Here is a 576,716-nt window from a genome sequence, read left to right on the forward strand (position 1 = left end):
TGTTGTAGCAGTTGCATTACTCTATCTTCTCTTTTGGATAATAGATGGCGATACCTGATTAGGTACGTGCACAGTGGCGATTGTTAATATAAGAAGTTAATATAATGTTGTTCTGTTAAGGTTTGCGCTCGTTAATGTCTTGTCTTGTCTTCGTGTTTGTTTTGTGTGAAATGTGATCATTAAAGAAATGTTCCCGAAAACATGGGCTCTTTTGCCCATGATCATAATGATCTTCATTCCACCACACCGTTCCATATCATATTCTTGAGTTTGTAATAACTCTATATGATAGAACTTCAGTCAGCTGACGGGCCTTTTCCAAATTCCTCCTCATCAACAACATTCCTACCCTCCAAAGTGCATCTTATCCCAGTTTCGTAGCTCTTGTTCATACGATCTGGCCTGTAGAGAGCCAACACACACGCTCATATTATTAATAGTAATTACTTTTCGATGAAATTAAAAAACGGTTTACATTTAGAAATAAGCAATGATGAAAATTTGTATATTTCATTCATTTTTAATCACTACTGATCTTTGATTCCTTAACGTTCGTTTATCTTAAAAGTTTGTTTTCTTATTTTAGTACGCTGAAATTTTTAATGCATCACTGGATGAAACGATTCATATATAAATTATGAAATACATCTATTGTAAACAAACCATGCATTCTATGCTCCATTTGTTACAGCGTATCAAATCAGTCACTGACTAACTTAGCTTTCTGATAAAATGTACGCAGACGCCAGTAAATAATTCACTGCACTTCATGTTCTAATGAAGCAGTTTTAATTTAAACTCATTCAGAATTTAGGTATATATTGTACATAAAATTTCTGCTACGGCAGTGATTACTTACAAATATTTACAAGTTTAAATGCATAAAATTCAACATTCAAGGAAAAAGAATTCTATAAGAACATGCAACGAACAATTCCTTTTCGCGCCGAGATTACCCCTGAAAGTAAACATAGTCAGAAAAAAAATAAAGTTGCCAAAAAAAATTTATAACGATTAATTACTTTTTAAAAAAAGACAATAATAACGTAGAGAGTTAACTTCAAATTATATAAATGGAAGGCAGCCTTAGCGATGTCTACTCTACTTTAACAATACTCATATATATGTACTGAGAGTCCTATCAAGTAATCCAAAAAATCCACTTCTGATTGGTGGATGTGTAAAGAAAGAAATCTATTAAATTCTTAATTTAAACATTCTAAAATGTTCGTCAAAATCAAAAATAAATCGAGAAACATCATTGAATCAAGGCTTTCTAATTAAAGAGCAGAAAACCTTAGTTATTATAGTTTAACTTTATAGACAAAAACTCATTGGTTTAGGATTTGATTGCATTTGTTTTAGATTCCACTCCTCTATGAAATTTGCTTTCGTAAAATTTAAAATAAATTTACCGTGACTACAGTCTCTATTAACTAACATATTTATCCTGTTTTTACTAATTAATATCTAAGAGGACATTTTTTAATTTTTTTAGAATATGGAAATTTCAAAATTTAACTATTTTACAAATGTTGTATTCATTAATAATAATTTAATTAGTTTAGTTATTTACACATTTAGCGTTTTTTTTCCTTTAATTTTCGAAAATTAAATATTCTGACTTTTTAAGGTTTTTTTCAAATTTTCTAATTCATTTCTTGTCTTATTAACTAAATAATCAAGAAATTTTATTCGATTTTAATACATGTAAACAATAAAATTTTGAACAAATAATCCATTTACCCAATAAATAAATTGCACAAAAGGATTGTAACCAAATATCTGAATAACAAAAAAAAAAATTACGTTCTCTAAAAAAATCAAGAATTAATATTTCTTCAAAATTAAATTTTCAAATATCCTTCTCTCATTGGTTTTATTTACTTAACCATCCTCAATTCAATAATATAAAAAAATACAGTATTGCGATTACAACAGTTCTTTTAAAGGAATATTCTTTCTTAAAGCAATTAGGAAACAATATCATCAAAATATGTTTTTTATAAACTAGAGAACTTCTTTTTTTTAAAGAATTCGGGAAGCCCCTCTGGAATTCTTCTGAGAATAAGAATAAAATGAGTCCGAGTTTTTTGGAACGCTTGATCATTCTTAACCGAATTAAATGCTTTTGTAAACAATTTTTTTTTTGTTTTATATTTAGTATGTTTTTTTAAATTCTATGTCACGCTTTTTTTTCTCGCATTTACAATCCTTTATACACGAATGGGACTTTAGAACAAAGAAAATTGTTCTTTTGTTCTTTTTGGAAGCCCTAAATGATGAAATCTTCTTAATTGTTCCATTGTTATTAATGCTTTATTTTTTTTAGAATCCATCCCTAAATTTAATTGTTTAATTTAAAAATAAAAGATTTTTCCGGATTTAAGGTCAAATTATAATTAAATTTTATAATGCGATGTTTTTGAGATAGTCCAAATTGGAATATTTATTTATGTAATAAAAGAAATAATATGTAAATGTTAAAGTTCTCTTGCAAATGAAAATTGGGGTAAATTTGCTGGCAGAAAAAATTATAATGAGCTTAACTAATATGTCAGTACTTATTAAAAAAGGAAACGGGGGAAATGTATGTCAATACATATAGGCTTGCTTCTGTGATGTTTTTTTTTTAAAAAAGAAACCTTATGCAATTTAATGATAACTGTTTAGAAAAATATCTAAAAGGTGAAATGAAAAATAAATATTTAATTCAGCTTATTAATTGATTTAGTATATCAATTTAATTATACAATATATATTGTAGAATAATTATCACTTTTTTAATTTACAGCATTTAGCGCAAAAATAAAATCGGAAAATATTTTGCAGTGTCTATTAATGTTCTTTTAACTGTATTTTCTTTTCAAATTATGAATAGAGGATTTGAAGAATAGTGGTTTGATATAACTTGGGAAACTCGAGCTATAATTGTCATATAAAATAATATAATCTACAGTTTGTCGCTTAAAATTAATTAAAATTATTCTTTCTCACTAAGAATTATTTGTGACATTGCTGTAAAATTTTGAGGAACACTTAATTTCCCATGTAAGTGTGATGAGAATTTTGTCTGATTCTGTTGTAGTGCTAGGAAATGATAGTTCATTCTTATCCATATGATTTCAGTTTCAGAAAGCAAAATAATTTTAACCCTTTCGAGTCCATGCTTAAAGTTGATCTTATTCTATAAACAGACTAACAAAGCAAAACAGCAATAGTGGTCCCCGAAACTTTCACGCAATTCTTCGAAAAAATTTTCATCACCACCTTCCCCATAAAATTCTGGACATTGGGGAAGCCCGCAAATGTCTTACATAGCATTGGTGAAGAATAGTTACAAAATGTTAATCTTTGGCGTGTTTTTAGCATGTTTAATGAATCAATTGTGTGATCGTTGCGAGTTGTCTGGAGATTAATTCCTGGCATGCGGTTAATAGTTTCAGAAAGTCTAATTTTTTTTTTTTTTTTTTTTTTTTTTAGACGCGTTTTTCTCAACCGAGTGAAATAAAAATTGGACACAAAACTACATGTTGTCAGAAAATTCCTTACCAAATTTGATATACACGAGTCATTGAATTTATGAATTATTGCACTTGCATGCATGCGAAATTTGACGGTCAAAAAAGACGATCAGTTGTTTGAAAAGAATCTATATTTTAGTTACTAAACTTATGTACCAAATTTTATATGCATAGTTCTTTGTATTTTGTTGTTATTGAGTTCACATAAAACTTTCTATAAATGCATTTCATTCAAAATTTGAAATCTGTAAATGTGGTCTTAAGGCCGTTTACTAAATTTCATCTGTACAGCTCAAAGCATTTTCGAGTTATCATGTTCAAATAGATACAAGACCAAAAATATTTTTTATTGTCTGAAAATCTCGACTTAACCAAAATCTCGAATTTTGAATTTTTGGACGATTACGCCACTTTCTCTATACTTTGTATAAAAAAAAAGCTAATGAAAGTTTGAAGTGAATTCTTTAGTATAATTATGTTCTTTATTTACATAGATTATTTCAATGAATTACATTAAAATAAAAACGCCGTTTTCAGAAACAAGATTTTTTTTATTCATCTTTCTCTGATTTTGTGTATGATTATATTAATGTCCTGTCTGGAAGCTGCGCTTGAGTTATTTTAGTAGAGACGTAATTTCAAAAACTTTAGCCAAAAAAAAAAAGGCAAAAATTCCCATGACAATTTAACTGGTATCAGGGAAAGGACATATTTGTTAAGTATTGTAATGGTTAAAATTCATTTGTATGCAATAATATTTTCGGAAAAACGCCAAAATTAGCGCACTTTTTAATTAATTTAAATTCCCATAAAAATTTCAAAACAATCGCACCGAGGTGGACGTTTACCCTCTAAGGTACATTTGTACCAATTTGTTAACTCAGGGTCAAACGGTCTGGCCTATAGAGCATCAACACAAATATATATAGCTTTATTATTAGCACAGATTATTTATTTATCATAATTTGTTATCAGCTTGTCTCCTTTATCGAGCAGCTGGTTCATCGAGAATATTGATTATCACTACTTTCAATTAAATCAATATGGAGTTATTTATATCTAACTCCATATCTATAATACCGTAAAATTGCCAAACACTATAATTGTGTCTTACGTATGCTACTTTTATTGTGTTCATGAGACTTTGTTAAAATCATAGCTTAGCTCCCAAATGAAACAGCAGTGAAAAATATTTTAAATATGTTACTTATATTGCATGCAATAGTACGAAAAAAGTTATTGATGGAAAATTAGGGAAATGCATAGTATAATGGGGCGTACAGTTTCAAAAATACTATTAGCTAAGCGTTTATAAAAATCTGAAATTTAAAAACAATATACTGCGAAAACCTTTAAAACGAAGTAATACAAATTATTTAATTCAAATATTTAACAACCATTAATTTCGATGAACCAACTGGTTGCCAAAGGCGGTTAGTATTAATAACCGAAATATGTTTCATCAATGTTTTCATTACAAAAGAAAATCATTAGAAAAGTATTGTTTCTTTTTCATAAAGCATAGGTGCATTAATATTTGTTCAAACAAGCTCATTCAAAAACATACCCATATTTTTATAATAAATGAATACAGCAAATTTTCTTTTCAAATAATTTAACTATCCGTAATTATTATCAAACCCAGGAGAAAATATTCCTTTGTATCCATTTAACAAAAAACTTTTCATTAACGCGAAATAAAGAGTTTATGATCCAATATTTTTTTTTAAATATTGCTTTTATAACATCAATGGATTTTCCACTTGAAAATGTTTATTCTACAAGCCTAAAGTAAATTTATTAAGAGAGAAAACCTCTTTTAAAAACAAGAAAATCAATATAAATGTAGTTATTGCCTATAATGAGTTTTCATTGAACAAGTATTAACCTAATGCTCAATATGGAGAGACTTGAATCTCTGGCATTTAATAGAACAAAAAATGGAGCCCATCTGACACTTGATAAAAAAAACTTTTTTTTATATGCTGAGAATGATTAAAGATAAAAATAAGGCATCGAATTTTCTTTAACAAAAAGTCTAATTATAAAAATTTCATTTGTTTATTTAATTTAGTATCTATTTTTATGGCAAGTAGGCTAATATTCTTTAACCGTGCATTGTTATTAACTCCGTATTATTTTAAAATCACAACCGCTAGGCGATGATAGCAATCAATGGAAACATTTCAGGGCAATTAACTTCTTTTTATAATAAGATTTCCAGTGGTATAAACGGATTTTAAAACCTATTGATATTTTTTAATGGAAATAACTTTTCGCTTATGAATGACGTAAGAATTAATATTTTTGTAGGAACAGCTGAAAATAACTTAATATAATTGAAATTTATTATCTCAAAGCAAAATCATCTTTAAATGCAAACGATTTTCTTGTGTCTCAGATCATCTTGTGTGTCGTATCACTAAAGCAACATACAAGAAATATAATTTTGGCAATTTGGTTATTACTAAACTTTAGTTTATTTACAGCAAAAATATCAACATCTATCAAAATCAAATATATTCAACGACTTACTCATTTCGAAGTCTTCTGAATCCTGAATTAAAATGAAAATGTGAGTAAAAAAAGGAATTCATTATAATAATATTTATTATAACACACTTTACACTGATTTCTGATTTTTTCATTACTGATTGGCTAGGTACAATACGAATAATAGGTAGAGCTGTAATCACGCAGACGCATAGAAATTTATTTATTTATTTAAGAACTGTTGATTAAGAGCTAATTGCTAAGATAAACGCTAGCTCATAGATATTTGCAGAATTAATAACAAATTATTGTACACAAAAAAATTAATATAAATATAATACTAGGTTATTTAAAAAATTAATATAAATCACTAATAAAAATGTCAGATATTTTTATGACAATTGTAACAGATTAATTAATTGGAAATTTAAACTTTGAAGTCTTAAAGCTAATTTTTTTTGTTGTTTGTTTGTTTGTTTTGTTTCTAGAAATGTTAACTGTATCATCTTAATCAAAATGTCTCTTCCTATTCTTTTAAAGTTACCAGTAAGAGCTTCGAAGTGAAATGAGTTTCATTATCTATTTCGAATAGACACTAGTTGAAATGTCTAAATGACTTTCTATTCGAATGTTCTAATTATTTTAATGTAGTAGAGTTCGAAATCGAAACAGAATAAGTTGGAATGCCAAACCTTTCAAAATAATTGACATTTATTAATTTATTCCGCAGTGGAAGAGGATGAAAAGCATACATTCTAAAATAGAGAAATCACTTCGAATCCAAATTCTGTCAAAATTGCTTCTAAGACGCTGGCTTGTCTAAATAAATTGCAAATCCGTTTCTAGAACTATATCTAAATGTCAAATGATTCATTCAAATGGATTCAAAACTGACAAAAAGGCGTTAGAAATTTGAATTGCTACAAAACACCATACTGAGCTAAAATTATTGCATTTCATCTATTGGAAACATTTTAGAAGGTTTGATTGATTGTCTCTTCCAACTTTTACCCTTCAAGAATAAAATATGTTATCATTATATAGTGCATCAACTCCGATATGAAATATATTTCACTCCAGATAAGTTGACAAGGGCAAACCGTTTTCCCCTCTCCTAACTTCCAAGCCATACGAGCAGGAGACTTTTGACCGATTTAACCTACACAAGGCGAACTATTTGGTGAGAATGGGGCTCGAATTCACGAATCTGGCACGAAGCCATCGTGGCCTTAATCATAGAATAATATTTTTAAGTGCACATTCTGTTTTGTAAAATTTAGCGTCGTTTTGAAAATGGGAAGAAAATATTAGATCCTCTGTTTCTTTTCTAATAACACGCTATACATTAATTTTTATTCTTAATTCGTCTTATTCTTAATATATGTGAACACATGCATTAAGCATATTAAATAGGCTGCTAATCTTGAAGTAAAAACACTTTATTGGTAATACTTGGATCTTCAGTTAATTCCAAGTAATGTAAATCAATCAACAAACTAATTTCGAATGTTTTCATTGGACGCCATCTATTGGTAATAAATGACATAACCTCATGTAATTCGACTTTTATGAAAAAAGTAATAGTCAGTGTTTATCAAATATAAAAAAAGAAAGATTAAATGAGTATTTCAGTAAAATATTTAAAAAATCCCATATTCTTTCAGAGGTTTGAAAAAATTGACAGTAACTGAAAGGGATATATGTCTCTATCGGGAATAAATCCTCGTTTGGATAACATTCTCTCGCTGATATGGTGTGAAAGTTCAAAGAGAAGAAGAATCATCCGTGTGTATTTCTCATCTAGCCATGCTTCACTCTCAACATAATAGTCACTAATAAGTCATTGCGCTTCTTCAAAATGAGTCACTTATCTAACGCTGATATCTTATTGATTGATTGAGATTTTTATGCTATCATCAATCATTTACTTCTTCTTATAGTAAAAAAGAAATTTCATTGATTAAAGAAAATTGTTATAGGTTGCTGGTTTCAATGGAAACTGAAAAATTAAACATAACATATGTTTAATTCTAACATTTTTTTTTTTGGGGGGGGGGGGTGCTGGGAATATTGGTTGAAATCACTTTCAGTTAAATCCCTTATGAGTAGCTGAAGATTCTTGATTCCCTTGTTTTTAAGCATCGAATTGAGCAAGTACTATAGCCGTTTTATTCTATTACCCTTACTTGTATATGAACCGTCCCAATCGAACCAAGTCCCATGACATCATGGTGATGTTAAAAATGTATTTTTCCGGTTTATCTATCTTCTAATTTTCGTATTTATATAATTTCACATTCCTCAAATTAACTACACAGATATTAAACAGGGTCTTACTTCATTAGCTTTCAACAACTGAAGAAAATTATGTTTATTAAGCAATTAATGGAACAATGAAAACTGTCTGGATTTCGTTGCAAAAATGAAATCTCTGATTGAAAATTAAACAAAAAATATTTTTCGAAAAATTGACAGAATTTTTAGTAGAAATTTACATGTCAGTTAAATTGGTACAGTTAAAATATAGTTTTTAAAATTTTAAAATGGCATAAAAAATCAGTTTTGAGCTACCATACTTTAGGAACGTATCATAGAACACCTTGCTTAATTATTAGCTTGCAATTTCGAAACGAAAAGTCACTCCAAAGTATTCATTTCCACCTCTCAAAATAGTTATACCATATTTGGTAGATCTAAGTCAGATAGTTTGTTTTTTAGAGAACTTACACACACACGCACACACAAAGAAGACAGACACACATTCTCTTTTATTATTAGCAATGATTAAACTTCCCATTTTCGCACTTTCAGGAGAAAGAGAATTTCTGTAAAGAAGAGTTAGGCTTTAAACGATGCTGCTCTGTAGAATAATGCAACTAAATAGGACTCCCAATTATTAAAATTCTAATGATTTTACATAATTTAATGCATTTAAATTAAATTTAAATCATCAAAGACGATGAATTTAAGAAGACAATTTCTGTATTGAAATTATTAATTGACAATATGAAATGATTAGTATAATGAGAATCTATTATTATTATTATAAGCATTTTTAAATGACTACGAAAGTTAGACAAATATAATTTGTTCTTTTTTCTTTCAAAATAAACCGAGAAAAGTCCATCCGTTTAAACAATTGTGTATGCTTTAAATAGCGGATATGTAATTACGTAGTTCTCAAAAATACCTTTCCCCCCTAAAAAAGCTGAAGACCGTTTAAACTTAAATGCCTCGCGTTGTCAGTGCCAAATCCTTTCCTAAAATGTAGAGAATTAGACTTCGTTTTTGAGACGAAACAATCGGATTTTTGCAGTTTGAGTTAAATAACTAATTGTTTCCGGTCTCAGGTGTTTTACAGAATTTCGAGAGCTACTAAACTTCTCTTTTCTCTCCGATTCTATCACCAGTCTTGGTGCGAAAAGAACAAATATTTGCTTCTTTTTTTTTTTTACGTTACACGAAGCTTTAGCGTTGGTATATTTTTTCTCTGTACAGACCAATAACAAAACTGTTTTGTAATCTATAACGTAAAAAGAAAATTTTTGTTTTTCCACAAAAGATCTTTTTTGGAAGCATCAGGCAAGATCCTGTTGAAAATGAATAGTTGATATGCAAACTAAATAATATTACAGTTTTTCTCTATTATTATTTGAGCAAAGCCTCAATAGAGATTGAACGAAAAAATACAGAAGAAAACGTTTTGAAAAACATTACATTGTATTTCAGAATATATATTTTTTGTGGATAATTTGAAATTTAAGAATTTATTCAGTGCAACGATAAAGTCTGAAGGCCATCCTTTTAAATTACTTATATTTTTACATTTTCTTTCGAAGGTGTTTTTCTTTTCTTCCAGAATATAAGAACTGGAAAACATTTTCAATCGGAACTCGAGATTTTCCAAAACGTCGTTGCGGTATTAGAAAAACAAGAACAATTCGAAAAAAAAGAAACATGTAAATAATATATTTTTCCATTTATTTTTTCATTCAATTGAAATAAACTAAGTTCTGAGTTTTCACACTTTTAAACATAAATATGATGATGAGCAGAATTCTTCAAAAACTGAAACGGATAAAGAATAAAAGAATAAATTCTAATGCTCAGGTGTATTTACGAATTGACATAGGAATCGTGTAAAATATATATAGATATATCACTAAATATCCCAAATCATGCCAGTTAGTCTGGTTATGAAGAGAAAAGTCTATGCATTCAGTTTAGAACAAAGAATATTTTTTCAGATCTGTAACCCTTCCATGTACAGTTAGTCTCATAATGAGAAAAAAAAAGACTCACTGACTCGATTTTCGCAAAGAATGACTTTGGCGATAAAAATGAAGCTTCTAAAAATATAAAAATTGTGGTGATATCTGTATTATGAGCTCAGATCCTTAAATCCTTCTCGAAAATTCCATATTATAATACTGGTATTATCTAAACGAGAGAAAGGTAAGGAGAGTGAATGCTCTCTTTGGAGTATTTATACACTTACTGGGCTCTCTGTCAACATTGTTGTATTGTTTAGTAATATTTATTTATTTTTTTTTTTTTTTTTTGCTTACGTGTACTGTTTGTTTCAGTATTCTGAGACGATCACTTTTAGACGATTCTATCGCATTAAGGGGTGAAACGCGAAAGGATGTGCTCATTTCCGGAATTTACTTTATTGTTAAATGTAAACATCTCTTCCTTTCATATTTCCTTTCACCCCTATTTTGTCGAATTAAACTCATCCTAAAGCATGCGCAAAAATGCAGAGGGTTTTAGAATCCGTTGACGAACAATAATGTTGTTGATTGTTGCAAATGCTGACTTCGTGTATGCTGTGTTCTACTATTTCAATTTTTTTTTTTTTTTTTTTTTTTTTTTTTTTTTGAAGAACAAGCATCATTTTTGTTATTGAGTTTTTTTGGTATGTCACAATACAATAATAATATATTGTTGAAGAATTTCCTGCCCAATAGAAAAACAATTATAACTAACAAATGCAAGAAAAAATTAAAACAAAAAGCAATCATAACTGAAACTGTAAATATATTGATAAATCTTTCAATGCAACACTGAAAATACTACTCAATTCTCGTCATTGAATTTTAGATTAAAAAAATAATTTAAATCATTTATTTTAAACTAGAAACAAAATGTATTATTTTCACCATTTCTTTATTAAACTCATTTTTGGTTGATAGGCATTTAAATTATATAGAATTTGGATTCCGTTGTGATAGTAGTTACTACACAAAATCGAAAATCATTGTATATTTATGAAACTGACTCATAAATGGAATGAATATTAAAGCTAGTTTTAACTTTTCCTTTCAAAATACTAAAAATGCTAGTTCCATAGAAAAATAATAAATCACATCGTCTGCTTTCACCCATAAAGTTTGTAACTCGTTTAATCTGACATTTCGATACAAATTAAATGAATTATAAATTAGACTGATATTGTTAATTAATTTTCATAGACAGCTACTGCATCCTCTTTATTGCAAGGTCGCAATATATTAAAAATTTAGCTCTTTTCAGGATGAGCCATTACCCGTTGCCATTATTTTCTGAAGTAATATTAAGCACTTAACACTGGTAACAACTAATGGTGTAAGGGATAATATCAATTTTAAAGAAAAGCTTTGTTGCTCCGTCACTTCGATTTTTCATCTCAAATGCGTGCCTCTTATGGAAAAAAATTATCATTTGCCTTCAAATATCTGAAGAACGTATAACATTAATATTTTTAATATTATTATTTTTTTTTTTCAAATTGGGAATCTAAGGAAAGGTCTTTGCGTCGAGATACGGAGAATCCTGTGTTCAAGACCATTAACAACTAAAATGTTCAGCGTCTGACACAAGATACAAACTAACTATTTTATAGACATATTCAGCTAACTAGAACTGATTTATTACTAGAAAACTAGAAATATTTTATAATGCTTCCCAATATGAAAAAAAAAAAAAAGAGAGAGAGAGAGAGATTTTGTGTTATTATCAGGTGAGAACTTGATGTTGTCTTGGTTAGGGGGTTTTGAAGCTCGAAATCACTTAGGCAATGAATATTGAAGCTCGAAATCGTGTAGGCAATGAATAAAGCATAAACGGCAATTTTCATCATCATCATTTAATCGCATATATTTTTTTTATCAGCTTTTACCAGTACAGCTTTTATCAGTATGGTTCTTTGAAAGCAGATGCGTTTTTAAAATGTTTACCTGCTTTTACCAGTATTGTTTTATTATTGAGTATGCTTCTTTGACAGCAGATGCGTCACAGCTGTTATTTCATCTCAAAATCGGTCGAGATCCATAACTTTGTTTGCCAGCTAGAAAAATTGAAAATGAAAGTTTTAAAATATATATATATATATATATATATACTAGCCGCCTTTGGCGACCAGTCGGTTCGCCAATCTTAATGTTCGTTTAAATTTTAATAATTAAATATTTGACGCAATTCCTACTTTAATGGATTCTTCATCAAAATATTTTAAAACTTCAAATTTTGATAGTCATATAATTCACTCATAATATTATAAAGGCCTTCAGTCATAACGTAATATGTATTTCTCTAATTTTCTGTTAGCTCTCGCAGAATTTATGCTTTAAATTAAAGTGGAAAGAATTAATCTGCAGTTAATATAATATTTTTTACTGAAGCAAAGCATTTTTTTATAATATGATTACTGATAACAGAGTCACTGAGCGTTTAAACTTTATGGGCACTAAAGAATATATTTCTTAATTTCTCAAGAATTTGTCAACGAAATTTTCTCAGATTCATCATGAACAGATCGATTAATTAATAATGTTATTAATTAATCGATTAATTAACAATGATATGTTTAAATGCATCAAACACTAAGAAAATAAAACGAATCGTTTAAAATAATCGATCGAAAACAGGTTTTAAAAAACTACTTAAAAAACGATGCACTTAAAACTATAAGCATATACAAAAAATAGGTAACTAACATAAATACAATTTAATTACAAAAGCATGCAACTAACTTAAAAATAATTTAAATCAAGAATCATCCGTTGATAATATTGTCAACAATCAGAACACAATGCGCATGCGTGAATTTTCAACGCCAGTTACGGTAACGCAAATGCGTGTATTTTTCTACGCCAGTTGGGTTAAGGCTATGCAGAGTAGAAATTTTTAATTTCCTTTATTCGGCGTTATTTTAATTCAAAAGTACTTCAGAATGAATCTGAAAGATCGATTCATTAACAATGTTTAATTTTAAATGCATAAAACATTAAGAAAATAAACAGAATCGTTTGAAATAATCGTCCGAAAAATATTAGCCCTAGCCTCATTGCTGTTGGAAAAAAAACTGAAGCCTTACTCATTTGGCGGTGAGGAAAATGAAAGGATTTTTTAGGCGGGAAAGTTAGTTTATAATTAATAATTAAAATTTCAAAAAAAAGGGACCGCAGGTGCACATTCCCGACCTCTTAGGTATACATGTACCAAATTTGGTAGCTGTAGGTCAAATGGTCTTTTCTGTAGAGCACCAACGCACACACATTGAGCTTTATATATAAGTATATATTTATATATAAATATATATATATATATAGAGAGAGAGAGAGGTTCGTGATTGTTTCAAACCGGTTTAAACTGGTTAATGACTTAAATTAATTAAGATAAATAATGACTTAAAAAATAATAATGTTCTTACATGATAACTTGAAATTTGCGATCGTCGATTTCATTTTAATTTATCTTTTACATTTTTTGCGATTTTTTATTAGTATGATCCCAATATTTAAAGAATGGATAGAAATACATCTTATTTTTTAGTTCAGGAACTAAATAATATATTTCTTAAGCTATCTGCAAAATTTTAAGCAAGTCATTTTATAAACCTCTAAACTAGAATATTTTTATTTTAAACCTCTTTTTAGACAAAAAAAAAATTCTTTTCCCAGTTTTTTGAAATCCTTTGACACTGGAATGGTATATTTTGGTTTTATAGAGGGTTTATTTTTTTCAATCTTTTATATGCAAGTATTCAAAAATATAACTATTTTCGAACGTTTTTATAGAATTCATCCCGATCTTTGGCACATACTAACTCAACTTTGATATTATGCTAGAATTTTAAATTATAATTAAATTATGATGCATTATAAATTAATGTTTGAACTATAAATTTATTTATATCATCTGTGGTTAGCAATAAAATGTATCTATAAATTACACCGAATTTATAATTATTAATTTTACATAGTCGTTTTGAAGAATCAGTGATCCTGAAAAAGTGATATGGTACATTAAAATCAATAAAATATATTAGTCTCCTCGTTGATATAATAAAAGCATAAATTTAAGCGTCATGCAAACTGCTTTCAAAAATCCGAAAATATATTGCTTGGTTTTACTAAATTTAATTTTTATTTCATTTAATATGACGTCTCGTTGCAGATTAAAGGAACCATAATTAAAATTCTTTATATTAACTAATTTAAAATAGACTGAAATAGGATGAAAATAAGTTATCATCAAATGTCATTCACTTTTCAAATAAGCGGATTTAATGCTTCATGTTGATTTTACTTTATTCGATAAAGGAATAGCCTGCAGAGATAAATATCAATTTCATGATTTCTCTTCGATTGCCTCCAGTGTCTCTCTAGCCAGTAAAAAATACATTTTTTCAGTAAGAAAACTTTCTTCAGACAAATATTCTTCATTCTGTTTTCAATCCTCTTAAACGAAAGTTGTTTATAATCAGACTTTTCGTCTACTTACGGTATAAAAATAGCTTCCCTTAACATTTATCATAAATTGAAACATTTGCAAAACTATTAATGAAAGAATGTCTTTTTGACTTAAAAATAACTTTGCCGTTTGGATTTTAAAAGTTTTTGCGATAACAAAGCATAAAATTATAAATATCAACCTGCAAACCACTCTGTAAAATGAGATATGTTAATTTTACTAATGGGTTTTTTTCAATAAGAATCATAAATGCCTTCTAAAAACTACAGTAACTATCAGGAATTTTACTCGGTTTGTTTGCGTGGTAACATTTTGAAATTAAAAAGCAGAAATTTCTTTGCTAGAAATCATTCTCCTTAAATAAAAATGTATTGCTCATAAGAAATAAGCATATGAAACTTGCATTTTCGAAAGAAAAAAATTTGAACAAGTCTTGTTGTTGAAATTAAAATATGCAAGTGGCAGCATAATAAATTTAAAAGCAAAAATCCTTTTAAGAATATGACTATTTTTTTAGTTGAAACATATATCTATAAAATTGAAAACGAAATGATGCTTGATTTCTTGAATTGTGATTTTAAATTCTAACTAAAGAAGAAAATTTCTCCCACTTAAATTTTGAACTATGCTTCTTTCTCTCAGTAAAGTTACACTAAAAATTAAATAATAGAGAAGGGAGAGTATAACATTCTTCTTAAAATATTATCATCAGGCTCATGAAAAGAACTTATAGTTGGCAGGCGATAATATTTAAGATAAAAATTAATTTAATTAAAAGCATTAAGTACACTTTTATGAATGTATGTAGTATGGGCCGCTATGCTACTGTCTCTCCCTCGCCTGCAGATGGCAGTAGTGTTCCGATTAGACGGAGAAGCGAGGCAAACGGCAGAAAGGGGACGCTTGGAGCGGGAGAGTATGAGCGTCGAAGTTGAAGGATATCAACCATTCTATGTCCGCCTAAATTGCAACCAACCCTGCACTTTTTTTTTTTTTTTGCTTAATGTTCGTGTAGTCCTGTGTTCGTCTATTAAAATAGGGAAAAGGCAAACGTGTAGTCTTCTTTCGATTGGGAACACGACCCTACATGTATTATAAATTATATATGGTTTTATAATAATTTGGTTTTGCCAGCTTCCTTGCATAGGGTTAGTGCGTCTTCTCCGTGGTCTAGGAGTCCTGGTTCGGGCATGGTTGCTCTCCTTCTGTGTTCTATCTATGAAATGTGCGAATGTGCCCCCCCCCCTGTACAAAAAGGTTGTGCAACCGAATGTGACACATGAAGTAGCTAGGTCGTACTCTTGGCCCTAGTTGGCGCTACTGAACAAACAAGAGACGCTCACTCGGCTTAAATCGCTACCTGACAGCGGGTTTGTAAAGTGCCATAAATCACAACACATAATTTAGTTTTTGTTCCTTCGTATTGATTCATCATTAAATTATTTAATAAAGATTATCCATCATTTTTACTATTATGAAATTGTACATTAATTTTTTTCTCAGATTCACTAGCAGTTGACGCCACTTATATCAAAATAAAATTGAATTAAATACATCTATTAACTATTAATTGTTTAATCTATATATTTAAAAGTAATAAGGATAAAAAAAAACAATAAATTATTCATCCAATCTCAACCATTGAACTGATTTTGCCTATTTTTATTTAGCATGAAAGCTCTTGACCTATAAATATGCTATCAAGGATCGCCTACCCTCTTCCACTCTCTATTTTAAGAGAAATCAAAAACATTACCTTGCTGTACTTTCTCTATAAGGAAATATTGCCACATAATTCGCCAAAAGTACGCCAAGTCAATTTCAGAAAGTTTTATTTCATATAAAAGTCAAAAAGGTTAACAAGTTTGCCGAACTATAGTGTACCAAAATGTTACATAAAATTTAAATCTAAAAGTTATTCTGATTTGGAATTATCAGAATTAGACGAGAGTAACAATTGAATTAAACGAGACAAATAGTCTTTATTTTAGTTCAAATGATTGTGCTAAATTGCTAATTGCGGCTGCTAAAATTGACTACAAAAAAACTCTTATTCAGTAAATTGAAAATAAAAGCGCTAATTAAAACAAGTAAACAACTTATAAGTGTGGAAACATGCCAAAAATTAGCTCTTTTTAACTGGTTTCTCTGTGCGAAGAATTCATTAGTAGCTTTATTGTTTGATTCTCAGGAACATAGTAAGGAACTAAACATCGTTTTTTTTAATCACAAACTTGCAAGTTTGCTAGTTAAATTGAATACTCCATAAAAGTAAAGAGATTATTAATTAAGATTATGGTTAATTTTTCCAAAATAAGTTTATTTTAATCCTTATTTTTCACGATATGCACATTTAAAATTTAATAGATAAAATCATATATATTTTCACAATGCTACTAAGATTAGAATTTAAGTTTTAAAAAAATTATGCACGTGCTGATTAAGTTAAAAATGGGTTCAAATGGAAATGATGAGAGGATGATAAGTTTATTAGAGATAATGAGAGAAAGTTTTGGGAAACCATTCTTGTAATTATTGAAAATTCTTTCTATTCGGAATTTTTAACATATTAGATTATTTAGAACATTAACTATTTTTGTTCCAATGTATATTTTATCAGTATTATTAATATTTCCGTGCTTTGTATAGGAAATGATAAAACAAATCACTAACATAGTCTGAGAAACTTTATTAGCTGAAATGAGAAATGCAGATGGTAATTTATGGAAATTAGAAAATTATTTTGCTAACGAAATAACTTATATCTTGCTTTTTCGTTTAAAATAAAATGAAATGAGGAAACAGATTTCCTACATGTAGTTTACAGAAAAAAAGATGGCAATCAAAAATTGCGATAGCAGCGACAATTAACAGACTACGTTAAATGCGAAGAAAAACTTGATTGCGTTCTACTTTTTTTCTCATTAATGTCTTTTTTTTTCCATTTACATAAAATTTTACTAGAAGAAAAAGGATTGATAAAATACTAGAAATATTTTATCTGCATTTAATTTTGCTGTATAATAAAGATGGTCGGTGATTTTCATATTGATTAGTTGGCGCAACATAAAACTGAATCTAATTGTAAAATGATATTGATTTCTGTGGTGAAATTGTTTTAGAAAGAAAATTTTAAACTTCCAGATATTTTGTAACTCTCTAATGTTTTTTTTTTTTTTACTTATGAAATATTACGCATTAAAAACGGTTGTATCTTTTCGATTTAATTGAATTAAGAGCAAAGTAAGAGTAACGCGAGAAATACAAAAAATAAAATGGAGAAAAAAATTCAATTAGGATTTTACGACGGCTATAAATAAACTTGGAAATCTGTTGATTGGATCGAATTTTGTTGCCGGTCCTATGATAGAGATCTAAAAGAAAATTGAATTCTAGAAAATAAAACTTAAATGGAATTAGAGTGCATTATAAAACTCTTTACAAATAGTTGATTCTGACAGGTAACGAAATATTTTGTTTTCTAAAGAAAAGTATTTTTATTTCATCAACAACAACTGAATTTCTTATCACTCCTTTGACGATCACATATCTATTTGTTTAATTTATCGCAATATTCTATTTCAATCTATTATTATTCTTTTTAGTGAATTAGTCTGTGTGTTTTCTTAGTTTGTGTAAACAATAATTTAAAAACTCTTTGAGCTAGACATATTGCATATGATATATGGACCTTACACTAAATTTGTAGATATTCGTCAGAATTTGGAAGAAATTAATCTGAATATTCATATAAACATAACTCAAAAACTCCAAAAGCTATACGGATGAAATTTGATATACAGATTTATAATTGTATTTTTTGATATATTTGAAATAATTTGAAATTTGATATACAGTATTAAAGTTCCCTCAAATATGTCAAAATGAAGAAACTATTGGTATGTATATACACGTTGAGGTAAACACAAAAAATCAAAAAACAATGACCTGTATAAATAAAATTTGCCATGAAGTCTTGTAGCTAAAATAGGTGATTCGTGTTAAATTTTGGTTCTAATTGGGGAGGAAGAAGGCTTTTAAAATGTATACTATTTTCTTTTTTTCAATATATTGCCGCATTGAAAAAGAGACCGTCGAATCTCCATGGCCGAATGGTCATAACGCTGATCTCATAATCAAGGGATTGTGAGTTCGAATCCCGCGATTCACAGTCTGTGTAAATATTTAATTAATTGATTTTATGTTTTCCTTTATTTCCTGTTCCAGAAGATTCTGGACATTTCTTTAGTTTAACAGACAAGTGTTCTGGACTTTTCTTACTGTCTCCAGAAAAGTATTCTGGAACTTTTCCTGCTAGTATAAAAGCAGAAGATTTGTCAGTTACTGTGTTCTGAGTTCAGTTAATAAACTGGTTTGGCTCTACTTCTTGGGTGTGTCATTGCGTTCTATACCAAAGTATATACGTGACATTCTTTGGTGGAGACGCCGGGTACGATTCCAGTCAGCGTGGAAACAGAATTACGAAGAAGCGATCGCCTTAAAGGCCTTGAACCAGAATTTGGACTTTATAATAAACCACCCAGAAAGACAACAAAAATGCTTGTGGAACTAAACCGATCATCCTGACACCAGCACAGCAACAATACAGAAATCCATCTGCATTTAAAGGAGACGTGGGACAGGACCCAAACAAATGGCTTAAAGAATATGACAGAGTGTCGAAATTCAACAGATGGGATGACATGACTTGTCTCGCAAATGTCTTCTTCTTCTTGGACGGCACAGCGAAACTATGGTTCGAAAACAATGAAGATAAATTGACTTCTTGGGATGTTTTCAAATCAATGTTAAAAGAGGCACTTGGAGAAACGCAGCACTATGCAAAGAAGGCAGAAGATGAGCTAAAGAATAGAGCTCAAAAATCTGGCGAAAGCACGCAGTCGTACATCCAAAGCGTGTTGGGGTTATACAAATCAGGAAACGCGTTATATTACGTTATTGCACATGGATGACGCGGAAATAGATTGAATATCTGTTTAAGGATTTCCGAGACCTTTGAGAGTTTGCCGCCGCCCTCCGTATGCTACTCCAACTATATAGTCACTTGTGGTGTCTAGGGAGAACCAATATATGATTGATGGATCTTCCTCGAAACATTCACTGAAATGATCTAAAGGAACGATATAGAAAATATTATAACTCGACAAATCTTAGTGTAGAAGAGCAAAACTTCTTCGGGAAAAATTTTAGTGTGTCAGATTTAGAATATAAATTTAATTTATATCCTAATTAATTTCCATTCTTTATCTTAAATTAATCCATCTTACTTTATTCTAAAATGTTTTCTTATTTCCTGCTCTAAAGCTCACATTTTTATTTAATTATTTCTAACTCGCTCTCTAAAAAAATTGCTGTCTAGAATTATTTCTCTCCGAGCGTAGGAATAAAAATTTAAAACACTCCATCATACCTTCCAAAGATACGTAAGACTCTTTTCCTGGATCTGCACTTGTAAAAAAAATCCCTATAATAATCTCTTTCTAAAAGAACTAAGGGAAAAACTTCTCTCGATCTTGTATTTTTGTAAGAACGGGCGCGTTCCGCATTTGGTCCCCATATATAAATCATACCCTACCGTGGAAAAATTAACTGAAATTACTTTAAATTTATCCTCGCTTCGGCTGTGCATCTACAATATTATGTTACATGTATATATTTTTAACTGTATAAAAATTCAGATTTATCATTTTTTAAAAGAACATTTATTGACTTAAACAGCATGAAATATAATTCTTTACATAATTTAAAGTATTTTTCCACTTAGAAATTTTAATTTATTTATATTTAGAAATTAGTCATTGGGCCATGATCAAGTTGTTTATCATATATATATTCCATAAAGTATAAAAAAAAGTTTCTAAATGACTAATTCATGCATATCAAGGAATATTTCTTGATATGCATGAATTTAGTATATTAAAAAAAAAACAGTCATTGAATATCCGCTATTAAAGGATATATATTTATATGTTAGTTTTATTTATTAATACATTAAATACAGATTAAGCTTACTGTTCTATATCTCATTTGCAAGATAATTGCCATGACAACGTAATCAAAATTTGTCAATATCTATACTGTATTTTATCAAAAATTGAATTTAAAAAATCCTACTTTAACAACGATGGCATCATTTCACGTCTTTAATTTATCCTGTTTCTCATTAACCATATACAAAAAAATAAAGTACATCGTCAAATTTTGTTGTTGTTTTTTTTACCGGAGTAATAAATAAAGATTTAAAAATAACGTAGTACCAAAAAAAATTCTAATTATTCTAATAATTAACTCATTAAGTGCGTAGCATGAATTTTTATTCTGTCATGTAATTTTTTTAAATGTTTTGCTGGTCAAACGAAGTTTTATGAAGGCTTTTTGATCCGAACTTTTTTTCTCCTCAAACTGGGAGAAATTAAGTTGAAGATTACAAGATGTTTATAAAATTAAAAAGAAAAATCAAAACAGAAAAAAAAAAACATCTATGATGTAAAATAATAGAATGCAAAATATTGCGACTTTTCTACTAGATTTTAAAATAATAGAAAGGTCATATTCATAGAATATACATCAAATAACGAATTTTGACATAAACTAACATGTAAAAGTACTGTTTAGGTTTCAAAAAGGTTTCTTAAAATTTTTCAACTCGAAACCTCGCTTTGCAAGAGAAAAATTTAACCTTTTAATTTAAAACAGAATTCATTTTGACGAAGTCCTTTATTATTTAGTCATTCTTATTTAAAAAGGAATGGAAACTAGCAGAAACTGTTTCGTTTATCTTTGCTCAAAGTTCCAGAAAAAAAAAATAATGTTCGGGCTCAAGTAATTTCTGTAAAATTTCACGAATCATTAAATTAAGTCAGTTTTGAAAACTTTTAAGTCAAGTTAATTGCATTAAAAACTACACATCTATTTAATATTTTATGCAACGTTTGAGTTTTAGAAAAGTAAAATTAATTTTAAAAAGAAAGACTTTTTCAGAAGCTTTTCAAGTAAAATAGATTCGTTAAATACAAACGACTGAGGATTTCGAAGTTATTTTTAAAAGTTTCATGGACTTAAAATAATGCTTAAATGAGTATTAGTCGTTTCACCATGGCTTTATCGTGTGTTCCCTAATAAAGTATTATAACCTCTGCCTCCACGTTTGGACATTAAGCAAGGCCGTGAACAACACAAGTGCTCAGATTTTTATTTTCAGAATTCCAAATTCAAGCATTATAGTTCTTCGTTATGTAGTGAAAAAATTTGAGTATGGACTTTGAAAGTCTGTTTGTCGGCCGACAGAAACCAAAATTTGACACAGAATTACAATTTTAATAACAATAATCCATGCAAATTTCTTTTATTTAAGGTGCTGAGTTTTTCAGTTATCGTATGTACATGCATATGAATATGGAGACCGAAAAATGGTTATTACCTAAATGAATTTTCAAAACATGATATGAATTTACATTTTAAATGCTAAAACTGTGCCAGATTCTGTTTTTCTGGTTGTTTATGTTTTGAAGTTATTGTATATTCACTTTTACGCTGACAGACAGACTTCCTGAGAATGTTTCAAAATTTAGTAGAAATCTATAAGTTTAGTGTAAGGATCACATACCAAATTTAATCCAGCTAACTTAAATCATTTTAGAGTCACTCTAACTCGAACAATGGACTTTCTCAGATAGAGGAAATCTGAAATATGGATGGATATTCGTCAAAAGCCTCGGATGCAACTTTTTCGATGATTACAATGTTTTCTTTCTGTATACTTTGCGGCTATTTGTGATGCGCGAGGATAGAACCTGTGACCTTGTGGTTCGCGGTCCAGTAACATGACCATGATACAAAAGCAATTGCTCGTGTAGCGTAGTTGTTAAATTGTTTATAAGCTTTCACCACAGATGCCTGATGTTACGAGTGGGGATAGAACCTGGGACCTTTTGGTTCGCAGTCCAGTAACATGACCATGATACAAAAGCAATTGCTCGTGTAGCGTAGTTGTTAAATTGTTTATAAGCTTTCACCACAGATGCCTGATGTTACGAGTGGGGATAGAACTTGGGACCTTTTGGTTCGCAGTCCAGTAACATGACCATGATACAAAAGCAATTGCTCGTGTAGCGTAGTTGTTAACTGGTTTATAAGCTTTCACCACAACTTAGTGTATGAAAAAGTAAAATGAAAAATGTAATTGATGTTCGTTCATAAAAATCATTTGATCAAATTTTGCGTAAATTGGAGTAAAATTCATTAGCGAGATACATACTTATTGCTTATTTTTTAATTATTTTTTTTAAATATTCTGCAAAGTTATATCTGTGAAAGTGCTCCAACTATTTGTTTTTTGTTTTTTTTTCTGTCTATGATATTATGTAACTTTTTTTTTGCATTTTTATAGATTGTATTAGTTGTTTATACTCGATGTATATGTTAATGTAGCTCCAATTTTTGTGGTTCACTTTAATCAATGAAACATCAGTTAAAACTGTTTAAATTAAAAAAAAAATTAGCGATGATCATCATTTTCTTTGCATCATCAACCTTCTGAAGGTAGAATAATTTCCGGCTCATCTATTCATCTCATTTTGAGATATACGATAACAGATGACAGCTGCTACAACTAAAGCATCAAAGTCATATCTCGTTTCTTTCCACATGAACTGACACAAATAATCCTTCCAAAAGGTTGATTGCATTCATTTCTAATGGATGGCGATAGAGGGCGCTCTGGACAGGCTAATTTCTCCAGATGATCCATCGACATCGGATGAAGATGGAGAGACGACCGAAATTAACTATGAAGCTAAAGATATTCATAGGTACTTCAACTTTTGTTGAGCCAAACGATTTTGAATTTTATCTTCCAACGAAACTTATTATAATTTAAATTAGTTGAACTTTTGCTTTTCTGATTTCCATGACAAGATAATCTTTTGTAACTTGGGTTCCACAAATAATAGCTGTAATAATAAGAATCTAATGAAAATGGTCCAGTAACAGTTTCGGAATGAATTAGTTTCTGCAATAAGCTGTGAATTCATGCACTTTAAATGCAGATTTCTGAAACTACAGACAAATCGAATGAATGAATGCACTCGTCATTTCAAATAGGCTGCTTTCAACTTTTGATGACAGTTAAACTTTTGAAATGACAACCGTGATGCAAGTTTTGCGTCGAGTTTATGACAATAAATTTTTAATATTCGGCATGAAGGTATCAAAGAAAAATAACAAAGGCATGGCTTAAAAACATGGCATAAGCAGCAAAACTAAATTTTTTCAGAAGATTACTCGTAAAAATTGGTGATAAATTAATACAAGATGTAATGGTCAATGGCTATCTTAACGCTTAGCGAAGGATTTGTGAATTTATCTGTAATCTTTTCTCCCTTGTTTATAAAAGAAACAATGCAAAAAATATATTCGACCTTGAAATTTCGATAAATTCCCATTTCAAACCTCTCTGAATTCGAAAGGCACTTTTTTGAATTATGATTACGTGTATGTCAACACAATAATTCAAAAACGGTTTGAAATATGAAATAAAGCTTGTGATTTCTACCTCTGATTTGAAGGTGCCTATCGAATTTTGAAAGAAATCAATTCTCAAGAAGTATATTTATCTGGTTGTTCGAGTATAAATGAGCACTATTAGTACAAAACATAAAGAGCTAGAATGGATGCAATTTAGTACATATTTAATATATAAAGAGGTACTTTTCCGTTAGCCGGGCGCAAGCGAAAAGTCGCCAATTAACATAGAATTCCGCCAAATTTCTTACGCCAAATTCGTGTTTAATTCACAATCCGTTAGCCGGGCGCATGCGAAATATCGCCAAATAATGTAAAATTCCGCCAAATTTCTGACGCCAAATTCGCGTTTGGTTCACAATTGGCGACATTTGTGCCGGGCTAACGGAAAAGTACCTTTAAAGAATAGATCCGTATCAAATTTTAATTTAAATGCATCAAAGAGTTGACCGTCTATTGTCTGTACATTTACATGAATGCAAAGGCGATAGCTTGAAATAATTGATTTAATGAAGTTGTATATTTTGATCTTTGATTTCTGAAATTGTAGTTTGGTATCAACCGGTCAGACAGAGGAGTCCATGCTACACGTACTGCTTTTATTACACTACAATGAGGCCCAAAACACTCATATTCTAGTCTCTGAAAATAAAATTCTGGGACTTGAGGCATTCACGAATAACATCATTATTAGAGAATTAACGGGAAGATTCGGGGAGATTATTTCATCGCATATGCCTAATTTAATTATATATTTGAGTTGAAGGATTTCTTTTTAATAATCGGGCATTATGAGTTAATTAAATCAGCAGAGTGGTCTCCTCAAAATTTTCTCACAAAAAAGATGTAATCCCGACAGCGCCATGCATAGCGACTGACTGAATTTAGCATTTTATTGAATATATCACCCTTGGCGAGTTATTTGGCTGTTAATCTCTAGCGTGCGGTAAATAATATCCGAAAATCTAATTTCTGTTTTAGATGATTCTCTTCTCCCTCCTTCCACGAATGAAAAAAAGTTCGATCCCAAACTATACTTGTAGTCACTAAATACCATACCAAATTTGATATATTTAAATTATACTGTTTTTGAGTGCCGGCGTCCTGGCATAAGGGTAGCGCATCTTCCTCATGATCTGGGCGTCCCGGTTCGGGCATTGCTGTTCTTGATCTGTGTTCCATCTGTGAGGTGTGTGAATGTACGCCCCTGGAAAAAGGGGTTGTGCAAGCGAATATGTGAGTTTCATCTTCACATAGACTAGAAGTCAGACTTCTGCCCTCGGGTACTCAGGGGTCTTTACCCTCAGAAGCTACTGCACCCCCTTTCCGTGGTAACGCGGACACGACATCATCATCACCGTTTTTGAGTTACAGCGTTTATATGTTTCTGAAGTTACAGATTGACAGGCAATTAACTCCCTGTTGGATTTAACTCAAACATCGATAGGTGTCGTAACTATAAATGTTGATTCCGCGTTCCAAAATTTTATCTATCTCGATGTCTTCGTTTTGTAGTTATTTTGTTAACTTATATTCGAAGAACCGGATTGACAAATTTCCTCTGAACGGATTTTGCTCAAAATTTGATAGAAATGTACACATTCGATATAAAGACCGTCAAACCAAATTTCATCAGTCTAGCTCAAGGTCTTTTCAAATTATGTGTTTATTATTAAGTGTCATGTTTGTCACAGACAGTCATTTTTCAAAAAAAATGTGTTTTTCGAACTTAAAGAGGTCTAAATCAAATTTCGAATTTTGAAATTCGATTTCGAATGTTTTGTCGATTGCAATTTTTTCTTTATAACTACGTATACGAGTAAGTAAAAATGTTTATTTTGTGTTAAATGTTTATTTTTACTTAGCTTGGACAAATAATTATCAAACCCTGAGTGGTGTCGATTGTCATGCCTTCACAATCGCATGGTAACCATAATTCATCTTGCCATCTACCATGAGTCTGCATGTTATCTTACACAATGTTCATGTGTAACGTGCGTTATTTTCCTGTAAAAAAAACAATGGATTCCAGAAGTAAATGACTGCATTCTATTTGACTATGTTCATGTAAACATGAATCCACTTATTCTTGTTTTTGAATGTGCAGTTTCTTAATAAAATGCTGTTAAATTTTCAAGCAATACATAACAACATAAAGTCTTTCCAATTACATTCGAAAATAAATAAGCGGGGTGGTCTTTCTCGCATACTCCCACTTAAATATGTTGCCCTCTTTTCCTCCCTGCATAAAAATTGGGGACCTTGGCCGTGAATGTCTCAAGCAATCAGATTTTTATTTTCAGGGCCTTTTTTATATAGCTTTTGTGTTTCGTAGTATATCGAAGAAAATTTATTATGAATTTTAGATATATATGTAACATTTTTTTGGTTGAAACAGAATGCAGGTTCGAAGACGTTGAAGAGACATGTTATATTTTTTAATTAATTTTATTATCCATTTCGTGAAAGCATAATTATTTACAAGAAGAGATTCGGAGAAGGCACGTCCGCCACAGTGCGGCGAAACAAATGATCTTATATAACATAAGTTTATATAACATAGGATTTCCGGCTACACGCTGATGGAATACATATGTTGACTTCTGTCAAGGACAACGAAAATTTCACTTTCATTTGATACGTAGTACTGATGGCGCATTATTTTTACAAAGGGATTAATTAAACCGAAAAGAGAATATTTTAGAATGAAGTTACTATGGGATAAATTAAGATAAAATCTTGGAAATTAATTAAATTGAAATTAAAATTAATATATATATATATATATATATATATATATATATATATATATATATATATTATATGGAAAATGGAAAGCAATATGAAACAGAATTACAATTTTAGAAAAGTTCGAAACGTAAATTCCATTTATTTGAGTCGATGAATTTTTGAATAATTACGTTTATATGCATATGAAAGTACGGACAAATAGATGGTCACCCCTATGACATATTTGGTATAAAATTTGAATGCGTATCTTCATTTTAAATGCTAAACGCAATTGTGTACGAAATTTCCTCAATTTTCTTTGCGTTTTGTATTTAACGTGCTGACTTACACTTGGACATACCGACAAATTTCTTGAGAGTGATTCTAGTTCTAATTTTAGATTAAATCTATAATTTTAGTTTAACGACCACAAATCAAATCTGTTGTATTCATATCGTTGATCGTTTTGTGCTAATAGGATGCATTAAACACTTCGTTCAAATAACATGTTATATTTCATAATATTATAAAACTTTGAAACATCGATATTTTGAAATATTGTTTTACTATACTGAAATATTGTGAAAAATAATACTCCTGCTGTTGGTCAAATTGAACAAGCATTCCTTTCTTCTCACTTAATAGATGGTTCAAAGGATATATGGAAAATAAGAAATTTGGGTGTGAAATAAGAGCATTTCTCGAGAATTAACCTATCATTATGAAAAATTCAAGCTCTAGAACTGGCTTATAATATAACTTATCTAATTTTTCTTAGTTATTATTGTTGTTGTTTTTTGGTTTGTTTCTATTCTGATTTTCCCTTTTTCTACGATTAATAATTCATTAGATTATGTCTTCTAATTAATAATTATTAATTAGAATAATTGTTAATTAGACATACTTTTATACGATATCATTTTCTATATAAAGACAAAATTTTTAGGCATATATTTTATTTTTAAAGTCCAATATTGAAAAAATAGAAAAAAAAATAATGATTTAAATTTATCTCTGTATACTTTTGCAAAAACAGAAAACATCCGAATGAGTGAGGTGAATTCTTAGTTAGTTCTAAAGGAAAATAGTTTCCATATATTGATAATAGATGGCAGCACAAAAAACAAAAATTGTATCTTTGGAATTTTAGATTTGATTCTGCTACCATCTATCGGAATGTTTTGAAACATTATATAGATTCTGAATTCAAATATCTCTTGGCGATTTAACAGCTAAAAGGTATTTAAATTTTCACAATAGATTATTGATAAATTCGATTCAGTAATTATTTTATCATGATAAATTATTTTATCATGTAATAATAAATTATTTTATCATGAGATGGATAAATAAGAAGTAAAAATAAAGGAAATTATCTGCATATTTTCTTATTCATTATCATGATTATCTAAGAGAATCTATTCTCAAATAATGCCACTTAGAATGGAAAATATCTTAATTTAGGAAAACTCTTAAAAACAACACAGAATTTTTTCAGTTTTCGTTTCCGCAGTAATTTCGATTCTGCATGGCCGAATTTAATATCTGTTCTTTTAAATTCTATACCTATTAAAACGCTGTTAGGATGGTAATTGTCTAGATGCTGTATTTTTAATAGAGCATATTAATTTTTTTTTTCAGAGGGGAATTTCCAATTAGACAGGTGATAGCTTTCCACAAACAAATGAATTAAGAAGCTTTATTTTCCTAGTTGCCAAATAAATTTGCAAAACTTGTTAATTCTAAGAATTATATTATAAAATATTAAGTTAATGTAAAAGCTTTATCAAGTGCATTGTATTAATTTTTTGCTTCATGACGTCCATTTACTTATTGAAATAATCATAAGCACCGAACACATGTTTCATTCATATTGTGTATTAGCATAGATGCCAGATAGGACAGATAAAAAGCATATGCTTATAAATATATAAAAAGCAAAAAAAAAAAAAAAAAATGCATTTTTGCAAAATTAATAAAACAAAAAAAGATTAACTTAAGATAAAGCATTTACATGTTAAAAATACGTTTAATTGTTCAGTTATTAAAAGAGAGAAATCATAATGCATGCTGCCTAGGATCGCAAAATGGCTAAATCATACTATTAATATTTATTTTGTTAATTATTCATAATAATATTTTTTTAAAAAAACATTTTTTTCCTTCGAAATAAAGCTATATATATATACAAATAAATTCGATTAATTTTTATTTTTCTAATGATTTAAAATGGGTAAAACAGCTTTTTAAATCAGTAATAATAATATTTAATAGAAAGAAAATGAAAAAGATGACAAATATACTTTTTTTTTTGTTATGTAAAGATTATTTAATACCATCTTTGAATAAATAAAAAACGGAATTTGAATATTTTTTTATATCTCAAAAACTTTATTTATCATTTGACAATTAACATTTTTTTTATTTGATATTATTTTACACTATGTGTTAGCTTAAAAGGAAGTTAAGATTATATTGTTACGAAATTTCCCGGGGTTCGTTTGGATAGTGGGAGTTATATGGTGTGGAGGACACTCAATCAGCAGGCGGCAGTAGAAAATGAAACAACGACGTTCATTTACACGAAGACACACAGGACAGCACAAAGACGACAACTATATACAGCACAGAAGACGATTATCTTCAGCCGAGACGTGCAGCATACACAGCAGCATATAACCAGACTCTACTGCAGACAGTAGCGCACAGCTTAGTTCAGCATTAGTTTCACTCCGTCGCTGCTCCACTTATTTCTGGAAGGCCAGTTCTTTACCATCGATTCCGACTACGACTCTCCGATCTGGTTCACGACTACTGCGGCAGCTGCGGTTGCTTCCTTTTATAGTTCTCAGGAGGCGGGGCTAGAAGCCTCTCAACCAATCAGGAACGTTCGAGGCGTATCTCGGTTCCTACTGGACGAATCAGGAAAATTCTCGATGTTTCGGGTATAATCTATTTTTTGTCGCCAAAGTCGCCAAATTCGTCGCCAAGCTCTGGGACCTCCTATTGAACCAACTATGCTGGAAAGCCGCATCACAGATTCGTAACAATATGATAGAATTTTGTCCGTGTTAAGCGAATCATCATTTGAAAGTACATGATTGTTGATATTAATTCACATTTAACCTCTAGAAATACTTAACCTACCAACTAATAAATGTACATTTCTTCAGTAAATAAATTGAAACTAGCTGCAACTGATAACCAGTTGGTTCTCTGATATTACTGATTCCTAAAACTTTAAATTAAATATAGACTTCCTCCACAAAATATTTTGAAATTTCAAATTTTGAAAGACAAATAGCTCATACTATATTAGATGCCTTTCATCATTCTGTTCATTTTATTGTTCATTGTTCATTTTCCTAATTTTTAATCCCTATATATATTTAATTATATTGATAAAGAACAGCAGTATTTAAAGCTAGAAACATCTTAAAAATATCTTCACCATTGCTTAATTCTGAAGTTAAATCTCAAATGTAAAAACAAAACAAAAAATTTTTTTAAAAATATTTTTGTTTAACTTATACTGAAACCTTCTAAATATGAAAAAAAAAAATAATAATAATAATAATAAGTTGAATCTTTATGTATTGACGGGAACAAAGGGAGGATGGACACCAATGTTAACAATCAAAACGATCTGGATTTCACTTCAACAGTGAAATATATTGTTGTAAAATGTGCTTAAAAATTTTTTAATGACTGAAAATGTTTTGAATTTGAAAATGGTGTAAAATTCATTTTTGTGCTGTAATATTTTAGGAAGTTATCACAGAAAAAACCCCAGATTTTTGCTTAATTCTAATCAAAAATTCAAAAATAAAATCTTTAAGATGAGCATTTTTATTATCCAAATATGACAAGAAATGTTTAGTTGCTGCAAGTTGAATGATCTTGTTTATAAAGCACCAACACGCACAGGAACCAGACACACAGACATTCTTCCTTTTTAGAAGTAAACGTTAAGCAACATATTCATTATAATTCATTTACTGTAGACTATGAAAGGAAAATATTTCAACAGACACAATTAAGTTAATTGGTAAGAGCTTTCGTTTAATTTAAATAAAATTATAGAAAAAATGCTAGTAATTTCTACTCAATTCTTGATATTTGTAATTCTAGATGTTTACTAGCCGAAACCTGAGAGATAGCGAGCTTGGCAACAAACAAAAGATTGACGATTGCGTTCTATTGATTGATATATCTCTGGCATGTGCTTGGTGCTTTCTTTCCTCCAGGCATTCTTTGCAGACAAGGCGCTCAAACAACAAATCTTTTGTCAATAAACTTCTGATAACGAATTAAGATTTTAAGCGAAGTTGAGAAATGTTACTAAGAAATGAAAGTAAACATTGCAAAATACATGGTACTTACGTATTATCGCAACCAGGTTGGCGCGATTTGTAAGTTTGAGTAAGAATTAGTCTCCAAATTTGTACAAGTTGAGTAAGAATTAGGGTCGCCAAATTTGGCGACCCTAATTCTTTCTCAAAACTACTGCAGAAAACTACTCAGAAACTACTGCAACCCCTTTCCGTGATAACGCGGACACGACATCATCATTTGTATGCATTCGCATGCGTGTGAACGCGATAATAAGAAAATGCCACGACTTAGATAAAAGAAATTTCGTATGTATTATTGTTACTAAAATTAAATTCTATTTCATATTTTGATTTTAATTAGCCGAGAGAACCAGTGGGGAGGGATCTTCCTAAAAATTTCTTGCATACCACGTAAGAAGGCACTATATCTCTCCCAATCTACCCCTCCCCCTTAAAATTGCCGACCTTGAGCGCAGTTGTGAATACCACGAGTACTCAGAGCAGCGCTTCATATGTGAAAGTTATGTGCTTCGTAGTAGATTCAATTAAACGGGTGCTTGTGTACTACTTGCACGTCATATACGAACAATAGTCACCGAATATCGACCTTTGGCATGAATTTAATGTCTGATTTCTGCCAGATATGGCAGCAATTAGATTCTTCTGAATTCCAGTTGCTGAGATACAGTTTATACAAATATACCAGTACTTTAATTCGTATTTTGGACTATTTTCTTCTTTTCGGTTGAAACCAAAATTTGGCATTGAACTACAATTAGAGTCGAAAATCACATATCAAAATTTATATATTTAAGTCATTGTGTTTCTGAGTTATTGCGTTTACATGTATAGCAAAGGATAGACCGACAGACGATCAATCTGCTGATGGATATGCACTATTATAAACTTTACATGTTAAAACCGTGCATTAAATTTTATTTATCGATAAAATGTCATGCATGGAAAAGCGCCTCACCTCTTTGAGCTTTGTAGTTATTATGTCCTCTTGCTGTCAAATAGATAGAGAGGCAACAAAGAGATATATATTTGATATTAGAAGATTCGTCAAATCTCAAGTTCGAATATTTTGACAATTCCAATCCTTCCTCATTTTGTACTTCGTGTACTTAGAATTAAAAAAAAAAAAAAATGGTAGTGCTAAACTGAAGTCACCAAAGACTTGTTTCGTATTTATCTCGTGCCTATCGGTTGGACAGGAGCATCGATTAAAGACTTCAATGACAGCCCGAAACGCAGCTGACAGTGTGAGAAATAGATAAACATTTTCGATAGGGAGACAGTTACAAACGATTTTCCCTCTGCGGGTGACAACCATCCCTCGCACTTCCCCCTTCAAAACATTCTAATCTTTCATCCCCAGCCCCAAGAATAATAGCTCACACCGAATGGTTATCTCCTTCTTCTATCTTCAGCGTTTGAAGCATTTCTTCAAACATACAATGGACGAGATTGAAAGTGAGGGTATCTGAATTTGTGAAACATTTCCCAAGAAAAGACTGCTGGGTTTCGTTAAATTTATTTAAGCACTAGCTACCTTTGGCGACTAGTCGTTCGTCGGAATTTGTGTTTGGGAAAAATTCTCATTAAATATTTTGTATAGCTTGACTTTAAAAGTTTCCTCAGGAAAATATGTTTTAAACATCAAATTTTGAAAGAGATATAACTAACACTATGTCAGAAGTTATACCTCTTTGTCCACTGTATGTTCATTTCTCTAATTTTGTTTTTGTATCTATACGCATCCAATGATATTTCAGAAAAGAGCGGCAGTATTTAAAAGAAATGCACTTTTTTTTTTTGTTGCCATTGCTTGATAATTAAGTTAAACCTCAATTGTAAAGCAATATTATAAAAATTTTATTAAAAGAATACATTATACTGAAACCTGATTATTCTGGATATAAAAAACAAGCCTAATCTTCACATTTTAATCATCAATAATGGAAAAAAAAAGGTTAGTTAAATATTAGTATCAGAAACGAAAACGATTTTAAATTTGCTTACAATAATGAAATACATTGTTATGAAATATGTTTATAATTTTGCTGCAACATATAAATGTTGGTATTCTTTAATCATTTTTTCTCTATAGTTTATATGAGAACTAGTTTTAGAAATGAATATGCCATATCCTGGTAATATAGTGAAGAAATGAAATGATACCTCATTTTATTTTGCTTTTTTATACTCAAACACTATAGTTCGCTTTACCTAATGAAGGAACTTGGGATACGCATACTATACCAAAACTGATGCAATTAAACTTTAGCTTACCTCAATTTTTTTTTTTTTTTTTAATCAAAGTCCCCAGACATTTGCATATGTCCATACTAATGGAGTTAAGGTGTATGTACACACTTGAAACTTCGAAAATCGTTCGAAATATCAATTTTTTTTTATTGCTTAATAATGTTCTCTGGTCCTTTAGCTTTCAAACGGTACCAAGATGTTGTCAATATTCGAAATATTTCTCAAGTTACAACTATTTTTCTTGAGATGATTTCATTAAAAACTCTAGTTACGGTGTTTTTAAAACTCATTTTATGAAGAATGATATTTTTCCACTCTGTTGCTTCATTCAAACAATCATAACTCAACAAGAAATGAACCAAATACAGTTATCTATATATCAAAATAATCTGTATGAAATAGCGGATGTATTGTGCCTCAATCAAAGTTATATTTATAGAAATAAATTTTTAATAGCTATTTAAAAGTTAAAATTACATAACAAATCTCGCTTTTTCTATTCATCGTTGATGAAAAAATTGTTTTAAAAAAACTATATATTTTTATAACTTGATTGAGGCAGACAACATGATGATCAATATTAGGCATAATTTCCAACTAGAATTGTGTGTCTGCACAAATTAGAATTTAAGATATCATGTTTAAAAAAATAAGCTAATTAGCTCATTAAATATTATTTAATTAATTAATAATTAGTGTAATATGGTTTTTTCTCACTGAAATGAGTTTAAACATATATTAATGAACTACTGTGAAAAAACTGGATTTTTAAAGTTAAAATTTTTAAAAAATCTTCTAGTGTGTACGTACACCTTAAGTTTTTGCCATGGCCCAACCATGAGAAACGTACAGGAAAATGACTGGAATTTATTAAATTTTATATGTCATTATAAAATAAAAATTCTCTAAAATGTTTCCGAAGAAAAATGTAAAAGTTTACTTGAATATATTATAAAATAATTCGAAAATGGAACGAACAATAATTAAATTTATAGAACTCATCAAATTTTGTTTCATTTAAATAATAACGATTTTCGCTGTAATGAGCTTGTAAATATTCTGCGTCATAAAAAGGAATTAAAATTCTAGTTCAAAAAATGAAACTAAATTTTAATTTGAACAAAAAAAAATCCTTCGATGATTAAAAATATCTTACTTTGCAGAAATTAGTCTTGATAAAATATATCATAATATATATTTATCAAGACTAATCATTCAATATGACTTTTGTGACTGGTATAAATAATTTGCAATCTCAAAATTATTTCTAGATTGCAAAGTTAGCTGAGTTCTTATTTTTTTTTTTTAATCTAAATTTTCTTATACTTATTCTATTTCTTTTATCACTTAAAAATGTTTTTAAACTTAATTATTAATAACAAGTTTAAAATCGTTACTTTTATTTTAAACTTAAACAATCAATTCATAAATAACAATCAAAATTCCTTTAACGCTTTGATACAGTTCAATAACTCATAAGAATTGTTTAATGGTCATTATTAAAATTCTACAATACATTTTAACAATAGTTTAATGATTATTCCGTTGTATAATTATTCAACAGGAAAGTAACAACATTTGAGACTACTTCATGTAGAGTTCATTCTTTCTTTGATCGCATACTAGTGCAGGGGACTTGATTTTGCTTGTAATTTGATGAATTGCTTTGATTATCTGAAAATGACCGTGAAGCTTGTTATTACCGTATGTTCTTTAATCCATTTCATGCGGTGTCTGTTGGAAATATTCTGTCGTTTCGATTTTCGCTATTGTTTGCACTTGATAATGTATGAAATATCGCTCAATGTTTTGAGCAATTTCATAGTCAATAAACCGGAAAAATAGCAACTTCCGTGTGCAAACAAACATTGAACTGGTTAAAAAGGGAGAAGATGTGGGAATTTTAACAGATATGTTTGTTTATGGAAACACCGAGACTTCAGTGTATGAATTCAGTTAGTTTGTTCGACTTGTCTGATGAGCAGACACATTTCCAACATCGCACTAATCCTTTTATGTACAGCTGCTCTTCTGATACACCTGCTGAAAAAAAAAAAAGAAACTGCAAAACATGTCTTAGTTTCAATTATAATACGTAATTTAATTAAATTCTTTAATATAAGTTTATATGCCGATTATTTTTTTATTTTCCTTTCTCACAGAACTGCTGTAGTAGATGTACAATTCAACAAGCGAAAAAAAAAAAACAGTAAACAAATTATCAATAGGATTTCTAGAACTATTTTGCTTGCTTGTTTTAGTTACCACATTGGCAACAAATTCAAGGACACATTAAACTAAAATTAAACCTATATTCCTGCTTAATACGACTGGAGAAATAATGACTGAAATAGAAAATGAGTGAATATTAGAAAGTTAGAAATTAATATGTATCCAAATTTTTGCATTGGATAAACAAAGCAATTAATTATAATTATGGTGATAAACAAGTCAAGATTGAGATAAACCGAGGTATAAGCGAAAAACGCATGAATGGTGCTTTTACTGTACATTATATCAGTTTTCAATAAAATTGCTCTTCTTGATTTTTAAAAGGATATATTGTGCAAGTAAATAAATAACATTTAAGTTTACCGCTGACGACGAGTGCTTTTTCCTTGTAATTGGGAATTTATGTTTATCCATCCTATTGCATTCTTTCAAGCCTCATGTAATCAATTTATAGCTCGTAGCGGTGTCTTTTGAGTAAACTTAAATGTAATGAATACATCGAGTCGCTGAAGTGAATTTTATGGCGTGCTTATTAGTTAAATTACTTTTTCACTGTAATAGTTAAGCTAGCGAGGTTAAAGACCTCCCGAATGTATTATCTCTACCACAGATAATTTATTCTTTGAATTAAAAGAACTGCAGCAAAACTGAAAATAAAAGAAAGAGAAACAATAATCACGCTGCTAGTAGGATTTCGATTCTCAAAACATTCATCCTAAAATAAGTATTTTGACTGAATTCATTTCTTAAATACAATTTTTATGTTTAGTTCGAAATAATACATTTTTGATTTCAAATTTTTGAAGATAAAAGTATTTAGATTTCCAATTAATAGGGTTTCTGATTATTAAAAATGAATGTGAGGCTTCAAGCCATTTATCTCACGAGTAGTTTATTAAGTTAAGAAATAAAATGGGTAAATTCATTGTGATTTTGGAGATGTTTGTATCAATTTATGAATTAAAATATTTTTTTTTTTTTAAATTTACGATAATTTTCTGTTGTAATAAAAATAGAATGACTTTTTGGAGTTTGAAAAATTTGGTTTCTCTATTTTTGTCACTAATAACTCAAAACCGAAACTTTCGTCTGCAAATTTTAGCGATTTATGAATTAAGATAATAGTCTAGTTAAGTTATGAAAAATATTAAAATGTGGAAAAAGTACACAACAGCAATTTTATTTACTAACATTGAGGTTGATTGTTACGCACTAATATTAAATAAATCGAACGAAATGCCAGTTGCACTCCTTTGTAAGTCATATCACTCATTCTCCTACCAACCCGAAGGCACACGGATAAATAAATACTGAATGGCCGAACCGCAGCAACAGCAACACTGGCGGGTACTGTGGTTGAGTGCTAAGGGCCATCACCGGCCACGGTACAACCCTTCCCGAAGGAAGTATGCCCCATCATCGATGGGAGGTGCCAAACCCCCACCTTTTCGTGTACCCTTCAGGGTGGCGATATCCAACTACCATACCGGAAGCATCTCATCCTCATTTTGAGGTACACTCAGGGAGATGCCCCCCTTTGTACATTTTTCGATTAAAGTATTAAATTTGTAGTATTCTGATGAAGCTTCATGGTGCCATTTCACATATTTATTTGTATTGTGTGATGCAATGGCTTTCTCGCTGCAATTTTGTCTGATGATCAATAGTAAACTTGTATCGATAAATACAAATGGTTTCCAAAAATAAAAAATTAATCAGTGATTCATTTTATGCGGACGAAAAAGCATAATGTTATAACACCATTTTTTTAAAAAAAATCATAGTCCACAAAAGTAAGCTCTGCTTTGGGGAGGCTCGATTCCATATGTTTTTCATCTGTCATCATTTTCATCTCTGATATAATATTCATCTTCTGCGGAACTGGAAACTCTCTTCAAATGATATAGAAGTTTATTGTTTCGGATTCAACTTGATTTCGTGTTAGAGAGATAGTATTTATCGCATAAAGAATGTTTATCTTTCTTGTGGTAATGCGATGTTTTAAGTGTATGTTGAAGAAAACACTTTCTGTAGTACACTTTAATGTTGTTGTTTTTTTGTTTTTTTTTTCTGAAAATCTCTTGTCAAATAAGTGTTACAGTTAGCTCTTGTAAATCAATGGAACGAAAACCACTTTTACATCTTACAAAAGATCAAGTTCTTGAAAACATGTAGAACATTGATTCGTACACAGCAAAATTTTACAAGGGTTTTTTTTTTTTTTCTTTCTTTCCTTATTTTTTTTTTTTCCGTCACTCAGTAAAATAGTTTGCAGCCATCCATAAATAATTTTTAAGCTTCATATGCCACTGGAATTGTTTATCGTTTTATTTGAACTTTGACTCTATGAATTTGGGAGACATCATGCCTGTGCCATCTGCGTTAGCAGAAGATAAAAGAATGAGATGATCCTTAGAATTTTGCCCTTTAATGTTGTCGCCTGTAAATAAGAAATTTCTTGTAGATACCAACAGGTGATATTTTTATTCACGTCGTAATTGGTTTATAGCAGCATTCAATTATTTTTACTAGAAAAGGATTTGAATAAATTGCTGGTTCTTTCAAGAGACATATTCATACATTCCCTTTTAACATTTGCTTTAATTTCCTTGTCATATTTTAAACATATAGATCCAAACAGTCGAAAAAAACAGCAATAATATATTTATTTTTACATTTGTAATCTGCTAACACTTATTACTTTTGCTTTTTAAAAAGGTTTGGTTTGGTTATATTAACGTCCCGTTTGAAGCAATAATAGGGCTATTTTGGGACGGACCTCGTAATTTTGAACCACGTTCAGATGACGAGGACGTCACCTGAGCTGGCAACCCTCTCTCCACACCACACCACACCAGCGGAAGGACATTTGGTCATGACGGATTTAACGTGCAACAGACCCCCTTACACGACAGTTCCTAGGTGGAATCGGGTCACGAACCTGAAACCCTCCGGTTCCGAAGCCGAGACCTTAAAACTAGGCCACCGCGGCACTGCTTTTTCAAAAATGACATACCCATGCACCGGAATATTTCATGCACGATATTGTATTAAAAATATAACCATAGTATATATGGGTTATGTCCCAAAAAAGACGTTCAGTCGGAAGAAAGAAGATATGAAAGAAATCAAGAAATAGATTTCAAACAAAAATTTTTTAGTCAAGCTCAAATATAGGCTTAACCGTTGTCAGAAAAGTAATCGGGCTAAATCTTAAGAATAATGTACGGTTTCTCGCCAAGCCTATCAAAAATACCCGCCAAGCATATCAAAATTGGGCCAATAGTCTAAAAAGTCTAAAAGTCTGAAATCATAGGTGTATACCAGAAATGCTGACAAACCACTTTTAAAGTTGCAATCAAAAATTGTAACTATTATATATGACGTGAAATCACTGAAAAAATTTTCAATTTTGGCGTTCTTATATTAGTCTTAAGTCTAGTATAGTCGCTATGACTTTCCTTCAGAAATTGATACTCATATCTCCCAAAACAATCATCTTATCAAAAGTTCTTTTTGTTTTATCTTAAGACTAAAAAATGTATCTTTTTAATGACATACATTTCATTTTCGTACAAATCTTTATTTAACTTTAATGATATTTTTAATTCAATTTGATGCACTATCAGAAACAATGTTTTCACAGGATTCAAACTCTCCATCAAAGCATTCAAGCACGTGTTTTTTCCAATCATACAATATACCATATTATATTTAAGCATATATATACGCCGTAATATATGCGCTTTGTAAATTGCAGTAAACTATTTTAATTGAATTCATGTGTTTTGGTCAAATTAAATAACTAAGTGAAATGTTCTTTTAAGAAATAAGTTCCTTATTAATAATTTAACAGCCTACTTAGTTATTAATCTGGGCGAACCAAGTTAAAAATAAATATTAAGTTTAATGTAAAAAGAATCAAAAAGAAAGACATGATGAAGACTTTCTCAAGGATTACCCTCAGGCAGGGATTCAAACCAAGGATTTTTTTTTTCTACGAAGGATCTGACTTTTCGCCCTCGTGAGCGTCACGGAGGGGCCAATATTTTTGGACGAAAGTCAGACCCCTCACAGAAAAAAAAATCCCTTGTTTGAATCCCTGCCTTCTTCATCTTCTTCATCATGTCTTCCTTTTTGATTCTTTTTATATTAAACTTATTATTTATTTCTAATTTGGTTAAGTTCATTTGTGCTTTAGTTCTATCAGCATTGGCGCTCTCTAAATACAGTGTATCTTTTATTAGTTTGGTTCAGGAAATAATTATTTTAATAGAATTTCATAATAATTGTTTTTGGATAGTTCCTTAATCTGTGCGAATAAACTGGTCACCAAAGGCGGCTAGTAATATATATTTATGTTTAAAAGTAATGGTGAAATAATGACTGAGACAAAAAAAAAAAAGAGTAGTGTGTGAAAATTATGTATAACCAAAATTGTTTGTCATATAAACAGAACATTTAATTATAATTATAGTTACGAATAAATCAAGATTGAGATGAACCGAGGTGAAAGTGTGAAACGTATGAACAATATACATCTTTTTAATAAGATTGCTTTTCTTAATTTAAAAAAAAAATAACATTTTTCAAATAAATAAACAGACAACATTTAAGTCATCTCAAGGAAATAATCGTAAACGTCGGGTCCTTTTCCTTCATAATTGGGAATTTATGTTTGCTCTGCCACTGAATTCTTTGAAACTTCCAGTAAGCGATTTATAACTTACGGCGGCTCCTTTTGTGTTAACTTAAGCGTGATGAATACAGCGGGCTGTTGAAATAATATTTATGGCGCGCTGAACAGTTAAATTAATTTTTCATAGTAATAGTTAGGACACTGAGGTTAAAGACCCTCTAGATTCGTCGTAAGTATCACCGTAAATTATGCTCTTTTAGTTGGAAGAGCCCAACAAAACCGCAAAAGGGAGGAGAAAGAGCAATTACGCTGTTTACTTAATTTCGATACGCGATACATTCGTTCTAAAATACACATTTTGCCTTTTCTATTGGCATTCATTCATATTTCAGTGGATAAATTTTTCGAGTTGAGAATATTTAGATTGATATTTAATATTTCGTTTCTGATAATTTAATTCAAAAGTGAAGTTCGTCGTAATTTTTCTAACAAATTACATACTAAATTAGGAGAAAAATGGATGAATTTGTTATGAAAATGCTATAATTTCTCTGTGTACAACTTGAAACTTTTTATGCTCTAAATTTGGATGCTCTCTTCCCAAAACATCGGAATTTCTAAACTCCTGTTTTTACATCATTTGTTCACAAAAAAAAAAAAAAAAAAAAAAAAAAACCTTTTTTATTTAAGCACTTCACTATTATATAAATTAATATAAATAAAACTCTACTTTAAGTGAGCTAAATGAATAAAACAGCTTTGAGCTAAACGGATAAAATTTGGTATATGGACTTTACACCCAATTTGTATTTAATTGCAAAAATTAGAACACATCTGAAACCTGAATATTTATTATCACATTTTCATAAAATTATTCGAGAAACGTTTGTTCTAATCGACAAGCTGATTAATGAGTTATTAATTTCTATCCGTAAATTTTTTCCCTAGAGGTTTCCTTTTTTTTTTTTTTTTTTTTTTTTTTTAGCTGAATCTATTTATCTTTATGAAATTAACGTCCCAATAAAAGTTTTATGGAATTCTCATGATAATTTCGAGAGAGGTTTGGTGAAGGTGTGAGTTTCGAGAGAGTTTTTGAAAATGATAATTCCAATGATAATTGAGTCTTTTTGAGCTAAAGACCATATCTCGGAAACTACTTTTCAAATTCCCCTACACTTTTTTTACTCACTAAAACAAAATTATCCTATTTCATAAAATCATGTAATAAATACATAAATAACACAGATTTAATAATTCCTATGAATTTTTAAATATGAATATGTGATAAAAATGAATTGTAACATAGAAAATGTTTTCCATGAGAGCAAGCAAAAGTGTCGGAATCCAAAAAATTGCGCACGTACTCTAAATAATTCTTAAAATATTTATAAAAATTATAAAATCCCCATAATCAATTTGCAACGCCACGCTCAATTTTTAAGGGACCATGCATTATATTTATTATATACGGTGTTATAGATCGACTAATCGTGAAATTTGATCTTGTGTGACGTTAGAAAATTGCATTTGGCTACATTTCAAATTTTAGATCAGACGATTTTTATTTAAGCTGAATTTCGCATTCTTTAATAATAATAATTTTTTTCAGTCAGACAATATAAATTTTGACTCCAGGACAGATTGACTACAAGAATGTTCAATCAATTTTTACCTTTTACTAACAGTTATTGTTTACAAGTAAATGAAATAGAATTATAATGATATCAGCATTATTCCTTACCATTCAGTAAGCTAACTAATGCTAAAATAATAAAATTAATTTACTCCTTTTATTTATATATATTCAGTGGTTTAATCTGAGAACCCAATCCTAAATCTCTTTGATTAGAAGGAGGATATTTTTCAGAATATTCTTAGAATAATTTATTCATAGTTACAAAGTATTCTTCTCTTAGCATTTACTTTTAAACATACTTTCCAACCTCTATTTCGAAAATTCGTAGCTTGATAAAATGAGCGAGATTCGATTTGTTTATATTTGTTTATTTCGATTGCATCAGTCTTGCGAAACAGAAAGAATGTCTATCACTGACATTTTTATAGCAATTCTTTTCAGTACAAATTCCCCCCTCTTTTGTTTCAATAAATGGTTTCATTATGCATCATCACACAGTTTACTGTCAGCTTGTCAGTACTATAAAGAATAAATATTAAATAAGAATAAAAAATACACAGCCCATCAAGAACTTTCAGGCAACTCTCAGTTCTAAACTCCACTATTTTTCTGTGTGCTGCTAAAATTTGTTTCAATTTAGTGTTTTCATTTAGAAAAGACAATCCAGAATATCTTTAAACCTAATCTCTTTGAATCAAAAATAAGGAAAAATAATTTAGATACCAAAACTGCAAATCGAATTTTACATTTCTAATTATTGCATTTATGAGAAATCACATTTCTATATCTCGGAATAGACAGACCGAGAGGATTGAATTGGAATTTCCAAATTTGGCACAGATAAACAAGTCTGAGAATTAAGTGTATACAAAATTTCATCTAACTTTTTTATTTAACGTGTTCGCAGGGATTTAGGTGGACAGAGAGACAGAATTCTTTTTGAGCAATTTCATTTAAAATTTGATTCAAATAAATATTTTTGATGTAAAAGTCAATTAATAAATTTCATTTTTCTAAATCATTCATCTTTCAGATACCGTGCACGCAGTCAAATAGGTGTTATTTCGTTTTTTTTATGGGGGAGGTTGAGATGGTCAGAAACTTGAAGATTCTTTGAATTCTTGAAATTTTACGACTATAGAGTTGCCAGAAAAACATTTAAATATTTAACATCGGCTTAGAGAACCAAAATAATTAAAATATTGTCTAACTCTATATAAAAATCATATGTGTTACATTTTTATTGTAATAAAAAAAACTTTATGAAAGCTTATGAATTCCCCTATTCGATTAACAATCGTTTTCGCCTGGAAACAAAATTCTGTCATTTTAATAAATAAAGATAATACCATTGGCTTTAAATGTCTTTGTTATGCGCATATCAACAAACGATTTTTTTTTTAACAAAATGAGTTAAAAGACTTGTTTTACTCACCTGGATAAAAGAAAAATCCTGAGTTATAAATTGTTTTAAAAATTAATGGAAATGACTCGATAGTTTAATGAGAAAAAAAAAACAGATATAATTTGAAAACTCATGCTCATATTAAGAATCAATTCAATTATGTCTGATTATTTGTTCGAAATTTTAGGGAATGAAACGAAGGTTTTATTTTATGCATTTCTCGACTTAATAAGATATCACTTAGGAGAATTGGGAAAGAGTTGAAATTTCATATTGCATTACATGTTTTTCTGATATTTTGCAGGGCATTTAGAGAAAATTTAGTAGTCATAATGTAGCACCAGCTCAATACGTCCTTCGAAAATTTGTTTATTCAGTTCTTTTTAATATATTCCAATTAGAGAATTCTTTATAACAAAATTACAGGGAAAATTAAAATCTTTCTCGGCGTGGTTTATCTATGTGAAATCATTAAGAACCGTAAAGAATTTTTTTTCCTGCTATTTTTGGAACATCGTTGTTTCTAAAACCAATTATAGGATATTTCCTTGCATTTAAATTGCAAGCTCTTTCTCAGTATTAGCAACATCTATAAAAGTCAATAAATAAATCAAATAAAGAAAACTACATGCACATTTGAGAATAAAGTCAGAGAAAGTCAGAAAATTTTGAAAGCGAATACGTGTCAAATAAATATATCCATTATTTCGCCAAGTCCATTTAATTTAAACTTGCGTAGAGGCATGTAATATACAGCCTACCCAAATTTTTTTCTCAGTTCATTGTGGTTAACATTGAATTGCGTAACCACCCCTAAGCAATCATATAATTACTACTCGTAATAGGAATTACTATTCGCTGTAGAAATAGCTCTAGAAAATTTTAAATTTCAACCAGGCTTATATCAGGGGAGGTCTGATAAGATTAGAAACTTAATCCTTCGTGGTAAGCCGCCGGACAGACGCGACTATTTCCAGGAATAGAATTTTTCAAAGCGACGCGTCAGCTTCTACTGATTTTGATTCAATATGCCGCATTGCCCTTTCATGACAAAACTTTTCCAGATAGATAAGAAAGAATTTGAAGAATTCCAGTATTTAACACAGGGCTCTTTCAGCTTTTCCGATAGGCTTTCAGAAGAAGACATTTTTATGACCTCACTTTCAACTAGATAATTTCCTTTTGAACTTTCTTTTGCATTTTCCATTCTATACTTTAGTAAACATTTCTGGGATCCTACTTTGAACTAGATAACTTTCTTTGAAACTTCCTTCTGTAATTCCTATTCTATTCTTTCAGTAAAGATTTTTGTGATCCCACTTTGAACTAGATAACTTTCTTTGAAACTTTCTTCTGTATTTTCTATTCTATAGTTTTAGTAAAGATTTTTGTGATCCCACTTTGAACTAAATAACTTTCTTTGAAACTTTCTTCTGTATTTTCTATTCTATAGTTTTAGTAAAGATTTTTGTGATCCCACTTTGAACTAGATAACTTTCTTTGAAACTTCCTTCTGTAATTCCTATTCTATTCTTTCAGTAAAGATTTTTGTGATCCCACTTTGAACTAGATAACTTTCTCTGAAACTTCCTTCCACAATTTTTATTCTATGTTTTCAGTAAATATTTTTATGATCCCCTTTGAACCAGATAACTTTCTTATAAACTTTCTTCTGTATTTTCTATTCTATACTTTTAGTGAACATTTTTGTGATCCCACTTTGAATTATATATCTTTTTGAACTTCCTTCGGCATTTCCTATTCTGTACTTTTAGTAAATTATCTAAAGACTTAATTTAATCTATATTAAGCTACATTATAAAGGCTATTCTTTATCTTATCTTAAACTTATATTTTATAAGGTAAGTATTTAAATGCCAGCCTTTTTTAAGAAAAATTCTAATAAATTTTCGAATTGGTTCTAAATTTTAAGAAGTTTTCAGTAAAGAGTATGCTCTTTTCACTTAAAAATCTACATTTGAAATTTTTAGCTCCAAGTGCAAGAAGTGATAACAACTGAAATATGTCGACCCTATAATTCTCCCATAACAGAAATTTTTTTTTAATATAATGGGGTTCAATATACTAAAATCTACTGAAGTCAATGTTAATAGGAATTTTATCTAATTTTCGATATACAGGGTGTTCATTAATTATTGTCGGGGTTTCCGTACCTCATAACTTTCGAATAAAAAATATTATGCAAAAACCGATTACGTATTCGTAAATTACAACTCAAAGAATTTTATTAATGATATTAAAGTGTAAAACTAGCACAATTTGCACTTTGTAGGCATTCAGCTGAAGGCGATTCTTTGAGTTGTACTTTACGAATACATAATTCTTTGAGTTGTAATTTACGTATTCAAAATTCTTTGAGTTGCAATTTACGAATACGTAATTCTTTGAGTTGTAATTTACGAATACATAATTCTTTGAGTTGTAATTTACGTATTCAAAATTATTTGAGTTGTAATTTACGAATACATAATTCTTTGAGTTGTAATTTACGAATACATAATCGCCTTCAGCTGAATGCCTACAAAGTGTAAATTGTGCAAGTTTTACACTTTAATATCATTAATAAAATTCTTTGAGTTGTAATTTACGAATACGTAATCGCTTTTTGCGTAATATCTTTTATTCGAAAGTTATGAGGTATGGAAACCCCGACAATAATTACTGAACACCCTGTATATTGAAATGAAGCCATATTGCAAGATGCCATGTTGAATGATGTTATATTTATTTGAAAAGAACTCGGTAGATTCTTTTTGATCTGTTTTAATTCCATTATAATATTTCGCTTTCAAAATAGCTATTGACCTAAAGATGTTTTTTCCCCAAAATTCAATTTTATAAAATTAACGAATGATTATATTATGGAAGATTATTAAAATTATTATTAGTGCGATGCGATTCGAATATTTATTTCTATTTAGCGATAAAGTAGGAAAGAACATCATTATTACAGAAATGGTGGCGATTTTAAAATAAGACTGCAAGTACATAAATTTATATACTTATTGAATATTTAAGTGCAGTTTTATGAATTATCAAAAAGCTTAAATAAGAGAAATTTGAAACCACTGCAGATTATCTGTTTTTTTTTAAATATTATTTTCAATTTTAAAATGAAATCTATTTAAAATTTAATTGTTGGCATCGTTTATTTTCGAGTATTCTTTCATGAGTTTCAAACGGTATGAATCTATTTTCTATTTCATTACTATTACCAAAACCGGAATCCTATGACTATGACTATTGTATATTATAATGATGCATAGTGAAGACTGTTACACCTTTGACTGGTTTTTGGTATTAATTTTTTTTTATTAATTTCATTTATTTATAAGATCATTATTCTGTTGCGAATGCTGGCCTTTAATCTGATTTATTTATTTTTCCGTTTATTACATACTAGTCGTCTTTGGGGACCAGCTGGCTAATTCCAGTTCAATCTTTTAGGCATATTTTTCATGTGCATGATTCCGCCAAATTGTCAATCATTCAATTATTTTAATCATTGTTATTTTATTATAATTATATGTTATTTTAATTATATTATGTTATTTAAATTTTATTATTATTATATTTTATTTTAATTATCTTAAATATGCTTGCTTCATCGTGTACTTGAACTTTTATAATGGAGATCAAACCCATGATATCATAGCACCATTAAAAACCCTAATGTACAGTACCTTTTAATTTCTTTGTATTATAACTTCTTTTTTTTATTCGTTTTGTAAGTTACGCAAATAATTAACAGAATGCTTCTTCTTCGGCTTTCAATAATGGAAGAATCTCTCATTAAATATTTGATGAAACAAGAAAACGATTCAGTGCATTCAGGGATCTCAGAGATATCTATGTAATTTATTGTTGGAAATTAGGTAAAAAAATATTTATAAAAAATTGCCAAAATTCAGAAGAAAAAAAAATTGCATGAATATTAAATTAGTATCATTGGAAAGATAAATCTTTGAATTTTAAGATGACATCAAAGAATATTTGTGCTAAGATATTTTCGGAAATTGTGACGGAAAAAATGTAATATTTAGCTTAATTATAATTAATTAAAATTCCAAAAAAATAGTCCCAAGGTGCACATTCTCATTCTTTATGTGGGTTAAATTAATAGCTGTAGGTTAAACGATTTATCTTGTGCTGTAAAACATAGACATAATCAACTTTATTATTAGTAGATATTGTTACGAATCTGTGATGCGGCTTCCCAGCATAGTTGGTTCCATAGGAGGTCCCAGAGCTTGGCGACCATTTGGCGATTTGGCGACGAATTTGGTGACTTTGGCGCCAAAATAGATTATACCCGAAACATTGAGAAATTTCAGGATCCGTCCAGTAGGAACCGAGATACGCCTCGAACATTCCTGATTGGTTGAGAGGCTTCTGGCCCCACCTCCTGAGACCTATGAAAGGAGCAGCCTGCAGCTGCCGGAGGGGTGCAGTAGTCGTAGTCGGAACCGACAGAGAAGAGTAGTCGGGATCGACGGTGAAGAGTAGTCGGGATCGACGGTGAAGAGTAGTCGGAATCGACGGTGAAAAACTGGTCTTCCAGGAATAATCGGAGCAGCGACGGAGTCAAGCTAGTGCTGAACTAAGCTGTGCCATAAGCTGTGCCTAAGCTGTGTCACGCCATATAACTTCCACTATCCAAACGAACCCCGGAAATTTCGTAACAATATTTTAAAAGACTAACATTTTCAATTTTAAAATCGTTAATAATTTTTAAAAAAATCTTACTTGTGATCGATGGTACAAAATAAAGTATTCTTGACTTGGACTTATTATAAAAACTATATATGAGAAAATGAATTTTAATCACATAAAGATAATTATTTTTGGTTAACACTCAAGCTCTTATACAGAAGAATGAATACAAGATACTGTAGTTTTTAAATATTAATTTGTTTTAAAATATATTCATCGTTCCATTACTTAATAAATGAAGTAAATTTTTAAAAACTTTATAATTTGAAAAAAAAATCTATCATTTTCATAATTCCTCTTTTTTAAAATAGTAACCGTAGGCTCGTAGCTATTGTTTCCTTGTACTTTTGTAGGCAATTCATGATAACTTTTTTTTTGTTTATTGGCAACGATCATAAACCGAACGGACCAATAGCTGTGAGTCAAAAGATAAATTTTTATTTTGTGAAGTTATTTTAGAATCAAATATCTCAAATTAACTATGGCCAAACATCCCTAACTTAATTTAACTAATTATTTTTTAAAAATAATCTGAAGATTAAACCATTCAATTTAAATTTAAGGTATGCAATAGCTTAAATTTAAAGTATTGAATATTTTCGAAACTCAAAATATAATGTAATGTCTTGATCTAGACTGATCAAATAACGAAGCAGAATTTCCAGACAATTCTTTATTTTACAGCCCTATATATACAAAAGAACAACTTGTTCTAACCTTGGTTAAATAAATAGTTATTTACACCTGTAGTAGGAGACACAACAGTCGAAGTCGAAGGTTTATCTTGAAACTCAGTTCTCCATCAATACGAAGAAACAACACTACAGGGAACTAACAGGTTGTTAGTCAACACGACCACTCCAGGGGTAATTCTCGGTCTCCGAACTCGTGGGTGTAGTCCAATAGTCTGCTTGCAATTCGTTTCTTCTCCTCTCCCTTAAAAAAAAAAAAAAAAAAAAAAAAAAAAAAAAAAAAAAAAAAAAAAATCCGCACTTTATTTTGGAGACAATCTCCGCCTCTAAATTTACATTGATCATTTGAGCTCTCTTTCGGCCAATCAGGGTTCTGCAATATGCTCCCTCAGCGGCGCCAATCGGTCGTGGGAAGGTCCTTTTAGTGATGCACCTTTCATAACTGACTATTCTGGAACACGGAGTTATCATAGTCTGTTCACAATGAGAAACATTTAGCATCCAGATGCTTGGGCACCTCTTTCTCTTTGAAGGTACTATCAATATCTCTTGGACGAGGAATTCTCACTTGTGGTCTTTCACTGTAGTCACCAATGAACAGATGCGAAACCACCCAGGTGAAAAGATCCATCATCTGGCTATCTCGAGGAGTTTGGTAATTAACAGCGACGACACAGCTGGCTGTATATGTCTTATCAGTACTGAGAAACGGGGAATGTTACAATAGACTGAAGTGTACTTAAAACTCAGAAATATTACAATGCATCATTCCTTCAAGAGTTAACTTCCAATCCACAGACAAGTGAAAAAAGGGAAATTTACTACAAGCTCCCAAAATGTATTTATCTCCCACCATTATATTCGTTATTCAAATTGGAATGGAAATTCCACAGAGCTGAGATATAAATAACTATTTCAACCATTTCACTCTATTTCAACTCTATGGGAAATCTCTCGCAAGAGATCATATGACCATAGGTCAAATGGAAGTAATACACACAAATTACCAATTATCTCACAATATGAGAAAATTATCTTGGATCAATTATTACTAGTTTCTTCTAATTGAAAAGCACTCTACCTCTGACTCGATCAGAGTGACAAAACATTATGGTGGCCAAAAGTACATACTGCATTTTCACATTTAAAAAATCAAAATTTGCGCAAACTAAAATTATTAATGTGTCTTATAATATACTAATATCATTTCTTAACATATTAAAAAAATGTTATAAATCAAAAAGCAATTTTTGTAATAGTTATTTTTAAGAGGTGAAATCAATTAATTATTTTAGTCTGAACAATCTTTAGTCTTCACATTTTATCGCCAATTGCTAACACTAATTGAAATGGTCAAAAGTCAAATCGGTCAAAAGAAGAATATATATTTCCATAATGACAAAATTGAAAATGAAGAAAAGGGCAATTCGGAATTTTCTTGAAATGATTCAGCATCATTGCAAAATGACTTCTAGAATCATATTTCGCTTTTTATGATTCTCTTTCGGGAAACAGTTGAAATTGTACTTTTTTTTAAATGGCTCCGTCTGAATCATAAATTGCAGTAAAAAATATATTTTTCCTCATTTGATTGTTTTTGCTGGGTAAAAAAATTTATTCATGTTGGCTAGCCACGTGAAACTCTTATAAGCCATGTAGCCAGTATTTGGATATTATTGTCTAGACAATAGTTGTTATGAGTATTTATTCCAGTTAGGGTTAATAAACTTTGACCGAAAAAATGCATGTTAGATTCATCCATATTCATAAGTAAAAGAGATGAAATAAATAAATTCATTTAAATATTTTATTACATTTTGTCTTATATTTGCTTTAAATTACTTTTATATGATTATGCATAGCAGTTGCCTCTGTTGTTATTTCAGTATCACTGCATGTATTCAATTTTAACAGAACTTTTTTCTTCCGGAAACGTTAGCTGTTAATTTTTATTTATTCGAAACTAAGTCATGCATAGGATTGGATTGATATGCGGTTTTATTCTATCAGGTATAGATTAATACGGTTGATTACAGAGGACGCATTTGTACTTGTTGCTTTTATCTGATAGTCTTACCTCATACTTTTGTCTCTCTGATACTCTTGCTTGATACAACCGATGACTGATTGTTTTCCAATCGGAATGAAATCCTTGGTAGTATCGTTTGTCGTATTTGCCCCTGGAATGGAAGCATATTTGATGCTGATACAAAAGTTTCTAAATTAGTATTTCGCTGCTTTGGAAGAGATATTGATGCCGGATTTACCAATCGCTTTAGTTTTGACAGTGATTGACGGATGAGTAAGAAGAGGAAAAGAAAGATTTTGCTGATATAGTTAGTCCAGGAGAAAGTGATGATTCTTTAGTGATATTATGCACAAGTATATGGGGCAAAAGGCAGTATTATAAAGAGTAGAAGAAGTATTCGAAATTTTTGCTTTCAATTAAGTCACTTACCTTAAAATTCTAAATTTCAGGGAAAGGAGGCTTTAGCATTCAGCAGAATAATTGCATAAAGTGTAAACCATTATTATTTAATTTTTTTTATATATAATTTAGATTTGGAATTTTGATTCCAATCATTTAAGAATCAGTAATAGAATAAATTTATGCTCACAGAGTGCGTGTTTAATGATATTTAAATTTTCAAATCCATTGTGTGTGGGTTTTTTTTAAGGGAGGGAGATGAGGGGGACAGAGACGTGACTTCTCATTTTAGTATAAGATTACATGAGTTACGTTTTGCTATGTCATTTCATTACTGTTATGAAGTCTTGGTAAAATACTTAATTTATTGCAAATAAAGCATCATTTTAGTTGGATGCCATAAGCAATTTCAATGCAAGTATCAGCTATTAGTTTTTAAAGCTAACTATTGAAAATAGTATTTAAATATGCTTTATTGCTTTGAAAAATTGAGTCTATTGCAATGCATTTACATCGCGGAATTCTTAGAATTCTTTAATTAAATTTGGGAAAAACCAGCAATAGAATTTCTTCACTTTGTTATACGGAAACAATCTTCCTCTCATGTTTTCAAAAGATTGCCTAGAATTCGCTTCCCTACTAAATAAAGGCTGCAATGGCATTTTATTCAAAAATCATTTTATGCAACTTTTATGCGCTATACGAAAGCAATCTCCCTGTCAAGTTTTTAAAAGTTTGTCTTGAATTAGCTTTTCTTCTACATAAATGCTACAAAGACATTTTATGAAACTTATATGGAAAAATCTTCAATCGTGTTTGTCTTGAATTAGCTTCTCAGTGACAATGGCATTCTATGCAACTTTTACGTGCTGTACGTAAACAATTTTCCTCTCATGTTTTCAAAACATTTTCTTGAATCAGCTTCTCAACTATGTTATGCAACTTTTATGTGTTATATGGAAACATTCTTACTTTCATGTTTGTCTTGAATTAGTTTCTCTGCTACGTAAATGCTACGATGGTATTTTATGCAAGAATCCTTTTAAACAAATTTTATCTTATATTCTTGTACATGTACTCGGAAATACATGATATATATTTTTTCGATATTATTGTCATTTGAATGATAATTTAAAGGAACTTTCAACAGGAACATTAAAACTAATGTTAACTTATCTTATCTTGAGAGTCATATAAACAGCATTTAATAAATGAAGTTTTAAAACTCTTCAATTGATAAAAGTAAGAAGTTCCATTTCTCTTCATTTTCAGAAATCTGTCAGTTACCGATAATCAGATTTATATGGCCATAAATTATCCAACATAAAATGCAGTCTCTTATTAATCTCAAACAACATTTTTTTAAAAATCAAATTTTCTTTTTAATAAATGAAACCATCTTTTTTTTTATTTTACCAATTAAAATCAGCCTCCTCAAGACTTCTATCAATAGCACTGCTTTGGTCTCAATTTTTCTAATCAGTATTTCGGCAGATAATTTCACTATTACTGTCCAATCTGTCGACGGCTATGTCATTATTCAACAGTTCGATAAGCGTATAAAACTAATTGACGAAGGGTCGATCAAACACAGAGTTCAAGGAAATATATGAAGTAATTCGGCGGAATGGCTTTTACCAGGATGAATAAACTGGTCTTCTGTAGAAAATTATCCTTGTTTTTTACTTTGTAGTATGCGTGTTATAGAGAAAGTATAGTAAGTATAGTAATCGTCAAAATATTCAAGCTCAAGTCGAGCTTTTGTCGAATCTCCACATTTCAGACCTCCCTAAGGTAGAAAAACACATTTTTAGAAAATTTCCGCCTGTCAGTCTGTCTGTGACAAAGATAACTCAATAAGGTTTTGAGCTAGATGATTCAAATTTGGTATGCGGTCTTAACACCAATTTTTCAGATATCTAATCAAATTTTAAATAAAATCTGTTCAGAGGAAGTCTTTCAGTTCTGCTGTTCGAATATGAATAACAGGATGATTACAAAATGAAGAGAGCTAGATAAATATAATATGGTACACAGATTTAAAATCTACAATGTAGATACCTATCAAATTTTGAGGCAAATCCAACAATGGGTTGACTGTCTGTCGGTCTGTGCGTTCAAAAACATCTAAACGCGATAATTGAAATACGCAGTGACTTAAATATATCAAATTTGGTATGAGATTGACTACAAGTGCAGTTTTCTGACAAATTCCTATTTCAATCAATTGAGAAAAATGTGTCTAAAACACAAATTCGATTTTTTTGGATACTATTAACGCTTGCTAGGGATTAATCGCCAAAAAATTCGCCAAGTATTTCGCGATAGATTCAAAAAAAATGCGAAATTCACGCCAAAACTTAATATTTCGTAACTATTGTATGCTAACGCTAATGCCATGTAAAGCGTCCTCTGTGATGGCAAGTTTATTAGAAAGTATGCTAGAAAGTTTTGGCGAAGTTACTACTTCCCCTGGCTTTTCGTGCATTAATACAAAAATAAAATATTATCATTAAGAGAAAATTCACCTTAGATATTTTGACGAATCTCTTCATTTACGACGTCCCCAAATCCGAATAACCAATTTTTTCTTTCTTGTATACAAAGTATAGAGAAAATATTGTAATCGTCAAAAAATTCGAACTCGAGATTCGACGAATCGTTAAGTCCAAACTTCTTTGAGTTCGAAAAGCATATTTTTGGCATTGTGTCTGTCTCTTTGTAAACACGATAGCACAAAAATGTTTTCAGCTGAACAGAAGAAATTAATGATAATAATAGGCTTTAAACCAAATTTGGCTTTATACCAAATAGATAGATAATAGGCTTTAAACCAAATTTGGCTTTATACCGAATAGATAGATAATAGGCTTTAAACCAAATTTGGCTGTATGCCAAATAGATAGATAATAGGCTTTAAAGCAAATTTGGCTTTATATCAAATAGATAGATAATAGGCTTTAAACCAAATTTGTAGATTTCCATCGAATTTTGAAGAAAATCGAATCAGTAGAAGTCTCTCTGCTGACTGTTCGAGTACATATGAATTTAATAACTGCAAAGCATGAAGTGCTAGGTAGAAAAATTTGATACACAGGTTTGGCATCAACAATAGCGATTCTTATCAAATTTTGAACTTGATCTGTCGAATCGTTGACTGTCTGTTTGTCTGTACTTCCGCATTCATATGAACTCATAAACACAATGACTTAAATCGATGAAATTCGGTTTGTAATTTTTTGACTATAATAGTAGATATGTGTCAATTCTTTTTAATCAGTTGAAAAAAAAGGCTCCCAGAGAACGACAAATTCAATGAAAGTGCTAAATTTACTATAAAGATCTTTATTAAATAACTATTGTCCAACAATGGCATGCAAGTATTCGTAGTCTTTCTCGGAATTCAAGGAAAAAAAGATAAAAATTAATTAGGGAGTATGCGAGAAAGCTTCGGAGAGACCATTATCGTTGTCTTGAATTTTTTTTCTGCCTGTGAATACAATAGCTCAAAAACGCTTTAAGTTGAAACGATGAAATCTGGTACATGAACTTTATATCGCATTTGTGGATTTGTGTTAATGAAATTCATTCGGAGGAAATCTGTCTGTCCGGTGTCAGAGTGTAAGTGAGCACGATTACTACGAAATACACAGAGTGAGAAATATAAAGTTTGATACATAGATTTGGCATCGAAATGTATCAAATTTGGAGTCATCTCCGACAAAGGAGTAATCTTGTATCGGTCTATACTTATTTAAGAATGCTACGTCTCAAAAAGCAAAGAGCTACAAGTTTAGTAAATGAAATTGGTAACATTTATGCATCTTAAGTACAGATATTTATAAAATTGAAAAAAAAAATCTGCCAAAGGAGTGATTGTCTATTAATCTATGTATTCATACGCATACTAAGCATGTGGTGACGCTTTATAAGTCAGATAACAACTACAGGGCACGAGTGATCGCTTTTGTCTAGTGGTCACGTTACTTGGCTGCGAACCCAAACACTGCGAGTTCGTCCTCGCTTATCACCAATAGTTACAAGCGCAATAACTCAAAAATTAAAGGAAATTTGATATTTCATCGCGAAATTACAATTGTCGTCCTATGTCGAAATTCGGCATCGCTCCGTCAGAAAAATAAAAGGCTTCAAAATAAAAAAATCGTTTTTCTTTACTATATTATAAGCACACAATTCTTATTAAGCACTTTGAAAATAAAATTCCGAAAACTCGTGCTGTTCGCATGCTCGTCCAATGTCACCCATTTCTTGCAACAGTTCGGAGAAACTAAAGAAGAATGTGAGGAAGTTTTGAAGAGACCACCCTCTCTGATTTTCTTTAGGGCTAATTTTTTTTTAAAGATATATCGAAGCAATACAAAGAAAAGTTGCTATATATATATTCTGTAAAACATTACTGCATCCTTAAAAATAGAAAAACTCTATCGAGAGAAATAGTAGTGGATTCATGCATTCTGCGGGCCGTACGCTATGCAAATTTAATAAACTGACCAATTCAGTTCTACATTTTAACTTAATTGCTTAATATCGCCATTCTTTTTGCAAGAGGATAAGATTCATTTTAAGCAATTCTTTATTTTAGCCCATTTCATAAAACCATTCATAGAAAACATGTTTTCTATCAATTCAGTTCCGCATTTTAACTTAATTGCTTGATATCGCCATTCTTTTTGCAAGAGGATAAGATTCATTTTTAGCAATTCTTTATTTTAGCCCATTTCATAAAACCATTCATACAAAACATGTTTTCTACCAATTCAGTTCCACATTTTAACTTAATTGCTTAATATCGCCATTCTTTTTGAAAGAGGATAAGATTCATTTTAAGCAATTCTTTATTTTAGCCCATTTCATAAAACCATTCATAGAAAACATGTTTTCTATCAATTCAGTTCCGCATTTTAACTTAATTGCTTGATATCGCCATTCTTTTTGCAAGAGGATAAGATTCATTTTTAGCAATTCTTTATTTTAGCCCATTTCATAAAACCATTCATACAAAACATGTTTTCTACCAATTCAGTTCCACATTTTAACTTAATTGCTTGATATCGCCATTCTTTTTGCAAGAGGATAAGATTCATTTTTAGCAATTCTTTATTTTAGCCCATTTCATAAAACCATTCATAGAAAACATGTTTTCTATCAATTCAGTTCCGCATTTTAACTTAATTGCTTGATATCGCCATTCTTTTTGCAAGAGGATAAGATTCATTTTTAGCAATTCTTTATTTTAGCCCATTTCATAAAACCATTCATAGAAAACATGTTTTCTATCAATTCAGTTCCGCATTTTAACTTAATTGCTTAATATCGCCATTCTTTTTGCAAGAGGATAAGATTCATTTTAAGCAATTCTTTATTTTAGCCCATTTCATAAAACCATTCATAGAAAACATGTTTTCTATCAATTCAGTTCCGCATTTTAACTTAATTGCTTGATATCGCCATTCTTTTTGCAAGAGGATAAGATTCATTTTTAGCAATTCTTTATTTTAGCCCATTTCATAAAACCATTCATACAAAACATGTTTTCTACCAATTCAGTTCCACATTTTAACTTAATTGCTTAATATCGCCATTCTTTTTGAAAGAGGATAAGATTCATTTTAAGCAATTCTTTATTTTAGCCCATTTCATAAAACCATTCATAGAAAACATGTTTTCTATCAATTCAGTTCCGCATTTTAACTTAATTGCTTGATATCGCCATTCTTTTTGCAAGAGGATAAGATTCATTTTTAGCAATTCTTTATTTTAGCCCATTTCATAAAACCATTCATACAAAACATGTTTTCTACCAATTCAGTTCCACATTTTAACTTAATTGCTTAATATCGCCATTCTTTTTGCAAGAGGATAAGATTCATTTTAAGCAATTCTTTATTTTAGCCCATTTCATAAAACCATTCATAGAAAACATGTTTTCTATCAATTCAGTTCCGCATTTTAACTTAATTGCTTGATATCGCCATTCTTTTTGCAAGAGGATAAGATTCATTTTTAGCAATTCTTTATTTTAGCCCATTTCATAAAACCATTCATACAAAACATGTTTTCTACCAATTCAGTTCCACATTTTAACTTAATTGCTTAATATCGCCATTCTTTTTGCAAGAGGATAAGATTCATTTTAAGCAATTCTTTATTTTAGCCCATTTCATAAAACCATTCATAGAAAACATGTTTTCTATCAATTCAGTTCCGCATTTTAACTTAATTGCTTGATATCGCCATTCTTTTTGCAAGAGGATAAGATTCATTTTTAGCAATTCTTTATTTTAGCACATTTCATAAAACCATTCATACAAAACATGTTTTCTACCAATTCAGTTCCACATTTTAACTTAATTGCTTAATATCGCCATTCTTTTTGAAAGAGGATAAGATTCATGTTAAGCAATTCTTTATTTTTGCCCATTTCATAGAACCATTCATAGAAAACATGTTTTCTATGAATGATTCAAATTGCAAGAAAATTTCATGAAGATATATACCCTTATTTGCCAATTTTGATTCATAATTGCGCAATATCCAAGTTTGCACCATTCATAGAAAACATGTTTGTCTATCTGAGAGAAGGTAAACATGATAGCCACAGCACTTAAAGAGATAAATTGATAAAATTTGCTGCACAGTTTTAATATCTTAAGTGTAAATTTTCTTTAAATTTTGAACCAATATGCCCAAGGGTTAGCCGTCTATCAGTTTGTGTATTCGCATGTGCGTAAATGCCATTACTCTAAAAAGAAAGACAAATGAGAATTATATAATATTGTTCTACATCAAATTACAATTTCAGTCGATTTTCTGAATACATACTCTGGCTTCCTTCGCTATTTTTTTTACACAACACATTATTCTGAAAAGTAAAACCAGCTACAGAGATCTCCCTAAAACTTTCGTGCATTTTCTCTAATTTTCTGTTATTGTATCTTATGGCACTTGCCATGGACAAGCCCGCTGTTATGAAGACAGCGATTTTAAGCCGGCGAGTAAGCGTCTTTTGTTTTTATAGTAGCGCCATCTAGGGCCAAGAGAACGACTTAGCTACACACAAGTCACAGCCCTTTTTACGGGGTGGAATTCGTTCACTCTGAATCAGAGAACAATCAGATCTGCATAAGAGAACGATCACCACTGATCCAGTACCCAACAGTCTCTCTCGACGTGGAGGACTTTGCGACCACGACAGATTTATACGCGTGGAATTTTCGGCCGGCGAGGTTCGAACTCGCAACCTGAGGAACGCGAATCCGACGCTCTACCAACCAGGCTATCCCGGTCCCCCTAATTTTCTTTTCTGGTGTTGTTTCAGAGAACGCATTGCATGGCATTAGCATGGACTCGTTATGAAATATTAACATTTGGCTTGAATTTAGCATTTTTGCTGAATTTATCATCTGACTATTGGCGAGGGCTTTGGTGATTGATTCCTGGTATACGGTTTACATCGAAAACCAAATTCTGTTTTAAATGTTTTTTTCCAAGCTGATTAAAACAAAAATTTGATACAAAAGTACATTTGTAATCGCAAAATCTCGTACAAATTTGATCTATTTAAGTTACTGTGTTTACTGAGTTACCGCTTTTACATTTTTCTGAAAGTACCGATCGACAGGCTGTCAACCCCTTCTTGGATTTGGCCCAAAATTTGATAGGTGTCTATATTATAGATGTTAAGCCTGTGTACTGAATTTCATTTATGTAGCTTTTTTCGTTTTATAGTCATTGTGTTGACAGCAGGACAAACAGAAATTTAACTTATTTAAACCATTGCATTTTTTGACCATTACAATACTTTCTCTATACTACGCATAAGAGAAAGAAGCATCCACACTTATGGCGGGCCGCGGTGGCCTGGTGGTAAGGTCTCGGCTTCGGAATTGGAGGGCTTACGGTTCGGGGCCCGATTGCATCGATTCCATGAACTGTCGTGTAAGCGGGTCTGGCGCACGTTAAATCCGTGCCAACTCAGGTGTTGCCATCTGACCGAGGCTCGAAATTGCGAGGTCCGTACCAAAATAGCCCTAGTGTTGCTTTAAAACGGATCATGAATGCAATTAAATGAAACTCTGCATATATCGCGTTCACGATCTTGTCGAAGGTACACGATTTATAAACTGAGAAAAAGAAGATAATATCCTAATTCGGGATTATGTAAGAAAGTTTCAAGAAAACCATTCCCACCAGATTTTTTTCTAAGTTTCACAAGCTTTTATCTTCAGAAAATTGCTGTTATACTGTAATTCGATCTAGTTTTTACAAAATGATGAAATATTTTTTTTTTCTAACATCGTAAACAATGAGCTGCGATATGCTTTCGTTGATATCTGTTTCGCGGATCGGAAACAAGAATAGCTCTTCATAATGCAATCGAGAAGTTTTGATAAAAAATATAGATAAGAAAAAAATGTCACACTTTTGCCATGTATCTTATTAGCACCACTTGACACTAAGGAACGGTCAATTCTTTCGCTCTGATATGCTTTGTTTTATTTAACACATGCTAAATGCACGTGGCAAATTCCATTCTATTCTTTTGAAATTCTATTGAACCAATTTAAATATATATATCTAAGATTATTTAGAAAACCAGCAGGAGTGGTCTTCTTAAAACTTTCTCGCGTTCTTTCTAATAAAGGTGTTATCCCAGAGAACGTCTTGCATGCCACTGGCGTACAATAGTTACAAAATATTAACCTTTGTCTAGAATATAACATTTTTATTGAATCTATCGGGAAATACTTGGCGAGTAATTTGGCGATTAATCCTTGACATCGAATTTATGTTTTTCCCAAATAATTGTGAAAAAGAATTATAATTACAAAATCTCATTAAACATTTGATATATTTAAGTCATGGCACTTACGAATTATTTCGTGTACCTGTTTCTGAAAGTACAGACCAACAAACGTTCAACCCATAGTGGGATTTGGCTCAAAATTTGACAGGTGTCTGCACTATAGATGTTTAATCTGTGTACCAAATTTTATCAATCTAGCTCTCTTTACTTTGTAATTATAGCTTTAACATTTATTCGAACAGCAGAACAGACGGACTATGTTTGCGAGGATTTGTTCAAAATTTGATAGAAATCTATATATTTAGTGTCAAGACTAAATTTCATCCTCTGGCTGTTTTTTAGTTATCTTTGCCGTAGACAGACGGACATTTTCAAAAAAAAAAAAAAAAATGTGTTTTTTGAACTCTGAAACGTGGAGGATGTTTTCCGGGTTTCCAATATCGCGCTTTCATTTGGAATATTATGATCAAGTTTATTTAAATTTCAGAACACTATTCTTAAGATATTTTTCTTCTTGCTTCAAAATAGTTTTTTTTTTTTTTTTTTTTTTTTTTTAAAGTAGGTTAACTGATTTAAACCGACTCCCTTTTCAACTTTGGATTTAAATATGTAGAATATATTAAAAACTATATAATATTGTTTTCAATTTTGTTGCAGAAGTTTTTTTTATTTTATGTTGGAAATAATTTCTTGGTGATCTTTTTTCTTTGTAGTCGTATGTATATTTAGAATGCATTAAGGAACACTAATATATATATATATATATATATATATATATATTTTATGGAATTTTGTTTCAAAGTTTATCTCTATCTCTTTCTTTCTCCCTTTTTTTTAACGTAAGATATTGAAACTACGTAGTGGAAGACACTTTCAATCGAATATTTTTTTTTTAAATATCAGTTTATAGTCATATGCTTTACTTAAAAAACTCCTTGCAAGATATTAAATAAAGATTCATAAAAGATGTATGTTTTTTATGGTTTGAATAACAAGAATGAAGCTCAGAAACAGGCATTATGAGTTTAATGTGACGCTGATCATACATCAACAACTAAATCACGTCTTAGTGCAAACAATTTGTTATTAATAATGCTACATCAAATTAACCAAATCATTGTAATTTAATGCCCTTCGTTAAATGACATCCGTTATCTTTGATTTTGTATTTTATTCCATTTCTTTATAATCGTAATAGTTCTAAGACTTAAAAATGAAAATATCATTAAAATAATACGTAATAATTTAAACTAACTATTATACATCTTGATAATTAAGTACTGAAATAGAAGACCATTTAATACAGAACTTTACTAGAGTGGATTAGAGGGTTTACTGCAAAGAAGAGAAAAACCCGGTCGCCAATCTTATGGGACGCTATCAAGGCATTAGTGTTTCATATAATTTTTTTAAAAAATGAGATATCATGTAGGTGCGAAAAAATATTATGTTCGTGCTTCCTCTATATTCACTAAACAACTTATGAAGGACAAAAAATCTATATTAGCCCCTGGCGCTTTGCGCAGCATTTGAAATGACGTGCAAAATCGAGATTTCTTTCAGTATCTTAGTGTTAATTGAGATATTCTTTTACAAATGCCCGTTGAGTCACTTATTCTTTCCTCATTCTCAGTATATTTAATCATCACTTTTAGTGTGATACAATAAAGTATGATAGTTAAATTGTCTGTAGGACTGGTCCAAGGGAGTTGCGAATGGAGTGAGTGCGCATGATCTCGTGTTTATGAGTACACTGGAACGTTGACTGATTCTGCAAGAGAAATTTCTTCCTTTTTTATTTTTGAAAATAATAATTATTGTTATTATAATTCTTAATATAAATATATTTGAATCTTTCGATTTATGGGCATCTCATGCCCGCCAATCCAAGTTTATATACCATGGATTTCACTACGCTTGCAAATAACTAATATCGTTTACATAGTATTAGTTTTAGTTGAAAGCGCCTTGTTTTCTTTCTCATATACGTGGTATAGAGAAAGTGTAGTAATCATCAAAAAATACGAACTCGAGATTTTTGAAGAATCTCTACGTTTTGGAAATTCCTGATTCGAAAAAACACATTTTTAGAAAATGTCAGGCTCTTTGTCTGTGACAAAAATAACTTAAAAACGGTTTGAGTTAGACGGTTCAAATTGGGTATACAGTCATGACGCCAAATTTTCAGATTTCTATTAAATTTTGATCAAAATCCGTTCAGAGGAAATTCGTCTGTCCGGCTGTTCGAATATAAATGAACACGATAACTACAAAATGAAGAAAGCTAGATGGATAAAATTCAATACCCACATTTAATATCTATAATGTAAACAACAAATGTTGGGCCAAATTCAACACTGCCTGAGAGATTTAACTCAAAAACGTTTTCATCTAGACGGATCAAATGTGCTATTTCTATCAAATTTCGAGCAAATTCTGCTAAGTGGAAGTCTGTACGCCCTGCTGTTCGAAGATAATTTAACACTATTACTACAAAACGAAAAGAGATAATAAAAAAAATTCCATACACAGAATTAACCTCATAGCCTATTCACCTTTCAAATTTTGAATCAAATCCAACAAGAGATTGACTGTCTGTCTGTCTATACTTTTAGAAACATGTAACCCTCCCAAGTCCTACAAATTGCATCATCGTGGCGGGAGGGTTTCCCTGGGCGGAATGGGTGAAGTACGTAAGGGACTTACTCCTGGTAGGGTCACCCAAGGCGTGAAGGGCTATTCCACTATGCACAGCTAAAATTTGCAGGCGAAGGAGCTAAGACAGTCTTTCACCTCCTGGTGCTCCAGTCTTTTGACTCACAGAAGCTGCACTTCCCTCCCCATGAATCGGTTGACAAATGTTCTTTTCTTCTTGTCAGCGGATTTGGTCTGACTGAGTCACACCATGGAGATTAGCAACAACAACAGAAACATGTAAACGCAATAACTCACAGTCGCAGTGACTTAAATATATCATATTTGGTATGAGATTTTGTGAGTATAAGAGTATTTTTATGCCAAATTTTTGCTTCAATCGGTTGAGAAAATCTTTGTCTAAAAAAAGAATTCGATTTCTGGATGCTATTAGCAGCCTGCTCGGAATGGATCGCCAAGAATGACACTATAGATTAAATAAAGATGCTAAATTCACGCCAAAAGTTAAAATTTCGCAACTGTTGTACGCCAATGCCATGCAAAGCTTCTAAATGACAAGTTTGTTGCAGAGTATACAAGAAAATTTTGGGGGGACCACTATCACTGGTTTCTTTTGAGAAAAATTTCGAAATTAATTATAAAAAGGAGACAATGAATGTTTTCTCCATTCGGATAATATTCACTAGCTGATTGAAAATGATCTCTTCAAATGTTTTAAAAACTAAAATGCTATTCTGAAAGACAGTTTTGATTGCATTTAATTATTTAATACTATCCAAGTTTAGCATCTAATTATGTTTCCCATTATCAAATTATTTATTCCAATTTGCATCATTTTCTTTTCTTTCAGTTGTGTCAAATTTTTGTTACAATTCTGAAAATTACTTCGATCGGGCCGATTTTTGGTTGTGTCTGCAGAAATATCTCTCTCTAGATTGAAAATAACAGTAATAATAAATTATTTGAGATTTAGTATTAGTTAGAAACGAATTTATCGCCGTAGGTATTCTATCCGTTGAATTCGAATTCGTTATAAAAATGTAATAAAATGAAACAAACAAAAATCGTATATTTAAACCTTCTTCTAGTAATTAGCATAAAAAGCTGTATGTCATAAGTTTACAAAGCATATATTTTTATTTGATTTATTAAAAGCTTTTTGGAAACATCAGTTTTTAAAAAATAAATTGATTATTCATTATTTCCATTTTTTTCTTTCAAATTCTAATATCAATTTCTGCAATGTAAAATATAACAGATTGATTATTTTCTTGAAAGAAATTTGCTTGAAGGCGTCGCAAACCAAATTTGCACTAAGGCCCGCTTTTGCTGGAATCGGACCGACTGCCTATATCAGTTGAATAAAGAAGAGGCAAGTGAATTCCACGAAAAGCATAAAATCTCAATAGTTTTGAGTTCACCCTTAAGAAAAAAGATAAACAATTAATGACGGATTTGCAAGAAGAAAAACTTGGCTTATGGCCGCTATTAGCTTTGTTGCCAAATAAATAAAATTTGTAAAAAATACAAATACAAAACTCCAAAAAACGAATTCTGTGGATTATTAAATATATGAATTCTATCAGCACTTCAACAAATATAATTAGTCAAGTATTAGTCTGCTTTATTCCGTTTTATTTTAGTGCAGTTAATTATACATTAGCAAATGATTCAATAATACTCTATTCCAACATGGATGCCCTTTAATTGGGTGTCGTAATACATAAATAAAAAAATATAAATGTTTGCTTAAATAATACTTTAAAATTAACTATAAACATTTTAATTAGGTTTAAAATGAGTTGAAGAGTGAAATTAAATTGATAAAAAATATAGAGTTCATTCTTGGATTCTGAAATCCTCCGCGCATGCGTCTAGTGGCGTTCATTTTGTCAAAAAAAGAGACGGGAAGAAAGTTGAAAGCAGAAGATGCTTACATTTAGCAATAGGGTGAACTCAGATTAGAAGCCGTAATAACCGTTCATCTTTCTGTGTCCACCCCTTAACGAACTGTACTCATCGAAAAGTCCTAGTGTCTTGGGGTCCTGAAACGAACTCCTCATAATATGCATTGCCCTAGGCCTTTAAAATGCCTAACTCCGTTTCTACTAGTAATTATGTCTCTTTATATAATATCTCATTTTATGCGCTTTCAAATATAAAAAAAGCTTATTATTTTTAATTAAAAATATTTTTTGCGATACGCGAAATTGGTATTTTTTGACAATCTAGAAAGTTTTTGTTTATCTTGGGGAACAGGGAAGTACTAATCATACTGCTATCAAGCAGAACTCCACCTGCTATTTGCTTGCAACACCAGATGGCGCCATGAGCTCATGTTTTGAAAGTTGACGTCATGCCTCACATTTTTGTAAACTAAAGCAGTTTAGAACAGTCTTTTCTATATAGCTCCGAGACACGTGAACATTTGTGTTTTGTAGTGTTCTTAAACAGGATTTTTTAAATTTACAGCAATTAATTGGATTAACAATAGTGATTTCTCACCATGTGTGGTGGAAAAGTGGCGATTCCGCCGATTGTCAAGGAAAAAAGAAGGTAAGTTTTGCCTATGTAGTAATGCAACCTACTTTACTAATATACGATCTGGTTGGACGGCATGGTTCGGAACCTTCATTTGAATCGATCTTTGCACAATTTGTCATATTACATTTTCATGTCACTCATTCTATATGAAATATGCAAAAAATGTATATCTTTAATTTAATTGAAATGAACACTGTGATTTAAAAAATGTGATATCCACTAAAGTTCTTAAGACTTACAATCGCATATCTATATGCATGGATAGGATGAGTACAGAAAATGCAGACTTTATTTATAATTTAAAAATTATTTTTTCATTTTTTAGACAAGTGCATATTTTTATTTTGGAAAATCATTCACTGATTTTGAGAAAGTTAGGCTTATGCTTTTTATAATTCTAAAGAAAATCGTTTTGATTGAGACTAGCTTTATGGAATATTATTTTTGTTTACATTTATACTTTCGGGATAAAATAATTACAAACATAAAAAGTAATATAGATGCAATTTTTAATAAATTTTATTAATATAGTCAAATTTAGTAATTCATTTATTATTATTTTGATTTGTTTTGATATTATTTATCATAAAACTATTACTATTAAAACTATTATTATTAACTTAGTATCATTTTATTTCTTTTTAATTGATATTATTTTGTTTTTAAATCCTTAACATTACTCATTAAAATTTTTTTTTAAAAAAATTATATTTTTTCAAAAGTGTATTAAAAATTTTTCCACATGTTGCATAAATTTTTCTTGTCTATTATTTTTATATTTTTTTTAGCTAACTACTTCAAATTTTATTTATTGAATATTATTTTTATTATTTTATTTCCATTATTTTATATTCATTTGGTTTCATTATAAAACTGGTAGGTCAAACTTGGTTTTTACAGTTTTCAAAGAAAGCTATTATTTTTGACTGACATATATGCACATAGATTTATATAGATAAGATTGATTCACTGGCATATATACATGAATGAATTGTTCTGTATTATTTTTAAGACTGTCAATGGATGTTTTCATTATTATAAATTAAATTATAGTTATGGGTCACATAGTATGAATAGTACTAATAGTAAATATTAGCTGTAAAAGATGACAGTATTTCAAACAATTGAAACTATCTACATAGAATTCTATTTAAACTTCATAAAATATTTAAAGCATTCATAATGGAATTTTCAAAATATAAACCCAATTTTATTTTAGTTATTTATTTTCAATTTTAATTTCAGTGATGGAAAAAATTTCTTTTGATAAATTATAATCCAGTGTAAAAATAATATTTTAGCAATCGAGGATTTACTAATTTTTTTCCCCTATTCAGAATTAAGTAAGATAAAAACAAAATAAAATAACTGGCCTTATGAATCTGCTTGAGATTATATTCTTGTTTTTTAATTATGACCATTGCATACTACTTAGCAGTTTATTAGCATTTCTTTTTGGCTATTACTTCCATTCAGATCCATCCCTTAATATATTTCACTTCTTTAGTGATATCTCTAATATTTATTATAATTCATCCTTTTAATATATATCACTTAATTCATCTTTGTAATTTCTATAGTCACTGACAAATTCCAAATATCAAGAGATTTGTAGATAACTACAAATGATTGCATCACTTGTGTATTACTCAGTATTTATTTATAAGCAGTTGACAGCTGCATTAAAATATTCACAGAATTAAGTAACTTTACTTTAAAATAGAGAATTTCATAATATAGATTTTTAAATACATGAGGTTTGTAATCAAAGTTTTTTTGTGTGAGGGGTGTGTGTGGAGCATATTCTTATAGTTTATAAATATCAGCTTGACTTATCTGCCCCCCCCCCCTTCCCATTTAAGAAGAATCTCTTCCTTTAGGCACAAATACATAGCTCAAAGTTATTTGGTATCTAAAGGCCGAATATTTTATCTAATCTTAAATTAGTGAAATAGAATGGTATGGTAGGTATTCACGATATCTTATAACCCCCCCTCCCCCCCCAAAAAAAAGAACGTGAACACCTGAAGAGGCACTGGGATCTATTTTAAAATATACCATTTGAAAAACGCAGAAATTTTTAAAAATTAGATTCAAATTAAAGTTGTTTAATCTTCGGAAATATTATGTCTGTATTGAGCAACAACAACTTGTGGCTAGCAGATGTTGCGCATTGTTTGATCAATCCTTAGACCAAGATCCCCCCCCCCTCATCTTTGCCTCCCCCTGTTTTTTCAAATAAACATCATTGTGTTTTTGTAGTATTTGTACTTTGTTATTATATGTATTGTTGTTATGGATATTAATTTATCTGATGGGTGAAAAGCAATAGAGTAGATTTGTTTTTATAAGATTAGGTTTTGAAATGAAATGAATTTATTTTATAAAGCGGCATATTTTTATAATATCGATGTCTCCCCTCCACTCCTTATTTACTTTATTGTGCACTTATTTCGTGCCGCTCTGCAATAATCTGGTTTAAAGATGTTTGAAGGGGGGGGGGAATGGATAACATTGATTTGTCTGGTAAATAATCTTATAATTTTTAATTCTAATTTCTTCTAATTTTTAAATTCAAATTCATAATATTTTTAAATATTTTTCTTAAATTTATAAGTATATAAAACTTTATTATGTAAATCTTCAAATTCAAATTATAAATGTTTTTATGATAGGTTTTGATGACAATGTTCTTTGATATTATTTTTCGTCCAATTGCCGATATAAATAATGTATATATAGGAAATGTTGACTATAGGAAATTGTTATTTATACGCCAACTTTCCATCTGCTCCTTCTATTCTTTATTTAACTTTGAAGTCTTGTAAAAAATAAATATGCATTTACAAACAAATTTTGTTATTGAATTCGTTTGCAAATGCATATTCGTCTAAGAAAAGTAACCAACAAAACCGTTGTCAAAATGTAGTTGAAATTAATCATATTCAACTAAAAAATGACGTAGCATTGTTAATTTTAAAATATATTTTGATGTGTATTAAAAAAATTCTTAAATTTTTTTAATGTATTTGCAATGCAAAATAAGTAACAAACAGCAAATTCAAACATAACGGTATTACTAATGTGTAAAATTTTATGACCAAACTTTAACGGGAATTAAATCATATTTATTCCTTGTATTTCTTTAATAATATATTTGCATAATAAGTTTGTATAACATCATCTAGACAAAAACACTGATAAACCATAAAAAGCTTCATAGGATATTGCAGAAATGCGACTAGTTTAATTTAACCAACTTACCTATTTATAAATTTGCTTTGAAGGTTTAGAATTTTTTTTAACTAATAAGGTATGATACCAATCAAGAAACATTTATTTACTGATGAAAAAAAAAATACATGATATTTTTAGATAATAAGCATTTGCATTATATTGCAAGATTTAGTTTCAATATCCTATAGGCAAAAGCGCTATTGAAGTTTATCGGAGCCGGCGAGACTAACGCGAGTAAGCCGTGATGGTTATCTCGTCTAGAAAATCGTTTGCTCACACTAGTTGCCATCGTTTTTTCATGTTGAAAGATAAATGGCTCAAGCGATTTTCTAGCGACTATTGTCCAAGGCATATTTTTCATTTTACCACTTATTTTGTGCTATTTCTCAAAAACAGCAAATTGCAATAAATTTTGTCTAAAATAGAAAAGTTTTTTTTTTTTTTTTTCATTTAGCAAATAATATATAAATAAATTTTGGATAAAATTCTAAATTTTGAATAATAATCTCTAATATGATTATTTTTTTAATGTTTCAAGATGTTAATTTGGAATGTTTTGTATAATGTTTGATTATTGTAATTTAATAAATGTTTCGTTTGGCCTTTTTAAAACTTTTCACTTCATTTTTTTTTTAAGAGTGAGAACAGAATTAACCCAAATTAAAATTTAATTTTACGTTAGAAATATGCTCATTAACTATTAACAAATTTCTTTTTGCGATCTTATATTTTTTTTATCGGATGTTGCATCTAATTAATTTCTAAACGATAAAAAAAATTTGTTATAAAAAATGCTATGAAATCGTTAAAAAATGTGATATAAAAAGAAATATGTTAAATGTTTCTTTTTGGATTTAACTTTTAGCCTACTTCAAGATGATTGTTTTAGCTGTTACTAAATAACAGTATTGTTTAACAAGGGCTGAATCAACAATTTATATCTTTGACCTGCTTTTGTTACGAGGCATTTTGTCTATTAAGTCTATTCTGTGCACTTTAATTGATGTGTTTAGCTTGCGCAAATCCAACAGAATTCCGGTTGATTTCCATTTTTAAATAAATACTGAGAAAAAAAATAGTATACAATATAGAATGAAATAAAGTGAAATTAATAATAATAATGCAAGCATTCGCTTTTGAAATACAGCCGTTCTTATTTGACATCAATGACTATAAAATTTATAACAGGAAATTCAGAATTTCATCGTATTTTAATAATTATTCACTAATTAAAAAAACTTATGGAAAGTATTTTATTTTTGAAAGCATGATTTTGTAATAAAAAATAAATATTCTTATGAGCGTAACTAAATAAACTGTTATTAACTGACATATGTTTTATAAGTCATACTAATTATATCTTTACATAATGAATAATAATAAGTTAATAACAAGTCATCTAAAATGTTTCGTAGTAGAACATTGCCACACAAATATCAAAATTAGCTAATTTTTTTTAAAATATAAATATTAATGTTTTCTTTAAAGCTGTACAAATTAAATTTATTTAATTGTTAAATATTTTTTATAAATTGTAAATACATGGTGAATAATATAATCTAACTGCAGTAATTTAAATTAATTTGAACACTTTACATAATTGGAAAAATTGATTAGGAAATTTCACTTTTAGAGGCAATACTTAAATATTTTGATATATATATGAGCAAAACGAATTTGATTTTTATATATATTGATATTATTTGATATTTTATATATTAATGTTTATTGAACATGGAATGATAGCTCTTATTGTACAATTCTTGGATATTTTAGAATATTGTGTGATAATTTTCCCTGAAAATTGATAAGTTTGAAAAAAGAAACTATAATAAAAAACAAGAGATGAAATTTTAAATTATGACTTCAATGCATCGTTTAGCTTATAAAAAAATGACATTCGAACAGTTACAATAAAGTTTACAAATTGCGTATAGTTTGTGATACTGATTCTGAACAGTTTTTAATGCATTAGAAATTTTAAGTGATTATTTGTTAATAATTAAGCTAATTTTTAAATTTGGTTACTACCACTTGCACACAAATAAAGGTATATAATATATCACCGGCCGAAGAGTGAAAACACGTGTGAGTGAATGATTGCAATAATTAAAAGATAAATCAATTTCAAAGCATGACAGATATGATTAACATTACGTTCTACAAAGAAACACATTTGTTTAGCATTTTAAAAATGTCGACTTGTAATATTTATTTCTTACGAACATAATGAATTTAGACTGTTCTTCTTTTTATGTTTATTATTGAATAAAAACATTCCAAGTAGACGATAATACTATACATATTTCCCTGTTTATACGGCTTAGTTCTGTGGTAATGGGGCAACTGGCTGTAATTAAAAAAATATATCATACATACTAATAAAAATATATAAAATAAATAAAAATATACTAAGCAGACAATAATACCACACATACTAATAATAACATACTATGTAGACAATAATGCAATACATACTAATAAGCATTCTAAAGAGTCAAAACCATAAAGAATAAAAATACATAAACATTCTAAAGAGGTACTTTAAAATACTAGAATCAGTTTATTATGCACTTTAGAAAATCTCAAGCGTTTTTTGGACAAGTACGAAGTTTGTGAATTATAATACACTTTCCCAGGCATTATATATATAATACCGAGACATTCAATGGAATATTAAATGCTATATGGATTTAAAAAAAATCACGATAACGCTATTAACCCCTTAACTGTTTTATTTTCTTTAATAAGATGACACCTCCTATTTTGAAAATATTTTCTTATTTTGATTCAAATGGAAATCCGTTGAATACTTGACTTAGAAGTAATTTTAATATTGAATTATAATCGTTATGAGTGGTTTATTTTTTGCTTACAACTTTCAGAATTCGATAAATCGTGCACGCATGGCACTCGGGCAAAACAGTTAAGCGGTTAATAAAACAGTTTATTAGTTTTTGAACAAAAAGTATAGCAGAAAATAATCATTTTCATCGTTTCTGTTAGCATAGCCATAGAAAGTATGATTTTTTTCGTACCATGTGTGCATGCTTGTGCATCTCTGATTTCTTTCAAACACACACAACAGGTAGCATAAATGATTGTTTCTTTATTCAGCATGACATCGTCATATTTATTTAATCGATAATCGAATACAATCTCATCCATGTTTTTTGAAACTGATTCTTTTTCCTAAATCGGAGATGTATTTCATACTTTGCCGGTTTGACATTTAGCATTCTATAGAATGTCTTGGATATACGTGAAATGTTTAATCGTTTGATATATTTCATACATACGTGCCAAAATATTTTATAGAATACCGATTTTCATACATTGTTGGTAAAACATATTTTACATGCAATGAATATTCAGTATCATGCAATATCTTTATTCAGCTTTTGGAAAAGTTCAGTTTTTGATTTTTGTTGGCAATTTAGCGTTTCTGCTTGCAAATTTGTATTTAGAGTAAAAATTTATATAAAACATCCTAATTAAAATCGGAGTAATGTGGAAAACGATACATTTGATATAAAACGGAAATGTAATATTCTTTCTTTACTTTTTTTCACATACATAAGCTACTTGAACAGGAAGAATCAATCTAAGACGAGTGTAATAACGATGCCTGCCGTACTTGTCATCCGGCAGTGATTGACTATTAATTATAGTACATTTCCATTCATCTGATAAACTATAATCTCGTTATGTCTTATTGCCATTATCAAGTGTGTTTACATCGTTTGCTTTCATCGATGGAAATCTAAGAAACTTCTATTTAGAATCGTTATTGCTAAATGGGAACATATTCTGAGAAATGTTTTGTTTCCTCTCGACAAATTCCTTAGAAAAATAAAGATGGTGGCAGAGATTACTGCAGAAAAGTAGGAACATACATTCTATGTGACTACTTAAAAAAAATGTTTAAAAAATTATATATATCCACCAAGGTAAAATGTAATTTAATAATATGTTTAATGTGATCAATTTAAAATCTTTAAAATGACTTTTAAGCTTGTTTACATTAGTATAGGATTAAATATTGTACTACTCAAATATTCGTACAATTTATCTAAAGGGAATGTGTCTAGCTTAAGTGTGAGCTAAATTACATTCTAGTACATTTTATACAAAAATTCAAAAATATAAATATTTGATAATATATTTCAAAAAATTCATCATGAACTTAGTCACTACCATATAATCATGCATTTTATTTGGTAAAATATTGCATTAAAAAAACATTTTTCAAATATGTGTTATTTGATAGTCTTATTTCTGAATAGTTTTTCTTGTACACAGTTGTTTGAATTTTGCTTCTTAACTACATTGCTTTTTAATATTTGCTCGATGCATATCTTTTAAATCTTCTTTTCCCAAAATCAAAATTTTGGTAAAAACTTGAGATGAAAAACTTCATAAATTAAAATTTAATATATATAGTATATAAATCTAATATATATAGTATATAATCTAATATATAGAGTATATAGCCGAAACTACCAATGTAGCTATTATTTATTTTAAAACCTTAGTTACCTAAGTCCCTAGGGACCGGCATTTGTGTGGACTTTTTCAATATAATCTGCAATTTCTGAACTACAGGATATGCGATCTGTTTATTTAGAAAGATTTTATAAATTTTAATACATTGTAATGTGAAAAGAATTTAAAAAAAATCATGCTATTTATCAGTCAGACGCCAATATTTAAAGACTGGTTTGGAATACTGTTTATTTCTTAATTTAGGATGTATTTCTTATCGAAGTGATGTATTTTTTTATCTGAAGAATTTTGAACAAATTATTTGTTAAATTTCGAAACTAGGAAGATTTGTTTAATACTTATTTTTAGGTTTCAAAAAATATATATGATTTTTAATTCTATATTTTTGTATCATATGTGTTTCGTATTTCATACAAAAATTCAAAAAGCTAAGTATTTTATAAAGTTTTTCAATAATAATAATATTAATCTCGAATATATGTACATAACTTAAGATATTTTATATTTTTCCAACGGTTCGGCCAAAACTACCAATGTAGCTATTATTTGTTTTAAAACCTTAGTTACCTAAGTCCCTAGGGACCGGCATTTGTGTGGAATTTTAATCGCCTTCTTAAATCTTATAATGGACATTTATGATCAATTACTTGATATACAAAGAGGAAAAAAGCAATTTGATTATGATTTTCTGCGAAAATACATGTGGAAATGAATACAAATGCGGTCGAATTTTCGCTTCATTTATTCCAGAAAAGAACCACGATCATTATCAGTGAGGCACTTAGCGAGGCGACGGTGATTGCTATTTATTTTGCTGAGAGAAATGATGCAACTTTATCTCATTTATGTAATTTCGCCGTCTATGAAGTAACAGACAAGGAATTTTTTTTATTATCAAGATTTCAAAAATATGAATTGCTGTGAAAACGAAGGGAAAAAAAAAGTCTTTGATAATTTTATACTTTTTACGATATAATTTCTAATTTATATTTTTGAAAATTGTTGATGTGTTTGTCAGTAAATTAGGTTTACAATCAGTTAAACATTTGCAGATTCACTGGCATTTTTTAGAAGAAAAATACGGGAACTATTTTAACGTTTTTTATTTCCTCAATGAACATCAAAAATAAAAAGAATCTTACAATACGTAACGAGCACGAAATTCAATGCAATGACCTCTTTCTCAACAGGTGGGTGAAATAAGAATTTAGGGGAGGCCATAACTGTGAGAATTCCATTACTTATCTTCTCATTGCCTTCAGCAGTGCTGGCCTTGAGAAGGTCAACTGTGTAGACAACCCTCTATTTGTCAAACCATCGTTTTCCTTCGCTGACGCCTGCTCTCCCCTGTTCCCCTTATTTCAGGTTCCCATGTTATCTGGCAATTCCCCTAAGTAGTCTGGGCAAATGCGCCAAGGGGCTACTTGACAATGGATACAGGCTAATACAAAAACGCCGTGTAGCACACGCGTTTTTTCGGTGCCTCACACGCGTTTTTTTTCTTTTCTTTTTTTTTTAAACTTTTGGTTACACAAAGAGAAAGTGTTTCAATCGTCAAAGACGCTCGAATTCGAACTATTGGCGAACCGTATCGTTTCGGACCACCCTGAGTCCGAAAAATACATTTTTTAAAAAAAATTATGAGTGCTGTCTGTGAGCACGATAACTCAAAATCGCATTGAGTACAATTCGATATAATAGCCGCCTTTAGCTACCAGCTTGTTCATCCAGATTATTGACTTTTTAAATGTTTAATATGGAATAGTAAAATCATAGCGATTACCCATCTGGCGATGGTCAAGCCTATTTTTGGCGCTTGATAAAATTTCTGTTTGGTACCTACTTCTTGATTTCTTTTGCATCCCTTTTCCACTGCCAGAATGGAATGCTATACCAGAACATTTCTAATAACCTTTTGCAGCTCCAGTAATTAGCAAAGCATTGAATTAAATGCAGCTGTAAAAAAAAAAAAAAAAAATTAGATGCAGCAGGTCTGAAGCGTTCATATATTGATTTGTTTAACCCTTTCTAGGGCCGTGGGAAGTATGCTTTCCCACCAAATTTATCAATCTTTGTATGAAATTATGTAGATTGGCATCAGTTCTGGCAATTTTTTTTGTAAGTCAGAAACTTAAATGCTTCAGTTCTTTATCTCAGACAAAATGATGTCTTGATTTGTTACTTAATTATTAATTAACCAAATTAATTAATGAATCAAATTAAATTTATCTAATAAGCTAAATGAATCCCTTTTCTTATCCTAATTTCATGCCTAAAAATATTTTAACACAATATGACTAGAAAAAAAATGGCCCTTTTAAAGGGTTAAATTTGACTATTGCCTTTCAGCAAAAAATAAGAGAGATTTCTGTGCCACATACGTTAGCATTACGTAGATGGTTTTGGCATCAAATTTATAGATTTCTATCAAATTTATTCTCAAGAATCTTATTTGGCTAAACTAATAATAAACATAAAGTGCTATGATGTAAAAATTTGATTGACGAATTTAGGATTTATAATGTAGATTTGCATTTAATTTGGAATTGAATCTTTCAGAGGATTGACTGTCAGTCCTTCTGTACTTTCTCATGCATGTAAACGCAATAATTCAGAAACGCAGTGGTTTAAATAAACGAAATTTTGGATTGTAGTTCTATGCCAGTTTTGGTTTCATTTGGTCGTAGAGAAAAAATGTCTGATACAGATATTCGGTTTTTCTTACCATACTAAGAAGCATAAAATTCTCATTGTGGAATTCTTAAAATAAAAATCTGAGAATTCGTGGCGATCTCAGTCTTGTCCAGGGGCCAGTTTTATGCGGGGTTTGAGGGGGGGGAAGCATCTTTATTAGAGGGTATGCGTAAATTTTCGGGGAGATCTCTTCTGCTGGTTTCTTTTAGTTATGGAAATGGCCTGTCTGTGGAATTTCGAAAGAATTTAGACTTGCCGAATCTGCGATAACTTGAGCAATAAGCTGTTATGAGTTAACAGATCTTGTTATGTGAACTGTTCTAAGCCAAGATTCTTTCTTAATTATTTTCTAAAATAAAAAATTTTAATCAAAGCCCAATTGTTTCAGACCATTGCCATTTGGATTGAGACCATTGAAAAAACTCAGCTTAGCAAATTGTACATGGGAAATTCATTGAATTGATCATAAAAAGTGAATATGAAATTTAAAAAAAAATATTTTTGAATACTTTAGCACCGTACATTTTAGTTCTTGAGATATTATTTCTTATTGGAATATACTTCCACGTAAACTTTTGTCTTCGCTAATTTGTTTTTCTAATACAAAGGAATAAACATATCAGGAAATTACGAAAAAAGAAAATTATGTGAACGTGCTGCAGCTTCATATTTTTCATTTTATATTTAAATGTGAAATACATTTTTATTTCTTGTAGATCTACGGTCCTGTGCGGATACCAGCTTTATTAGTTCTCATATGTTTGTGACAAACAGTCTGTTTTTTTTTAAAGAATAAATTTAATTTCAATCAGATTAATATTGAAATCACTGGAGAAATGATGCTGAAAAATTTAGATTTGATATTTTAACTCTTTTGCATATTCAAGGTATTATTTTTGCATACACAACACAGTTTTTAATTGTTTACGTTTCTGTAGCATAGCTTAATGGCCGAATAAGAAAATACTCAAATATAAATATTTGGGTCGAATAGAAAAATATTTAGATACTCCAATTCTCGCATGTTTTTTTATAAGCAAGAATAATTAAGAAAATTATTTTAATAAATTAAAAAAAAATAATTTCTTTGTAGTTAATTAGTGTACACTTTAATTTTCTATTTCCAGCTTTTACGAAATACGTGGGAAAAAAATAATTTTTATTTACACTTTATTTTTTTACTTGGGGCTTTTAGCGAAATACATTGACAAAAAATTCCACCCAGGGAGGTTCGCGAATAGGAAAAGTTTAAAAGTTTTATTTAATACAATAGTCTCTAATAAAACACATATGGGACTGGACACTGGTCGGATTATAGAGTTTCCAGGCTATAGAAAAATCATAGAGATATCATTGAGTTATACAATGATAAATGTTTCAACATATGGGAAACGAGCCAATAATACATCAAAGAGAAAAATACTATATTAAGCTGTTGGGTAGGAGCATGTTAAATTGATAAATCATGTACTGAAAGAGCGAAGGTTTCAAATTTCAACAGGAAACAATCATTCATCACCAAAAAATATGTTCCAACAAGTTGGGTAAACAGGAATATTGGAGTAAAGGGTTTAGTCCCCTCCCCATTTTTTTCCCAATGACATAGTCATTAGTCATTATAATTACAAAGTTTACTAACTGTGGAATTTTTTTAATTGATAAAAATATTTCATATTCTACCATTTGTGCATTGCAATTTAAATTTGTTACTTTTTCTTTTCTGATAAATGTTCTTAATTAACCTTGTCCCATCTAGAAACTTCTATCTAGATTCCGGGTTTGAATTTAGAACTGCCTTGCTATTCCGTATCTTGTATATTTCTGTCGCAAGTGCTGCTATCACATTCCTAAGCTTGTAAATAAGTATATTAATGTTATCAGCTTCTTAAAACATTTACTTAAAGACTCGAGACTAGGAATTTAAATACAACGGCGCCTTGATTTTTTTAATCTAGATGTTTATCGCTTCATTTAAGATGTTTACTTCAGTTTTCGGTACTCTTTTCAATCTAAACTATTTATCGAATTCTAAATAAATTTATCGGAATCGATAGGATATTCTGTTGGTCTTTCCCACGAAATTTCGCTCATTGGCCGAAAATAATTTTGTAATTGGTTTCTCATTTTTCTGTAAGCTTCCATTTAATCAGTCCCGAGTTAAGTTGGTTTGCATGGAATGTGCATGAATTGTTAGTTTTTGTTTTAAAAATATATAATTTCACATTAAAGAACAAAACCATGGATAATTTATGAAATTATGAATGAAATAAATTCATTCGTAATTTCATGAAACTAAAATCCATTTACGTTTTATAAATTTATAAATTATTTTAATGGACAATGGTCCAACCTTTCAAAGCGTAAATTATCAAATTCATAGTTATAATAAGTTAACAAGTCATATTATATTTCAGTACAAAATGTTCAATTATTGACTTAAGAATGTTACATTCTATAGACAGTGTGAGTTTAAACACACATACACACAGTGTAAAAAAGACAACTTATAGGGTTCTTAAACTTTTTTAAATACGCGTGCTGTAAAAAGTGAATAATTCTTTCTCTCATCTGTATAGTATTTTGATAGTACAATTCAACAGGCTGTCATTAATTAACACTATGAGTCAGAATAGATGTGAAAATTTCAGTGCCACAAAAACCCAGGTTAATTTTTTGTGCACAAAAACAGAATGGAATTGACCCTTCCTTATGAGTGAGACTGCTCGCGAATTACCTTTTACCCCGAAATTTCAGCTATCCGCCCTTGTCAGAACTTTACTGAACGTGCGAGTTCGGTCTCATAGGGTTAATGTAAAGTGTAATTAGTTATTCCATAAAATAACTAATTAATATATTATATTATTGTTATTATTCATTTAAAGAGATTATTATTCATTTATTATATATCATTTCATGAAATAATTTGGTCCCATAGGAAATAATTAAATTTTATCATTTAGCGCTTCAATATATATATTTTGTGTTGTTCATAAATTCCTTCGTCGCGATAGCTAAATAATTTAAATTAGCTTTATTACTTTTAAATAAGCGCTTTTTTTCGTTGAATCTTTTTGTTGTTATTATTATTATTATTTTACTGCACTCTAATCTCATACTTGTAACATAACACACACAGAATAACTTCTGCCATTCCCACTAGTCCTACCCACTTGTTGGAATGTGCTATTTGGCGATGAGTCATTCTTTCCTGCTAAAATTTGGAAACCTCTTCAATACATGATTTTTATACTTAACTTTCTGTTACTCAATACCCTTATACACTATCCCCCCTCCCCCATCATATTTTTGGCCCGCTTCGCACTGGTAGAAAAATATATTATTATATGATTCTCTATAGTGCCGGTACTCTCTGTCTGACAGGTGTCCTGTCCCATGTATCGGATTAGTGATGTTCTCCTGGACTAAAATAAAAAATACCAAACTTCTGCTTGAGATGTGCCTTAATGTGGCTAAAACGTATCTTATTTATACTCTGTTTTTTTCCTCTTGTAAAGCAACACACATTTATTACCAATATCAATTGCAGTCCTTTAGAATGTCTTATTTGTGCACATTTTATTAAGTAAAATGTTAATAGATTATAATTAATAATCTCGAAATTGACAAATAGTAAAACAATTTAATTAATCATTGGTGCCATCTAGCGCAAGGATTAATTTAAATAATATATAGAAAATGGCATTTTTCCTGCTCAATAAACGCCCAGAATATCGTTCATGTTATACTCTTACACTATATCTACAGTTTAGTATCTCTAAAATTAGTGGTAATCATGTGCAGGAAACCAGTATTTCTCCATTTATTGGTCAATCTTTTAGAAAAATCATTAAATAAAGACTACTAAACATTTTAATTTTCAACATCCTTACGATGTAATTTGTTCAAAATTCATGGAATTCATTTTCTTTAATTGATGCTTCTCGTTTTATTTATTTGCTATATAAACATCTATTGTTTTAAAATCTTTATTGTTGGTGAAATTATTTCAAAAGCACAAGTTTGCTTGGTAAATATTGTGTTTGTCAGCATGGTTTCTTAACGCCCGTTTATCTGGTTTTCTGATTTGCAATTGCAGTACATTTGAAGCATGGCATTTTATCTACCAAAGGTGGATAACAGCCAACCAATCATCATTCGAAACATTGTTTCATTACTTTAGATAGGCAGAAGTATCTTTGTGAGAAATTCCTAATAATATTGATCGAATTCTGTATCTTTTATTCAAACACAAGAAACTTGGTAATTCTGGTCCAGTCCTGTTTTTCTGAGATTTTCGTTCCGATCTTTCGTTTTTAAGCTTTGTCTATAATCTGAAAGTAAATATTTTTGTTAGATAGATTAAAGTATATCTTTGGGAAATGACCAATTGATTAATCAGCCGATAAAGAATCTGGAATTGCGCTAAAAGCGAATGTTGGCTACTACATTTTAATGGTTCCAAAACACGAACAAGAAACAAGTGTCAAATGTTACTGAAGTATTAGAATATCAGAAGTTGTAGAAAGCACAAACGCATAGAAATCAAAATTATACAATGAGGTAATGCATTGTTTATTTGCAGGAAATCTGCTGTTGATAGGGGGTTTCTTTTTTATCAAAATTCCACCTTCAAAAATGTCTTTTGATTTGCATATTAGTCATTGCAGTATTTAGACCTGGACAAGATACGAATATATTTGGATGGAATTTTCCGATTGTAATTGCCTACTCTAATTATATAATTGCTATAAAAAATTTTTAAAAAATGGTTGCAAATTAATAAAATACTATTTCCTTCCTTTGATCCTTTAGTTGAAAGAATTGCTTTCAAACTTTAAAAATAAGTATTCTCTTGCATCGACGTTTACAAATTAAAATTTTTGTTTAATGAATTTAGGAATTTATATTAATAATTATAATATTGGTTTAATTTCAGCAGATACGATGAAATCAAAATTTACTAGATTTTCTAGAAATTACCAGAATTGTCAAGTACATCCGTATTTTGGCATAGTACTTATTTATCACATTTCAGATATTTCTTCCTTTATGCATTTGTGTTATAGGAAATCTGAGAATGAAAAAATTATTTACATTAATAGATTTTAAATTTAAATTTAAGGCTTAAAAACAAACAGGATTTCTTATTGAATCAGTCTATTTAAAAACATGTTAGCTTATTAAAAATTTCTTAATATTTTGCAATATAGTATTTTTTAATTAAAATTCTTTTAAGTTAGTATTTCAGAAAATGAGAGCTATTGAATTTTCTCATTCATAACTTTATTTGCTTATACGCAATCATACATACGTCTTCCGATTTCTTATGAAACACGTCTTCTCAAATTGCACGTTTATGAAAATACCGACATTCGCAGAATCCGTATCTCTGATATACGATTTCGGCTGTCTTAAAATACGGTTTCTTCACAAGCCACAAAATGCTCTGAATTAGCACAGTCTAACTAGAAAAGTCCAGGGACCAGCAGAAAAATATTTTCAGATCTACAAGCATGCCTTTTTTTTTTTTTTTTTTTTACCGACGTTCTTTTATTCTATAATGTCTGATATTTATATAAATATTTGTAGAGACGATAGAATTCTGATTTATTAGAAATTCTGAATGTTCTATTTCTCAAAACCGGAATTTCCAGATTTTTTAAAAAAATATTGTAACATTTTAAAGTTTTTATTTTAACGTTTGCGTGAATGTACATTTGTGTATATCATATTAATGTTCGAAATTATTATTTTGAATTTTTATATCATACTAGTTTTTGAGATATTTAAATTGGGATCGCGATCGCCCCAGATTTGGAATACTTAAATACATTATCCATTTTGGAACAAGCTGAGACCCAGGTTCATATTCTTAAATAGGCACAACTTTAAAGGAACAACGAGCTCATGATCTTTCTTCCCTCTCTCTCCTTTTTCTTTTTTTTTTTTTGGTGTTTGTGCTATTTTGAATGACATTTAATTTTGTGCTTCCATTAAATTATAAATGAGGTGCTTTCTAACTTATTCAAATTAAATCAAGTATTGTTTAAATTATTTTGGAACATTGTTTTAATTATAGGAACATTGTTTTAATTATAGTATTAATTGATTACCATTTACTTTTTTTATATTTGCTATATCATGTGTAAAAATTTGCTTAGATTTTAAAAAAACCGCTCCAAAAATGTAAATCGCTCCAAAACCACTTGTAAAAATGTAAACCGCTTTACAACCGCTCCAAAAATATAAAATTTTAATGAATAAATTAATAAAATTTTAATAATTAAAATTAAAAAAATTTGCAAATAAATGCCCGGTTTTATTATTTAAATATAATTAAGATTGGCCTAAGAAAAGTTTTGTTATGGGTTTTTTTTTTCTATTATTTTGTTAAAATTAGTTTAAAATTTCATTTTTTATGCGTTTTATTTTGAAATCAACTTTTTAGAAAATGATCTAAAAGTAAGCGTTTTGCTGTTTCAGTTTGTCAAAATTTGCTTCTTAAAATTACTTATAAAGATTAAATTAAAATCCACACACACAATCGGTTTTGAAAGTTTGGAGTGGTAAAATGTCCCCGAAATAGGCATTGCCTAAAGGCACTTGAAAGGCTTAATCTGGCTCTGCTGAGACCAGATCATTTGGTCCAAAATCAGTAAAACTCATTGCTTGATTTTTGAAATAAAGAATCCTGCATACGCTCGCGATAAATCCAAACTCCAGACAGGAGTTTAAAAAATTTTCGCTACGATTCTTAGTCGACGATTACAAAGATTATATCTTTCGCCTGAGTCATTTTTTTCAGTGTGTCTCTCTTGCATTTAGATGTAAACAAAGCTAGAGGATGGTTCTGAGTTTTCCTTCTTTTTGTAACATCATTTATTCACTCTCTATCTTACTCTCCCCAAAAGAAAATGAATAAAGACTTGAGGGGGCGGGAAGGGGAGCAGAGAACAACATTTTCCTGGCCATTGTGTGGGGGTTGGCGTTCCTTCTCCAGACAGACAGGTTCCACGTTTTTCAGTCGCGTGATTTTGAAGTCACGTGATAACGGAACTAACTGTTTTCGCGAAGGGATTCTGTCAAAAGCCGTTTTTTGATTTATTTATTTCTGTTGTATATCATTATTCCTCGTGTGAAACTGCTGCTCTGATGATACTCAGGATGTGGGCGGCTGTTGTAGTTTTTATTGTGATTTATTTCCAACACTTAAATGTTATTTTTATGCGCATGGTAGTGATGTAAATTTTGGCCACTCTTCGTTTTTGTGTGTTAGTAGTGACATTAATACTTTTATTTAGAACAAATAACTTTTAATTTGTAGGTTGCGGAACTTATAAAATTAAAAGCTAAGCTTAGTTTTAATATTTATAGATTAGTTACGGGAAAACTTCAGCTGGATTTCAAAACTTGACCGAAATATTGTTACCCCCCTTCCCCCCTAAATTCTCATTCCTCGATTTCTGCGAGTTAGAAGCCAGTCTATTTTCTGCTGCTTACTGCGATTTTTGCAGACTTACTTTTTACTGTTGCAGATTTGAATTACATAATAGTAATGTACAATATTTATATTTAACACCATTTAAAAAATATTTGAACTTGTTTGCAGAAATTGCATCTAAATGGAGATTTTTTAAAAAATCGGCAGACTGAGGATTAAAGATTGAGTGAATGTAATAAACTTTTATTAAAATAAATGTAAGGATAAAATAGATACTCCAAAAACATTCCATGAAAAAAATTCTGCTCTTCATGTTTTGCAACTGAATGGGTTATTATTTTATTTTTGTGAGGATTTGGGCTAATTTTCAAAAATTCTGTCCGTATATCTCATGCAAATATCGTGAATATTAATTTTCATTGCTTATGGGCCTGGCCAGCCGCTCATTCATACCAACCCGTCGAGTAATCATACCACCCATATCCAATTCATACTAAATATCGCACATGTATATTTTGGAGGCACCGGCATAACTAGAATGGGGCTTTCAGGGCACGTGCCCAGAAGGCAGTTACTAGGAGACCAAAATTACGTAATCAATTTGTTGTATTTTAAACAAAATTTAGTTTCTTATAAACTCTTATTCTCAAGATTTTTAAATAAAACAGTTTCAGCAAAATGAGAAAAAATTAGAAGCTCTCAAAGGCAATAGGCCTCCCTAATTTGGAATAAGAGTTTAATAGAAACTTAATAGTTTATGTCCATTTCATTCCTTTAACAGAATAAAGTGTAATAAAATTTATATTAGATAATTTCGGGATTTGTCTCTTTATGGCGATCATTGTGAAATTATTTTTAATGTTTAGTCATATCAATTCCAAAATATTATATATATTATTATTTATGCTTAATAATATTTTCAGTCCTTGCACTCACTGCTCGATATAAAAAATCAGGAAAAAAAAATCAGAAATGCGTTTCCAAAAAAAAAGGGGGGGGCGCAAATTTGGTACTTGCCCTTTTATATAGGCACGCCACTGTTTGGATGTTGAGAATGTACACTTAATAAGATTTTTGCAATGTTTTATTAAACAAAATTTTGACTTTTTTCCGCGATTACTTCTGGAAGAATTAGAATACAAAAATAATTTTTACATCATCTTAAGATGATGTAAAAATTAAAAAATGATGTAAAAGTTAAAAAAAATTTTTTTTTTAATTATATGATTTTTTTTAAATTTTTATTTTTTAAATTTATTTTTGCTGTACAATTTAATCTTTTGTGTATAATATGAGCATATTTTGCAACAAGAATACAAAGAGAAAATATTCGCTACATAACGCTTGTCAATTACTTATGAACGATATTACATAGACAAGAATTCTGGGGAAAATATTAAGGTTTTTGGTAAAAGCTTCTATTAAAATTGCAGATATTTTTTCGTTTTTATTTTAAAATCCGTATTACTATATATATTACTACAAATAATAATGAAACGTGTAATCGTGCTTAATAACAAATTATTACTGGCAGAGCAAATTTCAGGAAAGCAAGCGATACAATTACTTAATTCTAGAAAATTTTGTAAACGATTTAAATTTATATTTAAAGTACTGTTAATATGAAAAATGCAAATCTTACATTGTTTTAGGTTAGAGACAAAGTTACATTGCTTAAAATCTGGAAATAGTAAGGTGTATCTCTCTTTTATAAATTTTAGTTGAGCTGATTGAAAATAAATGAAATGGATAATAAAATAAACAGAACGGTGCGAGGCTTTTAAAATAGTATGGATTATATATTTACGAAATTGTGAAGTTTAAAAATATTTTACTGGAGAAAGTAGTAAGACAAGTTACCTAAAATATTGATATATATAAAACTTTGGTAGCACAGTAATCATTCACATTTCTTATTGCCGAATGGCAACAATCAGATGTAAACAAAGTGTTATCCGACTGTTTCAGACAGCTTCTTTGAACTTTTTTTACTTAATTCAGCACTTCGCTAATTGATAGATCTTATAAATATTATTAAAAATGCTCTGGAAATTGCTCACCGTGTTTCCCAAAATTCCATTACAGTCTGAAAAAACACAAAATCTAGAGACAGACGTCAAAACAAAAGTTTAGTCGAGCTAGAATATCAGGCTTAACCATCGCCATATGTTAATCCCTATGACTTAATCACGGAATTTAATGACCATATCTTCCAAATCTATAATCTCACAAACAATAGTTTCCGCATTTTCTTTTTAAAGTTTTTTAAATTTAATATACATTTAGTAACAATGTTTTAAATATTATGCTTAAATTCAAACTAATCCATCAAAAGATGCAATAGTGGGCTTTTGCCAGTATTAAAATTAAGATTAAAAGCTTTCTTTTGGCAGCAACTCCAAAATAGAATTTAATTTCCTTTTTTTTCATAGTTTATACACTCTTTAATTTCCAACCATTATAATTTGTAGCAGATTTCTCCAGTTCTTGTTTTTCAACCGTAGCGAACAACAAGGTGATATTTTTAAAAAAAGGCATTTCATATTAAACGTTTAACAGCCTAAAAAAAACCCAATAACCTGGGCGAACAAACTGGTCACTAGAAGCGACTAGTTTAATTGAAAATTTTTGTTATCATTAGTCCTGTCGAACAACAGTCCGCCAAAAGCGGATAATATTAAAATGAAAGGAAAAAATTGATCCATAAAACTTGCATGCTGAGATAAATAATTCTTTTATCTCTCCCACAGTCCCCCTCTTTTTGTCTTTTCTACTTAAGGAAGGTGTGTAATTTATTCTAAATTCAGAAGCATGTGAAGGTGTGTCGAAGTCACAAATGAAATAAATGCGTAACTAATCAAAATTCCTATGCATTATTAAAGATTATGTTTGCGTTTGTTTTTCTTCTCAACGAGCAGTAGTCAGTTTCCACAAGATCAACGTTACAGACGATGCAATAAGGAAATTATCATGTATTTGTCTCTCCTTTTTGAAACGTAATTCATTTTGATCTGTTATTTATGCTAATGCTTTTTGTACTAGTGAGGTGTATTCTTTCACGGGGCAGAATTTTCTCATAAGTATTTAATGAGAATAATATTCAAATGATTTAATGCGGTTATTATTAAGATATCTGTAGAAGATTGCCTGCGTTGCCAATATTCGATGGCTATTTTATATCGGTTCGGGAGGTTTCTTTTTTCCCCTTCCCTTCACGAACAGTTCGTGTATTTTTGAATAGCTGAACTAACAACTGTTTTGCAAACACAGATATCGCAATTTTCATTGTGCTCGTTTCGGCATAGTCGATGTTAAGGTCATGAAAAAAAAAGGTTTTGTAAATTGTATTCTCATACAGAAATACACGAACATTATTGAAATATTTTTCTTTCTTTTTTTATAATTGTTGTTGCCAGTCTATAACTGTTTGTCTTTTTTCCTTTTTCAGCAATTTTTTCCCTCTTCTCAGACAAAAATAAAAAATATACTGCTTGTCAAATTTTGTTACAAGTTCAGTGTTTTAAAAGTATTCTCTCTCTCTATCTATCCATCCATCTATATCTATATATATATAATATCAAATATTTAATTACTTTATTAATACAAAAAGCATTTGCATAAGTAACAAATCATTATTTTGTTATTTTTATATCATATTAGCAACTTTATCATATAACTTTCAACACACTCTCACACACACAATGATTTAACAGAACAGTCAATGTTGAATTCTTAAGTTCTTTTTTTTTTTTCCTTCATACTTTCAATGAGAAAATCCAATTTTTTGTTAAGTTGTGTTTGTCCAACCCATGGCGATAGGAGCGTTGGAAAATCGATTGTGAGAAAATATTTTGTGCTTATATAATTTTAGATAGAAATGTGACGATTCCTCATTTTAATTCCTTGGGAAATGGGTAATCTGCGCAACGTAGAAGCTGTTTAGAAGTTGCAGTGAAGCCGGAGTTTGAGTAAAATTTATAAATATTATATTGTATGAAGTGATTAGCATCTCGAATTAAATTTTATATACTCTTGTACCTAAATCAGCAGAGATCAAGAAGGACAGTTCGTTATAAGGATTCAAATAATCAAATTAATTCTAGATTGCGAATTTTCTTTAATTGAATTCTAAATTTTTTATGTTCTTCTGTTTCTATTAATGACTTCAAAATATCTTTTATATATATATAATTTTAAATTATTTTTTCAACTTTATTATTTTTTAGAAAAATGCATATATATTGATCTTCAGGTACTGTTATGCCATAAGAAATTACAGATATGCAAAAAAATATCGAGTGCTTAAATGAGTCAATTTTTGCTAATTATTTAAGAAATACGTTGATCGAGTAGGCACTTTAGCAGAAATCTCGTATTGCTTCCAATCTTATAGCACTGACGTTTTCCTAATTTTACATTTTGTTGCTGAGAACAATTGCAGTCTTCGACTGCAGTTGTTCTCAGCAACAAAAGGACTGTTTAAGGACTGTGTCATATGTGCTCTTCTTTTTGATGCCTATTTAATATAAATTATAAACCCGTTAGATTTATTGGCGTAAGCAGAAAATCAGTACGGTGTTTGTAAAGACTGTATCTACACTGAAATCAAATCACATTTGAAGCCGTCTTGTTTTTCTTTTTGCCCAAGGAGGAGGGGGGGGGGATAACATTTTTTTTTTTGTGTGTGTGTGTGTGTATTTTGAGCTTATTATTTAGTTCTTTTTAAAGTTATAGATTATTTAGAAACTTTCCCACGTTTAAATTTGTCCTTAAAAAAAAAAACACTGATCTTTTATCTTACTCACTTTTATTTCTGATATCAGTAAACAAATAAAAATGAAGACTAAGAAATAAGTCATCGAAAAAAGTTGATTGACCACTTATTATTTTATAAAAACCCATTAAATATTAAAAAAAAAATCTTGTTATGTAATCCAGAAATACAATGACCATTTTGATGTCTGTCATCTTCGTCTTCCCTCTCGTCCTTTCCCCATCCATTCCCAGATTATTTTTCGAGATTCTGAGAATCCCTTTTTAAGATTTGTGTCCCACGTCTTTGCTATTCCCCTCAGCAGACATGTGAATCAATTCTGCTTGCATTCCCCACCAGGTCACGTGCTAAGACGGAGGGGGGGGGGTCTAATATTATTTATTTTTATATGAGCCCTCTTCGCTAGGAATTTCCTTTGCTATACTTGTTGATTTTTTTTTCCACCTGAGTTTTGCTTTTATCCACCAGAGGGATTTTCCTGTCGGAATGGACAGGGGAAGTGACGACTTAAATAGATCTGTTCGGAGTTTAGGTGTTTTCTGCTTGAAGGGACGTCAATCGGAGCCTTGGGGCAGAGGCGACTATGTGTGGATTTTAAAGTAGATCCTTCAATTTCCCCCCTGACATGGCAGCTCTTCCCCTCCTCCTCCTAGATACTGCCTACTGCCCCTACTTTTTCTTCCTACCTGTCTAGCGAATGAAACATTGACCTGGACCTCCACCTTCCACCAGAACCTGAATTGTAATATCAACTTCATCAAATTGAGCCTGAGGGGTGTGGAGGGTCTGAATTAGGGGTTTCAGGCATGCTAGGAAAAATAAAGTGCTTTTAAGTACCGCGAAATTGTTATTTTGGGTAGTCTTCTTTAAAATAAGTAAAATGTTCTGATTGATAATCTGGTTCTAGTTTTAGGCGCATCCTGCCTTTTCCATTCTTTGTGAAATTCCTATTTTGTCTTTAATTATCTGACCTATTTTAATCTCTTTTGGGTAAAAGTGTATGCATATTTTCGACTCCTGTAATTAACTATTAAATTAAATATACAGATTTTTAGCAAAGTTTAGTTTTTCTTCGAACCTAGGAGCTTTTTTTTTCTTTCTATTTTTTTAACATATATTTTCTGTTATCGTTTATATTTTAAAGGGGGAAAAATGATAAAATGTTTATTTATTTAAGATTCAAATAATTTTATATTTTATTTACTGGTAGAAATGAATATTATATTGTAGAAATATTTTATATTTATATGTTTTATAAATATAAAACATTGCTATAATAAATATATCAATTTTTAAAGCACAGACTGAACTTTAGAATTTATACGTAGAATTTGCTCTTTTTAAAAAAAAAATAAATTATAAAATTATAAGTGTCTTATTTCATTTTTATTGATTGTGTTTATTCAGTCAGTAGACATACTGATTTCATGACTTTAACAACGCACTTGGATAATGGGGGGAGGGGGGAGAGGAATGAAACAAAACAAAAAAAATTACCAAAAGGAGGGAAAATCCGAACAAATGACGAAAAAAAAAAAGTCTTGTATCCATGCTAATATACTAATGCCATTTTGTAATTAAAAGAACACATTGTAAATTCAAATAATTGTTTAAAATACTTAATTAAAAAATTGTTTTAAAATTAAATTGTTTTATTCAAATGGATACTTACATGTTCCTTTAAAAATTTGCGAAACAACATAAGTATCTTGACTGTTAATAAACATTTTTTTCCGGACATTTTTTTTTCTTTTGTTAATATCCACTGCATGTGCTATATGTTTATGAGTTATTTAAGTGGATTATCATTTTGCCCGCTTTTAATCCCACCGCTCTTTGCTTATTCTAACAGAGCCAAATTAAACCTTGTAATGGCATTTCAGTAATGCAAATTATGGGGCCCTCTCCCTCCCTTTTCTCACCCAAAACTTCTAAAATTTGATATTGTTGATGGATTTTTTTTTTTAAATTTCGTATTAACTGTTGAAACTGTTTATACTATCTATAATTATTATCGTTTTAAATTATATTGTTTATTACTAGCCATCTTTGGCGACCGGCTGGTTCGCTTGGATTAATGCTTGCTAAAATTTTCAGTTAACTAATTATATTACATAAAAGTTTTCAGTGAAATTTTATGTAACTTGTTCTCTTAAACTTCCTTCAGCAAAATATTTTTAAGCTTCGAACTTTCATTATTTTAACGGCTTTTTTAGATAAAGCAGTTAAAAGATATTAAGGAAAACAGATAATGAAACGTTTAATCAATTAAAATAGTGAAGTATTAATTGCGATATTTCATGTGTGAAAAATAGAATGTAAATTTAAAAATAATTTTTAACAAAACAGCGCGAAGTTACAAACTATTTTTTTAACACAATCTAAAGACTAGTAAAAAAGTTTACCAAGTCAGTTAACTAATTTCAAAAATTTGCATTCCATTTATCAACAAGTGATTTTGAAAACATGAAAAAAAGAAGAAAACATTTTGAGAATAATGCTCTGTAATTTTAATGATACGTGATTTTTGTTTGAATAAATTCTCGGGTATATGCCCCATGTAAATCGATTGAAAGCACAAAAATTATTTACCCTGAAAATATCACAAAAATATAGGTCATGGGGCTTCACACATTTTGGGGGCCCTTAGGCAGCTGCCTATTTGATAAAGCGGCAATGTATTCTTAGGTAATTGAGTATAATATTCAAAAGTTTTATAGGCAATAAAATTTTCAAAAATTTAAAATGTATTAAAAATATATCTATGTAGAAATATTCTTTTTGTTTTATGTTACGGTATTTACATTTTGTTTGATTTACAGCCAAATTATCAATCTGTAAAATACTATATTACCATGATGTGCATTGCAGCGTGAGTCGTTGTGGGCGGTAAGTGAGTGAGGGGGGGCATCCCATTGTTATCAAAAAGCAGAAAATAGAAAATAAAACTCTGAAAAGAAAGTGAAAATATTGTTTTTAAATCTTTCAACATGTGTGCAGACATGGGAAACGATGCGTGAAATGAAAGAGAACATAAAACTGAACGCTTGTCAATGCACAAGCTAACGTTCCTCGGGGAGAAAATGGGTCTACAGAAGTTGCTCCGAGATTGATAGGATTCATGTTTTCGGTGGTATGGAAACATCTGATCCCCGATTGAGGTCAGAGGCATCGCCTTTTTTCGTTATGTAGAAGCCGAGTGTAACTTGACCAGAAAGAGTTGCAAACTAGAAAATATCTGCGTTGTGGTGGAAGGTCGTCGGCGCTGTGACGTCATTGCTCTTCAAAGGTTCCTTGTAGGGCTTCCGAAAATATGGCTTCTTCTGAGGCAAAGGGTTGAGTGAATTCCACCCTCTTTCTCCTCTCGTACTTTTTTTTTTCAATATTAAGTATGTTGTTTCTAGTATGTTTTAACATGGAAACTTATTTATTCACATGTTATATCTACACATACATTTAAAAAAAACTATTGGAAATTATCTTCCGAAATTTCTCCTATATTTCCGAACAAAGATGTTAACATCCTTTCCCTTCGTACAAAATTGTAGACTTTCGGAAATGCTGTGAACGCCATGAGTACTCAGTTTTTATTTTATTCTTATATGCGAAGTACTGGGAAATACTGTAATCGTTAAAAAATTCGAATTCAAGATTTTGATCAATCTCCCCATTTCAGATCACCCTGAGTTCGAGAAATATATTTTTGGCATTATGTCTGTGACAAAAATAACTCAAACACGCTTTGAGCTGGACGAAGGAAACTTGGTAATGGCCTTTACACTAAATTTCTAGTTTTCTATCTAGTTTTGAATAAAATTGATTCAGAGGAAGTTTGTCTTTCGGTCGTTCGAATGTCAGCTACAAAAATTATGTTAGCTACAAAACAAAGTGTACAAAATGAATAAAATTCGGAACACAGTTTTAATATCATCTATGCTGTAGACACCTATTAAATTTTGGGTCAGATCCAACAAGGAGTGGAACATCTGTCGGCCAGCGCTTTCAGAAGCATGTAAACGCGATAACACAAAAACGCAGCGACTTAAATGTATCAAATGTGGTATGTGATTTTGTCACTGCAGTTGTAGTTTTGTGTCAAATTTTGGTTTCAATAAATTGGGAAAAAATGCATCTAACACCGAAATTCACTTTTATTAGAAAGTATGCGTAAAAGTTTTAAGGATACCACTCCCTCTGTTTTTCTGTGTCCCGCGAAAAAAAAAAATCGTTTTTTACTTCATACATAGAGAAAAGAAATCGAGTATTCGCTTTAAACATCTTCTTGGTTGACCGATTGGGACGAAAGTTTGATAGAGCTACAAGTTTAATAACAAGATTACATGCAATATTTTATTTTCAATCATTGCAGTTGGGAGTTATGATATTTACAAGCATACAAATGTACAAATCGACGAATAATTTACCCTTTGATGATTCAATATTTATCTGATACAAATTTACATTGTATATGCTAAATTTCATTCATCTAGTTCATAGGTTCAAAATTGGAACGAATGAATGGGCATTGGAGTGTTCCATTGGGGCTGTAAGGGTCTCAGAAGGAACGATATTTTAATGTTTGATAATGATTATGGAAGATTAGTTATTGTTAGATTTTTAAAGTTAAGTAGGCAAAGGTTAAGTGCTTCACAAATGAGTGCGAAACTCGTATCTAGCTATTTAGATTTAGTAATTATTGTATTCACTTGATTTAAGACAGATACATTTCTTGTGCATGACTTTCATTTAAAATTTGGCAGACATGTACAAATTTAATGCTATGACAATATATCAAATTTAATTCTTTTAGCTCACATCGGTTTTGAGTTATTTTGTTCACAAACAGACAGGCATAATCACAAACTACTATTCCGACCCCCCTGTGAGGCACATAGATAAATTTAAATGACCTTCACGTTGAGACATCATTGGCGGGAACTATGGTCGAGTCCTATGGGCCATCAACTGCCGCGGTACAGCCACTCCCACTGGTAGAAGGCAGTCGACCCCACTTCATTTCTGTATCCACCAGGGCAGCGAGAACCAACCACCATGATGAAAGCTTCTCGTCTCTATATCTGAAGTGTATCCCAAAGAGATACAGAAGCATAATGTGAAAAATGTGTGTGTGTGTGTGTTTTTCGAACTCGAGATGGTTTGAAACGTGGAGATACGTCAGAATTCCAAAGTCAGGTTTTTTGGTGCTTACTATGCCTTCTCTCTCTCTCTCTCTCTCTCTCTCTCTCTCTCTCTCTATATATATATATATATATATATATATATATATATATATATATATATATATATATATATATATATATATATATATAAAAGAGAGAGAGAGAGAAATCGCAAATTTTAATTCCTATTTTATTTAAATATATGGAAGTTATTCAATAAATGACCGCTGTGTTGTTTTTCCATATAAAAATACTTGATTTCACTTGTATCAAATTAAAAGATATTTCAAAAATTTATCTATCTTATAATATCAAAAAAGAAACAAGATACGTGTGCGAAGAGACTTCGCTGAAAAAAATTGTTATGTTAAAAGATTAACGAAGAATGATTTCCTTTTATATCAGAAATGAAAAAGAAATTTGTGAAAACATCGTTGATAGTTGCACATAACTGTTTGTTGATTATTTGTTATGGATACAAGCTGTTTATTGTGCTGCATTGGGGTCAGATTATTTTTTGCATAAACAACATGTAAAGTGAATGTAACTGTTCATTATGCACATCATTATGTGTTTTTTTAATATTAAAATAACGTTTAATTAACTTTTGATATAAATAGCTTACTTTATAATAGAAGTATTTCTATTGGCTGAGTTAAAAATTAAAAAATGCACAAATTCTCGATAATAAAGATTTTGGCAGTGATTTCCAGAGCATATTTGGCAAGAAAGCAATGAAATATCTTTGAGCAATTATTATTTCGAGTTAAAATAGTATGGATAAATAGTATTGAATCAATTACATATTGTAAGACGGAAATTGCTATTTTTTCCTGAATAACTTACTGAATTATTTTTTTAGACGAGTGGTTTTAAAAATATAGGTCACGAAAATGGTCTTACAAGAATTTTCTTTGAAATTTTCAATATTTAAAATTAAAAATAGTTCAGAGAATCATCTTTATTTTAAAATAGTTTAAGAGATTTGCAAAATTTATTTTAAGGGAATTTCTGAATTATTTATATTATTTTGGAATGGTGGCAAAAGTTTTCTAATGTGGCATGCGATTGCGAAAGTTTTTCTATTTTGCAAAAACATTGGCGAACGAAAACCGTTTAAGAAGACCTGTTTTGACTACATCATTTGAAGAGTAAATAGTTTTTTGATCTTTGAGTTGAGAAAGGATTTGTCTAAATCCTAGTTGATAAATTTTTCGATTATTGCGGTGGCAGCAGTTAAGTATTAAAATTCCGTTTGAACTTTTTAAGTTGGTTCATCCAATTGCCCTAACTTTATAGTAAAAATTCAATTCAAGATTTTACAAAATGTGCAAGTTCTCTTTTAATATTTTAAAGGTAATGATAGCCAAAGATGTCCTTTATCGTATATAATTAAATATTAAGAAAATATCAATCAACCAATCGGTCAAGAATTTTCACTCTTTTAAGGTATGTTATTCACTTTAAATTGAAATATCAAGAAAATTTAATACTGTTAAAAATTGCTATTACTTGTAATGGAAAAAGTCTCTAAATCTGAGCTTAGATCGTTATTTCAAGTAGATATTTTGTCTTCTTTGTGAAGAAGAAATTAGAATCTGCGAATTACAATTTCAGGGGTTAATTTTAATTTTTATTTTCAAATTTTCTTTTCTTTCTTTCTATTTATGTAGTTTAACTGATGGTTTCATAAGTGTTTGTGGTTGTCTTCGGATTTTTGTTCCGTTTATGTTGATGTATTGAAGTTATTTTTTCAGTTCTTAATATAGTGTTGGAATATGAAATTTTTGTTTAAAGATGTCTTAATAATAACATTTTTTTCTTCATAATATATCTTTTTTTCTAATTTTTAATTATTTTTTAGGAGAAACACTGTATTAATTTTATTTAGTGTATTCGTCGTCATTGAAAAAAAAAAAAAAATACTTAAGCCACAAATAACAGCATCATACAGAATGGATCACCTTGAAGTGACTTTAACCTTTGAACTGTTTTTCATTTCTTGTGATATCTTTCGATCAGACAAACTAATTTACACATCAGCTTAACCTTATTTCTAGATAAATAGTAGCTTATGTGTAACTGTGCACCACACGCGGCCATGAAAATCGATTACTAGTTCCCATTTGTGAAAATTCGTTCAGGGAAAAATAAGCATCCGCGTTAACATTCCATGAATATGCTGACTTGTTCATTTCCTCTTTTCCATGTTTAGTTTCGTGTTTTTCTACCTTTAAAATGATTAAAATGAAAAGGAACAGTCATTGCAAAACCGTACCTATGTATATTTCTTAATAACAACGCGGTTTATCTTTTTTATTTGTGTGTGTGTAAGAAAATTGTTTAGAGAAAATTAAAGTAATCGTCAAGAATTTTAATGTCGAGAGTTTTATGAATTTAGTATTTTTAAAACTCCATATTACCATTTTACTTTAATAGTAGCTGATATACTTAGCGTTGCTCGAGGTTTTAACCTTTTCATTTCTAAAATTTTTAATTTAATAACTAATTTTGTATACAATATTATAGTACACAAAATCTTTTTATCGACTGAAATATTTTTTAAAATTAAAATGAGAATGAAAATAAAATGTAAATAAAAAAAAAATGTGAATGAAACAGACAATTAAAAAAAAAACGCCGATATATTTTTTTATTTTAAAATCCTTTGCATTTTCTTATTATTTATTAAATTTCGAAAGAATAATAAAAACGAAAAAATGATTGTACGGTTAGGAAAATGGTAAGATTGAAAAAGTAAAATTTAGAATTTTAAGACAATTTAAAAATATTTCGTATGTGGTAATTTGCTCCAAAGTTACTGTGGGGGAAAAAATTGGGTCAATTTTTAATTAATTGAATATTATATTAAATTTTGAAAAATCTCTTGTTTTAAGAAATAAAGTGAGCGAATTTGTATTTAATTTCGTTAAGTTATTTTGGTGGATATGTGAAACATATATACGCAGCCACAATGGCTTTTATTTAAATTAAGGTCAATGTAGGAAGGGAGAAAGAATTTGTTTTAGATCGTACAAACTATTCTTACTTTTATTATTTTTTATAAATACTTTATTTGGGTAATGTTTTCTTAAAAATTAAATTAATATCTAACATCTCATGCCTAAAATTTTGGACTTATAAAAATCATAAGACCCTGACAACATTCTTATTTCTGAGCTGACAAGCCGTTTCTGCAGGTCACAGTTACAGCGACGTCCTTGCATCTCTTTGTTTTGTGGAGTAAAAGCAACTGTTTTCTGTGAGTTGAAAAAGAAAAATAATAAAACATAAAGGGAGCGTAAGTCAATTAACCTTATAGTCAAAAAAGAAAGAACAAGAGAGGGAGAGAGAGCACTGACTGTTAAATGAGTTCTGTTGGAGCTTCCAATAAACAAGTCTGTTATTCGTGCACGCGCTTTGCTTGGGAAGCGTGCGCTCGGGAGGCTGTGTTGCTAGAGCCCGGATTTCCGGTCCGAAACGGGAATAAAAAGTGCTCAGTTCTCAACCGAGATCGAAATTCCATCGGAAAGATCGAGTTTCGGGGGAGCCTTTCTGTCTCTTTTTTTTCATTTTTCTTTTTCAAACGTTCATCTCTTCGCCGAACTCGGTGAATAAACTGTTGTTGAACTATACCACGCCTTCTTTTTTATTAAAACCCCGCCCCTCTTTTTATAAATAAAAGTGAAGATTATAATTAGCTTGGAGGTGGTTGGATACTTCCTAGCATATTGCTTTGGAAAAGGCCTGCCGTTTCCAAGTGTGTAAACCCATTATATTTAATGACAAAAGAAGTATAAAGAAGTGTTAATGACAAAAGAAGTATATATACTCTTTCGTTCTGTTACTTGATCTTGTAATGCAAAAGTGACAAAGTTCCATGCAAGCTTCTAATGCACAAGTGAAAAATATAAAGAACCTCATTAAAAAAAAAAATTACTTAAAATGAATGATGCTTAATTTAATATTCTGCTAAGATTTATTTTTTAAAAAGGCTGTAAAGATTGTAAAAAAAGCAAAATTGTAAATTACGGGAATGGAGGTGTTATTACTCTCAAAATATTATCTTTATTATCACTCCTAGCAAATCGGGTGATAATAAAACCCAAAAGATTATTAGCCATCTATAATTGTAAAAAGGCAACCCCGCCCTGCCTTAGCATCTGGAGTGAACTGAAAGACCGTGCCCCCATACACATCACGTCGAGCTATGTGCCGATTCATAATAGCCCCCTTTACCAATAGCCCATGCGTTAACTTTTCATACAGAAGTACGCCGTAGGGGTGCTATAAAGTATCCTACATTGAAGCTGATGCATTTAGATGTAAATTTTGTCATTTCTAATTAATTTTAAATAATATAATTAATAAACAATAAAAGACTAAGATTTTTGATTTTATATAGGTAATTTTTAATAGACAAATAAATTCATTATTTACTTGATTTTAATTAACGAAAAATTTCAACGCATTTTTCTCGAGTTCTTTTTGGAAATCTTTTGAATTGTGGTTAAACAATAAATAAATAATAATAATAATAAACATTGCAATTGTAGGTTCAAAGTAAACACTATGCGGGGTTGTTATTTCCGTATTTTTCTAAGAAGCAATATAATAGTAGAGGTTTTTTTTATTAATTTTTACTACTGAATAATTTTCCTTCATATTTACTATCCTTATTTATTTTGGGGATCCGTGGTGGTTTATGGTAGTTGCCATGATCTGGGAATCTTGGGTAAGGCTCTCGATTCCATATAAGTTCTGCCGTGTTTGGTAATTTAGCGCCCTTTAAATCCGTCATGTTTCAAATATTTTTTCACAAATGTAATGTGAACTTTTAGAAGAGATGCCACCCTAGTTACCCGACCATAATACAATGATACAACGTTTCTGCCTAAATTATTCTTATAAATATGAAACGGAATGTTGATCGGACTAAACTAAACTTATCCAATTATGAGAGGTCTTTATTAGATAATGTTTCTTCACTTCAAGAGCAAAATTTGCTCCCGAATCTTGCTCCGAATCTGATTGGTAATAGCAGACTTCAAAATACTTAAGTTTTCGCATTATTAATGTAGTATTTTTCATAACAGTTTCTTTGGTAGTTTTTTCTAGTATTTGATTTTATGCAATTTTATATTTTGTGCAAATTATGCCAAAACTACCAAAGAATTTCACATGATGTAAGAGATTTGTGTATTCAAATTACTTCCAAATGAAGCACGTGTTAAGTGCATGTGGATTATCAGACTAAGAGTCTTTTGAAGCATTCTGAAAGAAAATTTCTTCCATTGAAAGCAAGTAATCTTTGCTGATCCTACTTGATCCCGATGCGAGGTAGTCCTTGAACAGGATTGCTCCGTATCATCGTGAATTAGATACTTCGTCTCTGACGTCACGCAGCAAGAAGAGATGGATGAAAAACTTTCATCTGTCCAGCTGGGGACGGCCTTGACCGTTGATGGATCTCTGACGTTTGGGAGGAGAGAGAAAAAAAATCGTTTGTGTCCCACCCTGGAGAGCAAATTGGGTGTGAAGAAACCCTCGCCCGAAACCCGGAGGAAGATCTCTGATTTCAAATTTTAATAGACGTTCTTTCTATCGCCCGAGGGGGAAATTGACAGGATTCCAAACTATCCTCATTAATTATTTTTTTCTTGAGCTTGCAACAGGAAAGAAATAATACCAATCCATCTTATAGGAGCTTTCATCTCATGTGTGTCATTGGCTTGGTTGATGTTCATGAATCTGACAAATAATCTTCAAATTTACGTTACTTCGTTGCGATAATGAATGAATGTAGGGTTTGTTGTTTTTAATGCATGCTTTAAAAAATGTTGCACTTCTATTTCCAAATGTACTGCCTTATATATATGCCATAGTTTTACTTCGAAACTTTCGTATTGTATTTTCGAAGTTGTTTTATTTTTTCTACACACAAACAAATCGAATGACAATTTTCTATCTTTTGTTCACATATTTATAAATATATACTCATATTAAAATTATTAATTCTTCTTTATTGCTTACTTAATTTTTAAAAATTAAATGAAACAGAAATGATAATGTTAGGAAATCATCAATAAGATTTTTAAAAAAATGATGAGAGTGCATTATGCATGATACATATGGTATATGCGCGCTTTGGATCACAGCTGTTAAAAGTTACTGGATTGATTTTTATTGACGCTAAAGGAAATAAATTTAAATAATCGCTACGTAAAAATTTGCATAAAAATAAGAAAAATCGATATGTAAAAATTTGTTAATTCCCTGAAAAAATGTATTTGAATATTAAAATGTGAGAAATTATAAAATCTAATATTTGTTTAAAAAACGTAACGCTAAAAAATTTTTTTTACTGATCATATGCTTTTTGAATTGGTAGATTCTTGAACATGAGATTGTGTCCATTTATGTTTTCCAAAAGATTTTTTGTCAGTTATTGGAAACTATGCATACTAAAAAACATCCACAAACATTTGTTAAAACTTTAATTCCTTCAAATTTTTATCTGAAATATATTAAACATTGATCTGAAATACTGTGCTTCCCAAAAGTGTACATTTATTTACGCATTTTAATGAACTACTGTACTATCCCCTTCCTAAAAAAATATTTCAAAATGAGATTTTTTTAATAATATCTGTAACTGTTTCTTAAACAAAACTTCTGAAAAAATTTTAGAATATATAAAATTAACAGCGTTATTATTATTTGAAAAAATCAATAATTATAAAGTAACAAAAAAGTTAACCCACAAAAACTTCACTTTTTTTACTTGCTTTTATACGTTTTAAAATAATTTATACATATAAAAAAACATTATGATATTTCGGTCAATTAGAACTAAGTAAGGTATCATGCAAAGTCCAAAACACCTTTTATAAGTCTGTTCGTAGAGAATGCATTAGATTGTTTATTATTTCTGCATGAATGTTCCTCCAATCTGCTTTCATTACTCTTTTTAGTTCCGTTTTCATATTAAAGTTATATCTTCATATTCTAGCTTCCAATTCTTTCCATATATGCTCTATTGAGCTTAAATCCAACCAATGAAGCGGTATTTTCGGATTTTATGGACAACTTTAAGAGACACCAAAGGCGGACATTTAGAGCTGTTGCTAAGAATCCTTAACCTAGTATTAAAAAAAAAAAAAAAACTGTTTTTAATAAACTTAGTTGATAATTTTATTTTGTCTTTTAAAATATTTAAACAAAAGAACATGATTTATTATTCCATCAATAAATAACTAGTCCTGATGTTGATATGCATTCCCAAACTACCTTTATTAGCACACTATGTCCACCAATGATATCCTCACGATAAGAGTCAACATTCAAAATATCGAATAAAATTGTGAGGATATCGTGCAGTATCTTGTGCAAAATGCTAAATTTGTTTTAATTCGCACACATGATTCTAATATGTTTGTCGTTGGTTTCCCGAGAGGGAAAACCCAAGCTTTTTTTTTTTTCACTTCTCCCCCCCCACACACACACACTATCTTAAAATTCTCTCTGCTTGATCACCTGTTGATCTGAGCACTCTCCAAACAGTTTCAGTTAAAATTGAACAAAAAATAAAAATAAATAAATAAATAAATGTTGTGCAAAGATCTTTACAGCTTTCAAACGTTGTAGCAGTTTTTTTTTTTTTAACTTTATTTTTCTACTCAATTTTTTTAAACCTCTTATTAAGTTGAATTAACTTTGTTGATGACCTTTTCTTATCTTGTTATGGATTCGATTTTCTTCTTTAAAGCATTTTTTCACGTTTTGCAATGTAGAATGGGATAAATTTAAAAGTTTAACGATATGCCGAATTAATCTAGCACTACTGTAATGAAAAAAGAAAAAAAAAACACTTTAGGAATGCTGTTTTTGTTTCCATTCGACTGTGAGCCATTTTAAAATAATAAATGAAATATAAATTAGTAAATTAGCTGATATTTAAAGCCAAACGATTTTTAAAATGCAAAAATAAACAAAGTGACCAATGAAATTTTTAGTCATGAATTTATTTGAAAACATCTCGATATACGAACACTTTAGAGACACATTTTGTCAGCAACTTTTTGCGTTTTCTTTTTAATTAAAAATTAATAAAATTTATTTTTTTCCTAAAGATATGAAAAAAAAAAATCACATGGAGATGTTATAAAATATTGAACTTCATATTTGAATTCAATTTTAAGACATAGCGCCTTTTCTTTTTTTAAAAATTCTTTAGTGAGTCAGTATATGTTTTTTTCTTTCTTCTGAAATGTGTTCTTTTTTTTTTTTTTCAAAGAAATTTTTTTTTTACTTTACTTGCAGCCTCTAATTTCTTCTTGAAAATCATGCCATGACCCGAAAAGAAATACAATTCAAAGCGATTATTCAGCAAATTTTATTTAAAATGTTTTCATTCAATGCAATTTTCTTAATTATTTTTGTTTACAACTCCAGATGTTGGTTTCGCCATCCTAAAGGAAACGGGAATTTCAGCTTAATAAAATTCTCTGCTTTTACTTCTAAGTTTTTAATTATTCTTATGCCTGTGTTACTAAATAATATAGCTTTCATTTCATTTGAATGTGCTTGGTTTAAAATAACTTTTACAAAAGGAAGCTACTAACACTGCCGCTAGGCAGTCTACCTTTTTCGAAGTGAGTAAAAACTTCGAGACACGTTTTCAAGTTCTGTTGAGAATGAGGGCACCATTTGCCTGGAGTTCTGTAGTTAAAAAATATAGGTTGAATCCGAAATTAATTAAGTATATCTGTGATTCCTCTGGAAATACATCTTTTCTGTTTGATGCATTTACACGTGGAAGGGACGGTTTTTTGAAGAAGAGCGGATGTCGGTTTTCATTCATATCAGAAAAGGAAGCATGCGTCGCCATCAATTCATTACTGGAAGAACTCATCATGTTCGTTTGGGGTAATTAGGAGTGATAGGGTTATTTTGCAAATCAAATTATTAATGGGCTTGCTGCGTGTTCCCGTTGTTGTTTGATCTTTTGATTTTTCATGAACTAAACTGATATTTATTTTATTTACACTTTAAAATTTTATTTGATTTTTTTTTTTTTTTCAAAATCTGGTTTCGTGGTAAACACGAAAAACACTTGCATTTAAATTTTTCTTCCCATTGATTTGACTCTAGTCTTGGATCAATCAGTCACGTTTGGGCATTTGGTAGAGGTGAGATTTACAAATTTGGAGTGGCAATTCTTGAGCAGACGAACGAATTTTGCGTATTCATGCATCTATTCTTCATGTGGTGTAGTAATTAATTAAATAATGTTATTTCGTGATGTCTACAGTGGGATTTTGGTATATTGTGGTTCTATAGCTGTACACATTATGGGATCCCTCATTTAATAAGATGAATTTAATTTTAAATTTCGACACATTCTTAACATATCATTGATTTAAGTTAATCTTTGTTTTTATTTTATTAATTTTGTGAAAATGTATTTGTCTTTATTTGATAATTATGATTCAAGATTTCCATGCATTTATGTTTGGACCAACGTTTTTAGGCAGCCGTTGGAAATTTCTGAATATTCTGACAAATAATTAAACGTAATGAAATTAATAGGAACCTGACCAATTTTGCTATTAGATTAAGCGTTAATTTCATCCTAATATTTTATCATTCATAGAATTTATATACTTGTCTATATACTTATATATTTGTCTAGCATCTTGGAAAAGAACATATTTTTATTGTCCTTTTTGCCCAACCCCCATCCCGTTTTTCAAACTAGTGGCCTAGTCATAAATTTATTTCTGGAAAGTAAGTAATTTAGTATAGTTTGCATGTATGATGAATGAACATATTTGTTAATGTGCGATGTAACAGAAGCAGCTCAATGCCTTTAAAACTTTTTATTGCATGCAGGTTGAATTTAATGAAATATCATATTCCCATTCTATGGAGGATTGGCAATTTGCAGCTCCAATGTTTACATTATAATTCTTTCCTTTTAATAAATTTTCTTGCAATTAGTAGATTTCGCATTTCAATACATTTTTAACTTGATCAGTATGCTAATGATTTATTATTTTAATTTTATAGTTTAGTAATTTAGTACAAACTATGTATGTAAATTTATGTTATTATGTTATCATAATATGTGTATCATGAAAAAAAAAATTTCTAACGTATTAAAATTCTTGAAAAATTAGTTGTAACGTTTTGGCATTTCGCTTTCTATCGTTGTTAACAGAAATATAAAATTTCAAGATTCATAAATGTCCTTATTTAAATTGATCATTTGGGTTTTGTTACTTTTTTTAGAGATTGTACTGTTAAGATTGCGAGAAAAATTTTCATCAATTTTATTTAATCGATTTGATTGTATTTGTTTTATATATTTTATCATAATTTTTTTTTCAATAATGCCGTAATTAGGTTTCAATTTTGGGATTGTTAAAGTGATATCTTATATAACGGCTGGGAAGTCAGCCGTTTGATACTAGAGTACTGCAGTGGAAATGATGCCAAATAAAAAGTCTCCAAAGATTGGGTTCGACAAAAGGAAAGGTTTAAGTTAAACACAATTTATTAAGAGGAAATAAAATTAAACACATGATGAACTATTTACAGATATGATGGAAAAACTTATAAATACATAGACGGTCATTACAGGACCCGAGACCAGCACCGAACCACATTACAAACATAATGATATGTATTTATATCATGTCTTAATTCTTATATTTGCATATTAGCTACGGTTATCGGGTTAAATGAATGCCAGATACGATACCGATTAAATAGTTATATGCTTAATGTCAAGTGAAGTGATTCACTCATACTATATACTCATAATAGCAGGTTCAAAATGCATTGCATCATTTTTCAATAAAGTACGGGAGACAAAAGAATTTAGAATTTAGAATTTTAATGCCGAAATTTCCTAACAGGGATATTTTATGAAAGGGCATTAATGTCGTCTGCAGCTAAGGGCGGTAGTATTATTTAAAAGTAGTTCTCGATTTTTTCGTGTATTAAAGGTTGTTTAGTATAGCGAAGAAAATCCGAATGTGCGTTTTGAAGTTTTTCTTTTAATCGATTGTACCAGAATTCGGTATGGATCTGCGATATCAAACACAGACAAGACAAGACAAGATCCCATAGAAGACACATTATCATATTGTATTTCATGGAGAATCCAGCTCTTAATGGATTTGGTTTAAAATTTCATTCAGATCTGCAATTTTATTGCAAAATGTGTGTAGAAGTTCGCAAACCATTTTCGCAATTGTATTTGTAGCAGAAGAAAATTTGAACTTCCTATTGATTAAATCTGTTCAAATTTTCGTAGAGATCTGTTATTTTGGCCCAAAATTCGACCTAAATGTACATCTTGCATTTGTTTATTTAACTTGTTCACATGCAGAACGAAAGGCCGACTTACCCATCGATGGATTTTATTCAAACTTTGATATGAATTGGCAGTTTTGATTTTTTTTTTTTTTTTAAACCCACATACTAAGTTTCATTGTCTAAACTTGATCGTTCGTGGCCTCTGAATTTTTTTACTCTTACAATACTTGCTGTTTATATGTTGCATGTGAAAGAAAATAAAAAAAAATATTTTTAATAGAAGATTCATCTCTTCCATCTAAGGAAAATATCCGAATTTTTATTTAACGCATAGCATTGTTTGATACATGTATTTTTTTCTTATTAAATTGAAATTAAATTTTAGTTATTTTGTTTAGTATGATGAATTATGCATTTTAATACAAATGATAAAGTTCAGTTTTGTTATTCCTGATTATATGCGGCCGTTCAATATATGTATATTAAAAAAAAAATTGGAACTTTTTTTCGTATTCTGCTTCAGACTTCAAAGGAATATTTTAATTGATTAAAACAAATATTTTTTTCTTAGTATAACGAGTTTTTTCTTGGTATATTGAGTATTTAAAAAGAAAATTAAAAAAAAAAAAAACCAATTTTCTATTACTTATTTACACGTTACAAAATCGCGTCGTTTTTATAATAACTATTTTCAATATTTGTTTAGTGACCTATTAAAGTAGTATTTATTGTTTTACTCTTAAATCCTGATTATTATTATTATTTGTTTTTATTTCTTGAATAAATCTTGAGAAAAATTCTTTAATAAATCAAAATTTGTTTTTAGTTTGGTTTGTAGCAAAGAAATAATTTGCTGCGAATTGGCAATATTGCATATTAATTGAGTTAAAACAACAACAAAAAATAATTGTGAATAATGATAGATTTTAATATCTTAATTTTTAATGCCAATTTTTAATTCAGCGTTATAGAATAAAACATGATAGCCTTAAACGTATAATTGAAACAAAATGGACATACTATCAAAGGAGAAAAACATCCATTTATTTATTTTACAAGTATTACCATGTATGTATTGTAAATTGATTTAATATCAATTTCAGTATGTATCCCATCTCAACAACAGGGAGTATACATTAAGCAAGAGCTTTAAATGTATTCATACAATACTTTAGAAGACAAAATTGGTTATATTGCTTAAAGGCGACATTCTACACTTAAGAGGAGAAGGTACTTATTAAGTTATCAATATTTCTTAAGTTACCAAGTGATATATAAGACAAAACTTTTGATGTTGGCTAAATGAAATAGGCTACTAATAGTGATAATTGCCACGTTATTTTATGTTTCATTAAACACCTACATCACTTACTGTCCATCACTCGCTAAATTGCGTGAAGGACGCGTTTTATTGCGACTTTTTCGAATGTTCTTCGTTTGGCTTACTGAGCTAAAGAAAAACCAGATATTTTTAAATAATCTGGAGTGACAGGACCTGGTGACCTAAATCTGTCCTTTTTTTTAAAAAAAAATTTAACTAACTTAATGCTGAAGTCCTTGAAATTTTCTAATGACAAAGAACATTTTAGACTTAAAAAGTGTAAACTTTACGTTTTTTAACTCTTTTTTACTGCTAAACTACTTTTATTCGGTAAAACGTTAGTTTACGTTTAATTAACTAACTTTTCATGGCTTTGGTACGCAATTTATTTTGAAAGGAAAATAAGTCTTGTAATGTTTTATCTTTCGCAGGTGTTCATTCTCTTTTATATTTTCTTGTGTCTTATTCGAAGAAAATGCACGTGCATGAATAATAATGTTCATAGAAATTTAGAATATTTAGAAAAAAGATTATTATTTAAGTTTGAGTAATCTAATAGAATGTGCATGTAGAATATAATAATGCAAAGCGACAATCCTATTTTAAGGTTGATTCTATTATTTTACCTATTATAAAATGAGATTCAGATCATTTTAAAGTTAAAAAGCATATCAATATAGTTTCAGTTGTCTTTGCTGGCAAATTGTTTATTTTGTCCAAACATTGAGTTGGCATTAGGAAAAATATTCCCTTCACTTTTGCATTGTGAGCTAGAACGGCAAATAGGTATTCGCATAGCTTTATTAGACATACTTCTGATCAACACGTTTTTAATCCGGGGGAAAGAAACATGCTATTTTTTTCTCTGTAATAAATTTTATTATTGCTTCTGCGGTTTTAACAGGTATCATTTTTACTTTCTCGTATACATAGTATGGAGAAAATATAATAATCGTCAAAAAATTCGAACTCGATATTTTGATGTATCTTCACGTTTTAGACCTCACCGAGTTCAAAAAACACATTATTTGGAAATGTCTGTATATGACAAAGATAACTGAAAACCGCTTTGAGCTAGACTGATGAAATTTGGCATATGATCTTTATACTAAATTTGTAGGTTTCTATCAAATTTTGTGCAAAGGAATTCTGTGTTTTCGGATGTTTAAATATAAGTTAACTCGATAGGTGTAAAATAAAAAGAGCTAGGCAGATAAAATTCCTTACACATATTTAACATCTATCTTATAGACATACATCAAATTTGGAGCCAAATCCAGTGCGGCCGACCGTCTATCGGTCTGTACTTTCAGATCAGAAACATGTAAACGCAATAACTCAAAAAGTAAAATATATCAAATTTGGTGTGGGATTGTATGACTAGAAGTGTAGTTTCGTGTCAGTTATTTTTTTCAATCGGTTGGGAGAAACACGTCTAAAACACATTCGCATTCGGATATGTTAACCGCATGCTATGAATTAATCGCCAAAACACACGCCAAAGAGACACGATAGATTCAGTAAAATTCACGCTAGAAGTTAATATTTTTTAACTATTGTACGCCAATGGCATGCAAGTCGTACTCTGGGATAACACCTTTATTAGAGTGTATGCGAAAAAGTTTTGAGGTGACCATCCCCCCCCCCCCCTGTTTTTCTAAAGAATCTTTGAGATATATGTAAATTGGTTCAATAGAATTTTAATGGTGCAAAATATCAAATATTTCTTGCTTAAAAATATTCAACAATGCTGTTTATTTCTTCTCATTACGACGAAACGGTTACAGCGAAAACAAATTCTATCCTAATGTCACGTGATTTTATCTTGTCCTACACCAAAGTAGGGTTGCACTCCCTCTATCAGTATCTCAGCTCTGTGGTAATAACAGGTAATGGTAATGACAGATATTTTAATATCTTCATCATGATTAAATTTTTCTCTTGTCATCGTGAAAATCAACCCTAATAGGAAAATTCCTCATTCTTATTAAGGCTGGTTACTTGGTGTACATTTTGCTTCTACCAAATTCTGGCACTAAATCATAAATTTGATTATTTAGTGATGAAAACATGAAGTATGTGGACAAAATAAATATTATATGAGTATTTCACTGCGCAGATTTTACTATAATGATGGAAAATTATGATCTCATACATACACGAATATTCTGAAGAATATAAATGGTAAAATAAAATTTCCAGTTTAAACTCTTTAGTAGAAGGTTCTTGTAAAAATTCATATTGATATTCCATTACACATATTTTTAATTATAATTAAATGGAATTTATTTTATTCGTTTATTTTATTCACTTCACGTTATTATTTTTAAATTCATTTACATTACACCATCGCTTCATTCGTATATATGCTTGTCCATCCTCGTATATTTATCAGTGTATATGCATGTTTTTTCAATAAAAATTGCAAGGTTTTATTTCTCAAGTTGTTTATTTGTTGTCGAATCTGAGTCTGTTGTCAAGTTGTTTGCTTATTGTTTTGGCCAAAATTTTGTTTGAAATTTGAAGAAACTTCATTCCTGATCATTTAACGCTAGTCCCATGTACGGTAGCTTATTGTCCAATACTGTATGGTATTTTATTATTCAGTATAAAACAGTATTATACAATACAACGAATATCGTTTAGTGCAATTCAGTATATTGTACAGTATATGTATGTCACTAGAGATTATGTACTTATTACTTTTGTTTAGCTACAACCATTTCTATGGTAAATTGTACATAATATGTAAAAATTGTATTAATCTATTCAATATCTAATCTATTTACCGATTTTTGACGCCTTGTCGAATTTAAATTGGCCGATTGTTAAATAATGTACGTCGTTCAGAATTTATCATATTCAAGTTTTAATAAATTCGATCGAGCAGATTAAAAGTTTCCAAACAAACTGTCTCGTTGAAGTTATTACTAACTCTTAACATAAGATTTGTGCAACTCATTTTTCGAAATTTTAAAAGGTTGCGTTAAGAAATGTGCTTTTAATTATAAAAAGCAAAACCTTTTAAGTCTGAAGTAGGTTACTATGTTGCCTCATATTTCCAATTAAATTAAATCATCTTGGGTGTATGTAATTTCTACACAATACGAATAATTTTTGAATTGTAAATAATTTCATATTTTCAGTAGTATTTTATTACTAATTATTAATCTTAATTGTCATCTAATAGTTTTTTTTCCTTCAGATATTTTTTGCAGTAGTCATTTTAAACAGCATTTTAAAAACTTTTTTCATTTTCCGATCCCCTTTTTATATGGGGTGGAAGATATCACGAGACTACTTTTATATAAAAATCAGGGAGTAGCCTCATAATTTTCTCATATATTCTCTAATAATGGTGTTAACCCTGAGCCCGTCCCCATATAAAAATGTGAATATGTGAATTCTCACTGAAACCTTGCAATGCCATGACTGCTGAGATTTTTATTACTCTATTCCAGCCTATGAGAGTTGTGTGTTTTGTTGAATAATAAAGGCAACTGGTACTTGTGCATTAATTGCTTTACATTGGTGAACAATTATAACGATTTTTAATGTGAAACTCGTGTTTATTTTTGCTAAATTTAGCGTGTGGTCTTTCTTTTCTTTTTGCAATTAATTGCAAACGATTTAAATTTATCATGTGATCTTTTTTTTTTTTTGCAATTAATTGTTTGTATGCAATTAAAACATGAGTATTTGAAATTGGAATATGTACTTTATGTTTATATGAAATGGATACCTTTTTACCGATCGATTGATTTGACATAGAACTATCACAAGATGACACACCAAATTTCATTTACTTAGTTTAGTCTTTGCGTTTTTGAATTGTTGCATTTACATGCATGTGAAAGTGCGGATCGACCTTTTGACGGATTTGGTTCAAAATTTGATAAGAATATGCACTTTAGTTGCTAAAACTGTGAACCAAATTTTATTTGTATAAGTTGCCACATTTCTGAATTATCATGTTGCTTGCAAGCAAAACTATAGACCGACAGACGGTCAACCGTTTGACACGCGTGCTCTCAAATTTGATACGGATCGAGATTTTGGATACTAAATCTGTATAATAAATTTTGTCGTTCCAACTGCTTACTATTAATAGTTATCTTGCTCATTTGTAATCGGGCAGTTATATAGTAATAACAGTTATTATTAATAGCACTGATTAACAATCACATTTCACATAATCTATCAGAACTTTTTTAAAGAAAGGAACTGATTGTTAACTCAAAACTCACATAATATTCAGCTGGTAGATAATACAATTAAAAAAAAGATTAAAATTTGTTTACATTTTAGTTCATTTAATATTTTGATTATTTCTGAATTATATTTGGTAGTTTCAAAATGAATAGATTTTAGAATCGAAGTAGTTGAAACTCCTGACCTTAAACTTTTCTTTTTTAACTTTGATAGTTAGGAGACGCATGATAATAAACAAATAAAAATTCTCCCTCGTAAATTCTTTTGTAGAGGTCATTTCGTAAAAGTGGTGCAATAAATTATGCACCCCTCTGCAAAATCTGCCCTTTTTCCCCGTAATTGTATTATTATTATTTTTTTTTATCAAAGCTGTAGCTGCAAATATAGTATATATTAACCCTTGTACTGAAAGTAATACACGTGTCAAGAAACGTGTTAGAACTTCATACAATGGAAATGAAACGAGTTTACGGCGGTCTTTGCCGTTTCATGCGAGCTTTTAAATCCAACGCGGTAGAGTTCAACTAATTGCCTGAAGAATAAGGTCCTCCAAAGTTGACCTGCTTTCTTTTTTACGAATACTGCTCTACAGGCAATTAATAGATGCCCTTTTTTTCTCCCTCTCTCTCTTTGGTGCACTTATGCAAGGCCGGTGAAACCTGTGTTTAATTTTTTCATCTTTTTTTTTGTGGCCTGAGTCATGAGCTTTGTTGTCCGAGAAAGTTTAAGAATTCTATTTTAAACTAATGGCCCGTTTTGATAAGATTTCCAGGAAACAATAGCCTGTTGCATATATAAATTGTTGTGTCTTTCAATACATTTTTATTTTGTTTACCGTCGAGTGCTTGCTTGTACCGGTACTGCTAGATCATAGAGAATGTATTTTTATTGAAAATGAAATAAAATTTTACATTTACCGCTTGTCAAGGCGATAATGTTGTCATTCATTTAAAACGAGCATGGTTATGCTTCTTCTTCGGTGCTTATTTTCATGTCATTCTCTTTTTATTTATTTTGTATGTTCTTCATTGAATGAAATGAATTGAAAGTTGTCTATAAACGAAATTTACAATACTTTCTGTATTTCTTTTACAAAATAAGTATAATTACTTACTTAATAGTATAATTACACATTTATAATCTTATTAGATTTTAAAAAAAAGTATTCATTCGGCACATCAAACAGCATAATGACCGTTTCCAAGACGTTTTTCTTGAAAGAAAAAATCGTAACTGCTATTATCGTTCCAATTCTTAAAAATTATTATAGCGTGTTTTCTTATTTATTACCATAAAAACTGTGACGATTAATAGATTTGATTTCCTGTCTCTTGATCCATCTGCAAAATAAATTCTGTCAGCTTTTCTTTGCTTTGTTTGTAACTAACAAATTCTTTGGTTTATTTGCTGCATCGATACTGCTTAGGATAATACTGTTTTCTATTATTTTAGTTTTTACTTGCAATATTTCTTAATGTTTTTGACATTTTGAATTCTAAATTTCCCTGTGTTTTTTTTTCTCATTGTAATGTGAAATATTATATGTAATTTGCTTTTTTTTTTAGAGAAAGGGGCACATTGAATTATAATAGAAAGTTACAAGAACATTATATTCTTAAATAAAGAAAGAGCTATTATCGGTTATTGTAATATTGTCAAAAATAATATTTGCACTTGAATAAATTGTTATATTTTTAGGCATTAGTTTTTAATTTTAAATGTCCTCTACGAATATTCGATTTTTTAATTTAGAATGAGGATTTATTCAAATCAATTGTATTATAAAGCAGTCAAAGTGCAATTAAGAGGTCTTGGCTTTCTATTAGGTATAAGTATACAAATTTATGTACAATTGTCTTTTTTTTTAATACAAATTTTTGGTATCACTTATGTAAACAAGTGCATAAAAATTATATTATTTTTTCTCTTTATGCACTCTTGAGTTTCTACATAACCACAGAAATCTTTTAATTATTTTGATTTCTGAAACAATCAAAAGTTACATCTCTTTGTAACCTTGAAAATTTTTGATATCTTTTGCTTGGCTCTGTCTGACGGAATTTCTTTATTTTTCGAAAGCTCATGTCTAATCTGAAAGGCCAGATCTGCAGCTGTCATTCCCATGCAGATGTCGGAAGTATGAAATCGAAACATAGCTCTCTAGCGTCAAAGGAAAGCATCAGAATTAAATGACTAATGCATGCTATTTATCAAATAAGTCATTGCCAGACACATTTATAACAGCCGGATAACTATACGGATAAACAGCCTTTTTTGTGTAAACTTGTTTCAGCAAAGTTCATTAAAAAAAAAAAAAAAAAAAAAACTGCCATTTTAAGAAAAAGTTACTGAAAAATATTACTAAATAATAAAAGAAGGCTTTTAAGTATTTTGAATTCTGAAATAATCAAGAAATAATTTGGTACTTTGTGCCCCTGATTATTATTGTGGAATATAATTTTTATATCTCCTTCGCTTAGCTGGGGCCGCAATGGCATGGTGGTAAGATGCCATTCGGAACTGGAAGGTTTCAGTTCGAGACCCGATTCCTCCGAATAACCATCGTGTATGCAAGTCTGGTGCACGCTAAATCCGTCGGGGCCAAACATCTCCCTTTGGTGTGGTGTGGAAGTTTGGAGAAGGAGGTGCTATCTCAGGTGTAATCCTCGTCATCTGTGGTGGTTCAAAATTACGAGGTCCGTCCAAAAATAGCCCTAGTGTTGCTTTAAAAAAGGGACGGTAATATAACTAATCTAAACAAATCCTCGCTTCACTGTAGCTCATGGAATTTCTTAATTTTCGAAACTTAATGTCTTATCAGAATGACCAAATCTGCCGCTGTCACTTCCTTGTAGTTGTGGAAAGTATGAAATCGAAATTTATCTATCTGGTACTAAAGAAAAACATTAAAATGAAGTGACTAATGCTTGTTATTTAGCAGTGCCCATCAAATAAATCATTGCCAGATATTTTCTACATTTATGACAACCGGAGGACCCTAGAGATAAACAGCGTTCGCGGAAATCAGTTTGATGGGGCGAGAACTGTGTAATACGTCAAAAGAGAATGAATATTATTCTTGTCTGGGGAATGCTGATAAGGGAAGGCATCAAAAGAAGTGGGGTCATGTTTTTGAAGAATTGTTGCTTAGCATGCCTCTTCCATTTCTCATAAACGGACTGCAGTTTCTTCAATTTCGTCTGTTCATTGCTTTATGGTGGTATTTATAGAGCTTGCAAATTGTTTTTTTAAGCTGATATTATGGGATCATGACTTTAATAGAAATATAACATTGTTTTCGTGTAATGGCAATTAATATGTCCCGAATGCTTCAAGGTTATTAAAGATAATTAATTTTATATAAATAAATTAGGATGCATTTTCATTCAAATCCAAATCCATGCTTGAAAACTAAAATTGTACATATATTTTTTTCATAATTTCGCGTAAGTATTTGTGTTGTTTGTCGTTAAAAATAAAGAACTTTTTTCTATTTCCAAGTTTAATTGATTTATATTAATTACTTCACATATAATATATTTTATGACCATTTATGGAGACCTGAAATATACAAATTCATCTTAATTTTCAGTAGACTTTTAAAATCTGTGAATCTATTTTTTTTAATGGATGTATTGTGAGGGTGAAATTAATTTTATTTCTGATGTAAAATAGTACAAACACAATGTCTGCATTCATTCATATTACTCTGAGATATCAACAGTAAGAAGTGTTTTCATTTGTATCTTCTGTACTAAAAATGCGATTCATGAGGTTTCTGTAGTTACAGACAGTTACAGTTTGTATGCATCTGTCTTTCTTTCATTTCAGATAAATTAGTTATTAAACTTTGTGTGCATATGCAGAACCTGATTATTTAATAAGCAAAATAGGCAACTGCGTAAAGACCCGTAACTTTAAGAAGCCCCGAAACCTGAAGAGTTTTTGTAGATTTTGAAAGTTATTTAATTTTGTACTTTTGTTTAGTTATAAAGGCTTATGCAATCTATATTATTATTAAGATCAAGTATTGTTTATATTAATTTCAGAAAGTTTTCTTTATATTATTCTAATTACCTTTTGCATGTTTTATATTATTTTATTATTCTAAAAAAAACTGTGATGCTTCTTAATTTTTTAAAAAAATGTCGGATTCTATTAAATGCTTTTTAGATTGTTCTAAAGTATTTTTTGTTTTCTGTAAAATTCCTTTTTAATCTCACTTGTGCATTTTTTATACTCGGCGTATTGAAATGAAATTTTTAGTAACTGATTCTCAATTAAGCCTTTTACTGTTTAAGTTTGTCAAAATGACTTATTTGTTACTTTTTATAGAAAGATAAAAAGCATTTCGTTTTGGAAATTTTAAAAAAGTAAAAGGATGCCAAGATTTTCATCACCTAAGGTCCTCTATTAAAACTTATCCCTGTCCCGCGCGCGCGCGTGTGTGCTCACTAAAATTGCTATCTTTTCGAGACTTTTTCCCGTTTCTTTGAGCCTATTTATATTTATTGCAATTTTCTGTGATTTCATATTTATTTATTTAATGTCTGCCGGTGCATGTATGTGTGAGAGAAGACCACAAACCTTTATAAAAGGACTCCCTCGCCCGCCCCCGCTCCTCTTCCAGCCCTGGCCGTTCGCAATCTCTTTTAGATGCTTTGGTGGATAGAGATTAATGGAGCCACTCTCTTCAACCAATTAACATCTCGAGATAAGAGAGGTTGGAAAAGTGGAATGAGGTTGGGGAGACGATTCAAGGTTGTCATCTTGCGGAGTTTATTTAAAGGTCAATTGCCCTCAGCAAACATGTTTTATCCTTTGTTCAATCTCCGTAAAATGCCATCTACATCATAATCCTGAAACCCTGTGCTTCCCCGCAGGGCTATAGGAGACAAATTGGCTAAATTAATTTAACAACTAATTGCTGGTGATTTTATCTTAATTCGTTTTATATATGATTATTTGATAAAAACTTTCACAAGTGTATTACATTTCGTTACTTTGCATTTTTTTTTTTTTTTTTTTTTCGGTTTGGGGGAGATGTGTAACACACACTGTACTCGTGTGTGAATGCTGAAAATTAATATGCAGTTAAATTTAGCATAAAATAATTAGATGCATAAAGATTATTGTTGTATACCCCCCCCCCCCCGCCACCACTGAACGAAGTTGCATCATCAGAGCATAAAGATGACTATCGGTAGTTTGAAAATTCTATCTTACGAATGTTGTTTTTAATTGTCTTAAACTAATTTTCAAGACAAAATACGCTGCCTGCGTTTCATACTTTTTATATTATAAACCTTTTAATTATAAAGCTACATAGCATAATGATGGGAGGGGCTTAAAAAAAGATATATCGATTGAAGTTTAATTTTAAACATAGTAAAACCTATTCATGTTGTCTTAATGGGTTTAAGTACAAAAGGTGGGAGGGGAATTATGATGGGATAATTAGGGTCTGTAGATGAAAAGAAAATTCATTCCTTTTGTTTTTTGCAGATCAGGGTGCAAATCAATACAACGTGATGTCATTTCAGACCTTTATCTGATTTTGTTTTCTATTTTTGAAAAAATACGTGTGAGCTATGTAATGATAGAAATAATGCCCTAAATCGGAAGTTTCAAATTTTTAAACATCGCAATTCACTTTTAGAAACCGAATCTATAACAGTCCACGTTCTTTTCGAAAAAAGTCTTATGAGCCAAAAAGCATTTTTTTTTTTTTTTTGAAGGGAGAAAAAATTATTATTATTAAATATAGTTTTCTAAGAATATTTATTATATGTGACTGGATGATTTTAAGCGCATATCACATTTTTGCATTGTGGAATGATACATATACATTGAAGATTTTATCAAGGCCCATACTTTGGAAAACCCATGATTCAGTATCATTATGCTGACATCAAATGTTACGTATAGTTTTATTAAATGTGTTTATAAAATTTTCTTTAGTGATCCATCAATGCTAACTGTTAAAGGGGGGAGGGGATTTCCTCCTAAAATTTGAGCTTCCGAAGTCTGAAAACAGTCCGAACGAGAAGTGCTGGGGATGCTCGGAGGCATGGAACGCCGTATTCATCTTTCAGCAAACTGGGTGAACACCTGGTGATAATTTACGGGAAGGAAAGGAAGGAGACGGGTATAAATCTCGTCTGAGGATCTTAAGTTACCCCGAGTTTGACTTGTTAATCACTCCATCGATCAATGTTCTGGAAGTTGAAAGAAACATTTTAATTGATCTCTAATAGAGATATTTATGAAGTGCGCAACATCCTATCTATGCTTAGGTTCGCTAAAATATGTAGAATGGGAGGGAGGGAGGGAGGAGAGTGTATGTGTATTTGTAACTGATTTCGATATTTTCTGCCTTTTGTATGCGATATGATTTCTTTGACCTAATGATGCTATAATTTTTTTTTTTTAATCAAAACGAATGCATTTTCTGAATTTCAATTCGCGACGCATTCAGGTATTGGTGAAGCGTAAAACCCTCACAAAAGTTTAAATCCTTTGAAAGCTTTAAGACACTCATTTTAATTGTAATTTGAAGTTGCACATGAAACCACAGAAATAATTGAAGAAGCCACAAAATTCTATAATTTTTTGTGAAGAATTATATTGCATAAATTGTAAGAAGTGCTTTTCTTTGTCGAATATTTTTCGACGACAAAGAAAATTCGATTTTGTCCAATAATTTTTCGACATTTTTCTTTATAATAGATTAATAGTTATAATATAATGGATTAATAATTATAATTTCGACTTTGTCCAATAATTTTTCGACCTTTTTTTTACATTATAATAGATGATGGTATTTATTACCTTACACTCTCACTTTTAAAAAAAATCACTAACTTTACAAACCTTGTCTAAATAAATTGTAGATTATAGATTTGATTATTTTTACATACAGGTTGCAGCACATTTTTAATCAGTGTTAATATCTGACAAAAACAAAATGATGAGGTGGCTATAAAAATAATTTCAAGATGTTTTAGTTGCTCCATTTTTTGCGTGTAAGTTAAGTGTTCATATATATAAAAACTATGAAAAATATTCATCATATTTAATTTTAAAATTTAATCACAGAAAATATTTCCTTTCATTACATATAAATGACATATGCTACTATAGGTGATATTTATAACATATATGGCCACTCGAATATAACTATTTTTTAATGATTTATATGAAATAAAAAATAATAGTAAAATACTTTGAATAGTAAGATAATTTTACTTTAGTAATATAATTTAAATTTTCTTTTTTCGGGGGGAGGTGGCGAGCAACGTGTTTTAGTCGTCCGATTATTAGCTTAAATTCAGAAAATTTCAATTTAATATGTACATGTTCCTTTTTTTTTTTTTTTTTTTTTTTGGAAGAAAGAAATCTAAGGGCATTTTGTGAAGAATAAACAAACGGCAGCGCAATTGACCTGTGCCTTGAGCGTTTCTTTGATAACTACTTTCTCCCCTCTGCTCTCTACATGTACAGTCCAATAAACAGATGGGGGAAAGGGAAGAAATTTGTTTTTGATTATTTTCTTTCATCGGGGGCGCACCCTACATGGATATAAAGAACGATTCGACTCATAAAGAGCGATTTTTTTCCCTTCTCCCCGCCCTCTACTACTCTGCTTTTCGGTGTAAGTCGATACTCGCGCGGTGTCGAACGTTCCCGATTGGATGACGCAATTTGCGTAATAACAACAAGGAAAAAAAGCCACTGTAAAATGCTTGCAGCGCCATCTTCTGAATAGATTCGGAACTATCTTTCATGGTCGAAACCTTTCCAGACTGCGAGGTGTTGAAAATGAAGGGGTAGAAGTAGTGGAGGGGGAAAATCAACAGGTGATGCGCTGTGATTTAAATGCCTTTATCACGTGGCGCGGTGCGTTTGTTTTGATCAGCTTCCGGCGAAACTGCTAGGTTTTAGATGCTTATTAAAATCTGTGTCGGCAAAATTTTATTTCATTGTGTGCTATTTTTTTTTCTCTTGGTTGAAGGCAGTTGGTTTATAGTACGAGAATAGTTTTTGATTAAATTTTTGTTTTTTGTGTTTATTAAATGCATCATTAAAACAAATATTTTCTTTTGTAATTGTATTTTATAAATTTAATATAGTAGTTATTATCCTTGAACAGTAAAAATGTTTTATACCATTATTTGAAAATCATTTATTTCATCAAGATTAATGATAGCTAAAAATTTCGATTAAATATTTTGTGTAACTTGATCTTAATGTTTTTTTCAAATTTTGATAAACTTGTCACTCATACGATTTTAGAAGCCTTACGCCTATCTTATTCCGCAATAAATTTCTCTATTTTCTGTATATTTTTATACATCCAGTTATACCACAAGAGACTGCAGCAATATTTAAAAATAGACGCAATTAAAAAATTTTCAGCATAACTTAAATCTGAAGTTAAAACCTTATTTTTAAATATAACAAAATTTCAAAAAAAAAAAAAAAATGTTAAAAATCTGCCTTACTTTGAAACCTATTCTTCTTGGAAAAAATATGTCGAATATTTATCTTTATAATCAAGAATGAAGATATTGGGATCCAGGATGACTTAATAGGAATTTAACAATAAAAATAATTTGTTTCCCTTCAACATAAAATATATTGAATAAAGTGTGCTTAAAATATTTTTTTTAAAAAATTATTTAAAAAGAGGACAAAATTATAGGTATTAGCAGTATTGAATATATATAAATATATATTCGAAATTTAAGATAATGTAAAAACTATTGGACAGTTTTCATTGAGAAATGCCATGATTTCTCTTAATTTTTTTTATTATTCGATATTCTAATTAAAATCTCAAAAAAAGTTTACATTTCCGCTCCCCATAATATATCCGTCAAGTTTAGTAACTATAAAATAAGTGATATGACCTATAGAGCGCCAATACACGCGCACACACATTCATTATTATTGATAGAGATTAATTCAATTAATTCATTGACGTGAATTGAAAATTGTATAGCAACATTAATTAAAAATGATTTAATATAATGCACATAATTTATTCTAAATAAGTCAGATGCATATTTTCATAGTCTGAATATACTAAATTAGTTCATAATAAGAAGTGAGGAAATATTGAATAAGTTACCAATCAAATAATGCAAATAAATTAAAATTGAACAAAAGAGACGCCGTTTTCATTTTTACATTTTGAAGTTCTAACTATATTGAACTCTAAATATATAAATGAAGAGACCATTTTTACATTGAACATTTTAATTTGTTACACCCTTTAGTTATTTCTATAAAAAAAAAAAAGTTGAATTTCATTTTTAAACATAGTAAATGAATGATGTGAGCATATTTTGCATTTTTGCTCTTCCACTACACTGAGATAACGTCAGTAAACTTTCCAGTATCTATTTCTCTCTTATTTGTAACTTAGTTTATTCAAGTTCAATAAATCTCTCCTCCCTAAGAGAGAGGGCTGTAAAATATGTGTTGATTATTGACATATGTCATTGGGTAAAATGAGCTTTGAAACGCGCGAGTCTGGGTCAAAGCTGTTTACAACGCGCGTCCAGTAAGAGCGAGCTTCTTCGTTATCGTCAGTTTTGTGTTGCCAACAGCCTCTCAAAACTGTGCCTCATGTGTGACCTCAATTATTTACTTTTCTATTATTTTGCGATAAGGTATTTTCAGCGTTATTCGACGTCTTTCCTCCTGTCGTTCTTCGTAATTTTCTTTTCCTTCTCTTGCATCCGCTCCAACCGTCTGCGGGAACGGTTCGCTTCTTGGAAAGAGTACTTCTTGAAAGAGATTCACTTCTTGGAATTGAAATTCAAATGAGTTCATTATCCCACTTGAGTTCAAAAATTTAACTAAGGATGTATTTTTTAAATATTTTATTTAGACTCCATGCAATCTGGAGCCCAGCTGCATTTAAATGTGTCTGCAGCATTTCTTTAATAATAAAGATGAATGTGTGTACGCATATTGCCAAAAAATTGCATAGGCCAAACAATTTGTGTTTGAGTTACCAAACTTGGCATTTACATACTTTAGAGGTTGAATAGGTACATCTTGGAATTTTTTTGAATTTTAATTAAATAAAAATTAAAATGAAGTTTGGGGTTTTGCCGCGATAAATTACAAAAATATTACTACACAAAAGTAATTTTTGTGTCATCTTAAAAAGTCAAAAAATTATTCTTGCAGTGATGCCAAATTGTTTGTCATATATTTTATTTTTCCAATTTTAATTATTTAAAAAATAATTTTTTGAATAGTTTATGGAATATTTCTTTATTGAAATGAAACTCTAATCGTTTTCATTGTTGCTTCCAATTATTTCACCCTGAAAAAAAAAATTTATTTTCAAAGGTTGATGATCAAGAAACTAAGATATGAATCTATTTTTCCATGTTGAATAGGTTTCCGTATAATGCTTGTTTTTAAAAATATCTTATATTTACGATTAAGATTTGATTTCAGTAAGATTTGACAAGCAATGGTGAAAAATCTTCAAAGTTCGTTCATTTTTCAAACCATGCATCTTTTTTGTGATGCGATTAGATGTAGACAACTAGGAAGGAATATTAAATGGAATTATTTGCGTTCCCAATACACAATCTACAACACTGATAAATTTTTCTTAGATGACAAATAATGTAATTTTAACTGAAAAATGAATTTTGTATTATAAAAACGTAGTCAAAAAATTAGGAAAATGCATAAAGTCATGAACTGAACTGTATAATGTTTCTATAACAGTATAAATTATATATCTATGGAAAGTTTAAAAATCATTTGAAACCATTAAGAACAAGTTACGCAAAATATTGAATTGAAATTTTTAGCAACCATTAAATCTATGCACCAACTGATTGCAAAAAGCGGATATCTCTTAATAAATTAGGAAATTCATAAATATTAAAAAAAAAAATCATCAATTGTTCAAGTGAAATAGAACCATCCGCTATGATTAATTTACTGTTTCATTGTTCCGTTTTAACTTTCATATTCATTCATAAAGAAGCGAATATCTATTTAGTATTTAAAATTAGAATTGAGCATTAAATAAATCAGGTTTCTTAAATAGGGCTTTGAAATTTATAAAGATTAGGTTTCAAAGAACTAACGATTAAAAAAAAAAAAAAAAAAAAAAACAGATACTAAGAAAGTAAACCAGTCTAAAATGTCATTTTTTTTTTTCCAAAAAACCTGATATTTAACAATTCTAAATTAATAAAATATCGATCGATATTATTTCTTGCGCAGTCATTTAATTTCGAATGCTCATTTTAAATAAAATTTCCAAAAATATTTCTTTATTAAATCAAGCAAAAATATCCGAAAAATTCAATTACCTATTTCACAATTGTATTTTTATTTTAAAACGATTAAATTAAATCAGTTTCTTAAAAGTGGATTATTACTGTAAACTGTGCACTAGTTTTTAAATTTCTAACCCAAGAACTTATTAACTTATTAAAATTTTTGTGTAGATTTTTTTATACACTACGGAGCATCCTATGTCTTGTTTTATGTTTTTGTCATGTTTTTTGTCTCCCCCCCCCATACTTATGACTTTTTACACTTTCTCCTATTCATAGTATATAAAAAGTGTAGTAATCGTCAAAAAATTCGAACTCGAGATTTTGACGAATCTCTACATTTTAAACCTCCCTGAGTTCGAAAAACATATTTCTGGAAAATGTCCGTTCGTCTGTCTGTCTGTCTGTGACTAAGATATGTGAAAAACGTGTCTAAACTCAAATTCGATTTTTGAAAACTATTAACTACATGCCGTGGATTAAATGACAAATAACTCACCAAGGACGACACGATAGATTCAGTAAAAATGCTATATTTACTTCAAAGGTTAATATTTCGTAACTATTGTACGTCAGTGTCGTGCAAGACGTCCTCTGGCATTGCCAGTTTATTAGAGAGTTTGCGAGAAATTGCTGGGGAGGTTTTATTTTCTTTTTAAGGATACCAGAATTCTTGCAATACCTCTTATAACTGTAGATTTCAAAAGGTTTCATTTAAAAGAACATTTTGATGTTTACACCATCTAGTCCTATTTAATTTTTTTCACCTATTTCTATTATGTGGCTTTCAAATATAAGAATTTCCTCGCATTTCTCAGTGAAAAATAGAAAAATACTCAGATCCATTCAAAGCGGGAAAAATTTCCCGTTGATTTAGAAACAGTTGCTGGAAACAATGTGTTTTGATCCATAAATGGATGCAAAGCATTCTTCGGCGATTACGTTACTTTTAAAATGTTGGTAAAAATAAATTCATTTTATCTTAAATATTTCCTTTATTTGTGTTGGATATCTAATGTTAAAAGAAATTCTTTCACTAGAGTCAGCTGACTTAAAGGAATTATTATTGTTCATTTGATGAATCATTTAACTTTTCTTTTAGCACTTTCTTTCCTAGCCGTTCTACTCTTTACTAACTTTCCGTCGTAGTCCCTTGATTTTCATGTAATCATATATTTCAGTTAATGGCAACAATACAATAAGATGTAATTATTCTTCTCCATTGGAAGTAACATTATGAATTTTAAAACTTTATTCGCATATAACTTAAGACCAATATTTGAATCCATAATACATTATCCATTGTGCAAAATGTTCAACTCAATGTACAAAAAATACTTTTAATGTTGTATTAATGCATATTATTTCTCCTTATTTATGACATTTTATCGATTATTTTCAAGGAAATATTGAGTGGAGTATTTCAACTGCATTTTTTGCCCGATTTTTTTAATATTAATTCCTTCCAATGATAAAATATAAAATATTGCTAAATAATTACGAGGTTTAAGAAAGCGCACAGTTTTTTACTACATGCATAAACGGAACGATGTGAATTTTTCCATACACTTCCATAAACAGTTTTTATTTTACCAATGAATTTCATTCAAATGATTTCGTATTCCAGCAGTGTAAAGATGGAATTTTGATCTGCACATTTTCTTAATTTTATTCAGAATGATGTAATCGATAAGATGCACAATTATCAACTACATAAGTCTGGTTTTTAACAAATAGTCAGTGACGTGCTAGGAAAAATGTGTTACAGAGCAGTTTAGTTATATTAGCGTCCCGTTTGAAGCAACACTAGGGCTATTTTGGGACGGACTTCGTAATTTTGAACCGCGGTCAGATGACGAGGACGACACATGAGTTGGCACCCTCCCCACTCCACACCAGCGGGAGGACGTTTGGTCAGGACAGTTTAACGTGCAACAGACCCCCTTACACGACGGTTCTTCGGTGGAATCGCGTCTCGAACCTGAAACCCTCCGGTTCCGAAGCCGAGACCTTACCACCAGGCCACCGCGGCCGTGTTATAGAGCAACTTTGCAAATTCTACTACAGTAAAAATCCCGATTTGATCTAACTCTCGCTATCAAAAATGTTTTTGAATCGCAAGTCCATAATAACTTGCAATTACAATTGTGTGAATGCAATTATTCCTAAATTTGCTATTATTGAATTTATATTAATGTACCTACTGCAATCCTAAGAATGTAATTCTAATCATAATAAAGAACATATGTATAACCTTCAATTAGATTTTTGAATTCATTTTGCACTCAAAACATTTCATAATTTTGCATTGTAATAATAGTAATTAATGCATATTAATAATAGATGTGCATGGATTAACCGAAAAAAATTGGATCCGAAATGATTTTTCCATCTCTTTAATTCGGTTAATTGTCATTGTACTGATTATGTCATATACAAAAATATTTATTTGTGTGTAGCTTTTTTCTCTTGTGGCTGATAATGAACCAGTTTACGGTTTCTTTATTTCGGTTAACTGACATTGTGTCCTGAATATGAAATATACAAAAATATTTATCTGCTTGTAACATTTTTCTTGTGACTGGTAATGAACCACTTGCTCGTCTCGGTTCCAAGATCCCCTTTTTGCACCCTGTAGTGGCAACAGGCAGTTTCCTCAGTAGGTCATCATGCCATGCAGACGAACAAAAGCGTCATCTTCTCTTTCCCCTTGCGTCACTTTCCCTACGTCTCGTCCGGCTAACGGAACAGTTTGTTGAACTTCCTTCCACGAGGAAGAGTCGGTTCACTCTGCCGAAGCGCCTACCTGCACTCACGTGACGGTTCCGCGTGCTGTGACGCAACCTTTTGATAACACCGCTCGCAGCTGAGAGTTTTGCGATTGGCTCGAATTGATATAATGATTGGACTTCCCATCGAGATAATAACCGTAGTTTATTAAGTTCCACTAAGCAGACGAATTTTTTTTTTTTTTTTCAGATTAGAGAATTTTATTTGGGGATTGCAAGTAAAAGAAAAGATGAGTCAGAAAATGGACTGAATGTATTTTCAAAGAATTTTGTTAGTTCGGAATTTTTGTTACTTATAATCATACGGTAATCATTGGGCAAATGCATGTGAATTTCACAGCACCCCCCTTCCCCCCTTTTTGATTGTTTCTATGAATAAGTAAAAAATCGTTGCTTGTTAAACAAAGACACCCATTTAAGTTTTCCAAATTTTACTGATTGAAGAACTTTATACATATGTTTGTAATGATATGTTTTAATCTAATTTAAATCTTAATCTCCTAATTTTTATCTTAATTTAATCCATATTATCTACATTGTAAAATGGTCCATTATTTCCTGATACTGATACAATTTTTTTTATTTATTAATGCTACACGCACTCTGTAAAACTGTTTACTTCTGCAAGTTCTCACGCTTTGAGTGAAGGGATAAAAATCCTTAATGTTTACCACATTTTTTTTTTTAAAGATACCTAAATTCCCTTACCTAAATCGACAAAGAAATCTCTATCGTGGTAAAATGATGGAAGGGAAAAATCTGTCTCTTCTGCTCTTGTATCGCTATGTGAATGTATGTCAGTTTCATTATCGCTTCTGTACATAATATGTCTCCCGAGATGGGGGAAAAAAATCAAAATTCAAAAGTGTTTTCTCTCTTCGGCCTTGATACTGCTAAAAATATGTTACATATATAATATTGAACATGAATAGCCATAAAGTTTAGTGTTCACATCACCTGTGAAAAGAGAGAGAGAGAGAGAGAGAGAGTCTGAAGTAATTATTATTCGGTGCAAAGCAAAAAAAAAAAAAATCTACCTATTGCAAAATTTACAAAACAGAGATAGGAGGTGTTCCTTGTTCTGTCAACTGTATTTAGCTAGTATCTGAATCAACTGTATTTAGTAAGATGGCGGTGGCCTAGTGGTAAGGTCTCGGTTTTTGATCCGGAGTGTTGCAGGTATGAAATCCAATTCCAACTTCATCGTGATTGTAGGTGTGGTGCGGAAGTTTGAGTATTGAGGTGTCAGTTCAGGCACCGCCCTCGTCGTCTAATTGAAGTTTAGAATGACGAGATCTGCCCCCAAGTAGCTCAGTGCTGTGCTTCAAATGAGACGTAAATACAATCGAACTTAAATAAATTATACTTATTCCACTCTGAAGTGGCAAGAATAACTCAGCATTTCTCACTAAAGATTGAATTTTAATTCCCTTTTCATCCTCTCTGCTGATTTTCGTAGATCACAGGCTTCTTCGAGTGAATTTTTTTGGGCGTTTGAAAAATAAATATCAATTTGTTTTCCAGTTATATATGTGTTTATTTTTATTTTTATTCTTCTTGTTATCACAAAATTTACTTTTTAAAAATTATATTTCATTAAGTCAATCTTCCTCGGAAATTTTTTTTTATAATTTATGAACTATATTTAGGCTGTATATAGTATTTTACGTAGTGTTATAGTTGCATCTGTTGTCCTGCTTAACACAAAGCAACCGTTTTTTCGATTCTGAAAACATAAATGTTTTTGACACTGTAAAATTACTAAAGTGGCTCAGCTCACAAAAATATGATAGAACTTCTTGAACTGTGGATTATATAGATCAATAATTAGATCCTAAAATTTTTTATAGGTAGTTATTTTTAGATTCTTCTGTATTTGTAAATAGAAATTCATTTGAAAATCATGTTCATTCTAAATAACCCTTTTCTATTTAACGAAAATATTATTTTTGATTTCATTTACTTAATGCAGATTGTTCATTACATTAATTTGTAATTTCTTTTTTCGTGGCAATGGATGGTAAAAAATAAGCACAATTCTAGAAATCTGACTTCAGGGTTTTGGTTCAGAAACTTTTTTTTTTTTTTAATTAGCCTTGAGATATGCGTAAAAATGCGCACAAAACACTATATTTGTAACATTGTAATGTATTTTTATAAAAATGGCTACGAACCTACAACCAAACTGAACTGGTTTCGTACTTTCAGTTTCAAACGAAATGAATGATTGATTGAAAATTTTCTCCCTCTTTCATAATTGTCATAAAAAATGCATTAAAAAAAAGTCTAAGTGTAAAATTTAATAATTTGCTTTTATAACATACATTTTTAAGATGCGTTATTAGTGATAAAAATTAACCTTGAGAAATTTTTTGTTGTTGTTGTTGTTTTGTTTTTTTCGAAATGGCTGAATAATGTGTTTTGATTATTTTTGCGTTATTAATGTGGCAAATTTTATAAAATGTGTAAAATTAAATCTTCGAAATATTATAATGCCTGCCATTATGACGATTGCATAAGGTAATGTATGTAAGTATCAAATGTTTCGTTTTTACGAGCGGGGGGGGGGCTTCTTAAACAAACAAAACGCCTTAAACTTTATTTGTTGATTTTTATATCTTACATTTGCTGACAAAGATTTGGTTTTAATAATATTTCAATTGATAATTTATTTGAGAAAAAAATTATATAGTGTGTGTGTGTGTGTGTGTGCGCACTTTTATAATAACCTAATGTATGAGAAAAAAACGTTGTTTGAGCTGAATGTTGAAATTAATCGGATTTCGTTTATTAAAAATTAAATTCTTGCCCAACGAATTTACTTAACTTTTTATTTAGGTGACACATCCTAATTGGGATATTTATTTATTATTATTCTAATTATTATAAGACTGTTGGGGCATTTTAGATGTTGAAGCGTTTTTAATTGATTTTTCCATTTTTAAATACTTAATTTGCTGATGTAAGATTAAAAATTCAGTTATTCGAAATGCGAGTCAGACTTGTCATTGTAGGCGAAGAGGTTAAAAGAATGAGAGCATCTTTATACTTAAAATATGAAAAATTTAATTTGCTTGTTATTTTCCATATTATGTCTATTCATTCGCACCAGTCAAAGAAATTCGTAACAATATTTTATTCCATGATGATTATCTAAAATGTTTTTGTATATTATTTTTAAAACATTAGAAAAAGGACTTTCTAAGAAATTGACTGGTTATTATATTAAGTTGTTCGGAAAGTAATTATGTCTTTTTTTTTTTTTTGATGAAAATGGAAGACAATTTTCTTATAGTGAATAAATATTATATTGAATTATGTATTGTCCATTCTGATTCTATATCTTTTGCCATCTTTCTATCAGTATAATGACTCCACGCTCATAATTTTTTTTTCTTTTTCTTTGCTGGCAAAAAACGATCCAGGTGATTTTTGACTCACTCCTTTGAAATAAGGTTTTAAAGTCTAAATAATTTGTAGTGCCCTGACCAAATAATAATCAGAAGGTGTCAGATCTGGAGAACAATGGTGGGTGTGACAGTATTTCTCATTCGATCTGTTAAAATTTTCGGGTGAGTTACCAAACATGTAAGAGGTCTCGCATTATCTTTTCTATTGATAATTTAGAAATACATTCTGCTTCAGAAGTTTGTCTCAATAGTCTAGTCTAGAGATACTTCATTTTGTATTCTTCCTCTAATAGGATCCATTTGACCATTTACTGAGTGCGAGTTTCATATTTGCAAACTTCCTCAACGAGTAATAAAAAAATTTTTTTTTAATGAATATCAGATTTCGTTTAAGTAAAAATAAAAATGTCAGTTATAAGCACTGGGAGAAAATGAGCCATTTTCCAGCGGACTCGCACACACACTCACCGTGCGACAACTTCTCGAGAGTCGTGAAAGAGTACGGTGTAGTCTAGTCGCTTCCATTTGGTAGCCATTTAACGATCTCTTTACCCGTAATGAAGTCTCGGCCATTAAAATCGCAGTCTGGTCAGCATCTCCCAGTCGTAAATCCAATCCAAATGATTCTCCCTTCCCAGAAGTCAACCTTGTATCCCATCTCCGCTTACAGGGCCCTCTTGGAAACATCCAAAAAAGAAACGCCCTATCACTGAAACCATCTTTGTGTGTGGACGTCGAAATCATTTCTGCCAATCTCTCAACATTCCACGGCCTTAACCTCATAAAGCACTCGGGCTTGAGAGGCGCGATGAAAAGAGTCAACTCCCGGGAAGCGCGAGACCGTTTCGCTGACAGCGATGCGCTATCGGACAACAGACAACAACGGTCCCACTTGTGCCGCGTGCTAAAAGGGTTCACTGAAAGGGTGGACTCGAGAGACGGCGTCGCCGATGAGTAGAGCGTCGAGAGCGAATTAAAATAAACAAACATTTGAATTTTTTTTTGATAAGAATTGGATTGGAATCTTGAGAGGTGGTTGTTGCACCAGTGGTGTACATTAAAATAGATCAGGTTAATGTAAATAAAAGAAAACCGGAAATTGGAACATTCTTAAAATCAAAATTTGAATAATTCAATTTAGGATTTTAAATCATGGGAGAGAAGAAGAGAAATATTAACACTTTGCAAAGTAATTCGATGCATAATTGTTTACCTAATACAAATAATTTTATTGGCTCCAAAAAATAAATATACATAATTGTTTTAAGTTGAATTTTCCCGTTTAATTAATTTGCATCTTCTTACTACTCTGCTGGTATTTTTAACAATCAAAATTAAATAAATAAATAAATAAAACCTCAAAATGATGCACCGTTTTTGAATGGCGAGTGCAAAGGCTTAAATATGCTGATTAATAAATATTAAATGTGCCCTTTAAATTTCATATTTAATATAACAATACTGAAAATTATACAATTCGCCTGTTTTAGCAAAACGGTCGATGTTCTGATTCGATCCTTTCTTTATTTTATAAATTTATTTTAACATCTAGTTTGCTGACACAATATATTTGGAACATTTTTCTTCGTGTTGTTTTAATTCTCATAAGAATGGACATCTATGATATTAAACATGCCCGAATAAACTATGTCTGTTAAACAAAATTTTACTTTGTCTCAATTGCAGATTTAAATATCGAAAATTCTTTTGTTTCAATTGTAGATTTAAATATCGAATATTCTGTTGACTCCATTGTAGATTTAAATATCGAATATTCTGTTGACTCCATTGTAGATTTAAATATCGAAAATTCTCTTGTCTCAACTGCAGATTTAAAAATTGGAAAATTTTGTTAACAGATTTAAATGTCGAAAATTGTGTTATTTAATGCACTATTTAATCATGCTATTCCATGCGAAGTGTTTAGTATCAATTTTTGAAATTAGATTGGATTATTTGGTGCAGAATTTTATGTTCTGAACTTTCATCAAATGGCGTAGATGAAATTTGATTCGACACCTTTTTCTCAAATCTTTCATACTTCTGAGTCCAGGTACCATGAATGTTCATGTCCCATTACTAATAATTTGACATTCCATTGGTTTTTATTCATACGTACAAAATTTAACATTCGATTGTTTGAATCTTTTATTGCGGTACCTCTTGACAGAATCCAACGAAATTTGGCACAGACGTTCCTTAGCACCTGGAAAATTATAATAAGATAATTAATTCTATTAAATATTTGCTATGCGCTCCTAAATGGGGTAAAAGTTAAAGGAAGGGTAGAATAATTTTACCTCCCCCCCATAACTTCAGAACATAGTATTCCGTAAAAATTATTTTTACGTCGCCCTAAAATTTTAAGAATTAGCTTTTCAGTTGCATAAATTTCATTTCCGAATGTACATTTCTCTAGTTTTAATTAGTTTTTAAAAATCATTTTATACACAACTTATAACAATTCCTTTTTTTCCTCTATTACTATTTTACTGTTTAATTACATCGATCTCTCGTTTATATGTTATCACCGTTTTGTTAATTTTTGAATTTTTCCCCTTCTTTGGACATTTGCTTTTATTCCTTAGTGCCATTTAATATAGAAATGCTGATATTTACTTTTAAATACTATCTTTTAAAATTTTCTAATTGCTCTTGTGCTGTTGCTAATGTATAACACACTTTCAATTCGCATTGATTGTTAAAAGCGTCATGTGTTTTTATAAACTAAAATGTCTTTGTTTTGCGTTAAGATTAAAAATGAGCAGTTGTGATTGTATCGCCGTTTAAATAATAATAATAATAAAAAATTAAAATTCAGTGTGTTTAAAATTATTTAGCGCCTTTTATAGAACGGCGTAATGATGATTTTTCAGCTGGCTTTTTTTTCTTTTTTGAACGCATTATTTTAATACAAATTGTGTACTGATGTGTGATTGATGCCATATGATATCAATCTGGCTTTAATTTTTTTATGATATGCATTTTTTGATAAGATTTTCTATAAATTAAGTACTGTTTAAAGTTGATAGTAGTCCATTTAATTTACTATTTTAAGCTTTCGGAATAACCCTAATAAGTATCTTAAATACAAATTTTTTTTTCTTTATACTAATTTTATGTCGAAAAAAGTTTTTCAGCTTCTGTGATACAATACATTTTAACGAAACATCGAATGATGTTTAGATAAGTTCAGTTGTATTTAGCTGAAAATTTAAATCAGCTCCAAAAGCACATGTTGAGGAAATATATTTTATAAAAATGTCTAATTCTGTAAAGTGGATGCATAGTTGTTCTGCCGATACTTTTCACCTTCTGTATTGTTCCATCTGAAGACCTACATCTCATTCGAAGACATGCATAAATAAGTTTTTAAACCTGCTTTGTGTACCAAGGCTATTAAACTGTGTCAAAGTCGAAGGAAACAATAGTAAGAAATGAAATACTAAACAGCATTTTGAAAATGAAAGTTTTAAAAATTTACTTCAGTTGTATGTGCTGCTAACGTATTGGTTTCTCTTTCTCTCTCTCTTTTTTTTATAGTTGTGAAATAATTCGATTCTTTAATTGACACTGAACCTTAGAATTCTATTCAAGAACCAATCTTACTTCTGCGAAATTCGCTACGACACTATCTTTTGAACTGTCGAGTAAAGAAAATTTTTTTTTATAACACGACCCTGACGTCTATATCCTGAAAGCATTTTTATAAAGAGAGAAAATAATGTATTGTAGGGTCATGTGATGAAATAGCCGTCGCTTAACGCTAAAACGTTTCGTTTGTCAAAACTTTCAGAAACTGACGCACTTAATATCGTCATCCCGTTTATATCATCTTTCGTGTGTCACATTCGTTCGCGTTACTTAAATCTCTTGGGGGGACTCTTGAAGATGAATGCTAGTACTTTTGAGAAGCAATGTAAGGGAAAAAAATATTAAAAAAAAAAATCGAGATATCGCTTAGAAGTAAAGAAAATTATTAAAAAAAAAAATGAAGTTTTTAGATAAAATTCGTGAATAATGCCTTTTTGGGATACAGATTACAGCTATCGGAAAAATAAGAAATAGACAGCATAATTCATCGCATCTAATCGAAGAGGATATTTTTATAACCTTTGAGGTTATGTTATTACTTCTCATATATCTGTCTTATCTGCCTTGTCAAACCCAGTGGACGTGTCGCAGCTGTTATTTGTTTATTGGCTGCAAATGCTTATTAAATAATAATACTTATTATCTTGCTTTGCAAGTTAAAAAAATAGTTTTTTGCTGTCATCTCTCAGCGAAGATTTGTTTTAATTTTTTTTTTTTTTTGTATCATAACTATAAACTTCTTTCCCGATTTTTTTTTTTTTTTTTTTTTTTTTTGTTTGAACCGTATCAAAAATAAATTTCAACATAAATTTGAAACAGGAAATATTTCAAACCGAAAAATAAACTTTTTTTTCTTTCTAGATTGCTCAGTTGTTACATTTTTAAAGATATTTGAGTTTTTTCTTATTACTATTGATGTTTTTTTTAACGGATGGTTTCAATTGGTTCAAAATGTTACTGATGAAGATATCTTAATTGTATCTACATAAGATGTGAAGGAAAAACGGGGTGATATTTATTTGCATAAGATCTCAAATCCCGAGTGTTTTCAAATATTATGAAATAAACCAAGAAATAAAGTTTTGAAATAATTAGAAAGAGTTGCTGCATCTCTACTACCCTAAATAACGAAACATTTCGTCCAAATATTGGACATCCAGACATTTAAACTATTAGAGTTATATTCTGATTTATTCAAATGTCGCCTATATTATATACAATTTACTATATTAAAAGAAATGGCAATGTAGTTTTTTTCTTTCTTTTTAGTTTATTCTAATTTTGTTTTAGTGTATGTCAGTATAAAATTCCTTCTAGTAAAAGGAGCCATTTTCTCTTATCCATAAGAAATTATTTTATCTTTTATAATTGGACATTTCATTTAAGTTTTACGCCCAAATCTATAACGAATTTTATAGGAGGAGGACTATAGACACGAATTTTCGGAAAAGATGAGAAAAACAAACTGGTTTATGTATATCTTTCTCTCTTCGGTGTTTAATTAATAGTGGAAATATATATATTTTGGTTTCTGTAAAGTTAAAATTGCATTTCTTAAAAACGTTCATTATATGTGCGTGTGTGTGTGTGTGAGAGAGAGAGAGAGATCTTACAATAAAAGTGTGTGTGTGTGTGTGTGTGTGTGTGTGTGTGCGCGCGCGCGCGCGTGTATGAACCAAACTTGGTACATACATATTTTGGAAGATAAAAATGTGCAACTCAGGACGATTTTTTAAAAATTTTAATTAGAATTTTTATTAATTAAACATTAAGCGAAATGTTGACATCTTTCCATGATAATTGCAGCACAAAACTGATTTTTACATCATCTTAAAGTTCAAAAAATTATCTTCTCAATGATACCAACATTTTAACCTATAAATTAAGTATCTATTTTTAATGAATTAAAAATATTTTAACCGCTTTTTTCAACAATTTGTTTCGCACAACATAAAAATAAAATTTAACTTACTGGAGCACGTTATGCGTGCATGGGATAAAATTAGCTTTTATCAACTTATTTACAACAAACGAAATTAATATGAAACAAATTTAAATAAATAGTGCTGGAGTAGATCGAAGTCTTAATGTATTTCAAAATCATATACGTTAAATTTTCAAAGAGCTAATAAGAATTGGAGAAATAATTGCACAGCAGGTAATTTGGTATCGCTGAAAAGGTAAGATTTTAAATTTTAAGATGATATTAAAATATTTCTTGTAAAATAATTTCCTTCGAAGTTACTACTGAAAAACGACAAAATTTCTGCTGATTAATTGAATACTTAATTAACTTTTGAAATTTTAAAAATTCGTAGTATTCTTTATCTTGCCGTAAAGAATAATTGCAGAAGTTTGGTTGAAATTCGCCTAGTCGTTCTGCGGTATATATCAGACATACATAACGTGCATACATAGCCGCAGTTACTTTTATATTAAGATTGTTTTGTTTTTCTTCTTATTGTAACATATTTGTTGAAATAAGCATAAACTAATTCATTTCTTTAAATGGAATACATGAGATATAATTCGAATTGGAAATAGTATGCTTAGAGCTTTGATTCATGAATTAAATGAATTACAGAAACGTTTTAAATTTGCAAAAAGTAGAAACGAATACATCTATGATTCTCTACTATCCTAAAAGGCAAAATGATGAATTTTATCTAAAACGTAGTATGCCTCAGTTTTTATTAAAGTATATAGTTTTTATAGGATGTAGTTTTTAAAAGTATTAAATAGTAATTGATTGAATTCAGCATTTATTTTTGATTGAATTCAATATTTATTTGTTAAGTAGTTTTCAAAAAAAAATGTCAGAAAATAATTCATATATGAAAAAAATAATAATAATAAAGAAAGAAAGAAAGAAAGAAAAAAAAAAATAAGTGAACTTTTTAAAATCAAATTTTTAAATTGCTAGTCAAGAGCGTCTGTTTTCCAGTTTTTACTAGACCTCTTAATCAAGTCGAGTGAGTGTTCGCATGTGTTTTCGTTTCTGTTTGTGCCGTGTTCTTAGAAATGTCATTGAACTCCACCATGGATGCAATCTCTGGTTCCTTATTTTTTTGCAAGTCCGTAGCTGCCGGCAATCATCATTTGGCCGGCCCAGTCAATTGTCTTAGTAACATTCGGTTTCCAGTTCTTTATGGCCATCGTGAACTTCCAAAGGAGCCATTTAACTACTGGTTTTATGTAGTCGTGTACCTAGTTTGGTAGTCATTTTACGGACCGAAAGGAATCATGCGACGTTGCGGTTATTTATTTACTATTCTGTCTTGACTATTACTGTCAGCTGTGCTGTTGCATGCTTGCCAGGAATGGTTACTATTGCAGCTTTTGCTTGCTCTAGTCATTGTATAAAGTAATTTTTTCGTTTTTCAGACTACGACAAAAAAAAAAAAATGTTGCATAACATGTAAGGAGTTCAATTTAATGTGAAAGATTGATTTCATTTGTTTGTGTTGCCACAAATAAAAAACTGTAATTTTGTCAGTCATATATTTTGAAAGAAAAAAAAATTATATATTTTAAGTTAAATCCACTCGTGTGCATTTTTTTTATACGAATAAAGATTTACAAGCAATCATTTGACAACTATCACTTCGCATCTAAGATTTGATTGGATTTTGTTGAACTTATTTCCTCTTGCAAAATGCTTAGTGGATTTAGCAATTAAATGGATGCAGTATATTTAATGTATATCACGCGAGCTGAAGTGACTGCTTTGTCGTTTTGAAGTAGATTTTTGAAGTAAGAAGATTAGATAATAGGTAAGAACTAGGGTATGAAATGATTAGATAGAACATAATCACATAGCTTGGTTACTAAAGCATCTCCCTATATATATATATATATATATATATATATATATATATATATATATATATAATATGTTTTTCAAATTAATTCTATTTTGAATATAAATTAAAAACATGTAAAAGAAACTTAATTCTTTACTAGAAGGTTCGATGAAAGGAATTTTTGTTATCTAACAAAATATTAAAATGTTTGTATGATATTCGATTTAAAAAAGAAAGGAAAAAGAGAAACTACTTTGTCCCCGGGTATATGGTCCAATCTGATATTATTTTATTTAAAGATGTTTCAGTAGGATATTAGAAATAAATGCGATAACTTTAATAATCGCCAACCAACGACATTTTAACATACTCTTCTGTATATTGAAATTTCTGCTTTTCTTATCAACATTAGTCCGAGAATAACTTTTGCTTGAATTGATATTAAAAAACATTCTCGATATCTTTTTTTTTTTTTATCAAAAAGAATTGACGTTTTTCGTAGTTTATCATAATGACTTTTCCTGAGTGACAATAATTAGCTTGGATTGATTCATTAAATATTTTATCAAGAATAAAGAATGAAATTCTGATGAAATTTTGTTCGATTTCACTGCCTTCATCTGTATGAAATCGAATTTGTATGGGCTATTTCCTATATCTTCATATTAAAATTGGTTTTCTATTCTTAAAGTTATTCTTGTTGGTCGACGATGAAATTTAAACATATATGATTACTCCTATTAAATAGAATAATTTCTTCGAAAAAGCAAAAAGTTTCTAGGATATTTATTTGTTCTATATTACTTTTTATTAAAATTAAATTTTTACGAATTATTCCATAGTTATAAATGGTTATGCTATTAATCACTGGATTTAATAGACTCCTAGTTATGCATTTGATGTTACCAGTTTTCGTTTTAAGTATGTGTTTCTTTTTTATGAAAAAAAAAAAAAAAAGTCAAAATTTTTAGTTTATTTTTTAGAATAGGAATCGCCAAAAAATTCGAACTCAAGTTTTTGACGAATCGCCACGTTTTAGACCTTCCTGGTTCGTAAAACACATTTTTAGAAAATGTCCGTCCGTCCGTCTGAATCTGACTGTGACGCAGATAACTCAAAAACGCATTGAGATAGATGGTTGAAATTTGGTATACGATCTTTGCGCCAAATTTGCATATCTCTATCAAATTTTGTGTAAAATCTGTTCAGAGGAAGACTGGTTGTTGGAATATAAGTTAACAGGGTGATTACAAAACGAAGATGGCTAGATAAATAAGATTATGTACGCTGATTTAGCATCTAAAGTGTAGATACCTGCCAAATTGTGAGCCTAAGCTAACCACGGGTTGACTGTATGTCGATTGTATTTTCAGAAATTTGCAAACGTGATAGTTCAAAAACTTGATGACTTAAATATATATCAAATTTGATATGTGGCTTTGTGGTTGAAATTGTAGTTTAGTGTCTAATTTTGATTGCGAGCGGTTGGGAAAAACGCGTCTAAAACACGAATTCGGTTTTCGGAAAGCATCAATCTCATGCCAACAATTAATATATATATAAAAAAAACTTTAATGATGACACGATAAGTTCTGTAAAAATGCTAAATTCACGTCAAAAGCTAATATTTCGTAACTATTGTACGCCAGTGTCATGTAAGGTGTTTCTCTGTTATAACAAGTTTATTAGAAAGTTTGCGTGAATGTTTTGGGGAATCACTCCTTCTGTATTTCAAATTGGATTGCTTGTCTCATGTTATTCGTAAAAATATACCTCGAATTGATGACGTGTTTAACCATTTTTTAATAAGCTAAAACAGCCTTTACTGGAGGAGGGGGAGACATGATGGCTTGTCGAACACTTGTTCCGTATACCTGCTGTGAAAGGATCTTCCACGCCCTGCATTCATCGTCTAGAAATGCAAGTTCTGTCAGTGATTTGCTCTTATTATTTTTTAGAAAATACCTATTGCAATTTATTCTTTTCGGTCATGTTATATCATTGTATTTCTAACTAGTTTTCTTTGGTAGGGAAAACCTAGACTTCTTGGAAATGAGGAAAAGTCACAGGAAATCGAGATCCTTTTTTTTAATGCTTTGTTAATTTCTAAAGCCCTGAAAAGTCTTTCAGAACGTTATCCTATTTATTGTATACAGCGATATTTTACAAAATTTTAAATTAGATCTCTTCTTGTCAGTTTTTTTCTGAATTTTCAAATGTTTATTTCAAACAGATATATCTACTCTTATTACGCTACTACTTTAATGCAACGTGTTGTTCCTTTTCATATTTGGAAAAGATCCGCAGTTACCTGGTTGTATGGTCTCGGCTTCGGAACCGAAGGGTTTCAGGTTCGAGACCCGATTCCATCGAAGAACCGTCGTGGAATCGGGTCTTGTGGAAGTTTTGAGAGGGTAGATGCCGGTTCAAGTGTCGTCCTTGTCATCTGACCGCGGTTCAAAATTACGAGGCTCTTCCCAAAATAGCTCTAGTGTTGCTTTAAAATGCGACGTTAACTAAATTAAACTTTCATATTTGGAAAAAATCATTATTCTTGATGTTAAATACTTTTGTTATAGCAAATATATCTATTGCTTTCTTGCAATCTACTTAAAATACATAATTGCTGATATTTGTCGATTTATCTACTCAGGATCGAAAAGTCTTAGTTTTCAATTGATTTTTTTGAAATTAAGAAATAACGAATTGCTCTAATATATTTGTTATTTGATAAGAGCACCGAATTATGTGATTATTATTTTATATCCTGTCAGTTTAAACCCAGTTAAAATTAAGTTCGCTGTGGTTTACTTTCGATTGTGAATTTTATGATATTTCCTCGATGCATAGTTCCATTTTTCTACATTTTTTTAAAATTCCAAAAGTGTTTAACTTTTCATGTGATTTTCTCTGAAAAGTTAAGGAGTTTATTTATTTGTATGAGAATTAACTGCAATAATAAGTGATCGAAAAATTGAAAAAGTAAATAAATAAATCTCTTTTATGATGAACCTGAATCGAAATTCAATGTTTTCAGTTCCTATTCTCCTTGGAATTTTTCAAAAATTCCAGAATTGTGCAAACAGTTTAGATTAATCGTTCAAGATACTAAAATAAGGTACTAAAACTTTCGCTCAAAAAGTATGTCATTTTTTTTTCCAACATTGAATTTCTAATTATTTTTTATTTTTCTAATCGATAACAGATTTGTAATGGGGTGGTAAGGATCACTTTAAAAAAAATGGATTCTGGAAAAATGCCCACAAAATTTTTTTGTTATTATTGTTGATTTGAAAAAATAACGAATCTTTTATCTTCTGCGGCCTTTTCTCGATTACCCTTTAAAGATTAGATAAATACGGAACTGATATTTTACTATCTCCCACTTCCGAGAGTCCACTCGTTTATACTTAGAATCTTATCTCTGTCGAACGTTGACAAGTAATTAGGGGTGAGGAGATAGAGGATTTACCCCTGCTACATCCCTTCTTATAATTTGCATACAAACTAGAGAGCAAAGGGTTATCGGTATTTAGTCATAGAGACTGGATTCATTCATTATCTGTCAATGAGAACTTTCGAACGATTCACGCGTTCTACATACGTTAGCTCTTTTGAAATTTGACCTGTACATGATTTTTTTTTGTTTCGAATTTTATTTATAGAAAGATTTTACTGTTATTTTTCTCTTGGCAATTTTGTTGCAATTTTTTTCTGCTGTTATTTGAATAGAAAACAATGGAGCTTGTTGATAAGTTCCAAATCATGCTTTGATATTTAAAAAAAATTCTAATAGGTTCAATTTCTTTGAAAATTTACCTAAAATTAAATTAATTTCAATTCTTAATATAAACTGAACCATTGTTCCGAAATAAATTGTGTGTAATTATTGGAAATTTTCTTTTTTCTTTTCATTTCTTTTTATTCAAGACAAGCTTTTTTTTGGTTTTCACCCCAATGTACAAATCAAATATCCATGAATATTTTGATCAGAAAAAGAGGGGCAAAAATCCATTACAAATGCTTTAAATGGAAAGAAGTTTTCTATATCAATTGTTGTTATAACTATCAGCATCTGGAATTTTTAATTTTTAAGGGAGAATAAAAAAATTTTTGTAAATTTCTTGTAAACTTTCATTTATTGAACTGGTTCAACACTATTTCCCTTAAGGAAAATAGTATTTAACCAGTATTTGCATTGTAAAAAATGTGTTTATATTTGTTGCATTTTACGGATATCTTCAACTAAAATGTTTTCTTTTACTCAAGAAAGTAAAACAATATGGAGAAATATTTTATTAATTTAACTAAAAATTATGAGCAAGTGGACCTTCAGTTTATTCCAGTTGCTTTTTCATTTGATATTGTATTTTGGAAGCCATACAAAGTGGCCTTCTATTTAATCGATAATAGTTGTATAGTCGGTTCGCAGTGATTACTCTTCAACTGGAAATTTTATGCTTAATGCTATGCTTATACCCCGCCGGCCGAAGATTCCCCGCGTGCCTGGTGGCTGACGCGCGTTAAATCTGTCGTGGTCATAAAGTCCTCCATGTCGAGAGTAATACCACTGGGGGTACTGGATCAGGGGTGATTGTTCTCTGTTTCAGGTCTAAATTACGATCTGTGGTTGAGTGAATGAAGTCCGCCCCGTAAAAAGGGTTGTGACGTGTGTGTAGCCAAGTCGTTCTCTTGGCCCTAGATGGCGCTACTATAGAAACAAGAGGCGCTTCCCCTCAGGCTTAAATCGGCTGTCTTCGAACAGCACTAGCGGCTAAATCACAACACGCTGTGTATGAGACGGACGAGTCCATTGAAAGACGAATTTTTTCGTAGGGACAAGGTTTAAGAGGAAGAGACTAGTTTTTGTTTACAAAACTGCAGGAGTTCGCAAATTGTGCTCTAATTGGTAGATTTCTTTCTCACAGAATTTTCTGCGCTGTATTTGCTGCAACCAATACGTGTTGTTTAGTTTGGTTTATGCGTACTTTTTCGTCTGCTCTTTTTCGAAATGGAGAAAATAAATCTTCCAGAGAAATATAAGTATAAAGTAATTGGGATTGATGAAAATTTGGCTGTTTTCCGTATTTCCGATATTATAAATAAAGAATTAGCGTGAAGAATTAAAAATAAGACTTGAAACTCAAGCTTTTATAAGCTACCATAAAATATCTATATGCAGATATACTATATTTATTAAGATATTTCGATGACATTAAACGGTATAGAAATCATTATAATTATTATTGAATATGCATGTGCAAGAAGAGATTTATTTTTTAATTTTATATTAAAATTATTACCATTAGATGTCTATCTGCAAATGCATTATATTTATTAAGATATTTTGGATGAAATTAAATGGTACAGAAATTATTTCAATTCACACTGAATATGCATATAAAATATCACAAGAGGAGACATATTGAATCAAGAGAGATTCAAAATAAATGAATTAAAAATCAAACTTTCTTTTGCTTATTTTTTTTAAAATTTAAATATAAAATTCTTACTTTTGGCAATAAAAAATTACTTCATTTTCTAAAATATGAAACGTTGATGGTATGTATCAAGAAACAGATAGCAGATAAATGTTGTAAAGTGGTGAGCACCAGCTGCTCCTCGAATATTTCAACTCTGGTATGGATAAAAATCGCAATATTTCTGACTTATCTTGCAATGAAGAAACAACCTTCCCAATGGTTTCATTTTTTAAGGATTGCCCAGAGATTTCTGACTTTTCTTTGAGCTCTAAACTTTTAGGAAATTCTTTTTCAGCAAGCTGGAATTTTCAGAAAACAGAGAATTGAATTCTGTTTAGTTATTAACTTAATATCAAGATTTATAAATATATATATAGTTTATATATCTCTTTTGAATACTTATTGCTTGCATTTTTGTAACACATATTTTAGGAATGGATTAAAGAATATGAACAAAAATCAGAAACAGTTAGGCGTGTTCAGAAAACACACAAATCAACTGGGCGCCTTAATGTTTATACTAAATGTGACTTAATATGCCAGCACAATGTGCGACAAGTAATAACTAATATTTCATATTTTATTGCTTCAAATGCATTACATGTGTGATTTTAGACACTTTTTATTTTATTATTTAGATAATAACAAGGTTACATTTAAAGTTTATTTGCATGTGGCAAGGGACATATTTGTATCTATCTAGCTACAGATATATTTAATTCCAGCAAATTTCATTATAATAAATATTTGTATTATTCAGGTTTTTTAAATTGTTTTAGTGTTACAAATCCTTAAAAGTTTTAGAGCTTCCATACTCTGTACTATATATTGACATACATTTTTAACCAAAGTCTGATCTAAAGTTCATTTTGCTTGAGGCATGAATGATATTTGGTGCCTCCCTTGTTACACAGCACTTAGCAAATGGTGCATAGTTTATATGTATTTTCCTCGTAAGGAAATATTTTTTCTTTTTATTCTATTTTCAATCTTCTGATCAGTTCGATGAACAAAAGAAAGTCCAGTGATTTTTTTTGTGTGTGTGCTGTTATTTGTGATTTTCACAATGCACATTTCATTAATAAGAGCACATTTTATGTTAAGAAAACATTTTAAAAATTTCAGATCTGGACCTGAATCAATAAAATTTTTAATTTGCAAACATATTCATTATATTTGTCAAAAATTAGAAACGAATGATAACTCACAACAAAATGTAGATAACATTGAAGACAATTTAATTATACATATCGAAATCACTGAAGACCTAAATATTAGGAAAAATCGAATGATTCAACATTTAAAAGAACTGCAGTCAATAATATTAGAATGGGACACATTACATCCTCTTCCAAATGTGGAAGAAAAAATCAAAGCCATAAAAACAAGTTTTCAGGTAGCCACTGCTTCGACTAGTAGTTTTCATAAAGAAAAGGAAATGTTAAAAGTATCCAAAGCTCCACCAAACAAACATATTAGCAAACAAAGAAAATTTATAGTAAAGAAGAAAAAATCAAAACAAAATCATCAATAACAATTTTTTGAACTAATTATTGTATTTAAGTTAAATGTTATTTTAAATTATATTAAAAATATTAGTCCTTGAGAGACTTTAATAGAAATTTTGGAAAATGTATATTTCTGTATAAACGTGTGTATTTTTTCTTTTTTATTTACATATAAATAAAGTATTTCTATTTTTTTATTTGAAATTTTTATAAATTTACAAGGACTGCCTAGTTATTAATTTAATTTAATTTAATTTTTTCTTTATTTCATTTAAAGGAGTGCAAAACAATAATAATAAAAAAAACATGTTGACATAGATTTAAGTAATTGAATGAAAATAAGAGAATAGATATTTGAATAAACAGTACAAAAAGCCTTGAGTTTCATTACAATAACAAAAAATGTGGTACTTATGAATTGACAGAGAAAGATTGGCGATTCGTTGGCGATAATACGATTTTTTTTTTTTTTTTTTTGTTTGTATAAACAGCACATACAAATGCTTGTTTTCTTCTCGTAATTTATCGCTTATAGGTTGATGCACTTTGGTGTTACATTTAGATTTTTGGCCCTTCCGTCGTTAATTACTATCAAAGTATACTTTAAAGGGGAAAGTATTGAGTAATTCCTTAAAACATGAAAAATCAATGAAAAACATAATTCTTGTATGAAAACCCATATGATATTTAAAAAAAATAACATCTTAATGGCAGTTTTTAATGATTGAATAAAATTTTTTAAAAAGCGATTGAGTTAAATGGTTTGAGTCTTAGTCCAACAACAATATATATAAATATATACTTCTTTAAAGGTAAGCGGGGGGGAATCTTCGTAAATTACTCGTAACTTCAAAAGAAATTTAATCCACAATTAGAATATCTGTAAATAACATTTAAATCGCAGAAAGAGCGCCTTTAAATGGTATTTAATCAGTAGGTAATGTACCTGAAATATATATTTTCATTCAATCAATCGTAGTAAATTATTAGTAATATAAAATTAATTTAATTCACTACTTAAATTTTAATTAATTTTTTATTTTAAAATTGTGGTGGAAACATTCACTAAAGTATTCTGATACAGATAAAAATGAGCTGGTAGATCAAATTGTAAATTAATTTATAATTTTGAATAGTGTTTATTTGATAAAGTGATGGAAAATACTCGGTTTCGTTTTCGGATGCAGTAATTCTATAAAAAATTACATTACTTGAATTCTATTATTCATAAAATAAATTAAGAAAACACAGATGTGGAGATCCAAATAAATAGGCTTTAAAACAAAACAATAAAAAATCAATCTTTTAAAAAAACCACCCAATCTGCCTTTTCAATGAAGTAAGATTCCTTCAACCCTCGATTATGCTTTAACGCTTATCCAACAACATAGCTGCGGACGAAAGCAGCAACACGGTTGCGTATGATAACCGGACTTACCTACGAATAAAATAGATTCGCCCATCCAATCCACAACCGTGTTGAGCTTTAGCCGCTAGTTCGAACAGCGGGCTTGTCCATGGCAAGTGCCATAAGAAACAACAACAACAACAAATTAATATTTCTGTTACCAGAGTTTGTCCAAGAAAAGCCACAAAGTGCAAATGACCAATCAGCTCTTCCGAGATAAAAATGAAATCATTTTATAATTATTAATCCGGAAGATTTACTGGTCTTCCATCAAACAGTTTTAATATTCATTTTTGCCCATACTTACTATATCTGAAATATTGAATAAATTAGGTGATTTTAATAAGATCGTATAAATAGAGACTTAAAGTGAGGGAGAATATGTCTACATATTCGGTGCATAATACATAATTTTTGCTTATTGTTTTAGATGCCAGATATGTAGGTACTGTTCGTTTCAGCATCCTGAGACGATTCTGTCTCACTAAGGGGTGAGACGTGGAAGGATGAGCGCATTTCAGGAATTTACCTTAATGTTAAATGAAAACATCTCCTTTTCATCTTTCCTGTCACCCCTATTTTGTCGAATTAAATACATGCTAACATATGAGCAAAAGCGAGGAGGGTTATAGAATCCATTGGCAAACAATACTCTTTTTTTTTTTTTTTTTTTTCTTTTAGAAATGATATATTTTAAACTCTCATATACTTATCTGCCTGTATACAATATCTTCCTATATATGGCATGGAATTTTCCTATGTCAACTAAAAGCAACAAATTAATACATAAATTTTTTTGAAGTAAAAAACATCTCGTACTATTTTATGTTTTTAATGTTTTTTTAAATTTATTTTTATTTTTTTATCCGCAGAATATTGCACTGAATCGAGTATTTTTATGCATTTCTTTTTCACCAAAAAATATCTAGTTATAAAAATGAAATTAATATGAATTAAGTTTAAAAGATGTCGGTTTAATAAAGCTTTTAAAAGGCCTTTTCAGGTAATAATAAATATCATTGACCTTGCATTCTCTTTGATGCAATACAAGGTCATTCCTTACCATCCTGTTTTGCGCATATCCGATTGCTTTTTCAATCTTTCTTTCTTTCTCTCATATTCAAACTGCTTGCCAGTAATAATCTTGGAAAAGAAATTCAGTAGAGTATAAACATTTAAAGAATTTAAAATCTTATGCCATATTTTTCAAAATATGGCATAAGATTTACTGAAAAATACTGTATTTAATTAACATTTTCATCTAGTCTTTTTCTTCCATACCTCATTATTCTCGAATAGTTCGTTGGTTGCTATAAAATTTAATTGGAATGCAAAAAAGATGAGTAGACTTCCTTTTAGACACTGTTTTTAGTTCTTTTTGATCGCTGTAACGAAGCATCTTTGTGCACTTATCTAAATATCCGTGATGCCATTATGCATAAAAAAGAATCTCTCAATCTAATTTCTAACGAGTTTAAAATGGTCCCAGAATCATCAGACCCGAAATAAAAATCCACTAAAGTTCTTTTTATTTTTATGTTAAGAATTTTTCTCTTAAGTGTTTTTTTATCGAGTCAAAAGTTTTTGCCGTTGTTAAATAACATGTAAAAACTACTGAATAATTGGATGAAAACTGAGATTGATGAAATTCCAAAATAATGCGCTCAGCCTTTAAGAAAAGAACATATTTAAAAGAAGGAAGCAAATGTAAAACATGCACGTGCGTTGAACTGGCCGTTTTGAAAAAGGGAACCCCAATTAACCTTAATGTAAAATTTGCAGCCACTATGCTGACAAATTCGAGTTCATTATAACCCTTAATTTGGCAATTTTTGGCTTGTTTAAAATATTTCATATATATGTGTAAAAAGACCATTTTGACTTATCAATTATGTTGCTCAGGGGGAAAAAAAGAAACAATCCCAAGAAATGTACCATTTTCATTTCCATTATTTGAATTCAACATTTTTATTTCCCCGTATACCTAGTAAGCAAAAAGAAAGTATTATAATCGTCTGAATATTCGAATTAAAAAAAAATTGCTAAATCTCTATGTTTCAGACCTTCTTGAATTCGAAAAACACTTTTTTGGAATTATGTCTGGCTGTGAACACGCTAACTCAAAAACAGACAGATGAAATTTAGTATATGGTCTTTACACCAAATTGCAATTAAAAAAAATTGGATGAAATTTATTTTTCTTAAGGCTGTCTGTCTGTCTAACTTTTCGAGTACAGGTAAACACGATAAATACAAAGCCTAAAAGATCTAGATGGATGGTATATACATTTAGCATCTAAAGTGTAGATTCTTGTCAAATTTTGAACCTAATCCGTCTTAAGAATTGATCATCGACCGGTCTGTTCTTTTGCATGCATATAAGCGGTCGAAGATGCAATCATCTAAATAATGAAATTTGATATATAATCTTGTCGTTAAAATTTAGCTCTATATCAAATATTAATTTCAATCAATCTACAAAAACCTTTACTATATTACGAATGACAAAACTCACATAAAACTGTGAAAATAATAATCTGAGTACTTCTTTGTTCCAAAACTACTTTTTCTAAGGTTCACAATTTTATGCAATGTGAAAGCGGATATTACTTTTATGGAAAATATGTGAGAAAGTTTCGAAGATTCCATTCCTCTCTGATTTCCCATTTGTTGTGCCTCAATTTTCGAATCGTGCTATTGTTCAGCATTTATTTTTTAAATTTTGATTTTTTTTAAATCAACCTTTCTCTTCAGTGTCTCAAAATAAATTTGTTACTGAAAACTGTTACGCCATTTATTCTAACTGTATTAAATGGAAAGGCGAAAGATAAAAAGTTTTAACCAGTTTAACGAATGTTAGTTAATGGAGCGATGGCTCCGAGTGGTACCCCGACAATGAGTTGACACAATCTAATCTTAGGGCTGCCCTCTTAAATCTAGCTAAAACAAATAGCCGAAATAGGGCTCTGTCGATTCCCACGTCTCTTATTTATAGCATGGGAAATGCTTTGTTAAAAGGAAATTACCAAGCTTTGACCTCTACTGGATTAAAAGAGAACTAATTGGAAATATGAGATCCAAAGAGTAAGAATTTTTATAAGATTTCAATGGAATTTTTTTTAATAATGGAACTTTGTTGTTTAAATTTCTAGGTGTATTATATTAAAATCTTAATATACTTTTTCAGTGGTAATAGCATTACTATGCAAAAATAATGATCATTTAATATTTTAAATACAAAGTCAATGATAAACATCTTTTCCATTATCGTTCTTTTCCATCAGTTTTTAATTTCATAAATTTAGATGAGATTGCCGTTTGTTATTTCACTCATTATTTTACGAATGAAGTATGTTCTACTTAAAAATTAGGATTGAAATATCCGATTGTTTCAAGGATTTAACACTTTTAATAAAATAATTTACTTTATTTTTTATTTTTTCTATATAGAAAAAGAAAATATTGTAATCATCTAAAACATTCGATTAGTAGAATTTGAAGAATCTGCTTGTATGTCGATAGCGACCAATAGTTATGAAATATTAATCTATGCCGTGAATTTAGCATTTTTATTGAATCTATCATGTGATCTCTGGCGAGCTTTTTGGCGATTAATCCCTGGCGTGCGGATAAAAGTATAGGAAAGTCGAATTTTTGGTTTAAACACGTTTTTCCGAACTGATCGAAACAAAAATTTGACACAAAGCTACACCTGTAGTCACAAAATTTGATCCTTATGGATTTTGGGTCAAAGCTTGACATGTATCTACACTGTAGATGTTAAGTGTGCGTACCGAATTTTAGCCATCTATCCATCTTCGTTTTGTAGTTATCGTGTTAATATATATTCGAGATGCCGGACAGATGGACTTCCTCGGAAAAGAGTTTGCTCAAAATTTTATTGAAATGTACACTTCTTGTATGAAGACTAGATTAACCAGTAAATCAATTATCAACTATTTTGCGCAAAGCTTTTTTGAGGCATCTTTTGTGACAGACACACACACACACATTTCCCCAAAACATTATTTGAACTCAGAGAGATCTGAAACGGAGAGATTCGTCAAAATCTCGAGTTCGAATTTTTTGACGCTTACAATTCTTTCTCTGTACTTCGTATACAAGAAAATAAAAAAAAAAATGATTTTTTTTTCTTTTTCGTTCTTTTACTTAAATAAATTACCAGCTAATAAACCCAGCGACTTGTACCAGAGAAATACAAGTCCCTTCACTGTAAATTCCTCCTTTCTTATAATATGATTATGATCAAATGTAACCTAATTATCAGAGCTTCTCTAACGCATTTAACGTGGGGAAAAGGGGGGGGGGGGCTTGGATTTAAAAAAAACTTTCAAAAGATTTTTTTTTTCCTTAAATGGAAGTCTAAGGGTTTACATTACTTTTTTTATACTTCTAAGTAGTCTCATTATTGAATTCAGAGTTTTTAAATCTCGGCGTTTATGAAATTTAAAGAAAATTTAACACAAAATGTTTAGTAGGTGCAAATATATCAAAGACATTTAAATTCATTTTATATAACGATTATATGCATTTATATGCGAAAGAAAAGCTGTTGTTTCTTGCTTTCATAATATCTTAAATATTTGTTGATAGAATTCACGATTCACTTTTCTTAAGAATGATGCGACTACTTTTACAAGCCCTCCCCACCCCAAAAAACCCTTCAGTATTAGATATGAATTTTTTATGAACTGTAGATTTCCTGTGCAGTCATGATTTTTTCTGATTCTTTAATTTGGGGATAGGACGAGTGGGCTGAGAAAGATATAGGTGTTTTGACTTCTCTTATTAATCGCCATTTATTGTCTTGACTATTTTAACTTTTCATCTTTATCTCCAAAGTAAAGAGCTTCTTAAAATGGGAAATTCATCTTCTCCTTTTTAGTTGGTTTTCACCTTTCCCTATCCTAATTATATAAAATCACAAAAATTATGTTGCAGAAAACCCTTTGACAGCTTCAGAATGAGAGGATTATGGCATAGATAGCCGATTACACAAGTTCGGTATGTGTGCGAGTTATCTGCAAATTAAATATATCGTATCTATCAAGCATTCTTCCATTAGTTTGGTATATGTGAAGAAAACTATGAACGATGTCGTTTTTGTTTTTCAAAATTATGAAGTTTGGCTTATAAAAGATTTCATGCATCATCAAAACGTATTATTAATAAATCAAATAAGATTCCTGGAACATAAAGACCTTTATCTGTGTAAGCGTTTTAATTTTGTTGGTGCTCTTGCTATAAATATTAAACTATCATGGAAATGACACTTTAATGCTGGTATTAATTGCTTAAACCAAAATTTAGTCAAGAGAAGTGTTCTTCCCGATATTTTCTTTTAGTACTTCTTCATAAATATTTCATACCCCCTTCCGTTTACATAAAAATTGTAAACCTTAACCGAAACGGTTTAAAGCCACGAGTGCTCTGATTTTTATTTTTAGGGTCCCACATAAAAGCGTTTTGTTGTGTAGTGTAAGGAACCGAATATGTCTTTTGTAACTATTTTTTTTTTTTCTTTCTCCACCGTTTGAAACCGAAATTTGAAACATAACTACAATTTTAGTAATATGTTACATATCAAATTTCATTTATCTAAGCCACTGCGTTTGGTAAATTTTAAGTTGTGTTTATATGCGTACGAAAGTACAAACCGACAGACAATTGCGTCTTTAACAGATTTGATTCGAGACTTGAAAAGGATTGACACTTTAGATGTTCAAATTGTATACCAAGTTTTATATCTCTTCCTCTTCTAGTTTAGTTGTCGTCATGCTTACCTCTCTTCTCATAGCCAAAACAGACAATTTCCTATGAATGCATTTCATTTAAAAAGTTGTTAGAAACCTACAGATTTGCCCCCCCCCCCGTTCTTCCTAAGTTGTTTTTTAGCCTTTTGTCTCTTTGAAAAGCATGGAAAACTTTTTCAAATCACGTGTTTGGTGCAGAATGGACAAATATGTCTTTTACGCCATAAAACCAAACCATATCAAATCCACTGATTTGTATAAATACCATACACCTAATTTCTCAAAACGTTTTGGAGTTATTGTGTTCACCGAAAACATAATTACTCAAATATAATTTTAAAAATATGCTTTTCGGATTCAAGTGAAGTTTGAAACGTAAAAATTCATCAAATTCTCAAGGACGGAATGTTTTAATGATTGCAATGCTTTCTTTTTATACACTTCGTATGCAGTGGTAATATTAGACATATTGTGATTCTAGTCAGTGTGTATTGAGTTCCTTAAAACACCCGTTAGTTTAGTTTCGTATTTCATTATGTTTTTTTAACATGTAAATGTTTATTTTAGAGCTATCTTCTTTTTATTTGTTAACTTGGTAAAAATGAATTTAAAAAAAATTCTATTATGACCCAGTTGCCGGCAATTAAACTTGGTTTACTGTGGCAGCCATGTTTGTACATAATATTATTAAATCAAAGGGTTTTTTTATTTATAGATATTCTAATGACTAATATATATGTTACATATAAGAACCTGGTCAATTATACTTGATATAGTAGTGTTAATATTATCCTAATATTTTATCGTTCAATGAATTAGTAATTTTTACAAATTTATTTGGCTACTAGGAAAATAATATTTTTAACTTGCTTGTGATTGTCTATGAGTATTGTGGCCATAGGCAGGTACCTAGTCTGCCTTGTCGGAAACACACCATTTTTCGTATACCACAAAGTGAAAATTTGCGAAGTGACGAAATATAAACGATCGTTTCATAATTTTAATCATTTCTGCTTACGACTATCCCCCCCCCACTAATTATGTAATTATGTCCGCCTTTCGGAGATCATATAACGATTTTTTTCTAACATGTTGCGTTTTATGCAAATTCTAAATCGCAAAATTCCTGTTTGTCTGTTTCTGGAAGCTATAAAAATTGTCTAGATGCGCAGGTGTATTCAATATCAGGCGACGTATTTTAATGGACTCGAATGGTATCCATTACGACTTTTCTTTTACCAAATAAGGGATCGAATTTCCTTCTTCGAATTAGATAATATTTAATTAGTCGTATATTACCTGGCTGAAACATAATCCCTTACGTGACATGAATTATGGATCTATTTGGAATTTCAGTCGAACCCTTTTATTAAAGGACCCCTTTCCCATCAGGTTTTCTTCGAAAATGCTTCTCGGAATTATTGTAACCGATTGCGAAACCACGCATTTGCGGTTTGTCTAGTGGCTACTTTGTATTCAACCTGGCTGCCTCCAGGCGTGAACACACCTCCATAATGCGTGCCAATCAGCGACGAGCCTTTTCAACTTTCGAAATGTTGTTTTTCTTAAATCCCGCTTACAACCGAGCGTAAAATTTCTTTGTGGTTAATAGTTTTTGTCTACGTAATATTACAGCTGATTGCGTAGGAATACAAACAAAAAATGACTGAAGATTATTTTTCCTCCTCTGCTAATCAACGTCCATTGATTTACATCTTTATATAAAAGATTAAAAACTATTCACGTTTTAGTTTTGTATTAAATATTATTCACTTCTTAAAGATGCATTATATATGACGTAGTGTCAACAATTTATTGAAAAATAGATGTTTCCAAAGAATTTTAATTAATTAAAACAAATATTTGCAAACATTATTCAAAATTATTTAATAGACATGTTAAATAATTTTGAATAAATTTGAATTAAAATCTTAACTCTTTGGGAAAGTAACTCGACGAATAATTATTCATTTCATAAAGCATTTGTTTATTCTGAATTTTCTCGAAAAATTAATCTGCATTTTCTTACCTCTCTAAAGATATTTTGAACAATAAAAATTAGAAAATAAATAAATAAAACATCAAATTGATGCACCGTCTTGAATATGTCTGAGAGGAGCCATTTGATTACAAAGAATTAATGGACATTATTATTTTCTTATCATGTATTGAAATGTATATGTTTATTATGTATATGAAATGTGATAAGAAATATGATTGTAATTGTCAAAAAAATTCAAATTCGAAGTTTTGACGAATCTGTACGTTTCCAACTCCCTGATACCGAAAAACATATTTTTGGAAGTATGTCTGTCTGTGAACACGTTAACTCAAAAACGGTTTGAGCTAGATGGGCGAAATTTGGTATGTTATCTTTACATCAAATTTGTAGATTTCTATCTAATTTTGAATTAAACACATTTACAGGAAATCCAAAAGTTCAAATAAATTCATTTATCTAGCATCTAAAGTGTAAATTCGTATCAAATTTTCTATCAAATTCATTAAAATGTTGACACTCTGTGGATCTGTGCTTGCACTTAACATAGAAACGCGACGGCTTAAATGAATTTGGAAATTTTATATGTGATTTCATTTCTAAAATTGTAGTTCTGTTTCGAATTTTGGCTCGAATACGGGGGAAAACAACTACTAAAATACGTATTCAGTTTTTTTTTTTTTAATACAAAACAGAAATTTTCATGCAGGACACTGAAAATAAAAATCTGAGCACTCATCATGTTCACGTCCTTGCTCAAAGCCCACAGTTTAATCCGGAAGGAGGAGGTATAACACCTTTATTAGAGAGTATGCGATAAAGTTTCGAGAATATCTCTCCTGCTAGTTTTAAATGTAACTTCAAGTAATAAAATGACTTTAAGTGTGTCATGTATTCATATTTATTATAGGTGAAACAGTATTTTATCAGAATAGACAATATATTTCTGATATTTGAATCGTGGCTTGACTTTCTATTGTAGCCTAAAGGAATATAAAATGTGCGTGTTGCAGCTCTTATTTTATCTCGGTAATAAAAATAAAGTCTCAATTGTTTTCTGTTGACAATATCTTTTTTTTTTTTTCATAAATCTTGTTTAATTCATTTTTATTTCAATTCTTAGAGACACTTCTACTGTCTGTCTAGCTGTAAACTATTTTAAATGTGTATCAGAATTAAGTTATTTAAAATCGTGGCGTAATTTAGTAAAATGTTCATTACTTAAAAATTTGGTTGAGTAAATGTACAAAAAAAAAAAAAAAAAAAATTATGTGGTTTATTTCCTTAAAATATTATAACAGAACGTTGTAAATTTTTATATCAAATTTTACCTAATAATTATTACTAAAATTTACTTGACTAGATGTCCGCAATATACGGACTAACTTGAATTAAAATGGAAAAATTTTCTGTTCCATCTTTAATTATGCTTAGAATAGGTAAAAGATCTCATCTATTTATGATAAGTAAATTTAATTAATACTCTTATAATATGATTGATTATCATTATATTCGCGTCATACTGTCATTACTATAAATCAGGCTGCTCAAATTATAAATCTCGAGTCACTTTTTGGTCAGTTGAATATATATTTTTCCACAATTTGCAGATATTTGAAATGCACTTAAAATCTTCGTCAAACCTACCATAAAAAAAGGTTTTTTGTAAAATTAAATTAAAAATTGTTTTTTTCCTCCATCATAAAAGTACTTTTCTCAGGCCATAAATAAGTCTATCGCGAGGAATGCATGCTGTTAATTTCTGCAAAAAGTGTGCGAGTCGAAGACGAAGTTGGTCCCTTTAGATTCGCGTTCTGAAAAATGGATCGCAATATTTGAAAATTCGGAACCCCATAGTGTAAATGATTAAAGAAAGACTTATCCGGAATTAGCTGGAGCAGTCCCAGTTTTCAACACATTATCCCATCCTGCTGACGTCCCCCATTTCGACCCTCTGCTGTTTAAATTTTATAAACCTTTTTTTAGTAAAGTCATTGTCATGTTAAAATGAGCGCTTTGTTATCCTGACGACCTCCTCCTTTCGCCCTCTGCAGTTTAAATTCTAAAACTTAAATTTAAACCTATTTAATAAAACATTTTCATGTTAAAATCTGTGCTTGTTATCCTGGCGACTGCTTCTATTTCGAACCTCTGCAGTTTCAATTTTATAAACCTATTTAGTAAAACATTGCCAAGTTAAAATGTGCGCTATGTTGGACTATGAGGACTTTTTTATAAAACTGTGCCTTGGGCAGTTTGGACATCGCAATCCTCGCATTATTGAAATTTTATCTTAAATGAAGTATCGAACCATGAATGGAAAGAGTCTCAAATTTCAATTCACGCTGCAGTGGAAAAATTGTTTTTTTAAGCATACTTTGTGAATTTCATCTCTTGCACCAATCCCTTCTCGCAGAGAAGAAGCCTTGAACTTTGTTTGCGCATCTGTTGTGCATATAATTATTCCCTCAGCAGAGATTGGATGTTGGATATTCTGATTGGGCGTGTGATAGAATTTTATCTTCTTTTTAAAAATTATTTAATGTGTTTTAATGTTTTAATTAATTAAAAAAAAGTTGAAAAAATGAATAGAAGGAAGGAGAGGGGATCAAAACTTAATCAGATAACCGAAAGATATTTGAAACTTTAAAATTTGTAACTGATGGTTACGTAGTTTGTTACGAACGGCCGCATGAATGATGATTGAAATAGTCAGAGAGAGAAATCCATACGATTGTGCAATTTTTGTTACTTTGTTTTCAAGAACTGAGAATGGAGAGTGGGAGGGGGGGGGGGGGTAACAGACTATCGGAGCGTGATGTAAATTTTTCGCTTCTGTCGTCATCAGTCGTTTAGTAGTAAATATAGCAAATAAAATTTAGTAAAAATACCATTCTTTCGCCCTTCGTGATGTTTTTATTCCAAAAAATAACGTAAACACGTTAATATTTTGTCCTGCTGGTACCCTAGACGATTACACCCCCATGTCTCCTCCTCCTTCAGTTTCTCCTGAGAATTAATCACGTCTTCATATTACACTGTTGGTATTTATAACAATCAAAATTTAAAAAAATAATAAATAAAACGTTGAAATGGTGCACCGTCTTGAATGGTGCCAGAGACACTAGACTTATTATTACTAAAATGCAGATTGATTCGAAAATTTGCGAATAGACAATTCAAAGATCCCTCCCTCTCCCCTCCCTTCCAAAAAAAGTAGGGGGGGAAAACACACTAGGAGGCTTTAGGGCTTCAATTGGCATTCTTTGTAATGCCATAATGTTCCAAAATATTAGAATAACTCACATTTATTTATTGTATATCTGTTCAAACATTTGGGTACTAATGTGAATATTCCTTAGTGGAAAGTTTTGAAAATTTGAAAAAAATATTTTCCAATTCGGAAAATTTGGGATTGAAAAAAAATTTTGAAAGAGGGAGTGGGAGTTCCGATTTGAAAAATTTGAAAAAAACTATTTTCCAAAAATTTCTTTAACTGAAATTTTTTGGAAAATATTTTTATTATTTATTTATTTATTCGGAATGTTTCAGCTTGTTTCTTTGAATTGTCTGTCTACAGGTTTTTGAATCAGTCTGCCTGTTAGTTACAGCTATACAATCTTATGGATAGAAGACTTGTTCAATTACAATCATACCTTACAAACCATATATACGAACCAAAGAATTCTAAAGTTATATATTATGAAAGCATATTTATTTCTTTGAAAAAAATTTCATACAAAAAAAAAATGTTATTATAAATTTTAGAAGATTAGAATTTCTTTTTCCCCCCTCCATATCTAGTTGTCAGTATCACAAATCTCTCTAATTTTGTGAAGTGGTGTATTAACTTAAAAATAATTAAATCAAAATTTGTAAAGAATAGCAAATTTCAAAAAATCAGCTGTTTATCTGTTTATTTTTTTTCTTCCAGAAATTCCGAGAAACGCAAAGAGAAATCCCGAGATGCCGCTCGATGCCGGCGCAGCAAGGAATCGGAAATTTTCTCGGATCTGTCGGCGCAGCTGCCCCTCGCCCAAGGGGTTGCCTCGACCCTCGACAAGACCTCCGTCATGAGACTCACCGTCGGATACCTCAAAATCAGACAGATGATTCAACTCTTGATTCGTAAGAGCGATTCTACTATTTCGCACTCTCACTCCCCCTCCCCCTCCCGAATAGTATGAAAAAACCTCAACCCACCCGATCCATCTGTCCAATTTGTTCGTTAATCACAATTATAATATTGAACTGTGATTTTATAATAGTTTTGGTTTGATACTCAACTTTTTTGTACTTGCCCAGTATAGGTGCAGCACCCTAGTGTTTCATTACAGCCTGTTAAATATTCAAGAATAAAATGCTGATATGTTTAATAATAATTATTTAATGCTTTGAGATGTATTTTATAATCATTTATTTAATTATTTTATGATATTAATTACGGCTGCAGTTGAGAAAAGTTACATAACATTAAAATGAATTAAATATTCTGGGATAAAATTGTTATGTATTATGTAAAATAATTAATATTTTATTATTTTGTGGTGCATTTAGTAATCATTTGAGTATTTGAAAAGAATTTGGTTTAAGACATCCTACTCTAATAAAATACTCCAATTAGTCCTTTGCTTTCTTATATAATGAGGCTTTTTTTTAATATTCTATGTAGATTTTGATCATGAAATTGTAATAAGTAACATTTTTTTTAATTAAACACACACCGAACACACATATATATATATATATTAGATTACTTTCTAAACATTGAAATAAATCTTTGCATTCTCACCTGAAAAAATATACATTTTAATTTTTTAATTTCTATTGTGAGGGTTAAAAATTAAATGAGCTTGATTTCTAGGAACTTTTTCTACAATCAGTGTACAAAAAAATAAATAAATAAAAATTAAAAAAAAAACACTTGTTTCATTATATGGTTGCTCATATCTCATATATGTTGACAGTGAAATTTCTTTCTTGTAAATCGGTCACATTGAATGTAAAAAAACTTGCATTATTTAAATCAGTTGACGTTACATCACTTCATCACTTGCTTTGATCAGATAATTTTAATTTAATCTTTATAACAGAACAAATTAATTTTTTTGACAATTTTGAAAAATTAATACTACTTAGTTGATTTATTTAGAAAGATAGAATGACATATTCATCTCCCCCCCCCCTTAATTAAAAAATACCTCATAAATTAATCTCCATCACAGTCAAAATAAATAAATAGAAATAACACTTTTGGAAAAAACGATATGAATAAAATTTCGCTGGAAGAATTTGTCAGATCATTATTGGTGCTGTGAAATTTAAAAAAAGAAATCAAACGAAAAAATGGTGAAAATTTTTCATATGTTGATTAAATTTCTTATAAGAAAAAATGTTATTTATGAAGTTTTACTTAATTAATCATAAAGTGGGCAAGGTCGACTCAGCCTTTCATCCCTTCAGTAGGGCGATAAACTGAGGACCAAGCCTGCTTGAGAACTAAACACTGGGGGGTTCCACCACCTAACCGGGACATATGTCTTGCATCCCAGGGCCTTCGGTCAAGAAAGCAGATATGGGCACTGTAGGCCTTGGTCACTGAGTTTAATTTTTTATTTTATTTATTTATTTAATTCTATGAATTCAAAAAATTGCATGAAATAAATCAGTATAATCTTTGAAATCAGCTTGAGTAATCGCAATATTTTGGAATAATGTTATTTATAAAATATATTTTTTCTTTTCCTTACTTAATTTATGATTATTTTTGTTGGTATATTAATGTGTTTCTTTGTGTATTAAAAATTTTTTTTTGTCTCAGCTTCCAAAAAAGAGGAGCTCTCCACAATAGATTCTTTCTCATCCTCTCATCTTGATGGATTTATCTTGGTTTTGTCAGAAGAAGGAGATGTTATTTATTTATCAGAAAATGTTGAGCAGTTTATTGGCATTTCACAGGTAGATGTCATTGTCTAATATTTGTTTTAAAATGTGCCTTTTATAAAAGCTATTTATGAATGAATTTTTATTACATATTACAAACAACACTTTCATAAATTTAAAAATATCTCTCCCCATTTTAGCTAATTTTTTATTTGACATGAAAATGTATTTGTTATTATATTTTTTCATGTATGTATATTTCGTATTATTTTATATTTTTTTCACTAATTATTTATAATTAAAGGCAGCGTAATTTCTTTATTTTAATTTTCAAACATTTAAGCAATGTGAAATTAATTTAGAATTTCAATACAGAATTTGTATTGCAAGTTTACAATTTGTAATTAAATATTTAAATATGAACTGAATGTCTAAATAATATTATGATTATATACCATTAGAAACTTGCTAAAAAATGCTAGATAAAATAATTTTTTTTTAGAACATTAGATTTGTGAAAAGTAATATATTATTGGATGACAAAATCTGAAGAATTTAAACTCCTAAATTCTTCTTATTTTTTTATTAATTTTTGTAATTCCCTTTTCTGGATTTAAATGTATTTTATTTTTTACTTATAGTAATATTTGAAATCTTAAATGATCTAATTAAATAGTGGGAAATAATATTCTCAAAGCATATATGTATAATTAACTTTATTTATTCTACAGAAGAATGGTTATGATTTTGATTTAATTTTTAAAAGCATGTTTTCTTTTTTGTGTTATTTCCAAAATCCATTATTAATATTAAAAATGGAATGAACAATCATCAACACTAATTTTCTTATCATAGGTTGAAATGCTGGGGCAGAGTGTGTATGAATTTTCTCATCCATGTGACCATGATGAAATCAAGACCATTCTCACTGCTAAAGTGCCTTTGAAAGAAGATGGCTCTACTCCAGAAGGAGATTACTTCTCCATTTTTGTTCGTATGAAATCAACAATCAAAACGAGAGGAAGAGCTGTCAATCTCAAATCAGCCACATATCAAGTAATTAGATCATCATATAAAGATTCCTTTATTTTTATGTTTGCTAGTTATTGCAAAGTCTATTTGATGTGAAAAGTTTTTTTCTTTGTACTGAATTTTTTTCTTTTCCATGTTAAATTCCATAGTTATGTCATTTATAAAAAGAAGCATACATAATTTTTTTTATTTTTTGTACAAATGATAATACACAATTTTTCATATGTTTCCATTTGTTGATAAAAAATTTTTTAGTAGTATATGAAAGTTATGACTTAATCTGAATGTTACAAAACAGATTTTAGTTGTATATGAATGTTTAGAAACAAAGTATACATAATTTGTTTTATAATTTGCATGATTTATATTTTTAATAATAAAATGTAAAGTATTTTATTTTTTCACAGAATAAGATTGTTACTTGATTTAAAGTAAGAATTTTAGAATTATCATTTTTTTTTCTTCTTTCATGTATTTGAATTATTAGAGTTTAACTTCATTTTCTATAATTAGTTACACCTTGGTAATTACTACTAGTACACTAGTAATCTGTAATTTACACTAGTAATTACACACTGTAATAATAAGAAAGTTGATATTCTGTAGAATTTTGCAATTATATAATAAACATTATCTTTCTTTTTACAAACAATGACAAATGAAAATACTACAGCAAATAAAGCAAAACATAAAACAAATTATTTTTCTGTAATTTTGCATTTATATATATATACTAGATTTTCAAACAAATATATCTGCTTTTTAAGATGTTTTTTATAAGAATGAATGTATTTGAATAAATACAAAGACACTTTTTTTTTCACTTTCCTTTCCTTTCTGAATTATGTTACATATAGTTAATATAATATTTCATAACACACTATAAATCTTTCTTAATAATTTCTTTACTTGTGAATTTTTTTAACATTTTTCTGTTTAAACTATATTTGCGATGTTTTTCTCTCATTTATATTTTAATAAATATGCTAAATTATGCACAATAGTCTGCTATTTTATTGAAATGTTTAATAATGTGTTATTACTTTGTATTTTGCTTTTAGTAATATATTTTTAGAAATAATTCAGATTCTATTATTTTTATTGTGAACATAATAATAATAAAAAAAAATTAACGAAAAAGTAACTTGTGAAACTGTAGTTGTTTTGTCTACTACTTTTAATTCCAGGTGCCTTTTAAGCTTTTTACACATAGCTAACTTTTAAAATCACATACACCTTATTCCTAAAGTAAATAAGAAATATTTTTATAAAAGTATTATAAAAATTTATGTTATTATTATTACAAAATGGTTATAATTGTTTAATAAAATCTACGCCTTTTTTATTAATCAAAAGTATTTTTATTCATTTGTTGTCAATGGGGAGAGATTCTGTAATTTTTAAATACTTTGTAATGATTAAGTTATTGAAAAGTGCTTTCAAGTTAAGTTTCACTTTTTCCTTTTCTTTCCTCCAAATTCCATACAATAATTTGAATTAAAATAAAACTTTTAGATATTAATTTTTTTTCCCTAAATATGCTGAAAATTTTATGAAACATTTTGGTTATACTTGCAATGTTTAAACTATTGTTATCTTCAAAATATACAAATCAGAAGATTGTGTTCATATTTATATGTTAATTATTCTATGCTTTATAAAAATGCATTTATAAAGCATATATTACTTGCTTAAAATTTGTGAGAAGTTTGATATTAACTAGTGAATTTTGGTCATTTACCTTATTGTTGTTTAATCTTTTTTTTTTTAATATTTACCTGAAGTATTTAGCTTATCATATTTAAATTTTTGAATTATAAGCCAGATAAATTATGCTGAAATGATTTATTCATTTTCAAAATCTTTTGGCCAGTAATATTATTTTTTTTATAAATTGTATCTTAGTTATATGCTTAATACATGGAATTCTTATCTGTAGAACATTAACTAAAATTCATCAATATTTTAGGTAATTCATTACATTGGTCACAAATTGGGTAAACCTGATTGGCTAGATGCTGATAAATGCCCAGCCTTTGTTGTGTTGATCATTGGGCAACCCATTCCACATCCAGCTCATATTGATGTGCCTTTAGACAAAGACATCTTCATCAGCAGACATAGTCCAGACATGAAGTTTACATATATTGATGAAAAGTAAGTACATATTTATCCCAGTCTTTGGCCGATATGTAATTATAGTTTAATTCTAAAATTGATGGTAATTTATCAACGAATCTATTTTAATATAATGTGGTTTTTGCTATCTTAATTTCTTTCAAAGTATCTTTCTCACTTAATACAAAATATAATTTAGAGAAATGGTTAAAAAGTGGTCAAGTATAAATAATAATATATATAAAATATATTTTTTATTTATTGAACAAAATCACAGAACTTTTCTTTTCTTATTGAACAAAATCACATAAACACATTTGCTATAGAATATCATTCAGTTCCTGATCTCCCCTTCCTCTAAGGATTATAAATAAATAAATTTCCCAGAAAGATTTTGATGTGGAAAATTGAATTACCTCAGTGAAAGTAATGTATTTTAATAGTTTTGCATTTGCTAGAATTGTGTAAAGGTAGAAAAAGTGGAAGAATTATAATTATTCATATTGTTAAATAGGTACTACTTATATTTGTTACATTGTAATAAATATTTTTTCTTCTTTAGAGTAACTGATTTTCTGGGATACAAAAGTTCTGAGCTTATGGGAAAATCTGTATACTCCTTTTATCATGCCTTAGACATAAAATCCTTGCTCTCATCATTCAAGACATGTAAGTACTAGTGAAATTTTTAACTCACTTACTTCCTTATGTTACAATCTTTTGCTTAAAATTCACTTCATTTTCTCATTGAAGTGCTGCTTTTAATAATTAGAAAGGGTGGTCGGAATTTTTAGGTTAAGATATTTAATCAAAGATGCAAACAATTTTTCTTATATGAATGTTTAGCATTTGAAATTTGTTAAAGAATTCAAATTTGTCAATTTTTATATAATGCATCATCTAGGTATGTTTCATTTTTATATTTTTATAAAAAGGAATTGTATGGAAGAATTTTAAACCTTGTTAAAAGGATTGGTTAAATGAATTTAATTTTTAAAAAATGAAATGAAATTGGATTTTTTTTCTAAGTTATGCAAGAAAGATTATTAGCCTATTATTATTAAGCCTAGGCCATTATTTAGGTGAAGCAAAATGACAAGGAAGCAAGTAATTTATTTAGTTTTTAATTCTCGAAATGGATTCAATTACTACTCCAGACTGTTTAGTGTGATCATTATGTTGTGTATTACTCTATTAAAAAAGTCAATAAATGTTATGTTTATTGCTGATGGATTTTTAAAAATGCACATCATATGATTTAAGTTATTTATCATTTCATCTTCAAACTCATTGTAAACTGATGAAAAATAATTTAAAAATAATTCTATAGTGTGTTACACAATTTTTTCTTAACTGTCTCTACATGTTAAATATAAAATGCAATTGAAACAGCTTTGTAAATATATTTGGTTCCAAATTGTATTATAATTGTTATGTGCTGTTATTTGCTGGCTGAGACCTAAAACAATCTCATATCACAAAATAAAATTTTTCTTGGAGATCATGTTTTGTATAACTAAGATTATATTATCTCTGTTTTAAATTAATCATTATATTATATTCAAATATTAATGTATTTGAGGTTGTATAAAATTTAGATTTTGCAATTTTTTCATCAGTACATTTAATGATTATCAAAAATCATTTAGGTAAAGTTACTTGTTTTAAATTAATTTTGAATTCAAGCATTTCCAATTCATCCAGTTGTAAGTAAATGTCTAAAAACAAATTACTAAATTTCTGTCAAAGTGTTGTTTTCCTCTGTATGAAAAGTTGCCAATATTTAACTCTTGTTGATCATTTGCTTATTGGGTAAATATCAGGATTTTATATCTTTATTTTAAATTTAAATTTAAAATGCATCATTTTGTGTCTTACAAAATTGTCATTCATGATTGCATCCTGATAACTGAACTTATGACATTTAGTAGTTTAAATCATCTTATCCTTCAGTCTGCATATTTTATATTTATTTCAAATCTCCCAAGAAATGAAATAAATCAGTTCAATTGTTCTAAAACTTGTTTAAAAATTTCTCCAGCTTCTTTAAATAATAGTAGTATGAATGTCTCTGATAATTTGTCAAAAAATTCCAAAATTATTACATCTTTATTTTGAAAAGTATTCCTTAACTTTTATAAATTTCTACTTGTATATTTCAAGTTTTGATATTTATAATGTAAAATAAGGGTATAATTTGGAATTTAGTATAAAAATTTTAAAATTTTATATTTCAGGTTTTTATTTTGCACTGTTTTTTGTAAACGGTTCAAAGTAATTTTTAAATTTAAATTACTAAATGCAGAGAATTTCATAAATGTTCAGATAATGAAAAATATTCTTGTCAAAATATGTATTATAAAATTTTATACTTTATCTGCTTGTGAAAATTATTAAAGAAAAGGAATTTTTTGCTTCCCATACAAATGCAAGAAAACAAACTCGTAATTTGCCTAGATAATTTCCGTTTCATGCAAATACTTATAGTTCTATTTACTGAATGTAGATGGCGCTACAAAAAAAATGTTGAACATGTTTTTAGTTAAATTATCAATAGATGGCAGCACAATCCTTAGTTTTAGAATATCGAGCTTTATTTTTCTTTTATTAATCATGCTTTTATTGTGATACTAATTGAGTGGGAAATTTTGACATCCGTTCTTTTTTTAATGATTAATTTTTTTAAACAAAATTTCTGGTGTTTATAATTTTATATATTTTTCCATTTGTAGATGTTTTCATATTCTGATAGGGATAACTAGAATAATAAGCCATATCCAATATTTCATAAATTAATCTTTAAAAATTTGTTGAATATATTTTGAAATCTTAATTCTAATTGCATTCTATAAATTTATTTGTTTTAAAAATAATAGTACGTATTTCCACTCAAAGATAAAATTTTAGCTGCTGAGAAACTAATTCTTAATTACACTTCATGTGTGATGTAAAGCATTGATTTGGAATTTTCTGCTATATATACATTTCATTTTATTATCATTAAACGATCTTATAGCATACATTTTTATTTAAATCACTGAAGAGGAAAAAAGTTGCTGAAATAGCCAAATATCTGTCACTTCTTTTGAGTTGTGGGACAGCAAGTATAAAAGAGAATACCTCTTTTATCTGAATGGTAAAAATAGCATAAAAAATATCTACTAGGTGCTTTTCACTATCGTCTATTTTAAAAGCTGTTGACATGATTCTTTTTAGATTGCTATGAATAGAAGCATCTTTTAGTTGTTGAATGTTTATTTTTTAATTTGTTAGAAATTTTTTAGTTGTTTTTATTAAAAAAATTATAAAATTTTTATTTTTTGTATATGAAAAAAATTTTATGTAATAAATTTTTCAAGTTTTTAAGCGTAACCTATCAAGAAACTTGTTGCAGAAATTTTTTTATTTCTCTAAAAAAATGGAATGCTGGAAATGAACGAGCCGCATCATTTTTCAGGGATATTTATTTCCCATTTCATCACTTTAGCATAATGCTAAAAATAATGAAATAAATTTTTATTTTTTATATGAAAAAAACTATGAAATATATTTTCAAATTTTTAAGCCTAATCTATGAAGATACTTGTTGCAAAAAAAATTTTTATCTGTAAAAAAAAAATAAAAATGCCGGAAGTAAAAGAGCCACATCATTTTTCAGGGTTATTTATTTCCCTTCTCGTCACTTTAGCTTGATGAAAAGATGTTTAGTTGATTCTTTTACTTGGAGTAAATCCAGAAATTGTTCTAAATAAGCTGTAAAATTGACAAATATCAAAATTTACTAGATAAAAGAAAGAAAGAAATAACAAACAAATATTGCATTTAAAAAGTAATAAAAGAAAGAAGCATGGGAAGATCAGTGGGAGAAAAAAGACTAAATTGGTGCGATTCTGTTGTGTAATTTTTATTGTGTGAATACTCTAATTGATAAACTGATTTTATGTTTTTTAATTCTTTTATTTGTTGTATGCCAAAATTAATTAATCTTTCTTTATCTCCGAAAGAAATTATTTAAATATATCAGAATTATTCCTCCTATTTAATTTCAGTGTATGATTTTTTTAAGATTGTGAAAAAATGCATTATATGTTAGTCAGTTTTGGAGAGAACTATATGTTTCCAAAATTAGCTGTATTTTGGTACGAATTTAAAATACATTCTTCAGTTTTAAACAGATGATAATATAGTTTTAAAAACATTCATTTTGTTTCATTTGTTTTAATTGTTGCTTTCATTTAATTCTGTTTCTGCAAGGAAATCTCGAATTGCTCTTGGAATTACACAACAGAAACACGTAGAAAAATGAAGTGAAAATAGTGTGAAATTCATCAGTAACTTTCTAACAATTTACTACAAAATGTAAAAACGTTGAAAAAAAAAAAAAGAATTTTAAAATCTCAGTTTTAACTTTTTCTCTTAGAGGTGTGTGTGTGGGGGGGGGGATGTTTTTACTAGTTTCAGAAGAAAACAAGAGCAACAGTGGAATGGAAGAAAATTTTCTTTGCTGTTTCTCCTTCTTTCACTTTCTGTGGGGTTAGATTCGAGTCTCTAGTGGAGACTATAAAATTCTTCCCCGGAGATAAGGGGAAAGAAATGCGTTTATTTTTCCTTCTGCTAAATAAAAGCGGACTGAGAACCGGAAGAATGTATCGCTTAATGAAATCGCCTTTTTATGGGGCTGCCTGCGGGGGCCGCCCACACGATAACTGTAACCCACATTTTTCAGTGCAATCCTTTTTCGAATGCTTTCTGCATGGGAGTTCAGATGCGAGCTGTTTTATGGGTGGCAAACAAATTAGATTTTCTCTAGATCGAACTTTTCTTTCTAGGTTAAAGGCATGAAGTCGTAGGGAATAAATGTTTCCAGCTTTGAATCTTAAATATGTATACAAAATCCTCGAGTTATGAAAGGAAAATAGGCCAAGTTATATGCGAATTGTCTATTTAATACAAATGATAGTAAAGTAAGGAAAGTGATTCGTAAAAAGCATGATATATTGTTACGAATCTATAATATGGTTATCGTGCAATGATGGCTTCGAAGAAAGCCCTTGCCGAACATTAGAAGACGAATGGGACGATCAGAATTAAGGTTCTAGAAAATACAAAAATTATGGCTATATCTTAATTAAGAGCCGAGATCCCGCAATCTTTTAAAAAATTTCAATCCTGTTAGACTGTTATAAAAGACGAAGCTGTCGCATGTAGTCAATACTGTCTTTAGCGTGATGATCGAGGAGCGAGCATTCTGGTTACTGTGTTCCATCTGCTTGTACTGTTCTTTGAAATCATTTTTGAATTATTGTCTGTCACCTTTTCGATTACCTTACTAGCGGATTGATTTTCGTGAATATTTGAATTCAGGTTAAATTTGTTTAGCTTGCATCTTTTTTTGAAGTACTAGAAACAGATTGTATAATTCTGAGTTGTGTTGAGGGGTTGAGTATGACCACAACTAAGCCAAATGACACTGGTTCGAGGGAAGGAAAAAAAAAGTCACTGGGATGCCTAAACATTCAAATTGTTGTCAGTTTATTTGCATTCTCATGTACACTATCGAATTTTCTATAGCATGTAGGCTCGAACCTATATTTTTAGGTCATTCGGACTTCCAAGAATTGTTGAATGTTTCAATAAAAAAGGGGGGGGGAATGCCTCTCCGGGATTTTCTAGTATGCCCCCTAATAAAGGTAGTATCCATCTCCTCCCCAGTATAAAAATTATTTACGTTGAGCAAGGTCATGAACGCCACAAGTACTTGCATTTTTGTTTATTGTACCACGCATGAGCGTTTTGTGTTTCGTAACCTTTTTTCAATGCATTAAACCACATTTTAATGTTGAAGTACTTAGATCGCGTATCAACTTTTATTTGTTTAAATCGTTTTTGAGTTGCATGTTACAGAACGGTCAACCCGTTGGCGAATTTGGTTCAAAATTTAACTATGTATTAGAATTTAGATTTTAAAACAGTATGTATCAAATGTATATATTTATATTTAGCATTTAATGTTTTCGGAATTATCTTGTTTACTTGTTCCGAGACGTACATATTTCGTGCTCTTAGAGTTCATTTCTAAAAGACTACACACCAGATTTCATACTTCTAGCGCAAAGCAGTTTTGAATTATCGTGTTTACAGACAGGCAGACGTAATTCCAAAATTGCATTGTCGGTTTCAGGGAGATCTGAAACGAAAATTCATCAAAACTTTGAATTTTTTTTTTTTTTTTTTTTTTTTTTTTTGATGATGATGATTTTAATACTTCCTTTTGTATTTCGTTTATCAGAAAGGAATTTGACCTGAAAGTTTAACTAAAAGTTTCGGTTATTATTTTTTAGTTATGCTTTTTTTTTCCTTAAATGTATATTTTTAAAAAAATGCTCATCTAATTTTTAACCGTTTATAGAATTTTTTAATCGTTTTTTTATTATATTTTAAAACAAAATATTTATACCGACTTTCCCATTGAAACTTGTCTCTTATTCTTGATACAGCAACCTGCTTTGAATCAGCAGATTCTGCATTAGCTTTAGATATTTTTAATCACTCTTTCCGTCACAAGTCAACTAGCGCGCCAAAACGTGCATCTGCTCAGATGCATCAGACTTCGACAGTGCGTGTAATGTCGCAACAACCTGATACAATGGAACGGTTTTTTACTTTTGCTGTATACATGCGCCCTTCACAGATCATTGTTATGCTCATCCATCATTTGCATGAAAACTTCAGAGAACAAACCTTTCTTTGAACCTTTGCTATGCAACTTTTTCGTAGCATATATTTGCATAAAAACGTTTATACGAGATTAGCGATAATTCCGCCATTTAACCTTGGATGGTATAATGACTTTTTGTTTTAATATCTTTTACTCCTGGATAAACTTTTTACTTATATTTGTCATTTCCTCTGTAATTCGAAAATTACATTACATAAGTCCCTGCCTTTTCTGTAGGGGGAAAAACATAGGGGCTTTAATTTCTCGTATTCAAAGTATTAAGTGTTGTAATTATCAAAAGATTTGAACTCGAAATTTTGTCAAATCTCCATGTTCTAAACCTTCCTGAGTTCGAAAAACACATTTAAAAAAAGTGTCTGTGACTAAGATAATTTAAAAACGCTTTGAGCTAGACGATTGAAATTTGGTATATCTTCTATACATCAAATTTGTAGATTTCTATCAAATTGTGGACAAAATCTATTCCCAGAAATTGTCTGTCTCGTTATCCGAATATGTGTTAACACGATAATTACAAATCGAATTGGATGGATACAATTCGATACACAGATTTGACATCTGTATTATAGTCTCCTATCAATTTTGTGACTTATTTCCTCATTATGAGTGGTGCTTGTTAAGCATCGTTTGATTTATTTGTTTTTATTTGTCTGTCAGGCCTCCGGATTAATTATCATTTACGCTTGTACAATATATTATTGAAGTAGATTTTCGGTTTAATAACTGAATGAATGTAATGAAACATATACAAACTTGATCAATTACGTTTGATTAAGTGTTAATATTATCCGAACATTTTCTACTTAAAAAAATTTTTTTTTATTTTTTTTTACATAATTGCTTTTTTGGCAACTAAAAAAATGGGTATGCTTGTTGCCACCTCTCAGTTGAGTGGTCCGAGGCAATTGCCTAGTTTGCCTGATTGAAATCGGTCATTGTTAGGAAGTATGTGAGAAAATTTTGGGGGGACACCAACAGATATTAACTTTTTCATGGAACCTGCCTGTATCGACCTCTCAGCTTTCTAGATCTAGACATTTGCCTAATCTGCCAAATTGAAAGTCGAGCATTATTAGAAAGGAAGTGTGAAAATTTTGTGGAGATCCCAAGGATGAACTTTTTAATGGACCTGCACTTAGTCTAACTATCTTGGACAGTTGCGTAGTCTGCTTGGTTGAAATCGGTCACTGTTAGTGATTATGAGAAAACAATTTGTGGAGACCTCCGACAGAACTTTTTCATGGAACCTGCCTATATCGTCTTTTCAGCTTTGTGGCCCTAGACAAATTGCCTAATCTGTGTTTGGAAATCAGGCACTATTCGGAAGTATGTGTGGAAATTTTGTGGAGACTTCCACAAAATTTTTTAATGGACATGCCTGTATCGCCTTCTCAGCCTTGTGGCCACTATACAAATTACCTAGCCTTCCTAATTGGAAATCGGGCACTGTTAGGGAGTGTCTGAGAAAATTTTGTGGAGGTTCCCACGGATTGACTTTTTAATGGACATACCTGTATCGCCCTCTCAGCCTGGAGTTTCTGGATAGTTGCCTAATATGCCTAATTGGAAATCGTCCTGTCTTAGGAGCAGCGAGTAAATTCGAGACCCTCACAGATTAACTTTTTCTTGGCCCTGCATGCATCGCCTTCTCAGCCTTTAGCCTTAGATAAATCGCCCCGTTAACCTAATTAGAAATCGGCCGTTTTTTGGAGTAGCGAGTAAATATTTTGGTGATCCGCACAGATTAACTTTTTCACGGTTATCCCTTGCAGCCTTAGACAAATTCCTCGTCTGCCTAATTGGAAATCTGCCACTATTAGGGAGTATCTGAGAAAATTTTGTAGAAACTACCGCTGCTTAATTTAAAACTCAGCTTGCAACTTCAGATTTGTTGTTCTAATATCAACTGTGCAGCAGTTTTTACCATCTAGTTGGATTACTCCCACCATGTGACGAGGTTATTGACTCGATTACTCTCTGAAACATTCCGACCCAGATTCATTTCTCTTTCTTTTTTGTTCTATCAGCGCGAAATGAAGAGGCCTTGATCTCTCCATCTTCGGGAAGAAAGTTATCTCTTCAAAAAGAGTGATAATTTCGACTCATCTCGATCGCCCTTTGGAGCTGTTTACACTCGCATTAACTGCGATTACCGCTTCAGCGAAGGGTTCAAAAACGCATTTGATAAATCATTGCTGTGATGTAGAAGAGAAAAAAAAAATATATCAGTATTTGTTTCTATCTTTCTTCTTTCTAGATTTTGTTTCAGCTTTTTGAATGATAAAGCATCCCATAAATGGTATTCTTTACAAGCTTCAGTTAGAGGAATCTGTGTTAAGATATCATTTATGTTTAAATTTAGTTTTTATTGCGTGTGTGTCTAGTGGAATGAGTTATTAATATGATAAATTACCTCTTTATCTTTTAGAATATGATTACCTTTACATGTAGCCATTTTTTGAATTGATTTTGTTATTTAAAGGATACAAGTTTTAATCTTAAATTCTTAGGAAATCACCTATATAATCACTCAAATTAAAATTGAATATAACTGTCTGGAAGACACAAGTTATTAATGAACTTTGTGTCGGCAATGTTATTTGTGTATAGTTAAAATAATGAATATAATTACAAATACTGTATTGAAATCTATGTCTAAGTGCGTATAATTTTACCTTCGAAATTGCATTGTATTGTAGTCGGTTGTTCATAAAGTTTTAATTAATTTTGTGAAAATACATCAATGGTTTTTTAAAACTCTTGTTGGAAAGCAGTTATATCTCAGAATATTGCTGCACAAATCAGAGCAACTAGCAGATCAGATGCCTGCCATGATTCAATAGGCATCGCATTTCTGATTGGTTAGTCCATGGTTCTAATCCCAGCCCGATGTTTTATCCAAAAACTGGAATTCTTTTATTTAAAATGTTATCTATTGTTTATTTAAGATCTGGAAGGTTCTAGACCTTTTTTAAATACTCGAATGTTCTAGAACATTCGTACATGTATAAAAGGTGAGACCCATCAGTGATGGATAAGTTCTCGTGGTGTTGTGAGTTGCTTTGTTCTAATAAAGCAATTGTTTGTTTAAACTAACGGTGTAACTCTTTATATCTTCGTGGCAATATTAATTTAATGCATATTTAAGCTAAGGCGTTTATATGTAGTTTATATTTTTTTTAATTTTCTGCAGAAATTCAGTTTTTATTTTTTTTATGAAGAACAGATGACAACATTATGAAATAATTTACGTCGTATGAAAACTTTCCTCTCCAGCAAATATCCCTTCTTTTTTTAATCAATATTATTTTAATATTTCATTCAATAAATTTGTGAGTTATTATCCCATTATATCAACAAGGTGCAATAAGTATGAAATTCTGCAAAATCAAATAAATTTTCCTTTAAAGAAAATACCTTTTTAAAAACTGTTGTCTACCATCAATTTAACAGTTAAGTAATTCAGTTGTCGCTGGATTTTACTCCCAATCCTCATATTTGTGTCACTTTAAATCATTCTTTATACGAAAGAGGAAATATTAGAGCTAAATGTATTTACTAAAAAAGATTCTTTAATGATGATATATGCTGAAATGCTCGCTCAGGGAGCAACGGTGTGATCTTGGTAAATATGCAAAGTGTAGAAATATCTCTTTTGGTTGAAATTTCATTTCGAAAACTTTTTCTTATTGTAGCATCCCTTAATGAAACATTGTAATGGATACAATGCAAACTAGACTGAATAAACTAAACTACAGACCATGAACCTTTTAAAATTAAACCTCAGGGTGTGATTCTTAATTGTGTTTTTCGCTTCGAGCTCTAATCTTGTTATCTTACTTTGGATCTCACACCATTTGGCATTCTTATCAGCGATGTCTTGTATTACATTTTCTCACTCATTTACTCCCACGGTGTGTCTTCTCAAGTATTGTTCCTCCACTTCGTGTGATAAACAAGTCACTTAATATTAATTGCTCGGTTGTCCTGCAGTTGCTACAAAGAGTGTGTAGCTTTCTTCAAACTTTCTATTTCTTGCTACATTAAAATTTTTCTTCGTGGCATCTCTTGACAATAAAAAAATTGGACAGAACTTTTTCTGGCTACTCAAAGGCGGTTCCTTGAAGGCTTGCAATTTTGTAAGGGAGGCATAAAAACTTTTATTTGTTTATTTATTTCCTCTACATGGCGGGATATCCGTGGTAAAGTGGTTTAAAAATAAGATTTTCGTCTGGAAGAAGAGTGACAGACGATCTGCATCTCTAGGGGTTGCATTGTATGTAGTAGAATTCCTGACTCCATGCTCCACCTTTAATTTTTTTCTTTGTTTCGCGTTCTGGCATAGTTCTGGTCCCCCTTCTCGGCCTTGGCTTGTTGCTGCTGTTCTTTAATGTGAGAATCGGCATAAGGCATGCTCCCTGTTATGCGAGGGCGGGGCCTGTACTCACAGAAAGACGGCTTAACGACAGATTTATTTAGAAGGCCAGGATGGCAACAGAGTGAAGACAAAAGAGGTTTTAAATTAAAGAACTCATTGAACGAGTTTCTAACATTACCCGGTGTGAAAGATGGAAGGTGAAGTGATGACGCCGCGCTTTCGTTCTTTGTTCTCCATCCAACATGTTAATTTGTTGCGCTAAAAAACTCTAGCTCATTTGTTTTGTTGCGGCAAATTCTTACTTTCGCAACGAAAAGTTACAGTCATAGTCATTATAAATATTTAATGTAAATTCATTAGCCAAAATTTTTATGAAATCAGTTTATGATGAAATCTTCTAAAAAAAATAAAAGAACATCATGAAAGAGAGATTTCTTTATAGACTTTCTAAAAAAATATTTATTTCTGCGACAGTTGGGAACAACTTTAAAACATTTACACTAAGGGTGCAAAAATCAGTCGAAAAACTTTTTACAATAAGACAGCGTGGAAATGAAGTCAGTTTGAAACTACAACTAGAGTAGGTGATTAAACTTGCACCTTTTGTTGTTGTTCCTTAGAATAAGAAAATAAAACTTATTTTTGAAGCTGAGTAAACATTTTAAAAATAGCAACACTTTTCATCCAGGTTAGGGAAACTCTGAACTGTTGATAGTTATTAACCTTATTGCAGTGAAGTTTGCTCTGGTATCTAATTTTTTATCATCTGTATTGAAATAATACTGTCGTATTGATTTACCTCCGTGGACGAAGTTCATAGAACGGTTCATTCATTTATCAGTTTTGTATAGATCTGTCTGTGAGTGACTTAATTTCAGCTTATCAATTGAAAAATAAGGTTATACAGTGTATAAAACACGCTCTATCTACACAATTAAGAGATTAATTAATATTTTCTCAGGTAATTAAACTTAATTTTAACGTTGCTTTTTAACTTCATTTCTGCGATCTTTTTTCATTATATAATCAATACAATCTTAAATATTTCCTGTTGATGAAATAGTATGTTTTGGCATAGCTATTTTTGACGTATTATCATAACTTCGCACCTCTTCTGCATATTTTATCAAATCTATTTTAAATTGATTAATGTGGCTGTTCATTTCATACTTGGTTTATACCACAACATGAATATGAAATATTTATTTTTTAAAATATAATGAAAGAGGTTTTTCTCATACTACTCATCGAAATTTAAAATCGACTTGAATTCCATATAATTTTTAGGCTAAAATCTTTTTATCTTAATGTTGAAACAACATTGCATATGTATATTTTATTCGTTTCTTATAATAGAAACGAATAAAATATACATACATTTTTTATAATAGAAACAAATTCTATTATGAGAGTTAGACCTGCAATTCACATTTGAATTCCAATCTTATGATTATGCATCCATTCGAAATTCAAGGTCAGTCTTCCTTTATCTGTTAAAGATCGATTGACTTAAAAGAGAAGTTCGGTGAAAGCCTTCCTTTTAAACAACATCGAATTTCCTGGCCTTTACTTGCTGGTAAATATTCTAACGGGTCTATCGAATTTCTTTTCAACTCATGAAAAATATGTCTTCAACACTCTTAAAAGTATGTTTTCAATCTGCCTTCATATAAAAGTTGAATAAACGACGTTGAAAATGCTCGATAAATTTTTCTGGGATTAATTTGAAATCTTAAGTATTTGCATATCTGAGCAGTGGTAGTGTTCACCTCGAAACCTTTTTATATACCCCCTACTTAAAGTTCCCCCTCCTGCCCCTTATAAAGATCAAGGACTTTTTGGCTAGACCGTGGACACCACTAATTCCTGAATCCCTCATATGAGTGTTTTTGTTTCGTAGTATAGCAAAGAACACCGAATATATATTTCGAATGCCTTTTTTTTTATCAAATGATTCAAATTCAGTTTTATAATTTTAGTGACAAGATCATTTATTAATCATTTATTTGCGCTATTATGCACATACTGTTACTAATCCACGGATAGAATGCTTACCATTGAATTCATCAGTCTTTGTGTGAAGTTATGTAAGTTGGTATAAGTTCTGACAAATTTTTCAGTAAAGCAGAAACTTAGATGCTTCAGTTCCTTATATCACACATATTGGAGTATTTTGACTTGTTACTTAGTTATTAATTAACCACATTAATTAATAATAAACCAAATGAAATTTATTTAATAAGTTAAAATGAATAACTTTTCTTAAGTTAATCCCAATCCTAAAAAAATATTTTAATATACCATGATTTGAAAAAAAAAATGCCTTTTTTAAGGGCTAGGTTATTGCATTTATATTATCTATTTAATTTATCGTTTACATTTATCTGAAAATACTGGCTAGCAAACGATTTACTTCGTAGTAGATTTCGTCAAAATTTTAATGCGAGTTTTCACTTTAAATGCTAAAATTGCACAACACATATAACCGATATAACTTTTTGCGTTTTGAAGTTATTTTCTTTAACACTTGAAAGATAGATTTCTTATAAATGGGTTTCGTTCAAAATATGCTTGAAATATACAAATTAAATGTAAGGCCTCTAACAGATTTTATCCTTTTAGCTGAAAGCGTTTCTGAATTATTGCTAACTTAAACAGGTAAACAAATCCCTAAAAATGTTTTTTTTTCTAGTTACCGAGTGATCTGAAACATTCGACACGATTCGCTTGTTTCTTTATTGCGCTTTTTTTTTTTTTTTTTTTGCCTATCATGTGTCTTAATGAAAATTTCAAGTTCACATTACGTTTGGCGTTTAGGTATTACAACGTGTTCACAGACAGGCAGACATAATTCATAAAAATGTTTTTTTCTGGACACAGAAATGTCTGAAACGTTCGACACGAGTCGTTTGTTTTTATATTGCTCTTTTTTTTTTTTACTATCATGTGCCTTGATCAAAATTTCAAGTCTACATTACGTTTGGCAGAATGTGTAACGATGAATTTACATTCAGGATTTTGTTGCATTCCATAATTTAGGAATTCCTGCTCTAAAAGATATGTAAGTAATATTTTATTAATGCTACAAAAATGCCAGAAGATGATTGGGTGATCTTAGGGGAGCTCCTTGTCTTCCTTAATGTTTTGTGTAAGTCTCCCTTCCTTTTTAAAGTGTAAACAAACAATAAATGTCACCACTGACTTGGGGGACTATTTCGAAAATAATTTCAGTCGAAAATTGGGTTTTCTATTTCTAACCTTTGCTGCTATTTTTCTTTCCTCTGCTGCTCCCTCGTTTTGTGGAAAGAAAAGAGGAGGATCAAGAACAGATGATGAATGGTGCAGGAATATTTGTGTTTCTTCCATCTCCTGGCGACTAGGGAAATTAACCTTCCCTATTCTTATCAAATGAATTCTTTTCTTTCTTGCTTTCTCTCCTTTTCTTTTCTTCTTATTATTTACCTCCTTAGACTTTGGCCAACAGCTCTGCTTTGCTTTTTAATTTGAATACTCCACATAATTAAGCATTTAGGGTTTTTTTCCCCCCTCTAAATTTGAACAACAGTTTCCTGTTGGTGCTTTAACTTTTGATGGAATATTTTAAGATTAATTATTTTCAGTTTTATTATTATTAGTTTCATTCAGAATTTTATATTTAGCACAGTAATTGTTTAGCTCATTTTTTTAAAGAAATTAACACTCACATGTTATCTTCATTGTTGAGTAATCATCGCTTTTATATATAAAACTTGTAAACCAATTGGTGGGAGAAATGTTAATAATAAAACATTTGCATTTCGGAATAAAAGGGCTAAATACAATTAATCTTTCTTTCTTCATTTGAATGGATAAATATTCTATTAAATTCAGCTATTTCAGATTCTTAAATTCAACTAATAAAACATTTTGCATTTCGGAATAAAAGGGCTAAATACAATTAATCTTTCTTTCTTCATTTGAATGGATAAATATTCTATTAAATTCAGCTATTTCAGATTCTTAAATTCAACTAATAAAACATTTTGCATTTCGGAATAAAATGGCTAAATACAATTAATCTTTCCTTCTTTATTTGAATGGATAAATATTCTATTAAATTCAGCTATTTCAGATTCTTACATTCAACTAATAGAACATTTTGCATTTCGGAATAAAATAGCTAAATACAATTAATCTTTCCTTCTTTATTTGAATGGATAAATATTCTATTAAATTCAACCACTGTACATTAAAAAGAGAATAGCTTTGTAGTAAATCAGCTTTCCGGTTCTTTTGAGAGTAAAATATTTATAAAATGAAAATTATTATCTTACTTTAAAATGAAACTCTTCTAACCTGAAATTGCTTTCCTTTGCTTAGATTTATATTTTATTTATTCGGTAGCCCTCTGAGCTTACATAGCATATAAACCATGCAACTTTCCATGATTCAATTTGTCTTCATTTTTAGCACCAGGACAAAGTGTTATAAGGCTGTGCATTCAGTAAAATTATATTTTAATCTAAGCAGATTTATCTCTTGTCAGCTGCTGAATATAAAATATATGCTAATACGTTGCTTTTCTCTACGATATATGTATGTCATTAAATAGCTGTCCAAAACGAGAAGATCGCCTCTTCTCCGAACACGGGGATGCCCTGAAGAACACAAACTTTTTAGCCAAAATCCACTTAGCTGCATCTTTCGATTCAATTATCGAATATCGCACCTCCCGGGGGGAAAATATTCCCGCGAAAGATTTCTCCCTACCTTCCCCTTCAGGAAAACGATTTTAAAACATCCTGGCTTCTAATCCCCGCAATTTCCACCCCAATGGAAATTGGATTTTCTCCAATTACCGCTGTCGATCTCGCTCAACCCCGGCCGATCACTTTTTTTCCTTTTCTCTGAACCAATCTGGTTTTTTCATTTACCCTTTTTAAACGTTTCTTTTGTTCGTTTTTCCTGATTGGTGGATTGTGTGGAAATGAGTTTTAATATTTCAGAGCCCCCTCTTTCTCTCTGTATCTGTCTGTCTTTGAATGATTTCCGATGGCCTCGGAAATCTTGGCACTGCGGTCTATCACAGTTCGCGCTCCACTAGAATAGAAAAGCCTCACGATGAAGCACCTGCTGATGCTTGTTTGAATTAACGGCGCTCTGGAGAAACCTATTTTTACGTTACTGCTGAATAAGTGCCTAGAATTGAAAGATGAAAAATTAGTCATCATCGCCTGTCCAATTAATTTTTATTTTTTTATTCAGGTATATCCTTGATTTCGAAGGATGTCCGGTCCAACATTTCACCATTCTGGATTTTTTTTCAATGTAAAATTAAATATTGATGCTGCTGTTATTTTAATAGAGGTTTAACTCCTGAATTTGTAATTGAGGAATTAATTACATTATCGATATCGGGCATCAATATTCTATCCATTTTAAAGGAAACAGATTTCTCTGCTTTCTTAAAGCTTTATTGCAGAAGTAACTATATTTTTCCTTTAAAATAGAGCTATTATGTTTATTTAAAATTGGCCGATTTTGACGACCAGTTGCCTAGCCGAGATTAAATGTTGCTATGAATTTCATTTAGCTTCTAGCAACTTAATTTCTAATTGTTAATTAATTTCTGTTTTCAAATTTTGATAGACGTACTTCTCATACTTATAGTTATAGGCGCACTACTCGTATTATTGCTAGACATACTAACTCTATGCGTTCTGTCCTTTGGTCTGAATATTTATCTAATTTTCTGTCTATATCTTTATATATCCAGTTATATCAATGGAAACTGCATCAGTATTTGAAAATGGGTGTAGTTTAAAAGTATTTTAAATACAACGGAATTTCGAAAATTGTATCAAAAACATACCATATACATAACCTTATACTTTATACTCAACATGAAAAAAAGAAACCGAATCTTCATGTTTTAATTATCAGCCATATGAATGTGTGTGGAGAGCGAGAGAGATAACAAGCATTTGATATCATTGAAAAAAAAAAAGATTATATATATATTTAATTTTGAGATGATTAAAGAATTATTTTGATGCAGTAATATTTTGGAAGTTATCGCGGAAAAATTCCCTAGAGATTTTACTAAAATTTTAATTAATTTACGTTGTAATTAAAATTTTAAGAGAACCGTTCCAAACTGCACATTGCCGCCTTCCTAAGTATAAATATGCAGAATTTGTAAATTTAAGTCAAAATGGTCAGGACTGTAGAACTCCAAATCACAGTCTGACACACACTCATCTTTATTAGCAGTCGAGATTGACAACGGTGTTAATTGTGATCTTTTCTTTTGTATAGTTAGAAAATAAATGTTCCTATTGCAAGGTGTTGGGAAACTCGAAAATCCTGTCGATGAAGTGTTAAACATTGAACATCGTTCGTAATTCAAAGTGTAATTAATATTCATTCCCAATAACATATGCTACTTCCACATAAGACTTTAATATTAGGTATTCAAATCATGCTATGAATTGTTTATTTTATGTTTATTATTTATTTCGTTTTAACGATAGTAAAAACTTCAATTCTGTCAAAGGTTGTGGCATCTTGTGACGCTTTTTCAAAAGAAACGTGAAATTCATTGATGAAGTGAATCGTTTGTGCCAATTGACGAATCTGATTTTTCCTTCTATTACCGTGCGCTTTTATATTGAGATGAAAGAGTCTGCTTTTATTCCAAGCGTCATAAAAATCCTCGTGTTTCAGAGTTGCTCGAAAGAAGCGTCAACATCTTTCTTCCTCGAATAGGCCTCGACTGTTGTCGAAAAAAGAAATAATTCGCTGGCTGTTCGCGAAGTTCCTCTTTCTCTCTTCATAACTTAGCACAGCAACAATGGCTGTCTGTCTGCAGATTTCTTTTTAAACAGGCTGAGTTATACGAATGTATTCACAGAGAGTGACTCTCTCAGCGCAATAAAATCCATCCTGCTTGGATTCTCGCTTTTTTTTTTTTTTTCAATACTGGGAAAACTACTAAATTTTTACTATTGTAGGTCTTTCTTCAAGAGAGTTATAGGTTGGGTTTAAAGCTAGAAAATCGAGCCTCTCAAAATTGAAAAAACTAAAATAAAATAAATATTGAGAGAGGGGGAAAAACGGAAAAGTAAATGTCTCGGACATCATTTATTTTGTTTATTTCGTGTTGTTGTTGTTGTTACTTATGGCACTTTACAAGCCCGCTGGCAGATCTGTCAGTGATTTTAAGCCGAATGAGCGTCTCTTATTTTTTCAGTAGAGCTAACTGGGGTCAAGAGTACGACTTAGCTACTTCATGCGTCACATTCGCTTCCACAACCTTTTTGCTGTGTGGCACATTCACACACTTCACAGATAGAACACAGAAAAACAACCATGCTCGAACCGGGATCACGGGAAAGATGCGCTATTCCTATGCCAGGACGCCGGCGTTTATTTCGTACTTGGTGCAATGTAAACAGCACGATGACGTTTTATGTTATTTAAATTCTCTTTTGGATAGAAACTTGCGTATAAATGAAAATAAAATGAAATTTTTACAAGCGTTTCTTCTTAATATATTAAGTAAACAATCGATTCTTAGAATGTTAACAAGTTCATACATACACACACACACAGAGAGAGAGAGAGAAATCTGACACCGAAACAAAGTTATTCATTATAATGCAGATATATGAAACACAGCATTTATTACAATATAATAAACTTTGCCGCATTTTATTAAATGATATTACATTTAAATAAATGTGTTTTATTGAAGTTATTCAAAAGATGCAAGCTGAAAATATATACTAGCTTAAGTGTATTTTCTTAAAAATGAAAGAACTCCCTTTTAACAAAATTCTGCACTCGTCTAATATTTCTCTTTTTCATGACAGATAAAAAAGCAGTACTTCAAATGTAACATAACTTCGCAAGTTTTATACACCAAATTTGCTACTCTTCTCATTTGTGTAGCATATGTGACATCTTATTGTAACATACTGAAGGCACCACGTTAATGTCACCATCAAATAATGATCGGCTTGCCAATAGCACTACGTTAATGATACGGGCTAATAATGACTGGCTTGCCACTGACACTAAGTTAATGTCACGGGCAAAAAAATAACCGCCTTGTCACTGGCACCATGTTAATGTCATCGGCAAATAATGACCGTCTTGCCAATGACACCACCAAAATTCTACACTTATATAATACTTCTCTTTTTCATAGTAGATAACAAAACAATACCACAAATATAATACAAGCTAGCAAAATTTATGCACCAAATTTGCTGTTCCTCTCATTTGTGTGGCATATGTGACATAATGATGGCACCGCGTTTATGTCATCGCCAATTAATGACCGGCTTGCCACTGGCACTATGTTGTTTTCATCGAACCTGAAAACAATAACAAAGTTTTTTTTAAATTCCGACTGGTGTATTTATTAATGATTCTTTAAAGCAAGGTGTAGTAATAAAATCTTATGCACAACAGTTTGTAGTGTTTATGTCGTTCTAACTCGAAAACGATCGATCAAACGGAGCGTTAACTCGCTAATTGTAGATCTTATCAATCATTGGCATGCTCATAAATTTAACTCTCTTTTGTGAACCGACGTTTTTTAAAAGCCTTGGCTAATGAGTTCGTTTCTAGAACATTTCTATCTAGAAGTCAGCACAATCACTTCTCAGTTTCTATGGACTTTAAAAGTGGTGTCGCTTTAATTCCGTTGAAATGCAGGGGTGGCGGGGAAGCATTCCTTTCTTTGGCACATCCTAGTTTCCCCTCTATTCAGATAACCTCCTCAAACGACAGCCCTTGAATAAGAACACAATGAGGGGGGAATTTGATCTGAATGGTGAAGATTTGCTTCGAAATTTTTATCCTCATTTGTCAGAGATGTCTTAGAAAAGAAATTTTTGAGTTGGATCCCATTATTGTGCAGTGCTGGTGAGGGGCTGCCTTTATTCGTCAAAGTTCGAGCTTTTAGGAGACGAATCTACCTTTAATGCTTGGGAAGGGGACAATAATGAGAAAGGACAATGTTCAGTAACAATTTTTCAATCGGATTTGGTATAAAAAAAAAAAAACGAATGTGTTACATTGCATTGTACGCTGCAAATTACGGTACTTTTTATTATGTAATTGTGCCTGAACGGTTTTAAATTAAAATATTAAATATTCACAAATGTGTGCAATCTTGCAATTGCTATTCGACGTCTCCATCTTGAAATTTTATTTTCTTCTTAGAATCAATTTGTACAATTTCAAACACTCTTCGTTGTTAAAATTTACATTATTGGCAGATATCATATATTGTACATAAAATGATATATAATGATATTTTAAAATTTAATTTAAAATTTTCCTAATTTTTTTCTTAATTTAGCCTGTATCCACTTCGTAAAAAATTCGCTTATTTTCTTATCCAATTCCCACTTTTTGTTTAATTATTTCTAACACGCGCTCTGGAAAATTGATACTATGCATTTTCTCACCCTCCAAACGGAGGGATAAAAATCCTTAACACTTGAGTATACCTTCAAAAGATACCTAATATTCCCTTGCCTAAGTGGACACGTGACAAAGAAATTCCTATCAGAATCTAATAGCAAAATTACTGAAGGAAAAAATTTCTGTGTCACTTTGCTATTGTATCGCGATGTAAAGAGACATCTTAGCATCGCTTCTTTACTGTACATGATATGGCTGCCGTTTTGAAATAAATTGGTTAAAATTTCAAAAGTTTCTTCTTTAGGTATGTAAAATGTGTTTACATACATACATATATAATAGAGAGAGAGAGAGAGTGATTGTATAAATATTACATATGACTGGTGTTATATATAAAAATATGTGATATGATTAATGTTTTTGAAGATACAAATGTTTCTAGTTCTTTTAAGTGATATAAAAAGCAATATCTGTGTCGTAGTGCTTTACAGAATAAAGCACTATGGCTTCTTCTAAGATATTTATTTCTTCTCTACTTTTTTGCATCAAAAAATAAATTGCTGCGAGAACTGGACACTACAAAGACATGTTAATTAAAAACGGAAATCAGATAAGCTGTGAAACTTGAGTTTTGTAACATAAATTTTATTTATTGGAAATTCTAATCTAATGACGTTTTAGTTATGGGGCTATAAAAATTGTTATGCAAAATGTTTCCTTAAATAAAACAGAGTTTTTAAGGCCAAACAGCAGCTTGCAGTATTTTTAAGGCCAAACTGTTAGAGATGTCGTACAAATAGTTTCATTTAGGTTTAAGCTCTTATGCTGTTTCTCGAGTACATTTGTTCTTATCTCATTTGGTCATCAATTTTTATTTATAATCTTGTTTATTTTTGACATTTAGAATGCGCGCTGATATACACGCAATCTAAAAATAACGTACATTGAAATGATCAAACAACACACCAAAGAAACATTCAGTTTAAAAAAAAATAGGTAACTTTAACTCTTTATTACATCGTGCTTAGAAAATAAAAAAACTTTTTTTCTCTCTCTCTTTTTACTGTATAAAAAAGTTAATGTGTCTATGAGTGCATGGAACTCTGAGTTAAAATCAAAGCATATATTTTGTTTTAAAACTTTAGAACTATTCAGTACCTAATGTAGTGGAAAGTAGGATAAGATATTTTTTTTACCTATAATAACATGTTCGTTTTAATTTTTTCCCCCCACATTATCGTGAACAGTTTTTTAAAAATTATATGACAAAAAGGATGAAAACTAGAAAAATGTATTGACTTTTGAGCCGCAAAATTAATTGTTGAAGAGTCAAATATTGCTCTTTAAAAAAATTATTCTAATTGTTTTTGAAGCAGCTAATTAATTTTTTTATAGTTTTCCGAATCTAAATAAATTTTATTTTTCTTTGTTTACAACAACGTTGTAATCCCATATATATATATATATATATATAATATTTGCGTGAAAACTGTTGCTGCTTCAACAATTCAGATACAAAATTGCGATAATGAGTCGAAATAAAATAAGCTTAGCATGAGAATTCACTAACTAAACAGCTAAATTCCTTAAGTTATAGATAGATAAAGTAAAAATTGTAAATTCCTGTGTGAGATTGAATTATAAAAACATTTATTACAAATGCTTATAACATTTTAATATTATTACGTATTCTAAATTATTGATTTAGTTCGCTAAAAACGACATTACAATTATTAATGTTTGTTGTTTTTTCTGTTATAAGTCCATTAATCGGATTCCGTACTTACTGGACTATACATTTCACCTGATTGGTTAGCTATTTATCTTATTATGTGACGTCATAAATGTAATTGGGAATTCCACTTAACATCTGATTTCGTTGTGGCGCACTCTGCTGTGGAGTCATCTTTTTTTTTTTTTTTTTTTCCCCTATGCAGACCTTTTGTAATAGATATCGAAATTAAATTGATTCAATACACTTGATATATGTGACATGAACTTTCATTGATTTCTCTAAACGTGCTTGTTTTTAGATATTTGCTCATTTTTCTGATGCTTTAGAGTTCACTTTTAGATATCCAAAACTAATTATTGCATTATAAATAATTTATTGTGAAAATTGGAGCAGCGTTGGCAACATACTCTATCGTAAATTATGCTAAAATAAACACACTCTTAAGCGTTAAAGCTCTAGTCCTTAAATTGGTAGTCGGGTTCCCGATTATATAGTTGTTTCCAGTTTTGCTATTTATAATAAAACTAACCGCTTTTGGCGACCAGCTTGGTCTAACGGATTATTAACCGAATAAATCACTTGCAAATTGAGAATTGTGTGTACTACTACAAAAGCGGAAGTAAAAATCCTGTTTCGATATTAATATCCAAAAAAGATTACTTTAATTGATTTAAACATCGGCAAAGGCTCACGATTGAATATTTTTTTACATGAGTTCGAATTTCATTATATTGTACGTTGTATTTAAAAGTTTATTACAATTGACAGAGATTATTATTACAGCGATGAAACTGATATCATTAAAAAGTAATTATTAAATTTTAAGGCAATGATAAAGTTTTGATAATAAATATTCTAATAATTTATAATTTATTGAATTTGTATTTTTTTAACAAATTTATTTAATTGACAATTAAGGAAATAAATTTCTTTTAAAATCCTTTTGCGTGCAACTTCTTCTTAGTCTAGCTATCCTGGGCTTAGTAGAAATTAGTCCAAGAACTTAGCAGTTCATCTTAGCAGAACTTAGTAGATATTAGTTGCTTAATTAAAAATCCAGCGTTGGGAATAAAAAATATTAAATATTGCAAATTTTCCTTTCAAAAATGATACGATTCGGTATGACTTAAATTTTATTTTGACTTTATAAACAGCCCAACGATTTTGATACCACAAGCCAACAATCATATATTTGTATCAAACTAGCAGAGTTGAATTCCTAACCCAAATGTTTAGAATTCATTGAATGAGGTAAAGTTGAAAGTTCATCCGGGCTTCGTGTTTGCGGATTAAATTAAAGCATCTTCTCTCACAGAATCCTTCGCTGATAATACTAATGAGGCCGGAAACAAGGAGCGAGATGCTTAATTTATGCTTTCTTCGTATTGTTCCTTAGTTGAGGAAAACAAATGACGATTTAACAACGAACGAACGGCTCTTCCAGTTTGTTACGTTTTGCCCAATGGCTGGTCGGTTATCGTGAGAACGGCATCAATTATCAGAAAAATTATGGCCGCCATTGTGATCCTCTTGGAAGCGAGGTCGGGCATGTGGTTCATTAACGAGGTTTCTTTTATCGCTTATTTGTGATTATTGTCTTATTTTGCATGGAAAAGGAACTGAAATCTTGTTTGAAACTTTTGTCAAAGTTCTTTGCCATCATTTTAATGAATAACCTGACCCCTCCCCCGAAAAACTTTTATTAGTTTTATTATTATTCGGTTGACCTAAAGCCAAGCTATTAGTTTAATTTGTAATTGTCCGAAACTTTTACTTTCTTGTATAGGAAATATACAAAGAGAAAATATAGTAATCGTCAAAAAATTCGACCTCGACAGTTTGAAGAATCTCCACATTTCAAACCTCTGAATGTCGAAAACATAAATTTTTGGAATTCTGTCTTTCTGTGAACGTCTTGCTTTGAACGAGATAAATGAATTAGGAATGACATATTTACTCCAAATGTGTTGATTTCTATCAAATTTAAAACGAAATCCATTTATTGGAAATTTATCCGTCCTTCTGTTCAGGTCTAAATGAACATGATAAGTTCAAAATAGAAAGATCTAGTTGAATAGAATTTGATAAACATTTTTACCTTCGAATATGTAGATTTGAATCAAATTTTCAGCCTGGACCGTTTACCTGAACCAGTTTACCGTTTCTCAGTCTGTACATTTGCATGGAGGTGAAAACGATAACTCAAAAATGGAATGACTTGGATAAATAAAAATTGGTATATAATCATTTCCGTCAAAACTCGGTCGATAGATGAGTCTTCGATATATATATATATATATATATATATATATATATATATATATATATATATATATATATATATATATATATATATATATATATATTTCTTCACTGTACTAAGAAGTGCAAAACATTTGTTTGTGGAACTCTAAAAATAAAAATCTGGGCATGTGTGTTGTTCAAGACCATTCTGAAAATCCGCAGTTTTATGGGAGAGGAGTGTTGACACTTTTATTAGAGAAAGTTGTCGGGAGAACATTCTCCCTGGTTCTTGTTAACTTGTAAGGGGAAAAGCAATTAAAATATTAAATTATTAACTAGAAACCCTTCATTTAGATTAGAAACCATTTCAAAAACGTTGTAGGTTGAGGTTTCTTGTTAAGATCGTATATCTTTATAGTTAAGGAACATATTTTTGGATCAATTTTCTAAACCTTTCTCTTGTATTTGAATATTAATTGTAATTTTACAGTACAACCAGGCCACACTTAGCTCTACAATTCACATGGCAGAAATAACTGCATGTCATTAAGCATTGAATTGATCATTGTTTTGTGCATTTCCTCCCTCTAAAATTCTGGTTGAATTCCAGAGTTAAAGCAAAAGCATACACTTGGATGTCTTTGCATGAGCATTAAAGAACTCTGATGTATGAATGTGTGTTTAAAACAAGGTTTAACTACTCATTTTATGCTAACGTTTTATGGATTATTCTTGGGTTTTTCCAAGTTTAAGGAGGAAGTATACTTCAGCTTTTCATCTATGATTTAATTTCTTTTCTCAAACATAGATTAAGGCTTGTTGAAATTAAAATTAAAAAGTTCTGTGAATTTGTTCTTCGTGGTTTCCATTAAACCATCAAAGTTTCATGTTTTTATCAGTCTCTCTCTTATAATTTATTATCCATTCCGAACACTGTTTTGTTATTTTATTTGTATAATTTATGCAATTTTGTGAAAATGGATTTCTTCATCTAACAACTCTTTCAACAACTTTTCTCTTTCCAAATAACAAAAGACAAAAAATTAAGTTAAATGGACAGTCTTTAATAATGCTGGATATTTACGATCTGCTTGACTTAACTAACCACTTTTATGATCCTGTTTACCTTCTTGTCTGTAATAAATAACAACGATAAAAATCCGGCCATGTTTAACTGTCGCTACTGCTGTTCTCCAAGTCATATGCATTTTGCAAACTGTGTACTTCGAATATAAAACGAAATAAAGAAAATCAGATATCGATCATGTCGAAACGCTTTACGATTTTAAATAGTATAATATTTATTTTATTAATTTGTACTGAAATTTACTTTTTACTTACATTTTTAATGATTTCAGTCTTTTCAGAAATAGAATTCTTGTAGATTTCAGATTTGTTAACCTAAAGGAAGGCAAAAACACCATAGCGTTTGCTTTTCACGTAAAGTTGCTTTTTCCAGTCTGTAGTATTTTCAAGATGAATTCCAGCCTTCCTGAACAAAAGCCAGTATCTGCAATTAGCCTTCAGATTCTTTGAACTTAGAATATTTTTAACTTTTTCAAACTGACTTCAAAATCTGAAAATGCTTCCTTATGGCATTCTCTGTCGTTTTATTCATTTTTCAAATGTTTACATGTATATAGCGCATAAGAATTAGCCAATATAATTTTCTGTTAAGTTAAAGGGAAAATTTTAAGACTAAGTTTATATTTACCATAAATTAGTTTTAAAATATATATGCATGTATGCCTTTAAATTACTTTCATAGCTCTTTAATTAATTTAGCTGGTTATGTTAAGCTGGGAATGCCTTGTTTCGCAACTTATACTGAACATTTAGCAAGGATGTCACCTTGAATTGTTCAGCAGTTTTCACACTTTTCTCTACTGTGTCTGAAAACGTTTGAATTTCAGCAATATTTAACATATATCGACATGCCTTGTCGATTCACATGTGCAGAGAGTATTTTAGATGAAATCGCAATTTCTAACTATCAACCCTCTAAATTAATTTGAAATCTTTTTTTGTCAAAGAAACAATTTGTTGTACTATTTATTTTGCACCCTCCCCCTCCCCTTTTTTTTTCTCTTCGTCGTTACTTTCCCGTATATGTAGTATAGAGAAAGTATAGAAATCGTCAAAAAATTCGAACTCGAGATTTTGACAAATCACCACGTTTTAGAACTCTCTGAATTTTTTTTTTTTAAAAGCATGTTTCTGGGAAAATGTCCGTTTGTATATGATAAAGATAACTCAAAATCGCTTTGAGCTAGACGCTTGAAATTTGGTATACGGACTTTACACGAAAATTGCAGATTTCTATCAAATTTTGAGTAAAATCTGTTCTGAGGAAGTCCAATCTGTCCGACTATATGAATATAATTACAAAACAAAGAGAGCTAAATAGATAAAATTCGGTACAATGATTTAACGTCTACAGTGAGTACAACATCAAATTGCGAGCCAAATCCAACTACGGATTGACTGTTTGTTGGTCTGTACTTTCATAAGAATTTAAACGCGATAGTTCAAAATCGCAGTGATTTAAACATATCATATGGTATAAAATTTTGTGACTGCAAGTGCAATTTTGGGTCAAATATTGGCTTCAATCGGTTGAAAAGAACATATTTAAAACGCATATTCCATTTTAGTATTCTATTAACCGCATGCCAGGGATTAATCGTCAAATAACTCGCCGAGAATGGCACGATAGATTCAGAAAAAATGCCAAATTCACGCCAAAAGTTAATATTTCATAACTGTTGTACGCCAATGTCATGTAAGGTGCTCTCTGGCATGACAGGTTTAATAGAGAGTATGCGAGCTTTGGAGTGATTATTCCTATTGGTTTATTTTTATGATGGAATAAGACAATAAGTAAAATTTTATTTCACAACACATTATTTACTTTTGTACTTTCCACTCTTGATCTTCTGTATGACAAGGTATTTACCTTTCATAAAAAAAGTTTTGTTTATTTTTAGTTCCGAATAAAGTAGTTTTCATTATATTCTTTTTGTCGTCCGTCTCTTTTTGAGACACTGTCTCTCTGGGGTAAGATGGATTCTGATCGATTCGAGTCGTTGTTCCAGTCCGCCGACGTCCACGTGAACAATGAGAAAGCTGAACCCTCTCTGGAGGTATGGAAATGGCTCATCGCCAGTCATCGACAGATCTTCTTCCCCTTTCTTTCCATCTCTTCCCTCTAACTGCATCCGAATGGCATCATGACAAGCTCGCATGAAATGAGTCATATTTATGAGTGTGTTTTTTTAAAAATAGTTTTTCGAACACAGCTGAAAATATCTTTGTATTGGAAAGTTGTCGGTGACTTGGTAACTTTTTTTTTTCTGTGTCTATTTGAGGATGAAAAGGCTTCGTATAATGCTGAAAATGGTGCTCTGATGTATTCAATTTTTAAAAATAATTACAAGGTGGTCACACGGTCTAATTACCTCATTAAGACAGATCAATTTCTAAATGAGCAGACTTCCTGTGAAGAAGATTGTATTTCTCATCTTCCATAGTAGACTTTCTGTGAAAGAGGTTGTATTTCTCATCTTCCATAGTAGACTTTCTGTGAAAGAGGTTGTATTTCTCATGTTCCATAGTAGGCGTTCTTTGAAAGAGGTTGTATTTCTCATGTTCCGTAACAGGTTTTCTGTGAAAGAGGTTGTATTTCTCATGTTCCATAGTAGGATTTCTTTGAAAGAAGTTGTATTTTTCATGTTGCATAGCAGTCTCTCTGTGAAAGAGGTTGTATTTCCCATGTTCTGTCGCAGACTTTAGGTGTAGGAGGTTGCATTTCTCATGTTCTGTAATGGGTTCTGTTGTATTTGCCATTTACTGTAATATTTTGCATAGGATATTGCATTTACCATATTTGATACATTTCTGAAATTCTGCTGTGATTTAATAATCCAAATAATTCACTTTTGCATCTTCTGTGTTATGGGAAAAGTTAATTCCCAGCTAGATTCTATGCTGCATTTTGTAAAGCATTGCTACCATAGCAGGATTGAAAACTTGTCGCACTGCAGCTTTTGTTTGTTAATGATATTGTAATGTTCTTGTGAAAAGGACTATAAAAGACTATAAATATCATGGTCACTGTATTATTTATTCTTATCTTACAATTTGTATAATTTACTTAGAAGTAATGTAGATACGTTGTATGATACTTATGGATTAACTTCTTTCTTTTTGCTTTCCATTAATAAATATATTCTGATATCTTCAAATGGTTAAAAAAAACATGAAATTTTAGGCTCTACATTAAAAACTTTTTTATATTTCATCTGACCTGATCGCATGCAAGACATGAACTATTGGAATTAAAAAAAAAAAGGAAGTGAGCATTGTATTGAGAATTTTAAATGTCACTGTGCCACAAATCATTTTCTGAACTATAATTATCCTGGAGTTTCGTTTCTTCGCGAAAATTGATACACCACACCCAGTTTCAAAGTGCATTCTTTTTCAAATGTCACTCAATCGAATTTATCGATTTGCCTGTTGTTCGTGGTAAAAGTTATTAAAAAAGAATTCTAACGACTACAAGTTATTGTTCTTATCAATCAGTAAATATAATATTTTAGGCTTAGTATAAAACTCTTCACTGTTTTTTGGAACCTGCTCAACTATTTTTGAAGAATTTTATTGTCTTTTAAAAGAAGTATTAGCAATACATATTATAGGCATTGAAATATATTTTCAAAGATAAAAAAAGTAGAAAAAAATTAGATCTTATTTCAGCTACGGGTTTCTATGTTGCTATTTGCCACTTAGTGATGTATAATTAAGATATACGAAAAAAAAAATATTTATGATAGAAGCTTCATATAAAATTTCTTATCTTTTTTTTTTTGACTGAATATTTTTTTCAAGGTCAGCTAATTAGATTTGTAATATGAAACGGGATCCTGAATTTTTCCTTCATGTTGTTCGAGAATCCTGTTGTATTATCTTTTTCTTCAGTGGATTCTTCTCTATGAAAAAAAGCTATCCTGTTTGTCACTGAGAAAAAGAATTTTGCAATGCTTCACTTAAAATACGTTACGTGTGACAATATTCTGTTCTATATTTCAAAAGTTTCGATTAAAAAAGATGACGTTTTATTTTAAATAAATAAATAAGTATTTATTCTTTACTTTTACAAAATATGTCTTTCCGTAACTATCCTGAATTCGCTTTATTCTTACTTGTTCACGTACATAATGTTTTCAATAACTTATCGTGAAATAAATATAACTTATATTCAGTATTAAAATTTTCATTCCAAATTTCACAATACGTAGAATTTACGGTTTGCAGTCTATTCTCTCCAGGTTTTAGTAAAAATCAAAAATAAAGTTCATATTAAATCCCATTTGTTTGGTATCATTCTTTTTAGAACTTATCCAACTTTAACTGTTGGAATATCAAAAAATTATTAAAATGTTTGATATTATAAGCTTCGTAGGATGCTGAATCACCCCAGTAATTATGTTTCACGATTTTCCCATAAAAATTTCTGATGGAAAAAATCTGCTGTCCGATTTCCATACTTCATTACTATATTTCATTACTGATATCTCTATACTACTAAGATATAAGAGAAAGTAGAAAAATTAGAAAATGAAACCAGTGGAAACGTGTTGAAATAACCTTTATGCTCTTTCCTCAAACAATTTATTATCATAAAATATTTTATTTATAAATAACATTTTTAGTTTAAAATGCATTATTTATAAGATACTTTTGGCGATTTTCTAGTTTTCCAGATATTGTTTGTGTTTAATTTGAGTTAAATTTCATGCACTGCTTGAAGTTCACGATTCCTTCAATAAAATATTTTTAATCATCAAAATATGAAAAATTTAAAGTCTTGTTATTTTAACAACTTTTCACCTAGTCTGCTTATTGAGTGTATGGATCTTCCTAATGGAATTCCATATTATTATAAGGCTATTAAAAATTAAGAGTCTGGGTTATATGTTTTAAATTGCTTGTTGTCTTCTGCGTTAATGCAATTTCACCTTTCTGATTTCTCATAGTAAACTACTCAGATAATTACCAGAATCTTTCTTCTTTATTTTTCAACATAAAAAGAAAGTCTGCTACACATTTGACGTTATAATTAAAACGGTTTGAATTTCATTACGAAAGAAATCTAATGTTAAAAACTATAAAAGCAAAATATTCTTGTAAAAAATTATAAAAATTCAAATAAAAAAATTGCACGTCAGTTGAATTAGTATCTTTACGAAGATAATTTTTTTTTAAATTTAAAACCATTTATAAATAATTTTTGTGCCATTATCTGGTTGGAAGTTATCAAGGATAAGCACCAAAATATCGCTTATTTTTTAATTAATTTTAATTCTACTTAAAATTTCGAAAGAATTCTTACATTTCCACTTTCCAAAGTATATATATGCCAAGTATGGTAACTGTAGGTCAGACAGTGTGGCCCTTGGAGCGTTAACACGTGCAAATACATTATCTTTTATTTTTAGTAAAAACAGGCTTCCGATGCATTGCATTATTAAGCGAATCAAATTGATTGTGAAAGTTAATTAATATAGCCTTACCGAACATTAATTCGCGTTGAATAATAGAAACTTTGCAACTGACCATGAACAGATCGACGCCTCAAGGTTTTAAATATTAACCTGACTTAACCACACCCTTTTATTTTTATTTCAATTGATCTTTCCAATTTTAGCTTCTGTGGCTTCTGATTTTTTTTTCTTTATCTTTTGTGATTTTGACCTACTTGCATTATTAATAGAACATTGAACCTCAAATTACAGATGTCGCAATCCCAAAACTTGTTCTTATTGTAATTTTTATTAGAGAAGAGGTCACAGATCTCCGTGCTGGATTTACTTTGATATACATTTTGTCTATTTAGTTTACTTAGTTACTGATACTTTTCGAATAATTAATTGTGGATTTCCCACTAAGCAGACTAGGCAGTCAAATACAGCCGTTAACAGGTCGATTAAAAAAATATTAGCCTATCTGTTTAATACATTTGTAAAATGTTCAAATTTTATAAATAATAAAGTAAAAATCAGTATTTTGTCAGCTATTATTGGCCGCAATTTTAATTGTTTAATTATATTTAGTTAATTATAAAAATATCTATAAGCATCGAACATCTGCTTAAATACAATTGGTTAAAACTTAGATGCTTCATGGTCACTTGCCATAATAAATAAATAAAAGTTATGCTTTTTCACCAAGTTCCTAAAATAAAAAAATAAAAAAAAGTACTTTTAAAGTAAATCATTAGTATAGTGATTAGGTTAATGATGTATTGAATTGAATGGAAATTAGGTCTTAATGGCACAACTGTCAAATCTGGCCATGCTACGCCAAACATATGGTGAATATATCGGACATGAGAACAAAATATGCTGAAATATGAGACTAAATTAACTAATTAATTAAAAGAGAGACGTTATAATATGCTTTTGCCGGGAGCCAGAAAAGTATTTTAATCTGTTACCGCAGTTAACTGAAAATTTCTTGCTTAAAATATTGATATTGGAATAAAGTGTGCGCATTAATTTAATTTACCCCCCCCCCCCCACACACACACTCCCCTCATCCATAAGAGGTGAAACTTGTATGAAAAATGTTTAGATTCTTGATTTTCTAGCGTAGAATGTTCCTAAAATGCTAAATTGCAACTGTGATTAAAAGAATTTAAATGTTTTAATTATTCATTCAATGACGAAAAAAAGAATTGGTACTTCACATAATAAAAGCATATTTTCAGTGATAAAGATAATATAATAATTGAATGTTGTGCTATTAGTTATTGTTTTAACAAATTTCAGAAATAGTTTAATTTTTGGATTTCTTAATTTCATCAAACTTTTTCTCTTTTTATTGACAGTTAGACATTTTTTGCTTAAGAAGTATGTAAAATATTATTAACTTAAAGTATAAGAGTATTTATCTGTAAGCAGGGCAATATATGCAATGTCGGATTTAAATTCTATAAAGCCCTCAACTATTTAAAATACGGGCTTTTCATAAATCCATTTTAGTTTTTTTTTTTTTTTTTTTTTTTTTCCCAGCTTTTGTAGGGGAGGGTCTCCAAGTAAGTGGGACCCTAGTCTATAGCTTTTATGGATTATAGGTAGTACAGCACTGAATATATGATTGCATGACTGTCGCTAAAATAAAACTCTACATTTTATCTTTCCTGCCCATTTTCTGGTATTTTTTTCCCCTTCTCCTTTTTATTTTTATCGGTGTGGAGATAGTTCTTTTTGGTATATCTATATATTTCAAGTAACCTAATCTGATTTACCGATAAAAGTGTATTTATCATCTTTTATATAAAAAAAACCCATTCCTTTTGTAATACTACCGTGTAAAAGCTGGGGGTGGGAGGACTTCAAGAGAGTTAGGGTGTATTAGATACACTTAACATTACTTACTCTTATCGTTTGTACTGCCAATGAAAAATCTGTATCTTTATTTGCTTTAATGTAAATTCATGTTATTAAATTCAATCGATAAACATTGAATAAACATGTCACGATACATGTTTTCTGTTCAGGAAGTTGCTACAAAAAGTTGAGAAAATATTTTATTTAAATAAAATTAAGAACAAAAATGCGCCTTGTGAGATATTAAAAATTTAAAATCAATACAGAAAAGATCTGAATTTTTAAAAAGGTAGAATAAAGATTTTTTTTTTTTTTTTTAGTTTAAATCCTGTATGTCGGAATTGGTTATAAAAAAAATGTAAAGGTACGCCAAAAAAAAAAAAAAAGAGATTTTTAAAAATAAGATAGAGCAATTTAATTTAAAGGAAGAAAAAGATAAAAATTTATCTTTTTGAACGATAAACATTTTTAAGAAAAGAGAAATCTAATACTGAACAACGACAAAAGGAGAAAAAAATTAAGAGGCTCCTATCGAATCCAAAAGTTTGTCTTGTCTTGAAAGTGGATTAGAATTTCAAATAAAATAAGATTGCATACTTTTTATTACTCCTTTTTTTTTCTATGCATGGAATGAACAAAACAAAACAAAAAAAAATCTGCAAAATAAAATGCGAAGTGGAATTTCGTTTCCTCGTTTGTTTCCGCCTTACCCCGCTGTCGTTAGCCTCGTTATTTCAATATTGATATTACTAATTTCCTTAAGGTGTAATGTAATTATTGCATAACATTATGATGCATTAACTTATTCCAAATAATACAAAGAAAGAAAGAATATATGTGCTTGGAGCAATGAAAATATAATTTTTTTTTTCTTTCAGTTTCTCCCCATTTTATTTAATCTTCCGTGTTTCAGCTCCTATTGATGTTTAGTATTTCTTTTACAGCAATACTAATTGCTTTCTACCGTAATGCAATTATTTTTAAATCATTTAATTTGATGCGAGTCGTTTTCAGACGCCGCATTTTTATCGTTGACTTTATTTTTACGACATCACTAAAACCCAAATAAAAGTAATTGTTTCCCATCCGCTTTCGTATTAACATTCGGAATACCTCGAGTGTACTTTCTTTAATATCCGACTTAAATAAAGTCTTTTCTGACATAACTCGTCGGATTACAAAAGACGGAGGTCGGTTTTCCTTCTTTATCCCTCATAACTTGTCTAGTGTACCCAGTGGATGGACGACGCCACAAACGGATATTCGTAATCGATATGACTCTCTTCTGCATCGGAATCGTATAAGCACCTTCATTCATTTTCCGATATCGATTCTTTTATTTTTTTTTTTTTTTTTTTTGGTCTGCTACAAACCTTTTTGTTGGTCTACGGAATCGATACAGCTGCACTACTCGGAAACTACTCTTTGCCTGGAGACTATTATTGGCAAATTGCGCATAAATGTTATTTTATAACTTAAAAGAGGGAAAAAAGAACCTAACTTCTTTTGAAAAGAAAAATGCCAAAAAACGATTCTGACGTGACTTTAGCTTTTAGAAAACTAGCTTTCAAAAAAAAAAAGAAAAAAAAAGTGCTGTTTACTCCAATAGAAGAGACTTTTTGCATATTAACATTTGAAACTAAGCATTTTATTGGTAAACATTTACACGTTAGATGTTGATGAAGAGTGGAAAAAAATTGCATTGTTGATAATGGTGATTGGTAATGATGTTTATTTTATGTTCTTAGTTAGCATGAGAGCACGACATCAAAATACTGTAGATGTAAATTCCCATCTGAAATTCTTTAAAGTTAGGCAGATAATATCTCTTCCAAAGAAAAAAAGCAACATTCTTTTCATTGTTTTGCCAGATATTTTAATGCGTTTTTACCTCTTGTTCAGTAAGTACTTACAGTTTCGGCTCGAATGAATTGTATTTGCTCATAAATGGATCGTTAACCTTTTCCATTGCAGTTACGAGCTAGACTTTTCATGAGCTTTTAATTGCCAACTGCACAATGACATTATATTCGTCATGAACTTATAATGGGCAGACGTTTAACGACGAACTATAATCGTCATTCAATTAAGAGCATGCACAAAATGTGCTCAGTATCGAAAAATCTTGTTGTAGGTTGTATTAGCATTTATTATTGTTAGTCCTAATTATAAGTCTTAATGGCATTTGTTGTTGAATTACATTACTTTCGTTTTACAAATTTTTATGAAACCTATTCTTATGGACCAACACATGTTGCCAATTTTCATTAATTTTTATCAATTCTTTTGGACCAGTCATGTCTTACCAATTCTTATGGACCAACAACAATATCACATTATATTTCCCAAAGAAACCTACACACGTAACAATCTTTGTAGGAGGGTCTTAAAATAATTATTTAGGATCACTGCTGTTTATTAACTTAATAATACCAGGAGTTACCTCCGACCTTGACGATTTGACAACTTTGGCTAGAAAATGAAAGTTCTGGAAAACGCTGGAATTTTGGCGCTATCTCTCTTAGGACTGTAGATCCGATGTCCTTCTAAAAAATTCTGTGCCTTGTCAGAAAACTTATATAAATAAACTATATAGACTATTAAGTCTATATAGTATAACTATATAGACTAAACTATATAGTAAAGAGTTCGCTCTTTGGATTGTTGCTGATCCCGGAGCGAGCTATTGAGTTGCATTTGGAGCGCTACTGTTGTTTTCTGTCTGCTTGTATTGTATTCTAAATTTGTAAAAGACGTTTTCTTTGTGTATGCCTTAGCAGTGTTTTTGCTATCTGTGCGTGCGGAATAAAGCAGCGTTTTCCATTTTTTCAGTTTTACTTTTTTTACCTTGTGCCTATTAGTGTTTATGATTAGTTCGCAATCATCAAACACAAATTTTTAAAGCTAAATCATTTTTATTTTTAAAATCTGTAGAAATTGCATTTCAGTATGTATAAACTTTTTTATATTCTGCTGTTGTTTGGCATTGTCGAAGCTAGTAATATTTAAGAATTGAAAAACATAAAACTTATTTCTTACTTTGGGGGGAAAAAAAAATTCTTCAACCAGTATTATTGCACAATTTTCTAGTCGCTATTAAAAAATTTTTTTACCGTTGAGATAGAGCGACAGCCGCGGAAATATAAATTGCTTTTCTGGATATCGTGAGGAAATTGCATTTACTCCATCGAGATGTTGACACACACGAAAACTGCATTCGTATTCTCCTTCTTCTTCTGATGGGCGAAAAACAAGATCCGCAAATTTCGATCTCAACATGTCAAAAAGTTAATATTGACCGCCGAAATAAATCTCCTTTATTCTTGCTTCTTCGTATAGAAGCTCTACCCTCCTGCTCCGCCCACCTTTTGTCTTTAAAATGAAGGCTCTGATCGACGTTTAGTGCACTAGAGATCTGCAGGATCTATTTTGTCTTTTTTTTTATTCTTTGGGCCGCAGTCCTTGATGAGCTAGAGTAAAGAAAAAAAAATAATTCTAAATTGCAAATCTTTTGATAACACACTCATTTATCAAAATCTTCGGCTTTTTAATACAAAATAGCCAATAAAAAAACGCCTTTTATTTTGGAAGTTTTTGTAAACTTACGAAATTAAGTGTATTATATTTACAAAGTTCTTAAAGCTAAATTAACTTTTCAGTTTAAAAAACAAAGTCAATCTGAATATTTATTTTGAAGTTATTTTATACTGAACTGAATCTCTAAATGATACAGTTTTCTTAAGGTTTCTAATGTAAAATGAAGATTATAGTTACATCTACATTTTACTCTCTTGAGTACAAGGTTCAGAGATAATGTTATGTGAGCGTCAAAAATGATTTCGAGGTTTTAAGGAATCTCCATTTTTGAGTATTCCTTGAATTCAAAAAATATATTTTTGGAATTATATTTGTGTTCATGATAATTCGAAAACGCTTTGAGCTAAATGGATGAAATTTTGTATGTTTCCTTAACATCGTTTTAATTTCTACCAAAGATCAAATGAAATTCATTCGTAAGGAGTTGTGTAGCTAACTGTCCGTGCGCAAATGAACACGAGAAATAAAAACAAAAAAGAGTTATATGCATAAAATTTGGTGCATTTTTAGCATTTAAAGTGTACATCATGTCAAATTTTGAATTTGGAGTTCTGTGTCAGATTTTGTTTTCAATCAGTCAGAAGACAAACAGCCAAAATACATAATCGGTTTCCTTCATATTACTAAGTAGCATAAAACGCTCATGCGCCAAATTCTGAAATAAAAATCTGAGCTCCTGTTTTATTCTCTCTTGCCCTAGGATTACACTTTTATGTGAGGGATGGGGAGACCTTTGTTAGAGGATATGCGAGAAAGTTTCTCGGAGACAACTCCTCCTGGTTTAATTCTCACGTGATTTAATATCGTCTTAGAGTTCCTGTGAAAACAATCGATTTTCATCGGACGGGTAAAATGAAAGAGGAATTTTATTATATCCCATTTAAATAAGTCTAACCTTTAAACTGTCTTACTTGACCTTTATTTTGTTCTTTTGTTAGAAATATTAAACAAAATGCCAGGCATATTGTTTCTTCAGATAGTTTATTTTTATTGCAGATTTTGACCAGCATAGGGTCATAGATATTTAGTCATTAGAGAATTTTGCCAAATCTTACTGACCGTAGTCAGGCAGCTCAATTGCTTGAAGGAATTGGAATTCAACGTTATCACTTAAAAATACCTTTCATTTAAATCTTTTCCTACTATAAAGAATAAATAAATAGATCGAATAAATCATTTTGTTGAGTGTAGTATATTACAGATAGTGAAAGTTTACTGCCATTTTCACTTGACAGCAAATGCAGTTATTGCCTTCTGTTCAGAAATATTTATTTATTCGAAAAATTATCCTAAATTATTTCAATTATTCCAATTGTCATAAAAATATCATTCTAATCACCACCACTTAAAAGCATTTTTCAGCTAAATCTTCAACCACAACAGATCGCTTTCTATTTGATTGAAACTGACATGTCTTTCAGTAGCGTACTGCTTCAAATCATTCCATACTCAACTTCAGATTTTTTTTTTTTTTTTAAGAAAAAGAAAACTGCTGCTCGTCTCTAAGTTGTCTCTTGAAAACAATTTTCCTTCAAATCTTATCTAACAAGATAATGAGGCCTCGGCGCATAACAAGATTCTCTTTTTCTAACGATTCCAGCCGTAAATCACGCACCCAGACACACCGCGAGGTTTTTAAAACTGCGGGTCCCGTTCCATCTCGGCGATGAACAAGACACCTTCCTTCGCTCTTATTTTGTTTTCTTCGGATCGGGTCGACTGGTGAAGGAATTTGATTAGGAGAAAATTGGATGCTGTTTATTAAGAGAATTCCCGACAGACTTCATCGTCGAAGGGTTCTTCCCCCCCCCCTTTTTTTTTCTTCTCTATCTCCACCTTTTTTTTTTTTTTTTTTTTTTTTTCGGTCTTTTTCTGCGTGAAAAAAGAATGTAATTACAGCAAATAAAAAGATTGGAGCAGGAAATTCTGTTTTAAGAGAGTCGGCAAATATCAAATTGATTTGTATAAAATGCTAATTGAATATCATTTGGATTAGGATTTTTCTTTCCGCAAAATTAATTTTCTACTTTTTTTTCCCTTTATTTTTTCTTCTTTTTACCCCCTGCTTCTTTTATTTTTCGTTGAAGTTTGCTTTTTTTATATGCTTCCTTTTATCTATTCAGTTCCATCAGTTAATCAGTTTTGACTTGGTTTGAATACTGTTGAGGAATGCTATAAAATTTATTCTAGAACAGTTTCCTTCCTTTTTTACTTTCTCGAATACATAGTATAGAGAAACTATTGTAATCGTCAAAAAATTCGAACTCGAGATTGTGACGTCACATTTTTGAAAAATGTCTGTCTGTCTGTGACAAAGATAACCCAAAAACGCTTTGAGCTAGACGGTTGAAATTTGGTATACGGTCTTTGCACAAATTTGCATATTCCTAGCAAACGTTGAGTAAAACTGTACTGAAAAAGTCGGTCTTTTCGAATTACTAAACGAAGAGGGCTAGACAGATGAAATTCGGTGTAGCGATTTAACATCTGTAGTGTAGACTCATCAAATTTTAAGCTAAATCCTACTAGGGATTGATTATGTCCATCTCTACCTTCAGAAACATATAAATGCGGTTGCTCCAAAACGCATTGACTTAAATATATCCTCTTTGGTTTTTAATTTTGCGACTGTAAGTGTAGTTTTGTGTCAAATTTTGGTTTCAATCGTTAAGAAAAATGTGTCTGAAACACAAATTCGATTTTTGGATAGTATTAACCGTAAGCCAGGGATTAATCGAGAAAAAAAAGCCAAGGATGACATGACAGATTCAGTTAAAATGCTAAATTCACGCTAAAAGTTAATATTTCGTAATATTGTACACCAATACCATGTAAGGTGTTCTCTGGCATGACAAATTTATTAGGGAATATGGGAGAAAGTTTTCGGGAGACCACACCCTCTGGTTTCATTCACAAGCAGTGTGTATGCCGTAAACGTATTATTGAATTTTTCATTTGTTTTATTTAAATGTTACAATAAAAGAGATATGCGAATCTTCTTCCCTTTTGTATTTACAGTGTTAAAAAGGAAATTATTTTTTGAAAGGAAATCCTATATATTTCGTCTTGAATTAAATTTCTAAGAAAAAAAAAAGTTTTACGTATTCTTTTTCTGAGATCATTTTAAGTTGGGGCTTTCGAAACAATAGTTGAAGACTGAAAATTTGTACAATACTTGTTTTATTCGAAGTAAAAAGTCAGTAGTAGAAAGTACAGAGAGGGAAAAAAAAAAAAAAAAAAAAACAAGAATGAAACCTTCATGCTTTGATCAGTTTTTATTAAATTCAATTTTACTAAGAAATCCGAATATTTTCTAAAGGGAGGGGGAAAGAGCACAAATAATTTTAGATGGGAAAACTTAAAGAAATTTAGCATTACGTCATTCTTCCTGATTCAGAAATTTCAAAAGCTCGATACCGTAATCATTCAGGCTTACCTTATTCAAAAAGTATTTTCCTTCAGTCTGTAATTTCCTTGAAGTGCAAATTTCCTTACATATATTTTGCGTTTGGTACAACGCGTGCATATTTTTCTTTCTCTCGTTTCTTCTCAAGGTCTCTAAGAATGTTTTGGAATTCAACCTCTTGAATTGTCTTTGAAATCATACTGAAAATCATACTTTAATACTGAAGATTTGTTTGATATATGTTATTTGAAAAAGAGGAAGCATCGCATTTTGAAAGATCAATAACAAAATGTGGAATCTGTTTTCTTAATTTATAAGTCTTTTGTGGCAGCAATATAACTAATTATAAACTTAATGCAATTTTTGTATTTTCTTTTGTATTTTTTTGAAATTTTATTTTATTAGTTTCCTTGATAATGATATTCATTGCTTTTGATAACTTAAGAATTGAAATGAAATTTCTATGCATATTTATCGATAGAATCGTTAGTGAAATTTTCTCGACTATATGTTTAAAATATTTGGAAGTAAACATATTGTATCTAGTTACGTTTTAACATCTAATTGATATTATTAAACGAGAAAATGACATAGTCAATTACTACATTATTTTCTTTAAGTAAAGTTCTTGAAACAATTATCCCATCTGTTGAGCATCCCTTTATAAGAAACATCCTGATATAGAAACAACTATCTTAACTAATATTACTAAACAGGAAATCATATTCTTAATAACTTTATCACGTTCTATGCCTAACTTCTTTTAACCAGTCGATCCATCTGTAGAACATTCCATAGACTAGCGGATCTAACTACAATTATCGTCATTGTTAATGATGTACTCTTTACATGCAACATGTAATTTCAATTAAACAGCTGTTGAAACTAGAATTGAACTCGTTAATTCTCTTACTTGACACTTGTCGAATGTATATTATTCTTTAAAGACTTAATTGGACCAGAGTTGCTTAAAATAACGCAGATGGTTATAAGTAGATTTAAGGTCAAGGCTAGAATGGTGAAGTAGTTGATTAACATAATTCACACCCTTGAAAGATTTCAGCTTCCTTGTTGTAAACGCTTTATGAAAAAAAAAATGTTTTTCTTTTATTTATTTATTCTTTTGAGTATTTGAATGCATTATTGCATTTAATGAATGAATTTGGAGTTTAAATATTAAATGCAATATAATTCGAAGTTTAAATAACAAGTGCAAAAAAAAAAAAAAAAAAAAAAAAAACCAATGTATGCGAGTATCATTTTTATTTTTACACTCTTTCATTTTTTCATTTATTTTTTACTTTATTTTTATTCTCTCATTGATTGGTTAATTGTTAAATTAAATCAGATTTGTAAATGCAGAATTTCATTAAACATAAGAGAAAACATTTATAAGTCAGAATTAAATAATTTGGTAACAAGATTATTAATAACTTTTTCCCAAAATAGTTTTATCTTTTGTTAATCGCCATTCCAGCAATACGTATATCTAAGATTTGTGCTAAAATTAAACGGTACGGTAGCTCGAAGATAAGTAATTGATTGAAAAAGCTCTGACGTTGATTGTAGAGATATATTTCACATGTTTGTACAAGAACATCAACGTTGTTCACAAAGTACTTGATTTCAACATTTTATCTTAAAAAGCACTTTTACTCTTTAAAGCACTTCATTGCTTTATCTTAGATCTCATTTCAGGGTATATTATACTTAAAAAAAATTTAATTTAAAAGAATATCTAGATTGACTTTCAATTGCATTTTTTTCCCTTCTTTTAAATGCATACAAATCTTCTTAAAGCAATAATGTCGTAAACAAGCTTAATTATTCAAAGCTGTTATTTAAAAAATTCTTAAATTTAAGAAAAATGACTCTTAACTATCTCAGTCTTTTAATGACCTTCCTCTTTTAAAACCAATTTCAAATCAGTGTCTTTTTAACGGCACTGATTTACACCTCTTTACTCCCGTTACTGGGGGTATTTGGGTTTATTCCATTTAGTTAGAACACTCAGTTGACCTTAATTCGAATGAAAATGGGAGTGGGGGGTAGAGAAAACTCCCTTTTGTACGAACCATTGAACCCTCATTCCTTTGGAAGCAGTTATTATTTGCTCGGGTGTGTAAAGAAAGGAATGGCTGTGCGCCTGCGCTGTCCTCCGATCGATCCTATCAGAGTGGTGCAATCGGTGCACCGCCCCCCAAGGGATGTCAGATCATATGACAAAATGTAAACACTGAATTGTCCGGCATCGGATGATCCCCTAGAGAAATTTCGTCGCTTTCTTGTCTATCGCCTTGCTGTGGATAGAAAAGGACCACAATGTTCAATATCCGTTTTTTCTGGATGAGGATACATAGCACAAAGTTTTGTTCAGGTCCCCACTGACATTTCTCATTTTTACTACTCCTTCCTCCCCAACCATTTTCTTTCAAAGTATTATTAATCTTGCTTTTGTAAAAAACGGACAGCTAAAAAAAAAAGTGTTCTCTCGAGTTGTTTTTAAGCTTAAAGTTAATGATTCCAAGTATTGATCGCCTGTTCGGTTGAAACTTGTTAAAAACTATTTTTAGTTTATATTATTTCTTAAAAGATATAATGCTATGATAATGTTATCTGATATCCAAAGTTTTTATATAGTAAAATTTATTTCATAGGGCTATATCTTGTGTCTAATTTATTACTCCTTGTACATGAAGTCGATTTTATTACATGGAAATGACTTTGTAACTTGGACTTCCAAGTCATTTATTAGTTGAAAGTTTTTCAACATGATCCAAATTTGCATTACAAAATTCAATTTGCATTCCTATCTAGATCACAATTGCAAATTCAAATTTAAATTGTAATTATTTTAATAGTTCGCTGCGTAAAATTAGAATCAATACTATAAACTGTTCGACAAATTATTTATACCGCAATTAATTTTAGAAAAATATGGCAATATAAATTATTTGTATTGTTTTGTGAAAATACATTAAGACATATCAATTTCGGAATTGGTCCCCGATGCGTAATAGTTTTCATTTATCTTCCACTTCGTTCTGATTCTAATTCAAAATATTTTCAGTTTAAGTGCAACAGAACATAGACATAACAGTTTACTTTCTTATAATTAATTGTTACTTTATGGTAAGAGCGACATATTTTGCAATCAAAATCAGTAAAATATTGAAAGCTTTTAACTACTATTAACATAATTAAGAAATAAAATTGAATAGTTTATTTGGTGCTAGATAACGGTACGAATAATTTCGTAGCATGTTTGGATAGTATTTGTTTTACAACATGCAATTATTTCAATTTAAAAGGACTATAAAAAGTGTGCACGTTTTGCAAAATTGAAATAGTGATTTTAATAGTGCTTTTAAAAAATCTTTAATAATCGTGAGAATGAGCTATATTTTAATCAATACTAATAATAAAGATGAATGTACGTGTGTGTGTGTGTGTGTGTGTGTGCATTTTGGCGGTCTACAAGCCAGAAAATTAGATCTGCAGAGACAATTTGGCACATGTATAGCTTAGAGAGTGGGATTATACTTCTCGGATTATACTTCCCTTTTTAAAAATTTTAATTAATTAAAAAAATTAAGCTGAATTTTGGCGATTTACCGCCAAGTTGCAGCCAATTTCCAAGAATATCATTGCACAAAAATAAATTTTATACTATTTCAAAATTAGAACGTTTTCACAATTTTGTGAGATAAATTGAATAGTCATGCAAATTTTTATTAAATTTTGGAAATTTTTTTAATTTTTTTTCCAACAATAGATTACGTAGTTGCTCTGAAATTCAAACCATTTTCATTGTTTCATCAAATAATTAATAGTGTGATTTGCTGCCATTTTTGAAAGCTAAATAAGAATTCTATTTGATATCTGTGTAGTTTACGAGACAAATAAAAAAAAGTGAAGTACAATATCGTGGAAAGTGAAAGATAAATGATTCGGATATTTACGCTTTTAAAATGATTATTATGTTGTGGTACTGTCCCTATTGGAAAGTACACGATAAACAAAACTAAAACAGTTAAAATAGCACGGCTTTTATGTCAAATAATTTGGCGAAATCATGAAGTCACAAAAAACGATTTTTCGGAAATAAAATATAGCGGTATTGTCGTGAAATAGCTAGTTGCTTGAGGCGACTAGTAAAAATTAAGAGTAACAATATTTTTATTAAAAAAAAATGTCTAGATCGTATTAAATAATTATTCTGGAAAGAGATTTGAAAAGAATCGGCTTCTTCGTGAGTAATAATGATATTCGGATCTAGTTCTAATTTTTTATAATGTAAGTAATTGCTTCCTTGGGAAAATTATCTTCTATTTTTCTTTGACTCTAGATCCATTATCAACATGAATTACCGCAGTGATTTAAGACAGTTTTAATGCACATAATTCACTTAGAAAATGTGGAAAATAATTTAATTATAAATACTTAAATAGAAAAATGGGTGTCCTTTTAGTTGCTACTATTTTCAGGTAAATTGATATTTAAAAATCAAGCCAACAGTTTAATAAAGTACAATCCCTCTTTTTTTGTATGTAAATAAATTAGATATAAAATGGCTTTCTGCCATTTTTAACAGAAACAACAACGCAATTATCAGTAATTGCTTAGCTTTAAATCGATTCATTTGCAAGCGTTCCCTCTTTTGTTTTTGGAAATTTGCGAGTCATTTATTTAATAAATGGCACTTTCCGATTAAGTAAGGGAAGAAAAATGATACTTTGAAATCCCTTCTCTTGTTAAATAAAAATCTGTTCTATCGTTTCTTTTTTCTTAAGCGTTGTAGTCAAATATTTCATTTCGCTAAAGCGGACAATCATAATCAATCACGGCCTTCTTGGATGCTGCCATCGAAAATAAAAGTTTATCGCTTTCCTTTCTTTATTTCTTGGCCCGGAGGAAGTGTTTTTGGCCCGATCGATTCTTTGCTTTTATTGATGGAAACAGATTTACCTGAATTGTCATCTTGCGTTTTTATTCCGTTGCTGTTGTTGGAATTGCTAATGAAGAGTCGCGAGTCGCTGGATCGTGATGATGTCATTTGGTTGACGGTATCTTATTCTTTTTTATTACTTGCATCGTGTAATAAACAAGAAGGGGGGGGGGCTGAAAATCACTAGAATTCGTAGCGGCAGGTGTTCTGAAACTTATTTACTTTTTTTTTTTTTTTTTTTTTTGCATGCCTAGGAAAATGTGACATGGTGTTATGTGTGCGACACGTGGTTTGATTCTAAACCTTCGAAGGAAATACGGGAATATTTAATAACTGCGTGTGGAGCTTTTTGTTTCGTTTTTTCAGCGGGTTAGTTTACCATTTTGTTCGGCTTCAATTAAACTGTATTTGAATAATGAAGCAACTAGAATAATATGTACTTCCAAGAATCTTATTTCATCATACATTCTGTATGAAATGTCCCTTACAATTTCCAAATGAATCAAACTGCGTTTTATGATGAATGCTTAATAATAATGTATTCAAAATTAAAAACTAATTTTAAATGATTTGTTCAATTTTGTAAAGATTGAGAATTTCAGTTGTTGAGGGAAATAATCATATTTAAATAAACTTAGAATGAATGTATCCTTGTAAACTTGTAATTTATCTGACAAACAAATTCACTAGGATACTTTGGTAAACTTTTTCTAAATACCAAATCTTTTATTATTCAATAAATTAAATGGAAAATCTCAATTAAATTATGTAGTAGCAAAAATTCCTGTTGTGTATTTCTTAAATAAGTTGAATTTCATTGCAATTATCCTTAAAGCAATATTTAATAGCTTATTAACTTTATCCTATTAATTACATTATTTATTATTATATGCTTATTAATTGCATTAATATGTTATTATCTCTGCAATTAATAAAATTGTATTGCTTTAGCTTTGAATACTCTAAATGTTCTGTTAGCTCCCATGCATTTTCCTTTATCTAATAACCACTCATAAATTTGATTAAATTAGAGATTTGTTAACCTTAGATATACAGACAATGGATACACAGAAACAATTCATTCCTCAAATGAACAAAATGAATTGAATTGTTATAAACTGAGATAAATTTTTCTTACTTACTTTTGTTTAAAACATGTTAAAGATCATTGAGCAGTTTCTGAAGTCCTAGATTAAATGGATCTCTGTAAACTGTCACAAAAATGCAATACTATAAATACTTAACTCGTAACATTTTATTTTAATAATTCTGATTTATATTATTGAATATGTGCTCATTTCATCCTTCATTAGGCTGTATGTCATTTCGAGTTTTGTTGCTACAAATGCAATTCTAACATTTCCTCCTATCGAGAGCGAAATGGGGACATCCAATATCGCTATTTCTCGATACATTTTGTGATTACGACCCGACCCAGTATTTCTCATTACCTTCCCTATCTTGCTAAAAGGGCCGGGGGGCATCGCCGATAGTTTAGTTGAATAATTTTCCGAATGCAATCGAATTGTACGGATCGATGCGAAAGATCGAGTGTCCGCACCATCCCTCTGGGGCTCTACGCATCAACTTCGTTAAACGCGTTAGGTGATAATTGCGCCCCTCCTTCTCGCGCCCTAATGACGGAAAAGGGGCGCAACAAAGCGCTCTCTCGTTGCTTAGCGCCCCGGTGGAGAGCAGCGAAATTAGTTAATCGGAAAACGCTTTAAAAAAAGGGAGGCTCCAACACCTCTGTGTGCTGTTTTTATACTCTCTCAGCTTTAATCATTTCTTTAGAAGGGGTTTTTCTTTTTGATGCTTAATGGCTGAGGAGAAGGCCCAGTTGATTAATAATGGGCATTTATTTTTCTTTTATCTTCTGCTCTTGGTGCCTGTAGGAGAGTTCGTGGGACTTTAAATGAGAAAAATACCTGCTGTCGTTTGTCTGGCTCTTCCAAGAGGCTGGATGCTGTTTCCATCGATTAGCAATAAAATTAAAAGATGGGTATTTTTATTTTATCTAACGGGACGCGGAAAAGTCTTCTGTTTAGGATTATGTAAATTATTGTCTCGTAGATTTTTTTTAATGGTATTTCGCACGTGTCGTATGTTTTGGGTCCGTAATTAATGGTATCCGGCTTAAACAAACAGAAAAAAAGTAATGATGTAAAAATATCCAATAAACATTAAAGCATAATGTACATAGCAATTTTCTGTAAGAAAATTTCAAGAGAAATTTTGTGAAATTTATATATCTGTATTCTTTCCCAGCCAGAAACAGTAAACCTGAGCAAAGAGGAAATTTCATTTCATTTTTTTAAATCTCATTTTCATTTTTCAAATTTCTTTTTACTTTCTAGTATGCGAAAAAAAAGTGAAGTATTGTCATCGTCAAAAAATGCAAAACTCGATATTTTGATGAATCTCCATGTTTAAGAATTCCCTAAATTCGAAAAACATATTTTTAGAATTATGTCTGTGAACATGATAATTCGAAAACGCTTTGAACGAAATGGATGAACTAAATTCGATATGTGGTCTTTTCGCCGGATGTGTAAAATTCTATCAAATTTTGAACATAATCCAATCAGAATACTAAGTAAGTATACTAAGTCCTGTTTACTGTCCAGTATACTAAGTAAACACAATAACAACAAAATACAAAGTATTAGATTGATAAAATGTGGCATATTTTTTTAGCATCTATAGATTTGTATCAAATTAGAACCAAATCTGTCTACGAATCATCTTACAATGTAAACACAATAAATCAAAAAACTCAGTAACTTCGATAATGAAATTTTATATATGATCGTTCTTTAATTCATTTGTAGTTTTCTATCTGATTTTGATTTCAATGAATTGAAGAGAGAGAGAGAAAGACTTCTAAATTGCATTGACTTTTTCTGCATTATACAACGAAAAGCAAAGCACGTATGCGCGGGAATCTGAAAATAAAACATTGAAGTCAAGAAACATTTCTTCCGTCTAAGAGAAAACACAAAACTTTTTTCCGAATGTTTCTGAATTCGCGCGAAAGTAAATCGATGCAGGCAAAAATGGAAATCGATTTCAGAAAAATCTGGAAATTCTGTGCGGAGAATAAAACGAAAATAAAAGTTAGTAAAAGAAAAATGTTAAAACATTGGCATCATCAACGCAGACTTCATTTACACCCAAGAAATTGTGTCGGCATTAGGAAGGAAATTTGACGCATGCAACAGAAAGATTTTTTTTTTTTTTTTTTTTTGGAATAAATTTTTTCTCTGCCTTTCACTTTGAAAAGAAAAATGTTCGAATGAATACGAGAAATACTTTGTTGGAATTCTTCTAGCGGAAAATGGAATCGTGGTCTTATTTCAACTCTCAAATGCATGATATCGGCATTCTCAAACTTTGTTGAAAAACGTAATATTAAGAGCAATTGGATGTGGTTTTGTTAAAAGGAACCAACTTTAAATTACACAGATTTTGCATTAAATGTAATATTTCTTGAAATTTCTTTTTACTGAAAGTGTATTGCATGAAGTTTTCAAAATTAATTTTTGTATTATAGTTATCCATTATAAAGGGTGTCCAAAAATTAATGCAAGATTTGAATTTGCCACCATTTGTGCAGTAAAGTGTTGACAACCCTATTAAAAAAAACCATTTGATAGCTGATAATTGAGTTTTAGTAAAAATGGAGCGTTACACGATAGAACAACGTGTTAACGCAAGATTTGGATTAAATAAAATAAAAAAAAAGTTTTTTTTATATTGTTATATTTTTATTACATCTTTGAGTACACAGGATAAGGTTATGTATGGAATAACACATAGGACAAATGGCCTCCATGGCATTGTAGCACAAACGCTCCTTTTGTTGAAATTTTCCTTGACCATTTTGCACAAATGATTGAATTTCATTGATGCAGCGTTGAATTTCCTCCTTCAATGCAAGTATGCTTGTGGGCTTGTCAGCATAGACCTTTCACTTCGAATAACCTCATAAAAAGAAATCCAATGGTATTAAATCGCACGATCTGTGGGACCAATTCCCAAATTTTCGAACTGTAGCCGCCATATTTTCATTATTTTTGAAATATTGTTCAACAATGAAAACACGTTGTTCTATCGTGTAAAGCGCGTTTTTACTAATCCTAAACTATCAGCTGCTAAATGGTTTTCTTAATTGGGTTTCCAATACTTTACTGCACGAATGGTGGCAAATTCAAATCTTGCGTTACACTCTTCACTAAGTACGTACACATAGGTATAATTTTCAAATAGTAATGCGGAATCCATAAAATGGCGCTTGATTTTCAAATTCTTAACTGCGTCTGTGCGGAAATACGAAGGCCGTCCTTTCCCTCAGCCACCAAAGGGCCATGAAAACAAGGGAAGAGCGGAGTACAAAAGGAATATATTAAAAAGAATTATTATTAATTGCCGAAAAGGTTCAGGTATTTGTCATACCGGCTGACTAGATTTTTTATTTTCTTCAAAAAAAACTTTGCCATCAGTAATATCAGAAGAGTTTTAACTCTCCGTTGAAGTTCCCTATTAGTCTGTTAACTTTAACCTTTTGACTAGTGCTTAGATTGTCCATCGAAGTGTGCCGTGACAGATCTTATTGACCAAGTGGTTCGAAAGCGAATTGATCTAATGGTCCCAAGGAAATGGAAGCCCAGGAAATTACCTGGCCAACCAGATTGTTGCCGATATTATGACTTCGGAGAGTGAATGCTTTGATACTTCTGCACCATATGCTTTGTTTAAAAGAAAACTTAAAGAACTTCCAGACAAAAGGATAGATTAAAAAAAAGAGAGAGAGAAAAAAACGTTGAATCCCATTTCATATTAAATTTTTTTTAATAAATGCCAGTCACCCCGTTACCACAGAACTAAGCCGTATAAACAGGAATTATTGTGACTGATTGTTATGCTCATTAACAATCCAAATTTTGCATAACGAAACAACGACCAACAAAAGTTCAAAGAATCTTCAAACTTTTGGTAAAAGGCTAGAAATCTTTTCCATCATTTCTTTTAATATTTTTAAATTTCCAAGGTATTGTAATATTGTGCTAAAATTGCTATCCATAATGAATCTTCCACTCATTTCATTGAGTTCGACACATTGTATTATGTAGTGCTGGACGGGGTTATTTCCTCTCATATACATGTGCTGCCTTGCATATCTCTAGAAGTAATCCGGATATACGAGTATCTAGAAGTATTCAGGAAATCTTTCATGTCCCGATATAATTTGCACTATCATCGGGTGAAATAATCTTTTTATAATTTTTGGTTCCGGTATGAATTTATATGTTATGCGTCATTTGCACGCTATTATCCACCTATCCTGCCACTGCATAGTTTTTTCTCTTCTAATTTCCTTCTTTAACATTTGGAAAGATTTCTCATATAAACTGGTGGCAACGTTCTTCAAGGAGGGCATTGAAAACTTGGTCCATCAATATGACAAATACTTGAATCCTCATGGTGGTAATGACGAAAAGTGGTCGTCTTTATGCATAATTTTTGCAAATATTTTCGATTTATTTTCTATTTTTTTCTTTTCTTTTATTCGCTGATCAATAGTTGAAAAAAATGACCCATGTCTTTGCTTTTAACTTTCTCATATAAAAACCAAAATAGAAAAAAAATTTGATCGCTAGATTTTGACACATCTCGTCGTTTCAAACCTCCCTGAATCTGAATCATTTTTGGAATTATGTCTGTCTATCTCTGAACACGATAGCTCAAAAATGTTTTAAACTAGATGAGTAAAACTTGGCATATAGTCTCTACGTCCATTCAGTCTGCCTCTTTGGCTGTTGAAAATATCATAATAATTGTAAAATGAAGATGCTTAGTTGGACAAACTTTATAGATGGTACACATATCTAAAATATAAATGTGATAGTTTGGAAAACTCCGCGAAGGAGTTGACCGTCTGTCTGTCTATACCTTCAGAAGCTTTATCAAGTAAATATGATAACTCAAAAATCCCATGACTTAAATATATGAAATGCATATTCGGGTTTCTTATGTATTAATCAGATTCAAGCGGTTCATCGCCAAAGATCGCACACCAATAAGCTCTCTCATACTAATGTTTGCCAAGTGCATGTGTTTAACAATACAAAAGTGCATTTATTAGAGATAATGATAGGAAGTTTTAGAATGACGAATCCTACTGGATTTTTTTTTTATGTTAATCTATTTTAAAGCTTTTCACAAAATAGAATGAAACCTTAAATCTACTTTCTGATGCAAACACATAAAAAAATAAAAATGCAGATTCATTTTCCGAATAATATAAAGATTTTTCGAATTCTCTACATTTATGAAAAATATCATATAATTTTAGGAATCTAATAAATTACATTATGAATTACTAATTTTATGTTCTATATACTTTTGAAGTTATAAACAAAAGCATTTATGTTTAGAAGCTGAAGATAATATAAAAATCAATTTTTCTTCATATAATTGAAGTAGAACTGAATTACTTTTGTATTTTAAAATTCCCGGCACTCTTCATGCTAAGGATCAGATGTAGTTAATACTTGATCGGCGCCATATGTATTAAGACTTCATGTAAAGGCAGATTTAAAACTCTTTTGACAGAACATTTTTAGTTTGAATTATTGATACGAAATAAGAATGAAAATTGAATGGAGATATACAAGAACGTGAAAAGATTTTTCCATTCGTATGCAGAATATTTAAATGAATTCAAGAATCTCGACTTCTAAAGATTTCTTTTGAGTAATGCATTTTAAGATTGTTCGCTCCTGCGAAACGGTTAAAGTAATAATAAATAAACGTAAATGGTTAAGTATTGCATTCAAAAGACCATGATTAATATTCATGAATTTCCCTCGCTTATTGAATGCCAAAAATACACTTTTGAGACACGAAAATATTCATGTTTTCTTGTTGCATCGAAATGTCTACTTGGCTCTCTTTATTTATTTTCAATCTTTTTCTCCCCTCGCCAAATAATGAATGACAAAAATAGTGCTCCGCCAAGTTATATATCAAAAACATCTTTCCTTTTTTGGAAGTTTTTTTTATTTTTAAATTGTTCTTCGGGTATTTTATTTCTTGCAGCAGAAATCGTTTGGAGCTTTTCCTGTGACTAAACAGAATCAGCCGAGAAATTAAAAGTTTTGTTTCTTCGCAATTTAATTCTTGATTGATTCTTCTATTTCGAATCTATTTCTTTCTCAGTTTTTTTTTTTTTTTTTTCACTCTTTTTTCCATCGTTTCGACTGTTTTTAGAGTCTACATGGGAAGAGAAAAGCCTAATTTACTGAAGGCTGTAAAAATTAATCCTTTGTATGATGAAGGATTTTACTTTTTTTGCTTTCGCTATCTACTTGAAAAAGATTGTTTGCTAATCTGATTTTCCTTTAAATTATGGCGTTTTTTCTTTTTCTTTTTATGTATATTTGATTTATTTTTGACGTTTTAATTTTTTCGAGCAGGAATTGAAGAAATTAGCTTTTGGAATTAGATTATTTGTAGCACTGTATATATTTGATAAAGGATACAAAGATGATATAAATCTTTTGATTGAAAATCATCATATGATTAGTATGGTTGTATATTTCTAGTAATAAATTAGTACTATCATTATAGAAGAATTGTGCATCACAATTCTTGCAATATATATATTTTTCAAAAAACATTTTCTTCCGGACTTTTCTATATTTTAATTATTAATATATTCTTTTAAATGTATTTTTTAACTTTGAATCTGAGTAGAATTTCATCCGCAATTAAAAATTATAATTTTATGGAAGTTACATCTGCTCTGTTCTAAAGCATACAGATTTAAATAATTGGTATTTTCGCCACAGTATTAATGAAATGAGAACTCTGGTTGAATCCTGAGATCCATCATGGGCCCCGGTACATCCCCTCTAATTGGTGCGTCTCGTCATTATAGCGGATAACTTGGCCCCACACCATTACTACGTCCACCACAGAAGCGAGAACCAACTACCATGCTGGAAACGTTTCATCCCTATACCTGAGTTATCCTCCCCTCCCCTCCAGTGATTATGAAGTATTATGAAAAGTTGTGATAATTTTGCAGTATTGCTTAGATTTAATTTGGTTGGTTGGTTATTCTTATATTTAAAAAATCTAGATTTGTAATCCTCGTGTTAAAGATTTATTGTTCTTAAATGATGAATTAAGCTATCTAGGAATGATAATTAGATATAAAATTGTTGAAAACAAAATTTGGAACTTTGAACTGTTTAATACATTATTAATTTATTTTTGAAAAATTTCTTTAAATCGGCTATATATGGGGTCGTATTACTGTTATGAAAATATTATTACCTTTGATTCTTTAACTCTTCGTTCTATTTCATTCATTTCTCTTTAAGCGACACATTTAATTTTTTATCATTGCTATATAAAATAAATGATGAGGTTTCTATAAAAATATTTAGATTTTTTTCGATTTTATTTATGAAAAAAAAAATGATTAAACAATATAGTTTGAAATTTTTTATCTTTTAAAAAAGCATTCATTCGGTAGATATTCGAAATTTATATATGACTGCCGTAAAGGATCTTTAATTTACAAAGTTTGCTTGATATTTATTTTCTTAATGCATCGTATAAAAATGACCTAAAGGAAATAACTTTTACTTCCTTTTCCAGATTGGTGTTGTCGTTACTTGTTGATTCTTACGTTGTATTTTCCAGCTCTACCCAAATGTTCAAAAGACAAACGATATATATATATATATATATATATATATATATATAATATAAAAAGTTCGAGTATATTGTGTACAGTAATTTACCTCTTCCATCTTAGAAAAAAAATTATTTTTTCTCATAACTTTTTACTTTATTGAGAAAAAAAAATTATTATTCCGAAATTGAAGCCGAAAAAACTTTTTTATTATTGCTATATTCTTCTTATTTCTGAAATAATGCTTAAAACTTACAGATTTTTTTTTTCTATTAGCATGTTAATATTTTTTTACTATTTTATTTTCGTGTAAATTTTTTTATCACTTTCAAAAGTTAACAAAAATATCTAGTTTCCTCTCCAAAAAACGTTTTCATGCATATATAACTTTATATGATTTCATTTGGCTCCAGCAATGAAAGGATCCACGAACTATCGATGGGGCCAGCTGAGTCTGGGCATAACCGAAAAATGACCATTTTTATTGGTGTCTGCAGGGCGTCTACTTTTCAAGGAGAATCTCAGGACATCTCTTGTTCTCTATCGACCGGACAGGGGACTGGCTTCTCAGCCCCAGCTCTTTCTTCTGTCCTTTATTAATAACCATCTGTTTTGATTGTTTTCATTATTTCAAATTTTTTCATTTTATTGGAGGGCTGATTGGAAATGCAATGCTTATCACAGCAGGTTTTTTTTTCCCTTAATTTTTTTATTCCCCGACATGAAGTTTGAATCCATTTATATTTTCTCTTTTCCCATATTTACGATAAAGTATCTTTTGATAATATGAATTCTAAGTGTTTTTCAACTTTGTTAAAGCTTTTTGCTATATATTAACACGAGTATGTTTCACTGATGGACCTCAAATGAAAATCATTGCAAGAACTGCGTTACATTAAACTCAGAGTTAAAAAAAATGAAGAGGCATTAGTTTAGTTAATCTTAATGCTTTATTGGGTTATCATAAATGTATCGCTTTTTCAGAGATATTATTTGGTAAAAAAAGGTACACAATTTTGTTGTTTTTAAACAAGAATGACTTTAAATCTTTTTAAGCATCTTTCGCGAAAATATTTATTGTTTGACTATGGTTTCTAAAACACTCCGCGCTTTTGAGCATGTGTTAGGATGGGTTTAATTCGTCAAAATAGGGGTGAGAGGAAAGATGAAAGGTGGAGGTGTTTACATTTAGCAATAAAATAAACTCGGATTACTCGCATACAGAATAAAAATAATACGGTTAGAAACGACACGATATTCAAATACACGTGGGGGGAAAAAATTGAACCAAGAAGTATCTGATAAAGCGAAAATCAAGGTCAAATAGTGACGTTGAATTCCGGAAATGCTCTCATCCTTCCGCGTCTCTCCCTTTAATGAGATAGAATCATCAAAAAATGATCGTCTCAGAATACTGAAACGAACAGGAGGAGATACTTTTGTGATGTTGTTAACGAAATTCTTAATAGATACCATTCCAGTGCCTTCTGATGTTTGGCGATGATTTTCTCAACTGAAATTAAAATTCTAGAAAATGCAGGAGTTTTGCCGATATTTTTGTTAGGATTCGAGATTTATATATTCTTCTAGAAAATTCTGTGCCCTGCCAGAAAACTTATATACATGTGAAAGGTCTAAAGAGAGGGAGTCGAGTGAATTCTCTCTTTCTAGTGTTGAACGCTGTGCGAGCTATCTAGCTGCACTTGAAGCCGTATTATGCTGTTGTTGTCAATTAATAACGATTTAATTTTTGACGTTGATTTTTTCAATTGTTATATTTATGTACGCTTTGGCTGTGTTTTTCTTCCTGTGTTCCATTTTTTTCACTGAATGACGCGAAATTTTCCGATATCGAATTTGTTGAATTATTCACTTTGATATGAAAAATTGTTTTTCACAATTGTATGTTATAAACTTATGTGATCATCGGCTGTACGGGTAAGAGGACTATAAAAGGAGGCATATATTGGTTACAGTTTTTCTTCAAAATTCAGTCGACACAAAAAATTTAAAACAATAAAACTCATTCTGTCTATAGCGAAAGACAAAAAAATATTATCTCAGAGATATAGAGAACAAAGCATGATTAAGGGGATAATGGTAACTGGCTTTTTCTTTCTATTGTTTACAACTTATGATTGAAAAAAAAAAGAGAAATTAAAACTTTAATTTGGAATCGTTTGGCGATATATTTTTCTCTAGAATTTAATCAAAGATTTCTCATTGAAATAATTTGTGATGTGTTTTTAATTATTTAACTGTTAATTTCTATTATATTTTATTGTTTCATTATCCACACTCATTTCACGTTCGGAATCTATTCCGCTTTGCATGGCATGACTCTACGGTTTTTGAAACATTCTGTTTCGAAGTTATTAATTATGCAACCATCTTTACTTCATTCATTCCGCGAATGCTTTTGTGTCATTGAATGTGCTTTCGTCATTCTGTTGTCTATGAATTGCTGAGGTCATCGACCACTTACTATGAAAAAGAGAACTCTGATGAAATCCACATAGGGACTCTTTTTTGCAAGAAGAATTCTTGTCGAAATTCGAAGCGTTTCGTATTGTTTATCCTCTTCTTTACTCTATTCATTTCAGATAGACAATAGATTATGAACTGCATCGTGATACACATAATTTGTGAAAATCATTCTCCGTGTCCGAACGCACTCTTTGCTAAATGGACAGCTTTTTTTCACGAATGTTGATTTATTTATTACTTTCTCGTTCGTGAAGTATACAGAGAGAAAGTATTATAAAGGTCAAAAAATATTCGATCTCGAAATTTTGCTTAATCTCCACGTTTCAGAACACCCAGAGTTCGAAGAATACATTTCTGACATTATATATGTCTGACTGTCAAGATAACTCAAAAACACTTTTAATCTAGACTGTTGAAATTCGATATATGGTTCGACATATTATGACCATATTTGTAGATTTCTATCAAATGTTGAACTTAAATGGATTATGAGGAAGTCTGTCTGTCAGTTCGAGTGTAAGTGAAATCGATAACTACAAAACGTAAAGAGTTCGTATATTCGTAAAAGAGTAAAATTCGTAAAATTTGTTACAGAGGTTTAACATCTAAAATGCGGATTCTTATATTTTAAACAAATTCCGCTTAGGTTCACTATCTGCTAATTTGTACTTTCGCGTGCATATAAACATAACATAACGCCGTTCTGTGCCCCCAGTGTCTATAACACTGATTTATCTAACCAGCTGTATGAACTCAAGATGGAAGAGGAGAAAAGAAAGAAAGAAACGACAAACCATCCAGGAATCTCCAGAGAGAATCCCATCGCTTTCAAATTCTAAACGGCTGTATTTAATGTTTTGACGAAATAATAACTAAATGAAGGGAACAAGAATACCTAAAAAGCAAATGGGGACAATGGGTTGAACTTACAGAGAAGGCATGCATGTAAACACAAACAGAAAGACTTACATCAATGAAATATGGTATATGCTCTTGCAACTAACTATAACTGTAGTTCTACATAAGATTTTAATTTCTATTGATCAGGGAAAAAAGAAAGGCGTTCAAAATTCATATTCACATGATAAATTCAGTAAGAAAGCTAGATTTACGTCAAAGATATATGTTTGTAGCTATTGTTCACCAATGCTATGCAAAGCATTCACGACTGTACCTGGGGTTCCCAATTTTCTTCGGCAAGAGAATAACTTAATTATTTGAGACCATGCGAGAAATGCATTTCGGCTTATTTTTGTCAGCATTTCCGAAAAAAATGAAAACTTCTAACTGCTACTTTAAGTAGATAGTCAATAGTGTTAATCTATACATATAATAAAGCTCAGTGTGTGTGTGTGTGTGTGTTGGCGCTCTACAGGCCAGGTCATTTGACATACAGCTACCAAATTTGGTACATGTATACCTTAGAGGTCGGGAATGTGCACCTGGGGTCCCTTTTTTTGAAATTTTAATTAGAATTTTAATTATTAATTAAAAACTAACTTTCCCGCCAAAAAAATCTTCCATTTTCCCCACCGCCAACTTTTCTGCCAAAATAATCTTCCATTTTCCCTAACGCCAAATGATTTAGGCTTTAGTTCTTTTTTTCTCCCAACAGTAATGAGGGTAGGGTTAAGATTTTTCGGCGGATTATTTCAAACGATTCTGTTTATTTTCTTAATGTTTTATGCATTTAAAATTAAACATTGTTAATTAATCCATGTTTCAGATTCATTCTGAAGTACTTTTGAATTAAAATAACACAGAAAAAAGGAAATTAAAAATGTATAATCTGCATAGCGTTACCCCAACTGCCGTAGAAAAATTCACGCATTTGCGTTACCGTAAAAGGCGAAGAAAATTCACGCATGCGCACTGTGTTCTGATCGTTGGCATGGCAACCATTAACAACGGACGATTTAAATTACTTTTAGGTTAGTTGTATGCTTTTGTAAGTAAATTGTATTTATGTTAGTTATATATTTTTTTTTATATGCTTATAGTTTTAAGTACATCGTTTTTTACGTAGTTTTTTTAAACCTGTTTTCAATGATTTAAATTATTTTTAGGCTAATTGCATGCTTTTGTAATTAAATTGTATTTATGATAGTTATATATTTTTTGACATATGATTATAGTTTTAAGTACATCGTTTTTTAAGTAGTTTTTTAAAACCTGTTTTCGACCGATTATTTTAAACGATTCATTTTATTTTCTTAGTGTTTGATGCATTTAAAATGAAACATTGTTAATGAATCGATCCGTTCATGATGAATCTGAGAAAATTTTGTTGACAAATTCTTGAGATATTATATAAATTAAGAAAGATATTCTTTAGTGCCCATAAAGTTTAAACGCTCAGTGACTCTATTATCAGTAATCATATTATTAAAAAAATGCTTTGTTTCAGTAAAAAATAGTATTATATTAATTGCAGATTAATCATTTACACTTTAATTTAAAGCATAAATTCTACGAGGGGTAACAGAAAATTAGAGAGAGATGCATATCACGTTATGACTGAAGGCCTTTATAATATTATGAGTGAATTATATGACTATCGAAATTTGAAGTTTTAAAATATTTTGCTGAAGAATCTATTAAAGTTGGAATTGCATAAAATATTTAATTATTAAAATTTTAACGAACATTAAGATTGGCGAACCGGCTGGTCGCCAAAGGCGGCTAGTATCTAATAAATTAAAAATAATGACTATAAATGAATTTTTTTGAAAAAGTGGTATTATTTTTAAATTTATAAATATTGGGGTTTTTTTTCGGCTTTTGTATTTAATGTTATCTTTATTTTAAAGAATAGCGTCTGTCCTTAATTATATTTCTCTACAATATATATTGTCTATTTTACTAAAATCTGTATGCTTTTTAAGTGACATGTAATACTATATTTAATGAAATTGGAATTGAATTGCATTTAGTGCTTCTTTTAAAATCCAGTTCTTTTAATCTTTTCAACCTCACTCGGTACACTGATGGTGGCTTATAACGGTGGAGAAATGAGCCACAAAGTCAAAAATACAAAGAAGGAAACAATTTGAAGGTAATAATTTCTTAGAGTAACACTACTTTAGTCTTACTACATTTAAAGGAACCTTCTTTGCAAGCCGTTTGTTCGTAGCAGATAATCTTTGTTAAAAGTTTGCTGATTTCCCAGATGGCCTCCTAACTGCAGAACTTGAACTTTTGATTTTACCCTTTTCAGCTTATTAAAACTTACTCTGTTCGTGTCTTCTTTCATCGGATCATTAGTTCGTTATTCTAATCTCCTTAGACAAATATATTATGATTGAGAAAAATAGTCATGCAAGACCTTTTTACAATTAAAAATTGAGAACATCCAGAACAATTTAAAAATTATTCTTTCCTACCTTTGCTGACATATGTTTACCCAACAATACTCCTTTCCCCTTCTTTATACTTTTCAAAATGTCAATGCAAGTGATAAAAATGTAATGCTGATAAAAATCAGATCTCTTAACTGATCTTCGGATCTTTCTTTGCTGTACACTTTTTATCCCCGGGGATACTTGTGAAAAGTGAAATGAGGTTGATCTAAATGTCCCGAACCATTTCGGAGCAATCCATCATCTTTCGCCTTTTCGGCACTAGTTAAGATTTCTCTGATGCAAGAGAACAGTTGACACTTCCATTTCGGCGCCACTTCAGAGTCTGGCGACGATTCTACAATAGATTAATCTTAGACTACCTTGCCGAACACATCTACTTTACAGATTCTAAACCATTAGGTTTAACTTCGAATGTGCGCTTACAAATAAAGAACTGTTTTATTTAAAAGTGTTCAGGATACATAGGAACTAGAAAATACGCTTATATATATAATATTATTTTAAACAGTAGCGTGACAAAGAGAGAAGACACTTTTGAAAATTTTAAAACTTCGCCTTATTTTATCCTAGGAGGCATAATTTATTTACAAGAAAAAAGCGACGAAATACGTTAGTCTACGACACAAGAGAAGTGCAAAAGAGAGCGAAATATTTTTCCCAGGGATTTTATACTATGAGATTCTGATAATGATTGCTTTGACATGTGTCGATATAGGAAAGGGAAATATAGGTATCTTTTAAAAGAATTTTCTAAACATGACAGATCCCTTCATTTGGAGCGTGAAAACTTGCTAATTGAAGCAGTTTTACAGAGCTCGTGTAGGATTAATTAAATAAAAAAAAGGTGGAATTGGACCAGGAAATAAGAGAAGATTTTAGCATGAGGTTAATATAGGTTAAATTAAGATAAAATTTGGTAATTAATTAGGATTTAAATTATATAATAGTGATTAGCTCATCTCTCAAAAACGTTTGATCATATCCTGGATTTTGTTCCACGGTTATTGATTTTTCCCCCGGAATCCTAATGAATGAATGCTTTTTTATTGCATAGTTTGTCAAATGGAATTATGTTTAAAAGATTAAAAGGAAAAAAATACTATAATAATAAATACAATAATAATAAATATGATAGAAAATTCATAATTTTTTTTTAATGGTTTGCTTATACTTCGAATCTCTCTCTCGTAGGCAAAAACTTTTGATCGGATTCCGATTTTTGTTGCATTGTTGACTTTTTCCCAGATTTCTAATGAATGAATATTTTTTTTATTGCGAGTGGAAAGTTTCTAATTATATTTTAAAGGTTAAAATGAAAAAAAAAAAAAAAATACTGTAATAGCAAATATGCATGTTTCATGTTGAAAAAAAAATATTTAATTCTTTTTTTTTTTTTTTTTTTTTTTTTTTTTTTTGCGCAAACGACCGATTTCTTACATCTCAATTCTAAAAGAAAGATTTTTTTTCCTATCGAAATGCAAACGAATATTTAAAATATAAAAAAAAAGGTAACTTATTTTGTTGAAATTGCAATTCATTTAAAAATCTTTTTGTCAAAATGAAGTTGTTTTACTATGGGCAAAAAATTGCTTTTTTAAGTTATTAAAATATGTTTGATAAATTCGCTACTTGAGTTATTAAATGTTTTATATATTATTTGGTTTCCTTTCATTCATTTGAAGATTCTTTGAATGAATCGTAATTTCTAAAGGCCTTCGAGAATTATTTCTTTCTTAGTGTTATTTACATTTCAGTTATTATTGTAATTATTATTCCGTTACCCTTACATTAAGCATTGTATTGATTATTTTTCTTCTCCAAGAGATAGTGAAGGACTTCAATTTACGTGTGTAAATTAAATGTGTCAAATGCGTTTCACATCACAATCACATGCAAATGTAAATACATGTAAACGAATTTAGAATAAATTAATATCTATTTGTGATGTGTATATAATGCAATGTACATGGATTCCAATTCCACTCAGTATTTATTGTAAATTCATTTATGTATAATCCTGATTGCCCATTTTTTTTTTAATGAAAGCTCCTTTGCCAGTTTTTTGTATAACAAGACATTTAACCATTTTTTTTTATCATAATCTGCCATTTAGGCCTTGTGACCAGACAGTGTACCAGACCGGTTGTCTTGAGTAATATGTTAAATGTTGAATTATGCGTCTTCTTTTCAACTTTTTCATACACTTTGTTAAACATGTGTATTAATCTTTTAACATCTTCTGCCTGAGTATCGTGTTAGTGCTTTTTACAAAGTTAGCTCCCTCTCTTTTTATCTATTCCTGTTCATCTAATCATAATACATCGGTGTTTGACCTCGATACAAGCCCCCAAACCATTTCAGTAATTGAGGGAAAGAACTCCTGGAGACAAGTAGTCTCCCGAGTTGCCGCGCCTGGATACCCCGTGCTTTTGTTTCCAATCTCATTTCTCCGACGATTCTGTTTCATCGAAACATCTTCGCTGATTTAGCACCTTTTCCCTTTCATTCGGTACCGTATCTGCAAAAAGAAGCTGCAGCCTTCCTCCCCTTGCTGACTTGCTGTAATCGGAGCCCCCATTTGTCTGGGGACCAATTTTTTGTCACTTCTACCCGAACTGATTGGGGCATGAAAAACGTTCGGATTTCTCTTCGGTCGCTGTAGGCAGAGGTTTCTTTTTCTGATAAGACAATTGCCTTTTCTTTCTTCTTTTTTTTTTAATTCGCGATTTTCTAAAGAAGACAAGCTATCTTTCTGCGTAGAATAGAAGACATTCAAAAGGTTAAATATATTCTACGTATCCATTGATTGATTTCGAAAATAGTTTATTTTAATCGTCTCGACGAAAATGTTTGAAAACATTTTTGTACAGATTCTTAATTTGATTGATGAATGGAATGCTAATATTTATTTATTTCTTTAATTTTAGTTTCTTTGGTGTTTAATAAGAGTAGAATAAATATTTCAATAGTGGATGAATATTGAGAACCTCAAATTCATTTCCGAATAAAATTTATATTTTTTTCTAAAAATATTGTTCTGTATAGTGAGCGATTATGGTGCTTTTTTATGGTGCAAAATTTTTCTTTATTGTTATAATATATTTCACCGTTAAAATATGAAATCCGTTATTTCAGAGGATGATTAGTGAAATTCAATTACTTTTTGAAGTAGTTTTTTTCATGAAATAACTGATAAATCATGATAAAATAATTCATGAAATATCTAATTAACGATGGAATAATGGATGATGAAACAACTTCTGGTTCTTTATTAATTGCATGTAAATAATATTAACTAATAAAGAACCAGTATTAGTAAACAAAAAAAGCAGACGTGTTGCGTTGCTCATTTAAAAATTCAAATTACTGACTGTAATAATTATTGGTTAATAATGCGTCTGAAGCAATAAAAAAATAAAACTTTTACAAGAAACAATTTACAACTCTTTTATAAACCAATTGTAGATTCTTATTTTACTGTTTTCCTTTTAGATTCTTTTAAAAGTTGCAATCCCCCCCCATCAATGAGGAGGGAGGGGGGGGATAGATTGATAGTTATTTTGCGAACTTCCTGAAAACTGAATTGCATAGAGACTTTATAAACACGCTTAGTTCTTATCCTGGAATTTGTAGTTTAGTATCTAAAACCGGTATCTTTTTTCTTTTTCACACGCAGTTTTTGCATTGGCTTTCATAATTTGGCATCCAAATCGTGAGCCTTTCCTTTTTTATAGTTTTTGTTGACAAAATTCGACGCCGAACTGCTGATTCTCCATTACGGGGCTAATGACCCGTCAAGTAAAGCCTTGAAATATAGCAAACGTTTTGAATTGGAAGACCTTAGACATTGTTGTTTCAAGGACTTCGCAATATTTTGCTTACTTCATATGTGCGCGTGTCTCATGAGCCACGGGCGGGGGGACAAGAGCCTAATGACTTTTTTCCATTCCGCGGGATTTCCTTAGGGAGCCCCGCTTTTATGGTAATCGACTGCTCGTTCGTAGGACTCGCCTCTCGTAATAAATACCCAATAGTTTGCGGAATAAAGACGAAATGTCTTTTTGCACTTGTTCCTGTGGTTTAGTGGAATCGATAATTTCCTATTGTTGCATTTATTATGAATCTTTATATCACTAAAGTAACCGATTGTAATAAATATAGAATGCGGCCAAAGCTGGATTAATAAACATGCAAAATAGACAACAGTCTTACAGCTCAGCGGGGAGCCCATATCTTTACAATTTTTTTGTGATATCTTGGAGAAATTTAGGGCTGAACCTCGAACCAGGGCTGTATACTCGAATTCATTCAAATTAAATCAGCTCTGGTTTGAATTTTGGAGCTTTATTCTAACCGCATTCTTATTTTTATTATTTTATAATTCTAACAAAATATGTTGCTTTATAATAATCTATAATTAAATAACGTATAGATCATTTTAAAAAGTTACTATTTTATTTAAAATTACTTCTAAATTTCAATTTTTAATTTTTGACAGGTAAGATACTAAAACCAACTTTCTTGAAAATTACTCAAAATTAAATGTTTTATTATTTCAGTATTTTTTTTTGTCAAAATTTACTAAATAAAGCTGCATATATAGAAATAAATATTAAAATCATTAAAAAATTTGTCAAAAAACTTTAGGAGGCCCCTTTTGGAACTCCTAGAAGTCTTCTCTTATTCTGAATGCTATAGTTATTATAAACAGGGAGGGGGGGGTGAGAAAAATGTCACTAAATTTTGTATTTCTATCATTTGTCCATTCAAAAAGCTTAATTTCCTATTAATTTAAAATGCTTCCTTATATTTTTATTATTATTTTGAGGTAGGCTCAAGATGTGTGACATGCTTTTCTTTTCCTCTTAATTGTATTTTTCTTTAAAAACAAAAACACTGAGTTATATTATTCTTAACTTGGAAACACCTAAATCAAGTATTAACCTTTTGCATTTTAATGATACTTAATGCACATCATAAGTATTTCAAAAGACCTAAAAAATAGATTGAGTTGATTCGTTTTGAAATTATTTAAGTAATATATAAATGGATTGAAAAGTTGTTGAAATATTCAAACCTTCAAAGCTCTATATATAGCGTGAAAACTGTTGATAAAAGTATTTCTTTCAACTTAAAAAAAACAACAAAACACTCATATATTTAAAAGAAAAAAAAAGGGAGATAATATTGTATCTTAGGTTATGTCTCCAAATTGTTTTTTATGTGATATTTCCGAAAAAAAAGTATTTGTTGATTTCGTTATTTTTGGAAATACATATATTTTCATTCATTCTTTATTATTAAAAAAAAAAAACCAAAATATTACCTAGAAAAAATGCTGTCATTGATGTTCATATTTGATGTACTCTTCCAAAAATAATTATGAATATAAATTTGTTTCAGTAAAACAAGTTTTTTTTTTTTTAACATTTATTAATTGAACAAGGATACCTTTCCTGGAAATTTATGGTAATCAATATCCACATGCTTAATTTATCAGTCTAGAAATTATTGGAGACATTAAACATCTTCCCATAATTTCTGTGAAGCAACCATTTCCCGTCGCTTTCGATAATTATAACAATTTCAATACGACAGTTTTGCCATAAGCATAAACCACATCCCCTCCACACAAAAAAGCGAGTCATAATGACTGTGATTGGTAATTAAAATTAGAATATGCCTGTCTTCAGCCATAACTTGCTTCCACATCACTTGCTGCCAATGATTAAGAAGTAAAGTCGTATCTCTCATTCTTTACTTAAATCGCGAATCGCATTTCATGGTGAGTTGGTTGCGCTCTCTTGTTGACAGTCATCAAACCAAACGATAATGAATGGTCTTGTTGTCGCGGCCTCCTGGGCGGAGGGAATTTTGGGTCACGCGATGGCAACGGGGGACTTTGTTCTTCGCTTTTCTTTCTTTGGGTAAGAAAGTGAAAGAGGGGTGTTGTCGTTTGGTGTATTGATTTACTGCAGTCGCCCGCAGGAAAGAGCTGGCTAGCTGCGATGGAAAAACACGGAATAGTGTGTACTTCCTGCTGCAAAATTCGTGTTCGAATTAGCTCCGTTATATCAAATATTGTATTTTTATCGACATTTTATTATTTGGAAACTAAATATGGGAGCTGTCGACTTCATTTTTTGTCCAAGAAATTTTGTCAATGTTCCAAATGTGCATGCGTAGCAAATTAAAACATATAAATAAAAATTCATTAAAAAAAAACTCAAAATTCATCTTATAGTTATGATGGATTACCGAATGCAGTTATTCGATATTCCATTAAAGTGTTCTAAATTAATTTCCCTTCGTAGTTTCGAAATTGGCGACATAATAACCTGCTGTCAAAGTTCTGGCAGTCTCGCCTGCGATCATATATCTTAGTTAAAGAATCCTGTTCCACATTATCGAACCTTGAATATTGATTGGTTCGTGTTTCGGTCTGCTCTGGCTTTGCCTTCCTTGCATGATTTTATCTGTGCGGTAACTAACTCTATTAAACTAACAACAAAGACTTTTATCTTCTAAAGAATTAAGGCTGTACATGATATGGCAGAGGGCGGCCAAAAAATTGCTTTGACTTTTATAGTTTGCATCAGATTTGGAATTTTAATAAATTTTTGCACCTAAATATAGTTTGCCAATGTTAATATTCCTCATCATTCTTCATTAATTAGAATGGTCATTTCGTGTTGCGAAACATTTTGCCTGTTCGTTTATACCGCCATCATTTTCTAACAATCTTAAGAATGCAATGATTTTCATCAAAAGCAGCCCACAATACATGACCATTTTTAATATTATGATTTTTAATACAATAACAATACATGTCATTTTGTGGAATTTGAACATTTTTCTTCTCCTTCTAAAAAGAAAATATTGTATCCCCCCCCCCTTCTCCAATCTTCATGTTAGGCAAAGCTTAAAATGGAAATTCTGTTATCTTACCATACTTTTTTTGATTAGAATCATTTGAAATATCAGAAGTTAAACATGCTTCCGAGTTTTAAACTGTAAAGAAAAAAATTGAAAAAATCAAAATGAAATCTACGATTGCAAATTTCAAGTTATCATGTGAGAACATTATTATTTTTAAGTCATTATTTGTCTTAATTAATTTAAGTCATTAACCAGTTTAAACCGGTTTGAAAGCATACGAAGCATACGCAATAATAAAGCAATACTGGTAAAAGCAGGTAAAAAATATATCCAATTAAAAGATGATGATGAAAATTGCCATTTATGCTTTATTTAATGCCTACGCTATTTCGAGCTTCAATATTCATTGCCTACGCGATTTCGAGCTTCAAAACTCCCTCACTCACGAGACACCTCTAGCGGTCTCTATCCCTCTACATATATATATATAATTTTTTTTTTTTTTTAACTTTCAATTTTTCTAGCTGGCAAACTAAGTTTTGGAGTTCGACCGATTTTGAGATGAAATAACAGCTATGATGTCATAGTTCTACGTCAACCTTTTAAAAACGCATCTGCTGTCAAAGAAGCATACGCAATAATAAAGCAATACTGGTAAAAGCAGGTAAAAAATATATCCAATTAAAAGATGATGATGAAAATTGCCATTTATGCTTTATTTAATGCCTACGCTATTTCGAGCTTCAATATTCATTGCCTACGCGATTTCGAGCTTCAAAACTCCCTCACCAAAACAACGTCATGTTCTTACATAATAAAGAAATGTGAATATACCATTTATTTTCTAATAATTTTATAAAGATGCTAAAATTTAGTGAACCACCTCTATTTATAAGGCAGATTTTTAATGTACGATACTTTACTTCGTATGTGTGTCGGTGAAAGACTGATGATAATCCCTTGGTTTGTATTCGAAATATTTATTAAATATCATTACTTCTCGCTTACACCGCAACATCTCGATATCCAGCATGTACTAATGATGAATGTTTAATATAAATATTTTTGTTGCTTTAAGACAAAACTGCAACTTTTAAAATCATTCTTTATTATTAAAACAAATTTTGATGTGTATCTAAACCAGAAATAAGCTTAAATATTAGCACCTGTAAATAAATTTGTGAATCTAAAATCTTATATTATTTATTACAACAACTTAAGTTATAAGTTCGCCTCTTCGACTGTGTCTTCTCGGCTTCTCATTTCGCCTCTCATCAGAACTTCTCTGACTTACCCATTTTTATGGGTGTTTACCACGCCATTTTGTATTAATCATAGTAGGTTTGGAAACAGTTGTCACACCTTCATGTCAAATATTGGGCAATCTGTGGTGAAAACTAGAATAACACTTTGAAATTTTTCAAACTGTAAAGTGCGTTGAAATTTGATAAACCTATTAATTTATTGCAAATTCAACACTTAAAGTGCCGTAACAGTCACAAGTAACTAGACACTGGACGTTTCATTCATATCGCGTCAGTCGCCGGTGACTGAAAGTATGATTTCGTTTCGTACCTCGTCATACACCAATGACTGACTTGGCGCTTGGCGTTCAGTCCAAATTTTCGTGCAGGCTGCGTGAGTCATTGTTGACTGATGATATACAATTAAAAAATCATATTCTTGTAATAAATTTTAATATGAAGATCACAAAACAATGCTGCTAAATGCATGCATCCTTATTGCAACTCTACATAGTTTTCTGGTTTATTAGCATATCAAAAGTATTGGATTTAGCCGACTAAAAGGAAAGAACGCGCCAAAATAGTTTTGGCGCTTAACGTTTAAATTAAGGAATTTAAAATTTACAAAAAGAAGCATTATCTTATAATTTGTACATAATATATTTTTATAACAAGAGCAAAACTTTATTCCCACTTTGTATATTTTTTTAAGCTTTCAATCTCTCTCAAGTAATTATAAGTATAAAAGGAAACAAGATGTGAATTTTATACAGATAACGAAAGATATTGCTTTCATCATGTTCATTACTGTTAGTTTCTTTGGTAAAGCAACCACTGGACGTGCACTTTAACCTTTCAGCGATAAAAGCTATCCCTTTTCTATTATTCATCGAATCATATTCATGTTGCAGGCCGGATCTTTTCTGCGTGTCCCATCGTCAGGCGTATTGCTGCCATAACTCCTGTTTGTAATCTTCGACCTATTCATATTTGATGAGCAGAGGCGAGGTGCTGCCATTTATCAGAGACCTCTCCGCAATAACTACATTTTTACAGCACCAGCCCTTTCTTTGGGACATTTGTTGCTTCCCCACGCCTAATTACATATCCTATTAAAAGCCGCTCTTTGGAAGATGAATTTTCAATTTCCGCGTCCTGGAAATTTGTTGACTTCAATTACCGAGAGAAAACGGCGATTGCGTTCTTGAGAATGTGTTTCGGAACTGTTGCAGTTAAATGTCGAATATTTCTTGCACATGCTTTACATAATTGGTATGGAAATATGTGTTTTAGATTTATTTTGTTTTGCTATGAATCGATCATATATGTTTTACACTGAGAAATACCTAATTTTTTGTAATTTTTCTAAAATAAAACATAGTTTTATGGATGGATTCAGAAGTTTACTCCCCCCCCCGAAAAAAGCAGTAATCGTCACAAAGATGCCACAGTAATTAATACATTATTTTAAAAAACTCTACTGATAATTATTGATATTATTTTATTCCTAAATGAAATCATATTATCCATAAACAAATATGGGAAAGCTATTTTTTTTAGAACAGAAAAACTATTTTAATCATAAAACTATCTTTAGTATAGCTGATCGTATTATTTTGTTATGAATCTGTAATACTGCTTTTCTTGTAGTGTTTGTCTCATCGTGGAAAAGAGAGAATTGAGATACATTGTTAATGTATGCCAAGTGACATAATGACTACTGAACCTTGACGACAGACTTGTCGAACTTGGCGATGAATTAACCGACTGTGGCGATAAAAATGAAGGTTCTAGAAAACACAAGAATTATAACCTTATCTCTGTCAGGAACCAAGTCCTGAATTCTAGAAAATTCCGTATGATGTAACATCTTGACAGGAGACAGAATGAATACTGATCATGGAGCGAGCTCTAGTTACATGCGTTTAGTGATATTACTATTTTCTTTTGAACAATTCTCTGCCTGCTTGTCTTTGTAGTATCTGCAAATGCTATTCTTTGTTTTTATTTTGGCTTTTTGGTTATTTAAGCTTTATGCTTTTTGAGATATTCGTGAAATTAAGTGTCGTTTTCTATTATCCTACTTTTATGACTTCTTTCACCATACACCTACTAAACAATTCCTGTAACAATATTATAGTTATGGTGGCCAAAATTAAATTTCCAGTAAAATTATGTGAAATTAAAAAAAAAAGATAATAATATAACTAATTTGGACTTGAAAATTTCACAACTGTCTTTAAATAAGTTCCTTTACGTTTTGAAAATGCCTAAATTGTATATTATAAAGTAAATAGTAGACAAATTTTTAATTTTATTGTCGTATTAAGAGATAAAAATTCGAGAACACTATTCTTCGATAAAGTACAAGAGACGTGCTTTAAATAGCTTTTCATCGACTAAGTTTAAGAGCAAATTTTAAAAGATCATGCACCATCATAAAATACGAAGACTAGCTCATTGATCCTTGAAAATAATGTAATTTAATGAAACTCGAAATCTTTTGTTCACTTTATAAAATATTCAATGAAGAACGTATAAATTTAATAATAATAGTGGAACGCTTTAGGAATCCCTGCAGCGATCGTCTTTCAAAAGCCTTTTCATTTTTTGATTGCACATTTTATGCGATTCTCTCTCGCTGCTGATCTGCCATAATTTTCAAATTTTCGCTGATAAAATTTTTGTTCTACCTCACACGATGAGTAGAGTTCTATCTGCCGGTCACCATAACTCTCGTCGTATGCCTCTGAGCATGCTGCAGCGTCTAGTAATAAATGTTGGGCATAAATTTTCTCCCCGTGTACTTTGGGTTTCTGGTTGCTTCCATCAAATAGCTTGTGACACGTATTTGGCTGTCGGAATGGCCGCCATCTTTCCCGAGAAATTTCTTCTCCCGTTTTGTTTGGGAGTGTTTTTTTGTTACTTGGGAATATTGTCTGTGGTGAGATTGCGTTGCTCTCGGTATCGGATGCCTGCCACCGCCTGTTTGGAATAGTTCGGATGTTTCGCTTGACAGTTTGGATTGCCAAATATCGTTAAGCTGCCTGTCTCTTTTGTTTTTTAATAATCCGCAGACACGAAGGGGGTTTTCTAATAAAGAAAGGAGAAAAATGTAGGAAAAGGCGGAAATGTTATGTAGGATAGTATATAGATACATATATGTATATAAATCGATATTAAGGTTGAATTATTTTCTGAAGACACTTTTTAAATGAAAAAAAAAAAAAAAATACCTGGTAGCATTTTCACCTCGAACTCGTTTTTGAGTGAAAAATTGGAACCTGCAGCTGAAGCTAGTTTTTTATGCTGTCCGTTTTGTGCTGTTGTTGGAATTACTTTTTCATTCTGTTCTTAAATCATTCAAAGCCCATCTTTAGGAAATTATAAATGTGCATATATGATAAATTAATATCCTTGAGAGAAAAATTAATACATGCAGCTGAAGTTACTTCTATATAGTATTTGAAAGTCATACAAACCCCATCTTTATGAAAGGGCCGCCTGGTGGTAAGGTTTTGGCAACGGAGGGTTTCATGTTCGAGACCCGATTCCGCGGAAGAACTGTCGTGTAGGCGGGTCTGGTGCACGTTAAATCCGTTGAGGCCAAACGTCCTCTCGCTGGTGTGGTGTGGAAGTTTGGAGAGGTGACAGCTCAGTAGTCGGCCTCGTCATCTGACTGCGGTTCAAAATTTCGATGTCCATCCCAAAATAGCCCTCGTGTTGCTTTGAAACGGGGCGTTAATATAACTAAACTAAACTCTCCTTATGAAATTATGAATATGTATATGACAAATAAATTTTATAAAGAAATCGTAATTACTTATTCAGTATCCATGTAATCGTACTCGCTTATATGCATTCGTTTTTAAGTATTTTTTGTTGTTGTTTTATAACTTTTGCTGTAAGAATTGCTACTTCCTAATTTAACCTGAAACTTTTGCGCATATTTCCTTATGAATCTGTTATCCTCACTTAAAAATTGCGTACACTGAGAAAGATTGTGGAACCGTCAGTGCTTTTTATTTCCATATTCTTTGAATGAACATTTTGCTCTCCTTAGTGTCGTTTAGAAACTCAGTGTGTGTTTTGAACAGCTTCTTTTCAAATGATTGAAACCAGATTTTGAACAGAACTGCAACTTTTAATAACTAGGTAAAATACTAAATTTCATTTATTTACATCATTTTTGAATTATCGCGTTGTATGTATGATAACGGTCGATTGACTGATGAACTAAGTTGAAAATTTATAGGGATCTATACTTTATATTCTAAAACTGTTTATTCAATTTTACATGTGTAGCTCTTTTTGTTTTGAAATTATTGTGTTCGCTTATACTAAAACAAACTTCCTGTAAAAAAGTTTTTTTTTTCTTCAAAACTGATAGAAATATACAAATTTAGTATAAAAACCATGTACCAAATTTCATCCTTTTTTGTTCAAATCTTTTTTGAGTTATTTTCACAGAAATACATAAGTCCAAAAATCTTTTTTTCTCGCTCAGGAATGTCTGAAGCGTAAAGATTCGCCAAAATCTTGAGCTCGAATTTTTTTTTTTTTTTTTTTTTCTCTCTCTCTCTCTCTTTGCATAATTTGCACATTAGAAAGTAAAATTTGAAACTCATGATTTTTATTTGGTATAAGATTATTTCGATCAAAATGGTGTAATATGTTGTGAAATATTTTCTAATTGTGTTGAACGTTTATGTACCATTGGGATGAAACAAATAACCAATATTGTATTAAAATATAAATAAAATAGTTTTTATGTATGAAATGATGTTTATAATATATATGAGTTGTAATATGTATAGCTAAAGTATTATTTATAAGCTTAGCTCAAACCACTTTTTCTCTTACTCAATTTTTGTATCAAAAAAGAAATGAAAAACTATAATTGACTTGATGAATTTTTAACATTTCTGAATTTTCACTTCCAGGAATGCGTCACTAGCAAACAATTTTTAGTCTTTTCTAACGTGCCATTCGCCCCGAGCTATGCATCACTTTCTTTTTTTTATTTCTAAAAAGCACACTCTGCACTTAAAAACTTTGTGACGGGTGGCCGTTTAACCGAGTACTTTTCTCTCGCCGAGCTCAGATCTCAATTATTCATTCGGAAGACGTCGTGCACGTTCGGCCGTTACGGCTCTCGGCCACTCGACTCGTTTTCTGTCTCTCTCTTTCGCCGTTATATATATCTCGACGAAGAAGAAAATTGGCCCAGTTTTTCTTCCCGGGCAGGTTTTGACACATACACTGCTATTGATTTTGGGAAAGGGGGGGGGGGGATGTGGAATAATAATAATAAAGAAAAAGAGGCTCCGAGAGAAATAAAATTTGTCTTCCTCCAGGCGACTGGATTTTTCGGGGGGATAAAGTTTCGATGGCGCTCTCAGTCTTTTCATCTCGGAACCTTTCTTCCCCTTTTTTTTTTCCACTGAAGCTTTTTAAGCCTTAATGTGCTGAATAAATATTGCTCGATATATTTCGGGGCACGGAGATAGATGTCTCCGAGACAATCGCCTTATACTTTTTTTTGTTGCTGCTGTTGTTGTTATCATCTCTTGTCCCCTTCTCCCCTATCCCTCTCTACAGCCTGTGGATTCTATTTCCACGGCACGTAAGGTTAGGGTTAAGTAACCCATCTTCCAAAAATTGAATAACAGACCGCACTTTAAAAGAAGAATGGTAAAGTTAAATATGGCATTCTTTATATTTTGGGGGGTGGGGTGGAGAATTGTGATGCATCTTGCTAGTAAGAACCGAAAATTTTGTATGCTTAGAATGCGACATTCTATAAAGTATTCCTCCAATTTTTGTCTTATGGGCTTTCTTTTTTTCAAATAACATTAGATGTTGTTAAGTTTCATTGAAAAGTTTCGGAAGTTTCAGTGAAGTAATCTTTCCTTGCGACTTTTTTGCCCCGAGTGACAATTACATTCGTTTTGATTGCTACGTTTTTCTTTTGCATTTTCTTTGGTCTGTTTAATAAACATCTCTGTTTGAATCTACATGCAGTACATTCAAAGTACTGTGTTATGATCCATAGTCAAATGACGAGAAAGATTAATATGCCTATATCTTACTTAAATTTTAACATTATAGCAACACAATGTCCCTTGACTTCTAGAGATTTACGGATATAGCAGATTAGTAATCAGAATAAAGATCTTGCAGCCTACAAGCGTGGTGCTTACTATGTTTTAAACCATGACCAGAAAATGTTGAGAATAAGTTTGCCTGCATCCTGTTTTTCAAATTTTTTTACTGTTCAGTAACATACCGTCCTGTGGTTTTCAGAGATACCATAAACATAGACATTTTCATATACCATCAAAGATACTATTACAGACGCAGTAGAGTAATTCTTGGAAAAGCATTCCTTCAACTAATAGTTGTTACACCTATTACTTCTCAAATTTAAAGCAAAGGGGGGAGGGATTTTTTAAGGCAATATCTCATATATTACATTTGTATAAATATCTAAGTAAAAAAAAAAAAAATGTAATTCTTGGAATAGCAATCCTTCAACTTAAAGTTGTGATGTCTATTGCCATCCAAATCGGAAGCAAAGAGGAATTTTTTTTTAAATGTATTATCTCCTATGCAACATTTTTATAACTCGCTAGGTTCAAAAAAAATAATTCTTGGAATAGCATTTCTTCAACTTACATTTTTGATGCCTATTATCTGAACCGAAAAGGAATCTTTTTAATGCATTATCTCATACAGAACATTTTTATACATCCCTAATAAAAAAATGGATTCGTTTGATCATATGACTAGGTTCAGAACTTAATTATCAAATGTCGATAGCGTGCCTCACCCTACCAGTACCGCTGCTTTCTGTTATGAAAATCACTTCCGAAACATGACTTCTTTTGACACCTTAAGCCGTGTTGTAATTTGTAGCCAATAAAGATCTTAATAGCAAGTTCATTCCTCCCCTCCACCCTCTTTAAATACTGGTGTTGGTTCGAAAAATTTTTTAGAAGATTTAATTAATAACTTTTAATTAAATCTGCCAAATAACTGTTGGAAATTTCTTTATTATATTAAAATATTGTCTAATTTGTATACGAAATATCCTAAAACTGTTGACTCACTTTTAATAATTTTACATATTATATCAAATTTCTTTATTTCTAGCTAATACAAAAATTAACTGAAAGCGCACCTCAGTAAATTCTGGCAAATGCGGAGAAAAAAAAATATTGAATTTTCAATACATTCACCAAATCTCATTGCTGTATTTTAAGTATAGGCCCTAGAACATAAAATTTCTAGTTCAAAACTAACTGCTATCGGTGAATTAAGAACAATTATTAAAATCAAATGCCAAGGAAAATGCTTAAGATCGGTTACATTTCATCAATTACCGTCTTCCGCACTGCTTGAAGAATGACAGTCAAACATTTTGAACATTTTTGAGTTATAACAAAAATTTACATGTGCATGAATTATGAAACTTCAATATTTGTTATCAATTCTGTATGTTGTAGATATTCGAAGTGTACATAAATTTTTGACTCATTCTGAAGATATAGTCGTGACTGTGAGAAGTATTTTGGTCATTACAAGTTCCTAAAAATTCTTTCCGGCTCATAATAGTCATGAATGAAATAATTGAAAAGTTTTTGCAGTAAATTTAGATGTCTAAGTCGCCATTCGCTTATATCGAAATATCTGCTGAATTTTTCTTTAGGTAAAATATCTATTTTTCTTTATATATATATATATATATATATATATATATATATATATATATATATATATACTTATAATAAAGCTCAATGTGTGTGTGTGTGTGTGTGTGTGTGTGTTGGCGCTCTACAGGCCAGACCGTTTGACATACAGCTACCAAATTTGGTACATGTATACCTTGGAGGTTAGGAATGTGCACCTGGGGTTTCTTTTTTCAAATTTTTAATTAGAATTTTAATTATTAATTAAAAACTGACTTTCCCGCCAAAAAAATCTTCCATTTTCCCCACCGCCAACTTTTCCGCCAAAAAAATCTTCCATTCTCCCCAGCGCCAAACGAGAAAGGCTTCAGTTTTTTTTTTCTCCCAACAGTAATGAGGCTAGGGTTAAAATTTTTCGGCGGATTATTTCAATCGGTTCTGTTTATTTTCTTAATGTTTGATGCATTTAAAATTAAACATTGTTAATGAATCAATCTTTCAGATTCATTCTGAAGTACTTTTGAATTAAAATAAAACAGAATAAAGGAAATTAAAAATTTCTAATCCGCATAGCGTTACCCCAACTGGCGTAGAAAAAATCACGTATTTGCGTTACGTAACCGGCGAAGAAAATTCACGCATGCGCATTCTGTTCTGATTGTTGCCATGGCAACGTTATCAATGGATGATTTAAATTATTTTTGGGTTAGTTGCATGCTTTTGTTTGTAAGTAAATTGTATTTATGTTAGTTATATATTTTTTGTATATGCTTATAGTTTTAAGTACATCGTTTTTTAAGTAGTTTTTTTAAAACCTGTTTTCAACCGTTTATTTTAAACGATTCGTTTTATTTTCTTAGTGTTTTATGCATTTAAATTTAAACATTGTTAATTAATCGATCTGCTCATAATGAATCTAAGAAAATTTTGATGACCAACTCTTGAGATATTACATAAATTAAAAAAGATATTATTTAGTGCCCATAAAGTTTAAACGCTGAGTGACTCTATTTTCAGTAATCAGATTATAAAAAAATGCTTTGTTTCAGTAAAAAATATTATTATATTAATTGAAGATAAATTCTTTCCACTTTAATTTAAAGCATAAATTCTACCGTTTTCAACCGTTTATTTTAAACGATTCGTTTTATTTTCTTAGTGTTTGATGCATTTAAATTTAAACATTGTTAATTAATCGATCTGCTCATAATGAATCTAAGAAAATTTTGTTGACCAACTCTTGAGATATTACATAAATTTAAAAAGATATATTTTTTGGTGCCCATAAAGTTTAAACGCTGAGTGACTCTATTTTCAGTAATCAGATTATAAAAAAAAAATGCTTTGTTTCAGTAAAAAATATTATTATATTAATTGAAGATAAATTCTTTCCACTTTAATTTAAAGCATAAATTCTACGGGTGCTAACAGAAAATGAGAGAGATACATATTACGTTATGATTGAAGGCCTTTATAATATTATGAATGATTTATATGATAATCAAAATTTGAAGTTTTAAAATATTTTGATGAAGAAGCTATTAAAGTAGAAATTGCATAAAATATTTAATTATTAAAATTTTAACGAACATTAAGATTGGCGAACCGGCTGGTCGCCAAAGGCGGCTAGTATATATATATATATAAAGTAAAACTGGATTGTAATTCGTGGCTTAGTCAATAGTCTGAAAAACAGAAAGATATTTTCAGATAAATTTTTTTTTATTAATTAGGTTATAATATTCATTTCTGATGAATTGTCAAAACTTACAATGTGCTTATTTTATATGTTCAAAAAATAATTTAAATTTATTTGCTAAACTAAATCTTATTTACCATTTCTGAATTCTACATAATAAAAATTTTTTCATTATTTTTTTGTTTAAAAAGTATATTGTTTCTAATAATATTTAATGTTGATATAGTAGTATAATATTTTCATATCAATATAAAATCCAACTCGAATTCAAAAAATGGTTAGGACTTTATGGTGCTTTTTGTTCTGTAGATTTTATCACCGAAACAAGTATTATATGTGCAATAAATCAGTGTTGAATGGTGTAGAGAAAAATAAAAAAGAACACCGTGGCATCTTTTACCCGTTATCTAATTCTGTGTGCCTTGAAAATGATATTCTATCTGGTTTCTACCAGTTTTCACTTTTCTGAATTCAAGAATTTTTTAGTGAATAGTTCTATAAATAACGGTAGGTGATTTAAAAAGACTTTACCTATATATCTATAAAAATGCTCATATTTATAGTTTTCGAACCATATTGTTTCTGAAGCTCTATTTCTATTTTTTTTTTTTTTTATCCATAACTCTTTGTGATGTGAATTTAATACAAAAATTTCCCCCTTTAAATTTTTGAAGTTTTAACTGGCATAACTAATTGACTAGCTAGCAAAAATCAAAACTATTATATTTAAATATCACCGTGCCAAAAATAAAACTCCGTTAGATATAACATTCTAAAACATTCAACAAATTCTTCGGCGTTGCCAAGTGCAAACGATAAATTTAAACAATTAATCACGAATAGCACTCAGTATGTTCCATTTTTAACATTTCAGCTTCCTTACAAATATATTCTAAAATAACCGGCGTATATTTTAGAATTGCATAATTTTTTTCCCCTACTGTAATGTAGTGCCATTGTCTTTTACAGCTTTTACTGTGCGAAAGGCAATGATTTCTACATTTGTTTATTCTTTTACGGTCTAGTGCATCAGATGTTGCGATGTGACCATAATAAAGATGAAAACGTTTAATCGTCGTTTGGGGAATTTTAATCGGAATCCCGTTAACACGTGCCGTAACCTTACACTCTCTTATTTTGGTTGGCGAAGAAGCAGCAGGTCATTTCTCTGTGTTTCGACGACGTGCCAAGAAAAACAAAGCTGGAAGTCATATTTGAAAATTCGGGTGCATGCCAAAGATTGTGCCGGTTTGCCTGTGGCTCAATGCCAAAGCTCTATTCCCGAGCAACAGTTTGTTCCAAAACAGATCCTCACCACAAGTGTTTCTTTGGATAAAAGCATATAAAAAAACCCTTTCAAAAAAACGTTATTTTTTCATTCCTCTTTGTGTGTTAGTAGATCATCCGTGTTTGTTGTGTAGCATGGTACGTCACGGGTTCATGCCTTTTGCTTTGGAACTTTCTATACCTTCTTAGAATTGTATATTTTTAATTATCGTGTTCAAGAATTATGGCGAGGATTCCAGTGATAATTTAGTAAATTGACTTGCACATTAAATCTAATTGTTTTTTAAATGGAAAAAAAATCTATGATTGTACTCGAAAAACGGCAGCAGCTTTACAGGTGGGACGTAGGTAATTTTGAATCAGTTTCTAAAACTGGCAACATCTATATGGTAGCAGCGGAGGTTGATTTGTGACTTATTCTATATTGTGTAATGATGTATTAAGACATAATGGTTTTATTTTCTAAATGAATCTTGAATAATTTAATTGGTAATTAATAAGAAATAATAGTTAAATTTTTGACTTCATATTGCTCAAACTTAACAAGGAAATAGTAACAAACAATTATTATTTTTTAATTCATTGTAATTTTTTTTCTGCAGTCTTGACTCTAGTTTATAAAACTGCTGTTGAGTAATATTTAAAAAAGTCATGGAAGTGTAAGCATAAAGTGCATATACAATAGGAATATTATTTTCGTATTTACTCACTAGAAGAAGTTATAGTACAATATTTTGATTCATCTTTATTTATAAGTAAATATATCTTTAAAAAAATAATATAATTGCTCGAAATTGTTTAAAACCGTTTTCCTAATATATTTAGTACTTTATAATCTATAGCATCTTCTTCACTTCAAAAATTGTGTATTTGCAGTGAATACACTTTATTACTGCGCACGCCGAACAGTGATATGAACAGTGAAAAACAACACTGATGCAGAAAACAGTACTTAACAAGTTTTCTTTTTCTGCTAATGAGTGGCATGATATTTTCCCTTCTGTTTCTCCTGAATAGTGGGAATTTTAGAAAGGAAAGTGAATTAAATTGTTCATTGGTTTTATTAAGTTACAAAACTGCCTAATGTTTGTGGATGTTTTAATGTGCCTAAAACAGTTGGAGGAAAGGAGCTCTGCAGCTGCACAGCCGAAACTGGATTGTAAAGCAATATCATACTTTCAAAAATAAATTTTTGAAACGATAAAAATGCTATCTTTTTTTTTTTTCTTTGTACTTAGGTGAATTTTATATTTTCTGTTTCAACTATTATTTCACATGCTATTTCATATCTGCAGTAACGGCTAATTCACACTTCCTCATTCAAAATTTGGTGTCCAAAAAAATTATTTCATAGACAAAGGTGTCAGAAATGTGGTGCTACCTATTTGACGGGTCAGTTCTTGTCTTAATGTCGGTAATAGTGCATTGACATATTGACTAGTTCAGTTGGTTTTAAATGGCATATGATTAATTGGTTATGAGGTGTATTGAAATTTAATATTCTTGGTATAAATTAGAAAATTAAAGGTTTTTCAATAAAAGAAAATGCTTACAGTGATGAAAATCAAAATTTAAAATTATAGATTTAAGATTTTAATTTAATTTGAAAGAGAGATATGATGATAATTTTTACTTTTTGATGCAAAGAACATATATTCGGATCTCATTTGGGGAACCTGCATGCACAAGTATATTTATATTTTTCATTTTGTAAAATCGAAACGTTCTCATAAAAAATTGCATTTTTTTTTTTTTTTTATCATCCTTCCCCAGAATACCAGTTGTGCTTCCACGTTTTTAAGACATACCTTACTTTAAATTGAAAACTAAAATTTGTTTGATAAAACGAAGGATGGATAATGTGATGTCATTAATAGAAAAGAAAAAAATGTTTGGTCTTTCTAAAAATTATTTCTTTCATAAAAATTAAATAATAAAGAAATATTTAATAATAATTAGTTTTTTTTTTTTTTTTTTTTTTTTTTTCCTTTTCTTTTCTTTTTTTTCTCCTATACAGTCAGCTAAAAAATGCTAATTCTGATTTAAAACGTGCTGAACTAACAACAGTTTATATGCAAATTTAACTTTTTTTTTATATCTATGCCTAGTAATTTTTTTATGAGAAAAACAGTCTGCTTTAATTCTATCGGGCTTCTTTCCTTTTAGAACTCACTATTAAAAAGGCATCTTGTATTTGTGTTTTTTTCCCCCTTTCGATAAATGTATTTACAAAAAACGCGTAAAAAAGGGCTGAGAAAAAAAATAAACTCGTTTCATCTTTAACGAGCCTATAATGCGACTCCCAAAGCATGTGGGAAAGGGTTTAAAGCGATCGTATCCCTAACTGGTGTGGAATTAAATGGATAGCCGATCGCAGCATTTCTTCCTGGTTTGTTCCGTCAAACGCGCCGATGTTGGTTCAAATCGAAATGATCAGACGGTATTTTGCCCGAGTAGTAATTCCCACCTTTTCCCGGTTTTTAATTTAAAATTCGCGTGAGTTGTTATCCCGAAGATATTTCGTGTGTGTGCCCAAGAAAAGCGATCTCTCGGGCGAAAGGTTCTCTTCCCATGATGCCCCTGTCCTACCCGTACTTCGGAATCTGGCCACATCGATTGAGCCGACGGAGAGCGAGAAGTTGAAAGTGTGCGCTGCGTTTGGGAAGTTGGAACTGCAGTTGCCTTGCACACAACAGTTCTTGAATGGTGGTGCTGTGCTCTTCCTTGGCACCGGGTTTTCTCCTTTTTTCCTTTTTTGCTCTCGACTCCTCCCACCGGTGAACCCCTCGTGGAACAACCGCCTCACCAGGTGAGTGGGTTCTTGTTTGTAATCGGTCTCTTGTTTTCAAAATAAAATCGCTAGAATCAATAACCGCCGTTATCTAGCTAGTAAATAAACTTTTTTCACCGCCTTTTATATTTTAAATTTTAAACTCCATAGTATATTGTACAATCATATGTATTTTTCCTGATGCCTAAAAGCAAAAATTAATTTATAATTAATAATGTGTGATTGTTTAAATATTTTTCATGTTGTTTTTCTTAATTAGAATTTTTACAAACTAAAATGTTTTTTTCCGCGATGCTTAAAAGCAAAAATTTATTTTATAATAAACATTATTCCAATTTTTATTTTCCTTCATTTATATATATAATTTAAATTAAAATTATCACTTGTAGTATCGAAAGTGATATAATTTTTTGGCATCATTTTGCCGATGGAGTTTTGTAAGAAAAATTTTTTTATTTATTAACCCTATTGGGCTATTATACTCAGTTACTGAAATGTAATTCTGTTTTTTTTTTTTTTTAATATTCATATTCATAATTTAAAGACGAAAAATATATTGCAAGTAAACCAAAATGCTTGTTTTATAAAACTAAATATTTATGGATTATATTATTATTTAATTCTGTTTAATAATAATAATTAATAGAGGATTAGTATTATTTAAATCAATTTTATCAGAAGTTCTTAGATTATAACTTAAAACTATTTTTCCTCTCTGATAAATCGAATGAAAGCTAGTTTGATTTTTTTAAATGTATATAAAGGATATTTTATTTGGAAATAATGACTACAATATAAGCATTTTAGAATTATTTTCTTAGTTTAATATTTTTACTATATATTAAAACTTCTGATAAAATTGCATGTTTGAAGGGTTTTTGTCTTTTTTTTTTTTTTAACTGCTAAAAGTATAGAGAAGTTTGAGTATATAAATTGTAAAATTATTAGCTTTTTATAAATATTCACTCATTATGAAATAAAGCAAATTGCTTTACTTCGATGCGATTTTATGAATGCAGTTAGAAAAAGAATCGTTTTTATCATCTGCGAAAAACGTGCATAAATTGTTTATACACGTAACTAAGTAAAAATCATCACCTATTGTCTGTTTTATAACCATTGCATGACCTTTCATTTATCGTGACTTCTTTTGTGTGTGTTTTATGTGCAAATAAATAAGAGAGTTTTATTTGAACCTCCTATAGTTTCCTTGAGTTAAGAAGGATTTCATTCTTCTTGACTTTCAATTGATTTTCTTTAGTTTCCAAACTGTATTTTTCTGAAGTATTATAAAAAAAAAAAAAAAAAAAAAAAAAATTATATGAAAATTCATTGTTTAGCGTATTTTCCGTACTTGCAATAAATATAAAAGCAAATTTTTCATTTCTTTTTTGATAATGATAATGAAGATATCATTGAATGAGATGTAGAAATATTAATTTTTTTTTCATTTCTCTCGCACACAATATAGATTATAAATTAAATTAAATTAAGAATATAAAATTTTAAAATAGAGCATTTTATATATTAAGACATTTTTTTTTCTCTTTTTAGAAATGAGTAGTTTGAGAAATATTTAACCGAAATATATGATATGATATAAAATCAGCTTAACTAAATCTATGATTTCATGTATAATAAAACATTCCATTAATGAATTTAATATTCGAAATTTTATATATAAATATTACATTTTATAAATACATCTTTATTTTTAAATTTGCAGAATATTACATTCCAAAAAAAATGATTTTTTAAGGATTTATTGCATTATAAATATTTCTTAGGCTTGCAAATAAATCGTTGATTATTCCTCTCAGAATATACTCTTTCACCATTTTATACATTTATTTTTTTTTGCTGCGTTGAATTTCTTAAATATATGCCTAAATTACCGAAATCAAATATGAAATAAGCTTAGATTTTTCTGAAAATTTGGCATTTTTTAATGATGCTTGTATGTTTATTTTCTTAGAAACATGAATCAAACTATATCAGATTGTTATCTTAGTTTTAAGTTTCCCTAGTTTTATCAGACATGCGGTGTTTTTAAAACTTTTCTTTTCTGTTTCTTTCTATATTGCATTTTCTTCTGCTATGTTTAAAATTTCCTATTTTTGAATTATTAAAATTTTGATTTTTGTATTTTGGGCTCAATAATAATATTAATGTTGCAATGTTATGAGACATTATAGCTATAAATTTTCGAGCGAGAATGTTAGTATAGTTGAAAAATATTTTAAAATTGTACTGTAAAATGCCGAAAAATGTTTTTCCATAACTTTGTTTTCATTCCGTCCATAAAATTCCCAACTTCTTTTATTATTTCCTAATAAATTTATCTGTTCTTGATATCATGTAAGTAGGTAAGTACTTCTAGATAACTGCAGTTTATCGCGAAATCATCTTTTTAAGACTTTATTCCTCCATCCCTTGTCTCGTATTATTTATTTGTTGTAACTAGCTTATTGCGACATAGGTAAATTTCATCATTTTATTCAACTAACCATAATGCGTCTTAAAGGAAAGAAATTATAAATTAACGATTCTACTGTTGCCTTTTGCCTATATATATATATATATATATATATATATATATAATAATAATAATAATAATAATAATATAATATAATATAATATAAAACAGCATATGGCAAACTTAAGATGAATGTTATGTGTTCTGTTATATTTTTATACCTTTTTGTAAAATTAAGCTTTTTTAGTTTTTGTTATTTCATCTTATTTGTTCCTGATGTTTTTTTTTTTTTAATTAACGAATTTTAGAATACTTGAGTTAAAAATATCAAATTACTTGGTAGAGAGGTATTCATTTAAAAAATAGCTTATAGTTTTCACTCTCTTTATTGATTTAAGTAATGTTTATTTAGTTGATACTTTTTGTTTCGAAAATAAAAAATAAACTGTACAGACATTACAAAAAAAAAATGAAATCGCGAACTATTTGTAGGGATTTCTTGATATTTATGTGTCACATTATGTTGTATAAATGTTTGCTTTAGCTGAAAAATATCATAATTCGACGTATATATAACATTTGACAAATTATTAAAAATCACTGAAATAAAAAAAAAAAACTGTTATTTGCATGTTTCTGACTAAATTAATGCAAAATGAGTTGCAAAATATCTTTTATTCTTTTTATTTTATTTATATCTGTTATTGCAAGATTTCCTTAATAATAGTATTTTTTTCAGATGAATATAAATATGATAAAGAGAGAAGAGTTTGAATACCTTGATTCATTTCTGATAGAAACTGGCCGAATTTCCATTCTGTTTGAAATTTTATATCTTACAGCGAACCTGATATCTTCATGTTTTTTTTTTTAAATGAAATAATAGTGTCCTAATATTTTACATTTTTTTTTTCTTAAATTTAAAAAGCCACCATAAATGTAAAACCGGAGTAATAATCAAAAGTTCAAGAAAACGAATCATTTTATTACCGAGTCTTAGACATTTAATATAGAAGTAAATCCTTATCTAGATAATTTGTCTGGAAATCGTCGCCGAGCAGTAAATTCCGGATTATTCTTGTCGTTACAAAAATAACCTTAAATGCTCGAATGGGAATTGATTTCGGCTCTTCTCTCTCATTTCTTCGGAGACTAATCCACAGACAGTATTTCTTCGGAATCCCAGTCAGATATCACTGCCTGAATATCTATCGCCTTCATTTCACGAAGATCCTCACGGATAATTTCCTCCTGCACCCCCAAGAGGGAGGGGGGACTAATGGCTTCTCCATAACAATCACGTGCGCGGCCAATCAATATCGGCCCCCATTCAAGACCCGAGAAGAAAAGGCCACGAGTATTCATCTACTATTTTAAGCTCTGGCTGCTTTCCAACTCTACCTTTTTCACTTTATTTCCTTTTCTTCTTCTCCCACCCTCTACCACTTTCACTTAGAAAGATAGAAGCCGCCACGTGTAAATCCCACCCGTTCCTGCAAGAAAGCATGCACAGATTTTACTCTCACCGTATCAGTCGAACAGGCACCAGCTACTCACCTGATATTGTAAAATAGAATAAATGCTGATTTGTGTAAAAACGATGTTATTCGATTTATTTGTAATTAGATCTATTGTATCTCTTAATCTAATTTTGTATCTCTTAGAAGAAAAGCATTCGTAATTCGATATTTTCTCTTTTGACTCAATTTAATATTGTATTTTATTTTCCTTAAATAAAAATTCTCGGCTTATGATGTAACTTTTTTTATTAAATTTAAGTTTTTTATTTGCAAATAAATGCCGATCGCCAACCCCAACTAGCCTCAATATTTTATATTATTGAGGCTAGCTGGTTAAATTATTGAGATTAAGATATATATGCTTTAAAATAAACGGTGTAAATAGTATGGAAATACTCAACAGCCTGACTAAATTTAATTGATATAAACACATTTACCTAAGATCGGAGACTTTGTAGATCACGTGTACACAAGTTCCTGGCTATGGTGGACATATCTGCTAATTTATTACATGTTTGTCATTTAAAAATGCCCTTATATATCTCTTCATTAAAAATGAGTGCTATTTGCTCTAAAACAATCAAATAATGTAAGATATATCGATGAAATATGCATCAAATTTGCAGAATTATTTACATCAACCTATTCTTGAATTAATCTTTTTAACTTCTTAATCGTCCTGTCCGAGTGTCATACAGGCATCGACTTTTCGCTTCTCAGAGCTGACATTGAACCTCCTATGAGTCTAGAATATGTCAAAAAAAAAGTTATATACATATCAAGCAGTCTCTGGATTCGCAATTGAACCAATAAGACAGTACAATCCTGAAATAGAAAATGTATTCTAATTAGGTTGCGAAAAAAGCAAATTAATTAAAGGGTTAATGTGCGAAACAAGCTTTTTAACGTTCAGATTCCTCTCAGAACTGCTTTCTGCATCTGCATATGAAAGAATTTCCTCGTTCTCTCTATTTTTACATTTGAAGGAATTCCCTCAGAGAAATTAAATAATTCTGTCTTCCCTACTGGTCTCCTCAGCATTTCTTTACTTGCGCGTCGCTCTTTTTCCGCACTCCGTTTCCGGAAAAGACAGTGCATGTTCCCGCCCATTGCGGTTCACTGTCTGTTCCGACATGAAATTCATCCACTTCCTTCCTCCTCTGGTGACGTCAACGAGATACCGAACGCTTCAACGAGGCTTCTGCAACTACAAAACGAAATTCAAGTGCCCTAATTTTATTATCTAGTCGGCTCATTTTGTCGAGCAAGCTTTTCTCGTGTGTTTATCGAGTTGATTAAATTTTCCAGCCAAAGGCGGAGAAATGGTATGCTATGTTTCCATTTTTAAGTTAATTATCGATAGTGTAAAGAAACGTTGTGTAAAATACAACGTCAAAATTCAAATTTCTCTGTAAAACTAATTATAACTGTAAACTCAATATAGACTTTTAACTTATTTTATTTACTTTTAAGTATGTCCTCCCCGGAAGGGCACCTCTTATAAAAGGGATAAAAAGCTTCTGATTTTATGGTTGGTTCTCACCATCCTGGTAGATACAGAAATGTTGCAGGGTCCTCTAACCCTTTCCGATGACGAGACTGCATCCTACGGGTTGGGGTTGTACCGTGCGTGGTGATGAATGAATGTTAAGATTAAAATATAGTTTCCTCGTATGCTGTCGCGGCGTTCCAATCACTTAGTATTTCCGCGTGCCTTCAGGAGGTTTAGAAAAGTTTTTTGATTTAAAGTATAGGATTTCACATAATAAATAATTATTGCCTAACATACTTTAAATTCGTTTCTTTTACTAGCTGCTTCTGGAGACCAATTTATTAGATCTTAATATTGATTATACCAATCACCATTAAAATTATTCTAATCTGTAAGTGGAATGTGGTGAAAGTCTTAATAATCTTATTCGCATTAATTAAATATCAACAGTGTTTCATATTAACTTGATCATTTTTCAAGCTTTTTTCTTATGTCACTTGGTACAATTAAAGTCGACTTTTGTTTTAATAAATAAATCGATAGATGTTTTATATATTGACGCATACAATTATTCATAATACTTGCTAATTTTATTCCGAAAAAAATAGGCTTAAAATGGATTAATGCCATCACTTTTATTTTGGAAGTGGTAGAAATAAATAATTATTGCATAAGTAATGTTTGGATGCTGTTATGTAATCGAGGAGCAAATCCAAAATGCACCTTTTGAAATATAGTTGTTTTCGCAAACTCGCAGCAGCGTGGTGTTCCAAAACTAATTATAGCATCGTTAAGTAGTTTGATGTGCTGTAGAAAAGCATTCAGTTTTACACAGAAGACTTCACGGTTGAGTGCTATTAGTAGACACCAAAATTCATAGATTATTGTATTCAGTATTATGCAGAACACTACTCGTTTGGATGCGATTTGTAGGGTCCAGAATTCATAAATTATTGCATTGAGTTTTACACAGAGCACTACTCGTTTGGATGCTATTTGTAGAATCTAAAATTGATAAATTATTGCATTTACACAGAACACTATTCGTTTGGGTGCAATTTGTAGAGTCTAAAATTGATAAATTATTGCATTGAGTTTTACCCAGGAGACTACTCGTTTGGGTACCATTAATAGAGTCTAAAATTGATAAATTATTGCATTGATGTGTACACAGAAGACTGCTCGTTTGAATGTAATTTACAGAGTCCGAAATTCATAAATTATTGCCAAGTTTGCATAAGTACATCCAATTCAAGATGAGGAAATGGAGTGGTACTGCCCCTCCGCAAAAAAAAAAATGCTCTTCGTATTTTCAATCTGATAGAATTCAAAATTTATCTTTTTCAAGGACTAAAAGTGTATATTATCTCTAAAATGTAGAATACAATATCAAAAAGCATACTTAAAATATATTCTGAGCATAATTTGATATTCTTTCCCAGCGTCCAACGCTGTGCAAGGAAGGCCGTAAATGACGTCCGCTTGATGTGAGAAGCCTGCGTAAATAATTGTTGATGTCTCTCTCCCTTAAGACCGTGTGTGTGTCGTCCATTTTCCTCGTGCCCGTCACGTGCTCCTTCCATTTCTGTGTTTGCACCTTCTCATCCCCGCTTGCCGTGTTTATTATCTGGCACTTCAGGAAGCCGCTGCAAGCATGGCCTTGACCATTGTTCTGCCGGAGGACGCTCCTGCCTGCCGCTGTTGATTATTTTTTTAATAATCTCTGTTTGTAGGATATTGATTTCCATTCACTGGAACGAAATGCTGTGAGAATTATAGATTATTTTGTGCGTATGACGGAAAGATAAAATAAAAGCCCACAACTCCCCCCCCCTCCTCCTTTATGACATTCGTTTGAGTTCATACCACCTTAGTTCTATGCTTGATAAAATTGGATTAGAAATAACAGAGATATGTGGATATGGTTAGGCGTATTAATTTTTATGCTAGTAATTTTATTTCATTTATTGTATTAAGAAATTTAATATTAGTTTTCAAATAATTAATATTATTTTAACATTATTTATTATTTTTATTAAATAATATTTTTACATTAATAATTTTAATATTATTTTGTCAAATATTGCATATCTATTCGTATTATTTTAATTCTTATAATCTTTTTTATGATGATGCAATTTTTCTCTTAATCTTGCTAATGAATATATATATATATATATATATATATATATATATATATATATATATATATATATATATATATATATATATATAATATGTAGTAAAATAATTACATCTTCTTTTTGCTGTTGTTTTATGTTCTTTGAGTTCTAGTTTGAAAAAAAAATAGATTATCGACTTTAAAATAAATAAAAGATTCAGATATAATTTTAATTTAAAAAAAGTTAATTGTCCTTTTTTTTTCATGCTCTCATTTTTTTAATAAAAATTTCAGCTTTAATTTTTGTTTTGATTTCAGTTTGCCTTGCACAAAAAATGCTGACAATTACATTGGCTTAAATATTCTTGACTAAAAGTTTAAGTTAACTAAACTTTTTAAAACTGAAAAAAATAAATAATTGATTTTTTTCCAATTATCAAGTTTATTTATATTTAGGGGATATCCTATAAATAAGACTGATCTCATAATTTCCTCCTTAAATATTAAATAGATTTAAAGAAATATTGTCAAAATGTGCTTAATGTTTAGTTTCAGTTAAATATAAATCATTTAAAGTATAAATTATTGATCGTTCTGATAACGATTTATGAAAAATCAAAATACGTGAAAATTTCAACTCAATAATTTTAGTATTTACTTAATAAATTTTGAGGCAAGAGAAATTGTCATATTCTAGAACTTATTTTAATTTTATATTTTAACTTCGACTCCCCCCCCCCCCGAATATTAGCACCCATACGCTTTTACAACAATAATTGAAATTTGAGAAAAATTCTCTTATATAAACATTTTTGTTTTCATTTTTTTTCGATGGATAATGCTTTCTTTATTTTGTTTATTTTTAATCATCCCTACTGTGCATAGTTGAGCAATTTAAGATAACATAGTTCGGTAAATTCGTTTTAAAAAAACATTTCAGATTACAAAACAAATATTTTCCAGAAATTCCTCCTTCCCAGAATTCAAAACATACTTCCCTCCCCGATTGCTAAAACGGTTAAATGTTTACTTAAAAGACACTTGTAAATTCAATAAATTCTTACAGAATCCCCGAAAACAAGCTCGTTTTAAAGCGACTTATTTCAGCCGTAGAAGAATTACGTAAAATCTATGGCTTTTCTCGATTCGGGCTAATGCCCTCTTAAGTAAACCAATAAATATACTGCAGAGGCTTTTAAAACACTCAGCACCGTCATAGTCGTACATGTTCTGACGCAACGCGACACTCTGACATTCTGTCATTCACTTTGGAGATTCCAAATCAGGTTACAGATTTGAGAGAAATTGCTCTACTACTATCTTTTTTTATGTGGTGTTTTCTATTTTCTTCTCTTTAATCGGTTTAAAATTTGCTTTTTTTTATAGTGTCAACTGCTTTTAAACGGACTTACAGCCAAAATAATCGCTTTTCTAATCCTGTTTTTATTGTGGTTTTTAGCTTAATGGAAACTTTATTATCCTTAATCTCATTTTTAAAAGTCGTCAGTTTTTGTTTTTTTCAAATATTTAAAACTTGCAAAACTCGCTATATGATGAATGTCTGCGAAATAAAAGTCCGCAATATCATGAAATGTTACATGGCAAAGTAAAGAAAAAATAATAATAAAGGTGATGATTTTTTTTTTTTTTTTCTGTTGAGGATAATGATATCGTTTCGTGAAGTGCAGACGATAAAAATCGAAATAAATGACTGAAAATAACAAAGCTCTAAAAAAAAGGAAGAAAAAAAAAAGAAAACGATGATATTAAAATTTAAATTATATGAAAATCATCTTCACGATTTTTCAGTTTGACTATTCGCAAAATCAACTTAGCGGTGGACCAGAAAAAAAAATTATTTGAGCACATTTGAAAAACAATTAACTAAAAGTCAATGAAAAATTATTTTGATTGTTTTATTTTTTAAATTAGAAATGTTCGTTTACTTACTTCCAACAGTTGGAAAAAAGATTACAGAATTAGAAAGATGGATGCATGAATCTTAATTTAAATTCTTAAAATTTTTGTAAAAATTCGATAAATTAAATTAGTGGGACAGAACAAATTTCTTTAAAATAACTATTTTTTTTCACTTGGGTGATGCACAGATTTATTTTCTACAACCACTAGAAACGATATCACTGACAAATATTTAGAAGGAAAAAAAAAAAAAAAGAAACATCTAAAACGGTAGGAACACTATAAAGAAATCAATGTTAAATTTTAAAATTTGAATTTCGAAATCCATCGAGTCGTTCATTATAACTATTTTTGAGTCAAATATCATGGCTGTAAGCACAACAATTTTGTCTAAGCATCGCAGACTCACACATACACACACAAAAAAAGCACTTCCTTTAATTATGGAATCAACGCATTGTTGCCAATTGTTGATTACTAAATAAAAAAATATTATTCCTTTTGTTCTGTAGCAATAATACGTATGGATATATTTCTGAAATATTCATACAATTTGCATCTCTTTTTACAGCATCTCTTTTGATAACATTTCCTGCCCGATATATAATGGCAGTACTGCAAAGGTACTAACCTAATTCGTAAACATTAGATATCAACATCGATGAAGGTCGAGCATCCGCGATTTTATACAGAAAATGTTTTTTTAAAAAATCACCTGGCTTTGGTGGATTAAAACACCGCCTATTTTTAATTCACATTTATAATTCCTATGAGCTCTTCATTTGCTTTATTATCCTTTTAACTTAGCATATAATAATATGTTATGTAATATATAATATAATAATATATATTGCATATCTTTACATCGTGTGTTGGGTGCAGTTACTTATATGTTAATAGATTGTGCAAATCACTAATATGTTTCATTGTTTTATATTATTGATTTTTTTCACAATAAATTAACATATTGTACGAATCTCTTATATAAAATATATAGTTATATTGTACAAAATATAAACTATTTATTAACTATGTAAAATATAAACTATGTATTAACTATATGTTTTCACTAATATAAAATATATAGTTTAACTAGAGAGAGAGTTACAGAATGTTATACAGCATTAATCGCGGTTTGTATTGTTTTTACAAATTGTGAAACATTGCTGATATGCGTTTGTGAGTATAATTTGTTACTGAGATTGTATTTTAAATAATTTTTAAATTGTTTGTATTTTAAATTTATGAAATATTAAAACATGCATGGATTGCCTTGTTTATCATTAAATGCTGTATTTTTCGATATATCTAAAAATGAAATGGCTGTTATTTTCTTCATTCGTGGAGAAAAAAAGAAAAAAAACTAGAATATTTCTTTTCCTATTCGAAATATAAAATCGTTTTCTTATTTTATTTCGCTGTACTAAATATTTTATTTGGTTTGCACACCTTAAAAACTAAGTATACATTTAAAAATAATTTTCTCTTTAATATATAGTTTGCTTCTTTATATATATATGAAGAATTATATATATCAGAAAATGTCAGCCAATCGACTGCAACTTTATCCGAGCCGTTTCAAGGCCGAATAGCTTCTCTCCTTGTTATGCTAGCTTCGCTGTGTAGCTTCTGAACTGGATGAAAAACGGGTTTTACAGAGAAGTTCTTTTGCTGTGCCTGATTGCATCGAAGCACTTTTACGATTTCGAGAATTGCAGAAATTTTTTCAATTGGATGAATCGTAGAAAGTCGAAAATTTATCTTGTTCTAAATTTTTGCTTGCGTTAGTAATATTCGCTTCGATATATATATATATATATATATATATATATATATATATATATATATATATATATATATATATATATATATATATATATATATATATATATATATATATATATTTCGCAGCGATTCTTCCACAACTATTTCTTTTACCATTCATTTGTAAAATTTCGTGTTCAATCTTATTTTTTTTTCTGTTATCAATTATTATTAAAAGTGGAAAAGAATTTTCGAATCTAGTATTATTTAAATTAAAACACTTTTATTTTTCTAAAATTATTATCTTTTATATAAAATAGTAAAAAAGTAAAAATCCGTTGTGCATTTATTTATTTATTTATTTCATTTGTTTAGAAATACTACCTATTATGTATCGATTCTTCTGATTTTTTTTAAACTGCATTTTTTACATGGAATAAAAAATTCTTTTGCGTAATTTAATGATTGAAGAAAATTTGTGATTTAAAATAATGTATATCTGTGTTCCAGTAAGCTTTGTATTCTTAACATAATATAGAGTAATAGATATGATTCCATAAATTTTAATGCGTTACGCGGCGTTTGTTTTTTGAATGGGTCTCTCACTTTAAACCATGACCAGATGGTGAGGACGCTATCTTGTTCTTCCCTGGCACATTCAAAATCTGGATGCAGAATTAACTTATACTGCAGATTTTTTGTAGAGTCGAGTCATGAATGTGCAGTCTTCCGGTATTGAAGCCGCAACTCTATTTTGCAAACTGTATAATTATGATAAAATTTATTTCTATAAATATAATTTAAAATCTTACATTCCACTTAAGTTAGTTGACTATGTTGAAAAATTAATTCGCATAGAAATATCGATCTATTTTTACAGCTCTTTGGTTTCCCCGTTCTTTTTTTAAGAAATTGCATTCAGTATTATAATTGCATAGTGTGCGTTTTAATACCATTTTTATACCTTTAAAAATTATTTTTTTGAAATTCGAGGTTTTTTTAAAATTTCCAAACGAAAAGCATCAGAAATTTAAATTTAATGAATATTTTTATTCAGATTTGGTATTCTGATTTTTTTTTTTAGTGCGTTTTACAATTCGTGAACTACAAACTAAATAATCTATTTATTTTTCAGTTATTTTAATACTTTATAATGCTGAAAAAAATTGAAAAATCATGGCATTTATCAGTAGAACCCCAATATTTAAAGATTCAGTAGAAATACGGCTTATTTCTTAATTCTGAGAATTTGATAATATATTCTTAAATTTATCTTATAAATTTTCAACAAATATTTGATACACTTCTAAACTTGAAAATCTTTGTTTTAGACCATTTTTTCATCATCCCGAACATATTCACTTAACTTCACGCTGTTTGCCTTTAATCGAAAATCGCTGCTTAAGAGCCCTGAATATATAAACCACGTTTATACTCTTCTAGTACTTTGTGCTTTAACCATTGATGTTTGTCCATATTAGTTTCCACCTCCTGGATAATCCTCCCAGCAGCAGACCTTTGTGCCTCGTCCTGTTCCTTTTCATCCCTTTTTATTACTTTCGACATCTGCTGCTTACATGGGGGAGAGTCGATATCTCCTGTGGCGAGCAAATGAAGCGTCCTCGATAAACGCCTGCTCAAGGCTCTAACTAAAAGTAAATTCTCTCTCTCTCCTCGAAGATCGGAGCGGGATCTTTCTTTCTTCCCTTTTTTTATCTCCCTTTTCCCAAAGAATATCTCTCAGATGTGTTGTTACCCGTTGTTTGAGTTGGAGGAAGTGTTCGTCCCCTCTAATAACTTTTCGCGTTGAGTAAATAACTTTCGTTTCGAAACCGGACACGCAAAGGCTTAACTTTCACGCAGGATAAAACCACTTTCGAGTTTTCTCTTACAAGAGAGAGTTTATTTTTAGCCGTAAATTGATTTATGCTGAGTCATGAATTCGTAAATGTTAATTTTCTCTAAAAATCTTAAATTTAATGCTGAAGGAATTTGTTATTTCTGATGCTATAAAAGTGACTTATAAAAAATGTTTCTTAAAATCAGATTAATATTATTTCACAAAATGCAACTTAGAAACTATATATATGTAATGACATTTTTAATCTAATATAAATCCTAATTATTTTCCTAATTTTTATCTCTTAACACATATTAACTTAAAATGTTCTCTTATTTCCTCAACCAATTCCACCTTTTCTAATTAATTAATGCTACATGAGCTCTGTAAAACTGCGTTTATCAGCAGGTTCTCACGCCCCGAGTGAAAGGATAAAAATCTATAATGCCTAGTAAATTCTTTTAAAATATACCTGTATTTCCTTTCTTAAACCGGCACGTGTCAAAGAAATCCCTTTCAGAATCTAATAGTACAAAATCACTAGGGGGGGGGGGGAATTTCGGCCTCTTTCGCGATCTTTTGCTCTTGTATCGTTTGTGAACGGACGTCAGTTTCGTCATCGCTTCTTGTACATAAATTATGCCTCCCGGGATGGAATAAATCGGAAGTTTAAAATATTCAGAAGTTTCCTCTTCTATTCGCCCATGCTATTGCCTATATATAATCTTAATTTAGAGGCCAAATAACACTATAACACTATTATTTTGTTTTCATTGTTGTTTCATCCAATTGATTTTAAGAACAGTAAGTATCATCAAAATGGCTAATCATTTTTTTCTTCTGAATAAATAAATAGATGAGGAATGGGGGATGTATAGCATTACATTCTGTTATTTTCTTTCTAAATAAATAATTGATATAACAATTCAGTTTCGTTTTGGCACCCAAGCGATATTGCTAAATTTGAACTCTCGAAGCAAAATGAGATGAAATTTCGGTTTTGGCTGTAAATATCACCAATTTGAAACGCTATTCAGTTGCAAGAAGATTTATTTATTCCTGAGAGCAAGCAAACATGTAAATCAGAAAGTAATACCGAAAATTAAAATATAAATAAATGATAAATACAAATAAATTTAACAAATCTCATTTATTTGGAAAATAGTTTTTAGATTTTAAGAGCCGGCGTCCTGGCATAGGGGTAGCGCGTCTTCCCCGTGATCTGGGCGTCCTGGGTTCGAGTCCCGGTTTGGGCATGGTTGTTCTTCTGTTGTTCTATCTGTGAGATGTGTGAATGTGCCCTCCTGTAAAAAGGGGTTGTGCAAGCGAATGAGTGATGCGTGAGTAGCAAAGTCGTACTCTTGGCCCTAGTTGGCGCTGCTATAAAAAAATAAGAGACGTCCCCCTCAGGCTTAAATCGCTGTCTTCGTAACAGCGGGCTTGTCGGTGGCAAGTGCCATAAGAAACAAACAAACAAACAAGATTTTAAGAATCAAAGTATGAGTCATTATTATTATTTTGGTGAATCAAAAACTAATACACTGGATTTGGTCTTTGGTATCATACTTTGAACTTTTGCAATGTGATTGATTGCATTTTTATTAAATTCACACAATTGGGTATTTTTAGCTTTGCAAATATTTTTTTTTTCTTTTGTCTCTTCACGAAAAATATTATCATTTATTGATGAGGTGAAACTTTCAAATAAAGCATAATTTTATGAAATTATATTCCTCAAATTAGCTTGCGTGATCTCGGCTTTTTTTCCTTTAACATTCATTTCTCAGCTTACGAGTGTCACGTTAATGAGGTGCACGTGGCACTGCGAAACCGATTTGGATATAAAAATTGAACTGCGGATATACTTAAGCCCCAGACTTATCATCGGACTTAAAAGAATCGTTAAAAATCCATTACAGGTTTCGGTTATCGTGTTTAAGTTATGCAGAGCCTTCAAAATAAATGATTGGCTTCGACCGTTCAATTATCCCTCTCAGTGTCTCTGATGAAAAGAGTCATTAATTATAACTCCAGCGGAAAGTGGTAAAAGAATTGGAAAAAGAACTTATTTGTTCGAATTTCCCTTCAGTTTATCAAAAATATTTGTTTAGCTGCTAGTTCTAAACAGTTATGTGTTTTTAATGTCGCTCTTTAATTGAGAAACAATTATTAACGTGTTTGTTTCATTAAGATAGATTTACTGTTATATATTTCTGTTCTAATTGGTAACTTCCCATGTGATAAAAAAAGTGAAGATTTAATCATGAACTACCTTTTACGGTTGCAGTTAATATTCTTCATGAATGAATTAAATGTGTATTTTTGTATTTTAATATGACTTTTAATTTTTGTATGGCCTTTAACTTGTTCGTTTCATTAATATAAATTTACTCTTATATATTTCTATTCTAATTAATACCTTCTCACGTAATAAAAAAATGTGAAGATTTAATCATGAACTTTATGGTTGCAGTTAAAATTATTTCTGTAATGCACATTTTTGTATTTTAATAAAATTTTTAATTTTTGTATAGTCTTTTTAAATGTTAAATTAATAAATTTCAGGGAGAAATCTTTTTTTTTTTTTTTTTTTTTTTAATAAATTGTGGTTTTTAACATTTTTTATTTATAAATATTTGATATTCTTGGTCGAATGGAAATACGGCTGAATTTGAGAATCATGCAAAGGGCAATGTAATAATTACTCTAAATATTTTTAGTTCTATTGTTTTCGTGAAAGAATATTATGAAATTGATTTATCATTTTAAGATTTGTTTTAAACTATTTGTTTTTAGAAAATGCGCCCACAATATAAAATTTAGCTTTTAATATTTTCCAGTTATGAATATTTGATGTTCTTCCTCGAGTGGAAAATACGGCAGAATTCGAATATTGTGCAGAGAACAATGCAATTATTACTTTGACTATTTTGGCTTTCTTATTTTCGAAAAAGAATATATGTAAAATTAGTTTCTCGTTTAAAGATTTATTTTAGATCATTCCTTTTTGAAGAAAGCATAAAAGCAGTTTATCTGAAATAGCAGGAAATAGAATATATTATATGTGTAATATAATATACCTAGTAATTATACGCTATTTTACAATTTGCTGCTACTGTAATAGTTCTTTAATGCCTCTTGTTGTCCATTTGGTTCTAAACTTATTCTTAAAATTTAATTTAAGAAATAATTTCCTTGGGATGATTTTTAAATTGTTCATACATGGTTTTTTCTTTTTTTGGCAATCAACCTATATTATTAATCGAAAAAATGATGCAGCTAAAACGAGGACAACATTTATCATCCTTTTTATAAAACATTTTTAAACCAATTGACCCATCTTTAAAAACCTGCTCTGTAATAAAATGTGATGTCGAAAAAGTTATATTTTCCTACGTTGCATTTTTATTGAATCCAGGGGGAAAAAACACTTTTAAAACTCGGTTCCAAGGCATTCCCTGCATTTCTCTCTCCAGTCGTATATTTCCCCCTCCGCAGCCTATCCTCTCTGCCTGATCGAGTTACCGAAAAACTCTTTTTCGGCGAAAGGTTGTTTTGGCTTGCCTTAAACAACTCGGAACGCTGTTTGTTGCTTTTGCCTGCAGGTTCGCTGAACCGGAGAGTTGAACGGGTACACTACTTAAAATAAAAATCGGCCTAGCGCAGAACGGGTTTCCTAACACGTTCATCGCTCGGTTGAGAACTATCATTGCCAGACTTCTGCAGAATTGGTGAGATTCGATAAATTGTAACAGTAGGTCAGTATAAAACACTCCTGGAATTTAAAAGTCCTTTTGTTGCAATGTAAGTAAATAATATTTTAGAAATTTATAAAATTCTATAGTTTAAAATTTTGTTTAATTTTTATTTTGGTATGAATATTATTTTTTTCCCTCATCAACTGTTCCTGGCTTGTTAGATTGCCCTGCATTATTTTTTTAGCAATGAGTTTTTATAGATTAAAAAAAATTTAAATAAAATCACATAGAGAGCGTAGCCATAATTAAATATTTTAATATAAGTTTCAATTCAAAAATGATTGCATTATAGCTATCGTATATTTCCTTATTGTTATAAGGCAGAAATAATTCAAAAAGCGAACATTCTTATTTAAGGACCACTTAGAACGTTGCCTGACTAATCTATTTTGAAGAAATCTAACCATTTAAATATCGGTGAGATTAGGTAAATTATAATAATAGTTCCAGTATAAACCAATCCTGAAATTTAAAGCCTTTTTGTCGTAGTATACTGAAATAAATAGTATTTCATTAGTTTATAAAATTTTGTATTTAGTGTTTTATTCTTATTTTAATATGAATATTTCTTTCTTGTTATGATTGAAATTCAACATGTTTAAATATTCAAAATAAAGCTAATCTGTTTATTAGAGATAATGTATTGTTTAATGTAACGTTATAATTTATTCTGATCTTACGCATGTTTATGCACTTCTGTTAAAATATGTGTTTTTCAATTGGTTTTTTGCTATATTCCCCTGGTTCCAAAAACGCTCTAAATAACTCGTTAAGCCTCGCTTAAATTCACGTTTATCCCGTATATTTATTTTATCTGCTCAGTAAATTTAATTAATGATACATTCGGGAATTACAAATTAGATAAATTTTTCACAACATATTCTTATCTTTTAATATTCTGTGCTGTTATTTTATCCGCTAAAGGATGTTAATTATCCATAATATGTAATTTCCAGATTCCTAGCATTTCTTAGCGCAAAACAACGGATATAAAATAGAAGCGACATTTCGACTGAACTTGCATGCTTTTCTTTAGGATTTTTATGTTTACTGCTGCAGTGCCGGTACTCCCCATACTATCGTAAATGTTCATTTTATGTCGCCTTGCGTTTAAGAGACTTTCCTTGAGATCTTTATTTTTCTTGAAAATGCGAATATATGGTTGCTATTACATTTTTCTTCTGCTTTCTTCCTTCAAAAAAAACATTATGTAATACAATTTCCTGAAGCTACATTTTCTTACCTCTTCTTTCCAAAGATAAGAAAAGCCAAGTCTTTATTATAGTCAGTAAGAGATGGAAACGAGCCTTCATGGATACATTATTATTTTTCATTTACGTGTTTATTTCCCTTTGGTTGACAAGTTCTATTCAAGATACAGAGAAAGAGCTTTCGTTCAAATGTTTGCATGATCTTTCGAATCACTTAAAGAGCTAGAGAAAGTTACTATTATGCTTTATTTGCATTTTACTTGAATTCGCTTGGTATGAGAAATTTAGAATTAAATGTAATACATTTCGATATAAATGAATGAACTTTATAGAATGGTAGCATTAACTCATTAATTTTTTTTTTTAATTTTTGGCCTGAAATGTTTTATATATATTCACAAAAAATTGTGTAACTGTATAATTATTTTCAAATTATATTTTATTTTGGAGAAATTTGATGAGTATTGTTATATAATATGATCAACAAAATTATTTCAAGTAATTGCGTAAGTAACAGAATAATACCTCTAAATTACATATTTATGTATGGTATTTCGTTATAATATGAAAATCAGATAAAAAATATAGTGCTTCGAATATGCAGTTCTGTTCCGTTAAACTTACAGACAAAATTCAAATTTGTTCGCTTGTTGTAAAGAAACGAAGTACAGAATATACACACTTTCTGCTACATACAACATTGAAAGATATATATAATATAATATACAATTGAACTAAATTGTCTAGCGTACCAAATATATTTTCGACACCGAGTAGTGTACGTAAAATTCAAAAATCTCCAAATGGGTATCGTGGCAGCTAATGGGTTAATAGGTGAAACGAAGAAACTGAAACTATGCAGTATATTTTAATTTCAGTTGGCTGAAGTATAAAAAAAGTGATTAAGAAGGCTATTTAAAATTATTTGCTATAAATATTGTAAAGAAACATTTTTTGTAATGTATTGTAAACATTTTTTCTAGCGTAGAAAATCTAGTCTCTATCGATTGACCATAAATTATTCAAATATTAAAGATTCTATATATAATACACACACACCACATTTACCATTTATTTGCTCAAAGAATATCAAGCCTACTCTCGATTTTCCTCCTTACGTTCTTAAGCATTTTCAGAATCCCATAACTACTTCTGTGGTGATTCGATTCCTGAATTATAAGATGCTCCGTGAAAAAAACCTGATTCTTCATTTATTTTTAGAAAATAAAGTCGAATAATGGAATATGTGGTAATTTAAAACCCATGAAAGTGGCGCATCTCTATCAATCCCGCATATCTGGGATTGTTTCATCAAGGAAATCACATGCGCGCTTCCTTGGAGCAAAAAGTGCCCGGCGACTCGAAACTGTTTTAGTCAAAAGATGACTAAACAGTTAATTGATTGTCTCGTGGATGAAAATTAATTAAATTCATATCTGAATTGTCTTGGGAAATTTTCTTCTTCGCTGCTTGGCTCCATTTTGTCTTTAAACAAAAAGTTCTCTTGTTGCAGTTCTTAAAAATTAAAACAGATTAAATTCCTTGAACTGAAGGTCATGTGGATATAAATAATTTCCTCATACTTTGTAAAACTGTCTCAAATTGTTTTTGTTATTCGGTGAATAATTTATAAATTATTTTTCTCTGTATTTTAAAATATTATTGATCAAAGTGCCTTCATTCTCCCATCCATAGTTCCCGGAATGTTCTTTTATAAGTTTCAAAATATCTTAAACAACATTACTTTTCTAAATAATGATGTTTGCCGAACTATTCACTTTGGTTTTTAAACTAAAAATGTCCACTTCTTAACTATAACAAATTCATCTTTGGTTGAAAGCTTCGCCTCGAGTTTTGTTGATGTACTCGTCTTCATTGTAAACGGAAAAGAAAAGCGACATCTTAGGAAGAATTACTCTACCATTTGGACGTGGGCCAGTGGTCTGTTCAACAGGCGATCTTGGCACATTTCCGATTCCAACCTCTGGAATATATTAAAAAAGCTTTATCATTTGTCTTCCAGGGATAGATGCACTGTCACGTACACATTCCAAATGCATCTGCAACTTTGCTTTACGGAAAGATACTTCATAAAATGAATATCCAATCTTAATCAATTTTGTTGAAATAACAAAGATGGGGATCTTTTATTTCGATTGCTGTTTTTAGGTTGTGCATTATGTCTTAAGTAAATTACTTAGTAAATAGTAAAATATACACGATAATAAATATCATGTGTTATTTTCTTGTATACTAAAAGAAAGTAATGTAATCGTCAACATATTTTGACTTCAGATTTTGACGAATCTGCATGTTTCAGATTTCTCCGAGTCCAAAAAACAAACATTTTTGAAATTGTGTCTCTCTGTGTGTGAACATAACTAAGAACGCTTTGGGGTATTGATTTGATATGTTGTCTTTACACCAAATTTGTAGATTTCTGTCAAATTTTGAACGAAATTCTTTTACAAGAATTTTGGCTTTCATTCTGTCCGAATAAAATGATTACAAATATTAAAGAGCAGGATGGTGTGAAATGCAGTACATTTGAAACATAGATCCGACATATATATTGAAAAACATATTTTGAACTAAAGTCTAACAGAGGTTGGCCGTCTTTCAGTCAGTTCTGTGACCTCAAATTTGAAGAAAATCTAGTCTATAATTTGATTTCTGCTGGCAATAAAAATTTGACGTTTTAGTTTTATTTATATAGATTTTTTTTAAAAAAAGTACATGGTAATCATTTTGGAAAATTAATTACAAATTATAATTTTGCTTTAGGAATTTCAAAAGTGTGAGCAAACTTAATCTTTGGCAAATTGAAATGAAATGAAAATCTTTTATAATTAAGGAGCAAGCTTGTCACCAAATGAGGCTGTAAATGCAATTGTAGCTATTTTTTTACACTAAATGTTGATAGCATCTTTTTGAAGAGATTCATGCTGTAAGCAAATGATATATATTTATAAAATTCTTTTGTTTCTTAATCTTTCAATCTAATAAAAGTCTTCTTTCGGTAATCTCACATTTCCTCTTTTTAGTCTTATTTTGAATCAAAACGCTCAAATACAACATAATTTTCTTCTTTTTTTATTGATTTTTCCAATGCGAGTACATCAACAAATTTATACTTTCCTCATCCTGTATTCTCATTTCAGAAAATCCAACTCAGTATTTTTAAAGTTTTTGATTCTCTACAATCCCGGCAAGCTAATGATGTAGAATAATTGTGCACCTTTCCTTCGTGGTCGTTGTGCTAATTGTCGAAATGTGCGGCCATTCTGCAAAATCTCATTTCGCGTTCCATTAAATGTTGATTCTTAATGAATCCCGCTACGTTCCAGACGCGCTAAAGGGCATTTTCGTCCCCAGATTCTTTCGGCGCTAACTTACTCTGACGGAAAGGCTAGTTTTCCCTGAGGTGATGCGAGAGAGAAATATTTCCTAAGAGGCTGAGAGAGATCTTCATCTTACCAGAAAGTTCCAAGGGACTAGGCTCAGCGACTCATCTTGTTAGCCTCCTAGCTATTGTGTTCCGGCTAAATGACAGCTTGTTCTACCTTTTGTCTAATAAAGGCTGTCATAAAAGAAGAAATTGAACTCTCAATACTTAAGTGATGACGGAAACTATTATAAACGTGTTGTTTTGAGTTTATTGTTAAAATAGAAGTAAACCTCGTCTTTATAGTTTTCAACGCGCTATTTTGTTTAAAATTTTTTTATATAAATAAAACAATGTCTTACCAGTAATAAAGAACACTTACTTAATTTTTGATCGTCTTATTATTACTTATTTTTGAAAAATATCTTCAGGGTTTATTGCTTTTGTAGAGCTTTCACGTCCCATTCCAACAAAAGAATGTATTATATACGGCAGAACTTCAATTTAAACAACATAATTCGTACCCGAAACTTACTCGTAATTCGGAACACTCCTTAATTGAAACAATTTTTTTCCATAAGAATCTATGCTCGTTACTAAAGACATCGAACCCTATAATCTTGACCAGAAACAAAATATCTTTGATTGAGGCTCCACAAGCGCTTGTTCAAAGTTTTCAGAGTCATATTCGACAACGTTATCTGGCAAAAATATCTTCCCTGCAAATATGAGAAATTTTTTCAAACATGCGCCCTCTACCCAGAGATTGGCACAAGCTATTCCAGCATTTAATGGCACTGTGTCCCTCGCCGCACGTTCAGCGAAATATTGCTCGTTTAAGCGAGGTTGACTGACTGTGTGTGTGTGTGTGTGTGTGTGTGTGTGTGTGTGTGTGTGTGTGTGTGTGTGTGTGTGTGTGTGTGTGTGTGTGTGTGTGTGTGTGTGTGTAAACATACCTTTTTTTAAAACAACAGTGCGGCCGAAGAAAGAAGACACTTTGAAAAATTAAAATTTCCGATGTATTCCATCCCGGGAGGCATAATATGTACGAGCAAGAAGCGATGGTATACGTCAGTCCACGACACAAGAGAAGACCGCAAAAGCGCGAAATTTTTTTCCCCCTGTGATTTTATACTATGAGATTCTGATAGGGATTCTTTGACCTGTGTAGGCTTAGGAAAGGGAAATATAGGTCTCTTTCAAAAGAATTTGCTTAGCTGGGCAAATTTTTATCCTCTCACTTGGGGCATGTGAAAGTACTGATTAATTCAGTTTTACAGAGCCCATGTAGCATTAATTAAATAGAAAAGGTGGAATTGGATCAGGAAATAAGAGAACATTTTAGAATTAAGTTAATATGGCTTAAATTAAGATAAATATTAAGAAATTAACTAGGATTTAATTTAGATTTAGAGATATCATTACATATATGTATTTGCATTTTACGTAAACATCTTGCATTCCACAATTTGAATTCTAGGGAAAAAATCGATGATCGAAATGAGGTTGGACAATTCATTAATTCTGCTAATCGACGCTCTGATAAAATAAATCGGATAATATTGTTTTATCCGGACTGTGTTGATAAACCTTTGATTGTATTAAGATACATCTAATCTGAATAAGTCTGTAACTCTTTGTCTCTAGAAAATTAGGAAAGTCCAAAAGGAAACTGTTAACCATCTTGTTATTATTTTTCTACTTAAAAGCGCCTTTAGAGACGTATTGCTTTAGAAAATTCCTTCTTTTTCCAGGCCTGCCCGAAATAAATTTGGCTTAATAGGAATTTTCTGCTCTTTGCATAAACACTCTGCATTTCAAAATATGAATTATACAAACAATCAGCTGTAAAAGATCTTCAGGCAATTAATTAATTCTAATAATCGATTTTCTTATGGTAGAATATCAATAACAATGTTTTATCTAAATGGCGTTAAGTGCTCCGTTGATAATGTTAATATGCAATTAATCTGTGAAAAGTCTGCATCCTTCTGATAATTAATAGAAAATCAAACTCTTAATTGATACGGATAATTTACTATATATGTAGATAACGTCGTGTATGTCTTATGACTCGTATAAATGACACATAAAAACATGGCGAATTTTTCTCCAATCTTTATATGATGATATACGCCACTAATGTACTTTCATGAGATAATATATGTCAATGAGATTTATAAGATAATATACATACGATTGTCGCGCGTATCACTTGTGTACAGTTGTTTACTTTACTGATTATAAAAAATTCCTGTTAATCAAAGACTTTTGTGTACATTTAATTCGTTTTATCTTTTACCAAATTTAAATGCGATGATAAAAAAAAATTAGTTTCAGATTTAATTTATTAAATTGTTTTTGTTGTAAAAATCTTTATTACTTGTTTGAATACTTGAGAAAAATCGATAAGAACGTCTGCTTTTCCAATTTTTTTTTTTTTTTTTTTTTTTTACCTCTTCATCTTAATAGACATTGTGTGTATAACAGTGCCCTACATGCGATAAGGGCCGGCTTTCGCACGAATACGCCGTCTCTTTTCTTCTTACATCATAAAACTTATCTGTAATTGCCCCAAATTTCATAAACTCTTGGATACCCATCAACCAAGATTATCTCTGTGGCTCTAGGTCCGATCAGAAGTGATTTCTTAACACTCTCTGCATTTACAAAAATTTGTTTTATTTTTCTCTTTTTGATTCAAATCGATTCGGAGCGACTGAAAACGTATTATAGGAATGGAGTGGATATTGAGTCCGAATTACTTATAGTTTTCGTGATTCGTGTGTGATTTGGACACATTTCTTGCATAAATTTGTTTTGGGATCCATCAGATTTTTGAATTTCGGTAAATCAAGTATTTGGGCTTTGTCGAAGATTCCCAGTTAATTCTGTCAAAGATTCTCTGTAGGTGACTCATTCTTCACAACGTTTGCATTTTTGTTCTGTTGGAATTTCGAGGTAACTTTTGTGTTTATTCCGTTTTTATGTATTGCACTTAAAAAATCTTCACATTTAATTATATTTTTGAGTTATTCAATGATTATATTTTATAGTTGTAAATCATTTTTTTATCTTTCATTTATATTTTGAGAAACTAATTTAAAATTAATAATAGTATGTTTTTTTTTAATATCATCTAGTTTGATTTCTTTTAATTTCGAACATTCTGGGCTTCAATAGACTTTTCATAAAAGAAAATAATATAAAGAAATAAATAAAATATTTACGGTTTTTGAATGAATATTCAAAATAATATGATATATAAAATAAAATAATTTATAAGCTAATATAAGCAAATAAAATACTTACAGTTTTTGAATAAATATTCAAAATAATATAATGTATAAAATAAAATAATTTATAAGCTAATATAAGCAAATAAATAAAATAGTTACGGTTTTTGAATGAATATTCAAAAAACTTATTTATGAATTATTAAGTAATTCTCGGCGTGTGTGTGTGTTTTGTGCATATATTTAGGTTTTTATTTTAATGTCTCTAAAGCATACAAGCTCAGCGTGTTTCGACTAGAGAAAGAATTAAATTCCGGAAAATTGCTTATAAATAGCTTTTAAAATCATTCGAGCATTTTTAATGTTATTTCCATAAATTATATTTATCGGCATTCCTCAGTTCCTAAAAAACTTTGAGATGTTATGCATTTAAATTTTTATTTTTTAAAAAATCTTTCCAAAATTGCATTGTGTATGCTAACAAATAAACTAAAAACTATTTTGTTTGTGCAGAAATCTAGAAATAATTTTTATTATAGCTGCTTACTTTATGCCTTTTCCACATGACAAATTTTAACTATAAAATCTCAAACTCTAAAAGAGAATAATTCTTTAATATCGACGGAACTTTCATATTGAAAGACATGAATGGAAATGCGCCGGTAATCGTTTTAAAAGCGAGCTTTAATGTTAAACTGTCTTTTAAATCAAAACATGATGATCTTGCGTTTGAGGAGTCGGAGGTTTGCTATTTGCCTATGAACAATAGTCCATAAGTGTATTATGCTGAATTTCTCGCTTGAAAATTATTTTTGTTTCATATTAGCCAGAGAATTACCGACGCTTGAAAGGATTCCGTCGTAAAAGTGATGGCGGAATCGTAAAATTGTTGCGTAAACGTAAACTCTTTACGGGCCTGATAAGACTGCAGTTCAGTGAATAGAGCGCTCGTCTTTTCAGATATTACCTGCCATTGGAGAACGGAACAACCTTTGACTTGATTGCAAAACAAGTTATGCGCTGCTGATTGACTTGATTAATTCTTGGATCATAAATCTCACGTGAGGTGTTGATGTGCGTATGTGTGTGTGCTTTGTACGTAATATTGGTGTTCAAGCATTTGTGTAAAGTGTTTATCACATAATGAGGAGTGGTTAGTTACGCAATTAATCTCGTTGCTATGGTGCGGCTTTTGAAATCTCTTGAAAGATTTTAGTATTATTAAAATGTATAAAATATTAGGTTTCTGCCGTTTTTCGATAGATGACTGCAGCGGTAAGTGCTAATCGAAATTGATAGATCAAAATTGTCACATAGTAAGCTTGGACGTCTGTCTACGTAACGATAACACCACATTAATGAATTTGTCTTTGCATCATAAATGTATTCTCTATCGAAAATGTCTGTTTTCGAGCCAAATTCTAGTTATTTATGAATGATATTGGAATGATATTTTCTACTTCCATTTAAAAAAAAAAAAAGTGAAAATTCAGAAGTTATAATTTTAGCTCTTCAAAAAATCGAAAGTTCACTGTTCCAAAAATATGCTCTGTATTTGGTGGGACCAGTTCAGTGTGATATACTATCAGCTGTTGATACTGAGGGAAACCATCTCAGAGGATCGGTATCGAATGAAATTGATACAGCATTGAAGTTTAGTTTAGTTATATTAACGTCCCGTTTTAAAGCAACACTAGGGCTATGTTGGGACGGACCTCGTAATTTTGAACCTCGGTCAGGTGACGAGGACGACACCTGAGCTGACACCCCCTCTCCACACCACATTACACCACACCAGCGGGAGGACATTTGGCCTGGACGGTTTTTTTGTGGATCGCCTGGAAAGACGCATCGGTTTTCAAAAATGATATCCAAATGAATTAATTACCTAATTCTGTGTTGTAACTTGGTTATTTTTTGACAAAATCACCAAGGGAGGGAGGATGAGGTTGCCAAACCCATCTTCTAAGAACGTTACTACCAGTGTTGTGAGATGGGTTTAATATTTCTTTGAATCCCATCCCTTTTTTTTCTCCTCTGGGTTATTTTCTAAAGGAAGAATTTTCACCTCCCAAAATTGCAGTTTTGGCATGTCTGGTTGGTCTGCTCGTTGTTTGGAATTTCAGCATTCTCTGTTTCTTTCGATTCACTTATTCAGCTAGGGGTCGGAATGGAAAAATCAAGTGCAGAGAAAAACAAGGCTGGTTTTCAGTGTTCAAAATGTTGGATTATTTTCCCCATATATGATGCATTAAAAGCTCAGTTTTTTACTTCACATACATAAATTTTTGCCAAATCAATAAAAATGAAATCAGACAAGCAACGACAGCTTGTCGCTTATAGATTCGAATCCCGATTTCATTGTAAATCCAATACAACATCCTTTAACGGGTATCCTGTACTGAGAGAGATTAGAACTCAGATACCGTCCTCGTTGTCTTATCACTGCTATGAAAAGACGTACTCAGTCACAAAATGATCATCATATACTTTCAAAACAATAATTTAATCTCATTAATGCAAATCTACTACAAAACTTGATTCATTCCTCTTCAAATTTGTCAAAAACTGCAAAGTGTATGATTTTCATTTCTTTTTGTTTGTTCCGGAGTTGGCGAGAAGGGGAGGGATCCAATAAGGAGACGCTGACAGAGCAATTGGTGGCGAATCGAAATTTATGGGACCGTCTATTTTCTTCAGCCTCGCGGATGGCAGTCGTGCGGATTCAGGTGTGTGTGGAGCCCACTTATTTATGGCACTTTCTCACTGCAGTATGAAGAAATAATTCCATCTTTCTTTATTTTTTTTTTCCATTTGTTTTTCTGATATCTGTATAAAACTTTCATCGCGTTTCAGTGTTCAAGATAATGGTGTGGAAGGAATTCTTTCATTTTTCATATTGAAGGATTTTTTTTCTTTTTTACATCTGACTGTTCTTCTTCTTCTTCTTCCTTTTTTTTACGAATTTAATATACTGCATTTTCATTTTTAGTGCTTCAGAATCAGGTTAAAATATAGCTCAAGTTATGTGAGTTTTGAAGATCTTTTTATAAATTTATTGTTAAGTAAAATATTAAAAGTGACAAAAACAAACATACATAAATAGGGCAGCATAATTTTAAAAACATAGCAATAAATCTCTAATATTGTTTAACCCTTTGGGCTCCGCCGGCACATATATGTCTCACTGATATTTTTAAATCATACAAAGGGATAAGTAGAGCATGTTCCAATGTTTTCTATTTTTACATTCATATGTTAGTGTAATTTTTAACTACATCTTAGTAATAAAGAAACCCGATCGAAGACTGCATAATATAGCTATTTATACTTTATTTGACCCATTAAAGCCATAAATTATCTTAATTTTGTAAAAGAAAAATTGGTATTGAAAGGGTTAATAAAAGTTGCATATTATTTAAATCAATAAAACAGTGAAACTTTTTTTGTTGATGCTAATTATCTTAAAATAACATCTGCACAAAAAGTCTCTAATGGAATGGTAGATTTCTCTGACATTTCTTCACGAAATGGCTAAATGCCAAGTAAAATGTTCATTACGTAAAGTCTTTCTTAATGGGAATTTTTATTTCATTCATTCTTTGCCTCAGTTATGTTTTATTGCTACTTGATGATGTTTATAGAGTAATTTGATTCGAATTAATGTTTTTCTTTTCCTCCTATAACCATATTGATGCAAGTTTTTTAATAATCAGATAATGATTAGTTTAACTTGTTAACTAGGGAATAAACTTTTGTTCAACTTCTTCCACAATGGAACGTTCAAAATATTAAGGCAAATTTCCATGACGAAAAATATCGTCATGCCCATTACAGTAGTAGTTCGTTTATGACGAAATATTTCGTCATACCCAGTTAACAGGTAATTTAATTCATTTAGATTATTATATCATTTTGAAGTAACATGATGAACATATAAAACACAACTCTTGTTATTTTGAATCTCAATGGGAGAAATAGGATGATACTTGAATTTCCACCTTCTTTGATACTTGAACTTCTACACCACTCTAAAGTGATAATGATTTGACGAATTAAATATTCCAAAATTTCTATGTTCATGCAAACGCCTTGTAGATTAAATGAATGATATATTTGATTAATAATTTGTATACAAACAAAATCATTTGCATCTACAGACTGATCATCTTATTTATCTAATTACTGTCTTTAAATGATTAAATAGTTGGCTCTGTAAATGCTAAAAGAAATAAAGTTCTATTTAATATCAAATTGGTATTTGTGCTATGTCAAGTGGATAATTTGATAAGTTTCGAGACTGAAGAATTCGAGGTCATCCTCTATCTGAAAGTAAAATAAATAAATATCTTCGAAGAAAAAATCATTTTTTGACATAAGTATCAAGTAGAAATTTCTTAGCGATGATATCTGATGTGATGTATTGATAAAACCGTTATGCCCCTAGGGTATGTGTCTTCTAAATAACTGCGTTGAAGAGCCATGATTACTTTTGCATTAGATCAGAGATAGATTTAAAAAGGAACTGGACTAGATCTTTCAATTTATTTCGAAATGTGCGGGTACGATCTATAGATTTCCGTCTTTTCTTTACTTTTTTTTTATTTCTTTATATGTTTGTTTTTTGGATATTTCACTTTGGCTTTTTCTTTAAATGCACTGCATTGTTCCAGCCTTTATTGTAGTTGGTGTGTCTCTAAAATATCCTGCTGTTTTTATTGCAAAATAACAGGGTTTAAAAAAAAAACTTTCTTGATGTAAGTCATAACATTTGTAAAAAATTACTGTTTAGTAAATATTCTAAAATTAGTTTAAAGCTGGTTTGTTTTGTTTTTTTCCCCTGAGCACATTGATCAAGAAAATGTGGAAAATTAGGTTTATCCCCTCCCCCTTTTTATTTCATTAATCATCTGTATGTATCTCGGACAATATTACTGTATTTGTGAAAAATTGAATACTGTTTATAGGTTATTTTCTCTCATTTTCAATTCACAGAAAGAGCTTCAACACAAGTGAAAAATATTGACGTTATTTCCATTAAACATTGTGCGAAACAAAATATAACCAGTTTGTAAAATGAATCCTTCTTACTTGAAAATATTTCTTTATCCAAATGTGAAACAAATTTTTGTAGTTATTGAACCTTCAACTCAGAGAATTTTCAATCATACAGTATCTAATTTTAACCCTGCACTCCTACGAAACTAAATAAACCCTGCTGCTTGTTATTTCAGATATAAAATAAAGCTTGTTTGTTTCCTAGAAATTTAAATTCTTTGCGTGCTACGATGCTTCGTAAAACTCTTTTAAATGCATTTTATGGAGCATCTAATTCGAAATAATTTGTGGTTGGCAAAATTATCCCATCTGATAAAGCCCTTCTTTATGGGCAAACACTTCGCCATGCTAAAACAGTCTGTCTATTTTCGCTCTAAAGAGCGCTAGAGGGCGCTTTGCGAAATTAAATGTTTGCGTTTTTAAAGATAAAACGCAGATTTTTGCCGTGAATCAAATTTAACATTCATGATAGCTTTTTCTAAAGAAAAATGATGACACTGCATCGTTAGTGCAGTGGGGAGGATGAGTTGTAAAGAAAAGAAAAAGGGTGGAAAAAACGCCTTAATTAAAGTTCCGGTGTGAGTAAAAGAACATTTTTGTACCGTCTCTGCACTTTTAAGATTATAATTGAGGGTGTTTAAATAAAAAGATGCTACTCGATTCATTTTTGTTCGCTGGGCTCATTTGTTAAACTTCCGCGACGACTGTCGGTTTAGAATTGTAAATTGAAAGCAAGGGCTGCTATCTTACAGCATATTCCTTTTAATGATGTGAAAATTAAAATTTTTCTACTTGATATTTTTATTAATATTATTTGCTTCTTTTCTTTTCTTTTTTTATGCAATGCAGTAATAATTTTTGCTTTTATTGCCAAGAATTTAGCCTTGAGTTTTTGTTACTGCTGCATAATGTTGTAGTTACTGCTTTGTTTCTTGGCCAAAACTTCATTGATTTCTCTGTAAAATTCCACAGCTCGTTGGTTTAGATAATGACCTTAAGTTCATTCCAACAAGTTGTTTAAAATGCATTAAAATTACAATGAAAAAGTGAAGGTATATATTCCTTTAACTAATCCTGTTTTAGGAACCACTTGACTTTCCTAACCCATATCTTTTTTATTTAATAATCTGATTAGATTTCATTTCAATAATATGCTACCTTATTGATTCGATTAAGAATTAAAAGAATAGTTATTTGTGGATTATATGTGATTTTTATTTTGAATTATAGCGTCCTTGAATGATTTAATCTGAGCTTATAAGTTTGAGAGTCGATCATTCGAAGCCCGTATGGTGCACGGAAACGAACGGTTAAAAGGGGTTAAAAGGTCATCTGCAAATCAGGAAAATTGTTACATAACTTTGCATCTTAACTTTCTATTATAAGTCATCTTTTTGGTTAAAACTTTATTTTTATGACTTCAACGCGATATTTTATTGGAAGACTTTATTGTCCAAAGATTTGTATGCTTAATGATAGTTTTCAATTACAATTTTAAATTACTTTTTATGTAAAGTTGTAATAAATTTATTCATCGGATTTTATTTATTTATTTTGCTAATATTGTTTAAATAATGCATTTCCTTTTCAAATTATATTTGTTAGTTACACATAACTTAATAAACGCTAAATTTTAATACTTATTGTGAAGTATATTAGTTGTTTATTTACTAATAAGCAATTATGAATGCTTTTAGGATAAATGTTTTGAAGTTTTGGTTTAATGAGCATGTAATTTTTAAGATATGAAGTTAATAATATGTTTATTTATCGATTTTTTAAAAAAACAATGTTTTTCTTTTGTAATCATACTTATTTTCTACGCATAACTTAATTGACTGTAAATTTTATTGTTTGGTGTGTACTTTTTATTGATAAACAATTATACACTCTTTTAGGGTCTATTTTTTTACCCTAAAGCATTTATGTTTATCAATAAATATTAGATAATTGTCACTTAGATGTTTATTAAATCGTCATTTATTTTTGACAATTTAATAAACATCCAAGTGGCATTGCTATTTAATACTAAATTGTTAATTATTTTTGACGATTTAATCTAAATGACATTGCTTGCCAACACAATGATAGAAATGTTAGAAACACTATTTTTGTTTAACTATGTAAATACAAAATTCTATCATTTCCTTCAATATTAGGAATGGAAGTTTATTTCTTATATGAAGTTAAACAAGTCGAATTTCTTCGACCGATGTTAAGATAGTGAATAATTTGTAGTGTTCCTTGCAATTTAAAACAAGAAAGTGTTTTTAAGTTTCTAAAGTTTCTTTTTAATTTTATACATGTACCATCTCATATACGCCTTAAGTACCTCACGGATAAATTTATTCAAACAGTCCAAATGACATTGCTTGCCAACACAATGATAGAAATTTTAGAAACACTATTTTTGTTTAACTATGTAATACAAAATTCTATCATTTCCTTCAATATTAAGAATGTAAATTTATTTCTTATATGAAGTTAAACAAGTCGAATTTCTTCGACCGATGTTAAGAATAATAATAGTAAATAATTTGTAGTGTTCCTTGCAATTTAAAACAAGAAAGTGTTTTTAAGTTTCTAAAGTTTCTTTTTAATTTTATACATGTATCATCGCATATACGCCTTAAGTACATAACGGATAAATTTATTCAAACAGTCCGCCAGCCGTTAACTTCTTCGAACTCATTTCCATAACGTGTTTTCATGGCGGTAATTAGCAAACGAACTTACCAACAGCATATTCTGGTCGCGGGAACTTTTACTACAAACAGAATTACAAAATTAAGCTACCTAATTCAATCCGTGGGTTGGGTGCTAGCTCATTCATTCCAAACGTCTTAATCTCTTTCCCCCGGAGCAAAATGGAACGTCGTTAGACAGGTGGGGGGGGGGGGAATAGGCTCTCCTCTAAACGAATTCCTCACTTAATTTACTTTTCTGTTTGGATTTTAGTTAATGTCTCCGCGGATTGGGAGTTTCATATTTTTCTCTCCTTTTGCAGCCCAGGTTGAAAGTTTTGTGCTAGGAATCATTTTGAAGAGTGATTCTGGCCTTGTTTTATTTCTGTTACTTAAAGTAATTTTGTCCTGTATTGTTTAATGAAGGAATTCATTTCGTTTATTTATTACCGGTTCATAGAACAGCTTTAAGGCACGAATAAGCACTAATAAAAATGTCTTGAAATGAGAGCTTTTCGAATATCAGGTATGAAATCGCTTTATCTTTTGAAAAGAATCTATTCTTCTGGCCGTAACACGTTAATTGTTATATTACTTAGTTTATGTATTTTTAAATACAATACACTCTCGATTATCCGGTTCGCGACAGTTCGGCTTTTGTACTATCCGATCTAGTTTCCTTTTATTGTTATTAAATAAGGAAGGCAAGGCGTTGCATTGACAACATTGCCAAGGCATTGAAAGCGGGCGTCTCCTATGAGAATGCAGAAGCAGTTATCTATGAAGGACTTTTCCAAAAACTAAAAACTGTAAGTTTTGACTCTTTATCTTAGGGTTACCTTTTCATATCTGTGTAAACAATCATTTATCAGTAAAAAATAAAATCATTTTGTGTCAATTTTCTTGAGAATTAGGCTTTACAGAATTTGTTAAAATGGGAACAGTTTATATCCTTTAACTTACTTTTTCTCGAATAAATTCTTGAAACGTGTAGCTCTGTATATATAAACTACCAATACTTTTCAACTCGACACGTTGCCGACAACAGCTTCTATGATTCACATTCTACGTGGTTTCAGATAAATGGAAAACTGGTATGAAAACCTTGTCTTCTGGCATTGGAGGGTAGAGAAATGAGTTTATATCACTCCGGTCTATTCGGCCTTTTTATTATTCGGCCTGCCCTTCCGTCACATTAGGCCGGATACTCGGGAGTGTGTCGTATATATATTTTTTTCTATTTGAAATGATAATAATATATCAGTTCATTTATGTTAAAATTTATATAGTTTAATATTGCATAAAGGACTAGTTAGTGATTAGTAACTGACCTTGCATTGCATTCCATGTCACCCGCATATCGTGTATGTTGACTTTCCGACAAAGGCTTTCATTCAGCCCCTATCTGTTAATGGAACTTAATGGAATCTGTGCAATGAAACAAATGCATATTTAACGCGCTCGTGGATTATGACGTGCTTTTATTCCAGCGGGCGAATGAGGACGTCCAGAGTACTGTGCTGCCATACGCCCCCATTAAACTTTGAGAGCAGATCTATTTAACGGCAGAGTAAGTGACTTATCAAAAGTTGAAATATATATGCCAAAAAGCATTAGTTTTGTATGTGGATAGCCTAAAATTGCGTATATTAGATGTATTTCAATCAATGCATGAGGAAAGTGTGCATCGCGGGGCTTTCAAAAAGATGCAAATATAATAAGGATAATTATGTTGCTGAAATATGGGCAAGGTTTCAGCTGTTCTTTTATTTAATTGCTCTAAAACCGTTTTTGTTTCTTAAAAATGAGTTGAATGCGATTCTAAGTGTTTTTAATGTGGTAATGATGTAGTAGTACATATTTATCATAAAGAATGTTAGAGATAAAGACTAATTTTTATAATTTCCTTCTAAAATCCTATTATAGATTGTATAATCCTATTTAGGTTGGAAAAAAGAAAAAGAAAATTTTGAATATCTGCTTAGTTTGTAATTACCTCTTGTAAAATTTCGTCTTATTACCACTTTTAAGAATATTGATGTGTTAAAGTTTCATAAACATTTTTTTCCACTGAAGAAATTGTAATGAGACATCTATAATGAATTTACCAAATTGCATGTATTGGATACTTTATGGGATTCCGATATCCGACTGAACCTGTAATCCAGAAGTAGATTGATGCTATATTTAAGATATTTTGAAATTTGATAATTGAAGAAAAAAGAAGAAATAATTTATCTAATCTTTATTTTTACTTTTCTTTCATTTGAGTTCGGCTATTAGATCCATTATTAATATGCATCAGTGTCCTACAGAAGATCTAATTGTAACCTAATAATTTTACTTATATTTTGCGTTTATACAATCATCTTCCCAATAATGGTTACTCACACATAAATGCCGGAGTGGAGAGTTTTGCTTCTTATGAACACGGATAATGCTTGTTTGGTTTTGTTACTACTTATATCTACCTATCACTGCAAATTCGTAAACGATTTTATTCGTAATATATTCTGAATGCTACTTTGATAGATTCATTTTCAATTATTAAAACGGATTCGAATGCTACCATTTTTAAGGAATAGGAAAATCAAAATATTCAACCTCAATTGCTTGATCCCAGTCGTCCTACCCGCAGAAAATAGATTCCGTTGTCGAGTGTATTACGCGTTCAGTAACCTTCAAATATCTCTTTTAATTAGATGCCGTCAAACTAACAGATTCTCTGAAGAAAATAAATCATTTGATCAACACATTTCCTTCTTCGTTCCGCATACCAATTTGACTCATTCTCGCTCTAACGTACAAAAATTGTTCTAGATGCGAAGAGTTCAGATTCTGAAAAGAATTGATAGACAAATTCTTTTATGGAAAACATGTTTTTAAATTATTTCCGTGTGCAGAGGTGATATTCTTTTGTTAATGAAATCAGTGATGTTTGTGTGTGCACAATACTTCCTGGTGAATCTTCTAACATAAATAATTGGGCATTCGATGCAATGAATATTTTCTGAAAGAATTCATCAAATTCTTCAGTAGATAAAGTATACTTAATTAGAATTATTTCATAAATGTTCAGATGAATTTTTCAAATCTGATGTTTGTTAATATTGAACAAATAAAGCTTTTTTTTAAGTTTTAAAAAGAATTGACTTGGATAAGTATTAATTCGACTGTTTGAATGGTTGACCATTTTATCACATAAAAGGAATTTAAAAAATAAATGCCAGGCAAATGCGCACAATTACTCTTTATAGTACATGCTTTATTATGAAAGAACTCATGAATCAAAAATAAATTTATCACATGACAACTTAAAATTTACTACGGCCAAACACAGTAAAAAAAAACCGGATTAAAAAGTAATAACTCTGCTACATATAAATTAATAAACAAACTATTCAATATATCGAATATTTTAAATCGATATTCGTTTGATAAACTGTTCAATATATCGAATATTTTAATTAATCGATATTCGTTTGATAAACTGTTCAATATATCGAATATTTTAATTAATCGACATCCGTTTGATAAACTATTCAATATATCGAATATTTTAATTTTATTGATATAATGAATTTTTAAATTATCGATTCAAGTTTCTTTCTTACCCTTATGTTGCCATACAATATAATAATATCCCAAAACGCTGTTTGAAAATTCTAACTTATTAACTTTTCTTTCCAAAACCGCTGTGGCAACGTTCGTAATGAACTTCCGCGTTTCGAATTCGTATAATAAACCGTTAATTATTTAAATAAAAATAAATAATTTCAAAAAAAAATAAGCTGTGCGACGCCGTTGGTCTCATTTCGGCATGCATTACTCAAATTTATTTTTCTTTCAAATCATTCTTATTCCTTCCATGAAGAACTTTTTCCACTTAACCTTCAGTTAATCGATGTAAAATCCGGTGTCTCGGAAATCAAAGCAGAGTGGCCGCTGTAACCGCACGTTTTCTCTCCTCCGAGCTATTCATACTTCGTCTGGCTTCGTGTTTACTCGGTAGTAGTTTGTGTGTAACGTATACATTCGAATGTTTGCTTACAAAACTGTGGATAGAACGGCAGGTGAATGGATGACTGGGTGTCGATCACATTTCGTCGACGTGTAGTTTGGGATTAGCGGCACGTTTCATTCAAATATCTTTGCAGGTAAGCATTGTTGGATTAATTTATTAATTTGATTTATTTTTGATTAGCCGCCATTGGCAACAGCTGCTTCATCGAGATTAATGGATGTTAAAGTGCTCTGTTAAAATGAACTAAAGAGAACTAAAGAACCTTCTATTAAATTTTAAGGTGTTATATTAAATTTGCTATTAATGAGTTTCACAATTAAATATTTTTAAAATTTAAATTTTTATATACATATAATATGTAAAATTTTAAAGATTTTATAATATTCTATCTTTTGTGCAATGTATCTACCTAATTTTCTGTCATCTTGCTTAAAATTTGAGCTTTGTTTTGGAAAACGGGAGTGGTTAAACTTAAATTAATAGAAAAAACTTTCTTGCGGGATCCGAACAGTTTTATTTAAAATATGAAAACTGAAAATAAGTTTCAGTTTTTTACGTGTACTGCAGAATATTTTTCATAATTTGAGTAATAATTTAGTGGATTATTCAATAAAAATTTATCTGTTTCAACAAAAAAAAATTAATAAATTTCTATGAATTGAATCATTTATACTTGAACCAAGTTGTTTAGAAGATTTTTACATAAATTTAGAAAACTATTGGTAAAAAGATTAACTAGGATTTTGCTGTAACTGCTTAACCAATAATTTAAAAGCAAAGTGTTCGATTTTTATTCATTTGTTTGACCTGAATCCTTAAGTAGGCATTTGTGGATTCCTTTAGCTCATTTATTTTTAATTGATTGTTGTAGATTTAAGTTCTGGCATAATTTGTTTTAACTTAAATCATTGGAAGATACTAAAGGATCTTAAATTTTTATTTTCACCTTCTTTCCATGTTTAAGAAACATGATGATATACAGTGCTTTTATTGTAAATAAATTCCAGATACATTTTTGTTATTAAATGTGAATTAATTATGAGTTTTCAAATTATTCTGTAATATGTGAAAGCAGATTAAATATATGAATTGTTCACATATAGTTTAGTTATAGTTGTGATTATTAAAAGTTCCTTTTGAATTACCATATTGACAAAACTGTTTATTTCTATATGCTGCTGAGAATATTGTCTTTGTATTTTAAATCATTAACGTTGTTTCGTTGCTTGGATACACTTTACTTCACGTGAATAATTATATTTTGAATACTTTTGTTTTTGACTTAATCCATACAGTTTCGTAGTTATTTTTATATTAGTTTTTTTTAGAATATGTTTATTCATCTTTCTACTCAAGCAACAGTTGCTTAGTTTTGTACCAACGCTATAGAATTTCAGAAAAAAAATATATATATATATATATATATATATATATATATATATATATATATATATATAATATAACAAAATTAGTACTTCGTTGTTTGTTTTGTTTTTTACGGTTTATAAATCTTATAATAGAAAAAATATGTATATAAGAGCAATCGATGTATATAAAGTTTTGTTACGAAATGTTGCTAATACTTATATATTTTTTCTAGAGTTTTTCTTTATGTTGTCATTATGTTTGTTGTTGGTAAAATCGAGAAATTAAAAGACCAGGTTTCTAGCATGATGCCTGTTGTAACAATAATAAATTCATGTATTGAAAAGCTTACTAAATACGTATTCAATCATTATCAACTATTCATTGCCAAAAAATCGTCAAATATCACATTCTAATTAGTACTTTCGTAACTTTGATTATTTTCGCCACTGGTATGCATTTAATATTAAAGTTCGCCACAGGTTTGCGGTCAATACGTAAATACTGCTAATTATCTAAAAATATTTGCTCGTCAATTGTGTTTTTAATTATTCTATCGTATAATTTAATAAATTACCTTTTATTGTTAGTGAAATTTAATCACTAAGATCATTCAGCATTTGATTCCCATGAATAGTTGAATATAAACAGTGAGGGATATAGCGACAAAGGATGTTATCCCATAGGAGCGAAAAAGTTTCAGTTAATGAATATCAAAAAATTTGAGGGTTTGAATAAAGATGCTTAGATGATGTTTGCTTGTGAGAGCTTGAGACAAAAGAAAGGCAAAACAAATCTTAAAATATTTATTAAGAATATTTTTTTAACCAGCAGTTGCATTTTGGAAATCAAACGGTATTTTTAAACCTGAAGTCACGTGACTAAAATGCTTACTAGAGTATGATGTTTCGTAATCAAATTTATAGCGGGTGGCACCTTTATAAAGCACTTTACAATAAAAATATTAAATGCTGCTATTTTGATTGTTTTCTCGCAGCTGAATATTTTCTGAAACCTATTCCTTTCGCGAACTAATATAAAATTCTGATCCTTCTATCAGTGGAGGAAAAATAGCTCTTTGTATAAAAAAACTATGCAAAAAAAAAAAAAAGTAAACCTCCCCAAAATGTCATCGCGATAGACTTCCACATCGTCGGATATGAAAGGTTGCCGTTGTGATCCACTTGAGATTTGTACATTACCTGCCTGCAAATCGAATTCCGATCGTCATTTCTATTCGGCGTGGAAAAAGATTTTTCTCGCCTCTGCTTCGTGTCCGTGCCATCTCGGAATTGATGAGCTTTTTTGCCTCACAGCCTCTTTTCGCGAATGATGAAGTATCACTTGTATCGATTGCAGGAAATATGGCACTGCTTAGTCCCCTGGGCTTCCTGCATTTAGTCAGAAAGGGTGGTTCTCCACATTGAGAACATGGTAAGATCTATCTCGAAAACCATTAATTTTATCGAATTCTCAACAAATGCATATATTTACTGGAAGGGGGTGGTCTCCATTCCCCTGTGGGACCCAATTTTCCAAGCGACAGCTGCCACTCACATGCTTAAAATTTTTAAATTGAAAAAGATAAATATTTTGACATTTTTATGTTAAAATTTTAATAGTTTCTAAAGATAACGATACTAAAACTGAATTCGAGAATTTATCCTCCCAATTTTTGCTATTTTTTGCAACATTTTCTATTATTTAAGTGTTTTTTTAAGAGTAAACCACGTGGTTTTATCAGATATTTAAAATCATTTAATCAAATTCAGATGGAAAGTGTATGGATTTCAGAATACTGTTGTTGAGATCTAAGATATATATCAGAAACCCAATACCGATCATTAATGCGATTTTAATTGGCAGTTAGTGATATGGCAGATATGCGTTATATCAAAAATCAAACCAAATTAAAATGATATCCTATTTTAGCAATATTACTTATCTTTGTTTTATATCAAAAGGAAAATCTGGCTTAAATTAAATACAAGGTACTATTGAATAACAAAAGGGTTTTTTTTTTTTGTGAGTATAAAAATTCATAATATGCTAAATCATAACTCCGCGGTCATTTGATCTCTTTTATTATTTCTGGCAGAAAGCAATTACGCTGAAACGTATCCCTCTTGGAGAAAACCAAGCACGCAAAAAGTAGCTGAGGGACAAGGGGTGAATCAATTGGGTCGATTTTCGAGATTTTTCGTTGGGGAACGCTGGCACAGAGCCAGTGTCGAGCTCAGGGGAAGTGAAACCACCACTGGCCGAACTTTAACCTTTGACGAAAGCCCTCAAAAAGTATTAAGTACGTGTTTTCCCTCAAAATCACGTTAGACACGAGTGGCATGGGAACACATTGTTTCATGGGACATTAGGCTTTTCTGGTATTTGTCACTTATTTCCAGAGCTGCTTATTGTGGTATAGACTGACTCTTTTCTATCAACCCGACAAAATAGACCTTTCCTTCTTCTATAATTGGTTGTAAAGCATCAGTTGAAAATGTCAGAGGTTGAAAAATTCAGTGAGCATAAAAGATCTCTCTCTCTCTCTCTCTCTCTCTCTCTGGGCTGGCTAAATAATTTAATTCACTCTTAATTGATTTTTTGTCAATATTTGGCAGAATACAGAATGTAGGTTTTTAAATTCTTCTTTACATGGCATTTAAATAATTGCTTCTTTAGATTTTCTTCTTCAATAGAATAACAAAATCTTAATGGTCTTAACTATTCAGAATTCATAACTGCACAATATTCTGGTATTTTAATTTTGCTGCATGACAAATATGTGACGATTTTGTGTAGCTTTTTTGTGGTATTAGTTAATAAACTGTATAGCATGGTATAAGGATTTGGTCACTCAAATTAACTGTTTCAAGGACGCAGACATGGGCTTGGCAAGATTAATCGCTACCTATTGCTGCATGAACAATCAGCAGTTACTTCTATGGTCCATCAATGGTTCACGTTTCAACAATAATAGTTGGTTATATTTTTTCTAACAAATTTGAGTTTCGATGTATTCAGCGCTTGACAACATGGCTCAACTCAGGTAGTTATTTGAACGTTTAACACTACACCTAGAGTGAGCGGTCAAATGACTGTTTTCCTATGTAATGTGCCAATGCCGATACTTTTAGTATTAAATTCTATAGGATTAGATTAATATATTCAAATGTTGTTATATTTTTAAAAGTTATTAACATTTATTTAAGAAGCGTAGCATGAGTTTTTAGTATTTTAATGCAGTTTATGCTTTGCCTTCTTTTAATTATGAGTATTCACTTCGAGAATTTCATTTTTACACATTTTTGATGTAGCATGACAACATTTGATTTTTGCGCCAGTAGAATTAACATTTCTCTTTTTAAAAAGTCGATCACCTGCGAAAAAATTGTTCTCCTTCTAATCAAATAAACTCGGGAGCAGTTATTTTTATATTTGTAACAAATAATAGTATTCATCTGTACTTGAAATTCTCTACTGTCTGGAAACTGAAAACATTGGAATGCGTCCAGATTACTGAAGCAGCAGCGCTGGTTTAATAACATGTTGCCCAATGATTTTTTTCCCATTGAAATAGAAATATTGAAGGAGGGAGGGGGTGGGAGAGAAAGTTTAAACACGCACGTGTGCCGTCTAGGTAGTATTTTTTTTTTTTTTTCAATTGGAAAAAAAAGAAGAAAAAGTGGAGAACATAACCTAGAAGGCAAAGGTTGGCCTTTGTTTTCTATGCAAGCACGCTTTTATTTCATTTTTTAAAACTTCAGTATAGTTAAACAGCAGAAATTGTTTCTCTTCTATCTTATTTTAATTGTCGCGTTGTTAACTAGACTTTATTTTGTTGCTTAAACCCTGTAAGTATGTATATGTGTAAATGCATCAATTGAGACATTAGCATAGTCGAAAAGAATGAGATTAGTTTTTTGTTTGTTCCTCTCAAAATTGGCTGGTTTCAGTGTTGTAATATTTCTTTTGTCTGGTGAATTTCAATTTAGATTATTGTTACCTTAACAGAGACCGACTGGTAATTTCCCAATTAATTGGTTATACGCATAATGTAATAGTTATACCCATTTTGTGTTTCTAAAGCACAAATGTACTCCTTTGAAGTAACTTTTTTTTTATTTTAAAAGGATTTTTATTAATATTTATTATTTTTTGCGTCTTAAAACTCCTATTTGTTTTGTAATATGATATACTTGCGTGTATATTTCTAATAAAGAATATAGATTACAAAATCCTATATACGAAATGCAATAAACTATAAAAGTGAATTACTGTTAGCTTCTTGGCCATTTTTTAATAGCGTTATCGACTAAGCCTTAAGAATCCAAGCCAACAATGGATTTGACATCTTTCATAAACACGCTTATCGACTGCTACTTAATGAAATACCGTATATGCATTCTGCAAAAATCTCTTGTATATTACTTTTTTCACTCTTGCAATATTTGTATTTCTTTTGATCAATAATTCTCTTAATGTCGATAAACGCACTGTTGCCTTTATAATGACGATAATGCTTTTTAAACTCTTCCTTTTTCATCAAATACGATATGTCATTTCTTTTTTCTAAATGTAGGTTATGGCTAATAACATTACATTTATAGAAGTAACTACTTAGCAAATATTTATATCTTCCCTATTAAATTCTTTTTTATATTTTATGTTTCACTCATATGCTACAATTACAAAAATTGCAATAAATACATTTTCATATTTATTATGAATAGATACATTCCTTTTAATATTCCTGTAAAAAATGGTTTCAATATTTGTGTGAAGTACTTATGGTTCATTAAATCATGTAATTTTGAAGTAATGTCAACTATAGAATCTGTATCTAAAAGAAACGTATTTCATCCGAAAAAATGGAAAAAGAATGTTTATAGAAAATAAAGTAAATTCCAGAATTTATATTCAGGTTTTCTTTGTAAAATTACTCCTCTTTGTTTTATAAGTTCAGTGAAAATTAATTTATATTAGAATATTCGGCGTTCTTCTTTGTTAATCGTTGAATCTTTTTTTTTTTAAGTCTAGCATTAATATCGTATAAAAATAATATATTAGTAGATTGAAAAAGAATTGGTTATAATTTTTATTGCAGTAGTTTTTACGCAATATAAAAAAAAATATAGCGAAAAAATAAAGTTCGAAAGGAAAAAAAGAAGAAAAAAGTACTTTTTTCACATATATTCCAATTTATAAAACGTAATTAATTTTATTTAGATATGAAGGATGATATTTTTGAAAGCTTTTTAATGATAAACAAAGCAGAAAAAAATATAATGTTCTTGAATATTAGTTACGTTAATAATGGCTGTTTTGTTAATAGTGGCATTTTGAACCTTCGATAAAGACTTGAATTGGATTTTTATAAACGTGCTTCTCTTTTTGGTCTAGATGCAAAATTCAGCTTTAGGCTATTTTTTCCCTTCCAGAAACTTTATTGCTGGGCTATTTTGTGTTTTCAAATAAAAATTGACAGATTTCAAAATACTTTGTTTTTTATTGTATTTATTCAAATGATATAATGATATGTCGGTGACTTTCGATATAATGATACGTCGATGATTTCAAACGATACGTCACTGATTTTCTTTAAAACACACCTTTCCCTGATTCCAGTAACATTTGCAAAAGTTATCCTTCCATTAGATTACTTCCATTCCAGTTTTGTTAGTCAGTTCATTCAATAATCAACACTTGGTCATTAAAAGCATATTTCTTATCCATCGGCCATTTTCGGTCTAGCCCTCAGAGATCAGTTCCATTGCTCTCGGTGCCCTTTTCTTGGATCGATACTTTCATCTCATGTCCCTATCGGCTGGTTTGCTGATGGAACTGCCACTTTGCTCATCTCCTTACTGGTTTATTATTTTCTGATACTGAACCGCACAAGGACTCCCATGGGAGGAGGATATCATTCCAACGATCTTGGTTATATTCCACAGAATTTAAATAAGGCATTAAGTGGGAAATCTCCGGGGGCTTCCTCAAAGGCAGCCATGCCACCTTTGTTTTGAACACAGTGGCTGCTTGGAAACCATGAGCCTGGACTGGGTGCGGGTCGCACGTGATTAATGAGTGATTCTCCACCCTTTCTGGACTAAACGCATTATGCAGTCTTCGCTTCAATAAATTCATCGGGGAATGAAGTAAAATGGAAATTTGGTCACACTGCTGTCAAGCAGTGCTATTCAATGCATATTTTCCATTAAAATCTTTCTGTGTTATACAACTTGTGATATATTTAAATAGTGGGTGAAATGATAATTTGTAGAGTGTTTTAATCTATCAAATTTATTAAATCTGAAATGCTGTAAAATAATATCTTGTAATTTTCAAATTACGATTTCTGTGTATTGTGTATTATGTGTTTAGTATTATTATGAATTGTGTGTATGTATTATGATTGTGTGTATTATGATTGTGTATTATGAATTTAGTCAAATTATATTTTAGAAGGAAATATTTCTTTGAAATTCTTCAATGAAATTTAATGATAATGTATAAACCTGCTCGTTTAAACTAAATTTCATAGTTATCATAATTTGTTTGTTTCATTTAACACAGATGTATAAAATTTGAGATCAGAATCTTCCTTCTGAGCTGGGGTCGTTAGTGGCAAATAATATAATAAATAATCTCTGTTCTGTGCTATATGCTTTTAGATTTTTGTTTGAATTTAAGTAATATTTACTTTCATTTTTCTTCAATTTAATGTATTCCGAAAAACGTTTTAGTTTGGAATATTTTCTACTCTTTTTGTTTCATATAATTTGTTAGAACTATGCAGATCTTAGATTGGTTGTTGAGATGGTCGTGCTATTAGTATATCCTAATTAAAATTCGATTATCTTTTTGAATTTTGCTTGAAAAATGTGAAGTCTTTCGTGAATTTCCAGTCTTTTCAAAAAGAATTCTTTTATCTAATTTAACATCATATCTTATTTAATTCTCTTACATCTTAAAAATTACTCTGCGTCGTCTTTTTTTAAAAAAATTGCTTCAGCTGAACGCTAAATTCTGCCTTAGACAATTCACGCCCTAGCTTGAGTTTTATCGCATCTAAATTTCCCCCCTTTTTCCCCCTGCCTTCTGCATTTTAATTCCTCGAATATTCCGCCAAGATCCGCCGATCCGTAAACGAATTCGCTCCTCTTCCGGAAATGATTTATCTCGGCGCCCAAAACACCGGTGGTTGTTGTTTTTTTCCGCTATCTTCTTTTCCTCTTTGGAGAAAATCTTTTCCCTGCCTATTTTATCATCCACACAAATGAATAGAGAAAATATTCGTTCCCGAGAGCACAGAGCTGAGACACCCCGGTATGTGAGATGGAAATGGATAAGGTTGCTTCCCCTGTCACTTCGCAAACCTCCTCTGTGAGAAATGAAGCCGCTCGGAAATTCTTCCTGCCGAGATTTAAAACGAGGTTATGTTTCCAGGAGTTTAATTGCCAGCTTTTCACAAACGGTAAATTTAGTCTGATTAATTTGTGAAGTGTTAAAATAGGAATGCTTTCCAAATAGGACTTGAAAGAAAATTATTGAAACCTTTTTTTTTTTAAAGAAAAGCCAGAAACTGTTTATCGGCTGTGGTATTTGTTTCCTTTTGGACAGGTTTCATAAACTCAAGGTGTCATCCCAAATTGGATATTATTTATACTCGTATATTTCTAAAACATAAATAGAATGTTCTCTTTTATTAATGCTTTGCACTCGAATGACGACTCTCGCTTACAATTCAAGATAGTTCATGATTTTGACGTTTTATTTATTTTTCAGTTTTAATTGTTAAAAATACCTATAGAATGGTAAAAAGAAGTAGATTAATTTTTCGTTGAAATTCAACTTAAAATAATTATTGGAGCAATAAAAGAGACCTTGTATTAAGTGAATAATTATGCATCAAATTACTTTTCCGACTGCAAAGAGTTAAATGGATTATACTGAGACATGCATGTTTCTTGTGATTTAATGGCGTGTCCATAAAGGTCACTGCAAAAACCCTGCCATGAGCTGTGAAGTTATTGATATCTTAGACTTGTAAGTCCCGAATACATCATACTGTTTATCCTGTTGCTAGAATTTAAAAAAAAAATGGAATATGTATCAAGCCCACTTTAACACACATGAAAGTCCACACTGAATTAAGTTCAATCATTCAGTCCATGTTACATTCAACACAATCCATTGAGAAAATATTAATACTATTGGCATTTTTTTTTTTTGACATTTCGGTAAATAACTCATGTTGAGAAAAAAATTAACTAAATTTAATTTTTTTAAATTCTCCTTTTTATTTTAAAATATTTTATGGTGGGTATTTTTAGTTAGATTTTATCCGATATCTTTGATCCCTCCCTCTGCCTAGCATCCCAAAATTAAATTAAAAATTCCACGACTGTGTTTATATGCTTTACAACTAAATTTATAAATTTCAAAATCAGTTTGAATAATCAAATGCACTAGTTCCGCACAATGCCTTGCTTCCACAGAAACCTCGTTAAGTTGTAAACATATAAATTGGGTTCGAGTGGTAACAATGGCGATGAAATGAGAGAGAAAAAAATGGGGTGTTGAATCAGTGGTTAGCACACCGAATCTTTAATGGGCGACCTTTCTGGAATAATGGCCATCGAGTCGGCACTAATAAATACTTTTGGCAAGAGTCCACTTGGGCGAGTGAGATTGATGATGGTAGCTCTTAAAAGGAAGTAACAAAAGGTTTCGGGACCTGTAGCTGCTGCTTGGGAATATGTATACCTCGATCTGCCTCTTTGTCAGTGTTTAATGTTCAACCACCGGCAAGCATTACTCAGTTTTCAAGTTGTTTTTGCTGTTGTTAATTTAAAAGGTTTAATGATGGCGTTCCCTGTAAACAATTTTTAGGTTTTTTTTTTTTTTTAAATATTTTGTATTGCACATGATTGTTTGAAATGGAAATACAGTTGCCATTATTTTCATTGTAGTTGAAACTTCTGGGATAAAGTACAGGGTTAATACAAATGATGGGCCCGATTTTTAAAAAAAATCGTATTTTTGAAACTACTTCGCATGTTACAATAAGTAATTCATGAATTTAAAGAAAAATGTACCATTTTTTTTTTTTTCGAGTTACAAATGTTTGTTGTGTGACCCTCTTATTACACAGTATACGTCCAATTTGTAATCCATTTCGTTCCAAACATTTTGTAGCATTTTGTCTGTTTTCTTGGACATGACCCTACAAAAAGAAATCATTGAGACAATACATTGTTTATGTACCATCAATTCAAAAACACTTCCAGAACTTAAAGAACGCATTTCTGCAACATTCAAAATCGTTGACGGAGTTTTGTTACAAAATGTTTGGAACAAACTGGATTACAGATTGGACGTATGCCGTGTAACAATTTCACACATCGAACATTTGTAACTGAAAAAAACTTGGTATATTTCTCTTTAAATTCATGTATTATTTATAGCAATATGTGCAGTTAGTTTCGAAAATAAGATTTTTTAAAATTGGATCCATCATTTGTACTCATCCTGTGTAATGATGAGATTTACATAAATCATTTTAGATATATTCTGTCATTTTTTGCCTAATTAGAGAATTTGAGTAGTGAATATAATCGAAAAATTAATAAAACTTTGAAAAGCATCACAAAAATTATGATTTTGTAATTTTTTTAAGACATTTAATGCTCCGCTATAGTTAAGTACTTTCCCTTTTTTTTTTTTTTTTTAAATGTTGCTGTATGTATCTACGCGTTTGCATAATGGATATACAGAATTTACTTCTAAATATATACATTACGAGGGAAAATGTCTTTGCGCCGATTTATATTTCTTCATTAATATCAACAGTATTTGTCTTCATTACTGTGAAAGAGAAATCCTCGCCATGTCGTAGCATCCTGCTGAGTTGAAGGACCGAGCCACCACGACCCAAAACATCCGGCACTGTGCCTCCATTGCACGTGCAACGACCCCTCATACAAAGATAAGTCTAGAATCATTGTCGGTGACGATCTTAAAGAACAATACTACCATGATTACTAGATCTACTAATGAAACGAGAACCTGCTGGTCTCTATGTTTGAAGTGCCTTTTATGAGAGATTCTTATCATTATAAATCCAAAAATTTTAATAATTGTTTTCTTTAACGACGATAAATTATATACCTTAATGTATTAAGTATTTATGTCTTGTTGATTGCATTATCCCAAAATGGTTGCCAATATTATTTAGGTCTAATACTATGATTGAGGGACATATTTATTATCCAGTGGAACCATATTGGGATTAGTATACCTTTTATGGTCAAAGTGTTTAATCGGTTATTATTTATAATTGTTCGACCGTAACATATCGACTAGTTTGCTGTGTACAAATTTCGTGTGTACTAAATTTCGATTTATGAAATCAACGACTGCGCGAATGCATCCATCAAACTGTAGGCTAGCATCTTCTTTCTTTATGGTCAAGCACACACACATAACCTCTTTTAGCTATTATCATTTCCTCTAGATTGCAAAAGATTTACTCCTAGACTCTCCTGGGGCCTTAATCATGGTCGAGTTCCCAGTGGTCATCTGTCTTTCGAAATTGGAGAACTATTTATCTATTTTCGTCGATTTTTGCGTTAAGAGAAGATTTTCGAATTCTTACTTTTTTCTTGATTCCATTTGTATTCCACTCGTAAATACCAAAACTTAATTTTGAGGGGAAAAAATCGGCAAGTTATTCAGAATGCTCAGCTTTCTTAGATTTGCTAGTGTCTTTTTGATTTTTGAAAATTCGTATTAAAATGAGAAGATTTCCATAAAGCAAATCAAATTAACTCCTTTAAGAAGAATTCAAACAATATCATATTATGATGTTTAAACGCTTTTTTTATGATTCGGGAAGTATATTTTGTTATGTAGTTTTCGCATTTAAAAATAAAGAAAATCTTGGTTTAAAAATCAGTCTACAATATGCATTGTTTGAAACAAAATAAAATCTTCAATATTGCATTTTTCTGATGATAATTGTTAAACATTAAGTTGTAGGACAATAGATTATTTGCAATGAAAGAAACTCTTGTTCTGTTTTCTCTTGTAACAATATGTTCAAAAATAATGAACAAAAAAAAACTTTTTTAATATCATTTATTGATAATCCAGTATTTATTAGCTCAGTATTCATACCACTTACACAGTAATATAGAGATTATTTATTTACTTGATCTATGGAGAATTAAATCATAATTTCTATCTAAAAATCACTAGCTCTCAGAAGTTAATAAGTACACAACCATGTTTCATTTATTCAAGAGAACTAATTGGCGTTTAGTTTTCTGCATCAATTAGAAGTTAGCAAGTGCTTATCCATGTTTCGTTTATTCAAGAGACCACATTCGTGTTTATGTTTCTGAATCAATTAAAAATTAACAAGTACATAACCTTGTCTCATTTATTCAAGAGAAACAAGATTAGCTTTTAGTTTGCTGATTCAATTAGAAATCAACAAGTGCACAACCATGTTTCATTTCATTTCATTTATTCAAGAGAGCGCATTTCCGTTTAGGTTTCTGAATCAATTAATTCTCGGCTGTTTAGTCCCATGAAAAGAGGTAACACAATCCCTGCAATTAAGAGAAACTGGATATGATAAGAAAGAGGTTTAATTATAACCTCGTTATTTTCCTATATGCATATCCCTTTTCTTTTATTTTTTCCCTGCAAAGTTGCATTTTAAGGTGCTTCTGTCGGGTGCAGGCGGAGCGTCAGAAATGACATCTAAAAATAAGGTCTTTTCCTTTTCTCTTAATGAGCCAATGGAAGGCGGGTGGAATGAATAATTGAGGAGGGGTGTCAGAAGCAGGATATTGTCGATGGTTGAATGAGCCCTTGGACGGGTGCCACCTTCTCAAAAACCGAGACAAATGATCCCGTCTTTACGGAAGCATGCCCAAGTGGTGACACAATGCAGATACCACCTTTTGGCACTGCATCCAGCGCCCCCCGGGGGGCATTCTTTCGAGGGGGCTTCCTACATCTCCATCCGTTGGATGTGTTCGTTGCTTAAATACAATCAACTTCCGAGCAGGAATCGATTGATTTCTGCAACAGTTGTTTCACTAACTGCATTTCGACTGTGTTTGCTTCACTCGTCCAATATCGACTATTGGATTGTACAAACCATTTATGTCAACACTTTTATGCTTTCGCGTAAATGTTGACATAATGACACAGTTATTCAAAAATGAATAACTGTGTTCATTGATTACACTGTTTTTTATAATGTAAATTCAAAAGTATTAGTCTTCCTTGCATGTTTTTTTTTTTTCTTTTTTTGTTTTTTGTCATGTACAAACGTTATATTGCTATTGGTGTAAGGCTCAAGGTGTTCATTATAAATATACATGATTTTGGAATACCTATTAGTAGTGTAAAAAAGGCATATAGTGATGTAAGTTTTTTCTTTTTTTAAAATATCAATCTGATATTTAAATATGCGCTGAAATAGATAACGTGAAATCAAACAAACAAATAGAGGAACCCTTGAAAAATCGCTGCCTTCTCAAAAACCAAGATAGACGATCCCGTTAATCCGCAAGCATATCCTGGTGGTGATAATATGCAGATACTACTTTTTGACCCTGCATCCAGCGCCATCCTGGGCATTCTTTCGATGCGCTTTTTACTTCCTCTGCTGTATATTCTTTGTTGACATTGCAGTAATTAGCTTTAGAGCAGGATTTAATTAATTTCTGAGCCGTTGATTTCTATACTTGATTCAGTAATATTATTGATTTTAAGATCATTATCTAAACATTTTCCGCATTCGCATAATTTAAAACTTTTAGTCTTCCTTACCCGTTTTTCATTATGGTTCAGATGTTAGTTGCTATTGATTTAGGGTTTATGGGATTCGTTTAGGTTATAAATATATGTGTGTGGAATACTTAATCATAAATATACAAATTGCTACCCATTGTATATAATGTTTGTGATGACGTGTTTTTATCAGTTTGTCACCAAATACACCAAATTGAATAATTGAAAATCGAACATTTAAGTTTTTGTATGGCATTTAAAGTTTGTGTCTTTAAATCAAAACCAATCTGTTGTATGAGTTTTTTCGATTTTAGAACACTACAAATTAAGACATTGCTTTGGTATTGTTTGTATTATTTATCTTTTTTATTAATATATATTTTCCCGAAACGAAATTTCAGTTCAAAACTATGAAGCTCCTTTTAGATCTAAATAAACCTAATCTAATCCTATTAGATTTTCAAAACCATTGAATGGATAAGTTCCATATGTCTACAATTTCGTACTAGATTAATAATTGTAAAGCTTATAAAATTTGCGTCGATATGCTATGGTATGGAAATTCACATCAAATAATTTCAGTTTCCTTTGAGATGTTTTTATGATTTTATAACTGTATTTGTAATAGGCAGCTTCAAATTATTGACGTGTGTTTCGTTTATTCCAATTTTCAGGGAATAAATAGGCAAATTTTAGCTACGAATTTTATCATGGGTATTAACCATGGTATAGTATATAACCAGTATAGATGGTATTCTGATGATGTTTGAGGAAGATTTTTTTCTCCTATTTCCATATCTTTAGGTTGACATTAATATTATTCTTAGATGGTTTTGTTTTTATTGGTAGTCTCGTTTTTGATTGGATTGTGAAGTTTTGAATTATTATTTGAAAAAATTACATGCATTATATTTTATATGTTTTTAACTATGACATATCTACTTTTTTGTTAAATAATATGATTTTTAATAGTGTTATTTATTTTTCTATGATGCATTTTTCATTAAGTTTTGTCGTCCTTTTTTATGCACCTGAGAATTCCTTCTATACATCATCTTTTGCAGTTAGGTGTTATTATTAAAATTTTTAACAGATGTCAACCCTTGTTACGCTTTAATTCAAGTGACTATTTTAATCAGTACGCATTCATTTTTTTCCTTTTCGTACTTCTCAGAAATCTATTTTAACTCGAAGGCCCCCACCGTCAGGGCATAGATTTGGCCCATCTGCATTCACTATTTCCAGACCTCCCTCCTTCGGCACGGGGAGGCAGGTAAAGAATTCAGAACGAGTGTGAGAACAAAGATTGAGTTTGCTCTTTGGAAGATTCGAATTTTGCCTCTGCCTTACAAATTACGAGTCTTATTGTGTAATTTATTGCATTGGTTTTTATTGGTTGTACCTTTATATTGGTTTTTATTGGTTGTACCTTTATATTGGTTTTTATTGGTTGTACCTTTATATTGGTTTTTATTGGTTGTACCTTTATATTGGTTTTTTGGTTGTACCATTATATTGGTTTTTATTGATTGTACCTTTATTTTGGTTAATTAACAGAAAGCAAATCATATTTTTTTCTGATTTCAGACTTTATATATGCAATGATAAATGTAATGTATCATAATTCTAGAAAGAATAATTGTTTAATAATCGAAAATGTTTTCAGTTATATAATAAAAGTAGCACTAAGTAAATTTCACAAATCAATCGCTCAAAAAAAAAAGTCATAAATTTCATAATTGTTTGCTTTTCTCATCTAATGCATATTTTTTTAAAAATAAGTCAGTCTATAATTTCACCATTTCTAATCCATTATGTATGCATAATTAAATAGTTAAAGTGCAAAATATGTTGCTCTAAAAAATGCTGATCCTTCACATTGATTAACTTTTCATTGTTTTTTTAAGACTTATTAAGAGAAATTATATAAGATTATAAGAATTATATAAGACTTTTTAAGATTCAAAATTATATATGTTTGAAAGTGATAAGATATATTGGTTATTTCCAAATTTATCGCTGTTATTATGTCCTTTAATTTGACGTTTAAAAAAATATATTAACAAATTTCTTTTTCCTCTGCATTTTTAAACGGTGAAAATCACGACCTTTTTGTTGTTGTTGTTTATTTGCTTGTTCCATTTGCTTATATTTTTCATCATTTTACAAAAAATGCTGCTTTTTTATGTTTACTGATATCTTTCGCTGAGAAGAGAGCATATAAGAAATAATAAACATAAGCATGCGAGCTGCTTTTTAACATATTTTGTCCCGTGAATTGTCTGTGATTCACACTTTATTAGAAATTATATGTCTTTTATATACTACAGTTAAGAGAAAGTAAAGAGGAAATATCTAATTAGATAGATATTCCGAATTGCAAGCATGAGTTGTGGCAACGAAAATGTTGATGTTAAGGCACTTCTTAGGCGAAATCCTGTCAATTTATCGTGGTTGAATTATTTTTTAGAAGTATTAACAAAATTTTGAAATTATACAAAATATTATAACTTTAACACAATAATCTTGCATATAAAATTTTAAAAAATAAAATATATAGAATTGTAGAATATTTTCTTGTTTTTTGAATAAATTCAACGTATATATATTTTTTCTCAGGAACTGCTTATTCTGAAAGCTTAGCATTTCAAAAAATTTACTGCGTTGTAAGTTCGTCGTCTTCTTCTAACAAGTGTGTCAACACTTTATATAAGTATTTACACGCATGTAGGTGCTGTACATAGAATAATAGGTCGAGTCAATTATTTTGAGAACTCACGCTACGAAGCATTCTGCGTCAGATACATCTTTTTATGAAGGGAGGAATCTATTTTTACGGTGGAATTCCGTTATGTCTACACTCCTGTCTTGAGAAACCCCTTTCTTTTCATTTTTTTAAATTGGCCGATCCTTATTTACTATGCAGCCCGTAATGGGCCTTCGTCCCGGAAGTGTTTTAGGCATGAAGAATAATTGGAGACGACGCATGTCCTGCTTCTGTTATCGTCGCCAAAAGGGATTCTGGAAAAGAAGGAAGAAAGGATTTTATCGAGCAGAAAGATTAGGGATTTTTATAGCGGGCTTTTGGGACCAGAAGACGCGAGCAGATGCTGCTGCGTTTTATGGAACTCTGACTTCTGGATGGGTTCAATTTTTCTCTTCCTCTTCCTTCGCTAATAACTCTTTATTATGTTTTGTTTTTGACATTTGAATTTATTTTTTGTTTAAAAGAGGAAATATATTGAAAAGAGAATTGTGGATAAAACAGTTTTTATGGTTTTACGGGTCGGTTGTGTTTGTGTGACCTAGTCGGATATTGTTATGCCTTTAAATTAGTTTTCAATTCTTTAAATGATTCTGCAATTTTCATAGATTTAGGTTTACATTCCTTTTTTTTTTTTTTTTTTTTTTTTTTATGATTTTCAACCCCAACGGTGAATATCTTAGATGTGGGTTTGAGAAGCTTCCAGTTCTATAGTTGGTTCTTGCTACTCTTGTGAATGTTGTGGGGGTCATCCACCCCTAAGAATAATGAGGCATGCTTCTTATTGAAGGGGGTATACAATGGCTTAGGGCACAATCATAGTTCTCGTCTATGCTGTCGCAACATTGAAAATTTTCATGTATCTTCGGACTGGTCGGAGTAGCTGCTGTTATGATTAGTAATTTATCCACAGATTAGTTTAATTACATTAACATTAACGCTACTGGCATTTCACCAATACATTGGAACTGCCATTGGAAAACGGTCGTTTGATCGATTTAGATTTAATGTTAACGTCCGTTTAGAAACAACTCCAAGGTTATTTTGGTTTGGACCTCGTAATTCTGAACCATGATCTGATGATACCCCGAGTGGTCAGCATTCTCTCAAAATATCCGCATCAGTGGGTAAATGTTCGACCTTCAATGGATTTAGAGTAATTATATGTCCAAATGCTGGGCAGATCTTCCAGTGGAATCACATCTCAAACCTGGAACCTTATATCTTGATTTACAGAATTTTGAAACTGAAGCTGTAATCCACGGACGTTCATCAACCCCATTATTCCGAAATCAATGGAGGTCATTAGTTAACTAGTTCATAAAATATGTTAAATGAAAAATGCTGGCGATGCCAACATTTCTTTAGTAATCAAAATCTTGAAAATCTTCTGGGATAAGTTGTGTTTTAGCTTTGTAGATACTCCACACCCCTTGTTTTGCAAGTAATTATAAAGAATTGTGTATCAGTAGAAATCAAATATAATTAATATAATGAATAATAGATTTTTTTGAAATTTGCTGAGAGTTTAAATAAATAGAATTATAATTTCCCGTGAACCAGATAATCGTCTGAGAAATATGCTTTTTTTTTTTTTTTTTTTTTTTGTCAACAAGTGAAATTCTGCTTAGATTGATATTGTTTTTAGAAAAAAAGTTGATGCTTTTTTTTTTATATAAATCCCTAAATGTTAAAACTCTTTTAGATTACATATTTATAAAATTAATTTATATTCATTATGCAGGTCGCATTCTTTCGTGATGTTTTTCGGAATATGCAGATTTTTTTATTTTTCTCAATCTTCCGTTAAAAATAGTTGTTAAAGGCTCTTTTTAGTTAATGAAAAATGCATAATCTCGTTTATTCTCTTCTTCCGCTCATTTACATAATTTCATTTTAAAAGATTTCTAGTTATAATGGTAAAATAATATTCTTAAATCGTGCCGGGTACTATGTAAAATTATCATAAAATGGATGTAAAATATTTATTTGCATCCGTTTAACTATGGTTGGCGAAATAGTTTAAAACAGCATCTCAGAGTTAAAATGACTCTTCAAATCATTTAACTAAACCACCAGCTTCCAACTAAGCTTGCTAAACTCCCACGCGAATCAATATGTGGCTTCACGCCGTTCGATGCGTTTTGCTGGGAAACTAGTTTTACAGTTCCCTTGGAGGGTACATCGCCCCGTGGTTACTCGATCCTTTTGGCATAAATTATTGGCTGCATTAGAGTGGAAAAGTAATTTTGCGCTGGATTTGCATTCTACTTGATATATGTTGCGCAATATTTACACAACCTTTTCAACTGGAAGGTCTTGGATCGTGATCCAAATTTAGAGTCTCCGCGAATTGGGAAGCTGAATGAACAAAAACTATTGTCTTTTTTTTTTCATTGTCATTATCCAACCACCTGAGAAGGGATGCAGGCAATGAGAAATCTAGGTTTCCTCAGACCCGGTGTCTTCTGACCGTGTAACACAAAAATCTGTCGCAACATCTGGGGGAGCGAGTGCTTTGACCCGTCGCCATTTTACCTGCGACATTTAAAATTGTTTCTTCTTTTTTTCCCTCCCCTTCGCATTCTGTTTTATTGCTATTTACTATTGTTTCTAAATTGGAGCTTCTATCCTTTGCCAAGTTGGTGCTGGTTGGCGTCCATCCAAAGGGGAAGAACATTCCATGGTGGCGGAGAGTTTTCGTGGGAGGTATCAGGTTCTTGAAAAAGGTGTTTTACAGATTTCTTTTTTATATTATCGCATTTACGCACGAGATTCTGGAATGTGATTGTTTAAACTTTTTGAGTTCCCCTTTTTTTTCCGAATATATCATTTACTGTGAGGTGGTCGTTATTTGTAGCACATACAAGAAGCGTTAAAACTAATTTTTTTCTGTGAAACATAATCAGTGTTTCGTTTGAAAATGTTTTGCGTATGTGCAGAAGCTCCTGCCAGGAGATATAAACAAAAAAAAATTAATTTAGCAATTGAAATATTATATATATGGTTATCGTTCTTGCACAACTCGCGTTTGAAATATGACGGCTACATTTTTCTCAATGAAACTTTGTAAGAATTCAGTAGATAAAGCTGTTTAAGTTTACTTTTAGTTGATGCGGTATGTTTTGAATGCATAAAATCTTACCATTTTCATCGCGATTCCAGGAAACACTGTTTATAGTTTTTTTTTTTTTTTTTTTCTTCTTCTTCTTTTTTTGATGAATTTAATTTATTTGATTTTGATTCTTATCAAAATGTGTATTGTTCTGCATTGAAATGTTCAAACTTTTTAGGATATAAAAATATCTACTACCACCGAATTTCGCCATAAATTTAAATTCTATTGCTTTCAAACTCATAAGAAAGATTAAAAATTAATATTCATAAGGAAAAATAAAAAGATTGTTTCAAAAGTAAATTTTTGTTTTATATTGTTTTTCTGCCTTTAAAATGTTTATACTAAATCCAGAAAGTATTGGATTGCAACGATAAATGCTTAATTTGTAATATTGCTATTGCAGTTCTTTTACTGTTTTTTTTTTTTTTTTTTTTTTTTAAATATCTACTACTGTTGTGTGACCGAGTGTACTGTTGTGTTTTCTTACCGAGTATTGTTCTTATTTCTTCTTCTAGTTATATGCCCCATCCTCAAGATGTGGCACGAAAATACTGATTTCTTTGACATTAGTCCCTCTTAGAATATTTGAAATTTTGCATAAAACCATTTTAACTTAATTTTCTTTAACTTATTAATATTTCTTTAAAGTTTTACGTTTAGTATATTGAATTAATCTTCTTTCGTGTTTCATCATTTGATACTTCATTCTTTTTCTTTTCTACTTCCAATTTTTAATTTAACAAGGATTGACAGGGGGGAAGAGGCGTTGAAAGTGGAAAAAACTTTAGGTACTCCTCTGCACTTTTGATAGTAATTTAAATTTATTAATTAAGTTCACGACAAAAAAAATCCTCAAAAGAAAACAACCTAAATCTGTTTAAGCACTTCTGAAACAGAGCAGTGCTCATTGAATATGGGCTCTTCCCAAGGGCTTTCTTTTTTCCGATACCTGAAGCGTTCGATATCGACCCCTCTCCAAAACGTGCGACCTACATTCCGGAGTTCAATATCCAGCGATCCGACGAAAAACAAAACGCCGTCTGATCTGTGAATGGAAAGCGAACGCTGCTGAGGCCTTCACTCTGTACCATTACAGTGTCTCCCGCATTTCAAATGACGCAAGTATGCGGCATCTACCTTAGGTAATCTAACATCCTTCCGTCCTTGGGCCCTCCCCTCCTCAGCATTTATGCATGCACTTTTTTCTTTTTTCCATTTTGTTTCCCATTATAGGCCCGCTGAATTCAAGCTATTTGCATGGCGCTTGGTATAATAGCACTTTTGGAGTGTCATTGAAAAAATTAAAAGTAAGAAATAAGTTGATGCGGCAGTCAAATGTGACTATGCAAAAGCAGAACCTTTTTTTTTTTTTTTTTTTTCCCTCTCTGTCTTTGAAGACTATACGGTTAAAGCTAGTTAATTTCTCATCGCTTGATTCATTTTGATTGGTCAAGTCTGATGTCCTGACCAATCAAAACGTAGGGACGTTTGTCAACGCATTTAACGTAGTTCCGCATTGATCAGTTTCAGTTGATTTGGCCTCGACCTGGATATGCGGCGTACGAGTTTGTCAGAATAATATTTCTATTTGAATGACGTTGAAAATTTGATGAAATATGCTAAATGTGTAGTATTACTAAAACAGAATTTAAAAAACAAAGTGTTACACATCAAGAAATTTAAGTTATTGATTCCCTTTAAAATTAAGAGAATATTTCAAATAGCACTTAATTAATATAAAAATAACTGTACAATAAGATAAATTGTAATCAACGGTGTTCGGAAAATATTATATGCTGATTTCATTCCTACTGAAATCAAAATTTTCATAAATGAACGGCATCTTTTCTTTTCTATTGTTATACTTGAATTAGAACTGTTAAATAATTCTACCTATGAATATTATGTTTTCATCTCAAAATTAATCCAAAAACTTAAGCATATCATTTGCAGTAGAACATACATTAACTGAATGAATCGACTTGGAAAATAAAGATGATCATATTCAAAATTTGTTTTTAAAAAAAAAAGTGAATTCGTAAAAGAGGTCATTCATTTCGTTGCTCGAATTTAAAAACATTCAGCAAAAATTTATTAAAAAATTTTTCTTACAATAAGGTTAAAAGTGTTCACTTTCATACTGCGATGTGATTTCATAATTGCATTGTTTCTCTTTTTTATTATTATTATCTTTATTCTCGCCGCTTCCATGTTTTCTCACCATAAGCTTGGCGCAGCATGTCCTTAACATGGCTTTTAAGCCATTAAATCCAATCATCACATTTTTATGCAAATACATAAAAAAATGTATGTATAATAAAAAAATTTAAAAAAAAAATGTATCTGTAATAAAAATTTTCATATACACGGAATTGAAATCGGAAATGTGTATTACAATTCTTTTTCAAACTCCTATTAACAGTTTTATATTTCGTTAGGCTTCCTCGTGAATACTATTATAGTAAAAACAATTGTATTAAAAAAAAAACACATTTCTGGATGAGATTTACCATAAGGTATGGAATATGTTTTCCATACAAATACCGTAATTGCATTTTAATGGTCTTTTTTTATCCTGCTGTCGGGAAAATATATCTTTCTTTGGCATTTCGACCCTATAATCATATCATCATGGCATATCTTAATGGCAGTCACGTGCTTTTGAATACTTGAGCGCTTATTTCGCTTTTTACATAGCATTTTCAGTCAACTCTTGCATCTTTAAAAACAAGCATCTTTTAAATTATGTTAAAAATAAATGGTCTGATGACCAAACATTAACGAATTGGCGCTTTTTTTTCTTTTTTCATATTTTTATATGCACATCCGCGGCAAATTTCTCTTTCATTGAGAGAGACGTCATCGGTGACGTATGATCCCATTTTTCAATCCAACCGGCGAATTCGAATCAGGCTCACTCTACAGTTCGTTAGCGAATCCATTAACAGCGTCTACTGGTGGCATGCGACAGATGAAAAGATTCTTGATTTCCTTTTTAATTGCCGGTGGAGCTCGAGCCGCCGGTTTCTAAATCGTCCCGAAAGGTGGTTGGGAGTGCAACTTGTTTCGAAAATAGTCTGCCTCTGCCATTTCTCTTCCATCAGCGGAATGCTGACTTTGTTCGTGCTCCCTCTGCGTGTTCCTTGCAGTCTGCCGAGAGCGGAGTAGGATCTTCAAGGTCTGCTCGATCCTCCCCCTTCGCGAGAGATCTGTCTCACTCGATCTCAAAATCTGTGTCGGTGAACATCGTTCCGGTAAGTGTGCTCTGTCGCATTTGCATGTGGAGGAGGGGGGTGTCCGTGTTTGATTTCTACATTTTTAGTCAATTGGACGCATGTATTTCACAGTGTGTTGTTCTCACATTTTAATGAACTGCCCCAAATAGTCTGCGAAAATGAAAATTCGTATATGACAGAGTTAAAAATATATTTTTTAACAATTGAGTTAACTATAGAATGAACTTAATGCCCCATACTTACAAAATTTGTATTTGTATTCTCTACTGACCAATGATAAAGAAGTTGCTAACTGTAGATAGTTAACGGAAATCGCTTCCAGTTATTTATATACCAAACACATTTGCATTCCAATCAGTTTCTAGAAATGGATTGAAAATCATTTGGCGATTTTTTTAAGTAACTGTTTGGCAACAACAATTCATCATAGTCAGTGTTCATTCTATTTTTTTTTTTTTTTTCAATCTCCTTTTAATTTTCTTACCACGTGTGTTTACATGTTGTAACCATGTTGAAAAGAATGGTGCAACGAGTTCTTAAATGTGAAAGAAAGCATTTTTCTATTTTTTTTATAGAAAATCCAATATTACTCTCGCTGAATTCTGTTATTGTAACTTATGTGATAGAACATAAATTCCTGTGTCTTGTAGAAAATGAACGTTACTTTTGTTTTTATTAACGCAATGGAACGATTCTGCTGTACGTTGTAAAAAATGTTCTCTTGCTGAATTCTATTGTTACTAATGTGATAGAACAGAGTTTCTTGTGTAATATCGAAAATTAGCATTACTTTTTTTTATTCACGCAATGAAACGGATTCTCCTGTATGCTATTAAAGTTAACTTTACTCTTGCTGTATTCTGTTGTTAGACAATTTTATAAATTACTAATTTGAATCAGTAACAGAGCTGGGCCTATTGCACTAATCGCACATAAATGAGTTTTAGGATTGTTTTTTGTATAAAAAAAACAACATATTTATTAGATATCCATGATGGCTAAATCTTTCGGCATTTTAATAATTCTCTTCTTTAAAAAAAATAAAAAAAATACGGTTTGCAATAGTATTTTATTTGCCAAAATACATATATTACTAGATGGATTAATTTTCTCTTAAGTTATGCATCTATTATCGTTTGAGCTTTTTAAAATTTCTATTTAGTCAGAGTAGTTAACCAACGTATAAAAATGACTATAAGTGAATGTTTGTAATTTATAATCGACTTGTAAATATTTGTAATTAATTTCTTGTAGTTTATAATTTTGTAATATATAATCACCGTTTAGATTATTTCTAATGAATTAATTTAGAAGAAAATGCATCCTCTAGATTACGTTTAGATATTTTTTTTTCTATTCACTATCTTGGAAAAGACTTTTTTCAATGCAGCTGTTTCACTTCTTGGTCTTTGTCCGTCTTGGAAACAGTCGTTCCGAGCCATATACTTGGAAGAAAGTTGTGTCTCTAATGGCTGCATTCGTGAGACTAATGATAGGCCGTGCAGCTGTGTGAGAATGATCCGTAATATTACGCAGACTACATGCTTACATTTTTATGTGTGCTAATGGCTTCCGTGTCCTCCAAAACTACTGACCAGACTGGTTTGGGACGGTTTCACAAAAATGCGCTTTCTCCCTATCTGCATCGAGGAATGAAATGAGAGGAAATATATCACTATGTTTAACTCAGTATTTTATTTCAAATGCAGTCTTTTCTGTCTCTGTTATCTCAAAAAAAAAAAAAATCTTTGAAGATACTCAATTAAAAGAGTGCATTAAAAAACACATGACTATAGTGGCCACTTCTGTTTATTTCATGGATAAAATATGATTTTGTTTTATAAACTTAATTTTTATTACATTCGTTAATTGATCCCACTATTATATCTGCTCTTGTTGTTGCATGAATTAAATAAAACTTTCGTTCGATATAGGCTGATATTGTCCATGCTTGGAAAATATTAATTTGTATTTAATTTTTTTTCGTGCGAAATATTTTATGGTATTGATATGAAATTATTTTTCGAAATATATTATCCTTTCTCTAATATTATAATTTATTGTTTTACAACTAATGGTAATCTGCAATTTCTTGTAATATGAAAGTAATTAGTTTTATACTTTTTTTATGTTTAACCATGTTCTCAAAATTCACTGTATTTCACAATTTCTACTACACAGCATGAATGGATAGCATTTTGAAGCGTGGCCTTCAGTTATATTGAAAGTTTCAGAGAAATATGTAAGAATAATAGCCAATCTGTCTTAAAGAAACACATCTTTTTGTGTTATGTACTATAGTATTAACTGAGAGAAATAAAGTATATATTATTGGAACTTTAATACTTTGTATCAAATAATTAGAAGGTTGATTTTATTATTTTTTATTTATTTTAATATTTGCATTTATAATATCTTGTTGAAGTCGTAGATTTCATTTTGGTGTGTGCAAGTTATTTGCATTTTATAAGTTGCTTAAGCTAATACAAATATTTCTGAAGAGCTATAAATACTTTTTTCTGAATTAATTGTCATCCATTTTATATAATTTAAATTCTCATGCACAAAATTATTTTTAATAAAAGAAAGAAAGAAAAGTAAAGTAAAAAAGAACAAAAAAAGTTGTGCGCAAATGAATAATTTGGCCTGCCTTAAAAAAAAAAAAGCATGTTCAAATTTATGTAAAAAAAAAAAAAAAAGTTTTTAGTCAAAGTCTTTACATTAATTAAACATTACCACTTTCTTTAACCATTTCTACTTGAATACTTGATCGCCTGATTTACTTCGTTTGGGAATTTCTTTTATCTTTTGAAAAATGTAAACATCATACGCGTTAAAAAGAGAGCACTTTCAACTTTTTTTAAAATCTTATTTTCACCTTCGTAGTCTTCTTTCCATTCACGTCTTCCTCCTTGTTGCTCAGTTGCATTTCTTTTTTACTCACCACATCGCGAAAAAAGAAACGGAACATAGCATTTTTTTTTTCCCTGTGCATCCCAATTGCTGCCTTCGTGACGTCACGGAAAACGATCACGTGCTTTTCCCGTGACGCTTTTCGATTAATGGATGGCCGGATCGGCATGGATACGACGAGAGGGGGGAGAGAGAGAGATGAGGAGGGTACAGGCGGTTTAACGTTCTAAGGAAGCGAAATAGATGGATGATAAATTTGTAGCCCCATCTTCTCTTCTGTACTTTATTTGTAGGAAATAAAGTAGGAAAAGTTGATAACTTTCACGAACACCAGCAGACATTCCGTTTATTAGTTGTGGAGCATTATTTGCTGTTCCCGTGGATTATTTTTTTGTTGTGGTTGTTGTATTCCTCCTTCCGTCTGGAGATGAATGAAGGATGATTGAATTTACCTTCTATTACCTAGTTGCATCTTCGAAGAATTCGGTGCCATTAACAGTATAGAATAAAAATTAGTATTCTTTGTGTTACTGCTTTTAGGGGAAATTCATTAATCAAAATAATCCATCGTCTTCTGAAGCTACTGTATGTGCAGATACTGTGTTTCCAAAAAAAAGAAAGAAATTGTGAGGTTTCGATTTTTTTTTTTTTTTTTTTTTTTAGAAATATTTAATTCTAGCAGATTAATGTTTTAAGGAAGTTTATTAATTAAAATAGAATATTTCTGAAAATCAGATGGCGATCTATTTGTGAACTGTTTTCATAAAAAGAACTGTGCGTTTTTAACTTCGGTTTTAAAGTTGAGCCTCTATCTATTTCTTACTCACTAATTTAAAAAAAAAATTAGGCAAAGAAAAGTTTAATAATGTTAAAAATTTAACTCCTCGCCGTCTATTTATGATTTATTCTTCAAATTTTCTTTGTCACATAATAATCTATTGAGATTTTTAGAATTTGCTAAGTAGAATTAGAATTAAGATTTTAGATTTTTTTTTTTTTTTTTGATATTATTAACAGCATGTCAGAAATTAATCGCCAAAAAACTCGCCGAGGATGACATATTCAGTAAAAATGCCTAATTCACGTCAAAAGTTAATATTTCATAACTCTTGTATGCCAATACCATGCAAGGGGTTCTCTTTCATGACAAATTTATTAGAGATTGTGCGAGAAAGTTTTGTGGAGATTACTGAAACTGGTTTTATAAAATGTTGCATAATTTGCGATACAAACTAAACCATATTTTGATAATCAGGCTCGCTCACGTGCTCTGTTAAGAACAAGAGTGACCAATCTCTAAATCAAGGAGGTTATTGCTAATGGCCAAAGAGATTAATTTCTCTGATTTATCAATCATTTCTCCCTTACATCGTCAATGCTGTAATATAGATGAAGCTTTTAACTGCTGATACATTGGAAATTTCATTTAGGAAATGCAAAAAATTAAATTTAAATGAAAAAAAGGAAAATATCCCATACATATTAACTTTTCTGTTGAAACGCATTCGAAAATCTACACCTAATCCTTGTTTGCTTATACTGATGTCTTGTTTTGCCGCACCTTACAAGATTAACATTTCTGTAGCTGAACTAGCCATCTCTTTTGATGTCTGTTTGAATACAAATGACATCCGGCAGTCTTCCAGAAGTCGACGCCGTTGGCAGTCAATCATTCATTCCATTAGAAACACAAAGTATACCATAAATTCACTTTATGAAAAATTTTCTTGAATCTTGCTTGTGCTATAAGTTGATACTTTTGACATTTTAGAAAAACAACCTTTGTCTCGCAACCAATAGACCCCGTTCATTTGCAAGCGTTCTCTAGCCTCACCTGTGATTTTCTTTTCTTTTCTTTTTTTCACACCAGCCGCACCAATTCACTAAGAGATAGATAACTGACATGCTGTTTTTAAACCCCCTTGAAGCTAGTCGAGCCAAGTGGAATGAATATTTGGCATGCACACATTTAAAAAATAAACCCTTTCACTCTGCCGTGAAGAAACTGTTGGCCTTGATCTATCGCCTGGGAAGTTTTCTGGTGACCTTTCTGCATTTCGGAAGTAGCAACCGCTATTCTGAGACATGAAATATAATTGCCAGCCCCGATTGTTCCTATGAGATAAGTTAGGCTTTGTTCTTGTGACACCAGCGCTTATTACCTAATTTGTTTGATATTCTGCTGCCAGTCCATTTCTCTTGTACAGAGCTGTCTGCTTTTCACAGCTATTTTTGAAACGACCGTAGCTCTTTCAGTTAAGCCATTTGTAAATGTTCAAAATCGACTCTAAACAACAGCAGTTTCAAACGCTGTCGCAAAACAAGCTTATGTAACAAGTTCAGTAAAAATAATTCATTGTGTAACATAGTTTTTGAGTTGTTAGAAATTCCTTGAGTTATTTTATAACTTTAATTTATTCTTTTGATACTAAAAGCAATTTGAAAAGTCATGTTATTTTTTTTAATGAAATAAATTAGGATGTAGATAGTGTTATTCAAAAAAAAAATTACGTTTGCTAAAATCACCTCTCTGTTGATAGATGTTCGCACCAACATAGATCTTTTTCAAAACCTTAGTGACTGCGCCAAAGCCGTATGCCCTAAAAAAACTCCCTAGAAAATCGAACAAAGAATTTTTAAAAAGTTCAGTCATATGAAAAGCATTTCAAGCAAAAATTTTATGTCATTGTTTGATACTATATCAAAAATTAACATATTCTTCTAAAAATAATAGGTTTTAATAGTCGTTCTTTTTTCACATTTTATAAGTCGTTTGGACTTATTTTTTTTTATAATAACAACACTAAAATGTTCTTTAGAATCAGATATACTATTTTATTTTTAAAAAGCAAAGGTAAACTGTTGTAGAGATACTCATAGAACATAGAAATCCATATATAATATGATAATAATGGAAAGAAGGGGGGGAAAAAAGGGAGATTCCTTTAATTTGTGATATTTTATTGTCCAACAGCTTTTTAGAAAAGAAAATAGACCTGATATTGCAATCTATAAAAACTATATGTTGCTCTAAAATACTCAAACAATATTTCAGATTTATTTCAACTTGAATAAAATGTTTTCTTTCATTCGGACTTTCTAAGCTAACATTTCATAAATATTTCATATCAACATGATTTGCTTTTTATTGCACTTTCTGAAGTGATGAAAGTTATTCTAAAAAACTTCGATGGCAAGAAAATAAGTACTAAAGAAAATACACGATATAGCGTGTTTTTCTTATTAACTGTCAAATTTTAACAATACTGTGGTTTAATATATTTTTTAAATAAGCAATTCTTAATCTTCAATTTTTCAGTTAAGCGCTATCTAAGAATTGTTGACATTAATGTGTCGATAGCTCTGATTTGCTGATAAGGTGTATTTGGGTCTCTCATTAATATGGAATAATGAGCGAGTCGCTCATGAATATTTGAAAATGTAACGTTCGTTTTTGGAACCGAGTCAAAACCGCAGCGGCATTCTGGTAGAAATAATACGGTTCATAGCACATCTCCAAATACTGCACTTTAGCACGCGAAATTATAGGTTTAGTTTAAAAATACTGCACTGCTCGAAAACGAATTTGAACTTTTTTGTTGTTGTTGTTTAAGGGGGGGGGGGCGAAAGAAAGAGAACAGCCCATGAAATACTAGAGAGAAATGCACTGCTTCTTTCTTCCTTTCTTTTTTCTCTTTATTTTAGTCATAGTTTAGAAAGCCAGGCGTATACGAAGCTTATTTATAGCTAAAGAAAGAAAAGGAAACGAAAGAATGAAAAAACGAAAATAATTGGTAGGTAAGAGGAAAGGAAAATCTAGGTATCTAGTCGGTTAATATTCTCTTAAAGTAGTTATGCTCTTTTATTTTTTGTAATTATCAGATATAAATAGTTAATCTTGTAATATTTTTTTTTTCACTTATGTATTTACAATCTATTTTATTCTTTCTCAATCACTATGGTGATCATTTTATTACATTTCTTTAAGCGATTATTATGAAATATATAATTTGAATATAAACGCATGTTTAAACTTATTTTTCAAGCATTTGCGATTGTTTTTACTTTCTCTTTGCTCTTCATATAAGAAAGTATTAAAATGGTCAAAAAATTCATACAAAGTGCTGCAATCGTTAAAAATTTAGACTAATGAATCTCCACGTTTGAGACATCCTGAGTCTGAAAAGCACATTTTTTGAGTTATGTTTGTCTGTCTATCTGTAAATACGGTAATTCAAAAACTATATGAGCTAGTCATGTGAAATGTTGTGGGTTGTCTTTACATGAAAAGTAGATTTTTATCAAATTTTGAGCAAAAGTCTATTTACAGGAAGTCTGTGTAGCTGGCTGTTTAAATAAGATGAACACGACATCTACAAAACGCAAAGATCGAAATGGATAAAATTCAGTATATAGATTTGGCATTTCAAATACAAGCAAGATTTGGCATTTCAAGCACTCTCAATATTCAGATCCATTTAGAAGTTACCTGTGTATTGGTTTGTATTTTCACATGCATGTAAAAGCAACGATTCAAATGAAATTTAGTATGCGATGTTACTATAATTGTAGTTCTGCGTGAGATTATGGTTTTAATCGGTCAGAAAATGGCGCCCAGAATTTATACTGGGATTTCTTTATTGTACTACGAAGCACAAAACTCTCATGCGCGACACTACGGAAATATAGATATGAACACTCGTGAAGTTGACAGCCTTACTAAAGGTCCGCAGTTTTTTTTTTTTTTTTTTTTTTTTTTCCTTGCGGGGAATATTTTTACTTTTAATACCAATATAATACTTTTATGTATACTTTTATATCAACTTTTATGTATACTTTTATGTAACAGTATTATTCTATACTTTTATGTATGGAATAATACTTTAACGTGGGAATATCCGAGAATATTTCGTAAAAATCATTCTAGATGGTCTATTTATTTGTTTGTCATTCATTTGAGATGTTTCCTGCATTTTGTATTGAAGCACTATTCTTGGTCAGCTATTATTTTAAATTCTAACTATCATAGTTAATTGTGTTTTTATCCAAACACATTAATGGTTTAATAATTAAATTAATGTATGGCTTTTATTGTTCTACCATGTTGTCGCTCTGTTTGGGAACTTAAATTATGCTTTTATAATATAGTAAATTAATAACTTATCAATTCATTAATAAATGAAATAATTTTAAATAATAACCCATTCTTTTATGACATAAGCAGTGGATATTCTTAAGGTCAAAAGTTAAAAATGCCCCCCCCCCCATTTCTTAAATTCCTCCGATTTTTATTTCTCAAACCAAACCTCTTTGAAGCAGGAAACTTTAGGAAGAATGTCTGTCTTCAAGCGACCGACCTTCAGTTTTTACCTGTGAATGACTTCGTATTGTAAACAAAATAAAAGCGCGGTAGTGTAAAAGATTTGATTTTTCAGTCTTTGTAGAAGGCGGTCACGTGAATATTTTACTGGCGATTGTTATGGCATATTAGCTGACGTCCCGTATGTGCTGGCGTGATGCCGAAACAATGGGATTTCTTTGGAGTTAAATATGTCGCTTGTTTTATTCGAGTATATAGTGGATTGTGTTGGGAATGCTGTGTAGATGCACAAGAGAAAATTTCAAATATTTTTGATGTATTCCTGTTAAAGAAAAGTTTTGAAGATTTTTTTTTTTATCCCGTGGCATTTTATGCGTATAAAACTTTACGTTTTTCAGCTTTTTTGATGTACAGCGTGCCATAGTACCATATTTTTTTAATGTCGTAAATAAAACTTTAGACTGGTATAAAATCGCATAAAGTAAAAAGCCTTAGTTTTTGTTATTATTTTCAAGGACTTGATTTTTTTAAAAAGTCAGTATATTTCTTTGAAAATAATACAGAATATTTTTCACTGTTATATTTTTCTAGTTATCGTTTTAGTTACAGATTCATTGCTATTTCTTTAAAATGGAAAAAAATATTGATATATTATATTTGTATAGTTGATTTAATTATACTAATGTAAATACATTATTATATAAATATTATCAATATTTAAGAAATATTGATGAATCGAAATGTATTCTTAAAAAAATTTCAATAAATTTTTAATAAATTCACAAAGAAGTTTAACGCTATATTCCCGATTCTTTATCGTAAAATCATTTTCTGTTTTTCTTAGTATTTTGTTTTAAACTTCTTAATTTTAGTCTGCTTTCAGTTGCATATTTTTATTCGTTTCTTTTATCATTTATTGCATACTTTAAAGAAAACATTTACTAAAAGCTAATAATAATATAACTCCTTCATTTAAGCTGCTTTTATCCGTATTCTTCTACTCGATCTCTTTCATTATCATGTACTAACTTTCTAGAACTTCTTATTCGCTAAACGTATTACGCAATCCTCTTGTAAAAAAAAAATTAAAACTCATCTTACAAGCCCAAGATAACAACTGCAGCCATAAAACTACCGGAATATAAATTAGGGGATAATAATAGAGTCGTACTTCCAAGCGGCTTTAAATATCTCCTCTGCTTTTTGTATTGAGATCTCTTACCTGTATTATTTTTTAGAGAATATATATTAGAATACAACTTATTTGAGAGCGTGTTTGAGAGATATAACTATGTAAATAAATTCTCATTATATAAATTTCATAAAATATTCGACAAGTTTTCTGAAGAACTTTACATTTTTAATATATCGTTTGGTGTCTTTAATATCAAATGACTACAACTTTTAAATTCATAATGTGGTTTTAATGCTTTTGAGATTGTATATATTTCGCTTTTCACTCTCTTATACATTATTAAAATGTTTAGTTTCAAACTCTTACGATTTCTTGGTTTTCAGCATGTTTATTGGGTGTTTTTGAATTGGCTGTATAGTGTTGCTTTATAATGTTCTTTTCATTCGTTTCTTAAGGCTTTTATGCATCTGTTGTCATCTTGTAATGCACTCTGTAAATGGAATTATTACTTTCTTGTAAATGAAGTATAGAGAAAGTATTGTAATCAACAAAAATTGAACTCGGGATTTTGACAAGTCTCCACGATTTAGGCCTCCCTGAAAAACATTTTGGAAAATGTCTGTGTGTCTGTCTGTGATAAAGATAAAGTGCATTGAGCTAGACGGGTAAAATTTAGTATATAGTATTTACACCAAATTTGTAGATTTCTATCAAATTTTGAGCATTTCTATTCAGAGGAAGTGTCTGTTCGTCTGTTCGATTATGAGTTAATACGATAACTACAAACCGAAGAGAGCTAGACAGATAAGATTCGGTATACAGATTTAACTTTATATAGTGTAAACTCCTATCAAATTTTGAGCCAAATCCAACAAGGGTTGACCGCCTGTTGATGTGTGCTTTCAGAAACATGTAAATACAGTAACTCAAAAACACGATAATTTAGATTTATCAAATTTGATGTGTGATTTTGTGGCTATAAGTGTAGCCTTGTGTCAAATTTTTAATTCAGTGGGTTAAGAAAAATGTTTCTAAAACACAAATTCGGTTTTTGGATATTACTAACGCATGCCAGGGATTAAAAGCCAAAAAACTCGCCAAGGATGACACGATAGATCCAATAAAAATGCTAAATTCAGGCCAAAGGTTAATATTTCCTGTTATACACCAGTGCCATGCAAGACATTCTTTGGCATAATACCTTTATTAGAGTGTGTGCGGGAAAGTTTCTGCAAGACCACTCCCATTGGTTAATAAATAGATAAATCTGTTTGGGCCCATTTTCTAATGCGGGAAAGGGCATGATATATAAATATATTTCTTTTTCCGCTCCTTGTTTCTTTATTGGGGGCTTTCCCTGATCCTTCTTTGCTTTCCTTTCGATGACGGTGCATTTTGTAGTAGAGTCTAAATTTAAACGCTGCATAACTGCCGCCCGCTCACAAAACAGGCATTGCAGGTTGTGGAACAAAAATAACTTCTCAGATAATGCCCTGGCGCGATGCGAAGGGAGAGGAATATTTAAAAAGAAGGGAACCCGCACTGATCTATCTCTTCTGGATTAAGTGGTTGAAAGGACCGGAATTTAATCTACTGATGAAGCTGGTAAACAACTTCGCATGTGGAACTGCTATTTCATAACGAATCGTTGGAAGAGTTGCTGAAATGTGTCGAGTGATTTATTTCGTTGCCGATAAGCAATCGGGAAAACGTTGAAATTATGTTGCAAATAACTTCCATTTTATTATTCTTCTGTGATTGCTGCTTTGAACGAAAAAAATGGAATGAAAAATCTTTTATCATTGTTATATAAGACCATATTTCTTCATTTGCAAGTATAAATAATTCATGGTTTTCTGCAGGTTGATTAAACTTAGCAAATCAACTTCTGCCTAGCACTTAGTGACGTGTAAAATATCTCCTCATACCCTTACTCCTGTAATCATTAGGACGAACGCAATATATTTCCCCCCGTGTTTATTCCTTATTCCCGCCTGATTAAAATAAGAGAATAAAATAAAGATATACGGGGGAAAAAATCTGAGATTGAGAAGTAATAAAATTTATATAAAATGACACTAATTGCACACAAAACGTGAAAGTCTTAATGAAATTTTTTCTAAAAAATATATAAATTTAAAAGTTAGAATAAAGGCACGTTTTTTATAATTAGAAAGAAGAAACAAAATAAAATTTATATTAACAATAACACTTAAACGGAATTGAAAAAATAAAAAAGCAATAATAATTATTATTCACATATATATACACAAAAAAACAAAGAAAAACTACCTAATATATAACATGATTATATTGTTTCAAAATGAATTCATACATGGAATTATAAAACCCAAATGACTTTGGAAAACCTGGGGGATTCAATTTAAAATTATATTATTATTTATAATTTTTTCAATTATGCAAAAAAAAAAAAAATCATAGGATCATCTGTGTGCGATTTGAATTTTATTTCTATTTTTTCAGTTCTGAAACAACATTATTCGTATAATTTCTCTGTAAATTAAAATTCTGTAAAATAATAATAGAACATCTTGTAAAAAACTTCTGCTCCAAACTATTTTTTACTTTTTTTTTTTTTTTTTTTTTTTTTGAGCTATGAAAGCAAAAGAAGAGATTCCTTCAACAAAAGTAGAAGATGTGTTTAGAATTTAGAATAAAAGATGAACGTAAAATATTTCGCAGTAATCATATTGAGTTATAATTTAAGTAAATAAGAGTTACTACTGTCTATTCTGCTTTAGACCCTAAAACAAATAATTTCGTATTTATTGATGCATTATCGTAACTATTATAGTATATATATTTTTTAAATTCTAATTCTTTATGATGAAACTGATAGTCACTGCAAAAGAAAATGTAATGCATTATCAGGCTTCCAAGTTTCACTTTAACTATTTCTCATTTTAAGAGCAAGGGTTTTTTTTTTCCCCTCCTTTATTATTATTACCATTTTTGGGAAGTGATAGTGGCAACGAAAATAAAAAAAAAATTAAAATCTTATTTCCTTATGCTGAATTTAACTGTGTGCTACTGTTGCCACAGGTGACTGTAACCCGAAGGTCAAGTTTTTTCGAAATATTATCGCGAAGTTACGTAAGATTCTGTGGTTCTTCATCAGTTATTGTGGCCAGTTACGGGCCGTTGCATTTTAGTTGTATCTCTGGGCAATTCATCTGAATAGTGTGGATTTTTACTGTCACAATTATTTTTACTTTTTAAATGTTGTAATTTAAAAGAAAAATTCTTGCTCTCTGTTAAGAGATTAAGATTTGTACTTCATTTTGGTATGATTACAAAATATTTTATATTTTTTTCATAACGTTTGCTTTTATAACTATTTAATATTTTTTGTTTCTTCTTGTAGTATTGATAAAGATATCAAGTTTTGCTTGTAGCTTAAGTTACAATTCTGTATAATAAATTTAAAAGACTCAAATATATTCTGGGGAGGCATCTTAATCTAAATGCAAAATAAGAAAGGAAATTTTGGTGATATTCTTCTTTGAAAGTAATTTGTTACTTGGAAACGAGTCTGTTTCTTGTTCATGTTTGTTAATTTGTTTTCATAATAATTTTCAAATAATTAAAATCACAGTACAAGACTTGATTGTTTCTTTTACTATTTTAAAATAATAATTAAAAAATATAATAGTACCAGAATTGTTCTTTTAATGCGTATTGCGGTGTTTGTGATTGTTGTTCCTAGCCATTTTATAAAAATCTTTATTATTATTATTCTATTGTGTTAAATGACGTGTTTCTTTCTTTCACAGTATTTGCTAAAGGACAAGTCGAAACTACCTATTATCGTTTTCTTGCAAAAAATGGGGGCCATGCGTGGCTGCTGACTCAAGCAACTCTGATCTATGAAAACGGTTGCACCAAACCAGAATGTGTAGTTTGTCTTAATTACGTACTAAGGTAAGTTTCTCGTATCTTTATTTATGGTTTCCTCTCTTACAATGTTTCACTTTCTTTAGCGTTTTCCATCTATGTATAAAAAAATTATTTCAAATTCAGTTTTGTGCATACAGATTTTATATGCTATTTTGTTTGACATCCTAAAAATACTTTTGGCTTCATTAAATTTCTGTTATAAAATTTTAATCGAAAATTAGATGAGTAGGTTGATCGAAACCGTTAACTTTTATTTAAAAGTGCCTGTTGAATTTGTCGTCGGTATAATAACCCTGTTCATAGTATTATTTACCTTATTTGCAATCTTGATTTGACCAATTTCGGTGATTTGGCGATGTAAAGGAGCATATTAAATTAATTTCAACTAATGTTTTTTCTCCTAGCAAATCAAAATGTGTATTTCTTTTGAACTGATGCCCCTTCCACTTGTAAATATGAAAATCTGAAGAATGATATCTTAAATCAAATTTTAATGCAATACTTTTATGTGTGATTATAGTTCTTTTGCATGATTATTATAGTTTTTAATGCTTTACTGAATATTTTGAAATATTATAAATGAGTGAGATAAATCATTATTTATGATTATGCAATATATATTCTATTACATTTTGTGAGCTCTCTAAATAGAATGTCTTTTTTTCTTGCTGAGTATGTCATTTGAATTCCATTTTTGTTTCTACAAATATATATAATCATAAAGATTTGATAAAGAAGAAAGAGCACAGCCTGTTGCACACTATTGTGCTATATTATATAATATTGATCAATGTCACACAATATTGTACAGTATTTGTGCGCTACTAGGGAAGTGACTGTAGAATTTAAGTGCTTAGTAATAAATATTTTCAATTGTTCTGACACAAATATTAATTTATTTTTCCTTACAAATTATTATTTGCTTTATTAAGGTCTCTTTATTCAAGAGAAACTATAAATTTCTTGCTTTGTGAGTGAATAAATTTTATGAAAAAAATGTTAATCAACATGTGGTCAAAATTTTTAACACAGAGGATGCAAGCATTTCTTGAAGTCTTAATTCCCCCCCCCCCTTCTCTTTTTCAGCAAAATTGAGAACCAGGATGACATCGTGAGTGAGGAGCAAGAAGTTGCTGCAAAAGTTTCTTGCTCGGAAGAGACTAAACCAGGTGCTGTTTCCCTCTCCACCACCTGTGCCATCTTCACCCCCAAAGAACCAGTTATGAGCAAAGATTTTCTCAATTTTCCTGATACAGGTGACTGGCCTTCTTCATGCTTTACAAATTTGCATTGTCTAATCTGAAATCTTACATTTTAATTATTTTGTTATTTAGTAAGCAGTTTTCCCCTGGTTTGTAAATTCAAAAAGAAAAACACTTTTTGAGAAATTGGCTGAGGCCCTTTGATTTCCAATTTTTCTGTATTTTCATTTTGTTCCTATAATTTATTTTCTATTTTATATTTAATGTTTTTAATCCATATGCTTGAAATAATATATATATTCATTTCATATTAAGCTTGTTATGGTTAAAATACAGACCATTACATCATTCAGACATAGTTTATTTTTTATGTGACATTTCCAATTTGTTTGCATATTTTTAATTATTTTTTATGAAATGTTTTTTATTTATGCTAATTAGTGGTTTCTGTAATGAAATTTCCAATGTCTAGAAATATTATCTGCTTTGGCAATTTCTACATTTTTCTTTTAAAAATAATTACTATATTTGGAAAAACTGAATAAAGATATTGTTCTTAAAGGTATATTTGCAAACTATTTTTTAATCACTACCTGCAGACATTTAATTTGAAAACTGGAATCTCATATCTAACATTTCTTTTCAGACATTCTCTTATTTCAAGAGCCCCTCAAAGATTCCAAGCTGCAGCTGGAACTTGGTCTATTTCCAGATGACCCGTGCAGCATAGAGAGTGGCATTTGCGATGACCCCTTTTCATACAGGGATGACTCCTTGTCATCTCCCAGCTACTGTGGAACACCAGAGTCCTCACTTCATCTGGTAATTTTTGTTCTTTATTGTTTTCCATTTGTATCCCAATGTTTTTTATAATGATAATTTAAAAAAAAAAGACTCACAAAAGTTCATTCAATTAAAATCATATCATAAAACATGGCATGGCGATTCTCTGTGGGAAACTAATAGGAATGGTCTCCCAAAACATTGTTGTGTATTTCCTAATAAACGACCCATAAATATTCTGACCAAGGCCATAAAACCACAAATACTCAGGTTTTTATTTTCAGAATTATGATTCATACTGTGGTATAGAAAATTGAGTATGTCCTTATGTCAATTAATTTGGCAATTAATTAATCAACATTTGACAAGAATGACAATTTTAGTAAAAGGATCACATTCTGAATTTCATTTATCTGAGTTGCTACATTTTTAGAATGTGAAAATACAGACTGATAGATAATCAACATATTAGATTCAAAATTTGATACAGACCTAGAATTTTGATTCTAAAACTGTGTACTAAATTTAATTTACTTTGTTCTTTGTATTTTGTAATTATCATATACAGTTTCATTTGGTCTTGCAAACTTTTTTGCTTATGGAACTTGATAAATATCTATAAATTTGATATAGAAAACTTCTGACCGAATTTCATCCATCTAGCAGAAAGCGTTTTAAGTTACCATGGACAAACAATAAGATCTAAGATCTCATCATAGATAAATATAATTTAAAAAATATGTTTTTCGACTGAGGGAGGTCTAAAACATGGAAGTTATTCAAAATCTCGAGGTCCAATTTCTTGATAATTACAGTATTTTCTCTTTTCTTTATTCTGCTCTACTCTTGCTTATTTTATACTTTATAAATGAGAAAGTAAAAATGTCCTTTACAGAAATTATAACATCTGAAATGTGTGTTTTTTTATCAATTAAATAATTTAGACTTACATTTTTAAAAAATTAATCCTTAACTCTGTATTTAATATCAAAAGGAATTGTATATAAATTAATACTCATAACATATATTAATATTATAATAACATTGGGATAGAACGCTCTAGAAATTATATGTATATATATTTATGAGGGAAAAAATAAAATTTTCTAAATTATCTTATTTGCTTATCATATAGAAATCAAACCTGGAGAAATATCAGAAAACACAGAAATATAGTAATTAATAAATCTTAATGTTTCTCTCCTTTCTTAGATTATTAATTATTTTCAATTATAAGTTAATTTTAATTATAATCATCATATAAAGTATCACTATACACAAACAATATTCTCATTTTCATTTCATCTTTCAGCGTGGCAGCAATAGTACCTCTCCCAACACACCTGATTCTGGCAGTCTGTCAGACATACCGAGCTTAGATCCCATTGATGAATTTTCCAATTTGGACCTCAAGTTCACCATGCCTCCCTCCGACAAAGATTCAGATTGCTATGAGGTGAAGAATATTTTATTCTCTCTTCACACTCCAATCTTATTAAAAAATATTTCTAAATATTTGAGGGAGGGGGTTATGAAGCTTAATAGCTCTGTAAAGCAAGCAGTGTTTCAAAACGATAGAGCCGTTATAATTCAGATCTTTATTCATTTATATAAATGACATATAAATTTGTAATTCACTCTTTTTTTATTTTCATTCTATGCATTTTATTATTTCAATCACAAAATAATTACCAATTCTTTCATTGCAATTGTCCAGATTCCTTATCCTTTCTTAGATATCAAAAATTATATCAAATACATCATCTAAATCTACTGTTCATTAAAAAAGGATTTTGTATTATTTCTTTTATATAACATGTATATAGTTAAGGATAAACTGACATTTGGGCATTTCTTTCAGGAGGATTTAGACTTCAGGGCTCCATTCATTCCCATGCAAATGGATGATGACTTTCCTCTGATCAGCCCTTCCAGCTCTGTTATGTGGGGACCCCAGGAACCTCTGTCCAAAAAACCCTCTCAGGACAGGTATAGATCATCTTTTTATGCAAATCAAAATGATTCATTTATGAGTTATATAATTTCTAATACATTCTAGGCATATAAATTATAAGTGCATTTTTATTCAGTATTCGTTTCAATAAAAATAAGATATATCATTTTTAACATGTAATGAAATTCTGGAAATCTGGATTTTTGATTAATATATTTTTACCAGATAGTGGTGATGAAATCTCCAATGTTCTTTTAGTTGCATTTCCATCATTTGAGACCATTCTTATATTAATTTGTTTTCAGCCATCCAAAGGTGATTTCTTACTTGGTCTTCTTTTTTTCCTGATGAAGAGAATTCTCTCATTTTTCAACAGGGACCGAATTATATGCATTCGAAATTGTAATTAGGTCATAACATTTTCGTCTTCATTCTTAACAGCTTTGCTTGTTGCTTTGCCACCATTTTATAGTATATCCAGCAATCGACAACTACTGAATCTACAAAATGCGTGAATGCTCGCGTTGGACCTTTTTTGTCCTTAGTACACACCGGGGAAATGCAAAATAATATTCGATACCTCCGATATGCATGTTATATGTTTTTACAATAGCAGATTATTTTACATTAGCCTTTTGGTTCAGTTATTTTGACCATCTTTTGCCTGTTCCAATTGGCTCCTTACCTATACATGTCTTTAATAGAGTCACGGATTTATTATTTTTCTACTTGACAAAGCCACATTTTACTATCGTCTGTGACCATTCATCCCATTCTCCTCTTTCAAACATTTGTCAGGTTTCATTATTTTCGGCACATGAGAAATTCTATTGCTTCCCCTAAAATCACTTTGTTCTAAAAGTTCAATAATCTTCTTTTAAGTTAAAGCCACTTGATGTGAAGAAAAAATTATAATTATATAGGTTATAAAATTTCGTGTACTCTATACATGATGTCGGATTGAAATGTTAATTACTGACTACAAGACAGCTCTAAAATTAATTTTCTTACTAAAATTTAAAAAATTAATATTTTTAAATTTATGTCATATTTTATTAAAGAACATAAGAATTATTTATTATAAAAATGATATACAATATATTCAAGGAGAAGAAATGACAATTTGAAAACAAGCGCGCAAAACATAAACATCACGATGGAATGCAAGCAATCAGGAAATGAGCGCGAAAACGCCTGAGGTGCACATATGTGTACCGTAGTTAAATTTGTATTTTTACCGATTCTACTACAAATAACAAGATGTACTCTGGTAATGACTTTAACCAGACACTTAGTATTTTATTTAAAAAATATACAAGAGTTTATTTTAATAATAAATATTGAAAAATGTACTTATACTTGCTGTGTTTTCCGTTACGCCATTTTCTTTATGTCTCTAATTAATAGCGAGAAATATGAAAAAAATAATGAACTGTAGTGCTATTTATTGATGAAAAATGCAAGCAACATACATAAATGTTGAAATGCATGCATTTTTTCGTTAAAATTTTTCTTTACCGGATAAGAAAAATGAAAAAAATTGCAGGTACACGTATGTGTACCTCAGGATTGAAGAGGTTAAAAAAGTTATAAGAATACCTGAAATCAATAGAAAACTAATTGGTTTTGGTGAGAAGCAAGGAGGAGGGAGATCCTACGACTTGTACTGGCTAAAGATTGCTAGAAGGCCTAATCCAGCCCTGGTTTATCTGAGCTGGCACAAAGTTCCTTCAAATTTCTATGTTAAAGACAACTTTTAATTAGTTATTATTAACTTATTTTTATTATATATTAGATTATCTGAGCCTGAACCACAACGAACTGTGCACAAGCAAAGTAATCTACCTGAAAGTTCTCTCAAGTCCAGTCTAGCTGCCTTGCTACAGTCTGACCTGAAAAAGACCCTTCCCAACAAACAAGACAAAAGCAATGGCATGCACCGGAAAGAAACCACACTCCAAAAGAGGTGGCCTCACAACTCTATGGACAATAACAATAGAAACAACTCTTTGAAGCAGCGAAATTTCACTCCTTCAAAAGGTTACAACGGGGGCCATGGAAACGGAGGTCAAATAATCATGCTTGAAAGCATACCCATCAAAAAGCAGCCTGTCAAATCCACTGCCTCTCAACGACGAAATGGGCAAGCTGCTTCCAATGACCGGCGGTCAAACTCACCTCCTTTTGGATCGCACACAGCCACAGTTAAAGTACATGATCGACTGATTAAGGTGCAGGTTTCTGTATCAGAATTACCGACGACACCTATCGAGCACAAACAGCCCTTTCCCTCTCCTCCTGATCCACCACCAAAGCGTTCCAGTCCATCCCGCCCTGGATCCACAGAAAGTCCCAAACGACTCAAATTGGACAATGGCTTCTCAGGTAAGAAAGACTCCCTTTGCCCTTTCAGTATCTACTTCAACTGCTGCCTGATTTATAATACTTAGTTTGAGTTTTGACTTATTCCGATTTTTTTGCTGTACTTATAGTAAGGTATTATTTAAATGCATAAATTCAAATATAGACCTCATCAGAACTTTTAAATTTAAATATGTATTTGCAAGTGCCATAATCATGATTGGATTGATACAAACTGAACAATTGGTTATCTCATCTTAATTTGCAATGGCCCTAGTTTAAGGTGCTTAGCTTATGTCACTACTTCAACAAGATGCAGAAACTCTGTTTTCCACAGAATTTGAGATAATTTCCGATTCTGAATTTATTATATGTGAGATAATTTTTTGCTCTTGTGAATTCATTGTACTCTATTTTGTGTGAGGTTTATCTAAATCTTCAAGCCGTGTTAGAGCAGTACCATGTTATATGTTTATCATGCTTCTGTGATCGACCATATGTGCATTCAGGATTATTAACACCTTTTCTGTCTACCTTTGTATCTTCTGTATGCATATTAACTCAAATGTATTTAGCATGTTCTGTTTTATATCAGGTTTTTTGAAATCGTTAATTTTTTTCTGCTCTTGTTCTCAAATAAACTAGTATATCTCATATACTGAATTTTACTATCAGATTTAATTTTCTTTGCAAAATTAATACTAGTATCTAATCATATTAACAATTTTTCTGGTTTTAGAAAATGCTCATTTAATTAGCTAAAAGCATTATGTGATATGAATACTTTTTTTAGAAATTTATTATGGATTCAATATCCATCTTAAATTACTACAAACATAATTCATATAAAATATATGATTTTTTAAAATTGTTTGTGCTATATGAAAAAAGCAATTGCGAATTTATATGTTCAATCGTGACTTATTCTGTACATCAGCTGAGTACAGTCTTTTAAACCAATGAATCCATTAAAATTTTAATGAATTTTTTGTAATGCTTTAATTTTAAATATTTATTGTAGCATGAATTCTGGAATATTTTTATGACTATTTCAGACTAGAAATACATCCATTCAAAAATATAGGTGTTATCTTGTATTGCTTTAAAAATATAGTAGATAAATACATTAACCTATATAATACTTAAGGCAATGTAAATTCTATTTGTTATAATAAAGAATTATTGGAATCGAACTGTACTTTAAATTAAACTTATTTTTTAGCTTTAAAGAAATGCAATATTTTTACAATAACCCTGATCAAAAAAGAAACAGAATTTCTTACCTGAATAGAAATTATTGGTCTTATCATCACATTAGAAATGTTGTATTAAAGAAAAATTGTATTAAAATTCGATGCACTGTTTCTTTTGCAGGTTCTCAGAGTATTCCAGAAGACAGTGTTCTCAAAAATCTCCTCGTCTTGGGAGAAGATGCCAGTCGTGGCTACCTAAATTCCGGCAGCAATCGATATTCTGAAAATAAGGTAATTGGCTTTTCTTTCGTGAATTGCTGATTTTCTGAAACTGTTTTAACCAATTATTTGCTTTTCCCATTGCAAAATGAATAATCAGTGCTGCTAACGAAATATAGAATGTTTAATTTTACTTAAATTAAGAAATTAGTTTCCTCTTCATTATGTTAATTTATTCGTTTTGCTACAATGTGTTTTTAGAAGTTCGAATCTTTTTTAAACTTTCTTACCATATATATATATATATATATATGACAATTCTTTGGAGAGTTCTCGTTTATTACTTTCTCTTAATCATCTTTCGTCCTTAGAGGCTGCCATTCTTTTGAAATTGGAGGAAAAAATAACGGAGAGATTAACATTTTATTGCCCTTTTATCTGGGAAGAAATGAAATCTCCCTTCGCCTTTCAGTTAGCTCACGGGAATTTTTTTATAAAATTTAACCATATCATTGCAGTTGTTGAAGCCGAAACTTTACCAGAGTTTAATTTTGCGATGTTTTTTGGAGAACGGTCAGGAATGGGGAGATGAAGCGACCATTGATATCATATATTTAGAGGACATGAATGTTAAAATAAATTAGAAATGAGAGAAATCGTTCCAATATTTGGGACTGGGGAAGTGGTTATTTGATTTTTTTCCAATTATTTTAAATGTATAGAAACCTTGATCGAATAACAGAAAAAGCAATGATTCACTTAAGTTTATAGCCACTAAACAGTTATTAAGAATTCATTAACTGAAGCTTATTTTTAAAAAAATGCATATATATTAATAATTAATATATGTATATATAAAATATATTAATATGTTTAGAATCCATATCCATTAAAATATTCGGTTCCTGGTAACTTTTTTTCTATTTAAAAGACTAAATATTTGCTGTTTTATTAAGTGCCATTTATACAAAGAATGTTGTACTGTACACTCCCGAGTTTCCGATCTAATGCGGTGGAAAGACAGGGCAAATAACAGATAAGTCGGAGTTCCATGAACTCATCTCTTTGCCCAGAAGACAAAGTTTTTATATCAAAACTCACTGTTACAATATGTATTTCCACACTTCTTATTGAATACGAAGCCTTCCATTCCTCACGAGCCACATAAAGTATAAACGCTGTCCGGTGAATCATAAAAGCAGTTGCCGGTATCGTGTCGAGTTAAAATAGAAGGCTGTGAACTGGTAGTTTATATATATTGATATACTGCACTGCAAGATTTTAGTAGGAAAAAAGTAAGTGAAAGGATATAAACTGTTGACATTTTAACATTAATTCTGTACACTTCATTGTGGTATACTTTAAAAAAAACATTAAGCATACTGCAAGAACAGTTTTACGAATCCTGAGCATACTGTTATAATCATGAACGGTCCGTTACACACTGACGAAACAATGAGCAACGAGTGGAACGCTGCTCTTTTCCTGTCACAACGGTATTTTGCACACGACACATAAGAGGATCGTAGCAGACGCCCGCTTCCAATGCCTTGCAATTTTAACAATGCAATGCCAATGCCTTGCCTTCCTCAATTAATTACGATAAAGAAAACTAGGCCGGATAGTCGCGAACTGGATACTCGGTTGTGTACTGTACCTTTATTTTTAACAAACCTAATCAAACTTGATTTAAAACACTGTGGTCTGTGTTATTATCTCCTTTCAGTACGAGCCTGCCGTGCTCTCCTTGCCATCGAGTGAGTGTGACAAGTCCAACTTGGACTCTGGACTGCTTACATGTGGGAACGAGCTTCTGGACTCTTTTTTGAAGGAAATGCAGTACGATCCTGAGCAGGGCGATGACCTGCTCTCGATGCTCGACCAGCCCCTCCTGAGGAACGTGCCCACACTTGTCTGAGTCCCTCACACCGTGCCTGCTGGAGGAGGATTCCATTTATATATGTCTGTACATTCAAGAGCCGATCATATGGACTGTCTCCATGTCAAAACTATCGTGCCTACTTGGATCAAAAGGCTTGCTTCTGTTTGTTGTTCTTTTTTTAAAAAAAACCCTCTTCCCTTCCGCAAGGGCTGAATTAGATTTTTAGTCACCTGCAAATTCCTCCTGGGAATCGGATCTAGCAGAAGAGGATTGATACACAAGACCATTCCATGTTTTATTCGATAGTCTGCTTTTAATTCGATGTAAAGTTCAGGCGGAATGAATTGGTTTGGACTGATGTTGATCGGGTGTCGGTGGGCGAATAATCCGGCTTGACTGATGTCAGACTTCACAATTGGCATCTGTATTCACTTTTCTGTGATTCGTTAGATTTTATTCTGTGATTCTAAATTTAATATTTTAAGTAAATGGTTATTTGACATGCATTGGGAATGTGTGTATACTTAATGATTGTATTATTTTTTAAAATCCGTATAACAACTGAGTTGTTTTTAATAATTTTAAGATGAATTTATTATCCTCTTGAATTCAGTTGATGTGTAAAGCATTTATGTTATGTTGGTTCAAACAGTTTTTTTTTTTTTTTTATGTTGCGAAAATATAAAATTTCTTTAATTACAGAAATAAAATAAGACACTTAAAGAGATGATTAATTTGATAATTTCGAAGAATAAATCTTTATTCAATAAATAATTAAGTTGCATTTAATCTACACAATATTGTATGATAAAAGGAATCAGAGTTATTTGTAGTAGTAAAGATTATTTGGTTTTCAACAAAATACCAAACGAATTTCTTTCGAGATGTGTTTTTTTTTTTTTTTTGTTTGTTTCTAAAAGTCTAATTCAGCTGTGCTCCATTGTATTGTTCATAACTTTCCATCTTTGTCATATCCAGTCATGATTTTCTATGTTTTGCTTCAAATAATATTTAGTACCATGACCATTTCTTTATTTTTCTATCTTTCGCAAGAAGGGTGACATGCATTAGAGTAATTATTTTTTAGTCAATGTGTAAACCATTTGCATGTTTTTCATCTCTGTACCAATAAGAAAAGAGGAATGTTTGACTCGAAGGTGTATTTATTATACATGTACACAGTGCTCTCTGCATAATCATTTGTAGATTCAAGTTTTATTTTTTAGAAAGCAGGTTCCTTTGTACCAGAATTATTTTTCTCTCTACTAGAGTTCTCAATTTAGAAAGGCGAGTTTCCAGTCATTGCATCCAAAGAAGGAATAGAATTAGGTATTTAAATAGTTCCAAAATGTAGGTTGAGACTGTTAGAAACATAAATACCATGAAATTTGAACTCAAATTTTAAGAGTAATTGTACTCAAAATATCCTCCATAGAAAGAAGAAGAAGAAAAAAAAAAGTGCTTGTTTATTATTACGGTTGCAGATTTACTTGGCGATTTTCAGATTACACCAAGATAATGGGTTTACTTGGCGATTTTCAGATAACATCAATATAATGAATTTACTTAGCGATTTTCATTACTAAGCTCCATTCTACATCAGACGATAGATTTCACCAAGATGATTACCCCAAGATCGCCAAGCTCCATAAGATGGTAAGACAGCTGCATTCACGGGTTTACTTAGTGAATTTTTGATCATGCCAAAATTGCTAAGTTGGCGACGTTTACATTTTTCGTGGTTTATCGAGGGGATCTTAAGAATAAACAAGTACCAAAAGGAGTTGTGAGAATTAAGTTATAAGAAGAAAGTACATGAAAGCATAACTTGAAACTCGCCTGCTATATATATATATATTTATATCAGCTTGTGTGTATAGATATATATATTCATATATGCTTAAATATATATATTTATATACACTCATGAATGATAAGAGTTTCTTTATATATCAGTGTCTATTCTTTGGGTAGTATCTTCATCATCCAGTAACACCCAATGCTAAGACATTCAAACTATATTGTACAGTTGTGATAATTTCAATTATAGTCAAATGGTTTATATGTTCAATGTCTGTTGATCTGTCAGCTATCTTTACCACCATTTCAATTTGACTGTTTCAATTCTATCTGTTATTGGTGTAAAGAAACTTTTCCTCGATGTGCTCTTAAAGTGTTTAACTGTGGCAATGGCGTCTTATGTTTCGAGTTTTCATTTCTCACTTAATGCGAAACTGTAGTAGCAAGCGGTTTTTATTCTTTTGGAAGTAGGATAGTGTAAAAACAACAACAAAAATTAAATTGAATACTTCAAGAAAATATAGGTTGAAAAAATCTTAGATGTAAAGTTTCATTCATTTGCTTTGGTGTTATACCCATAATTTGACTTTTCAGAAATTAATTGTAAATTTTGGAATACAATTATCAATCACATTCACGGATTAAAGCTTTTCATTACTGGTTATTGCAGTGTCTTTATGATATCTGTTCGATAATAGTAAATCTACATAAAATAATAAGTATTAATAAGTAAAATTTGTAAATAAAATTAATTTGTAACAGCTGTAAAGAACTTTAATGGAATTTATTTTTAATTAGTGTGTATGGCCTCTTCTCTTAACTGTGTGAATTAAATAGTTCTAAAAAGAAATGTTTTTTAAATATTTAACAAATATGATTAAAATCTATTTTGTAAAGTTAATATAACAGAGATATATAAAACTTCACCAGGAAATGTAATAAATTCAAAGTAAAAAAAAAAAAAGCAATAAATATTAGAATAAGTTGGAAAAAATTCTGTATTTATTTGCTGTACTTATTTTCTCCCCTTTTCAAGCTAAATTGTACTGAAGTACACTATTCTTGAGACATTAGATTTAAATATCTTGTTAATTTTAGTAAATAACTCTAATTGCTTCAATTTTAATTTTATTTCAATTATTAGTTCCTCAACCATTTTTTTTTTTTTTTTTTTTTTTTTGGTTAAGCTCAAACAAACAATTACTTTTAATATCAGTGCACACAACGAAAATCATACCATCCATGATAAATATGAAATATTATATTTAAAAATTCATATAAAAAAAGCTTTAAATAAACCCTCCAAACCGTTTTTTATGGTGCTGCTGTGCTTAGAACCCTTTCAGAAGCAGCTGTCATTTTCAGGTATTCTGAGCTAAAAAAAATCAACTATTGTGAAAATAGATTTATCTGTGGTCACATAAATTAAAGCAAATTATGACAGATATCCCAAATAGTTTTCAAAAGTCAGAGTTTCAATTTGAATTTCATTTCTAAAATTAGCTCATAAAATTTCAGAAAACATAAATATGTATTTTACTTAAGTTCATCACATAATGATTTAGTTCTTGAGTTGAGAATAAAGAGGATTTTTTTTTTTTTTTTTTATTCTCAACTCCTGCGCATCATTTGCTATTCTCTCTGTACCTCATTTCATGCTTCAAATAACCTCTGTTTTCTCCATACAACAGAAGTGCCTGGTTAATTTATGGTATTCAAATACAAACTATGTTTATATGTATGACTATAATAAATATCTAATTCTATGATATAATGATAAAATATTTTTCTCCAGAGGGATATATGTATATGCATATATGCCATCTGATCAGCTATGTTTTCGACACTGTTTTAAGAAACTAATTTCATGCAAGGAACTACTTTCAAATATTGCATGAAAACTATGTACTGGACTACTCTATCGTTATGTGTTTGATGAAAATTCTAGAATATATATTGATTTAAAAGTAATAAATATTTCTTAGGATATATATTGATGTTCAAGCATGCAGAAATGACTACTTATATGTCATAAAAAATGTATTAACTATTTAATACTGAGATATAGTTTATGTAATATTATTTTACATGATAAAGTAATATATAAGTTTTAAATAAACAATATTTATCTCATATTAAATTTTTAATCTTTAACTTGTAATTTCATTGATTCATATGCATATTCACATTAAAATCATAATTGATGCATCTTTAAATCAATGGATGCATCAATGACAAATTATCTAAATTACGAAGTTAGAAATTGTATTTGGAAATAAAGATAGCAAAACACTTTAAAACTTTCTTTTTCCCTATTCTGTTAATTAATTTTGGCACAGTGAAACTTTTGTCTTATAGATGTGAATATATTTTTTAAGAACAAAATTACACTTTATATAAAACATTATTTATCAAATTGCCAAAATTTAACATTTAAAAATTACTAACAAAACTCATTTTTTTCTTCCACTTGTCTCAGTTCTCAAAATGCTTTTACTTCAAAATTTATACAAAAGAAAATTGGAGAAAGGAATTCTGGATTAACTTCATGCTTCATCAATTAAAAATATAGATCATTATCATTGAAAACAAAATTTGATTAAAATATTTTTAATACACTATGAATTTTTTTAATGCAACATCACATGCAACCTCCGTGAAACACCATTTGTGCATATTTTTCAATCTCCTTCTCTCTACTTGTATGATTTTTTTAATCACTGCCACTTGTCAAAAAGGTCAACAAATGTGTATAAAGTATGTATAAAATATGTGTATAACAAATAGGTGCTAAAACGAAGTATACTTTATTGTAGTCTGACATATTTTATTTTTTGTGCTTACATTCTATTTTTTGAAGAAAGATATATGATTATGAGTATAAAGCAATACCATGCCTTGTATATCATAAAAATTATTTGAAATCATGAGAACATAATAATGGTTCTCATTATGCTAAGCAAATTCAAACAAGCACAACTACGTGTTGGAAATCATATAAACTTTGCTTTATTACATGTTAAGATTAATACAGATTCCAGATATTTCAGTCACCTGTATAGATAGATTTAAAAAAAGTTACGCTTGTGGATATAATTAATATTCATTAAGCAGTCTTCTACCTGCCTAAGAATGTAAAACAATAGCTGTAGAGAAAATGAACTTAGTTCTTTCTCCACTTACAGTAAAACTTAGTTTCCAACTTATTCACGTTTTTATTCTTTGCTTTACAGTAAATGTACTTTTAAGTAACGATTCGTAAGTGCCAAAGGTCTATTTTTGAATTTATTTGCATCACGTATTTTATGTGAAGTAAATATATTTTCGTGAATTATTTATTTTTATGGATATGCATGTATTTTCTCAGATTTTTGCTTAAATAACTGTAATAAAAAGCTTATTCGGTCCCAGGCAATCAGGAAGGAGAAATTAATTTACGCATATTTTTCTTTTTAAATTGTTGAAATGAATTTGGAAAGATAAATCTTTTGTGCCATGAATAGATGAATATTAATAAAGGAGGTGATGCGAATTTAAAATCGTATCTTTTCAGTTTAAAAATATTTTTCACATGACTTTTTGTATGTTAAGACACACAGGAAGAAAATGAGTTCTATTTTAATTCATTTATTGTATGATCTTTAAAAATATGGATCGTGTTTAAGAAGCATTTAACATTTTGCATCACATGTAAGTAGTATTTTAGTATAAAATAAAGATATTCTGCTATTTTCTTGTGCCAAAAATTTTTCTTGCTGGCTTATCTTTAATTAAATTTTCATTTGTTATATAATAATCAGTTTGGTTTGACAACAAACCAAATCCATTCAATTTAAATTTTCACATTTTGTTTTAAAGTATAAATTGCATTAAAAAACAAATTGTGTAAAAATTTATTATATTTAAGTTATCAGATTAAGAAGCTGCAAATATAACTTTCTTACTATGTATTAAACAAATTGCATTTTCTTTAAAATAAATTAAATAATTATGTTTGCTAACATTTTCATATCATGCCTAAATGAAAAGAAAATATTGAATAAATTTTATCAGATAAGAGGTAATTTTCAATTCTTATCCCCAAATGTCATAGCACATATTCTAGTTGATTCATTTGTTATAAGCTTTATTTAGTAACCAGGGGAACTTTAAAATGATCAGTCTAGATATGTCTAACAGATTATACAAATTTTAAAATATTTGTGATAATTTTATATATTTTAAACCAAACTTTACCTTTATATTTTTAAAAGTTCTTTAAATTTTCTGCCCCCCCCCCCCTTTGGGAGAGTGGCGATTGGATTGTCATAGGAAAATTAAAGAATTTTTATACTGTATTAATATATAATAGCGTAACAATCTTATTAGTAACTGGAATCATTTGATAAATCATTGATTTCGTAATCTAGTTATTTAAATAATAGCCATATTATTAACAGGAACCAAAGTTTTATTGTTGTTGATGTTTTAAAAGTAATATCTAAAGCATTTATTAAGTATTCTAATGCATTTAGAAATTGACAATAAAAAAAAAATTCCATTTGAAAATCTATTGCAAACTATCCATTCAATAAAAAATAATCTACCAACTGACCAAACATGAATCGTTTGATTTAATGACAGCTTAAAACTTGAGCATATAAAGGGAAAAGGCACTAAAACTATCCTCTTATTCTATTTTCTTGTTTTATCTGCAAAATAATACATATTATATTGTAATATAACTTCTATGAATTTTTCAATTTCTTTGACTTTTTTTCCCTAAGTTTCGATTCTAAAAAACATCGCTAATTCTAGAATTCATATCCCTTATAATAACAATTTTTTTTCTTTCCATTTTATAATAGAGAAAATTATTGATGCAATATTCTATATTCTCAGACTAATATTAATAATAACTTATGAAATAAATATAGAATTGCTTTGTTATTATTTTCAAATGTACAGAGTTGGGTTTAGCATTAGAATAAACTCCTTTACTGAAATATTTAATTGAAGAAATTCTTGCATGTTGATGCTTATAAATTTCTGCCTAAGATTTGGGAATAGGTTTCAATTATTAATCAAAGATTATAACAGATTACAAAGATCTGCTGAGGCAATTTTAATTCATATTTCCAATAGCAGCATGTAGCTCTCTATGAAATAATTGAAGCAAAAAAATAATTTTAGCTTTTAAACAGCTGTTATATATAATATAATTTTGCAGATGCATGGCCGAAAGGAAGAAACTTTTGAAATTTTAACTTCGATTTATTTTATATAGTCATAATTTGTACAGCAACAGGTGATAAACTTTTGTCTATTTACATCACGATAAAAGAGCAGATTGTCAGAGATTTTTCCCTTCAGCGATTTAGGCAAAGTAATCATAGGTATTTTTATACCTCTGCTTTGAGTATGGGAAATGCAAAAGTCATTGGTTTTCTAGAGTGCATGAAGAATTAATGAAATTTTAAAAAATGAGAATTGGATCAGTCAATAAAGAGAATATATAAATTAAGATAAAAATCAGAAAATTTAAATAAAATTTTAAAATAGAATTACATATATATGCAAAGGTTCCTTTTTAAGTGTGACCAAATAATTAATGCTGATCTGTTGGAAAAAGTTATGTATTTAAGTTTGGAGGGTCAGGAATGCTCTATATGACAAACAGAGCCAATAGATGTACTTTTGAAAACATTTTTATACCATTCCCTAGTCTTATTAGTGAGGTAAAAATATTTTACTTAATACGACTAACAATAAAAAGAAACAGTAAAACAAGGAAGCCAGTTTTAGTTGCAGAATAATTAAACTAAGTTATTTCATTATTTGAAACTAACCATCAGAGGTCTCAAGCAAAAGTCACTTATTGATTGGTTGAATCTTCCACATAGCAACTAATGCTGCAATATAAAATAATCCAATTATATGAACAGTAATTTTTTAAAGTAAACATGGTTTAAATTACTCAATTACTAAACATGTTATATTGGAAGCAATATTGGCAATTTGTGCATCTTTTTATGAGAAATAATGGACACAAAAACAACTATATAGGAACATTCAAGTGCCATATATATTCATACACAAAAAACAATTTTACAGCCATTTATCCCCACATGGTCAACATGTATTGAGAGAGCAACATTTAAATATATAAAAATAGTGATAAGGTATCTGCAACACATACGCAATTGCGCCATTCATGTCAACAGAAATAAATGCCATTGTCCACTCTGCAGCCATCACTTCCTTTATTTGGTTTTGCGATCCTCCTCCTCTTCCTCGCTGACTTCCTCTGCTTCCAGAAATTCAAACCCATTCTCTGTTTTCTGTGCCTCATCTTCACTTCTCCTTTGCTCTCCATCAGACTGTTCGTTCACTTCCTTATCTTCTCCAGCTGATTCGTCTTTGCTTTCCTCTTCTTTTTCATCGGATTTTTTTTTTGTTTCTTGGTCCTCATCATCCTTTTGAGATTTCTTGTCAGAGGACTTTTTATCTGATGTGCTGCCTTTGTATTCATACTTATAAAGAGGCCAGAATGATTCAAAGAATCCAACATCTTCTGTGAGATTGGGTAAAAGCCAAAGATGATGCTTGCCCAAGGTAAGAATCCACAATACGACAAATACAATTAATCGCACTGAAAAATAAAATTTGTCAATATTAAGTAAAACAGAAAAAAAATCTGAATATAAAGAAGCCAATTTCAATTATCATAAATTAGACACACAAAAGAGAGCTTTTATTTCTATGAATTCAAATCGAAATTTTAGAACACCTTGATGAATTCTCACGTAATCTTCCCTACTTTACAGAGAAGAGTTCTACAAATACATAATAACAACACATAAATGATACAACATTTAAATTATATAATCATTCATAAAAAAGTTCCATGTAAATAAATTTTATCTAAACCACCTTCCATTTGTGATCCTAATTCAATTGGAAACATATTTGACAAACCGAAGTGTAACAACAAAAAACATAATGCAAACAAATTTACTTAGCTGTTTTAATTATAAACAACTTAATGAAATGCTGTAATTCAAAATGGCTTTTTGAAATACTGTTATCAACAAATGTAAAACAAATTGATACTGACATTGTAATCACAAAACTTATGTGATGAGTTATATTTAAGGTCAAGATGCATAGTTTAAGAAACTCCAACTTTAAAGTCTTTTGTCCTTCCAGACTGCTGATGTTATTTTTAGATATGCATCCATTGTCTACTGTTTCAAAATGTAAAAATCATAAGAGTTACAAGATAAGACTTCTATCACACTTTTAGAAACTAAATAAAATATTTCTAGAAAGAATAAAAATAAAAAAATATTTCTATTCATAGAAAGTAGAAATTCAAATTCTTGAATTAAATACCAATTGATGAAAATCATACTTTTATGCTGCTTTGAAACAATAGTTCCTGAGAATCTACATAACTTGTTTCTTTTTAACCAATTTAATTTTTTTTTAAATATCAATAAAAAAAATTAACTACGGAGTTTCAAATTATTATCCATGGCATTTGATATTTTGATGACAAATATACTTGCTGATCATTATAAAAACATGCAAAATGTAAAAGATATATAACTACTTACAAACAGCTAAACCAATGATGAATATTAGGAAGAATGCTGCAGCAACACTGAGATAATAAATATAGTGTCTAATAGTCTGTGGCCATAGTGGGAAAAGGCAGAGCAGCACAGCTGCAATTACTAAAAAACAACATTGAAAATTAAAAATTAGAAAAGTATTGTCATTAGTTTTTCAAGCTCATAACAGTTTAATCAAGTATTTTTAATTGCTAAAATACTTTAAGTAAAACATTTCATTTTACAGATCAGAAAAAGCAAAACACTAAGTAAAAAATTATATAAAAATTTAAACTTAACCAAAAAGGAAGTTAAATGTTAATATTAATAAAATCTATTTTATAATTCTGTTATTAAGTATATTTTTCACAAGGAAACAACTTTTGTAGCTGAAAATTTAATGTAATTTATATATTTAAAATAATAAGGAAAAAGAAACTAGTCCTTAACCCAAACAAAAATTCATTTCTACAAAGCAGTCCAATTCTTCCAGTTTTTCTTTCTTATAAAAATTCATGATTTTTAGATATGTCATCAATGGCCAATTGCTCCCGCCTACCCACATTTTCTCCATTTTTGAGAAAAATTAAAAAAAAAAAAAAAAAAAAAAATGTATATCAGATTTTTCCCACTACAATCACAGAGCCTATGTTTTCATTTTTTTTTTTATTTCATATGAAAGCTCATGGCAAGTTATCAATGGTTATTTGTTCTCCAGCCCTTGCCCCCATTTTTCAGAGAAATATCAAAGACACAGCTATACAATATCCATTGGTAAAAACCATTGAATGCTACTCCAGTCTCAACTCCTGTACTGATTTTATCAATTTCCATTCCATATAGAAACTCATGACTCTTAACTATCTTCAATGAGTGCCTTTCCCCACCACCCTTCATCTTCAAGAGATATCTCAAAATTGACATCATCCCAACCTCAACAACTGGAGCAATTTCATCAATTTCTTTTATCAATTAACTTTTGTCACTTTTCAAGCACTCACCAAAGGTGAACAGGGAATTAATTTTAATGATAATCTAAAAATAATTAATAATTGCTTACAATGTAATTAAAAAAAACAAGTTTAAATTAATGGACCAATGCTAAAATTATACAAGTTAAAAAAAAATTTTTAATCTTTTTTAAAAAATATTTTTAACATATTTTAAACATTTTCTTTCTTACTAGTTATTTTCTAACTTTTTTTTGTACCACAGTCAGTATAATTCGCTTCCTATATAATATCAGAAAAAAACTTCAAACAGAGTAATATTGCCAAAAACTCAAAGTGGTATTTAGTAACCACTTATATTCAAGAAATTATAATATAAAAGCAATTTGTTTAATTTTCCAAATCAGAAATGAAGTACATAAACTTTAAAAATGAATCAAATCATTAGGACCATTAATGATCTGAATTTAAAATGTATTTTTATATTAAAAGTATCATTCAAATGGTCCTAATAATGATTCAATTATCAATATACAATTATTTATTCCATTTTGATACATCATTTATAAGATAACAAGATAAAACATTTTTTAGTTAGCACAGTTAAAAAATAAAATAAAATGAGAGGTAGACTATTCCCAAGGGTTCTGACAAAAATTACCATTTATCAAAGAATTAATTTAGAAATAATGACAGAGATGGTAATGACTTACCCATTAAAGTACCAGTAATCCAAGTTCGTAGAGGGATTGGATCATATATCCACACATAAGGCTAAAAAAAGGGAAAATCTTATTGTTTCAAAATATCCAACTTCTTTCAATTAAGCATTCGACACATAGAAAATGTATGTGTTACACAATTTTTTAATAAAAAAATAAGACAATTACCACAATAATATAATTATATTTTTAAAAAGTACAAAAACTCTTTTTGTATTTATATTACATTAATCGTCCACATATAACTTTGATGATTTCAGATCCCCTTCCCTCTTAAAAATTCGTTTTTCTTCTATCTAAATACATCATTGCTTATAATTTTATCAATTGTTTTTTCCCCCATATTTAATGATCTGAGCAGTCTTACCTTCCAAAATATATATCAAATGGTTCATGCAATTGCAGTGGACATAGGGTCAAGTTAAAAATGCACAAAATCTTTTTAGATTTATCTAATATCTAAATCAATTTGATCTGAACTTTTCTACAGAAATTTTACAATAAAAAAATGTATAAAAGAAATTAATTTTTACTTCATATCAGAAATATTTCAAATAAATCATTTATATCTAATTTAGGAAAATGGTATTTTTTTAGAAAAACAATTTTAAACTATTTATATAAAAGAGAAAATATGGAACTAATCATCATTTTACTCATTAGTTATTATTACTATGCAAAATTCTGCCAGTGTACTAAATTTTGAAAGAAAGAAAAAATCTAATTTGATATTTATACCATATAGTGTCTGTGTATGATCTTTTTATTGTGGTCTTCATAAAGCAACATATAACAAACTGTTTTACTTCTAGGTTCTTTCTTTTTTTTTAGAATACATCGGTATTTAGCTGACAAAATATGTTTTTTAAAAACATCAATACAAATCATGCTAGTATCAACAATAAATTTCAACAAACAAATATTGACTGAAGATTTTCCTATTCAGGGATAATTTAAAATCAGAGATCATTTAGTTTGTTACTTTCTATAAACCCTATATGAATTCGATATTTGACCCAATAAGTGAAAAAAAAAAAATTTCTCTTGAAGTATATACAAAACTGTATTCAGGAACTTGATGTATTATAATAAGTGATCTCGTACATCTACACTAGTTTTGCAAAATACTAATAAAAAACATTTGAGTTCACTTCTTTCTGTCAATGACTTATTCCTGTAACAAAGAAGAAATTACACACATGATTTGATGAGGTTTCGTATATCATTTTTTTCAAATCATATATGAATTTTATATATTATATTATTATTTAATTATTTATATTATATTCATTATCATTTTTTACAAATGACAATCTGGCTTTTTCACTAATCCTTGCAAAAATAAGAATTAAAAAAATAATATTGTTTCATCACCATTAGCTGGAGACATACTTCAGAGATGGAAGTTTATTAGTTTCATTTATTACTAAATCTTTCAAGTCTTTTCCTTCAAATAAACTGAAAAACTGTTAAAGTCCCATAGTCTTCATTAATCATTAGCTAGTACTTTAGGATCATCAGAAAATGAGCATCTAAGTGGAGCATGAATGGTGATGTTTACATTAATTTTCTTCTATGACAGAACATTCTGAATTACATCAGTCCCTCTTTCAAATGGCTGCCTTCTTTAAACAGCAATATAATCACCACAATCTAAATTCATACAATACTTAGAAATATCAGTTTAAACAAATACCCGCCCCCTACTTAATTCATATAATTTATGTCGCTGATATTAAAAAAAATCAGTCATTTTCAATGCACAAATCAAAAGCAAACACAATGCATGTACAAAAAAGAATGTGCAAGATAATAAGTTCAGAGAAATTCAAAACTTTCATGTTAATTCAATGCAATATAGTAGACTCTGAGATGTTATCTAAAGTAAAAAGTAAGCTTGAAATGATGAATATTAAACTGAGAAAGAACAGAAACTGCATTGATGTCATGAAAAGCAATCTTCCCCTTTGATTGTTAACAATTGTCATTTTAAATTATGGTGATATAACCATGCCCTTTAAACAAATTTTAAGGAAAAGTAAAACTTAAGTAAAATATGGTTGTAAATCATAAAACTTCAAAAGCTGGTGATCAGATTTGAATTTTTATCCATAATCTCCCGATTTATGTGTCACTCTTTCATAAATAGATTAAATATTTCCAGATTATATGTTTTGTATATTTCTAGATTAGTTATACTGACAATAGCTAATTTTTTCATCACAATTAATAAGAAAAGTATTTAATAATTAAAACCAACTAAGTTTTGAAGTTTACAAGTCAACAAAATAAGAATATAAGCAATTTTGTCCACAAAAGTCCAAAGATGTTACTTGAAAAGCAACAAAATCTTAAGGATTTCCTTTCCAGAAAGGTATTAAAAAATAATAATAATCATTTATTAAATACTTAGAATAGAAAGATTAATAATGATTGCTGGGAGAAATTAACTAATATAATAAAAGAAGCAGCAAAATGGAAGACAATTTACCTCATTACTGTCAATAAATAACTGGTCCAGGTGCATGTCCAGCTTAATTTTTTTCTTCTCTTTTTTCTTTTCAGCTACTTCAGCACTTTCCTGAAATGCAACAGAATAAATCATTCATTATAAGAAACAAAACTTCTATTGCAGTTCTGCTCATTAAATAAAAAGATATAAATACAGATTATTTTATACAGCAAATTTTAAATAGAGATGTGCAATATGGTGTTTTTAATACAACTCTTAAGCATGCAAAAATTCAAAAGGTTAAAAATTTATTTCCTTTAAAATTTGAATTGTACTTTTTTTTTTTTTTTTTTTTTTAAGTTTCATTTTAGACAATTTTCTATCTTTATCAAATGAAACCAAAAGTGAGAATTTAATGACATCTTGAACAAAAACTGAAAAGAATACTTTCAATAGTTCAATTATATTTTATTACTGCAACAGTGAAAAATTTGCTTTCTTACTTTACCACTTAATTATGAAATCTGCAATCTTATCTTAATAATAACAAAAAAATTAGCACCTTGATTCTGAATCCTACTAAAAATTAAATGTTTTATTTGAATAGCAGTTGTTAGATCAAATAATATGGAAAGTATCAGAATATTTTATCTACAAGAATTTACAAATAAATAAATATCAATGCATTTTAAAATTCTTTTACGAAATCTGTATTACTATTCTTTATTATTTTAAATCTTACTATGTACAAAAAATAACAATCTAATGCAATCAAAATGAAAACATCTCTAATTAAATTGTTAAATAAAAGAAAAAAGTTTTTAGATGCAACATTTATAAAGGAATGTCACCTTTTTACTCTCCGACTTTTCTGTGGCTTCTGACTTCTCTGATTTTCCTTTAGACTTCTTAGATTCTTTTTCTTTCCCTGATTCCTGACCGGTTTCCTCTGTATCCTTTTTCTTCTTTTTTGGTTCTTTCTGTACTATAATTTTTTTGGCCCGATGGAAGAATTTGTGATCAAGCAACCTGAAATAAAGGATTTTTTTATATATATATAAATGTTTATTATAAGTCACTTAATCTGTCGAAAGAAATCTGTTTTATAAGTTGCATTTTTTCATATTAAATTTTATATCATTTCCATTCATACAAAATTCAATACATAAAATATAAGAAAAATTAATAAAATATAGGACTTACTTGGCCATAAAATCAATAGCAACTGTTCTATTAGAAAAATTCATTTCACCTTTCTTGTTTTCTTTTGCCCATGGAGATTCCATTAAGAGATCTACTGCTTTACAAGCTAAAAAAAAATAATATTAAATAAATAAATAAAAAAAATACAAGAATAGGTTTTGAAACAGAGAAAACTATTTTATTTAAAAAAACAAAAAAAAAAAACAGTTATAATAAAATCTTTTGAGTTCAAGTAAGAAAGAATAAAAAGCTTTCAATTTGGTGTATAAAATTGGAATACCTTCTTTTAAAATCTCCTCTAAAATAACTGCGTATTTATCTGTTGTTATTCTAAAAAGTGAATTTATGTACCAAATTAGGCAAAAACATATTTTTGAAGATGAGACTGTACACATTAAGTATTTTTTAAATTCTAAATAATTAATAAGTTAAATGAAATTTTAATTATTTTTCTTTTCTGGTTTCTGAAAACAATATTGCACAAGAATGATTTTTGTGGCAGAAATGTGATCTTCTTAGTTGAGTTGATTTTTTTCCCTCTAATTTGCAATAGTACTTTTCACTGTCACAGTTAGTTATTTCATTTTCTTTCATGAAAATTAAGAAATAAAAATTCTGTTCATCTTATTTCAATTCATTTATTCATAATTTTAGGCAATGTCTAAATAAATTTTATATTTTTATTTCATCAATTTCTTTTGAACAGAATTTATAAACAAAACTCTTTAATATATTAAGATATAAAACAAAATAAATCTGGAACAGTAAATAATTTTGCTATTCTATAATTCTTATTATTGGTATATTTTAATCATATTTCTGGATGTAAAATGTGTTGCATTAATTTAATGTTGAAATATACAGCATATTTTTCATGAAGTTAAAAAAACTCCTAAGACAGCGTGAAATTAGATATTAGATGAAACTATTAGGAATATTCATTTTCAAAATGAATAGATTAGTGAATATATCAACTAAAATACCCATCCAAATTTAAAATATGAGAATACTTGGTAAGAAGGCCATGAACATCAAATTATTCTTAAAAGATTTAATTGAAACTAAACAGTAGACAAAACAATCAAACAGTCAAAGGCAGCTAGTTACAAATAAAGTTATAGAATAAAAAAAAAAGAAAGATAAACCAAATCTTTTCAATTTTTATGATCTACTAATTTAACAAAATTCATAGCATGGTACTGTGCTCAAAACAAGTTTTAAAGTAATAAATCTGAAAGATGATCAAAAAGAAACATACCAATGAAGTATTCTACTTTATGGCCCAAAAGTGTAGTTTTCTTTTCAGGCAGCTTCTGTTTAAGATACCTTGCCACTGCATATTCTTCTTTAGAAGGCTTTTCATCAACATCTTTTGCATCAGCCTTGAATATACAATTATTATGATTCAATAAAAAGAAAATGTTTTCTCCATTGCATATTAAAAAAATGTAGGCAAGATTGATACATAATATGTTATTATTAGTGATATTTAAGTTAACAGTACAAAAAATTCTATATAAGATCAAATGAAGCAATATATTCTGATGCATTTTAGACCTTCAGAAAGAGTGCCATGAAATTAAGCAATTGTCCTTTTAAATATAGTTTTAGCATTCAAAAATATTAATAAGTAGTGTTTAAAACTATGGAACTTACATTGTTAAACTTAATTGCAAACCACCAGAGAACTTTATTGCTAATTGCATTGGTGAACACTGTTACATCTCAGTTACAAATAAATCATAATATTCTGTATTAGAACACATAAAAATGTAACTTTAGATTTCAAAATTGAATATGCTATCAAACAAAACCCAGAAGTGATTTGAAAGATTTCAAAGGCACTTTTTAAGACAGAACTCCTCCAAAGAAAGTATCTTTTTTGTTGTTTGTTTAGCCTGCAGTTTTTGATTAAGTGTCATCAAACTTACTTAACCCTTGCACTACTGTGGTTCAACACACAGAATTCCTAACTTCACTTGCATATTAAACTGTTAAATTCAACTGTAAATGAAAATAGATTTCGGATTCACTTTCAATTTTCTTTTTAAATAATAGAACACAAGTAGATCCATAATTTTCAGCTATCACATGCTATATAAAAACCTTAATTTGTTTCAGTTTACACCTCAAAAGTTGCTAAGAATTAAATACTAACAAAATGTTTCATGATTTACTTTTTAGTGTCAACCAATTTACTTTTGTCACCACCTTTACAATATAATGTTCTAAATTAACCTTTGTCCAATTTTTCACATTTAAAAACAGTGAGCATAGTTAGATATGTAGTTAGTTAGATATTAGAGCATAGTAATAACTTGCAGATTTATTATTATTATTTTTTTTTTACAGATATATCTATTTTTCAATGATGAGGTTAATGATTTATTTATTAATTAAAGTAACATTTATTAACTTAATTTATTTATTAATTAAAGTAACAATGAATAAACACTGGTTAATATTAATAATAATCAACTAATCACATTAACCATAACATATACACACATGGTAATTAAAGCACAGAGTTTGAAAAGCATATATGTCCATGGAAGTCGAAATGTTATTACCAAAAATGTAACGAAATTCCTATTTCAATCAATATTAATCCTTTTATTTTCCCAATTTAAAGTCATAAAACATTTGCACAGATTAACACCTTGTATTAAAAATTTAAAAAGAGATCAAACATCATTTTACGAAATTAAAAAGAAATTTTGGAGTAAAATCAACATAGGCTTCAAAATTACTTTAGAAACATGAAATTTAAAAATGCTGTACATCAAGCAAGACATAAAGCATCACAATATTTTAAATGACCTTTTCTTAGATAACTCTTAAAAAGATATTACTTGTAAAGATAAACATTTGTAACTATAATAGAAATGGCTGTCTAGAATAGCATCTTAAAAAATGAATATTGGATTAAAGATTAAGTTTTTAAAATTTATTAAACATAATAAGACAATGAAATATGATGGAACTGGTATCAAATTATAGAAGCAGGATTTATATTTAGAACAGTAAGAAAATTTGTTTTAAACCCTTATGAAGTTTCAATGCATTCAATTGTAATTAACTATTAATCTAAAGATTTCAAATAAATTTTTGTTTCAAATTTGAAGCATATATATATACATATATAAATGCGAGAGAGAGAGAGAGAGTAGGGGCGGAGGAAGCTGCTTAGAACATTTGATTGTGGTCTTTAGATGATCATAGAAAATGTTTAATAGCACAATTAATCCTTCTAAGTACTAAGGAATATGTGTGCCAAATTTCATTCAAAACTGTCAAGGCATATGAAATAGTATAAGTTTCAAACAAATAAACAGATTTTCAATTTTTTATACAGGATAAGATCATTTGTTTCCGAGAAGATACAAAAAATGGCAATTAAAAAGTTAGATTGTTTTATAATTTATCATTATTCCAGCAAGAGCATCCCCCCCCCATTTCATGTTACATCAATATCACAGTTGCAAGAAAATAACAATGATTACTATTTCCAAGAAAAAATATTAATTTAACAATACTTTTATATAGTATAATTATGAGAAATAGCTATATAGCATTCAGTTTGGTGGCTTAAGTATAGGACAACAAGGATTTGAAAATCCCACGAACCTATTTTCTTCAGGGGGTCTCGACTTGAGTTGGACCGGTAGTGTAATTGCAACTACACTACCTGTCCAACTTTCCAAAAAATGTTTAAATAGATAAATTATGTAATTTCTCAGTTGAAAATACAAAGAAAATATATTTCAGTGAAAAGTAAAGTGTAATTTTAATTTTTAAAATTATATGGAGATCTTTATTTTTTAACACTTTTAAAAGAACGTTAAATAAAATATTTAAGAAATAAGAAAATGTTTCACAGCTAGATTTACTTTCAAAGTTTGCAGAAATTCTAATTTTGAATACTTATTATTTTTATTTTACTATCAATTTTTTTTATTTCAATATTCAATATATCACTAAATACTCAAAAATCATTTCTATACAATACTTCTAACAATTTTTCATATGCTTATTGAATTTTCACAGTTGATTGCGAATTAAAAATTGAAATTTTATGGGCAACCAATATTTGAAGAAACGTACGTGTACTTCAATTTTTGAGAAATTCATAGCTCAGCAAACTTAACTTGCCCAACATAAATGCATAAAAAAGAAAGTAAATAAATTCTGGAAACATAAGTTAAAAAATCACAGATGACGAATGATAAATTTAAATATGATCTGTACAAAAGTAATAGGTAATGAATGAAATAAAAATACTCGATAAAAACTCGCTCTGAAAGGTAAAATAAATGTTTCTGTATGTTATTATAACACACCATCTGGATGTGCAAATCTATTTGACGTACGATGTTCCAATTATTCTGGAAGCTGAACACACAACATCGGATATCAAAAACAGCTTAACAACTATTTTCACCTAAAAGAAAGATATTTTATAATATGTATGTAAATGTGAACGTATTCGATTTGATTGTTGCATTAATTCATTTATAATTTTGATAGCACAATTGTTTTGCTTCTTTCGTTTTGAAAAGATTAAAATTTTAACTTTAAGGAAAAATGACAGGTAAGCATTGGTTAAAGGTGAAGAATTCCTTTAAGGAAATAGAAGTGACAACAAGGCAAAAATGAAAGGCTACCGATTCAACTGTTTCACCTAACAGTATGTATTCTACTCGCACAGAGGCTTGATGAGCATAAGTAAAAATATTAATATTAACTATACACAAATACATACAAAATTATTACCTCCTTCTTCTTTTTGTTTTTCCTGCGCTCAGCCATGACCGTAGAGTTCAGCTGACGTCTCCGAAAGAAAGAATACAAAAAAAACAGATAAACGCTTTAAACCGCAATGTCTAGACAACCGTAGAGTCTATAATATAACGTATTTCTATTGGTCACCTGTGCAAGAACATTCAGCAAAAATAATGTTAAAGTCATAAACCAAAATCAAAACAAACGAATCCATCCATCGTATTGGTTGAGAATATTTCTGCTTTTAGACACAAATGGAAAAGTAATTGTTGCCATTTTTGTTTCAATTTTTTCTTATTTAAAAATTCCCACACACATGTAATTATAAAAAGAAATTCTAAAGAATATCTATTTGAATATTATAATATCCCTGAATTTTAGAAGTATTCTTATGCTATCTGTTATAAATTTGGAAGCAATGAACTTGTCCATTCAATAATAAAACTTGAATCAACAAGTTCTGATGAGACGAACATATTATTTTATATGAATTGAAGGGTCAAGAAAAAGTATAAGAGATAATTTGAATAGCATGTTTATAACGGATATTAAAGTTCAAATATTTTAAAGTATAATTTTTTTTTTTTCTTACACCCAGAACATCACCACCGCAGAATTTCCTTTGAAGATTTTCACCCAACTAAGAGGACTGCCACTGATAATGAAAAGGCTAAACAGTGATGAAAACATAGATGGATGAATCATGGAGAACGTTGAACTGCCGCAGTGCTTAGTTTAGTTTACTTATATTAACGTCTCATTTTAAAGCAACCTCGCAACCTTGGGACAGACCTCGTAATTTTGAACCACGGTCAGATGACGAGGACGATACTTGAGTTTATAGAAAACTGCTGATTTAAATCCAGGCTATCAAATGGAGAAATAAGTCATATTTCTCGGTCGCTTAAAACCAAAATGGCCATCTCACTACGAAAACCGCGAGGGGAGGGGGAAAATGATCTGAACGGTTATCGTGCATTTTTCTGTCTACACTGAATAAAATTTCAATAACATCGTACTAATAATATGAAAACTGATTATCTTTACACTCTTTACCAATTTGGTTTTCATTGCTTTGAGAAATAGGGGGTAATGGTCTTTGTTGCATTTTCACTTATACTCAACTATTCAAGAAATTTGATTTCCATTTTAAATTTTCCAGTGAAGTGTATTTAAGTCCAACTTTAAAGCAACATGAAAGCTATTTTGAAGTAGACCACGTAATTGTGAATTGTGATTAGACAATGAAAAAACATTTGAGTCATCAATTAACCATTCAAGTTTAGTTTAGTTTAGTTATATTAACGTCCCGTTTAAAGCAGCACTAACCCTTCAAACTCACACACTTCGTAGAATTACATACCAATTGTCAATATCTTACAAGCTTTTGGGAATGACACTTGTAATTAAATAAATTTGAATACTGACGGCTGACGAGAGTGATCTTTTACCCATTCGAAAATAAATTTGATAGATGTGAATAACAATATTGGCTTACTAGTAATCACAAAATGTAGATCCCAGCATGCTGTTACTTTTTATATAAAGGTGCTGTTCGATATATCCTTGATGTTCTTTGATATTCTTAATTCCGAACAATATCGTGAAGATCTTATAAGCCCAAAGCAATAACACAATAACAAGCCCAATAACCCAATTTCTAATACAAAACTAACAATGTTGATGTTAGTTTTATATTTGAAAGGAAATATTTGATATGGAAAACAAAATATATTTGATTAAATAAGTATGATGATTTTCTAAATAAAACTATGTGTGATTTAGCAATAATTAATTCAGTCATTTGGACATCTCTGTTTAGATTTATTTTTTATTGCTCTTTTAGATGTAATTTTTTAATTTAAAAATGAAGTTAAATGTCTGTTATCAACATCATTTATATAACTTAATGGCATTCACTAAGCGTAAAATTGTTTATGAATTAATATTGTAATTTAATCTATTTATAACAGAAATTAACTCTAATATATTAGACGGCAATTTTTGCTTGCAAATGCTTTCAAGATTCAAAACTTAACCTTAAACAATCGACACAGTTTTATAATAATATTTTATATTAAATAGAGTAAAATAATGAATATAAAATATTTTGTAAATATAAACGTCCATTTTGGATTTTTTTTTTACAATATTAATTTTTTTATCTGCAACTTTCCTAATAACTGTACAAAAACATATTTCTTAAAGCAAAAATTATATCAAACTGTTTTAGCAGTCTTTAATTAATCAATTAATTAAAAAGTAATTTTTTTTTTTTGAGAATTTTACATGATTTAGAGTAGGTATTTGCTAAAGTGAGAAATAATAAATACTTTTGACTTACCATACAAATTTTAAGTGCTATTCGTTATCATGAAAAATTTTGTTTAATAGTTTTCACATGAAAAACAAGGTATCTTTTTATAAATCATAATAAGAATGAAAGAAATTTAAAGCATAACTAATGAAGTAAAGGCTTCAGTGTGGTGATGTTTAAATAATGTGAAAAATACAAACATAAAAAAGTTTTTAATTTTAAGTTATCGTTCTTTTTTTAAAGTGACTAATATTGTTAATTATATATATATAAGAAATAATTAAAAATACAAACATTATGAAATATCAATTAAAATTTATTCCTGAAACAAACTAAAAATACTAAAAAAATTAATTCTGAATCAAACTAAAAAAGATACAATTATATTTAGAGATCGCTAATGTTGCTACTACTAAAACACAAGGAACTTCGTCAAATTAGTAAAAATATTAAGTTATAAAGCAAAAAGAATAAAATTAGAATCAAAAAAGAAATTATGAATTCGACCTGAAGATTTTCTCAAGGGTCAGACAAGGGATATTTTCTGTGAGGGGTCTGACTTTCGTCCAAAAATATTGACCCCTAATGACCAGAAAATCCGCTGAAATTGAGGCCTTAGAGATAAACCAGTTTTTACAGAAATAAAACAATAATTTCCAATTTAAGCGACAATTACAATAACATAATATAAACTACACTCATGTCCATAAATTAAGGATAATGTAAGTTCAGGAGAAGAAAGAGTCAGAAGCAAAACAAACGTGACTTATTTGTAAAGCCTATTTATTAAACAAAATGTAAAGATAAAAAGGATGCTATATGTTTGATATCATTAATAAAAAGTGCAATTTTTTTGCTCCCTGGAGCAAATTATGAAAAAAAAAAAAACCTATTTACAAAAACCAATATTACATAGTTGGTATGATGGTTAATACACAGTATGTCTCCCAGACGATGCAATACAATCCGTACAATGCTTAGGCATGCTGAGTATCAAATTAGCGATCTGATCTTGGAGAATATTACACCACTCATCAAGTAATGCTATCCGAAGTTCCGGTAGACATGTAGGAGGTGGTTGACGGGCTGCAACTAGTCGGCCAAGCATGCCATACACATGCTCTACTGGATTCAAGTCCTGTGAGAATGCTGGCCAGTTAATACGAATGATATCCACCGATCGAAGGCATTCGTTTACGATGTTTGCATGGCGAGGACGGGCATGGTCATCCATAAACATGAATTCTGTGTCCATGGCGCCCTGAAACAAACGTACATGTTATTCCAGAATAACGCCCCGATAGATTTAGCCTGTCATGATTAAAATTTGAACATGCAGGTCTGTTCTGGAACCCAGGATAATTCCTCCCCAAACGAGAATCCAGCACTACTGTAACGGTGCCGTTGAATGATGTCCTCTTGACGGTAACGGGTACTTGGCGCTCTCCATATGAATGTCCGGCGAGAATCAGACTGCAAGCTAAACCTGAATCGTTGGAAAACATCACACAAGCCCACTGTTGCGGTGTCCACAATGCATGCTCTCTACTCCAGGCTAACCGCGGGCGGCAGTGAGTTGAAGTAAGTGGAACACATCTGACAGGCTTACTAGCATATAGACCAATCTGCCCTAAGTGTATGTACCCGGCATGCTTTGAAACTGTCGTACCACTGGCTGATGAGAGCTGACAAGACAGGTCTGATGCTGTGCTCCGTCTGTTTCTTTTGGCAGCAACTGCCAAATACTGGTCCTCATTCGGCATTGTAACTCGGGGGTGACCTGTGCTGTAACGTCTACTCATATTACCATCATCTTGGAATCGTTTCCAAAGCCTGGAGATGACACTCTGGGCGATTCCAAGTTCCTTGGATACTTCCAGCTGTATACGCCCACATTCCAGACGGCCGATAATTCTACCACGTAAAAAATCATACAAATGCGTCCTTCGTGTTATAACTATGCGGTTATTGCACTTAAAGGCTTATAAAGCGCCTGTGAACAATTTTACTTCTTTGCCTGTATTCCTCTTACATTTTGACGTACTATCGGTGTCATCTCGTGGCTTCATGCAATTTGTATATGATTTTTGAAGATATGTGTAGTCATTTTACGAGTGATATATGCATTTTAGAGTTCGATTTCCGCATGACTCTGATCTGTATCTTTAATTTATGGGCTTGCGTGTATAAAAAAGAACACTCACAACCGAAAATCATTAAAACAAAAAAGGAAAGTACATACTAGTACATACAGGTAAAACTTCTACAAAAAAGGTATCACGCCAAACTATATTGATGCCCTAGCTGCGCCTGTGTAAAGTGCTTAGTCATTCTAAGTAATAAATAAATTGGCGTGATACCTTTTTTGTAGTAGTTTTACCTGCTATTGGTATGTGCTTTCCTTTTTGTTTTAATGATTTTCGGTTGTGAGTGTTCTTTTTTTATAGTTTACATTATGTTATTGTAATTTTCGCCCAAACTGAAAGTTATAATTTATTGTTTTATTTCTGTAAAAACTGGTTTATTTCTAAGGCCTCAATTTCAGGTCACGATGGGTCAATATTGTTGGATGAAAGTCAGATCCCTCATGGAAAATATCCCTTGTCTGATCCCTGTGAAAATCTTCAGGTCGAATTCATAATTTCTTTTTTGATTTTAATTTTATTCTTTTTGCTTTATAACTTAATATTTTTACTAATTTTATATATATATATTCTTCTCCTTAGATAAAATTAAGTTTTTACTTTTTTCTCTCCTCCTTAAAATATATATGTAATAACTTGAAAATGAAGACTCTAGACATAATTGAAATAAGCTTTATAGGAGCTGAAAAGAAAAGCAAAGGAAGTTTTGGGGCACACTTTTCCCCTTTTAAAAACCAAATAAATAGTATATGAGTACGCTTATAGGATACTAAAATTTCAAGTATTTGTAAAGATAAATACTATTTAATAATTCATTTTAATATAATTTTGAAACCAAATGATATAAAAAAGCATATAAAAATTATGGAAGAAATTTTTATATGGTTAAGCTTCCAAAGTGATATTAAAATGAATTATTTAATAGCATTTATCATTACAATAACTGTAATTTTAGTATCCTAAAAGGGTACCCATATACTTCTCAAATATTCTATTGAATTGAATTGAATCTTGGTGTAAACAATTTTTAAATTACTAATATTATGACACACTGTATTGCAGGTAATTTTCAAGTGAATTCATTTTCAGTACTTCATGTATAAAAAAAGCTTAAATTTAAACGTAAATTAAAAAAAAAATTTATAAATATTCAAAATTTGTTAATTTCTGAGAGGTTCAACAAATAATAATTTAAAAAAAACCCACAAATTTGCAAGTAAGATTTAAATTATGAGAAATATTTTAAGATTAGTGAAATGATACTTAGTTTAAATATAGTCAAGAAAACCTGAAAATACTGGAAAAAAAATCTTGAAAGCTTAAGATCCTCCAATACTTAGGGATAGCTAGGCAGTTGCCTACTTTGTCTATTTGATAACCTAGTCCTGACTCTAGGAGTGCATGTAAATTAAAAAGTAATGCTTCAAATATACAGAATTTATAGGTGTCTCCATTAATCATACAAAATTATAAAAATGCAATTAAGTAACATAAAATAGCTAGAATTTTCCAGATTACTAACTCTTTTTTCAAATTATGCTTCTGTATAATAATTTTCATTGCAAAACAGAGCCATCTTTAATTCATTATACAACAAACTATTAATACAATAATACATTTTGTAAAAAGGGTTTATTTATAAAATTTTGAATTTTAGTGTCAACTGCATTCAATTAAACGTTCCTTTTTAAGTATTACCATCATACTGTGCAGTAATGAACAACATATAATGCAGCAAAATCACAGAATCATTTATATCAAAACAATTTTTATTCATATTTACAAAAACTATTTACAGATTTATGCATATACAGTTACTTTTTTTGGCAATATAGATATGATACAAGATGTCCGTTTGTATTTTTCTTTATCAATATAGCTGAAAGCCTCCTAAAATAAAAAAGAAAATTAATTAATAATTTCAAAAATTAAATTTAGGATAACAATAGGATAGCTAAAAAATTATATTCAGTTAGTGACAACTGAAGTTGATAATGTGCATAATCATGCAAAAATTAATCCTCTTGAATATGATTCTAATGCATATAATTTTTCTTTTTTTTTTTTTAAAGAATTTAGCTGCAAACAGTATTTGATGTTCTGAATAATTAACTACAAATTTAAAATGAAAGTTGTTTACTTTCATGGATTTTTTTATAGTCTCAATTTACATCAAATGTACAATATATATCCCCAGAAAGAAAATCCTTTATAGCTTTCAATGCAAGATCAATTTTAGTTGTCAATAATAATAATAAAAAAAAGAATTAAAAATTTTTTTTTTATATTTCTAATGAAAAAATATTTTTTAATGCATGAGAACAATAAATGGCTTTCTTTAAAATCATTTTGCCATTTTCTTTGTTGCTATTGTTGTTTTTTCTCTCTTTTCCCTTCCTCATTCTTTTGATGAGAGTATGTCAGCTAGGGAGTTCATTCCCCTTCTTTTGTGAAAATTTATGTGTCTGTTAGAGAATGTGAGGGCATTGTGCTTTCTTTCATATAGAAATGCAAATTATATAAAAGCATTTTTTAATTATCTACATAGATTTAATAAGAAATTTATATGATGTTTGAATTATTTGCTTTTGATATTTTGAGTTTCAAAACAAGCTTGGACTTAAAAGGCAAAAACTGCAAACAATATGCATTTATAAAATATCAATAAAAAACAGACTCTTATATAATATATAAATAATAATAATATAATAAAAAATTATTGGGATATAATATTTTTTCTAAAATATTCAACAGGATTTTGGTTAGACTAAATTTATAATAATTTTAAAAAATGAAAGAGCATTAACTAAATATAAATTTAAGATTAGAATTTTCTTCCCCCTGCTCTACCTAGGCTGACTGTTGATAATAATCACATAAAATTTTATATTTTTAAACAAATAGTCTATCAGACTTTTCATGTACTTTGCCATGTTAATATCTCCTAAATTCGAATTACGGATAATGAATGTAATTGTCACAAATTTCTTTTAGTAGATGAAAAATATAAATAAAATCATGTCAATACTTAAAATTATACAAACTTTAATATAATAATATATCCCATTTAGATATATACATTATTAATGCTCATTCTATTGAAAATGGCTTTTCAAATATAAAATAAAACTAAATAAAATAAATTTAGAATGTCTTTATCAAAAAATATATCAATAAAACATGTTCATCGTGGTCTTGAGTAATTAAAGTGTGTGAATAGTTATAACTTATTCAAATATAATGATTTCATTTGTGTAAGTTTTCAAAAGATTAAAATAAGAAATGTAATCTCCAGAGTGAATTTCATAGTTAATTTAATTATAATTAATTAGCCAACTATTTTCATATAAAGATGAGATTTTTTTTAAAAAAACTTTCCCTGATTATTTTATTTTTATGTCATAATAATGTATTAGAAATTTCTTAAACTATACACCCTGAAGAATATTGAGACATTCTTTCAATAACAGAAAATAACTGAAATACCTTTTTGATTTTAATTAGAATGATCTGATTGCATAGATATTTCTTCTAATTTAATGATTTTGTTAGTGACTTATAAATGTGCTATAGCCATTATTCTTTTTATAAACAGCAGTATATACAAAACAATTTCGTTTTTCAAAAACAACATCATCATCATCACATCTTTTCTGCATTCTATTGCTTGTGCACGAAGTATAATAAATTATTGTTCACACATGCAAGCTGATTTTTATGAGAATCGGAATACATCTGGATTCTGGTTCACTGGTTACAGTGTTAGTTTTTGTACAATTATTAAAGCTATATAAATATAAAATAATTATAAAAGTTATACATATATATAATTGTAAAAGACAATTTATTACTTTACTATTAGAATAAAAATACACAAAACTAAAAATTAAAAGAAAAAAAAGATAATTAACAAAATTAATAATTAATACAATAATGAAGTTGCATTAATTGATTACTATAACTAATTTAATGCAATTAAATTCACAGACTTTAAAAAAAATTAAAAATGAAGAAAAATCTATAATGACAAAAAAAATTACATATAATCCAATATAAAATATTATGCAGTAAATTTTTAATAAAATAAGAAAAATGACTGGAAAATGCCAATAATAATAGACATCAAGGGCAGGAAAAACTTAAAAATAGTTGTGAACAATTATGATATAAACAAATAACAGAAAGCATATGGAACACTTTTGTAGAAATACTTTTTAATTTTATATGTATTAGCAGTATTTTTTATGTCATCTTTTTAATAAATGCATTCTTGTTCAAATAAATTTTATTTTTAAGCAATCAGATCATGTTTCATTACTTTTATACTTCTTTGGACAAGAAAAGTAACTAGGAATAAGCTGTCAAGCAAAATATCTATAATTACTTTTTTTTTTCTCTTTTAATAATATAAATAGTTTGTAATTCTTCTAATGTAAATAATTCTAGCAAGGGAAGAAGAGTTACAGATGTTTTACACCATGAAGCCCTTCTTTGCCCAAGAAAATACATTACTTAAAAAAAATGAGATAATATTATTTGATATTTTGCCTTACATAAAACTGAATTGCTGAATTAATAACAATACATTAATACAAATGTAGCTTTTATGTCATTCATGTATGACATAGAAACCACAATAACTAACAATACAAAAAAACACATATCTGCACCAGTTTAAAATTTCAAAATAAAATGAGGCATTATTACATTTTGTACATCTTCCACAGGTTTTTCTATCTTTGATACTGCAGATGGTTCTTCTGAGTCAATTTTCTCTGCTACTTCTAGTGGAGTAGTGGCTTCAGGAATTGATGAAGTTTCAGAGTCACTTAGGGTAGATAGTTCCCCATTTGTAGAAGCAGATGATACTGGAGAATCTGGATCCTTTGATTCTAGAGAAGCAGCAACAACTGAGTTGTTGGGCAATGAAGTTGATCCACTTTGATCTGATGATATTATTTCTACAGAGTCATTAGGAGTTGAAGGAACAGATTGTGTCTGCTCTGAAGATACTAGATCAGATGAGTCAACTGATGCTGGTGTATCGTCATTAGAATCATTCATAGAACCAGCAGCATTGATAATTAGTTGTCTGGCTTCTACAACTGTTGCTACTCCACTATCATCCTGCAACTTGGATTTTCGATGACTGAGACTGAATTAAAGTGTAAAAGATACAAAAATGAATGCGTTAAAAATGTAAGGTGTATAATATGAATGTTAAAAGAATTGCACTTTTCATTAAATACGAAAATAGAATTCACATAAATAACTGTAATTTTTTACATAAAAAGTTAAAAAATAGCTTGTGTTGATAAATTAAAGTAAAATTGCATAAACTTGAGACGTTTTTTTATAAAAATGATTTTTTTTTTGCAAAAAAGATTCATTTTTTTCCATATTAATAATTTTTTTTATATAATATGAAATAAAATCCCAAATAACCCCCCCCCACAAAAAAAAACATAAATTTGAAATTTTTTCAGACAACATATTATTTTTAATTTAAATGAATAATAATAAATAAATAAATAAATTGTCATTTGGACTAAAAAGCATATACACATAAATAAAAAATAAATAAAATAAGACAAATGTACAAGAGACAAGACAAGACAAGACAAAAGTACAAGAAGTTTAAAATAATTCAAACAAAATAATTATTGAATAAACTAGTTTTAAAAGTATTTAAACAGAAGTATTTAAATCTAATAGCAAATTTTAATAAATGTGAAAATAGTAACAAATTTAATTTAAATGTATATGGGATGCTTTCAGAATGAGAACTAATTGATAATTAAAAAATATTTTAGTAATCTATAAATTATAACAAAATTATGTGCACAGTTAATATACATTTCTATAATCACTATTTTTTTTAAAAATAAAATAAAACATTACAGTTTTATACTATAAAAACATGTTAGAAGTACATCAGCCACCAGAACAATATACATAAATCAGAATCTTTCTACTAACCGCCCTTAAAATACAGAAAATCAAATAAGCAAACTTTTTAAATATATATAATGCAAGAAGAACAATAAATCATACTTTTATTAAACTTCAAAAATATATAATTAAAATTGTAAGATCAATGCAAGTGTCTCACCCAGAAGAGATTATCTGCATTTTTGATAAATTTTCTGGAAAGATTTTAATGTATAGAGAGCCAGATTTTGCCTAAATGAAATAGAATTTTCATTAAAAATAATTAATAAATACAATGATAATAGAATGCAGAAGGAATGAAAACCATGTGTGCAATAGCTTATGTAACATTTCTTATAATATGATAATTCTTTCTCATTCCATTTCTTTCAATGAAATAGATAAATAGAATGCAAATGATAGTAAAGAACCATTTTATTCATAACTGTTTTTTTTTTTTATGTTTATAAAATCTATGCTCCAAATGCTACATAATTATTTACAATACAATTAGATCAATAAAAAAAATCATGTGTAGTGACACTGCTTATTATACATATCTTTTTTTAATTTGATGCTTTCACAAAATTTAAGTTTATGGAGAAGGAAAAACATAACCCATTTTTTATATATCAAACAGATAGTTACTCTGACAGCAGAATTCTTGGTTTTATTTGTTAGCAAAAACTAGAGCAGTAGTAATAAATTATTAAGATTTCATTTTCCTCTTTGTGCTAATCTGCCTTTCTTCTGATCTCTTGGAAAACTATTTTACTGTTAGCTCTACAGGCAACTGAAGAACCATAAACACATAATTTTAAAATCACTTGGAAAGAGATAAAATACTTCAATGATTCTAGTCAAAATTTCTGCTTTGAGAAGATTTATTACAGACCATAATAAAAAAAGTTACATATTTTCAAATTTAGGTAAAATAATAATGCAATCATATTCTGAATCATAAAGTGTTTTTAAGTTAATACTTTCCACAGTGTTTTCTTGCATTTTTTTTTTTATTTTGAATTTTATGAGGACTATGCTTTATTTGATAAATGTATAATTCAATCTTGAAATATATGCATGGAAATTAAGCATTCACATTTGTGCTACAAAAGGTTTATTTTGGGACAGAAATCAAAATTTTGAATTGTGAGTGGACACTCAGATGATACTTGAATGAACAACACTCTCTCTAAACTTCTACACAAGGAGGAAAATATTTGGTCTTTGAAAAATTTAATGTCTGAAGGAGAGTAAAATATTTAACTTAAAAAAAAAAAAACCTTCAGTTTTTCAATATGTACTAAATGTATTGGGTTGGCAACTAAGTAATTGCGGATTTCACTCATAGATGGCTTCAGTTGAATTTTTAGGTTTGCAGACGTAGTACAAATGTAAAACACGTTTTGTTATTCGATAGTTGGCAATTCAGCTGTCAATCAGTAAAAAAAGTTTTTTGATCGGTTGCGTAGTTTTCGTTTGGCATTCGTTGAAAAATGGAAAATCAAAAGGAACATTTTCGTCATATTTTTCTTTTTTATTTCTGCAAAGGGAAAAACGCATCGCAAACTCATAAAAAGTTATGTGCTGTTTATGGTGACAAAGCCTTAAATGAACGGCAGTGTCAAAATTGGTTTGCCAAATTTCGTTCTGGTGATTTTTCACTCAAAGATGAAAAGCGCTCTGGCCGTCCAGTTGAAGTTGATGACGACCTAATCAAAGCAATAATCGATTCGGATCGTCACAGTACAACACGTGAGATTTCAGAGAAGCTTCATGTATCACATACATGCTTTGAAAATCACTTAAAACAACTTGGCTATGTTCAAAAACTCGATACATGTGTTCCTCACGAACTGAAAGAAACGCATTTAACGCAACGCATTAACAGCTGCGATTTGCTAAAGAAACGTAATGAAAATGATCCATTTTTAAAACGACTGATAACTGGCGATGAAAAATGGGTTGTTTACAACAATATCAAGCGGAAAAGATCGTGGAGCAGGCCAGGTGAACCAACTCAAGCAACATCAAAAGCTGATATTCATCAAAAGGAGGTTTTGTTATCAGTTTGGTGGGATTACAAAGGAATTGTCTACTTTGAACTCTTACCACCCAACCGAACGATCAATTCTGATGTCTACATTGAACAACTAACGAAATTAAACAATGCAGTTGAACAAAAGCGGCCCGAATTGACAAATCGAAAAGGTGTATTCCATCATGACAATGCAAGGCCACACACATCTTTGGTCACTCGGCAAAAATTATTGGAGCTTGGTTGGGATGTTTTGCCACATCCACCATATAGTCCTGACCTTGCACCATCTGATTACTTTTTGTTTCGATCTTTACAAAACTCCTTGAATGGTAAAAATTTCAATAATGATGATGATGTCAAATCGTATCTGATTCAGTTTTTTGCTAATAAAAACCAGACATTTTATGAACGTGGGATTATGATGCTGCCTGAAAGATGGCAAAAGGTCATTGATCAAAATGGGCAATACATTACAGAAAAAAGTTATTTAGTTCCATGAAAAAATTGTCTTTGATTTTCTAAAAAAAAACCGCAATTACTTAGTTGCCATCCCAATATACTTAGATAATGATTATTAATAAAAATAGATAAAAATAACAGAATACCGAGGCTTTAAAATCAACAGCATCGATTTTGAAACAGACATCAACAGCAAAATTTGAAACAGACATGCTGCTACAACACTAACATTTCGATTTTCTACAACATATAATAAGAATCATACCCAAGGAAATTCCGAGTAAGAAGTCCATTGTTGGAAAAATTAATTCTCAGATTAATATGGAAAAGCTGAGCATGCCCAAATGTTTAGAGGATCTTCTAGAGAAATTAGATATTGAACAAGTAACCTGCCAACCCCAAACCAGTAGCTCTGTCATGAAGCCCTTGAAATATGCTTGGATATTAAATAATGATACAAACACTATTAACTTATAAAGAAAAAAAGACTCCTCCCCACTCTTTCAATATTAACAACATGCATATCTATATAACAATCAATACTAAGAATATGTAAAAATAATAGCTTACTGAGGCCTTGGAATCAGCAGCAGGAGTTGAAATTGTAATGTTGCTATATCCAGAAGGTAGTAAAATATGCTTTCCACAATCTTCATTGATTCTACTTGCTTTTAATTCATCCATTTTGTCAATATCAGATGAAGCTGAAAATAATATACAATTAAGAAAGTCAGGAAAATATTTATAAAAATTTGCAAATTATTGGGCATGGATACATATATTACAGAATGAAGCATAACTAATAAACGTTCGAAACAAAAATAACATACAATGATAAGTACCTTTATTATCAGTTTGCCTAGGTACAAATACTTGCCACCACCTGGAAGACTTTGGAGGAGGATCTTTCTTTTTGGGAGGAATATAACATTTTGAGCAACCAGAACATGGAGCCACATATTCCAAACTATCATTTACAATAGGTTTCCAGTCCTAAAAATAAATTTATAGTTTATTTCATATAAAATTTTTAAACATACAATTTGAAGCAATTTAAGAAAAGTAAACAAATAAATTAAAGCAATTGGATCACAGAAATAGCATGCTTTTATTATACCATAGAATTTTTATACTAAAAAATATAATACTAATTTATTTAATTTATTGATATCATTAATATATTTTAAAATATTCGGTATTAATCGTAGAATAATAATTCAAATGAAATTTCTAATAAAATCATCATAAGTTTCTATTTTTCTGGAATTAATTAGTCATTAATGTTAGAATTTACAAATAGAAATTATCTCTCTAAGGGGGTGAATATTTTCTTAAATTATAAGTCAAAATAAATTTGTTATGCATAAGTGACAAATGGGATTGCATCTGAACTATCAAAAACCATTTAAGTGATGGGCTCAGAAACACTTCTGAAATCAAATAATCTAAGTCATCAATTAATTATCATAAAATCTGAATAACAAGGTGAAAAATAATTCATGGAAGTATCGTATTCATAACCTACTTTAGAGGAATTTCTCATGTAAGTATATTTGTCTTTCAGAAAACCAAGATACCAATACCTATTTTAGGAAAACAATAAAAGAAAACATGAAAAACAAAAAGAAAATTAGAATAACAATATTTATTAAAAAAAATGATTAATTTCAAGAAAGGAAAAAAGAAAAAAAAAATAGTGATTATCCATTTGTTATACAATTACACTACATATGTCAATGAAATAAATTTTACTGCTCATTTGTTGAGTTAATAAAATTAAATATTTACTACTAAAAATAAAATTTTATTAGTAATTTAAATAAAATTTTAAAGAAAAATACTTAACTTATTTTAGATAAACTTAACTTAACTTATTTTAGATACTTAAACTTATTTTAGATAAACTTAACTTAACTTATTTTAGATACTTAAACTTATTTTAGATAAACAATATTTTTCAATGATTTTGAGTTATCAAAATATAATTCTGATGCCGAATTCAAAATAATTATTCTATGAAAAATTTTGGCTTTATACATTAATGAAAATATATAATGCAGGCAGCATAATTTTTATTGCTTACTTTTCAACTAAAGGCTCAATGTCTCCAAAAAGCCCTTGTTCAAAGTCAATCATTCCATAAACAGGATGTTTCTCATCTGAAAACTTTGAAACAAAAGTCTTAATTATTAAACTAAAAAAGGGGAGACAGTTTTCACTGACAAAACATCTACAGAATAAAAATGGAAAAAAAGTTATGTCTAACAAGTAAAATAACTTTTTTATAAACAAATTCTCATCACTCACTTTTTTTATTTGGACAAAAAAAAAAAAAGCTTTAAGTAAAATAAAACAGTATATTTATTAAGTTAGTTAGCTAAATCCTTAGTTTCATTTTACATGAACAGAAAAGTTTCTGTTATATATTTAGATTCTGGAAAAATTAAAAACTACAAAGAATATCTATGGTAAGTAAAGATAAACATAGAAGATTCCCTTTATTCTTGTATAAAAATATTAGTTAAACCAAACTTATATTTGCAAAAGGTTTTTACTTAATAGACATGACATTTTAAACTAGACTTGTTATGAAAACATAGAAAGCAACTAATTAGAAATATAAAGAGAAAAAAAAAGCATTTAAGTTATCTAAAATAAAAGTTTAAATAATAGTTTACAATAAAATTTAAAAAGTTAACTAAATAAAAAAAATAACATCTGTGAATTTTGCTTACTTATGTTAGATAGCATTTCAATATTTAATATAGATAAGCATAAACAAAAAGCAAATCAGCAATTTATCATGAATTGAAACACTTCATTAAGTTTTTCTAATGAAATATTCCAACCATATTTCTCTTTTTATTTCATTATCATGTAGGAAAAATTTATTAGCCTATTATAAGTGCAATTAAAGTAAGGATAAGCTTTCATACATATTGAAAGTTGTAAAGGAAATAATGAGTAAATCTGTAATTAAAATAAATTACAGAAAAGAATCACATTAATTTAAAAATAAATATTATATTTATAACATATTTATTAAAAAATGCTTTAGAAATTAGATATTAAAATTTACTTTTTTTTTAAGAAATAGAAAATACATCAGTGATTTTATTCAAGAGATTAAAAAATATATCCAAAATCACAATAAAAACACATATCAAATTATCGATGGAAATTACAAGTTACATTTTAAAAAAAAAATTCAAAACTGTTATTGCATCAAATTTTTATAAGTATATAAAAAAGTGGAATACTACAAAATTTTATAATTTTATTTACTCTATGTCCACAAAATTTATTTTTATTCAAACACCATCCTTCAGATTAATATAATGTCTCCTACCCTCTTTTGTATAACCATTTTAAATAGTGAAAAATCGAACTTTAACATATTATTGCAGTAACAAACCTGCACTTTCAAAACATCCATATTAGTAGTGGTTTCTCGAATAACAGCCATTGCTGCTTCAGCCATTAACCTGCAAATTACAAAATATTGAAAATTTGTTACTTTTATGCATATAGAGATCTAGGAAAATGTTAAAATAATAAAATGATGCATTAAAAAACATTACTGTGCACGGGAAGATGATTTAGATCCAAATAAATATTGTGCAACAGCATTTGTTTTGCCAAGGGGAATTATTCCTACAGGTAAGTTTTCTTCCTAAAAGGATATAAAAAAAAAATGTGATCAAATCGAAGATAAAATTTTTTTTAATACAAATTAGGTAATTTACTGATAGTAAATAAGAAAATGTTTAATTAGGTATGAAGGATTAGTCTTCATTTATAAAAAAATTTCATACATTTTTATATTCAAGCAAAAATTTATTTTAAATAAGAATATTTTATAAAATAAAAACAATGATTTCTTTAAAGGTTCTTTTAAAGACTTTTCACAAATATTTTACTTCACTGATATTTTTTATCTTCATAATTACAAGACAATTAAAATCCTTAATATTTTCACAGTCATAAATGCATGTGCTAATATTCAAAATTGAAGATAAAAGAATCAAGGAATTAATGTTCAAGGAAATTTTTGATGTTTTAGAATTAAATTGTAAAATACAATATCAAAAAACAGTAATCATAATTATCAAATTTACCTCAAATGTTGGTCGTCTTAATAATCCAGTAATAGCCTATAAGATAAAACATAAGGATTTACATATGACAATAATTGAAGACAAATTAATTTAAAATTAAAAAATAAATTCTTGAAGCAAGGCAAAGAAAAAAAAGAAAAAAAAATCATCTTTTTTTATTGAAGTATCAAAAACATAGTTCTCAGATTCATTCTCAGCAGTAACATTTAATTAAAAAATTAAAATTTTCAAATAACATTATTTCTGATAGTCATACAATTTTACAACACACATTTGGCCAATAACAAAGTATGATTATCAGTATTAAGAATAATACAGCAACTTTAATAAGTCTTGCTACTAAATAAATAAAGCTAAAGCATTTAATTACATTGGCTATGCAACTTAAGAATCAAAATTACAAGATATTAGTCTCACAAAAAATATTGTAAGATGTGAATAAACGTAAATAGAGCAAAACGTAATTCACCACTATTACTTGTTTTAAAGCCTGATAACAGAACTGAATTTGTAGGGCTAAGTAAATTTTCTTAAAAAAGACTAATTTTCCAATTAATTTGCAATATGCACATGACATATTTTTACCTCGTACATTAGATATTCAGGCATAAATTTTACTTCCTGACACTCTTCCCGTAGTCAAAAAACAAATTGCAGCATGTTGTATCGCAATGATGTTAAACACACACATGATCATTAAACTTCATTTCAAGTAAATCTAATAGACAAACGACACAGTGATGAACATTTTCTCTGTTTTTCCCAGATTTCCAGTAAGAGCTGCTTATATACATTAACTCACTTATGATGGCAACTTCTGTACCATGTTCACTATATAATTATTTCAGTCATTTTCATTTAATTGCCCCTTATACTTACAAAATAGGCTATCCAAATCCTTCTTCTTTTTTAAAAATAAAAAAATACAAAAATTTAGGCAAGGAAAATATTAATTTTATTTATATTTTTGAGTAATAAATAAAATGCATTAAATTGGAAAACACAAATAAAGAAAATCAATAAAGAAAAATTTAACATTTAAAAAAGATATTTAATACATATAACTTTTCAGAAACATTTTGATGATTAATGATTCTATCCTTGTATGGATAAATAAAAGAAGTGTATAAATACACACCTTTTAAATTTATTAAAAGATGTGTATGTAGCATTTAAAGTGCAAAATAAGAAATTAATTCCATTGAATATGCAGCGGTGAACACCAATAGCCAAATAAACAAAATTACTAGAAATATACAACATAATTTGATTCTAAAACTGTTACTTTTCAAAAACATGAAAAGGGACTATGTTTTTTCATGTATTTTAGTAACATTAGAAAATTAAAAGTATGAATATGTACTACAAATTGAGAACTGAAAGAGGCATTAAATGCTTAAAGACCAAATTACTTTTAACTGTAGAATAAATTAACTCAGTTTATGCCCTTAAGTGGTTAAGTACACAAATAAAATATTATCTAAAAACTTACTTCTTGCACTGTTCCATCACCTCCAGCTATAATTACAGCATCAGTATTAGACATTATCCGCATTAATTCCTGGGCTTGTTTTTCTTTTTCTGTCTAAAATATTTAAAAAATATCAAATGAAAATCAAGGTTTCAGCAAATAATAAAAAGAAAATACTTTTTTAAATTTCATTTCATGTTTAATGAGAATACTGGCTTAATTGACAAGCAAGGCACTCTATAAAGCATTCACAAAGAGAGTTGGAATGACAAGGAATGTCTGGCTTAAATGGATGGCAAATAAATAAATAAATAGTGACCTATGTTATAAACACAATGTGGAATGACATGCTTAATATAATAATTAGTGGCCAATTTGATCTTTTATTACAATACAAATTAAAAGAATTATAAAAAGTTCCAAAAAGATTTCTTCAAATCAGATTTATAAAATAATTTTTTTCTAAAAAAAAATAGGTATAATCATGATTAAAAATGTTAAAAAAGAAATATGTATTAACATATTAAAATTTACTAGTTATAAATATACTAGTATAAAAATTACTAATTTACTAGTTAAAAAGTAATTTAGTTATCTATTTAACAATACAAAAAAAAAATCCCCTCAATTTTTAATTAAACAACAAATACAAAAAATAAAAGTTATCAGTACTGAATGAAAAGAATATGATAAAATGCATTAAGTATTTAATAAGTGCATTTATTCAATAAAAAATAATTAAAAATGCAAAGAGAAGTTGTGAAGTTTGAAATGTAATAACATGAAAAATGTACAAGAATTTTAAAAACTACATATATTCAAACTGAAAAATATTAAAAGTGCAACATAAATTTAAAAATTGAATATAATCAATCTTAAAGACTATAAAAATGAAAAGGCCAAATATTAGCAATAATAATAAAAAAAAAGAAAAAAATTCAAAATTAATGACCCAAATTATATATTTAATAATGATCCAATAATAAAATTTTAAATGTATGTTTAAATAAAATGGAACTCTTCTAACCATTTTGACAAAGAGGTATACAAAATTATCCAATACCTTGAACAACGTTTTAATGAAATATTAATAAAATTAAATAAAATCAAAACCAATTATAATGGAAAAAATACAACGCATATATTATAAATATCCTTACCTGAAAAATACTAACTTTAATTCCTGCTAAATGAAGTAAAGGTGCAGCAAATTTTTCAAACTGGATATTTGCTTTTCTAAAAATAATAGTATAAAATTTTTAAAATTCGTATTCAACTTTACTATAAACAAACCTTTTTTTTAAGGAAAATAATAATAATAATGTGTTTCCATTTAACTATATTAAACATTTTTCTTCTCTTAATTGGAATTTCACTAACTTGAAAAAAATATGCACAATCATTATAATACATAATTTATTTATATTCCTAAGTCCTATTAAAAAAGAGAGAAAAGAAGAAGAAGAAAAAAAAATTGATTATGTAATTAATTTATCAAGTAAATTATTACCCTAAGACATCTCATATTGATCATTCAAAGGTTGCAATGAGTGGCTTATACAGTCATTCAAAAAAGTATTGGGACACTTGGCTTGAATAACTACAAAGCTATTTATAAAACTATTTATCACATTAAAATATGAAACAAAATGAATCCAGAAATATTTTAACATTTGGTGTACAGTTTGTAAGGAAAATCTTATTGGTATTTCAGAATTATAATATAATCTGGCTTTTTAAAGGTAATTCAAAGGCAAATAGGAGTAAAAAAAGGATTGGAACACTTTTGAAATTTAACAAATATATAGCACATCAATAGAAATGAATTCACTACCCCATTTTTAGACTATAATTTTAAACATAAAATTTTCAATAGAAAAGATCAGTTACAGAAAAAAATGATGAGAAACAAAGATATATCGGTTGATGTGCGAAATCTTATAATAAGTCATTGGAAAAATGGAAAATCAGTTCGCTGTATAGTACATATCTTGAAATTGAGCAAGTCTACTGTTTTTAACATTATTCATAGGTTCAAGAAAACAAACAGTGTTCAAAACAAGCAAAGATTAGGGCGTCCAAGGACATTCAATGAAAGTGAAAAGAGGTGGATTGTGAAACAAGTTCACTTTAATCCAAAAACTACAGCAGTAAAATTGACTCTGCAATGTAAAAGTAAGTTTGGAAAATCTGTAAATCCTGAAACTGTCAGAAGTGTTTAAAAAAAAATAAAAATATCATGGCAGAGTAACTCAAAGAAAGCCCTACATCAGCAAAGCAAATCGACAAGCTAGGCTGACATTTGCTAAAATGTTTGTAAACCAGCCAAAAGAATTTTGGGAAAATATAATTTTTGTTGATAAAAGCAAATATAACATCTTCAGATCGGATGGCAAGCAAAATGTTTGGCAGAAACCAAATACAACTATACATGTCAAAAATTTACAACCTACAGTCAAACATGGAGATGACAATTGAATAGTCTGGGGTTGTATGGCAAGCACTGATGTTGGGAACTTATATTTTATTGGTTATAAAATGAATAAACATGTATATCTGTACATTCACAAGTGAAATTTAAAGCAAAGTGTGAGCAAGTTGGGAATCTCAAGACATTTTAAATTGTACCAAGATAATGACCCAAATGATAGAGGACCCATCACTGATATTTTAAGTAATGGGTCCTCTACCACTGTCCTGTTGTTTTTAAGACTACTGCACAAAGTTCAGACTTTAATCCCAATCTTCATGTGAATTATTTGATTAAAGTCTGAATTATTTAGGATTATTACATAGGATTATTTGAAGCAAAAATTATATGGACATCAAATTTCTAACAAATAGGATTTAAGAAAAGATTTGGTCGAAGTAAGGGCGAAAATCGATGGATCATTTTGTAAAACATTGGTCCAACCCATGCCAAATAGACTATGAGAGGTCATAAAAAGCAAAGGCGGCCCATCAAGATATAAAATTTTGTTTGCATTGTTTTGCTTTATTTATTGGGAAGTATCCTAATACTTTTTTGAGCATTTTTTTTTACTTGATTTCTTTTATTTTTAATTATAATGATAATTGCATTAAAATGAGAGTTTTGTTTGAATTATTATGATTTGTTATATCAAAATAATATTTATTTCTTTATTTTGGTTCCATTTGTATATTTAAGTGAAATATAATGATAAAAATCTGTGAACTTGTGGGATGTCCCAATACTTTTTTGACAGACTGTATATGAACTTATGGATTCCACTTCCATTTTTGAAGTAGAAGCTGGACTAAAAAAGCTGCAAACTCCACAGTTTTTTTAATTTTTTTTTATTTGAAATAAAATATAGAGAATAATGAAGTGTAACCAAGTTTTAAAATTCAACATAATTATATCTGAATTTCAATTATAAGAAGCAATTATGCAATCATAAAAAAAAGTTATCTACATTTAAAAAATAAAAACACACCCAAATTAACCAGTTGAAGATAGTGATGGGAGAAATAATGCATTGTAATAAATTTTACAGAGGAATTAGTTATTGAAATTTTCATTCATAGGTCTCAGTTATTAATAACAACAACAAAAAAATCCAAAACATTATTTTAATGCATAAATTAATGGGATCTTACATGCAATGGGATCTTACATCTTGCAAAAGAACATGTTCAACTATATTCATATTGTCTAATTACATGAAATATATTATTAGAAATAATTCTGTTAAAAAGAAGATACACTTACTTGTAATTAGCTTCAGGATTTAAAATTACTGTAACATGCTTAGGCTTCATAGTTTGAGGTAAAGGTTTTTCTCCATATATCTGATGCAAGAAATATTAACATTTATGTAATAAAAGTAATTTTTAAATATAAAACATAAAATAATGACAAATATTTATTTTGTAGATATACATCAAATAAACTTTTATAGCACTAAAGAAAAGAAATTCAAATATAATTCTGAATAATAGCATATAATTAAAATTTTCAAAATTACTGATAATAAAGATTGTGGCAAAAAAAAAAAAAGCTTTGGATTGATTTCTATATTTATGAACTTAAATTACAAACATGATAAATTCTTACTATTATAAAATTTTACCAAATGAAGAAGATGAAAATAGAGAGTGTTAGATAGAAAATAACTCAATATTGATTCAAATTTAAAAATAAATATTAATTTTTTTCATTTGTTAATTGTCAGTTATTATATTTATTAAATAATATATATTTTTTGCTATAAACAGCATAATTAAAATTTTTTAATAATTTTAAGACGTAGCAATAGAATAAAAATAATTAATATAAATCAATATTATTGGATAAGTGCATAAAATATTCTTTAATAAGACAAGACAAAATAATAACAATAATAATAATAATAATAATAATAATAATTCCATTTTGGGAAAAAAAAATGTTTAAGTATATGAACATTAGAAAATAATATACACTGATAAAATAGAAAAGAACAAACCTTTGCTTCTTCACAATAAGCTCGCATCATTTCAAATGTCCTAAGAAAATGCAAATATTTTTCAAAACATTGTAATTTAAAAGTACTTCAATAACAGAGAATAGAGCATTATAAATAAAATTCTGAATTCATTTAAACTTTATTAAAAAAAGATATAGATTTTTTAAAACTGTTTTTCATTATGTACATATTAGCAGAACCAGCGTAGTGTTACTCATGATAATATGAATGTCAGCAAAATCAAATCCACAATAAAATACATAATCAACTAGAAAAATAGTATTGATTTTGCAGGGGGGATTATATTTTTCATCACCACAGATAAGTATGCCTCCTTTAATTAGTATAAATGTATATTTATAATTAATAAGCAAATGAATATAAAGAATTATTTTAATTATATAACATTTTGAATTTAAATAATTTACAAAAGAGAAAAATAAGGTTTGGAAAAGAAAAAGAAAAAAAGCTTTTCTAAAAAAATGAATAAATTTAAACAAAAAAAAACAATAAAACCATTCTTAAGGGATATTATTATTCTCATACAGTAATATAATTAAATTAATTGTATGAGATTCAAATGAAAAATATTACCATAAGCAAAACAACTCCATTTTTCAGTTAAAGTAATCACAAGTAAAAAAAATCAGACATCTTACACTATAACTCAGATCTGGTTTTTCTGAAAGCTTTTTACTTTTGTGATCCCTTTTCAGAAACAAAAAAACTTTTATAGTCATTTTTTGTTCCAAATGTTTTATCATAGCCTCAATTTCAGAAAACCTTTTATGAAAGAGAAATTTAATAATAATTAATAAAAAACTGACAAGAATCGCTTCTTTACGGAATTGCTTATCTTAACAACTTTTATAAAGGAATGCTAAAAGTCTATAAATTTCTACATGTGTGATTTCACTTGGAGTTTCAAACCAAAATTTAAGAAGCCATTATTTGTATAGGTAATAAATAATCAGTTTAGTTTTCTCAGATTTAGTCATAAGATGAATTTTAATTAATTAACAATAAATAACTTATTCTAATAAATAATATTTATTTAGAGGAAAGGGACTCAACATTTGCTAACTATATTTCTAGATTTTTACCATAAAAATGAAAGCTCAGCCCAAGATCATTTTTTATCCATTTATAATATAATCCATTTTTTTTTTTTGCCAACTATATTAAAATATATTGGATTTTTTTAAATTTTTTTTTGTAAAGATAAATATGAAATCCTGACAAGTACATATATAGAAATTATTTTATATATGAATTAAAATTTTTTTCTAATAGTGCAATGATTCACAATTCTACCATAAAATAGTTGTTATACTATCATTTAAAAAGAAAGTTAAAGCTAGCATTTGACTTCCTATTTTACAATCTCTTTTATTTCTGTAAATTTGGTTTATATACTACCCAATAATCTGCCTAAATAATTTTTGCATTAAATATCTTTAGCTTTTCATTATTATTTTAATAGCATTGCATCTAATATATGTATTGCGTGCATGAACTTTCCTCACAGTAAATTATCTATTAACTGTGTATTGTTTCCAAAGTCATTTTCTAAATCCTCATATAACTCTATATATATTAAGCAGTTTTTCTTTCTTAGCTTTCAGCAATGGAAGAAAATCAAATAATTGATGAAAGGTTGAAAACAATTTAAATTTCATTTTAAAAAATGAAAGTATTTTATAAATCATGCAAAATGTTTTTTAATAAACGCCAAAATTGAGAAAAAAAATCACATAAAAATTAAATTTGTATTATTAAAAAACAATTAAATTTGTATTATTAATAGAATAATATTTCCAGAATTTATCACCAAAGTTTTGATTAGTATTTAATTAAACATATTCACTAAGGTACGAGGTATAAATTCTTCACCAATCTCTGCTATATTGTTCCAAATATTAGAAAACTCACAAAATAACTAAAGTATACATGTAGATTATTATATTTGACAATTTATCGTCTTTAAAAAACTACAGTTTGATTATTGTAGCGTATTCTTTAGTTTATTCTGGTATATAAAACCAAAGAATTAAAGTATAAAGTAATCCCACTAATTAAAGTATATTCGGTTAGGAAATTAACACAATTATCAAAACATAGTGATTAAGATGGTAAAACAAATACTTCATAAAATCTTAATCTGCTGAAGAAAGACAGTTAGAGCTTATAAAAAACAGATTAAGATTTTTAAAAAATTTTAATTTATCCGAAATTTAACAAAAGAAAAAGTTTTCGATATTGCAATCCGGCAAATAACGAAAACATTGTATTCTATCAAATAGCTATTAATACTCACAATTAAATAATAATAAACATATATAAATAAAAAGTCGTATATATTTTACAATATGACTTTAAAAAAAACTTACCGATATCTTTCAACTAAATAAGATGTTCCATAAGCTAAAACTCCGAAAAGAAAAGTAGATTTTTTCCAGTTACGACGTATCATTTTCGCTGTTTTAATAATTCTCGACATGGCTGTAATAAAAATTCAAATAAAGTTATAATCCAATTCAAGTTATTTGAGGTTTTAAGTTGCTGAGCGAAAAGAAATTAAAGCCCCGGATCAAATAAAAAACGTGAATAACTTTGTTTGTTTACATCAGTGAAACTGGAAAGTTAAATAAATTGCCAACTCCTTCACTGAAATTTTGACGGAGGAAATAGAGAAAAACGTAAGGAAAAACTCCCGATTTTTATAACAGCACTGTAATAATATCAAACAATTTGCTTGTTGAATAGTTTACACTGATAAAGAAAAATTCATTATTCACTGATTCAAAAATTTCTTTGACAACGGTGGAATTAATTCTTACTTATAAATACGAGAATTCTTTAATTAAAAAAGTAAAGTAGGGAAATTAATGGAGGGATATTGTACTCTAGAGGGGGAAATTGTCCAGCTCACACAACAGAGAAATTCGGTCGGTACCGCTGAAAACGAAATCATGGATCAAAATAATACGGTTGACCATGTGTTTATGTACAATTTATCAAATAATTTATCTCTCAAGCAAAATTTTGAACTAATTAGTCAAGGATCAGAAGCAAAAGTATATAAAGGCTTATTTTTAGGTAAACCTTCCATGTTAAAAGAAAGATTTGTAAAAAAATACCGGCATCCAGAGTTGGACAAATCTCTTACTTGTGAGCGTATGCGAGCAGAAGTAAGGGCCTTAAATAAATGTCATGAAGCTGGAATTAAATGTCCGGCTGTTTATTTTGCAGATTTGGAAAGTCGTTGCATAATCCTTCAAGAAATAACAAATTCTATTACAGTTAAAGAATACTTGAAATCTATTCTAGAAAGCCAATGTAATTCTGGAATTAACAGTTTATCATCTTTAGCTCGAAATATTGGTTCCAGTATTGCCAAGATGCATAAAAATGAATTAGTTCATGGTGATATCACAACTTCAAATATGCTTTTAAAAACAGATAAATTAAACGAATTTTCTTCTGATAAAGATTATGAAGTATATTTCATAGATTTTGGTCTGGCTAAAAGAGATATTGTTGCAGAAGACAAAGCTATAGACTTATATGTGTTAGAGCGTGTGATCTCAAGTTCACATCCCAATTCTGATACATTTTATGCTGCCATATTAGCCGAATATATGAGAGTTCTTGGCAATCAATCAAAAGCTGTTGCTGATAAACTTGAAGAAGTAAGAGCACGAGGGAGGAAAAGGACTATGGTTGGCTGATTTATCTAAATATGATATAATTGACTGTTTTTTTTAAAACAAGAATTTGGTTTTACTTGTAATAAAATGGTATATAATTGGAAAAATTTCCTTTAAGGGAAAAAATGCTTCGTTAATTCAATTTTAAATGTGTTCGTATTGCAGATGTAACCATTAAGTTACTTATTACAGTACTTATACATTTCTGAGTAAAAATGCAATGTATTTTTATAGTATGGCAAAATAATCATATTAAATTAAATAATTATAACTAATATAAAAATGTTTTAATACTACACTGTTTGTATTTTTTATAAATCCTGTAATTTTCATATTAATATGGACATGACTAAAGAATACAGTACAAACACAAATGTGTAATTTTTAATGAGTATAACTTGCCAAATGTGCATTGTTATATTTACAGACAAATGGATGAGGATTCTATACAATAAAAATTTGCTTTCGTGAATTCAAAATTGAATATAAAATAGTAATAAGATCTTGCAATTTCTTTTTAAAAATTTACATTATTCAAAGGATTTTCCATTGAAATCAAAATCTTATTTAAACTAAAGAATACTGTACAGTTTGTCAAATAGTAATTTTTTAAGATAATAAAATGTCAGATATGGTTACTTAACTGTATTCTTTATTTGGTATTGGCGAGTTTTCTAGTGTTAGGCGACAAAGAAAAAAAAAGGATGTTGTCTTTTTTAGTTTCCCCCAAAAGAACTTGCACAGATTATACATTTTTATTTTGTCTCATGGATGGGAGAATAAAAAGAGAATAGCACAAAATCAGATTTTAATTGAAGTGCAGTAGTGGATTTATGAAACTCCAAAAACAAGAGAAATTATTTAGTTATTATCTCTAATTTAGAGTGTTGGATGAAATTATCTTCAATAGAAACTATTATGAACACACCAAATATGAATGAAAGAATCAGAAATAAAGCCTCGACAGTTGCATTTGGCTTAAAAATATAATGTATTATATGTATAAATGATGTCATAAGTATACAAATTTTTTATTAATTAATATATTTATTATTATTAATTAAAGTCATTCTAGCAATTTTTATCATCATAACATGTAATTTCTAAAACTAGTAATTTCTATGTGAATATATACCATCGTTCACAAATATGCTACATTATTTATATATATAAAAAACATTGGTATTTAAGTTTCAAATTAATAGAAATAGTTTTTTTTTCTCCATGTTTATTTTTGTTTTGTTTATTTGTAACTATTTTAGAATAGTAACTGATGTTTGCAATTATAAGTGAATATCTGCCGTTTTCTATTTTAATGAAGATCTTAATTTGATTCATTCATATTGAGGATTGTTGGATAATAGCATGGTTTTGAACCTGAATGACAGCATATTAACCTCAATTTAATCAGGACATGAATTTTTGTAAATATAAAATATACTCGATGAGTTTCGGTTACATTGAAAATAATGAGTAAATGAAACAAGATTTTGTTGTGGTAGATAATGTGCTCATATAGAAAGGAAATAATTTTTGAAGCTTTAAAAAAAACTATAAGTTGTAGGAAAGCTTAGGTAGTAATAACTTGTTTTGTCAAAGCAAATATAGTGAGAAAAAATAAATAATGATCAAGAGTTAGAGATTTGCATTTATAAGTCGGATCCAACAGGAAACCTCTAAATTAACATTAGTTTTTTTGGATGAAAACAATTTAATCAGTATAGTCTTAGTACATACATTTATTGTTATATGAAATACATTTCTACACTTTTGTAAAGTTTACAGAATTCTATTATTCTGTCATTCTCTTTTTTTTAAAACAATAAATGCAATGAAAAAAATCTTGCTTTAAAAAATCTTATATTTGCTATTTAAAATTCATATGTATAAATAATATATGGCCCTACTAATCAAGGTCGTACGTGAAATTACATGACTGACAAAATGATTCACTTCATAAAATATCACAACCCATTTTTTTTTTCTACATTAAATGCAAAAATATTTTTTCTTTTGAAATGTCATAAGCTACTTACAATAATATAAGCTCATTATTAATTCAAGAAAAAGTAATTTATTAAATATATTCATGTTGAAAGAATATTGCATAAATGATTCAAATAATTTAAATTAGTTTTATGAATTGTCATGAGCTAGATTTTGCTTATTGTGATTTAGCTCAGGATAGTTTTTAAACTAAGAGGGGGGGGGGGGATCAACATCTCACAATTAAAATATTGATACAATTTTTTTATTGAATTAAATCCAATTTATTTGTATTTAAAGAATATATTACATACTTTAAAGTATGTATTATTATTGAATATAATTGCTCTTGTATTATAACAATAGCAGTTATATAAATATTTTATCTTGATTATTAATTAATACTTTGTATAATGATTAATGCAAATTATTGCATAAATTGTTTTTAACAGCAAGAAATGAATAGTGTAACACAATAATATTTACTTAAATGGCATTTCTCTTGGAAGGAGAAAAAGTTCAAAATTATTCATTTGCAAATGTTAAACACATTTAAGGTTAAGGTAATAAGGTTTTTATATCATCTTTTTATATACAAGTTGTATGAACTAACATTATAATTGCATTCAACATCAGAAGGAAATCTGGCCATTTAACATATTTAAAGATTGAAAATGCTGTTTGTTATACGTGCCTATTCTTAAGCTTTTCTTTTATCTAATAATTTTAAAAAAAATTTAATTTCATTTATTTTTGAAATTGAAAAGTGTATGAAAAAATTTTGTTTAAAATTAAGCTTTTGTCTGTAACGAAATCTATAAATATTAACCATTGTTGTCACGCTACTGGGAGAACCGGGGAATTTAAAAATCGACAGAAAAAACTAGGAAAATGCAAAGAAATTTGAAAATGTCCATAAAAACTGGAAAAATACAGGGAAATTTCTTTGATGTTTCTTAATTATTTTTTTTCCCACCTAAAAAATGCCGATCTTTAAAGATTGCATGAATCGCGGTCATCGTTTCCAAAAACGAAACAATAACATTCGCGATCGTGTAATACGGAAAGTCGCACCTTTTCTATTCTCTCCCCTTTTTTTTTCTGTGTAGATCAGTACCGGGTACGACCGGAGTTTAACCCCCTGCTTGGGGCAATTTTCAAAAATAGCCAACTACGGTCTTGCGAAATGTTCAAAAGCAAGGGAGCAGATGCCCAATCATAGTGCATAAAAAAGATTGCCAGCTTTGGCGCGTTTTCGCAACTTGGCGTTTCACCCTCAGTACCGCCCATGGTGAACCTGAGTTTAACCCCCTTCTTCGCCCGGTCCATTTTCAATTTGTGAGACAATTCCTTTTCTATAAGATTCCCGACTTGCAGTTAATAAGCATGCGCGAGACGTATCCGACGGAATAGCAACATTCAATTTATAAACGCATAGCGGTGGTATTTACTCACACGAATTTACAAAATGGTTTGTTTATCATCTGAGAAATTGTGAGCTTATTCAGAGTAGATTGAGAGGCTTTTTTTTAAATAATGAGCTTCTCAAAATCCATATTTAATACGAATTGGACGAATAATAAATTTAATCCTGATTTTGCTGGAAGAGTTCGCGAAATCCCGTAAAATCTGTTTGTTTCGTACTGCTAGCTTTGTGAGAAAATAATAAACCTAAGTAATGTGGAGAAACAGGTACTTGTTAGTCATGCCAAAAAAAAAGATACAAAATAGCATATTAGTTCATTAAAGTCATTGTTGTGTTCGTGCATCAACAAAAATAAAATGCAGACAAACGTACTATAAAACTAAATATTACATATAGATAATATTATCAAATTTACATCAACTTATTTTCATTCAACATTCTAGCATCGTTTTTAAACAAGTTCCAAAAGTATCACTGTTGCCAATCTGAATTTTACAACTATTTACAAAATAAAATTTATAATTATTAAAATAATCGTTAGCTACTTTTAAATAAAATATTTACGATTTATGCCGCAACATATACTCCCCTACCAGTAACGAACGTTACGTTAGAAAGTAGGAAGTAAATATTTTAGTAGTAGCATAAAGGAGGAAAAAAAGTCAACATTTAAATTTTGAATCTCAATGGCGTCTTAATGATTCTACCAGTTCGAGATTGTCTTAAGGCTGGTTTAAGATCAGGTTGAGATACAGTTTCCTTGGTTTCAATCTTAGCTGGTTGGGACGCAGGTGTAATCTTCACACAAGTTGGAGTTGCAAGCTGCTCTTCAGGATTTTCTTGTGGTAGTAGATACGCTGGCTTTAATCTGTCTATAGTTACATTCACTTCTTTATTCTTTATCCTCAGAGTAAAATATTTTGGTGTACGGCTGATAACAAAATATGGACCTTCATAAGGGGGTTCGAGTGGCTTTCGTACTCTATCAATGCGAAAGAAAACGTGAGAAGTTGATTCTAAATCTTTGTGCACAAATATTTTTGGATGACTTTTTTGTTGAGTTTCTTTTGGTCTCATCAATTCTATAACATTTTGTAAATCATTTACAAATGTTCCTGGTGACATATGCGGTATATTTGCATCAAAGAATTCTCCAGGAAGTTTGATATTCTCTCCATACACCATTTCTGCTATTGTATAATTAGTATCGTCGTGGATCGCCGTTCGTAAACCCAAAAGTTTTGTTGGTAACGTTTCACTCCAAGATATATTATTGTGGGCTTTTAAAGCAGCCTTTATCAATCTATGTAGTCTTTCTACCTTTCCGTTACACTGCGGGTGATAGACTGTAGTATGTGAAAGCTTAATGCCGCAGATTCTTGACAGATTTTGAAATATCTCGGATGAAAATTGGGTTCCACGATCAGTAATAAGCTTCCAAGGTACTCCAAATCTTGCTATCCAGTTGTTATAAAAAGCTTTTGATATTGTTTCCGCAGAGATGCTTTCCAGCGGAATAGCTTCCACCCAATTCGTGTATCTATCTATACATGTTAGACAGTAGGTGTTACCATTTGAAGGTGGTAGTGGACCTACAATATCGATATGTATTTCTCGAAATCTTCCTGATGGTTTTTGAAATTCACCCAATACTGATTTTGTATGGCGGGTTATTTTAGACTTTTGGCATGGAATACACAACTTCGCCCACTGCTGGACATCTTTCTTAATATTTGGCCATATAAATTTTGAAGAAATTAATTTTACTGTTGATTTAATTCCCGGATGGGACAATCCGTGAAATTGATGAAATATCTTCATGCGAAAATGTTTTGGTATATAAGGTCTAATATGCTGTGTTGAAGTATCACACCATAAATATTTTCCAGATGGAAGGGAATATTTTTTAAATGACAAACTTGTAGATTTTTGACAGGTTCGAAATTCATCATCTTGTATTTGTTCCTTGGCAATTAGTTCATAATCTTTAAGGCAATTTCCTCAATTCTTGATAAAGTATCCGCTACCACGTTACTTTCTCCTGTAATGTATTTAATTTCTGTTGTGAATTCTGAAATATATTGAAGTTGTCTAATTTGGCGTGGAGATGCTTTATCGGATTTTTGCAAAAATGCGTAGATTAATGGCTTGTGGTCAGTATACACTGTGAATTTTCTTCCTTCTAGAATATGTTTGAAATATTTAATGGATAAATAAATTCCGAGAAGTTCCCGATTGTATGCACTGTAATTTTGTTGTGCGTGGTTAAGCTTCTTGGAAAAAAATCCAATTGGTTTCCATCTACCATTTTCAAGTTGTTGTAGAACTGCACCCACTGCTGTATTTGAAGCATCTGTGCACAATGAAAGAGGTAATTCTGGATTTGGGCGAGATAGCGCAGCAACATTTGCCAAATTTTTTTTACATTTTTCAAACTGCTCAATGGCTTCCTTGTTCCAAGTTATTTTCCGATTATCTTTTTTCTTTGCTCCTTTTAAGTATTCGTGTAAAATGGCTTGAGTACTAGCGGCGTTCTTCAAAAAATGACGGTAGAAATTAACCATTCCAAGGAAAGTCCGTAGTTGATGAATAGTTTCTGGCAGTTTAATATTGAGAATTGCTTTAACTTTTTCAGGAAGAGGTTTTGATCCTTCACTTGTAATTAAAAATCCCAAAAATTCCAGTTCTTTAACTCCAAAAATAGATTTAGAAATATTAAGTCTCAATCCATATTTTTGCAATCTATCAAGAACTAATTTTAAGTGTTTTACGTGTTCTTCTTCTGTAGTCGACGCAATTAAAACATCGTCTAAATATGGGAAAACAAAATTTAGTCCTCTAAATACCTCATTGATAAATCTTTGAAAGGTGGAAGGAGCATTACGCAAACCAAAACTCATTACATTAAATTCATACAAGCCGAAGGGTGTTATAATAGCAGTTTTTTTCTTATCAGCTTCATTAATCGGAATTTGGAAACATGCTTTATGCAAATCAATTTTAGAAAATATTCGAGTATTCTTTAAAATGTGGTTGAAATCTTCTAATCGAGGTATAGGGTAACGATCTGGTATGGTTTGAGCGTTCAAACGTCGATAATCCCCACATGGTCGGAAGGAACCATCTTTCTTAGGCACCATGTGAAGAGGGCTGGACCATTGTGATTTAGATGGTCGAATAATATCATTTTCTAACATGTATTGAAATTCCTGTTTTGCTATATGTAATCGCTTGGAATCCAGTTGTCTAGCTTTGGAATAAGTAGGTTGTCCTTTTGTTGTGATAAAATGCTCAACATCATGTTCAAATTTAGATACTGTTAAATTAGGTTTAATTAAATTTGGATATTGTTGTAACAAATTAGCATATTTAGAAGTTTTATCCAAAGTACTAATAACATCATCAACAGATATTGTTGTTACGTGGTGTCGAACGGACAGATTAGTTATTCCATCAATAAGTTGTTTGTTATGAATATCTATTAAAAGCTTAAATTTATTCAAAAAGTCAGCTCCTATTATTGCTTTATCAACTTTAGCTAATATAAAAGGAAATTTAAATTCTCTTCTAAGTCCTAAATTTAAGTTCAACATTTTAATTCCATAAGTAGGAATTTCTGTTTCATTCGCCGCATATAGTTTAAAATCATCTGTTGTTTTATTTCGATGAGTTGCAGGAATAAGACTAACATCAGCTCCTGAATCCACTAAGAACCGCAGTCCTGTGTTTTTGTCCTTTACAAGTAAACGAAACTTGCGGCTTTCATTAATATCAGCAACAGCGGTAGCCGCTAATCCTGTTACATGTTGGAGTTTCCCGCCTTTTCGCTCCAAGCACATGGCGAGTAACATTTATCAGTTCGACAACGATCGCCAAATTTAAAATGATAAAAACAATATTTACCTTTCTGGTTAAATCGCTTAGTTGAACGACTGCGGCTTCGAGATATATTCCGGCGATGATTTATAAATTTGGATCTAGAACGGTCATTTATTTGCAGGGAATCAATTTTTTGTTCTAAAGCAGCTATTCTTGCAAATAAAGCATCAGTATAGTTAACATTTGGCGAAACAGCACAAACTTCCTTTTCCGATTTCATCTCATGAATTTTACCAGCCATCGTAGCCAGTTTGTCTAAACCTTCTTCACTTACAAGAAGAATATTTCGAATAAAATCAGGCATTTTATCCAGCCATAAAGATTTCAACACTTTTTCTGAAAAATCGTCCGCTCCTAAATTTTTCATCTTCTGCAAAAGCTGACTTGGCTTCTTATCGCCAAGGTCTATTCCAGTAACTATGCGCTGAATTCTCTTGTTTTCACTTTCTTTGAACATATTTAGAAGTCTTTCTTTCGCCAGGGCATATTTATTAGGCTTAGTGTCCTTAATAATATCCCATATATGCTCAACATATTTCGGTTCAAGCTGGGAAACCAAATAGTTGAATTTAGTTTCTTCAGTAGAAATTTTATTTATTTCAAACTGAGCTTCAACTTGATAAAACCAAATGTCTGGTTTTTCACACCAAAATGGTGGAATTTTTATGCTTACTTTATTTGCTTCGGCATCCATAACAGTATTTGTTTCAGTCGTAGAATGTTCGCTATCCGTTGTAATCGTAAAACCAGGGTCACCAATTGTTGTGTTCGTGCATCAACAAAAATAAAATGCAGACAAACGTACTATAAAACTAAATATTACATATAGATAATATTATCAAATTTACATCAACTTATTTTCATTCAGCTTCATGGTTGGGTTGACGGGGCGCCTGGCCCCGGCAGGGGCTTATCCCCGGTAAGGAGAGACTTCACAGTGCTTTGCTGTCTATACTTTGCCGTGGCCGTCTTCGACGAAATTTGGAGATGACGAGTGTCAGGACTCATTGTGATTGTCTGAAATTAGGGTGAGGGTGGGGGGGGATACGCTGCCGTTGGGCTTAGTAAGTTTTTACTGCTTGTGAGCTAGAATTGGCTATTGAGATACTGTTTAAATTGAGTTTGAAAAAATAAAAGTTAGGAAGAAAAACTAAGGGGCTGAGATAAATTAAAGTAGTATATTACGGGGTCTTCTAGAGTTTGTAGATGGTTTATATTTAGGGATTTTAGCTATTGCTTCATTTTTATTCTTATCCATGTTTTTAAAGAAGTTAGTGGCTAGATTTTTAATGAATTTTTTAAGAGGGGGATAGTCTAGGCATAAGTACATATTTGTATTGGGCATGTAGTATTTCATATTGCAGAAATTTCTAATTAAGTTATTTTGCTGGCGTTCAATAAGTCTAAGATTAGTCTTGGCAGCATATCCCCACACAGGGTAGGCATAAGTTAATACTGGACGCAAGTAGGCAGAGTAAATAAGCATTTTATTTTGTCTACTCATTTTGGAGTTTCGAGAAATTAAGGGATAAAATTTACGAGTTAGGTCTCGAAACTTTTTAGCTGTGTAAATAAAGTGGGGTTTCCAAGTTAATTTACTATCTAAAATAACGCCTAAATATTTGCATTCCTTAGACCACGGGACAGTTTGATTTTTAATTTTAACTGGGGAGGAATTCTTTTTACAGTTTTTTTTTTTATCAAAAACTATAGCTTCAGTTTTACTAGCATTTATTTCAATTTTCCATTCGACGAACCAGTCCTCAAGAGATTTAATATGTCGGTTTAAAGCTAGGGTAATGAAATTTTGATTTTTGTTTCTAGCTAGTATTGCAGTGTCATCAGCGTACATGCACAACATAGTGTTAAATTGCTTGGGGATATCATTAATAAACAAGGAAAATAAAATTGGCCCTAGTTTAGATCCTTGAGGTACACCGGCAAGAATAGGTTTTACTTCCGAAAATTCATTGTTTATCTTGATTTTAAAGGATCTGTAACTGAGGTAAGAAATTATAATTTTGATAAGGTGTGGGGGTATGTCGTAATTAATTAGCTTGTATATAAGACCATCTTGCCAAACTCTGTCAAAAGCTTTCTGAATGTCAAGAAAAACCGCTGCAGTTTTTTGTTTATTTTTAAAACCTTCCTCAATGAATTCTACTGCTCTAATTAATTGGTGGGTTGTAGATAGGTTACGGCGAAATCCAAATTGTTCAGGTGTTAGTATATTATGTTCTTCTAGGTAATTATTTAATCTATTGAGAATTATCTGTTCAGCAATTTTGCTGACAGAGGAGAGTAGGGATATGGGTCTATAACTGCAGGGATCAGTTGGGTCTTTTCCTGGTTTTAATATGGGGATAACTGCAGCTGTTTTCCATGACATGGGAAAATATCCTAATTTGAGAATGCTATGAATTATATTAATTAAAAATTTTAGGTAATTGTCCGGAAGTGTTTTTAACATTTTGTTGTTAATACTGTCAAGGCCAGGGGCTTTTTTGATATTAAGTTTTTTAATATGATCATTTAATTCATCAGTTGAGGGAGGGGGAATATCAATAAATTTTTGTGGCAATGAGTCGAGAAAGCCTTTGACTGTATTATTTACATTATGTTCTGTGGTGAAATTGCTCAATTCATTAAGTTGAAATTGTTTATCAAGGCTAGCCGCCAGGCAGTTTGCTTTTTCTTTATCAGTTATTGCAATACTAGCAGGGCCTTTAAGGGCCGGAATTTTTTGTTTTTTACTTTTAAAAGTTTTGACAAGTTTCCAGATTGATCCGTCTTCTGTGTTAACACTAATTAATTTGTGTATAAATTCATTGCTTTGGATTTTATTGTTAAGTTTTTCAATTTCCTTATTAATTTGGTTCATTAGTCTCTTGAAGACTGGGTCTCTGGTTTTTTGAAAATTTTTCCTGGCAAAGTTCCTGTCCCTGATTAGGTCTCTAATTTTAGGGTCAATAAAATTTTGACTATTTATAATGGGGGTGGAGGTTACATTTTTTGCATTAATAATTTGCGATTCGAAGATGTTTACAAAATGGTCAAGTTTATCTGGGTTTGTAAATTCATCAATGTTTGGGGTTTCTGATTGACTGAGGGTTAATTTAAAATTATTCCAGTTTGTTTTAAATTTATTAAGATTATTGGGCAGGGAATATTTAAAGAAAAAATTTAATAAGATGGGATTATGGTCAGAGCTAAGTTCAGGTAAGGAGTGAATTTCATATGGGTACAGGAAGTCTTTAATTAAGGTGAGGTCTATTGTATTGGCTGACTGAGGCCCAAATCTAGTGGGGGTGGGCGGTGCTATAATGTCTAATCCGGCCTGAAGGGCGAATGATTTAGGAATTAAAGTCTCCGTCTCCGCAAATTATTTGATTAGGTCCTGTTTGCATCAGGTTTTCGATGTCGAAAATAAAATTGGAATTATCTGCACTAGGGGAGATATAAATACAGATTAAGGTTATTGGATCTTGATTTTTAAAATTTAATTTTACCACGCTAGCTTCTACATGTTGTAGTAAAGGTGGGGAGACCTCACTGTGAGGTAAACCATTTTTAATTAAAATTGCAGTACCGCCGCCATCCTGGTTAGCTCTGTAACTGTAATATGAGAAATAGTTTGCCAGGAAAATTTTTCTTTGTGGTCTAAGGTGGGTTTCTTGCAGTAGGATTACATCGGGGTTATACTTATTTACAAAATTACGAAGGTCAATTATTTTATACTTATTTTTATTCAACATTCTAGCATCGTTTTTAAACAAGTTCCAAAATTATCACTGTTGCCAATCTGAATTTTACAACTATTTACAAAATAAAATTTATAATTATTAAAATAATCGTTTGCTACTTTTAAATAAAATATTTACGATTTATGCCGCAACATCATAATTAATTTTAGACTTTGTATCTAAAGGAATGAAGGAGAAGCTGATATGTCAAGTTTAATGTCCGAAACTAAACCGATTTCGAACTTTATAGTTCAAAAACAACCATTTAAAGCCAAATTTTTATGGGCATTAAAGATTGCTGGATCACATTCGTCCTTTAATGCATTCAAGGATACATATATGGGAAATATTTTCGCATATGTTCGCTGAAAGTGAAATAGCACAAAAATGTACGGCAGGCCGTATAAAAATGTACCTTATAACAAATAAGGAAGTATAGCTCCATGAAACTGATAGCTGAAAAATCTGTAGAAATTAATGCCCAAATACATGAATTGTTAAAAATGAATAGATAAAAAAAGTTATTTTGCTTTATAATGATTTTTTTTTTCACCTGAGTCCTTAATTTTGTGCGACTTACAATTAAAGAGCATGAGAGGTAATATATCCCCCCTTAATATATAAATTTTGTCTTGCTAAATTCTAGATAATAAATAAAGAAAAAAATTTTTTTTATGTAAATATCTAAATTTTTTTAATATGCTATTACTTCAAATAATGTTTAATTTGTTGTTACCTTTCTTTACCTTTTCCACTCCTTAAAATCATATTGCATCATAACTAGCACATATGTTTGCATTACCTCATATTTTGAATATACTTACAAGGAAAACACAGGGAATCTTTTTACTAGATTTGAGTGGCAACTGATGAACATCTTGGATAGTAAACTTAGCAATTTATTTAATGAAATAAAACAAAAATGTTAGCAGAATTACATTTTGGCTGCGAAAGAAAGCAAATCAACAAAATCATTAAAGAAAAGGGTTGTGGTATCAAACGGATGAGGCACAAAAAATATGTCGATATAAATGAGGCTGTTTTAGAATGGTTTAAATCTGTTCATGAGAAGAAAATTCCTGTCAGTGGACCTATGATTCAACACAAAGCAAAAGAACTTGCGGATGCTCTGGGAATTGAAAATTTCTCTGCCAGCAATGGGTGGCTGGGCAGATTTCATACACAAAATAACATCACTTTTCGATCACTCTGTGACGGGCTAGAAAAATATTTTTTTGCCTAAATTATTAGTATTCTATTAATATTATAATTTCTTTATAGTTAAATCAAGAAATATAAAAACAATAGGAAAATTTACATTTTAATAATTAAATTCCTTAAAATATTTAGTTTAATAGCTCCAAACTACTTTTCATTTATTTTCACAATAAAAGTATGCTGCTACATGAAAGTTTAAATAAATATGTAAATGAAATGTAGCATTCTTATTTCTTAATATTTGAAATTCTATTGACTTGAAAAAAATATGATCAATTGAAAATAATTATATTTTATTTTGATATTTAATTAATCTAGAGAATTATTAATATGATTTTAAATATTATTATTGTATTCTTTGTTTTAAATTTAGCTATTAGCTACACAACAATGAACACCAACATGCTATCAATATTGAATTTGTTAGTTTCATTTCTTTTTATCACAAAAATGAAATACAAATGATCATAAAAAATTTATTAGTAATAAAAAAAAAATACAATTCAAAGCAATAATATTTTATTGACTAGAAATCAGCACAAAATTTAAATAAAAAAATAAAACAAATTTATGTATAAAATGCATTATAGGAATGTTAACAACAAACATCTTTGATACAAACATTGCAATTGTTATCCCAAGCTTCTTCATATGGTCCCATCCTTTTTCAGCTTTGGGTAAGCTTGTGAATTTGTAGACTTTGATTGATAATTAATTATAACATAAAAGGCCCCCTGTCAGAAAAGTATAAAATCTCAATACCATAATGTAATAAAAAAAACAGAATTATCATTTCCTGAATTTGAAAATGGGTACATCTCGTGTTTAAGGCATAAACATAAGAAAATAGGGAAAGCAGATGAATGGTTTTGTACTAAACAAACATGAGAAATAAATAAATGACTATATTAAGAGTATTATAAAAAGTCTGAATTACTGTTAAATATTATTGCAAATTAAATGGAATCATAGAATAATCAGAAATGAGAAAGTACAATTTGTTCAGCATTTGAACAAATGAGATTATTGAGGCTGCCAAGATTCATCCCCTCCCTCCCCTTCTTAAGACTTCTGGGATTATTCCCTTAAGTTATATAAATATAATTACCAGTATTGAAAGAACAGTTCTTTGCACTACCACATAATTTTGATTCTACAATTAAATTAACAATTATAAATCATCTGATATAAACTGGAACTGCTTCCTAAGATCATCACCAATGTCAGAGACCAATTTGCAGTAATGTATGGCTGAGCTTCGGTTCTTAATGGACAATAAATATCTTGAATAATCCATGAAAATGGCATCTATATCTTGAGGTAAGACTAGTTAAGGAATTCTACAACTGTGCAAATTAGAATTTAAATATATATATATAACTACATAATCTAGTATAGAAAAGGTAAAATATTGAACAAAATTCATGTCACATACAAATCTGACTTTTAAAAAAATGTTCAATAACATATATCTCAATACCAATTTAATATTATTGTATGAAATGGTAATAAAATATTGAAACAATCGAATATATATAAATACACCCAAAGTATTTAGATGTTAAATATGTTTGTTTTATAACTTTGATACTCTTTCTTTCATACAAATTTTTTTCTTTAAGCAGAATATATCGGTATAATGTTATATTTGGTCTTCTGTTAATCTGCATACATTTTAAATAAAATTTAGTTTGAATTCAGTCAGACTGAGCTTACAATAATCTAATATTTATTGCTGGAAATACTTACTCAATTCGATTACATTGATAAAAAATTCTAAAAAATTTTGATATTTTTACATTAAAAATATATACATACAAAAAAATTGAATTAATATATTCTATTTAATTTTAAAATTCTTTAAATATTTATTATTATTAAATATTTTTGTGAGAGCAACTTTTAAAAAAAGTCTACATATCTAAAAAGATTTGATCCTTCATGTGATTAAATATTATTTTATAGACATAATTTTTTTCAGTTTGATATTTCTACTTTTAATATACAATTAAAAAAAAAGACTGCCTATGTAGCAAAATACAGATTATATATATAGGAATATAAGCTTTTTTCACATGTAAAAATAATATACAAGATAATATATTACACAAATAACATTTACCAGTCACATCCCAACAAATTAATTCATAGCCTTTATTTTTTAAATGATTTGAATTCAATTTTTCTTTATATAAGAATTTTTTTTTTAATTTACTTTGTCATAAATATGAGTATAACTTGTTTGCTCCATTATTGATCACATTATGCATACAAGACAAGTCACAAGAAAAGTTAAAATATTAACTCATTTATAGAATGCTATACATACATGTGAGCATTGAAGTCGCAAACTAAAAAATCAATGTTGTTGCTGTTGATCTTCAAAAAAGAGGAGGGAGAGATCTTTGCTTGAACAACTTTGTATATATATATATAAAAGCAATATATAAGATTTCTTAGGTCTGTTTTGAAGGAAGTAGCTGGTTTACTTTTTTAAAATTTATTTTTATAGTTATTTTATAGTTTTATAATTTTATTTTAGTAATTTTTTTATACTTTGTGATTTAAATATATGTTAGAAATGTCACTAAAATAAAGAATAAAGATTAAATACATTGGATAAGTTGATATCGTCATTTAGAGATTATGCTGATTTTTGAATCTTCATTTCATTCAGTAATTATTTAAATGGAAATAATTACATTACAGAAGAAACAGAGTATGAGATTTTTAAAAATATGGCAGATATGCATTATTTACAAATAAATTTTAAAATTGCAATAAAAGGATATAATTCTCTGTTGTTTTTGTCAGCAATCCGAATTCTAAACATGACTGTAGAAAAAGTGCTGCCCTTTCTATCATATGTGAAGTATGAAGTAGCTTTATAACTTTCCAAAATTCATACATTGATAAAAGGGCTAAAATCGCTTTGTTCTGAAAAAGAATCAATGAAATTTGTAAGAAAGTGTAAAATATCAATAATAGTCTAGTAAACAAAGAAAAGAAAAAAGAGTAGGTTCCTAAAAGTAATAAATCGATTAATCAACAGGCATGAAAATATATACAAACATAGAGAATTGTATGCTAATACATCACTGATAATTCAACATGGAGCATGCACTTTACTGGTTACTTAAAATATACTTGACTTTAAGTATAAAATATTTTATTTTACCAATGACAATGTAATGTATGTTTATAATAAGGAAAGAAATATTGAAATATTTATTATTTTACAAAAACCCAACAAATAATCTGTATTTCAAAAAATTTAAAGAGAAAAAAATGTATTTTTTAAAGTTTTGTTATATCTCAAAACCTCATTTCATTTGCATTTAATCAATTATACAAAAATCAATAATTTGTATTTAATCAATTACATAAATAGAATGGAGATTTTTATTATAATGCTCCATCATATTTTAAAGTTAGCTTTAGTACAACTAATTTGATAGAAGTACTGAAAAAAAAATGTTTTAGTTTACTTCTGAAAAAGAAATAAAAATCAGAAGTTTTAAGATAAATGAAGAAGTTTCAGAAGTTTTAATAAAAAGTAAAAGAAGGCAGAGAACAAAAAGATTTAATTCAATTTTATGTGCATTCCGCAAAATTTAAAACACTACAGGAGTAATATAAAATTTTTTACTATATTTATATTAAAAAATCTTCTATTTAATCAAATATTTCCAAACAATATTTTACAATTTAAATAAAACAAATAAATAAAACTTTTTTTATTATTAACAAGAAATTCTTTTTTTAACATAAACATCTTAAAATTCATGTATTCTAATTTTTTTAAAAAAAATATCCTTAGATTAAAATGAAATACCTTTTGGTCGATGAGAGGTGAGCATAGATAATCTACCCATCGTTTCAAAATTTCTTGACTTTCTTTAACGGGAAGAGTGGCCTGAACATAAATAGGAGATTTCATCAAAATGGATTATGAAATATTAAAAAAAAATATATGAAAGTTAACTAATAAATTCATAAAACAAATCTTCGTTAAAGTAAAATACTTACCTGCTTTTCAAATAAAAATAAATTATTATATGATTTAAATACCAATTAATATCTAAAATCACCAAGTATGAAATACTTGTGCATCATGACAGATTTTTAAAATTCTATACCCCTTTTAATATAGTTTGCAGATAAAAAATACAAGAAAAAAATTCATTCACAAGTTTCAGCTACTTGATTGCCAATGTGTTAAAAAAGTACTTCAACACTTATATTTAAATTTTAATAATTTACACATCAGTTCACAGTTTAAGCTTGAATTCAAAACACATACTGATATTTATGTTATAACATAAAAGCAGTAAATGAAAATAAAGTATTCTAAAATGAGATTAAAAAACAATATATAAAACTTTTCTTTAAGTAAAATGTAATATTGTTTAATTATTCATTAATATAGTTCCTCAAAAATCCAAACATAGGATATTTAATATAGCTTCTACCACTATAATCTCCTTGGGAAATATGATCAGTAGTTTAATTTCTCCATTTATTTATTCTCTATTGCAAAAATTCAATAATTTGATTATTTCTACATATTAATTTTAATCACTGTGCTAAGACATTCTATTTGAAAATTAATAAACAATTTCATTTAGGAAAAAGAAATCTCACTATCCTGTTTTCACCAAAATTTTTAATTGCAACAATCAAAAAACACCTTAATACAAAAAAAAAAAAAAAAAAAAAGTACAGCATGATTATTTGCAAATAAAACAAAATTTTATTTTCAATAATTTTTCATCAAATTGCAATAACTTTTTTCGACAATACTGAAGAATCTAATAAAAAATCATCCTGTAAACGATTTCAAGATTCTGATATTGTTTAAGAGACATTAGGGTGTGAGGTTGAAATATAAAGTTTAAAAAAGCTTAATTCTACGAAAATAAATATAATTTAATTGAAACCTTAGCTAGCCATACTGCTTCATCCCAGCGTCCAGCACCTTGCAAATAGCGGCAACCATCTGAAGCCTTTTCTATAAGACACAAGAGCTGCACACCCTCTGAAATTCGACCACTGGCTATAAGATTTGTAGATACTAATTTGATGATGGACTGTGAGGTTCCAGAAGACTGGACAGTTGCAATGAGGCAAGCTCTATCAATCAAATAAAAGGAAATTGAATGCTACATGTAGCTGAATTAATTATAAAAAAATTAAGATTTTTATAATCTCAGCTTTCAAATAAATTCAGAAAAAAGTACTTTTGCATGCAATGCCATTCAAAAATTTATACAATTTTTTAAAATAAGAAACTAATAATTATAGTTTATTTGTGTTTCACACACAGTTATGTAAAATTCTTATTATAAGCTGGTTTTTATTATGTATTTTTACTAGTTTCAGGAGAATCAAGAATGAAAAGATTTTGTACTGTACATTTCGAATATCTGGTTCGCGACTATCCAGATTCCGCATTATCCGACCTAGTTTCCTTTTATTGTAATTTAATGAGGAAGATAAGGTATTGCAGAAGCAATCATCTATTAAGGACTTTTTAAAAAACTAAAAACTGTAAGTTTTGACTCTTATTTTACGGTTACAATTTCATATCTGTGTGATCATTTATTAGTGAAAAATAAAATCAGTTTGAGTCGTTTTCTTAAGAATTAGGTCTACGATTTACGTTAACGTGTTGTTTATGTTTCCTGCATTCAAGTTAGGCATTACAGAATTTATGTTAAAATGTAAATAATTTATATCCTTTAACTTACTTTTTTTCTAATAAATTCTTGTAACGTGCAGCAACATTTATAAATATATATAAATATCCTGTACAGAGTGTTCTATTTTAACTTGACACACTACCAGCAGCGATTTCTACCTTATTATAACGGTAACAGCCAGACTCGCACTTTACAGGACTTGTTACTCAATAAGAAGTGAGAAAATATGTATTACATAATACTTCTGGTGTTGGTGGACAAAGAAATGAGTTCATAGAACTCCAGCCTATCTGTCCTGCCCTTCCGCCGCATTAGGCCAGATACTCGGAAATGTATTGTATTTCAATTATGAAACATATGTGATATAGACACTATTCTGATATCTTATTAAAAAGGTTTGGGTTTAGCTTAACCTATTTTATTTAATGAATTTTGTATTATTTTTACTTTTAAATAAAAATTCAAATATAGGAAAAATTACAAAAACATGATTACGGAAGTGTCAGAGTATAATGATTAGAAAATACACAATGCACATAGCATATTATTGACTAATAGCTTTCATAATCATTTCATAATAATCTTAATTTATAGTTTTATATTTTTAACAAAAGAAACTTAGAAGAATACAAGCAGTTTAATTTATATAAAACACATTAATACTCCAACCAAGCAATTTACTCCCTAAAGTAGTTAGAATTTCTTGTTTTCAAAAGTTTTCAAAGATTCTCAGAAGGAATAAATACAAAACAAGAATCAATACCATTTTCTAATACCAATATCTAAATTAGACCTTATCCTACACATTAATTTAATTATAATACATAACTTTTGAAACACATCTAATATTTAATAACCATTATCTAAATACTCACTGCACAGCAGTGTTTTCAACATTATGATTCTAACCAGAACACTTTACTGTAAATTTTTAATGTATTTAATTTCAAAAAAGATATACAAAATTAAGAGTAGAACTTCACCTAAGACAATCTTCATAAAAGTTGTCATTTTCTGATTCAGTTTCAAGAAGGAGCTGCACTGCTTGGTCTGTTTGCCCCAAAAGCAACAAGCGTTCTGCACACTGTTGAGTTTGAGCATATGCAGTTCGCTTGCTCAAGTGGAGCCGAACTCGATCTAACTGGAGTTTCTATATTAAGAAATTAGGGTTATATTAATCATTGAAAAAAATTATGACAATTTTTTTAGGTATTTCAAGATAAGTTATATTATTATGAATGGTATTCAAACAAGAAGAATATGTCTGAAAACTCAAAAGATATATAAGAAAATCTAAATTACAAATAAATTTTATACCAAGAATTTTTAACTTTGTAATTCGATTTTGCCATCCTATGTCATAAACAATGTTTTTTATAATATGCATTCTATATAAACAAATTAAAAAGAACTAATTATACAATCATAGATAATCAGAATTTCAAAAAGAAATCTGAATGGCAAGTTTTTATTAATATGGAACATAATTTATCAATGTGATTTACAAAAACTCTATAGTGAATACTTCACATTAATTGATTAGACTAACTGAATGATGTGTATATATTGCTGTTATTAAATATTTGACAGAAGAAATATGAAAAATTTACCTTATATATATCACTGTCACAAAAGAAATCATATGCCGTGTCTAATGGCTGATCAAGAAAATGTAGAGGATTTTCATTCCTTGTTCCAGTTTGTTCCTTAGGCTTGGATTCTGACTGAAAAATTAAAAATTAATGATACAAATACAGCAGTAATAAAGTTGTTTTTTAGCACTGAATGATTAATTACTTACCGATAACATCTGATATTTTTGCTGTTTTAAGAAATGTAAAGCTACCGACCAAAATAAACAACCTTCTTTGTCTCCATATAATCTGTTTAAAGAGAAGCATAATCATCAATATTTATAATTAAAAAGCTCAAAACAAAACCTAATTCCAACATTATTAATTCCAAATGGAACAATTAACAAAATTTAAGACAGATTCTAACTATATCAACCAAGAAATATAAATATACAGAATTTAAAGATCTTTGATAAGATAATTAATTTAATTAATTAAATTTGAAATTAATAAATATCTTTATTTAATAACAAAAGTAATTACTTGAGCATTGGCCTGGAGAATGTTTAATTCTACCTCATGCTAATTTTGTAATTTTTTCCCTCTATTCAAGCTTGTTTTAACTTATTAGTATCTATCAACCATTAATAATAGGAGTATTTTTATAAATCATTCAAAATAAACTAGGCAGTAATGAGTCAATTTGTAACAACTAAAACAGCACCAGGTCTTTATACATGAGTAGTAATAACAAAGGTGTAACATTAAATATGCCAACTTGTAGTATGGAGGGGGAGGGGCGAGGACTCTTAAACAAAAACTCATTTTTAACCATTAGTTCCATCATCCTCAATTCAAGATAACACATTCATTTTTTAAACACTTAAATTAATACTAATATAATTAGCTGTAATTTAAAATTGCACAAAAGTTACAGTGATCTGATCTTTAGGATGTATATCCTTTTTTAAAACAGCAATTTAGCTTATTTATGACATATAAGTTCCAGGGTGGAATAGGCAATGTAATAAAATTACAATATCAATCATGATATAATGGCAATGATATGTATTTTGGTGCAATTGTTAGAGGTAAAGTGCATAATAAATGTGGTACTTGATAAAATCCTTTTCTAAAAATATATTTCATTAAATGAATATTTTTTTAAAGAAAAAAATATTCTTACATGGAATATTAAAAATGAAAGTTACCTAGAAACATGAAGGCATCGTTCAGCTGTTCCATAAGGACAACATTTAAGATAATGCCTAAAATCATCATCCAGCGTTTCAAGTTGTTCTTCAGCCCAAATCATATCTGTGTCATCCTGTTGATCAATATCTGTGTTGAATTTCTGTTTCCACAGAATATGATGCAGAAAACTTTTCATGTACAAAGATACTCTAGGAGACAAAATGTGAGGAGTAATAGGAAAATCTGAAATATATAAAAACAATGAATATAAATATTATGATTTAAAAACTTCACTGAATTGATAAATAGTTTAATAATCTTTGTAAGTAATATTCATTAATTTTAGAAATTAGTTAAAGATTCAGTGTAATTTGCATTGAAGAGTTTCTTAAGAAATAATTAACATTTTTTTAGTATTATGTATCAAAATAATATAAGATCTGCAAGCATTGTTTATTGAGATTTTAGAAACTGAGAACATAATAATATTTGAATACTATTTTGAAAGCTATCCAATGAATATAATAACTGTAAGATTTTAAGAATTCACTTTAAATATTGTTAATAAATTAGAACAAGCAAATAGTAGTATTACATATAAGCAGATGATTACATATAACACATGCATCAAATAAAAATGTATACTTTTATTTAATGGATGTCACAATCTTGAATTTTCAAAGTCGAAAAGATAACTTGCATTTCACAACCAAACTTAATTTAGAAAACATTTACATAAAGTATTCAGAAAACATCAAAATAATTAGAATTACTTTATTCACTTTTATTGAAATATACTTTTATAACCATCCCTTTTGAAATCAAAATTCATCTTCAAATAAAATAATAATAAAATATTATCTAAAAAAATTATGCATGAATTGATTCTCAACATCTTTTACATAAAACATGATCTTTACAACTTTATAATACAAATTTAAATGGCTACTTTTTAGGACAAATCATTTTAACAGAAACATCCTGGTTTTTTTAAAAGCTTTTTTTAAGTTAAATAAATACAGTAGATGGCTTATACCTGATGGTTGATAATCAGGAATAGGTGAAGAACATGATTTTAACATGATATCAGTAACTCTCAGACAACCATCTGCAGTAGCAAGAACTGGTCGATCAGAGCCTACCCAATCCATATCCTGAACTTTTGGCATTTCACGAGGGCATCGTACTTGGTGCATAAAAGTTACCTACAAAGAAATTTTTTTTTTAAAAGCACTGTACTTAAGATAGACAATAGTTCTTAGATAAAAATATTTCAAAATAACTAACTTTTTGAATTTATGCACAAATATTAGCATTGCATTTTAATTTGTGAAACACTAAATTATTTAATGTAATCAGAAACTTAAAAAATATTGTAAATTAGTATACAAGAAAAATAAACAATTTATGAAAATGTTCTTAAGAGATAAATAACAGTATTTGGAAGTTGTAAAATGAAATAAAGTAATAGTTTTACAAACTGGTTGGAATAACTAGCTAAAATTGAATTGAATACATGGTTTATTCAACCGTTCCATTGACTTCTGAATTCTGTAAGACCTAATCTAAAAATAACAACTATTCCATGTTCATTTAAATAAATATATGCTATTCTCTGACTAAGAGATTTTGCTTAAGAAAATTTTTTTCTTTCAAAAAATTGCTAAATAATACATTAATAATAAATGATTATAAACATTTCAGATAACAAATGAACTACTTGCAAATATAAATTTATTTCCTTTCTTTAATTTCAAGGCATGAAAAATGTTCTACTTTCATTATTGAATTTATTTCCATTTAATATGTTGAAATAAAAATGATTAATGAAATGTTGCTTAATGAAATCATTATTATTTGAGTAGAATAATTTCATTAAAAGAAATGAAAGCAAATGCACAAAAATACATTAACTCAAATTTTTAGCACATTAATCACAATAAATTTCTTTTAAAATCAAAATTAATTAATATAAAATAAAACTGAATATTATTAGTAATTATTAAAGGAAAAAAAATCTCAAAATTAATACCATAATGAATCTAGAATTTTAACAAAAGTACACTATACAATGACTATCTTTTATTCATAAATTTAGTGACAGCAGAACAAAGAGAAAGCAAAACATACATCTTTTACATCCCAGACATCAACTCCATCATTATATAATACTAAGATCTTCATATTTCCTTTACCAGGACCAAAGCGAATTTTCTTGATCCAACCACGATGAGTTGAGATACCTCTAATGAAAAGCAACGAAATATTGCATATAATGAATTAAGAGCTTTAATACATTAAGTCATACTAACAATTATTGATACATGCCACATATGCAAAATTTTCAAATGTGAATTTTCAAAAATGCCTTGATTCTCTAACTATCTAAAACATGTTTCATAAATTTACTTGTATAGTTTTTTTTAACAATATACATAGGAAAAATTTTATTATCTTAATATATCAAAATATCCATTGATAAAGACAAAATTTTATATGCTTAAAAAATGATGAACTGAACAAAGGAAATTATATATCATATAAAAAAAAAAGACATTCACATCTTTAAAAAGGATAATTCTTATTCAAAAGACGTACAAATTGTATACAAAGATAATTAATTTCTTAAAAAGACATGTTTACAAAAGGGAAAATAAATTTTTTAGGAATTCTTTGAAAAAATGATTTTATAAAATACTGACAATATAAAAAATTTAAAAAAAAAAAAAAAAACTATAACAGAATAATAATGGAAAATATATTATGGAAAATAATGGAAAATATACTATAATTATTATTATTAAAAAAATTGCCTGGCATTTTAAATAAAAATTTCAAGTTTTTAGTAGTTGAATGAAGTAAACGAGGGAAAACATATTTCCAAGAATGCACTATTAATGTAATTTTTAACATTCGATCATTACATGCTTATAGCAGTTATTTCAACTAAAGTTAAATGATAAAATATGTAAATCTAATTTGCCTGAAAACTCAAAAACAACAACAAAAAAAAAACATGCATCTAAGTTTTCAATCACAAAAATCAAGAAATCGCAGCATCATTGACGATAAATTATTCAAAGAAAAATAACTTACTTAGAAACTTTTCCTTTCAAATTCCAAATATTTAAATTCCCATCAACATCTCCAAGAACAATATGATCACCTTTCCAAGCTATACATGTAACACTTCCCATAGCTTGCTACAAAACACATATATAACAATTACATTTTGACAAAATACATAGAATTATTTCCTATCAATTTAAATTTAAATTTAAAAACAGTTTAATTCACAACTGTAGGAGTTTTTGTATTAATATAATAACGTTAACTTTATTATATTAATGCTGTTCAAGTAATTCTTTAATATTATTTTTAGTCTATACAAGGATAAGTTAAATGAAAAACACTTACATCAGCAGGAATTACAGATCCATGTTTAACAACATTCCCTTCAACAGAAAAGTGATATAGTTGTCCATTAGTATCTGTGAATACCAGATGCTCTTTTGTATATGATACTGTTTTATGAATACTAAAAAGAAAAATATAAAATAAACTTATTTTTATTTATTTCATTAAAAAATGAATACAAAATATATTTATTCTATTTTTAAATCTATAAGTTAATTCAAATATTACTGTATATTAAGAGCCTATATATTACAGAAATAAAAAGAAAGAAAAATACAGATTAGTGAATTATATAAGATAATAATTAATGCATTAACTGCTACAATAAAAAAAAAGTTTATTTATAGAGACTAGATGTTTTGCTATGAAAGGAAAGTAATTTAAATAACATATACTTTATGTGACAGTACTGACATTTTATAATGCCATATCCCTATATAATATTTTAGATTTACACACACACACACACTTTCAAAAGTGCTGTCAACAATCAATGCCAGTGTTGAAATACAAACAACTGAATTGTAAGAAAAAGAGAAAAATCTTTCAATAAGAATCTATACTCACTTGTCTCCCTCAGTTGCCACACTGTGACTAGTAATACTAGACTCCTTGACTTTATCAAAAGATAAATCCAAAGACGAATGAGTTTTTTTGTAATGACCAGGAGACCATTCCTTAAAAGTTAAGGGAAAACAACTGAAAAATGCACTTTTTTTGTATTTCTCTGAAATATATTTAAACAGCCAAGAGCATAATCTTCCATATGCTTATAATTAATAACTCTTTAAAAGGATTTTATTTCTTAATTGTTAGGCATCATAATACTGGAAGCATTAAGATGTAGAGAATAATAAATAACAAGGAAATGCATTTAAAAAATAGTTATAGCGACAAGTTGTTTTGCCAGGATTAATGACTGCTGAAAATTATAAATAAATATTCTGTATTATACAGTTTTCATCGTTTAGATGTATAACTCATACAATTATAGAAGCATTATGCCATTATGCTATACATTTCTTTAATTTCCAGTCAATATGTTCATAACTTAAATTATATCACAAAAAAATGCACCAGTCTTTAAAAATGGGTATGGTTTGAAAAATTTCACCATTGCTAGATTCTGAAGTTAAACTTTAATTGTAAATGCACTAAAATTTTATGAAAAGTATGCCTTATATTGAAACCTACCCAACATGAAAAAATAAGCCGAATCTTTATATTGTGATGATCAACAATGAAAACAACAACAACAACAAAAAAACAATAACAGACTGAGATTGAATAGCAACAATGAAAACAATTATTAGCTTCCTAACAGTAACAAATATATCAGAAAAATTTCCAAAATTATTTTTTAAAAATTAATTAAAAGTTGAGAAAATTATATAGATAAAAGGTTAGTATCATTGAAAGAATAACTTTTTAAAGTTATGGAAAAAAAAAAGTTCAATTTTAAATTAATTAAATTTTAAAAAAGTTTAGTCCAAAGAGCATGTTTTCTCCTTCCAATATATATATATATCAAGTTTGTGTTTTATATCAAAAAATCTAGCCTGTAGAGTGCCAATACATGCATACATTCATTTTATTATTAACTAGCTAGAAATACTGATTATATTAAATTTCAATTTAACCCTTTTAGATATAACTTCATGTTCATGATTCTGTCAAATTATCAGTCATTAAAACTGTGTCATTCCAATCACCATAGAAATGCTCTGTTCACTAAATAAGAGAACCTTTATATTCTAGAAAAGCATTATGACATCATAGCTTTATTAAAAACATATATGTCCAGTTCATCCATCTTTTGCGATATTGCAATTTTCCTTTTTAAGTAATCTTGCAAACTATACAAATAATTAACAGAATCCTTCTTCTTTAGCTGTTAAAATGGAATAAAACCACATTATCATGTATTTGAAGAAATAATAAAAACAATTGGAATTGCAATGCAAAAATAAAATCTATTGTTGGAAATTAAGCAAAAAAGTACTTTAAAAAATTTGATGAGATTCAGGGGAAATAATCAGATTAATATCAATAAAAATACAATTGTTTCAATTTTAAGATGACATAAAAACTTCTTGTTTGTGCTGTAATATATTTAGAAGATATGGTGGGAAAACATTAAAATTCTGCTTTTAATTTTTAATTAATTAAAATTTAAAAAATACTTGTTTTGAGATGCATATTCTCATCCTCAATAAATGTGCCAAATTTGGTAGATCTAAGTCAAATGGTCAGGCCTGTAGAGCACCAACACATACAGATATACATTTATATTTAACATATAGAGAAATGACGATTAAATAGTAATATGCAAGGAATAAATATCAACACCTTGATAGTTTCAAAATATATTTTTACAACTATTTTTCTTTTCATTTCAAAATTTTCTTTCTGATAGTCAATGAATTAATAACTGAATTTTTAAATGTAATCATTGCTTCCAGAAACAAGAAAGCAAAGACTATTAAAATTGTAGCCCCAAAAATAGATGATCAGTATAGACTTTTAATTGTATTTTATAATCATATATTTACAAAACTTGTATAGAGGAAAAATTAGATTGATTGAATATTTCCATCATTAACAAGATCGATCTTACTTACTTAATCAAAATTTGAATGTAAATATCATAATACATGAAATTTAAATTACAATGAATTATATTACTAAATATAAATACTGCATTAAAAAAATTAAAGACTAAGAAAATCTAATATAAGAAAAACTTACTAAAGCTGTAACAATGGGAAAATTTTTTGGCATAACACGAAGAAGGATGAGCTGACGTAAATCCCATATTTCAAAGGGTTCTTCCTTGAAAGCTATAATCACATATTGCCTGAAAGAACAAAATAAAATTTAAATATAGTTATCGTTAGAATCACAGCTCAAATAGTAAATTTAAAAAATGTTAAAAATGGCATATTGTTACAAATAACATTTTTACATTTTCGTAAATTTTGATATGTCTATAAACAAACCTAAGATAAGAAACACGAATCATGTCAATGGGAGATTCTTCACTTTTGTCCCCTCTCAGTGACTTAATTCGTCCAGACTGAAGGTCAGTTAGAACAAGTTCATTTTTAACATGACCAGCACTATTCATGGTATTTGGATGAGAATAAGAAAGGAAAGAAGTCAATCCAATCCATTCAATGCCCCTGAAAAATTAATTTTTCTTATTATTTAACACATGCACGAAAAAACCTTAGTAAAACAGAAATTTTAAAAGGAAAAAATAAAATACAAAAGTGAAGGAGGCATAATACTTCAATAAGATTCAAAATTATTCTGACAAGATAAAATGTAAATAAAAAAATCACTATAGTTCTTATCCCAACAGTTAAATTATAACACATTAATATTTATTCAAATATTCATATGATTTTAGTTCTTTATTTTAGAAACTGGTACAAAAGGCATCAAATCATATTTCAGTCTTTTTATCATGGAAAATACTTTTCAAATCTTGGATATTTTTAGTTTTATAATAATAAGCGGCTTAAGTTTATATATATATATATATATATATATATATATATATATATATATATATATATATATATATGTTAGAATTATGTTAATTTTTTTACAATAATAACATTTTGAAGCTATTTCATATGTTGTTGAGGATAAATGCTTTTGAGTTAGTCAATAAAAAAATTAATACCTGAAGCAATGATTATTTTTCTAATACTTGCACCACAATATTAAAAAGATATTTGAATTTACTTAAATGATGACTTCACTAACTGTTGTAATTTTTTAATGTACTAAAACATAATCATGATTCATCATTTTAGAAAAGTGACATTTGCATTAATAGTATATTAGGATGGTTTAAGAACAGCTATCACAAAAATAAATAAATAAACATTGGCACAAGATTCTTATGACAATATGCAATGTCAAAAAAAAGGAAGCCAAAAATAGCAAACTTACGTCAACATGAAGTAAAGAAATTGTTCATTTCATTGCATATGATTCCTGCATTTTGCACACCTGTTGTACATTTTTGGTTACAATAAAAAAATGCAGTCTGTTTATGTAGATCAAGTTATATTTATTTCAGCCACGTATAATAAACTTGATTAGGAATAAATGAGGTGAGTTTTAATGACAATACTTAAGCCTCAACATTTGGGAAAATATGCCTTTCTCTTGATTATAGATAATAATATGAATATGTTCAATTTTCAAGTGTAAATAATACAGCAAAAATTTATCACAAATGATATTATACAACTAATTTAACAAGCCTCATCAACAATGAATTCCAATTCACAACATGAAGAAAAACTAATATTTAAATGATATTTATTAATAGGAAACAAAATTTACAAGAGAAAAGAAATATATGCAATAGATTAAAAGGAAAAAAAAAAAATTCATAAACCTTTACCTAACAGGAGATAAATGAAGAGCATATTCTTTTTCAATTACGCCAGTAGCCATATTTATCACCTGAATGCTGCCACTTGCATTTCCTAGCCCAGAAATAAAAGTTATATGAAACATTCACTATAAAAACACATTACAGCAATTAAGAACTTATGTTATATGTGAGGTTATAATAAAAAAAACTATTTAAAGATTTTCTGCAAAATGAGCTTTGTAGCAGATTAAAAAGAATTTGAATTTATTAGGGAACCCCTTTTCTGATTACATAAAAAAAAAGCTTTAGTAGCATTACTTTCATTTGGAAAATTTTGCAAAGATCCCAAAATTGGAAAATAAATATAAAAATTACACACTAAATGCTGATTAAAATAAAATTAATTAGTTATTCATTAAGTTTTATTTATTTAATTTTTTTTTACAAAATTAAAGATCCTGAAACAGGCAGGTGATATACAATTTTTCATAACATTAATATTACTCCACATTACCACATTTGGAATCTTTGCATATAGTTTAATGAGCATTTTATTAAGAATATTGAGCTATTTAAAGAATTACACAGTAATTTGAAGAAAAACCATATTTTGGAGCAACAATGAAAATATTGAACTGAACTTTCTAAACTTTAACTTAATAACAATATTTAAAAATTTATCATCCATCTGATCCAAGAATACTGAAATCTGGTTACACAACTAAATCCAAGAATGTGCCATATGATCCCATACGCTATATTTTATCTTCCAGATTTTTATAACAGGATTCCAAATAAGTTTAAAAAACATAAACTGTGTGTGAAATTTTAAGGATAAGTTTATAAAAAACATAAACTTTCTTATATATGAAATATACAAAGTAAAAGTATGAAATCATCAAAAAATTCAAACTCAAGATTTTGGTAAATCTCCATATAACAGACTTCCCTGCTTCTGAAAACAAATTTTTGGAATTAAATTTGTCCCTCACAGTTTGTATCCAACAACAAAATAACTCATAAATTTTTTGAGCTAGATAGATAAAATTACTATATGTTCTTTACATCACATTTATAGATTTCTATCAAATTTTGATCAAAACCCATTAGAAAATCCTTTCTGCTGAAGTATAAGTGGACTTGATAACTACAAAACATAGAAGTACAGGGCATTAGAGAACATGTAAATACAATTACTAAAATTTATTATGATTTCAATAAATGAAATTTAATATGCAATCTTATTACTGTAAATGCCTATGTCAAAATTTGGTATCAGTCAGTAGGACAGGTGTTCCAAAATACATATTCAATTGGTATTTGTGTATAAACTGCATGTCAGAAAAACATCCATCAAAGATTGTATATTAAATTCAGTAAAAATATTAGATTCACAACAAAGGTCAATGTTTCATAAGGACATTTGTCCTACCATACTAAATTGCATTGTCCAGCAATAGCCTGCATTTAACATACAAGTACTGCTTTTTAGGACTAAAAATATGGAACTAAAAATAAATCTAAGTATTCATGGCATTTATGACCTTGCCCAAGGTCTACAATTTTATACAAAAGGAGGGGTACAATAACTTTATTAGAGAGTACAAAAGAAAATTTTAAGGAAATTGCTCCTGTTAGTTCTTATCTAATTAAAAATTAAAAAGCAAATACAAAACTTGATAAAAATTTACTCACCAACAGCCATCAAAGGTCTGTAGACAGTCCAGTTGCGAAATGTGACAGGTGGGCACATTCTTATAACATGAGGAGGAGCAGCCAGAGAACTCAAATGACCTATAATGAACATCTTGAAACGCACATTTTTTATGATTTTCATTCCGGGTCCTTCATTTCGATACAGAGCAGGTGGAATGTTATCAGAGAGTGTGTTAGCTGGATGACGACTATCTGACAGAAGAGGGAACAGAGGTTTTTCTGACTGACTTTCACTTTCAGTTTTAACTGGAAGACTATGTTCAAGGCTTGCAGATAGATATGGAGGTAAGAAACAGTTATCTTCCTTCTGTAACACGATCAATATTACTTTAAAATTCATTTTTACAAAATGACATCATCATTATAAAATTCCATATCAATACCACTTAAAAAATCATTTCTTTTATTCTGATGATTGATTGTTTTCAGATGCTGAACTTTATTTTAACAAGGAAAAATCAATTTTCTTTCACAATGAAAAAACATAAAACATAATTTGATGAGTAGAAAATAAAATATTACTATCTTTCCATAATCAAAAATTTTTAACCTCATCAATTAATTGCACATTAAGATGTAATGTAATATTTTATTATTAAATTTTAATCACATTCATGGACATCATCAATTACTGAGGCTTTATTTTTTAAAAAAAGAAAATATAGTTTGAAATAAAAGTTATAAGATATGATAATAACATGCACTAATAATAGAAATTAATTCACTGTGCTAAACTCTCATGCATTTAGTTATTCAATTAACTCATTCACAAAAAAAAAAAAAAAAAAAAAAATCCTTTGAAAAAAAAAAAAAAAAAAAAAGGACAAAATTAAACATCTAGTAGATATTAAAAAATATATGTACAACTTAATATCATAATTTCTGTTCAGCAGTATTATTATTTTTTATTCCAAAATATCAGGCTGCTGCAATTCAACTAAGTACATTCTCACTCTCTAATGACAATGAAACTATGCTGTTTATATCAGTTATAAATAAAATATGATCACAATTAAAACACAAAATCATGAAGATTCAAAAAATTATGGTTATTATAAAATTGCATGGAATGAATCTAATCTTAACATAATATTTATTTCATATAACTAGTCACCAATCATCAATATGAATAGAGCTTTTGTTTGCAGTAGAAAGTCAAATTTCAGCACTCATTTCATTTGTAAATGTTTTGAGAAGGAAGAAAACATTAAATTAGAGAAATTAAATACAAATAAATTTACGTTATCAACTCACAGAATATTCTTAAATATTCAAAGATTATACAATATTATATTCTAATAAGTTTTAAAATTTTGAATTTACTGAAAGAAATATTGCAAGAAAAATCAAATTTCCTAGCAAGTGGCTAATTAAATAAAATTATTTATTTAGTTGTTTTTATAAAAATGATATATTACCTTATGCAAAGCAGTCACTTCCAAGAATAACACACGTCCATCACTCACAAGTAGAGCAACCTTTGCTTCACTCAATGGACAAATAGCCATACCAGTTACTTTTGCATGTTTTGTTAATCTCAAAGAATCTGACTGACATTGGAGATCATAGGTCACTTCTAAACTAGCATCATTTGAATTAACACCAGTGTCTGAACCTAATATAAACAATTAAATAATTAAAAATGACAGACTTGAACTTCAAAAATAGATGGCAAATAAGATAATATACTAAAACTTATAGCACTTGTTTATTTCTATGATCCTGGATTTACTTGATGATTTTCTAAATTATGGCAAGATTGACAAGATCCACTATACATAAGAAGCAGATTTTGCCAAGATGGTTACATTTCTGGGTTTATCTGGTGATTTTCTGATCACTACAAAATCACCAAGTTGATTATAGATAAAATGACAGGATTTTGCTAGGGCAGTTGAGAACTTTGTTTAGCAGCAATTTGTATTTTTTGATGATTTATTGAAGGGGTTATAAAAATAATCAAGTACCAAACTGACTAATAATAAAATTTAAATTAAGTATAATAATAATATAATATATTTTTTTACGACAAAAGCAAAAATAATATCATTAGGAAGATGCAAAAATACACTCACATTCACTTGGAGTTGCAAGCGCCATAAGCGCTTTCCCCCGATGTCTTAAACGAAAAGATACACAGCCAGATTCATGAAGAATAAAAAACACATCTCTCTGCCAACTGGAATACAGCTGCATCATGGGAGATCCGGTATGTTCAGAGGTAACAATGCCCACTGTCTATAATCATATAACATCTATGATAAGCAGTCAGTATTTTTAATAGCATTACATCAATCATTTCTAAAATAAAATCTAAAAACAATGTTGCTTTTTTTTTTTTTTAAACCTTAGTTGAAAAGTAATACAGCATTAAAGAATGCTAGATTATTATTACAATGTGCAGTAGGAAACTCAAAGATAAGAATCAACACAATAAAACAATGTAAATTCTACATTAATAAAAGCATATATCAACACATTGAAAAAATTAAAAAAAATAATCATGAACAGCATTAAAAATAGAACCTCAAAAGAAAAAAAAATTGGTAAATTTATTATTTTATTAAATTAAGACTTACAGTCAAAATTTAATTTAAAATCATATTTATTAAATTAATAGTCAATAGGAAACAGTCTTTGTAATTTTTATGGTCAGATAATTAGATAGAATAGAAATAAAAAATAAAAAAAGAACTAATCTGACCTCCTATACCTACTATATCTTTATCCTATACCTATACCACATGAAGATCCATATTCCTAAACAATTCAGATTGAGTGTAACTGCTCCAAAACTGGATATCATTTAAAATGTATATTGAACAACATATAAATATATTCTTAGTGAAAAAGAAAAGGCTGGAGCTGCAAACGATTTTATGATGATATTCAGATATGAAAATATATATTATTAATTAATTTCCATCTTAGATAAAAATAGTCAAGACCTGAGAACTTAAAAGCGAAGCAAAATGATTGTGTCTTAATAACAACAAGAGGAAAAATTAATAAAAAGACAAAAATACTACTAAACAGAAGTGAGCAGTAAAGAAAATTAGGAATCCTTATTTTATTTTACTGCAATACCGAATTTAATTTGCCAACTCAGGAGTTTTATAATTAAATCTGAATTCGATTATTGCTTTGAGAGAAGCAAAACAATAAATAAATAAAATAAAAAAGTAAGATTAACTGAAAACATATACATATTTCTAGAAATAACTGAAAATTAATAGGAGAGAAAAAATGGTCATATGTATAAAGTTTTATTACTTAGTTTTGTTAAAATGTAAATATATTTATTTAGAATATGTGTTTAGTAGTTAAAATTATCAAATAATGTTTCAAAAAGGTCTCCAATAAAAGAATAATGTTTTCAGATCGAGAATAAAAAAACCACAGTGTAAATATAAATCAATTATTAAGATTTTTATAAAAGCAATATTCTTTTAAATAATAGAAATATGAAAGTAAATATACTTAATTTTTAGCTATATTAAATTGATTGAAAACTAACAAAAATAGTCTTTTAAAAAAGTTTCTTTTTTTAATAATGTCATAATAATTTTTCCTTATTACAAGATTAAAAGCAATGCTTTAAAGTAACCAAAATCATTTGTATATTAATTTAATCATACAACAATCTCGTTTTGAAACAATGTACAGTTTGTATACTATTTAAAATTTTTAAATATATTACAACTTTTATGTCCTATTCTCTTTTTTTAAATTTGTTTTAAGAATATTATAATATTGTTATTGAAAATTTCAATATCTGGTAGATGGGTGTACGGTGAAAAAATTTAATAAACTGAACAATGCATAAAACAATGCTACAAACACCTTCCTTATTATGAAATTTATTATTATTTTTTCCTTCCTTATTATGAAATTAGCTCTGTGGATATACAAAATTAAAGATTAAAAACAATATTAACTCACAATTTCATTGTCAGTCTCTCAAATATTCATAATGAAAGCTTACTACACATAATACCACAATTTAGAAATTTAAATTAACACTTCTATAATTAAGTCATTACTAGTATAATTGATTATAAAAGAAAAAGTTGCAGAATGAATTGCATACAAATATAAAGTAAATTACCTGGTTGATTTCAAGGTCTAATATGAGGATTTCCTTAGGGTAGAGTAACAGGAGATGATGGCGATAAGATTTATGATAGGTGAGATTTAAGCATTCATTCAGTGTCACGCCTTCTTCACTAAATGAATAAAATTTAAATAGGTCAGTTAATTATGAAAGTAAATTTCATGAAGAGCTTTAGAAGAATATCAATTATAATAAGAAAACATGTGGTTCAAACTGCACTTTGTATTTTTAAATTCTATAAAAGATTATTGTTTGCAACGTGAAATTATAATAATATTCTACTACACAATAAAAAAAAAAAAAATCATTTTAAAACTCTTTGGTGTTTCAAAAAACAAAATCAAATATGAAAGTAAACACCTTAAAACATAAATCATTTGGAACAATATTGTATGATCAAATCTGCAATTTTAAAAATGATACTTTCTATATTTTATTGTTACTTTATTAAATGCATTAGATCTCAAGAAAAACAGAAAACTACTTTAAAAAGAACTGAAAACATTTGAAAATAAAGCTTTAAAATTACTAAATAATAATAATCAGCAATTTAAAAAAGCATTTGACGATTTTAGAAATGGAATGATTCATTTATAATTCATAATAATAAAAATTTGCACAGAATATAAATACTTTTAAAAAGTCATACTTTTTGCTTAAATACAAGCCTCTATAATATGCGAGTTGCTTGTATGTTATAAAAATATAAACATTCAGCAAATATTCATTTTCTTTTTTCAATTAGGATATTACATATAAAAAAAGTTGCAGACATATTAATATAACAATAGTTAAAACTATTCTCAAATCATCTAATAAAATTAATTCAGGTTACAATTCCAAAAAAATAGATTACAATCCTTTAGTGTTTTATAATAAATTGAATAAATATATAAATAATTTTTATTAATAAAAATTCTATTCAATTTTGTCTCTTATAACCAGCTTTACAAACTAATAAATAAAAAAATTATGTAATGAATAATTATAAATAATAAATGCAAATATTATTTATCACCAATCTACACACACTTTTCAGTTATTTCATAGAAACAATTTAACAATAACTACTTAGTAATTTTTGCAAGCTATCAACTTTAATATTAATACAACACATTTCTATAAAAACTATCATTTTAACTGAAATAACATTTAATATCAAGTACTAGCAAAATAATTACACAACAATACGAGGAGTAGTGATAATATTATAACATCAATAACCGATAATTATAAATAGATAAAATGTCAAAGAATAGTAAAGAACCTGGGCCTAGAATCAGCTTTTGCCAAAAGCCACATTCTTTTTGGGATTGATCCACGCCCAGAAGCTTTGCTGCGATCTTCAGATCCAGAGTTTGAAGACGGGTTGGAAATATAAAATTTTCGACCATTACTGGAAGGTGCTTTATGGACATTGAAATCATCCACAAATAAAATGCATTCAGATGCTAAAACTGGAAAACAAAGGATATAAAATTAAGAGCCTTCATTATTTTATTTTTTAAGCAGTCCAATACTTAATATTTTAATAATCAATGAAAGATTTTAGGACTTTAAAAATATTTTATGAATTCAGTTTTTACTCCAAGACAGAAAGTATATATCTAAAATATCATTTCTATCATCTAAAACTAAACATAAATGTTAAAGATTACAGTTTTATTTTACCATTACCAATCTTACTTTATTAATAATTAATAATAAACTAAGTAGTCCATCGCGAGAAAGAACTTTTAAATTTATAATGAATTACAAATTTATTACAGTGGAGAAAGTCTAACCCATAAAATTACCATATGAACAACAGAATAGGAAGAATACATCCTGAAAGATTTAACTATTATAATTACTGTATTAAAAATCAGATTTGGCTCTTTCCCCTTCTCTGGTTAAATATATAACAAAATTTTTGCATACTATAAAAATATTAAGTAAATAAATACTATTTTTTTTTCTAAGCTGTTACATCCAGATATTTCCGAAATTAATTTATACCTTTCATGTAGCATTGGCCCTTGCAGACTTACGATTACCTTAATAAACTGAACACTACAATAAAAACTACAAATTTGCAGTAAAATTTATAATTTCTGTAAAATTATTTGGAGATCTTCTACATTTATGGTAACTATTATGATGTTCCACAATCTTCAAAAGAATGAATTATAAAATAAATGGTCAAAAGAAAAAAAAAATCTATGCCATAAAAAAGAAGTATTAACTGACCTGATATAAAAAAAGATCTATTCATACCATTCATGTAAAAAAAAAAAAAAGCAAAACATGAGATTAATTACAAAATTATTTATAATTTTAAGAAACACAACTATTTTGTTAACTTCAAAAGCAAAATGTATCTCTGCTATTTTACTATCTTGCTTGCATCTTATGAGATGGAAAAGCACATCTTAATAGCTAAATCAATAATTATTATGCTACTTGGTTAGATTTATTTTATTAATTTATTTATAATAAACTATAAATTTAGAAGAATACATTAGACAACAGCTGTTGAATATTAATGAAAGATCAAGCAGTGGGAGTGGATATCTCAAAACTTCTCCATGTACTTTCTAATAAAGATTTCATTCCCCTCCTGATAAAATTATGGACCTTGAGCAATGCCATGACAATCTTGCATGGTATTGGAGGATAAATGTTAAAAAATATTGATCTCTAGTGTATATCTAAAATTTTTACTTAATCTAGCATACAAACTTTGGTGATTAATCACTGGCATGCGAACAATATACAAATATCAGAAAATTGAATGTGTAATTTGGATACTTTCTTTCAACTGATTGAAATCAAAATCTGATATAGAACAACAATTGTAGTAAAAAAGGTCATATAATAAATTTCATTTCTTTAAGTCATGGCATTTTTAAAATTTTGCATTTATATGCACGTGAAAACAGACTAATAAATGGTCAAGCCATTGTTGGATTTAGTTCAACATTTGATACAGATCCACATTTTTCATGCTAAATTTGTGTACAAATTTCATCTATCTAGTCCTTTTTGTTTTTTAATTATCACGTTCATTTATATTCAGACAGCTAGACTTCCTCTTAATCGATTTAGTTTCAAATTGATGTAATCATTGTTAATGTGATAGCATCAAATTTACAAATTTGATGCAAAGATTGTATACAAAATTTTATTCACATTGTTCAGATTGTTTCTGAGTTATTATGTTCACAACCATTTCAGACTCAGGAAGGTCTGAAATATGGAGATTCATTGAAATCTTCAAGTTCAAATTTTTTTGAGAATTGCAATATTTTTTTCTAAATATACTTCATATATGAGAAAATAAAAAGGGCAGAAAGATTGGGTTTTTCTGTCAGATTTTCTAAAATAATATTCAATTTTAAGATGTATGCAAAAATAAGATGATAGAAATATTTCTTAAAAAGTTACTTTTAGTTTTCATAACAAAAATTTGAACATTTAAAATGTTTTCTCTTATTATTATTTATTTGCAAATTTGATCTATGAAAAAATAAAATCATGACCAAATAATACTTCCATAGGACAAGTAAATACTATTAAAAAATGAAAGATATCTTTTTTATACAGGGAATAAAAAAAATGCTATGTACGTAGTAAAACTAACACAATATTATTTACAAATGATAAAACCATAAAATTAAACATACATGTAATATTGTTTTCAGAAAATGGATCAAAAGCAAAAGAGAGAAGTGTTTCTGTGTAAGATTTCTTCCACACTTTGTTTCCGGTTTCTGTGTTCCAAACAACAATAGAATAAGGTGGATGAAGTCCAACCAAAAGTTGATGACAAGAATCTCTACCAGACAACCATTCGATATCTACAATGTATAAAAAATATCCCTTTTTAATATAATTGATATAAACTTAAGAATATACTGACAATATTAGCAATCATCGTTAATGTGATTTTCTTTTAAAACAGCTTATAGGTATTTTACAACTTATTCTGATTAACTATATAATGTTTTATTATTAATTACTACCAAAACTCATAGAAACATAAGATAAAAAGGGAAATTTATTTTTAAATAACCAATTAAAAATATATTTAAATAGATAAAAAATTGATTAATTTAAAAAATAAATTAATTAACTAATAAAGAACAATTAAAACTCAATATAAATATGAAATATCCATATATTATTCACTTTTACTCTTCTGCAAATACCCAATTATATACAATCTCAAATCCTACTTGCACTCATACATTCAAACAGACAGTGCTCTCTTGTTTTCAACTAACAAATAATAATGTTTTATCATAAAAAGAAAAATAGGTTTGTGAATGCTTTTTATATTTTGAATGCAATATAAAATCTATATTTTTGGATAACAAATAAAGAAATCAAACCTATAGCTGGTTTGCCAGTTTCGAAGAAAGAAGAAATTGGTTTGCTTTCTTTAACATCCCATACAACAATCAAACCACTAGTGTCTAAAGATGCTAACTTCAGAGAATAGGGATGAGTTAAATCATGGTAGTAATTCTCATTAGCCCATTTTACCTATTAATGAAAACAACATTATTCTTTCATTACAAAAATATCTAATAATATAAACAGTCAATTTTACTATACTAATGGCAAAAATAAAAATAAGTAAAAAAGGAGAGAAAATATCTGCTTTCACCTTCACAATATCACTTGTATGTTTTTCCAAAGTTTGGAAAATCTAAAAAAGATAATAAAAATATTTATTTTTAAAAAAGCCACTACAAAATGCATTTCATATAACAACTTGAACTTTAAAATATAATGTTATAATTTGAACTGTCAACTAATATTCAACTGTAAACTTGAATATGCTCATTATAACATTTATAAAAACAGTCGATGCTAGTAAAACAACTGAATTTCAATGCATACAAATACTAAGAAATTTTGAAAGAAAATGCAGGAAGTACTATTAAGAAATAGAGGGGGTAAAAAAAGACCATCAGTGAATCATTAAAATAAAGTAGAATTCAGTATTATTTATTTAATATTAGCTATTAAAATGCTGACTAATATTCAAAGAACAGGAAATGAAGAATAAAATGTATTGAATATAATCTATAACTTATAAACTTACTCCATTTTTTAAATTTTTTTTTTGTAATCTTAAAAACAAATATACATATCAAAAACAAAAAGAGAAGAGTGACTCAAATTACATACATGTAAAGATGCAGAAAGATACGGGAACTTTATTATGGTGATTTTTCAATACAAAGTTACAATTCATGTAGAGGTTTATTTTTTTAATGAAAATATCTATTATCAGTCAATTTATTAGATTTTATTATATCCATAAACTTTTAATTCCAAGATCTAACCATAATTTTTAGACAAAGGGGGAGGGGCAGAGACATGTTTCTAACAGCAAGAGCATAGTGTGAAAAGAGAGATTTTCATTTAGGTGGAAATAGTACTAGGTTTGTTTTGCTGATTTTGTAGTCTATAAAGGAGTTTCTGATGGTGGAAAAAAGAATTCAAAACAAAATTGATTTAATCCCAGAACAGTGCAATAAGAAAAAAAGGATATATATTGTTGCTATTGGCGAGGACTGAACTCGCAACCTTTGGGTTCGTAGCCGCGTAACATGACCACAAGTCAAAAGAAATTTCTCATGTCTCGTAGCTGTTATCTGGCTTATAAAGCGTCTCCACAATATATTGAACTGGAAAGATACAAAATACATCTTTCTTTTTCTCCTGAAAAACTATTTTATGTACCAGGATTATTATACTGTTTTCTCTTTAGAGTTGATATGACTCATATAATCAAGAGTCTGAGGGACAATGCAACAATGAAGAACATTAGAAACTTCTGTTTTGTTTGTTTTTTAAATTAGTGTCAATTTTTTAAAAAAAATGTAGTGTCTGTCCTTAACCTGTTAATTCATCATTTTGTAGTCAGGCTCCGAATGAAATTTGGCTCATATGAACACTTTTGGATAGTTATAACAATGAAAGAATCAAAGAGTTTTCATTTAACCAGCAAAAAACACAAAATCATATATATAATACCAGTTTGCTTTGCAAATTATAAACTTTAATCCACACACACACACACACACACACACACACACACACACACACACACAAAAAAAAAAAGCTGTTTTCCCGAGATTAAATATATATATTTATACATATGATTCTTTGATTTCAGTAGGCATTTATTTAAAGGCATTTTAGGAAGGAGGAATAAATAACCTTTAATTATTGGCCATTTACTGAAAAAAGTTATATACTTTGAATATAATAGGACACCTCCTCTCACAACACAATTATTCAATGATATTTCTTCCATGTTTTTTTTCCCACAATCTTCCTTTTTTTATTTTTTTCCCCTTATGGTTTTTTTTAACTGTTGTTGTAAATTATTATCATAAATATACATTTCTTAAAAATCTAAAATATTTCTGATACAAAGTAATTACATTAAAGATCAAATACACTTGAAAATATACCTTAACATTTTGAGTATCAATAATAACTACATGGTTATGACATCCATAAGCTACAAATGACTGCCAGCCCCTAGAAAATAACAAATTTAAACCATAGTTTCAGTCAAAATTTTTTAATATATTAACATAGATATTTATTAGACTGATTCTATAACACAAAAATAATACCCAAAGTTATAAACCTAAAAGAGAAAAAATTAAAAATTTTAATTTTAAAATGTGTCTTACAAAATAAGTTAAACACTTTAATAAAATACAGAATTCTGGTAAGTCTTAAAGCAATATGCAAATTATTCCTCCAATTTTACATATAGACTTCATTACATATATCATCAATTTTTATTTACATAATTACTGAATTTGATATAAAAATTATTAAACATTTATGATCAAAAAATATAATGATAAACAACAAAAAAAATCATAGGCTGCCAGATTTTTAAAGCATTCTGTTCATCATACATCTTTTACATCAGATCAATACAAAACGAACCCCAAGTACAAATATGATATCCACAATTTTTCTATATAATTATGTAAAGAGAAGTTTGTGTGAATATCATAACTGTCTTGTCTTTCTAAAAAAATGAGTCCCATTTTCAAAACAAAATTATGATAATGCTTTCTTTCTGAAGATTTCTCAATAAAAAATAGTGCATTATATCTTAAACTATATCAAAGAAAATCAATAAAAGATATAAATATTGCTTACAGAAGAGGTAAGAAAATCATTCACAATATGCAACATTTTTTGTCATTTAAAAATTAGTCTTTCACTATATATAATTATTTGTATTTTGTAACAATTATTTAATAATCAAAGTTGTCATGAATGAATGTTGTAATTAGCAAGTATTTACACAGAGAGATAATATTCAAATGCTTACTTTATAAAATTATTAGCAGTTGTAAATTTTATTGATAACAGATAAATTGCTAATATGAAGCACATCAATGTATATGAAATTTATTTTTAAAAAAGGTTATTTTTGAATATATATTCAACAACTTACCAATCCAAAGCTCCTCTATTTGCAGCAGATAATATGCCAGTAATCGTTCTAGGAGAGACTCTCTGTATTATTGGCGTAGTTTTTTCATCAATAGATTTTGAAGAATCAAAACTTAAAGACATCGTTGCACTTCCTTTTTGAAAATATACAAATTGAAACTATTTATCAAAAAAGATCACAGACGCAGCTGTGATTCAGAAAAACAACATTTATTTTTTCTTCTCATTATCAAAAACTTTCATCAAGCACATCCATGTAACCCAAACAATTAAGCGGCATAATGTTGTGCACTACGAATATCAAAATGTGCTCTATGAAAATATTTAATTTAGTGGAGATTTCCAAAATTTCACAACCTGGCAGAAGATAAATTTTTCTAATAACTGAAATCCAATATTTGATTGATAAATGATAAATTTTATTCACTATAATGAAGAAAAATACAAAAAAATGTGTCAACTTTCTTTTAATGATTTACTGAATACATTTACTGTTTTCGTTTTCGGAATTAATTAGGTAAATATTTACCAAAAAAAATTTAGAAATGGAATCGTTACAGTTATGGATGTAGCTGATCATATGATCATAAACTTAATTATGAATAGGAAAGGCTTCCACGAATGTATAGGTTCTTGACCTCGGCATCTAAAAATTTCATTAATTTTACAGATATTTTGACCTTAAATTTAATTTCATGAAGTACAAGTTTTGGAGTATCTCGTGGTGATTCTAGAATTAGTCTGGAGCATAATTTCAAAATAAGAAAAATATAAAAATATTCATTTTCTCCGGGATTGGCATTGCAAAAAGCAGAGAAAATCCGCTGCTGTTGCACCCATCAGGCCATATTTTAATCAACAGTCAGCGAGGACTAAGATTCTATGTACAATTCACCATTCTAAATTTTAAAAACGCACACCTCTGCTCTAAAAGCACAATGCAATGAATAGGAAAGATATTTGCGCGTGTGCAGGATTAATTGAATTAATTTTATAGATATTTTGGCATTAAATTTAATTTCAAGAGGTTGAACTATTGATATAATTTGTAATAACCGTAGAATTAGTCTGGAGTATAGTATTCAAACAGAAAAAGAATGAGTATTCGAAGTGAAAATATGCAAAAAACCGAGGAAAAGCCCCGCCGTTATATCCATCAGCCCCTGCTTCGAGATAGCACCAAGGAAGTTTAAGATTCAATATAATATTAACCACTCCTAATTTGAAATACGGTAGACCTCTGGTCAAAATGCACAATGCTATGAATAGGAAAGGATTCTGCGCATGTGCAAGATCTTGACATCTAAAAATTGAATAAATTTTATTGATATTTTGATGTTAAAATTTATTTGATGAAGTGTAAACATTGGAACAATTCGTAGTAACTGTAAAATTAATCTAGAACATAACATTAAAAAAAATCAATATATAAAACTATTTGTCGGTTTCGAAATTTGAACTGAAAATCTGCAGAAAACAAAGGAAAAGCCCCACAATTATCTTTAACAGACCATGCTTTCTTACAGAGTCAAAGAGGTCTGAAATTATATATACGGTTAATACATAAATACCAAATACGAAAACATACCACACGGTTTGTACCATATGACAAAAACATAATTTCAACTATCGTTTCTTTCCTCACAATTTTTTTTTCTTCGAGCAAGTCAAAGAAAAAACTATTATTTATTCCAGGAAATGAATAGAAAAGACTCAGGTAATTTTCTGCCTGATCGTATCATTCAATCTTTTTTCCCTTGTCAATTTTCCGAGATATATGGATCTTAAATCCATTAAAAGATTTAACCTTCTTCAATTGATAAAAGTGAGTGAAACCACGATATGTCTTTTTCTTTATGCGTCTTGTTCTTTTCCTTTTTTTAAGTCTAATATTCTTCTGGGTGGTTTTATTCTGTGTGTAAAACTTTTCGAAAATCAACAGCAGTGAGACCAGAAAACTGTTGTAAAAGCGAATGAGTTTTTCAATAGCGATGCACTGCAAGTGCTAGCAGAATTTTTTCCCCCTCTCTACTTGTCCGGCCATCAGTCCTTCACACTAGATACAAATTACCATTCATTTAATTTAGATTTTATTGCTTTCGTTTATTGTACGTGCTTACAAAAGTCAGATGTTTCTAGGAATATTGTAGGGGACGAAAGTTCCACAGCATTTAAACTTCGATCTCCGAGTGATAATATCGATATATGAGTAGTTGCGCAGCAAAATAGATTTTAATGAAGTAGACATCCTTAAAAATATTCAAAGACAATTAGAATAGATAAACAATTCTTTTAAGATCTTATACATAAGAATATTTTTTTCCTCCCAAATTTCGATTAGCTAAGCATTATTATTTAAATTTTAATTGAAATATAAGATTTAATATAAACACTCTTTTTATAAAAAATGTAATGCAAATGAAAATAATGAAATAAATTCTAATTTTCTTCCTTTCTAAAAAAAAAAAAAAGAAAACACTACTATTAATTGCTACATTTGTTAGCTTTATCAAACAAGTAATTGATAGATATTTCAGTTACAATTAGGTCTTTTTTTAATTTGATGAATTAAACATATAAAACACTTATGCTATAAAAAATTTCGCATCATTTCACTTTCTTGCTCTTATTAGTGATTACTTGGCATAGAAATAACAATAAACTGAAATCTCTTTTTTTTATTATAGTTTGTAATTATGGATTCAATGAAGGAAAGCTATTTTGCTTTAAAATGAACCATAATATTTTCCCAATGATCATTTATTAATCATGTTATGTCGACGTACCATTTTAACACCAGTAAATGTTTTAGAAGGCAATGAAATAACGCTACATTTTATGTGACAACGAATATTACAGGAGCCGAGCAAATATAAAAACATAGAATTAAAAAATGTTAAATTTTAGAACTGAATTTTTAAAAAGTTTGAAAATCTTAAATACTTAAAAGAAAAGTTTTCTCCATTTGCGCAGATATAGAAGGAGTACCAAATTATATAAGCAAATGGAGTTAGTGCTGTTTAGATTTCAATGAAAATGGGATGCGTGAATTTTACAAATGCTTGCCACTTTATTTGAAAACTCTCGAAAATTGGCGCAAGGAATTATTCCATGTTTAGATGTATTTATCGATGTAAGCAATTAATTTCACTTATGATAGAAATAAGTCTTCTCTATATCCAGAATTGCGGACATTCACCTTGAATCAGTTTTGAAATAATAAAAGATAAAAAGAGTTTTTCGTTTCCGTACATTCATAAAAATCAATTTTACTAATGCTTCATGTAGGTCATAAGCAATTTTTCTAACAAAAACAATTTATTCCTGCATTTTTCCATATTTCTTACAACAGCTTCTTTTCTAAAATGTAGTTCATTGACCTGGGAAAGTGTAGAAAATAAATTAGAATTAACTAACGATGAAATTATATATATAATTATTTTTAGGATGTAGATAAATGTCCACAAATGAAAAAAAAAATTACTGCATTATCATTTTGTTTTCTTTATTGTGTGTTTTCAAAATTTATGGATTGCATCTATCATGTTTGTACATATATTTCCTTTTTGGTTATACAGTTGATTTAATAACTGCAATTAAAAATGTTCTTTGTTAAACCTACAAAATTGACTTGTAACAAGAAAAAATATTAAAACATAATTTAAATTATACTTTAGGAATGCATCAAGTTGCTGCTAAACATGTTTGTCTATAGTTATGTGCCGATATTCATGATTATTATTGAACCAATCTTTCAATTTATTAATAAATTAAAAACAAATTCTAAAAATTTAAGCTAAAACAAAGAGAAAACGAAAGAAACTATTCAAACTGTTACTAATAACATTATGCACTGTTGAAAGCTGAAAATAGAGTTAATATAAATTGAAATTAAAAATTATATGAATATTATCCTTTAAAAATTACTGAATAGTTGTACTTACTCTTCAGCCTTAGCTTGACGTGAAATCTTACGAAGCAGCTATTGTGCTTTTAATTTTTCCATCTTCCGGAAATTTAAATACAAGACACTTTTGGACCATTATCATAATTTCCTTTGCAGTTGAAGACTTGAACAGTGGAAAAGCACTATATTATTAAAAAAGTATCTCTTTATGAAAAAACAAATGCCATATCTGTCTAATACATAGTTTACTGAAAGAAATACAGAGGACGGGAAAGCTACAGAAAACGGTTTGAAGGCATTCTACGCATCTGCTAGCTCGCAGTCAGCTACTATTCGTCAGATTTCTTCCTATGACTCATCCACTCGCATTTCCGTCAAAGCTGAGGCTTTAGGAGGTGTTGATCAGCTCAGTGACAAAATATCTCGTAGCAAATCCAGGATCTCCAAAATAAGCCTCGGTTTATCTTCCGACACCTTCCAAACCTTAAATCCATGCCTTTTATTCTGAAACAAACTCTGAAATTTTTCAACAACATCCTTAATTGCTACATTAACATATACCATATATATCAGTAAAAATAGAAAAATAAATATTCAAAAACGAACAAAACAGAAAAATAACTGTTTTCTCTCATCATTTCCCCTGGCCACGTGGGAAATGGTGGGAGATAAAAGCAAGTCGTCTGATCCATGTGGATGGCAAGGGCAGTATGAACCAGCAAAAATTAGTAAAATTTAAAATTAGAGGTTAAGAGGTGAGTTTACTATAAAGTAGAATACGGATGCCGATTACGGCAATCATATATTTCCGTTTATCTCCAATTTGGAGGAGGTCGTACCTTGGAGCTGAGATCAATACGCTTAATTAAAGCATCAATTACAACAAACAAAAGCAATAATAAAAAAAGTACACAATCATGAATTCATATATATTTACTCTTTCAGCCTTATGAGTAAAATTTCATTAAATCGGAAGATGAATAAATTAGTGTAAGGCCCCTTACAATCACTTACATTTTTAAGTTGGAATATTCGATTATTAGATAAGGTCCTAAAAATTTTCTTCTTAGTTTCTAATTGTGTTCTCTGAATTATCACTTAGACTCATTTCTAATACCTAGAGGCCTTCTTGCGTTACTTATCGAAGGATCTATTATTTTCCTTTAACCAAACTCTTATTAGATCGATGAGCGCATACTCTATTGGAATAACGGCGAGAGTAGTGCACATGCCAATTAAAGAAAACCTTCAATCTCTCTTTAGACAGATGAACGCTTACTCTATTGGTACAACGGCGAGAGTAGCGGACATGCCAATTCAAAAAAACCTCAACCTGTCTTTAAGTCGATGTGCGCTTACTCTATTGGAACAACGACGGGAGTAGCTGACATGCAGATTCAAAAAACATCAACCTGTCTTTAGGTCGATGAGCGCTTACTCTGTTGGAACAACGACGAGAGTAGCGGACATGCCAATTGAAAAAACATCAACCTGTCTTTAGGCCGATAAGTGCTTACTCTATTGGAACAACGACGAGAGTAACGGACATGCCAATTCAAAAAAACATCAACCTGTCTTTAAGTCGATGTGCGCTTACTCTATTGGAACAACGACGAGAGTAGCTGACATGCAGATTCAAAAAACATCAACCTGTCTTTAGGTCGATGAGCGCTTACTCTGTTGGAACAACGACAAGAGTAACGGACATGCCAATTGAAAAAACATCAACCTGTCTTTAGGCCGATAAGTGCTTACTCTATTGGAACAACGACGAGAGTAACGGACATGCCAATTCAAAAAAACATCAACCTGTCTTTAAGTCGATGTGCGCTTACTCTTTGGAACAACGACGAGAGTAGCGGACATGCAAATTCTAAAAACATCAACCTCTTCAGGTAGATGTGCGCTTACTCTATTGAAACAACGACGAGAGTAGCGGACATGCCAATTCAAAAAACATCAACCTGTCTTTAGGTCGATGACCGCTTACTCAGTTGGAACAACGGCGAGAGTAGCGGACATGCAATTCAACAAACATCAATGTCTTATAAATTGATTATTGTTACTCGTACTACTCTGTTGAAGCAATGAGAGTAGCGGACAGGTGAATTCCACAATCACCAACCTCTGATAAATAGATGAGTGCGAATCAATTGGAGTAAAGAGAAGAGCATTCGAAATGTCAATTCAATAAACATCAACTTCTTATTAAATCAAGAAGTCTACTCAATTGGATCAACACCGAGAGGTATGGACAAGTCAATTGAACAACTATCAATTTCTTATAAATCAATGAATGCTATTCATGCCACTCTATTGGAAGAACGATGAGTTACCGTCATGTCAATTCAACAATCACCAACCTCTTATAAATCGATAAATATTACTATATTGTAGCAACGACGAAGGTAGCGGACATATGAATTCAACAATCATCAACCTCTTAAAAATCGATGAGTGCTACTCGTGCTTCTCTACTGAAGCAACAACGAGAGTAGCAGATTTATCAATTCAACAAACATAAACTTCTTATAAAATTGAACAACGCTACTCAATTGTACCAACGAAAGGAGTAGCGGAGATGTCAATTCAACAACCATTAATTTCTCATTAGCTTGATAAACACTCTCCATTGAAACAAAGACGAGAGTTGCGGGAATGTCAATTCAACCAACAATCTCTCATTAGATCGATGAGCGCTTATTCCATTGAAACAAAGACGAGAGTAGCGCTCATGTCAAATAAGCAACCATCAACTGTTTACAAATCGATGAATGCTATTCGTGAGAATTTATTGGAGCAACGACAAGTATAGCGGGAACATCAATGAGTGCTTACTCAATGGGAACAACGAGAGCACCGGACATGTCAATGAACGCTTGCTGTAATGGAACAACGACGAGAGCAGCGGGCATGTCACTGATCACTTGCTCAATTGGAACAACGACGAGAGCAGCGGGCATGTCAATGATCGCTTGCTCCATTGGAACAACGACGAGAGCAGCGGGCATGTCAATGATCGCTTGCTCCATTGGAACAACGACGAGAGCAGCGGGCATGTCAATGATCGCTTGCTCCATTGGAACAACGACAAGAGCAGCGGGCATGTCAATGATAGCTTGCTCCATTGGAACAACGACGAGAGCAGCGGGCATGTCAATGATCGCTTGCTCAATTGGAACAACGACGAGAGCAGCGGGCATGTCAATGATAGCTTGCTCTATTGGAACAACGACAAGAGCAGCGGGCATATCAATGGGCGTTTACTCTATTGAAACAACGACGAGAGCAACAGGCATGTGAATGAACGCTTACTCTATTGGAATAACGACGAGAGTAGCGTGCAGGTGAGTGAGCGCTTACTCTATTGGAACAACGACGAGAGCAGCGGGCATGTCAATGATCGCTTGCTCTATTGGAACAACGACGAGAGCAACGGGCATGTCAATGATAGCTTGCTCCATTGGAACAAAGACGAGAGCAGCGGGCATGTCAATGATCGCTTGCTCAATTGGAACAACGACGAGAGCAGCGGGCATGTCAATGATCGCTTGCTCCATTGGAACAATGACGAGAGCAGCGGGCATGTCAATGATCGCTTGCTCCATTGGAACAATGACGAGAGCAGCGGGCATGTCAATGATAGCTTGCTCTATTGGAACAACGACAAGAGCAGCGGGCATATCAATGGGCGTTTACTCTATTGAAACAACGACGAGAGCAACAGGCATGTGAATGAACGCTTACTCTATTGGAATAACGACGAGAGTAGCGTGCAGGTGAGTGAGCGCTTACTCTATTGGAACAACGACGAGAGCAGCGGGCATGCCAATCATCCTTTGCTCTATTGGAACAACGACAAGAGCAGCGGGCATATGAATGAGCGCTTGCTCTATTGGAAAAACCACGAGAGCAGCGGGCATGTCAATTATCACTTGCTCTATTGGAAAAACCACGAGAGCAGCGGGCATGTCAATTATCACTTGCTCTATTGGAAAAACCACGAGAGCAGCGGGCATGTCAATTATCACTTGCTTTATTGGCACAACGACAAGAGTAGCGGGCAAGTTAATTCACAAACCATCAATCTCTCTTTAGATCGATGAGCGCTTACTCTATTGGAACAACGACAAGAGCAGCGGGCATGTGCGTGAGTGCTTACTCTATTGGAACAACGACGAGAGTAGAGGGCATGTGAATGAATGCTTACTCTATTGGACGAAAATAGAGGGCATGTGAATGAACGCTTGCTCTATTGGAATAACGACGACAGCAGCGGGCATGTCAATGAGCGTTTACTCCATTGGAACAACAAAGAGAGCAGCGGGCATATCAATGAGCGCTTGCTCCATATGAAAGAGTACGGGAGTAACGTGCATTTCAATGCAACAACTATCAGTCTTTTCTAAATCGATGAGTGCTACTTTATTGGTGTAACGACGAGAGTAGCGGACATATCGATCCAACAACCATCAATAACATTTCTGATTTCTTATTCTATTGAAACAACGACGAGAGTAACGGACATTTCAATTCAGGAACCATCAACCTTTTATAAATCGATGAGTGCTACTCGTGCTACTCTATGGGAGCAACGACGAGAGTAGCGGATGTGTCAATTCAACAACCATCAACCTTTTATAAATCTTAATTCAACAACCATCAACGTCTTATAAATCTTAATTCAACAACCATCAACGTCTTATAAATCGATGAATGCTACTCGTGCTACTCTACTGGAGCAACGACGATAGTAGCGGAGATGCCAATTCAATAACCATCAATATCTCATTAATTCGATGAGCACTTACACTATTGGAACAATGACAGTAGTGGACATTTCAATTCTATAACCATCAACCACTTATTAAGATGAGAGAACATGTCAATTCTACATCACTCAACTACTTGTTAAAGTAGCGAGCATACATTTCTACAACCCTCAACCACCTATTATGTCGATGCGTGCTATTCTTTTGGAGCAACGACTGGAGTAGCGGACAAGTCAATTCAAGAACTATAAACCTCTTTTTTAAATCGATCAATGAGAAAATATTGCACATTTTTCATATTATACTAAAATACTGAAAGGCACAATTATTGATTAATTGAAGTGCAAAAATTAATTCTTCTTAAAATGCTAACTTTATGAAATTTCAAAAAAATCAAAGTAATTTTTTATATATATAAATCAACACAATTCTATTTGATTGTTTGCATTCAAATGAAGAAAAAACACTGTTTTAAAAGAAAGGAAGTTTGCCAGGCCTGTTTCGAAAAATTGTATCCCTGCGATGACGACTGAGTAAGAGAAAACTTTTATGATGGTGACGGATTTGCTTTCACACCATATGTGCAGTTATTTTCATTTTTTCCGAAGAGATGAACTGGCGCTGAAGTCAGACGTATATCCAGACGTACACTTTTGTTTTTGTAATCCAGTCGTTTCTAGAAGAGATGTAAACCCTCTTGAATTTCAGTAAAAACAATTAATTACAAACATCTATCTGCAACTTTTTGCGGTGAATTCTTTTACAATACACAAAACGGTTGGCATTAACATCAACACAAGTAAAGTAAAATAAAAGGAATATGAAATGTTTTGTTAGAGAGGATAAAACATATAAATGATAAAAGGAAGAAAAAAAATCCCTGAAAACCAAAAACAAATTAAAGTAATTATCAAGAATTATATAAAATCCTTTAAATGTTTCAATTTAAAACATTTTCTTTGAATAAACAGAAATTGAAATATTGTTATTGAAATAACAGAACTAATTAATGTTTCTGAAATCTTCATTAATTAAACTAATTAGTTATAAACTTTTCTAGTAATTTTTATTGAGAAAATAAGTTAGTAAAATGTTTATTTCACAGAGGAAATAAATTGTCTGGGAATAATAATGAAATTATTACCATATATTCCCATATAAATGGCATTAATAACCTATATTTGGAATGGTACAATAATGTCTTTTTTGAAACTATAGAAAAATATCACTTTTATTTAAACGAGTGGAAGTTATAGTAGTTTAAGGAATGCATTCTTTATTTTCTAATGAATAAACAGTAGGCAAAAATTATTGTCGTAAATCTGAAGCCTGAAATATGAATTTTAATTTAAAAGTGACATTTGGATTGAAATTTTATTATGGAAATTTGAATTAATCGAACTTTATATAATGATTACAATTTTATTAATGATAAAAACAACATAAATTAACGTGCACTGCCCAAAGACTTATACCACATTACAAGATTTATCGCAATTTCCATTTATCATCACATTCATTTTGTTCAACAAAATAGATATAATGTTAACTTCAAGAAAGTTTTGATTCATATTGATATTAGGTTATTTGTTTCAAAAAATGACAGAAATTTTTAAAAAATAAATATTCATTCCTTATTATTTATCCAAGGCTTGTGTTTCAGAAGCATGTAAACGTGCACATTGAAAAATGCAGTGACTAAATATATAAAATTTAGTACATGATTCTTTGACTACAAGTGTAGTTAGTTCTATGTCAAATTTTTGTTTTAAATGGTTGGCTAAAACACACTAAAAAAAAAATCGATTTTCTGATATTATTAATCATATGTCGGGGATCAATCGCCAAAAAAATCGCCAAGTATCACATGATAGATCCAGCAAAAATACCAAATTCACTATTAACCTCAAAAGTTAATATTTCGTAACTATTTTGCATTAATTCTATGCAAGTTGATCTCTGGAAGACTCATACCCAAGACTCAATTTTTTGAGAGGGATGGGTGACAATACCTTTATTAGAGAGTATGAGTGAACGTTTTATGGGGACCATTCCCACAGGTTATTTTTTATTCTTCTTATAACTGCAGAAAAACACAAAGAAAACTTTACACAACTCACCAAGAATTGAAAATGCCCCTATAAGCATATTAATTTTATGTTTTGAGAAAATAATAAATTTCGAAACCTTTCAAAAAATTTTCACTTTTTGTTGTATTAATCAACGTAGAATTTCATAATCAACTTTCAACACGATTTTTGTAACGCATGCATATTTGATGAATACTGACACAAAACAAGATTTATTATTTAAAAAAAAAACGTTTTTTTTTCTCTATTTACATCTATTACAGCATTGACCAGCAGAAATCCACCGCGATTACATGCATAAATTGTATCGACTATGTATTGAATATGTATTAATATGAAATTCCCTGTTTTTGAGTGTATTTTAAAATTCGTTGTTAATGTGAGTTCGAATTTGTCATTAATTAGTCAATCATTCTTCATTCAATATTCTTGAAGAAAATTTTGATGAAAATGCGCTAACATTATTTTTTAATTAATCTATTCTTATAACAAAGCTCAATATGTGTGCGTGTTGGCGCTCTACAGGCCAAATCGTTCGACCTTCAGCTACCAAATTTGGCACATGTATACCTTGGAGGTAGGGAATGTGCACCTCAGAGCGAAATTTTGGCGTTTTTTCTGCTATAACTTTTGAAAATATTACAGCCCAAACTGGTTTTTACTTCACATTGAAGTTCACAAAATAATCTTTCCAAAGGTATTAAAGTTTTAACCTATAAATTAAATTTTTATTTTTAATGAATTTTATTTAAAAAAATATTTTAACCACATTTTTCAACAAATTATTTAGCACAAAATAAAAATAAAATTTTATCTCCACGACTGCATTATACATGTACGGGAAAAATTAATTTTTATCAACGTTTTGCTGTCACATTGACAAAAGCTCAAATTTAAAAAATAGTTAACTATTATTTCAAATTAAACATGTAAAATCAGAATTTTTGAATATATCTGTATAAAATGAAATTTATTTTCTTAAAAGTAATTTCTAATTTTTTGAAGTAAGTTTTTCTATGATCTTTTTTAATATCTATATAATTAATTCAATAAATCAGTTTTATTTAAGGACAATATAATTTAATATATACAAATTATTCACTTCAATCAGGACCTAACAGCTAATTTATAAACCATTAGTAATAATTATATATCTGCTAACAAAATTGCCTAAATGAATTAAATTTTATATTTAACTTGTTTCAATAAATGCTCCATGAATTACAAATTTTACATTCTTATATAGATTTTTACTTGCTCCGTGAATCACATTTAACAAAATATTTTTGAAACACTAATATTTTAAATAAAAAAGAGTTGCACTCTATCAACTAAATCACTAAAACTGACTGATTTACGAAAATCTGAATATCACTATTCTATAAAAATGGATGAATATGGACCACTTCATCGACCGTCTCAAAAGAAGTCTCAATCTCAAGATTGGTTTCTCGGATCTACTAGGAACGGTGGAGCAGGGTTTCTCAAGACTGATTGGCCTAAGATTATAAGAATGTTGATAGTTCTAAAATTGTAATATTCAAAGCTTAATGAAGCAGTCAGATTTAATCGCAGAAAATAGAAACTTTTATTTATTTATTAAAATTTGGAGAGTCAAGAATATTTCGCAGAGTATGATTAGTTGGGAAAAAAGGACGGTATAAAATTTAGACTTCATAATTTTTTAAGTATATTTATAAATCGAAACAAAATAAAATATTGGCGTCCTTTAAATCCTTTTGAAGATAAAATTTAAATTCTTTTGAAAATAAAATTAAAAACTGAATTTTATGATGAATCAGAGAAATTTCTGTTGCATAATTCTTTGAAATATTGCATAAATTATTTAAAAAAAATATGGGGCACACGTAGAATTACAATATTGATGGATTCGATGTCTTGTAGTCATATTTTTTAAAATATATATATATATATATATATATATATATATATATATATATATATATATATATATTTAGTTTTAGCAAAAAAAAAAAAAGTGTTCATGTTTATTGAAGTTTTGTCTCTTCTACTGTAAATTCAAATTTGAATCTTACAGCAGCTGACAGGAAATTATAGAGATATACAGTACAATGAACAAAATATTCCAAGGCTTCTATAGTAATAGGAGTTATGTGACTATAGAAATTTGAAGCTTAAAAACATTTCGCTAAAGACGCTATTAAGAGACCAAGGTACATAAATATTTAATTAAAAACTTCAGCGAACCTTAATACTGGAGAACTAACTGGTCGCCAAAGGCGGCTAGTTGAATAATAAGTAAGGATCTTTTATGTAATGTTTATATCTTTCTTCCACTTTCAATTTTTCCTCTCAGATTTATATTTGAAGATTTGATTTTCTTTATTTCAGCAAAGAAAGAAATTTTAATTAAAAAGAAATTTTTAAGTTGCTTCAACTGAGCCATTAGTTTATATATTAAAAATAAGAAAAAAAAGGAAAATATCCAAATAATTCTAAATTTTAAAATTTTCAGAAAACTTTTCAAATTTAGCCATTTTTTTAAATATAAATAAGATATTTGATTTTCGAAAAATATGCTATTTGTAGAGATAATAAAATTTATTTTCTAAATGAAGTTCTCTTGTTCTAAAAATGTATTTATCTTCTTTTTGTTGATAAATGTCTGCGTTTTGCTTAAAGGCAGGGCATTTCCCGAATCTCTTGAAAAATGATATTAACGGAATTTGATCTAAAAATATCTTTTATATCTTTTCCGGGAAGTAAAAATACTAATCTATAATTCAGTCATGGCAGAAAAGGAAAGGATAATATTATTTTAAAATTGAATGAGTAAAAAAAAAGCTCTGCTGTTCATTGTGCAAAACATTTCCAAAAAAGAAAAAAAATTATTCATGCATCTAAAATATCAGAATGTTTAATGTGTATTATATACAAACAATTTAGAAGAATAATTGAATATCAGAATTCATGAAATAAAATAGTTTATAAGAAAAAAGAGTGCAGATGGGACTACTGAAACAAATTTTCTTTGTATATATAAATGTACAAAGGTTCAGGTTTTTATTTTTGTATTATTTTATGCATAATTTAAGAGTATTTAAATAAACAAAATGGCATACATTTAAAAAAAATAACAGATAAATCGCTTTTTAATAATTTTTCAAATCCGCGGGGGGGGGGAGATTATATGGTTTCCATAGTGAGAGTATGGATATTTACTCACTTCAAGCAAAAGTAAAAAGAATGATAACACTATAAATTCAAGGTATTTGTTGAGAAAACGAAATAGCATAGAAACTACCGAAATATTACTTATTTTTAACGATGATCGTTCAGGTTATACTTTCAAGCAATAAGAAGTTAGGAATTGAGCTCATGAATATGCATATATAAGCTAAAATGTTTTAGGAATTATTGTATCAAGCCACAAACATATCGTTCCGAGATGAATAATTCATAATTCTAAATGTATGAACTATAATCAAGATCCAGAGTGTAAATTTTTATTGAGTATTAAGTTTAATGCTTATTATTAATCCATGCATAAGATGAAGATGATTTAATTTTTTAATTAATTTTAGAAATCTCTAAATATTGAAATTCTATCTGTTTACAGAATAACTTTATATCATATTTACAAACTTGTAGCTCGGCATGGAACACATAGTTGCTATAGGTGACTTATAACAATACTGAATCGGAAATGATGTGTGCATGCTGTAGTATTTATATAAGATACAAGAAAGAGAAAATGTTTTAATATTTTTCCCAATAACGTATTTAAGTCATATTTAATCTTGTTTTCAAATTAATTACGATATATGTAACTAGTACATTTCCAAAGCAAATATATAATTAATAACAAAAATGTTGCTTGTAATACATGTTAAAAGTAAAAGTCACCACATTACTCGAGGACTATGATGAGCCTCATATAACTATTTCCATAACTGTGATTTTTTAAATACTACCTTTTACAAAAACTTTAAAGTTTTAAAATAAATTCTTAACAATTCCACTTTTACAAAATTAATATTTAAATTTTTCTTAAAAAAATAATCTTTTGTCAGGAATATTTACTTTTTAATTAAAGATACATTCTACAGTATTGTAAATCCTATTAGTTAATGGGATAATAAATTCATTATTTGCAAATTCAATAATTATACTACTTATTTAGAAGTGAAAAAAGAATATAAAACCTGATAAACTAATTTAACAATGAGTATTACAAATGAATAGTATAAAAACTTACCATTAAAATTTCGTCGCATTATTGCTGTTCAAGTAATTAATGGCATTTTTCTACCTAGAAAAACAGAAAATTTAATTAATTTTTGTCTATTAAAATGAAGTAAAAGTTTAGTATAATTTGAATATAAATGGATATAATGCTGCTCTTAAGCTAATATTATATTGAAAACAATAATCAAATTATCGACAGACAATATATATATATATATATCAGAATCAAACAATAACCAACAAGTCTTATGATGTAATAAAGTTTTACAAACTTATAATAAAATATCATCTTAAATATAAAGTGAATGAATACATCTATTTAATGCAAAATTGATGTAAACAGCAAAAATAGAACACAATTATGAAGAACTGAATAGCTTTCAGAATGTGATTCAGAAATTAATTGCATAAAAAAATCCCTCATTTCACAAGAAGATTATTTGGTAATAATAAAACCAATTACAATTGCATACAAAGCAGGCAAGAGAAAAATACAGAATACAAAAGAGCACAAATAGAACCAATAAAAAGTTCATTCATACGCCAAAAACTTGTATAAAGAATAGTATATAAAATTGTCAATGAAGGTATTAAACTTTTTCTCCGTGTTTAGATACAATCCTCACATGTTCATGAGTGGTGTGTATTTAAATAAGGACATTTATTAAAATTCCTTGGAGTGCCAGGTAAATACTGTAATTCGTGCAACAAGGCCCCCTCTTCGGTGAGAATGGGTAGTCGCATATATTATTTCTTTTGTCCTCAAAAGAATGAATCAAGACACAATGAATCCATTGATTGAACGGACAACTGTACCATGGCGCTCGTCTCACCTGGTATTCAAACGATTACGAACAAGGGGCATAAATGGTATTTAAATGAAATTTGCAGCTCCTCAAAACCATATTATTCGTTAAACAGTTGTGGTGCTACTGGCTGTTGAAATACAATTATTTTGCACTTGTCAAACGAGCAGATAAAACATATAGTTCGATGAGATGATTCTTTACAGCGTCAGCCTAATCATTTACTGTAACATCCGTCAGTGCAGTATAGTTTCATGTCACATGGAAATGAAATTCTATAAAAAATTCTATAAAAGCATTCTAACTACGCATACATCTTTCAATAAATGACTGAACTTGCAATACGTAATGCGGATTTGTATCAATTTTACATAGAATCATCCAGGCACTGCTGTGGAAAATTCCAACATGATGCATGTGAACTCGCGCAATAAAACTTGATTTATTCTGCACTAGATTTAGCAGAAATTTTTTAACATGCTGAGTTCTCACTATTCTTCCAATATTCATTATTGCTATATCGGAAACAGTCCTCATCAGAGAAAGCGCAGTTGCAGAAATAGAAAGTTCATATGCAGGAATACACTTCACTGGATTTTGTTGTGCCTACATAACTTGTGTTTCTTGCATAATGTGTGTAAACTTGCACTCATGTGTTCGTGTGCCACGACGCAATTAAAAAAAACCACTGCAAGCACCGTATAACGACCTTTACTGTGTACTCAGACATACTGATAAAAATATCAAAATTGAGAAAAACGGCAAAGAACTAAGAACAGCATTGATAGTGTGAAGATCGTGTTCTTTGAAAATTCACACCAGTCATCTGCACCAATCATGTCGCCAGTATCAACTGTAGTTCCATCTTCAAAGCAGTCAGTACCTGAGATTTCTATGTCGACTCCCGAGTTACCTTCGAATTCTACTCCACCAACTTATGTGACCAGATCTGGCCGTCAAGTACACTTTGCCCCTTTAATTCCTGCGCTACAAGAGGGAAGAGAACTGTGGTGATCCTGCTTTCATCAAGATGACGTCGCAGAGCATGGATTAATCATGCGATGAACGAGTAATTACAACAGTATTTTCTTTCTTCTTCCGAGATTTATATGTATTCTATTAACTAGCAAAACCTTCTTAATGTTTCCTTTAAATAAAGATATTTATTTACGCCTTTACTGGAATAAATATTATGGACAACATCCGCAGACCCATGCATATAATAAAGCTCTGCATATCATTACAGATCATCCAATCTTTCCCACGCAATATTTTTATGTAAAATGAATCTACTTTAGCATTCGGAATTCCCTTACCTGTGCGAAGTTTAAAACTTACTCTCGTAAATATTTCTGACCCAGCATTATTATGTTGCCCAGACTTGTACCTATAACCCTATTTCTCCAAGAATTTTTTTAAAAATTCTATTACTAAAACGCCCTGTATATAACATTTATATTAAAAGAAATGCCTAGATCAAAATAGTTATATCTTGATCACAATATAATTATTATGTATATTGAACAAGTGTATATGTATTATTATTAATGATAATAATAGTTATCTTGAAGTCAACTTCAAATGCCACGTTAGCAATGCCTCAATATTTCGAAATAGTAAGACATGGGATAGAGACTGATTTCCATAGAAAATCTTTCATGTTCATTCGCATAATATATTTTAATTCCTCCGAATCGATATGTTTGAGTATTGTGGAGGTTTCGGAGCAATATTGCCGGAAGTGGATTATTCTCATTTTCGTACCAATGATGAAAGTTATTTATATAGGAGTCAAACAGCTTCAAAAATGGAAGTTGATTAATTAATCGGAAACATTAGCAACTCTCAAATCAAAGCGATTGTTTCAATAAGAAAGATTAAGAGAAAATGGAGAAGATTAAGAATTCGTTCCAAACTAATTTAAATGGCTTAAGGCATTTCTGCTTCATCTTTCCCATTCTCTGTATGTTTATTCATGAGTTTATTCATTCAATTTCAGCTTTGCGTGCAATAAATTCTGAATTTGAATGTATTGATTGTTTTGACATAAAATATTCATTAGAAAGGCATTTGATTAAAAGCAGAGAAATGTCGATTAATTAGCAATTATGAAAGTCAATATCCTTTCAAATATCATCCAAATTTTTACCTTAACTAGGCGCAATTAATGGTGACACAGGGCTTCCATTAATAAAGTTAATTTATCATCATCTTCTTTTTATTTGTTTTGTCGGATGTTTTCAAATGTAATAGATTTTTCCACTCAGTTTTCAATGAGAATTTGGTACTTAATTTAATGTTCCTGTGGTAATCGATCTTGTAACTATTTTTGAAGGGATTGCGGAAGGTTCGAGTTAAGTTGTCTTAAGGCATTTGCTATTGTTTTTCCTTTAGGAAATCAGCGACACCCTTAAAAACTTGTTGCATGCAGTCGAATTTGGCAGTAATTTTTTGTTTTTTTATCCTTGTGCCATTATCCATTAATGTTGGCAGGAAAATTTATGATAATCGAAGAATAAGGGAATGTTCTTTCAGGAACATCAAATAAGAAGACCCTGATAGACAGATGATAAAATAAATGAAAATTAAAGAAATGAGAAGTAAAAAGATCTTTGACAAACAGCCTAGCCAGACATAACTATACATTGGAACAGTGATTAATCAAAGACACGGATTCCAAAGTTGGAGTTTTATTTAACTATCAACATATACTTCATAATTTATTCTAGAATTCGATTCTAGAAGAATTAATATTTTCATGAATTCACAGTATAATTATTCACAGGATGCATTCATTTAATAGAAATACTGATTTGATAAAAACTCTTGCTGGAAACTACAGAAAAAGTTGCTGGAAACTAGAGAAAAAGTAACATATTTCAAGAAATGCTTTTTGATTTCATTTGAAATCATTTGTATAAGAAATTTATATCGGTAATGACATTTATATACATATATTAACATGCTAGAATAGTTTTATGTTACATCCAGCTGAACTTTGTTAAGAATTTAAATTAATTTCAGAACCATGATTCTGCAAGTTGAACATATATTCAGTATATATAAAAACTTGATTAGATTCCTTGGATTTGATAAAATAATATTTGCTTAGATTCAGATTTAACTATAAGAGATAACATTTTCAATATCGCATAAAATTAATGGAAACGTACAGAATCATAAAACATTGAGCTAAAATATTTTACTTATTTTCTGTTGCCAAAAATACACATATTGTTAGTTTCCAATTATGTTTGACTTATAGTTGCTCCGACAATGAATGCATTTATTTTTCGTGTAAAATGTAATAATTAGTTTCATAGTTTCAAACCTTTTTTTCATGTAGATTCGAAAATCCTAATTTTAACAATACAATCTTATTCGTTGCTACTTAATGCTGAATCATTTATTAAAGTAAGAGTATAATATAGAATTAAATAGTGAACATTATCAGGAAAATAAAACAAGGAAGAATAAAAAGGTGGAAGAATTTAACAGAAAAAATATGAAAAATTATTAAATATAAAAAAATATCTAAAAAAATATGACGGGTTATTAAATATAAAGGACGCAGAAAAAAAAACTATAACGGATTATTAAATGTTAAGAATCCAGAAAAAAAGAATAAAGGAGGTCATAATCTATGCATAAAAATTAATGAAGGGTATTACATATGACAGTTTCATCTTTATAATTTGTTTTCAATCATCAGAAAAACAGAAAACAGGGCAAATTAAAATATTTTATTTAAATGCCGAAGAATTTAACATAAAATAAAAGAGACTTTCATCGTATAAGTATTAATAATTACAATAAAAATGGTTTTACAATAGATGGATTTTTATTTGATTCGGAAAAAAGTGGAAAACATCCAAGCAATTGAATAAACAAGCATTTGGATTCTTTTATTACTCGAAAATAAGAATGCAGACAATCTATATATCTATATACTTATAATAAAGCTCAATGTGTGTGTGTGTGTGTAGGCGCTCTACAGGCCAGGTCATTTGACATACAGCTATCAAATTTGGTACATGTATACTTTAGAGGTCGGGAATGTGCACCTGGGGTCCCTTTTTTTGAAATTTTAATTATTAATTAAAAACTAACTTTACCGCCAAAAAAATCTTCCATTTTCCCCACCGCCAACTTTTCCGCCAAAAAAATCTTCCATTTTCCCCACCGCCAACTTTTCTGCCAAAAAAATCTTCCATTTTCCCTACCGCCAACTTTTCCGCCAAAAAAATCTTCCATTTTCCCCACCGCCAAATGAGTAAGGCTTTAGTTTTTTTTTTCTCCCAAGAGTAATGAGGCTAGGGTTAACATTTTTCGGCGGATTATTTCAAACAATTCTGTTTATTTTCTAAATGTTTTATGCATTTAAAATTAAACATTGTTAATTAATCCATGTTTCAGATTCATTCTGAAGTACTTTTGAATTAAAATAACACAGAATAAAGGAAATTAAAAATGTATAATCTGAATAGCGTTACCCCAACTGGCGTAGAAAAATTCACGTACTTGCGTTACCGTAACTGGAGAAGAAAATTCACGCATGCGCATTGTGTTCTGATTGTTGGCATGACAACCATATCATCGGATGATTTAAATTATTTTTAGGTTAGTTGCCTGTTTTTGTAACTAAATTGTATTTATGTTAATTATATATTTTTTTGTACATGCTTATAGTTTTAAGTACATCGTTTTTTAAGTAGTTTTTTAAACCTGTTTTCGATCGATTATTTTAAACGATTTATTTTATTTTCTTAGTGTTTGATGCATTTAAAATTAAACATTGTTAATTAATAGATCTGTTCATGATGAATCTGAGAAAATTTTGTTGACAAATTCTTGAGATATTACATAAATTAAGAAAGATATTCTTTAGTGCCCATAAAGTTTAAACGCTCAGTGACTCTGTTATCAGTAATCATATTATTAAAAAAAATGCTTTGTTTCAGTAAAAAATATTATTATATTAATTGCAGATTAATCATTTACACTTTAATTTAAAGCATAAATTCTACGCGGGGTAACAGAAAATTAGAGAGATACATATCACGTTATGACTGAAGGCCTTTATAATATTATGAGTGAATTATATGACTATCAAAATTTGAAGTTTTAAAATATTTTGCTGAAGAATCTATTAAAGTTGGAATTGCGTAAAATATTAAAGGTACGACCGGAGTTTAATCCCCTACTTGGTGCAATTTTTAAAAATCGCGAAATGTTCAAAAGCAAAGGAGCAGATGTTCAATTATAGTGCATAATAGAGATTGTCAGCTTTGGCACGTTATCGCAACATGGCGAAGAAGGGGGTTAAACTCCGGTTCAACCTATTTAATTAGTAAAATTTAAACGAACACTAAGATTGGCGAACCGGCTGGTCGCCAAAGACGGCTAGTTACAAATAAATGCAAATAATTTCTCGCATCGAATGAAAATGAATTGCATCTTATGCCATTTTATTTAGCTGTCAGAAGAACAATATGAATGTAACTGCCAGAGTTTGAGTTCATTATTTTTGAGTTTATGGAATCGACAATATAAAAAGACAACTCTTCCCATTGAATTTATTTACACAGTTTATTGTAAAGAAGATCTGTAAACATCATATCAATAAGAAAAAATATACTTTTGACAGCAAGATTTGCTACACGCATACCAATCGATATACTATATGTAAACGATGTATGTCATTTCATTTGATTTCTTTCAGGAAAAAATAAATTGGTAATTGTTTTCCAGCATCATTCATATATATTTGAAAAACTCCTCAAAAACACTAAGTTCATCATTTTGTAATTTTTTCAAAATATTCTTATGTAAAAAATAGAAATAAAGATGCCTGAATTTTATATCGCATGCTAAAATTTACAAGTATGAATAATTTGATTTCACATAGAATTTGAATTTAAATTCAAAATGCATATTGGAATTTTAAATTTTTAAATTCCTATTGGATGTTATAATACATATATATCGGGTATCGTATGTTTAAAGGTTAAACTAATAGGGCCTGCTGAGTTGGTCTCTTTAAAGGAAGAATGTTTTTTTTTGAATGTTTTTTTGCAATAAAATAACTATTTACGCAATATTATGTGCTATTTCGTAAAAGTTTAATCAATAATAATTAATTATATTTCTCAAATACCAAACAGTACATTGAAGTAAAACGGATAAAGAAATTAATATAATTGGATAATATTTATATTCTCAAAGTAAATAAATATTGAACAAAACTAATGTTTATTGAAAAATATATTGAAAAAGCAATTTTAATTAAAAACTGAATTGTTTTTGAAACTTGAATCATTTCGTAATTCTAGATCGTGTAATGCAGAAAATGCAGTGATGCCTTCTATTAAGTATGTTTATCTTAGTAATTTAGTCTCATGAGAATCAAGCACCTCTTAGATCATCATGTTTATTTGAAGAATAATTGGCAAACATATTAATGAATTTGATGCAAAATTATTTAAAGAAAATTTTAGAAGTTTCATGGCAGTTGCTAAGTCTAATTTTTCGATTAACTTTTTTAACTTTCGGGCAGTTATTTATCTCATTGTTAAGAATTCAGTTAACCACGTGGTTTTCTTGGGCGGAGCTAGCTGCCAATCATGTAAATACCATTTGGTCTCAGTATATCTTTTTTTCCAGCAGAAGGGAACTTGACTCGTGTACTACGGGAGTTTGATCTCGGCTCTCTCGAAAAATTTATAACGATATATATTAAGAATCGTATGTGCAGTTTTTTTCGTAATATTTATAATTATTTAAAAAAAAAGAGAATGTTGTAAAGCATTAATCCGGTTTATGAACAGTCAATTGATACGGAATATTATCACAAGCCGAGGCGATTTCATGTATCGAAGATTGCTAATAATGTAATTTATGGAGAAATAAAAACATTTATTCTACGTGTATGATTTTAGAATAGGGTTTTTAGAAAATTACAGGAACATATAGAACGCAATATTTTTATTTACCATAGTATATCTCAAAGCATACTATATGAAAGGCATGAGCTTGCTATGAATGTAATGATAGAATAACTGCACGAATTATCTTCTTAAATGCTTTCAAATATTATTTTTCAGATGAATGAAAGGTGTTTTCATTTGCGCACAGGAAAATATACCTAATCGCAAGAACTGCACTCTCAATTTTTTAAAAATATAATATCGACATTTTTTAAAACATTTTTTGTAGAAATATAAATAAATCCGGTTGCTGTTATAGAAGCAAAGTAAATTCTAGAAACTAGATTAAAAATAATTTTGATTTGCCCTGGTGATAGAAATCGATATCTTTTCACCAAATAATGATTCACCTTTTTAATCATATTCAATAAGAAAATTACCAAATAATTAATTAGTTAATTTGAATTATTCTTCTGAATCTTTGATTTATATTCTAAGGGAAAATTTTAAATGTCGTGTCCTCTCAATAAGTTTAAGGTTGTCTAACAACTGCTTCAGAAAATAATAAATTATTTCATTTTATAATGCACAAGTTAGTTTAGTTTAGTTATATTAACGTCCCGATTTAAAGCAATGCTAGGGTTATTTTGGGACGCCCATACTAAAAGAAACATATTAATGGAACACGGATAAAAATTTTCAGAAATATTTCTGACGAGCTGTTTCAAATGGCGGTACATTAAACAAAGAGAAACATTAGAATGAATAAATAAAGCTTTATTTCGAATTCGAGGGACGTTATCAAGAATTTACTAGATTAAAAGAAATTGTTACATTCATGTGCTACCCATTTGGCAATGTTGAAGAAATAACTGAGAATATAAATTGTATATCCTTTTTATCTCTTGAGGAAAATGAAGTACCCCTCCCCCTTCAAACTGGCATAATTTTAAAAGCATATAGTTCAGAACTTAAGAATAACTTTTGGAATTTAACGGACGAAGTAAAGTATCCTCATTTAAAAAAAGTAAGTTGTATATCACTTAACATCGTTCTTTGGCTCTACCTAACTGTGTGAGTCTGAATTTTCAACGATGAATGTAATTAAGACAACATATCATTCCCGTCTCGCAGACAACCACTTAGAATCCAGCGCAAAATTTGCAGTTAGTAATTACTTACCGAGATATTTAAGATTGACTGACAGTATGCAAACTAAGAATTCTACTAACTATAATTACGAGAAATAACTCCGGATAAAATGATTTGTTTTCAAATGCATTTTGAAATGATTGATATTAAATGCCTCATTTGATATTATTAAAATTGTGGCTATTATTATTATGTTTGTAGTTATGTTGGTAAGTACATATTTCGTATTTCTTATTAAGTTAAAATTAATATTGTAGGCTCTTTTCATTTTAGTTCAACACCCCAACGCCATTAGGTGGACCGCAACCGCTTGAAAAAATTTTAGAAGCTGCCCGTACCGTGGAAAAGCCTACCCATCCCTGAACTAAACCCTACTGAGCAATATAGTAATTAGCTCCCTGGGCAAGCCTACAAACATTCATACTAATAAAATCATTAAAAATTGAAGAATTTCCAACAGCAAAATGCAAGAGAAATGCATTTAATCAGCGTAGGATTTTTTAAAAATAAATGTTAAACACACAAATATAGTATCTAAAAAATATTTTCCGTCCAGAGGAATTATTTTTTGAAAAAATTTGTGCACATTTAGGATTAAAAAAATTGTACATCAATTAATATTTTTTACATGCGTATTTTTTAAGCTAAGAGTTGTAAGCTTGTGTTATTTTTAAATTACAATTTTTATGTTTGTATAAATTATGTTAATAATACAATAAAATTCACCGGTTTTGTTAATTAATTTATTGCAATCTAAATTATATATTCAAGTTATAAAAATGAGGAGATTACTTTTATGTAATTCAATAAAGCAATTCAAAGATCAATCAAAATTATCAAACATATAAATTAATATTAATCGTCATTTAGCTTTTAGGAAGGGGAAATGAAATTGCCCTTCCGCGGCAATCTGATTAGTGCCTGAACAATCTGATTAGTGATTAGTCCGCGATAATCTGATATTTGCCTGGACATTCAATGAATGGAAACAGAATATTTGTAAAAGCCGTCTTAATGATATTTTCGAAATCTCAAGAAAAACCTACATAATGCTAAAACGCAATAAAAATATTTAATTCAAATATTCGTATTACTTCGAATATTTTAAATACTTTGAGTTTCAATAAAATGCTTCTATCGCATATTGTCCTTTTTGCATGCTATTGATCCACATGTATCGAATAATTAAAAAAATCCCGTAATTTATACAAAAATCACATGGTAAGATTTTATTAAAAAAAGTATATTTTCGCGATAATACTTGCCTTCTTACAAAATTGCACGTAAGAACTGCGCATAGTAATCAAAACCATTGCTCAAAATTATAATCACTTTCTGAAAGAGGTGCGGTTAAATTATTTTCATCAGTTTATAATAAATCCCTCAAAATATCCATTGAGAAACAAAAATTCTAGTTATTGATTGCATGGTTGATGTTCAATGGCAATTCGTCCAGGTTTTCTGGGGAATTGCGAAAAAATGCATATATCTAAAATTCTCAGCATAATTTTGATCATTCTGTGTGCAATGATTTGGGCTATTGCGAAAAGTAAGCAACACAGAATGTCGCTACTTGTTCTATTCCATCGAACTGACTGATTGAAATTTTTGTCAGCAGTGAAATAGATCGGCCATTTAAAAGCATTATAAACACGCAAGGAATATCTTTACAAAATTTGACATAATATGCGATGTTATCGATGCTTTTGAACTACTAATTGAAAGTAGTAAAACTGAAATTTGGGTCTCAAAACAATCTGGGATTCAGTTTAAAAATTTAAAATTAGTCTTATCCGTATATTAGGCCATGAATAGAAATGAGTAATTCAAATCGTTAATAATTAATCTGAATACCTTACTCAGCAAAATTAATAATTTTTAAAAAAATACACAAATCAGTATTTTTACAAATACTGATTGAATTTCACTACTGATTGAAACCAGTGACTTTCAGAAGTGAAAGACTTTTTTTTCTGAGAATAAATATTTTTAGAAAAAGATTTTGAGTATTTACTTTCCCAAAATCAACTACTATGAAAGAATTTGTGCATAATAGTTATTTTCGTGCCACTGGCAACTAAAATTACAAATACGAATATTTCAATTTATCATAATTTTATGTACAAATCATTTTTAAAAAGATATATACATATTTTAAATTATGCAGCATTATTAATAATAAATTCAGATGAAAGATTAATGATATTATACAAGAAAAAAATTAAATATTCATTATAATGAAAAGAAGAAGAAACGAAGTTTTCAAAAAAATTGTAGGTACTATACTATCATTCTTATTTATTAATAGAAATCAAGAAAATATTTCAAATATTCATATAAAGATTACATTAAAAAATTATAAGACATGAAAGCAGAGAACACTGATATTTATAATATATTTACTAAATAATTTTTCAAAAATTCTAATATTTATCTATGCTTTCTAATTACAGCCACAAATATGTATTCAAATACTTGAACTATTATTCAATTCAGGTAATGAAGGTATTCAATAAAATATTTCAGAAGCAAATGTGAAAATGAAACATTTTTTAAAAATAACTACAGCAAAGATTCCGTCCAAGTAAACAAGTGATTATTAACGGAATTGAAAAGAATAATTTAACTTCAGTTATGTTTACAATCAATATATCAACAGAAAATAGAGAATATATCAACAGAAATATTTTAACAGAAAATAGAGAATAATAAAATTCTTTCCCCGAGAAATAACGAATTATTACAATCTAATGCAAAATGATTATTTAATATAAACTTTTACAAGCACCTAATTTTATTCAATATATCATAAATGCAATGCAATTAATTTTCTGGAACTAAACTTTATTTCATTGTAAAAAAAAAAAAAAAAATTCTGATGGGATTTTATATGATGGTTAAATGATTAACTTTATATGATTTTTATATGATTAACTTTAAGATATTCACTTAATAAAATTTTAAGATGCAAAATCTAGCCACTTACGGGAAAATAATCCTCAAACTCTGAACATAGCTTGCAATTTAAAATCCTGATGGTGCAATCGGGAGAGCATCCGCTAAGTACCTGCGAGACCAGTGTTATGTCCTGAATTTGCTTATTCTTTTCTTTTCATTTCCTTTTAAAAATATTTCAGAATTTACATATAATTTTAATAAGCATGCTTTTAATTTTTAATGCATATAAAATGTTCATTCCTTCAATTTTTGAATTATAATTCAATTTTTAAAAGAAAAATAAATTTAGATGTGTTTTTTAATAGATAAAAAATATTTAAATTAAGTTAATAATTTACAGATATTTCCCTTTAATATATTACTAATTTTATTATTATTTATTTAGATTTAATACATATTTTTAAATTTTTTTTGTCTAAATAAATTTTTATTTTCCTAATTCTTGAATTATAATTTAATGTTTAAAAGAAAAATGATTATAAATTTAAATGCATTTTTTAAAATATTCAAAATTATTTAAATTATTAATTTATCGATAATTGCAATCAATATGTTATTTACTTTAATATATAAAAATTAATGTTTTTCTCTCAATTTTAAAATTATAATTTAATTCTTAAAAGAAAAATAATTATAAATATAATTGGAATTTTTTGAAAAAAAATTTACTCAAGTTTTCAAGAAATTTGCTATTTTTAATAACATAAAACAACCGAAAAGATATTCATCGTAGAATCAATGGGAACAAAATATATTTTAGCATTTTGCCCAATTGATAATTATTGATTATTCATAATACATCTATAAGAAAACAGGATTCGTTTACATTAAAAATTATTCTGTCTTTCGTCAGTAAGTTGGGTAATGTGCTATGTTATTGCCATATTATGTTATCGAAAATTTTTACCATCCGCCATTGCAATCAACTTCTCTCTGTTTCTTTTCAGTTTTAATATTGGGAAGACATGTAATACCATATTAAATGAATTATCAGCTGCTCTCAAATTTTCGTAATGAATACAGTTTCGTTGAATTACAATAAATTTAATTTTACTGAAATAAAAAAAATTAAAACTTCTCATATTTTAAGATTATAAATTTATTAATTTTATTACATTTATATTTTACAGTAAGAAAATTTAATTACAATTAAAATTCCAATACCATGTGAATAAACATAATTTTGCATAAAAAATTAGTAACATATCAAATTGAAAATTGATGATACCAGTTATTTTTTTTCAACGGCAAAATTATTAACAAAACGCATTGCTGCAGCAATAGCAGTGAATTATAAAATATGCTGCCTACATAAATTCTGATTTGGTTTTGTTGATACTCAATTTCATCTAGGTAGAATTACTTGGCATTTTGATTAGATCAAGTATGTAATTAAGATGCGGTCAAATATCCCTGTAACACGACTTCTGCTTAATAATCTGAAGTCTAAACCGTTCAGAAGTAAGACATTGCATCATTTTGTATATTGAATTATAGACAAAATTATGTTTGCAACTCAGAAATACTTTAATTCGTCACACCTTCAAAAATTAACCTTCAATCCAAATAAAAAAAATAAACATTCACTTCGATTTCAAACATTTATCTATCAATGGCTTTTCAGATTGAAATAAATATTTCTTACAACAGGCCTTACTACCAACATTCAAACAAAAGATAAAAACAACAATAATTTCCAATTATGTCACAACTTGAGGAAATCATTTGGGATCAACCAAATATAGTTTTCCCAACTTAGTTATGAGACCTCTGATGTGGTCAATGGAATAAGTTCCGTGAACCATGGAGTGTATATATAGTAGTAGTCAAAGACGTAGCATTATACAGAATGTATAGTAGTACATAATAGTAATATCATACAGAATGTATAGTAATATATCATAGTGATATCATACAGAATGTATAGTAGTAGTCAACGGTGCAATACAATATAGTTTTAACTTCTATAACTCATTTTTGATTTGAATGGAAAAATTTTAGAGTTCGAATTAAATAAAATTAATTTAATTATCATATACTCACACTAATAACATTTCTCAATAATCAAAAAAATTTATAAAGCAACATTAATTTTGCAATAATTACTTTTCAATGGTGAAATCAGTACATGTATTTATAAAGTTCAATTAGTATACTAAGCTATCGGTTTATTGCAATAAATATAGAAAACGAATTCAAAATATTTTTCATCGCACCTAATGGAATGGTTCAAGACGCAATCTATCATAGGAATAAACCTCTCAAATCCCAAATTTTGATGCAAAAATAAAAATCTAAAACAGGGGAAAAGTGTTAACTGACTAGCTCTTTTTCAGCAAGGTGCAATTATTGCAAGATGAAAATTCAAGTGATAATTATCTTTGACAGTTCATAATGCACTGAATTCAATATATAACGATATAAAGTATTAATAAAATTATATACCTACATAAATTAATAGCTTCCTTAATTGTGAAATCTTAAATGCATTTCATTCTTTCAACAAGCATATAATATAAGCTTTATTTTATTTTATTGCTAGAAAATTAATTATTTTACGAAAAAAATTCTACAATAATTCGAATGTATTTAATTTCTCCAGCTTATCTTTAAAATTTGTCAGAAATCTTGATTTCACAATAGATCGATTTTAAGCGTGAATGCCATAGGTCGAATAAAAGTCAAACACAATTCTTCAAACTTCATAATTCAAAAGTTATATATAAAATATATACTTACATTTAGCCTAGTTGTTAGGGCGTTGGGTTCGCCTTCTTCAGGCTGCAGGTTCGAAGCCCGTCGTCGGAAGGCTCCCCATGCACATGGTGACTGCTGCACGTATAAATCCGTCGTAGCCACAAAGTCCTCCAGATCGAAACAGAACCACAGGTGGTACTAGATCAGAGGCGATCGTTTTCTACTTCAATTCTATATTACGATCTATGAATGAAGTCCGACCAGTGAAAAGGTCTATGATACATGAGTAGCTAATACTTACTCTTGTCCCAAGATTGCACTGCAGAAACAAGAGACGATAAATCTCGGTTTAAAATCAGGCTAGTCCATGGCAGTACCACAAGCATCAACAACGCTTACGTAATCAAAAAGAAATTCTTCTTATACTATTGCAAATGATAATTGGGAATAGAGCAGAACAATCCAGTTAGCTGCTGCTCAGTAACGTTATTTCAACGCACTGAAATATCAGTACAAAATTTAGAATCCGATCAAAATGATCGCAACGCAAACAACAGGCTAAAATCTGCAGTCGCTAATATTCGAATGCGGGAACCTTTTACAGTCTTGCTATCTTTTGCAAACGCAGCTGTTTTTAACTAACCACTTTCAGATCGTTTGAGTGTGAAAACAAACCTAGAGAAATAATAAATGATGTCGAACGGGAATTTTCCCGTAAGAATTTGTATACTTTATGTAAAAAATCAGCTGCCTTTGCTAGATTGACACGCAAGGGACTGAAGACAAAACACTCTGCAGTCCCTCATTAGTTCACAGTCCAGAGTTATCTCCGCGTTTTGTTTATTCAGAGTTTCGAATGCTTAAGTTATTTAAAGGTTAATTTTTTTTTTGGTTACACATCTAATTACTTCTGGAAAATCACATGAAGATAGTGTAAACTTTCAAAAGATTGTTGTTAGCCGAGGAGAAAAAGGTTGTTATCGAATATCATCTCCAAGTGCAATGTATTTTGTGCACACCCGTTTACCTTCGAGGTGAGAGCTTTCCAAATTTTCATCCAAACTTAAGATCCTTAAAAACATGTAAATTTCATCAATTCGGTTATTTCATGTTTTTAAATGCCACCAAAAGATGTTAAAAATAACAGTTTTTTCTGTAATATTAATATGAATAGAAAATATTTCTAAACCTAAGAAATTAATTGATGCACTTTAATTACACAAATGAAACGAATTAAAATAATTATTGTCAAAGGGATAACATTCAATCATTCACATTTTTAGAATCAATTGTTTAACTTAGAAATTTTCTATATTTCCAATAATTAAAATTATAAATGTATTAAAATTCAAAATAAATATAATTCATTTAGCAGAAAAAATGCATGTATGTATATATTTAAGTTGTACTCATTTTATCCAAGTAGAAAGTTGGGTCATTTGTTTTTAATTCATGTTCGAATCTAGCCATATCAAAAGCCAAGTATCATGCAGTGAATTGACTTCAAATACCAATTTCATTTAAACATTTGAAACAATCCATTAATCACAAATAATTCGATCATAAAATCTGAAAAATACATTAAAGGTTGCTACATGCTAGGAGCGTAATGAAAGAAGAAATATTCTAAGGATTCAGAAGAGTATTTCACAGAAGTACAAACTTATACGTTTTTTCATGCACAAATAGTACAAGAAATATTCAAACAAATTAAAAACTAAATTTTCATTAAAACAAATATTACTGCAAAAATGGTAAAAACAAACTATTAAACAAATAATTCATATATATTAAATTTTTCCACGACTATATTTATGAAATTTGTAGAGAATGTTTTATGAAATGAAAAAAATATATACTAACATTTGATGAATTGTATAGGCTTTAAAATTTTATTAATTTTAATAATTATTTTGCATATTAGCTAGAAGCAATCAAATGGCTTACTTTCCATACATTTTCAACATAAATGCTTTGGATAATCAATTTTTTTTTGTGTCAAATTTTGGCTAAGTAGGACACTGAATAACGATTTTAAGAATTTTCAAGATCACTCTTTCACAATAGAATCAGAAATGATGAAGAAAACAACATTTTAAAGCAACCATGAATTTGGCACCTTTTTATTATTAAAAATCATTGAAACAAGCCAAAAAGAAATTTTGTGCCTACGATGCGAACCAATTTCTGTTTTGCTTCAAATAACTTTTGTTATTTTTAAATTTGTTTTCTAAAAAAAAAAAAAAAAAAAAAAAAAAAAACATGTTTATTATAAGCAAAGATCCTTAAACAATTATTAGTAATACAAATTGGAATCTATACAGCTATACAGTGCAAAATGATATGATATTTTCAGGCTGTTATTTATCTGTTAATTACATGTTTAGTTTAGTTATATTAACGTCACGATTTTTTAAAACAACACTAGAGCTATATTGGGACGGATCTCGTAATTCTGAACAGTGGTCAGATGACGAGGACGACACCTGAGTTGGCATCCCTCTCTACAAACTTCCAAACCAGCGGAATTAATTACCTGATACGAAAATAAGGGGAGGGGGAAGAAACTCTAGGAAAAAGAGATAATAAGAAATACATATTAGCTGGTATTCTTTCTGTAGATTGCGTACCATAAAAGTCATGATGTGCAGAATGCAATGACTGATGCAATCAAGTGAGACGAAATTAATCTAAACAATTAGAATGCTACAAAGTTTCAGTTAGAAGTTAACATTTAAAAAATATTTTTTACACTATGTTACGCAATTAAAAACATATTATTTTACACTATGTTAAGTAATTGAAAACGTATTATTTTGCACAATGAAACATTATTTACGTAACCTGAAAAAGAAGTTATTCACTTATTGTTAGTTGAATAAAAAATTATTTACTATCCAAAAAAAAAAAAAAAAGAATTTTTACTGCAAATTCAATTTAATACCTTGAATGAAATATGTACTGTTTATCATGGAATTATCAAGAAAAAAAAATCGGATGAATAGGAAGGAACAAGTCGAAAAGAATAATACATAAGGCAAAGATATTGTCTGTCCCCAAAGAAAAATGAATAGTTTCCTTATTACAATACACTCCTGAGTAGGGCTGGGCGATAACCAAACTTCATCATCGCGATATATCGTCCGACACATATCGATATTTTTCGATTTATCGTGATATGATTTTTTTATTTATAGTTATTATAAGTTATAAATAGCATCTCTTAACATATTGACGATCAGAACGACTCCAAAATAAAAGGAAGTTTCAATTTATATGCTAAAAATATTCTTTTTAATATCTGGATTTAATCCTTTTTGCTTTTATTTCTGAAGATTTCAATTTAGTGATTAAACAAAGGATAGACAGCAACCTTCTCATAACCGAAATTATTTTTCCGGAATCATCAGTTAGGGAAACATTCAATTAGGGAATAAAAAACAGTTTATTCCAAAATGACAGGCTTAAAATAAGTATTTTTATATATTAATAATTATAATATAATATATATTAATATTAATATCAATAATATTTTTATAAATTAAATAAGTATTTTATATATGACAGTATTTATAAAAATATTAACAAAATATTATGTATGAAGGTGAAAAGGAAAGAAGAGTAACAGAAATAAACACTAACTGATAACCAAAAAGAAATCGATAACGCAGAATAATTGTGGATATTAATTTATTGTATCGCGATTCACTGTGAACAAATATTTATGATCATGATATCGACATATCGATATTTTTCGAAAACTAGCATCAAAATGTCGATTTTTTTCGATAAATCGAAAATCGGCACTCCTACTCTCCTACTTAATGTGGTGGAAGGGGCAGGCAAAATTCTATGAGTTAATTTCTTTGCCCACCAGTAGTATCAGATGACAGGGTTTTTATACTAAAACTCACTGTTATAAAACGTATGTTCTTAATTCCTCTTAAGTGTTTATACCACAAAAAGAAAGCTTCCTCAACTTCTTTATGTTTACCTTTCAGCATCATGTTTCTTACTTTAATTCTACTTCCACTAGCTTTTGCAACAAACCTTTTCATTTTCTACTCGGATTTTTTTTTCCAGTCCCTCACTGTACTTTTCCTAACTCCTAAAGACTTTGGTTGCCTGGTGGTAAGGTTTCGACTTCGAAACCGGAAGGTTTCAGATTCAAGACCCGATTCCACAGAAAAACCGTTGAATAAGTGAGTTTGGTGCGCGTTAAATCCGTCGGGGCCAAACGTCCTCCTGATGGTGTGGTGTAGAAATTTAGAGAGGGGGTGCCAGCTCAGGTGTCGTCCTCGTCATCTGTTCGCGGCTCAAAATTACAAAGTCCGTCATCAAATAACCCCAGTGGGGCTTTAAAATAGGACTAAACTAAACCTAACTCTAAAGTTGTATCTTTTTCTGTTACCCCAGAGTCTAGTCGGTATATAAAGCATAATTTCACCTCCATAGTTACAACAATTTTTTTTTGTTTATCACCCATTTTGAAATCTTCACTGTGGCACACTTAAAAAACATTAAGCGTACGCCAAGGGCAATTTATGCATACTGTACAGTTATAATCAGGAACAGCGGCGGCGATTGAGATGAAAGTAAACATAACGGAACAATGAAAGCTGGTCTTTTCCTGTCACAACTTGCATTTTGCATACCACTCGTAGCAGGATCGTAACTGATACCCTCTTCCATGTTGCCAATGCAACGCCTAGCCTTCTTCATTTCATTATGATAAATTAAAACTAGGCCGGATAATCGTGAACCGGCTTCTCGAGAGTGTACTATATTGCTATTTAAAGGCATATTATTCAGCTTATAAGATCTGGAATGTATTCTAATATTTTCATATATCTGCCTGCGCAACTTTTAGAATTTAGTCTCAACAAATTTAATAATAGTAATAATAATAACAACAATGTGTATATATTATATAAGATTCAATAAATTATTTATAAAATGAACTCAAATTTCTGCTAAATTTTGACGAACTATTTATTTAAACCTTCTGTCACTGTAGTATTCTACAATCAACCATTTCAACATGAATAATATTCACTTTGGTACATCTGTTTGATACGCAGAGTTCATAGAATTAAAACTCACCATTTTTGAATCGAAGCGAAAAATATAGATCTACAAAACAATGAAAAATTAATAGGAATTTAAAATTTTTATTGATAATATTGTAAAAGATCTAAATTGACTGACATTAAGATTAATTGACGTAAGATGAACACTCTTATTTTCAGAAGTAATGAATATATTTCAATGAGGTTGAGTTTTTATATAATTTACTTTAGTTGTATTAGTGTCTCGTTTTAAAGCAACACTAGAGATATTTTGGAACAGACCTCGTAATTTTTAACCGCAGCCAGATGACGAGGAAGATGCCTGGGATGTTATGCTCCTCTCCAAACTTCCACACCATACTAGCGGGAGGATGTTTGGCTCCGTATGATTTAACGTGCACCAGGCCCATTTACACAATAAAAAATTTGTGGAACTTGAAACCCTTCGCTTCTGAAACCGAGACCTTACCACCAGTTCACCGTGGCCCTGCGTTTTTTTTTTATATAGATCTATATAATACTAAAAGAAGAGGCGATTGAAAATATTCAATTTATGGCAATGATATTTTTCCCATTCCAATACCAACTCTTTAATATGACTTTTTAGACATTTTTAAATCTCGACTGGAATTTAAATCCAACGTTTATTAAAAACAGCCAAAAAAAAAAAAAAATCTTGAAATTTTTTTAAAATTAAAAGCAGATATTTAAGTCTGTTTCCGAAACTTTTTGAAACAGTCTCCAAAATTCTTAAAGCAGATTTAGATTACACAACGTAACAGTTCCGATTATATATAATTTATAATACTTTTAATTATTTTGAAGTAATTTAAAAACAATATTTGAAAAAATCATAATTTCTCATTCATCGAATCATAATTTAATACTCATTTCTATGAAAAAACATTCTTTTCCAATAATAAAAATCAATTATTAAAGAGTTTCTTTTGTCGAATTTTTAAATACGCTTTTGGCATAATATTTCCTTCACAACTGCAGGAAATACAAGAATCCTAAATCTGTTTTGCAGGTGCATCTAATTAGTCTTAAAAAATGATGTATTTGCTCTCCGGTGTTTAGTTGCATCTTTAAAATATGATGATGATTCGAAGTCTAAAAATATGAATCTCATCCGAAAGAAAATCGTTGAGGAAGTCAATAAAAGGGAATTTCATAAAAAATTTTTGCTAAGCCAATATGTAATTTCAAATCTATTATATAAATGTTAAAATTTCATTGGTTTTGAATTTTTTTTAATAATATTTGGCTTAAATATTTTTTCGTACTTAAGCCCTTGATTTTGGAATAAAGTAATAAAAATAATCACAAGTCGGAGAGAATTAGTGCAAGGAATTTTTCTTTTGATAATTAATATATGTTCGTTGTTATTCTAAAATTAAAAATATTAAATTATAGAAAAGACATAACTTGCCTGCCATTTTGCTCTTATGATGCATCATAGAGTTTAGTTTAGTTTAGTTACATTAGCGTCCCGTTTTAAAGCAACACGAGGGCTATTTTTGAGACGGACCTCGTCATTTTGAACCTCAGTCAGATGACGAATACGACACCTGAGCTGGACCCCCTCTCCAAACTTCTATGCCATACCAGCAGATGGACGTTTGGCCTCGACGGATTTAACGTGCTCCAGACCCGCTTACACGACGTTTCATCGGTGGAATCGGGCCTCGAACCTGAAGCCATCCAGGTCCGATGCCGACACCTTTAAGACCAGGTCACCGCGATCTTTGATGCATAACAGAAAACATGCGGTTTAGAAAAATAATTAGTAATTTGATCTTCCTAAATTTTTTTAATATTTAAAACTGAACCATATCATTTTTTAAAAAGAAAATCATAAAATAAAATAATTTCTGTAAACATTATTTTCATTGCTAATCTTTGATATTTCAGTACTTTTTGTTATCAATTTTTTAAAAAAATACAGAAAAAACTTCATAATCATATATACTACATATTTTTTTAAATTTTAAAACGTTTAAAACTGTGTTTTTTTTTAACAAGAACTATATATAACAGATATTGAGAAATCCATTCGGAGAAAGTCCGTTTGTCCGTCTGTTCCAATACAATGAGGCATGATAACTACTAAACGGAAGGTGTTAGATGAAATTCGGTTCACAGATTTAACATCTATAGAAAACACACTTGTCAAACTTTAAGTCAAATCCGACAAAGGGTTGACCGTCTGTACTTTCAGAAACATGTAAATGCGATATAAACATGTAAAAACGTAATGATTCAAATATATCAAATTTGATATGTCCCTTTGAGACTATAAATGTAGTTTTGTATCAGATTTTTGTTTTATCAATTGGGAAATACACTTCTAAAACACAAATTCGATTTTTTGGATACTATTAACCGCATGTCAGAGATTAATAGCTAAAAAAAAACTCTCTAAGGATGACACGATAAAATCGGTAAAAAACGCTAAATTCATGCCAAAAGTCAATATTTCATAGCTATTGTATGCCAATATCATGTAAGGCATTCTAAAAGTTACTCATTCCATATTAAAAATACATTTAAGGTATGTTTTAAAAATAATTTTTCGATATTAGTATGCATATAAATTTTACTCAGAAAATTATTTATTAAACATATCTTTGTAATAAAATTAAAAAATAAATAAATGTCTTCATATATATGAGTAAAATGTTGGCAAATTAGTTCTCTAAAAGTAAATAACATTGCATTTAACTATAGATTAATGATGAGACATAAAAGATTAATCATGAGGCATTCTCATGACATTTTATAAATCAGTGACATAATAAACAAAACTATGTATATTTTCATAGTTTAATTTTATGTTATTTTTATTAAAGTAAGAAAAATAAATCATTAATATATTAAAATAAACTAAATTAACCAATTTATTAAAAAGGAGTTTCCTAATGTACACTGCCCTTGGTCCACAAAATATTTACCGGATGAAAAGTAGGGATTTAGCATTGCTTCGTCTAATCTGAACAATAGATAATTTGACGCTCTTATCGTAATAAAATGGTATTCAAACGAATAGTGATGTGAAACTACTGTTATTTATTCATTTATTTGAAAAAGGTTATAATATTCTACGCTTATTAAATTAGAGCTCTTCACTGTTTAAGTTTTTAGTAATTAATTAAAAGTAATCTTAAAATATATTGTTTTGGAAATGGATGATTTTATAATGAGTAACAAAACGACATAGTTCGGTTTATTTCATATACTCAAATATAAATTCAAAACAACTTCTAGATGTAATTCTGTTCTGGATTCTGTTGGAAAATATTCTGGATTTTAAATCAAACACGAACATATTTTAGACACATTCTGAGACGAAATTTTAAAAATGTTTAACTGTCAATTATTATTTACATTCTCAGAACAAGTAATTATTTCAAATTTAAGTTATATTAAAGAGTTTTCTATTATATATATTCTCCTGTGTAACCTACGATTAAAACTGAAATGTTTCTGTAAACTTCTCCTTTAATTCCAAAACAAATAAATAAAAATTCATCGAGTCATCTTTTGACAGAAAAACTTACTAAAACGATTTTAAAAAATCAGAATTTTAATGTACCAAATCTATTTATGAATAATAACTTTCGGAATTAAAAATAAATAATAATAAAAAAGAAAGAAAGATCAATTCTGACTGCAGATCCACTTTGTTTTGCATCTTTTCAAAGCATCTGTATGCTTTTTACTCAGAGCGTTCCAGAGTTGGCGTCATAAATTACCATAATTCATATGCGCGCGCATTGACACGTGCGGTTGAATCTTGAATCGTTTCTTCAGTTGGTCGTTGGATAGGAAACTAAACTGTTTGTGGTTGTGTCTTATATCACAGATTATATATTTCAGCTTAATAATTTCATATAAAGGATTAATTTAAAAAGATTTATTCGGTAAGTTTGTTTGCTTTATTTTTTTTAGTATTGTCTTGTTTCTTGATTAACGTTGAATACTTTTATCGCTACCAGCGGTAAATCTCGCACTCTATGAGCATTTTTTGCATATTGAAATTTGAATTGCATGTAGTTTTTAGATAAGTTTGATACATTAATAGATGTCTGCAGAATGTTTTATTTTCTTTTTTTGCATGTAAATTGTCCAGAGTGATCTCCATTATTATTTGCCTTTTCTGAAGTCGTGCATGTAATTCGTACGCAGAATGTGTTAATAAATGTAAAAATTTTGGATTGATGATTATGGTCTAAGGAACATGGCTAATTTTTATTGCAGAATTTGTTGAAAGTGTGAGATAAAATAAAACGCATAAACTTGTTCTTTCTATCATTTCGCACTTTTTAGTAATTTCATAATTTTTTTTTTGTATATATATTTTGGAAATGTTAAAAGATTTGATTTCAAATTTTGATATATCTGAAGCTTCCATATTGGATTTAGTTATTTCATGTTATTACTTCTTATTTATTTCATGTTATTACTGCTTTATTTCATGTTTGTAAAGATGGAATTTTCGTAATGAATCCTGACCTTAATCTTCCAGGTCAGAATTTTCGAATCCAAATTTCTATCGATGAATTCCACTGCTTCAGATTAATAACGGCTAAAGCACTGGTGCAAATCAACAAGTGCTACTAGCATTCGCAAAATTTGCACTTTCTTTTGGACTACAAAAAAAATTTCAGCTATAAATTGGTGTTAAAGTTCCTCGGATCATGTTTGTTATTTTTTCCTTTTTTTTCGAGCTTAGATATCGATAATTTATAGCTTCAATGTGGCATAGAGCTCTTTTAACTCATTATTGCGGCTATTTTTGTTACTATACTGGGTGTTCATTAATTATTGTCGGGGTTTCCGTACCTCATAACTTTCTAATAAAAATATTATGCAAAAACCGATTACGTATTCGTAAATTACAACTCAAAGAATTTTATTAATGATATTAAAGTGTAAATCAAATGCTTTAAGATCGCATTGTTGCCAAGTAGCATTCTTTGAGTTGTAATTTACGAATACATAATCGCCTTAAGCTGAATGCCTACAAAGTGCAAATTGTGCAAACTTTACACTTTAATATCATTAAAAAAATTCTTTGAGTTGTAATTTACGAATACGTAATCGGTTTTTGCTTAATATTTTTTATTCGAAAGTTATGAGGTACGGAAACCCCAACAATAATTAATGAACATAATAATTAATGACAATAATTAATGAATGAATTAATGTATAATATACTATTTAAAAGAACCTTTCTGCATTTGGACTTTCAGCGACTTTCTGATCGATGTGTGAAATGACTCTTGTGAAATGACATTCTAAATTTTAATTAAAATCACTCAAAAGATTGGTTAATCAGCGTGAATCTGCCATCTTATTTAAGAATAGAAATAAAATTATATTCACCGAATTTTGATACCGATTTTTCTAAAGAATTTCAGCAAAAGAAATTTCATAGAATTTTTTTTATTTGAGTAAATTTTATTTATTAAATATAGTATTATAAAATATTTGAATTGCCTTTCATACTGTTTGAGGAAAGAATTAAAATCATTTATTATCATATATAATTACTAAAATAAAAAAATATTAATGGAGCATTGATAATAAGTTATTGATATATATTTTATTGTGCTTTTTAATCAAATCAACAGTAAGATATATAAATCTGGACTCAATTTTTAAAAATATATTTTTCATAATTCTACTTACTGACTTGCGACCAAGTAACTATTTTGTTAAATGATTCTAAAAATGACATTTTATGAAAAAAAAATTACTAATAAGCCAGGCAGAGAATTGCTAATCGTTCATTATTAGATTATGTATTTTTATTTTTAAGTCATTTTAGACTCTCCAGACTTTGTATTTCTTATATTGGATACATCATCAGTACTTACTAAACGTTAATTTTTAATTTAATTTCAAACTAATTTTTTAAAGTTTTTACCTTATTTATAATTTAAATGTGAAGTTCGCCCCTAAAGCTACTGAATTTCACTAATAGTTCATGGATAATATATGCGGATTAGGAAGAGAGGTTTTAAAATTTTAATTAAGATTTAAATAAAATCAATTTTATCAATATTCCTCAACATTTCAGGTGAATATATGTGCATAAAACGACTTGGAAGTTTTAAAAATTAGTTTTATAATATTTATATTAATAAATTTTTTTGCGATATAAATTTCTGTTTAATTTTTCCTTTAATTTTAATAAAATTTCGAAATTTATTCTTTGTTTTCTTTTATATAACTGCGCGCAGTAAAATAACAATCGATAAGTTCCTTATTGTGTAATTATTAAAGACATTCGAATCAAATGGCGTAGAACCGAATGAAGGTATCTAGCTGGTTAAAAATGAAAGTTTGATATGAAATCAGTAAAAAAATTAATTGGTTGAAGTTAAAAAAAATTTTAATTAAAAAATATTTATAAATTTTAAATTAAAAAATATTTAATTGCTTATTCAATCTATAAGGCCATATTAGAGTGGCTATGTTTTTATGCACAATGAAAGGTGGAGAAAGTGAGAATAGAAATTCTTTTGAAACTATCTTAAAAACTAACATAATGTTATTTTATATGAGTTATTTTATTAAAAGTAGAAAAATCGATGAAATCCTGGGCGCACAGTTCAACCTCTTTATAATGAACTTGTATATTAGGCATGTTTGTTAGGAATTTCAGGACAAAAATATATATATTTCAAAATTTTAATAATTATTTTTTTGCTAAAAGCCTTTATGTATAATTTTTTTTAGTGCTGAAAGAGATTTAAAGAAAATTAACATGGCAAATATTTCATTATAGCATATGTAATGAAATTTCTAATAATGATTTTTCAAAATTGCTCATCCGTGCTTGTCGATTCCAGGTCTACATATTCATTTCTCTTTTTACTTTTCATTTTTTCCGTATATTTAAGATTTTCGTTCGCAGAAGAGTGCTGCTGAAATAAAGGGCTGAGTAATTCATTACTCATCTTCGACTCGCAAAAGTACATCAAAATGCATTTTTGTTCTATTAACTGTAAGGCAAAGGAAAAATAAAAAGTAAAATTTCTTCTGCCAAATTTGATCCCTCAAATTCTGCGTATAGATACGGTGTTGCGGAGAATTCATTTTAAGAAATGTTTAATTTTGTTTTACGGTTTTAAACTGGGTGCAAGAATAAAATTTCAAATTAATTATAACTAAACAAAAGCGTCTTTTGATCTTCAATTCATCTTGATGAAATAATTTGATCTATTTTTCGAAGCTCAGTTCCCACAAGAATTTGTATTATCTATACTGGCAAATTTCACATTAATCTCATTTGCTATCTTTTGCCTTTAATCCCTCTGCGATAGGAACAGTGGTGTAAGTAAGGTGGAGCAAGGCAGTACAAGTGCCCAAGGTGCCATTACCAGGGAGCTCAAATTTTTTTAAATGAATTAGTCGCATATAGAAAAAAAGTACTTTATATTAATTACTAGTTAAATATTATTTTAATCTTGGGGTATAAGAATAAAATAAAGTTGCTCTTGTAAACAAATTATATGCTTGAATGACAGTTTTTTTTAATTAATTAGTTCAGTTTGAAGCGTTCATACGGCCAGCAGTCATTTAATTGTTGTACAGTATTTGGCATTGAATATTTAATAGAACAATATTGATAGTCTCGTTGAACTTTAGAAAGATAAATATTTTTAAAAAAACTTTTCCCAAAAAATGTTTTGCTCTGAATCTTTAGCATTATTTTTCAAAAAATCCAATGCTTTTATTTCCGTCTTTGTTTAAAAATAATCCTATATATATATATTTAAATTTAAGCTAAGTTTTTAATTTATTTATTCAGCGTTAAATCAAAAATTTTAACCGATATTCTGTTCCAACTCTTTTTTATATCTTCAATGAAAGAAGTATCGATTGGTGAATTTTCTAAAATTGAATTCGACAAAAAATGTTTTCGAAATTTTGAAGCACATCTTGAATTACAATGTGTTTCAAAGTTCAGTTTAGTGTTAACATTCGATTCAGTAATTAAAATAAAAAGAATTTGAATCAACAATTTAAATTTTATATTACCAACTGCTGACCCCAGGTTCATAAAAAAATAATTAAGTTTTCAAAATATGCTCTTGGACTAGATTAACTTTAAAATGTCATGACATTAATTTCTTTAAAGATTGACCATGGATTTTTCGTATATAAATTATCCAGGGAATACAGTTTAGCAACTAATTTTTCCAATATTTAATATCAGTTTTTAAAAAATTAAGGCAACGGAAACATTGACAGACTGCAAAGCAAAATATAATACGCTCTTTCATTATAAATGAAATAAACAATTTATACCGTAAGCTGATGTAAATGATAATATTTGCATAAATATTTATACACACGAATTTTATATATAAATTTAAAATCGCAGCTAGTGAACTCATCAATTCGAAATGAAACAAAGAAATATTCCTAGTTTAAATTCGAACAATGAACACTTAGGTTGCAAATCAATCAAAAAATATTCTTAAAAATTTGTGAAAATTGGAGAAAAATTGCTCATTTATCTAATATCATTGAAAAGATGATTTTTTGAATTTAAAGGTTGACAAGTGTTTGCGTCGTAATATTTTCATAAGTTATCACTAAGAGAAATAAGATTTCGCTTGATTTTTTATTCATTAAAACTACTTGAAATTTAAAAAAAATCTTTGAGCTGTAATTTCCTGCCATCGAAAATCGATTAGTGTCAAATGTGATAAAATTTGGTCAAATAGTTTGATCTAATATGCCAGTGGATTGACATATACATTCTCACTTTTAGTATTAAGATCAGTAAATATATATTAAATACTGCTTGTTATTGCTTTTTATCTAAAAGATACAATAGTGATCTCATTAAAATGTTTAATTTTTTAAATTATGCCAAAAATTTATGAAATTCTCCAGGAAATGTTTATTAATTCCTTAAATCACTTAAAAAGAACTTGAATAATAAATTCGTATTGTTTTATTTCTGAAAGTTTTGAAGTGTGCTTATATTCTTGGAAGCATTTTTTTTTTAAAGAATCGCATATAATATACATTTCGATTTGTCAGTCATTACATTTTTAAAAATTACTGCGAAAATGATCAAAATCATTTGAAATTATTTTTTATAAGCAATTATAATATAATCTTTATAATTGCTATATTATTTGACTCTGAAATATAATTCAATTAAACTGTAGAATAATTTAGATGTATGGATTGATTACTAGGCCACATTATGCAAAAATATTTTATATACGTATAATTACTTAGATTAATTTCAATTCCTACTCCTTCATTATATTTTTGATGGGAGGCAGAGGACAGGGAATATGAAATAACATGAAAGGATATGAAAGAGTTGTAATTTAAAAAAATGAGAAGAGGAGCTCTGCTTAGATATTTGTCCTGTGCACTATTTTATGTAGGTATGCCTTTGGATCCGAGTTCGCACTATTATGCATTTTGTGAATTAATAAATTTTTTCTTGATGGCTCTGAAGTTGATTTTTTTATCCCACTAATCCATTCATTTTACCATTTGTTGGGATCAATTCCAAGTGAAGAGAATTTTAGTAACCACTTAGTCAACATATCTGAAAGGAAGGTTATTAGTTTCATTTTCAGCTGACCAAGCTTGTATTGCTTTTGTTAAATCAAAACATCATTGCCACATCTCGCTACAAATTATTTACTTAATGAGGCTAGGTCCTGTTTTGTATAGAAAAAATATTTTTAAAACTTCAACTGGGAATAGTATTTGAGCAATCAAGATTAAATAAAATGATTCAGCTGCCATATCCGTTTCAGCTGATCTTAATCTTAACTTCCGTTGTACCACTTGAATTAATCTTTTAAAATACATATTCTCGCCCTCCCCTCGTTGCACAGACCTTTATGCCAATATATTTAATATAATATAAACGACGTAGCTTAGCTTAAAAATCAAATGACTCAAATTAATAAAATATTTAGAGTTCATTTCTTTCCTTTTTAATTTCTTGAACTCAGGGTATGGAGGAGAATTATATTCAAGAAATTCGAACTCGAAATTTTGAAGGATCTCTGCGAAAAATTCATTTTTGGCATTATGTCCGTCTATGAACACGATAACTCAAAAGCGCTTTTAGCTAGACGGATGAAATTTGGTGCATGGTCTTTATACCAGTTTGTAAACTTCTATCAAATTTTGAGTAATATCTGTTCATAGGAAGTCTGGTCTGCGTTTCGGATATAATTTTACAACACTATAACTACAAAAAGAAATCTAGATGGATAAAATTTGGTACATAGATTTAACAATTATATTGTAGATGCCTGTCAAATTTTGAGCCAAATCCATCTTGGAATTGACCGTCTGTCAGTCTCAAAAGCACGTTTAGACGATAACTAAAAAAACACAGTGACTTAAATATATCAAATTTGGTGGTTTTGTGACTACAGATGTACTTACGTGTCACATTTTTATTACAGTCGTTTGGGAAAAAACGCATTTAAATCATTTAATTTTCTGATATTTTTCGCGTACTAGTAGATACATCAGATACTATGAAAATATTTTAGGTTTACCTCGCGTCTTCGTTTGCCTTGATTACATCTGTTATTGATTTTTCTGTAGACAGCTGGATGATTTTTGCAATACGCAATTTGCAAAAATATGCCAGCCTAAAAAAACCGATATTGAAATATTTTCTTCCATGTTAACAATGTATCAATTTTTTTAAAGATTATAAATAAATAGTACTAAACTGTAAAAAAAAAAATTCTTTTCTGTTTTAATCTGTTAAAATGTTAACTAATTATTCACAGTTTTTCTATTTTGTTGCGCAGATATAATAGTTTTCAATCAAAATGTTGAATTCATTAAAAAATTACATAGAAATAAAATTGGTACCTCGGAAACATAATTTTTGTAAAGAATTGCCTGGCAACGGTTTTGTGTACAACAATGTTCTCCAAAAAATGCAGAAATTTAATTTTAATAAAAATGTAGACGTGACACATTTTCGCGGAAACACGGGTGTCTGCGTTTGGAATCGAATTTTATCATTCTTGAGATCGATGTTCTTTTATGTAATAATTATGCTATATTTCTAGTATATCAAGTCATTTTCATATAAATTTATTAATTTTATTGTTCAACTAATCATACTTTATATTAATCATAATATTTGTTTGATAATATTCATTGTTTTAGAAAATTCTTTTTTTATTTCAACCTTTGTCATGTTTGAAAATATAAAATATTTATATTAATGAAAATATTTAAGAATTCTTAATAAGCAACTACGTGTTCAAAATTTGGCAGTTCAACGGCCTACACACTCTAGTGCATTTATAACAAACTTGGTATCGAGAAATTTATAGAAAGTATACTTACTATTAAAGACATTTAATTAAAAAATATAAAATATTTTACTTGGAATATTTTTCTTTTCATTTTCATTCCAAGATATTTTACATTAAAAAAAGTGTGTATAATATTTAAAAACTTAATGCTTGCTCTTTTTATAAGTTAGGCCGGAAATTGCTTTTCTTGAAAGACATCTAGTATAACAATAAGTAAATAATTAATGAAGAATTAAAATAACGAATGTGTGATATGGTGGACATCTGGTCCGATCTAATGTTTAGAGAAGTTAGATGCTTATCTCTGCAGTTTAGATAAACGCAGCTGCTGCTTGTGTCGGTTATATTCCAAAGTTCTTGTTCTTGTATCGTTTTGAAGTAATCATTAGTATACCCGTCGTAACAAATCTTGCTGACTCGAATACTTTTCTTCTACCAGCACTATTTGAACTTCGTACTTAATGCATAAAATCATGTAATCTCGCTCACTGTATATAATTTCGTATTAGATCATTATCAAGGACTTCCATAATTCCACTGAACATTAGTTCTAACGTAATTCTATTTTAAATTTTTAGGTTTGGAATAATGAAGTTTCACTTCGGTGCTGATGTTTATTAAAAATTCTGAAATTTTGTATTCTGAATGAAAGTCTACATTTTTAAATTGGATTGTCGGTTAATCAATTAAGTTAAATCGAATTTTGAAATAAATTGCCAACATTTCATGATTTTATTAATAATAAATGATGGAATGCCTTAGACTAAAAAGCTATTTTATTAGAAAATTTTTCTGAAGGAAAACTGAGTGAATTAAAAAAAAATTGATTTTTTTTTGAAAAACCTAAATGTCCAAACAAAATAGTTGAAATGGGCGGTAACAGGTTAGAAATGATACAAGGCAATTAAAATTTTAATGACATTATAATAAATATTTTATTGAGTGTTTAAGAATTAGGGTAATCATTGTAAAGTAATTTTTTTAGTATTTTAGTTTCAAACATTTCCGGTTTTATTTTGATTTCCATATATTTGATAGAAAAAATGTATTATTTTTTAGTACACAAGTAAAAGCGACTAAAAGTACATTTGGATTGCATTTTATCGTAATTGAACTTAATTAATGCTACAGTGTAATTTATTTTTCAGATTGGACGAAGGACAATAAGAGGAAGAATTTCATCAACTTTGGTTTTACATTTCCATAAGTGGACAACGGGTGAGCCTTATTCTTTTATTAAAATGACTATTGGCGATTATATATGTTCACTAGAATGATTTAATTATTAGTTGTTTGCGAGATAGGTTTTAAAATGCAAATAATGGTATATTTTCTCTAAATTGAATCGAATATTTTTCTGTCAGTGATTTAAAGTTTCGATTTCTCAGAATATTCATTATTGGAGCTTCGCGACTAGATTTGAAACTCCGTTCCACTAAAGAACTGTCGTGAAAGCGAGTCTGGTCTAGATTCAATTAAGCGGAATCAGATGCCATACCGCTGAAGTGGCGCGGAAGTTTCGAAAAACGAGTGCCATTCTCAGATGCCATTCTAGTTATTTGACCGCGATTTGAATGTATGAGGTCCATCTCAAAACGATCCTCAAATTCATTTAAAACGAGACATAAATATCTGTAAAACCCAACTAGATTTCTTTATTCATCCTATGTATGGTATTTATTAAATGTAAAATATGGTCGTAGACTCCATATACTACCATTGATAAGATGTGGGAAGTGGTGATATAAGATTATTTGAGCCCAATTTCCGATAAAGCATTTAATAATTATATTGCACAAAACTAGCACTTAAAATTTGTGAATGTACCAAAACGAGATTCAGGGATTTTTGTATCTGGCCTACAATTTTGTATCTCTAATTAATAAGTCAATTTTGTATCTTGTCATAAATTCAATTTAGTTGGTTTTAATTTTTTTTCCTTATTTCCTTATCACATTTCTTACAGAAAGAAAAAAATGTCTTTAAAAATTCAGTTAGAAAAAATAAAAAGTAGGATGCGCGATGCATTACTCTTCAGAATTTCTTTGGACCACTCTTGTAAAATGTTCTAATTGCCATTTGCGGTAGTTTACATACAATTTTACAAATTGTACATCAATACGTGATTGCTTATAATTAATAATTTGATTTTCGAAGCAGTTTGGAATATTAATGCTGAATTTTAATTGAAATAATTATCTTGTTACAGCAAATGCTTTAATGAATTGTGTATTTTAATTATTCTGATATTTTTTATTCGGTTCTTGCAACTGATTCATGTTAATAGAAAACATCAAGCGATCACAGATTCTTACTAATCAGTAATATTTGTCATAAACGTGTGAAGCCTATTAGACGAATTTTTATTTTTAATGATCGTTCTGAAAATATAAAATATATCGAATAATCAAATAGACTAAATATTTTCATTTTATTTTCTTGATTTCAGATTTCATTGTAACTTAAATATTTGTTCATTTCGTATAAGTTTTGTTTATTTAGGTCGAATGGATTTTTCAAACTAATTAAGACTATTCTAATTAACACTCGTAAAGTTATAAACAAAGGTTGACATAAAGATAACTGGAAAACTTTGTGTATGCGTTTCTATTTTCATGAACTTCCTTGGGAGATTTGCATTTGTAAATTTTTTTCTTATATGTGGAGTTTTTTTCTTAAAATATAATTTATAATAGCACACACATATCAAAAGTCATTTCTCATAATTATTGTAAACAGCTTTGAAATTTTTTAAGAAGTGCAAATATGCTCTCTTGCTCTGAATTGTGCTAGTGTATTTTTTAATAATGAAAATTTTTGGGAAAGAACAAAATGAACAATTTTAGCACCTTAAGGTATTTTTTTCTAGCCTTCTTATTTCAGGAACCGTGTTTTAAAAATATCTAACAAATAATTAAGTTGAAATCATTATATGCTATATTTGTTATAGATTAATTGTAATAAAGGTAAGTAATCTTTTATGATTAATATTTTTTCAGACCTTGATGTAAGTGTATCCCAGTGTTTGCAAACTTTATAATGTACTTTTAACCGCCTTTGCATTTTGAAGACACAATTCGTGATGATTCATTATAAAATACTTAGCTAACATGAATGTTCGTTCATTTTCGAAGGATAATTTTTACCCTAGTTTTAGCAGGTAGCGCGGATCTTGACTGTTGTATCAGAGTAATAAATTTTAATACTAAAAACTGCAAATCATGAGCCAAGGAATTTACTTCTGTACTCTTAAACATTTAAAGCAATTTTTAAATTCATGCATCAAAAGTTATTTGAAGCAATTAAAAAATTTTTATTTATCAGTTTTCAAAATTTTTAAATATAAAGTTTCGAATTTTTAAATTTCGATTTTTTAAAAAAAATATAGTTTTGACATTTTTAAATAAAGATAAAAAAAACCCCTTTAATCTTTTAATATACGAAATGAAAAAATATTAAATGTTCAATTATTTTAAAAACAGAATTTACGTTTTTTTCACGTGATGTAGGTGAAAAAACGATAACACTTGCTGCTGTTGCGAAACATCAGGAGGTCATTAGTTTTCTTGTATGTCTTTCATATTGGAATGTCGTTTAAAGCGTGTTGGAGGAATGGATATTTTTATCCTTTGTGCAACCCAATGTTTTCGATTGGCATTGATGTATTTTCTTTTAAATGTTCGAAGCTATCTTTCCTATCGACTTTTTAATCCTTTTTTTTATCTGTTAATTTTCATATTTCTCAACGATAACTTATTTCAGCATAACCTTAATAAAAATTCTGCCCATATTTAACGTTAAAAACGTTTCATAATCAATTATGATTTTCTGATTAATGTGTTTTCCGATTTTGAAATTTTATAAAATATTTTTATCAAATCTTAATGAAAGCAGACTTTAGTATAACATGTGAGGATTTACATAGGAATCAATTCGAGGCATGCATTATTGGACGAGTTTAAAATCAAATACGTCGCAAATTTGTAACTGCGTACAGTGTTAATGAAACCTTTTTTAACACTGCAGACTACTTTTTTACATTAGAAAAAAAAATGTTAAATTTCTCTTGCGTAGGATTAAATTTTAAAAATCAAAAACTTTGAAAATTTATTTTACGCGTAATTCGTGTTTCTTTCTTTGTAATTGCTTTGGTTTTTCTAAAATTTGTTGATCAATAGAACTTTCAGGATAACCAGTGTAGAAATTTCCAATAAGAAAGACAATTTAATTCTCTACTACTCCATAAACTATTAGTATTTTATACCGCAGCTTGTCTAAATAAAAATGAGTTAGGCTCTAAAATTTTAAAAACATGTTCAGTTATTGCATGAATCCATGTATTGATCCAAATAATAAAACTCAGTATTTGCAATTGAATAGTATTTGTTGTTTATGTTTTAAATTGAGCATATGGCTTATTTATAATTTATTTAAATGTCGAAATTTCATTAATAAATGTAACTGAATAAAAATAAATAGTAAAAATTTTATTTGGTTTATAACTAGGATATTTAAAATCCAATAGATTTTGATTTGAAAATATTTTTATAATAATGCAATTATTTATGTAGCACAAAATTTAAAGATTCAAAAACCGATTTTTATAAACTAATATTAAAATGCTCCTAGCTATATGAGAAGAAGTCGGTTTTTTTTCGTCGCGTCGTACAAGAGCTCTGTTTTTTTTCTTTCCTTGTGCAAAAATATTTTAAGTATATAGAATATTTTTCCTTAGTATATGCAACAATAGTAAAAAAATACAAACTGAAGATTTTGACAAATTTACACCCCCTGAGTTCGAAATTTTTAAATATGTCCGCCTGTATATACGATAACTGAAAATCGCGTAGAACTAGACATTTGAAATTTGGCATGCGATCTTTACGGCAGATAAGTTGTTTTGTATTAGATTTTTAAGGAAATTAATTTTAAAATCTTTGTTCAGCCGTCTGATTATGAAATAACACGATTGTTACTAAATCATGAGTTAGATAAAATTTGATTAGATAAAATTAGATAAGCTAGTTACGTGAAATTCGACATCCAAAGTGTCGATATCTATCAAATGTTGAACCGAATCTGTCAAAGAATTAACCTTCTGTCTGACGATCGATCCGTCAATCAGTCGGTCGGTCGGTCGGTCGGTACTTTCAAAGGATATAAACGATTTATCGATCACATTTTGAGCGAAATCCATACATAAATGTTCGTCTTACCGAATTAGCGTGGTAACTACATGACATAAAGAGTTTGATAAAATTTGGTATACAGTTTTAGCATCTAAATTGCAGATCAGTATCATATTTTGAACTAAATCTCCCAAGGAACTGCCAGTCGATTCCCTTACATACATTACCTCACGGAATGCAATAACTGTAACATGTTAAAACGTCGCGAAACTTAGTTTTCGTCTTTTTTGCTTCATATTCGTACAATCGAAGATGTGCCTTGGTCACCGCCAATGGTCATGGCTCAGGCACTGACAGTTTTGAGAACCAAATTTAAGATTCATCTTTAATCGCACGAAATAATTTAAGAAGGCAGGGCTTGGATTAGATTGTGAATATCATTTTATCAGAGCATTTTTTAAGCTTACACGAATACTGACCATATTTATTAAATTAAAATAGAATGTGTAATTGTGATTTAAATTGACAAAAACTATTTTTAGACTGTCATTTTAAAGAAAAAAAGTCTAATTTATCTAATTTATTCTGTTTTTAATATTTCTTTTTTAAAGAAAAAAACGCCTATATTTTTAAATACTTAAATATATTTTTCCCATCGTCATGATGTAAAAGAAAATGAACGAACAACCGTTATAGTTATTGATTGTGAATCATCTGTATTTAATGAGGAATGCATTTGGCAAAAGCAATCGATTTAAAATTTAAGTTAAATGTAATGTTTACCGCGGCATTTGTAAGATATCGGTCCAAACGAAATGGCCTTCAAAATGCAGAGGTTTTGAATTCTGAATTTTGTAATTATAGATTTGTATGTTTTTATAATGAAATCGTATTTATAAATATACATTTATGCACCCGTGAATATTTTAATGCAATTACTTAACTTTACATGTTCAATGTTGAGGGAGTTCTACCCCTTTAATCACAGTCTCGATTCGACTTCTGGCTCCACCCCTTCACTATCGTTCTTCGAGCGTTTCGAGGGATTCACCCATCACGACATTCCTTGCGACTGGGAACGAATCCCACAATGTTCGGCAGACCACAGTTTCTGTTCTTGCATTTCTGCTTGGCAAATAGGATCTGATGAATATTCATTGCATACATTTGCTGGGAATTGAACGATATGGATTATTTTCCCTCTACAGTCTTGGCCAAGAATGGTGATACATTCAAGGTGGGGAGGGGTGTTAACTCAGAGGCGGCGGTAGAAGTTTATCGACGGGGATAGGGCAAGAAAAGTCTGACAAGTGGGCGAGCACAATTTCTCGTATTTGGCCTCAAAATGACTCATAATAGTTCAATTTAATTAAAGAAAACTAAATATTTCGTTCTTTAAAAATTTAGATACTGATATTTTCTGCGGAAAATCAGCGAACCTGACGTCGCCGTCCAAAAAACGCCAACCAAAAATTACCGATAAAATGCGACATCTTATTGATTTGTCATCTTATCGATTTGCCAAATGTAGTCAAACCTCTTAAACGTTATATGGATATTTCGATTAGATATAGTATATTAACTTTAAGATGGTTTTTAAATTGTTGTAATCATTAATACCCAGTCCTCCATAACCGTTCTGAAATGATGAAAACTTCTGTCAATTGGGGTGTGTAGAAGTTGGGAGAAGGATGCCAGTTCAAGGTCATCCTCGTCATCTGGCCGCTGTTCAAAATTATGAGGTCTGTCCCAAAATAGCCCTAGTGTTACTTTAAAACGGGACGTTAATATAACTAAGCTGGCCGATGGGTTGAGTCAAGTGGTTGTCCATAGGGTGGCAATTGCCCTTTCTCTAACCGCTAACGCCGCCTCTAGGTAAGCCGAGTTTAATAACAATGGCAGTGGGTTTATTTACCGTTTAACAATGAAATGTTTCATAACCGGTAAATAAGTATCTAATTGTCCGAATTATTCAAAATTGGGAAGGGAATGAATTCAGGCCTTTTGTGGTCCCAGGTAATTAATTATAATCCCCTCATTAAAAACTAACCAATTTAGTTGCACATTTAGCAGAATTTTTGGCTTACTAGTGTTAATTTTTTTAAATAGCTTCGAGATAATACGTAGATTAGTTTTTTGCCATCAATTTCAGTTTGGCTTTTTACTTTTTCATGTTCAATTCAAAAGCAGATAGTTCATTTTTATATACATAGTTTCTTAAAATTATATAAATGAGTTATTCTAAAGACAGATATTTTGCTGAATTAAAAATGATTCGCGTTATTTTTTTTCAAAACTTATAATTCATGTTTATCTCTGATTTTCGCAGGTTTGTAATTTGGTCACTATATCTCACGATTTTCGTGACTTTATGTGCTCATCTTTTCCACTATCACAAATTCAAATCGTATTGTATTATTATTATTGGGTAGCATATAACAATAGTCGACTTCTTTAAAAAAAAAAATAAACTTTCTGGCAGACTCCTCTTTTAAATAGTAATTTTTAAAATTCGGCAGCAAGAAGGGTTAATGCTATCGGATCAAAAGAATGAAATTTTATCATGAGTAAATAATAAACTTCAAACACAATTTTAAAAAAATATTTTGCAAGATCTGTAAAATTGAATATGCCGTAACCAATTAATAATTAATATTCTATATATTATTAATAATTCTCAACTTTATTTTGATTTTGGGAATTTAGTGCCGACAAACATCATAGCCCTAATATTTATAGTTCATAGAAATTGTGCAAATTTATTAACTATATTTTTACAAATTTATTTATAATTAGGTAAATATTTTTAATCTGTATACCTGAATTCTGCCCCCCCCCCCCTCGAAGCCCAGAAACTCGAATCAGTTGCCTAATTGAAAATCTTCCCCTAACTCGAGAAGTTATAAAACTATCAAGGCTTATACAATTTACATGACAATGTAGAAAGCTCTACTTCATTCAATAAATTGTATAGATTAGACTGTACCATGTTAAAATAATGTACAAAGTTCAGAATAATTGTGGCGATAATTAGTATCATAAAAGTTGAATTGGATTCGAAATTAAAATTATGAAAGAACAAATTTTTGAATTTTAAAATTGATTAATATCATTGATGCAAGCATTGTGTCTTTCATCCTTAAGTACACAAATCTTATTATTATACGAATTTGAAGCATTTAATTGAGCCTTTGTGTAGTTAAAACAATTTGTCCTTCAAGAGGTCGGTAGACATTAGGTATATCAAATCCAATCATGCTAAGAATGAAATACTCACAAAAGCTTCTAGCTCTGGATTAAACTCTTGAGCATAAAATATATAAATTTCAGACATGGTTTTCTTAGGTTGTGGAAATGCTGTACAAGCAGATTTTCGTTCTTTTAGAGGGCGTGGAGTGTTAAAAATTCACCATCTGCCAAGACTGTAGTTCCTGTATATGCGTTTTTAGTGCTTGAGTAAAATTTATAAATTTTAAACTTGATCATATACAGTCTTCAGAAATTTTTCGTTGTACAGTGAAGTTATGAAACCAAGTGAAACTACAAAAAAGAAAAAAAGAAAAAAAAAAGCCTGAAAATTCCCATTTCATTTCTATTTGTGCCGGCATCCTGGCCTAGGAGTAGCGCTTCTTCCACGTGATCTAGGCGTTCCGGGTTCGAGTCCTGGTTCGGGCATGGATGTTCTCTTCCTGTGGAAAATCTGCAGGCTTGACGTCTCTATCCAAAAAACGACAACCAAAAATTATCGGTAATATCAAATGTCCAGCCAAATTTATCCATAAAATACGACATCTTATTGATTTGTCACCTTATCCATTTGCCAAATGTAGTCTAACCTCTTAAACCTTATTTGGATATATCCATTGTATACAGTATATTAACTTTAAGATGTTTTTTAAATTGTTATAATCGTTAATATTCAGCTCACCTGTGTCCTGACCTAGGGGTAGCTCGACTTCCCCTTGATCTGGACTTCTCGGGTTTGAATCCTGGTTCAGGCATGGTTATTCTTTACCCTGTGTTCTATCTGTGAAGTGTGTGAAAGAGCCCCCCCCCCCCCTGTAAAAAGGGATTGTGCAAGCGAGTGTGTGTGTGCTATCTTCATTTGAGCTAGAAGTCAAACTTCTGCCCTCGGGTGCTCAAGGGTCTTTACCCTCAGAAGCTACTGCGCAAAAATTTGGCTTAAAATAGTCACATGACGAAAAAGAAATCCCAGTTGTACTTGAAATGCTGTGAATTTTATTATCTTCCTTATTTCGAGTAGCAATAGTTTTCAGTAATAGAAAAAAAAGTGTGAAATGACGAATCAATAGGAATGTTAGTGCGTTTCTTAATCTGTCTCGGAACTAGCACTAATTAAGCACTGGCTTTTACTTGTAAAATTTGGAATTATTGCCTTTAAATAATACACCCTAATCGATACAATGCTCAGATAGAGATAGCAACGACTCATCTCGATCGAGTGAAACGAATAACATTTAAAAGAAATTGATCTTAGCGTATTGGGCTTAGTCAGTACTGGAATTTCAGTAACAGAAAGTTGCTGCAGTGTGTATCAACATATTATTACAGCCAACAGCCGGAGAGGTTGAAATATTTTAAAGTAAATATTATAATCATTTGTAAAGAATTGGGAAGTCTGAATTAAAATGAACCAAATCATTCGGTTTGAAATAAAGCATTGAAATTTTTCGAAAATTCATTTCCTTCAGGTATGTACGCTTGATATATTATAAACAACAGTTATTTCGTGGGAATTTGATGCTTGAATGATGTTTTCTCATGGCATCTAAAATACCATAATTGAGGCACATCGTGCCGTTTGAAATTAATTAATATAATACGAAAAATGGATGCCAACTATTTTACTCACTTTTTAAATATTCATTTCAAATCGGTTTTGAATAAAGACTTAAAATCTTCAAGTAACAAAGGAAAAAATGAGATATTGTAAAATATCATTTTTTACGTTTGCCATTTATAAGTCGTTTCATAACATTTGATTCATTTGTTGCCGTTCTAACAATGCATTTCGTATTTACGATTCAAAGCTTTCATTTATACGTTCTTTTATTTATAAATTTTAGGCTTTAATCTTACTTCTCCTCGTCTATTACAGGAGAAGTCTTTTAAAGAATCGTTGGCCAAATTGTCTAGTACTAATGTAAAAGATAATAAAGAAGAATGCGAAATTTTATCACTTTTCTTCTAAAGACACTGCAGAATCTTCTGAAAAACTTAGAACTTAGTTTACCAGAACTCGAGTAAAAAAAATATTAAATGAATTTATTCTATTCAATTTTACTTCTAAACATGGTATTAATATAAACATCCTAATATTCTTAATACTTTGTCAGAATGTCAGACAATTAAGTTTTTAAAATCAAATTCTTATTTGTATGCATTTAAATCTCATACAATAAGAACAGTATAATTAATAAGCAATTCAGGTATAAATTTTCACTTTTATTAGCTTAACTATTTAATTTTAAAACCTGTTTTCAATGCCAACTTGTAACATACTAGTGTTATCTTAAAAATTCTTTATAATATATTAGTAGTATCGTTATACATCGAAATATAATAGTAGTTAGTCTTTGTATTAGTAAAATTAAATACTTAATAATCAAAGTTAATTAAGTGTTTTAATTTATATCGATCTGTCGAAAGCTGTACAGTGTTTAATTGAAATTAGATAACTGGTTATCTTTCTGAAATTTAGATCTTGGGAAAAAACAAACTTTGTTTGGTTAATAATTTCTTTGTAATTTTAAATAATTTAATTTGAAAAATGTTTCTGGAAACAGCGCAGAATTGAAATAACTAATCTCACTCTCAGGTAATAATGTTAATTTTTTCAAGTAATAATGTTTTAATAATAAATGATAAACTGAATATTATTAATTATCAGAAAGTTTTAAATATGCTTTAAAATTTTTTAATATCTGTAAGACCTTCAATGGTCATTAATTGATCTAATCAAAATTACATAACAGTTGAATTATCAATGAATGTACAATATTTTTGATCATTCATGCTTATTATTAACTCGCCGCCTTTGGCGACCAGCCGGTTCGCCAATCTCAATGTTCGTTAAAATTTGCATAATTAAATATTTTATGCATTTCCTACTTGAATAGCTTCTTCATCAAAATATTTTAAAACATCAAATTTTGATAGGCATATAATTCACTCATAATATTATAAACGCCTTCAGTCATAACGTAATATGTATCTCTCTACTTTTCTGTTGGCTCCCGTAGAATTTATACTTTAAATTAAAGTGGAAAGGATTAATCTGCAATTAATATAATATTTTTTACTGAAACAAAGCATTTTTTTTAATAATATGATTACTGATAATAGAGTCACTGAGCGTTTAAACTTTATGGGCACTAAAGAATATCTTTCTTGATTTATGTAATATTTCAAAAATTTGTCAACAAAATTTTCTCGGATTCATCATGACCAGATTGGTTAATTAACAATGTTTAATTTTCAATGCATCAAACACTAAAAGAATAAAACGAATCGTTTAAAATAATCGGTTGAAAACAGGTTAAAAAAAAAAAACTACTTAAAAACGATTGTCTTAAAACTATAAACATGTACAAAAAATATATAACTAACATAAATACACTTTAATTACAAAAGCATGCAACTAATCTAAAAATAATTTAAATCGTCCGTTGATATTGGTTGTCATGTCAACAATTAGAACACAATGCGCATACGTGAATTTACAACGCTAGTTACGGTAACGGAAATGCGTGAGTTTTTCTACGCCAGTTGGGGTAACGCTATGTAGATTAGAAATTTTTAATTTCCTTTATTCTGTTTTATTTTAATTCAAAAGTATTTCAGAATGAATCTGAAAGATTGATTAATTAACAATGTTTAATTTTAAATGGATCAAACATTACGAAAATAAACAGAATCGTTTAAAATAATCAGCCGAAAAATGTTATGCCTAGCCTGATTACTATTGTGAAAAAAAACCCCTGAAGCCTTACTCATTTGGCGGTAGGGAAAATGAAGACTTTTTGGCGGGAAAGTTAGTTTTTAATTAATAATTAGAATTCTAATTAAAAATTCAAAAACAGGAACCCCAGGTGCACATTCCTGACGTCTAAGGTATACATGTACCAAATTTGGTAGCTGTAGGTCAAACGGTCTGGCCTGTAGAGCGCCAACACACACACACACATTGAGCTTTATTATAAGTATATAGATTAGGTGATGATATATCTAATATACTATGTTTATGTTAATGTTAATGTAATTTTAATATTAGTGTCTTGTAAAAATTTTTAATAAGATTATGAAAGCACTCAGTTCAAATAAAATGTATTAAATGAGATCTTATAGCAGGAATATTAATTGGATGTTAAATCCAATTTAATGTAACACCTAGATTTTTTGAGTAAATTTTTCTAAATTATGTAAATTAGAAATTAACTAAATTTAAAATGACGGTGTGAAGAAAAATTAAATTGCGAAGAATTTTGAAAAAATTTTCAGAAAAAGTATTGAAAAATCATTTAATAATCTTTTAAAAATATATGTAGGATTTTTTTTTAATATGGTGAAATATTGAAAAATAAAGAAGTTTTAAATTCCTTGCATTATTTCAATATATATATATATTTGAAGTGACTATGCATTGACTTTTCAATCTGACGAATTGTCAAATGTGCCAGTTGACTAGTTAGAAATATATATAATATTGACTTCGAATGTATTCCACTATTTTCACTTTTTTCAGTCACGACAGTAAAATACAATTAACATTATTAGCCTTTTGGCGTTATACCAACATTTAGTATTTACATTTAGAATGACTGTTATCTACAACTAAATTTTTTCAAGCCTCTTGACATATTTTAGATATAATTAAATTGAGACTTTAAAAAATCTTTAAAATAATTGTCTATATTCTTAAAAAAAAAAACTTGGACTAAACTCCTTGTTTAAAATAGTGGGCGATTCTTATTTGTTTTATTTATGTACAGAATCTGCTTATTCGAAGTTATATTAGAGAAAATTGAATCAAATTATGAAATCATGACGGACTGGTTTAATTAATAAATATAACAAAGTTTTAATCAAAATGCGTTATTTGGATTCTTATTTTTTGATTCGCTTATGTGTTTTTAATTCTTTGATGGAAAGAAAGGTTACCCTCTCTGATCAGAAGTTAGAGATTAAAACAATCTTATCTCGTTTCGGAAACTCTTATATGCATTGCAATTTTGGATTAGCATTTTTTATAGCCTGCTTAACTCCTGTTTTATGTACTATCTCCTTGTAGTGTAATAATTTAGACATGTTCATTGGATGGGCACGTGAAATAATGTGTTGTGTAGAGGATAAAATATATAAATTTTATTTATAAATTTTAAAATTTTGTTTCTAATCTGATTAATATCTTGATGCTTTAGTTGACAAGCTTTTAGATAATTTCGTTTTTTTCTCTCGATAAAATTCTTCTGCGTTAGATTGAAATTAAAATCTGTCCAGATAAAAATTAAGAATACATTTTTTTTTTGGTTAAAGGTGAGAAAAATAAATTTAGTTTTTCCGCTTCACTGAATCGTTTTGATGTTAAATAAAAATAATGAAGAAAAATAAATATTGCTTCGTATTTTCTTGAAACTTCGTTCTTGAAAATGTTAATCTAAGGTATCTTCAATTCTCTTTAGTAGATGCTTTAAACTGGAGTTTGAAATGTGAATTGTTTTAGATTTTGTTTTCGCCTTCGTGAAAAATGTTTCTCTTTGGTGTATGATTGTCAGGCATCGAGATGATTTGTAAGTCCTTATCATTTAATGATAATGTTTTATTCCTTTGCTTGAATTCTGGGCACATTTTTCGAAATGTCGTTACGAGGTTTAAACATGCATCCTTAATCACTTCTGTTTTCTGAATTTTATTTTTGATTTAATTCATTTTTTGCGTTTACTTCAGATTTTTTTTTGCCATTGAACACCATGAGTTCGAAAGTAACGTTCTGTTCATTTACAATTCGATTTACTATTTAACAGAAAATGTTTCTTGTAGTGATCTAGACTCTTTGTCCGTTTCAGAATATTTATCAAAGTGAACATTTTGTATTTCTCAAGATTATAGGAATAAAATTTCAAACATTTTATTTCAGAAGTATTGAAATGTATGGCACTTGATTGGAACGGATTATACTGATGTGATGTTAAAGCCCAAGCTGAAAATGATTATGAGAAAGTATAATTCTTTCATAAGAATTATTATATTATCTTATTCCACACGTTAATATATTTTTTGTAGTTCAAAAGCTATGCCAATAACTTCTGTTCTTGCTTCTAAATTTAAGTCTTTCAAAAATGCTTCAATTAGGCTTAATGCAATGCGAAACTTTCAAAAGAATTTCTTTTACAAGGTTCGTTCCATATCTGAACTAACTTTTAGCATTGATATATAGGCGAATTTCTGAGATTATTCTCAAGAGTAATTTGATTTTTCTGGAAATAGATAAATTGCGTATGCTGCCATTTTTGTTATTAATCTTTCCAGATGTTATGCTGCGAAATATAGATAAAGATGTTTTAAAAATAATTGTTACTCCCAATTTTTTTAAAAATTGCAATACTATTTTTATTTGTGACCACATCTGCTGTTACCACCCACCTTCATTTTTAAGATAAATTTAAAGGCCGAATTCTACCTTTAAATTTGAAAGCATTGATCTGATGTCTTTTAAAAAGTTTTATAAATTCATGCTTAACTAGTTAAAAAATCGGAATCGGGTACATTTTTTAAAAAACTGAAGGGACTTATAATAAATGAGTTTCGAAATTATGTGCAAAATGATTGAAGAGTTATAAATATCAGTTATTAAGCGCAACTAAATTGAACTACAAGCGAAAACCCAAAAAATTGGTAGCGTCAGGTATTAAAACGCACGAATCTTCAACTTCAATATAAATTTGCGGTCATTTGCGTTTTTATAAAACTTTAACCTTGATACTTCTTTTCCGTTTTTCGCAGTTTTAAAGTAACGCCTTACAGGCTGACTGATATGTACCATACTCAGATCTATGATTCGTTTTTGCACTTGCATGCATATGAGTGATGCCTTATAATGTGATAAACGAATAAAAAATTTAGATAGTACTCTAAATAATTTTCAGCAGTATATAAAGAGATATATTATTTATAGGCTGAATTAGGCGCCGAAAGTGTTAAATGCATTTAAAACTAATTTTTTAAAAAATTGTTTCGGGAACTAAAAGAAGCTTCACATTGAGGGTGAATTAAAATAACTTTTTTTAGTGCCTAGATATGTGCAAAAGCAGATATTTGCGATTTCCTGTCATTTTCTCTTCTGGCACTTCATTTATCATCACAGATCATCATCCTGAATAAAATTAAGCCACTAATATTTAATTTCTAATTTAAAAATATAATTTTTAAAAATTATTTCACCTGTCTTATTTTTATTCATTTGAATTACTGTTAAAGGAAAGCACAATTTAGTGGAGTGTTTTATTTTTTTTTGTATCCAGTAGAGCGTCCATAAGTAATGCGTTTGGGAGAAACTTATTTCCGTCCCCAATTGTCCGAGATTAACTGAGAGAATTCCGTTTTTTGATTCAATCTCTGCTTTCCCTTATTTACCCTTATATCTAGATTTCCCCCTAATGATACTAAAAAAAGATCTTACCTTTTTATAGTGGTAAGAAAACCGAATAACAATAGAAAATTTGAAAAGATAGTTTTCAAGCATAGCACATGAACAGATATAAAAAACGTATTTTGACCGAGTGGAAAAGTAAATAGTTGACAGGATCGCTTGAAATCCGATCAAGATTGAATATCTAATAAAATTTAGTTTTTCAATGTAATTGCGGAAATCGAGATCAAATAATGAATTATTTAGGTCCCAAATTCATTATCGAAGACTCGATCAATCCAAATCAAACTTTCAAAATCTTTAAAAATGAAAATTCTAAGAAAAGATATTTTTCTGCTTTATTCCAAGAAACCTTTCTCAAAATTTGCTTGGGAGACCTTGGGTGAGGGGGAAGAAACTTGCTTTTGCTTCAACATCAATTTCGTTTATAAACCGGTTAAAAACGATATCGGATAGCGAAATATTAAGGATTGCGCATTGATAGCAAAAATAAGTATTGAACTTAATAGAAATAGAAATAGATTAGTACGTTATCAACTTTCATAGGTCCAAAACCTGATTTCTGATATATGCGGACATGGTGACCTTTGTCATCACTTTTAACATCCACCTACCTTCAAATCGTTGTGTTTGGAGGGGAGTGTGATTTGCTCAGGTATCGTGTCCACAGTGTAGAATAACGAAATTTATTTCGAAATAGTCCTTGTGTTCTTATGTAGGATACTAATATAAGAAGAGCAGCAACTTCTCACAAAATGAAGACAATTTTAAAAAAATGCTAATAGTTCAATGATGAATTGTAGCAATGTTTCTTTTGAATTCTAGCGTATCTTTAAAAAGAATTAAACGCGTTTAAATTATGAGAACCCTTACATAATTATAATATATTTACACAAAAGTACTTGTGCGCAACCTTTATTTTTCTTCATTAGCTTAATCTATAAAAATGAAGAATCTTATCAATGCTGCAATCTATAACTGAAAGTCATGATTGCTATATAAAATATTGCGCATCTGTATTTACTTTGAATTTTTATAGATTCTTTTTCAACCATGAAATATATTTTAATCAAATTGTAGGAGAACTATTTCCTGACTACCGACCCATCGAAGTTATTGACTTCACGATACATGATTTCCTTGAAACAGATAAAAAAAATATTTAAGTCAAAGGTTATTCTAAGCAGGGAAATCTTGAAAGTCTGCCAATGAATCTAAATATGTAATAGCAATTTTCATCCGTTTTGATTTTGGTCCAAGACTAAGGCATTTTCATGTTTGAGAAAAAAATGCGCAATTTAGTTTCTCATTAGTATGTTTTTAATGTAAACTTCCTTAAAAAAATCCTGTCACTTAATGGAACAAAGTTAATTCTCTTCCAATTCTAAATTACTTCTTTTCAATCTGCCTCGCTTGCAAATAGCACGAACAGCGAAATCTTAAAAATATCAAATGCCGATGGGTTAATCATGATAATACTGTAACTGTTAGGTAACATTACCCATTTTTAATTAGAACAAACGGTTCTATTGTGAGTTTCGTCATATTTTCTTCAGTGTATTAATGATTCTGCTCATGTGTATGTCAACCATTCATCAAATTTATTCACATAGAATCCTGCGATTTTCTAGCATCATACTTTCTTTTAAAAGAAACTTAGATGACAGGATTTATACAATTAGAAAAGACGTATTATTTCATTGTAGTTTTAACGATTCTTAGCTGTTTAAATTCTTTTTCTGGTTTACTCAAGCATTGGAATTTTTACTTAAATTTTTAATTCTAAAATTAATTTCGATATAGAAATCATTTTTTAACTTAGAATGTTTTTTCCTCATTTTTTAATTATAAAATTTAAAGTCTAAAAATCTGGATGAGGCTCAATGATTAATATTTGGAAGAATCTCAAAATGAAAAGTGACACGAGATGTGTGTAAATAATATACTTAAAGCATTCCATTGTTAGTGATTTCATCTTCCCGAAATGTTATAGACTGAAGTAATTGGCTGATGTGAATTATAAGAATTGCATTCATTTCCATGAAAATATCTCGTTGCGTATTCATATATAATTTCAGAATGCGTTGAAATTTTTGGAAATCTTACCAATATCAAGTTAACTAATGATAATCTTGAACAATTTATTTGTACTTACATTTAATTTTGTATTTTAATTTGTGACCATTTCAAAATTTGGCCTAACTTCCAACAATTAATACAGTTTAGAATGTTCATCTGTTTTGTAACGTTTTTGCAGTGAACTTCAATATTTAATACTAAGCAAAGGCTTTTTTTACCATAATGGACTTTCTACAAATTCATGTTATAGAATTGAAATTTTCTATGCTTATAAAATTTTTGTTTTCCTTATTTTGAATTTGTGAGCGATTTTGTCGAGATGGATATAACGGAAATGTGTAGAACATTAAATATGGTACATTTAATGCTGCTCATAAATCGATCTCTTCAGTAATTACAGTAATAGGAAATGCAATTTTCAGTCACAGGACACATCCTTTAATATAGGAATATAAAATTGCGGAAATTAGTAGTACGACAAGAATATGGTTAGTAAGCTTAGGTGAGATTTTGTTTTTAGTTTAAAATATTGGTTTTTCTAATTTATTGCAAAAATTGTGTTATTCTGAAAATTGTACTCTAGGATCGCAGTTTCAATTTTATGGATTATGGGAATAAATGAACTCAAGTATGAAATTTAAATTGCTAAAGAAAACAAATGTTTATTTCTTTTGCAGCATTATTTCATTTTAAAAGTACAAGCAGGTATGTTAAGACTTCATGAAATTTATTAAATATACTTACAGCACATTAAACAAGTTATTGGTTGCTATTTATTATTGACTCATTATATTATGACTGGGTTAATAATAATTATAAATAATACTATAGATTTTAAAAATTAATAATTGAAATGAAGACATTTGTCTAATGAAATGAATGCCAGTTTGCTCATGAAGTACTAATTACTACGAAAGTTTACATTTAAGAACTTTAAAAAGTTATTTTAGATATTAATATTTTAAATTAATAATTAGATATAAAAATTCTAAAGAAATTTACAATCTAATTTTTAAAGTTTTTGCATTAAATGTTTTCTTGTATCTAATATTTTTTATTTAAAATTATTTTCCACTTAATGTATTTTGCACTTTTAAATTTATATTGCACCATTTAAATATATATTGCAAATGAATATTCCACAATTATTTATGATCTGACTTCCAGCAATGCATAATTACAGTAAATTTAAAAGTGGAAAAAACTTATCAAAGTGTTTGTATCGATGAATGATATAAATTGTGTCTGTTATTTGCGAAGCTTTGCGTTTACAGTTTCTGCAATATTTTATGTTCGTTAAATTAGAGAATGTTGTATGTATTAATTATATAACTGATTATGTAATTATATTATTATATGTAATTTTTCCTCGTAAGACTGAGACTCCAAAAATATTATTTGTAAAGGAAATTAAATTTACATTTTAGCTGTTTTGCACCAGTGCATTGAGCATTTCTGTGAAGTTTCCGTAACATTGTCTTGAAATAAAAATCGTATTCAAGATTTAAAAAAATATCTGTAAAATGAACTTCATAAAAACAAAAGTTAGTCGAAACTGCTGGAATATTTTGATGTGTTGTTTGTTTATATCATAGAATTACTTCGCAGAAAGGCTTGACGTATGGCTTAATTAAAAATTTTCTCCCTTATCATTTTTTTAAAAAGCTGTTATACTTGCAAACATTGTACTCTTGTCAGCATTTTTGATTAAAAGTATGTTCAGTGTAAACAGAGGTAATGAGTAAAATTAAAATGCATGCTGTATTAAACTTAATTCCATTTATTTTTAGATGGACGGAAAATGTTCGGACATTTTCTTTTAGTACATTCAAACTATCGTTCATATCATAATTATACAAAAAAGATACAAAGGATATTCATCAAATATGATTATCCCTTACCTCCAAATTTTTTTTTGAAAATGCTATTTACTTTATAGAAGATGTTTGGAGATAAATAATTTTTAAAAATAGCATTTCTAATAATTCTGTTATCCAAATTTTAAAGTTTAATACATGTGATGGAAAGATAGTACTTTATTTTTCTCTTTGAAAATTGCAGCATCAAAATTGTTTCTGTATATTTCAAATGTTCAATTAAATGTACAAATTAGTTTCTATTCTGCAGTTGTATATATTACACTAAACTTGTAATTTTTGCAAGTACTAGTGGAACGATTATTGGAAAAAAACTCTCATTATTGTAAAGTTCTGCGTTGACTGCATCAGTGTGCCTTATCAGTTATTCACTTACGGTAATGGAAATTTATCATGGTTACCATTTATTTGTGACATGAACTGAACTTACGCCGCTAGTAGTCTTTATTGATACAAACATAGAAGTGAAGCGCATAAGCATAATATTTCGAAATTACCAGCTTTTCAACAAGTGAGCATGAATGAATATGCAACAAAGAAGAGAAGGAGGAAAAGAGAGAAAAAAAACCCTGATGTCAAATGTTACTCAGTGTCACAAATACTTTCTCTACTTTCTTATCCTCTCCTCATCTTATAATGCATTATGTGAGGAGGTTAGCGACTTCCATCAACCTTATGATATCAGATATATGAACGGAGAAGCCTTTATAGGTTAATGGAATGCCCAGCCATTATAAACTATGTCCAATATGCCGTGATCAAGTAATGATGCTGTTGCAAGGGACAAAGCTCTTGCCTTCGATGAACTGTTGCAAGTGTAAGAAAAAAAATATCTCTTGCCTTTGATGAACTGTTGCAAGTGTAAGAAAAAAAAATCTCTTGCCTTTGATGAACTGTTGCAAGTGTAAGAAAAAAAAATCTCTTGCCTTTGATGAACTGTTGCAAGTGTAAGAAAAAAAATCTCTTGCCTTTTGATGAACTGTTGCAAGTGTAAGAAAAAAAATCTCTTGCCTTTTGATGAACTGTTGCAAGTGTAAGAAAAAAAATCTCTTGCCTTTTGATGAACTGTTGCAAGTGTAAGAAAAAAATCTCTTGCCTTTTGATGAACTGTTGCAAGTGTAAGAAAAAAAAATCTCTTGCCTTTGATGAACTGTTGCAAGTGTAAGAAAAAAAAATCTCTTGCCTTTGATGAACTGTTGCAAGTGTAAGAAAAAAAAAATCTCTTGCCTTTGATGAACTGTTGCAAGTGTAAGAAAAAAAAATCTCTTGCCTTTGATGAACTGTTGCAAGTGTAAGAAAAAAAAATCTCTTGCCTTTGATGAACTGTTGCAAGTGTAAGAAAAAAAAATCTCTTGCCTTTGATGAACTGTTGCAAGTGTAAGAAAAAAAAATCTCTTGCCTTTGATGAACTGTTGCAAGTGTAAAAAAAAATCTCTTGCCTTTGATGAACTGTTGCAAGTGTAAAAAAAAATCTCTTGCCTTTGAAATGTTGCAAGTGTAAAAAAAAATCTCTTGCCTTTGATGAACTGTTGCAAGTGTAAAAAAAAATCTCTTGCCTTTGATGAACTGTTGCAAGTGTAAAAAAAAATCTCTTGCCTTTGATGAACTGTTGCAAGTGTAAAAAAAAATCTCTTGCCTTTGATGAACTGTTGCAAGTGTAAAAAAAAATCTCTTGCCTTTGATGAACTGTTGCAAGTGTAAAAAAAAATCTCTTGCCTTTGATGAACTGTTGCAAGTGTAAAAAAAAATCTCTTGCCTTTGATGAACTGTTGCAAGTGTAAAAAAAAATCTCTTGCCTTTGATGAACTGTTGCAAGTGTAAAAAAAAATCTCTTGCCTTTGATGAACTGTTGCAAGTGTAAAAAAAAATCTCTTGCCTTTGATGAACTGTTGCAAGTGTAAAAAAAAATCTCTTGCCTTTGATGAACTGTTGCAAGTGTAAAAAAAAATCTCTTGCCTTTGATGAACTGTTGCAAGTGTAAAAAAAAATCTCTTGCCTTTGATGAACTGTTGCAAGTGTAAAAAAAAATCTCTTGCCTTTGATGAACTGTTGCAAGTGTAAAAAAAAATCTCTTGCCTTTGATGAACTGTTGCAAGTGTAAAAAAAAATCTCTTGCCTTTGATGAACTGTTGCAAGTGTAAAAAAAAATCTCTTGCCTTTGATGAACTGTTGCAAGTGTAAAAAAAAATCTCTTGCCTTTGATGAACTGTTGCAAGTGTAAAAAAAAATCTCTTGCCTTTGATGAACTGTTGCAAGTGTAAAAAAAAATCTCTTGCCTTTGATGAACTGTTGCAAGTGTAAAAAAAAATCTCTTGCCTTTGATGAACTGTTGCAAGTGTAAAAAAAAATCTCTTGCCTTTGATGAACTGTTGCAAGTGTAAAAAAAAATCTCTTGCCTTTGATGAACTGTTGCAAGTGTAAAAAAAAATCTCTTGCCTTTGATGAACTGTTGCAAGTGTAAAAAAAAATCTCTTGCCTTTGATGAACTGTTGCAAGTGTAAAAAAAAATCTCTTGCCTTTGATGAACTGTTGCAAGTGTAAAAAAAAATCTCTTGCCTTTGATGAACTGTTGCAAGTGTAAAAAAAAATCTCTTGCCTTTGATGAACTGTTGCAAGTGTAAAAAAAAATCTCTTGCCTTTGATGAACTGTTGCAAGTGTAAAAAAAAATCTCTTGCCTTTGATGAACTGTTGCAAGTGTAAAAAAAAATCTCTTGCCTTTGATGAACTGTTGCAAGTGTAAAAAAAAATCTCTTGCCTTTGATGAACTGTTGCAAGTGTAAAAAAAAATCTCTTGCCTTTGATGAACTGTTGCAAGTGTAAAAAAAAATCTCTTGCCTTTGATGAACTGTTGCAAGTGTAAAAAAAAATCTCTTGCCTTTGATGAACTGTTGCAAGTGTAAAAAAAAATCTCTTGCCTTTGATGAACTGTTGCAAGTGTAAAAAAAAATCTCTTGCCTTTGATGAACTGTTGCAAGTGTAAAAAAAAATCTCTTGCCTTTGATGAACTGTTGCAAGTGTAAAAAAAAATCTCTTGCCTTTGATGAACTGTTGCAAGTGTAAAAAAAAATCTCTTGCCTTTGATGAACTGTTGCAAGTGTAAAAAAAAATCTCTTGCCTTTGATGAACTGTTGCAAGTGTAAAAAAAAAATCTCTTGCCTTTGATGAACTGTTGCAAGTGTAAAAAAAAATCTCTTGCCTTTGATGAACTGTTGCAAGTGTAAAAAAAAATCTCTTGCCTTTGATGAACTGTTGCAAGTGTAAAAAAAAATCTCTTGCCTTTGATGAACTGTTGCAAGTGTAAAAAAAAATCTCTTGCCTTTGATGAACTGTTGCAAGTGTAAAAAAAAATCTCTTGCCTTTGATGAACTGTTGCAAGTGTAAAAAAAAATCTCTTGCCTTTGATGAACTGTTGCAAGTGTAAAAAAAAATCTCTTGCCTTTGATGAACTGTTGCAAGTGTAAAAAAAAATCTCTTGCCTTTGATGAACTGTTGCAAGTGTAAAAAAAAATCTCTTGCCTTTGATGAACTGTTGCAAGTGTAAAAAAAAATCTCTTGCCTTTGATGAACTGTTGCAAGTGTAAAAAAAAATCTCTTGCCTTTGATGAACTGTTGCAAGTGTAAAAAAAAATCTCTTGCCTTTGATGAACTGTTGCAAGTGTAAAAAAAAATCTCTTGCCTTTGATGAACTGTTGCAAGTGTAAAAAAAAAGCTCTTGCCTTTGATGAACTGTTGCAAGTGTAAAAAAAAATCTCTTGCCTTTGATGAACTGTTGCAAGTGTAAAAAAAAAGCTCTTGCCTTTGATGAACTGTTGCAAGTGTAAAAAAAAATCTCTTGCCTTTGATGAACTGTTGCAAGTGTAAAAAAAAATCTCTTGCCTTTGATGAACTGTTGCAAGTGTAAAAAAAAATCTCTTGCCTTTGATGAACTGTTGCAAGTGTAAAAAAAAATCTCTTGCCTTTGATGAACTGTTGCAAGTGTAAAAAAAATCTCTTGCCATTGATGAACTGTTGCAAGTGTAAAAAAATGTTGCAAGAAGAAACTAAAAAAAAAAATATCTTGCAAGAAGAAACTAAAAAAAAAAATATCTTGCAAGAAGAAACTAAAAAAAAAAAAAAATCTTGCAAGAAGAAACTAAAAAAAAAAAATATCTTGCAAGAAGAAACTAAAAAAAAAAAATATCTTGCAAGAAGAAACTAAAAAAAAAAATATCTTGCAAGAAGAAACTAAAAAAAAAAAAAATATCTTGCAAGAAGAAACTAAAAAAAAAAAAAAATATCTTGCAAGAAGAAACTAAAAAAAAAAAAAATATCTTGCAAGAAGAAACTAAAAAAAAAAAAAATATCTTGCAAGAAGAAACTAAAAAAAAAAAAATATCTTGCAAGAAGAAACTAAAAAAAAAAATATCTTGCAAGAAGAAACTAAAAAAAAAAAAAAAATACCTTGCAAGAAGAAACTAAAAAATCTTTGTCAGCAATTAAAAAAACCCTCTTGCAGAGCTGCAGAAATAATAATAATAAAAAAAAACTCCTTATGGTTGCTAAAATTTAAAAGAAAAATGACCACTTTAAAGTAAGAGAAAGAAACGGCTGCATGAATAAAATCGACTGCAGATAAATTTCCAATATCAAGACTGATTCTTCACAGTTAAATCTTCTCTTAATTCATCGGTGAAATCCAAATCCATTCTCTCGGGTCAACTCCATTTCACCAACTTTATCCATAATCTATTTCTACATCTTATATGTAGAAATAAATCGGCCGTCTTTCGGCAGCAGATGATCAGTCTTAAAAGTACAAGTTCGAACTTCTCAACTAGTTGATGAAATTATCTGTGAATTAGAATCATTTAAGTGAAAACGGGGAGAAAAAACTATTCTTGAAAGAAAGGCGGATAATTTGTTGGTAACCAACTGTTAATACCATAGCTTTTCATTGGTCCAATACATTGTATCGACACTGGGCACTTATGATGTGAAGAGATTTTGAATTTTAAAATTGCTTTATCAAAACGAAAGCGTGGCATCGAAAATTTATACATCCGATGAAAATGTTATTTTTCAATCTCTTCAAAAAATATATGTTCCATCATTACGGACAAATTAATATTACATACTAGTGGAGTGGACTTGGCACACTAGCAGTCTCATAAAGTAATTTTTTTAGTTGAATGCGTCAGTGTTCAACCTAGTATTGTAGACTGCAAAAGATGTTTTCTGTAAACTAATTAATGTTTGACATTGCTTCTTCGAATAATTTTGCTTTGCATGTATAAATATTGCTGATTTATGTGTGATAATGACCGTATCATATATTCATAATATTTATACTTTTGATGACCATATTATATATTTATGATGCTGCAATTTCTGATAAATACTAAGTGTAATAATGATTTTTATAAAATAAAAATTTGATATAAACTCATAATAATAAAATATTTTTAGTATAGAATTAGCATGAAATTGAAAGAAAATGTTCGTTATAAAATTCTTAATTTGGGAGATAAAACTTTTACTTGAAAAATGCAGTTGTATTGCGCTGGTGCAACAAATAACTCCGATGTCTATTTAATCCGAAAAGAATGCATCTGCTTTACATAATCAAAGTTTCAGCAGACGTTTTCCTGAAAATGAACAAAAAAAGTAATTTTAACATTTCTTCTGATAAATTTTTGATATATTTTACTAGTGATCATTAAAAAAATCTAGTATGTAATATTAAAGCATTAATTTTTTTTAACTGTTCACAAAGTTTACCAACGACTTTTTAATATATATAACTCGAATCTTAATCTATAAAACTTATTTCAGCCGATTATACTTTTGAATTTTAATTCGTTTCCAAAATATATCATTTAGGGAAATGTAGAAAATTAAGAATCTTTGCATTTTTTGGAGTCTCGGATCAACATGAATTTCAAACTTGTGAAAGTGTCATGAACATCTTTTAATGTTGTCAGTTCAAACGGACTGCATGGGATAGGCCAGCCAATAAAAGTTTAGGCTTTTTTATAATCTTGCATTTAAAATATTTCCTTTTAATAAAACGGGAAATATTTTAATTATTCGATATTATGATAATATCGAAGTTTATTCTATTCGAATTATATTGAAATTTATTAATTCTATTAACATTCATTTTCATAGAAGGTTTATAATAAAAATTAAAAAAAAATAACTCATCCAGAAATTTTAGGAAATTTCTGTTTTCCTGAAATTTATTGTTTTTTTTTTTTCATTATGTATTTCCTATAAGTCAAAGATATGTTTAGAAATTTATAAAAATATTTCAATCAAGTTGCATTGAAAATTAAAATCGTGCAGGACAGCTGAACTGAATTAAAAACATTATTCCCAGAAATCTGATCACATTATTTTCCTTTTTATTGTAAATGGTAATGATTTGTGTTCAGATTAATGCAATACTATTTAATATTAAAATTATATATTAACCCTATATTGCATAATTATTTATATTATTTAAAAATTTTCATTCATTAAAATTTTCATTATGATTTTAAAAAATTGTTAAATTTTAATTTAGGTGTAGGGAATCTTATATATAAAGAAATCTTAGTTTTATTTAAAAGAATTTGAGTTCGTTTTACTTCAAAAAATTAATTTTAAATAACTAAGAGAACAAGTTAATATTTGCAGTGTATTCTTACTATTCATTTACATCGGTTTACACAGTTGTGGTTGAAAAAATAAATTCTGCAATATGGGGTTAAACTGTATTACTTTACTACATTTATATTAGATACTATCACAAATAATTTCCTAGCTGTTATTGTGCATTTCTACTTTGCATTTATAATGTTTTAGGGGGAAAAATATTAAAAAAATAAGGAAATAAGATAAATATAGAAAAAAAATGAAAAATAAAACTGCAAAAAAAAAAAAAATGGAAAAAAAATTGCAAATAAAAAAAATTGAAAAAAAAATTGCAAATAAAAAAAATGGAAAAAAAAATTGCAAATAAAAAAAATGGAAAAAAAAAAATTGCAAATAAAAAAAATGGAAAAAAAAATTGCAAATAAAAAAAATGGAAAAAAAAAATTGCAAATAAAAAAATTGAAAAAAATTAACATTAAAAAAAAGAAATTGCAAATAAAAAAAAAATTGCAAATAAAAAAAAAATGAACATTAAACCATTCCCCCTTCTTTAAAATGCTTATACTTGTTAACCAGTGTATGTTTTGATATTTCCTTTTTAATGTTTCATAAATTGTGTGCTTAGTTTATAAAACATACTATATATCGATATTCTTGGTTTAACAATTTTAAGTTCATGACACTTGTAGCATATTCACTGCTACGAAAATTTTGTGGAAATGGAAGTGAGAATAGTTGGTCTTTATGATTACTACTCGTTTTCGAATCAGAAGACTATGTATCTCAACATATCCAAGTGATCTAATGTATGTAAACCTGAATTGTTTTTCATTTTAATATTGTCATATTTTTATTTTTTTATTGCCATTTGAAATGATAATTCTTTGTTAAAAGAAATGGTGCAAATATACAAGTATTCATCCTTGGATTTTGAGGATGCGATGTTTACAATTTAAACTCTCTAAACAGTGCATCTATTGCATATTTTTAATGTTATATAGCGTTATTTTTTGCACATGATAGAGTGTGTGCAATTTCTTTAAATAAATTTTATTAGTAGTAATACTTTTACAATAATTAAAAATTAAAAAAATACTGATGCTCTAAATTTTATTAAACGAGATAATTTAACTTTTAAATGTATCAGTATTATAAAAATGTCTAGTTTGGAATGTTAGGAAGTTTCTTGTTACCAAATTTTATTGTCAATATGACATTGTTTTCAGAACTTTTAGAGCAAACTGGATTTTCTATAAATTAACAATATAGATTAAATTATTACATATGTGACACGAATCTATTATTGGTGTTTGATAATGTGCTGTAAGTAATAATAAACTATTCTCTTCAGTCTTATTTGACAAGAATAAAGCTGAATTGTATTACTGTTCGTTTCAGTATTCTGAGACGAAAATTTTTCGACGATTCTATCTCACTAAGGGGTTAGACGAGGAAGGATATGCGCATTTCCAGAATTTACTTTATTATTAAATATCCTCCTTTCATCTTTATTCTCACCCCTATTTTGTCGAATGAAACCCATCCTAACGCATGCGCAAAAGCACGGAGGGTTTTAGAATCCGTTGGTAAACAGTGTTTTTATTTGAACGGCGACTTAAAACCAACTTGCTGTCTATAATTGTAAATATTAAGAAGTTTATCGATCAGAATTGTTGTAGAAAAAAACTCTCACAAAGATAATAACATTCAGGATTCTTCAAAACTTGGATAAATCTATTTTCTAATAAAATCATTTAAACAGCTACGAACGTCAAATGTTTTTAATATATTTTTTTTAAAATATCGCAGGGAATTTTGAGTTTAGTTCACTGCAAAAATGTGATCTGTGTGTTAGTTGCTTGAGACTACCGTCAATCGTTAATACAACTAACATTCTTTCTGTCTTCTTAAATTCAGGTTGCGAAATTATTTGTCGCAATTTAACAAATTTTCCACGAAATATTATTTTGATGTAGTAATTTGAATAATAGTACTTAAAATGAGTCCCATCCTAGTATTTGCGATTACTTCATGCTCTATTTTAATCAGTTTCTTTCACGCTGCATATTGAAGAGCAAAATTTACGAAAAAAAAATCATTATTCATCTTTTTTAATGCAGGTACCAGGTGCGAATTCATTGTGAATTAGACCAACAGTTAACTTTAAATTTCATAAAGATCTTAAAAATTAAAAAAAAAAATCGCGAGGGGATTCCTTCAAATGTTAAAGTTTTTTAATAATATTAATTGGCCTGTCTGTAGTTAAATACACAAACGGATAAGTGATAAGAATTTTTGTAATCTGACTATCGGAAGGTGGTTTTACCGTATTTTAATAGCTGAAAGCTTACATCTTAGATTACTAAAGCATTGACTTTCATACTATTTTTGTATATGGTTATTAAGTTGCAAAGATTTGAGAAATTGAGAATTTTATTAGTATTTTCCTGATTAGCCCATGAAATAATTTCAGAATTTGGATATTCAACTTACAATTTATTCCACTAATTATTGTGCATTATGTTATATATCCAACAGTGTTTTATTGCATAAAAGCTGAAGCCAGTTAAATTTGGTTTTCTATTCTGATCGCATAAAACTCTTTTGCAAAATAATAATAGTGTCTAATTAAAAAAAATTGTTGTTCTGATTCAAATAATTTTCTTGAGATTACTCGCAATAAAAATAAAATTTTCATTGTTCGGAAAAGTTTTTTTTAATTGGATTACAACTGAATTGCAGTTGATTTAATTATTCATTGGCAGACGATTTGGTTTTTGTTCAACTTCGCTGCAGGAACTAAATGGTAGCTTCGCACTTAAATGGTGCTTACAAATTTAAATTAATAATTTTTTTTTCGTTAGTGAGAGAAATTTCATTCTCTCTTCCATTTCAAAGAGAAATTGCTGCTCTTTTAGTTGCTTAAAGCATTTGCGACTCCATCTATAATATGAAATGCTTAAAATAGAATAGGAAGATACTTTAAAAACATGTAATTGCGCTAAACTTGTAGTATCGAAGTTGGACATAAGGAGAAAAAAATCGAGTAAATACAACGAAGATATATTTTTGGGTTATGTTTCAGCGAAACGTTAATTATTAGGAGTAAATAAGCACGTGACTGCATATAATTGTGCTGAAATTTTTTAAAGAGAATGATGCATTTCAAAATAAGGCTGTTTTTAATATTCTTTTTATCTTAAAAAAAATTCCAAATTATTTCATCTATCCTTTCTACAGATTACGAGTGTTTAATATTCAACATTAATAGTACATAAATTTAACAAAGTAATTCATATATATTTTAAAAAGATTTTTCTGTTGCTGCCTTGTATGAACTTAATGAAAATTTTTTTAGATCTACAATATACTTAAAAACTTCAAGTTGGTTTCTTGTTCTAAAAAACATTTTCACCTCATGAATTTTAGAAATGGAATTCCAATAATTAAATCATTAAAAATTTACATGCAAAATAGTGTTTAAAAAATTTTACAGAATCGCAAATATAAAATTTGTAATAGAACAATTTATATTTATTATTTTATTCCAATGGTAACATATATTCTCTTACATGAAATGAATTTGAGTCGAACAAAAACAATAGAGCCGTGAACGTAGCTTTTGAATTAAAATGTGTCAATCCGAATGCTTCGGTGTATTGCAGTTCCACAATTCATATATTCATATATGAACCGTTAATTTATTTTGTGCTCATAATTTTTAAATCTATCAATAATAGAGAAAGCATGGGGGCTTGTTTCTTTTTATATAGGTAAAAGAATTTCGAAGAACCTTATTTTGCTGTTCTAGCTTCTATCGACTTTTCATGCAAACAATATTATGAAGACTTTGCTCCTCATCCTAGGGTTTGAAATAATTTTTGGAATGCACTGTACCACGTATGTTAGGCTGCTGGTATATTTTCTGCCAAACGATTCGAAAATAGTTAAGGCGATAAAAGTTAATCAATGATAAATGTTTTTAAAGATGTTATTGTATAAATAAAATTATTCTTGCAAATATATACAAATATTTTCCTACGCGAACATTATAATTTTAAACTTCCTTTGTGTTCAATCCCTGTTCTGCTATTGAGTAAAAAGAGTAAGAAATGCAGAAGGAACAATTCAGAAAATTTATTTTAATTTTTTTGGTTAAATTAAAACACCTAAAAGAAAGACTTGGGTAAATCGGATTCAAAATATAATTTCCCGTAACCTATTGCTAAATTATTCAAAATTGAAAGAGAAGCTCTTGTTATATAGAAATGCAGAACTAAGCAATACGGTGCAAGTTATGATTATTAAAAAATTGCATCATATCTAGCAAAATAAAATATTTTACTTATTGAAATTTAAAAAAAAAACTATAGTTCATAATTTTTTGTTTCTGTGAAAATATTTATAGACGTATGGAAATGCGTGACACGCATCGAAGTTACTAATTGTGCCCAAAATTAGTAAAGATATTTACCGAAATTTGTGTTTTTCTCGGCTTTTCATTAATTTCGAAGAAATTATTCTAAAATAACTCATTCTCCTTCATTCAAAATTAAAATTTGCATATTTTAGGAAAATAAAATGGTGTTAAAAGCCACAAGAAAGACCGACTTTACAAATATGAAACGACCTCGTAATTCAATTTGAACTTCTGTTTATATTTAAAATAAAATTAAAATTCTTATTTGTATGCAACTTTCCGCTGTTTGGCAAGAACTATGCAAAGTATTTTATATTCCATATATTTTAAAAAATAGAATAACAAAAGTAGTTTCCACGAGCTTTAAATGATATTCAATTATTTTTTTTCATTTTGAATTCTTATTAAAATTTCAAGATCTGAACTGAAGCATTTGATTTGAACTTACGTTCATGGTCTAGTTGAGTATTTCATCTATAGAGAAATGCGAAAAAGTGTCAGTTTATTTCGGAAGATGAAACAGAAGCCATTCGGATATTTAGATGAATTATTCGGCTTGAGAGAGAAGATAACCGAAGGTTATTCCTAAGTGCTTAACCAAGTGTTATTTTAGGTTAAAAGCACTACAATAGTAAAGATTCAACAATTTCTGTTAGGGCCTTTTTGAGAAAGCTGTTGTTTTTCTATAATTTTTTTAAATAAGACATTTGAATGTATGTGAGCGAAAGATTCTTACTTCATGTTTCCATGTTTGAAGTCCTGCATTTGTCCAGAGAGTCTTATCAATGACAAGAAATTGTTTCTGTCATTCTTTTTTCAACTAACTAAAATTCAACTAGATAATTGTCACTTAACGCAATATAGAAAAACCATTCATTTTTAAGAGCATTTATATCAAGTTGAAGAATTTTTTTTCAAGTGTGACTTGCGAACTCAAAATTGAAATTTCTTTTGCAAATGGTATGGCGAATGCTTTCCACAAACATTTCTGATCTCATGAACTTGGGTAACATTTTTAGTTATTCAAATACTTTCTCTTCAGTTAGTTATATCCTATCTATTATTTTCTGCCCAATAAAGTCATCTTGTCAAGTTAGGAAATGAAACAATCTGAAGTTTATGCATCATTGCTAATAGTTAAATTTTTTTTTTATTCCCACATGTGAAAAGAAATTCTGTTTCTCAAAGGTTGTTCTGTATTGTTTAGGAGTGGATGGGTTTATAATTAAATTCAATATTTGTGTGAATACTTCTTTTTGATTCACAATGGTAGTATGGGTAATGGTTCTTGTATTTCATTAACAACTGCTTTCGAGCTCATGTTCAATGTCATCAGTTTTTTTCTCCTCGTTTTCTTGATAAGCTTAGACATTGCCACTATTTTTTCATCTCGATATTATTACGAAATTCCTGTTTACAAAAATTTTGTTTGGAGACCTGTGTTCAATATACGTTAGATCTCAATATGATATTCCATTTAAGAGACCAGAAGGCATTTTTTTCATTTCTGCAACATATCTTTCATGTTTAGAATTCCAATAGGGATATTTATTTTATAGTGCAGTGCTTAAGTGATAGCTATTTTCTATCAAACTCAGATTTTTTTTGTAATTTTTAAAATTTTTTGTCCGCTTGTTAATGCTTTCCGTAATGAATATTTATTTTCCCATGCGTTTACAGCAATTTAAAATGAAGGAAAAGCCTCTATTTCTAGGTTGTGGAAAACCGCTCCATAGAATGTGTAATTTAATTAGAATTATCTCGAAGAAATAATTCTAATAATCGGTTTGAGATAAAATGACTGAAAATTAAATAGCATTTATGATTTTCTGAACGGCTAAGGAAAATAAAATTCTATTTCTACAGAAATAAAATATTTTCCCTTCCCTCAATATTTTGCTCTCGCTTTGGCGTAGTAATTAAAAATCATTGGCTCAAAACATCGTTTTACTAAATATCCGTCGTACATATGAGCCAGATGCATGTTCATAACGTAATTTTGAAGGATAGGATATATTTTTTCGACTGTTAAAATTTGTTAATGTCCTCGTAATGAATTATTTTACGTTTTTACTGTTTTTTATTTAGCATCTCAGTTATACAGTTATTAACTGAATTGCGTGGATGAAAGTTTGTATCTTGAGGATTTTACTGACAGTTCTTTCTTCTCTTTTCTCCATCAACTTTGTCCCATAGAAAAACAAAAGGAAATTTTAGTGTGAAATTAACTTTTCATAAATCGCTTCTTCGGATTTGGACGTACGAAAATACTGAAAAATTAGGCTATACATCTAACATGCTTCGAGGGAAAAATAGCTTCAGGTGCAGTTGATTTGTTTCCTAGTCAGTCGAATCCATTAAGATATTTTATCATCCTTAAAATGAGGGTTTAATTAATTTGAGGTTTAATATTAAATTTTTTATGTCACTGTACACGACGCGAATGAATTAAGTAATTTTTCTGTTAATAATGTTTTCAAAATATAATTGTCAGCTTGTGTTTAGTTTCATTTCAAGTTTTTTAGAAAATCTAATTACTGAGTGCTTTCATACTTAATTATTATTATTTATATATAAATATTGTATTCATTTGATTTTGAAAGATTAAATTGTAATAAATATGAAAAAACAATTATTCATTTTTTAATTTCTCTTGAATATTGATAATGAAATTATTTACTCCTGAAATTTTAAGTTTCGTCGGAAATTTAATCAACACTCTCAAATGAGGAATAATTTTCTCATTTAAGAAATCTGCCTACTTTTATTTCCCTATTAAAATACGTATGACATTTACAGTTTCAATTTTTTCGTATACATTAATCGTATACTAAGGAACAATTTAAAATTTCTGTGGTAAAAACTAGCACAGAATGCTAAATATAAATCAAATTAATTTTCTATTACATGTTAATGAAAATGACACTGTGATAGTTGGCACCATGATTAATATATCGTTATTCAGAGATCCCATACATGAATCATTTTTAGAAATCACTTTATCTTTTCCTTCTGATGTCAAAAATAATCTGGAGATAAAAATCTAGAAAATCCTTTTAAAGCTTAAATATTACATAGAAACAGAAACTGTTTCTCACCTTTAATATTAATTTGATCTTAATATTGTATATTTTCGGTTTCCTTCGTCATACTTTGGGATGTCAATAGGAAAAGGTAATAAAGCAATCTAATAGGTAATTGGTTTATAGACTTTTATTTCGAATGGAACGAGAAGTTGAAGCATGAATTTCTGACCGTTTAGTGATGCAGGATCTGCACTAGCTCATACGCTAAGAACAATATGTCTCAATAATAGACTATAAAGAGAATGTTGAATTAATTTTTTCTGTTTATAGATTTAGCAAGCTTACATAAAATGATTAATGGATATAAATTTATTATATTGATACAAAAAAAAACTGTTTCATAGTTCTGTAACATTAATTCAATTTTCACTTGTTGAATATCTGATTACACTAAGAAACGCAAATAATTATGTGGAACAACAATTACGGTCTTTAATTCATTTTTTAGTAGTCTAGCACTAGGAATATTGTTGCCTGTTTATTTTTTAAAAGAAGTCCTGATTTAAAAAAAAAATTAATACATGCTAGCAACATCTTAAAATAAAAAGTTAAATCTAATTTATACTTTATTTTTGTACTTCAGGGCAGTTAAAAAGAAGCTTTGTCTAAAATCAAATTAAATATTTATGAATGATGTTTCGCCATGTTCAAAGTATCCATAGGCCGCGATGACCTGGTGGTAAGATCTTGTTTTCGGGACCAAAGGGTTCCAGGTTCGAGACCCGATTACACCGAAGTACAGTCGTGTGTGCGAGTCTGGTGCACGTTAAATCCGTCGGGGACAATTGTTCTCCCGCTGATGTTATGTTGGTATGGAAATTTGGAGATGTGGGGTGCCAGATCAGGTGCAAACCTCATAATCTCCCCTCGATTCAAAATTACGAAATACATCCCATAATAGCCCTAGTGTTGCTATAAAACGGAACGTTAATGTAACTAAACCAAATCAAAGTATCCATTGGCTTCTTTTCGAATTCTTCGCTTCAAATGAGTAGGAATTTGTGAATCGAACGAAATTCGGTAATCATCGGAAATTTTCAACTATAAGACGTGATAAACATATGCGTGATATTCTAAAAAATGATTTCGCTGCTCTAATCCTATTTACATCTTCTGGTACATTTTATATTTTATTTATTGATGTCTTGTATTATTATCACTGGTGTGGCGGTAAATTTTCAATGCAGGACCAAACTCAAGCGGAATTCTCCGCAACAAATGAGCAAATGGATGAAAATATTACTTTAGCGTCTCGTCAAAGCGACCACGATTGAAGCTGAACTTCTAACATCGCTACACCAGTGAATATCAGAGTTATCCTCCGTTAATTAACTTTTTTATAATAAATTTATCAAGCACTAAAACTACATAATTGTCCATTACCTAATTGCGGAATAGATTTGTGTAGTTGTCAGTGGCGTAGAGAGTCTTCTTTCGTAAGAGCTCACTTATCTTTTTGCCCCTACCCTCTTTACATTTGCCTTAACTCATTTAATGTAGTGAGTGGAATAATGCGGTCAGTCTACCAGGAAAGTTTAATCATTACCAGACATGGAATAATATACTCTCGTTTAATGTCGACTGCCGTAATACATTTCTTGAGAATTTTACGAAAAATGAAGGATTCAAGAATCAAAGCAATTATCATATTAATTAAATAGACTAACGAATTATTGATGCATATTTCGACCTTCCGCATTATATGTACCTAATTTATAAAATCCTTAATAAAGAATGGAAAAACTGTACAACAAAGCTCGGTGATCGATGCCATTTAGCTTATGAACGCCTTTAATGAATGAAGTTTGAAGCATATTCTGGTCTGTAACCCAAATGGGGTGAAAAAGGTAAATTAAACGTGTTATAGTCAGTGGCAACTCAAATTCTCATTGCAGTTAAAAGCTACGTCTCATTACTCTCCGTTAAATAATTCGGTATAATGATGGGACTGGCACAGATTGCATTCTTATCCTCTGCCTATTATCCAGAATTGAGAAATCCATCTCAAAGCAGAAGTGCCTAAGCAGAAGTATGGTAGTTAGCCTGAAGTAATGTGGCCAAAAAGTGACTCTTGGGCCAATAAATTCAAACCATGCCATCCCAAATAGATCGCGATGTTAATCTCTTCTTACAGTGATGTGTCTGAAATGTGTTTCGAATGACTAAATTTTTAGTATTTAAATATGCAATTAAGAAACAGTATTAGGAATTTTAAAATACGAAATTCTCTTGAATAAGTTTCAGTATCTCAAATAACCTTCATGTTATTATAGAGATTTGTTATTTCATTGCCCTTAATCCGATGTCATCCATTCGGATGTTCAGTAAATTCGAAAGTCAAGGACTTAATGTAACTAACATAAACCGTAAAAATAATGTTGCCACCTAATGTAAGGTAAATCATTTATTATATTGACATTTCTTAAATATTAAACTGATTGAGGTTATAAATTTAAAATAAAACTTATTGAGGTTTTAAATTTTTCATTCATTGAATTGGTTAGCTACAAAAATCCTTTAGTAATATGAAATATATTAGACCAATGGTTTGCCGGGTTAGTGATGCTCATTGTGCAAAAAATATTATGCGTTAAATTTGCTATTTATATTGAGTGTTACAAAATGTAATTCAAAATTCGAGCAGGAGTATACTATTGGCTTCCTTACAAGGCCTCTGAGATCAGTATGCGATGACTTGTTTTCAGTTCAAAGTTTTCCCCTCGTCTCTCTGAAAACGCAAGAAGAGTCTGGCTATAAGAGATCACAGTATGTATAATTTGTCGAAACTACTTCACGCTTCGTTTGGGACTGTCTGTTCTGGATTCAACTCCTAGTTACGTCACTTGTAGACTGCGGAATTGCAATAAGCCCATTTAGATTTAAAATTAATATATTTAAAATATAATAGGATCATATACTGAACCATTTAACTGACTTTTAGAATAACAGTTTCAACATAAGCGTATAGACAAATACAATAAAAACTATATCTTAAAACACTAATTGCCAAAGACTTTTATATGAATTGGTTGGAAAAAATGGCTATTGGATATCAGGATTACTTGTGACATATAAGCATAATTAGTATTTTAATATTTTTGTGCAAGTTTAAAAAAATTTTCATTACTGACCGTCTTGATTCTTAGAGTATAATTTTACAAGAAATGAGCTTGCATTATCTTTTTCAAATAATATTCTCAAGCAGAATCTTATCAATATGTAGAAGAGCCACATCCGTCGCGAAATATCATGAAATACAGAGAATATGATTGGGAGAGCTGAAAAATACTAAAAGACCAGTTTTCTTCCCCAGGCGACTTTAACTCGCATGGCGCTATTGAAATAATTAGATGTCGGTCACCGATGTCCCCCATGGAGGCCAATGTATTAATAGACTGAAAATGATTCCGTGAAGTTGATTTCATAATTAAGGACTAAAAGTAGTAAACGTTATGAAGTCATAAAAGTTAAAATGTTAAGGAGCGCAACGTATAAGAAAATCATACTAGTGAGCTCATAACTAGTATAACTAATTTTAAATTAAGAGGATTACTATTTATTTTTCACGTTTACCACACGAGAACGACGTCTGAAAAAAAGACTTTGCTAGTTTTATTTTTTTAGCCTGAGAAATGTTTAGAATTATTTTCTTTTGATTCATTTATTATTCTTAATCTTCAATTCTTGCCACTGACTATCTTATCTTCGTGACATTTTTGGACAAATGCTCGAGACAGATACATCCGGGGAAGTAATCCTTCCCTTCTCTTTACGCCACTGACGTTTACAATAGAGGCATATCGTTCAAATACAATCCATTTGTATGCAATAAACATTCATCACATTTCATTTGCTAATCGGGGATGCACGAACAGAAGCTGTGGTCTGCCGAACACTGTGGGATTCGTTGCCGGTCACAAGGAATATCGTGGTGGGTGAATCCCTCGAAACGCTCGAAGAACGATGGTGATGGGGCAGAGCCAGAAGTCGAATCGAGACCTTGGTCAAAGGGGTGGGATCTCTCAGCATTGTACATGTACAGTTCGGTAATTGTGTTAAAAATTCATTGTTTGCATATGTATATTTCGAATATAATTTCATCATAAACATTTGAATTGTGATTACAAGATTTTGTCATTTCTTTACAGTAGACTCTCCTACAACGAGATTAACAAACCGCGTATTGAGGACTACAGACATTTTATAACTAAATTACTCTTTTGTAAATGAATTTGCCGAACAGCTAAATTCCCTATAATGAGTAATCACACAAAGATAGCCTTCTAATTTCGATGTAGAAGAGTCTACTGTATAATGTTTCATTCATAAATGTAAATGTTAGTTTTGCAATCAGGAACCAAATATATTCTAGGAGCATTTTCTTGGTAAGTAAATCAGCTTCTTTAATTTCCTCGTGACCCAACTTAAAATTCTCGTAACATTTACTTCTCTATATCCTTTCCGTTTACAATCAAAATAAAGGGAACTGTTTTGGCTTAATATATTTTATTAAAATTAACTGATAAACTGAATCTCTCTCTTTTTTTTAATAAATTGTCTTTTTTTTGTATTTCTGATTTTGCATTTGTTATTGGAATGAAATTTTTCGGTTAAAAAAAATAAACTGATCTAATGTTTCTAATAGAATCTACTTCCTTCTTTATTTAACCAATAACAATAATGGAGAATAGCTCATTAGGCAAGTATGAGTATGTTTATTTATTAATGAATTTGATTTTTATCAAAGCCATTTCTGTAAGTTTAATTTGTCATTTTCTTTAAGAAAGATGTGGATCTCATAATATTGAGTGAAAACTTGTGTGATGCGAGAGAATGCCTTAACTGTTATTTTTATATGTAATTTGTTTTTAATCAAAATATCTATAATCTCCATAAATCCATAGTTTTCTATTAGCAATGAATTGCAGGAGTAATTTTGCGGTTTGGCTTTTTAAACAGAATAAAGCAAGATTTTTCATAAATATTTGGAATAATCAATTTTAATTTGAAAAATTCCTAATTATGCATTATCTTTACTCAGATCATCCCATCAATAGTCTCGTAGAAATATCAGATGAAAGTTCAGAAAAAAAAGCAAGGAATGCTGACAAATCAAAGCTGGATTATCAAATGGAACCCCACGACTTTAGGCGCCCGAAAACGTTATACTTTTCTTTCTTCGTATTATTTTCAGGGTAATCTGTTGTGCCATCATTTGATTTGACGAGCATGCATCATTCTTAGAATAGAACATTACTCTTAAATCCTCCTACTCTCCTAAAAAAATATTGATTTTCAAATCTGTGAAATTCAATATTTTATGTAGTTGGCTGACTAATTCAAAATGTTAGAGCTATTATATGTTAGAGTATTTAAATTATATTCAAAGGTTTAAAATTGTTTTATTATTTTGCTTAAAATTATTTTGAAATTCAAATTTTTTTATTCGGGGGTAACTGAATAAAAACGGAGTTCTGAAGTGACACATTTTGTTTCGTTTAGCCATATTTGTTAAACTTGTTCACAATAATGGTGAGTCTGATATGTGCATCGAATGATTGGACTTTTAGTATATAAATCAAAGGAAGTAACAAGTGTTACATCTTTTTAAAATGCAAAAATCCCTTTGTAAAATATCAGTATCTGAAATATCTTTCGTTATTATGGAAATTGAAATAACATGTCCCAAATAAAGGTTTTCATGTAATTAGGAGGTTAAATAAATTCATGGATGAAGAGATAAATATCTGTATAAACAGTCATTCAAGTCAATAAAGAGTTTGGATATTTATTAGCATTTTAGAAATCTCTGTGGAAGCAATGACAAATTGTTTTAGTAAATCTAAATTTTCATAAATCTATATAGATATACTAATGTATGATTTATAATGGGTATTGTTTTTCTGGACAGTTTCGAAAGTTTCGTCTAACTTAGCTTTACTTTTGGAGTTGGTGAGCTTCGTTACGCTTATTTCTGTCATTATTTCTTGTTATAATTTGATTTTTGAAATCCTGGACATTTTTTTAATATTAGACATAAATTAAATATATAAAAATCACGAGTATTATAAGCATTTTTATTATTTGCTTATATGTAATACCAATTTCAACTATTTGTTCCCAAAATATTTCATGAATGTATACTTGTGCTAAACTCGCCTCAAATTACCAGTAAAAGAAAGAAAAACATGCACTATGCAATTATTTTCAGTCACTCGAAAGAACTGATAACTGATGAGTCACACATCAGCTTTAAGATATTTTATATTTTTGAATTATGAAAATTTTATATAACAAATATTGGTGCAGGTGAAAAATGTTATTAATTCTTCCTTTTCAATTTTAAAATATGAAACTACGGAGGCTTCTATGCTGGAAGTTGGAGGCTGACTCAAGACTGAGAACATCCAAGTTAATTAACAATTCCTCAGAAAAGTGTTCCCAGAGAGCAGATGCATCATCATGGTGGAAAATATCTGGATGCCTTAATTTCCTGTTGATACCACATTTAACCTGGAATTTCACCATGCTAGATCATTGGACAAACTTTCTTCGCTTACGAATGAGCTGAAAAAGTTCCAAGGTGAAGAATTTTCATAATTCTAAATTTTCTCTTGTTTTTAATTTACTAATTTTAAATTGTTTCTGTTCTACGATGGTTCTCGTATAATCCGCATACTGATAAATGTGCGAAAAAATTTGACTGATTCTCATACAGTAGAAAAAAATTGCCATATATTAAGCTTAAAATATTAATTTGTTCAGGTTTTTTTTCGTTTTGCCTATCATAAATAACTTTGGTATAATTACTTTTATAAATAATTTTTATAAAAATTGGCAGTTACAAATACACTAGTCAAGTCACCTTTAACGACCAGTTGGTTCGCGAGGAGTAATACTTCTAAAATTTTCAAATAAATATTTATGTACCATTGTCTCTTAATAAGCTTCCTCTGCAAAATATTTTTCAGCTCCAAAATTCGATTTATATAACTCATACTATTATAGAAGTCTTACGATATTTAGAAAATTGTACTATATATCTCTCTAAATTTCTGTAAGCTCCAGGAGGATTTAAATTTGAAATGGGAGAGTTAAAACCTCAACAAATACATACTTCTTTCCCGAATCTTAACATATATTTTTAAACATAACAACAGAAAATCGAATCTTTCAGCGCTATAATCTTATGTGTACCACAGAATATTTTTTTAAAAAAATGTATACAACATTTCCAAGAATTATTCAATAAATATTTTTCTGATTCAATTTAAAATTCAGTTTCATCTTCAATCAACTTTAGACATAAATGTATTTCTGAAAATAATTATGATGTCCACATTTTGTACAGTTATTCGTTCCTATAAATCCTGTTCAGTAAAGTCAACCATCTAACTCTCCGACCCGCCCTAAGGCACACGGATTTAAACCATAAAACTGAATGACCGGACCGCCGCAACAGCAATTGGCGGGAACTGTGGTTGAGTCCTAAGGGCCGTCACCGGCCACGGTACAACCCTCCCCGAAGGAAGTACGTCCCGTCATCGATGGGAGGAGCCAGATCCCCCACCTATTAGTGTACCCTCCAGGGTGGCGAGATCCAACCACCATGCCGGAAGCATCTCATCCTCATTTCGAGGTGCCCCAACCGAGGGTCTATCCTATTCAGTAAAATTATCTTGGCAGTCGAACGTTTCCATCTTCTGACATTAAGCCTTAAAGAGTTATAGAATTATATAGAACGACGAAATATTTTAGACAATCAGTCTTGGTGAAAAATTTAAACTCTGAATGGCGTGTTTTCATCCAGACAGTCGACGGAGAGGTGTAAAATAGCGCGTTTTTATAGAATATACATTCAAATTTTCTTAACTCAATATGTTTTAATTGCAGAAGCGTGAAACTTTTTTTATTTAAAATATTAGTACCTCAAAAATATTTTATTAAACATGACTCACATAACAAAAGATCTGTATAAAACATTTATATAAACTGCAAAGGTATGATTATTAATTTCATTTAGACCACTTTTTATCGGATAGTCGCTCCAAGCGAAACTTGGACTTCAAAGACAAGATACTAATACAGTTAAAATTTATAAACTAAAAATAATAAACATAGTTAAATGAATTTTTAATAGTATATTTATTGCAATTATAAAAACAAAAATTATAAATTAATTCTTTTTAACCAAAAGATATGGCAAAATATAATAGATGGGTTTGGGGCACTTAGAAACGGATTTGCTTTTACTTTTCTGATTAAATATCGATCATTTTCTTCTTTGAAAATCTTGTGGGTTGTCTTGGATATATTTTCCACCTGATTATTGGGTTTAAAGCGTTTTATGATGTCATTAACCTTGAATGATTTCTGTTGGCAATCTCTGATATTTCTGGCACATACTTTCCATCTTCCGCATGCTTAATAACCACTTTTCTTAACTCCATGCTCGTTTGGTCCCTTTATCTGGATATTGTAATTTAGTTAATATTTACTTCCACAGTTAATGAGAATAAAGCAATTAAGAAATTCCCCTGATCAATTATAACGTTAACCCTAAAGGCGACAGTAAATTTTACTTAGGTTTGTAACTATTGGGTGCTTCATTGCTAGATGTCCGAGTTTGGCTTACGGGCTCTTTTACACAAATCTTACTTTTAAGTCTAAATTGTTAATTATAATTTGTGAATTGGCGCTTTTTGGTTTTGTTTTCAGCTGTACATTACACTCAGTTTAAAAAACATTTTCGTGTTTTTTCTAATTTATTTTAATTAAAATATCTTTGTAGATAATTTTATTTTCCTATGATGTCCGAGTTTGGCTTGTAGCGACTGTACATTACCAATTAATAAAGTTGTAGAAATTGGCTCCTATCCCTGATTAGAACAGATATTCTGTACATATCTAACTATGTATGCCGTAAATATAAATGAATAGAATGAATGATATAGTTATTTTAAAACGTCGCAAAAAATCTCTCACTTTCATTTTTTAACAGAAGATATTTCATTTCGTACAAACACGTGCTGTCAATTGAGCTTTTATCGGTGTAGTTTGTAGTAAGCGTTAATTTTATCTTTCGCTTTTAGTTTTTGCCTATATGATGGGAAGGCACTGGTGAAAGCTTAATATTCCCCATGCACACCTAAAAATTTTATTTTCATTTTGGGCTAAAAAAAGTTATTGAAAAATATGGTTAAAATATAATTTTTAAATTCATTAAAAATTGAAATTTAATTTAGAAGCTAAAACATTGGTATTATTAAACAGATAATTTTTTGAACTTTAACTTAATATAAAATCATTCTTATACAATAATATTTTCAATAATTTATACAATAATATTTTTATAATTAAAATCGCAGCGAGGTGCACATTTCCGTTCTCAAAGGTATACAATGGGCGAAATTTGATAGCTGTAGGTGTTTCCTGTCGAACACACACACACACACACACACACACACACACACACACACACACACACACACACACACACACACACACACACACACACACACACACACACACACACACACACACACACACACACACACACACACACACACACACACACACACACACACACACACACACACACACACACACACACACACACACACACCTCTTTATTATAAGTACTAGCCGCCTTTGGCGATCTGTCAGTTCGAAAGTATTAATACTCGCTAAAAGTTTCAATTAACTATTTACGTAACGCGAAATATTTTAGAGTTTCAAATTTTTATATTCCTATAATTCAATTACACTATCATGAAGACTTTAAACCGTCCTGTAGTTGTACTATGTATCTCTCTTATTTTCTGTGAGCTAATAACTTTTTTTTAATAGCTCACAGAAAATAAAAAAAAAATTTCAACAAAATGTTTCAAAGCATTAATTCAACTTTAGTTGCAATTTATTCATTTGCACTTTAATATTTTTTTCTTAAACTAAGCATTTAAAAAAAATGTGTACTGAAAATAGTCTGATGTGCACTCCAGAATAATTTTCATAATTTATGTAACATCTCAAAGATTTATTCAACAGAAAATTTTCAGATTCCTCATAAAATCAAATTGTTAGTTTTACTATCAAAATAATTTAACATCAATAATACTATTTTATTTTGTATCGATCTACAAGTATGCTTAAAAAATTATGAAATCTAAATTTTATGCTGTCTTTTGGTCCCAAGGATTCACAATCTGCCGAATATTCTTAACACTCCAACTTTTCAATAAATAAATGAACATTTCCGACTTCTGCAATCAAATCTGTCCGATTCATGAGGTTTGAATATAGCAATTTTCAAACAATCAACATTTTCATAATTTAAAGCCAATCATTCTAGAGAAACCATAGGCGCTAAAAGGGGTATTTTCTTTGAGCCGGTCAATGAAGTGATTTACAATTGAATAGTAATATTCAGATTTTCATAAAACAGTCAGTTTTAGTGATTGATTTAGTTCATTGGAATGCAACTGTTTTTTAAAATATTAGCGTCTGAAGAATATTTTGTTAAATAAGAATCAAACCAGAGGATCTAGAAAAAAAATTAAAAATTCGTAATTCTTCAGGGTATTTATTGAATCAATTTACATAAAACATAATGATTTATTAAATAGATATCGTAAAAAAACAGAAAACGTTTTCTTATATTTATAGTTTAGAAAATAAATGTAAGGATATTACTTACATATTTTATAATTATTTCTTTTCATGCAAATACGTGCTGAAAATTACTTTCTTAAATTTAATTTGCCGTAATAATTGACAAACTCAAATTAAAAAAAAGTTGTAATGGCAGCATGTTGATGAAAGAACGTTTTGCTATGCACGTCTAATGTGCTTGTGCAGGTTCAATTTTATTTTTGGAAATTAAATTGCTGAAAAATATGGTTAAAATAGGTATATAAATCGATAAAATCCTCTAGCAATCGAAAGAGGCATGTTTGAACTAGCACCAATTCGTTCAATAATTTATGATCCATACATACTATGCAATTACATATTTTGATGAACACATCACCCCGCTTGGTAGGAAAGGTCGTTGAATTTCTGTTGGTATTATTAGTTTTATCATAATTTCCAAGGAATTTTTTTAATGTTTCGCAAATTCACTTTTAAACGTCTACAAACTTCTAAATAACTACAGAGCGAAGATTTCATATCAATTTTAAAATGCTGCAATATTATACCGATGAAATAATTAATAAATGATGATTTAATATTTATAATATAATATAATTAATGATGAAATAATTAAGTCTAAGCATTCTTCTAATGAAAATGTCTTTTCATTAGAAGAATGCTTAGACTTAAAATTGTAATATGGTCTCGAAACTTTGAAAAACTGAACCAAATTTAGTATCGGATTTCAAATCGTTAAAGTCGAACAGTTAGCAGTTTTCTTAAAACTTAACGAACTGTTTTCGAACTTCTTGGCATGACTTCACGTCGGTTTTAAATCTACTAGAATTTTTTTTCTAAATAGGTAACTTAAAAATGAATAATGATAAGACACACCACTGAAAAATAGTCATATGAACTGAACAATAAAAATTAGCGTTAAGTTTATAGAAATTTGTATAAGCAAAATGACTTCCCCTTTTAATATCTTAAACATGGAAACGACTCATTAACTACAATAATCTTTGGACTAATACTGTTTTCAAAACAGTATCTGCAACCTCTTGCAGCGAAGACGTGTATACCTCGATTATGATGGTTTTGCCACTCTCTACGTATCTAAAGTAGACAACAGAAATCTCATTCCGCAAAACACAGAACAATATCTTCCGTTTACGAATATTTCATTTTGTGGCAAATGCTTACAAAACAACAGATGACCAATATTGTTTAATGTACAATTTGGGACCTATCAATATCTTATCCAAGAATTAAGCCTTCTTGTGGCATGGCAAAAAGTAAGCCGCTGAAGTTTTTTAACATCTTTTATTTATGATACAATGTTCTCAGCCACAGAGTTTCATTCTTCTTGAGTTTACAAAAACGCAACCTAATGGTTTTTGTCTGTGATCCTAATTCTCAGGCAAATATATGCTAGATGTCCCCTTTGAGCATCCACTGATTTGTAATCAAGTTATGCAAATATTCGTTTGAGTGCGTATTACGCTGGATGCCGTCTTTAAGAAGAGCTTTGTCAATAATCAAAGACGATTATCCAACCTTCTTGAAGGTCCTCCACATCCAGACACAAATCATTCGAGTCAGTTTCGTACAGTCATTCACTCATAACTTTACACACGGGAAGAATAATTTTCGTGCAGCTGCCGAAATATTATGGCCTAATTTTCAAACTCGTAATGAAAATTCAACAGTAAAACATTCATTGATACTGAAATGTTCAATTCACAATTGTGTATTTCACAGAAAACACATTTGACACATCTCACAATATTGCACTGACTGGAAACTGACGGGAAAGAATGTCAAGGTCAGACTTCATTTCGACCGACACCTGCTGCTTGAGTTTCTCTTCCTCCCTAGCGGCATAAACTATTTTTATGAATTCTTAGAAATTTCTTTCATAAAATAACAAGCATCCCAGATAAAAGAAAAGCACAGAAAAGAATATAAATAGTTTTATAAATATTAACATTTGTAATAAATTTTTAAAAATGTCTTCCTTATATGAGTAAAATGTTGGCAAATGAGTATTCTAGAATTAAATAACATTGCATTTAACTATAGATTAATGATGAGACATAAAATCTTAATCATGAGACATTCTCATGACATTTTATAAATCATGTGACATAATAAACAAGACTATGTATATTTTAATAGTTTAATTTTAGATTATATTTATTAAAGTAAGAAAAATGAATCATTAATATCTTAAATTAAAATAGTTATTCTGAACTGACCAGTTTATTTAGAAAGGAATCTCATAATGTACACTGCCTACGGTCCACAAAATATTCAAATCCACCACTGAACAGGATAAAAATTTGGTATCCAACATTGCCTCATCTAATCTGAGCAACTGATAAATTTATTGCTCTTAGCGTAATAAAAAAATATTCAAAGGAATAGGACTGCAAATTTACATCGCTTTTTTAAAAATTAAAGGTAATAATACTCTGTGCTTATTAAATAAAAAAAAAACTTCTTCAAAATGTAAGTTTTTAGTAATTAAAAGTAACCTTTTTTGGAAATGTAACATTTTTCTAATGAGTAATGAAATAACGCAGTTCGATATTTTTTCTTATAAGTATAAAATCCTAACAAATTCTGGATTTTCAGTCTGACACGAACATATTCTGGTCACATTCTGAGACGAAATTTAAAAAAAATGTTCAGCTGTCGAATATTAGCCACACAAGCAGAACGAGAGATTATTTCAAATTTAATTTATATTGTTTGCTATTCCACAGATGTTCTCCTGTATAACCTAAGATTAACACAGAAATATTTCTGAAAACTTCTTTAATTCCAAAATAAATATTCCGTCGAATTATCTTTTAATAAAAAAACTAGCTTAACTGATAAAAAACAAACAAATCGGATGCAATCAAAAACAATGTTTTCCAATTCATTTATGAATAATAATTTTCGGAATTAAAAAATAAAAGAAAGCAAATCTGATTTGAGAATCGCTTTGTTTTGCATTTTTCAATCCACTTGCATGTGTTTACTCCTTCGCTGTGCTTTCAGTGTCCCAGAGTCGGCGTCATAAATTATCATAATTAATATGCGCACGCATTCATACGTACGGTTGAATCTCGAAACTTTTTTTTCAGTTCGGCGTTAGATGGGAAAGTAATGAGTTGGTGGTTTTGTCTTTTCTGTAACAGACTATATTTCATTTTAATATTGTGCTAATTTCTTACAAAGGCTTTTTCTTATTTTTAACTATTTTTAACAAGAGATGTGTGGTAAATTTGCTATTTTTTATTCGTATTGTTATTTTTTGATTGCTGTTGAATACTTTTAATGCTAAGAATGGTGTATTTCTTTCTATTTCAATTCGTTGCATGTTAAAAGTTGAATTGCTGGTAGTTTTTAGATAAGTTTGACATGTTAATAGATGTCCGCAGAATGCGTTTTCTTTTCTGGTATACAAATTGTCTAGAGTAATCTCGATTATTATTTGCTTTTTCCTGGGGGCTTGCATACAATTCGAGCGTAGAATGTGTTAGTAGTTGCAAAAAGTTTAGATTTTTAATGATATTCTGAGGAAAATGATTTATTTTTATCAGAGAATCTGTTGAAAATACGAGTTGAAATAAAATGCATAAACGTGTTCTTTAAAATGATAAAAAGTGCAAAGTGATATATTTTTTTTATTTTGAAAATGTTGAACGATCCAATTTCAGATTTTGATGTATCTGAAGCTTGCATATCGGATTTACTTATTTCATGTTATTTACTTATTACTAATTATTTACAGATTTACTTATTACTACTTATTACAGATTTACTTATTAATACTTATTTATTTCATGTTCCTAAAAATGGAATTTTTGTAAAGACCTGACCTTAACCTTTCAGGTCAGAATTTTCGAACCCACATTTCTATCGATGAATTCCACTGCTTCAGATTAATAACGGCTAAAGCACTGATTCAAATCAACAAATGCTACTAGCATTTGCAAAATTTACATTCTTTTGGACCTATGCAAATTAATTTCTGCTATAAATTGGTGTTAAAGCTCGTCAGATTATTCTATTTTATTTTTTTCGAGCGTAGGTGTCGATAATTTATAACTTCAATGTGACATAGTACTCTTTTAACGCATTATCGTGGCTACTTTTGTTATTATATAATATACGATTAACAAAACGTTTTAGATTTTAAACTCCCTCAATTAGAAAAATGTTAGGGTTAGCACTTTTTATATGTCATGGGCACCATTTTATGCAGGTATGCCTCTGTGGCTTAATTCGAACTACTATGAATTTTGTGTATCAATGAATTTATTATTGATGGCCCTGAAATTGATATGTACACCGCCCATCTATTTATTTTATGCGTAAGCAATTTAAAGTAAAAAAAAAATCAGATTCTAATATTTTGGAGATGGAAGTTTTAGCTCTTAACAGTATTGAAAATCGGTTTATTTTGTAAGTGGTGCAAGTGCATCTTAGATTGAAATTATATTTGACCGAGTATATTACGGCAAAATTTAACTCCGGTTGCTCTATGGTGAAGGAAATGTGGTCGTTTGACATCATGTCTGAAATTTAGGGTGTTTCTATTTATCTATTTTTGATATTGAAAATCGGTGGTTGTACAGTATTTAATAAATAATAAAAAGTATATCTTAATTATGTGTGTCTATAATAATATGTTTACTTCCATCACCGATTATTCAGTCCAGTGAAAATGAAATAAATATCATTGATCACAAATTTTTATTGTCAGGACATTCATTTTTACCGAATGATCGTGATTTTGGAGTGGAACTATCCAGTAACTATTCAATCCAGAAACCAGTTTCTTGCATATTCCCCAGGATTACAATAAAGTAATGCAAAATTGTTGAAAACATAATGAATTTTTAATACATGAAATCAAACTTGGAAATTTATTTTCAACCCACTCTCTGGAAAAAGCGGTTTTAAAAAGAAAATTATCGATGGAGAACCGTGAATTGGTTAACTATATGCTGGATCAAATTTACAAAGGATGCGCCATACAAATTGTTCTACAAAATTTCGATAGAACGAGATTTTGAATTAAAAATTATCGATTTGTCAACACAACGAGGAAGGTAAATAATTACAAGTAATGTCAGAAATATAAAATTATCTTTTATGTATGTAAAAAGGAGATTTATTACATCTGAAAAATACAAGGATATGATGGATTTATTACCATATATACCTCCCGTTCCTCATGGACATTTTAAAATGTTAAATCTGAATTAAATTTAATTATACCTGGGTATAAACTAAAAATGTATAATTTCATTGAAATTCTTAATAAAAAACTGAATTGTTTTTATGTTATATTTTCTACAAAAATAATTCTTTTTGTTTCACTTTTTATCAAATGATTAAATATTTATAAAAATTTGAAAAATATTTTGTTTTTATTATTCAAAAAATGCTGATTCAACAGAAATATTTCCCATTTAAATGTACGTTTACGATAATTCATTAATTTTGAAAGTGAGGCAAGCCCATTTAGTTATAATAAAACTTATTTTTTTAATCAGCATTGTAAACACTATTGGATTACAAACTTACATTATCTGGTACCACAAAATACAAAAAATATATCTATTATCCAATATTTTTAAATTTATTGAAACGCAAACCTTTTAAATATCTTGCAATAACAAAAAATGGACTTGCCCCATTTTAAAAATAAACGGCTCATATGGTCTTTATACAAAATCTCTAGATTTCTATCGAATTTTTATCAAAATCTTTTCAAAGGAAATCCATCTCTGGCTATTCGAATATTATTTAATGCAATAACTATAAAATAGAAAGCTAGATGGATAAAGGTTGATACAAAATTTAACATCTATATAGTAGACGCTTGTCAAATTTTGAGCCATATCCACCAGAGATTGACCATTTTTCGATCTTATGCCTTTAGAAACATGTAAACGCAATTAAAGTCGAAATGATTTAAATTTATCAAGTTTGATACGGGATTTAGTGACTACAATTGCAGTTTTGTGCGAAATTTTTTATTTTAATCGGTTGTTGGGAAAAACGCGTCTAAAACAAATTCGATTTTGAGATACTGTTAAGAACATGCCAGAGATTAATCGCCAAATAACTCCACGGTTAGCACGATAGATTTAGAAAAAATGAACCAAATTCGAACACCAAAAATTCGAACCAAAGTTTAATATTTCGTAATTATTGTACGTCAATTCCATGTAAGGTATTCTCTATAATAATATCTTTATTAGAGTATGCGATAAAACTTTGAGGAGACCACACCCGTTGGTTTTCCTTTCATTCTCATTCAAGTTATTTTACTTTTTTAAAAAACATGTGTGTATAATATTAAAGTGTATAATGCTTTCTCTTTATCAAGTTGAAAGTTAGGACGGAAATTCTTTTTCTCTTGAAAGACGCCAAGTAAATCAACGAGTAAATAATTATTGACTGATTAAAATAACGAACGAGTGGTATATGGGGAGCATCTGCTCTGACCTCGGAATAATATTTAGAAAAGTTAGGTGTCTGTAGTTTAAATAAAAGCAGCTATTACTTGCTGCGATTTTATATCCCAAGGTCTCTAGTTTCGCTTTTAAATAATCATTAGTATGCCGGCCGTAACAAATCTTGCTGACTCGAATACTTTCCTAATTTCCTGCAATTTGAACTTTGTACTGGATGCATAAAATGATGTTATCTTTCTCACTGTATATGATTTCGTATTGACCGTCAACTAGAATATCCATAATTATCGACTAAACGCGATTTCTTCTAACTTAACTTTTTTTGCATTAAAATTTGTAACCGACTTTTAACTTCGGTATTGATGTGTTAAAATTTCTGGAAGTTTCTTTCAGAAAATATGCCATTTTAACATTTTTTAAAATTAGATTATCGCTTAATCAGTCAAGTTGAATTGAATTTTGAATAAATGGCGGGCATTCTATAATTTTATTAATAATGAAAGATAAAAAAAACTAGACTGAAAAAAGCCTTTTTTTAATCTAAATTTTTCAGGAAGCACGCTATTATGAGTGTATTAAAAAATATAGAATATTTCTATCAAAAACCTGGATGTTCAAACAAAATTAGCAAAAGTGATGACCAGTTAGAAATGCTACAAGGCAATCAAAATGTTAATGACATAAAATATATTATGGAATTAGAATATTCATTGCAATTTCTTTATAGTATTTTAGTTTCAAGCATTTGTGATTTCGTTTTGATGTCCATATATTTCATTAAAAATGTTTTATTTTTAGTTCACAAATCAAAGCGCATGCTAATTTATGTGTGTTTTATTAAAAACTATTCAGTAGGATTACACTCTATTGTAGTTGCATTTAATTAAAGCTACATTGCAATTAATTTTTCAGATCCTATTAATACAAAATTCTAAACATGATTTACAATATCTTTTCGACATTTTCTGGCATTCAAAACATCGAACATCGTGGGAATATCGTACAATATCTTGTGCTAAAGGGATTGGAAGAAGGAATATAAGAGGAATTTCTTCGATTCTAGGTTTGCATCTAGTGGACTACATGTAAGTATTATTTTGGTTTTTCTTATTTGAAAGACTTTAGTGGCGATTTTATACATTTGTTACATTGATTTAGTTATTATTTGCGAATTAGGTTGTAAAATGCAAATATTGGTATATTTTCCCTAAAATCAGTCGGATACTATTTGTTTCCTGTCAGTGAATCTAATGTTTCGATTTCTCAGAATATTCATCATTGTGCCTTCTCGACCAGGTTTGAAATGCTGTGCCACTGAAGAATTGTGCAAACAAGTCTGGTTAATATTGAGATAATCGGAATCAAATGCCATATCTCTAAAGTGGCACATAATTTTGGAGGGGGAGTGCAGGCTCAGCAGACATTCTAGACATTCGACCGTAGTTTGAACTTACGAGGATAGTCTCAAAATATTTATCTATTTCCTTTAAAAGATATCAATAAAACCAAACTAAATCTGATTATTCACTATTAAATATGGAAATAATGGTCATAGACTTAATGTACTGCTTGCCATTGATGACATGTAGAATGTGGTGATATAGGATCATTTGACCGCAGTTCAGATTAAATATTTAATTATTATGAGTTAAACTAACACTTAAAATTTATGAATGTACCAACACAAGATACATGAATGTACCTGGTGTGCAATATTCTACCTTTTAAAATAATAAATCAATTTTGTATCTTTATAAATTCAAATTATTTTATTATAATTTTTTTATACTTCTGTCACGTTTCTTATAAATAAATTGTCATTAAAATTCAAATTAGGAAAAATAAAAAGCAGAATGCTATGCATTACCTTTTAGAATTTCTTTTCTTTACTGTAAATTCTTCAAATTGCTATTTTAGTAGTTTATGTCCAATTTTGGAAATAGTGCAGCAGTTCGTAACTGCTTACAATAAATAATTTCATTTTAAAATCATTATTGAATATTAATGTTTAAGCTTTTATTTAAATAATTATTATGCATTAGTGAATTGTGAATTTTAATCATTTTTTTCTATTCTTTCTACTGATTCGTAATAATAGAAAACTTTAAGCGATCACCGATTCTTAATAATCAGTAATATTTATCATAAATGTGTGAAGCATATTAGATGAATTTTCAATTTTAATAATCATTCTGAGAACTCCAAATATTAAATATATCAAATAATCAAATAGACTAAATCTATTCATTTTATTTTCTTGATTTCAGACTTCATTGTAACTTAAAAAGAAATATTTGTTCGCTTCGTAAAAATTTATTTAGTACGAATGAATTTTTCAAACTAATTATGACAGAAGATTGGAACCTATTCTAAGTAACATTCATAAAGTTATAAACAAAGGCTGACATAAAGGCGATTGGGAAAGCAGTCACCTTTATGGTAAATGCATTTTTTTTTATACTTTGTATTTTCATAAACTTCCTTTGGAGATTTGCATTTGTAAATTTTTTTGTCTTATCTGTAACGTTTTTTCTTTGCATATAATTGAACAATAGCACATATCAAAAGCCATGTTTCCTAATTATTGTAAAGAGCTTTTAAATTTTAAGAATAAGTAAATAAAGAAATAAATTTGTTCTCTTCCTCTCAATTGTGCTCGTATATTCTTTAATAATGAAGAAAAGTTTTGGGAGTGAATGAATGTTTTTAGCATCTTAAGGTATTTTTTTTCTAGCTTTCTTTATTTAGGAACTGTGATTTTTAAAATAACAAATTAATAATTAAGTGGAAATCATTATATATCATAATTGTTAAAGATTAATTGTATGTAAGGTAAGTGAACTTTTATGATTCATATTTTTACTGATCTTTAGGTGAATATCCTTGTTTTTTCTAACTTTATAATGTACTTTTGAACACTTTTGCATTTTGAAGGTTCAATTCGCGATAGTTCATTATAAAATATTTACCAAACATGAATGTTCGTTCATTTTCGAAGAATAATTTTGGCTCCGTCTATTAACAGGTAGAGCAGATCTTGAATGTTGTATCAGAGTAACAAATTTTAGCATTAAAAACTGCAAAGCGTAAGTGACATAATTGACGTCAGTTCTCTTAAATTTAAATTTTTTTAAAAATTTCTGCATGGAAAATTATTTAACGCATTTAAAAAAATATTCATTTTTATGAGTTTTGAAATCTTGAATTTTTTAAATATAGATAAAAAAAACATCTTTTAACATACGGAGTGAAAAAATATCAAATTTTCAAATCGTTTTAGAACAGCATTTACATTTTTTACTTCCTCATGTACGTAGTATAGAGAAAGTATAGTAATGGTCAAATAATTCGAAATCCATATTATGACGAATCCCCACGTTTTAGATCTCCCCGAATTCGAGAAACGCATTTTTGGAAAATGTCCGTCTGTCTGTGATAAAGAACTCCAAAATGGTTTGAGCTAGGCTATTGAAATTTGATGTACGGTCTTTATACCAAATTTGAAGATTTCTTTCAAATTTTATGCAAAATCTGTTCAGAGGAAGCCCGTCTCTAGGGCTGTTCTAATATAAACTAACACGATAAACGTTTTGCATTACAGGAAACATAAAGAAAAATGCTGAATTTATCTTGTACAGGATTAAATAAAAAAAAATCAAAAGCTTTGAATGTTTATTTTACGCATAGTGCGCGTTTGTTTATCGTGTTATAATTGCATTGGTGGCTCTAAAATTTATTGATTAGTCGAACTATTAGGATAACCAGAAAGTAGAAAATGACAGTATAAAATATATTTTAATTCGCTACTATCCATGAATTATTGGTATTTTATTAGAAACTTAAAATTAAAAATATCGCCTAAACACTCTATTTTAACATTTAAAAAAAATTCTAAATGCTTGTATATATATATAATATTTGCAATTGCTTATAAGTTATGTTGTAGATATCTAGTGCGAGAAATTTGCAAATTCGTGCTATCGATGCATTCTAAAATGTATAAAATATTTTAATCAATTCTGAATTAACGTATGAGAATCCTGAATCTACAGATTTCTTGATCTAATACGATTGCTTTGGAAGTTTTAAAATATTGTTTTTTATAGGTATATATAGGTGTGAGATTTCTATTTCATTTTAGAACTGTCATAAAATTATCTTCTGATTTGTTAAATTCAAACTTAAAAATATTTAATTTTCGGGTTGCGCTGGTTACCCTCACGGAATTCCGGGTGCAGTAAAGATAACTGTTAAAACGTCACGAAACTTGGTTTTCGTCCTTTTTGCCTTATATTCATAGAATTGAAGTTGCGCTGCATATTTTCCCATTGGTCATGGCTCAGACTCATTGACAATTTTGAAAAACTATTTTAAGGTTCGTGTTTAATCGCTCAAAATAATCAATGAAACTATGGCCTGGAATCTACTGCGCAATATCTATATTATAACATTTTTATATCTACTAGCATATCGATCATATTTTCTAAATTAAGATAGAATGAATAGTTGCGATTAAATTCGGAAACCTGTTTTTAAATTGTAATTTTTAAAAATTCCTAATATTTGGAAAATTTTATTTTTAATATTATTTTTTTAAACTTGTTTAAATTACTAGTATTTTTTTTTAACTGATATATTTTTCATTTTAGTTATTTAAAAGAAAATGAACGAACAATCATTATAATTATTGACTATGAATCTGTATTTAATATGGAATGCATTTGGTAAAAACAGTTGATTTAAGTTAAATGTTATGTTAATTGTGACATTTGTAAGATACGGGCCAAACGAAATCGTCTTCAAAATGCAAAAGTTTTGAATTCTGAATTTTGTAATCATATATTTGTATGTTTTATAATGAAATTATATGTATAAATATACATTTATGCACTCATGAATGTTTTAATGCAATTACTTAACTGTGCATGTTCAATGTTGAGCGAGTTCTACCCTTCTGACCAGCGTCTCGGTTCGACTTCTGGCTCCGCCCCATCACTATCGTTCTTCGAGCGTTTCGAGGGATTCCCCCACCACGACATTCCTTGTGACTGGGAACGGATCCTAGTGTTCGGTAGACTATAGTTGCCGTTCTTGCATTTCTGTTTGTCAAATGCAATGTGGTGAATATTAATTGCATACATTTGCAGGGAATTGAACGGTATAGATTTCCCACCTACAGTCTTGGCCAAGAATGGTTGAAACATACAAGATGGGGAGGGATGTTAACTCAGAGGCGGGCAAGGAGTTTCCGACAGGGAATAAATTTCCCCTTTCTAACGCCGTCTCTGGGTTAACTTAAGCCGAATTTAATTTAATAATAATGAGAGTGGGTTTAACCATCGAATAACAATGAAATGTGTTTCGTAGCCTATAAATATCTAATCGCCCCAATTATTCAAAATTGGTGGGCGGATGCAGCCATTTTCTCGTTTCAAGTAATTATAACCCCTTCATTAAAAACTAGCCATTTTAGTTACGCATTTAGCAGAATTTTTGACTTCCAGTGTTAATTTTTCCAATAGCTTTGCTGTAATACGTAGATTAATTTTTCGCCATTCAAACAGCTCTGCTTTCTTTATTTCTCATGTTCAATTCAAAAACAGATACTTTATTTGCATATAGATAGTTTCTCAAAATTTCAGAATTGAATTATTCTGAAGACAGCTATTTTGTTGAATAAGAAAATAGTAAGCGTTATTTTCTTTCAAAACTTAACTCAAATGTTTATCGAAATTCAGACGCTTATCCTTGATTTTCGGAGGTTGTAATTTGGTTTGTATTCTATTGCATTCCGCGAGTTTCTTGACTTTATGTGCTTATCATTTTTGTGCAAACACATGTAAAGTGTGCTTTTTCACTTTTACATATTTAAATCGTATCATATTATCGAGTAGCATTTAAAAACAGTTTACTTCTTTAAAAAAAATTGAATTTGTTAGCAAACATTTAAATAGTGATTTTTTAAAAATCGCCAGCAAGAGGGTTAAAGCTATCAGATCAAAAGAAAAAAATTATATTATGAGGAAATAAGACGTGTAAAATTGGATATACCATGATAAATTAACAATGTTCCATTTATTGTATATAATTATGCTCAACTATATCTTGTGATTTTAATAATTCAGCGTCAACAAATATTATAACCATAGTATTTTATAGTTCATAGAATTTGTAATTTTAAAAAATTTATTTGCAATTTGCTAAAGAATATTTTTAGTCGATCTGCCTGCATTTTGCCCCTCTCCCTCTCTTTGAAGCCGAGCATCTATAATCAATAGCCTGGTTGAAAATCCACCCCTGACTCGAAATAGTACAAAAATGCCAGAACTTTATAAAATTTACATGATTTATTGCAGGAATCTCTACTTCATATATTCCTTATAAATTTTAAATAATAAATTGTACCATGTTAAAATAGTGTACAGCATACAGGATAATTAGGGCGATAATTAATGTCATGAAATAATTCAACTTCGAAATTCATATTAGAAAAGAATGAATTTTAAAACGGCAGTTAGTAATATTATTGATGCAAGTATATCTTTCCTCTTTATGTATTTGAATATTATTGTACGAATGTGAAGCATTTAATTGAGCTTTTGTGTTGTTAAAACACAATGTCCCAGAAGAGGTCTGTAAACATTAAGCATATCAAATCGCATCACACTTGCGTAAAAATGAAATGCTCGTTAAAGCTTCTAGCTCTAGATTAAACGCTTAATCATAAAAATATATAAATTTCAGACATGGTTGAAGAGTGTTAAAATTCACCATCTGCCAAGACTGTATGTACTTTTAGTGCTTGAATATTTTTAAATTTTTAACTTTATCGCATATAAACGTCAACGAAAGTTATGAAGCCAAGTGGAACTAAGGAAAAAGCTTGAACATTCGCATCTAATTTTCACCAAGTTTCTAAAAATAGTTTATAATTATGGATAAATAAGAATGTTACTGGGATTCTTAGTTTGTATCAGAACTTAAATTAGTTTAACATTTTGTAAAATTTGGAATAATTGCATTCAAATATTTGCATCTTCATCGGCGCAATGCTTGGATAGCGATAACGACGATTAGTCACGATCGAATGAAAACCATGGCCGTTAAAAGAAATCCATCTTAGCCTGTTGGGTTTGACACTATCGTAATTTCAATAACAGAAAGTGGCTGTAATGTGTATCAACAACAAATTATAGCACTCAACAGCACAGAGAGGTTGAAATAATTTATAATAAATCTTGTAAGCATTTATTTGGATTGATGATAGTATGGATATAGCATTTGTTTTTATTGGGACGTCTGAATAGAAGTTGAATCAAATGATTCGATTTGAAATAAATCATTGAAATTTTTCGGAGATTCATTTCATTCAAGTATATGCGCTTGATATAATATGTACACACAAAGTTATTTCGTGAGAACTTTATACTTGAATAATGTTTTTCATGTTATCTAAAATACCATAACTGAGCCAAATCGTGATTTTTTAAAGTAATCAATAGTATACGAAAAATGGATGCTAAATATTTTATAAGTTTTTTAAATATTCACTTTAAATCAGTTTCGAATAAATCCTTATAATCTTCAAGTTCGAAGAGAAAAATATTGGATAATATAAAGTATCGTTTTTTTCCCTCCCGTTTGCCATTTATACATCGTTTCATAACAATTTCGATTCATTTGTTGCCATTCTAACAATGTCTGTCGTATTTACAATGCAAATCTTTATCAATACGTTTTAAGTTTTATAAATTTTCTGTCTTAATCTTTCTTTTCCTAGTTCTGTTAAAGGAGAAATATTTAAGGAATCATAGGTCAAATTGTCTAGTACTGATGCAAATGTTATTTAATAAGAATGGGAAATGATACTTTTCTTCTAGAGACACTGAAGTATCCCCTGAAAAACTTAGAACTTACTTTGCTTGGCTGAACACTAGTAAAAAAACAACTCCGTTTATATAAATTTTTTGACTATCGTGTTTTATTGAAATTAAAGACTGGTTATCTTTCTGAAATACAACTTGGAAGAAAAAACTTTGTTTTGCATTTGATTTGACTTTTTTTTGATATTTTGAAATAATTTCATTTGAAAAAATGATTCTGGAAACAGCGCAGAATTGAAATAACTAATTTTATTCTGAGACAACAGTGCTAAGTGTTTCATGCAATGATGCTATATAATTAAATAAAAGATTACACAGAAATGAACAGCATTAAATATCAGGAAGGTTTAAATAAGGGTTAAAAATTTTTAATAGCTGGAAGACGATCATCAGTCATTAATCAATATTGCATAAATTAAATTAACTATTAAAATATTTGACTCTCATTGATAATGCTTATTACTTATTAAGTGATGATATATCCAAAATATTTTTCCGTTACTGTAATCTTAATATTAGTGTCTGGTAGCTATTTTGATGGTATGATTATGAAAGCACTCGGTTCAAATGAAAACTGTTAAATCAGGTCTTATACCAGGAAAATTAATCATTAGCATCCAATTTAATTTAAAACGTAGATTTTTGAGTAAATCTTTATAAATTATGTAAAGGACACCAAATGTAAAATGGCACTGTAAAGAAAAATTTCTAAGAAACATAAAAGTTTCCTATTTTTGAAAAAAAATCATAAAAATTATTTATTGAAAAAGCATTAAAAATCCTTTAAAATTCTTTTCTAGATATATGTAGAATTTATTTAATGTAGTAAAATATTAAAAAATAAAGATTAATTTTGAATTCTTTGCATTATTTTGAAAAATACATTTTCGAAGTGACTACATGCTAACTTCAAAATCTGGCGAATGATCAGATATATGCCAGTTGACAATTGATTATGAGTTAGGAATATATATATATATATATATATATATAATTGACTTCGAATGTATTCCACTATTAGCATTTTTATTCTGTCACGAAAGTGAAATACAATTAATATTATGAACCTTCTGTAGTACAGTAAAATTGTATCAAATACGATATTTCTATTTAGAATGAATGTTATGTGCAGCTAAATATTATTTTTCAAACTTCAGGACATACTTTAGTTGATATCATTAAACCGAGTCTTTAAAATAATTGTAGATTGTCTGTAAAAAAAAATTGGTCTAAACTCCTAGTTTAAAATAGTGAGCGTTTCTTTCTTTTTTTTTATTAATACGTAGAATCTGTATATTCGAAGTTATAGAAACTCGAATCAAGCTCCTGAAAATCATGACGGAATGGTTAAAAAATTAATATGACAAGATTTTAAACATTATTTGAATTTTATTTTTGATCCTTTCGTATGATTTTAATTCTTTGATGGAGAAAAAGTTTATCCGGGACTCCCTTTGATCTGAAGTTTGAGATTGAAGCAATATCTTTATCTACATTGCACTTTTGAATTAATATTTTTATAGCTTGCTCCTGTTTTTCTGTACTATATTTTTCGAGTGGAGACATTTTGGCATGTTCATTGGATGGATATGTAAAATTTATTATGTATTAAATGAATTGCATAGTTTGTTTTACGTATTTTAAAACTTTGGCTCGATTCTGATTTAATTAAAATTTTGTTCTAATTTTTTCGGGATAGTTGATAAATTTTTAGTTTCGTTTTTTCCCCTCTATAAAATCGTTCTAAGTTAGATTTAAATTAAATTCTGCTCAGACAAAAGTTAAGAAGAATAAATCAAAATATTTTAATTAGATATTACATAAAAACGTAATAAAAAAATAGCTTGTATTATTTTTTCAAAAAAAAAAAAAAAATCGTTCTTGAAAAATTTAATATAAGGTATCTTCAATTCTCTTCAGTAGATGCTTTAAACTGGAATTTGAAATGTGAATTGTTTTGGATTTGATATTTTCACCTTCATGGAAAATATTTCTTTTTGGTATTCGATTGTAAGGCATTGCCAATGTTTCATTTCTTTAAAGATCGAACATTGCGTTAATTCAATGCACAAGTTTTTTGAAATTATGTCGTTGCAAAGGTAAACACAATCTTTAATCACTTTCGTTTTTAAAAAATTTTCTTTTTGATTTAATCCATTTCTTGCGTTTGTTTCTGTTCTTTTTTTTCGGTGAACAACACGAGTTCGAAAATAATGTTCTGTTCATTTACAGTTCGATTTTTCTATTTGACAGAAAATGTTCTTGTATCGATAGCTTTATAGTGCCGTTAGGTTGAGACCACGATTGTGAGAAAGCGTCATTCTTTCATAAGAGTTAAAGAATAATTTTGTTCTGGATGTTAATATATTTCTGTTCCGTTCTATGTCTAAATTTGTTAAATCTTTCAAAAATGCTTTAATTATGATATAGCTCTAAATTTACCTAAGAATTTCTTATACAGGATTCGTTTCTTATCAAATTTGTAACATTCATATATAGAAGAATGTAATTCTCTACAAATAATTACTCATTTCTTTCTGGTGAACACCATTTTATTTTCGGACACAATTTTTGTGTCTCTTCAGGTACACTGTTACAGATTAATACACCTCTCACAGTTGGATGCCACGTCTCGGTACTAGCATCATTCTTACACTCTGCGTTCTGATACAAAAAAAGAATTAACAGAACTTTGTACTCGACAGATACGCCATCTATCGGCGTGAAGCTGTAACATACTCCCCACCTTGAAACCCCAGGGTTTCAAGAGATTACAATGTTGAATAACATAAACAATATTACAACTTTTACACAAATCTAGTAAAAAATGCACAATATACATAATAATCACTATCTTTAAGAAATAACAATCAAAACTTACAAATTTCAACATTAAATATTACAAATTAATTATGTTCCATAGGCAATACACAAATTTTAGAAATGGCTCTTTTACAAGTACTAGACTGCGTTTTAATCTTAACAACACGAATTTTCTTATCACCATAATAAATTTTAACTATCCTACCCATAGCCCATTTATAACAAGGTAATTATCTTCTATTAATAACACTAAATCTCCTAATTTTACATTATTTTTGTCAAACATCCCTTTAACTCTCTGTTGTAATTGACTTAAATAATTACGATGCCAAAATTTCCATATATATTGTACAAGTCTAGTTACCCTTTGCCATTTCTTGAGATGACTTTATTTTAAATTTGTCAAATCAGGCTCATTCAAAGAGGTTAAAGACCTATTTATTAAAAAATGTGCAGGAGTAAGAACCTCAAAATCGTCCTCGTTAGCTGACAAGGGGCAAAGTGGTCGAGAATTCAAAATTCCCTCAATTTGCACAATTACCGTTAAGAACTCTTCATAAGTTAAGTTTATTCCCTTAACAACTCTTTTTAGATGGTAGTTAAATGACTTTTTAGCTGCCTCCCAAAGACCGCCAAAGTGTGGGGGATCTAGGTGGAATAAATTTCCACTCAATGCCTTCTGCAGCTAAATAGCCTGCCAGCTTTTCATCTGGTTTTCTAACCATTTCATGAAGTTTTTTTTAATTTCTTTATTGGCTCCTACAAAATTCTTAGCATTATCTGAAAACAGTTTCGCACATTTACCTCTTCGAGCCATGAATCGTTTTAAAGTCGCTATAAAGGAATCAGAAGTCAAATCTGAAACAATTTGTATACGAACAGCTTTAAAACAAAAACATATAAAAATACAAATATAAATTTTCTGTAAAGCACCTTTACGCTGAGCCTTATTCTTAATATAAAACGGCCCACAGAAATCAGCACCAGCACAATTAAAAGCAAAATCTGGAGACACTCTTTCCTTGGGCAAATTGCCCATGATTTGAGAAGGTGCAATTGGTTGGGCTTTGAAACAAATGATACATTGATGAATGATTTTTCTGCAGCTATTACGTCCATTTAGAGGCCAAAATTTTTCTCTAACAAGATATAGCAAAGAAGAAGCACCAACATGTAAATATTTATTATGAAAATGTTCTATTATAATTAAAGTTAATCTATGGCCTTTTGGCAAAATTATTTGATGCTTTTTATTAAAACTAAAATTACTATTACCCAACCGTCCTCCGACTCTTAACAATTCTTTAGAATCCAAGAAAGGATTCAAAGTTTTTAATTTACTACTAGGAGGCACACAGTGGTGTTTTTGGAGACTACTGACGTCTTTGGCAAACTCTTGGATTTGGACATTTTTAATTAAAAATGTCTCTGCATAGTTTAATTCCTCAGCATTCAGTGGACCTGTTGTCTTCACTGCTTCTTTTAGGTTCTTGACAAACCTGAAAACATAACTCAAAACACGAACAATTTTACTATAATTATTACTTATATCTAATATACACTGTAAAAAACAAGGATTATTACAAATTGAAAGATTAATCATAGGATCATTATTCAGTTCAGAGTTCTTCGCAGTTCTTTTCACCTCAAGAAGATATTCATCATCTGAGACACCAGGATCGTCATTGAAGTTTGACCAGCTACTAGATGAAAGAAAAGACGGTCCATTCCACCAAATGTCCATCTGGATGGATCCCCCTGTTGGATCTTTGAAGGGAAAACTCCTCGTGATATCAAGTCCGCAGGATTCTCAGCAGTATTTACATAATGCCATTTGAAGTTCTTAGTATACTCTTGAATCCTAGTGACTCGATTAGCAACAAAAGTTTTCAACGATGTAGGTGGAGTTTTGATCCAAGCAAGCACCACAGTGGAGTCCGAGTACAAATGTACTCCATGAATGTCTAGTTGCAAGGATGACAGAACCTTAACTGTAAGCTTGGAAAGCAGATCCGCTGCACACAGCTCCAAACGTGGGATACTAATTTCTTTGATGGGAGCCACTCGAGATTTGCTGCATAAGAGTGACACCTTTATCTCACCAGAGCTTGACGAAGACCTGGTGTAGACAGCACAACCGTATGCATTTTTCGAAGCATCTCCGAAGCCTATCAGGTCTACTTTCAGAACTTTAGAACATAACACATGACGATCTATGTTTACATTTTTTCAATTGACTCAGTTCAGAACTAAATTTTTCCCACTCTCTATTTAAGTGTATGGGAACTTCATCGTCCCAATCAATTCTCAAAATATACAACTTCTGCAAGAACATCTTCGCTCTGATTATCCAAGGTCCTAAGAGGCCTAAAGGATCAAACAATCTGGATATGTCCGATAGCATTGTTCTTTTTGTTGCAGGACTCACAATTTTTTGAACACTAAAACTAAATGTATCCTTTTTAGGATTGAATTGTAATCCCAAAGTTTTTAAAGTTGCTGAGTTAGGATTATCGAAATTGTATTCTCGGTCCGACGTTGGAACTTTTTGTAACAAAACAGGATTATTTGAACTCCATTTGTGAAGCTCCATACCAGCTGATTTTAACAAATGTATTAACTGGTCTTGTAGTTCAATGGCAGAAGATAAATCCTCGGTACCACTGAGTATATCGTCGACGTAAAAATCTTTGCCAGCAGCAGCGGTTAAAGGATAATTGTCCTGCTCATCACAGCATAATTGTTTTAGTTCTCTGGTTGCCAAGTAAGGAGCGCATTTGGTTCCGTAGGTAACAGTGAGCAACTTAAATACACGTAATTTCTCATCCTCTAAATCCTTCCATAAAATACATTGTAAATCACACTGATCTGGATGTATCCAAATTTGACGATACATCTTTTTTATATCGGCGGTGAAAACTATAGAATGTTTTCGAAGTCTCAACAATATAGCGAACAAATCATCTTGGACAACAGATCCTGAATACAAATTATCATTAAGCGATTGTCCAGATGATGTTGCCTCTGATGCGTTAAAAACAACGCGTAATTTTGTAGTACTACTTTCTGGCCTAAAACCGCCATGATGAGGCATAATGTACCTTGGAGTTTCGCAAGTTTCCTGCATATGCCCCAAATTCTCATACTCAGTTAAAAATTCGCTGTATAGTTGCTTATACTCTGGTTCTCTCTTCAAACGTTGCCAAAGTGATTTAAATCTTTTAGTAGCAATGCTTTTTGACTCGCCTAAACATGGGGGGGGGTCTATTTTAAACGGCATTTTAACAACATAGCTTCCATCGTCATTTCTGAAATGTGTTTTCATGAAATGATCTTCACATATTAAACTCTCATCATTTTGTAATTTCGCAAGCTCAAGTTGTTTTTCTAATTGCGCGAGTTTAAGTTTTTCCAATTCTAGTTTCTGTGCTTCATTTTTCTCGTAATCTTTTTTCCTATCAATTATTGACTCAACTACAGTTTTTACGAATTCATAATTATCTTTATAGATCTCGCTCTTTTCAATTAAATCTAATAGTAATTACTTTGGCACCTGCAGGAATATTAATTTCTAGTTCCTCGGCAACTTCAATTAATTCACTCTTTTTAAGTTTTGAAAGCATTTTGAAAAGAGAACTCTGAATATATGCAACTCATAAAAACGAAACTAATACAGAAATTTGGAAAACAAAAGTGTACTCACAGTTACCCTGAAACCAAAATGGACACAATAATCCAATTATCGGATAGTCCAATCATAGGAATTTACACTTTATATCCATTGGATATCACTCTAAACGATTCAGAAATCACTGAGAACAATATCAAGTAAACACACGCGGCAAAACATAAACACTTGCAGACTTCTCAAAACTCTCGATGGTTCAATACTGCGTAGTCGACGGACCACTTAATGTAATTCTCTACAAATAATTACTCATTTCTTTCTGGTGAACACCATTTTATTTTCGGACACAATTTTTGTGTCTCTTCAGGTAGACTGTTACAGATTGGGACACCTCTCACAGTTGGATGCCACGTCTCGGTACTAGAATCGTGCCGAGGAGGTACTAGCATCGTAAGAAGGATGCCTTGCATCCTTCTTACACTCTGCGTTCTGATACAAAAAAAAAGATTTAACAGAACTTTGTACTCGACAGATACGCCATCTATCGGCGTGAAGCTGTAACAAAGAATTTCTGAATTTATTCTCAGGAGTCATTTGATTTTTCTCGAAATAAATTAATTGCGCGTGCTGCCAGAGCATGTTATTATTTCCAGGTGTTATCATTCTCTGAAAAATAGATGAAGCTGATGTTTTAAAAATGCTTGTTACTTGCAGTTTTTAAAAAAACCCTCGGTACTATTTTTCATTGTGACCGACTCTGCTCTTACCACTCACCCTCATTTTTAGACAAATTTAAAAGCCTTATTATGTCTTTAAATTTGGAAGCATTAATCCGATATCTTTTTAAAAGTGTTATAAATTCATGTTTAATTAGGTGAAAATTAGAATCTATTGTCCTTAAAAAAAAAAAAAAAACTGAAGGAACTCGTAGTAAATGAGTTACGAAATTATGTGCAAAATAATGGAAAAGTTTTGAATATCGGTTATTAGGCGCAACTAAATTTTAACTGCAAAAAAATATCAGGAATTAGTTAAACCAAATATTAAAATCCATGAATCTTCAGCTTGAATATTTTATTTTAAATATTTAATTAAAACACGGTCATTAATATAGATTTCTTTTATCGAAAGCCTTGGAAACATGTTGTCCGTTTGTTGCAGTTTTAAAGTAATGCCTTGCATCCTGGCTGATATGGACATAGATTTATTACGAGGTCGCGGGCCAAACTAGCTGAATTAGATCCTGACAGAAGTGCTGAACGAATTTAAAGTTAATTTATTTTTTCAGGGACTAAAAGACGCTCCGCGATGATGTTGAATGAAAATCACGAACTTTATAAGTGTCTAGATAAGCGCAAAAGAAAACTTAAGCCATTTCCTGACATTTTCGCTTCTGGCACTTCTCACGTTTATCTTTTTTAATCTTCAATTCTCATAAATGAAATTAAAACTAAGCCGCTAATTTCTAATTAAAAAAAATTTTACCTGCATTTCTTACTTTCATTCATTTGAATTATTGTTATTTAGTTAAAAAAAAAGCACAGTTTAGGGCAGGATTTTTTAATCCAGTTGAATGTTCATAAGTAATGCTTTTGGAAAATCTTATTTCCGTCTATATTCCCAGACGCCATATTCCAATTGTTCCAGATTAACTGAGGGAATTCCATTTTTTGATTCAACTCAGTTTTTTTTCCTTATTTTCCCCAATGTCAAGAGTTTCCCCCTGTGTTATTGGAAAAAACTTATTTTATAGCGACGAAAGGCCCGATTATCAGAAAGTTTGAAGAGATCATTTTCACGACAGTGACTATGTTGCGCGATAAGTGCGACATACCACATTAACAAATGTAATAATAGAAACATCTTTAGACCGAGTGGAAATGCAAATGGTTAACAGTTGCCAGTATTTCGACAAAACTCAACCAAAATTGACGGTTTTTCAATTTAATTATGTAAATTAATATCAAATCATGAGTAGTTTAGGTTCCAAAACCATTAGGGAAGACACGGTCAATTTCAAACCAAATTTCGTATTCTTTGAAAACGAAAATTCTATAAAAAGATGTTTTTTTAATCAAAGAACCTTTTTCAAAATTTTCTTAGAAGAACCTTATAGGGAGGAAAAATTTTTTTTTGCTTCGACATCAGTTTAATATATAAACCGGCGAAAAAAGATATCAGATTGCAAAATGTTAAGAATGGCACAGTGAAATCGAAAATATATGTAGAACTTTTATGGAAGTAGACTGGTAAATGATCGACTTTTGCAAGTTCTAGGTCCGAAACCTGGTTTCTGATGCATGTGGATATCCATTTCGAAATGGCCCTTGAGTTCCAAAGTGAGAGATTAATATTAAGAACTAATATGAGAAGAGCAGCCATTTCATTCCATCCAACAATTGAAAAAAAATGCATATAGTTCATCAATGAATTGTAACTCCCCCCCCCCGAATTCAAGATCATCTTTAAAAAGAAATAAACACGCTTAAATTATTTGAAACGCTATTAATTATAGTATATTTACTCAAAAGGACCTACAAGAAAGCTGTATTTTTCTTAGTTAGCTAAAAATAAACAATCCTAGCTAAAAGTAGGATAGCAATGAATAACTGAAAGTCATGAATACAGGATAAAATATTGCGCATCTGTATTTGCTTTGAACTTTATAGGTTCTTTCTCAATCATATTTTAATTAAATTGTAGGAAAGTAGTTTCCTAGCTACCTATTGACCGCTCGAAGTTATTGACCTGATGATACATTTTTTTTCCTTGAAACAATTCATAAAAAGGAGCATTTATTTAAGTCAAAGGCTTTTCTAAGCAAAAAAATCTTACGTCTGCCAATGAATCTGAATATGTAAAAATTATTAATCTCTTTCGTTTTCATTTTAGTAGAACAGTATATTTCCATATTTTTAAAGAAATGCGTATTTTAGTTTCTCGTTAGATGACATTTAATGTAAACTTCCTTAAAAAAAATTCCAGCATTGGATCGAACAAAGTTAGTTCTCGTCTAATTCTATATCACTTCTTTTCAATTTGCCTGGTTTGCAAATCGTATTAATAGCGAAATCTTAAAAGTATCCAAAGTAATTGGGTTAATCATGAAAATACTGTAACTTTTAGATAACATTTCTCATTTTTAATTCAAACAAACGGTTCTATTATAAGTTGCGTCATATTTTCTTCAGAACGTCAATGATTCTGCTCATGTATGCGTCAACTATTCATCAAATTTCTTTAAATATAATAATGCATTCTTCTTGCTTTATATTTTTTAAAAACGAAAGCTAGATGACAGGATTTATACAATTAGAAAAGTCGTATTATTTCATTGTGATTTTATCGATTCTTGTTCGTTTAAATTCCTTTTCTGTTTTACTCAAGCGTGGGATTTTTTTCCTTTCAATTTTAGTGCTAAAATTAATCTCGTAACGTAGAACATTTTAGTGCTAAATTAATCATAACGTAGAACATTTCTGCATCATTTTTTAATTTATAAAATTTTAAAGTCCGAAAATCTGGATGGGACTCGATGATTTTACATATTTAATTTTTGGAAGAGTCTCAATAAAAAGTGACACGAAATGTGTGTAAATAATATACTTAAAATATTCCTTTGTTAATGATTTCATCTTCCCGAAATTTTATAGGTCGAAGTAATTGGCTGATGTGAATTTTAAGAATCATTTACATTTTATTTCTCCGAAAATATCTCATTGTGTATTCGTATGTAATTTCAGAATATGTCGAAATTTTGCAAAAGATTACTGCTATCAAATTAACTAATAATAATCTTGAGCAATTTATTATACTTCTATTTATTTTTGCACTTTGTGATCATTACAAATTGGCCTAACGCCAAAAAATTTATACAATTTAGGATTCTTATTTGTTTTACGTTTTTGCAGTGAAATTAACTATTTAATGATAAACGAAAGCATTTCTATTCTTATGGCGTGTCTTCAAATCATGTAATACAATTTAAATTCTACGTGCTTATATAATTTTTGTCCGCCTTATTTTGAATTTGACAATGATTTTGTCGAGATAGATATAATGAAAATATGTAAAACATTAAATATGGTAATATGCTGATGGTAAACAGAATTTTTCAGTAACTGTAAGAAGAAATGCAAAAGTTTCAATTACAGGAGACATCCTTATATGTAGAAATATAAATTTTTGGAAATTAATATGACAAAAATATGATTATTAAGCTTAGGTGAGATTTTGTTTTTAATTTAAAACTTTGATTTCTAGTTTATTGCAAATATTGTAATCCTGAAATTTTTTCTCTATGATAACAATTTCAATTTTATGAATGATAATAATAATAAACTAGCTCAAGTTTGAAATATAACTTGCTAAAGAAAGCAAACGTTTGTTTGAAGAATTTTCATTTTAAAAATATAAGCAGGTATATCTTATGACTTTAATGAAATCTGTTAAAATATATTTACAGCACATTGAAAAATGGATTGCTATTTATTATTCTATTATTAATTATAACTCAGTAAATGATAATTATAAATAATACTATAGATTTTCAAAAATTAATAATAGAAATTAAGACATTTGTCTAACGAAATGTATGCCAGTTTGCTCATGAAGTAGTAATAACTACGAAAGTTTTCATTTATAAACTTAAAAAAGGCGATATTAGATATTAATATTTAAAATTAATAATTTGATATAAAAATGCTAAAGGAATTTCTTATCTAAATATTTAATTTTATTCATTAAATGTTTTTCGTATCTAATATTTTTTATTTAAAATTATTTACCACTTAAATGTATATTGCACCACTTAAAAATATATTGCACAATTATTTATTATCTTGCTTCTAAACATGCAAACTTATGATAAGTTGAAAGTGAAAAAAATATTTTCAAAGTGTTGATAACGATGAATGATATAAATTCTATTTATGTTATTTGCGAAGCTTTACTTTTATAATTCCTTTAATGTCTTATGTTCGTTAAGTTTAGAGAATGTTACATGTATTAATTGTATAACTGATTATATAATTATTTCATCTTAATGCTGAGACTCCAAAAATATTATTTGTAAAGGGAATTAAATTTACATTTTAGTTTTTTTGCACCAATGCATGAAGCATTTCTGTGAAGTATCCGAAACATTGTCTTGAAATAAAAATTGTATTCAAGATTTTAAAAAAAAAAATCTGTAAAATAAACTTTGTAAAAGCAAAAATTTGCTAAAAATGTTACAACACTGTGATATACTGTTTGTTTATATCATAATTATTTCGCAGAAAGGTTTGACATACGGCTTAATTTAAAATTTTCTCCCATTCAATTTTTTAAAAAAAGCTACTATCTTTGTTAACATTGTATTAAAAAGTTTTTATCAGCTTTTCTGAACAAAAATATGTTTCAGTGTGAACAGAGGTAATGATTAAAAGTAATCTTTAAATGGAAACAAAATGTTTAAACATTTCCTTTTAGGGCATTCAGATTATCCTTCATATAATAGTTATGCGAATAAGATACAAAAGAAATGAAATTAAGAAAAATGACTCCCCCCCCACCAAAAAAAAAGAATTAATGCTATTTACTTTGCAAAAGCTGTTTGAGGATAAATAAATTTTTAAAAGAAAACAACATTTCTTAATAACTCGGGTATCCAAATTTTATACTTCATACATTCGAAATAAGAACAGTATTTCTTTAAAAATTGCAGCATCAAAATTGTTTCTGTATATTTCAACTATGTCAATTAAATGTAATTATTAGTTTCTGTTCTTCGATTGTATGCATTAACGTAAACCTGCGATTTCTTGGAAGTAGTACAACCATTATTGGGAAAGAACTCGCATTACTACAGAGCCCTGCTTTGACTGCATCAGTGTGCTTTCCCAGTTCTTCACCTTCAATAATGGAAATAAATTTGTCATGGTTACCGGCTATTTGTGAAATGAATTGAACTTACGCTGCTAGTATTGTATATTGATACAAGCATGGAAGTGAGTGATGCGTTTGAGCTTATGTTCTGAATTCAGCTCTTCTACAAGTGAGTTTGGATGAATATGCAACAAAGAGAAGGAACATCAACAAGAAAAAAAAACCCTACGATGTCGAATGTTATTCAGTGCTTGTGGAGCTACTTTCTCTACTATTCTGTCTTCTTATAATACTTTGTCAGGAGGTTAGTGATTTCCATCTTTATAATATCAGATATATGAATGAGGAAGGTTTTATAATGGACTGCCCAACCATCATAAACTGTATACCGAATATATCGCGATCAAGTGATGTTTGCAGCCCCATTTCGATTCATTTGCAGTTCCATAAGTGATATCAAGAACTCTCGACAGAAAACGAAAGAAAATCATGCTTTTTGTGACAGACTTTCGCTTCAATGAACTGTTAGAAAGGGAAAAAACTCTTGCATCCGATGGAATATTGAAAGTAAAACTCTTGCGTCTGATGAACAGTTGAAAAGTTCTATTCTTGCCTCCAAAAACTGTTAAGTTTTTAAAAAATGTAAAAAAGAAAACAAAAAAAATCCTGCAAGCAGAAAGTTAAAAAAAAAAGCTTGCAAGGAGAAGCTAAAAATAAACCCTTGCAAGAAGAAACTGAAAAAAAAACCCCTCTTGCAAGAGGAAACGCAAAATTCCTTGTCAGCAACTAAAAAAACCTTCTTGCACAGCAGCAGAATATAAAAAAATGCTCTTTATATGAATGCAAAAATTAAAAAAAAAAGTCTTCAACGAAAGAGGGAGGTAGATTGCTGTATGAATAAAATCGACTACAGATAAAGTTTCAAGACTCAAGATTGATCCTTCAGAGTTAAAACTTCTTTTCATTCATTGGTGACCTCCAAAATCCTTTCGTGTCAGCTAAATCCCTAATCTATTTCTACCTGCATATAGATAGAAATGCATTGGCCGTCTTTCAGCAACAGATGATCGTCTTTAAAAGTCCAAGTTCGAACTTCTCAACTAGTTGATGAAATTACCTGTGAATCAGAATCATTTAAGTGAAAAACGGCGAAAGAAAAAAAAAATTATTCTTGATAGAAAGGTAGGCAATTTGGTGTTAACCAACTGTTAATACCATAACCTTCTGCTATTCATTGGTCCTATACAATGTAATGTATCGACCACTGACACTTGAGAAATGAGTGGATTCTGAACGTTTAAGATAGCATTATCAGAACGAAAGCGCTGGATCGAAAATTTATTTTTATTTGTGCATCCTATGAAAGTGATATTTTCAATCTCTTCTTTGAACCTTCTGCCATTAAGGACAAAATGCTAATCGCACTTTTCCATGCTTGTGGAGTGGACTTGGCACACTAGCAGTCTCATAAAACGGTTCTTCCTTTTGAATTTTTTAGTTGAATGCGGCAGTGTGCAACCCAGTATTGTGGACTGAAAAAGATGTTTTCTCTAAGCCAATTAATATTTGGCATTGTAAATATTGCTGATTTATATGCGATAATGACCGTATTTATAGTATGCTATACTTGTTTTGTCCATATATATTTATGATGCTACAATTTCGGATAAATACTAAGAATAATAATGATTTTCATAAAATAAAAATTTGCTATAAACTCATAATAAAACATATTTAGTATAGAATCGACGATGAAATTGAAAGAAAATGTTCGTTAAAAAGTTCCTAATTTGGAAGATAAAACATTTACTCGAAAAATGCAGTTATATTGCGTTGGTGCAATAAATCGATGTCTTTTTAATCCAAAGATATTTCATATGTTTTAAATATCAAAATTTCAGCATATGTTTTTCTGAAAATGAAATAAGTCATTTGAAGATACTTTTCTTTTGATAGATATATTTTGTTAGTAAATATTAAAAAAAATCAGTATGTCATATTAAAATCATTAAATATTTTTTTTAACTGTTCCCAAAGTTAACCAACGACTTTTTAATATATATATATATATATATATATATATCGGCTCGAGTCATAATCTATAAAGCCTACTTCAGCCGATTATACTTTTGAATTTTAATTCGTTCCCAAAATGAATCATTTAGGGAAATGCAAGATATTAAGAATCTTGGCGTTTTTTGGAGTCTCAGTCTCAAATCAACATTGATTTCAAACATGTGTAAGTGTCATGGACATTTTTTCAATGTTGTCAGTTCAAAGGGATTGCATGGAACAGGTCAGCGAATAAAATTTTAAGCTTATTTATAATTTTACAAGTTTATAATCAAGTTTTATGCTTGTTTATAATCTTTACATTTAAAATATTTCCTGTTTTTAGTAAAACAGGAAATATTTTATATTCAATAGCATCGAAATTTATTCTGTGCGAATTATATTGAAATTTATTAATTCCATTAATATTTATTTTCTTAGAAAACTTCTAATCAAAATTAAAATGTTACTTATCTGGAAATTTCAGAAAATTTTCCTTTCCTGTAATTCAGGAATACGTTTAGAAATCTATAAAATATTTCAATCAAAAGTTGCATTGAAAATTAAAACCATGCAGGGCAGCTGAACTAAATTAAAACCATTATTCTTAGAAATCTTATCGCACTATTTCCCTTTTTATTGTAATTGGTAATGATTTTTGTTGAGATTAATGCAGTATTATTTAATATTATTATTTGTGAATTAACCTTATATTGCATAATTACTTACATTATTTAAAATTTTTCATTCATATAAATTTTTAATATGATTTAAACATTTATTACTTTTTAATAGTCGAAAAGCTTATACATCAAGAAATTTTTTTTGAAAGAGTTCAGATTTAGTTAAGTTATGAATTCATTGTTTCAAAAACTTTAATTTAAATAATTAAGCTGGCTAGTTTATACTTGCAATGTATTCTTAGGATTCATTTTACATCGATTTATACAATTGTAGTTGAAAAATAAAATAAAAAATGTGCAATATGGGGTTAAATTGTGTTTCCTTGTGAAAGAATGTGGTATTGATGTAGAAACATTTCCTAGCTGTTATTGTACATTGCTGATTTATATTTATATTGTTTAAAGGGGGAATAAAAATAATAAAAAAACACAAAAAAATTGAAAAAAAATGAATTTGTAAAAGAAAAATGCGGAAAATTTTTTTTTTTTTTAAAAATGCAAAAAAATAAAAAATTGCAAAAAAAAAGTGCAAAAAAATAAAAAATTGCAAAAAAAAAAAATGCAAAAGAATAAAAAATTGCAAAAAAAAAAAAAGAGAAGAAAATTGCAAAAGAAAAAACATTGAAGAAAAACTGAAAAAAAAAATGAGAAAAAAGTCATTTCCCTCTCCATTTTTAAAATAATTATACTTGTAACCAGTGTATATTTTGATATTTCATTTGTACCTATTTATATTGCATAAATTTTGTGCTTAGTGTATAAAACATACTCTATATTGATATTCTTTAACAATTTTAAGTTCATGACATTTGTAGCGCATTAGCGGCCACGAAAAGTTTGAGGTAATGGATGTGAAAATATTTAATCAGTCTTTCTAATTACTGCACGTCTTTGCAATCGGAAGACTATGTAGCTGAACGTTTCCAAGTGATCTAATGCATGTAAATCGGAATTGTAATGTTTAATGGAATTGTAATGTTAATGCTAAAATTGCCATCATATTTTTGTTCTTTATTGCTAGTTGGTATGGTGATAATTCTTTGTTTTAAGAAACGGTGCAAATATACAAATATTCATTTTGGAATTTTAGGCATTAAGGCAATCTATTAATTGTTTGAACCAAGAATCAATAATTTTAGTTTTTAACAATCGCATTGTTGCGATTTAAACTTTGCAAACGTTATAATCTTGTTATATAGCTTTATTTTCTGCACATTATACTATGTCTGTTCTTTCTTTAAATAAAATTTATTATGAGTGACACTTATATAATAATTAAAAATTGAAAAAATATTGATAAATTAAATTTTATTAAACGAAATAATTTAACTCTTAAATGTATCATTATTATAGAAATGCCTAGTTTGGAATATTAGGAAATTTTCGTTTCTAAATTTTACTGTCAATATGACATTAAGTTTTCAGGATTTCTTGAGCAAACTGGATTTTCTGCAAATGAACAATATTTATTAAATTATTATACATGTGATACGAATCTATTATTTGTCTGATAATGTGCTGTAAGTAATAATAAACTAGACTCTTCCGCCGTATTTGACAAAGATAAGACTGGTTTGTATTACTGTTCGTTTCATTATTCTGAGACGACCATTTTTCGATGATTCTATCTCACTAAGGGGTTAGACGCGGAAGGATGTGCGCATTTCCAGAATTTACTTTATTATTAAATATCATCCTACCTTCATCTTTCTTTTCACCTTTATTTTGTTGAATTAAACCCATCCTAACGCATGCGCAAAAGCATGGAGGGTTTTAGAATCTATTGGTAAACAATATATGTTTTTATCTGAACGGCGACTTTAAACCAACTAATAGTTTATAATCATGAATTTTTAGAAATTTATTTATAATTGCAGAAAAAGTTTCACAAAGATAATATTCAGGATTCTTCGAAGCTTGGACGAATCTGCTTTCTAATAAAATCATTTAGTTACCTGCGAATGTCAAATAACTTAAATATGTTTTAGATATCGCAGACATTTTTTAGTTTACTTCACTGCAAAAATGTGATCTGTGTGCCAGTTGCTTGTGACTACCATCAATCGTTAAAGCAACTTTTTCTGTCCTCTTAAATTCAGGTTGCGAAATTATTAGACGCAATTTAACAAATTTTCCATCGAAATATTATTTTGCTGTAATAATTTGAATGATACAATAATAGTACTTAAAATGAGTCCCATCCTGGTATTTGCGATTACTTCATGTTCTATTTTAATCCGTTTCTTTCACGCTGTATATTGAAGAGCAGAATTTACGAAGAAATCATTATTCATTTTTTTAATGCAGGTACCAGATGCGAATCAAATGTGAATTAGACCAACAGTTGACTTTAAACTTCTTAATGATCTTCAAAATTTAAAAAAAAATCGTGAGAGGATTCCCCCAAAGATTTTAAAAAGTTTTAATAATATTAATTAGCCTGTCTGTAGTTAAATACACAAGAGGATAAGTGATATGCATTTTTGTAATTTAACTGTCGAAAGGTGGTTTTTACCCCATTTGAATAGCTGAAAGTTCACATCTTAGATTGCTAAAGCATTGACTTCCATACTATTCTTGTATATGGCTATTAAGTTGCCAAGATTTGCGAAATTGAGAATTTTATTTTAGTATTTTCCTGATTAGCCCATGGAATCGTTTCAGAATTTGGATATTCAACTTACAATTTATTCCACTAATTATTGTGCATTATGTTATATATCCAACAGTGTTTTATTGCATAAAAGCTGAAGCCAGTTAAATTTGGTTTTCTATTCTGATCGCATAAAACTCTTTTGCAAAATAATAATAGTGTCTAATTAAAAAAAATTGTTGTTCTGATTCAAATAATTTTCTTGAGATTACTCGCAATAAAAATAAAATTTTCATTGTTCGGAAAAGTTTTTTTTAATTGGATTACAACTGAATTGCAGTTGTAATCCAATTGCAGTTGTAATTCAACGAATGATTTCATCCAGAATTTATTGCTCATTATGTTAGTTTTGTACCTTTATAATTGTTTGTACTTTGTAAATTTCATTGTATAAAAAGTGATGCCAATTGAATTTGTTTCTGTATTCTGATAGCATAAAAATCTTTTGTGAAATATTAATAGCGACCAATTAAAGCAAAAAAAAAAAAAAAAAAAAAAAAAAAATTCTTTTTTAAGTAATTTCTAGATTGCTCAAAACAAAAATTTTTAATCGGAGATCTTTACTGTTCAGATTAGTTTCTTTTACTTTTTAATTGGATCAGAAATGATTGCAGTGGATAATTTAATTATTCGTTTTTAGACGATTTTGTTTTTATTATTTTTCGTTGCAGGAACTAATTTAATTAAGTACGAAACTATGCGCTATTTAAATAATATTAGTAATAATATTTGAATATATTATTATATAATATGTTTAAAGTATTTGAGACTCCATTTATAATATGAAATGCCTAAATTAAAATGGGAAAATACCTTGAAACATGTTATTGCGTTAACCTTGTTGTTTAGAAGTTCGATATAAGAAAAAAAAATTAATTAAGCGAGGCAATATATATATATATATATATATATATATATATATATATATATAATTTGTTGAGGATGTTTGAGCGAAACGATAATTCTTAGCATCTAAATATGCACGTGTCTGTATATAATTTTGCTGAAACTTTTAAAGAGAATGATGCATTTAAAATTGCATGTTTTAAATATTCTTTTTATCTTAACACAATTTTGCGATAATTCCAAACTGTTTCTATTATACTTTCTGTAGATTACGATTGTTTGACATTCGATATTAATAGTAGGTAAATTTAACATAATTCACGTATGTTTTTTATAGTTTTTCTGTTGCTTAACGAAATAAGTTAATTTTTCAGATATACAATATATTTTAAAATGTAAAGTTGGTTGTTTTGTTCTAAAAACATTTTCAGCTCGTGAACTTTAGAAATGGAGATCTAGTTATTAATCCGAAGAAAATTTCGCAGAAATTTGAATACAAAATAAATGTTTGAATATTTGAGATTATCGCAAGTTTCAATAAATTTGTAAGAGGAAAATTTATATCCCATGTAGTGTTTATGAAATGGTTACTATAAGAAAAAAGCCATGTTCGCTTCGAAATTTGAATCCAACACAATCACTAAAGGTGTGAACGTAGCTTTTCAATTAAAATGTGTCAATCTGCAATGCATTTTAGTGTTTAATTTTTAAATGTAACCGTTCATTTTTTTGAGCATTATGTTAAAATTTATCAATAATATAGAAAGCAATGAGAAAAAAAAATTGCTTCTCTTCATAAAGAGAAATATTTCTAAAGACTGTATTTTACCGTACTTCTTAGTATGATAACAATATGAGGATTTGTTCCTCATCGTGTGATTTGAAATGATTTTTTAGAAACATTGTGCCTAATATGTTAGATTGCTGGTATATTTTGTGCCAAAAAATTTTAAAATAGTGCAGGTGAATATATGATGATTAATGATAAATATTTATCTATAATTTTATCAATTACAAGAAATTGTTTGTCATTCTTCTTTAAGCTAACTAAAAATCAGATAATTGTCACTTTATAAAATATAAAGACTTAATTTTTAAGAGTATTTAAATCAGACAGAAGAAATTTTTAAAAGTGACTTATTAACTCGAGCTCAAGAAATGTTTCTTTTGAAAATATGTTGAATATCTTCCACAAATATTTCTGATCTTTTTAACTCGGATAAAAGTTTTTAGTTATTGAAATACTATCTCATAAGGTTAGTTATATAAAATTCAAATTTTTCTGCCCTATAAAGTCTCTTTGTCTGGTTACGAACGAAGCTATACAAGGCCTATTCATCATTGCTTGTGGTTAAAAAAAAATTTTATCTTCGCATATGGAAATGAATTTTTTAAACGAAAATGTTTCTCACTGTTCTAAAAAAATATATAGCATATTAGTCAAAGAAAGCGATTCAATATTTGTGTGGATAGTTAGTAGTTTTTGATTCACAGTTTTAGAATATCTAAAGGTTCTAGTATTCCATTAACTGCGTTCGAGGTCATGTTCAATATCATCGATTTCTCTGTCTCGTTTTCTTGATTGATTTAGACTTGGACTTATTTTTTTACCTTGATATTACAAAATTCCTGTTTATAAAAAATTTGTTTACAGACTTTCTATATTCGATCATTCACGTTGGCTTTAAATATGATATTCTATTTTAGAGATCATGGCATTTTTGGGGGGCTTCAGTTATTCAGCTGCCACATATCTTCCATTCGTAGAATTCCAAGAGGAATATTTATTTTATAGTGCAGTGCTTCAGAAACATATTTCTATCAAAAGTCTGAAATATTTTGTCATTTTCAAAATTTTATTCCATTATTTATGCTCCTCGTTATGTGTATTTTTATTTTCATACATTTTTACCGGAATTTAAAATAAAAGAAGCGTCTCTATTTCTAGATTGTATAGAGCCCCCTCCCCCCTTACTTAGAATGTATAATTTAATCAGAATAATCTGGAACAAATTCTTCTTATAGTAGATTTGACATAAAATGACTGTAAAATAAATAGCATTTATGATTTTCAGAATGATTGCAAAAAATAATTTCATTTTAACAAATTCTCTCAATTTCTCTATTGCTGTAGTTTAGTGATTAAAGAATCTTGGTCTCGAAATCCCATTCTACCAAGTATCTGATCATGTATGTGGGCCAGATGGGTGTTCATAACATAATTTGAAGGATCAGGCGTATTTTTTTCGACAGTTAAAATTTGTTACTGCCTTCATAATGGCCCTTGTATTGAATTATTTTTTTATTTTAACTGCTTACGATTTAACATCTTATTTACATTGCATAATAATTGCGTGCATTACATTGCGTTTATTATATTGCGTGAATGCAAGTTCCTCTGTTACGGATTGACAATCATTCTCTTTTCTCCATCAGTTATATCCCATCGAAAAACAAAAGTAAATTTTACTGCGAAATGGACTTTTCACAAAACACTTCGTTAGAGTTTGGGAGTCTTACTTCTTAGTTTAAAAAAAATAAACCTTATGAGGGTTGAATTAGGATGAACATTTTAGGGAAATTGGTCTGTACATTTAATGAGCATGATTCGAGGGAAAAATAATTAGCTGCGAGTGCACGTGATTTGTTTCCGAGTCGGTCCAATCCATTAAGATATTTTACAATGTTTGAAAGCGATTTTTAATTGATCTGAGGTTTAATATTGCATTTTTTATGTACTTGTATCCGACACGCATTGAATCAAAGAATTTTCTGTTACCAATGCTTTCAAAATGTAATTATCAGCTTGCGTTTAATTTCATTTTAGGCGTTTTAGAAAATTTAATAACTGAGTGCTTTCATATTTAAATATTATTACTTGTATATAAAATTGCATTCATTTGATATTGAGATATTAAAATGTAATAAATGGAGAAAAAAAAGATTATTCAGTTTTTAATTTCTCTTGAGAATCAACAATGGATTTATGTATTCCAGAAATTTTAAAATGTCATTGAAATTAACCAATACTCAGAAATGAGAAATAATTATTTCATTTAAGAAATATGCCCACTTTTATGTTCTATTATAATAAATATGGTATTTATAATTGTACTTTTATAAGCCTACATTATTCGTACACTAAGATATGTTTGAAATTTCTGCTATAAAAATCAACAAAGAATGTTAAGCGGAATTCAAAATATTTGTTCTAATTGTTAATGCAACCGACTGTGATAGTTGGTTCATGATTATTGTTCAATAAAGAAATTTTAATGTCGTTGTTATTCCAGATCCCTTGCATGAATCTTCTTCGAAATCACTATCTAATTTTTCTGCTCTGAAAAGTAATCCGGTGATAAATTTCAAAAATTCTTTTAAAGCATATATTTTGCATAAAAACAAGAAAATTTTTTCTATCCTCTATATTATATTATTTTTAATTATTATCTAATATAGTCTTCATTTGTCTCACTTGAGTTGTACTATGGAAAAGGGTAGTAAAACAATCTAACGGGTTGTTGGTTTATAGACTTTAATTCCGAATGGAATGGGAAGTTGAAGGAGCATGAATTTCTGACCATTTAGTGATAGAGGATGTGCACTAGCCCATATGCTATGAACAATATCTCTCAATAATAGGCCATAAAGAAAATGTTGAGTTAATTTTTTCTGTTTATAGATTTAGAAAGTATACATGAAAATTAATTGATGGATATTAATCTGTTATATTGATACAGAAATAAACTAGTTCTAACATAGTTCTGTAACATATCTTCAATTCCAGTTGTTGAATGCCGGACCTGTCAGTATCCGATTGCACTAAGAAACGCTGTCAATAGTTACATGGGGCAACAATTAAGTAAGGTCTTTAATTCATTTTTAAGGTCTTTTTTTATTAATCTAGCTCAAGAAATATTGTTACCTTGTTTATTTTAAAAAGAAATCTTGATTTAAAAAAATTAATATATGCTAGAAACATCTTAAAATAAAATTATACCTTGCACTTCAGGCCAATCAAAAAGAATCTTGGTTTGCACTATTCAAATTGAATACGTAGAAATGAATTATCACCATATTCAAAGTACCCATAGGCCACGTTGGCCTGTTAAGATCTTGTTTTCGGGACTCAAGGGTTACAGGTTCGAGACCCGATTCCACCGAGGAACCATCGTGTAAGCAGATCTGGTGCACATTAAATTCGTCGGGGACAATAGTTCTCCCTCTGGTGTGGGGTGGAAGTTTAGAGAGTGGATGGCAGGCTCAGATGTCTTCTCATCATCTGACCGCGGTTCAAAACGACGAGATCCGTCCCATAATAGTCCTAGTGTTGCTTTAAAATGGGACGCTAAAATAAAACTAAACCAAACCAAACCATTCATTAGCTTCATTTCAAATGAGTCGGAATTTGTAAAATTAAATGAAATTCGAAAATCATAGAAAATTTTCAAATATAACAAGTAATAAACATATGTCTGTTATTCTAAAAAGGAATTTTCGCTGAAAAAAGGAATCGTATTTACATCTTCTAGTAAATTTTATTTTTTGATATCTTATATTATTAATACTCAATGGTGTGGCGGCAAATTTTCAATGCAGGACTAAAGCAAATGCGGAACTCTCAGTAACAATTTAAAAAATGGATGAAAATAATGTGCCATCAAATCAGCCTCCATTAGAGCTGAACTAACATCGCCACGCCAAAGAGTACCAGAGGAGAGTTGAATGATAATTCAATTTTTAATTGTAAATATATCGAGCACTAAAACAAGCCATAATGATCCATTACCTAATTGCGGAATAGGTTTGTGTTGTCAGTGGCGTAGAGTCTTCTTTCATTAGAAATTGCTTATCTTTTAGCCCCTCCCCTCTTCATATTTGCCTTAACTCATTGAATGCAGTGAGCGGTATAATACGCACAAACCACCGGGAATCATTAATCATTAACGGACATGGAATAATAGGCTCCAACTTAATGGCAACTGTCGTAACTCATTTTTTGAGCATTTTAAGAAAAAATGTAGAAGGATTTAAGAGACAAAACGATTATCATATTCATTAAATAGACTAATGAATCGTTTATCGCATAGTTCATCATTTTGCCTTATTGTACCTAATTTATAAAACCATTAATAAAGGATGGAAAAAGCGCCACAGTAGAACAAAGCCTGGTGCCATTTAGCTAATGAACTTCTTTAATGAATAATGTTTGAAGCATATTCAGATCTGTAACACAAGTGGGTTGAGAATTGTAAAGCAAACATGTTATAGTCGGTGGCAACTCCAGTTCTCAGTGCAGTGAAAAGCTACGTCTCATTACTCTCCGTTAAGTAATAGTATCTTCTCATCTGTGCATCATCCCGAATCGCAAAATCCATCCCGAACAGGTTTACCTTGGCCGAAGTATGGCATAGGATCTGCCACAATATCGCCAAAAAATGTTCTTGTGCCAATAAATTCAATCGAGCCAAATCATCCCAAATCGACTACGGTGTTCATCTTCTCGTTTACAATGAGGCATCTGTGTTTCTAATGACTAAATTTTTAATATTTAAATATGCAATTAAATGAAAGTATTAAAAAATTTAAAATAAAATCACTTGAAAATGTTTCAGTATCTCAAGCAGCCTTCATGTTGTAGAAATTTAATATTATTTTAGTGTCCTTAATCGGATATGTCATCTATTACGATATTAATTAAATTCGAAAATCAAGCAATTTACGTAACAAAATGAAGCCATAAAAAAGGTTGCCACTTAATTGAAGGCAAATCATTTATTAACTTAATTACAAGTTCTAAATTTTTCATTCATTAAACTGATTATCTTCAAAAATCTTTCAGTAATCTGAAATATATCAGACTAGTGGATTGCCAGATTAGTGATGCTTATTGTCCCAAATATTATGCAGAAAAATTTGCTATTTATGAAAAGTACTGCAAAATATGAGCAAAAGGATTTACTGACTTCGTTACAAGGTCAATGTGATCTACATGCAATAACCAGTTTTCCATTTAATGATTTGCATTCGTGTTTCTAAAAGCGCAGGAGGGGTCGGGTTATAAGAGTTCACAATATTTATAATTTGTTGAAACGACTTCACACTTCGTCCGAGATCGTCTGTTCCGAATTGATCGAAGGATTAAGCATCCAGTTATGTCGCATGCCGACAGCGGAATCACTATAATACCATTTACATTACAAATTGATGTATTTAAAATAATAGGATAATATACTGAACCATTTAAACTGATATTTAGAACAACATTTAGTTTCTCTCAACAAGAGTGCAGGGACTAATATAGTAAAAACTATATATTAATACACTGATCGTAGTGGAATTTTATTGAAATTAGGTGGAAAAAATGACTATTGGTTTGCAAGCCGACTTGTGGTGATATCTAAGAATAATTGGCATTTTAATATTTTTGTGCATTTATTTGAGAAAATTTCCATTGTCATCTCATGAAAGTTGTCATGATGCTAAAGGAATAATTTTACTACAAAGATGCTTACATCATCTCGTTCAAATAGCCCCAAGAAAAGTCTCAGCAATATGTAGAAGAGCCACATCAGTCGCGTTATATCATGAAAGACCAGTATTCTTCTCCAGGCGCCTATAACTAGCATGGCACTATTGAAATAATTAGATGTAGGTCACCGCTAATCTCCATGGAGACCAATGTATTTATAGAAAACGATTCCGTGAAGTGGCTTTCATAATTGAAGACTAAAAGTGATAAGTGTTATGAAGTAATAAAAATTAAATTGTTAGGAGAGCGCTGCATATAAGAAAATCACTCTAACGTTTCCTAACCAACATAACTAATTTTAAATTAAGAAAACTATCATTTACTTTTCACACTTATCGGACAGGAACGATGTCTGTAAGAGAACTTTATTCATTTTATTTTTTAACTTGAGAAATGTTTAGAACCATTTTTCCTTTGAATTATTTATTACATTTAATCTTCAGTTCTTGCCACTGATTATAATTTGTCTTCATAACGCCTATTTGGACAAATGAACGAGGTTGATACAACCGGAGCAGTAACCCCCTCTCCTCTCTCTACGCCACTGACCATTACCATAGAAATATATCGTTCAAATACAATCCATTTGTATGCAATAAACATTCATCACATTTTATTTGCTAAGCGGAGATGCACGAACAGAAACTGTGGTCTGCCGCATACTGTGGGATTCGTTCCCAGTCACAAGGAATGTCGTGTTGTGCGAATCCCCCGAAACACTCGAAGAACGATGGTGATGGGGCGGAGCCAGAAGTCGAATCGAGACGCTGATCAAAAGGATGGGACCTCTCAGCATTGTACATGCACAGTTCGGTAACTGTGTTAAAAATTCATCGTTTGCATATGTATATTTAGAATATAATTTCATTATAAACATTTGAATTGTGATTACAAGATTTTGTGAATTCTTTACAGTACTCTCCTACAACGAGATTAACAAACCGTGTATTGAGGACTACACGTTATACAGACATTTTATTACTAAATTATCAAGTAGGTACTCTTTTGTAAATGAATTTTCCGAACAGCGAGATTCCCTATAATGAGTATTCGCACAAACCAAGCCTTCTAATTTCGATGTAGAAGAGTCTAATGTATAATGTTTCATTCATAAATTCAGAAGGCAGTTTTGCAATCGGGAATCAACTATCAGTTAGCTGATTTCGAGTATATTATTGAAAACTCTTAATACAAATTTAGTTATCTGCAATATTTTGTATATTAGACTAATTATAATGTTATCTTTTTTGAAAATTAAGTATAAAATTTTTTTGTTAATGATTTGTCAAAAGTACTAAAAAAGAATTCTATAGTTCCTTATTTCAAAATTGCCTTTGATGTAAAAGAATTAATATTGTAATGGTGGAAATATTCTAGGAACATTTTCTCGGTAAGTAGATCAGAGCTTCTTTAATTCCCTCGTGATCCAATTTATACTAAGAATTCTCATAGCATTTTCTTTATATCTTCTCTGTTCACAATCCAAATAGAGAACTAGTTTGGCTTAAAATATTTTATTAATATTAACTGATGAACTTACACAATTACTTAACTTACTTAATTATTTTATTCAGCAAGACTTTTTTTTTTATATTTCTAATTTTTCGTATTTGTTATTGGGACTAAATTTTCCGGTTAAAAAATGGACTATTGTGATAAGTTCAGACAAGCCAGATCAAATGTTTCGAATAGAAAGTACTTATTTTAGTCAGTCAACAATAATAATTTAGATAGCTCAATAAGTATATAAGTAAGTACGAGTTTGGTTATTTATTAATGAATTTGACAAACAAATATTTTACTAAGGCAATTGTGAAAGTTTAAAATGTAATATTCTTTAAGAAATATGTGGCTCTCATAATATTGAGCGAAAGCTCTTATGTTGCGAGAACGCCGTTATTGTTATCTTTAATTTAATTTTATGCTTTATTTTTAATTAAAATATCTATAATCCTATCCATACATCCATGGTTTTCTACTAGCATTGTTTATTGCAAGAGTTAATGATTTTTCTTTATAGTATTTTCAGAGTAATTACATATGTGTCATCATTTGATTTATGAGAGTCATACATCACTCTTGAAACAGAACGTCACTCTTAAATTCCCCCGCCCCCACCCCAAATAATTCACTTAGAGATTTGTGCGATCCAATCTTTTTTTGTAGTTGGCCGACTAACACACAATAGCTCTATCATACTTTATATCAGAGTTTTAAATTATGTCCAAAGATTTCATTTTACTATTTTGCTTTAAAATTTTTATTTTAAAAAATTATAAGGGGGTAGCTGAATCTGATTATCTTAACAGTGAGTTTTCAAATTGACTTTTATTTTATTTAATCATTTGTTAATTTCATGCACTATAATGGCTTGTCTAATACATGTATCGAATGGTTAAATTTTTAGTATATTAATCAAATTAGGTAAAAGCTTTACATGATTTAAAACTCAAATAGCTTGGTAAAATCTGTCTCAATTGTTCTTCATTATTATGACGATTTAAATAACAAATATCCCAAATATGAATGTATCATCTAATGAGGAGATTAAATGATTTCATGGGTGAAGAAGTTAATGACTATTTACACACATATATTAAATTTAAAAATCAATAAAAATCTGATTTTGGGTATTTAGAAGGAGATCCTGAAACATGCTATAGAGTTGAATCCGGTCCTGTTATGAGGCATTCTTGAATCCAAGTTATAATAAATATCATAAAAACTGATGTGTGTGACTGATAATTTATTCTAAATGCCAATAAGAAAGAATTCGAAGATGTCACTTGTTGATACCGGTGAACAATGAATGAATGAATGGAAGTGAATTTTCTGATACTAAAAGATTTATAAAAGAAAAAGTTTTATTAGCTAATTGAAAACACAATTCAAGGGATTTAAAGCGCCTGACTTTCATAAATATTTGCCATTCAGATTTGGAAGTACGCAGAATTTTGCGTAGTATTTTTTCTATTTTTAGCATCGCTAATTTGCTATAAGTTTGCATATTTATGAAAAGACCGAAGTCATGCTGAACTTTTTTTATTGAATTACTTTTTAATGTGACGTTGCAAATAAATTGGATCTTTTCTGGTTATCATCTTTCTACTATTAAGATGGAAATACCTTTCTATTGTTCATAATTAGTTTGAATCGTGTATATTGAGAAAACTTCATGTATTTTTTGTTGTACCTAAATATAGAAAGAAAAAGTAATGCCACCTTAATCTATCTCGAGATTTTGATGAATCCCCGCGCTTTATTTTAGTTTACCTGAGGTATAATGCAGCATTTTTGGAACGCTTTCTGTCTACGAACACAGTCACTCGAAACCTCATTGAGCTAGGTAGATGAAATGAGGCATCAAAATTTTATAACTAGAGTTTTAAATATTTATACCATTTTGGATCAAATCCGTTTTAGGATACGATCTGTGTATTCGTGGATATGTGCACACAATAAGTCAAAATTAATCGAATTTGGTTTGTAAACTTAAAGACAAAATTGTAAATTTCGATAAAACTTTGGCCTAATAGACTAAAAGGAAAGAGTCGAAATGCACACTGTATGAAGATCAACACAAAATTCATCGTATTGTTTATAACAAGACAGTAGTCCAACATTTTTTCATAGATTAGAATCTTTTATTAATAATAGGATAATCAACTAATTTGAATGCCAAAGGAAATGACTGTAGTACTTTCTACAATTATCAACGAATAGGGCCTTGAAATAATAAATTTTAAATTACGAATGTGTATTGGAGATGCTCATTTGAATTTTTAGTATGCAACACAGTCATCTGGTAGTCACTGATTGGCGGTCAATAGTGTATTAACATCTTGCAAACCTTTATGGAAGTAATGACAATCCAAATTGTTCTTGTAAATTTAAATAACTGGGTGGTTATAATTAAAATGTAAGAGTTTGAAAGACTCTAGAGGGAAAAAACTGTTTGGAGTTTGTTGAAGAAACTTGGTATTTGTTATATTTATAGCGAGGGAAAATGAATTACGCAATAAAAGAAATGTAATCAAATTTTTTAGTTAAGTTGTACTTTTTATTGGCATTACTTTATACATTGAAATTATAACATACTTTTCTTTATTAAAAGATAAGAAATGGACTTTTATAAAATTTGCTCAGTATGTATGCCTTCAAGTCCAATCAAATGCTGCAGTAATAATTTTTCCTACCAAATTTCTAGGATATATCTGCTTTTTACATCAACAACACGATTAAGTTTGTCCTTATAAACGCGGTCTTTTAAATATTCCCCTACCCAGAAATCGCAAGGATTCAACTCGGGTGAACTTGGAGGCCCAGTATTTCGTAAACATCTGCTAATTACTAGATGCTTATTAAAAGCTTAATGAAGCAGTTGCTTAGCAGACTGAGCACTGTGAGGCAGGACTTCATCTTAAAAAAAATATTGGTGAATATAGGCAGTTTCTTTCTTTCAAAGCTGGGATCATATTATTTTCTAGAATTTAACAGTACATAGTGCATGTTACAGTACAGTAAACGAATGCTGTTGATAAAAAAATTTTAAATCAGATTTATACTGGCCTTAGTTTATATAGGACTTTCCAAATGATAAGCTTTCTGGAAAGGAACTATTTTATCAACTGGGATTTCAGAAGGAACTGTGAACCATAAAATAAGACTACACTGAATGGGATGATTTGAGTAGTGACTGGCCTTTTGACTAGCAACAAAAAATTTGAAAAAAATCTTATTTGTCATTCTGGCGTCGACGACAGAGAAAGCATCATACATTTTTAGAAGAAATATTTACCGGAGATACAAATTTTATTTGTCCATTTCATGTTCTTATCCGCAGAGTATACAAAAACTATCTTTTAAAATATTCACCCATAATTTTTTTTTTTTTGGAATTTTTCTTGTAATTTATAAGATACAGCATAACTAATGTAAGCATTTTTTTCTTGCTATAAATTATGCTCAAATATATGTCGAGACATGTAACCCTAAATGGCTCGAAAAACAGCCTCTACTAAACGGATTACTCAAATATCTCTCACGGACCCCAGGGGAAAGCCCAGTTGAGTTTAATAGTAAACTGTCAAATAGTCTGAGCTCCTTAAGTGCTCAGACTATTTGATTTTCAAAGTTCCTCACCTAAAGAGCTTAGTGCTACGCAGTATAAGGTAAAGAAAACTGAAAGTGCATTTTGGGCACTTCTTTGCCGATCCATTCATTTTTCTAAGTCGTTGTTTTATGGAAATAACATACATACAAAAACATAGACCGACAGGTAATAATCCGTTGACGGATTTGGTTCAAAATTTGATACGAATCCAATCCATATTATATCTTTTTTTTTTCAAAATAATAAAACTGCGTACCAGATTTTAAACATGTAGCTCATTTCGTTTTATAATTGTCCTTGAAGAGCTAGACAGACTGCCTTCCTAGGAATGAATTTTGTTCAAAATTTGATATAATGTCTGTACACCAAATGTGTTGTCAGTTTTAATCCAACCAGCTCAATGCGTTTTCGAATTATAGTGTTAGCAGACTGTTACAAGCATAATTACAGGACTGTGCTTTTCCGATTCGGGGAAAAAAAATCAAACTTGGAGATTCATCAAAATTGAGAGTTTTTGGTGATTACATTATCCTTTCTTTGTATACTTTGTATTCGAAAAAATAAGTAGGATGCTACTTTTATGTCACATTATTGACATAGTATTGCTATATCTGGTTTTTCTGCCATTATTCTCAATACTTTCCTGACATTGTCAAATGTTATTTTAAAATTCGTTAGATTGTACAGTAAAGTCTCTTTTTAAGTATAGAAAGATTGAAGCAATTGTTTCATTTAATGTAGAATTACATAAAAATATGCATGAAATAAATAGAACATCGAAAATATATTTCGAATTTCGCTGTGTTTGCAAAAACGCGGCCTCGCCATTTGCAATGCGAATAAATTTACTAGTCGACACTGCCATTTCTAGTTTTTAAAAAGTATACTTAAATGACATAAAATAGTGACCAGCTGTGATGCAGCACTGATTTAAGTTGTATTTTGGTATTTGTTTTATCATTGATAAGATGGTTTATAGCAATGAAATTGATGCGTCATATAAAAGATTAAAGATGTTATATATTTTTGAATTATTAAACTTTTTTATTTTATGTAACAAATATTGGAGCTGGTTTACGAAGATATGTTATTAATTCTTTCTTTTCAATTCCAAAATGTGAAACCTTGGAGGTTCGTATTCTGAAAGTTGGAGGTTACCTCAAAGATCTAGAACACCCAAGTGAATCAACAATTCATCGGCAAAGTGTTTTCATCATAATGAAAATATCCGACAGAGTTGACTTTTCACCGAAAGGTTTTTTGATGCCACATCAAATCTCAACTTTCTTTCATCTTGCTAAATCATTGGGCAAACTTTCTTCACCTATAAAGAAGCTGAAAACAGTTCCGAGGTAAAAATAATAATAATAATAATAATAATTCTAATTTTTTTTTCTTTTTAAATTGTTGCTGTTTTACAATGAGTTCTCGAATTATATTAAAGGTACAACAAAATTTGACTGATTCTTGTACAGCAGAGTAAACAATCCTATATTAAGCTTAAAATGTACTTAAATTTGTTAGGTTTTATTGTTTTGCCGATCATAAGTAATTAACTTCTTTATTGTTATTTTTATAATTAATAACCGTGGTTTCTTAATAGCTTCTTCAGCAAAATATTTTTAGGCTTCAAATTGTGATAGTCATATTGCTCATACTATGTATTATAGAAGCTGTACGATATTCAGTAAATTGCACTCTATACCTCTCTAATTTTCTGTGAGTTCCCATGAGATTTGAATTAGAAATATAAGAATAAAACCTCGATAAATACGAAAAATGTTTCCTGAATCCAAACGTAGTTTATATAAATATGACAACAGAAAATCTAATTCTTCAGCTTGTAAGCTTATGTGTACCACAAAATATTTTTTAAATAATGTATGTTTTAAATAATGTTTCCAAGAATTATTCAATAAAGATTTTTTTTATTCAACATAAAATTTAGTTAAATTTTGAAAAATTTTTAATGGCGATAAATAATATTTTATTTGAATCAATAAATGTACGTTTGAAAAAAATTACGACGTCAAAATTTTATATAGTCCTCCTTTCCTATAATTCATATTCAATAAAATTATACTGACAGTCTAACGTTTCCAACTGCTGACATTAAGCCTTAACGAGTTACAGAATTTTGATTATCATTATTTTAGAACAATCAACGATGAAATTTTCTAGGCAATCAATATTGGTGAAAGTTTAAACCCTGAATGGCTTATTTTCATCAAGACTGTGGACGGAAACGTCTAAAATCGCGCGTTTTTTTAGAATAGACATTCAAATTTTCATAAGTCACTACGTTTTAATTGCGAAAGCGTGAAACTTTTTTTTATTTAAAACATTATTATATCAAAAATATTTTATTATACATGACTCACAAAGCAGAGGATCTGTCTAAAAATTTGAAATTCGTAATTCATCAATAAGTTTGATATAAACTTCGAAGGTATGATTATTAATTTCATTTAGACCACTTTTTATCAGATATAGTCGCCCCAAGTCAAACTCGGGCTTCAAAGATAAGATACTAATACAATTAAAATTTGTAAACTAAAATATAAGAAACATAATTAAATGAATTTTTAATAGTATATTTATTGCAGTTATAAAAACAAATAACAAAAATTATAAATTAATTCATTTTAACGAAAAATTACGTCAAAAATTAAAACAAGAGAAAATAATGCCAAGCCAAACTCGGACAGATAACTAGTTTTTTAAATTTTCTTAATATTTCAGATGATTTATTATGTTGTATGCAAGTCCTTGTTTTTTATAACCTTTTAAAGACGTTTAGGCATAGATTGCACTAATTTTTCACAAAAATTGTTTAAAAGAATATTGTTGCTGGAATGAGAAAATATTAAATTCATTTTTATAGAACTGGTGTGTTCCTGGACTTTTTTCTTAAGGTAATACAATAAATTTTCGATGAAATTTATATCGAAGCTTTGGGGTGGAGTATCCATAACGTATATAGAATCCAGGAACGCTTTCGATAAGTTTTGTTTCGAACCATTATCCTGATAAAATCATCACTTGTTGCCGAGAGAAATTTTCAGCACACATTGTCGTAAATGTTTCTTTAAAATGTCGAAGTATACATTCTGATCCATTCTCCCTTCAATAAAATGCAGGGTTCCTCGACTAGTAGCTGAAAATTAGTCCCAGATCACTACCTATCCACCACCATTCTTCACAGTTGCTTTAAAAAATTTTTTTATGCGAAATTTCTCGCTTGATTCCTTCCCCCCCCCCCAGACCTAAAGCTTGCCATTGGATCCAAAAATCTCGAATTTGCTCTCACCAGGAAGTAAGACATTTTTCCAATAAGAAAAATCTTTGTTTTCACGTTCTTTACGAATTTAAGTCTTAGTCTGATTTCACTTACTTATGAAAGGTTTTTGTCTGTTTTTTTTCAAATGAGATCTGTGTTATGGAGGCACATTTTTTTTTTTTTTTTTATAGTTCATGGGCTAAATTTCTATCCTATTTCTTTTTCAGTAATAATAGATAGGTTTGGCGCACTAAGAAACGGATTTGCTTTTACTTTTCTGATTAAATATCGATCATTTGCTTCTTTGAAAATCTTATTGTGGGTTGTCTTGGGTATATTTTCCACCTGATTATTGGGTTTAAAGCATTTTATGATGTCATTAATCTTGAAGATTTCTGTTGGCAATCTCTGATTTTTCTGGCACATACTTTCCATCTTGATTAGTAACCACTTTTCTTAACTCAATGCTCGTTTAGCTTTGTCTGGATATTTTAATTAAATTAATATTTAATTCCACAGTAAATAAAAATAACACAAATGAGAAATTCCCCTGATTAATTATAGCGTAATCATAAAGGCGGCAGTAATTTTTACCCAGGATTGCAACTATTTGGTGCTTAATTGTGAGATGTCCGAGTTTGGCTTACGGGCTCTTTTTCGCAAATTTTATGTTTAAATTGTTAATTATAATTTCTGAATTGGTGCTATTTGGTTTTGTTCTTAGCTGTACAATAAACGGAGTTTAAAAAACCTTTTAGCGTTTTTTTCTAATTTATTTTAATTAAAATATATTGGCAGAGAAAGTTATTTTCTTACGGTGTCCGAGTTTTGCTTCTGCCGACTGTATATTGCCAATTTATAAAGTTTTAGAAATTAGCCGCCTAGCCCTGATTAGAGCAGAAATTGTGTATATATCAAACTATTTAGGCTTTAAATATAACTGAATAGAATTAATGATGTAGCTATTTTAAAACGTTGTAGAACACTATTTCTCATTTTTGTTTTTTAATAGAAGACACGTGCTATAAATTGCGCTTTTATCAGTTCAGTTTGTAGTAAGTGTTAATTTAATCTTTCTTTTTTAGTTTTTGTCAACGTGATGGCAAAGCACTGATGACAGCCGACTTTTCCCCATGCATACCTATAAATGAAAACTTTATTTTTATTTTGCGCGAAATATGTTGAAAAATATGGTTAAAATTTAATTTTTATATTCATTAAAAATTGAAATTTCATTTGTAAGCTAATACATTGGTATGATTAATTAGATAATTTTTTAAACTTGATATAAAAATCATTTTTATACAATAATATTTTCGGAAGTTATCAAATAAAAACGGCAAAATTTCGCTTAATTTTTAATTAAAATCGCTGCGAGAATATAACAATTTTCAAATAGTCAACATTTTTATAATTTAAAGCCAATCATTCCAGGGCAACCATAGGTGCTAATTGGGTTATTTTCTTTGAGCCGGTCAATGAAGTGGCTTAAAATTGAATAGTAATATTCAGATTTTCATGAAGTGAAAATCTCACTTTCATAAAGTGAAAATCTCACTCAAGAATATTTTGCTAAATACGAGTCATAAGCAAGAGGATCTAGAAAAAAAATGTTTAATTCGTAATTCTTCAGGGCATTTATTGAATGAATCAATATATATAAAACATAATGATTTATAAATAAATACCGTAAAAAATCAGAACTTTTTCTTATGTTTATATTTTTGAAAATAAATGTAAGGAGATTACTTTCATATTTTATATTTCTTTTCATGCAAATACGTGCTGAAAATTACTTTCTTAAATTTAATTTGCGATGACAATTGACAAACACAAATTTAAAAAGTCGTTGTGATGGCAGCATGTTGATGGAAGAACTTTTTGCTATGTCTGCACGCTTAATTTGCTCGTGGATGCTAATTTTTTTTTTGGAAAATAAATTGTTGAAAAATAGGGTTAAAATAGATATATATGTAGATAAAAATCCTCCAGCAATCGAAAGAGGCGATTGAAACAGGCATTTTGAGCCGATTCGGCCACGAGTCTCACAGCTTTTCCTTGTCACAGCTTGCATGTGTCAAGGAAGGGCCGGGGAAAGTCGATAAACGAGTCCCCAATACTATTTGGTCCAGGTTCAGATGCCTTCTGTATAAAGTTTTAATTTAATATTAAACCGCACAGGCATTTAGTAGTTTTATCGCTTCTTGTCTATTTGATGGATCTGGTTGGCTTGCCTCTTTTTGTAAAGAACACCTTTGTTCTTCAGCGTTGTCATTGTCGCCAGTAATCATTTCTAATACACTAGTATTGTTTACCCGTTCATGATTAAACTTAACTATTATCTGTAGTTCTTTACTCTTTCTTGCTTCTTTCTTTCTTCCTCAAAGCGCTTGTGGTAGCAATATCATTATTACCTGTAACCAATTTCCTGTTAGAGCATTGATCGTTTAGAACCTTTTATTCCATAACTGGCACTTTTCTTTTTATACAAGTCATCAATGTCAAATAAACGACTAGCTTCTTCTCTAAATTCTGTGAGGTTGGAATTAAACTTACTTGAACATTTTCTACTTTTAGACTTTATTAAATTCCTGTATTTAGCATGATAATCTTTTATCATTTGTGCAATTCTTTTGCTAGAAGCAACTGGAATAGAAGCTCTTAACCATATTTGTTCTATTATGGGAACTAAAGTCACATATTTCGCTTATAAAAGGATCTTTCTCTGAAGAAATTTTGAGGTTTCGTTTAATATAATAAAGATTCGTCAGTAGTGAGTTCAATTTCAAGCAAATCATTAAATTTCCCAAAAATAGAACACTCCGTTATTTGTCTTGTCTTCACTAGCTTAGACTGAGCCGTTTCAACTCACAGCAAAACACACAAACACAAACTAACAAATCAGTTACACAATAGACGGGGAAGAGAAGCCATCTCAACTGAACACAGCAAAGTTACTGATTTGAAACCAGTTCTGTCCTTGTCATCGGATGCAGACAAATCTCCGCCTTATCTCAATAACAACCGCTCCGGTGACAACTCAGTGCAATAGTAAAACTGTTTTTATACCTTTATTCATATGACAATGCCTAATGAAGGCTTTTTATTTCATAATAGAGGCACGCAAAAATCCTTAAAGTTGTAAAAAGTGTGTTTATCTTATTTCGTGTTTGATTTTTTTCTTAACTGTACCAAATTTTTTCAATTCGTTAATTTTAATAATTTTAATAATCTGCAGTTATGTCACATAATCGGAATTTAAATATACCACTTTTTTTGTCCGTTACGTATATTATCTCGGAGAAAGGATAAAAGAAAATTTACATTCATCTTTATTATAAGTAAAGTTAGTGTTGACGCTCTGCAGATCAGACCGTTTGACCCAGACTTAACAAACTTGGCCCATGTATACTTGCAGATCAGAAATGTGTACATCGGAGCGATTTTTTAAAATTTTTTATTAAAATTTTAATTAACTAAAAATCAGGCTAAATTTTAGCGCTTTTCCTCGATAACTTCCGAAAATATTACAGCATAAAGCTGATTTTTACATTTTCTTAAAGTTCAAAAAATGATCATATCAATAATATCATGATTTTAACATATAAAATACGTTTTTGTCTTTAATAGATTTTTTTTAAAAAAATGTTTTAATTATTTTTTTCAACAATTTATTTCGCAGAAAGTAAAAATAATTGAACCTACCCGAGCACGTAAAAAAAATGTATTTTATCTACGATTTATCATCACATTGGCATAGCTCAAATTAAAAAAAAGTTAACTATTACGGCAGATTAAAACTAGAAATGTGAACACTTGGAAATACTTCAGCTCATGTCTGCATAAAATGAAATAAGTATGAAATAAGTTTTCTAAAAAATAAATGAAAGAAAATGAATGTAAAGTTTTAAAATAGCTATATTATTTATTCAATAAATTAGTTTTGTATAAAGCAAACATGGTTTTATAACTTTTTATAAGATATACGCTCTAATCAACGCCCAACAACTAATTTGTAAACTTTTAGTAATAATCAACCTAGGAGAAATAGTCTAAATGAAGTAAATAATTATATTTGATGTAACTTGAGTCACACTGATGTATTACGAATTTTATATCTATACTTAACTCTTGGTTGTGAAAAGTATTAAACAAAATAATCTTCAGACTAATATTTTAAATAGAGAATTGCACTCTGGTCATCTAAATCAGTCACTGAAACTGACTGATTTGCGAAAATTTAAATATATTTAAATATATTCACGCTATTTTTGTAATAACGCATGATTTTCGACCTATTCTTCCATAATCTTAAAAAAAAATACTTATATGAGTGCCCAGAATTTCACAGAGGCTGTTTATTATAAATTGAGGAATCTATATTTGCACACGGTTGTATGTTGGGGTTTTATATTCCAGACCGTTTGACCTAGATCTAACAACTTGGCACATGTATATTTTGGAGGATAGGAATGTGCATCTCGATTTTTAATTAGAATTTTAATTACAAAACAAATCACATTTTGGTGTTTTCCCCGTGGTAACTTCCGAAAATATTACTGCACAGAACTTATTTTACATCAAGTTAAAGTTCAAAAAAATAATCTTTTCAATGATATCAGTGTTTAAGCTTTTAAATTCAATTTCTACGTATAATGAATTTGTATAATTATGCAATATTTTAATCATATTTTCAAATTTATTTCACAGAAAATGAAAATAAACTTTAACCTGCACGAGATGTTAAGAGATAGTGGGAAATATTAACTTTTATCAGCGCATTATCATCACGGTGACTAAATCAGATAAACTTACTCTTAAAAAAAAAAAGACAAACTTACTCTTACTACAAAGTAAACCAAAGAAAGTATAATGTTTAATACATGTATGTTTTAAATGGAATGAATATGAAACGTGATATCTTTCTATTATGAATTTTTTTTTATAAGCATTGCATTTTATTCTCTTTGTGACTGGTAGACAGCGAGTCACCTGACAGATGACATTTCAGATTTTTTTTACCAGTATTGTTTGAAATGTTGAATGAAAATGAGTATTACGTAGCAATAAGTATTTATATTGCACTTGACGGTGAAATGGGGGCAAAAAAAAAAAAAAAAAGGAAGTGTAAAGCTTTAATCAACACCAAATGAACAGCAAATGAGTTGAAGACACTATTATTTGTTAATTCCATTTTTGGACGCATCGTTTGTGGTAAGATTAATGAATAGCACGGCCGAATAAATTCAAAGCTTCAAATGGCGAGAATAAATTCAAAGCTTTACTGAACTCCTCTTTTGGCTAAGAATCATCTGAATACTTAAGCTAAACACGTGTTCCTTTGTCTAAAAAAATTATTAATGGTGTGTCTGAAGATATCAAATGAAGAAGAAAAAAATGCGAAGAAAGATAGAGCGAGAATCTGCTAATTTAAAAAGAAAAGCTGATTCTGAAGTTGCTGTGTTGGCGGCAAAACGTGAGAAATTGAAATAATATTTAGATAATGGAAATATGAGTAAAGACAGTTTTCGCCGTGGGGCTTTCAGTTTCGAATCGGAAGTAGGTCAGTTAGAAAATTTTATGTTGTCTTCATGGAATGATTAAACTTTCAACACTGAGCGAATGGCCAGTGAAGTTTAAAAACTTGCTAAATGGAACTGACAAACATCGGGTACAGTATCAGACAATATCGGTGTTTACGAGCGAAAATGAGAAGGATTCGAAGCCCCCTAGTTTCCCATAAAAAATGAATGCGGGAAAAAGTTTTCTGTAAAGTTTTAAAATACCAATATTTTTATTACCAATATTATTCAATAATATATACAGGTTATCCGCTCTAACCAGGGCCCAACAATTAATTTCTAAAACTTTATTAATTGACGTATATATCTAACAAAAATGTCTTAATGAAATAATTACATTATATATAGTTTGAATCAATAGCTAATCTGATGAATGACGAATTTTAAATTTTTATACAAATCTTCTTCTTTGCGAGTCGTATTTAATAAAATATTCTTGAGTCACTAATATTTTTAAAGAAAAATTTTCGTCATTAGAACTAATTGTTATGAAAATTGGAATGTTTCTATTCTATAACAGCGTGCGGTTTTGGACTCTTCATCGACCATTTTGAAGAATCGCGTTTTGACTTCCACCAAGACTGTCTAAAATGATGAAATGGTTGATTCTCCTAAAATAATGATACTCAAAGCTGCGTTATAACTTGAACCAGTTTGATCGACGTAGATTGAAACGTTAATTATCGAGATAATTCTACTGCATATGATTTATAGGATCTAAGGACTTTATAAAATTTAGACTTCATAATTGCTTCAAGTATATTGATTGATTCAAATAAAATATTACCACATTTAAATCTTTTCGAAAGTAAAATGGAATTTCATGACGAATCATAAAAATTTCTATTGAATAATTCTAGGAAGTTTTGTGTAAATCATAAAAGTAAATACTCTGTGATACACGTTAGATTACAATGCTGAAGACTCCATTTTCCTTAACATATTTTGAAGATATGCTTGGTTTCAGCAAAAACTCTTGATTCAAGTTTTCTCTTCCATTTCAAATTCAAATTTAAATGTTACGAAAACTGATAGAAAATTAGAGACATATACGATATTTAATTATAAAATTTAGAGATTATTACTCACGATGAATCGGCTGGCGCAGCTAGTATTTAACAATTTTAATAAAAATTTTAGGTTTTTGTCTTCAGAAATATTTTTTACTTCTCAAATTAATTTTTATATTCATAGAAACAGCAAGAAACTGCAATATAAAATTTCAGTGATTTCTGTTCAATAGTTTCAGAGATGTATAGTTAAATTCTAGAATATTTGTTAGTGCTGATGCTTACTCTCATTTCTAGACTCTTTGCAGCTCAACATATAAATTGAGGGCGTTCAGTCGCTGAAAGTTTGCAAGAAATAAAGTTATTTGCTATTTTAAATTGATATTGAGTATTTATATAATTATTAATTCAAAAAGTACCGAAGCAGCGGACAATCGATTACGCTAACGGCTTTAATATGATTAACATTCGAACAAAATAGTTCTATGTAATAATGAGAGGAAATTTATTGGGATCGCAAGACGTTTCTCGAAATCTAATTTTTAATATTTTTTTATAAAATAGGTTCAACGTTGTTCACCTTAATGAGACTATAAAAATGTAATTAAATAGCAAAGCGAAATGATTAAAATAATAATTATATTAAAAAGAATGAATACTTGTTTTAAATTTTGATGCAATGCTTTTTCGAAAATGAAATATAAATTAGAAGACCTTTAAATTCCTTTTTATCTGTCTAGTTAAAAAGATTTGAATCTAAATGCCATATTAAATCTATTGCCATGTTAAATCTATCTCACCCCCCTCATCCGAATTAACGTAATACTCTATTTATAAATTAAAATTTTTTACATCGTAAAACACTTAAAACATTAACACCTCCTTATGTGCAAGCGAAGCAAAAAATAAAAATAAAATAATACTAAACATTTCCCCAATTTTTCTTGCCGGTTCTAACATCTCCTATTGAATCAGATTATAGTAAATAATGATTTTATTCGGGTGTTACAGTGTAGTCTTTAATACGTTCTTTTAAAATTTTAATATTTTGATGTTTCACTCGCAGATGATCTTATTTAAATTGATCATGTTTATTTGATATCGCCTTCCAATTACAAGGATTTTTTTCTTTTTTTAATTTAGTCCGTGTTTCTAAAACCATCCCGTCAATTCAGAAAATTTTTTCGATATGAAATTCGTTCATTTCAAACTGTTTGTAAATACGATTTGTGTTTTTGGGGAAAAAATTGTATTAAATGCTACATCGTCTTATTGTAGAGTCTTTCTTAAATACATGTAATAATATCTAATAAATCTTCGTTCAAAAAATATTTTCTTGTCTCGAATGCTGGCTTTAGCTAACTCGAATTATGTTGCGCTGACTATTTTCCTATTAAACCAAAACGCTATGTTGGCAAATTCCCTTTCTAAAACTATACAAGTTCAGAATAAATTTTCAGTCTCTTTTTCTTGCTCACTATATTTCAAGTCTGTAGCTGCACTGTTACTGGTGATGTAATTAAAAAGAAACTTTGATGATACATTTTAAAAATTGAACTAATTATTAAAATTGCGAATTAAAATTAAATCGACGCCTGTTTCGCCAAAAAATATTTTTATTTATATATTATTAATTATTTTTTGTTTTATTTTTAGGAATCTTCTGTTTGACACTAGGCTGAGGACCGAGGGAAATAAATACAAGACCTCCTCTTTAGACTGTCCATCAAACCTTCACGAAGAACGATAGTTTCGCCTTGATATTGCTCTATTTCAATATCCAATAGAACACTGAACTGCAATGGTTAGTTTTGATGATTCTGGAAAGTTTCAACCTCTGGACCTTTCCTTCCTTTCAAAGAGTAGGCCAGCCTGCTCTTCTTGAACAACAATGGACAAAATACACCAGACATCATAAGTTTTTGCTGTATTAACATATACTTATGTATAAAGATAAACAGCATGTTACTTAAAGAAAGCAATGTTTAGTCTCGATAAGTGTGCTGGACTGGTGGTCGAAATACGGAGTGTGCATTTTCTAATTTAAAAAAACCTATCCGTTCACCTTCATTTTAATTTGCCTCCTAAAACATTGATTTCTATTAAGCAAACAAAAAGGTTTGGGTAGATAACTTGAAGAAACGGATATTATAAAAAAGGAAGAAGAATGCGAAGAAAGGAAAAAAAGAATATTCTTCAAAAATACTACAGATATCTGTTAACAGCTGTATATTAAGCATTCATTTTCTGCCGTCATCTGCTAATAGTGACTTCATTTTACATTCGTTTTGTGATCCTGTGAACTCATTTGCTGTAGTTGATGCTTTTAATTTTTTCATTTTCATTGTAATATATCTTTTTGCTGAGAAGTAATGGAAAACACGAGTCTTAACATATATCCTCTGAGTCATCGAAATGTCGAACTATTGCAGTTTTGGACGTTAATATGAGGAAATTAGTTATTGACAAGTATTATTTAGATTTCTGTTGTATCAAAAGTTTTTCTGGCTGCAGATTCTCATTATTTGACATTTTTTCCCACCCAAGACATTCTATTTTTAAGGACTGTATAAATTATGGTTTGAACTCGATTCACTGTAAAAAGTAACTCAAGCTACAGCAAATATTATTGTTGTAACTTTTGTTATTTTTAATGATGTAACTTAATGGGTTTTTTTTCGGCAAGCAGAAATTCATCTTTTGATAATAACTGGATAATATTAATTATGCTCTCCCACAAAAGAAAAGGGAGTTTTTAAAGTAGCTGAAACGGATTATTGTACCCTAATCAATCGCATCCAGACGCCGAACATTTTATGAGCTGGCATGCGACTGCTTAGTGGTCTGAAAAGTAGGTTGTGTTATTTCTCTTTTTTGATCTTCAATTTTAAAAATCTAATTACTCTTCTGATCTTCCACAGCATCTCTTAAATTTTAAGTTTTTCAAAATTTAATATTTCGTTTCATTATTCCTTGTTAAAAAAAACTCTTGGAAGTGTGTTTGTGAACCAGAAGTTCTTTAACTATACGTTTGCTCTTAAATGGGCCGAGTGTTCTAAAAAAACTGTTTTGGAAATATAGTCGGAAATGTCATAATTTAAAATTTAGTTTTGTTAAATAATTTAGAATACCTATTTTGTTAGTTTCATGAAAATATTTCAAGTATTAAACGAAAGTTTACCCCCTTTATCGGAACGTTATCAAATTTTTCTGCCGCTGATCGGATTACGAAAAACGCAAAACAAAGGTGGTGGTAAAAACAAAAGCTAATGTACGTGTTTTGCTAGCTAATTTGCTCTGAAGCGGGGAAGGAGTTAGCAAATTTTGCATTCAGCAGCTTTCCTCAATATATCTGCAATGATATTCTCCGAAACAAGCTATTGTGTGCTTGAATTTCGAATTAAAAAACAGTCCCTTAGAATGGTTAGTACCGGTAAACTCCACAGGGAAATCACGATAAGGGCAAGTACTGTAAATGTGTATTGAATGACCAGATTGCTTTGGTGAATTGTTGGGTGAAGAAACTTAGCATAATTCTACAGGAAATGTAATTTAAATACGTATGAATATAATATGTCTTGTATTAGATCCATATTTCGGCGCATATGCTGACGATTGGGCTGCTTTTTTTAATCAGTTTGTCGAATATGGTAAATGTAATTGCGGAGTTTTAATGAGCTTTAGTTGTATGTTTAGTATCGACTTTTTATTTTAAAATTTACTTTGTGCATGGTTTTTGATCCATTAAAATTTAATCTTTAATGGGGTTTGAATGTTTACATCAACAGCGTGCAGACAAGATTGACACAATTGCTAAAGCGGCGCCTCTCCGATTTTATAATTTGCTGAAGCAGAAATTTTTTTCCGCGTATTAATGCTATTGTACGTCGCAATAAAATGCGATTTTCATAGGATATGTTAATATTAAACGCCATTCAAGTTTTTACTCAAGTGTGCATTAAATTTTTGTAGACGCAATGCGTAGTAAATTTATTCCAGAAATCAGTTTAGTGGATTTAAAGATGGGTTGTTACGAGTTTTCATTATTATTATTTATAATAATAATATTAATACAGGCTAGTGCTGTCATTTTAGTCGCATGATTTATAATATGTTATAAGCCACTTATAAGCGGTTAGCGGTAGTCGAATTCGAATATCTGTGAAGCCATCTCTTGGTGGAGAATTGCTTAGTCGGGTGTACATCGGAATAAGTTCTAATTAATAAGTTTGTTAAACATTCGTCTGTCGTAAACGTTAAAATTGTGCATCTAATCTTCACTGTGGAATTGTGACGTATAAATTTGTGTAGTAATGCTTATCTTGAGCACTTCCCCCTTGAAGTGTCATGATTATTCCGGTTTCAGTCACACGTTGGCGGCGTATATTACTTCAATATCTAAATTCTCTCTGTCCATGTATATTTCGATTAGATAGGAAAATTCTCAACATATATATGGTTTTATTAGTTGAAACATATTTCTGGAATTGAACTGATTTAAATTGAACAATAAGTTTTATGATACACGGATTGCAATTCTGATTGAAAAAGTTTTGTTTCTTGTCCACAGATGAACGGTAATATTTCACAAGAACTGCAGCCCCTTCCATTTTTTCCTAGATTAATGTACACTCCTATGTGGTGCAGAGTTTTTTTAAATCCCCATGTCTCGACTTTCATTTATTTGGAAACTTTTTGTTGTATATTTATATTAAGATGAATAGGTATTTTCGGTATTCTAACAAAGTGGGTTAAATTAATTGGAAATTATTGTTAATATTAATCAAGATTGTAGATTCACACGTGAAATAAACTTAAAATGGATTCCTTATTGAATATAAGTAGAGTTATGCAGAAAACAAATTTGCTTAATAATTTTTTTTAACATGATTGATAACATGCTTATTTAAAACGCATTTATAGGAGGGCCATATGGCTCGAGTTCATATTGAGTTTTGTAGAAATGTCTTGGTATTCATTAGGCGGAAGTGGACTTTCTAATATCTAGTTAATTGATTTATTGTTGTTGTAAGTTTGACTGAATTTGTCAACAAAAAAAAAAACCCTCGATTGTCAAGTGCAGATGTTCTATATTTTATTACACTAACTCGTAGCTTTTTGTAGTATTCGCGTACGCTAGCACCCGAATTGATCAATAGTCAACCATAGACAAATCCAAAATTTTGTAGATTTTAAAGTTTTTTTCTACAGATTTCACTTTCATTTTTTCCATTGAATTTCTTAAGATATGCGCGCATAGCTGCAAAATTTAATATAAAATAGAGATTTAGTGGAATGTAGAAAACAATGAATCTAACAAAAATTCAGCGGTTTAATTTTTATAGTATTAAGTTAAAACTTAATTTTAGCCTTAATGATTACGTATCTTAATAATAAATGGAAAAAAATGTTGTATTTGTTTCGAATTGAATAAGTAGATTCATGGTCGGGGAAACAATTAAATTGCAGTTTCTTTTATCGATTAATTATACTTCTTAGGAAGCGAATTCATTTTTAATATTGCTTTTATGGTGGATATTTTATTAAGTTATGTTCAACGGAGATTTTTAAGAGGGTACTCATTTCAAGGAATGCGATCTCCTCTAACAATTTAATCCTCTTATGAAAGAGGATTAAATTGTCAAATTATTCGTCAGAATTCTGCTCATCAATAGGATAATTACTTTTTAAAAATTGGGGTTTAGATTAAAAATCCTTACATTTTCAATTTCATTGATGTACGATATCAGTTCTAGAAATTTCTGGTAAAGTCTAATAATTAAAAATAATCGCGTATATTTTTTGTAGAAGATGATTTGCATGGAAATTTTGCAGCAGTTATTTGTAAGAGATCTAAAGCTTCGGTGTTTTTTTTTTTTTTTTTTTTTTTTTTAACTACTAATGAAGTTTAGAAAAATGCAAGTTTGCGGTCAGAAATAAAAACTAAAAAACGTAAATTTTTTGAATGGATTTTCGTCAAACAAGGATCATTAATTTGTTAGTTTTTATTATCGAATTATGGCACGGGAGTAGCTGCAGTGTTAAAAAAAATGGTTCTCGTACCTGATTTTTCATTATATTGATTAGTAAGTACTCATAAAAACTCTTGGAAGTAAAAGAAAGCAAAATGTGTCCGACTTCGGCTAAAAACATTCTGTTTGTTGGCTATTTTTCCCATTCTGAAACGGCTATTTTTATTTTGCAGTTTATGAGCAAGTTTTCAGAGGTTTACAAATGCGTGTAAAGGTCGATCTGCTTACCTTTAGGTTTTTGTTCATGGCCAATATTGTCTTATCTTCAGAATACATGCTAGTGATAGCTTGTCAGTTTAGAAACTAGAAGTACTGCAAAATATATTTATCAAATAATTCTATTTAAGAAAACAGAACTGCTCTACCCATAAGTAGCCTAAAACTTTTAAATTCACAGATGAGATTTCTTGCATTGTAAACTTATTCAATAATCGGTATAAAAATTATTTATAGTTTTCGCAACAGAAAATGACGTGATAATTCAGCAGATGAAAGGATCGGTCTTCATCCCCACACAGTCCTTATTATAGTCAGCTAATTCTCTTCAAAAAATGAACATCGCATAAGCTATGCATTAAATTATCCTCAGTGTCAATGTTTTTTTTTGTTTTTTTGAATCTACTGATTAAGCCTTTGTATTCAAAAGGTGACTCATGATCACCATTCAAGACGTTGCATGATTTGAATGTTTCATTTATTTATTTTCAATTTAGATTGTTAAAATTACCTACAGAAGGGTAAAGAGATGTAAATTAAATTTTAGGGAAAATTCAACTTGAAATATATATATATATATATATATATATATTCATTCATTTTTCGGAATAATAAACAAGCCTCGTATTTTGTGAATAATTTTGCATCGAATTACTTTTCAGAGTGCAAAGAGGTAAATATTTATTGATCGCTCACAAAAATGTTTATCTGAAGAACACTTTTAAAAAAATTGCCCTCATACTTTTTTCAAAAATTAGTTTCTAGCAAAACAATATGAATGTTCAATAAAGCAGTTGTGTTTCTGTCAAGACATCGAGAATCGATGTCTTGACAGAAACAACTTATCGAGAAGCAACTTATCGACATCCTATGAGAAAAACACCAATAAAAATCCGAAAGAACGAAGGCAAACTTGGGAACAAGAAGAAAAAAAAAATGGCAAGCTTTTCACGCAGATGCTGATAGTAAATTCCGATGATGAAAAGGGTCACGTGGTCTATGAGGGCTGACAGAATAAGCAAAGAACATCCAAGACTCAAAGTAAAAAATTCGACAAAAAGAAGAAAATTTTACTTAATAAGCTAAGTTGGTACTGCAGCATTAATGGATGAATTGCCATTGATATATTCATCAAGACAATGTTTAATACTTTGTGTAAGCCTTTGATAAATAAGAGAGCAATTATGATCCGAACTACAACTTTTCTTATCGGTTTAATTAATATAACGATTGTTATATAATGAATAGATAATTTATTATCTACTGCATGTAACTGAAAGAATTTCGCAGAAACCTTTTCAAATGATAAATTCAGCTTGTCAAGAGACACTACAGAACTGCAGAATGAAATTTATAAAGATTCCAATCAGCGTTTTAAGACTGACCGTCATCACGTCGATCTGAAGGTAACGAACATACGTAGCTCCTGATACGAACTCTGATTTTCCTAATGTAAATTGTACTATTAAGCATTCATCATTTTTATGTTTCACATTAACGCTTAACGCATAAATAAAATAATTGTTTGAATAGCACAAGGGATAACTTTTAAAGGAAATAATAAAAAAAAGTTATATCCAAAAATGCGCACATCCTTGAAACTCCGCACATTTCTAAGATTCTTAATGTGTTTAACCATTCTTAATTTCAAACACAAAGGGAGTCGAGTATAAAAGCACAAACCTAAAAACGGGAATGATTTCTGTAAATGTGTAAGATTTTGAAACTTAAAATTTATTGATACTTTGAAATAAAATTTTAATTCTGAGGTGTAAGAGTTGGAAAAATTCATAGTAACTGCTTAACGAATCTGGAAAATAATATTCAAAATAAATAAAAAGGAAAATATAAAAACCATTTCTCGGTTTCGAGCCTCGAACTGAAGACCAGCAAAAACCAGTGAAAGAACCTATAGTTATTTCTACCAAGCCACACATCCCTGAAACAACGCTAATGTGTTTAACTCTTCGTGATTTTAAACGTAATGGAAATTTGGTATACCAGCAAAATGCTAAATAGATTAATGATTTCTGCGCATGTGCAACATCTTTAAATTTATAGATATCCTGAAGAAAAATTTTAATCCTGAAGAATATGATTTGCAAAAAATTCAGAGTAACTGCTAAACTAGTATGGAAAATTATATTTAAAAAAAAGAAGCAGAAAAATATATAAAACAATTCCACGGCTTCGTGACTCGAACTGATGACCAGCGAAAAGCAAAGAAAGAACCTGTAGTTCTATCCAAAAACACACATCCCTGCAACGCCGCGCAATTCTAAGAATTTTAATATGTTTAACCCTAAAGGAAAGGGACTAAATTCAAACACATTGGGAATCTGGTCTAAACACTTAATGCTAAGAATAGGAATGATTTATGAGCTTGTGATTAAGATCTTGAATCTTAAATTTTGAATTAAATTTATAAATGTTTTGAAGTAAAATTTTATTTTTATTGTTTATTGAAATGCAAAAAATTTTCACTTACTGGAAAGGATAATTATTCTTTCCTGCAGAAAAACTAAAAAATATACTCAATGAAGCGATTTTTGAATAATTTCTTCTTGGGCGTAATGCATAAGTGCACAGAAATGAAACAGATGCAAAAGGTTTCATAGTTAGACAGGAAAAAGCGATAAAACTAGAGAAATAAAAAAGAAATCCTTATTTATGTGGTTTTGCTTTGGAATTAAGAATTTTTTTAAAATTAGAAACTATAAAAGTAGAAGAGTATGCAAAGGGAATAAAACGCAACATATACTTTTGGTTTCCTATACAATTAAAATTATAAACAAAATTATGTTATAAAGCTATTAAAAGTTTTTGTTTACGAAATTATTTATTTTAAACTTGTAAAAAAATATTTTTTCATTTACTTGACAACAAATTTTTGAAAAGGAATTTCAGAAACTGGTTTCGTTTTTTAAGTTCCTTTCGCTGCGACCCTCTGCAGTATAAAAAGATAAATATTAGAATTGTACTTTTTAGATCACCTAAAATTAAAAAAAGTCAATAAAAAATTTCTCTTAGAATAGTTTCAACAGTTAAAATTTTAATCTTTCATTGTTGCTATTCCAAACTAACAGTGCTGATAAAATGCGAAATTATATAACTGAAAAACATATATGGGAAGAAGAGAATACCGATAAAAAATGTTAAGAAATTAAAATTACATGAGTCTGAGAAATAATCATTTTAAAGGCAAACATTATAAATTTTCCTAAATCGGTTTGATTTCAGATATCACAGGAAACTGGGTATTTAATCTTTACATTGCTGCAATAAATGTATTTTTTAGTGTTGTTTTTTTAAATAAATATTGGAAAAAATTTCTATAAAAACGAGTCATTATTTCATAAAGGAAAAAAAAAGTTTAAACATTCAACGACTTCTATTCATTACATTTGAAGGACAATTATTCATTTAATTGGGAAATAATATTTCAATTGCATCAGCCTTTTTTTAAGAATAAAAACAAAATACTATTCAAATTTTTATAAATATTTATTCAGTTGATAAAAAAGGAAAACAAAAACAAGAGTATTCTAGTAAAAAATATAACATAACAACAAATCATACAGTTTCATTAAGAATTTCAATGAAATTATATATTTAAATTTATACTTAGGTATAAGTAATTTGAATTTTATTCAAGATTTAACATTTAAAAAAAATCATGATGAACGGGAGGTATATATATATGGTAATAAATCCATCATATCCTTGTATTTTTCAAATGTAATAAATGTTTTTTTTTCTTACATAAAAGATAATTTTATATTTCTGAAATTACTTGGAATTACTTACCTTCCTCGTTATGTTGACAAATAGATACTTTTAACGTGATCGTTCCAGATCGTGATTTAACGATCTGAAACGTGTTCAACTGTTCCGGAACGTGTAGTCTGTATGGTCTGTTGAAATAAAGGATGGGTTGTGGCGTTGCATTTTGCAGGTCTTCAGATCGAGTCCCATAACCAATTAATAGTTTTATATATTTTTCTTTTTCTATTTTTTTTTAATATTATTATCCATGCCCGTTCAACATTTAATGTCACTTTTCCAAATTCTTGTGCATCAAAAATAAAATTTTATTTCAAATGTCTATAAATTTAAAAGAAATTTTCAGTTCCTATATATCCCTCATGCGCAGAAATCATTCCTATTCTTAGAATTGAGCTCTTGGACTAGATTCCAATTATTTTTCAAACTGGAAATGGTTAAATATATTAAGAATCTTCGACTGTTCTGGAACTTGATGTCCGTGTTAACTGGAAGAATAAACGATGGGTCGTGGCATTGCATTTTGCAGGTCTTCAGATCGAGTCCAATAACTAAATAATAGTTTTATATATATTTATTTTTTTAATATTATTCTCCATGCCCGTTCAACATTTAATGTAAATTTTTCCAATTCTTGTACATCAAAATAAAATTTTATTTCAAAAATCTATACTTTTAAAAGAAATTTTCAGTTCCAATATCGCGCAGATGCGCAAAAATCATTCCCATTCTTAGCATTGTGCATTTTGACTAGATTTCCAATATTTTTACAAACTAGAAGTGATTAAATATGTTAAGAATCTTCGACTGTTCTGCAGCGTGAAGTCTGTATGGCCTGGAGGAAAAAACGAGGGGTTGTGGCGTTGCATTCTGCAGGACTTCAGATGAAGTCGCATAAACGAATAATAGTTTTATATATATTTCTTTCAAAAAATTTTTTTTAATATTATTCTCCATGCCCGTTCTACATTTAATGTCAATTTTTAAAATTCTTGTACATCAATAATAAAATTTTTATTTCAAAAATATATAAATTTAAAAGAAATTTTCAGTTCCTAGATATCACACATGGTCAAAAGTCATTCCTATTTTTACCATTGTGCTTTTTGATCAGATTCAAATTATTTATCAAACTAGAAATGATTAAATATGTTAAGAATCTGAAACTGTTTTTGAACGCGAAGTTTCTATTGTCTGGAGGAACGAACGATGGGTTGTGACGTTGTATAATGCAGGACTTCAGATCGAGTCTTGTAATCGAATAATAGTTTTATATATATTTCTTTTTTAAAAATTTTTTTAATATTATTCTCCATGCCTGTTCTACATTTAATGTCAATTTTTCCAATTCTTGTACATCAAAAATAAAATTTTATTTCAAATATCTAGAAATTTAAAAGAATTTTTCAGTTCCAAGATTTCGCACATGCGTAAAAATCATTCCTATTCTTAGCATTGTACATTTTGAACAGATTCCCATTATTTTTCACACTATAAATGGTTAAATATATTAAGAATCTTCGACTGTTCTGGAACGTGAAGTCTGTATTGCCTGGAGGAATGAACGATGTGTTGTGGTGTACTATTTTGCATTTCTTCATATCGAGTCCCATAAACATATTTGGATATGGTACTGGATATATATAAAAATATTGTTATATTTTTATATATATTTCTTTTATTTTTAATTTTTTCAATAATAATCTCCATGCCCATTAAACATTTAATGTCAATTTTTCCAATTATTGTACATCAAAAATAAAATTTTATTACAAAAATCTATAAATTTAAAAGAAATTTTCCTCGAAAATATCTCACAGATGCGCGAAAATTATTCCTAATCTTAGTGTTGTGCGTTTTGACCAGATTCCGAATAATTTTCAAAACTAGAAATTATTAAAAATAGTAAGAATCTTCGACTGTTTTTGGACCGGACGTGTGTATTGCCTGGTGCAGTGAACGATGGGCTGTGGCGTTGCATTTTGCAGGTCTTCAGATCGAGTCCCATAACCGAATAATAGTTTTATATATATTTCTTTTTTTTCTTTTTTTAATATTATTCTCCATGTACTTTCAACATTTAATGTCAATTTTTGAAATTCTTACACATATAATTCTATTTCAAAAATCTATAAATTTAAAATAAATTTTCAGTTCCAAGATATCGCACATGCGCGAAAATCATTCCTATTTTTACCATTGTGCTTTTTGATCAGATTCCCAATATTTTTCATACAAATGATTAAATATTTTAAGAATCTTCGACTGTTCTGGAACGCGTAGTCTGTATGGCCTGGAGGAATGAAAGATGGGTTGTGGCGTTGCCTTTTGCTGGTTTTCAGATCGAGTCCCATAACCGAATAATAGTTTTATATATATATTTCTTTTTTTTTATCTTTTTTTTAATATTATTCTCCAAGTCTGTTCAATATTTAATGTCAATTTTTGAAATACTTACACATCAAAAATAAAATTTTATTTCAAAAATCTATAAATTGAAAAGAAATTTTCAGTTCCAATATATCACACATGCGCAAAAACCATTCCTATTCTTAGCATTGTACTTTTAGACCAGATTCCTATTATTTTTCCCAATTAGAAATGATTAAATATATTAAGAATCTTCGACTGTTCAGGATCCTGATGTCTGTATGGCCTGGTGGACTAAACTATGGGTTGTGACGTTGCATTTTGCAGGTCTTCAGATCGAGTCCCATAAACGAATAATAGCTTTTTATATACTTCTTTTTTAAAAATTTTTTTTAATATTATTCTCCATGCCCGTTCTACATTTAATGTCAATTTTTCCAGTTCTTGTACATCAAAAATCAAATTTTATTTCAAAAATCTATCAATTTAAAAGAAATTTTCAGTTCCAAGATATCGCAAATTCGCAAAAATCATTCCTATTTTTACCATTGTGCTTTTTGATCGGATTCCCATTATTTTTCAAATTAGAAATGATTAAATATGTTAAGAGAATACGACTGTTCGGGAACGTGAAGTCTGTATGGCCTGGAGAAATGAACGATGGGTTATGGCAATGCATTCTGCAGGACTTTAGATCGGGTCCCATAAACAAATAATCGTTTTATACATTTTTCTTTTTTTTAATTTCTTTTTCATAATAATATTTTCCATGCCCGTTCTACATTTAATGTCAATTTTTCATATTCTTGTACATCAAAAATTAAATTTCATTTCAAAAATCTATCAATTTATAAGAAATTTCAGTTCCATGATATCGTACATGCGCGCTCTTTGAAGTTCTTTTTGAACAGATTCCCTTTATTTTTCATACAAATGATTAAATTTTTTAAGAATCTTCGACTGTTCTGGAAGGTGTGGTCTATATGACCTGGAGGAATGAACGATGGGTTGTGGTGTTGCATTTTGCAGATCTTCAGATCGAGTCCCATAACCGAATAATAGTTTTATATATATTTCTTTTCTCTCTTTTTTTAATATTATTCTCCATGTCCTTTCAACATTTAATGTCAATTTTTGAAATTCTTACATATGAAAAATAAAATTTTATTTCAAAAATCTATTTTCAGTTCCAAGATATCGCAATTTCGCAAAAATCATTCCTATTTTTACCTAATTAATATTATTCTCCATGCCCGTTCTACATTTAATGTCAATTTTTCCAATTCCTGTATATCAAAAATAAAATTTTATTTCAAAAATCTATCAATTTAAAAGAAATTTTCAGTTAAGAAATTGCAAATTCGCGAAAATCATTCCCATTTTTACCATTGTGCTTTTTGATCAGATTCCCATTATTTTTCAAATTAGAAATGATTAAATATGTTAAGAGACTTCGACTGTTCTGGAACGGGAAGTCTGTATGGCCTGGAGAAATGAAAGATGGGTTATGGCGTTGCATTCTGCAGGGCTTCAGATCGGGTCCCATTACCGATTAGTAGTTATATATATACATTTTTTTAAAATTTAATTAATATTATTCTCCATGCCCGTTCTACATTTAATGTCAATTTTTGAAATTCTTAGACATGAAAAATAAAATTTTATTTCGAAAATCTATCAATTTAAAAGAAATTCTCAATTCAATTTCATTCAAAATTTTCAATTTAAAAGATTTCGCACATGCGCAAAAATCATTCATATTCTTAGCAATATACTTTTTGACCAAATTCCTATTATTTTTCAAACTAGAAATGCTTAAATATATTAAGAATCTTCGAATGTTCTGGAACGTGAATTCTGTATTGCATGGAGGAATGAACAATGGGTAGTGGCGTTGCTTTTTGCAGGTCTTCAGATCGAGTCCCATAACTAAATAATAGTTTTATAGATATTTCTTTTCTCTCTTTTTTTTTAATATTATTCTCCCTGTCCGTTAAACATTTAATGTCAATTTTTGAAATTCTCACACATATTAAAATTAAAAGAATTAATTTAATTTAAAAGAAATTTCAGTTCCATGATATCGCACATGCGTGCTTTTTGAAGTGCTTTTTGAACAGATTCCCATTATTTTTCATACAAATGATTAAATATTTTAAGAATCTTCGACTGTTCTTGAATATGTAGTCTGTATTGCATGGAGGAATGAAAGATGGGTTGTAGCGTTGCCTTTTGCTGGTTTTCAGATCGAGTCCCATAACCGAATAATAGTTTTATATATATATTTCTTTTTTTTATCTTTTTTTTAATATTATTCTCCAAGTCTGTTCAATATTTAATGTCAATTTTTGAAATACTTACACATCAAAAATAAAATTTTATTTCAAAAATCTATAAATTTAAAAGAAATTTTCAGTTCCAATATATCACACATGCGCAAAAACCATTCCTATTCTTAGCATTGTACTTTTAGACCAGATTCCTATTATTTTTCCAATTAGAAATGATTAAAAATATTAAGAATCTTCGACTGTTCAGGATCCTGATGTCAGTATGGCCTCGTGGACTAAACTATGGGTTGTGGCGTTGCATTTTGCAGGTCTTCAGATCGAGTCCCATAAACGAATAATATCTTTTTATATACTTCTTTTTTTTAATTTTTTTTAATATTATTCTCCATGCCCGTTCTACATTTAATGTCAATTTTTCCAGTTCTTGTACATCAAAAATCAAATTTTATTTCAAAAATCTATCAATTTAAAAGAAATTTTCAGTTCCAAGATATCGCAAATTCGCAAAAATCATTCCTATTTTTACCATTGTGCTTTTTGATCGGATTCCCATTATTTTCAAATTAGAAATGATTAAATATGTTAAGAGACTTCGACTGTTCGGGAACGTGAAGTCTGTATGGCCTGGAGAAATGAACGATGGGTTATTTCAATGCATTCTGCAGGACTTTAGATCGGGTCCCATAAACAAATAATCGTTTTATACATATTTATTTTTTTAAATTTCTTTTTCATAATAATATTTTCCATACCCGTTCTACATTTAATGTCAATTTTTCATATTCTTGTGCATCAAAAATTAAATTTCATTTCAAAAATCTATAAATTTAAAAGAAATTTCAGTTCCATGATATCGCATATGCGTGCTTTTTGAACAGATTCCCATTATTTTTCATACAAATGATTAAATATTTTAAGAATCTTCGACTGTTCTTGAACATGTAGTCTGTATTGCATGGAGGAATGAAAGATGGGTTGTGGCGTTGCCTTTTGCTGGTTTTCAGATCGAGTCCCATAACCGAAAAATAGTTTTATATATATATTTCTTTTTTTTTTAATCTTTTTTTAATATTATTCTCCATGTCCTTTCAACATTTAATGTCAATTTTTGAAATTCTTACACATGAAAAATAAAATTTTATTTCATAAATCTATAAATTTAAAAGAAATTTTCATTTGCTGGATATCGCATATGCGCAAAAATCATGCCTATTTTTACGATTATGCTTTTTGATCAGATTCCCATTATTTTTCCAAACTAGAAATGATTAAATATGTTAGAATCTTCAACTGTTTTGGAACGTGAAGTATATATTTTTTTAATATTATTCTCCATGCCCGTTCTACATTTAATGTCAATTTTTATATTTCTTGTACATCAGAAATAAAATTTTATTTCAAAAATCTATAAATTTAAAAGAAATTTCAGTTCCATGATATCGTACATTCGCGCTTTTTGAAGTTCTTTTTGAACAGATTCCCATTATTTTTCATACAAATGATTAAATATTTTAAGAATCTTCGACTGTTCTGGAACGTGTAGTCTGTATGGTCGGGAGGAACGAACAATTGGATGTGGGGTTCCATTTTGCAGGTCTTCAGTTCGAGTCCCATAACGGAAGAATAGTTTTTGTTTATTTCATTTTTTTTTCTTTTTTTTAATATTATTCCCCATGTACGTTCAACATTTAATGTCAATTTTTGAAATTTTTACACATCAAAAATAAAATTTTATTTTAAAAATCTATAAATTTAAAAGAAATTTTTAGTTCCAAGATATCGCAATTTCGCAAAAATCATTCCTATTTTTACCTAATTAATATTATTCTCCATGCCCGTTCTACATTTAATGTCAATTTTTCCAATTCTTGTATATTAAAAATAAAATTTTATTTCGAAAATCTATCAATTTAAAAGAAATTTTCAATTCATGTTCATTCAAAATTTTCAATTTAAAAGATTTCGCACATACGCAAAAATCATTCATATTCTTAGCAATATACTTTTTGACCAAATTACTATTATTTTTCAAACTGTTCTGGAACGTTTTGTCTGTATGGCCTGAAGGAATGAATGATGGGTTGTGGTGTTGCATTTTGCAGATCTTCAGATCGAGTCCCATAATCGAATAATAGTTTTATATATATTTCTTTTCTCTCTTTTTTTAATATTATTCTCCATGTCCTTTCAACATTTAATGCCAATTTTTGAAATTCTTACACATGAAAAATAAAATTTTATTTCAAAAATCTATAAATTTAAAAGAAATTTTCAGTTGCTGGATATCGCATATGCGCAAAAGTCATGCCTATTTTTACGATTATGCTTTTTGATCAGATTCCCATTATTTTTCCAAACTAGAAATGATTAAATATGTTAGAATCTTCAACTGTTTTGGAACGTGAAGTATGTATGGCCCAGAGGAATTAACGATGGTTTGTGGCGCTGCATTTTGCAGGTCTTCAGATCGAGTCCCATAACTGGATAATAGTTTTATATATATTTCTTTTTTTTTTAATTTTTTTTAATATTATTCTCCATGCCAGTTCTACATTTAATGTCAATTTTTCCAATTCTTGTACATCAAAAATAAAATTTTATTTCAAAAATCTATCAATTTAAAAGAAATTTTCAGTTCCATGATATAGCACATGCGCAAAAATCATTCCTATTTTTACCATTGTGCTTTTTGATCAGATTCCCAATATTTTTCATAAAAATGATTAAATATTTTAAGAATCTTCGACTGTTCTGAAACGTGTAGTCTGTATGGCCTGGAGGAATGAACGTTTGTTTGTGGCGCTGCTTTCTGCAGGACTTCTGATCGAGTCCCATAAACGAATAATTGTTTTATACATATTTCAATTTCTTCTTTTTTTAAATATTATTCTCCATGTCCGTTCAACATTTAATATCAATTTTTGAAATTCTTAAACATCAAAAATAAAATTTTATTTCAAAAATCTATCAATTTAAAAGAAATTTTCAGTTCCAAATATCGCAATTTCTCTAAAATCATTCCTATTTCTACCTAATTAATATTATTCTCCATGCCCATTCCACATTTAATGTCAATTTTTCCAATTCTTGTATATCAAAAATAAAATTTTATTTCAAAAATCTATCAATTTAAAAGAAATTTTCAGTTCCAAGATTTCTCACATGCGCAAAAATTATTCATATTCTTAGCAATGTATTTTTTGACCAGATTTCTATTATTTTTCAAACTAGAAATGGTTAAATATATTAAGAATCATCGAATGTTTTGGAACGTGAATTCTGTATTGCATGGAGGAATGAACGATGGGTTGAGGCGTTGCATTTTGCAGGTCTTCAGATCGAGTCCCATAACTAAATAAGAATTTTATATATATATTGCTTTTTTTTATATTTTTTTAATATTATTCTCCATGCCCGTTCTACAATTAATGTCAATTTTTATATTTCTTGTACATCAGAAATAAAATTTTATTTCAAAAATCTATAAATTTAAAAGAAATTTCAGTTCCATGATATCGTACATGCGCGCTTTTTGAAGTTCTTTTTGAACAGATTCCCATTATTTTTCATACAAATGATTAAATATTTTAAGAATCTTCGACTGTTCTGGAACGCGTAGTCTGTATGGCCGGGAGGAATGAACAATTGGATGTGGGGTTCCATTTTGCAGGTCTTCAGATCGAGTCCCATAACGGAAGAATAGTTTTTGTTTATTTCATTTTTTTTCTTTTTTTTAATATTATTCCCCATGTCCGTTCAACATTTAATGTCAATTTTTGAAATTTTTACACATCAAAAATAAAATTTTATTTTAAAAATCTATAAATTTAAAAGAAATTTTCAGTTCCAAGATATCGCAATTTCGCAAAAATCATTCCTATTTTTACCTAATTAATATTATTCTCCATGCCCGTTCTACATTTAATGTCAATTTTTCCAATTCTTGTATATTAAAAATAAAATTTTATTTCGAAAATCTATCAATTTAAAAGAAATTTTCAATTCAATTTCATTCAAAATTTTCAATTTAAAAGAAATTTTCAATTCAATTTCATTCAAAATTTTCAATTTAAAAGATTTCGCACATGCGCAAAAATCATTCATATTCTTAGCAATATACTTTTTGACCAAATTACTATTATTTTTCAAACTGTTCTGGAACGTTTTGTCTGTTTGGCCTGAAGGAATGAATGATGGGTTGTGGCGTCGCATTTTGCTGGTTTTCAGATCGAGCCCCATAACCGAATAATAGTTTTATATATATTTCATTTTCTTCTTTTTTTTTTAATATTATTCTCCATGTCCGTTCAACATTTAATATCAATTTTTGAAATTCTTAAACATCAAAAATAAAATTTAATATTATTCTCCATGTGCTTTCAACATTTAATGTCAATTTTTGAAATTCTTACACATGAAAAATAAAATTTTATTTCAAAAATCTATAAATTTAAAAGAAATTTTCAGTTGCTGGATATCGCATATGCGCAAAAATCATGCCTATTTTTACGATTATGCTTTATGATCAGATTCCCATTATTTTTCCAAACTAGAAATGATTAAATATGTTAGAATCTTCAACTGTTTTGGAACGTGAAGTATGTATGGCCCAGAGGAATGAACGATGGTTTGTGGCGCTGCATTTTGCAGGTCTTCAGATCGAGTCCCATAACTGGATAATAGTTTTATATATATATATATATATATATATATATATATTTTATTTTTTTTAATATTATTCTCCATGCCCTTTCTACATTTAATGTCAATTTTTCCAATTCTTGTACATCAAAAATAAAATTTTATTTCAAAAATCTATCAATTTAAAAGAAATTTTCAGTTCCATGATATAGCACATGCGCAAAAATCATTCCTATTTTTACCATTGCGCTTTTTGATCAGATTCCCAATATTTTTCATAAAAATGATTAAATATTTTAAGAATCTTCGACTGTTCTGAAACGTGTAGTCTGTATGGCCTGGAGGAATGAACGTTTGTTTGTGGCGCTGCTTTCTGCAGGACTTCTGATCGAGTCCCATAAACGAATAATTGTTTTATACATATTTCAATTTCTTCTTTTTTTAAATATTATTCTCCATGTCCGTTCAACATTTAATATCAATTTTTGAAATTCTTAAACATCAAAAATAAAATTTTATTTCAAAAATCTATCAATTTAAAAGAAATTTTCAGTTCCAAATATCGCAATTTC

General features: G+C 29.4%; 6 protein-coding genes across 7 annotated transcripts; 2 read left to right on the forward strand and 4 right to left on the reverse strand.

The window, feature by feature from the left end:
* Positions 1-65,269: 65,269 nt before the first annotated feature.
* On the forward strand, positions 65,270-327,477 carry LOC129973063 (hypoxia-inducible factor 1-alpha-like). Of its 2 annotated transcripts, XM_056087424.1 has the most exons (14): positions 65,270-65,435; positions 155,137-155,330; positions 157,024-157,160; positions 157,941-158,141; positions 160,087-160,274; positions 160,798-160,904; positions 314,185-314,332; positions 315,395-315,564; positions 316,157-316,332; positions 317,606-317,749; positions 318,155-318,282; positions 320,043-320,632; positions 321,983-322,092; positions 323,747-327,477. In XM_056087424.1, the coding sequence occupies exons 1-14, from the start codon at positions 65,386-65,388 to the stop codon at positions 323,936-323,938; spliced, it is 2,535 nt and encodes an 844-aa protein (XP_055943399.1). In that variant the 5' UTR covers positions 65,270-65,385; the 3' UTR covers positions 323,939-327,477. The 2 variants fall into 2 exon arrangements, with proteins under 2 accessions (XP_055943399.1, XP_055943400.1); XM_056087425.1 differs by lacking the exon at positions 317,606-317,749.
* Positions 327,478-331,744: 4,267 nt separating this feature from the next.
* Positions 331,745-343,556, reverse strand: LOC129972633 (translocation protein SEC62-like). The gene is made up of 8 exons (XM_056086844.1): positions 343,398-343,556; positions 339,883-340,006; positions 338,625-338,730; positions 338,273-338,450; positions 337,461-337,550; positions 334,961-335,021; positions 333,301-333,420; positions 331,745-332,333 (listed from the first exon to the last, which is right to left on the reverse strand). The coding sequence occupies exons 1-8, from the start codon at positions 343,431-343,433 to the stop codon at positions 331,945-331,947; spliced, it is 1,104 nt and encodes a 367-aa protein (XP_055942819.1). The 5' UTR covers positions 343,434-343,556; the 3' UTR covers positions 331,745-331,944.
* Positions 343,557-349,618: 6,062 nt separating this feature from the next.
* Positions 349,619-368,999, reverse strand: LOC129972961 (acylglycerol kinase, mitochondrial-like). Its single transcript, XM_056087289.1, has 15 exons — positions 368,747-368,999; positions 366,357-366,396; positions 365,621-365,700; positions 363,048-363,123; positions 361,909-362,001; positions 360,417-360,452; positions 359,880-359,971; positions 359,714-359,783; positions 358,382-358,464; positions 357,824-357,881; positions 357,141-357,291; positions 356,869-357,002; positions 353,980-354,050; positions 352,575-353,022; positions 349,619-349,757 (listed from the first exon to the last, which is right to left on the reverse strand). Exons 1-15 carry the CDS (start codon positions 368,854-368,856, stop codon positions 349,668-349,670), a joined length of 1,632 nt encoding a protein of 543 aa, XP_055943264.1. The 5' UTR covers positions 368,857-368,999; the 3' UTR covers positions 349,619-349,667.
* Positions 369,000-369,301: 302 nt separating this feature from the next.
* LOC129972331 (EKC/KEOPS complex subunit TP53RK-like) lies at positions 369,302-370,497 on the forward strand. Its single transcript, XM_056086432.1, has one exon. It carries the CDS (start codon positions 369,329-369,331, stop codon positions 370,085-370,087), a length of 759 nt encoding a protein of 252 aa, XP_055942407.1. The 5' UTR covers positions 369,302-369,328; the 3' UTR covers positions 370,088-370,497.
* A 12,283-nt stretch (positions 370,498-382,780) lies between these two features.
* Positions 382,781-412,451, reverse strand: LOC129972390 (WD repeat-containing protein 11-like). The gene is made up of 26 exons (XM_056086514.1): positions 411,918-412,451; positions 410,905-410,974; positions 409,083-409,124; positions 408,805-408,958; positions 408,097-408,270; positions 405,699-405,888; positions 404,426-404,543; positions 402,393-402,555; positions 401,736-401,932; positions 400,297-400,624; positions 398,629-398,713; positions 397,205-397,387; positions 396,954-397,062; positions 394,773-394,882; positions 394,206-394,326; positions 393,885-393,991; positions 392,919-393,033; positions 391,825-391,993; positions 390,806-391,031; positions 389,822-389,903; positions 389,631-389,744; positions 389,004-389,170; positions 387,259-387,451; positions 386,154-386,234; positions 385,111-385,255; positions 382,781-383,638 (listed from the first exon to the last, which is right to left on the reverse strand). Exons 1-26 carry the CDS (start codon positions 412,037-412,039, stop codon positions 383,490-383,492), a joined length of 3,714 nt encoding a protein of 1,237 aa, XP_055942489.1. The 5' UTR covers positions 412,040-412,451; the 3' UTR covers positions 382,781-383,489.
* Positions 412,452-519,952: 107,501 nt separating this feature from the next.
* Positions 519,953-522,691, reverse strand: LOC129971687 (uncharacterized). The gene is made up of 6 exons (XM_056085664.1): positions 521,803-522,691; positions 521,210-521,753; positions 520,840-521,063; positions 520,504-520,629; positions 520,369-520,422; positions 519,953-520,212 (listed from the first exon to the last, which is right to left on the reverse strand). Exons 1-6 carry the CDS (start codon positions 522,689-522,691, stop codon positions 519,953-519,955), a joined length of 2,097 nt encoding a protein of 698 aa, XP_055941639.1.
* Positions 522,692-576,716: the final 54,025 nt, after the last annotated feature.

Source organism: Argiope bruennichi, chromosome 6 (assembly GCF_947563725.1).
Source record: "Argiope bruennichi chromosome 6, qqArgBrue1.1, whole genome shotgun sequence".
Classification (NCBI taxonomy): Eukaryota; Metazoa; Arthropoda; class Arachnida; order Araneae; family Araneidae; genus Argiope; species Argiope bruennichi.

Bases quoted from the DNA above. Each gene is read 5' to 3' on its own strand.
- LOC129972331 (XM_056086432.1), top strand. From the start codon at position 369,329: ATGGATCAAAATAATACGGTTGACCATGTGTTTATGTACAATTTATCA.
- LOC129972390 (XM_056086514.1), bottom strand. From the start codon at position 412,039: ATGTCTTTAAGTTTTGATTCTTCAAAATCTATTGATGAAAAAACTACG. The intron at 409,125-410,904 runs GTATATTTTCAA...TATCTTTTTTAG, and splicing joins TTGATACTCAAAATGTTAAG to ATTTTCCAAACTTTGGAAAA. The intron at 393,034-393,884 runs GTAAGTTATTTT...GCTTTTCATTAG, and splicing joins TTGAAAGGAAAAGTTTCTAA to AGGTATCTCAACTCATCGTG.
- LOC129972961 (XM_056087289.1), bottom strand. From the start codon at position 368,856: ATGTCGAGAATTATTAAAACAGCGAAAATGATACGTCGTAACTGGAAA. The intron at 360,453-361,908 runs GTAAGTTTTTAG...TTTATCTTATAG, and splicing joins GTGATGGAACAGTGCAAGAA to GCTATTACTGGATTATTAAG. The intron at 349,758-352,574 runs GTAATAATGCCT...TTTTTATTTTAG, and splicing joins CTGTGGAAGATGTACAAAAT to GAGGCTTTCAGCTATATTGA.
- LOC129972633 (XM_056086844.1), bottom strand. From the start codon at position 343,433: ATGGCTGAGCGCAGGAAAAACAAAAAGAAGAAGGAG. The intron at 338,451-338,624 runs GTAAGTCCTATA...CCTTTATTTCAG, and splicing joins GCTATTGATTTTATGGCCAA to GTTGCTTGATCACAAATTCT. The intron at 333,421-334,960 runs GTAAGTCATTAC...GTTGTTTTTTAG, and splicing joins GATTACTGGTACTTTAATGG to TAATTGCAGCTGTGCTGCTC.
- LOC129973063 (XM_056087424.1), top strand. From the start codon at position 65,386: ATGTGTGGTGGAAAAGTGGCGATTCCGCCGATTGTCAAGGAAAAAAGA. The intron at 158,142-160,086 runs GTAATTAGATCA...TCAATATTTTAG, and splicing joins TCAAATCAGCCACATATCAA to GTAATTCATTACATTGGTCA. The intron at 322,093-323,746 runs GTAATTGGCTTT...ATCTCCTTTCAG, and splicing joins ATCGATATTCTGAAAATAAG to TACGAGCCTGCCGTGCTCTC.
- LOC129971687 (XM_056085664.1), bottom strand. From the start codon at position 522,691: ATGCAGGAAACTTGCGAAACTCCAAGGTACATTATGCCTCATCATGGC. The intron at 521,754-521,802 runs GTCAATTGAAAA...TATGTTCTAAAG, and splicing joins AAAATTTAGTTCTGAACTGA to TTCTGAAAGTAGACCTGATA. The intron at 520,630-520,839 runs GTAATAGTAATT...TTTGTTTCAAAG, and splicing joins AAGAGTCGGAGGACGGTTGG to CCCAACCAATTGCACCTTCT.